Genomic DNA, 576,716 nt, shown 5'->3' on the forward strand with positions numbered 1-576,716 from the left:
ATCTTGGAAAGTGTAAAATAGGTATTTTCAACATTGCTCGTTGCCCCATAAGCTACCTGATATAGACAATAGTAGAATAACGCTCTGGTGTATGGTTGTTAGTATAAACCACCAGGAGCCGATCATGGGGACAAAAAGATACTTATCAATTTTGGAAGGGATTATTTAAATGTATGGTCTCCATGTATCTACTTTTTAGGTCTTGCGCCTAGCGTTGCAGTGTGCAGCACTGCTCGCGCAGCGCGAGATGTCTTGAAAGGTGTTTTGAAAGCTGACCACACGCACGTGCGTGTGATCAGGCTTTCGCTTGCATGCATTGACTTTCGTTTGTCTTTTTTAACAAAAAAAGGCACGCGATTGGGCAAAGGCGGGCGCATGTCCCGCCTTTGCAACACCCATTCCCACCGGTGGCCACCACGTGCAGCAGCACGCGCTTGCCTCGCTGCCGCGCTCTCTCCCCCCGTTTCTCTGTGGTGCGCGCACACCACTAGTTAGTTCTTGCTTCTAGTCTGCCTTAGATTTTATCCAGTCTCGTTAAATGATAATGCTCTGTCTTTTAAGACAAACACCTCAAAGTGTCTCGTCTCTGCCACGCCTTTCTGTGCAGTTCTGGCTACTGTTAACGGTTCATGTGGATTTATCATTCCTCCTGCTGTGAGTACCTTTCTAAAGCGCCAAGAAACATGTTGTGTATGGTGCTTCATTCGCCAGGGACGACATAGGCTTGCTAGTGGTGGGACTGAGTTCATCCACAAACGGCCACACTAGCCCATAAATCGCTAATACCCAATTTCGCTAATCCACCGTGCAAACGCGATTCGGGAATGGTGACAGTTACTTTGCTGCATCTTGGCGACAAATCCCCACAGCACGATTAGTGCGGCCTGAAAAGACACTTAATCTTGATACAGCGGTAACTAATGTGTTTATCAGAGGAAGGCGTCAGCGCCTGGGTGTGATTGAAAGTTTCCTAAACCTCTCTGTTTTGTTTGAAGGTGTGGGAGAAGGAATTTCTACATTCCTAAATGTTTTCCCTTGTGGATGTTCACTAGGATATATTACAAAATGTGCCGATTTCCTTGGAGTACCCCTGGGGCTTTAATGATCACAAAAAAGGATGCTAAGATACGCAGATAGGGGTGGGCGCAATTTGCTGCAGCGTAATCACAGCAAAATTACGCACGGTTAGGATGAGTTATCTGGGGAGCATAACCCAGCATTTAGCACTATTTATTTTGCACAAAATGCACCTCACGTTCAAAATGGACCGAAGGATGCATTTTATGCCAAGAAAATAGCGCTAAAATCAAGAGCCGCTCACACTAGCTTAGTTCGGTATTCTTGCACTCTGTGGTAGGCTTTTTGTGGCAAATTACTCCAAAATATGTGACTCGGTATTTCGTGTCGTAAGAGGAACACGACATTACCAAAATGACTCCAATTACTCCGGCGTTCTTAGTAGATAGTAGACCCGTGCAGACTTCCTTCTGCGAGGTGCATTACTGTTACTGCCTTAGCTTGTGCATGGCACAATGCAGGGCTGCCCCGGGCCCATGTAGGGGGCACGCCTAAGAGGGCGGCCCCCCTTAGTGCCACAGGATGGCACACAACGGGTCAGCCTCCCAGCGTTTGGGACTCTCGAGGGTCCCCTGTGCCCACGTCCCTTCCGGGCAGGAGGGGGTTGGGGGGAGAGGTACTTATACCTCTCCCGCCCACTGTTCGCCCTCTTTCTTCTTCTGCCTGGACGCCTTTGCGGTTTCTTTTCCTTTCCCCACCCCCCCTTTTTGTTTTCTTTTATTTTCAGGGCAATGTGCATTGGGACGCTGGGCGCACCGTCGCGAAAATGCGTTCGGACCAGAAGATGTACGGACCGGAGTTCTACACACCCAGCTTGAGTGTGGTGCTCGGAGGAGGCTTCATGCGGGGCAGGTTGGCTCCTGTTGTCGTCCATATCAGTCAATATGTATAAATATATTCTCCCGGTTCACTATTCCAGTGTAAGGAGCGCGCGGCCGCTCTCCGCCCGCCACCCGCTCATGGCGCTTTTGCACGCGCCCGAGGCTCCCTTTGAACTCTCTCCCCGCACTCTGACCCCTTGAACACTTTTCCTGCCCACTTTCATACCTGCTGGCGTCCATGCAGTCATTGGGTAAAATCATCCTCCCTTTCACATTTCCTGTGTTACGAGCGCGCGGCCGATCTCCGCCCGACACCCACTCTTGGCGCTTTTTATGCTCCCGGGGCTCGTTTTGAAGACTCTCCCCGCCCTCGGACCCCTTCTACCCTTTTCCTGTCCGCTTTCTTACCTGTTGGCGTCCATAGCAGTCTTTGGGTAAAATCTTTCCACCTTTCACATTTCCTGTGTTACGAGCGCGCGGCCGCTCTCCGCACCTCACCCGCTCTTGGCGCTTTTATGTCATGGTGGGTTAATTTACGGGCGATCCCAGGGCAGGCAGCCCCTCGCCGCCTGCCCACCTGATGAGCCATAAAACCCGGTGGCTGCGACCAACCGGTGTTTGTCCTTTTGGGGGAGGGGATAGCCCCTCCCTCCGGCAGACCGCCAGTCCACCCTTTACTCACGCCCCTCCCAGCTAAGGGGGGCGGAGCGTTGCAGGCAATTCCTGGTTGCTCAGGTGCACAACTGCCCGTAGGACTAACGGGGCACCGTCGCTCCTCTAGGATGCCACGCGAGGACCTCCCTGGGGACTATTGGCTTTAGCACCCTTACTGTGCTCCTGTAGAGAGTACCCATCTGTACCTTACAGCCTTTGGATCGCCCTGTAACTCCGCCACACCCCTGGTGTGGCCCCCGTCACCCCAGGGTCCTCCACCATATAACGCTACCTACTTACACCCTGCTGTTTTCAAGGCCTCCCCCCACATCCAACAAGAATAAGTCCATGCCCACTCTGGACAGGTGAATCCCATCTGGCTCGAAGCACCCTGTGCATTTAGCTACTTCCTTCTGCGAGGTGCATTACTGTTACTGCCTTAGCTTGTGCATGGCACAAAGACAAGTTCACAGTTAACATGGTTGAAAGCACGAATCCCCACATCCATAGGCCTGGGAAAGGCATAGGGCAGACCGCGCTGCTTCCCAGCTCACCGTCTTACTGTCTGCTCATGGGTGGAAGGGGACCTCCGTGATCCGCATTCTGTAACACGATTCAAGTGTGACTTTCGCGCACAGACTCCTGACTGTGGCAGGCTAGTGCGAGAGCTTTGTAACCTCCCTAATTCTACAGGATGAGGTCACCACCACACACTTTTAGACTGTCCGCCCGCATTCCTATATTACACACAGTACTCATCTCGCTTCTCCCCTCTGCCAGTAAAACGTGCAGGCTTTGTATAAATAGTGTCGCCACCATACTGCGGTGCTGTAACCTTGAGATGAAAACGTCATCTTGCAGCCAGTCGTTGTCGTTATGTGAGCTGGAACTGTGTTGTGAGTATCGACGTTCAGCCGAGAGCCCTTTTAATTAAAGCGGGCCATAACTTGCGTTTGTCTTGGAACAGTACAAGTGTGAATTCGGCACTTTTCGTCATTGCACTTTTTTTTCCGCAGTGACTTCTTGCTCCGCTCGTGTCTGCATACCCGAAGGTATTGGAGTGCTTTACATAGCACCGTATTTACATTACATATTCAGGCGCGGGGAGATTAAGTGATCTGCTCAGAATCGCAGGATGTGAACGCGACCACGAGGCTCGAACCCTGGTTTCTAGCACCAAAGTCGGCGGTCTAGCCGGCGGACCACATCCTCTCCCCAATGCATTGTGTACTGCCGTGTCTTTTATTTCCACTGGTGCTTCTACATTCCAACAATGGGGTGAATAATTCAGGCCAGGGGGCCCCTGCAATTTGCAACACTCCTTGTTCTTACTATCGCTGCCAGTGGCAGTACTGTCACTACTAGCCATCACACTCATACAAGTGTGACAATTAAGATGCACATTAAAATGAATACATGCCGCCCGCGCTATTCTTACAGCTTTGGATGGCTTGGATGGCAGGTATTAGTAATTTTAATGTATGTTTATTTTTTATTAAACAACAGCTGTTGTGTTCCTGAACAAACATCACAACCATGTGGCAGGCTTTTATAAGAAGAGCCAGTGTTGACAATAAAGTGCCGGTGCCGAGCACTGGTAACCACCGGCTCAAATTAAGCACCGGCCGTCATGTGGTTTCAATTATCGTGCCTAGACACGGGCGCGATAATTAAAACCACATGTCCCGCTGTGGCGCGCGCGCACCACTCACGGCTTATGTTTTTTAGGTCTCGGCTGCGAAAGGCTGCGCTTGCGCAGTCTCGCTCCGAGATTTAATGAGTTGGAGTGACTTTGAGAAGAGGGGCTTGCACCCGCCCCTCTTCTCTCCTGTTCTCCATTGGCTGGCCTCTTAAATGCTGGCCAGCCACTGGAGAAGAGGTCCAGTCACTCCGTTGAAGCCCCGTCCTTTTCGGATCGGGGGGCGTGTTTTTTGCGAGAAGTCTCAGGGAGGAGACAACAGCAAAACACGCCCCCAAATCCGAAAATGAGGCTCCCTTTCTCCGAGGCCTTTTTGCTGTGCCTCGGAGAAAGGCGGTGGTGCCCCGGCGTTGCTCCCGCGCACACACGCTATCGCTTTTACTAATTGCACTTCATCGCGTGAGATGTCTGCTGTTAATTTAAAGCGTTCTTTTCAAGAGTCACCGTAACAGCGACAGAAATAGACATTATCACGGGTAGGCAGCAGAATATTTCTATTTCCAACACAGAAAAAAAGCGTCCCCAAATTGTGCTGATTCTGTTGCCGGCGGCCCCGCACGCTGCTGTGAATAACCTCAGAAGCAGCAGCGAGAAATAGCGAAGGCGAACTGACGAATCAGCTGACGGTGACCCTGTGTCTTGAAACACGAGCCGCGAGCGTCCACGCATCACGAGTTGCGCGCGGGAATCAAAGGAGCTGGTGTCATGTTAGTTACACAGATGATTGCCCAGACATGTGAGGTTTTTAAAACGAGGCTCCTCGCATATGCGGCAGCTGTATTGTCTCTGAAAGTGTGGGATACTGTGAGACTCCGCACGAGTTGCAGGCCTCACAATTGCCGCTGCCGCACGCTGGCTGGTGTTAAAGGCGGTTTATTGTCTTGTAAGGAAGGGGCGAGGGGAGGGTTTGGTGGTTGGGCGGTGCTAATAATTCAGTCGTGATTTTTGCAAGGAGGGAAAGGCCGTCATGTTTTAACAAGCAGTACGAAAGGCGTCGCGAGTGCCGCCTTCCGTGATATTGAAAGTAGTAATTTACCATATTTTGAGTTGTGGTCCACGACAAATATGAGGCAAACAACATTAACAAAATAATGCCTCCGAATCCGAAAATGCCGCTGCGTCATTTTTCTTTTTTTTTCTCGTCGTCGCGTCTAGAGTCCCGAGAGTCGGTCTTCTCCCGTAGCCATGTCGGTGTGCTCTGTGCCGCCCCCTAGCAGTCCGTGCCTCCATGGCCGGTGCTCATCTCTCGCCCTCTGATCCCCCAGAGTGTCCCCCCATGCTCCATCCCACCCCCTGGACCCTGCCCTGCCCCTACACTCTTTTGGCCTGGCCACCGCCGGCTTTCGCACTGCTAAGTAACTTCCGAGCGAGTGGGCGGTGCGGTGCCAAGCCGGCTTTGCCCAGGCCCTCTCTGACCGGCAAGTATACAGTTGACTACTTCAACAGCTTGGCAGCAGCACAGCGAGTGAAGACAGGGGGACTCGCGAGCACGGGGGGTTGCGGATATTATGACAGGGCACTGGGGGCGCGGGTATAGTTTTCATAGAGGCAAGAGATCGCAGCGCCTGTCAAGCAAATCGTTTGATTTCCTTGTGTCTTGGGCAAAAAACATGTGACTAGGCTTGGTCCATTGTAACCCCCTAAGGCAAGGTTTGTGTAATTAAAAATACTTTTACCAACAGTTCATTCCGGGTGACGTAGCATTTTTCGCCAGTGAACTCTTACAAAGAGGTTACGGTGGAACAAAATCCAGTCCGTTACCTCATCCCCAAGTCACAACCGGCACAGAATCCAGTCCAGGTTTTCCTTCGCCCACGGTTGCTTTTAGAGAGTTTTCTAGGAAGTACCCACCTCCCTGCTTGTAGGCAGAGGCAGCAGTCAGGGGCCTCTGCTTCTCTGACAGATGGCTTATTTCCTCAGCTCAGTCCGAGAGGGCAGATACCAGATTGCCCCCCCCCAAGAGCCCACTGGGAGTCCCTTGCATCAGCACCCGCCCCTTCCACAACCAATACAACACCTGAAGGCGATCAAGCAAGACTGGCAGCTTGAGTGGCAGCCGCAGGGAGGGGATGGTGGCCACCGCCTCACTAGTTAACGACTGGAGGCAGAAGAGAGAAGGGCGTCCAGAGAGAAGGGACAGAAAAAAGCAGTAGGGAGAGAGATGGGACGGAAGACAGAAGGAGAGAGAGCTGGAAAGGGAAGAAGCAAGGATGGAGGCAACTGAAGAAGGGCAAAAAAAAGAGAGAAACAATGCAGTAAAGGAGTAAGGAAGTTGATTGAATATGCCCATTGCTGTCAAGTGTCCCTTGTAACATGCGATGCTGTTCGATAGCAGTTAGAAGTAGGCAGCATTGTATATTTTTTTTCCTCGTGAAATAAATGTCATTTTCTTAGTTGAATTATGCTGGCCGGACTTCTATGTGAAAATTGTATGTGGGCTATGTACTTACACACAAAAGTAAAGTGAGACACCTGTTCAGTCTATTTTCCTGAGGATATCCAGTGTCACCAGTTGCTACTACAAACAAGCATTTACACAAGTTTAAGCTATTGGCATTGTAAATGACAAAGCCTTTTATTTATGTTTTAAAAACAAAAACAAAAATTAAAAAGGCATTGTCATTTGCAATGTCAATAGCTCAAACTCGCGTAAATGCAAGACCTATTGCATTGCAAATGCTTGTGTATAATTCTCTCTCTCTTCTTTGGATAAAGGTATGCTGAGGAAAAATAAGGTTTTCTCCTAAAAAATGAGTGCCGGTGAGTGCCACCTGCAACCACCGGTTCACATTTACCGGTGTGTGTGTGGTGTCAGTGTTATGCCGTTATGTGTGCTGCGAAATGCACGCATGCGTTGTGGTTGTGTTAACTATTGTGTTAGGATCATTTTGGATATAGAAATGCGTTTAAGCGTTGAGCACGGTTCCTTATGCCAACTAAGGTGCACTCATATGCAGAAATGTGTGTTTGTTGAAGTTTGTGTTTGTTTCTTGTGCGTGCTTGTGAGGCTGTAAGAAAATAAAACTTTATTAAAGATAATAAAAAGCCTAATGTGTATCCGTGCTTTGCGGCGAATGGCTATACCGGTTGTGTTTGTGTATTTAGAGCAGACGATTGTCACGCCATCATAAACACCTTTTAATAATTGTGTGTGTGTGTGTGTAGGTGGCTCTGTGGGTGGCTCTATTTGTCTGTGGGTTGCTCTATGTGAGTGGCTCTGTGTGGGTGGCTCTGTGTGTGTGGGTGGCTTTGTGTGTGTGGCTGTGTGTGTGGGTGCAAATGCAATAGGTCTCGCATTTGAGAGTGATTAAGCTATTGACATTGTAAATAACAATGCTGTTTCTTTATATGTTTTAAAAACAAAAACATAAACAAAAATAATGTCATGAGCAATGCCAATAGCTCTAACTTTAACAATGCCGAGACCATTGCATTGTAAATGCTTGTTTAATCCATTTCACCGGGAAGCAAGTAAATGAACAAACCGCTGACGTCTTGTGAGCTTCTTGTCCATCACATGCACATTGTGTCCGATCCGCCTGTCTTGTTTTGCAAGGGCTTTGAAATTCGGCTACAAGGGAGCACGGGTTTAATTGCAAATGCAATTACTGGAACTCTTGTAATCCGTCGTAAGAGGTGACCGCCATTCAAGCTGTGTTTTTGGGAAAATACAACGCAACACCCTGAGCTCACGTTCTTAAGCCCAATAAAGACGTCTTTCAACGCTCGCTGAATTACCAGGCTGCTCATGGCTTTAAACCTTGGCCGACTTCAGACTTTTCGGATCTCCGGCGTCCTCTGCAGAGAATGCCTGCATTTTATGCTCAGTGGGGTTTTACTTCGCACTTAATATAAGCGTGTCTTTCAGGTATTTTATCTTTAAACGGCACAACTCATTAGGCGGCAACTCCAGCACTGGGAAACTTTTAAACATCGATATGTCGTGCACAGAGGCAGTAAATTAGTGTTCAGAAATCTATAAGTGGCCCGGAGCCTCATTTTATCACGTTACCTCAGGTGGGGTGTAGTTGTGCGATCGTAACACGCATTGGATGGAGAGAACCCCCATCTGTCGGCACGGGTCAACCTGACATACTTGCCACACATCTCTCTGAAGAGGCTTTAACGTGATTTGCGGCGGTCCTGGCATTTTAATATTGGGATGAGCCTGTGTTGAGGTAACATCTTTAGAATTCTGAAGAGGACCTTGGCTCAAAAGTGAATAACTGACGGATTATAGGGGCATATCATCAAGGGCTTTATCTCCGCTTTTCTGGCTTTAAAAGCGGAGATAAAACCAACGCCCTATCAGCAAGAGGGTGATGTTAGATCTGGGGGTCTCTAGTTGGCAGAGGTAAGCACCTTAGACCAAATAGGGACCCTTGCTTCTAGTCAGGGTACAGGGATACACACGGTAGATAACCCCTGCTCACCCTCTAGGTAGCTTGGCTCGAGCAGACAGGCTTATCCCCAAGGCAATGTGTAAAGTATTCGCACTTAACATCTACAATGACCCCCCTAGTAAACCACAAACGTAGACCACACAGGTGAGTATATCAAAAATATATCTTTAACTAGTTTCAGAAGTGTAAATCCAGTATCAACGGGTTGCACATTACTCACTTTCTTGGGTTGTCAGGATCGTAAGAAGATAGTCTCTAGTCTCTTGCGTGATTCAGTATTCAACAAAACAGAATCAGTTCATAGGCTCTCGGTGTTTAGTTAGCCTCGCTCCTCTGGCGGTGCCTCTACGCTTATTATTAAAGCGCTCCTCTCCGGCTGCTCGGTGCAGGGCTTCCAACGCTCCCGAGCGGTGGACCAATCCGGTCGTGGCTCCCTCGACGAGCCCCCAGTGACGATGTCGACGTCACCGGAGTCAGTCACTCGCAGCGCGGCTCCTCCGGCCAAGCCTCCTACCAGCAGCCAATCGGGTCGTGGCCTCCCCGTTCTCTTCTCCGCGGCTTCGCAGAGCGGGGAAGTGCAGCTTTCGATCAGTTTCAGGCCCCCGGGCCGCGCCGGTGTATCGCGGGCAGGGTATTCCACGGCGCCCCGTGTCAGCGGGTCGATCGTGACGCCGCCAAGCCTCGCAGCGGCTTAGTTAGCACGGGGGTCGCCCTCAATCCTGCAGCCACAGCAATACACGTGCCGATGAGCACGTCGGTCTTCTCAGGGCGGCAGCCGGTGTTAGGGCAGAATCAGCGCGGCACTCTCCAGCAAAACAGAGAGCAGCCAGCGCACTTCCCGGGGCAGATGTTTAGACGCTTGATAGAACAGTCCACGGTCCTTGCAGCACACAGCAGCACAGAGGGGACACAGCAGAGTCTTAAAGTCTTGGCAACCTTTCTATCCCTGGGTTGCAAAACAGGAGGCCAGCTCTTCTCAGGCCCTTGGAGATTCAGTTTTGAAGACACAGCACACAGCAAAGTCTTGTTAGGTCAAGTAGGCAGGGACACAGCAAGGCCCCTTCTCCTCCTCCGCTTCAGTTGCACAGCAGACCAGGTCAGCCCTTAGAGCACACAGCAAGGCAATCTTCCTTCAGTCCTTCAGCAGTCCGTCTTTCAGCAGAGGTTCCTCTTGATTGTAGAATCTAAAAATCTGTTGTCAGGGGTCCTGTACTTATACCCCTAAAAGTCTTTGAAGTCTTTGTGCAAGTGGGTCCTGAGCCCGGTCTGATCCAGTTCTGGGTGTTGCTGGAGCACTTTGTTTTCCTGGCTTCTTCTTTCCTTTCAGAGTGAGGGGCAGAGTCGTCAGCCGCCCAGCAGGAGGTGGAGCCAGCAGTGTGGCAGGCAGGCACAGCCCTATTCACTCCCAGGTGCTATCTCCTCCCTCCACTCTACTTGCAAATGCAGTCATTCAGCAAAGGGCTGACTCATCCAACCTCCTGGGGGCTCCCCAGCCCCTGTCACTCTCAAACCAGACAGTCAATCCACAAGCATGCCCAGGCACACAGAAGGGTCAGACAAGAGAACAGCTACTCTCTAAAAAGTACTGTTCTCCAACTCAGGATTTAAAAACAACGTCTCCTAAAAGATGTGTTATTAAATGCTGAGCTCAGGGATATCAAACACTCATGTCTTATCTTGTTCCTATGAGAAGATAGGCTGATGGCCATTGGCACCAGCCTCCCCCATGTTAGCCTATGGAGCAAGATAACCTTGCAGCAGTGAACACACAAAATGGCCGCTGTTCACTACCAGAGCATGATACCTGCACTAGTACATGCTCTACCTTTTACATACACTGCACCCTGCCCAGGGGGGTACCTTGGGCCTTCCATAGGGATGACTGATGTGCACAAAAAGGGAAGGGTTAAGCCTGGCCAGTGTGGACACTGGCCAGGAGGACATGGCAGTCCGGGGACTGCAGGCAGGCCTGCGGCGGCAGGCCTGAGACACCATTTTAGGGCTACACAGGTGGGTGGCGCAATCAGCGCTGCAGACCCACTAGTAGCATCTGTCATCACCAGCCCTGGCACACACAGTGCACTTTACTAGGGACTTCATGGTGATACAGATATGCCAATCAGGTATATCCAATCAATATGATATTTTACACAGGGAGCACTTACACTCTGGCACTGATTAGCAGTGGCAGAGTGTCCAAAGCATCTAAACCAGCAAAAACGAAATCCAGCACAGCATCAAAAATCCAGGTAGTAGAGGCAAAAGATAGGGGAAAAACCCACGCCAAGGATGTCAGGTCTAACAGGTGCTAACATGCGTATTCGCATGTTAGCACCCTGTTACACTACGCCTACCTTTGTATCTCTAATGAGATGCAGAGTGGGCGTTCCTGACATACACTACATGTCAGGAGAGCAATAACGCGTCTTTGCGCTATCAGCAAGGTTGCCCTTGCATTTTAGCAGACGTTAGTTTTTGGAGAAAACTGCTGTTTTCTCCAAAAACGAACGTCTGCTAAAATCCTGACTAAGCCACCCCTAACATTGGGAGTGGATTATGCTGATACGACCACAGGGTCGTATCAGCAAGGTTATCGCCCTTTTGCAGGGAACATCGCTGGAAAACCAGCGCTGTTCCCTGCAAAACGACGATAACATCGCTATCTCTGGAATTTTTATCGCCCTGGAGCAGCGCGTTGATGATAACGCGCTACCAGGGCGATAAAAAGCAGAGATAGCCAGCGATAAGAAAATTATCGCTAGACACGGCCAGCGATAATTATCGCTGGCCGTTGCTGATATGGCCCTTAGTCCCATCCAAGCTATTCTTGCATTGTTACTGTGCAGAGTAAATTGTATTAACATCGCCTATCTAAGTCTTCGCTAAGTCAAAAGCTCTTAAAGAATCCTGCGCCATGAACCGCCAGTCGGCTTCATGCTACACGTGCCGCACGAGCATGGCCGCATTAGCAGCTTCTTGAACAGATCATCTTTCACTGTTACCGAAAATACATAAAGCTCCCAAATTTAGAAGAAGGCTGGCTGTCCACTCATTATTTTTGCTTTGACCATAAGTAGTACTCATGGCTTTCCCGTTCTTCCTGGGTTTGCGGACCGGTATACATGTCTGTGGTTACATGTGCTAAAGGGAGAATGTGGGATGGTAAGCTCCTTTAGGATCACTTTACTTTCTGAGGACCCATCTCTTCTCAGTAATATTGTCATGTTATCAGTAAATATGTACTTCCAGTGCAGAGGGGTTATGTTGGTCGTATACGTCACACTTTTGGAAAGTTTGTTTACCAAACGTGGTCCCTGCACTCTTCCACTGGGTCTCTGCCGTTCGCCGAACTTTACACCTTTTAATACCAGCACGCTTCTTTTCTATTAAATATACATTAGGTGAGTGAGTTGCGACTTCAGCGCTTGTTTCTAGACCTTGTGCCTTAAATACAGAGCCACCTTTTTAGGTCTCGCCTGACCCAGCGCATCCGCTGATCTGGCGAGACTTTTTGTGAGGGCTCAAAAAAGTGCTACAACTGTAGCCTAGAGCTACAGTGCATGTGCGCGGGCGCCTCACTTTCGCGGTTGCACGGCCGCTTTGATGTTCTCCGTGAGCAAGTTTTTTTTTCTTCTGTTTATTACTTCTATGTAGTAATGGTGGCACCCGTGCGCCACCATTACTACAGAGCAGTAATAAACAGAAACAAGCATTGGCATAGCCAATAGGTCTCACTTTTGGGACCTTATAAGTATTTAGTTATGCAACTGTTGCATGGCTAAACACTTATAAGGTCCCAAAAGTGAGACCTATTGGCTATGCCAATGCTTGTTTCTTTGGCTAAAGAAGACATGAGAGTAATTTCAAGTTACAGGACTGATGGTTGGTTCTTCAGTTCAAGCTGTCAGTGCAGCCAGACAATCTTAGCTATTTGTCCTAGATGGAGCTCATTCTTATGGGTAGGCCTATCCATAGTCCTCACGTTTCAAGCGGGTCTGACCCCCAGACAAGCTTATGAACATTCTCCATCCATGAGATACACGCCTTCTAATCACCGAGGGCTTGACTAACAGCTAGGGACAGATTTACATTTGCTGAATGCAGGCCTTGTTTGTGGTCTGGGAGTCAGTATCCCTAGAAGGTACAAATCCAAGCAGCGCTTCATTCTTGATGCTCCACCCTTGAAATGACATTCTGCTTTTCAGGCTTCCATTTACCAAGGGCTGATGTTTAAATGCAATAAACAAAACAACCAATCTGGAAGCCCCTGCAATGTTTGTTTGTATGTCCTAATTCATGAGAAGGGGCCTCCTACATAGTATGGAAGCTATTTATTGTATAGTTAGGTTACAGCTATAGATTAATTTTTCAGCAGTAGTAAATTTGCTGCAGGGCTGCTGCAACAGGAAGGGGTTGAACTGCCAGAAAAAAGCCCAGTGTCCATGGTCCCAATCCAACATGTTTTTCCCAATCCAAAGTCTTGACCCAATCCAAGATGGAAGCTTCTGTTCAGCGTTAAAGAAAGCTGCTCAGCTAAAGTGAATATAACATTGTACTTCCCATAAAATGAAGTTCTCGGAAGTAGAATGTTTTCGAGCAATCTTAGATGCTGCTCTCTATTATGCTTTGGACCTCAGGATAAACACTTTATTCTCTCCATGGATAGGAACTTTTTTGCTGTTGCAGGGTATCACGAGCCCTATTCTCTAGGTAAAAGGCATTACTTTGAAAGCATTACTTTCAACCTACTTGAACCATCCTGTGCAAATAGGTGTTGTGCTTTCAGGTATGAATGAAGGTTGGTTCTAAAGTTCTCCCTCTCATGACCTCTAATACTTGCACCTTCCTTCTGTGTCAATTTTAGTTCCTGTGTCCTCTGTTGTTGCGTCTAGCCAAGTCTTGTTTCAACAGGTGGTCGGTCCTTAATTAGCCTTGTTCCTTCATTAGCCCCAGTCCTTCCTTTTGGTGACAATGGTAGAAGCAGACACTATTTTAGAGCATTGGTTTCCTGTCATAAGGTATTCGTTTAGACAACCAAAAGAGCTGTGGTGAAGGGATACATCATGCAAGGGAAGGAACTCCTTTTATTTTCTTACTTACGATTAGCAACTTCATCCTTTTTTTTTACTTTGAGCTTTGTTTGCTTATATTCAGTAGTGTTTTCCCTTTTGTAGACAGTTGGTCACACCATAAATCTCTTTGAGGTTTACTAAGAAATAAAGACCTATTTGTGTGCCCTCAAAGCAATGCCAATAGCTCAAAGTTTATCAATGCGAGACCTATTGCATTGCAAATGCTTGTTATATATAACTTTCACGCATATTATAAACCTGGGAAAATAATATGTAGCGACTTGCGATCTCGCCTCATTATCTACTGTGCATAGCATAGGGTTCACACCCACTAGTCCACCCGTAATAATTAAACCTCATAGTATCTCCGGTTAAAAATACCAAATTACCAAGACGCTGGTAATATTATGTATAGTATCTATAAGAAAAAAACACTAGCTAGATCTAAAGTATCAACCACCAAGCATCTTAGATGATGGTACTTATATACTCTTACCACAAGCGCATTTCTTCATAAGCACAGACCATAAGCACAAAGCAACGCCTCAACTTTCACCTCCACACTGAGCCCTTCTGGATTAAAAATGGACACCACACCGCACAACACACTCACTTGACAAAATCCACAAACACTGCGATGCTCAACAACTCACCACCAAACACATAACCCCATTATACTCACATTCCTAGGATGCCACAACTGCACATATTTTTGGCCAAATTATAACTATCTACACATGTGTGAGAACCCTTCTCTGCTACCATCTTGATAGTAGGATGATAAAGATGGTGCTTGCACCAAGCAAAATTGGTGAAAACTTGAAACTCCTCAATACTTGGATGGGTCTTGAAATGAGGATTCTGGTTATCAATTCAGTATCATATTAATGACTGTGAAGCAGATTTTCCCCACAGTACAGACCAAGCAGGGCAAATTTGTAAACCATGAAGGTTTATTAACAAATTAGAAAAGTTACAAACTCAAATCGGTGGTTTAATCATAAATCGATAGTCACATGGTTACAGCATAGATGATTATATAGTACAGGCAAGTCAAATGGCAAATGAAAAGTGAATTTATTAAATACAGAACCTGCAGATTTTAGTGAATTCTGTTCCGCTAAAGGAAACGTCCTATTACTAAGCTAAGGTTGTGGGCAAATCGGGATTTCATAATCCGAAGGTGTCGGCGAATAAAGTAGAACCAAATGAAGGTTCTGATCAAAAAAAGGAGAAATGTGCTTTCTCTAGAAAGTAACTATATGAGCAGAAATATAAGGACCATTGGGTCTCGAGAGAGTGAAAGAGACGTCTGCCTGTGAAGGTGGACAGCGCCAAGTCTAACTAACTAAGGTCTGAGTCGCAGTTAAAAACATGAATTCTATGTCAGGACCGGAGGCTCCGATTATGCTTCTCATTTCTTTACTAGAAATCTCAGCAGCCAATCAGATAACAGTAAAAAATAATAATACTACAATACCCATGAGCATACTGGGTATCACCTGACAACCATAGAGTAACCACTATAAAAGGTCCACAAGAGAATATCATATCCTTTTTCTTTGCTGCTCTGCAGCCAGTTAAGTGCTTTACCTTTCGCTTTCCATATTACATTGTCGTTTGCTCTGCAGCGCGTTTAATATCGCTTTATTGCGGTGTTATGCTCTGTGTCTCAATCATACTGTTTGCTGTACCTGTATCGGCGCTTCGTAGGCTCTCTGCGCGTTGCTGTGGTGATTGCTCACAACTTCGGCTTTGTTAGCCGTGCGGCGCTCAACGCGCTTTGTGATTTCTTTTTGCCAACTTTGTTGCCGGTTGGTGCTCGTTGCAAGGAGCGTGTGTTTCGCCTCCCTGGTTCGGGCGCTTTGCGCCTGCGCTCATTTTTGGTGGAGCGGGAGTGTGGTGCTAAAGGACTACGCATGTCTATATCGCGTAGTCCTTTTTCCATTGTGGTCAGACGGCCGTTACCACGCATGCGCGGCGGCCATTTTCTTTGTTTATTTTGAGTGCGAACATCGCAAACTTCAGCGCGGGAGCAGCGTTTCACATGCTCATTGCCCACAAGCCTGTCCAAGCCCCAAATTACGCCCGGCTGACAATTCTACCAGTTTGGGCTGCATAATAGAGCATATGCTTTGCCTAGAGTGGTGTCTTTTCTGGCAAGCCCTCCCTCCACATTTAGTTGGTTATAATCAGGTTACTTTGTAACTGTTTTGTTGGCTTGCCTTGGGGATTTTCACCACTCCCCCCCCCCCCCCCCCTTTCATATGCCTTTGGCATTATATTGGATTGCAGTATTTTGCTACTTCCTCTTGTGGACATTATTGGCACTTTAGTGTGTTGCTATGGCTGAATACTATGATGAGGAAGGATATTATTACTATGTTGAAGGGGCCTCTGGCTCCATGGAGCAAGAGTTGGTTGAAACTCTTGACGTGGGTGTTCAACACTCAGTAAATAAGGCGCTGGTCCGCGCTATTTAGCCCTTAAAATGTCACCTGTCTAATTATGCTGTGCAACAGGGCTGGCTACCTACGTTTTCTGGGCGTTCTTCCTCAAATGCTACCAAAGTTGCGAATCCTCACAAGTCAGACTTTACTAAGTTAGCTAAGGCTCTCTCTAATGACCATTCCTATGGTCAGTCTTCGAAGGAGGCGCTGTCTTCTCAGTCTCGCCAGACGGATGATGGTGACACTTCTTCTACCACGTCTTCAGACCATGACGTCTCTCCTCCTCCTACTAAGAAGGCTCGTAAAGAGCATTTTGTGGACGCACCTACATATCCCCAACTCCTTACTTTTGACCCTTCAGAAATTGTGCACCCTAACTCTTCTTGGCTTCTGTCTGCGGAAGTAGCGGAGTATGTCCAGTCCCATTATTCGCCAACCATTTGACAAAGAGGTGAGGACCCGTCTGCGGTCTGTATGTCCTCGGCCAGATTTGGCTGATAAACTAGCTGAGACACCAGAAGTTGATCCAACCATGGTTACTTACCTTAGGAAGTACGCTAAAGATCCCAAAAAAGGTATTGATAGAGCATGGCGCTCTTGTCAGGACAAGGTATTAGACTTACTGGTTCCCCTCACAAAAATTTTGGAACTGTGTTTTCGGGCTAAGGAGTCTTCCACCGCCATTGACCCTGGTGAGTTAATTGGGTGGGCTCAGAGAGCCATTTGTCAATTGGGAAACGCCAATTGTGCCATGTCATTTGAGCGTAGATGCTCTATTCTTTTGAAGTTGGACCCAAAATTAGCAGACTTTTCCACTGTATTGTTCGGTCAACCTTTTCTTAAGGAATTGACCAAATTTGTTGCCACGTTTAGTGGGCTCGATAAAGCTCAGTCCTCCCTTAGGCGAGCTTTTTGCCTGGTTTTTAGACGGGCCGGACGATATAGGGGACTATTGTTCGGCCGTGGTATTAACCAAAACGCCCAGCGTGGCTATCAGTTCCATCGTGGAGGTAATCAGGACTCAGGCTACAACAACAAATCCTCCTCCTATCCCACTCGCAAGGGACGAAACCAATTCAGGAAAGGACGCTATGGTGGAAATCAAGGAAGACATCACGATTCCTCAGCTTCAGGTGAGCTTGATCTCAGCTTCAGAAGTTTTGTTGGGGGGCAGAATTCAATTTTTTCGTCCCAGTTGGCAATTGATCTCAAGCGATGCATGGGTGTCAGAGACTGTCAAGGGTTACAAAATGGAGTTCTTCAGTCTTCCCATTCAACCTCATCCTCCTTCGCCCCTAGTTTTTTCCCTTCAAGATCAAGCTGTCATTTCCACGGAAATAGACTCTCTTCTAAGAAAAGGGGCCATAGTTCGGACCACCCGTCATCCTCAGGGTTTCTCCAGCAACGTCTTTCTGGTTCAGAAAAAAGGAGGTGGTTCCAGACTAGTTCTTAACCTCAAGTACTTCAACGGCTGGGTTGTTTTGTTTACCGCCACTTCAAGATGGAGGGAATCCATCTTCTGCGGGACCTTCTTCAGGAAGGGGACTGGATGGTCCGTCTAGATCTGAAGGATGCATATTTGTCGATTCCCATTTACGGTCCTCATCGTCGGTTTCTGCAGTTCCAATGGCAGGGAGTCTGGTTCGAGTACAAAGTTCTCCCCTTCGGCCTCTCGTCAGCACCTTGATGCTTCACGAAACTCCTGAGGCCTGTCGTGGAATCTCTGCGAGCCCGGGTTGTTCGTCTGATAATCTATCTGGGCGAAATTCTCATCATGGCTTGTTGCCCTCGTCTGTTAATGACTCATTTGGAGTGGTCAATAGATCTTTTACAGTCACTCGGATTTCTGGTGAATCCTCAGAAGTCAGTTTTCATTCTGTCTCAATCGATGGAATTCCTGGGTTTTCTCGTCAATTCCCTCACTTGCCAACTCCTCTTGCCCAATCGGAAGATCAGATCTATCAAGAGGGAGTTGAGATTGATTTTACACAAACAGATTGTATCATTGAGGTCTGTAGCTCAGATAGTCGGCCTGCTAGCTTCCTCGATCCAAGCCATATTTCCGGGTCCTCTCCATTACCGAGCACTTCAGCGACTCAAAATCCGCCATCTCCAGAAAGGCCTCAAGTATTCCGATCAGATTCCTCTTTCAGAGTAGGCGAGGTGGGAGATGTTGTGGTGGTTAGAACACATAGAGTCTTGGAATGGTCGTGCCCTGTTCGGAGTGTCTCCAGAAGTGGTGATAGAGTCCGACGCCAGTCGGTGGGGATGGGGAGCTCGTTGCGGTCAGGTAACCACGGGGGGGCGGTGGTCTCAGGACGAATTGTCTCTCCATATCAATTGTCTGGAGCTTCTGGCAGGGTATTTTGCGATTCGTTGTCTGTCTCCACGCATGACGAACTGTTGCATACTTCTCCACATGGACAATGTGTCAGTGGTTCGGTATGTCAACAAATTAGGGGGGACGAGGTCCAAGATTCTGGCAGAAATCTCCAAGGATTTCTGGCACTTTTGTCTTCAGAGAAACATCACAGTGATTGCGGAATATCTTCCGGGTTCAACAATCTGATTGCAGACTGGAATTCTCATCACCTCTGAGATTTCAGTGATTGGAGGCTTCATCCTCGTGTATTCAGGTCCCTAACTCGCTTATGGGGTCAGTGCCAGATCGATCTGTTTGCCTCTCGACTCAACAGGTAACTTCCAATGTTTTTCAGTTGGCGCCCGGATCCTGAAGCTCTGGCCACGGATGCATTTCTGCAGGACTGGCCGTCTCATTTGTGTTATGCCTTTCCCCCGTTTGTAATGATCCCCAGGGTCTTAGCACGCACAAAGCATTATCAGTCGCAATTGATTCTGATCACTCCTCTGTGGAGGGCTCAGGCTTGGTTCCCGGTTCTTCTGGAGATGATTTGTGCAATGCCGCTTCTTCTTCCCCAGAGTTGGATTCTGTTGCTGGACCCTCTCAACAACCCGCATCCACTGATAGAGTCAGGTCAACTCCTTCTAGTTGCATGGCGGGTTTCGGGGATCAATGGAAAATCCCAGGCCTTTCGCGAGACACTACCAGATTTATTAGCGAGGCTTGGTCTCCCAACACATACAAACGTTATTCCACAGCCTGGAAGCGATGGTGTAGTTGGTGCGATCAACGCGAGGTGGATCCCGCTTCAGCAGATATCTCTTTGATTGTGAATTTTCTTGCATCGATGGCTTCTTCCGGACTTTCTTATAGAACGGTTAATAATTTTCGATCTGCCATTTCTTCAGGCCATATAACGATCAATGACAAATCTGCTGGTGAGCACCCCTTGGTGTGCAAGTTACTCAGGGGTATCAGGTTGGTAAAATCGCCTCGCCCTAAATATGTTGATTTATGGGATGTTTCTACAGTTTTGCGATTCTTGGAGGCTTGGCCCTCCAATACTAATCTATCCCGCAAACAGCTTTCGGCAAAACTAACTATGTTATTATGTTTGGTTTCTTTTAAGCGTGTTTCTGATATCCTTGCTCTGGATCTTGCAGGTCGCAGATTTTCACCAGAAGGTGTCACTTTTACTATCTCCAGACGCACTAAATGTAATACTGCCTCTGTTACTTATCTGAGTTTTCCTACTAATCCAAACCTTTGTGTAGTACAATGTATCGAGGATTATGCGGTAAGTACTGCTCAGTTTCGATAGGATATGCATGGTCAATTGTTAATTGCTCTGCAAAAACCTTTTCGCCCGGTCTCCCCGGCTACATTGGCAAGATGGGTGAGATGGCTCATGAGTGAAGTATGTATTGATGTTGCAAAATTTGGTACACATTCAGCTCGTGGTTTTCTATGGGAGTGAGTTTAATGGACATTATGAATGCAGCTGATTGGTCAACTGATTCTATGTTTAAGACTTTTTATTATAAACCGATTGTGGATATTGCATCTGTAGTGGTGGCGCAGCTTTGAACAAGCATAATCGGAGCCTCCGGTCCTGACATAGATTTCAAAATTTGCGAACATTCGTGACAAGAATTTTCAATTCTATTAAGGACACGGGGGCGAGGATTATCCCACCCAACTTTTCTGTATTCCATATGATGGTTTGCATTATCTGCCTTTATTACATATGAATGTTATATAATATGGATATATTCCTTATTTTTTCCCTCCCCTTTTACTGTATTGTCTCTGCCATGAGGGAATGGTGTATTACGACTCTATATTTCCTTGCAGGTTCAGATCCTAATTGAGGTGCGTTGCTCTGTCTCTATGGACTGTCTTATGGATATCTGCAGGTTCCGGTTTTTCTGATGATGCAAACATCAAGTCTTCTGTTCCAGCCCGTTGGTCTGCTGTTTTCAGTGCTCGAGCTGCTTTGTTTTTTCCCAAGTTCTTCACAAATGTTGGACTGTGTTTTCTTCCCTTTAACTGTTCTACTTACCAAAGAAAGAGGATATGATATTCTCTTGTGGACCTTTTATAGTGGTTACTCTATGGTTGTCAGGTGATACCCAGTATGCTCATGGTTATTGTAGTATTATTATTTTATACTGTTATCTGATTGGCTGTTGAGATTTCTAGTAAAGAAATGAGAAGCATAATCATCGCCTCCGTGTCCTTAATAGAATTGAAAATTCTTGTCACGAATGTTCGCAAATTTTGAATTCCCATCTAAAAGATACATTACACAGGTTTCCTCAGAGTAAGAACCAATCAAATCTAAACATTCATGGTGAGCTCGGTGTCTGCCTCTTTCACATGATTAAGGCAACACGTGGCTCCAGTCCTACGGCTTTAGAGATATCAAACAAAGGGAGGACTTCTCCCCTGACTCCCTTCTTTCATGAGTGGAGAAAGCTAACATCCAAATCATTAAATCACAAGAAATGGCCTTCACTCAAAATGTTAGCAATAGTATTAAGACTAATAAGATCACGGTAACTTGGTGCCTAACAAAAGAACAAGATTATGCAGAGCAAGCAAATATTTAACATTTCATTGAAATGGAGTCGGTTTTCTGCAACTTATGGTAAATTAATATGAATATACGTTAACATTATTTAATTGTTAATATAAAAATCACTTGTTAAAGGTAATCTATATGTAAAATATCATGTGCATATATGTAAGCTGTAATGATCTACCTCTTTTTGCATGTTCACCCCCACATTTGTTTGGACTGATGATGCTGGGTTTCAACTCTTGAGAGTGCACCGAGGTCTGCTGAGCAGAGTTCAGTGCCAGTGTTCTCACCCCTTACAAGGTGTGTGTAGAGTTTGCTGCCCCCAATTGACATAAACTGACTTTCTTGCGGGTCCCTGGTATGTGGTACCAGGGCATGTGAGGCAGAGTGCCCATCCTGGCTGCAGCACCAATGGTGCCACCCTGTGTGTGACAAAGTAAAAAATGGCTCCCAGCCTGCCATTGCAAACTGAAAGGGCAGTGGTAACATTGCTAGTTTGACTTTGCTATTCAAACCCATGGCAAAGCCCCCACATCCCTTAACAATATATGTAAGTCTCCCCTAAGGAAGGCCTATTGAGTCCTAAGGCTGGGAGCTGTATATTATTAAGCAGACTATGTATTTTTACATGTATGTCGTAGCAGCAACACTTGCATATTATTTTGCTGTGGAATAGTTAGTAGCCCTATTGGCTAACACAGGGTTACCAGCTGACCTCACAGCCCAGCTAACTTTTGAATGGACTACTGAGATGGGTATTGCAAGGTATCAAACTAATTGTGGCTTTAAAACAGACTTAATGCGCAAATCAAATTTAATGCCATTATTAAAGAAATGCAACTTTTAGAAAGTTTCCACTTCTGGTTTGTCCAGTGGCCTCAAAGGGTCACTGGCTACCAGACAGCTTTCTGCCCATCTGGGGACTGGTGTGAACGACTCCCAGACTTAGGAACAATAGCGGCCTGCTGCAAGGTGAGGTGTCACCTCCCTTTCACATGAGGCCACTCAGTGTTAGCCCAAAAGGTGAGCTTCTAAGGCGAAACCGCCTTTGGTAGGCAAAGGACAATCACACTCCTGAGGGATGACCTTTGTTCAGGTAGACAGAGAGGGGTGACCAGTGCCCAAACCGGTTCTCCTGTGGGCAAGTAGCCCCCAGTTAGCCATACCAGGCTACCAAGCTCCTAACATCAGAGGAAATGTTCATACAACTTGAGAGTGGACAGAATAGTGCACGCTGGGATTGCTAGATGCCACACAGTCATCACCAAGCGGAATGGGACCTGGTAGCCCATTGGTTAGTGACCACATTATTCCCCCAGGGCACTTTCTGGGTATAAATAAGCACCCCTGGCACTCTGAACCTTAGATCAAGAAGGAACTGGGGAAAGGACCGAAGAAGGACTGCCCTGCTGATCCTGGACTTGTCAAAGAGAGGCTGCAGCATCTGCTGGACTGCAGCTGCCGCACCATGGGCTGGTGAAGAGAGGACTTTGCCTGTGAGAGCTGGCTCAGAGAAAAGTTGCTCCCCAGCCCAAAGAAGTGACTCCAAGAGTCAGTCAGCTGACCTCCTGGAACCAGTGCCAGGGACATAAAGAGCTGAAGTAGCTCAACTCAGCAAGTCAGTAGCAACTCCAGGATTCACTACTGACTGCTGGTGGGCGTCACAATAACTGATCCTCAATGACCAAAATATGCACCTGAACCAGCCGCACCCAGGAGTGTCGTCTCAGTTCAGATTAGTCGCCCAAGTGGGACGCCATCCTCCACTAGAGGATACCACTGGTACTGCTGTGGACGACGAATGGTAGCCCAGCTGCAGCTGGCCTTCTGATGTTGCAAAGAGGATTTCGAGAGACCCTTACCCCTGTGGTCAAAGTCACCCCACCGACCGAGGAGTAACTGCAAGCACCAAGAGCATCCTTGAGCATCTCCCATCTCCTGTATCCACAGTATCAGGACCAATCCATTAAAGTCTATGGCGGTCGTGCTGTAAAGTTTGGGACTGGACTGGGAAACGCTTTGGTGGTCAGGTAACTGTCCAAATAATCCTTACTGGCCCCCTAGACCTTCTTCCTGTGGGATTTGGTCACCAATGCCTGTGTATGGTTAAAATAGGATTTATGTTTTCTTCAAAAATGTGTATCTCCGGAACCCTATAGTGGATTTTGCTCATCTTGGTCTCCAAAAATTCCTAAAAATATAATCTTTTTATAAATTGGTGTTAAGATTTTTTACGCATTGTATGGCTTTCTTGTTTCGTTGTTCGGTACTGTTAAATGCTTTACCCTAGATCCTTTGATTAAGCCTTGCTGCTCGAAGCCATATCTATCCAGGGTTGAGCTTAAGGCTTTACAAACGAGCCTGGAACCAAAACTGTTTTGCGAGTGCATTACATGGTGAGGCTGCACAACCCATACCATATACTACACCCAAACGCTCACATAAGTAGGTTATATAGTAGCATGCCATTAACTCGTTAACCGCGGCGTGAAATCAGCCGTGGTGCGGACGTTTCCGTGCACGGGCGGGGCCGCGTCGGCCAACGGACGTGCGCTGCACTACGGAGGTAGTGCTCGCGATGGCCGTTGGCCGACGCACGTAGCGAACGGGTTAAGTGCAAATGAAAAATAGTGACATTGCGTCACCACTGGCAGTTTCATTATTTTTCTTTAAGCCAGTCTTGCAGTTCCTACTAGGACAGAGTGTGTATGCCTGCACTTAGGCTGCAGCAGAGGGGGGATGTGAGTGGTCTCACTGAGGAGCTGAGAGGTCTCTTGTTGGTGGAGCATAGACATGTGACTGTCACAACCTTCTCTGCTCAGTTTTGCTCTGGTCCTTACAGGCCCAATGTTCTTGGAAGACTACAGATGCGCACTGCTGCCTATGGACTATGATCCATGGCCTGATGTTGAGGGGCTAATGGGCACACAAGTTCTTAGATGGCAAATTAAAGGTGACAAATGAATTGGGTAATATGTTCCAGTACTGCGTGATTACAGTCATGTTGCGGGGTCAGGTCCTGAAGCCTGGTTAGGATGGTCAATGTTTTCCTTTGCCACAGACTGTAGGGGGGGGGCGAAGGGGGACTCCTCAAAGTGGGTCTTGATGAGAACACAACTCTGCACCCATTGATCACATTTTAGAAGTAGGTCACCAGGAGTTAAAGCATAGGCTGTGATGGCAACCCCTCTTACTCTTCAAGCCATTGAGCTGGGCCAGGCTTGAATCAAAGCGCAAAGTGGGTGTAACAAGAGGGGAGCACGCGTGTGCACACTTTCAGTTCATCACAAATCGTCACAGCACTGCTTCTCCCCCAAAGTTTACAGTATGGATGTTGCAGTCTTCCTCACGTCCTTCTGCTCAGGTTTCTGCAAACTACAGGTCACTGGGCCCTTAGCCTTCCTGTGCTGGACAGTTTGTCTTCTTGCCTTCTTGCACCTTCTCTTTACAGCAGTGTGGAAATGGTAGACGGAAATGAGAATTCCAGACCCTCGCTCTGTTCTGGGTGAGGTCTGGATTCACTGGGCTATGTTATGCTCACAAAGGCTATCCAGTCATATTTCTTTGATCTGCAGATTTGGCAGGAAGGGAGGTTGAGCTGGGTGTGTTTTGTCCCACAAGGAGATAGGCCTTCCCTACCTGGCTACTACACGCAAATGTCTAAAGTACACCTCTGATGAAGAATGAAGGAGGTAAGTGGTGTTGCTGCACTTGAAATGAGCATCTGCCTCCCGACTTCTATTCACAGGATCCTGGTACATCTCGAAGAACCTCAAGTGTTTTCTTTAGCCTTCTTTGAAAAAGCATCCTCGTTTGTTAGGCTCTCTCCAACCTCCATGTATTAACCATTCACACGAGAGTCCCACAATAGACTCATGTCTTCATGCAGCCAAGTAGACCTCACGCACTTCATGTTTTACCTCATTATTATACAGCATAGATACGTGTGCCACGTATGTGCCACATGGCTAAAGCGAAGGACCTGGATGACAGGAAGTGCAGACCTTTTAACCACGAGAGACCAGGAGGCAACTCTCTACAGAAGGTAACCGGTAAAAAGGCCCATTCCTTTATTTTAATGTTATGCCGCCAACACTGCCGTTCTTCTCAGCTCGATGACTTGGTACACTAGCCTTGCTCAAGGACAGGGGAGTGCGCTTTGTATCCCAGTCCAGACCATGGAGGCCTCTTCTAGGTTTCATTCCATTTCACAAGAGGACCTAAAAACATTAGTATGTAGAAACTATGTAGTAAATAAATAGGACCATTCCACGTAATTCCTTTATGAAGATTTATTCCAAGTAAGATGTTATACAGTTGAGCCCACCCAGGAGCAGCCTCCCTGCTGCTCAGCCCTTACTCCGACTGACACTCTCACTCATCCAACATTCCATAACCAGCTCTCACACCAGCCTTCCACTCCACAGACACACCAGCTGAGCAGCAGGTATAACAGACTCGCTGTCAAACGACCTCCCTGCAGGTGTGCCCACTTCACCGAGCCATTTAAGGGCCATTCCCCTCCCAACACCTAGGTATTGCATTATGCTTATAGCGGGGTTTAAGTTCTACATGAAATATCAAATGCAACTGATGAGGTTGAAAGTGTTTGCTTCATCCCCTGAACAGGTACAGTTCTAAATTCTCTGGGCCCACATTATCAACTTTATAAGTTAAAATCTATCCGACACCATTCATGGATCTCTCTTTTGCTCACAACATATGGGATGCAGATGTTCACCTCAATACTCTGGTGCTGTGGAGCAGGAAGCTTTTTACAGCTCCAGCAACTGTGCAGGTTCCATCTTATCACTCCAATTGAAATCCAACAAGTGGCAGAAGAGTTGTTGCTCAGTTCTGAGTTGAAGTATGATAATATGTGGTGTTTGAGCCTTCCAAAATATCTACTACTGGTAGTATGCAAGGCTACTCTTGTCTGCTTTTTCCCCATTTCAAAAAGCCACTATGTTTCTCTGTTTAAATGTTCCCTGCATTGACTCCCTGTGTGGGGAGAAGGGGATGTTCTTCAATGTCAAGATTGTTATTGCTTGACCTTCAAGCGACTAAAAGGACCAGTACCAGACTTTACAGTTTTGAGGATCCAACCCTAACCTCGTGTTGTATTGTGCAGTGACCATACACACTGGTTGTACTTGATTTTGATGTATGAGAGGCATTCTTGGGCAAGGCTACCTAACATTGTTAGCATAGAAGAAGGTCCTAAGTGACATTCAAAGCAGCATTTATTTAATATGTATGGTGGGATGGGCTACGGGAACATATAATGATTATTTACCAGTGATGCAAGTCTGGTTGCTGTAACATTGGCACCAATAGACAGTAAAACTCCGCATTCCGAAAGGAGGTGGTAGCAGCCATTTTGTGACTCAATCTGTTTCAAACAAGGGCATTTAATGAGCTGTAATGCAACAGAAGCATTGAGAGGTTTCTAAGAAGGAAAGGACACAGATTAGCAAAGCTATGACATTGATCCCTGTAACGCAGACCTAGGGGCTCGATTTGGAATGTGGCATTTAACATATAGATACTGGTCTGTCATGAAGGGACTACCCATCAGTTTAGAGAAGGCCCATAGGGGAGGGATTCTGCTGGCCTTATCAGGAACATACCATGATCGATTGCAGTTAGTCACTTAACATCATGTGACCTGCTGATTGATTAGAGCACCAGTCTGCATCCTTTCTGTCACTTTAGAAACGCAGGGCTGCACTGTATTTACAACAATACGGTGCAGCCCTGCATTTCTCCCTGCGCTGGTGCTAAATTTAGCAGCTTAGCCCAGACCCAAGCATAGTGCAAGGGTGCCTGCGTTGTGGGAATGTTTGTTTATGTGCAGGAAAGTGTCCCTTCCTGCACATAAACAATCATAAATGGCGATTTGTAACTTCTATGTGTGCTGCGTTGTGCAGCACACATAGAAGTTGCAAATCGTCATTTTTGTAATGATTGTTTATGTGCCGGAAGGGACAACTTCCTGCACATAAACAATCATTCATTGCGTTTTGCTGTTTCTATGCGTGCTGCACAATGCAACAACGAGAAGAAATAAGGCATTTCTCCTTGTTTTGCCATGTTATGACCAGGATTTCCCTGGTCTTAATTTTAGCGCTGCTGCATATTTACGCCACCCTAGTAAATATGGGGCAGTGTCAAAATCAATGGGTGTTGCAGCGGAGGGCCCACCGCAACACCCATTGCCCACCTCTTTCACACTAAGTATAGCATGAAAGGGTGCCTAATCTACAAGGCGGTGTTAAGCCACGTTAAGTGGCTTAACTCCACCTTGTAAATAAGGCAAGGCCCTTTTCATAGGAACGTTTAAAAAAGTGACATTCCTGTGGAGTTAGAGGCTTGTAAATGTGGCCTTTAGACTTCCCAGTCAGAGCAGAATTGGACATTTTGTGTCAATTACAACATAATCCTAATTTTTCCCGAAAGTACATTTCTTTACTCACTTTATTTGGTATGAAAAAATGGATTTCTGCATGCCATGCTCCACTTTCAGTGAGGAAACTCCGAATTAGAGGCAAGTATAGCACCTGGGGACATGTTATGGATAGGGCACACTTTCCCTGTTTGTGCAAGGCGCACCTTAAAACAGATGCGCTGGGCGCACCTTAAAACAGATGCGCTGGGCGCAACCAGGGAGATTGCACCATATTGCATTGAATGTGCTGGCCCAGGGCAGCCGCAAACTCGTGCTGCACTGGGGGCAGCGCATTCAAGTAAAAAAACGGAGCGGGTTTGAAGCAGCTGATCTGTGTTTCATTCAGATGCCAACCCACCTGCACTTTTAAAGGGGATTAGAGATCTCCTTGCAGGTGGGTGCAGTGAGTGACTGCACCAGCCTGCAAGGGAATGTATGGGGAGGGTCCATAGGACCCCTTTTCCCCCCACCAGAGGGCTTCCATCAAGCGGCGCACACTGTCAGTGTGCTGCCTGACAACTTTGCCTCTGCGCATGCCTCTATAATGCGGCACAGAGTCAACGGGATTCCCTCATTTGCTTGCGGTCACACCTCCCATGCAAATGAGGGAATGCCCTCTGCTGATAGCGCTGGTGCTATATGTGTGCCAGCGCTACCTGTATTACAGAAGGAACTGCACAACCATCTGCGGCCCCTTCTGTAATGCCAAAGAGCCCTGGGGAACACAAAGCGGGCGCTAACCCCCATTGTGCCCCCCCATGGCACTTCTGTAATGTGGCCCAAGGTAAATTCCAAACTTGGATGCATCGGATTTCACCTAGTGCAAAATTACCTAAACACTGTCTATGCCTCGCTTAATGACGACCTTAGACTATTTCATATATTATGATTAAGGCTCCCAATTTTCAACTTTTTGCTGATTTTTGCGCATCAATACAGATGAAAAACAATGTGCTTCTTGGTCCTGTTTTTATTTTTCGAACAAGAGTTTCCTTATGCTTTCAAGATTAATATCATGAGGTGTTTAAAACGGGGATTGTGACCTTGTTTGCGTTAAAAGGTTAGGGGCAAATTTATGACTTTTGTGACACAAGGCAGCGCATCAAATCATCTTGCTGCGCTGCCCTGCGTCGCAGGGAGAGGGCAGGAATGCTCTATATTTATCCAATACTGCGCATACCTGTCCTTTTCCTTTGTGCTGGCACCCTTTTGCCCGCCTAGCAGCAATGCAGTGACCCTTGCACCATTGTGCAAAGGGGCGTGTTATTGTTATTGTGGACGAAGGGGAACCTTCCTGCTCAAAAACTATCCTGAGAGGCTTTTTCATCTTTCTATTGGTGCTGCAGAATGCAGCACCTGTAGAAAGAAGAAGTAAGAAGGAGAAATACGTTCCTCCTCATTACGCCTCACCTGGGCAGGCATATCTTTTTAGATTTAAATCAATTTTTATTAGCAGAACCAATGGTAGGACATTACATTGCATCGCTGCCTACAACCCAACGGGAGAGCTACATAGAGGTCAGTACGGAGAAAGAAAACCAGAGAAGTACAGCAAATCAAAAGATGTTAAGTACAACACAAGCCGCCTACAAGCCATCCTGGGACGGCCGCGTCAATAAGGAGAGAGAAAACAAAGGACAGCCAAAGTCTTACTTAAATTAACAATGAAGGAGACCTGCTGAGCGTAAGCCATATTTGTGCCTGTGAAAAATGACTTAATGACTTTACAGCAGGACCGGGGCTGCCAAGTCTGCCTTTTCTTGAACAAACAACTAGGACACAACAGAAAGTTAACATTTAAGGGTCCAATCTAGAAGGACTAACAATCCCTTCCCCCACCCCACCCTCCCAAGCCCTCTCCGGAGGGATCGCATGATACAAGCATGGGCTGGGTGTGGCCCGACCTAGGGGCCGTTTTAGTAAAGGAAGCCCATTAGGGGCCCCAGACCCTACCCACCTCCTATTAATACGGTATCCGTTTCAAAATATGTAAGTAAGCGGGACATGTCACCTCCAGGAACTCCATTGAAAGGATGGAGATAAAGGGGGCCCATATCTTTGCATAGTCAGATTTATCCCCAAGGGTGACCTTGGATAACCTTTCCATCCCTAGGTTAGACCACAGCTGGTGAAGCCATTGTGTATGGTCCGGTACTTGATCTGTTTTTCAACTCCTCAGGATCACTCGATGAGCAGCATTTAATGCCAAGGTGATTTGCCTACCCTTCAGAGAACGCAAAGGAGAGGTCAAGGCATTGTGCACTCCAATTATGGTGTATGCAAGGAGCCTGGGGATAGTGGTGTCAAAGGCCCTGTCTATCTCGTCGAGGATTTTTCCCCAATATCTAGTGAGTTTCGGACAGTTCCACAGCAAGTGAAGGAGGGTACCAGGGCTCCCACACCCCCACCAGCAGAGACCATCGCACTAAGAGTTCCATTTGGCCATGCGGGCCGGTGTGCAATACCAATACAATATAATTTTGTATGATGTTTCTGTGTGGCCCATGGAGTGTGTGTGGTATGATGAGTCCTATAAAAAACATCCTCCCACTCCTTGTCCGATAGTGTGCGTCCGATTTCCGCCTCCCATCGTTTATCCCCAGCAGTCCGATCCCTACGAGTACCCTAAGAGAGAAACGCATATATTTCCGAGATTAGTTTGTGGTCGTCCTTTTTCAGTAGAAACCATTTTTCAAATGGAAGCATGGGCCTACTCGCCAATGGGCGTATATGAGAGCCCGACACCCAGTGTAGTATTTGTACATGGAGGAATGATTGATTGATTGATTGATTGATTGATTGATTGATTGAATGATTGGAAAGCCTACCCTAGGCAGAGTAATGCAACACAACTATTTACTCCAGATATTTTGAGCCACTCAAAGTCATGCAAAGCAAATTTTGTGTGGCTTCAAAAATCTGACCAATTGTTATCAAAAGAAGTTCCTCCTGAGCTAAGTGAGAACACAAAGTTGTACCAGATGGCTCTGTTGTGTGTCGGTGAAAGATCTGAAAATCAGATCTAAGTGCCCTCACACACCTGTTAGGGTGTCATGCTTCATCATTGGGCGCTCCTTGTCAGGCCGGCGCTGCAATGCCTGACGGGCCTGGGGTATTCTTTATCGGAGATCTTTTGATCTGAGGGTGCCATATAGATAAATGCAAGTGAGGGAGTGAAAGGGTTGAGTGGGTGCGTGTTGGCTAAAATAGGTACTGGTAGCCTAGGACAAAAACACTTTTAATGAGGAAGGGTACCAGGGCTAAGTAAAAACAGTGGTGCTATAGTGTGGTCTTGAGGTACCAGGATAGCTACTAGTCTCTGGTGTTGACTAGTTAGATGTGGTCGGTCAACATGTTTCGTGCCATGAAAGCCCCATGGTCAGGCCGCACTTCATCAGGACCTAAAAAAAAGTATTGTACCAGCCCCTGTCTGAGGCTGGGGGTCTCCTCGCTATAGGAGGATGGCCTATTAGTGCAGACCAGATACCCCGGAGTGGGAGACGGTCAGTGATTCCACGTACAAGAGGGAGACACAAGGTGGAAAAGAAAACAATGCATCATACATGTACAGTGAATTATGCATGACCAGTGGTGCACATACTAGTGTAAATGTAACGTGAGTCTGCTAGCTTATTCAGTGGGATATCATCTCCTCACCGTACCAAGATCTGCAGACATTCGATTAAAAAAACTAGGTAGCAACACATAGGAAGAGGACATTTGAAAAATGTTGTGCTAACCAATACTGGACTTGCCATGTTGACGGAGACTAGTTAACACATAGTCATGACTTACCTCGATAGAGGCAAAGTTGGGCTCCTTAGGCGAAATGGAGGGTCCCGACCAATATAAGGGACACTATGAGGAATTAAAAAGCAGTAGTGGTCTTATGTATTGAGTTTCAACGTTTGATCATAATATGTTACATAATTAATGCTAGAGCTCAGGTGCATGGCAGTCTGCCTAGTGAGAGCGGACATGCAGGGAGTGAGGTACCTCTGCTGTGAATATGAGGGTGTAGTAAATGTGCTAAACCAGCATGATCTGTCCGAACTGCTGATTCTACTCATGCTACAATACCCATATTGTTAGATCCTGGTGAGAGGAGTTTAAATAGTAGGGCTCACACTTATCTAAATCATCTGGGTGCTCTAGAAGTATAAACTCAGACACTAGACAGTTGGAGCATGCACGAGGTAAACTTCCTCATGTTATCAAATCAAATCAGGACTATTTATTTAGCGCAAACATATCACCCAAAGGTCTCATGGCGCTAGCGGATACTCAGATGTTAGTTTAAACAGAGCCATTTAGGAGCCGAACAGCCAAGCTTTTAACTCCCTACGGAAGTGATTGTGACTTGAGATAGTGCGCAGGTACAAAGGCAATTTATTCCAGAAAGTAGGTGCAAGGAAAGAGAAAGATCTCCCTCCCATTCTGGTTGCACGGATTTTAATGGGAGTTAGGAGAAATTTGTTGCTGGATCTTAAAGCCCTGCATGGGCAATACCAGCTGAGTTTCTTCTTCCAGTAACCTGGACCATTGCCATAAATATTTTTATGAGTTAAGCAGAGAATCTTGAAACGGGTTCGTTTTCTAACAGGGAGCCAGTGGAGGAGTCTTAGATTAGGGGCCGAAGAGGATCCCGGTGGAAGATTCAGAACCAGTCTAGCAGCCGTGTTCTGCAGGAATTGAAGCCTGGTTAGAAGGTCTTCATTTATAGAAGACAGCAAAGCATTGCCATAATCCATGCGGTTAATGATCAGGCCTTGAACTAATGGTTTTCTAGATTCGATCGGGAGCCATTCAAAAACTTTACATAGATTCCGCATGATGCCGAAACAGGAACCCACTAAGTGATTGACCTGATCTTTCATAGATAGTTTATTGTCTATTTGAATGCCTAAATTCCGGACAGATTTTTTGGGCTCTGGGCAGGGTCCCATAGTTTGGGGCCACCAGTCACTGGACCAGTATTCGTGTGCTTTGCCAAAAAGGACTATTTCGGTTTTTCATCCATTTAGTTGGAGATGGTTCGAGTTCATCCATCTATTGATGTGGGTCATACAGTTTTTAAAGCGTATTCTCGTGTCAGTAGGGTCCGGGCCGAGATTGATCAGAACCTGAGTATCTTCTACATATGACATGACATCAAAGCCGTAGGATCTGATCACCTCGGCCAACGGAGTTACATAAAGATTAAAGAGCGTCGGGTTCAAAATAGAGCCTTGAGGTACTTCCGTCCTTACGGGTCTGTTTCTGGAAACGATGTTGTCAATCTGAACAGCAGTGACTTGGTCAGTTAGATAGCTTCTCAGCCATTTGAGGGCTTTCCCTCTGACACCAATCTCCCAGAGTCCCAGTTATCCATCTTGTTGTAAGAACAATGGAGGTAGATTAATGGTAATGCTGCAAACATCTTTCCTATACTTTGAGGATCTGCGAACTCTAGCAGTTTCTTGCAACTTTATGGATTTACCCAATCGCGTTGAAAGCAGTCATCGTAATGTCGTGAGAGTATTGCATAAGTTGATTATGCCCTGTTAATCGTGGCCCAGAATACATGCCAATAAGCGCGGTGGTAGCTCCAAAACCAGTACACTTACTTTGTGGATGATTCGAACACTGCCGTGACACCTACCCACCTCCATTCAGCAAGGAAAGCGTTGTGGTGCCTGTATCTAAGTGACAGCGGTCAAGTGGGTTGCGTCCCAGGCAGAGGGTTTCTGCATTGGTAAACATGGTGGCCATCTTGGAGAAGGGTAACCAGGCAAGTCTCTTGGTACTAATTGGTAAAAATTGGGTATGGACTCAGGTTCCCGGATAAGGAACGGGGACACTAATGGGGGTTTTCGATGCAGCACATAGGTCTACTGATATCCTTATACCCTGGATGTGTAGTGAGGGGTCTTACGTATGGGACCATTACATATGCAGCTGTTGATCTGCGGCAAGTGTGGCAGCCGTTTTAAGAATGTTAAGATGTATGAGAAGACTAGGGTGGGCAGCCAAAGGATGATGCCATAACCATACCCGCGGGTGATGAATTGTGGGTAGGTTGATGATATATATCATGGTGATGCATCAGTAGGAACCAAAAGGCGTTCTCTTGAGAAGTCTGTAAGCGAACCAGAAAGAGCTGGTCCTGCAGAAGAGGTAGAAGGACTGGTAGGGACATGGTTGGGTGTGGGTACCTTAGTATGCAGACGTTGTATGCAACCAAGTGGCAGCAAGCTAAATATTGAGTTCATGCCAGGGAATCTCATCGTTAAGACCTGTGATCTGGGCTGAAAGACGGAAAATCCAACGTTGCTCCATATCAAAAAGTTTATGCTATTCCAGGATGTCCTTGTTTCAAGCAAAAACCTGACTTCAGGTTTGCGTCGCTCTTGCACCACGTTGCATAGTGGAAGAGGGGCACAAACGGGGTCATAAATATGGGCCCTAATGTTTTCAGAAGAGTGTCTTCTTGTTTGCGTGAAATTGCACACTGAACACAGTTTACCCTGCGGTTTTTATTCTCAGCTTGACGTTGCAGCTATCTGCAAGATCTATTGTTATCAATTCTTTGAAATATCCATACAGTGGGCTTTGGCTCCACCCACACAAGTATTTCTCTCTCACTGTTAGCTATTTGATGCATCATTCTGCCTCCTATGGCGTGTTTGCATTGTCATGCACGAGGGACTATTTAAGATCTCGAAAGAGCACTGAATCATCGCACAAAATTCTCTATGAAAAAGTGATTTTATTTTGTGTTTTCACAAAAGCAAGCTTTTTGTAAACTTGTAGTCAAGAATCATTTGTGTCACACTTACATGTATATGAATACAGAAAGACATACATAAATGTTCACAATGCAGCTGCTTAACATAAAACAAGCATTGATAGGCCCAATAGGTCTGGCTTCAAGGTGGTAAAGCATGAAGACAAAATCATGCACAAATGCAGTGTGTAACCATTACCACATTTCAGCTTGACCTAATGAATTTGCCAATGCATGTTAAATTAGGTGCTCCACTACTTTTTCTATGTCAAATCTGTTTATTAAAGATTTAGAAAGGGAGACAGTCATCACCATGCAGAGCATAAGACATAAGAGCAGTATAGCAAGGCTGTGGGGCCTCGCACAGTAGCTGTGACATGTTCAAACATGTATACACTTTTCCACAAAATGCAGCATACTCTCACAAAAGGAGCAACTCCCTTGATATATTCAGACCACACACCACAATCCATTGTGGTCTTTGGCGGTTCTCTGTTTTGTTCCATTTTCAGCAGTATCCTCCAAAGTTTAAAGAGATGTTAGTCAGAGAAACATGTGGCATCGCCATCAGTGTCTTCCGGTTCATCCAACGTCAGTGCTGGGGGGAAGGTTTTGGAGGAAAAACCACAAATGCAGTGAGTGGGCCCCAAGGATGGCTTTTGATTCGACAAAGTTAATCAGCTTGGGAAAAGGTAGTTCCTCTTCAACCAAGACTGCAACACGTACAGGTCATTTCATCAAATAGCCACAGAGACCCCCTTCAATTTCAGTGGTGTTTTCTGACCCAGTACCAAAAGCTAATTGGACATTATATACCTGTAGATGGACACTTGGTTAATGGTAAAAAAAAAATCTATGACTAGGGATTTTGTAAAACCTTTAGGAGCCGTGTATTTTAGCGCTCTATGCATCAAATATACTCAACGTGTGTTAAAACGTATTAACTAGTGTAAACTTTATTAATTGAAAAACTGGAAGTTGCTGTATTTACTCAGTGAGATAACAGAAACATAGTCAATGTATTTACTCATGTTAACTGCAGTTGTTTGGAAGCCATGTTGTTTTAAAGTTGGCCTAACTTGTAACCAGGTTAGCCACAATAAGGAGCTACAGAGGGTAGTTCGTCAGGTCGCCCTCCACTCATTAAGTCACAAAAAACAGCAAAGAACTGACAAACCAAGGGGATTACAATATCCATTTTCATTTCATGATACTAAAAGGGAGAAGTACATTCACTATATGTCCTTCATTCCTCTGTTAAACATACAGAACGGCTTCATCCAGTATCAACCCCCCAACAATTTAATAACGTAATTTATCAGTCAACACCCCAAAGACATACCCATACATAGAGAAGTGTAAGTAAAGACAAAAGATTGTGTAAGGAGGAGAGAGTCCCTCACGTGCGCTACACCAGAGGGGCTACTGGTTGGTTCTCACCGGCTTGCCCACGTATTTCATCATCGGGATCTCTCTCCCCTAAGAAAGGAAATAAAGTAGAGTGTCCAGTGTAAAGGAAGAAAGTGCAAACAAAGATGTGTGTGTCTTACACAATTTTTTGTCTTTACATACAGTTCTCCATGTATGGGTATGTCTTTCGGTTGTTGACTGATAAATTACGTTATTAAATGAAGGACATATAGTGAATGTACTTCTCCCTTCCAGGATCATGAAATGAAAATGGATATTGTAAGCCCCTTGATTTGTCAGGTCTTTGCTGTTTTTTGTGGTTTTCTAACTTGTAACCAGGCCAGAGTCACACAAATTGCTCATTTATAAAATGCTCTATAAGTTTCGTGTTTTTTCTCTCTCTGCAGGTGTCTTATCAAGTTGCTTGTTAGTTAGAACAGTATCCTTGTAATTGAACAGCTAGGGATAATTAGGGCTTGGCCTTACACATGCAGAGCGTAGGGATGAGAGAAATCCTCCTGTACCTGTCTGTTGCTAACTTCAATGGTGTGCAGATGTGTGTTTCTTTGTACAGTGCTGGGAAGCTAGGGCGTGTACCTGCTCCCAGAAAACTACAGCTCCTGATTGGACTATTTGGTGGGAACAGATGTGAAGAGGCTTCCAAAACTTTCTTTCATGTATTAATTGTGGGTTCAAAACAATAGTTTAGCAGATCCTGTTGTGACTTTTCAGAGAGAAGACCTTTTCTCGACTCTGTTGATTTGCCCTGCCCAGGGTGTTTGAGCTTTATGCTATTTCCCATAAGCCTTAAATGTGGTTCATGTGATGCTAACACCTTCCTCTTAGAAATCCCCTTAACTCTATTGATGCTTTACTTAGAATAGGGAAGCTCTTTTATGGAACCAATTTATCTTATATTTTGTCTTCTCTAGTCTGTTAAATGTTTGCATTTTTTCTTGATAATATAGAAATTCAGATTGCATGAACAGTTGATTATACATGCTTTTACACTAAAGTTGACTATTATACTGCTAATTGATTGAATTGTAACTATGACTAAATTGCTAATAGAAACCTTATGATTTGGACCCCCTCCTCTATGTCGTTTTTGTGGATCCACATTGCTTTCACTGTTATTGAACGGTACTGCTGATGCCAGCTCCTTTCTTACGCTTTCGATCGACAATCAAAGGTCCATATGACAAGTGGAGAAACTTGTTTAGAAATTACACTAAGCTGCTGAGATACAAATCACTCAGCTCCATCAATTTTATAGATGAACTTATTTCAGTGTGCTAACTACATAAAACAGTGGGCCTTATTTACAAAAAAGTAAAGCAGCGAGGTACCAGAAACCATTTGTCTGCGCTGTGCTGCGTCACTTTCAAAGCACAGGGATGCGTCATATTAACACCAATATAGCGTATTCCTGAGCTCTCCCCGGTGCTGGAGCACAATTGGCTACCATGCGATGATGCAGGCACCCTTGCACTATGGTACAAAGGTGCCTGCATTGCGGGGATGATTGTTTTTGTGCTGGAAGGGACACCTTCCTGCACAAAAACAATCACGAGAGGTGTTTTCCTCTTTCTATGTGTACTACAGAATGCAGCATTCATAGAAAGAGGAAAAAACGAGGAGAAATAAAAGTATTTCTCCTCGCTGTGCTACCTTACACCTCCCCTGGGGAGGTGTAGGATTCTGACGCATTCCCAGGTTTACGAGACATTGTAAATCTGGGAATGCGGCAGAATCCATGGGTGTTGCATGGGAAAACCCACAGCAACACCCATGGCAGGCCTCTTTCCCAGAAAGTTCTGCATGCAAAGGTGCCGTGTTTACAAAGCCACGAAAAGCCACGCAGGGTGGCTTTACGTGGCCTTCTAAATATTGGGCACCACACTGCACCGCCGATAGGTCAAAAAAAGTGATGCACCGGCGTGGCAAGGGGCTTGTAAATATGCCGCAGTATTCCTGTACAGCAGTTGTTTTAGTCCCATCATACTTGATTTTGACTTGTATATACCAGGGAGATGTCATAAATCACCACTTTAACAGCCACTGTTAGGAAGGAGAATTTCCAAAACTCTTGTAGGTATCTGTGGTTATTCATTCCTCATTTGTTTTCCTCCTTTTTACCCCGCATTACACCTTCTAAAAGAGATACCCTATTTGTTTCCATTTTAGTCAGATGAGAGAGGCTGAAATGTTACATTCTGCCAAAAATAACTCCAAAGTCGCAGAATAATTATTTTAATAGACAGCCGGAAGTATGAGCATATGACGTAACACCTGGACGCTTTTAAAAATCAAGGGGCATATTTACAAGCTCCTTGCGTCACTTTTTTTGATGCTCCGGTGGCACATTGTGCTGGCCAATATTTTCAAGGCCAAACAAAGCTACTGTGGATGGCTTTTCATGGCCTTGTAAACATGGCCCTCTTCCACGCATTACTCTGCATGAAAGGGGCATTCCATGGGTGTTGCTGTGGGTGTTCCGACGCAACACCCATGGATTCTGACGCATTTACAGATTTACAAGATTTCGTAAACCTAGGAAGGCGTCTGATTCTAACGCCTTGCAAGGGGAGGCGTAAAAGTGCCACAACAAGGAGACATACCTTTTTTTCTCCTCGTTTTTTCCTCCTCAGTTTTTCCTCTTTCTAAGTGTGCTGCATTCTGCAGCACATATAGAAGGAGGAAAACACCATCAGGGATTGTTTTTGTGCAGGAAGGTGTCCCTTCCTGCACAAAAACAAGCATCCCTGCAGCGCAGGCACCCTTGCACCCTAGTGCCAGGGTGCCTGCATTGGTGCTTGGCAGCCTATTGTGCGCCAGCACAGAAAACAGCAGGGATATGTCGTATTGTGGTAAATACAATGCATTCCTGCACTTTCCTAATGATGCCACACAGCGCAACAAGATGGCTTGCCGCATTGCAGAATTATCTTGTAAATATGCCCCCAAATCTGTGCTAAGGCCGAAATGTAGTAAAACAAAATATTCAGAGAACGCCATATTAATGCAACAATGAAAACCCAACATTTTAGCCATTATACCTCTTTGGCATTTTGCCAGCGGGCTGCAAGCTTGGAGGCTGCTTTCAGAGCTAGATGGGCTGCCATGACCCTATACTAGCTGTGTCCGCCTGAAGTGTGGGTCTCGCTGAACTTCTTTGACAGAAATAATTTTGGTTTCCAGTCCTACCAAAAAATGTGCGACATCCAATGCATATCTGGTATCTTCACTCATGGAGCACTCTTCCAAATAGAATGAGGGGTTCAGTTTACAGTCCTACTCATCCTTGTGTACACAAAAGAATGGAAATGGCACACTTAAAAAAAAAGTGATGCAAACCTTTTGGAAACGTTGCAATCTTGTAACAATTTGCACCATCATGGATATCTTCATGGAGTTAACAGTGAATATCTGTGCCTCTGAGCCGAAGCCTGGGACAACTATAAAGGGAAAACATTCTCTTGTCACCAACCACCCCGCCACCGCCACAACCGACCTCCACGAAGGAATAAAGGCCGCCGACGAATGGATGAAGAACAGTCTCCTGAAACTGAACTCCTCTGCTTCACCCCCTCTGCCTGGGATGACTCCTGGTGGCCGACTGCACTGGGATCCTCACTGACACCAACCGACCACGCACGCAACATGGGGTTCATCCTGGACTCATCGCTCTCAATGACCCAGCAAGTCAACGCCGTCTCCTCCTCCTGCTTCAACACCCTCCACATGCTACACAAGATCTATAGATGGATCCCCACTGAAACCAGGACAGTCACTCAGGCCCTTGTCAGCAGCAGACTGGACTATGGCAACGACCTCTATGCAGGAACCACGGCCAAACTCCAGAAAAGACTACAACGCATACAGAACGTCTCTGCATGCCTCATCCTCGACATCCCCCGCCGCACCCACATCACAACTCACCTGAGAGATCTGCACTGGCTCCCAGTCAACAAGAGAATTGCCTTCAAGCTTCTCACCCACGCTCATAAGGCACTCCACAACACCGGACCAGTATAACACAACACGTTTTTTCCTCTTTCTATGTTTGCTGCATTTTGCAGGAAACACAGGACACACAGAAAGAGGAAAATGCCTCAGGGGATTGCTTTTGTGCAGGAAGGTGCCCCTTCCTTCACAAAAACGATGCTTCTTACAATGCAGGCTCCCTTGCATCTTGCACGCCAGTGCTGGGAAAAGACAGGAAAGTGCATTCCCTGCCCTTTCTCTGTCACACAGCGTAGCACAGCAAGGAAAGATTTTTTTTTAATCAAGACTATACACATAATGGAGATGTAGGTTTAAAAAGTAAGTACATTTTCTTTCTCAAGGGTGGGGGCGGTGGTGGCTCCTCCGTAATGGTGGAGGAGCAGCGCCCTCAGCCCACGCCAGCAGATAATAAATAAAATGATAACACAATATTATTATCATTTTATTTATGCTGTCTGAGCCCCGCAATAAGTATAGGGCGGGCGGGGCCTGGCATGTCAGGGAGGAGGAGTAGTGTGCACTTAAAAGTGCGCATGTGTGTTTGGCCGGCCAAACGCACATGCGCACTTATGTTTCTCCAACCCAGCTGTGTTACACAGCCAGGTTCGAGAAAAGCCACAGGCTCCAATTCATTGTCTGAGCGGCAAACGAGGCCACTCAGACCAATCCAGGTGCTGCTCTCATGCTATGAGAGCAGCGTCTGGATTGGGTGTGGAGCCTGTGCCTTGGGGGCCGATCCCCTTCTGGCCCGACGAGAGGAGCTGCGATGGCCGTCAGCAGGTGCGGAGCGGCAGATAAATCTTTTTTATTTTTTTACTCCTATATTATTTCTGCCTCCACCGCCCACCACCCTCCCCCGTGGCTGCCGTACCACTTTAGATAGGCGGCGGCCACCACTGGGTGGGGTATTCATTGGTAACAAACACTGGACAGAACAGCAAGCCAGGAAAATGGAAAGATGGAGGGAGGGAAAATTAAACTGACAAATAACCAAAAAAAAGCTTCTGAAGAGAAACTTGGCCCATCTGACCATCTGTTCTGAAATCATAGACCAGGCACCAGTGGCTGGCAAGAGTAGCTCACTCTGGAAATCTTGCCAATGGGACATTGCCAAGGAGGACTGTCCTACCATGTTTTCTCGGACACAATGAACCTTGGGTTTCTTGGAAGGTGTTTATTAGCTTTTTCATAACCAGTTACAAAAAAACAGTCGAAGAGACGGGATGTTGGCAAGCCTGAGTGGAGAGCTCCACAGTTCTCACTTTATTGTTTCTACTTTAAATGTCTTTAGTTTAGTCCAGGCAGTTACAGAACCGCCTCGCCACCCCGTGACGTGGCACAGAGTGGCCCTCAAACCTGAAACGCTGAGGTGACTGCAAATAAAATGTAACCTTCAAAGAGAGGGGCCGAAGGTGTGACTGGATGCACTGCACAGAGGAGCCTATCATTTTGAAAGAGCATAATTCAACTCCCAAGGGGACGACACATTTCTGATACATGGGTACCTTGTCCTTAGGTCTTAAGTATAGGCAGTGCTTTAAATGGGAAAAAAATAAGTGCAGGTACTCATTAAAATAAGCTAGAGGTGTGGCAAGTGGGCAGAGCTAGGGGCGGGGCTAAGGGCAAGATATGATGCTACATATTGGCTTCTGTACCAGTTGCAGCACATATCAAAAACATGAAATGTGTTTATGTACCTGTGAGTACTGGTCCATTTAAAGCACTGCCACTGCCCTTTTACCAACGACCAGGCTCATCATGTCTCTTGCTAGTTCCCTGCCTTTACATCCAAATGTTCTCTCCACTTGCCTCTCATCTTTACCCAGCCTCTATCCTTCTCTCGCTGGTTCTGCCTCTCTTACTCCCACCTCTCGCTTACTATCTCCACAAGTCTCTTACATTTTGTCACTGGTCCCTACATACAGATATATATATGATCCAAATACACATGTGTTAAGAAGAAATGCACCAGATTTGTGAAAGTACACAAAGTTGTGTTAAAATGCCATTTGTAAGTCCATTTGTAACGCCCTGAACGTCTCAGGATCGTTTAACAGACACGACAATGAGGACGCAACCACTTGTGAAGGGTTAGTTCTTTTAATGAAGGCAAATAAAATACAAAGAACAAACAAAAGTTATAGTCACTGGAATCCTCCAGGCTAAGTACGTTACCAGCCCACAGCACGGATGGTCCAAACCGTCCTCTGCATATACGCCGATCCCGGCGTATGCCAACAGAGGGCAGAAATGAAATGGCCGACAATGCCAATCGGTAGGCTGTGAGGGGCACGAAGAGTGTTGGGGAGAATCGAGGAGTCAGGGAAACACCCAGCCGGGGTCTCTACCTGAAGGGAGCAGCCGCTCAACCTCTTCCTCAGACTGCACCGGGACGCGGAGTCACCTCCTGGTGATGCGTCACCGATACCCCAATCACAAGCAAGAAGACTGAACCGAGAGCAGCCGCTCGATCGATCCTGTGGACTTCCGAGTCTGTAACGCGGCAAACACCTCCTGGTGTGCGTTACAGCTGGCAGTCCCTGTGTCTCTGGTCGGGCTGGGAGTTACGACTCCAACCAGCAAAAGCGCCACTGCGCTTGGACTCAGCCGAGTCAAAAAGCGAAGCTCAATGGTTGACCGGTAGAGCTTCCGGGTCCTTCACCGGTGACGATGGGGCAAGACACGGCCCAGGGAGTAACGACTCGACCTACCTCCGTTCTTGCCTTACTGGAGCACCACTCCGGAACACTGCTCTTCACGAAGCAGGTACGTCGGTGTAAACACAATATCCGACAGCCTTGTACCTCCCGGTTCCTCCCTTTATAGGGCGTGTTTTCCTTGAGTTATGTAACAGCTCTCCTGTTTACATAAGGGCGTGTTTCCCTTGAGTTATGAAACAGCTCTCCTGTTTACATAAGGGCGTGTTTCCCTTGAGTTATGTAACAGCTCTCCTGTTTACATAAGGGCGTGTTTCCCTTGAGTTATGTAACAGCTCTCCTGTTTACATAAGGGCGTGTTTCCCTTGAGTTATGTAACAGCTCTCCTGTTTACATAACCTCTCAACCGCTAAGCATCCTGGGAGATGTAGTCCGTTTTTGCTGGTTACCGTTTTCCTCCCCTCGTATGACAGGAATTCTTGACAGTACATCCTCCCTCTCAGCGGCTCCCCACGGGTCCAGCGCTGGCAGGAAAACGCCGATGGAACAAGGAGACCAAGCGCGGAGCATGAACCCCTTCAGCCGGTTCCCATGAATGCTCCTCCGGGCCATAGCCTTTCCACGCAACCAGGTACCACAGCTTCCCCCTGCGCCATTTGGACGCCCGTATGCCCGACACTTCATACTCCACCTCCGACTCCACGCATACCGGCCTAGGTGTCCCAGACGGCTTGGAGGGTGCTGGTTTGAGCAATGATACATGAAAGACAGGGTGTATCCGCAATGACTGGGGCAAGCACACCTTCACGTTCACGGGACCCATACACTTGGTAATTCGATAGGGGCCCATGTACTTGGGATGGAACACACTGTTCTTTCGAAACCTCATGTTTCTTGTGGATATCCAGACGTAGTCTCCAGTGCGGTACAGTGGCCCGGGCCTTCTCTTCCTATCTGCCACAGCCTTGTATCTTCTCTTGGCCTCTATTAGGACAGCCCTTGAGCGCATCAACGTGTCTTTTATGTGTGCCACCCTGTCCGCTGTGGCGGGAATCCTGTCCTCTCTGAACGGATGTAGAAATGGCAAGAACCTGGGATGTTGGCCATAGTTGCTATAGAACGGAGATGACTGTGTGGAGCTGTGAGTGGCGTTGTTATAGGCTATCTCTGCAACCCATAGCAAGTCGACCCATTCTTCCCTGCCCTGGTCCACAAAACATCGCAGATACTGTTTGAGCGTTTGGTTCAGGCGCTCGGTTTGGCCGTCCGTTTGAGGGTGGTAGCTGGTGGACAGGGCGGTCTTAACATGCAGCGCAGTGCACCAAGTCTTCCAGAATTGCGCAGTAAACTGCGACCCCCGGTCCGACACGATCACCCCAGGTAATCCATGCAGTCGTACCACATTCTTTAGGAGTAGTGACGCCAATTCCCCGGCCGTAGGGACTCTCTTGCAGGGGATGAAGTGCCCCATTTTCGTCAAGTAATCCACCACCACCAGTATTGCCGTCATCCCCTGGTCTACCGGTAGGCCCACCACGAAGTCCAGTGATATGCTATCCCATGGTCTATCCGGGGTCGGAAGTGGATGTAAGAGCCCTTGGGTTCGGCCATGGTCGGCCTTCATGGTAGCACACGTAGGACACTCCTGTCCCCACCTCCTGACATCCACTCTCATGGTTGGCCACCAGAAATGCCGTCCCATGCTAGCCACCGTTTTTTCAAAGCCCAAATGACCTGCGCATGGAGAGTCATGGCACCAGATGAATGCTTGTTTCCTTAGCCTAGGCGTGGGTATCAATAGGCACCTGCCCTTCAGGGGTATCCCGTCCTTCAGCTGCCATTCTCTGTGACTGAGGAGCCACCTCCGCCATGCGAATGACCTGATCCCTCTCTTTATTCCCCTCAGGAAAGTATCCGGTTGGATAACCCCCAATACCATCCTCGGGGAAATGATGGAACGCTCGGTTGCAGGCAATGGTTCCTTAACTGCAGATTGACGGGACAGGGCGTCCGCCTTCCGGTTTTCCGTCCCCGGCCGATATGTGATGCGGAAGTTGAACCCCGCAAAGAAGATCATCCACCGCAGCTGCCTGGGAGAAAGGTGTCTAGTGGCCGTCATGAACTGTAGGTTCCGATGGTCCGTGTACACCGATACCACATGTCTTGCCCCCATCAACCAATGCCTCCATTCGGTGAAGGCGTCCTTGATTGCGAGAAGCTCCTTCTCCGCAATATGGTAGTTGCGTTCGGCGTCGTTGAGTTTGCGGGACATGTACGCAACGGGATGAAGCACCCCTGTGTCGTGGTTGCGTTGGGACAAGATAGCCCCCAGCGCCACATCCGACGCGTCCGCTTCCACCACGTAGGGGAGATCCGGATCGGGGTGAGCCAACACCGGCGCCTTACCAAAGGCGCTTTTCAGGGCCTCAAAGGCTTTGTTCGCTTCAGGGGACCAGACAAACTCCTTGGACTTCCTCAGTAGCTGTGTGATTGGGGCCACCACTCCTGAAAATCCATCTATAAACCGCCTGTAAAAGTTGGCGAAGCCAATGAAACTTTGGACGTCCTTCACGCTTTGGGGCACCGGCCATTCTTTCACCGCCTTGATCTTTCGTTCTGCCATCTCCTGTCCCTCTGGACTCAGCATCACTCCGAGGAATTCCACGGATGTGACGTGGAAGTCACACTTGCTGAGTTTACAAAACAGCATGTTTTCCCTCAGCTTTTGGAGCACAGCTTTGACGTGGTGTACGTGCTCCTCCACACTGGACGAATAGATGAGGATGTCGTCGATATATACGACCACGTAGATATCCAACTCCTCTCTGAATACCTCATTCAAAAAGTACTGAAAGGCTGCCGGGGCGTTGCACAGACCGAACGGCATGAAGAGGTACTCAAAAAGGCCGAACCTGGTCTTAAAGGCGGTCTTCCACTCGTCTCCGTCCCTCATGCGCACCAGATGGTATGCCCCTTTCAAATCCAACTTGGTGTAGATACGAGCTTTCTTGACCTGTTCCAGAAGTACACTGATGAGAGGCAAGGGGTACCGATTTTTTATGGTTATCGCATTCAATGCCCTAAAGTCCACACAGGCTCTCAGCTCCCCATTAGCCTTCGGGATGAAGAAGAGTGGCGAGGCGGCCGGAGACTTGGACGGGCGGATGAATCCTAGCTTGAGGAGTTTATCCAGGTACCCCCGGAGATGCACGTTTTCAGGCTCCGTCAGGGCATACAGCCTGCCGCTGGGAACGCTGGCCCCTGGCACCAGGTCGATCTGGCAGTCAAACTGTCTATGTGGTGGTAGCACTTCCGCCTTCACCTCATCAAATACATCCTCAAAACTGTGATAAGCCTGGGGGAGAGCCACATCTTTTTCTGCCGCTGTAGCCACCGTCTGACTCCCGCTCTCATCTGCGTCAAGGGATTCCGTTCTTATTCCACAATGCAGGATGCAATACGGTGACGTCATTTCGATGCGATGTGTTGGCCAATCCACAAAGGGGTTGTGTTTCTGTAGCCACGGCAATCCCAATATGACGCCATATTGGGGCGCTCGGATGATGTTAAAATCGATTTGTTCCAAATGGTTCCTCCCATATCTCATCGGAAGGACCCCCGTGTGCTGTCCGATGGGCCCCGTCACCAATCGCCTTCCGTCTACCGCATAGACGTCTTCGGGTACTGCTTTGGGAAGAAGCACTAGCCCTAGCCTGCATGCCTCGTTGTGGTCCATAAACATGCCAGTGGCCCCTGAATCCACCATGGCCACAACGGGTATCCACTGGTCATGCACTCCCACGTGCACCGTGATAAACAGGTGTCGTTGTCCCTTAGTGACCGAGTTGGAAAGTGAAGGGATGGATGAGTGACTCCGAGATGCCCCTTCTCTGGTCTTGGAGTCCTCTAGTTTTCCGCCGGTATGTCCACCACGGCTGTTACCGACCGGTTGGCCCAATAACGTGACGTCTTCGGTTTGGCAGGGCATTCACGTACGTAGTGGCCTTTTTTGCCACAATATAGGCACAATCCTTGTTTACGGCGTGACTCTTTCTCCGTGGCTGTGAGGCTCGCTCGTATTGCGCTGATGTCCATGGGTTCTCCCTTGGATGCGGTGGAAGTTTCAGGACTTCCCACCGTCACATAGGATGGAAGGGATTTTCCTTTTCTCCCATGATCCCCCTTTCTTTCACTTAGCCTATGTTCCAGCCGTAATACCAGGTTGATAAGGCCCTCACATGTCTTGGGTTGAGGGTCAATATGAGCCACGGCGTCCTTGAGCTCATCGCACAGCCCTTGATGGAAGAGCGCCGTCTGTTTAGCAACAGGCCACTTGGTTTCCGCAACCAGCCTTCGGAACGCGTTGAGATACTGCACCAGGTCGTTGGATCCCTGTCTCAACTCAAGCATTTCACGGTCCGCCGTGTACGAGTCAGCCCTTCTGTCGAATACCTTCAGGAATTCCTCGCGAAAAGCACCCCAATCACATAAGAGGGGGTCGTCCCTGCTCACCAGAGGTACGGCCCATTGTGCCGCGTTTCCAGCCAAATAGGATATAAGGAAAGCCACACGAGCCTGACTCGTGGGGAACGCCTTTGGTTTGCACGATAAATGTAGCGCCACTTGTGTGAGGAATACCTGCACTGTGTTAGGATCCCCACTGTACCTCTCTGGTGTTGCCAAGGGGATGGCTACCGGCATTTCCACTACTACCGCAGGGGTCTGGTTCGTGAGGGAGGTGCTGGGCGTGAGCGGGTCCAATTGGATAGCATCCAGTCTGGCTTTTACATCGGCTGTTTCTTGCCTAGAGGCAGCCACTTCAACTTGCATGGCCGCTAAAGCAGCCAGCACATCATCAAGTGTTGCCATGTCTGTTATCGACCGGGAGACAGTTAGTGTTATTAAGGTCGGATATTTTGTAACGCCCTGAACGTCTCAGGATCGTTTAACAGACACGACAATGAGGACGCAACCACTTGAGAAGGGTTAGTTCTTTTAATGAAGGCAAATAAAATACAAAGAACAAACAAAAGTTATAGTCACTGGAATCCTCCAGGCTAAGTACGTTACCAGCCCACAGCACGGATGGTCCTAACCGTCCTCTGCATATACGCCGATCCCGGCGTATGCCAACAGAGGGCAGAAATGAAATGGCCGACAATGCCAATCGGTAGGCTGTGAGGGGCACGAAGAGTGTTGGGGAGAATCGAGGAGTCAGGGAAACACCCAGCCGGGGTCTCTACCTGAAGGGAGCAGCCGCTCAACCTCTTCCTCAGACTGCACCGGGACGCGGAGTCACCTCCTGGTGATGCGTCACCGATACCCCAATCACAAGCAAGAAGACTGAACCGAGAGCAGCCGCTCGATCGATCCTGTGGACTTCCGAGTCTGTAACGCGGCAAACACCTCCTGGTGTGCGTTACAGCTGGCAGTCCCTGTGTCTCTGGTCGGGCTGGGAGTTACGACTCCAACCAGCAAAAGCGCCACTGCGCTTGGACTCAGCCGAGTCAAAAAGCGAAGCTCAATGGTTGACCGGTAGAGCTTCCGGGTCCTTCACCGGTGACGATGGGGCAAGACACGGCCCAGGGAGTAACGACTCGACCTACCTCCGTTCTTGCCTTACTGGAGCACCACTCCGGAACACTGCTCTTCACGAAGCAGGTACGTCGGTGTAAACACAATATCCGACAGCCTTGTACCTCCCGGTTCCTCCCTTTATAGGGCGTGTTTTCCTTGAGTTATGTAACAGCTCTCCTGTTTACATAAGGGCGTGTTTCCCTTGAGTTATGTAACAGCTCTCCTGTTTACATAAGGGCGTGTTTCCCTTGAGTTATGTAACAGCTCTCCTGTTTACATAAGGGCGTGTTTCCCTTGAGTTATGTAACAGCTCTCCTGTTTACATAAGGGCGTGTTTCCCTTGAGTTATGTAACAGCTCTCCTGTTTACATAACCTCTCAACCGCTAAGCATCCTGGGAGATGTAGTCCGTTTTTGCTGGTTACCGTTTTCCTCCCCTCGTATGACAGGAATTCTTGACACCATTAATGATTTCAGAACTCAGCAAATATCTTGCATTTGTATCTGAAAAAGCCGCAATCCTAACTTCACCTGTCACCTCACTTTACATTCCTCCCTCCATTGTCCTTCTATGTTTGCCTCATCTTTCTCACAACCAAATGCATGACCAGTTGTCATGGGAGCCAATTCCTGGAGTTTTCCAATGTTCCCTGCTGTGCTTTGCCCTATGGGCAGGGCTAAATTCACACCCATTGTCCCAGTACCCTAGTCATTCCCTTTTTTCTTGTAAATGCAGCAATTAGTGTTTGCAGGGCACACAAAGGGAAGCAGCTCCTGTGCTAAACATAAAGCGTCTTTGATGAAGGCCGAGTATTGTATTGCGCTGCCACACGCTTTAGTAGGGCCAGTGCCATACACTAAATGGGACTGGATGACTGTCTGGCAGCCCCATCCCATTTCTCTCACCTAATGGAGAGTGGGGTTTGGGGGGGCATTGGTGCAAACTTAAAGATACGTGCGCTGCCTCTATCTAAATGGCGAGTGATGTTTATGGTGTCCAAGCCCATGAGTTTGATTGTCTATTGACTAATGTGGCTTGTACGGGTGGGGAAAGTAAAAGTGAGGAATTAAACAAATGACATAAAGCCACATCAAATGTCATAACAAAATTATGTGTATCGCTTGTAGAACCTATGGCTATTAAGCCGTTGGGATATTAGCCTGAAAATCTTTCTTTTTTTCCCACTATTTTTACCAGGTTTCGTAGTGATGTTTGGGGGTGCAACCCTCCCCGATTCTCCCCGATGCAATATCTATAGGTAGGATCACACTTGCCTGGCATGTCTGGAAGTAAATGGAATATTTCATGAGAGCCTCTTCAAAAGTATCTTTCAAACCTACGGCTTTTATTATATGTTTTTAGAAATTGAGGGACTTATTTATAGGCCCTTCCGTCACATTTGTGCCGCCTGCGTCACTTTTTGTGACGCACCAGTGGTGTAAAAAATGCACCTTTTTGCGCCACATCTAGGTAGATGCGTCACTTTGTAAACCCTCGTACCACATAATACCTGCGCCAGGTGTAATGTATGCAGGGGGGGGGTGTTCTGACGCAAGTAAGGGTCGTAGAAGTGACGCAGTGAAATCTATAAGATTTCACTGCACCACTTCTAGGACGTAAATGAGTCAATATCTTATGCCTGCCTCAGGGCAGGCATAAGACTGACGCAAGCACATTTTACAAGGGACTTGCCCATGTGTAATGACCCATTGCTGGAGTTGCGTCACTTTTGTGACACACTTCAGCAATGCGTAATTTTTACCCCTACAGACATATCAGAAATACTGACGTATCTATAACTCTTTGCGATATGATGCGTCATACAGTAAATATGACGCATCATTTGTGTCGCAAGGAGGGTGCAATGAAAATTGACCCATCACTGTTTTCATGCAGCGATGCGTCACTTTTCATAAATGAGGCCCTGATCTGGGCCATGAGCAATTTGGTTAAATTTGGTTCCATTGTGTTAACATGATCTTGGTGGGGAGGAGGCGGAGCTCATTGAATTTCCTGTGAAGGGTCGGCCTCAGCAGGAAGTACTTTAATATTTTGGTTTATTTCATAAGAACCATTAAGAACTGTCTGTAGAACTTTCAGTTTGGTGGGTAAATTCTATAAAAACTTGAACTGTGAAATGCACCGTTTGGCCCCATCTTCTGAAAACTGTTCCTGGGAGAGAATGTCCCACCCTAACCTCAAGCCTTTCTGGTAATGTTCCAGGTCCAGTCATTCAGTGCCGTTAGAGTTATGATTCAGAGGGAGGGGGGTGAAACTTTCTGTTACTTCCTTGGTCTTTAGAAGCTTCTTAGGGGTTTTGAGGACATGTCAAAGTTCCCTGAGCTTTGACGGGTGTGCTGTAGGACCATGTGGCAATGTCTGCAAGCTCTGTCATGGTTCTGAACAGGCTATTTCTGAATGTCTGGGTAACTAGTGCCCAGCTATCCATCTTTGAACCTCTTTGGAAGAGCAGGAAAGTGTGTTCAAGAACCATCTTGAGTGGTTTTTTGAAAGCCATTTGTGAGACTATCAACACCGGAAGGTTTTGCCCTCCACGTTTGTAAATTTGTCACATTTGCCTCCAATTCCTGCACATTATTCCATTCAATCATTTATTGATTGGCACCCCCTCGTCATATTATCTCTCTCTCTGTCACACACTCACACGCTCTCACACACACACACATTCTCTCTGTCACACACATGCGCCCACATACACTCTTTCTCTCTCTGTGTCACACACACACACATTCTTCTCTCTGTAACACACACACGCGCAGTCTTGCTGTTTCTTTCTCTCCCTGTCTGTCTCACACACACACACACATACAATCTCTCTCACACACACTCTCTCTCTGTCTCACACACTCACTCTCTCTCTGTCACACACACTCTCTCTCTGTCTCTCTCACACATACACACACACTCTCTCTCTGTCATACACACTCTCTCTGTCTCACACACACTCACTCTCTCTCTGTCACACACACTCTCTCGCTCTGTCTCACATACACACTCTCTCTCTCAGACACACACACAGACACACACACTCTCTCTCTCTGTCACACACACCCTCTGTCTCATACACACTCTCTCTTTCTCACACACACTCTCTCTCTGTCACACACTCACACACATACTCTCTGTCACACACTCTCTCTCACACACACACAAACCCTCTCTATCGCACACTCTCGTGCTCTCTCTTACATCAGCAATGGTGGCTACAGAACAGCTGAAAGAATTCCTTTTTGGGCCTCGCCTAGCGCTGCAGCGCATGCGCTGCTCGCTCTGTGAGGCATATTGTAGTAGGGACAGATGTGGAAGTGCTGTGGAAGCTCTGCCCATATTTTTCATTGACTGGCGTCATCGTCCATTGTAAATGCTGGCTTCCCATTGATAATGATGCTTCTTTGTCCCACCTTGTTACTGCCCTGTCTCCTTTTGGGACGGCCCATCAGAACTGGATCTTTTACTTGCGGCGTCATACTGTCTCCTTCAAATAGTCAGTAAGCACTTTTTTTTCTTCATTCTGCTTTGGCAAAGGCATGGCTTGATGCAGCGCAATTGTCAATAGGTTTCTTAGATGCTCGAATGAAACATTTGCATGCAGTGGTAATACGCTCTTTGTGACCTCCCTTGCATCTGGAATATGAAAAGGATTTCATTGGCATTGGCCGCTTCTACCCGAGTCACTGGTAGCTTATTAATCGAAATAATAATAGAGAGCGAAGTTCAGCATCTTGTTATGACTCCGGGGAGGATGGGGACGGGTTCAATCAGCTCCTGTCTCATGTTTCAGGTGTGACTCTGTCTGCAGATTGCACTTCTGGCATTTGTCAGTCCTCCCGCTCAGTGAGGGAGCGGAGTCTCATTGCTCCACAGCCCCGTGCTCACTGAGGGAGCGGCATCTCACTGTTCCACAGCCCCCAAGCTCACTGAGGGAGCAGAGTCTCACTGTTCCACAGCCCCCACACAGCTCTCACTGCTCCACAGCCCCTGCGCTCACTGAGAGAACAGAGTTTCACAGCTCTACGGCCCCGTGCTCACTGAGGGAGCAGAGTCTCACTGCTCCACAGCCCCCGTGCTCACTGAGGTAGCAGCGTCTCACTGCTCCACAGCCCCCGCGCTCACTGAGGGTGCAGCGTCTCACTGCTCCATAGCCCCCTTGCTCACTGAGGGAGTAGCATCTCACTGCTCCACAGCCCCCGCACTCACTGAGGGAGCAGCATCTCACTGTTCCACAGCCCCCGTGCTCACTGAAGGAGCAGTATCTCACTGTTCCAAAGCCCCCGAGCAGCATCTCACTGCTCCACAGCACCTGCGCTCACTGAGGGTGCAGCATCACACTGCTCCATAGTCCCCACGCACACTGAGGGAGCAGTCTCACTGCTCCACAGCCCCCACATCACTGAGGGAGCAGCATCTCACTGCTCCATAGCCTCCGCACTCACTGAGGGAGTGAAGTTTTACTGCTCCACAACCCCCACGCTCACTGAGGGAGCAGCGTCTCACTGCTCCACAGCCCCCACACTCACTGAGGGAGCAGTGTCTCACTGCTCTACAGCCCCCATGCTCACTGAGGGAGCAGCGTCCCACTGCTCCACAACACCCGTGCTCGCTGAGAGAGCGGTGTCTTACTGCTCCACATCACCCACGCAGCTCTCACTTCTCCACAGCACCCGCGCTCACTGAGGGAGCAGAGTCTCACTACTCCACAGCCCCCGTGCTCACTGAGGGAGCAGCGTCTCACTGCTCCACAGCACCCACGCTCAGTGAGGGAGCAGATTCTCCCTACTCTGTGCTGCCCGCGGCTCACACAGGGTGCCACTGTCAGGTTTCACCGGCCCCTTTACCTTCTGTTTTTCCTGCGTGTCTGATAAGTCCGTATTCATGCTGAGCGAAATCCTCACTTCCGGTTTGGCCAGTTGCGGTCTAGTCGTTCCCCGGAGACGCCAGGGCGTCACCAGCGCTTCCGGGGGAATCCGCTTATCAGCGACTGCGATTCCCCCGGTCGGCGCTTCGGATTATCGTATCTCAGTGGCGGATGGTGACATTTGAAAGTGGTGAGGCATAAACTTTCTGTCGGAGTGCACCGTGGCGAGCGAGCGCAGCGAGCGAGCTCGACCACCTTAGAGGGGGTTCGGGGGTTTTTTTCCCCCCGAGAAAACTTTGAAAAAAAAGTGGGTAAAGGGTGCATTTTCAAGCAAATTTGAGAACCACAGAGACTAGAGCTGCAAACACACATAGAGCCCACTGCAGAGGGTATGTTCTTAGGTGAAGTCCTGCTGAAACTAAAATGCATTAACATTATAATCTCAGTTTCCTTACTTAACAAAGAGAGTCATCCCCAGAAAATGAGTTCCCCATCCTGTTTCTTCATTACATTTTCAGACAAAATTAGGAACATTCATAGACCATCCACACATGCATTAAGCACATTGTAAAAACAAAAAAAAGAATCACGTACAATAAAGCACAAATACACACACACAGTCGCACATACATACAGACATACATACCATAACACACACATACAGACATACACAGGCACATCTTGAGACTCAACATAATGAAGAACATGACAAAGAGACAGAGGGAGCAAAATGTTTTGTGCTGATGGAGAGTTAAAGTACTCACATCATGCCAGGAAATGGGAAGGCAAGAAACCAGAACACCAGCCAAATGCTTCGACAAGAACGTTGGCCACAGCAATAACACTAATCGACCTATCAATGATTAAAAGACAACTGCAAACAACAGCAGAACCACCAGACACCGGTGATATGACAGCTCTTAGGAAGGAAACTCCATGACTGTGCAGTCCTGTCTCCAGTTGTTCAGCATCTATTTAAATTCTGCTTCAGTTCTAAAGATAGTAAGTGACAACAAAGGAACCTGGCATATACTAGTATCCAAGCGAAAGAAGCATTGTCCAAGTCATAGTCAGTATACCAGAAGCTCATAAAATATTAAAATATTGTTTACCCTCGACTTCTAGTGCTAAGACCATAGCAGTAGGAACAAAATATCAGCAAGTGAAACATGATGCTTCTACTGGCCACTTCACTTAGTGCTTTATCCATAAAACAAAGTGTTTGACTAATGACACCAGATGTTTTAATAAAGCACACATTTGCCTCAACTCACACATTTTGCTATCACCCCACTTGGTGGTGCTCATTTTATCTGTAAGCATCAACGAATAGGTGAAAAGCACCAAACATTAAAACAGATAGTACGTTAACCCAAAACCTGTTACAGAAGCCTTTTCTGCGTAAACTAATGATTAACTCGAATGGGAAATATGTAAAAATAAAAATGACTAATGTTGCTTGTCGTGGTTCTGTTTACATTTTTCAAACATCTGCTTACATGTTCAGCACTCTCGCCATAAAAATAGTCTGTGCCCTGGCCTTCCTGGTCAGCAATGTGTGCTGCTTAAGTTCCCATGAAATGAGGTAAGGCTGGTACTCTTGCTTACAGACCAAAAAGAGTATTTATGCTTAAGTTGTGCACAATCAAGAAATCCTTTATCAACTAAAATGATACATTAGTGAAGGGTCTATATACAATCTACTGAATCTAGGGTACCTAGAATGGGAAGAAATATATAGTGATAAACACAGAAATCTACACATATAGAAGTGCACATAGGTAGTTAACAACAAGGCTGTGTTGTGTTATGCACTGTAGGGCTGTGAGTGTCACCATAGACAAGGAGACCAAAACAAGTAGATGCAACATCGTGGACTGATCATGGAAATTGCCACCACGGTGGACAATCTACTTAAATTATTGAAAATAGAAAGCTGGAATTGTCTCAAAGTGTAAACTACAATAACTATAGCATGGGCTCTTTACAGAGTGACACATTGGGAGCTCGACTATCAAAAGTAATGACCTATCACTGAGCCAGTACGTAGCTGATTCATTGTTATGCTTTACCACCTTCTTGCCATTCAATGCTGGAAAATTATTATGGAGAAAATGAGCTTCTATATTTTAGCCACGATGTTTAAAAAAATTGGTCTAGTGTAAACAGAAAAGGCAAAATTTGCAGGCATTTCTGTTGTTCAGTTGAAGGGTCTTGCCATGGCCTACAATGATTTGCTTATTCTGCAAAGATCAGCATAAGTGACATTTATATTTCGTATAATGGAGGATGGTATCGGTAAGAAAGCTGCATTTTTTGTCAACCGTCAAACCAAGCTCAACCAACAGTGTATTAAGTGACCTCTCCGCCTGATACTTAGGTGAAACAATGCAAAAAAACGAATTGCTTGTCTATATGTCTTACATTTGTCTTTTCAATTCCAGGCATTTCCATAACGTAGCCCTAAACTGGTTCTCGTCATTTCTGCCACATTGGTAACAAATAGTGAAAGCTGCCATCCTTTCCACGGACCAGATGAGAGTAACTCGTGCAGTCCCTCCAAGCGTCTTTGAACATATACCTAGAACCGCTGAGCACATATGTAGCAAACACAGGAATCAGAACCCACCAATATGCACACAATACACAAACAATATTGCTTCATGGCATCCCCGCGCTAGAAATGAGGGTCAAAAACTACAAAAGCGGTGGTGAGATCATTTCCTAAAGCTAAACCAGGAAACTGCTGAACACAATCTTCCCTCCACCTAATCCATAGGCAAATTCACTCAAAGGACTCAAGGTAGATGGTTCCAATCCCTGGTCACCTGTAGTAACACCACCGGGATGCATGCTGGACAGCTCCCGACCACTAGTACCTAGTACCACATATAAACAAGCTGGCTCCATCAATGTATTTCTACTTATATTTACCAAATAAAATAAAATATCTATTATCATTTGAAAAGTGCAGATCACACCTCAGTCCTATTTCTGACGGTTATTACCAAATGCTTTTTTTTTTTTTTTTTTAGATGACTGCACTTTGTTGTAACGATGCAAAGTGCGCAAGTACTACTTAGTACAGCAGCGCTATAATAACCTTTTAAAGAAAATAAGTACATTTACAAATGTCATATTCGATTGATTCTTTTGCCGCTCTGGTGAGGATGAAGCAATTGGAAATCCTCTCTGGGAACATTTTCTTCGGCTTTTTAAGCTTACACGACTTTCTGCATCATATGTGCCGCTTCATACATAAATCCACAACTATGTCACTTGTGAGAGGTAGACCCACCCTGACGGAAGTTACGGCTGACTCAATGGGCAGGCATGTATGTAACGAATTTCAACCATGTGTACATCAGTTCTGTCCATCCCACCCCCTCGTTCTGTTAAATAAACGTGAATTCCAGAGGCGGTCACAGGGTTAAAGGACTCTTAAAATAATAATAAAAGAGTGTCAGTCCCCTTGTAAATTTTATTCACCCCCCTCCCCACACACACACACACACAGTCGCGGCTCGTGGGGGGGGGGTCGCGCACGGGGGAAATGAAGTATTAAACAAAAAACTAAACTTACCTTACAGCCGGTCCACGCCACCTCTCAGACCTCTGCTCCCCTTGGCGCCTTCACGAACGGCACTGGAGGGGCCTGCCAACCCCTCTCAGCCAATCCTGGCGCTGCCAGCAGCGCCAGGATTGGCTGACGGCACAGCTTACGCTACGCCCGCCGCCTGCCCATTAGGAGACCGAGGGGCTCCTAATGGGCATGCGCAAGCCAGTGCAAATACAAGTGCGCATGACTGGGCATGGGTGAAAATTCGCTCACCTTCCCCACTCATGCGCACATGTGCTGCTGCCTGTTGTCCCTGGTCTGACAATCATGTCAGTCAACATGACGCCGGACGCCCACCCCCTTCAGACTCTGAAGGGGGTGGGCGGTTCGACGTCATGCTGACTGACATGATTGTCAGTTGGTTCTCCCTCGGCGTCTTTGAACTTAAGTGTTTACTTAAGACAAGTTTAGAAATGCCGAGGGAGCTACGGGCGGGAGCTACGGGCGGGGGGGCTACGCCCCAACGCCCCCAATGGACGCACCGCCACTGTCGTATCTGCCTCCAACGCATTGGAGATTCCTGAGACCACGGAGTTCCGAGTGGGAAGGTAGCCTTGCCTCTTTCCTCTCCACTCGGCGATTGCCAAGCCTTGCCGTCGCGCTGAAGCGCGTTTGAACCTTGTTGCCGCGCTGAAGCGCATTTGAACCTTGTTGCCGCGCTGAAGCGCATTTGAACTCGCTAACCGCTCTCAAGCGCGCCAAAACCTTGCCACCGCGCCTGAAGCGCCATTGAACTTGCGAACGCGCTGAAGCGCGTTGGAATCTGTTACCGCGTCTGAAGCGCGTTGGAATCTGTTACCGCGCCTGAAGCGCGTTGGAACCTTGCCACCGCGCCTGAAGCGCAATTGACCTTGTTATCGCGCTGCAGCGCGTTGGAACCTGCTATCGCGCCTGAAGCGCGTTGGAATCTGTTACCGCGCCTGAAGCGCGTTGGAACCTGCTATCGCGCCTGAAGCGCGTTGGAACCTGCTCCCACGCCTGGAGCACGTTGGAACTTGCTACTGCGCCCAGAGCGCCTTTGTACTTGCTATCACGCTGAAGCGCGTTGGAACTTGCTGATCGCACTAAGCGCGTATTACCTGGTTACCCCACTAACACACATTCGGACCTGCTGGATAGGTCAAGGGACGTGAGTGTCGTTCCGCATGAGTGCATGGTTTGAATGAACCCGGTTTGCTATGCCGTGGTAACCCTTTGCTTTGTCTTCCTGTGCAGTTGGGGTTCCCGGTCCGCCCCCACAGTGGGAAGTTCACCAATCCTCGCAACACCACCCAGACCTTCTTGGCTACCATCCCTGCTTCCATCCTTGTCCTAGTTTGTAACACATCCAGAGTGGGATAGGGTGGGAGTGGGGGCGTTAGCTCCTGCCGTCTCCGCGAGATTTCTCCACTCGTACCAGGTAACTAGTGGGGAACCGGACAGCCACCCTAAGTGGGCGGCCCCTTTAGTGCCATTTGGGCATCAACCCACCCCCTCTGAGGATGGAACTCAGGGAGGAGTCCCCCTTTTGCCTGTGGCACACTAGGCATGTCACTTCCTGTGCGACAAGGATCTGGGGGAGGGTATATATGCCTCCCCCGGCCATCCTGGCATCCTCTGTTGCACCAGGCACGGGATTTGGCAATGTGGCATGAGTTCCTCGTGCTATTTAATGGCACTGTCATCTGGGGGGCACCTTGGGCAGACTGTGCGGAGCTCTGCCTCTTTACAGACGCATCGGGCAAAGAGGGCTTCGGCGCAATAATGGGTACCAAATGGTTTGCACAAAAGTGGCCTGGCGCAAGCGTAACATCACTGCAAACATCACTATCCTAGACCTTTTCCCCATTGTAATTGCCTTGCATTTATGGCCCGAAGTGCTATCAGCTAGAAAGGTCCTATTCTGGTTCGATAACATGGCGGTAGTGCACGCAATTAATGGACAGACAGCGAAGTGCCCATTGGTGCTGTACTTGCTAAGGGAGTTAGTCAGGGCCTGCTTGTGCTGCTATATCGAGTTAGGGCAAGGCATATTGAGGGGGTCATCAATGTGGCGGCTGACGCTCTCTCTCGTTTTCAGTGGCTCCAATTCCGGGAGGCCTGGTGGCGAGCAAGAGCGGAGATGACCCCCTTCCCGGCACACCTGTGTCGCATTCTGCAGTGGAGCAGCGATTGAGAGCATTGGGAGAATGCTCTCTGGCACCAGGAACCATGAAGAAATACTTTTTTGAAAGTATCAGGACCATGGCGAACTTCCCTTGGAACACAGTGTGGGCAAAGGAACAGGGGAGGAGCCATTCCTGGGTATGCAGTCATTTGGCAGCAATAAGCCTGGATGCCGAACTAAAGGGAGGTCAGGACCCTACCAAGTCCTTTCTCATCAGGGCGGCCCTCAAAGGTTGGGCCAGGGAGGAGGTCAGGGTTCCAGACAGCAGGGCGCCCACTGACTTCCCCACACTTCAGGGCATGCTGGATGTAATGGAGCAGGTTACCTACTCACAGTGTGAGGCCAGATTCTTCTCGACAGCATTCTGTCTGACGTTCCGAATCAGTGAGCTGGTGGCCAGGTCCAAGACAGATAGGTCCGGCGACACATTAAGCAGACAGGATGTCATCTTCGATGGTACTTTGTCTATTCATGTCATGTCAGAAAGTCCAAAACGGATCAGACAGTCACCCAAGTAAAGGAGTATATGGCGCTGCGTCCCAACGTTCCTGGCTACTTCTTGATTCACGCTGGTCAGGGGGCTCTGACCAAATTTCAGATAGAACGCATAATGAAGGATTTTCTGGCGCGGGTGGGTCTCGCTTATCCTGACAAAAAACTACTCCATTCACTCCTTTAGGATCGGGGCGGCCATGGCTGCGTTTAAGTCAGGCATGAAACCAGAGGGTATAAAAAAGGTGGGACGTTGGAAGTTTGCTGCTACACCCGCCCTTGAAGGCAATTTTGTATACAGCAAATATGGTGTGCAGTGACTTGAGTGTGTTAATGACAAATCATGCGTGAATACAATGAACATTAAAAAGCAGAGTGTAAGAATGGTGTCCTTTATTTTACCAGTATTCCAGGTATGGGTGATCGGGCACTCATTCGTCGCCAGGGTGGCACAGTGGGCTGCGCACCGGAATTGGATACGGGGATTTTCACAAACGCAGATTTTTTGGATGGGTTTACCCGGAATGAGATGGAGCAGCCTCATGAACAATTTGGAACAGAGATTGTCCCAAGGGGGAGTTCCCTCCAATTTCTTAGTGATACACCTAGGGGGCAACAACCTCATTGCATTGGGGAGGAGGTCTCTTTTACAAGCATGAAAGCTGACTTAGGGAAGATCAGTAAATACATGGGTTAATGTGAGCTCTGGTGGTCTGAGATTATTCCACGCAGAGGAGGCCGTTGAACATTCCCGGAAAAGAGTTAATAGTTCAATGCGTAAGTTCACAGATCAGAGGGGTCTTGGTTTCATCAGACATGAGATGATTCAAGCTAATGCAGAAGGGTACGTTGATAAGGATGGGGTTCATTTGTCACCAGTGCTGTTGTGGAGTTACAGGGTGATCTGGAAGCAGGTCGGTACAGAAGGATACCTCTGCGCGGCACAATAGGGGTGCCAGAGCCAAATACCAGGAGGCAGGTTCCTGGAAAACCACGTCGGCGCCCCTTTAGTTCTTTGGGCCGTTGTGGGCCTGAACAACCGGGGGCTTGCCTTGGTATGCTCCACCCTGAAAGGGGCGTGAGTAATAAGGGACTAATGTGTCACGTGATCCGGAAAGAGGATCACCCCATAAGGTGTAGCACTGATTGGGTCCTCCACAGTGCTTGGCTCATCAGGCGGGCATGGCAGCATAGGTTGGTTACAGCTGCCTGCCCTTGGATCACCAGTAAGATAACCCACCATATTGCATACTTTTGTATGGAATAAACCTTCAGCAATATTTTTCCAAACAAAAGTTGTGTTGTGTTTTTATTTATTCAGCATGCATTCTCTGTTGTTGTGTGGGTGGGGTGTGTTGCCAATATTGGCACTAAGTGCAAGCAAACCAAGAAAAGGGAGAGTTAAACTCTGCCAGCTGAGAGGTGGGGGTCAGAGCCCTCTGAACTCCTATGAGATCATGTAATTGCCTTAAATGGGTTATTTTCAATGGTTTCCATGGTAACTAAAACAGCACAAGGATCTCTTTCCTTTCTCACTGCCAAAGTAGGTGGATGAGGCGAGCTTGCTCAAAATCCTACCCTCCCCCTTCAGGCTACAGATCCCTCGACTCCCCACTCCCCCTTCCACTGAGAGACAAAAAAGACACAATCATTTGCAATGCAATAGGTCTCACATTTATGCAAACTTGAGCTATTGACATTGCAAATATCAATGCCTTTTATTTTTGTTTTCGTTTTTGAAACATAAATAAAATGCATTGCCATTTGCAATGCCGATAGCTTACACCAGCGTAAGTGTGAGACCTATTGTCCTTGTATGCACCTTAGAAAGGCCCATGAAGGTAGGCATGCAAAAGTGCCGTGTTAATCTGTGCTCGGTGGGCTTGTCAATAACAGGCATTTATTTACAGAGCAAGTTTTTTAGGTCTCGCCTGACCCAGCGCTTGCGCTGGCCTGGCGAGACTTAAAGTAAGGGCTTCAAAAAATGCTACAGCCGGCTACAGCTTGCAGTGCATGTGCGCGGGCGCGCGCTTGAGCAGAGGCGCCATATGGCATTCCTCATGCTCATTAAGCGCATCGCTCGCCGTGCGCTTGATCGCAATCGCGATCACTTTCGCGTCGCGCGACGGCCACGCACGCACCACTCCCTTTATACTCTCTCTTGTTTTCCAAACACGGTTTCTGCTTTTGTTTCTTGTTAGGTCGAGCCTAGAACAGCGCATGCGCTGTTGCTCGACTTTTTTTTTTTTTTTTTTTTTTGGTTCCTCATCTCACCACTGACGAATGCAACTTTTCTCCTGTGGCACAATCTTATCCTGGGTGGCCCGGGCCGGAGTTCTTGCTATCGCCTGGGGCCAACCTGGCCTGCCTTTTTATACCAAGGCATGGTGTTAATCATTAGACCATGTATTATTACAACCTCATTGCAGTTCGCCATTCAAAAAAAGGTTCCCAAATAGTGCTATTCCTTCTGTGGATTAAAAGTGTTTCTAAGCGTGCAATTCTCAGTGTGGCTCTCAACCAGTTGTCATATGACGGGGGGTTAGGATCCTTCCACATCTTACAAACTTCTCTACGAGCGATCAAAATGAAACAAAAAAATAATGCAACGTGTGATTCTCCAAATTCAGTAATAAGTTCTACTTCCAGCCCAAACATGACTCTAGCTATGTTCAAACAGAGTTTTGATTTGAAAATACTCTCTATAGCCCGTTCCACTCTACTCCAAAAGGGGCCTATTATCAAGCATTCATAAAATATATGGATATCATCCGCTTCTATCAGCCCACATCTTGGACAGGAAGGGGGTGGATTTATAAACCTCGCAAGTTTTTTTGGTGTGTAATATAATCTATTTAGAGTGAAAAAATTATTCTTTTTTAGAGATACAGTTCTCACATGTTTATATAGTATTTTTAAAGAATAATCATATAGAATAGCTGAGTCTACCTCAAGTTTCGTTGAGTTCCATACCCTATTTGGTGCAGGAGAGTGCATTTCCTCTACTTCCAGCATCTTCCTATACCAGAACCCAACTTCTCTCTTCCTGGGCCCTGGAAATAAAAGAGTACTCTCAATTTCCCAGTTTCCTCCGATGTTCTCTTCTTCGGCCTTAAACCAAGAGCAAAGTTGGATGTATTTAAACTTAGAGAGGGAGTCCCCAATCCTGGACTTCAGTACCTCCCACGGGAGAACTCCATCCGAAGTTATCAGATCTGACCAAACATTTATTCCTGCTCTCCTAATAGGGAGGGACAAACTGTCCCTTAAACATAGAGGTTGGCCTGGGGATTCCCAAATTGGGGGGAACTCAGAGTAATACTTAATCCCCCATCTCTCTTTAGCTTTGATCCAGACTCTAAGGGCCGATTTTAATACCTTTAAACGTACTTTTTTGTAAAATTTGACCGCTCCAAATTTGTACAAGAACCCAAACTCTCCGCCCTCTAGATCTACCATTAAGTTCAAGATTCTCCCCCAATTAGAATCATCAGGGCATGACAGTAAGCACCTGAATTTTTTTAGCTGGAAGGATAGAGCGTACCAATTTATGTCTGGGAGTGCTAGCCCGCCTTTTAATAATCTTCTTTTTAACTTTTTCCATGATAACCTGGATTTTTTTCTCGCCCATATAAAGCTACCAATCTTCCCCTGAATGTTTGCTAGAGTTTTATCAGAAAATGAAAGGGGGATTGAATTAAACAAATAGGTCAACTTAGGCAAAATAACCATTTTGACCAAATTAACTCCATAAATTGTGAGGGGAAGGTTCTGCCATCTAGAGAAAAGCTGATCAATATCCTTACTTACTTTCTTAATATTGACTTGAACTAAATAGTTGATATCTGGAGTAATGATAATTCCTAGATATCTAAACTGACTACTGCAAGGACCTACCCAATTATCAATGCCCCAACACGTGATTTCTGTTTTTGAATTATTTATTTGATAGCCCGAGTAGTGGCCAAAATCCACCATTATCGCCTCTACCCTAGGGAGTACTTCAGCCGGATTTCTTGTATAGATCAATAGATCGTCGGCATATAAGGCGAGCTTACAGCTGTAGTCCTTATAATTGAAGGGTGTAATTGTCTCATCGATCCTGAGTGCTTGTGCCAACGGCTCAATATAAATATCAAAAAGGAGAGGGGAAATAGGGCACCCCTGCCTAGTGCCCCTCCCTATCTTGAAGCTAGATGTTAATCGGCCGTTCAGAAGGATTTCCGCCGAGGCTCCTTCATAGCACCCTCTCATAGTTTGAACAAAAGTCTCACCAAAACCCATTACCCCAAGTGTATTCCACAGAAATCCCCAGTTGACACGATCGAAGGCCTTTGCCGCATCATATGCAGCCACTGCCAGGGGCTCCGACCGTGTCACTGCTAAATCTATACTACCAATCAACTGTAGGTTCAGCTCATGGATATATCTACCAGGCACAAAACCTTTCCGATCAACATTGATTAGTTGTGGGACTAACTTAGCCAATCTCCCTGCCAAAACACTAGTAAAGATTTTATAGTCAGCATTTAGCAGGGAGATTGGTCTGTATGAATCTGCACTAAGGGGGTCTTTTCCTGGCTTTAAAATGAGCACAATAATAGACCTCCTCCATGATTCTGGTATCCTACCCTTTCTGCAATATATAAAGTTAAATAATTCACACAGTCTGGGGGCCAGATTCTCCTCAAAAATGTTATATACTTCGCCCAGGAGGGCATCAGGCCCCGCTGCTTTATTATTTTTCAATTTTTTAATATGCTCCCTAACCTCTTCCTCAGTGAAAGGACTATTAAGAATGGTTCTACCATCATCAGTCAAGGTAGGGAGGGCCTTACTCGTCAACCATCCCATGGAGTTCTCCCGTGTTGTTTCTTCCTCATACAGTTTAGAAAGCAAATGATCTTCCATATCCTTCTGTTTACAGGATATGTTCCCCTGGTCGTCGAGCCTTAACCTATCTATATTATTCCGGACCCTATCCATTCTGATCTTCCTTGCCAAAACTGCACCAGCTCTCTCACCATATTCATAGTTATCCATAGCATGAGCATCCCATTGTGCCTTAATTTTTTGATCTAGTAGACCTCTATAATCTAATCTAAGGAGTTCCAGCTCTTCAGATACATGAGTTAAATTTGATTGTTGCTTTCCCAATAGAACATTCTCTAGCGAGATTATTTTATTCTCTAAAGTTTTAAACTTCCTAGCCTCCTCCTTATTTTCAGAGCATATTAGGCTATGGAGATAACCCCTAATATTTGCTTTCCAACCGTCCCATACGTAATCAGGAAAAGTTGAACCGTCATTGTCAGTGAAGTAATTGTCTATAGATGATCTAATAGAGGTGACTATATTTTGATTGGATAATGCAGACCTTTTTAACGTCCATCTAGGACCTGCCATTTTTGAATTCCCATTTACGGCTATCGAAAACATAATAGGAGCATGATCTGATATAATAATAGGTAAAACTCTCACATCTTCCAGAATCTCAAGACACTGCCTGTCTACTAAGATATAGTCCAGTCTCGATGCATGGCCATGTTTTTTACTAAAATAAGTGTATCCAGGAGCTGCCCCCCCTTTAGCCTTCCACACATCGATAAGCCCAATCTCATTCATCATATTGACCATGACACGCCTGGACCGAATTGCAGTGGCATGCTGAGAGTGATTAGAGCGATCCTGTCTTGGATCCAGAAGGATATTAAAATCCCCCCCATGATAATAGGTGAACTGACCTCAACCAAATTAAGTTGCACTTTGAGTAGGTGGGTAGGATCATCTGTGTTTGGCCCATAATATGAGACAATAATATGCTTTTCCCCATTAAGATCTACCTCAGCCATAATCCATCTTCCCGTATGATCTGTTGTTGTCGATCTAATAATACCACCTACATCGAACTTTATCAAAATTGCTACCCCCTTACTTGCAACTGACTGCCCAGAGCAACAAAACGCCTCAACCCATCCAAGTTTGCGAAATAACTCATTGCCCTCACTGAAACTTAGATGGGTTTCTTGAAGAAGAAATATTTTAGCTTGAGACTGCTCTATATACTTCAACACTAGCCTTCTTCTTCGCGGGCAGCGTAACCCGTTGACGTTCCAGGAGATAAATAGAACCTTACAACTAGTCATAAACTAGGCCCCTTACCCAGTATCCATACCCCCCTATAACTGTTAAATAATTCCGCCATAGGAGAACATGGTAAATATGATGAGGATTCAAACTTTTATTTTTTACCCCTCCCAACCCTCCCCCACCCCACCCCACCCCCCCCCATCAACCTACACCCCCCCAAACCCCACATGCTCCACTTTCTTCCCTGGAGGACCCTCTCAATCTTCCTGGGCATAAGCCCTTAGACGGGCCCCCCCCACTCGTGCATGGTGATGAAAAAATACCAAAAAAGAAAGAAACTGAGTTAAATCCTCACTAGTGAATGTGCTCTAAACTAAATACTATTAATTATGTAGTAAGATATGCTAATATATATTTTCCAACCATATGTTGATAACAGCCTTAGCATACGTTATGTTATGTTATGTTAGGGGCATTTGTATTGCGCACAGCTGCCCCAGCTAAGGGGCGTCCTGGCGCCTGACAAGATAAACATAGCCGCACCTAACAGAACAGAAGGAGTGACATACAGACAACGCACAAGTGGAGTAGTTAAAATAACACAGTCTTTACAGCTTTACGGAATAAAAAGAGATCGTCCAAAAGGCTAATCTCCAACGGGAGGGAATTCCACAAGATAGCTGCTGTCACCCGAAAAGACCGACCTCCCATACGACACAGATTAAATCTCGGGACCACCGCAAACGCTTGGCCCAACGATCTCAGAGAGCGAGAAGGTACATAAAAAGACAGGAGATTCAAGAGGATCCGAGGAGCTAGACCCTTCAGGATCTTGAAGGCCAGACATAGAACTTTAAAGTCAATTCTAGTTTTCACCGGCAGCCAGTGTAGAGATCGGAGAGTGCTGGAAACAGAGCAGGACCTAGGCAGGCCCACTATGGCTCTGGCTGCTGCGTTTTGGACCCGTTGAAGGTGGTTAATTTCCGCCAAGTTTGCCCCTACCAGGAGGGAGCTGGTGTAGTCTAATCGAGAAATTACAGTTGCCTTAACCACCAGCTGCCTCGTGGAGGGGTCAAAAAACTTCAGAATGGATCTTAGGCCTCGAAGAACTCCAAAACAGCAGGCCGCAGTTTTCTTGGAGTGCCCCACAAAACTGAGAGCGGGCTCCAGCCACACTCCCAGGTTTCTCAGCTCCGTAACCGGAGTTGGAACCGGCCCAAGCTCCGGTGGCCACCATCTGTCTCCCCACAGGTCACGCCCCTTCCCGACAACCATAACCTCAGTCTTCTTCGCGTTGAGCTGGAGGCAATTGACATTCATCCAGCTCGCCACCGCTGTCAGTCCACTCTGGAACCTGGGGGCATCACACTCAGCATCCCCGCTGATAGTGACCGCTAGCTGAGTGTCGTCAGCATAAGAGACCATCGTCATGCCCCACTGCTTGACGACATCAGCCAGCGGCCTCACATAAAGATTAAAAAGCGTAGGACTCAGCGAGGATCCCTGAGGCACCCCCAGGCCCAGGGGATGGAATTTGGACTGATAAGGAGGTATGGCAACGCAGAAGGAACGGTCGTCAAGGAAGGAGCGGAACCACTGTAAGGCGGCACCACCAATGCCCATCTCCTCTAGGCGACGCAAAAGGATGGGATGTGAGACAGTATCAAAGGCGGCGCTTAGATCTAATAATATTAGCGCCGCCGTCTGTCCCAAATCCAGCAGCCCATGTAGATGTTCAACCATAGCGAGAAGAGCTGTCTCCGTACTATGCCCAGCACGGAATCCATGCTGGGTGTCATCCAAGATATTAGCTCGGGTGAGATGGTCAGAGAGAGCCTGGTTAACATGGGCCTCCATAACTTTTGCCGGCCAAGGAAGTAGGGAAATAGGCCGGTAATTCTCCGGTTTCGAAGGATCCAATGAAGGCTTCTTCAAAATAGGAGAAACCACTGCCTGCTTCCATTTAGCTGGGACCATGCCCGTCACCAGTGAAGTGTTAATGAAAGATCGCAATATAGGGCGTCCTACGAAGGACTGATCTCTAAAGAAGACAGGCTTCAATGGATCCAAAGGTGAACCAGACTTAATTTTTAGGGTCACCCTATCAAATTCCTCAGAAGAAAGCAGAGGAAGGGACTCCATAATAGGGCGGCACGGAATCGTCACCAGAGGTCCCAAAGGTGGACTCATAGCAAAAAACGTCCGGTAAATGGCTTGCACCTTCTCCAAAAAGAAGGATGCCAAAGCCTCACAATGAGTAGTAGAGGCCAATACCGGAGAAGAAGTTCTTTTGGCCAAAAGATCTTTCAGGGCCTTAAATATTGATTTAGATGGGTTAGAGCTGTTGCGGAATTCTTCCGAGTAGAACGCCGCGCGAGTTCTACAAATGGCTCGATGGTACGCCTTGACGGAGATCAGATACAGCGTTTTCTTAGCCGCATCATAGTGTCTCCGCCACTCTCTCTCAGCCCACCTACAAGTGCCCTTTAACGCCCGAAGGGTGCTGTCATACCAAGGGCTCGATTCTCTAGAACGAGACCTACTTGCCATAATAGGGATCAAAAGATCAAGCGCCCTAGTAATCCACTTACAGAACAGGTCATAACCCAGTTCCACACTATCCAAGTGTCCCAGCGGATCTGCAGCCAAAACCTCACGGAGGTCCTCTAATCTAAGTTTATTCCAGTGCCTTTTGAGAATAGGTCTCGGAGGAGGAATAAAGGGAGCGTCAGGCAACGGAGCTCGAATAGCCACTAAGAAATGATCCGACCACCCCACAGGTGTTATAGAAGAGATGGTAGCTTCCGGGAGATTAGTAAAAAAAGGGTCAAGCGTATGCCCTCCCACATGAGTGGGTTGAGCTACCTTTTGAACCAATTGGAGGGCCTCAAGGTCAGCTAAGATATTATTAACAGCCGGCAAACTCCTGTTCTCAAAATGGAGATTGAGGTCTCCCAAGATGGAAAAATTAGCACAGCCCATAGACAAGGAACTGACAGCATCAGGGAAAGCTTCTCTAAATGCCTCGTCACTGCCTGGGGGCCGGTAGACCACCATCCCCGAGATAGAAAACTGGGGGCTGATCGAGATATTAAAAGAGGCACTTTCACATCCAGCAATGTTTAAGACCTTCCAACTGCAGGGTAGACTTGATTTGACAGCGAGGGCGATACCCCCTCCTCTAGATAACCGATTAAGAGTGAAAACTGAATATTCGGGGTGGAAAGCCAAATTGATAATGGCTGTATCCTGTTCCTGCAGCCACGTTTCCGTGATCACGAATATATCAGGAGACTCCTCCTGTATTAGATCGAAAAAGGCTAAATGATGTTGGACCAAAGACCTAACATTTAGGTTCAGTAAACGGAGAATCGACGTCGAACCCTTGCCTTGAGAAGTTGAAGGGGGGGTCCCCTTGCAGCTGCGAACAGGAGAGCCAAGTGCCCATCTCTTGCAGGCACACCGATATGGGCCGCTTAGCAGATGTATCTGTGCCTGATCGCACTTCGGAAGGGAATGTCCAATAGACCGTAGAAAGATGCTAGAAAGATGCTAGTATAGGTAATCATTCCGACACTAACAACCCGGGTGCCCGAGACAGACCCCTAGCGTCATCAGCGCGGATGGGCGCAGACGGGCAGGACTCAGGCACGACTCCGGCTAAGTGACGGCGCCCCACTGCGCGATCCCGCTGCGCGGGAGGAGCGACTTTATGTAGGTGTCCCGCGAGGTTGTCCAGACGCGTGACCGCTCGCAATGGCGCCCGCCGGGATAAAGCAACACCAACCCAACCAAAGATGGCGCCCAAAAGACAACTATGGACCCACCCGTGACCCAGACCCACCAAACGGCGGTGCTTGGAATATTTTAAATGCGGTAAGAGGGAGGGGAGACCACTACCTAATTCCAGACTAAAATCAGGGGTAATGAAATTAAAATAAAAACAGATACAAAAACGGGGAAGTTAAGAATCACAGCAGCGCAAGCGCGACTGGAGTAATACCTTGTCTGGTAGCCAAAAGGAGAAGGACCGCCTTAAGTAGGTGTCCCGCGAGGTTGTCCAGACGCGTGACCGCTCGCAATGGCGCCCGCCGGGATAAAGCAACACCAACCCAACCAAAGATGGCGCCCAAAAGACAACTATGGACCCACCCGTGACCCGGACCCACCAAACGGCGGTGCTTGGAATATTTTAAATGCGGTAAGAGGGAGGGGAGACCACTACCTAATCCCGACTAAAATCAGGGGTAATGAAATTAAAATAAAAACAGATACAAAAACGGGGAAGTTAAGAATCACAGCAGCGCAAGCGCGACTGAAGTAATACTTCCCGACTACTTCCGATACTTCCGATACTCTAAATTTCCTCTACTTTCTTCCCTCGCTGCCAGCCCTTATGCTATCAATCAGGATATCTGCATCCTCCACCTGGCGTATAATATGCATGTGGTTACTCCACATCACACGGAGTGAAGCAGGAAACTTCAGCTGAGCACGGGCCCCCAATGAGTTGAATATTGCCACTCGCTTGCCCAATTCCCATTGTCTAACAGCTGTTCTAGATGATACATCTGAACGTATCGTAAATGAGAATGGACTAGCGAAAGAAGATGATTTTAAGTGGCCTGCTTTAAGAGCCAGTGTTAGAATCTTTTCTTTGACGGCATATGTTAAAAAGTTAACCAATATCTTTCTTGGATGATCTTTGCCCGGTCTCCTCCTATAAGGATCACGATGGACCCGCTGAATGTCTGCTGATAGATCCAAATCTGCTTCCGAAGGTTCATTTAGCACCGTTGTTTTGAGAAGGGTTATTATAAATGTCTTGATATCGCTACCTTCAATATCCTCAGGTACATTCATAATTTTTAAGTTATTCCTTCTCGTGTAATTTTCTAATCTCTTAATATCATCTCGCATCTCCCGATTCTGCTGAGAGAGTTTATCATAGGCCGCTGTTGTGGTTCCTAATGCCTCCCTGATTCTTGACAACTCAAATTCTAATGCATCCGTCCTTGATGCAACCTCCTCCACCTTCCGGGTGAGCGTCTCACATGTAGCCTGAATCGCATTTTGATTTGCCTCCGAAATAGAGAATCGCTTAGCAATATCCTCTTTTAACCCTAAGAGTAAATCCGCCAATGTACCAGCGGCGTGCATCACATCTGAGGTTATAAAGGTATTGTCTATATGAGACGGTACAGACGCGCCCTCTTTAGACATTACAATAGCCGTGCTTAACTCCCCTTTACCTACAATATCCTCCCCACTTACTCGACAGTCCTGCTCAGCCTCATCATTCTGATCCTCATCTTGAATGGCCAATGCTGAAAAGCTGTTAGACAGCACTATTGTTGGATGGACTATATCCTGTATAGGGGAGGATGTAGGATGGGGTAGCGGATTTATAAGGTCTGTTGAATCAGAAATACCTTGAACAAGAGGCAAAGAGGGTGAACATGCAGTAATTGGATTCTCCTTAATCGCACCGCTGATCGTTGTTGTAGCGCTTGTAGTATTTTTTGCACTGATGACAATATTATTTCTACCAGATTCGCTAACAGTGCCCACCGCGCCTATGGAGGTTACAGCGCTGATATTATTTGCAGTACCAGCAGTCGCCATCTCTTTCCCTCGATCTACACCGCTAATAGATAGCACTTTGTAATATGATTTCAGTGATGGTGTGACCTTAGGGAGGCCAGATATCCTTCCAGCCACACCGGCTCTCACCTTCTTGATCTTCCCCTTTCCTGGAGGAGTGGTCTCTTCACCAAGATTAATCTTGCCTTTCCTAGCTCTCACCTTCGGCAATATCACTGGCGGAGAGATTGTCGTTGCTGTCGCCGTGGCAGTGGCGGTGCTCGCACCCCGATTTCGCAATGTATATCGAGTTGGTCCAGCCTGAAAGGGAAGGGTGCCGAAATTGCAACTGCGATTGACCCAGCAGCTCCTTGATCGTAAACCGATAGAAGCAGTAGCTGTATCTTGTTTGCCGTGTTCCCCCTCCTCCATACAGAGAGCCTGATCCAAATAGCTATGATATATATATGTTGCCAGCTCGCCCTGGATGAAGTTGATTGTTGAGCACGTACAATTACTGTTGCTTAAAGTATTATTCAAATCGGTAGCCTTACCAGGAGCTTTGAACACCTGATATCCTTCGCGTCCTTCACATCCGGTGCATGTCCCTCCAGACCTTAAAGATAATCTCCCAAAAGTTTGCTGCCAGAATCTAGCAGCGCCTAATTCCTTGCACCATATCGGTGGAACTGTCCTGGCAAAGTCCATCCGTTCCACTAATTACGCCTCTCTAGGCTAATGCTGATATAAAAAAAAAAAAAAAAAAAAAAATAGAAAAAAAGAGGGGGCACTGACACAGTCCCGAGCTCCAGTTTATAAGAAACCACACATCACTCAGAGTCACTCAATTACTCAGAAACCGCCGCTGGGTTGACCCCTCTTATCGGGTCTAGCAGATTGTCTGATATCTGTAACCTTACCGGGGAGAGATGCAGCGTTCAACAACGAACATTCGGCATTCGTATTAATACGCCGAATAAACCATCCTCTCACCAGTTACTCTTCTCCATAGCGATTTCTGGTCCGCAGTCAAATTATTCACGACACCTCACCAGAAAGAGAATACGAAGAGGGAACAGGCAGCGTGTCGTCTCGGCGTTCTGCATTCAGCGTTGAGCCATACATGGGGGGAGGAGCTCCGTCACGGCCGTTAGCTTCCGGCCGTCATGTCCTCCCGCTGTTGCTCGACTTTTAGTAAGGGGGATTTTCAAAGGGCTGCCAGCCGCTGGCCTCAAGCCTGCGTGCATGTGCGCGTGAACGCGCGCAGCCGCCATCTGTCTTTTCAAGAGAAGTTTCGTATCCACTGGTATCATTACAGCGTCGAGAGACTACCACTGCCACCCCGTGGCCTTAAATAGCAACGGCATCTCCAGTATTTAAAGGCTTGCAGGTACCGGTTGTGTAATTCAGTGATATCATGCAATAATAAACATTGATATTATGCAATAATAAACATTTTACAATAACTATGTGCAGATCGGATTCTTCTTGGAAACCAATCCCTTTGTCAAGCCATGACAACCCCCAATGTGCTAAACACTTTAATATTACTAAAGTTAAGATTGTAATTAACTAGTGTGCATATTTACATCTCGTAATTAAATCATGCGTAACAAGAAAGCTTCATAAAAGTTCAATACATCAAGCCAGTACAGGAATCCAAGTCTAATAACCTATGATACAGAGCCACCCGATTCATCTAATCAAAACCAACGTAGACCTTCATCCGATTCGAAACCTCTGTGCTTCAATGTGTGCATTATATTAATTGTGTTTGTAATTAGTTGGAGTCATATTCATGTTTTCCATGAAACACATGCCTACAGGGGTTCGAGGGTTGCTGCGGGATCCCCAACATGCTCTGCCATGCAGCATCAACTCTCTCTCTCTTTCACGCACACAAGCTCTCTCTCTCTCACACGCGCATGCACGCACACATGCACGCTCTCTGTCTCTCTCTCCCTCTCCCCCTCTCTCTCACACACACACACAGGCACGCACACATGCATGCTCTCTCTCTCTTTCTCACACACACAGGCACACATGCATGCTCTCGCACTCACACACACATGCATACTCACACATGCAGGCTCTCTGCTCTCTTTCTCTCCCTCTCTCACACACATGCACGCACACATGCATGCTCGCTCTCTCTCACACACACACACACAGGCATGTACACATGCACATTCTCTCTCTCACTCACACACACGCACAAACACATGCACTCTCTCTCTCTCTTTCTCTCACACACACACCCACGCACGGACACATGCACGCACACTCTTTCTCTCTCTCCCTCGCTCTCGCGCACACACACAGGCACTCATGCACACATGCATTCTCTCTCTTTCTTTGGTCTGTAGTGCCGAAGCACCATTGATTCCTGCTACGCACGGTAAGTCATTTATTGGTGCTTTTATTATGATACAAGGACCCCTTGCTCCCTGCCAGGCCTCCAGCACTGGTTGCGTGGTGGGGGTAGTTACAGTAAGACATTTACTGGTGTTTTTAGCTTGACTGTGGTATGATACAAGGACCCCTTTGCTCCCTTTCAGGCCTCTAACACTGGTGGCGTGGTGGTGGCAGTGCACAGTGCCGAAGCACTTTTGACTTCTGCTATGCACGGTAAGGCATTCATTGGTGCTCACTGCTTTCAATAGGGCCATGGCTTGACAGCAGGCAGGCCTCTGCTCCCTGTCAAGTCTCCAGCAGTGGTGGTGCATCATTCATTTCAGCTGCTCAGGGCTGGGGGTAGTGCGTGGTGTGCAGTGCCGAAGCACCATTGACTCCTGCTGTTTACAGTAAGACCTTCACTGGTGCTTTTAGCTTGACTGTGGTATGATACCAGGACCCCTTTGCTCCCTTTCAGGCCACCAGCACCGGTGGCGTGGTGGTGGCAGTGTGCAGTGCCGAAGCACTTTTGACTGCTGCTATGCACGGTAAGGCATTTGCGAGCGTGGAAGTGCCTAATCTGAACACCTTCACTGCTGTTTCTTGGAGTACCGAAACACTGCAGTGAATAGTCACAATATGTTCGTGAGTAAGTCCTGCCTGTTCGCTCTGCTTGGCATGCCAGGTTAGGGCCTAGCACTACTGTAGTAGTACTGTACTGTACTTTTTTCCTGTGTGCTTCTACCTGTTCCACGTTGCTCTCTTTATCCCGTGTGCTTCAGATCTCACGTGCTCCACGTTGCTCTCTCTCGCCCTGCTTGTCCAGCCGCCATCCGTGTTGCTTCTGACCCCATCCTCTGTAATCTTTCCCGCACCAGTACTCTCCGTGTTGCTTCTGCGCCCTGCTTTCGTTATTTCCCTCCACCCACCTTAAAAAAAAAACTTTGGCACTGCTATATTTTTCTTTATTTACCAGTACAACTTGGATCAGTACATAAAAAAAAAAGAAAATTCACACGCACGCTGTAGGTGCGTTCATGTGCTTTAACCTACAAAATGACACAGCTGCTGTGACTGCATAATAGCATCTTCAAATTTTTTAATGGGGGGTTCCTCTTTATCCATGCTGCACAACATCGCTAAACAAGCATTGGCATAGCCAATAGGTCTCACCTTTGGGACATTAAATGTTTATTTATCCAACACAATATCCTTGGTGCAACAACATCAACTGTTGCATGGCTAGACATTTATAAGGTACAAAGTTTAGCCATGCAACAGCTGATGTTGTTGCACCAAGGATATTGTGCTGCAAAACTAAATACTTATAAGGTCCCAAAAGCGAGACATATTGGCTATGCCAATGCTTGTTTAGGATTGTGAACTTTGAACATGAGCGTGTCATTTGCCAGTATTTACAGCAGAGGTCGACCCTGAACCATGCAGCTGGCATCAGGGTAATGACGTCCCCGTATTTCAAGTCCAAACAGACGTCATCAGAGGGGCACGCTGATTGCCCATTGTCGATGCTTGTTAGCCATGCAGACCTGAGTAAAGAGACGCTTCTCTGTTCCACGGACTGCCCCCTGAGTGGAAGGGTTAATCAGCCAGGGCATTTCCCAGAGCAAGGGGTGTTACCCAGTGAAAGGTGCATTGTCTCGGAAGTCAGGAAAGAAGCTTTTCCCATAGAGGTGACGCGCCTCTGTGGGGGTCATGACGGCGCGCGGGGATTTCCCCGTGAAGGGTAAATTCCCGAAAGAAAGGGGCTTTGTGCAGAGGATCACAGATTAGCTAAGGCATGCCGAGACTCCTGAGGTCTCCTGACGCCAGAGGTTTTCCAGTGAGTTTATTCACGTTGATTGCTCGACGTGAACCAGGACGACTCCTCCCAGAGTTGATTAGGTTAAAATCCAAGACAGGTGAACAGCGTCCTTGGTGCAATGAATAATAATAATTGATGTTTGTAAAGCGCTAACATCTCACCCCTCAAAGGTTTCAAGGCGCTGGGAGCCGTGGGGGAGATTAAGTGAGCTTGGCAACAGAAAATCGGTTCAAAGAAGGTATGAGCTGTGCCGTCATTAAGAATGGTATTAATAAACAAATCTACCAGTTATCACGGGAAGCAGATATGTCCTATTATCTGTCCAATAGAGAGAGGGCAGCCAGGCTTAATCTTATTTTATGAGGCAAATAGAATACAGCCATACGTGAACCAAGCACTAGGAAGAAAGGTCTTAAAAGACATCCAGGGCAGACATCCAGGGCAGTATTACGCATTGTCATTGTTTCTACCCCAGGCACCTTTTAAAAGCTAGAACAATCAGGAGGGGGTAGACCATCAATAAGTGCAAACTCTTTCCTCTTGATTTTCCGCAAAAAAGAGAATAAGGAACAGAGCTTTCCCAGGCTCGGCCCCAAAGATCTGGAACCCTCTCCCACCGGAAGTCCGCAGAATCTCATCAACAGCTGCTTTCAAAAAGGAAATGAAACTAATCCTTATGAACAAGTTCTTGCCTTAAATAACCATGGCTCGTCTACCTCACTCAAAAACTACTATATTAGACCATCACTTTGTGAAGCCCAGAGTTGATCAGTTATACTCTTATAAATTATGTTTGTTCTTCTCCCAGCACGCTTTTGTATTACTTAAATGCGATGTTCTTTCATCCCCCTCTGTCACTGCTCCTGCATGCATTCTCAAATGACGTTTTTTTTCCCCTTTTTTATTTCCATCACTCCAAATTGTGATGCGCTCTGATACCCATCTGGGTCTATACAAAACTTTATAAATAAAATGTGCCCTATTATGATGTATGCGCTGCCCCCAGGGCAGCCGTGAACTCGGCAGCGCATTCATGTGAAAACATAGAGCAGCTGCTCCGTGTTTTCACAGTGCAGGCAGCAACCGCCTGCACTTTTACAGGGGAATAGAGATCCCCTTGCAGGCGGGTGCAGTCACTGGATGTCATGGGGATGTCTAGAGGGTCCATGGGACCCCCTTTACTCTCTGCAGCGCCACCTTTTAAATGCCGCACTGACAGTTCGTCTCCTGAGGTCTTCTTTGCCTCTGTGCTCGCGTCAGTAATATGGCGCGGGCTTAGAGTCAAATGAATTCCCTCATTTGCATTGGGCACACCCCTATGCAAATGAGGGAACACCCTCTAAAGGTAGCGCTGGCGCTTTAAGTGCGTTACTGCTATCGGTATTAGTGAAGGTGATGCACAGGGGTCTGCACCTGTTCTATAATTCCAAAGTGCCCCGGGGCGTGCAAAGTGGGCGTTAATGCCGGTTGCGCCTCTGGGGCACTTATTGTAATATGGCCCCCAATGGGCGGGGCTGGTGCCCCTACCAACAAAAGGGCACAATCCTGGCTGGAAATCTTTAGCACAAATAGTCAAGTGAAGACTTTGCAAGCATGGAGAGGGGTCCCTGCTCCATCTGGTTTGCTGCTGCCCGCACTGCTACAACCAGGTCGCAAGTTGCTAAAGCCTATTCTTTTCTTAAAAGGGGTATGGACATGTGCAGAAGGAGTATCAGCACTGTTTTCCAGCACTTAACCATCTGAGGTGGCCACATTTAGGAAATACATGGCAGATACGCACGCCCGGCTGACAGAACAACCACTGGCGGAATGAAATTTGAGGAGGTCCCTCTGCAAGGTTCGTGGAGGGGCCACCTCCGGGCTCAATCAGGAGCTCTCCGGCCAGAGTGCTGGGCTTCCAAATAAAATGGAAGTGAAATAATTTCATTGTCATTTTATTTTTCACGTTTAGCGCACAGCAGCCTCCAGCCGTGATAAATGGGGGTGTGTCTTCCTCTGCTACCACTTGGCAGCATAGGGGACTGGCCCCTCCAAAGTACACATGCCAGTTAGCCAGCCAAAGTAACATGCGCACTTTGCAGCTCTCGGCTCAACTGCCTTGGATAGCTGGGTGGAGACCAAGCACAGAACTGAAGGGCCAGAAGGAGCGTCCATCCAATCCTGGTGTTGCTCTCATGCTGGTGAGAGTAGAGCCAGGATTAATTTGTGGAATTTCCTAGAGGCTAGAACCCGCAGAGCCGACAGGGGAGGGACCGAGGAGGACATCGGACATGCAGCAGGCAAGGCAAGTGACTTTATTTTTTAGGTCTCGCCTACGAAGCGCGCATGCGCTGCATAGGCAAAAAGACCTTTTGTAATCGCTTTGGCTTTTCAGCCAAAAACGTGCACGTGTTCCATTGCCCTCAATGGCAACGCGTGCACATGTGGAGATTCACTTGCGGGAGCGCGCGGCGCCATATGGTAGCAATTATCGCTCCTGGCGCTGCTTGCTCTCACAAGTGAAACGCTTTCACTTGCCCCCTCCTCTCGCCCCTCCCCCTGCTGCCTCCTTTTAGCGCGAGGAACGCGCTTGTTATTATTGAAACTCTGCATACGCAAACTCCACATTTGTTCCACATCTGACTCTGCTAGGCTGCGACAATGTAATTACCGTACAAAATTTTGTTATAGTTGTAATTGTAATGTACAGTCTTCTGTAAACCAAATCAGACCCACAGAATGAGTACCTCGTACTTCCTGAAAAAGGTTAAAAGGATTGAGTTTTGCTGTTAGTACCAGAGACTATATTATGTAATTCTTTAAAATGTTATATTTCTGCTAGAACAAGAATGCCACATTGTTAAGTGTTCTATGGATGCTAATAACTGTCCTTAGCCTCGGATCTGCGTTCAGTGCGTATTAATGTTCACTTGGCAATATTTTTTTAGCGACGCTCTCTGTACAGCAAAGAGCGTTACCTGATCGTTCCGTAAGGATGAATGAACCGACAGAAAACAACATCGATTTGTTCAGTTCAGTTAAAGAAACAATACATCAGGAACAATAACATGTGCCCAAATGGAATCAAAGTAATGTATTAAGCACCGAAGAGAAAAGAAAACTTGTCATTTCCACAGTGCACAGCTGCACGTTTATTTATAAATAAAGGGACTTTAATACTTCTATTAAACAAATAAATGAGAGGACAATTGCAATTTCATATTCTCCTCTTTAAAAGCGGTTTGAAATTTCATCAAAAAAAATATTCAATATTTTTAACGGAAATCATTCTTAACTGCAAATGAATCACAAGTATGGGTAAACCCAATAAGTCTGACTTTGCTAAGGCTGCACCATTTTGTAATGTTTTGCAATAGACACAAAGTAACTATGAAACATATACAAAATGTTTAAAAAAGATGTGGCCCAACAGCCCCACGCACCCCAGAGCTCACCCTGAAGTGCACCTCTGTTTCAGACTGCTCTGCACATGCGAAAGGGGCAATGTCATCACTCACAGTGCATGAAAGCCAATGTCTGACATGGACTGCCCCACACAACCTGATGTGCCGGGCAGAAGCAAAATGTGAATGACAACTGAGTAGACCAATGAACGAGGACTAACCCAATGCCCACGTATGTATATTTGTATATATTTCTACTCTTATTATTAAAAAAAAAAACACAGAAGGCTAGTGAGACAAACACACTGGACTATAGACCTGACCGTAAAAACATACAACTTGAAATACAAAAACACAACATGCCATACAAGTTCCCGCTACAGTCCACAGAAATGGCTGGTCCTTTTTAGGTCGAGCCTGGGCAGTGCATGCACTGCTCTGCGGCATGCTGTATTGGAGTATGGAATAGAAGCCCAGCCTACTCTACGCCCATATTTGTCACTGGCTTGTGTCTTTGTCCTTCGTAAATGCTGTCTTCTGATTTGTTAATAGGCTTGTTAGTCACTCCTTAGTACCGCCTTGTCTTCATTTGTAACCTCCCATGAGGACTGGTCCTTCTACTGCGGTTGTTACACAGTACCTCTTTTTTAGTTTGTAACCACTATATTCTTTAATGAGTTTCTCCTACTGCAGGCATGACATGCTTTCCTGCAACATTCAGCGTGCCATGCACGCTTTCACTTTCCGAGCAGCCGGGACAATAGCGCCCGCTTCTTTGAATAGGTCTTGTATTTACAAGAGTTTGAGCTATTGGCATTGTATTGTGTTAATTAGCAAAACGGATAAATAAAAGGCATTATCATTTACAATGCCAATAACTTAAACGCTCGCGAATGCGAGACCTATTGCATTGCAAATGCTTGTTATTATTTGCCACTCGCCTTGCCTGCATGCACGTACGCACGCACCTACCACTGAGTTGTCCACCCCACCGGTGCATATGGATACCAGCCGCCCCTGACCGGAAGTCCATAGACAATGAGCTTCTGTGCTGGGCCTGTAGGGGCAGGGACGGGAAGTCAATAGAAAGGCTGCTTCTGTGCATGGCCTGAAGGGGGCAGGGACAGGAAGTTCATAGGAAGCTTCATTCTGAGCAGGGCCTGTAGGGGCAGGAGGCCAGTGCAATTTCCATTTTATGCTCGGGAAGATGTGCTACAGTTTCCAAGTACAAATCAAGTCTGGCCAGCGCTAAACTTCAGGTGTTTTTTTTACATATTTGCTCCAAGCGCTTACCAGCTCCCAACTCTCTATCTAAATCTTTCCCTCCAGAGAGAAATGCTATTGATGTAGAAATAACTAAACACTCAGCCCTAAAAATACTTAGAGAGGCCAGGAATTGAATGGGAATGAAGGCTGAAGATTCCTTATCTCACATACTCCAGCATTGAGGCCAAGGATTTAGTGAGTACACCAGAGGTCAGATTTAAACACAGCAGCGTAGCCAAGGCTGCTGGAATAAAAGCGATTCGGAGTCTTTTCCATAGAAATATGATTTCGTCTCAGTGCTGCATACTTTGAAGATTTCAAACAGATTCTCTTCCACCAATATCCCTTCACATGAGGTGCAAAACTGCTCCTGACACTGCAAAAAGGTTGACTCATCACCTTCCTGCTCTGGTTCCTGCTCTGGTATGTATAAATGAAGGTTACCTGTCATTATAATGAATGCAGGGGCGTGGCCTCCATTGGTGTAGCAGGCACAGTGGCACCGGGGCCCACTGATCATTGCCTTTCTTATACTGTAATCAGCAACGGGGGTGTATTTCCTTCCTTGCACTAGGGCCCATGACACACTGCTATGCCACTGTGTGTACACATAGGGCAACGTGAATATGTTGTATTGTCTATTCTTTATTAGGAAGCAGAAGGGACAGTATCAATAAAATGGAATTGCTTTGCTTCCAATCCCGGCAGAATTATTTATTGTTGAAGATTAACATTTTAAATAGGAGCTGATGAGATCAATGTGTATAGTTTTCTTTCATAACAACACTACCTCTTGTGTAATACTGGAATTACTATTGTATTAGCAGGGGCAGCTCCTCCATTGGAGCAGAGGAAGGTCTCCACATTTACATGGCCCCCAAAACCCCAGAGATAAAAAATAAAATGGTAAGTGATGACCATTTTATTTTTTATCATCCCGTCCTGAACCGAGCGTCAGAACGAGGCGGAGCCTGCTGAGGGAGCAGGGAGGAGTGGTGGGCAGAGGGCTGCCGTTGCACTTGTTTAAAGTGCGCATGTGTCTTTGGCTGGCTGTCTTGAGACGGCCAGCCACACATGCGTACTTTAAACCTCTTAACGCAGCTGTCTTAAGACAGCTGGGTTGAGAGCAAGTGCCGGCATCCAGTGCCCTCGGGAGCGCAGATAGAGGCCGCTTCCACCAATCAGGGCGCTGCTCACATACAGGCTAACAGCACATGAGCAGCCTGGATTGGTCGAGGGAGTTTGCTGGGGCCTGCAGTGCAGTCCCAGCAGACGAAATCAGAGTGAGGAGGACGTCGTCAGAATCCGGTATGTCTTTTTTTTTGTCTTGTTTAAAATTGTTGTGCACCCTTAGTAGATGCCAGCCGCCACTGTGTATTAGTGTGTTAAAATCTCTGAATCCCTAGACAATTATGTCCCAGAATTTGGTATATATTCTCTCTGTGGTTATGTAAACTGCCATATAATTTGTTCTTCCTTGCCACATGATTCCAGTCAATTCTGCCACACCGTTTGTTGCATTTTACTGCAGTTCTGTCCTAAGGTTCGGCAGGAGCTCCAGTGGGTGATGCAACCAGAAGAACCCGGCTAGCAGCAAAGAGGCCTTTTGCAGTGAACGGTGCTAGTGTCACGAAAGGTTCCGCAGCTTGAAGCTGAATCCGGGACATGGGCTCCTTGTGTCGTCTGGCACTTTTATTGGGACCCTCACGGGTGAGTAGCGCGCTTTAAAAACCCCTGATTGAATGAATGCTCCCAGACAGCTTCACCCACCTTCCCCCAAGTTGTACATATTCTAGAGCCCTCCAAGGTCACCCGAGTTGCAACATCTAGATACACAGGCATTCTTGTTGCCAAGAGGAATCTGAGGGCGGTTTCAACAGTCCACTCAGTGTATCTCTGCCTCGCAGCTTTAATTGGTGCATAGCACCTTCTCACGCCATGGCATCTGCTCAGCAGACATGTAGTTGTCTCCTGTATGTCAGCTGGGGACTGTCAGAGGGCAAACAACAAGAACAAAGTGATGGATGTGAGAGAGCTCGGGCCCTCTTAAACATCCCTATTCAACCAGATGGTCTTTTCAGCTACTTGAGAGGTAAGAGGGAGGAAACAATCACAATTTAAATCTCAATACAGTGTAACCAATTTAGTTACACAGTAACTACTCAACAACCAAAATCAGGATTAGGATGGTTTAGTTATAAATTGAGAAACAGATTGATGTAAATCGGTCTCAGCATCACGGTATAGCAATACAGAACAACCAGAATCAGTCCAAATCTCCTTTTTTATATACATTTTTATAATTCTTTCAGATTTAGCTCATACAAAACAAAATAAATGCATTTTTTTAAACCCCCAACCCTCCCCCTTCCTACCCTACAACTTTAGTACATTCCAAAACCATCAATAATTCAAAAGGAGAAGTCCCTCTAACGTCATCCCCACTGTAATCTCTACCCAACAGAATTGTATATTGCAACATAGAAGCCACGCACCAATATAATTTTAAGTTAGGTAGTGCAAGCCCACCGTGTTCTCGGGGTAAAGTCAAAAACTTAAAAGCTCTCCTCGGTCTTGCATGTGCCCAGATAAATTGTGAGAAGATCCTTTCAAACTTCTTCAACCAATAATTCGAGAATATCAGGGGGATTGCTTTTAAGAAATAAAGTGCTTTGGGGAAATATACCATTTTAATCAGGTTGAACCTCCCCATCATGTTAAGTGAAGATTATCCACCCTTTTGAGGACTTTTTGGATCCCACTGACACAAGGGTCCAAATTTTCTTTTACCACCATGTCCAGATCAGAATACCCTGATAGATCTCCATATCTCTGCGCTGCTTCTTCAATTGCCTTGATCGCCTTGTCCGGGTGAGAAGTAACCAAAGCTACATCGTCGGCATAGGCCAACACCTTGTTTTCCTGCCCAAACATAACTAAGGTGGGAATGTCCACAGTCCTTCCCAAATACTTCAAGAATGGGTAGATGTTGAATGCAAAAAGGAGTGGTGAACAGGGACAACCTTGTTGCGTTCCACTTGACATTTTCAGAGCTTTTGTCTCTTCCCCATTTATATAGACTTTAGCCACAGGCTCCCTATATAGTGCTTTAATCGCTCCGATAAACTTCAACCCTATCCCTTTATTAAGCATTGAAATCCACAGAAATTTACAGGAGACCCTATCAAATGCTTTTTCAGCATTTAAAAAAATTGCAGCCATAGGGTCTGCTGACACTTGTCTGGCGTCAAATAGGGTGATAATCTTTCTTATATGCTCTATGGTACCCCTATTGGGGATGAAGCAATGCTGCTCCATGGATACAATCCGGTGGATAACCTGTGACAGACGGGAGACCAAGACTTTTGAATATATTTTAACATCCTTCATTAATAAGTGTTATTGGGTGGTAAGACCCCAGCTCGTTTAAAGATTTATTTTTCTTTCGGAATATTATGATTTTGGCTGAGGCCCAGGAGGTTGGTGGAGCTACTCCTTGTGAGACCTGAAAAAAATATAGTTGACAGAGTCTCTTTCAACTGCTCGTGAAATATATTGTAAGGTTCTGTTGGTATCAGATCGGGCCCGCAGGTTTCCCGCTGGGTAATTTTGACTTTGCCAACCGGATTTCATCCCACTTTAATGGGAGATCTAATTGCTCCCTCTCCTCCTGGTATAAAGACTCCCCATCTACATCTTCCAGATATCTGCATATTAGATCTTCAGATCTACTTCCTGTCTCTTCCATATATAAGGACTGAGAAAAGTTATAAAAAGCATTTCTAATCTCCCCATCTTCCAACACCAGACCCATCACCAGATCCCTCACAGAACTAATTCCTTTATATATGTGTTCCTGTCTGGTTTTTACTGCAAGCAAATGACCCACACTTTCACTGCACTCATACATTTCCACTCGCCTTGCCGTTGTCTTATCTATTAGCTTTTTCATCAATTTCTCACCGATTGTAGCTTTAGCAAGAGCTGATTCTTTTTGGGCTTCTCTTGCCCCTTTATTCAATTGTAGCACAGTAACCAATTTGCATTCTGCCTGGGCATAGTTTGTTGAGCCAACCGCATATCATCCCTATCCTTGTTTATCTTCCTGCACGCAAACTGAAGTGTCTTTCCCCGGATCCCAGCCTTTAGGGCATCCCAGACTGCATCCAGTGAGGCTGATCCCAGATTTCTTTCAAAAAATTCTGGTATCCACACTTTCATATGTCTTATAAATTTTTCATCCAGCAATAGTGCCCTCTCAAAGGTCCAGGAGCTAGGTCTTTCCCTAGAAGCGTTGCCCTTTATCTCTAGTACTAGAGAGTTGTGGTTGGATAAAAATCTGGGAAAAGATTTGATTGTACTCTTCTGTCAAACTAAAGATGACACCAGGAAATAGTCCAATCTAACATGTTTTTGGTGAGGGGCGGAGAAGTATGTAAACCCATACTCCAAAGGTCTCTTTTCTGCCCATGCATCACACAAACCATGGGTTTGACAAAGTTTACAAAGAGCTTGGTGAACTTTTGGTTTCCTCCCCATATATTTTTGACCGTGTCCCCACTCACCTGTCATGTTAATATTAAGGTCACTACATAATACAATGGGAAGTTGCCAATGTGATAATTCGTTAGTTATTCAATCTAACAGGGAAGGGTCATCAATATTGCTACCATATAGAGAACATAATGTGAAGCAAGAAAACCCTGGGGCTCTACATTCTGCCATGACCCACTGCCCCATTGCATCCACCCGAACTCGGGGAAACTGTAACTTTTGCACCCATTGCACCCCCCCCAGGTGTGGGTTCCTTGTGTAGTGGCCCCCAATATGCTATAGCCCAGATTTTTTAACAGGGCCTTCTGCTTGTCCTCCAGACTATGTCTTCCTGTAGTAATTGTAGCCCTTGTGCTACTATCTGCCTCTTTCAAAAATTGTTAATTCCACAGATATTTAACATTGCTATCCGTAATTTTCTTGTCATTGAATTCTATTAAACCTTCTTGTGCCCTTAGCCTTTGACAACCCACGAGATAATCCAGATCGCATTCCAATACTCCCCTCCCAACTAAGATAGTTTCCTGTTTTGCTCCCTCCACATCCCCCCTTGTGTAAACCAACCTGCCCCCCACACCACCCACCCTCCACCCCCACAAAAACAGGCAATCAGGCATAGCCTGAGCGATGCACGTCTGTCATGAAGCCCCGCCGTTTCTCTCAAGAGCATTATTAGTACATTCCATAGAGCCAGCTGCTTCATCCCTCAGTAAGACTGGCCCCAGAAGAACGCAACCTGGTGGTCTTTCTGCTATATAGAAGGGTCGCCCCTTTATTCTTTCTTTTTAATTCTTCCAGGTATTACTGGGCTTGAATCTCTGAGGTAAAGCTGCATAAAGATCCCTTATATTTAATTTTAAGTCTCGCTGGGTTTTGGAGGAACACCTCACCCCCATTTTTTGGAAGGGAGAGAACATCTGTTGTAATCGCCAGCGCCGCTCTACTGTAGCGTGGGCGAAATCAGGTTTGACAAATAATGTGACACCGCTACAGGATTTAGGAACATTCGTTCGAGCAAATTCCCAAAAAATACCAGCATTGCTTGGGGTCTCTCTTGCTGTTGTTTTTTCAACATTAGTGGGAACTGATGAGCTTGCGGAATTTCAGATTCCCAGTCCCAATTCAGTTGCTCGGGGGAGACATTTTTCAAAAGATTTACCATTTAGCTTCTAGGATTTGAGCCTTCCACACCCTCGGCAATCCCCAAAAAGTGCACATTGTTTCTGTGCTGACTATTTTCTTGCTCCTCCAATTTAAGCATTACATCTGAGATGGTCGCTCCTTGTCCAGTACTTTGCTGTTTCAAAGAGTTAACCTCTACCTCAAGATGTTCTGTCCATGTTTCCACAGATGTCAAGCAATCCGCGATTTCACCACATGTCTTATTAAGGTTGCGAAACCCAGCTTGGACCTTTTTTGCGGCAACTCTTGCTCTTCGCCTGTCGTTCCTGGTAGCTTCTTGTACTTGTTTTATAGACCTAAAGCTATCCGTCACTGAGGGTTCTTGAGACTGTGTATCTTTTTTTGAGCCTTCCTTTTGGAGTTCTTCCATCCCCCCTTCAAAAGATCTCAGTCGAGTATCAGAGTAGTCCCATTTAAGTTGTTTACCAGTGCTCTTTATTTGGTTATCGCTCTCCCTTTTCTTCTTTTTTCCCTCAGATTTCTTCCTCTGTGTTGCTAGAACCTTGTCATTTGATGAATTATTGCCGGAGTCCAAGAGGGAGTCGGTACTTGTGAGTATATTTCCATGATCCGTAGAGTCTGAATCTTCTGTTAGCGAGGAAATCTTTTCTCCTGGCATTTCGGGCAGCAACTCCCCCCAGGCACACCGTGAGACTTTAGAGGTTCCTACATTCGACAGTGTGTTCCAATTTATAGCACCAGCGCCTCCTTTTACAGTACCAGGTATCTCAGCATCTATTGTTTGTACCAAGGGCACCAGCGTGGCTGCCTGATTTGCTCCATTACTCTCTCCTGGCCTCTGTTCTACAGCCATATCATATCAGGCAGAGGCAGCTTCTGAAGTTTTTGCCATGTCTGCCCCATGCTCATCAGGCCTCCGGGTACCACTTCTCCTTTGCCCTTCTCGTCCCTACCGCTTTTCTCCTCCTCTAACTTTCCAGCTCACCCCACATCTGATGAGACAATGTCTTTCTGTATTTTCACAGTCAACTGAGAAAACATAGAGGAAACAGTGGGTTGTGTTAGTTCATCCTCTCTACCTGTTTAGTTGTTTTGGCTGCCGCTTTCTTTGCAACAATGTCTTGCTTCATCTTTCCTGCACCGCTGCGCTGACGGACATCGGCCTTTCTCCAATGGACTCCGCTGGCTGAGCACCCATCGCTGCACCAGGAATCCCTGCGGTATGCATTCTTCCCGGCTTTCCACCTCTGGCTGCCATAGCTCCAGTCCTCAGGCTCCCCTAATAGCTCCGTGGCTGCCAGCCGAATCCGAGCGAAAGAAGACGGCAGTGGGGAGAACCAGAGAAAATCCTCCGTAAAACAGCCAGCAGCAACGAGCATAGAGAACAGCTCGCAGGGGTCAGTCTCAGGTCAAGCAGCTGTTCATCGATCCGAGGATCCATCAGTAGAGAGACAGCGCGAGTTGTGGCAGCTAGTCATACACAATCTTTGCCTCATGGGTCCAAATCTCCTAAAGAGATTTACCCTATATATCAAAAATCATACAATGAATTATGTTATAGCGATACAAGTAATAAGGAAACATAATTGAAGGTTAAATTGCATCAGATGATTTTCATAGGCAAGCATGAACACTCTATCTCTCCCTACACTACATTAAAGGGACAACCCTTAACTAAGAAGCATTGAATAAGTATGGAAAATATAAAGGTGTCAGCTGTCAGAGCCTTCAGTAGAAGAACTCCAACCAAGAATCTCAAAGCAGAAGAAGAACCTCATGAAATCCTAAGACGTCTCTCTGTCCCTGTCTAGGTTACAACATAGGATATTAGTTGCATTCAAGGTAACTCATGTGATCAGTTCCAGTAACTTTCCATGATTCCAGCACAAATTGGCGACTGGCACCACCTTCCCCACATCAATAAGTTCCTACTGCATTCATCCTTGGCAATTTTTCTCCTCCTCCATGGGAACTTGCCTCCTTGCTCATTACCACAGTTCTCCTTGCAAAAGTCTGTCTTCACATACCTCACTATCTCACTAAAGCACAAAACACTCTTTTACTAAATAATGAAGCTTTTTCCGCATCTGCAGCAGAAACAAAATAAGGCAAGCAAACACATTCTACATTGAAGCTTAAATACAAATCAAGTGTTAGAGTTAAACCCGAGATTGTGCTGAAACTATACCCGAGGCAGCAAAATCATGTCAACCTAATGGTGCACCGAGTTACAAATATGTGCACATTACTAAAAATAACAAATGCAATTTATTAACAAATTAATAAAAACAAAAGGGTCACGAAAAATGTAACTTGCAAATGCTCCAATATGAATATAATTTCTTGCTACATAGATCTATCTAAACATTAGTCTGAAAATACATATCATTTCAATGGCTACACAATGAGACATGTTATAAGCTTGATGTTCTCTTATTATAATAATATACAAATATTGCATAGGAAACTTTAGTAATCACATTTCTAAGCACTCATTAGGTTTCACATGGAGTACTTTAAATATACAATACCCCATCTTCTTTTGGTAAGGTTAGTCACACAGAATATATTTGAGTGCTGACTACACATGATTATAATGCACTCCTACAGTATCTTAGGGTGGGATAAAAATTAAGCTGCTCCAGATGGAATGCTTGAATTAATCTCATCCACTAGAATAAACAACCCCAGAACCGTTTCAAACTGCTTAATGTCTCGTCAGGGAGGTATAGTTTGAATGCTGTGGCACAGTAAGCTCAAGACTCACTTCAGGACATACCTGTCACAATAAAGATGTCTATTGCATCAAGAACAAAGCAATGCTGGGAATCCTTAAATTAGTCTCTTCGCTAGCATTCACCTGGGGCTGCATCACAGTCCATTGTTTCTTATCCACTGTGCCACTCTAGGCAGAGACTGATCATATACAATCAGTCTTGATCCTGCTCCAATAGCAACACTCCAGCCCAAACCACCAAACCAGGTCCCTTCCAGATAGGTACACAAGCAACCTCAGAAGGACTTCAACCTACTTAGGTCTTGTCAAGGAGGTAGACAAGTTTAAATTGAGCCCTGTGGCCCATTGAGTGTGGGACCCACGTCTGGGCATTCACGTCACACTTGAGGCATCTAAGGCAAGAAGAACTAAGTGATGGATGGAATATTTCAATTAATCTTATACACTGGCAATTTCTCTGGCTACATCCCAGCCCATTGTTTTTCACCCACAGTGCCACCCTAGATCGAGATCGGTTCATGCAAATCTTTCTTAGTTCTGCTCCACTAGGAAGAGTCCAGCCCGTACTTCCAGACTAGGTCCCATCGGGATGGGAACAAAGACACCCCAGACTGGTTTCGGCCTACTTAGGTCTCACCTGTGGCTCACTGAGCACAGGGCCCATGTCTGGGCACACCTGCCACAAATAAGGTGTCTGTTGAAACAAGAAAAAAGTGATGGATGAATTAGCCTTGAATTGATCTCAGCCACTGACATTCTCGCGAGCCGCATTGCAGTCCATTGTTTTTCACCTTGTACACCACTCCAGGCAGAGAATGGTCATATGCAAATCAGCCTAGTCCTGCTTCAATAGGAACAGTCCACCCGAACTGCCAGACCAGACCCATTCCAGAAGGGTGCACAAGCAACCCGAGACCAGTTTCAAACTACTTTGGTCTCATTGGTGAAGTATAGCTTGAGTTTTGTGGCTCAGTGAGCATCCGACACACATCTGGGCGTACTTGTTACACTTAGGATGTGTAATTCAAAAAGAACAAAGTGATGACAGAATGCTGTAATTGATCTCAGCCAATGGAAATCACTCTGAGCCACATCCCAGTCAATTCTGGTTGATTATATCCCTACAATATTGTTCTCCATGTACATTCCCTCAATATTCATACACACAATGAGATGAGAATGATCATACTTGCTGGAGTATACTTCCATGTCGTATTCCTGCAGACTAAAGGTCAGGCATGTGCATGTACTACCTCTTAATACATGGATGTTGCTTCATAACATGTTTGTACACCCCACAATCTCAGGTGAACAAGACCTGTTCCATTCCCCCTTGCTTGTGCAGGAGCACACATTCACACCCGGTGTGCGCCATACACACGTTAATGCCTGAATCCTTCTTCAACGTGCTCACCATGTTGCATTACAAACAGAACTGCAGCAGTTCTGAACTCTTCTACATTTAGTAGTTGGCCATTACTGTTGGCACCTGAAAATATTGCAAGTAGCTGAAGTGGCTGTGGTCTAGTTGGTGTATGAGGCTATGGTAATGTCAAATATGATGGATGCATTCTTGCTCCCCATGAACACTTCAGAGAATGAGACTAAAACGTCTTACTTCAAGAGTAGTTTATACTGAGAAGCCACACCAAGAACAGCAGCTTGGCAGTTTGCCCAACAGCAGTGCTTGTTTATTGAGCATCACACCTCAACATTCCAGATGACACCCTACCATCCAGTCATGCCTCTTGCACTCCTACTCTCACCCTACCTATTCTACCAACGAAACATGAAAACTGAACTCTGACATGTCCCTAGTCCCTGCTCGGTGTGCTTTGCTTCTGATTTTCCTGTCATTTTCTCATACATAGGATCCCCAGATGTGCCTGAGTCTGGCTTGATTCCATGTCCAGGTCATTGTTTGGATACCCCTGGCTGCCTTTGCCTGCCTGCATTTGTTTTTGCTCTCACATCACTCATAATATATTTAGTTAATTGTTCACTTATCTGTCTGTTTCTTTTCCCTGTTCCTAGTTGGTGAACCTGTGTCATATTGTGATATGCCTGCATCCAGAGCTTTTAGTCACAGTGTCGAATCAGGGCAATGGGGCAAAATAAGTATCTGAATGAGAGCAAGAGAGACCAGTGGCTGAGCAAAGTCTGGAGTGGGAGACCAAATAAAGTTCACAGCGGTGTAGCAGAAATGGAAAATACAGTCTGGACCAGATGATGGAACCCCTCCAAGAGTACCATCTCCCTTCACTTCCAGCTTGACTTTTATTCCAAGCAGCAGCTCTTTCACTCCCCTTGCTCTCCTTGCCAGCTTTGGAAGCCTTGCCCTAGCACCCACATCCTCTCCAACCCCATCCTTGAGTCTATACCCCTGCCCCAGCAACCTGCCCCCAGTCACTATCTGTTCATCTGCACCACCAGCTGGAAAAGCCCAGTCCTGCACAACATTCTGGTGTATTATGGGTAGGTTTGCACTAAATATATCACACATGTTGGTTCTTTTCTGACCTTCCTGGTGTTATATAGAATGTGTGAGCAACTTCCAATTGTTTTACCATTTAAACAAGTACATGCTACAACACCTAGTGCAATCAGACACAGACATGAAAGGGTAATGTAGTGGTAATTCAGGGCTGGTCAGGAGGTATAAAAGAGGGGAGGGGGTTATGGCAGTAACTATGGAAAGGTTATGGTGGCAAGAGGTTAACATTAGCATGAGATTGTGGGCACTCCACTGAGGTCCCAGTCTAACTTTATATGCAATCACATCCCTCTCTCTTGAGGGTTGAGTGATAGGTTGAATGTTTGAACTGGTATCACTGTTGATTACATCCAGCTGCGATACAGTCTAGTGATTTGTGTCCATCAAGCCATCTCAGACAGGAACCAACCACATGCAAATCAACCTTTGTCCTGTTTCAATAGAAACAGCCTATCCTGAACCACCAGGCCAGGTAAACTCTGAACGAGAGCAGAAGCTACCCCTGCCCAGGTTCACTTTATCTTGGCTTCATAAATGATGGGACTCCTAAAGACCTTATAGCTGCAATACTACTTTGAGCTTTGTCTTCTTAATTTTTTTCCTATATTCTTTAGTACTATCCATTCTCAAATGGTTCCTTCTTAATGCTGCTGCATCACAGGTCTGGTTGCATCATCTCTAAAGCATTGAGACTCTCACTTCCCACTGCTCCAGAAACAAACTCAAGATCTCTGGTGAGTGCAGAAAACTCCATTCCACTGACGACCTTACCTTGAAGCATTAGTGCTGCAAAGGGTGTCTGCGTTATACGAATTCTCTGGATCAGTTTCAAAGATCTGGAATAGCGTATCTATTACCTGACACTAGGAAAGATGCTTGCTTACACTGCTTTGAAAACCATCCAACAGAACACCTACTGCTAAAACTATTTAGAATCTCCTGAAGGTTTGCTCTGAATAATACAAGTTCTAGATGTTTAGGCATCATTGTCATGCAAACTTGCTTTGGGACTTTCGGCTGTCTTCAACTCTTCAGCTAATATGTAGTGTCTCTCAAAGGACTGGCCAAGATTAGATTCTTCCCTTTTCTACAATCCAGAACAACATTGGCCTTCCAGACTCAGAGTAGAGACATTATTTTTCTATAATAACTAAGGAAACACATTTAACAAATGTGTTTAACGATTTAATAAAGATACTTCAAAACTATCACATGATTCAGAATTTCTATACAAAATTTAGGGGTCTATCAGAAATGAAATAAATATGTAACAATTTAAAAGCTTTGTGCAAAGGAAATATTGACACAACCATGGCTATGATAGCATTGAGGATGTCCAGGCCAGTCCCTCCACCACCCCCTACCGGCAGGTCCGATACTTTGTGTTTCATAAAGTTTGGGAAGAACACATGTGAGAAAGAGGAAAAGCGGGTAGGGAGAAATAGACACTCTCCTGCAGATTTGTTGTTGAGAAACCCAGATTGGATGGTCCTAGATACAGTGTCTTTCATCAAAGCCCTAGGGTTGGTAATTCTCCGCCTAATGGTGAGCGAACACAAGTCAGAGCATGGACAATATATGAGTGGTATGCAAAGATGATGAGCACAAGAATAGAATCTGGACTTACCAGGTATAGTGGGTGGGCAGGCCATGTATTAGAGTCACTCAACCAGATACTTTCTCATTTTTTCCTCACTTTTTCTTTATATTAATTTGTTGCACTATAGTTATTTATTGGTGCTGGTTGAGTGACTCTAATACATGGCTGGTTTTCTCACTTTTTGGGAACTATTAAGTAATAAGTTGTATGGCACTGGGGATTTAATGATAGTTCATGATAAGAACTACTAATGTAGGAGTAATAGATTTATACATTACCCTACTAGGAATCCCATGTAATTATATTGTTCAAAGAAGTGCCTTTTTTGTTGCCAGGTCTTTGTTGTTGTATTACAGATTGAGTGGAGGGACGCCTGGCATACATTTTCCCTCTTTAACTCCTTGTTGAATAATAGTGGGTGGGCAGGCCATAACTGCTCTCCAAAAGTGTAACTGGAGTCCTGCTCAAGAACCAAAGTTGAATCTCACTCCCCATGAATTCGGGAGGTCACCGCAATCGTATGGCTGTGGAACCAAGCTAACCGATTATAGAGGAACTAACAAAGAAGAGGCGATGAAGAAGCCAGTGTGCAAAATACAGCGAAAGCAAAGTACTCATAACAACTGATGTTGCCAGACAAGAGGAAAAGAGTGTAAGTGAGCGGTAAGCAGAGGAGAGAATGAAGAGAATCACCAAGCCATCAGAAAAGAAAAGAAAAGAGAGAGAGGGAAAAAGTCAGAGGAGGAAAGAGAGAGGCAGACAGAGAGAGAAAGAAAGACTAAACACAGAGAAAAGGCACAATGCAGAACCCTAAGGAGAGAGAAAGGGTGAGAAGAAAAGGGGACAAGCAGTAGCGACCCTGTGAAAATGAAGAGAAAAATAGGGTTGATCAAAGACATAAACTGAAACAGAAGGGGGGAGAAAACAAAGAGGAATAAAAGGACAAGGAGAAAAAAAGAACAAAGTAAAAAGGATTGATACTGTAAGGAAAGAAAAAAACTTGAATGGTAAAAGCAAGTAAAAGACAATACTAAGAAAGAGAAAAAACAATGATTAATAACATATTTCCCCTTGATATGCCTCTCTATAGTAGGCGCAAGATTTTGATGCAATTCCAGGTTTACTGCCTTTAGCAAACCTGAGATTGCATCAAATTCCATGGGTCGATGCACGAAAACACCCATGCTCCACCCATGTAACACCTACTACAAGGAAATGTAACACAATGCAGTGTAAGCCACAGTGTTAAACTACATTTCTTTAGAAAGTCTGCAAGGCCACACACATTGTCCCTTCCGTAGCTTTTTAAACCTGGGCTAGCATCTTGCACTGTGGCTGCACAAAAAAGTTGGGCAACCTCAGTGCAAAATCTTATTACATCTGGGCCCTGATGTTCATTTGAAGATTCTAGGTGAAAGAGTGATTTAAAAAAAACTGAATTTCGTGAAGTCCTATAATATAATATCTGATCAATGACATAAAAAAAGCTTCTCCAACCACTTTCTCGAACCAAAAACACTCTTGTCTCATATTGTGGACAGGTGACTCCGTGAAACATAAGAACTTTAACTAAGAGAGGCGGTCTCACAAACTAATTGAATTCAATTCTCAGGCATTACCCGTTGGCACTCAAATGAGGAGGACTAGAAGTTAATGAATTCCATTGACAAGATTAAATCATACTTCCACTACACAAGACCATGACTAGGTTGGCCATGTGTATCAAGGAGATCCCCCATTCAATTGGCTGCGCCCGGGTTGTCTGCTTTTAGATCTAAGGAAGCCATTAAGCAGCAAGGAAATGCTCACTTCTAGTACTGTTTGTCGTAGAAGCAGCTGGCTGCTGCTGGGGATAGGAAGGGCCAGCCATACAGCCCAGGAACAGCCTGTGCAATACCATATCACGCGGGTCCTTCCTCCGAGGCCTGCGTCCACTAAGAAAGGCTATGCCACAGGTGAGTAGGGATGGTAAGTGGGGATTATGCGATATGTGTGATCTGATAAGGCAACAATGATCTATATATAAAGTGTCTTTCTGGAAACTGGAATCGAAATAGTATTTTGTACAAAGGAAGACCCGATGGATAATGGAATGGCGATGATGCTTTTTAAATCTGGCTAAACAATCGCACCAGTCACCCGACCTTATGTAACCAGCAATTTAGGATCCGCTCACTTCTTGGTTTTCTTGAGTACAGCTTTTGATTGGGCAGATGTTGTGTGATTCCAATGAAAAAGAGAGCTTGCATTCTATGTTTTGCCGTGTTGGGAAGCTTAAGCATAATACAGAAGGACTTAGTTGGCTATAGGCTGGATCTGTTTACTTTGAAAAGTAGCAATAAAATAAATAAGCCTGATATGTTTATTGTGATAAGCAGGTGTAAACCACTTATCTCTACTCTATCCCCATTTACTTATTAAACTATTTTGCATTAGTGTTTAATAGGACTTACGAGGTTAAGTTCAGGCAGCAGCATGTACGTTAACATGTGAGTTTCAAGCGGCCATATTTAGTGCCATTGTGCAGCCGCAAAGTTTCCCACAAAAGCAATAGAGTGTCATACTACGTAGATGTAGTAGACGTATGCGCAATAGAAATCCCACGTTTTGGCGGCCATTTTAGGACACTCGGGTTACTTGTTAGTAATGCACATAGAAAAGCTTCCCCTAGATACAATATTTGTATGTAATGCAATATTAGTATTTACAAACTTGTTGGTTACGTAGTTACATGTTATTTGAGAGGAATGCATCCAAGCACGTTTTTTTCACGAATCCTTGCTCCATCACTAGCGTTGCAGCGCATGCGCTGCTGGCTTTGCGAGGCATGCAGTATACACTATAGTGGGGAAGCTTCGTGGAAGCTCCGCCCACTCTCCGCCCATATTTCTTATTGGCTTATTTCCTCAATGCAGCCTTCGGATAGGTTTTATGTTGGTTAGTCCCGCCTCATGACGACCATGTCATCATTTGTATCCTGCCACGGCTACTGGCCCCTTTACTTCAGGCACTATTTTGTTCCCCTACCTCCCCATCCCCTCCCGCAGTCCGTCCCTCTCGACCCCTCCCACCCGCACTCCAGTTTGTGCACTTTCTTCGTGTGTGCATAGCCCCCCCACCCGCCAAGCGCTGTCTGTTTATCCGGGGCTGAGCGCTGGAGTCAATATCTCTGGGGAGGCAGAATTATTTTGTTCCCCTACCGCCCCACCGCAGTCCGTCCTTCTCTGCCCCTCCCACCCGCACTCCAGTTCGTGCACTTTCTTCGCGTGACACGCTTGATGAGCTCCAGCAGACCCCTCTTCTTGTCCTGGAGCTCGTCTTCTCTGCTCAGGATGCCCTGCGCCGGGGTAAGCAGCAGGAGCAGGAGGATGGCCAGCAGAGAGGGCCATTTAATTTCCTTGCCCCTAGCATTCCTCTGCCTTTTTTTCTGGGAAAGAGGAGAGAGAGCGGCAGTTATTGGCAAGCTAGCTGATGGCCATGCCAGCCCCCAGCCCTCTCCTCATTCTTGGGGGATGCCGACCCCTGTCCTAAAAGAGAACTGGATCTGAGAGTAAACAGTGAGTCAGGCGTGCTGCCAGGAGCACAGTGTCAGCGCTTTTGCTGATGTACGCTGAAATGAGTTTTCATTCTCATAGTCAGTCTCCTAAATCAAAACTCCCTCTCGCCTCTCCTCTGAGTCCATGAAATGGGAGCCTCTATTTTTTTAAAGGCTGCAGTGGTCTGCCAGGGACTGGCCACACCTGATTGACTGGGCGCACTCTCCACCCACAGGACTGCCACAGCCTCCCATCCCAGCGAAACCAGAGCCCTTGGGGCAGAGAGGCTTGGATTAGAAGAGTTATTACGGGCAGCAGAGATAACAAGCAGCGCTTTGTCTGGGGTGTGTTCACAGCATCCCTCCTTTCTGTTCGCCAAGAAGCTAAGTTGACGGCTGCTCCTTGAGCACACCCAGAAAGAGACAATTCAAAGCAGCTCATCCCGGATGTAGTGAGCCACCCGGCCACTGCAATACATAGTAGCGCAGTCAACTCCCTGGGCCGGGTGCGGACCAGGGAGTATATAATAAAAGGTGACATCAGCGCACGTGGCTGATGGCACGAACTGAGTAGACGTCCTTTATTGGGCTCCGCCGTCAGGAGTTAGGCCTCCCCCTACCCCCATCACTAGTAGTCGGCTGAAGCCCCGACCACATGCCCCAGGGATTATCCCCTGGTTCCCCTTAGGCTACCCGATTACCTTGGAGGTATTACATTGGTGACAAAGGGAGAGCGGACCCCACGGGCTGCCGCGTGGTGTGCGCGGGGGCAGGATTCTTGCCTGTTGCCGGGCGGAAACTTCCTGGGCCTTCGTGGGAGGAGGCATGGCGTGGCCTAGCGCAGCCAAAGTGGCGCAGTTATCTTATCATGCGGCCTGGTGATCAGCGACTACTCTGGTGAGGTAGGGTGATTTGGCTGGAGGAGAAGTATTCTCAGCAGTGATGCCGGATTCTCCGGACAGAGGTGTCGCCTCAGGAGCAGGGGCGGCGGGAGCTAGGCCTGGTCGCATGCCATCGAAGGCTCTCCCAGAATTCAGCCAATTGGCAGACCCGGCGAAGGCAGCTCCGCGCTGGCGGAAGTGGTTGGGGCAGCTCAAAAACGACTTTGTTGCTACACGGGAGACGGATAATTCAGTTAAGCGGTCACTGCTGCTGCTGATGGGTGGCGATTAATTGTATGACCTGTTCCAGGATTTGCCTGACACTGGTGACCGAGATGACTATGAGAAGGCAGTCAGGACCCTAAACCGCCATTTTGATCCGCAGGTCAACCCGGATTTCGAACATTTCAAGCTGCGGCAGGCGAAGCAAAGTGATGATGGGTCCATAGACATGTTCTTTGCTCGGCTGAGGAAGTTGGCCAGCACCTGTGTGGGGATTGACCGGCAGTTAGAGACAAGAGCCCAACTGATAGTGGGGTGCAAGTCCGTGGAGCTCTGCAAGTTGATCCTGCGGCAGCCGGGGATCACGTTGGATGACATCTTGGTGTTGGGGCGGTCACATGAGCTGGCTGACAGGAGGGCCAGTGAGATGGAAGTCGCTCTGGCGCAGAGATCTGGAGGGACCCAGCGGCTGTTCCCGACGCCTGTCAAAGAAAAGAGGGTTGAAGCGCTGAAGAAGGGGTATGGCCGGGAGAGTGGAGTTGGCGCCAAACGGGAGGAGAGGCGCCAGAAGCGTGAATGCCGAAACTGTGGCATAGGAGCGCATGCCCCGAGAGTGTGTCCTGCACAAGGGAGACAGTGTCTTAAATGTAACAAGTATGGACGTTTCACCAAGGTGTGTCAGAGTGGAGCGCCGCTGGGTGGTGGTAGGCTGCAGGGACGGGGACTCCGGAAGAGTGCAAAAGCGGTGACAGAGGAGGAGAATCTGAGTGACCGGTGTCAGCAGCTGGCGGTCAATGAGGAAGATGAGGACAATGTATTTGTCATTTCCCACATCCGGGGGGTTAACACTGCCAAGAGATCGCCCCCCACGTGCCAGGTGTGGATTGGGGAGTCGTGTGTGCGGGCCATCATTGACACAGGAGCATCAGTAAACATCCTGGACGCCGACCAATACAAGCGGCTCAACCCGAGGCCTCGGCTAATTCCGACAGCAGTCAGGATCCTCACATATGGAGGGCACACTCCGATTCTGTTGCAGGGAGTCATTGATGCGGAGGTCAAGTACAAGGATAGGATCACCCACACTCGATTCTGTGTCACGTGTGATCAAGCTGGCTCGCTGATAAGTTGCCACACAGCTGAGGATTTGGGATTGGTGATGTTCGCAAGACACATCCACCAGTCGCAGGCAGACCGGATTCTGGCTGAGTTCCCCGAGCTCTTACGGGGATTAGGTTGCCTGAAGGGAGTGGAAGTTCGGCTGCATGTGGATGAGACTGTTCAACCCATGGCGCTTTGCCATCGAAGGGTGCCGTTCCATCTCCGACCGCTGGTGGAAGCCGAGTTGAACCGCCTGGAGCGGGACGGGGTGATCGAAAGAGTGTCAGGTCCAACACCGTGGGTGTCGCCACTGGTGATAGCACCCAAGCCCAAGCAGCCGGGGGTCATCAGGCTGTGCGTAGATATGAGACTGCCCAACAAGGTCAACCACAGGGAAAGGCACATCACCCCGACCATTGATGACTTTGTCACGGACCTCAATGGAGCACAGTGGTTTTCAAAAGTGGACTTGAATTCTGGGTACCATCAACTAATGCTAGCAGAAGAGAGCCAATACATTACCACGTTCTCTACACACGTGGGGTTGCAATGGTTCTAGAGACTGAGCTTTGGTGTATCGTCGGCGGCGGAGGTGTTTCAAGAAGTCGCACAACAGCCGCTATCGGGCCTTGTGGGTGTTCTCAACGTCAGCGATGACATCCTGATCTACTCGAAGTCGCTGGAGGAACACCATGTGAGATTGCGTCCAGCTCTGCGGAGACTGGGGGAACAAGGTTTGACCTTGCATCGCAACAAGTGTGATTTGTACACTACGGAGGTCGAGTTTTTTGGCTATTGGTTGTCAGCCCGAGGGTTGCAGGTGGACCCAGCGAAAGTGGAAGCCATCAGGACAGCTGCTATTCCCCAAACGGCTTCCGAAGTGCAGAGTTTCTTGGGTATGGCCAACTACTGTGGCCGATTTATTCCTCGTCTTGCCACCATCTCGGAACCTTTATGGAGGTTCACCAAGAAGGATGTACTGTGGCAGTGGTCCAATAAGGAAGCACAAGCGTTTGCGGACATCAAGAGGGCTCTACTAAAACGTGCAACAGTGGCGTATTTTCAGCCGGAAGCGGCCACCGAACTTATAGTAGATGCGAGCCCAGTAGGATTGGGGGCCGTACTGCTGCAGAGCACGGAGCACGATGAGCGGGCCCTCACGGCGGCGGAGACCCATTATGCTCAGGACGAGAGAGAAGCTTTGGCCATAAGATGGGCATGTCAACACTTCCAATTATACCGGTGTGGGCATGAATTCACAGTGGTGACTGATCACAAACCGCTGGTGCCTCTCTTCACGGGCACAGCCAAGAATGGGCCTCCACGGATTGAGAGGTGGGCTGTCCAGTGCTAACAATACTGTTTTGAAGTGGTTAACTGCCCGGGGGCAAATAACCCAGCTGATTACTTGTTACGGCACCCTCTAGTGCCGAGTTGTGTCCAGGGGCAGGAAGTGGATGATGGAGCTGAGGTGTTCGTAAACCAATTGGTGGAAGAGGCACTCCCTCATGCCATGCTCCTAGAGGAGATCAGGGAAGCATCGCTACAGGATGAGTGTCTGCAGGGGGTCACCCGCACCTTACGTGACCATCAGTGGAAGTGGTTCCTAAGGGGAAATAACAGCAGAATGGCCGAAGACAAGGAGTATTGGGAAGGCCTCTGGAGGTGCCGAGGGGAGGTGAGTGCGTCAGGGGACGGTATCATCCTACGGGGCTCAAGGCTAGTAATCTCGGCAGCGCTGCGGAGCCCGACCATTGATCTGGCGCATCAGGGACACCAAGGGACAGAGAAGACCAAGGCCAGCCTGAGAGCGAAGGTATGGTTCCCGGGCATGGATCGGCTCGTGGAGGAGAAGGTACGGAAGTGCCATGCCTGCCTGGTGACGGAAGCTGACCCTCCGGAAGCGCCGATTATGACAGAAGGGCCGAGCCATCGCCATGGGCAAAAGTCGGTTTGGATTTTGGAAGTTTTCCAGATGGGCGGCAAATGGGCGTGTTTGTTGACAGTCATTCGAAGTTTCCGGTGGTGGAAGTAGTCCCGTCGATGGCTTTTGAATACATACAGCCGGCACTGGAGAAAACGTTTACGTTGCTGGGGATGCCGGAGGAACTCCGAACAGACAATGGGCCACCATTCCAGGGACAGGAGTTCCGTGATTTCCTCGAAAGGCATGGCATCCGACATAGGAAGATAACCCCCAATGGCCCCAGGTGAATGGAGATGTGGAGTGGTTTATGAGGACATTAAATAAACATTGAGGATTGGGGTGGCTCAGGGCACCAACCTGGAGTCCTGTTTGCACCAATTTCTAAGTGCCTATCGTCAGACGCTTCACTTCACAACTAAATGCGCGCCCAATGACCTCCTGATGAAAAGAGCAGTGAGAGATGGTATACCGTGCAGTGAAGCGTGGGTGCCGGCGGTTCTGGATGTGGAGCGGTCCCAGGCTCGCCAACGAGGTAACAACGAGCGAGCCAGCAGGAAGAGAGGGGCTCGATGGGCCGACATCCAAGTAGGTGACTATGTGGTGGGAAAAGACCTACACCCCGGATCCAATTTCCGCACGCCGTTTGAGCATGAGCTCTGGAAGGTGGTGAAGGTACAAGGAACTCTCATTGTGGCCGAGAAAGGAGATCAGCGGATTACCTAGAACACAAATGGGTAGGTATTCCTTATTACTGAATCGGTATTACCGATTCGGTAATAAGGAATATTAAGGAATCTGTATTTTTTACCGATTCATTAGCTACATAAGAAACACCGATTTCTTAATACCGAATCGGTAAAATTCGGTATTAAGAATTCGGTATTTATGGATTATCTACATCTGGCCCTTTGTATGCCAAGGGCGGCTGGATGAAACAGTGGACATTCGGACTGCCGCTCAGCGGTCTTGGGAGGCTGCTTATGTAAGTGACTTTAAGGACATTCCATGTTGTTGTTTAACTGACAGTTATAGGTTGGATGGGATGTAGTGAGCCACCCGGCCACTGCAATACATAGTAGCTCAGTCAACTCCCTGGGCCGGGCGCGGAACATGGAGTATATAATAAAAGGTGACATCAGCGCACGTGGCTGACGGCACGAACTGAGCAACTGAGTAGACGTCCTTTATTGGGCTCCACCGTCAGGAGTTAGGCCTTCCCCTACCCCCATCACTAGTAGTCGGCTGAAGCCCCGGCTGCATGCCCCAGGGATAATCCCCCGGTTCCCCTTAGGCTACCCGAGTACCTTGGAGGTATTACACAGCCCTGACACGCTAAACTCAGCTGCAAGTTAACACCTCGAGCTTCCTGAGCCACAAATCATGGGCTCTCTCGTCTCAGGTAGATGCTGATACACTATCTACAGTAATGGGGCTTGATTTCACAATAACAAACAGAAACAGAACGCAGATTTTTCACTTACAATACTGTGAATACATGTAAACTCAACAGCTTGTACGGTTACCTTTCTGTTAGCTATTGTAAGTACCTCTGAGTCAGGTTTCACGATGTAAATATTCGAACAGATTTTTCAGAGTATTGGTGCAGAGCCCAAACTTTCATTTCTTCTTTCGTTCTTTCTTCGTTCCATTATTGTTATCTTCCTTCCCTTCCGTTCTCCTCTTCTCCCTTTCCCGCATTCTTTCTTTCTTCTCTCCTTTGTCTTTTCTTTCGTTCTTTCACCCCTCAGTTTTTTAACTCCCCAGAACTTCCTCCCTTGACTTTCCCCTCCCAGCCCCCAAAGCTTGCATTTCCTTCCTTCCTTCCTTCCTTCCTTCCTTCCTTCCTTCCTTCCTTCCTTCCTTCCTTCCTTCCTTCCTTCCTTCCTTCCTTCCTTCCTTCCTTCCTTCCTTCCTTCCTTCCTTTCTTTCTTCCTTCCTTCCTTCCCTTCCTTCCGTCCTTCATTCCTTCCCATAACACACTTCTGTCCTTTTTCCCTCCATTATTTTTTCATTTCTTCCCTTTTTCTCCGGCTCTTCATCCCATCGTCTCCCGTTCCTTAGAAGGCGCCTCCATCCACCTTCTCAGCCTCTCCCATCCACCCATACTCCTCACGATCCGCTCTATTTGCTTTCTTTCTACCTTAACCAGACAATCCGCCTCCAGATTGCAGGCACGCTGCACAATCAACATATTCATAGGAGTAAGTACTTTGATACAGTCATCTAAAAGGAGCATATTCTAGGCTGAGAATATGTAGAATAAAGAGGCATGGATAACGCAGCACCGAGCTATTAAGCTGGTGATCCGGACGTGTGTCCAGGCCGTAAAAAAGCAACAGTGCTCCTCGGCTGCAAGCGGAGCATGAATTGGGAACAGTAGCGGCATGGGCATGGCGCGGGGCCGGGCGAGTGCGAGGGGCTGCCGAGGAAGAAGGGTACCCCAGACCTCCGCTATAGCGAGAGAGGTGTGCTGCGCTGGGATCAGAGGGTGTGTGCGCGCTATGTGTATGCCTCTCAGTCAGTGTGTTTGTTTTTGCATGTGTGTATGCCTCTGAGTCGGTGTGTGTGCGGGTGTGTTTGTGTGTCTGAGTCAGTATATTTGTGTGTGTGTGTTTTTGTATGTGTGCCTCTGTGTATGCCTCTGAGTCAGTGTGTCTGTGTGTCTGTGTTTGTACCAATGTGCGCGTGTGTGTCCATATATGCGTGTGGCTGGGTATGTGTGTGTGCCTGTTTGTGTCTCTGTGTCAGTATGTTAGTGTGTGTGCTTATAGGACTGCATACCTGCATATTCTAACTGCATACGTACCACAGGCCTCCATGTTAAACAAAAGTAGATGTTTCAGCACCCAAGCTAATGAAGAGGCCGATTGCATTGCGAATGCTTGTTAAAGTTTCCGCTGCTGTGTGCTAAACCCAACCCTTGGCCTACAACAGGTAGATGTGGAGTGCTGCACAGCATGGGAGTAGTGTCTCTGCGCTGGTTGTATGTGTGTCTGGGAGGGGTACAGTGCATGGATAGAGCAGTACTGTGCAGTATGTTTATGGTTAGTGCATTTACTGGCTCTTTTTATGCCTCTAAGGCATACATGACACAAGAGATGTAGTGTGTGAGCAATGAGAGCATGTTCTGGGTGTATGTGTGCTTGCGTTAACTACAGAACATAAAGGGTGAAGTGTTGTGCAGCGCACACATAGTAAGTGTGTATGCTTGCAGTGTGTGTTTGTAAATAGCTCACCCTGGTTAAATATAGAAAAGCTTGCGTGCTGAACTGTCTGTACAGACTGAGTGTGTGTGTTGAATGCATGTGTATGTGTAAAGGTACACTGCATGGAGGTACTAGTGCTGGACAGTAAGTGTGCTGTGAACGTACACTTACTAAGTTTGTCTGCAATGGTACATTATATGGAGGACTCTGGGTTCCATTTTGGGAAGTTCAGGCCTGCCTGGTGAAGACATGCGGAGAGGAATCCCCTAGACAGGTTTATGTGTAGCTGTCTTCCTGTGAACTGGGTGGAACGCACACTGAAGGGAAAAAGGAAGAGACAAATCTCATGAAGGGAGATGAGGCTGATAAGGGAATCATAACAAGTAGGGCAGGGGTCTAGGATTAACTGTTTGATGCACATATCACTGTGGCTGACATCCAGGTGTCACTCCCGAAAAATTGTGTTGTGGGACAATCAGCTTTGGAGTCTTGCCTGCTGTGACAGCCTTTCATGAGGAAAGAAGAAAAGGAGAAGAATCCAATTCAAAAGAAGCAGCGCCCCAACATAAAACATCAAAGAACCAGACCCTAAATTACGTGTTGATGTCTGGAAATGGACGGTAAGAATGAGAGGTTGAGATCACAAAATGTGCCGTCTGCAAAGCAGCCACACTGGCTGTGTGAGAAGTGGAATCTGTGTCAGACTTCTGCCTGTGATCCAGACTCGGGGACAAAGCCTGCTTGTCTCCCTTCTGGATTAGGGGATATTACCTAGGACACCAAGACCACCTGCCCTGGAGCCTGAAGCACAAATGCCTGCCTGCTTGCCAAGACCCGTGTGGAAGAGGAGAGCACTGGAGAGAGCGAGGTCCAGTGGGGAGCCCTGTGAGAGGATTCCCTGAGCGAGGTGTGTGCACTGATCGGTTCATTGCCCGTGCACCATGTCAACTCTAAGACCCTCATATTCCAGGAGAGGGCTGTGGGAGACCAAGCTTAGAGTGAAGAGCCATGCAGCCATGGGCGAGCCCATATCGCTGGTGCTGTAGTGTCTCCATATGCCAGAGAGGGCCACCGGTAAAGTTACCACTGTTGAATCTCTGGAACCTGTGACTGTCTCGTCCTGGGTGTATGCACCTGGAAAGTTGGCACCTGTGTTGTCCAAGTACTGCGGCAACCCCATATGACAGGTGAGGCTGCCGGTATCAACATGCCAAAGGATGTGGGCGGTTACCCAAAGGAGAGACTGAGGCTATGCTCCCCGGGTTGGACCCGCACTGCGAGGAAAATGCACCTGACTGACTCGAGGGCTGCCAAAGATGCCGTGGACGATATCGAAACCTCCCAAGGCTCCAGTTGGGAGCGAAGAAAAGATTCACTCCATCCCTTGTTGGGCAAAGCTTCGCGAGCTGGGAACTCCTCTGACAACTGTAAAGAACTCCAGCAGTCCCACTCAGGAGAGGGAGCCTACACCACTGGAAGGTGCCACGTGGGTTGCAAGCAGCTGATTTCTCACAACTGAGTAGAACTCATGGGTGCTCGCTTCGGGGGCACCCGCTGCTCAGCCGAAGCCCTCCATGGTGCAAGAGCGGTTTAGACGTAAACTGGGCCAGTTGGGATCTGGGGGACTAGTTGCTGACGGTGCTGTGGCACCATAAATACTTTTGACTAAAATCCTGAAGAGTAAAAAGGGAGCTCTTGAGTCCAACCTCACCAGTGAATGGGCAATAACCCCAAACAAGTTACATTAAGGAGGGTGCCACAGGTATTTGCCAGACAACTACTAGAGCCCCGACCTCACGGGAATTGTGTTGTTGCTCCTAAATGTTGTATACCTCTGCACGTGTAGTGTTAGAAATAAAATACTACTTCTGTTTGTATAGAAGCAAGTATTTGACTGGGCATTGATTTATAGTTTGTACTGCGTGACGTTTGATTTATAAGCTATATTCACTGACCTGTATCTCACTCCCCCGAGGGAGTTTTGACTGCTCATCCACAGCTAACACTGAGAGTTAAGTGCGGAAGGGGTACTTGGCCCAGTTGCTCGGGATCCATAGTAGGTCAGGCCCAGAACATCTGGAAAAGGTTTTGGATGATGATCTTTTTCCTTGGTCTTTGTTGTGCTTTTGTTTGTGTCCTTTACTGGTGTATTCTTTGAAAATGTATTGTTCTCTTACTTGAAACTTCTCCCATTTTATCTTTTTGCATTTTTCCACAACCTTTATTAGAGGTTTCTCTCTTACTTCCGTTTAATTTTCTCCAGTGTCTTCTTTGAGTTGCTGCAGTTTCTTCTTTGAGCTCCCATATACGCCTCCATTGAAGATTCCTCCTGTGCCTTCTTGTTGCAGTTTCTTGTATCTTCTTTAACGTTGTCCTATTTATCCTCTTAGATACATAGCGGTATATTAGAATGTCGTGCGGATCGCCACCGCCCGCATGGCGGTGGCGATACGCCCGGCATTCTCTTCCGCCCACATGCCATACTAATATGGTGGGGGGACCCCGGAGGATGGAAAGACTGTCTGCCGGTTTCCGCTGGTCACACAGGTGACCGGGCGAAAAAGGGGCCTGATATGATGGCAGTGTCTGCTAGACACCGCCATCCATATTATGATGGCAGCTGGAAGCAGCCTTTCCGTGGTGGCAAAGGCATGAGGTTTTCTCAGTTGGGGGCCCGTTGCGGTGGGCACATGGGGGTACCTATGGTACTCCCCTGCATTTGCATGGACGACGTGGCAGGCATCGCGCGGTGCATGCAAATGCGCACATGCATTTCCAGCATTGTGGCGGGCGGTGCTGTGAGCACCGCCCGCCACAATGCTGGGAATAGAGGATGCCACCGCCACGGTGGCAGTGGCATTCTAATTGCCGGTGCAGGACCGCCGCACCACTAGTGGCCAGTCCCAGCACCGCTAGGGTGGCGGGCGGACGAAAGTCCGCCTGCCATCCTAATAGGCCCCCAAGTCTCTTTTTGAACTTTATCCATCTCATTTACTTTTTGTAATGTAATTTCTTTGCTCATTTTCTTACTCCTTTTTTGACTTCGCTGAGCTATTCCATGTGTCTTATTTCAGCTTTCTCCTGTCTCATTTTCTTTTGCCTTGAATTTTCTTTGAACTTCTCTGCCGTGGGATTTCTTTGTTGGGAGAAAGCATTGAGAGACTCAAAGTCAGTGGAAAAGGAGTGTTTTAATGTGTTTATGTGCATCAGTGTCATTTGTCGGATTTTATGTATTGTATATGTTTTGATTGAGTTGCCTTTATGTTTGTGGGCTGTAGTTAGACAAATCATCACTTGCCTCATATTTAAAGGTATAGCCATTTCTGAATGTCAATTTTTATTTGGCACCAAGGGTCATATTCAGAAAGGTAATTTACAAATGTGTATTTACTCACATGTAAAATTACTCTCACCCCTAGGTATATGTCTGCACTTTTTTGCTATTCCCCAAGTGTATACTTATATTTCTCCACCCTTTGAAACTAGGGTCTGGTTAGATTTAAGAGTAAATGTACAAGTGTAAAGTTACCACTAGGAACTTTTAACACTTACAGGGAGATCTCCGCCACCAAGGTAGAGATATACCTATGGGAAAATATAGGGAAAATCAATAACATTTAGTAATAATATTTTTAAAAAAATATAACAAATATTTTAATGTAAAACAAAATTGAAAAATAATTTTATTTCAATATTAATAACCTAGAACTAATAAAACTAAATATTATAGCACATTAACTCATCAAATTAAATCTCTAAATACCTAATTAGCCAAAATATCATAATTTATTATAAAGATAATAAAAATGCAAAATTACAGATGATGTATTTCATTCAACATTATAAAGATGTCTTATTTAAATCCCTACCTCCATTATTTAAGTGAGGGTGTTGCAGTACCTGTGAGTGGCCATATGTGGTACTTGACTTACTCCAAGGCAAGGCTGGAGTACATTTATGACTGTGTTGTGGTCTTGTGGAATGTAGTAACTTTAGAAATGTAGTTTGTTGAATAGCAATGGTCTTACTCTTTAGATCCATGTCCCTCTTTAAACGCCTCTTTACCCTCCCTGAAACCTTCCCCTAAACCACTCCTTTCTCCCGCTAAAACCGTACTTTGTTGTAGTACGTACTCCCCATTTTCCAGCCACTCCCCCTGGCCACTGCCACATTTACTACAAAAACACATACTTATGTGTGGGGAGATCTCCACTTGAGCACACAGGCCCCAATTACGAGTTAGGCAGACTTAGATGTGAAGATGCTGAGTGGCTAAAACTAAGGATTGCAGCCAATCACGCTGCACCTGAATCAGCCTGTTATGAGTTAATCTCATGGAAGGAAAACAAGCATGCAGACATGTTTTTCAGGCTGAAATAGTGCATGGTATTGCCTCTTCCATGTGGATTAATGCTCACATTTACCACCTGCTTTGATGAGAGGGAAAGTGTGAGCTGGGGCCACTGTGGAGGAGAGGGTGGAGTTGGGGAGTGGGAAGAATGGCACTGGAGGATGTGGCCTGGTAGAGGGGGACATTGTATGATTGGTCATTGCATAAGAGGGGCTCAGGCAGGGGCTGCTCTGCTCTAAAGCTCTAAAGTGATTTTACCGGCTTCATAGTCTGACAGGTAAAATTGAGTCTTATACTAGCACACACAGTGTGGAAAATTAGAAATGAATTGTTTATAAAGCAGAGACAAATAGAAAGGGCCATGATATTTGTGAACTGTGCTCTGGAGAATTGTGAGGATCCTCAGAGCTCTCTGTGGTCGGCAATGGGAGTGCCCTTCATTGATTTTCTGAAATGGGATCATTTTTTATTCTTGTACATATTAGGTACTTTTTATATCCTTTCGAGGTCTTTTCTGAAATGGAAACATTGCTTGCTTCAGGGAGTGAGTTGAGGGACTGAGTTATTCACAGCGTCTGATTAGGATGAAGACATGAAATATTGAATCGCTTAGTGGTAAGCATTCGACTATCTGCTGAAGCAGGAGCATTTTTATTGCTTTAAAGCACAGGGATCCTTTCCAGTCTTTTAGGTTGCACTGATGGACTTTCTAGACGATTGGATCCAGTTAGACGGTTTGACCGCCCACTTCCATCTTGATCTTGGGACTTTTGTCAACTTTTGGTTGTCTGAGTAAACATTAGATAAATGATGACTGGTGTTTGCAGAGGATATGTGTTAGATAACATGGTCACTGCCCAATGAGATTTTGCCCTGCGATGAGGCCATCTTGACCTTGGATTCTGACTTACAGCAGTGGGGCCGCTTATTCACAACTTGGTTCAGGAAGGTCAGTTTTAGAGTATGTTTGGTTGCGTATGTTCATGGTATGGCCTTGGCACAATCTATGCCCAATACTGAGTCCAATGGCACTAGACCAATGTGTTTCTGCAAGCAGAAGGGGGCTTGCAACATGGTGTAAAGAGGTGGAGCACTGATGGAGCTCAATGGAGATACGTCTAATAGCAGAGTGGTGTGGGTGTAAACTCCACACACAGCGCAACTGGGAGTTCACAGGAACAATAGCCTTGTTGCTTTCTTAGGACACTTAGGATCTTCTTCAGTTGTGCGACCAGCACGAGCCATCTGCTGATAGTTACCTGTGACTATTCTGGCAGCCCCCTTGAACCAAGTCACACAAGTTCTGCACCTGCATGCATTAACCAACATAGGCATCTTGACACCTAGGAGCAAGTATTAAACTTGTGAGGTTGTAATTCCAAGGGATAGGAAGAGATCAGCAGAAAAGGTGAGTTTTTAAGGAATTTCTGAAGGAAAGGTTTGAGTGTTCTTAATTTGTAAAGGGGGGTTACTCCAGAGTTGAGGACCACACAAATGCTGCCCTCACAAGAATTTTTGAAGTGTGCAACCAAGAGTACGATCTGCTGGTTGGAGGGCATGGTTTTTGGAAGGGTGCAGTGGATGAATCATGCAAGATGTGCTTTCTCAGCTTCACAGAAAATCATGTCCTTTATGGTAATCCTTGGCTTAATCAGTAGTCATTGGAGTTTAGCTCTTCAATGCCATAGTCGAATTTAAGCAACTTCTTACATTCCATACTGTGAGGTTCAGTATCCTCTGAAGCTTAACTAAGGAGGCCTCGAAGATGCCCAGTTTGAGTGAGATATTAAAGAGTGACAGCTGAAGCCCTGATTGGCTCTATAGAAAAGGGTATTTCTGATGCCATAGGTTTAATCAATCAATCAAACATCTTTATTCGATTCATGGAATCATCAAAGTGTTACAAAACAAATCTTTGTAGGTTTAATCTGTTTATTATGAAAAGTTGCTACAAAGGTAGGTGGCCTAATTTATTTACCATTTAAAACTTATGTTAAAGCTAATAGGCATTTATGGCTGGATTTGTTTGTGCACTGTGATAAAGCCTGCAATCAGGTACTTTGCTACATGAAAACTCACAGATTACCATTGTTGTAAGGATTTTGGTGTTGGTCACCCCCTTTGACACGTCCGTGGTACAGAAGATTTGAACTGTAACTATTCTTGCTGGAATTGCTTTGAAGGCCTGATGGGCTTAGCTGTCAGGCTTAGTTGACAGCCAGGATCTTGTATTAAAAAAATCATTAGCTAATACATACTTTCATACATATGACTATATATCCATACAGATATGTAGAGGGCCTTTAAGTCAGCCGCCTTTGGCCACTTGTTTTTCAAAGTACCATTTACACTCTGCTTCCATCTGTGACAGTGAACTGCAAGGGGTAATGTTCAGTACACATCAATCATTGGCTCTTTTGCCCTGTGAATCATGGAATTTTCTGAGCACATGTTCAAATGGGAAACAGCGTTTACAACGCTGCTATTACCACACAGGTAGGTAACAATGTGGTTGTTACAACTGCGTTGTTACCACACGTGGCTTTACATCATAAGTCATTCCTACGACTTGCACTACGTGGCATGCAACACCAGGGAATATGTTGGATTTTAAATCCAACACATTCCCTGCTGTTGCGCTAACTGGAGTAGGAATAGTAATTTATACTATTCCTAAATCCAGCGCGCCACCTAGCGCAAGTCATTGTAACAACGCGGTCGTTGCAATGACCGCGTTGCAACCTACTGCGTGGTAATAGAACGCGTAGTAACGTGCTATATTCTTAATAATTCCCCTTACTTCTCTTTCCGTTTCCTCTATTCATTTAATTTTTCTTAAGGTAATACCACAGCTTCCCAGGCAGAGCTAATGGACCGCTTGATTGCTGCTCATTTGATCTGAAGTGCACCGCATCCCACGTGGCCTCCATGGCCACTTCCTCTATACCAGGCGAACATTATGGAATGCTGTTGCCCATAGTGTATCATTGTTTTACCATTCGAAAATTGCCAACACGTTGAGTATAAATATGACGGCCATGCTGGAACTGTAAAACAATGATATACTGTAGGGAACTGGGTTTTGTTGCAGTTATCCCCCACTTTTTGCCCTATTTTTGGCTACATGATGCTGATTTTCAACTCTTACAGTGTACTGAGGGCTGTTACCCAGACCTCAGTGCCGGTGTTCCTTCCCGAAAACAAGGTATTGCCTAATTGTGCTACAATTGGCTAAGGGCTTTAGCACCCCTGTAATGCCCTAGTAAATGATACCCGGGTAACTAGGACAGGAGTACTAAAGAGGGTCCCTAAGGGCTGCAGCATATCTTATACCACCCCAAGGGACCCCCATACAAATTCCACACAGACTGCCATTGCAAGCTGCGTGACATGGTGCAGACCATGAGTAAAAACATGACATGACATACTCATGTGTGCCATGCCAAAGTCACTGTCTCTAATATATGTAAGTTACCTCTACAGAAGGCGTTTGAGCCCTAAGGCAGGGTGCATTATATTTTATGTGAGGACATATCTGCTTGGGCAGATATGCCCCTGTGATGTCTAGTTCTATTACTAGATATTACAAGTGAGCAGGAAAGCCATCTTACGGTATGTACTGGGCACTGGTCAAAACAAGTTCCCCAACTATATCATGGCTTCACTGAAACAGATAGTGTTTGGTATCAAACACCTTGCAAATAATAAACCCACACTGATTCCAGTGATGGATTTATTAATACATGCACCCAGAGGACAACTTAGAGGTGCCCCTGAAAACCTACCAACTACGAGTATGCTGACGGACAGGTCTTAGCCAGCATGCCACCACAGATGAGTGTCTGACCCCCAGGGGTGAGGGCCTCTGCTCTCAGGAGGTCAGAAACAAAGACAGCTCAAGCAGAGGGTGTTTACATCCCCTCTTACAGGATGACATGCAAATTAGCATTCAAAGGCAGGGAGCTTCAAAGAGCCCACGATTTTGGTATGCAAATCTGGCTTCCATACCCAGGAGAAGATGCAGACCCTCCTGTCCTGAGCCATCTGGCCCCAGGGCAGGCAGGAAAATTAGCTATGCATGAGGCATGTTACACTACCTGGCCGGGCACACCTCTTGGCCTGAAGTGGACACCACATTTTGGACTCCACCATTTTGTGTATGGTGCAATTAGGAATTCTGGTACAGGGGGATGCCCACTCCCCAAAAGAAGTGGCCATTAGCGGGTGTAGTGACCCCAGGGGTACATAGCCCTTCGGCTACTACCGCTCACTCCCCTTAAAGCCCCTACATTGACTATTTCAGGGACTCCAAGATACCAGGACTTCCGATTTTTGATAAACACAAAAGAAGTGGACTGAGAAAATTGCTGACCCGAGAACCGAGTAGCTTGACTTACTTGGCGCCAACCCTGCCAGCCTGCCTGCTGCTCCCGACCCGTTGTAGAGCAACTTACTCAACCTGATGCTGTGCACACCTCAAGAAACCCAAAGGGCTTCCAGTGCTTTGCAAATTGCCAAAGAAACTCCCTTGGACATGGTACCCCGACGGGAGACAGCGTTTACAACGCTGTGAGTACCACGCACGTTGATAACAACGCGGACATTACATCGTCTACGTTGTTACCACGCATGGCATTACATCGCAAGTCATTTCAACGACTTGCGCTAGATGGTGTGCAACACCAGGGAATGTGTTGGATTTTAAGTCCAACACATTCCCTGCTGTTGCGCTAACTGGAGTAGGAATAGTAATTTATACTATTCCTAAGTTCAGCACGACATCTAGTGCAAGTCGTAGAAACGACTTGCGATGTAATGCCATGCATGGTAACAACGCAAACGATGTAATGTCCGCGTTGTAACCTACCACGTGGTATTTGCTCGTGGTGTACCGTCATTTATTCTGCACCGACCTGCCGCCTATGGGGACTTCTGACACAGCGGCCACCCAGGAGGAGGTAGTTATGCTCCAACAGGTCAGATCCAACCTCCCTCAAAGTGTGGGGTATGCTGGGACCGACCGGAGCTGCCCAGTACCACTCCCTGGGGTACTGGCCCCCTTGCAGCATCCAAGGCTTGTTGTTCCCAGACCGGACACCAGAACCAAGGAAAACTGACCTGCACTTTGAGGGACTTCAGGGACAGTGAGAGCCACATCAAGTGTGGCCCAGCTGTCCTATTTGCCCCTCTGCAGCAGAAAGAAAGACAAAGAGTAAGTCTATGACTGTTGCCACCCGATGCCTCAAAGCACCTATGCACCCATGCTCCAGAGTCCGAGTGCAAAGGAGGTGACAGTGCCAATGGGGTCCCCAGATCCACAAGAGCTAAGCCCATCCTTGGGTTTGCCCAGACTGGACTTCCAGTTGCCGCCTGCAGCCTCTTTCTGCTGCCCGATGTAGAGATGAGGTGGTCTAGTGGATGTGAGGGTGGAGTGTAGTGGGTGGAGTAGGAGGAGGACTGCCCCGACAGGAAGGGGCGGAGCGGGGCGTAGGAAGGGCAGTAAGAGTAGGGCCACGCTGGTGTAAGGACAGAGAAATAAAGAGTCCTGAACAAACCTATCGTGTCTGTCATCACTGGTGCTGCGAAGACACGACAGCTGGCGACGAGGGTGGGATCGAGCTAAACGCTCTCCCAGAACACCGGCACGCTGACGAGGAAACCAGCCGAAGCGCCGTCACCCGCGGGACACGCCCGGAGCGTGTGAGAGCCCAGCAGCGGGAAGAGCGAGATCGCGGACCGCGCCCTGCATTGAAAGAGGGTCGGCGCTCGAAGGGCAGGAAGAAAACGACGACGCTGACACGCGCGCCCCCAGGTCAGAGCAGTGTGCAGACTCTCTCACCCACCTGCCTGTTATGAAGCCCTGAGTGAAGCGAATGATGAGAGGAGGCCGCCTGAGCAGTGCGCAGTCTAGAAATGAATGAGCTGAAAGCCCGGCAGCACGTGTGATGTCCATGCACGTTATCCAGCCGGCGGCCATCTTGAAGTCAGGCGGGTCTCCAGACGTCCCATGCAAACAGACCCGAGCGGCCATTTTGAAGTCAGGCATCACTAAAACTTAAACAAGCACGAGCAAACGGAAAAAAAAAAAAAAAAAAACCTGAACAAGGCGCACAAACATATAGACAATCAATCAAGACCCCTAAAGTATTACCAGTGCCCATACTGTGCTGAAGCGGTATCCATTTCACGTACCACACGATGTCGAACCATGGATCCCCAGCCCGATCTCCGGCCCGCCAAGAAGCGAAGCCGATCATCATGGGACTGTCGCACCTGCGCCCTCCGGAGCCCCTAGCGCTCGTGGTCGGGAGCAGCATGGGCCCTCGCTGGGAAGAATGGGTGGAGGACTTTGAGGACTATATCAAAGGCTCAAAGGTGATAGGGGACGAAGATCAACTAATCGCACTTCGCAACCTCGTGGGAAAGGACATCAGCAAGATGATAAAGGAACTCCCCGCCGCAGACGCGGGTACGTATGCCAGTGTGCGGGCAGCCCTGGATAGGAAGTTTGTGCATAAGAAGAATGTGGACTACGAACGGTACGTGTTCCAGAGAGCGCGACAGGAGAAAGATGAGGTCATGGGCTCATACATAACACGGTTGCGGCGATTGGCGCGCCACTGCGAGTTCGACGCTTTCTCGACGGATGACGCCATACGGCTGCGTGTGATTGACGGCTGTCAGTCAGAGACACTACGCAGGAAATTACTGAAGAAGACCCACACCTTAGATGAAATTGAAGAGATCACGAGACTCCACGATCAGACGGAGGAGCAGGCCAAGACAATGGAGGCGGGACGCGTGGAACGCAAAGAGCTAGCCTGTCAGGTACGCACCGAACGCCCCCGCCGGGGATCAAGAGAGCGGGAGCGGCACGCCCGGCCGCCGTCGAGACACCGCCGCCCCGGCCATCGACGACCAGAATCGGGGAGGAGGAGCAGGCGTCAGGATCATGGGAAAAAGGCGCCACTGCGACGGTGCTACCGATGCGGGTACGACTTCCCACACATCGGAGCATGCCCGGCCCTGGGGCAGCAGTGCCACAAGTGTGGCCGAAACAATCACTTCGAGACCATGTGCGGAGAATACCGCCGGGAGAAAGACAAAGACTCAACGAGGTTGCCAAGAGGCGAGACGCGCCGCCATCACGCACGAGCGGTACGTGACCGCCGGAAGTCTTCCTCCAAATCCTCCCAGTCCAGCAGGGAGTCACGGTCTTCAAGGTGGTCCAGAAGATCACCGTCTAGAGACTCTGAATCACCATCAAGTGAACAAGAATATTCCGTGGAATATGCTAACATGATTGCTGATCCAGACCAGCTCAAAAAATACCCTCGACTGGACATCAGCGTAGGCACGCATCCCACGAAGTTTGTAATGGACAGTGGGGCATCCCTTAACTACATCCCAGTGACGGAGTATAAGAAGATGAACCCTCGGCCTCGGCTCAATCCAGCACATGTCCGTGTCTACACCTGGATGTCCAGGAAGCCACTCCCATGTCTTGGGAAGTTCTCAACGACACTGAGGCATCAAACAACATCTATTCCAGCCGTGATTCACGTCATCGAGGGGCCGGAAGCAGACTGTCTCCTCAGCTTACCAACAGCTGAACGGTTGAAACTGGTAGAGATTCTGTACCGCGTCAACAGTGACAACGACACCATACACAAGTTCCCGAAGCTGTTTTCCGGACTCGGCAAAATGAACAGAGGCCAGATTCGCCTCCATATAAATGACCAAGTCCGCCCAGTTGCCCAACACCCGCGGAAAGTACCGTTCCACCTCCAGCAAGCGGTGGAGGATGAGCTACAAGACCTGCTGGATGCCGACATCATCGAACGGACAGAGGGCGCCACGCCGTGGGTATCTCCGGTAGTGATCGTACCGAAGAAAGGAACACCAGGGAAGGTCCGACTCTGTGTGGACATGAGGATGCCCAACACCGCCATTGAGAGAGAGCGTCATCCAGGACCCCATCTAAGCGACATGATAGCCGCCCTCAATGGGGCGAGGGTGTTTTCTAAACTGGACCTCAACAAAGGCTACCACCAGTTGGAACTCCACGAAAGCTCCCGATACATCACGACGTTTGCAACGCACCTGGGGTTGTTCAGATATAAGAGGCTAAACTTTGGCATCTCATCAGCCGCTGAGATATTTCAAGAAGCTATCAGACAAACAATCCATCACATCCCGAACACGCTGAACTACAGCGATGACATTCTAGTCTACGGGGCGAACATCCAAGTCCACGACACGGCCCTGGACAGGGTTTGCCATGCCCTCCTAGAAGCAAACCTCACGCTCAACAGAGAGAAGTGCGAGTTTCACCAGTCGCAACTGAAATTCTTTGGCCACATCTTTTCTGGAGCCGGAATGAAGCCAGACCCTGACAAAGTGAGCACTCTGAACAGCACCAGGAGTCCACTTGACGTCAGTGATGTGCGGTCCTTCCTAGGCATGGCGAGCTACTGTTCAAGATACATTAAGGACTACGCCACACTCAGCCACCCCCTTCGCACACTGACCAAACAGGGACAAGTGTTTGAGTGGACGTCCGAATGCGAGCGAGCATTTCAAGACATAAAGAGGGCCGTGGGCACGGTGGAGAGCCTGGCGTACTTCAGCCCAGATCGTAAAACCGAAATAACCGTGGACGCAAGCCCCGTCGGGCTGGGTGCCATCCTGGCCCAATACGACAAAGACACGGACCAACGACACATAGTGGCCCATGCCAGCCGGAGCCTTTCCGACACAGAGAAGGCCTACTCCCAACCGGAAAAGGAAAGCCTTGCGGTGGTGTGGGCGTGCGAACACTTCCACGTGTTTATCTACGGGAAACATTTCACCATGGTGACGGACCACCAAGCGCTCGTCACCATCTATGGCAATCCACGGTCCAAGATGCCGCCCCGCATTGAACGGTGGGGACTCCGTCTGCAAGAATACACGTTCACCATTGTGCACAAACCAGGGAAGGCGGCCAACCCGGCCGACTATATGTCGCGTCACCCGGAAGACTCACAGTGTCACACACCGTCCATGGCAGATGAATACATCCACTTTGTAGTGGATCAGGCGCGGCCACCAGCGGTCCCCCTAGAGGCCATCCTGGACGCCACCCAGCAAGATACAATGTTGCAACAGGTGATTCGAAGAGTTCGAACAAACCGGTGGCGGCACGAAGACTCGGAGGACGAGAGCGGTGACACAACAAAACGCCAGGAGTGGCAAGCATTCCGAAATGTGTGTGAGGAACTATCAGTTACAACGGACGGCCTATTGTTACGGGATCACCGAATTGTCATTCCTCAGCAGCTGAGGCAAGGAGTCGTCAACCTGGCACACGAAAGTCATCGAGGAGTGGTCACGACGAAAAGGGCCCTTCGTGAACGCGTCTGGTTCCCTTTCCTAGACAAGATGGTAGAGCACACTCTGAAAGACTGTCTGCAATGCCAAGTGGTAAGGCAAGGAGACCCGCCAGCCCCACTCCAGATGACGCCCCTACCGCCAGGAGTATGGCAAGAACTAGCAATGGATTTCTATGGCCCCATGCCGTCGGGCAAGTATGTGTTAGTCATAATAGATGAATACTCGCGATTCCCCATCGCCTGGTTTGTGGCATCCACCAATGCGGCCGCCACGCTCACCATCCTGGACGAAGTTTTTGCAGCCTGGGGAATACCCACAGAGGTGAAAACGGACAATGGTCCCCCTTTCAACGGCCGTGAATTCAGTGACTTCATGACACTTATGAATGTGCGACACCGACGGGTAACACCACTATGGCCGCAGGCCAACGGCACGGCTGAAAGATTCATGGCCACCCTCAAAAAGACATTCCAGCAGGCTGCTTTGGACAAGAAAGACCCGCAAGTGGCACTCAACGATGTACTCCGAGCATACCGGACGACACCGCATGCCACCACAGGCAAATGCCCAGCCACACTCATGCTGGGACGCCCAGTCAGGTCACGGATACCGACCTGGGAGGGAGCACTACGACCCAATTCCCCCAGCCGCGTCCATCGGGAAGTGGAAGCCACTGACAAAGCTCGCAAAGAAAGCATGAAGACGTATGCGGATGGCAGAAGACGAGCTCGTTCCCTCTCGTTCCACGAAGGAGATTGCGTGGTCGTCAAGCAGGAGCAATGCAAGAAGACGGATAGCAAATTCAGAGCGGAACCTCTAACAGTCATTCGACAGAAAGGCACCATGCTGACAGCGGAGTCGGACAACAGGCGCGTAACCCGAAACGTGTCCCACTTTCAGAAGTGCAGTCCAGCTCTGCAAGAGACGCTTGAGTCGCGAATGACACCACCAAGAGCTCGACAGTCAGAAGCACAGAGCGAAGGCGACAGTCACCCGGGACAGGAACCCGGCGCCGGCGCTACTGCAGCGCTTGAAGGACGTACACTTAGACCACGACAAACAATCCGCCAGAGCCACCCGAGGGTACCTGTTAGTGTGATCTTGGACCTTGCCCCATAGTCACCTTAAGTCCAGAAGAACAAGTTTCTGCTAAGTGCCCGAATGCAATACATGTTTTTCCTCCACAGGATAACATTACCAATCCAGAAATTGCACTGTGTCCATTTTTGAAAACTGTAAAAATTACCTGATTCCAATGATCTTGGTATCTAAAGTCATATAAAAGTATGTGTTATTTTTATAAACTGGTCTTGGATTTCTTTATTGAGTGTGTGTCTCATTTGCTGTCTTGTGTGGGTAATAAATGCTTAGCACTACCCTTTGATATGCCTAATTACTCGCCCACACTACCACAACAGAGAGCATTTGGGGGGTAAACAGCCTTTAGTCGCAGCTGCTACTGCGCATACCATTACTTCGCAAGCGTTACTACGCTTGCGATGTTACAACGCGTACCATTAGTATGCAAGTTGTAACATCGCAAGCGTTGTTACTACGTATGCGTTGTAATGGTTTGCTTGAAAAGAAATCGATCCATGTCGTTGTAAGGAAACTGAGGCTGTTTCCTCACAACGACGTGCACCGCCCCTCGGAGACGACGTGAGGAAGGTCCCAGGAGGAGAGAGGAACCACGAGGAGAGTGAGGTAAGGGGGTTGTAGTGTGTTTTTGTAGAGTAGGGGGTCGTGCTGGGGGTACAGTTTAAGGGTTGAGGGTAGTGTTAAGGGGTATGTGTAGTGTTTAAGGTTTGAGTGTAGGGTTTAGGATAGTGTTGTGGTGTATGTGTAGAGTAGGGGGTCGTGCTGAGGTAGTGTTTTAGGGTTTAGGGTAGTGTTGTGGTGTATGTTTAGTTTAGGTTAGTGTTTTAGGGTTAAGGGTATTGTAGGTGGTTCGTATGGCATGGTTTAGGGTAGTGTTTTGGTGTATATGTAGTGTAGGGGGTCGTGCTGGGAGTGGCGTATTAGGGTTCAGGGTAGTGTTGTGTTTTTGTAGTGTAGGAAGTTGTGCTGGGGGTAGTGATTTAGGGTTTAGGGAAGAGTAGTGGTGTGTAGTGTTAAAGGTTTCTGTGTAGTGTCGTCATGTGTGTGTAGTGTAGGGGCATTTACACATAGTAGTGGAATGCGAAGTATTATTCATGCTTTTACGAAGTTAAGGTAAGCGTAGTAATATAATGCGTACTAATGCCGTTTGTGATGTAAAAAAATCGCACTAAATGCATGCATAGTAATGGCATGCTAAGTATCGTCATACATTCCATTTGGGGTGTTAGTTGTGCCTCTCTTAATTCCCTAGGGATTTGCCTGGACTCTTTACACAGTGCACCTCTTTTTGTTCCACTATATAAAGAGCCAGCTTTCTATATATACTATGTAGAATATCACTGCAAGTTGAACACCAGCTGCTGTGTTTCGTTTAATTAGTTTTAGGGTATGCCTGTCGTGTTTAGATGGCAGCATTGTGTCTGCTCTCTACTTGTATTGTTTTCATTTTTCTTGCATATGTTGTTATTTATTTATTTATTTATTGGGATTTTTATTTTTCTGGTTACATGTTAACATATTATATCATTGTAGTACATTGACTTGTGGCTGCAGTTAGGAGGAAAATGACTGTGGAGAATAGCATGTACATCATTACTGCATAACATACGTTATAAACTAGACAATGTAAACAATTTCTGGGATGGACCCCCCTTGCCGGGTTGTGTTTCTAGGTGGCATTCTTTCTAGAACCTGGCTGGGTTAGCTTCTCATGAGCGTGTACTGATGTTTGAATCCCACATTTATTTTTATGTGCCATCACAGTTAATTTTACATAAATGCGTTCCCGTTCGAAAGTCATCGGATTAGAAAAAAACGATGGAGTAAAAACTGCGAACTGGGGGGGGGTACACTGGGGAAGATGTTGGGGTCTGTCGGAATGTATATCTGGGAGATCGGTTGTGTGGACGGTTGTGTTACCAATGCGCGGTGTGGTGTCATGTATGTGGGGGGGCCATGGTGGGTCACCCTAGTGTACTTGTTGAGATCACTTGACAGGGCCTTGGTATAGCACCGGCTTTAGGTGACTGGGCTCTGCCTTGGGTCGTCTGCCATTGGCCCTATGGGGGATAGGGGTGATGCTTGGGATTGGGAGTCTGCTGGTACTTCCGCCGGGGCAGTTTCGTGTGTGAATTGATATAATAATTGTGCCATTCTAGAGATATTGGATGTTTACGTATTCCCTTCACTTCCTCTTCTCTCAACACCTCTTCTTCTGCCTCACCCCATTTTTTCATGGCGCCTACCCAGGCTACTTCTGGGGGCCCGACGGGGCCCGCCAGTGCATGGCTATGCCTCTTTTTGCTCAGAGAATGGCTAGGGATGCAAAGCGGTTCTGCACTTTTTCAGTCTTCCGCCTGCAGAAGATCCCATGGGCACATGCTTCCCACGTAGACATGGTCGTGATGGTGGTCGTCGCTCAGAGTGTCCGGTGTATGTGATCCCAATATATTTGAATAGTGGGTCAGTCCCACAACATGTGCTTTAAGTCCGCCTGGGGGGTTTGAGAACGGGGGCATGCAAAGTGCGTGTGGGGATACAAACGGTGGAGGTGGTGTGGTGTAAGGTATGCTCTGGGGAGGATATTGAATTGAATGTTCTTGAATCGCTCATTCCTGGAGACCTTTTTGGTATATTCTAATGCAGTCTCCCATTCTTTGTCATTAAACACCGACCCCACTTCATTTTCCCATGTCTGTCGTAATGAGGGTTGGGGTTTGAGGATCAATTTTGGTATGGCTTTGTAGAGCCATGTGACCAAGTGTCTACCCGCTCCCATATGCAAAATGGGGTGTATCACCGGGTGTGTCGGAGGCTCCCCCTCATTTGGATCCCAGTAGCGGCGGCTGCTGTCTAAGAGTTGCCTATGTAGTAGGAACTGGCCTGGCGGGAGGTCATAGTGGTCAGTCATCTGGGCGTAAGTCTTGAGCTGTCTGTCTTCGAACAGGGATTCTACCTCCGTGACTGTATGTTCGGTCCATATCTGGAGAGCACCGGCAGTATAGTATTTCTCCTTTCGGGGGAATCCTACCAACGGGAGCAGGGGTGATTACGGGGGTCGACCGCTGGACATGCAATCGATTTTCATCATGCATGTGTGGGCTATGGACACCTGCAGAGGGTGGGTGCGCTGGAGCTTGGTGCCCGGGAGGAGCATTCTGCGGATTAACGGGAGGGGTATACGACTTTCCTCAGTGACTGTTTCTCCGATATAGCGTTCTGCCGTCCAGTGTGATAACCATTGAAACTGAGCTGCCAGGAAGTATGCTTCAAAAGATAGCACCCCCAACCCTCCATGATTCGTAGGTAAATACAAGGTGGTTAATGCTACCATGTGTCGACCCCCACCCCAGATCAGCTCGGTGAGCAGGAAATCTAGCTCCCTAAAGAAAGGGCGGGTGGTAGTACTGGGAGATTGGTGAAGTGGTATAGCAGCCTGGGAACCATGATCATTTGGCGAGGGCTACTCGTCCGATGGGGGCTAGGGGCAGTGTTTTCCAGAAGTCCACTGCTGATCGTATTCCCGCCAGCGTTTTGTGGTGGTTCCCTTCGTACAGGTCTACGGGAGAATGGTACAGCCTCACTCCTAGATACCTGGGCGCCTAAACGTTCAAGGCAAGTTTCTGAGCTCCAATATGGATGTCAAATAGGGCCAAATGAGGGCTCAGTGGATACAGAGTGGATTTTTCCCAGTTAACTTTAAGGCCAGAGGCCTCCGCAAAATCCTGTAATGTCGACCAGATAGGTGTGAGGTCACTTGTAGCGTCGCGGATATATATTAGGAGGTCATCTGCATATAGTGATACACAATGCACCGTGTCTGCTAGCGGAATTCCCCATGTCTCGCCCCCTTGAGGCAGACGTATCGCCGCGGGTTCCACCGTCAGTGCGAACAGGAGGGGGACAATGGGCATCCCTGTCTAGTTCCTTGTTCTTTCACGAATGGAGAAGAGATTTATTTACCTATTCTAACTCGTGAGGTAAGGCCTGTATAGAGGAGTTTTGTATATGCCATCAGGGTAAGTCCTATGTTTATTTTACAGAGAACAGCAAATAAATATGGCCATAGCAGAGTATTAAAGGCCTTTGTGAGGTCCAGAATCAGACATGCTGCGTTGGGGAACTGTGCTCTCGCCCTGTCTTGGATATGGAATAACCTACGTAGGTTCTGTGAGGTGTTACGCAGCGGGACAAATCCACACTGGTCTTGGTGGATCAGTGGCGCAAGAATTTGGGTAAACCGGCCCGCTAGTATTTTGCTCAATATTTTACAGTCTGCGTTTAGTAGGGTTATTGGTCTGTATGAGGTAGGGAGCATTGGGTCTCTGTGTGGTTTTGGGAATGTAACTAGGATCGATTCCCTGAGTGAACCTGGGAGTTCGCCTTTTTCTAGCGTGTCATCATACATGGTCACCACCTGGGGGATCAATCGGACTGAGAAGGTGCTATAATATTCGAGTGGGAAGCTGTCCATTCTTGGCGCCTTATTGCGCGCCAATGCTCTGATTGCCTGGGTGACATCTGTGGACTTGATCTTCGCCTCCAATGCTTTTTTGTCTGTGGGTGGGACGCGGGGCAGGCGCAATGGGTGACGGACCCGGGTAATCGCATGGTGGTCTCTATGCTCTGGGGCCTGATAGACGCCAGAGTAATACTCGTGAAAAACGTGCAAGATATCTATCTGTGAATGTCAGAGGGTGCCGGTTTTGTCTATTATATTTGTGATTGGTTTCACATCTGTGCCTTGCTTGGCTAGCCAAGCTAGGAGTGTCCCTACCCTATTGCCTTCTTGGTGGACCTTGGGGGCATAGACCCTAAAATTATATTTGCAGAGGTCTCTCATCGCCTCTGTGTGGGATGTCTTGGCGATTGCCACTTGATCTGGGGTGGCCTCCCCTGTATCGTTTTTTTTCGTGAAAGCCGCTAGTGCCAGTTCCACATTGTGCAGTGATCTTTCGAGTGTTCTACGCACCCCTACGATTTGTTGTATGCAATGCCCTCTCGCTACGACTTTGAACGTATCCCATTCTATCAGTCTTGATGTCGCTGTACCGGCATTTCGTGTGAAATGCTCTTGGATGTGTTCCCCGTGTTCGTGACAGAACACCTGGTCTGTAAGGCAGTCCCGTGGTCATTTCCAAGGGGGTATGGGGGGTGGGGCGGTTTTCATCTGAGGGTCAATATGTGTGCATCGTGATCTGATAAAACTCTACCCAAACAATCCATGTGCTGTACCTTTGGGAGTATTGTTGTGGAGCAGAGAAACCTATCTAGGCTTACTCGTAAGTCATGTGGAATGGAATGGAAGGAATATAGCTTGGTATTTGGATTCCACTCTCGCCATGCATCCATTAATGCCCAGTGTTTCACCCAAATGTTAAATAGTTCCGTCTGTTTGTATGCAGATGACTGCATCGCAGGGGGTGGGATCTGTCGAGACCTATGTCTAAGGCACAGTTGTAATCTCCCCCTAAGAGCCACGAGACCAGTGAGCGGTGGGTTAGCACTCCTGTAAGGCGGCACCAGAAATGGTCTTGTTCTACATTAGGAGCGTATATGCTCCCTACTAGTATGGACTGACCCTCTAATAATCCCTTTAGTATGGCCTATCGACCTTCTTTATCCACGATTCGCATCTGCTCCCTGAAGGGAATCCCAGGTTGGATCCAGATTCGGGCCTCCCTAGCGAATGCGGAGTATGTTGTGGCACAGATAATACCCTGCCATTTCCTGCGCAGGCGATCCACCTCGGCCACGGTCAAGTGTGTCTTCTGTAGGAGAGCTTTTTGTGCTTGCTGTCGCTTTATATAAGCGTAGACGGCGTGGCGTTTGCTCGCGGTGTGCATGCCCCTGACATTTAATGTGATGATTTTTACATCTGTGTTAAGGGTATTAGTGGCCCTGTCTTTTGTCGCCTATAATAAGGCCGTATATGTGTGATGCTCTGTTGGGTTCTGGGGACCTCCCCCACTGGAGTGGCAACCATCCCTATACATTTTACCGTTCCGCTAGTTTGCTCCTTTAGGGGTAATTGGGGGACTTGAGAAAGGGGAAAATTAGAACTGTATACCGGGAAACATTCCCAACTTGAGGGACCTGTCGCTCGAAGCAACACGTTCAAACTGTACGTCATGTACTGTCTTTAGTTCATTGCTTGAGGGGACTGGCTGTACGTTTTCACTGACTGCCATCGTCTTGACTGCCCGCTATGAGACGTTGAATTTAAGATGCCTGAGGATTTCCTTTCACCCCCTTCTACTTGCAGCGTTCCAGTTCAGAATGTAGTCTTCTAGTGTTTGGAATATCGTTCCACTGAATCCCGCTTAGCCATGGCGGCGTCCTTTTTTCAGATACTGTGGTCTCAGGGGACACCACACTCTATGTACATCTCTTAACGAAGCAGTCGTCATATCAACGTGTAAGCTGTTTGAGGGGTCACTATTGGAGGTGTGACCAAGCTGTCACGGGAGGTGTTCGCGTCACTGGCTTCCTCTTCTGAGGTGAATATGTGTGGGCCCCTCTCTCCATCTGAGCTTTCCCCTGTCAAACGCGCCCCTGCGGCCGCTTGTAGTGCCGGTCACCCCTCCCACGTGTTGGTAAATGCTCTTGGCTGCACGGAGGTTGGCTGGACTCAAGTTTCTGGATACACGGCCCCGAATGCCACCCTAACACGTGCCAACTTCTTGGCAGCGCTGCTTTTAGCAGACTCACTCTGAGGGTCAACAAGGAGCAGTCAGAACAATTATGCATCACTGCCGCCAAGCGGTTATTTAGAGTATTGCAGATATAATCAAAGTTTCCACCTGAATAGGTTTTTAGGTCTCGGCTATGCAGCGCATGCGCTGTCTCGTCGAGAGATGCTGTACACACTATAGTGGGGGAAGCTTCACCCACATTCCGCCCATCTTTTTGGTTGGCTTTATTCATAAATTCTGCATTGTGATTGGTGTTTGACTTGTTAGTCCTGCCTCCTGACGCCTATGTCGTCATTTTGCTCCTTCCGAGGCTATCAGCCCTTTTACTCAAACACTATTTGCTGCTCTGTGTCCCCCCCCTCCCCCTCCCGCAGTTCGCAGTTTTTTTGCCCCCATCCAAACCCCCCACTCCTGTTCGTGCTTTTTTAAATGTGGAAGCTGCCATTTGTAATGCAATACGTCTTGCGTAAATGCGAGTTGTATTGCATTGCAAATGCTTGTATAAAAATAGTGCGCAGTCACAAGTACGCCCATCTCAAGAAAAGGAAGCGCAAACACCGGAAGTGAGGCGCTTACGCCTGAGTGTGTACGGGGCTCCCGTGCACCAAGGAGAGCCCCGCACACCGGGCAGAGGAAGGCGGAGCTTCCCCAATCCCCACAGTATGTATAAAAACCACAACAATCATATTCTCTTCTATCCAAATCATTCCAATGCAGCAGTGTGCTAGTTATACATAAATGTGAGTCAGTAGCATGAAGCACTACCTCGATGTAACTACAATATATTACAATGCCATGTTCATAAATTGCAATAGATTGTTCAGGCACCGCCACTTTGGTCCCAACATGGCAATTGTGCTGTTCCAACACGTAACTATGCTTTTGGGCCCGATACCGAATGTCTAAATTATCTGCAGAGGTTCTTTCTGTCTTTGTGCGGAGTGAAAGCGGTCATTTACTTCAGTACGCACTTCCAGCCCAATCCAAAGTGAGTTATGAAGGAATAAAAAACCCAGAGGAATCCAAGCGCCACACCAATACTACCACATGCACGTGGGCAGCCCTCGATGAGACGCGCCGGAAGCCGCCTACGGAAGCTCAAATAGTACTTTTCTATAGCATAGTTATTGCTCAGTAAGGGAGTATAAATGATAGTGTTTGTGTTTCTAAATGACGAGCGTGACAAACAAAATTTACACCTAGATCCACGTCTGCTGAAATGTTGTTTTTCGGTGTGCTTCAGGTTCTCACGGACTAAAAATGGAATGAGGCGTAGGTTGTTTAGGCAGGATTCTTTCTTCTCTGCCTCGACTCTCTTCCCACTTCCTTACTTACACAAACTCGCCTCATGTCTCCCGCATTGATGTGGAATGTGCTGATACCAGCCCCTCTGACCATCTGGCCCAGGATGGACATTGAATAAATGTTTTCTTTACTAACAGGAATATTCGACCCTGGGAACACAGCATCCGAGCTACATTCTCTGCCAGCTGCCCAGGGTCCACGCAGAAGACCCGCTAAGAGGGCGGCCACCTTAGTGCCACAAGAAGGCACAGGAGGCAGCCGCCCAGTCTTCGGGACCCTCAAGGGTCTGGTAGGTCACGTCACTTCCGGGGAGAGGGGGCGGGGGGATGTATTTATACCTTCCCCTGCCCACTGAGCGCCCTCTTTGCCACTACCCTGACGCCGTTTCCCACCCTACCTCATACCCGGTGTATAAGCAGGGTGTGGGTGGGGGTTTTTATCTAATGTATTCTTTTGTGTTGCAGGCAGAGTTACAGGGCGATCCAGAGGCTGTAAGGTACATATGGGTACCCTATGCAGGAGCGCAACAAGGGTGCAAAGGCCAAATATCCACAGGGAGGTCCCCCTGTTGGACCCTGGAGGAGCGACGGCAACCCGTTAGTCCTACGGGCGGTTGTGGACCTGAGCAACCGGGGGTTGCCTGGCAGGCTCCGCCCCCCTATAGGAAAGGGGGGGGGGCTGTTGGCCCACTGGTGGGAGGTGTCTTCCCTCCCCCAAAATATGGCAAACACCGTTAGGCAAGGCCCGGTGTAATTTAGCTCATCAGGTGGCAGGCGGCGAGGCGCTGCCTGCCTTGGGATCGCCCGTAAGCTAACCCACCAATCTTGGCATCGTTGTAATGCTAATAAACCTGCAGCAATATTTCTTTTCACAAAGAAGGTGTCTTGTCTGGTTATTTCTATGAGATTGCTGTTGGGGGAGGATGGTGAGTGTTGCCGATATTGGCACTAAACCCCGGAACTGCCATTGCAGGTCACTGTAACTTCAATGTCAAAACTCACACGATGACACTAATCCACTCGACCAAACACAACGTAATACCATGATCTGTGTGGAACAGCCTAAGATTTAACTGATTGGAAAGTGAAATTACATCAGCTTTGTGTGTTCATGTCATTTTTTCACGTCCTCGCTTTCCTATGCGACCTGGGTTCTCATTACAAGTGCCTGGGTTCTCATTACATGTGCATCACAACTCTTGCCGTACATGTCAGTACAACAAACACTGCTAGACTGCAGCGCGCTCTCCAACGTTGCAAGATCTGCACTAGCTGTCAAGTTTCGGATTGCCCAGCTCTCCCATGTTGCTGCATTTCTCTCCTGCTTTTGCCTCATTTTTCGCTGCAGTACTATCAATTTCACCTCTCTCGCGCCCTCTCTCTCTCTCTCTCACTCTCACACAGTCTTTCTCTTTCTCAAACACCACACTTTCCCAAACAGACCTTTATAAGAAATGCTTCTTGAGTTGTTTATCAAACACATTCTCATGCACACATTTTCTCTCAAATGCACACACCCAATTTGTACTCAAACACACATTTCTCTTGCACATGCTTTCAGACACCTCTCCCTTCTCTCACACACTGTTTCACCCTCACAGACACACTCTCTCACTAAAGGTCTTTCACACTCACTCTCAGCTTGCCCTATCTGATACATTCCATCAACGGTGACCCTCCATATTTTGAACAGGTTAAAGAAAATAATACCTTTTTCATTGTTCAGTCTCCCGTTAAATATGTTGCTTTAAACAACACCTAACTTTCAGAAGAATTCCATCTTAACGAACAGTAGATGTTGCAGTGCCCAGTATAATGTGCTGCAAGGCTAAATACTTACAAGGTCCCAAGCCGAGACCTATTGGCTATGCCAATGCTTGTTTTTTATTGTCCTGGCCTGTTATTGTAAAGTCCAGGCTGATTAAAATGCTTGGAAAAGCAGTGAACTCTGATAAGTCTTCTCTTTTGAAACATAAACCTAAAACAGCAATGATATAAAACATTTACAAATATTTCGCTGCTCTCTAAATCGTTTCAGCATGACTCAGAGGAAACAGATGGCGAATTATCTTGCGCCAAAAGCATTCTGAAAATTAATTTGACTTGATTTTTTCCCACCTGGCAGCTCTTGGATGTTCCAGGAAAGCAAAACATAAACAAATGGCCGGTATTTATTTTTACCAAGAAAGGTGGCCACCCTAATCAGAGCTTCCCTGTCTTGTATCCCAAACACAACGCCCTGTAAATATTGCGCAAATCTTTTTGGGTGGGACAGCGTCTCGTCTTCTAGTCAGCGATTGTTGGATTAGGGAAATTGTAGATTGACCCCGTCTTCTCTCCCTAGCCTCTTTGCCCCACCCCCACCCCCAGTTGTAGACCTATAAAACGCTGGGGGCCGCGCCATCCCTGAGTTCATCCTCTCTTTGGAAGTGACGAGTTCGGCTGGTGGAGCTCGCCGTCAAGCCAGTTCCTCTGGGGGCTTCAGTGGTCCGCCAGCTCCCCCTCTGCAGACTCCTGACCCCTCGAGTCTCCCTGTCACCCCCTCTGCGCCACGGCTTCACCAGAATGTGGGGCCTGGGTCTCCTCACCTGCGCCCTGCTCCAAGCAGCTTCGGCAGGACCACCCGAACCGTAAGTGAACCGGCCCGTAAGGCACTGGGAGGGAGGCTAAGATGGGGGAGACCTCTCCTCTGACGTCAGGGGCTCGAGCCTGCGGGAGAGCCCGGATTCTGAGTGATTCGTATAACCCGGGCTTAGAGCCAGGCTTGAGAAGCGCATGCGATGTGACGGAGAGCTGCTGAGCCCGAGCCTGTAAGGTTGAAAGCAAGAGACAGATATGGTGTTTGAACTTTGATCAGACTGTATGACCTGTGTGACCTATGGGAGTCCTCCTCTTTCCAAAGCCCGAGCCTGTAGACCTGTGTAACCCCACAGATTACTCTCCTTTCTAAAGCCAGAGCCCCGAAGATCTGTGTACACTAAGGGGTAGCCCCGCTTTCTAAAGCCCAGGCGTGTATGTTCTGTGTGGCCTAAGGGATTGTTTAAAGCCTGCAAGGCCCATGTAATCTAAGGAGTAGCCACACTTTCTAAAGCCTGTGTTAACCCAGGAATAGATATACTTTCTAAAGCCACAACGTGTAAGTGAAGTTGACCTAAGCAATAGATTTTCTTTCTAAAGCCAGTGCCTGTATGTGCTGTTAACCTAAGGGATAAACCTGTTTCCAAAGCCAGTGCCTGTATGTGCTGTTGACTTAAGGGGTAGAACTACTTTGTAACCCCGGAACCTGTAGGAGATGTTAACCTAAGGGGCGGATCTTCTTTCTAAAGCCAGAGTCTGTACATGCTTTTAACCTAAGAAATAGATCTCTCTAACCCCATAACCCGTTCGATCTGTTATCCTAAGGGACTGACTGACCTGTTTCTAAAGCCAGAGCCTGTGCATGTGTTAACATAGGGGATAAACCTGTTTCTAAAGCCAGAGCCTGTGCATGTGTTAACCTAGGGGATAAACCTGTTTCTAAAGCCAAAGCCTGTACATGTGTAACCCCTTCGCTGTCAGGCCTTTTCCCCCTCCTGTGCCACGCCCTTTTTTGGCTATTTGGGGTAGTGCGCACTGAGGCCCCTGTAACTTTTTGACCACATAAGGTATCCACGACAAATTTGCGTCCTTTTCTTCCAACATCATGGGGATTCTGAGGGTACTCAGGGTTTGTGGATTCCCCTGGAGGGGTCACAGAAATAAGCCAAAATACAGCAAAATGTTGGGTTTTTTTGTGGAAAAATTGGAAAAACGGGCTGCAAATGAAAGCATCTGGGTTTTGCCCTGCAAACGTTATCAAAAAAGGGTTTGTGGGGTTGAAATCACCATTTTCCCAGCTTTTCGGGGATACCAGACTTTTGTCAGAAACCCAACATTTTTTACACAGTTTTGGCATTTTTCTGGGACATAGCCTAATTTTGCTATTTTTTGTGCTTTTGACCTCCTTCCAGTTAATGGCAGAAATGGGTACAAAAGCAATAATGGATCCTGGAAAGCTATACATTTTCGAGAAGAAGACAAAATTCTGAATTCAGCAAGGGGTCATTTGTGTAGATACAAAACTAACTGTGAGTCTATAGGGCTAGGTGAACTTCATACAACAGCACTATCAAAATACGTTCCTACCAAGATATCACTATAGATATGTGCATGCATTATGAGATCGTATGAATGCATCAAAGGTTCCCATCACCCACATAGAGTGGCTTGCCTCATCATTTGGGAAACCAGGGACTTTGATCTAAGAACCGGATGCCACCAGGTTGTCATGAGGCAAGGTTCAGGATACGTCCCGGATGCTCGTATGGCAATGTTGTAAAAAATGGGAGGATCACTCTAGGACATTGTGTGGGGTGATGTGTGCAGTGCAATAAAGTGAATGTGTATAATAAAATTGGGAGCAAGGCACAAAGATAAGTTTAATAAAGTGCTGCCTTGATACCAAATTAAAACAGTGCTAATGACAGTTTTAACAAATAACTGTGATGGAAGTGGTCGACATGTTTCAGCCTTGGGTAAATATGCCCTGGCTTTCGTCAGGACCAAGTAAGCTACTGCAACTATAATTGTGAAAAAGAGGTAAAACATACAACCTGCACCTGAAATAGGTGTGGAAGAAATTACCTGTGAAATGAAGACAAACATAATGAATAATGCTGTTTAAAAGTGAACCCTTATGGATGATAGGTCACACAATGCATCAAATTAATGCTCAATTATGCCCAATACATATTAGTAGAGACACCTTTTCAGCAGGATAAAGGTACAAAAAGTTTTATTCACTTACCCGAATAAGTCTGGGTATTAGCCTCACCTCACCTGGCAACTGCTCAGGAAATAGGAGGCCCCGCTCTGAAATAATAAATGAGAGGCATGGTCCATCATATAATGTGGCACACTACCTTCAAAAAGTGGGAGACGCTTATCCTTAAAAACCCAGGGCAGAAACAAATAGGCGTAGTCCTGTGGCCGAGGTAGAGCCCTACCTGGGACAAATGTTACTAACGGTTATCTTGAAGTAAGTACAGAAAAATCGTGGCGTTGTTGCCTAGTGTACTTGCATTCAGCAATGATGTTCAACTGCGCTCATCTCTACTGATATATACAGTTTTATCTTTCGAGAAAAATGTATGTACACAAAATGCCAAAGGAAACAAAATAAGGATCGAAATCTCGTTTGAGAAGGAGCTAGCTGAAAGCCCTTCTCATGTGGCCGCAGCGGCATGACCAAATAGAAAAAGTACCATATGCATGACATCGCTAGCGTGCAACTCAATTTAAGCAGGCAGCCCCTCTCGTTATATTTCGACAGTATTGCAAAATAGTGCACCGATCTTACCTCTCCGTCGGTACCTCGGGCAACTGCTGAGCCGGAGGGGAGGTAAGCGGTCTTCATGCCTTCAGTCATTTAAACTCTCCGGATGCCAAAAATGCCGGAACAGCGTCCACAGTGGGCACCTACCGATGACGCGATAGCACGTGATCCAGGCATCATGGGGGTTGTAGTTCAAATATAGAACTGTGCAATAACCTGATCAGTAATAGTCTGTCTCTAGAACTAAAATTAGTATTACGGAATACTAACATGTCTTGTTCGAACACCAGATCCCTAATTATAATTGTACAAGACATTAAAACTGATCAAAGTGTGCTCAGTAAAACGCGCGTATAGTGTTTTAAATACGCGTGTAAATGTACCGGAGAGGTAACATGGTCTGCTTAAAAAATCACCCGACTGTAATGACCCGGTGACCAAAAGCAGGAGGTATACACGTAATTTTCTAGAACTGAGGGAAATCGCCCAAGGTCAGAATTACACAAGGGCACACGTGATCTTGGCATCCTGGGAAATGTAGTTAGAGTGCCAAGCGATCCAGTAACCTAGTCAGTGAAGGTTCGACCCCAGAGTGTAATAACGTGTAGGGACGCTTACAGCTTGATTGTGGGAGTGTACCAAATGGTGCGCGCTTATACTGTTGTGACACATGAGTGCATAAAGAAAACTAGTACTTTCTGCCAGCAGTTCTGAGGCTGTTGTATAAACAAATAATGTAACAGTGTTGGTATAAGTCTCACAGGGAATCGCGCTGACACTCCAGACTGCTGAATAGTAGCAAGAATATCTACACATGTTATATGGGGAAACTCCCGACCAACCACACTGGTACTTAGATTACTGGTCATCACAAAGATGTCCAAGGTATCTGGTCATTCAAACCTTGGACATCGCTCTTCAATTTAAACACCCATTTCTGCTCTTTGAGGAAAAGAAATTGCGTAATGTCACTAATATGCGATGGAATAAAAGGTTGTTCCAAAATGGTCCATCTCAAGTCCTCGGGTTTGTGATTAAGAGCAAGGAAGTGACTAGTCAATCTGGTGGCTTGTTTGTTGCGCCTTATAGTGCTCTTATGCTCACTGATACGAGTCTTGATCTTACGTGTGGTCATACCAATGTATCGAAGTGAGCAAGGGCATGTTATCTGATAAATCACCCTGTCAGAATTGCAGTTTGTATGTTTTCGTAAGATCCAAGGTTTTGCCAACCCTAAATCAATTGATTTCGCTTGTTGTGTCTGGGGACATACAGAACAGGAACCACAAGGATAGTGGCCCTGTACTGGTGGAAGGTCCCACAGTGTTGACACTACTGAGGGTGGCTTACTTTTGGGTCTTGTGTGCACGAGGTTATCGCGCAAACTCATCCCTCGCTTAAAAGAGAACAAAGGAGGTGGAATCTTCTCGTTTGCAACATTCAAAATATGCCAGTGTCTACGTACCGACTTTTGGACACTGTTGGAAAATGTGCTAAAAGTGGTAACTATTGTCATTCTAGACAATGGTTCCTTAGGAACTGGAGGTTCAAGTAAGGCGTCTCTGTTATTGTTGGACGCTCGTTTATAAGCTTTTCTCACCAGATGGGATGGATAATGTCTGGCTTTCAATTGTTTTGAGAGTTGGTCAGCATGGGACAAGAAACTGTCTTTCGTAGAACAATTCCTGCGAATTCTAAGGAACTGTCCTACTGGTAAATTCTGTCGGAGTGATTTAGGATGGTAGCTTTGAAAACTCAGAAGGGAATTTTTTGTCTGAGGTTTCTTATACAATTCGCTGCCTAGAGTGCCTAGTACAGGGTAAATCGTGATGTCCAGAAAAGGAAGTTTGTTCTTGTCATAAGTAACAGTGAAATTCAAGAATTCATTCTGGGAGTTCAGCCATGAGTGGAAATCCAAGAGGGTGGCCACAGTTCCGTGCCAAACTACCAAAATATCATCTATGTACCTTTTCCAACAGGCAATTTGCCCGCGGAAAGGGTTTAGATCAGTGAGCACCGTTTCCTGTTCGAAACAATGGACGTAGAGATTGGCCAGACTGGGAGCAAAAATGCTCCCCATTGATGTACCAGAGACTTGGAGAAAGATGGTTTCTTCAAACTTGAAGAAATTCTCCATCATCGCCAGTCTGGCACATTCCATGATGAAGTGTGTTGGTGTTATGGTATCACAATCTCTATCGTCCAGGAGGCCCCTGATGACTTCAAGGGTCTTCTCTTGAGGAATACAAGTGTAAAGAGATTCAACGTCGAAACTGACCAGTAGGTCAGTCTCTAAGTTGAAAGAAATTTGTGGCAGAAGTCTTAAGACATCCTTAGTGTCTTGTAAGAAAGTCGGCATTTCCCTGACAATAGGTCTGAGAAAAAAGTCGACGAAAGTGGATAGTGGTTCCAAAAGTGATCCTATCCCGGAAATGATGGGACGTCCCGGTGGTGGTCTAGTAGTTTTATGTATTTTCGGCAATACATAGAAATAGGGCATGACTGGAAATTTTGTAATGAGGAATTCGGATTCTTGTGCAGTAATCCAGCCTGATTCCCTTGCTTCACTCACCAAATCGTGGATCTCAATAGAAAGTCTAGTAGTAGGATCCTCTGTGAGAACCCGATATGATTTATTGTCATTGAGTTGTCTGAGACACTCATTGCGGTAAATATCAGTATCAAGAATGACTATAGCCCCACCTTTATCGGCGGGCTTGATGGTGATACTCTCGTCATTCTGGAGTGTCATTAAAGCCTGTCTCTCAGTATAGGATAAGTTTTGGTAAACACGGTCCTTCCTAGAATCAAGTGCAGTGATATCATGTATCACTGCTTGTTCAAACACTTTCACCTGGTCCGGTGTAAGGTGGGCAGGGGGGTTAAAATTGGATGGAGATTTTAACCCAGTGTTTGGATGATCCTCAAGTGCCGGTGTGTTTCCATTCGATGTATCTTTGTTCTTAAAGAAAAAGTGTAAACGTATTTTCCTAAAGAACTTCTCAATCTCTTGTCTTAGTTGGAAAGGGTCACCCACGTTGGTAGGTACAAAACCCAGGCCCCTATTGAGGACCTGGAGTTCGGTTGTAGTGAGTGTCCTTTGACTGAGGTTAACCACTAGATCGTCGTGTCCGAGCTCTGTCCTGCTTGTGGTGTATTCCTCCTGTTGCGGACATTCTGTTGGGGCTGGTCTTGTTGCCAGTGTACATGTTGTTGTATCTCGCCTCTCCTTCTGCCTCTGTTTCGTCCTCGGCCCTGTCCTAAAAAAGGCTGACCGAAGAATGGTGGTTGACATTGGAAGGGAGGCATTGGATGGGCAAAGGGCATTGGCTGATAACCCCAAGGAGAAGGCGGCCACCATGGATTTGGCTGCTCATATTGGTTTTGTGTACCTCGCCTACGATTCGGGCGAGACCGTGGAAAGGGCGTCACATTGGGTGGTATTGATGTATTAGACCCATCAGAATCTGTTGAGTAAGTGTCTGACCCTGATGAGGAATAGTTCGACCCGTACTTTCTCCCCTTCTTATTAAATTCTGGAGGAACATAATTATCATTGGTGTACGGATAGACTTTTTCAAAAGAAAAGCGGGCTAAATCTTTTTTGAATTTATCAATTTTGTTTAACAAAATTGTATCTTTGTGATCTTTATTCGATTTATTTGTTTCCTCTAGATTTCTTTTATATAAGGCACTCGTGATAGATGCCTTAATTTGACCTTCTAGTGTCTGTATTTCGATCAATATAGTGTCGGCTGCTTTCTTAGCGGTGCTAATAATTAGGATTAGCCAATCGCGGGTGCATCGCCACGCGATAAGTGACCAATCCTTTAAAAAAGTCTTATCAGTGAGGAACAACCGGGGGGCATTCGTTACTATTAAGCCCATTGGTGCACAGTTGTTCCTCAAATACTCGGTCATTATAGCACCGTGTATGAAAGTGCGAGAGTGTACTTTTTTCAAATTCAATAAGGACTGCCAGTCGTCTTGTGTATTGTTGGTAACTGTCGGTAAACTCTCCAAAATGCTTGGAGTGGTACTCAAGATGGACTGCAGTAGCTCCTCATCGAAGGACAAGCCCGTGAGTTCTGCCATGATTCAAGGGTAAAGCGTGTCTCTAAAGAGCGGCGTGGAGAGTCTGAAGACAAGTGAAATTCAAACCCTAAAAGAAAAAGACCCGCAGCCAGACGACTGCTCAAGCAACAATAAAAAGAATCTCAAAAAGAGTAGGGGGTCTACGGGATATAAGTTTAAAGACTCAAACAGAAAAGATCCCAATCCACAATATAAGTACAAAACTAACTGTGAGTCTATAGGGCTAGGTGAACTTCATACAACAGCACTATCAAAATACGTTCCTACCAAGATATCACTATAGATATGTGCATGCATTATGAGATCGTATGAATGCATCAAAGGTTCCCATCACCCACATAGAGTGGCTTGCCTCATCATTTGGGAAACCAGGGACTTTGATCTAAGAACCGGATGCCACCAGGTTGTCATGAGGCAAGGTTCAGGATACGTCCCGGATGCTCGTATGGCAATGTTGTAAAAAATGGGAGGATCACTCTAGGACATTGTGTGGGGTGATGTGTGCAGTGCAATAAAGTGAATGTGTATAATAAAATTGGGAGCAAGGCACAAAGATAAGTTTAATAAAGTGCTGCCTTGATACCAAATTAAAACAGTGCTAATGACAGTTTTAACAAATAACTGTGATGGAAGTGGTCGACATGTTTCAGCCTTGGGTAAATATGCCCTGGCTTTCGTCAGGACCAAGTAAGCTACTGCAACTATAATTGTGAAAAAGAGGTAAAACATACAACCTGCACCTGAAATAGGTGTGGAAGAAATTACCTGTGAAATGAAGACAAACATAATGAATAATGCTGTTTAAAAGTGAACCCTTATGGATGATAGGTCACACAATGCATCAAATTAATGCTCAATTATGCCCAATACATATTAGTAGAGACACCTTTTCAGCAGGATAAAGGTACAAAAAGTTTTATTCACTTACCCGAATAAGTCTGGGTATTAGCCTCACCTCACCTGGCAACTGCTCAGGAAATAGGAGGCCCCGCTCTGAAATAATAAATGAGAGGCATGGTCCATCATATAATGTGGCACACTACCTTCAAAAAGTGGGAGACGCTTATCCTTAAAAACCCAGGGCAGAAACAAATAGGCGTAGTCCTGTGGCCGAGGTAGAGCCCTACCTGGGACAAATGTTACTAACGGTTATCTTGAAGTAAGTACAGAAAAATCGTGGCGTTGTTGCCTAGTGTACTTGCATTCAGCAATGATGTTCAACTGCGCTCATCTCTACTGATATATACAGTTTTATCTTTCGAGAAAAATGTATGTACACAAAATGCCAAAGGAAACAAAATAAGGATCGAAATCTCGTTTGAGAAGGAGCTAGCTGAAAGCCCTTCTCATGTGGCCGCAGCGGCATGACCAAATAGAAAAAGTACCATATGCATGACATCGCTAGCGTGCAACTCAATTTAAGCAGGCAGCCCCTCTCGTTATATTTCGACAGTATTGCAAAATAGTGCACCGATCTTACCTCTCCGTCGGTACCTCGGGCAACTGCTGAGCCGGAGGGGAGGTAAGCGGTCTTCATGCCTTCAGTCATTTAAACTCTCCGGATGCCAAAAATGCCGGAACAGCGTCCACAGTGGGCACCTACCGATGACGCGATAGCACGTGATCCAGGCATCATGGGGGTTGTAGTTCAAATATAGAACTGTGCAATAACCTGATCAGTAATAGTCTGTCTCTAGAACTAAAATTAGTATTACGGAATACTAACATGTCTTGTTCGAACACCAGATCCCTAATTATAATTGTACAAGACATTAAAACTGATCAAAGTGTGCTCAGTAAAACGCGCGTATAGTGTTTTAAATACGCGTGTAAATGTACCGGAGAGGTAACATGGTCTGCTTAAAAAATCACCCGACTGTAATGACCCGGTGACCAAAAGCAGGAGGTATACACGTAATTTTCTAGAACTGAGGGAAATCGCCCAAGGTCAGAATTACACAAGGGCACACGTGATCTTGGCATCCTGGGAAATGTAGTTAGAGTGCCAAGCGATCCAGTAACCTAGTCAGTGAAGGTTCGACCCCAGAGTGTAATAACGTGTAGGGACGCTTACAGCTTGATTGTGGGAGTGTACCAAATGGTGCGCGCTTATACTGTTGTGACACATGAGTGCATAAAGAAAACTAGTACTTTCTGCCAGCAGTTCTGAGGCTGTTGTATAAACAAATAATGTAACAGTGTTGGTATAAGTCTCACAGGGAATCGCGCTGACACTCCAGACTGCTGAATAGTAGCAAGAATATCTACACATGTTATATGGGGAAACTCCCGACCAACCACACTGGTACTTAGATTACTGGTCATCAGTCGTCTGGCTGCGGGTCTTTTTCTTTTAGGGTTTGAATTTCACTTGTCTTCAGACTCTCCACACCGCTCTTTAGAGACACGCTTTACCCTTGAATCATGGCAGAACTCACGGGCTTGTCCTTCGATGAGGAGCTACTGCAGTCCATCTTGAGTACCACTCCAAGCATTTTGGAGAGTTTACCGACAGTTACCAACAATACACAAGACGACTGGCAGTCCTTATTGAATTTGAAAAAAGTACACTCTCGCACTTTCATACACGGTGCTATAATGACCGAGTATTTGAGGAACAACTGTGCACCAATGGGCTTAATAGTAACGAATGCCCCCCGGTTGTTCCTCACTGATAAGACTTTTTTAAAGGATTGGTCACTTATCGCGTGGCGATGCACCCGCGATTGGCTAATCCTAATTATTAGCACCGCTAAGAAAGCAGCCGACACTATATTGATCGAAATACAGACACTAGAAGGTCAAATTAAGGCATCTATCACGAGTGCCTTATATAAAAGAAATCTAGAGGAAACAAATAAATCGAATAAAGATCACAAAGATACAATTTTGTTAAACAAAATTGATAAATTCAAAAAAGATTTAGCCCGCTTTTCTTTTGAAAAAGTCTATCCGTACACCAATGATAATTATGTTCCTCCAGAATTTAATAAGAAGGGGAGAAAGTACGGGTCGAACTATTCCTCATCAGGGTCAGACACTTACTCAACAGATTCTGATGGGTCTAATACATCAATACCACCCAATGTGACGCCCTTTCCATGGTCTCGCCCGAATCGTAGGCGAGGTACACAAAACCAATATGAGCAGCCAAATCCATGGTGGCCGCCTTCTCCTTGGGGTTATCAGCCAATGCCCTTTGCCCATCCAATGCCTCCCTTCCAATGTCAACCACCATTCTTCGGTCAGCCTTTTTTAGGACAGGGCCGAGGACGAAACAGAGGCAGAAGGAGAGGCGAGATACAACAACATGTACACTGGCAACAAGACCAGCCCCAACAGAATGTCCGCAACAGGAGGAATACACCACAAGCAGGACAGAGCTCGGACACGACGATCTAGTGGTTAACCTCAGTCAAAGGACACTCACTACAACCGAACTCCAGGTCCTCAATAGGGGCCTGGGTTTTGTACCTACCAACGTGGGTGAACCTTTCCAACTAAGACAAGAGATTGAGAAGTTCTTTAGGAAAATACGTTTACACTTTTTCTTTAAGAACAAAGATACATCGAATGGAAACACACCGGCACTTGAGGATCATCCAAACACTGGGTTAAAATCTCCATCCAATTTTAACCCCCCTGCCCACCTTACACCGGACCAGGTGAAAGTGTTTGAACAAGCAGTGATACATGATATCACTGCACTTGATTCTAGGAAGGACCGTGTTTACCAAAACTTATCCTATACTGAGAGACAGGCTTTAATGACACTCCAGAATGACGAGAGTATCACCATCAAGCCCGCCGATAAAGGTGGGGCTATAGTCATTCTTGATACTGATATTTACCGCAATGAGTGTCTCAGACAACTCAATGACAATAAATCATATCGGGTTCTCACAGAGGATCCTACTACTAGACTTTCTATTGAGATCCACGATTTGGTGAGTGAAGCAAGGGAATCAGGCTGGATTACTGCACAAGAATCCGAATTCCTCATTACAAAATTTCCAGTCATGCCCTATTTCTATGTATTGCCGAAAATACATAAAACTACTAGACCACCACCGGGACGTCCCATCATTTCCGGGATAGGATCACTTTTGGAACCACTATCCACTTTCGTCGACTTTTTTCTCAGACCTATTGTCAGGGAAATGCCGACTTTCTTACAAGACACTAAGGATGTCTTAAGACTTCTGCCACAAATTTCTTTCAACTTAGAGACTGACCTACTGGTCAGTTTCGACGTTGAATCTCTTTACACTTGTATTCCTCAAGAGAAGACCCTTGAAGTCATCAGGGGCCTCCTGGACGATAGAGATTGTGATACCATAACACCAACACACTTCATCATGGAATGTGCCAGACTGGCGATGATGGAGAATTTCTTCAAGTTTGAAGAAACCATCTTTCTCCAAGTCTCTGGTACATCAATGGGGAGCATTTTTGCTCCCAGTCTGGCCAATCTCTACGTCCATTGTTTCGAACAGGAAACGGTGCTCACTGATCTAAACCCTTTCCGCGGGCAAATTGCCTGTTGGAAAAGGTACATAGATGATATTTTGGTAGTTTGGCACGGAACTGTGGCCACCCTCTTGGATTTCCACTCATGGCTGAACTCCCAGAATGAATTCTTGAATTTCACTGTTACTTATGACAAGAACAAACTTCCTTTTCTGGACATCACGATTTACCCTGTACTAGGCACTCTAGGCAGCGAATTGTATAAGAAACCTCAGACAAAAAATTCCCTTCTGAGTTTTCAAAGCTACCATCCTAAATCACTCCGACAGAATTTACCAGTAGGACAGTTCCTTAGAATTCGCAGGAATTGTTCTACGAAAGACAGTTTCTTGTCCCATGCTGACCAACTCTCAAAACAATTGAAAGCCAGACATTATCCATCCCATCTGGTGAGAAAAGCTTATAAACGAGCGTCCAACAATAACAGAGACGCCTTACTTGAACCTCCAGTTCCTAAGGAACCATTGTCTAGAATGACAATAGTTACCACTTTTAGCACATTTTCCAACAGTGTCCAAAAGTCGGTACGTAGACACTGGCATATTTTGAATGTTGCAAACGAGAAGATTCCACCTCCTTTGTTCTCTTTTAAGCGAGGGATGAGTTTGCGCGATAACCTCGTGCACACAAGACCCAAAAGTAAGCCACCCTCAGTAGTGTCAACACTGTGGGACCTTCCACCAGTACAGGGCCACTATCCTTGTGGTTCCTGTTCTGTATGTCCCCAGACACAACAAGCGAAATCAATTGATTTAGGGTTGGCAAAACCTTGGATCTTACGAAAACATACAAACTGCAATTCTGACAGGGTGATTTATCAGATAACATGCCCTTGCTCACTTCGATACATTGGTATGACCACACGTAAGATCAAGACTCGTATCAGTGAGCATAAGAGCACTATAAGGCGCAACAAACAAGCCACCAGATTGACTAGTCACTTCCTTGCTCTTAATCACAAACCCGAGGACTTGAGATGGACCATTTTGGAACAACCTTTTATTCCATCGCATATTAGTGACATTACGCAATTTCTTTTCCTCAAAGAGCAGAAATGGGTGTTTAAATTGAAGAGCGATGTCCAAGGTTTGAATGACCAGATACCTTGGACATCTTTGTGATGACCAGTAATCTAAGTACCAGTGTGGTTGGTCGGGAGTTTCCCCATATAACATGTGTAGATATTCTTGCTACTATTCAGCAGTCTGGAGTGTCAGCGCGATTCCCTGTGAGACTTATACCAACACTGTTACATTATTTGTTTATACAACAGCCTCAGAACTGCTGGCAGAAAGTACTAGTTTTCTTTATGCACTCATGTGTCACAACAGTATAAGCGCGCACCATTTGGTACACTCCCACAATCAAGCTGTAAGCGTCCCTACACGTTATTACACTCTGGGGTCGAACCTTCACTGACTAGGTTACTGGATCGCTTGGCACTCTAACTACATTTCCCAGGATGCCAAGATCACGTGTGCCCTTGTGTAATTCTGACCTTGGGCGATTTCCCTCAGTTCTAGAAAATTACGTGTATACCTCCTGCTTTTGGTCACCGGGTCATTACAGTCGGGTGATTTTTTAAGCAGACCATGTTACCTCTCCGGTACATTTACACGCGTATTTAAAACACTATACGCGCGTTTTACTGAGCACACTTTGATCAGTTTTAATGTCTTGTACAATTATAATTAGGGATCTGGTGTTCGAACAAGACATGTTAGTATTCCGTAATACTAATTTTAGTTCTAGAGACAGACTATTACTGATCAGGTTATTGCACAGTTCTATATTTGAACTACAACCCCCATGATGCCTGGATCACGTGCTATCGCGTCATCGGTAGGTGCCCACTGTGGACGCTGTTCCGGCATTTTTGGCATCCGGAGAGTTTAAATGACTGAAGGCATGAAGACCGCTTACCTCCCCTCCGGCTCAGCAGTTGCCATAGGTACCGACGGAGAGGTAAGATCGGTGCACTATTTTGCAATACTGTCGAAATATAACGAGAGGGGCTGCCTGCTTAAATTGAGTTGCACGCTAGCGATGTCATGCATATGGTACTTTTTCTATTTGGTCATGCCGCTGCGGCCACATGAGAAGGGCTTTCAGCTAGCTCCTTCTCAAACGAGATTTCGATCCTTATTTTGTTTCCTTTGGCATTTTGTGTACATACATTTTTCTCGAAAGATAAAACTGTATATATCAGTAGAGATGAGCGCAGTTGAACATCATTGCTGAATGCAAGTACACTAGGCAACAACGCCACGATTTTTCTGTACTTACTTCAAGATAACCGTTAGTAACATTTGTCCCAGGTAGGGCTCTACCTCGGCCACAGGACTACGCCTATTTGTTTCTGCCCTGGGTTTTTAAGGATAAGCGTCTCCCACTTTTTGAAGGTAGTGTGCCACATTATATGATGGACCATGCCTCTCATTTATTATTTCAGAGCGGGGCCTCCTATTTCCTGAGCAGTTGCCAGGTGAGGTGAGGCTAATACCCAGACTTATTCGGGTAAGTGAATAAAACTTTTTGTACCTTTATCCTGCTGAAAAGGTGTCTCTACTAATATGTATTGGGCATAATTGAGCATTAATTTGATGCATTGTGTGACCTATCATCCATAAGGGTTCACTTTTAAACAGCATTATTCATTATGTTTGTCTTCATTTCACAGGTAATTTCTTCCACACCTATTTCAGGTGCAGGTTGTATGTTTTACCTCTTTTTCACAATTATAGTTGCAGTAGCTTACTTGGTCCTGACGAAAGCCAGGGCATATTTACCCAAGGCTGAAACATGTCGACCACTTCCATCACAGTTATTTGTTAAAACTGTCATTAGCACTGTTTTAATTTGGTATCAAGGCAGCACTTTATTAAACTTATCTTTGTGCCTTGCTCCCAATTTTATTATACACATTCACTTTATTGCACTGCACACATCACCCCACACAATGTCCTAGAGTGATCCTCCCATTTTTTACAACATTGCCATACGAGCATCCGGGACGTATCCTGAACCTTGCCTCATGACAACCTGGTGGCATCCGGTTCTTAGATCAAAGTCCCTGGTTTCCCAAATGATGAGGCAAGCCACTCTATGTGGGTGATGGGAACCTTTGATGCATTCATACGATCTCATAATGCATGCACATATCTATAGTGATATCTTGGTAGGAACGTATTTTGATAGTGCTGTTGTATGAAGTTCACCTAGCCCTATAGACTCACAGTTAGTTTTGTACTTATATTGTGGATTGGGATCTTTTCTGTTTGAGTCTTTAAACTTATATCCCGTAGACCCCCTACTCTTTTTGAGATTCTTTTTATTGTCATTTGTGTAGATCCATCAAGGTTTTTTTTATAGAAACTAACAGTTGAATATAGGATAAATTGAAAATTAGTTGAAAAAAAAAAGCCTTTCGTGTCAACGTTTTCACCTGTAACTTCTAATTATGACAGCTCTTTGAAAGCAATATACCATTACATCCGCTGGACATTACTGGTTGTGGGGATATATAGGACTTGTAGGTTCACCAAGAACCCGACGAACCCAGAGCCAAAAACTGAGCAGCAACTTGCAATGGTTTTTTATTATGTACCGGGTATATAGTAATTATTCTGTAAAAATGTGTCCATGGAAAAATCGGTATGAAAGACACCTATGTATTTCTGAAATGGGAACAAAATATAGAGTTTAGAAACAGTAGATATTTGCACATTTCTGAAATTGGGAATACTCATACTAGCATGAGAATTATCAGTCATTTTTTAGAAGGACTTCCTTTTTACACAATATCTTTCATTTGGAAGGCAGAAATGCATCGAAAGTCAATAGATAATAACAGTTTCTTTACAAAACTGAATTACCCTAAGTCTCACGATAAAAATGGTACCTCACTTGTGTGGGTCGGCCTAGTGCCCGCAACAGGAAACGGCGCAAAACGCAACATGGTCACAACTCAATATCGCAGTGAAAATTTACCCTTTTTTGTCAAAGTGCCTAGCTCTAGTTTTTTAACCCTAGCTCTACGGGCACCTTGGGAAACCTAGCAAACCTATACATTTTTTAAAGCTAGACACCCTGGGGAATCCAGGATGGGATGACTTGACTGCCTCCCACCAGGGTCTGTTACCCAGAATCCCTTGCAAACCTAAAAAATTGACAAAACAAACACATTTTCCCCACATTTCTGTGGTGGAAAGTTCCGGAATCTGCGTGGATCCACAAATTTCCACCCACCCCGCGTTCCCCAAAGTCTTACGAGAAAAACGGTACCTCACTTGTGTGGGTCGGCCTAGTGCCTGCGTCAGGAAACGGCGCAAAACGCAACATGGTCACACCTCCATTTCGCAGTGAAAAATGACCCTTTTTTGGCAAAATGTCTAGCTGTAGTTTTTGAACCCTAGCTCTGCGGGCACCTTAGGAAACCTAGCAAACCTATACATTTTTGAAAACTAGACACCCGTGTGCTTCCAGGGAGGCATGGCTTGCGTGGATCCCCCAACGTTTCCTTACCCAGAATCCCCTGCAAACCTCAATTTTAGCTGAAAAAATCTAATTTTTTCACACATTTTTGTGTGGGAAAGTTGAGGCATCACCGGGCTGACACAAATTTCCTACCACCCAGCGTTCCCCCAGGTCTCCCGATAAAAACGGTGCCTCACTCGTGTGGGAGGCCCAAGTACCCGCGACTGGCAAGGCCCCAAAACGTATTGAGGCGACATGAAAATTGCCTACCTCAAAAAGACCTGGTTTCGCAAGGGCGGTCACCTGGGTTTTTGGCCCGGTGCTCGGCGGCCACCTAGGGGAACGTACCAAACCCACACATTTCTGAAAACTAGACACCCGGGGGATTCCAGGGAGGTATGGCTTGCGTGGATCCCCAACGTTTCCTTACCCAGAATGCCCTGCAAACCTCAAATTTAGCTGAAAAAAATCACCTTTTTCACACATTTGTGTGGGAAAGTTGAGGCATCACCGGGCTGACACAAATTTCCTACCACCCAGCGTTCCCCCGGGTCTCCCAATAAAAACGGTGCCTCACTCATGTGGGAGGCCCAAGTACACGCGACAGGGGTTTCATCCTGATATGCCCCTAAAGGGACAGAAAGACTGTGGCTATTTTTTGTGGGGGTGGGGGCATTGGTATGACCATTTTGGGCAGCCCCCATGCATAAAAAAAGCCTGCATACTCGCTGGCACCTACTGGGCTTTCTGCCCCCCCCAGGGGGCAGATCAGGGGCCACTGCCACCATCTGCCCTCCCGGGGGGGGCAGAAAGACTGGAATTTCTCTGGGGATGGGGTGGGGTATTGTCATGCCCACTTTGGGGAGCCCCTACCCCTACACTAATAAAACAAAAAAATCCATGGTTTCTAGTGGGCATTCTGCGCCCCAGGGAGGGCGAGATTGGGGGCTACAGCTCCCATCTGCCTCCTGGGGGGCAGAAAGACTGACATTTTTGTGGGGGGGAGAGTGGGGGCATTGGCGTGCCCATTTCGGGCAGCCCAGACCCTAAAAACAACTGCGCAAAAAAAATCCCTGGTGTTTAGTGGGCTTTCTGCCCCCCCTGAAGGGGCAGATTAGGGGCCAATGCCCCATCTGCCCCCCGGGGAGGGGGGCAGAAAGACTGTAATAATAGGGGTGGGGGCTGCCCAAAACGGGCAGGCCCATACCCCCATCCCACCCCTATTTTTTTTTTTTTAACAATTCCCTGGTGTCTAGTGGGCTTTTTGCCCCCCGGGGGGGCAGATTGGGGGCCGATGCCCCATCTGCCCCCCAGGGGGGGCAGAAAGGCTGTAATGGTGGCGGGTGGGTGGGGGCATTGGCGTGCCCGTTGTGGGCAGCCCCCACCCTAAAAATAAAACTAAACTAATCCCTGATGTTTAGTGGGCTTTCTGCCCCCCGAAGGGGCAGATTAGGGGCCAATGCCCCATCTGCCCCCCGGGGGCGGGCAGAAAGACTGTAGTAAGCGGGGGGGCATGGGCCTGCCCGTTTTGGGCAGCCCCCACCCCTATTTTTTTTTTTTTTTTACAATTCCCTGGTGTCAAGTGGGCTTTTTGCCTCCCTGGGGGGGCAGATTGGGGGCCGATGCCCGGGGGGCAGAAAGGCTGTAATGGTGGCGGGTGGGTGGGGGCATTGGCATGCCCGTTGCGGGCAGCCCCCACCCTAAAAATAAAACTAAAAACTAATCCCTGGTGTTTAGTGGGCTTTCTGCCCCCCCGGAGGGGCAGATTAGGGGCCAATGCCCCATCTGCCCCCGGGGGGGGGAGAAAGACTGTAGTAATTTGGGGGGGGGCATGGGCCTGCCCGTTTTCGGCAGCCCCCACCCCTATTTTTTTTTTTTTTACAAAACGTCCCTGGTGTCTAGTGGGCTTTTTACCCCCCCCCCCCCCCCGGGGGGGGGGCAGATTGAGGGCTAATGCCCCCATACGCCCCCCGGGGGGGGCAAAAAGACTAAAATTCCCCAAAATATACGGGGGAGCAAAGGCCCTTGCCCAAGGGGCCGCTCCCCCCTCCCTGGTGTCTAGTGGGTGGATCCCTGCTTGGGGATCGCCCTCCTGTGGCGATCCCCAAGCAGGGATCCACTGGGGAGATTCTCCCCTTTCCAACGATACCTCTCCCGTCTTTCTACGTACTCAGGGGGCTGAGATAGCCCCCTGAGCACGTACAAAGTGAAACCTGAAATGAGCCTCTTGGCTCATTTCAGTTTCACTTTCACTGTAATGACGTCGGAGCTGGGGAAGCTCTTCCCCAGCTCCCGAGGCTATTTTTGCAGACAGGGAATCCCTAGGGTATGCCTCATGACGAGCTGGACTCGTCATGGGCATAGCGCGACTGTGCTCCATGACGAGTCCAGCTCGTCTTGGGCATACAAGGGGTTAACCTAGGGGATCAACCTGTTTCTAAAGCCAGAGCCTGTACATGTGTTAACCTAGGGGACAAACCTGTTTCTAAAGCCAGAGTCTGTACATGTGTTAACCTAGGGGATAAACATGTTTCCAAAGCCTGTACATGGCCTAACGGTTAGGGCGCTCGACCTCGGACCTGGGGGAACTGGGTTCGAGTCTCGGTAACGACGCTAAACCTCCTGTGATTCTGGGCAAGTCACTTAATCTCCCCATGCCTAACAAAAACAAGCATTTGCAATGCATCGGTCTCGCCTTTGGTACCTTATATGTATTTAGCTATGCAGCACATTAGCCTGGGTGCTGAAACATCTACTGTTCTTTAACATGGAGGCAAAGTAAGCACCAAACTGCGTGACGCACCAGGTATGGGAACATGGAGAGAAATATTGCCTTTCAGCAGGAGATGGTATAGTCCAAAGCTCTGTTTTTAATAGAAAATCAGGGCCTTCGGTGGTCATATCACAGAAAATACAAGACTTGGAAAAAAGAGATGGCAGCAGTGGGAAGCAGGGGTCTTATGACACAGACTAAAAGAGGGCTCTTGGAGGGGAATCTTGGCAGAAAACGCAGCAAATCAGGGCAGAGACAAATGTAGGCAGCTCGGTGGAAAGCGTTGATGGTGAGGCCCGGCAGAACGGATGCATTGAACAGGACAAAAACTGCAGTAGAGGAGGGTGTACAGTGTTGATTCAGTAGTGGACAGAGACCGGAGTAAACTAGAGTGGCGAACGGAAGGAGGGCGTTGAAATACAGCAAATCGCATTGTTGTGTTTGGCAAAAAAAAAAATTGCTGTGTTTCATGAAAGTCTTTTACTTACGTAGCCTTTATGAGTGCAGTCTTTATAATACCTTCATGTCAGAATCGTTAAGTGCACAGTCACTGCAGCCGCTTTTACCAGCAGTCAGCTTGAGCGTTCAGTCAGTGAGTCAAGGATGCGTCATCAGTTGCGTAGACCTGCTGATAGCGTCTTACGGGACTTGAGCAGGACATATGCATACCCACAATCCTTTGCACTCTGACAGTTATTTATCTTCCATTCACAAACGACTTAACAATATTTCTCACTATTTTAGGTGTAAGGCAGCAAAATACTTGAACTGGGCTGTCACACTTTGCCTGTTAACAATTGTATCAATGTTGCTCTAACAGTTTTAGGTAACGTATACCATGAGCTGGTTCCTTTAACCCATTATCTATGTGCTTAATGTTTTAGTCTCTGGTCTTGTCAGTGAAATGATACTGGCTTCACTAGTACTTAGTGTGAGTGAATATGCTGGCCTTTCCTGACTCAAAGAAGCGTAAGAACGCGCGGAGCCCTGGAAGTCTCCTGCGGCATTCTTCAGGCCAGGCACTGGCTGTTACGTTTCTGTGCTACGGGAATTGCTCAGAAGCCTGTGTGCTGTCTGCCACCCTGCGCACCGCCTGAAAGGTGTCCAGGGGCGCTCTCCCAGCTGCTTGCATGCTAGATACGAAAGCATTGCAGGAATTCTGAATGGTCTGTGCTGTCTCTCGTCTTTCCTCCTCCTGGAGACCTCAAGGGACTGGGCATGCACACACATGGGGAGGGGAGCGCGGCTGCACGGCCATGCCCCTCTCTCTTCACTAATGCTGGAGCTGTCAGTGCGAGCGCAGTGACGTTGCGAGACTTTGCCCTAATGTGCGCGTAGACCTGCTGATAGCGTCTTGCGGGACTTGAGCAGGGCATACGCATACCCACAATCCTTTGCACTCTGACAGTTATTTATCTTCCATTCACAAATGACTTAACGATATTTATCACTATTTTAGGTGTAAGGCAGCAAAATACTTGAACTGGGCTGTCAGACTTTGCCTGTTAACAATTTTATCAATGTCGCTCTAACAGTTTTAGGTAACGTATACTATGAGCTGGTTCGTTAACCCGTTATAGATGTACATATTTCTTTTGCCTTCGGTCTTGTCAGTGAAATGACACTGGCTTCACTAGCACTTAGTGTGAGTGAATACGCTGGGCTTTCTTGACTCAAACAACAAAGCGCAACAACGTGCCTTTATCTCTAAGGACTGGGCATGAACACACAAGCGCTTACGCTTAATCTCTGTGCGGAGTGCTGGAAGTCTCGTGCAGCATTTTGCTGGCCAGGCACTGGCAGTTACATTTCTGTGCTACGTGCTCTGAGCCTAGGAACTGCTCAGAAGCCTGTGTGCTGTCTGCCACCCTGCGCACTGCCTGAAAGGTGTCCGGGGGCGCTCTCCAAGCTGCTTGCATGCTAGATACAAAGCATTGCAGGAATTCTGAACGGTCTGTGCTGTCTCTCGTCTTTCCTCCTCCTGAAGGCCTCAAGGGACTGGGCATGCGCACACATTGGGGGGGGGGGGGAAGCGCGGCTGCACGGCCACGCCCCTCTCTCTTCACTGAATGCTGGAGCTGTCAGTGCGAACGCAGTGACGTTGCGCGACTTTGCCCTAATGGGCGCGTAGACCTGCTGATAGCGTCTAGCGGGACTTGAGCACGGAATATGCATACCCACAATCCTCTGCACTGTGACAGGTATATATCTTCCATTCACAAACAACTTAACGATATTTCGCACTATTTTAGGTGTAAGGCAGCAAAGTACTTGAACTGGCCTGTCACACTTTGCCTGTTAACAATTTTATCATTTTTGCTCTAACAGTCTTGGGTAATGTATACCGTAAGATGGTTCCATTAATCAATTATAGATAAGCATCATTTGTTAGTCTTTGATCTTGTCATTGAATTGACACTTAGTGTGGCAGTGACAATGCATCAACGCGCCTCTCCTTCCAAGGACTGGGCATGCGCTCACACACTCTTTCAGATTGATTAGGCCGCGTGTCAGAAAAAAATGCACCGTGAAAGGGGCCAGTAGCCTTGGAAGGATACAAATGACGACATAATCGTCATGAGGAGGGATTAACATGCCTTAAACCAATAGGAATACTGTAGTTACTGACCTAAGCCAATACAAAAGATGGGCGGAGCTTCCACAGAAACTTCCTCACTAAAGTGTATACTGCATGTCTCGGAGAGACAGCGCAAGCGCTGTCTAGGCGAGACCTAAAAAGAAAAAGTGAATGTGTCCTCACGTAACTTAACTGGTGCTATGTAAAGCGCTCTGATACCTGATTGGATTCGGGTCAAGTTCGCTATATAGAACTCTGCTAAAAAAAAAAAATGTGTGAACCCAGGGGATAAACCTGTGTCTAAAGCCAGAGCCTGTATATGTATTAACCTGAAGGATACATGATATATATCTAACCCCAGAGCTTGTACGTGTGTTAACCTAAGGGATAAGCCTGTTCTTAAAGCCAGAGCCCACACATGTGTTAACCTAGGGGATAAACCTGTTCCTAAAGGTTGAACCTGTGCATTTGCGAACCTAAGGGGATAAACCTGTTTTTAATGCAAAGTTCGGAGATGTGGTAACCTAGCGGATAAACCTGTTTCTAAAGCAGAGCCTGTATTTGTGTTAACCTAAGGGATATAACTTATTTCTAATCCCAGAGCTTGTACATGCTGTTAACCTCAGGGATAGAACTGTCCTTAAAGCCAGAGCCCAGACGTGTTAACTCAAGGGATATACGTGTTCTAAAGGCAGAGCCTGTGCATGTGTTAACCTAGAGGATAAGTCTATTTCTAAAGCCAAAGTCCGGGCATGTGTTAACCTAGGGGATACGTCTGTTTCTAAAGCAGAGCAGGGACATGTGTTAACCTAGGGGATAAACCTGTTTCCAAAGCCAGAGCTTGTAAGTGTTTCAGCCTAAGGGACTGATCTTCCTTCTAAAGCCAGTGCCTCTACATGCTGATAATCTAAGGGATGAATCTGTTTCAAGAGCCTGTGCATGTGTTAACCTAAGGGATATAACTACTTTTCAAAGCCAGAGCTTGTAAGTGTTTCAGCCTAAGGGACTGATCTTCCTTCTAAAGCCAGTGCCTCTACGTGCTGATAATCTAAGGGATGAATCTGTTTCAAGAGCCTGTGCATGTGTTAACCTAAGGGATATAACTACTTTTCAAAGCCAGAGCTTGTAAGTGTTTCAGCCTAAGGGACTGATCTTCTTTCTAAAGCCAGTGCCTGTATGTGTGTTAAACACTAGGGACAGATCTTTCCAGAGCCTGTAGGTGCTCTCAACCTAAGGGCTAGCTCTGGTTTCTGAAGCCTGCTAGGTCTGTGTACCCTAAAGGAGAGTTCCAAGTCTCCAAACTTGCTCCAGCCTATTTAGCGTCTCGTGCTTCTACAATATATTTGATAGAAGGGGAGCATGATGGGTTGTTAGAAAAAATAGAATCCATAATAAAACAGGGAAACGTTCGTTGAATGATGAGTGACTATGAATGGTGAAATGTGCAGTCCCCGGAGGTGGGGTGAGAAGCCAGCAACAGAGCAAAGAGGGAGAAGAGGGAAGGAAAAGTGCCAAGGTAGAAAGCCATACATTATAGTAAAACATGTAGGGCTTGGGGAAACAGTCCTTTTAAGTATTTGGAAAGCATGCTACTGCTGACGTCAGAACAAACACAGGTGACTTTGCATCAAGGAAGAAGGAAGCCAGAATTCTCCTTCTCCAGGCGACGGGGGAGTGGAACTTCAGTCTTTTGACGCTTGAAGTTGGCATGGCTGGCTCATGGCTTCCCCTTAGCATCCCTGGGAGGTCCCCTTCACAACCACTGATGATGCAATCACTCATGCTACTGCCAACCTGGAGTCACAGACTCAAACCAGGTCTTGACTGATTTCACTCCTTAGACAGCCCAATCTATTCTTGTTTAATGTCTCCTTGCTTTTGGGGTGACTTTATTGGTCTTGCTAATGCCCCTGTACTGAGTACATTTGCCCTAAATGCATTTCTGGATACCCTATTGGGTGATTAGCCTCTCTTTTTATGTATCCTAATTGATTGAGTGATTGATACAGGAACCACGTTTCCCTTTTTGAGCAGACTATGTTGTTTTCCATCCTTCTTAGTTAGGAGGTATACATCTGTCGTTTGGGAGGAAGAACTCACCCTTGTAAAAAGCCTCATAATAAGAAGCTAAACACATTTATCTGTTCAGAGTACGAGATCAGGCTAACAAGAAGACTAAATAACCAAAATAAGACAGAAGAAGGCTCACTGCAATATTGTTGAATCCTATTCGTGGCACAGTTTTTTTTTGGTTTTGTTGCTGATGTGGTGTCCCCGTCATAGAACAATTGGCCTGCATGTACTGGTGGCACACCTTCCTACATGTGCTGGTGGCACACCTTCCTATACGCACTGGTGGAACCCTTTCCTACGTTCGCTGGCGGAGCACCTTCCTACACGTACTGGTGGAACCCCTTCCTACATGGGCTGGTGGCACACCTTCCTATACGCACTGGTGCTGATGGCACACCTTCCTGCATGCGCTGGTGGCACACCTTCCTACAGGCGCTGGTGGCACACCTTCCTACAGGCGCTGGTGGCACACCTTCCTACAGGCGCTGGTGGCACTCCTTCCTACAGGCGCTGGTGGCACACTTTACTTAATATTGCTTATGATATCTGTGTGATGCAAAGAAGACGCAGAGGCAGGCGAAAGAGAGTCAATATTTGATTATGAGTAATAAAGTATGACTGTGAGGAAGACTTTGACCCACTCAATGTCCAATACTGTAATGAACATTGTCCTACAATCAGAATACCGCAATCACAGAATTGCCAGAATATGTGGACTTAGGGTGGTTGCTTCCAGCACCCACTATTAAGGTTACCTCTGGTTGTTTTGTCTGGGCATCTCAGATGAAACCTTTGAAGAACTAAATCAATACCATGTTTATGAGTGAGTGGGTAATGATGGACTGAGGAAGGTAGAGGGAGGAACGGCCCTAAAAGAGAAAATGTGAGTGTGATGGTACTAGTGAGAACAGAGCCTGACGCGACCCTTGACCGCTGAATTCTTCCCTTCCAGACACTATGCAGTCCTGATCCCGGCAGAGATCAACTTTCCGCACACAGAACGGGCCTGCATACATCTCTCTGGCCTCCATGAAACTGCACATGTGACAGTCAAACTTCACCTGCAGGAGGCCAAGCTAACCCTGCTGAAAGAAAACGTTGAACCCTCCTCATACTTCAAATGCGTCTCTTTCCAGGTAAAGTATCCAGTCTTTGGGTGGGAGGGGGCTGGAGGAACCGTCAGTTGATGGTTGGCAGTGCCCAGGTCCTAGAGGTTAAAAGCCGACACAGCTATAGTACTGAATACCCCACTAGCTGTCTAGAATTGCAAGGTCCAAGGTAAAGGTTAACGACTGAACGTAAATGAAGAAGAACCACCACCTCACCCACAAGTGGTAGATACTTCATAGTAAATACCTAAATGCAGTACTTAATTTGATCCGGTGGTTTCTGGTGGTCAGCACCGGCACTTATTTGTCAAGACTGGCACTTATGAGAGTCTGCCACAGGGTGGAGCTCTTTGTCTAATTTAGATATGAGCACAGCAACAGTTGTTCATTATTTCAACATGCATTAAAAAGACTAATTCCTGCACCCAAGCCATTCTTATAGCTTTTGAGGCTAGGAAAATCCCAAATTGTCACACTTACAGGAGTGTGATGGTTTGTAGCTGTGTTGGTACTGGCATTGACTGCACTAGCAGGAGCAATGTGTAGAGCATGCCGCAGTAGCCTCCTGACAAGGACCCTAGCACTTACATTTTTACAAATTAAGCACTGCCTGAAGGCATCCTCATAGAATGTTCTGGTAAAGTATCTAGGTACCTTTCGGTCTTTATGTCCATATTAAACCTCTTACACCTCTTTTTAGTCTTCAAACTACTTTTTAATGGTGCTAATTTTCTTTTGTTACTTCAGCTCTGGATGAGTTTAAGCATTAACTTCCCTGATTTAAGTCTATACTTATCTCCAGAATGATGCTGGTCTGCATGGACCTGGGTGTGTGCTGTTTAGGGTCATTTACATCTGTATGTAGTCACAGAATTCACAGAAGGCGCAGAGGCACTAGGCTGATCCAACTGGATCCAAGAGGCACTCACACTATGCCACAGGTTCAAAATTTCTTAGAAGCTTGCGTATTCGGGCAATAATATGTTAAAGTAAATATGTACTAACTTGTCTCACAACAGTACATATGCAATGACAACGAACCGCTGTATCACTGGTAGACATTAGTTACTTATACCCCTGAGCTGAGTTTATATAAATAAAGGTGCTTTTATACTTAAGCACGAGTCCTTTAGTCTTCAAAAATGCTCACCATTGGCAAATTGCAGAATATTATCCAAGACATTCTCAGCAGAATGTTTTCCATGTTTCAAGGCATATGCCCTTGTCAGCCTTTCCTATTTTTAGTCCCTACGGAGGGAGGAGTTCCTCAGAATGCATGCCTTCAGTTTACCCATACTGGTACGTTCTCCAAGGTTCTTAAAGTACGCACTGAGCAGTATATACTCCTTTACTCACACTCACTCATTCCAGAAAGATAAGTAGCATCTTCTCTCTCTGAATCTGCATGTGGGCCTAACCCACAAGGGCTTCACAGTTCATGAGCAGCATCAAACGTCTTGGGCTCGATTCACAAAGTGACTTACAAGTAGTAAAGCTATGAGTATGGGGTCCCCACACTCATGGCTGAACCTCTGCGCTTGTGGTGGAATCTCATTAACTCAAGCGGAATCTTCTCACGGCGCACTCTATGCAGTGTCATGCGGAGATTCCACCCCCAGTGCTCATTTTGGACATTCCACACAATGCCCACATTTCACTGCACCTCAACGCACTCCACTGGCTCCCAGTCCAGCAAAGATGCCAATTCAAGCTGCTCATGTACTCCTACAAAGCCCTCAACAAAATCAGACCAGCATACCTCAACCACCGCCTCAACTTCTACCAACCCACCAGACACATCTGATCGGCCTACATGGTACTGTATGTACCCCTGCGGGGGACATTCCTTCTCACACATCGCAGCAAAAGCCTGGAACAACCTCCCGCTACACCTCAGAACTGCCCCCTCCCTCATGGACTTCCAAAAGACGCTCAAGACCTGGCTCTTTCAGGAAAAAACAAACATAATTCTATCCATCCACCTTTCTCGGGTCCTCGCCCTACTCAGCACCTGGATACCCTCACTGGTCATTAGCCGTGCATTAGAAATCCACACAACATAACATAACAGTGCAGAGATTCCAGCACTAGTGCGGAGACTTCGCACTAGTAACTTTACTACACCTAAGTCCCTTTGTGAATCGGGCCCCTTGTGTGGATCATGTCTTGAGTTGGTACAGCTGCCCAGATTCACTCTGTGGATGCATCCATCATGAGCCAGCTTCATTCCTCATTAGTTGCCGGGCCTTGTCCTCCTGTCTCAATTAAAGCTCAGAACCCTGGTTGTATGACAGCATATCAGATACCACAGTATTATTTAGCATTTACCTTTCATCTAATACATCAACACATAATTAAATAATTTTTAGTTTGAGCTACTCATTTTACCACTCTATTGTCTACATTTAAATCATCTTACATTGTACTATACCATATGATTTTGTTTGTATATACATTCAATATAAGTGCACACCTAACCCTGACCCTTGCTCTAATAGTTACATCACAACTTACCTAACTATATGGGGTACAGATAATTTAAAGGCAGGAGATAATATGATTCCCCATGCCATTGTGATGCAATTACAGTGATATTAATGTAGCACAATATTTTGTTTGCAATATTGTGATTATGCACTGGGCGCATGAGGAACAGACTCAGTGCTTAATTTGAGCCGGTGGTTTCTGATGCTCGGCACCTGCACTTAATTGCTAACAATGGCACTTATGACAGTCTGCCACATGGTGGCGCTGTTTGTTTATTTAGAGTTGAGCATAACAGTTGTATACTAATTCAATATATACGTTAAAAATAACATCCCGGCAACCCAATCCATTCGTATGGCTTTGGGGGCCAGGAATAGCCTGAAGTGTACTACTTGTATGATTGTGAGGGTTAGTAGGTGTCTTTGTACTGACGTTGGCAGCACTGTCAGGGGCAACAGATGGTGCAAGCTGCAGTGGCCATTGATTAGGGCCCCGGCACTTATTCTTTTACAAATTAAGTACTGAATTGACCATCTTCTTAGCTCATTAACTGGTGCCACTCCCACACTGTCTGCAGAGGTGTTAATCTCCACTGCCTCTTCTCTCTAAATTTCTAGGTAAAGGGGTCTCTCTAACCTTCTTCATGTTCTGTCTCATCAGCTCCCGACAACAACTGGTCAAAATTATGAAAAGAAACCCTCAGGCATTTTTGTGGCAAAATAGTGTGTAACTATGCCATGTCAGTTCACAGGCTCACAACTCACTGATTTAAAAACTCCAGTCGACTCATAGACTGGAACTTTTCAACACATAAATCAATTATCGGAGCAAAAAAAGAGAAAAACATAGTGAAATTAAAACAATGTTTAATGTCAGTAAAATATGACAATTAGATAGTTGTAATGAAAAAACTAGAACGCAATGGAAACATCTTTACTTAAGTTGAGGGAGGGGTGCGGCGTAGTGAGTAGTGCTGCCGGCTTTGGAACTGGGCACCTAAATCCGAATATCACCTTCAGCTCAACATCCAGTGCTTTGGGGAAAATCACCTAATCTAACTGCCTCAACCAACAAAAAAAGCGTGACATTTTCTAGTCCTGTTGTATAATGTTCTAATGCCCTCGGGCAAAAATAGCTCTTAATAAAACTGCAAAAAAAAGTGTTTCAATCTGTAAGGAATAAGTTTTGATTCACGGTGAGAATGAATATCTTTTATAGTTTGCAAAATGGCCAACATGTCAATGGGCTTGCCATAGACATCTAGCCTGATTTTTTTTTTTTTTTTTTTTTTTTTATCTTCATAGGGCTAGTTCAGCATTTCAACCTTCAGAAGTTTGTAAATTGGGAAAAAATAACATTGTGGCAACTATTATTCAAAGCGCTTCAAAGGGTAAAAAGTGCAGTCTGAAGCATTACATAAAAACAAATCGGAATTTATCAAAAATATTTTTATTATATTAATGCAACTTTTAAGGGTACACATTTCGCCTCATGCGGTAAACTGTTTCTGTAATACCACAACCAGATTTTCTGAAAAAGCAAGATTGGGTATTTACAGACTGCGGCATTATTGACTTCTGCGCAAATCCTTATTCTGCTGATGGTAAACACAGCTCCCAATAAAAACTGCACTCAGTGGTATCAGTTTGTACCTGATGTGGTATTGTCTCTCCGAATACCATGTGGCATTGGTTTGTTTCCAAATCAGGATTCTGGACTTTGCTGCAATTACCACAACTTCAGGTTTTTCCGCAAATAATTTTCTGCCAGTAGAATTCATACAGAAGAAAACACATAGGGTCTGATTCACCAACTGCACTTTTGAGTAAGTTTACACTTTTGAATAAGTTTAGTACTTTTCCAAGCATAAGATTTAACATGTATGCAGAACATTTTAAAAAGGATACAGCTACTACTGGGATGAAATGAATTTGATTGTTTTTTATTACATTCATAATACATTTGTCAAAATACAGATTTTCAGACTTCTTTAGAACTTGCAATTGAGAATGTTTTTTTTAATAAAAAAGAGATAGTATGGATAATTCTAGAAACGTCTCCAGTAATATTTTGGTTTAGCTGCAATATTCTGCTGGACTCAAAGAAATAGACTAATTAACAAAGCTGTTAATGATGCTGCCTTGCTTGCATTTGATGAGGGGTAGCCCCTGTCAATGGTACCCTGAGAGGATGTGCAGTGACATCTTTCATGTGTGATATGGTTTTGTTCCCTTACAGGTGCCGCTCCCCGCTGGTGGCTCCGAAGAGGTTGGGCAAGTGGGCATTTCTGTTCAGTCTGAGGGCCACACACTGAAAAACAAGAAGAAGGTGCTTTTGAGGACCGTCAAAAGTGGGACATTTGTGCAGACCGACAAGGCCGTGTACAAGCCGGGACAGACAGGTACCCCCAGGATATATCCTCCCTTCTGTGTTCAAGACAGAGCTTGGTTAGGAGTTTTGAGGAGTTCAAGCTCTCGACCCATTCGAACCTCACACAGTGTAGCGATATAAGCGAAGGAAAGAGTGAATGGAGTGAAAGTGAGGAAAGTTGCAAACTCAAAACTTTTGAAAGATGAAAAGGGCAAAAGGAAGGATGACTAAAAATTTAAAGCAGTACTGAAACATGAGTAAAAAAAAGTGATAGCAAGAGTGAAGGAAAAAACAATTAGAAGAAATAGACATTGAAGGGATCAAAAAGGAAATAAAGGGCCAGTCAGTGATTGAAGGAAACATTGGAGGGGGAAATGAGAGAAAAGATAGGAAGTAACTTGTGAAGAAGAACTTATTTGAAACCATGATGAAAGAAGTGGAAAGTTGAGGTTAATACACCTGTAAGAATAAGGACAATCAATGAAACGTAACATGATGCGGCAGTGAAAAAGAGAAAGTGGATGCGTTACTTGGGGTCCAATTCACAATATTGTTTTCAGCGATTAAGACAAATTCACTAATGACCAAAAGCTCAGTGACTTGGGCCTTAAGTACAGTACTGTGTGGCTGCTCCAACCTCCAGCTAAACTAGCTCCTGTCCCTCAACCATTTGAGAGCTGTGAGGTGAGACACACTCCTAGGCTCTGGAGGAAGGTGCACTTGAACTGATCTCAAGGTGTGGGGATTCTCATACCCAAAAGCCACCCACTAACGCTCACTTCTTGTCCTTGCAGTGAAGTTTCGCATTGTGACTCTGAATGAGGACTTTATTGCGGAGAACAAGCCGGTAAGTAAATCTGAGCTGAGCAATGCGATGCTCTTCGTGGGCAAAGGAGAGCATTTAATGTGTCAGATGGGTGTTTGCCTAGAATCACCTTTCCAATAGCCAGTGAGAACTTCTGAATTAGAAGAAAACTCAAGAGATCAGTGCAACTTATCTTATTACCTTGGTTCATACTTCTATGGAGTGTGCACAAACTGAAACAACTGGTAATGTCTAGTTGCATACTTAGAGCCTACGACACTCTGATCCTCAAAGGACGGTCCATTTCTCTATTCTTTTTGCACAATCTCTCTCGAACTAGCTCTAAAACATAACAAATACAGAAAATGATTGTGTCTTTAAATAGCATTTTCCACATGGCTACATTTCAGTTTTCTTAGATATGAATTGCTTACTGGCATTTGTTGTTAATATTTGCTGTTAAGTTTCTTACAGACAAAAAAGAATGCCTTAACTTTGAGCTATCCTGTAGAACCGGTCTATACCCGTTCTATTATAAAAACTTGTATTCACGTTAATGTAGCACATACATTGGAAACATTTGGTATCTGCTATTTCCCTTACTTTTTTGTCTCAATCCAAATTTCTCACTCATTTTTTTCTGTACAGAAGAGCAGCTAACATGTATGCAATACTTACCAAGCAATTAGCACTTTCACACCCAGAAACTGCCTACAACTCACTTCTATGGTTAGCAAATTTCCTTAGTATGCTGGCCTGGGAAGGATATAGTTAGCTCTCACAATTTTACAGGCTTCAAATCTATCATAGCTTATGGTTGAGATAAGTCCCCTGTTGAGTGCCTAGTAGTTTGTGCACCAATTAACTTAATACTAGGACACCTTTTGAATTAGGAAAGTAACATGGATATTTAACTGACTTCTTTCTAACAATCTCCTCTGTTCTCTTTCAGTACCCACTCGTGCAAATCCAGGTAAGCACTTTTAAGATGTCTGCTTTGTCCATCGTGCCTGTTAAATTTATTATGTTTGGTATGTCTTGTTTGCTTTCCACAGCATTTGTATTTTTTTTGTTATGCCGCACTTGTAAACATTTTCTCCAATTATCAAGCCTCACGTTAAACTGCAGAGCGATGAGAAAAGTAGCGCTAACCTCGGTTATCGCTACTTTTCTTACACCTCCTTTTCATCTGATTTAGCCACGATATCCTATGGAAGGTGGATATCATGGCTAAGTCTGTCCCTGCCCTATCAGCAAGCATTCGCCATACGTTGTGCGATTATCGCTGGATTTCCAGCGATAACCACACATTTGGCAGTTTGCGCCTTGATTTTTATCGCTGTTGAGATGAGCGTTGCTGATAGCACGCTATCTCAGTGATAAAAATCAGCGTTAGCCGGCGATAATTATCCTCGCGCTAAGCGCGCCGAGAGATAATTATCTCCGGTTCTTGCTGATAAGCCCCTTAATCTCCCCGTGCCTGAATGTGTCCTTGTGTAACGTAACTGGTGCTCATGTAAAGCGCTCCAATACCTTCGGGTTGAGTTTGTGCTATATAAATCTGCATTAAAAAAATCCAGCTATGGAGAAGTGTCCTTTAGTCATAACTAATGTTTTTTTTTCAAAGTAGCAGGCCCCTTTGTGGACTCACTTTATCAACAACGTGTTTTAAACCAGCATTGGCATAGCCAATAGGTCTGGCCTTTGGGACCTTATAAGTGTTTAGCCATGCAACAGTTGCATAACTAAATACTTATAAGGTCCCAAAAGCGATACCTATTGGTTATGCCAAGCGGCCCTGCGGCCGCGAAAGTGATCGCGATCAAACATCAAAGCGGCCGCGAAAGTGAAAGTAATCTCGGTAAAAGCGGCGCGCGCGCCCGCGCACATGCACTGTAGCTCTAGGCTGGCCTGGTAGCACTTTTTGGAGCCCTCTCAATAAATCTCGCCAGACCAGCGCATGCGCTGGGTCAGGCGAGACCTAAAAAGCATCAATGCCTGAGCAATTAAATCAAGGACCGGTGTCTCCAACCAGTGGACCGTGAGCTATCAGTAGCTGCCAGTCACCTTCAGAGTAGCTCACAGCCTGGAGTTCATTTTTAAATAAGCACAAGGTCACATTTTCCTTTTAATGTTAAGGGAAGGCTGTGTTTATATTACATTTACTATCATCAGGCTGCAGATAGTGGGTCTGATAGTGAGCAGTGCTCAGTCAGATTTATGACCCAGGCTGGGGCACAGGTGAACAACTCGAGCACTGAGGTATGTAACTTTTTTTATTTTTTAAACTTTATTTACCATTTTTAAATGAATACAATACATATGAATTATTGCCACACACCATGACAAGGTAGGAACGGTATGCATTTTCTTTGAGAGGATCTGCACTTAGACTTCACACACAAGTACATTAGGACACCTTATAAGTTTGCATATATCTCCCTCTCCCGAGGCATTCAAAATAATCTGATAACAGTCTCTTTCCTGTGAGTAGAACCCTACACATCTCCAGCGTGGTAATTACAATAAAAGGATAAATAAAACTATAACAATTCAAGCTTATCCCACCCCAGTGGGGACCATACCCACTGGCTACAGTGATGAAGGGGTAGAGCTAATCTCAAGAAGACAGATCTTTAGGGGATTCCAAATATCCTTGGGTCATGATGCGGGGGCTTGCATCATCGCATACAACTCAGTTTTAATTACAATACGTGAGGCTAGCTAGCCAGGCGTACGTTGTGGGGATAACCTTACTGCCCCATCAATATGCTATTTTTCTCTTTGCAAGGAACAGAGCAATGGCTATGAATTTTCGCAGCTTCTTGGGGAACCCGTGTACATAACCCAATAAAGCTACCTCTGGCGAAGGGGCAATGTCCTAGCCTGTCATGCGCGATAATATCTCATGAATGGATTTCCAATAATCCCCATATTTCATGTCATATGTGCGAAATAAGCATGTGGTCCTCCACACTTAGGGCAGTTGTGTGGCCTAGCGGGGCCAATAGAGTTGATTTTCGCAGGGGACATATATGCCCTCCACAGATACTTAAAGTGAATCAATTTGTGTCTGCTGTTGAGTGAAACCTCCTTGGTCTGGGAACAACAATATGACCAATGTGACTCCTGTATCATGTGTTCCAAATCCCGCTCCCAAGCCTCTCTGATCTTGGCGTCCCTGCAAGGGACCAGAGCCATGGATGCTCTGTAGAGTTTAGAGATCAGATGATCCCCCCCTCCTTTGCTGGTAATCATTAGCTTTAATGGGGGGAAGGACTCAGGTTCCAGTGGGAATTCAGCCAGCTGCTCTCTAAGCGCCCTCCGAATTCTACGTAAAAAGAATTGGTCCATAAAATTGGCTTCACTGAACCTCACGTCCACTGTGCTGTTGAACACATGCCCCTCCGGAAACAAATTCCCAATCTTGTCTAATGAATAGGAAGTAAGAGTGCATTGTACCAACTTCTCCTCTGTAATGGGAAGCCGTGGGTTGTTGCCAAGTGGAATCTCAGACGAGTATAATACGCGCCCACCCATCACACGCATCAGCTTCTGCCAGGCCCAAACATTTGTTGATACTGTTTCTATGTCTTGGGGGTCTTCGGGGAATCCTTGCAGCAACACTGTTCTCAACGGTGGAGGTAGCACTAGGTCATCCTCATGCCTGACATAAGGGATCCGGGCATCCGGGTGATAGCAGGAGTGAGCAAAGCTGCACTGTGCAACTAGATAATATATCTGCAAGTTAGTACCCCAAACCCTCCCCTTTCATATGGCAAGGTCAATGTGTCCCAGCCAACTCTGCCTCTACCTCCTCCCCAAACAAGCCTGTTGAGACGGGACAGGATCGTTCTGCAAAAACTATTGGGGAGCGGGATGGGGATGTTATAAAACAGGTTTAAGAATTTGGAAAGCACCACCATCTTGATAATTGCGAATCAACCAGCTAACGAGAGAGGGAGTTTCAGCCAGCACTCCACCTGCTGCTCTAACTTGTAGCTGGGCCGCAATTGAGAAAAATGATCTGTTAATCCCTGTGTATCTGAATTCCTAAATATCTAGCCGACTCATCACACCACTTCAGGGGAAACCCACAATCCCATTTGACACTACCGGATGTTACTGGAAAAATTACTGATTTATCCCAATTTATGCCCAACCAGAGAATCCACCTTATCGGATGATCTCCCTAATTAGTGGTTCCAAAGTCTCCTCAGGGTGGCGAACAAAGAGAATGATATAGTCGGCGTAAAGTGAGATTAGAAGAGGGCCCTACTTGAACTGGAGGCTTCTGTGCAGATGCCACTCCTGAAAATGTCGGTCCAACAGGTCTAGCGCGATAATGAAAAGCAACGGAGAAAGCGGACATCCCTGCCTGGTGCCACGGGTAAGTGCGAACTGTGAGGACAGGGTGCCTTTTAATCAAATTCTGGCTGTGGCTGAGGTGTAAAGGAGTTCAGTAAGCTCGACAAACCCTCTAGGCATCCTCTTCATGACTGTCAGGAAGAAAGGCCACTCCAAGGAGTCCAAGGCCTTTTCAGTATCTAATAAAACGGCAGCCGCAGGGACCTCCAGCGGTATCCTGCGTAAGACCGCGAACAGCGTACGAAGGTTTAATGCTGTCGATCTATGTGGGACGAATCTTGACTGGGTCGGAAAGATGATACGGTCTAATAATCTTAACGCAATCATTTTAGCGAGGATTTTGTAATCAAGGTTTAAAAGCGATAACGGTCTGTATTAACCACACATGATTATTACTGTCTCACACAACATGGAGGGAAGCTCTTTGTGCTCTAGCGCTTCATTGTAGACCTCGAGAAGGTAAGGTGCTAAAAGGTTCTTGTAGGCTTTATAAAATTTGACAGTAAACCCTTCTAATCCTGGGGCAGTCGAACCATTCATTGCATCTATAGCGCTTACGATTTTCTTAGCAGAAAATGGTTCAGCCAAGAATTCCTGCATCGCTTTATCAAGTTTGACAAGCGCCATTTCCGCTGAGTATTAATTTCGAACATCGTCAATGTGAGTTACACGCGTTGAATACAGACCAGTGTAGTAATCCAAGAAATCACCTCATATCTCCCGGGTATATGTCAGCGTCCGGCCACTGGAGGAACAGATGCAGGGAATATAAGACCGTCCCGTCGAAAGCCTCAGGAGGTGTGCCAAAGTGCGGCCGGGCCTATCTCCCTCGCCATAGCATCGTACAGTGGCATATTTGCTTAAAGCATTTCCCGTTCAGCTGCTTCCCTGAATTCTAACAAGAGCGACAATCGGCGGCTCCGTCCAGTCGGGTTAGGCTGCGACACCTGCTCCTTGCCGAGCGTTTCAAGCTGCTGCTCGATGTGAGATAATGTACCCCTCTAATCCCTCAAAACTCCAGAATGTTTAGAAATACAACCCCCCGCATATAAGCTTTAAGGGTTTCCCCAAAGAATCGCCCATGACTGCACTGAACCCCTTTTTAAAGCAAAATATTCTACAATAGTGGTATGAAACGCTGCTTTGAACACCTCATCCATAAACGCCTGACCAGGGAACCTCCACTGTCTCTCACATCCCTCTGGTCTTGGAGCTCTGACCATGAGTACTACAGGGAAGTGATCTGGGAGCGTGCTAGGAAGATGTTTTGATGCGCTGTACCAAGCTGCTAAATTGGGGGATACTAACCAAAAGTCAAGTCTAGTCCAGGTGTCATATTGCCCGGTGTAGTGAGTATAGGCAGTTTCCCCAGGGCCGCAGAGTCGCCACACATCTACCAGTCCCAGTGAGTCACACAGCTCCAACAAAGCTCGTTGCGATTACGCCTTGGGGTCAGAGGACCCTGACGTGCTGTCTAGTGCTGGGTCCAATAGTAAGTTAAAATCCCCACCTATGCAAATGTAGTCTGCATCGAGATGCGTACGGAGTTCATGGAAGAAGTCTGGGTTGTCAATTTTAGGTGCATAAACGCAAACAAACGCCATTTAATATCTCATTAAAAGCCCCGTTACCATCGTATAACGACCCTCCCTATTGTTTGATGTCCCTGTAGATAGTTTAACTCCTGTTTCCCTTTCCTGATGTTGTTAAGGCCCCGAACATTCCATGTGATCAATGTAAGGTCCGAGAAAGTGGACAGTTTAACCCCAAAGACATAAAGGAAGTTCAAGTGTGACTGTGTGTGTGAATGGCAGGAAGTACCTAACCCGTCATGGTGTGCATGTGGAAATAAAAGCAATGGGACCCCAAACAAACAACCCCACCCATTCCTGCACATCCCAATAACAAACCTATAGAATGCATCATGGGAACACAACGTATGGTAAGAAAAAAACAAATTTACATACATTCCAGCCGGGATAGTAGATTAAAGGTGATAAAACACTTGGGGCGAGGCAACGCCACGCCGCTTACCCAACTTTGCGTGAGTATAAGCATTGACAGTATAGACCTTGCCCTATAAGCAATAAGGAATAGAGAAATTTGCCTTAGCATGCAAGTTACAGTAGCTTAGGTCATTCAGATGAAAAGAGTTCCCCGCTACCCACCGAACCGCTATGCGATGGGGAGCCCCTGGAGGGGTCTTTGTTTTTGCCGCCGGAGCTCATTTTGTATTCTTGGCTAAACTGCAGAGGGGGTTTCAAACTCTGGACCTGCTGTCCACGTCTCCCCGAAGGCCCACCGGGTAAATCATATCATAGCAAAGTCCCAAGGTGCTTAGCGTGGCCTTCACTCCTGTGTACTTTCTTCGCGCCTCTTGGACCATAGCTGTTAAGTCAGGAAACAGAGCTATAGTTGGTCCTTGCCAGGATGTGGTGCCATTTTCTCTTGCAAGCCCGAGTACTGTATCCCTGTCCTGGAAATTCAGGAGACAAGCAATTATGTGCCTGAGAGGACATCCTAGGTTGGGGCAAGGACCAAGGGAGCAGTATGCCCGCTCCACTAGGAAGGTGGCTGTGAAAACATCTTTGCCGAAGAGGTCAGTGACACAGTGCCATAAGTATTAAATGACAGAAATTTAAAGTGCAGAAAAATGTTCCATAGTATAAACATTTTTGCAGTACATTTTTCTGCACTTTAAATTTCTCCCATTAAAAAAAATATGATTGTATGTTTGTGTTACATATGTAACGGTTCCACATACAGTGAACGGTATGTACTGTGCCACAAGTACATATGACACAGGCTCTCGGTCACCCCTACAAATATATCCCATTCATAAGCACACATGTTCATACATCCCCAAAGGCCACACTCTCACTGACACACATGGCAGCCCTGTCATAGTGCCCCAATCAAAGTATTTTGCTCAAACCATTGTTTCTGGCTCTATGGACATAAGGCTTAAGACAATGAAGCTGGGTATGGGGCTGCCTGTGAACACTGCACGAGCTGTTTACTATTCAGTAGCTCACAATGATTTTCCCTGATCAGAAGTAGCTCTCTCTGCAGAAAAGGTTAGAGACTCTAAACCCACTTTTTACTTTTATTGCATGAATTAATAACAAAAGGCTTTTCCACAGAAGCCCTGTATTAATAGATTTTTATGTAGTAATAGGATAGTGTGGGCCTCACCGCATTGGTAGAGGAGTGAGTCACATCAGAGTGGTGGTGGGGTGGTACAAGAGGGAAACCTCAAAGACAGCAAAAAGGAGAATCTACAAGTCCTGAATTCCAGAAGGATAGTTTGTTCAAAATGTAGGATTTGAACATTGCTTTAATAGCGATCAGTCTGTGGTAAATACAGATTATTTTCTTTTCCGGAAAACGGTTCCAAGATATGAGTGCATATCATAGAATTGGTGTAGAAAAGTTTAGTTTATGAATTGTGAGAATGGGTTGTAGTTTACATCTTGTGAGAGGTGAGCCTCCAGACAGTAACACTTTCTCTTAGAGGTATGTAGGCTTTAAATACTCAAGACTTTATTACAGTGGTCTGTTCATGAGGTGGGAGACAATTATGTTTTGTAAAAGGGGTTATATCATCAGACTTTGTTCATCTTGATGTGATAATCTGCTGAGGGTAGAAGGACATTGAAAGGGAAAAATAATGGTTGGTAGACCACTATTATGTCTCCGTACACGCACACACACACCCACACCCAATGTATAGAAGTTGAGTTATTGAATATCAGAAGAATGAAAGCAGTGTAGTGCTTAGAAACAAAGCACACAAAAATGGGTTCTCTGGTCGCACTGGACCTGGGCAAAGTCAAAGTTCGGGCTGACTCCGAGGAAGCGCAGGCCAGCTACAATACTCACGCAGGCCCCGGTGCACAGACTACCTTTCCTGATTGCAACAGCGAGATGCGTTGTGATATGCGTAGATGCTGATCCCGCTAGTCAAGGGATGCAGCTATCTTTTCCAGGCGGTGGCGGCGATGCGCCGGTTCCATAGACGAGGTGCTGGGCTGCGATGCGTTGGTTCCGTAGAGTGATGCAAGTGATGCGCTGGGTTTCTCCACGTAGTCGAGTGATGCATTGATCTCTCCAAGCTGCTGCGCCAGCATTGCAAATTTCCAATGCGTTGGTTCCGAGAGCGATGTGCCATTCTACAGGTCTATACGCCCATTCTGCTACACGCAGACACATTTATGTCTTTGTTACATGTATCTGAATCCACTTCCAGTGAACCAGGCTTGGGAGCAGGGGTAGAGACTTTGATATTCCTGTGTCCCAAGCAACAGGAAGCAATCCAACAAGCCCTTGAAGCAAACTTGGAGAAAAAGCAGAGTCCAGCTGTACTTCAGCAAAGTCAGAGAGCAGCAGGGCAACGCAATGGAAAAGCAGTCCTTCCAGGTCAGCAGTCCAAAGATGAGTCCTTTAAGCAGCACAGCAGTCTTTCTGACAAAGTGCAGTTGTAGTTCTAGAAGTGTCTGATTTCAGGGGGTCAGAGACCCAGTACTTGTATCCAGTTGTGCCTTTGAAGTGAGGGTGACTTCATAGCAGGCCCTTGAAGTGCACAAATAGATTCATACTTGGATATGTGTTTCATGTCTTTAGAAGGACAGTCCAGAGAGTATCGCTCCCCTAAGGAAGAGAAAGATGTTCCACGCATTCTTGAAAAGGTATTACTGAAACATTAAGTTGAGCAGATGAGATGATTTCAGAATGCAAGGCAGAACATAGGCTTGGATCCACGACCTGAGCAAAAAAGGTCCCATTTGTGCACCCACTCTGGGGGACTGTGTGGAAGACTTAAAAATAATGCTCTTGTTGAAAAGCAACTAATGTAGTGCTTGAATATGAAATTCTAAAAAAGTTTGAGATGGCAAGATTTGGAGCAAGCAGGCTGCCATATTTTGACTAAACTGTAGTCTAGTGATCAGATAGTTTGGCATGCACAAAAAGGTAACCTTACCATATTCAAGGCAAGAGGTAATCACATCTGAGAATTATCCTTGTTCCATCAGTGGGATGACAGAAGAGCATTTTCTTGAAAATCCTAAGAGCAAATTGGATGTTTGCAGGCACACATTTTATGGTGGAAAGGCCAGTGGACAAAATGGGGCCAAGAATAGACAGCCCCATTTACAGGATCAGAATTAGTGATTATTACTCAGGGCTAGAATCTTAGTTTTTTCTAAGAGCCTTAAGAGCCTTATTTACAGTGTGAAAGACAGGATTCTCTATCAAAACATGGAGGATATCCCATCTGCGGTATTACCAGTATGATAGGCTATAATGCACTTCTGATATAGTGGCCGGGACAAATTGCCACATTTGTGTCAGCATATCATGTCAGCCAAACTATAAATAAGTCCTAAGTTCAATTTTAGCTTGTCCATACGTTCAGTGAGGCGAGGCAGTTGCACAAGGCAGGAGATGCAGGGTTAGGTCCTGTCAGCTAGATAAGCAGCTGTGTGTTATAAACAAATCAAGAATAAGCCATAGGATCTTATCAAGATGAAATCGTGGGTGGGAGTATAAACGCTGGACAGCATGGGACATTGACTGGCGCTCGAGGGAGACATCTTGAAGTAATCCATATAAAAAGAAGCTAGTGTCAGGCATGGAACCTGATGCCCACATCTTAACATCTCTCTTTTTCTTAAGGGAAACAAAATAGAGTTGTTGTTTTTAGTCTGTGGAATACAGCTTACTCTATCCAAGGGCAAAATCTGCTGCCACCTCTCGAAGTAAAAAATCTAGGCTAAATCTTAAATTCCACCATGACCACTGAAGTCCAAATCAGCATATTTGATAATTGAAAGTTCAGTAGCCGACACCTTGTGCCCTGAGTTTTAAAATCCTCTGTTGCCTTACTTGCACTGTTTACGAGCACTGTGCTATCACTTTCATATGTTACCCAAAGCATAATTTTTGGGTGCAATTGACATTGTATCAGCATTCAAAATATCATTATTTTACTTACCTAAAATTAATTACACTCATTTGTTATTGTCTTTTTAAAAAAAAAAAAGTATTTTCTTGTGGCACTAGACACCTATTGCGTGTGAATGCATGTCTTGAAACATAACAGTATTTGAAGTATTACTTAGTTAATTCTGAAGGAACTGCTATTACTTATGCTATAGAAATGGAAATAGAAAAAGGGCTTTATTTTTGCCAGGCGTATCTTTAAGACTAACTTTGGAATGTCAGCTCTTTAGAAGATATCCATTTATTATACTTATTTTAAAAACATGTATATGTCAATTAAGGTGCCTTCTTCAAGTAGCAAACATTTTATACTGTTCTTTAATTGGGAGGCAATGAAATGCTTGGGCGACAGAAGTGTTTTTTTTCTTGTTTCCTGGTTTTATTTTGGGGTTTTCTTTTTTTTATTGTTTGGGTCCCTACTACTCATGGCATTGCCGTCTTAATAATCTGTGTTTCTTGCAATCTTCTATATTTCTGTACATCCCCAGCATTGTTATATTCGGTTGACTCAAGGTCTTCTTTTCTCCTTGCTATATTGTTCCTCGCTGGTGGCTTTCTCTTCTTTACACTCTATTGCATTCATAACATCTTCTTCTTTTTGGTCTGATCTATATTGTTCTTGAAATTCTATTATAATATTTATCTCCTATGAATGTTTGTAATCAGCTTTTGTACTATACTTTGGCAGCCATGTATTTTTATTTTTAATGTGTGTACTATCCACATTGTTTTCAGTTTTTATCTATTAACTATCATGTTCTAATCACTTTGTTCCGGCACCTGTTTTTTGTTCAATATTGTCTTTCCTAATCTTTGATTTTGCTCCTCTTCTTTTTTTTGGGTGTCTGCTATTCTTTTTACAAAGGTTCCTACCTATCCTGCTATCTCCTTTGCTGTTTCCTTCTTACAATATTACATTAACAAATTTCGTTTTTTTGTCAGTGTTCTTTGTGTGTTTCCTCTTATCCCCATTGCATACCTCCTTGCTGTTATCTTTCCTTCAATTCTCATTTTTAATGTTGATGAACTTTTCTTCCATTCTGCATGCTCAATAACAATATTTCTTTTTTCAGCTGTCATTTTCCTGACCTCCTGGCATTCTTCAAATAGACAACTGTTTTCTTCTTGGTTATTCTTGAGTTCCTTCTTTATTGTTTGAACAGTTCATTACATACTTACATATGCATTTCATCTTTTGTTTATACATGTGTGTGCAGTTTTTGGATTAGAAATGGTTTGCATGTTAAATACCTTTTCCTGGGGACAAGTCTGTGAGCATCATATGTTACATGGGATTTCTCCCATCCTAAACTCATCATGTGTATGTTTGTTCAGGACCCGAACAGTAACCGCATTAGTCAGTGGCTGGAAGTGGTTCCGAAGCATGGCATCGTTGATCTGTCCTTCCCGCTGTCAAGCGAGCCTCCTCAGGGGACCTACGTTATTAGCATGGGAGATGCTGCTTCGCATCTTTTCCAAGTGGAGGAATATGGTAACGTATCATGGGGCATCCAGGCAGAAAGCATTGGTTTGGAAATGTTGGCAGTAAAATGTGATCAATAGAAGGTCCTACACCTAAAGTGAGTTTCTTGGTAAAGTTACATTAAAGTACTCTTAGACCACATCATAGGCCAGGCAGGGTCGGTCTGGGATAGAAAATAGACCCGGGCTCCAAAATAAAAGTGGCCCTATTAGTGAATTAGAATGCTAAAAAAAAGTGGCTCATGTTTACAAATTGGGGCAGTTTTGAACCTGTAGGCACACACCCTTATAATAAGTATTTAGCAAGAGATGAAACACTACATGGATATGAGCTATCTGTAGGCAATGTTTGTTTCAGTATCAGGTAAATCAAAAGTAAATACTGGCCCAGCAGACCATAAAACAGGCACACAAATAGCCAAAAAAAAGTCCCACACACTGACCTGTCAGACCAGCCCATCAGACACTGCCTGATTGCCCTATGGGCCAATCAAACCCAAACACCGTGAGGTTGCTTCTTGAGTGTCTGTGGGCTTGCAACAGCTGATGCTGTATTACACCAACGCAAGATGAGATTTCAAAGCATTCCCAGAAGCAAAATGATTGTAATTTTTGTCAGGTAGCAACAGCAAACTCTGCTGTTTGGCAAATGGTCCATAGTTTGCTTAAGCACGTCTATGGTTTATTTTGGATTTGGAGTAACAAACAAGTTGATCAACGGGAAAGTCTTCTTTGAAACTATTAGCGCGCAGCAGACGGCTGGTAGATCACCTGGTGGACTTTGCCGAAAATGTGAAAGATCACCAATTTCTAAATAGCAAATGATCCTGTCACCAGTGGTTCATCAAGCCATTATGAGATTAGAGTTCATTAGAGATTCTTCACTTACATATCTTATACTGGGCAGGTTCCGAGAGCAGAAGGCTACATGCCCCCCAACATGATCGCCCTATCTGTAACTATCTAACCATTGTTCACCTATAGCTGGTTGACCACTCACAATGCTCCTCTGCCAAAAATTTAGTCTTAGCCATACATAAGCATTAATTGCATAGATAAATCAAATAATACTTAAAGAATGAATTGATTGAATTGAGGGGAGTCACACACCCATTGCAAGAGCTGTGGTGGGAAGGTTAAGATTAGGGTCCATCGCAAGAGGTCAGCTGATGTGGAGACTAAATTAGAACCATTACAATTACCTGGGATCTTTTGGGAAAAGGTCACCTAGACTAGTCTAGCAACTGGATTTTTGCAATCTGACAATAAGGGCTGTGTGGTCAAGCATATTCATTCATTACTTATATGCTGTCCAGTGTGATTGTTGTGCCTGGGGACTCACCTTCCTGATGAAGCTCAACAAGACTGAAACGTGTCTGCAGTCGTTTGTGTTCCTCTTCAGAGCAGAGGCGGCCTAAACGGTCATGCCGAACTGCCACTTTGGGGTGGGGCCAACACTGCTTAGCATGTGGTTAGTCCTTTTCTGTAATAATATAGGCAAACACAAAACAAGAGAATAGAATGCTGCCTAGAGGAATGATTAGTGAATGAGACTATGTCGCAGTCCATCACTGTTTTCCATTCAAAGTGTAATTCATTCATCACTGCTGCTGCCAGGAGTGTGCCTGCATACGCCATCTTGAATATTGGCCAATAATTTAAGATCCACTGGATTCACCTGGGGTTTCTTCAGAATTTAAAAAATGAATTCAGTGAAACATGAATTATACTCGGCTTGATGTGGGGGCCCCAGATAACATGTGTAAAATATGCACCTAATTGGCCCTTCTGATTTTGCCTCCAACCCTGATAATAACTTAGACCAACTCTTCAAAAATGCCAAGTTTGTTCTCCTTACCTCCATCCTTATGCATGCCATAGAATCTTGTTCTTCTTGTGTTTGGTTTGTGAAGTTGCCTTTTAGTCAGAAAGAGAAGGTGTGATTTGTCCTCATTTTTTTTCTCTGTTTGTTAAATGTTTAAAGCCTGTTTGCCTGTAGACATGGACAACCCAAGTTTGGTGGAAAGGGAAAATGTTCCTGTTTGTGAACCAAGTTCCTAATTCAGAGGACAATGCATTAACAGAATTTTCTCCTCTATAGGAAGGTTATGGTGGAGGAAATTCAAGAGAGGAATTCTGCTCCAGATATATAATTTCGTACAAAATTTTAAGGAATTTTTTGTTACTGCCCTACTCTAGATTAATCACTAAGTTAGTTTGGTGCTTGTCTTCATTGCACATTGGCAGGTGAGGGACATGCAAAGGGATGCATAGTGCCTCACCAGTGTGCATGTTGCTGCATGAGAATGAGATGTTTCTGTCTATGCAGGGTTTAGAAAGAGCCAGCATCAGGCAGATATGTCGAGGAGTTGGGAAGGGTCCCGCACAAGTACATATGTTTAAAAATATCATGACTCTGGAAATCCACCAAATGTTTCACGACATTTAAGAGATGTTCTGGAATTTACATCATGCAAAGTGAAAATAAATTTAAATCTTATGACGTTTTTGTCAGAATGAAAGGTACTATTTATTTATGTTTTAATGCAGTTACACGATGTCACAATTTAGAGAAAGCTGACGAGCATTATGTTTTGTGTGCCATGATATTTATGTACACACACTCACTCTGAATGATCAAACTCCTCTTTCTCACCCCCCCCAGTCTTGCCCAGGTTTGAGGTCCAAATAGAGCTTCCCAAAGTCGTCAGCATTTTAGATGAATATTTGAAGATGCAGTTGTGTGCCAGGTGAGGTGAAGTAAGGTTTTTTGGTTTCATTCCAGCTGTCACTGTGTATGATCCTTGGTGCAAGGGAAACATGTTTCTCTGTGTAAATGTGTGTATAAACCCGTGTGTTGAACTTCTTTGCCCCATGCATTTGGAAGGTACCAAATTTCAGCTTTCGACTTTAGAAAATGTTTCACTGAATATTTTTTGTGAGTGTACTCCTAAGCCAAAAAGTTGCTAACCTGGCTGCTCATACATAGCATGCGTCTTTGCATTACAGAAACAGAGCACCAGCACCAGGGTAAGAAAACATTGGCTAGCACTGATTTTGGCATGTTGAAATGCATCACTAGAGGTGTGCATAGGTTTTTACTATGCAAGCTTAGTGTGTTGTGACGTTACTGATTATCGGCCTTCACACAATTCCTGGAATGTACTGTTTTCCTCTCTTCTCATCAGTGCCCCAGTGTGGATTTTCTATTAACTCTTGCCTTTGCTCAGCATACATTTTCACAATGTTTCTAATATTTTTGCGCTAGTGTTAACTGGTTGTTGTCACACCCAGTTTGTGATCCCTAGGATACGCAAGAGTTTCTAGACCAAATTGAGGTTACTGAGTTTGATTGCCTCTAGCGTGTTCAGAGGACTTACTAGGGCCTGAAATCTGGGTGCCAAGTGCTCCACTTTAGCTCTTAACTCTCAGGGTAGCAGTTTGAGCACTCCCAGGCTTATACTGGGAGGTGGTGTGAGGTTAGAGACTCAGAACTCAGCATCTCACAAAGTAACTCCTAAAAATATGATGGTCCAGCCATTACTTTAACTTGGTAAGAAAAAGCAAGTTACTCTACACATCATGGGCAATATATATATTTGGCTCGACATCACCTCCCAGAAGGAAAATTAAAGGGACAGCACTTGATCGAAGGTGAAACTCGGTTATTTTATTTCACCGAGATGAAGCACAGGACGCGTTTCGGCTTCGCGCCGTAAGTTCATCAGTATTATATCCTGGTTACGTATATCACTTTGGGTGCATATTATATCGACATAGAAAACAGACTCAAAGAAATATGCTTCGGAGAGGCGCCATCTTAACACATGTTAACAAACAAGGAAAACGAAAGAAAGTATATACAATCCACTCGTAATTAAATTTCGTTCCTGGTTTGTGAGAATTCATAATTCATTCTTGAACTAAATTTGGAAACACGGCATGATTTGTGTTTCTGTAGTGATAATAATTGTTAACGACTGTTATAGGCAAGTTTCTATTATCATATGCAATCAGTCAATTACTGACAATTCAGCCATATAAGATAATAATTAAATCAAAAGTTATGCTATTCTTTAAGTACGCAATGACAGTTGTTACCTCAATAAATGGTGCCTCAAAATGTACATCAATAATTACTGCACTTGCGGAAAAGTTATTAAGCCCTGAATGGGAAAATCTGAGAGCGTGTTGCTCATGCAAAATACAATTCATTTCTACAATACGACTCTCACTAGCTTTCAACAATTGATCATACATGCAGCTCTCAGAACATGGCATGAACTCATCCTAGACGAATCACAAGTTCTTCTTCTGTATTTAAACCATTAGGCATGGTAGTTTGCAGATCAATTATAAACCTAGATTCTAACCTACGTAGCTTAAGCTCATGATTACCACCCCATTCGCTTGCAGGAATGTGATCTAAGCAGTAAAATTTCAATAAACTCCTGTCGCTGTTATGAAATTTAGAAAAATGCCTTGCCACAGGATAGGTAAAATCTTTTTTCTCTATTGCTCTGGCATGCTCTAAAATACTGCGTTTTGTTGGGTGTATGGTGCTCCCAATATACTGCATATTGCAGGGACATACCAGACAATACACACTAAACGGTGTGTTGCAGGTCATGAATTTATTGATGACTCTAGGTTGTGCTCTACCGGGAATCTTGTATGTCAAGGTCTTTGAACTATGTCTGCAGGCCTTAAATATAGAGCAAGGAAAAAGTCAGTCAATGTACGTAGTCTAGGATTGTATGGGATTGGTTCATAATGACTATGTACAAGTGTATCTTTTAAAGATCTTCTTCATCTAAATATCACTTTAGGATAATCCGGTAAAGTCTTTCCTATTACCGTGTCTGTTTGTAAGATGTGCCAGTTACCACACAGTATTTTCCTTAGTGTACCTGCATTGTTAGAGAAGGTAGTGATGAATCTAAAGGTTTCACTTACTTGAGTATTAGGTCTCTCTTTATCCGGTAACAGACAGTGTCTGGGAATTCTTTCCACTCTAGAGTCTTTGTAAGCAGGTCTGGACAGTAACCTCGTACCTTGAATATCTCTATCGCTGCTGATGCTTCAATGTGAAAATCTTTATCTAAGGTGCAGTTTCTTTTGAGACAAAGTGATTCTCCGTAAGGTATGCTATTTTTCAAAGATTTTTGATGACTACTGTGTGCCTCTAATATAGAGTTGCCTGCAGTCTTTTTCCTAAATTGGGAAGTGCATATTTTTCCGTCCCTAATAAAGACCTTTAGATCTCAAAAAAGCCACCTCTGTGGTACTGAAATGCCAACTGAAATGTAGATTCAATGAACTGTTGAGTTCTACTACATATCTCTCTGCATCAGTTTGGGAGCCCTTCCATAGTATGAATAGATCATCTGTGTATCTATACCATCCTATTATACACATGACCCAATGATTTTATTTTTCAGCCCAGGCCACCTGCTTCTCCCACCAGCCCACGAAGAAGTTTGCGTAGCTGGGGGCAAAGCAGGTGCCCATGGCTGTGCCCTGTATTTGACGGTAATATTGCTTATTAACCAAGAACATATTATTGGTTAATCAGAACCATAAAAATTCAGTCAACATTTCATTATGTTCTGCAAATTTTAAGGATCTTCCTTTTAAGAAATACCGTATTGCCCGTAGGCCATTCTCATGTTCAATACAGGTATATAAACTGGTGACATCAAGGACAATCATCAGCATGTCAGGTTCCCAAGAGATATCCGCAATGTTCCTAATAAAATCAGCAGTATCCGGGATGTATGATGGTAACATCCTTACAAACTCTGCAAGAAAGATATATATATTCTTGCATACATACACACAAACACACATATATATATATATATATATATATATATATATATATATATATATATATATATATATATTCAAACCACCTCCAATTTCACCGCAGAAATCAGACTCCGACACTCGGGTGAGCTTCACCATTCAGCTTGAGTTTATTTTATCAGCTTGACGCGTTTCGGCACACCTGCCTTTCTCACACTGGGAAGTCAATGAAAAACACCAGTTTTAAACACGCCAGGAAGGTCACATGATTTGTTTGATACAATGGATATAGTGAACAGACTGCACAAATAAATATCATCATTAGCATTGCTCAGACCAACTTACAATTCATTAGTTAAAATCACTAATAAATCCACATATATAGTATTTAGAATTCCATATTACATATGTTAAAATACTCTATAAAATTGTAAGACTTAATTCATTTGAAAAAAATTATTATTTTTGTTTTGACATGAATAAAATCGTACAATGTCCACAAAATATAAGATTTAAAATTCACACAATTAATCGCTATTTCCTAATAGGCTCTTAGGATAACACGTAGTTTCAAATATCAATCATGATATACTATGAATTGCCTTAATTTTTCTTTTATAGAGTCAGTCATAATATCCATTTGCAAAGGAATATCGGGCAAGTGCCCAAAGATTCAGTCATATCCAATCCATGATTCTGTTAATGAATAAAAAACAGATTGTAATTTAGTAAGAGTCATTATTAATAAAGTGCAAGTGCATTACAGTACATCTGATTTATAGTACAACATTCTTAATTTCTGTGCAAAATAGCATTTACAGTAAAAAAAAAAATTTTGGGTACAAGAAAAAAAAAAAAAAAATGTTACAAGTTAAAATATTTGTATAATTTTCCTAAATGAGTTATATAAAAATGCTTCAGTGCCTATAATAATAAGTATAATATAATTATTATCACAGTATAACTCCACGGAGTTGTATGGGACATAAATGAATACATCATACTGCTTGTGCAAATATTTATATGCTCCACTTCCGTTTTGTTATAGGCACATAGTATTAACATTTTGAAAAAAGATTTTTATTATTTATTTTCATCAAATGACTCAATATACCACTTTAGTTTATCATGATGGTACAGACTTATTATTCAATAAAATACAACTGTTATGTGACCTATATGTTGTTTCTAGGTGTTTACTATTTGGTGTTAAAAATTAAAAAATTATAAAATTCAAGTAAAGAAATGGATTATTGAAAAAATTCTTCATATCAAATGTACATGTAAATCCTCCTCAATATTTAAACCATTCGGAATTTTGGTATATATATATTGCATGATAAAGAATGTTATACTCGTATTAGCACCACAGGTATAATCAGTGTAAAACAGAAATACCACAAGTGTTTATATGATTGGAGATGTGGCGGTCTCATTTCGAAAGTGGAATTTGATTTCTTGAAAAATGATTATCCCGTCACGCCCCAACTGTACCTCCTTCTCAAGATCCATAAGAATGCTCAGACCCCCCCAGGCAGGCCGATTATATCTGCAATTGGCAGCCTATTTGAAAATACCAGCAGATTTATAGACCATTTTTTGCAACCTTTTGTTAGAGAACTCCCAGCCTATATCCAAGATACGGGCGATTTCCTAGCAAAAATTTATGACCTAGCCTGGCATGACGACTATATACTTATGACTCTCGATGTACAAACTTTGTACACGAGTATCAGACACAAAGACGGCCTGAATGCACTCAATCATTATTTAGGCACCAGACCCATAGGGTTACACCACCATACACTCATGCTTCTACATATGGCTGAGTGGTGTCTGGAGAACAATATATTCATTTTTGACAGGCTATTGTATAAACAAGTACAGGGAACTGCCATGGGTACCTGCTTCGCCCCCAGCTATGCTAATTTGCATATGGGCTGGTGGGAGGAGCAGGTACTCAGGAAAAGGCACGAAAGTATTTTCATGAATAATGTCATTCTATACAAAAGATATATAGATGACATTTTTATTTTATGGAAAGGCACTGAACAGAGCGCTATTGACTTTGTGTCTGCTATTAATGAGAACTCGCTAAACCTGAAGTTTACAAGTGCCACCAGTAATGAGTCCATTTGTTTTTTAGACTTGGAATTGTATATAGATAATCAACATATACAATCAAGAACATTTAGGAAACCCACTTCTGGCAATGCCATCCTTCATGCCAGCAGTTTCCACCCACGCAATCTTATCAATAGCATCCCTTATGCTGAATGCCTAAGGATGAAACGTAACTGCAGCACCCAAGACAGCCTTAAGAGATCCACAGACAGTCTGTTTCAACGCCTAAAAAACAGGGGTTATAATACCACAACATTAAGTTCAGCCAAACACAAGTGTGACAAATTTAAAAGGGAAGATCTGATCTTCAAGGACAGCCAAAAACCCACACACAAGACAGCTGACAACACTCCCCGACTCATTGCTGGTTACAACACTTACCACATGAATCTGAGAGATTCTATACAGACACTGGCCTCTAGTGCGTGATGACCCTATAATAGGTCCTATGTGCCAAACATTTCCCCAATTGACTTTCAGAAGAGCAAAAAGTATGCAACAGGAACTGGTCACCAATGCACCCACACTCACCAAGGGAGGTACTTGGCTTAAACCACAGAGAGGCTTTCAGAAATGTTCTAAATGCAAAGCCTGTAAATACGGGGTGAACACTAGATCTATCTCTCTTCCTTTCAGAAAAACCCCTTTTGAAATCCGGGGCAGTTTTTCTTGCAAAACAGATTTTGCAGTATATGTCCTTCGCTGTACCTGCAACAAAACATATGTAGGGAGTACGATACATCCTGTACATGTCCGGATACTGCAACATCTAAGGGCCATCACTAATGATGACCAGACATATCCGATAGCGAGACATATTAACTCACAGCACGATGGCAAAATAGATGACCTATCCTATTTTGTCATTGACAGCATTCCTAAAAACATAAGGGGAGGGAACAGACAATTACGTCTGAGACGATTAGAATCCAGATATATCATACTGCTGGACAGCAAGATCCCCAATGGGATGAACACTGACGAAGCGTTAAATGTACATCTTTAGAAAATCACTACAAATGTCTACCAGCTGTGTATGCATCTCGCTCCTGTATTCTGATCCGAAACATTGGTTCTTTCCTTTTTTGTATAACCTTTTTCGTATCTTTAAGGCACCCACACCTGTTAATTTCTCTTTTTATCTTTTTGGAACACTCTGTATGTCGGCCCACTTGGGCTCAAATAACGAACATTTTACAAATATGGCATATTGTATTTTTTGACGAACTGTTTAATTGTTAACCTTCAGTGATGCAATTATTTTCATATGAAAGCCACAACATTAACTGTATAACGTCTACACACTAGTGTACTATTTCAGTCTCTATAGCAGGTCTTGGTTTGATTATGCCACAATGTATTAATTGTTTCTTATTTGGTTGAAACTACAGTGTTCTTTTAGTATAATTCTTAATCACTGTTTCGTAATTGTCGCTATTCAACACAGACACAACCGAAATTTCTTTTATGTCTATGACTAGTGTTGCTGTGACAACCATGGTGGATTGTGCCTTGTCTTTCGTATATAAGCAGACACTATAGAGGGACCTGATGTAGTGAAGAAGACGGTTGTATCCGTCGAAACGCGTCAGGGCATCCTTTGGAAATAAATATTTCTTTGATATATCGTCCCACGGTGTCAGCGCCTGTCTTCGTATGCCTGCAGTTCAGGACTGGTTCAAATATATATATATATATATATATATATATATATATATATATATTCTCAAGAAACAGCTGCTCAGTTGCAGGGGCGCACTCGGGAGGCAGAAATCATGCGCAGGCATCAGCAGAAACTCCCATCATTGGAGCTCGTCTGACGCGTTTCGGAAAAAGTTCCTTAATCATAGGCTGACTCGAAATTTTGCTGTGCTAATGGTATCTTTATTTGAATATCTTCCCTCCAATGGGATGCTTTGAATAAGCTATCTTCCCTCCAATAGAATGCTTGAATAAGCCCCAGCTTATTCAAGCATTCAAGCAAGAGGAGAGGGAGGATTAGCTAGCTAGTCCTTATCCCCACATTATATATGTATCATCAAGAAGAACTAGTTTCAGTGTACGTGATAAAGAGGGGCTGTATGTTTAAGGTAAAAAGAGTTTTTTTTCTTTTTTATGAAGCCCTCACCCACCAACCTAGTTGGTGGCATGCTTCATCATCGGGCCCACCTGGTGACACCGAGTGTGTCCCTGATGTGCTACAACGCCTGTTTACAGCGGAGCGGGTATTTTACTGAGTGTGCAGTGATGTGGTGTGAAAGTGACATTTAAAACTGTACAGTGGTCCCATTACCCACAGGGGTTTATTTGAATGTTTGGGCCACTGGCAGTAGTAAGAGCAAAGTGGTGGATGCGGGTGGAGTAAAGATTACGAACTCCTACATCCAACAGACAGTCTACATGTTTCAGCCGGGCCTTGTGTATGTACTGGCTTTCCTCAGGACCTTAAAGTGAAAGTGTGGGATCTAAACTTAAGTGTAGTATTAGACCAAGAGGTGTGATGCATGCTCTAAGGTGCACTAAGTGTAAGAGGGGGATTCCCTCTCAGAGCATTCCTGTAAGGCAAAGACATGGAGGCAAGAACAAACAAACATACAGACTAACATACAAATATTTGTGAAATTTAGCATTGTGCTAGAAATCACGTACATAGTGATACTGCTGCGGTGACCTGCAAAGATGCGGAAAAACCGGCGGTGTAATGCCAAGGTGAAGGCAATATGTGGAATTTGCCGAGTTATGCGCTACTGTGTTAATGGTTGTGCATCTCAGCGGGTAACTGTGCTATAATTCTTACATTTGCGATTAGCAAGGAACGCCTCATGTGCCTACTTTGCCCAATTCAAGAAATACCTATTTGAATGTTATTGAGACACTGTACTTTCTCTTGTTGATAAGGATGCAGGGTTTGAATGCCATCAGAGGAGCGTTTTGTTTTATTGAGGCGGATCAGTTGAGTACCAATTAGTTAGATAATACATATTTACCATGCTAGTCTGCTCTCTCAAATGCTACATGAAAATATAACGTATTTCATATGTGCCCAATTCACCTTAGATTATATATGCACAACCATTAAAATCACTACCATATAACTATGTCCAGCTATGTATATTTTTCGGACATTGTGGACAGTTCAATAACTCTTTATGCGGCCAGTTGTTACAACTAATTAGAGTTCATATTGTTAAGCTCTGAAACCTGCACCAGATATTTCAGGTTCCACTCTTTATAACAACTTTAAAATAAAATACGTTTTTTTCTCAGAGGTTATGTTAAAATGCCTCCCATTCTGACAGCTCTCATAGAAACAGCCTCTTTTTTTTTTTTTTTTTTTTTTTAAATAACATTTTGTGTAGAACTACTGCTAGTTTGTGTGAAGATTGGTAGAGTGAGGAGTTGAGTGCAGGGGCTGAGTAAGCCAGCTCTAGGCCTATATACGTGTTTATTACATTTTCTGAAAAAAATATTATCTAATTCTTTTGTGCTGAGACAATACACCATGATTTGAGTTAATGAGACACTCATTTCTGAAATGTTAATTTATGGAGATGTTAATCAATCTGCTTTTTCTGGAAATTTTTACTGCTTTCCATCTGTATGGCAATAACTAGACTTTCTATTTACTTTGTTTAAAACAAGTACTAGTCATTTCTGAATTTGACCTAAAATGTCATAAAGTTTCGGTGCTTGGCAGATTACTAAAGCCACCTAGGCCTTATAATGCTTGAAGCTGTCCCAGTGGTTGGTGTACCGTAGCTTATAGAGCCTGATGTCCCACAGCTGTTGCATACTCACTGATAATATCAGGGGCCCTTCTCCTTTCGAGCTCGTCTCCAAAGGTGACACAGCACCCTGTTTTATACCTTCTGATCTCGCTTGGCTGACACATACTAGTCAAAGACCGCATAGCCTCCGCCACCACCGATAAGGGACATTGTTCAAGGGGTGCACTACAGGGTCAAAGGGAGATGCACTTCTCTAGATAATATTGCCTCAATTTCCCTCCTCAAGTTATGCTCTGTGTAGGAAGTTAGCTCTTAATGTAGTATACCAAAAAGTGGTATATTGTGCAAAGAGTCCTGGTATTCCCTTATGAGTGGACAGGGGCTTGCTCTGGCAATCCTAGGTGGTCCTCAAGGGGGAAGTGTGGGCAAGCAGCGTTAGGATTATCAGAGAGGAGTGTTAGACATCTGCAAATACATGGGTGTGAATCTGCAAATACATACACAGTCAATAAATGATGCACACGACTCAATAAGGTGATTCACACCCATTTATAGAAATAACACATACTTTTTATATATATTTAGGCATCAGAATAAATGCATATATATTTAGGCACCAGAATAAATGCAATCAGGTAAGTAAGTTTTGCAAGAGAAATACTTTTAGGTATTAAAAGTCAACACCGTGGGGTGGCATGAGGTTCAATACAGCATCTGGTGCCCAATGTTAGTCTGTGGGGGTCGGTCTTTGTGAAAAGAGGCTGCAAGTTTGGCTAGGAGGGCCATTCGAGCTGAACCAACCATCTTAGGGGACGTGGGGACACCTTTGGTCATCTGCTCCAAAGGCCAGAGGTGACGGGTGCAGAAATGTCCTTAGGTCCGGGAGCAGTCGCTGTAGAGTGGGCCTGCAGACAGAGGCTGCAGCTGACGTTGGTGAGTCCACAGTGGGCAAGTCGAAGGGTTACTAGACCAAGTTGAGGGTACTGAGTCCGGTTGCCTCTGCCTCAGGTGGTCTTTGTCTCTGGAGGGCTGGGGGACCACGTTGCCACCATTGCCCAACTTCAACTCTGGCTTGGAGCGACGGGGGCAGTTGTGCTTGCCGGTGTTGGGTTTTTACGGTCTTTAAGTCCTCTAAGGTTTCTCCGCTGCTCCACTGGAGTTCCTGAGTCTTTAGAGAAGTGCTTGCAGTCCTCTCAGGCTTTGGAAGATCAGCAGCTTCCAGAATGAGACGACTTTGGCACAATTGTCGAATAGGTGGACAGGCCCGCAGGGTTGGCACAAAGTCACTTGGTTTGTCTTCAGTTCTTGCTTTCATGGTTCTTCGGTCCTTCTTCTTCTTTTGGTTGGCAGGATCTGATTACCTTGTGCCAGGAGCTCCCCTGAATACTAGCTTGAGGGGCTTTAGAGAGTATAGGGTAGTAGCCAATGGGCTACTGATCCATGTGGTCACTATGCACCCTGTATGACCACTTACTGTGGGAAGTGGGTATAACCTTGTCCCAGAGTCCCTAAGTTTGCCATCACCAAGATGACAGACTCTGAAAAGTCGTATCCACTTCAGGTAGCCCACCTTAAGGGTGGTACTGGCCTGGGGGTGGGCTTGCCTATCTGACTACTAATTTTCCCGCCTCTTCCGGTGCCAAAGGGGCTCTGGACACAGGGGTACTTACTGTGCATCAGGTGTTTCCCCAGGAGACTGGAAGGGTGGGTGCCGGTTTTGCAGCGGTGAGGGTGGATGTTCTTACTGGGGTTCAGTTTTGCAGTGGTGCTGCAATATCGGGCCCCAGTAACAAAAGCAGCAAGTGTTTCCAGCCTCCCGCAGCAGGGCAATGCTTCCCTAGGGGCTGGCCAAGAAAATTGCCAGGGCTGCTTTGAGTTCCCAGTCCAGCCCTGCCTATGAGGGAAGCCAGATGCGCATACCAAAGGTGGCGGGCTCTTTGCCTTGGAATGCTAATTCACAGGTGTAGGAGAGTAGGGTCTGCTATCCTATCGTCACCCCAAATTTTTGCTTTTTGCTTCACTGGTTTTTGACATATTGAGGCTGTGGGCCTGCCAATCAGACCCCCAGCCTGCTGTTCTCTCTAACTAAATTGACACTATGCACCCTAGGTGCATAACCAATTGGAATTGGATCACCCTGTGAGCCCCTGTACCAGTGTACACTAGGTACCCAGGGCATTGGTGTATCTAAGGCCTACCAGGGGCTGAAGCATGTATTATGCCACCCCTGGCCTGGCCTAACAAATTTGACACAACTGGCTGATCACTCAGCTGGGGTAAGTTGGTGTAACCACCTCTTACTTAGGTGTAGTATACCTATACCTAACCTTAAATGGGACACATGTTAACCTATAAGTCACTCCTATGGCAGGCCTTGACAATCCTGAAGGCAGAGTGCTTGGTTCCATGTGAGATGGTGCTCTGGCATGAGCTGAGCCTGTCTGCAGTGGTCGGAACAACTTCCTTCTACCGTTTCCAGATATCGTCATACCATATACTCTTAAGTGCATTATGAACCTCGCGGTTAAATGCTATCTTTGGTTTGGCTTTATCAAAACATGTCGAGTAAGGTGTCATATGAATTGGAATACTAACCCCTCGCCAATTCTTGCGACGGGGTTAGCATTCCACCCTTCTAGAGGGACACGACATGTACAGTACCTGAAACCCAGGTAAAATCAGACATCCTGGAATCAACTTAACACTAAGAAGAAGACGGGTACTTCGACGCTCTGCTGCACAGAGGACAGAAGGAAATCTCCCCTATGGTCAGGGAGTGACCATCTTGCTAACGCAAGCACCAACCAGCTATTCGACGTCTGCTTTGCCGCCGCCTCCTGCCGGAGCCCGAGCCCAGAGCCCGACAAGACCTGGACCTCCAGACCTCTCACAGCCCGATCCACAGTCCCTGCAAAGATGGAACCCGTGGAGGCACCGAGACACGTGGAGCCAGCCATCTTGGAAGACCGACGACAAGCTGCAAGCGCAACGACAGAGGCTCCCTCCAAGTTGTGCTTTGGGTCCTGAGAAGCCCAACTACCGAGCAGCATCTGCGCCAAAGGTGAGCCCTCCAGCATCTCCATGATCTGCGTGGGGCCCTTTGCATCTCGACGCGCCTGCCCGGTCCCTGACCCGTTGGCTAGTGGCCATTTTGGCGACCTATTTTGAAATCAACGCCACTGGTCTGGTTGCTCCAGACTGGCCCCAGCTGCTCTCCAAAAGAGCAGCCCCTCTGACCTTGCTGGTCAGAACAATCAGCTTTCTTGAATTTCCACGACTCCTGCCTTTGCCAAGGCTTGTTGCTTCTTTCGAGTCGCCGACACCGCTGACAGCGAGAGCCTGCGTGGGACAGCTCGTGACTCGACTCCTGGACGTCGTCGACCTTCAGGGACCACGTGGCTGCGGAGACAAGCTACACCTAACCACCTGTTTGCACCCGACATCGCCTGGTACCTACCTGGTGCCACGCCGGTCACTGGCTAGTGACTGTGAACACTGTCCCCTCTGCTTTCAGAATCCATGCAAGGTTTGAATCTACCCCAAAAGGTTATAGGCCCCACTCATTCGGCAGGACATACCCTTGATTTAATCTTCTCCAGTTGGCTTGATCTTAACGTTTTTACACCTTTGCCCCTCACTTGGTCTGACCATTACCTGAAATCCCTAGTCCTAAACCACCTAAGTTGCATCCTACCATTAGAGATCAGGGGAGAAAGTGGCATAAAGTCACCAGTTTGACCCTGGAACATCTGTTTAGGAGCAGCTCTGATCCCTTCGATGATCTTAATGTAATGGCATCTACGTTTAATAAAGATCTCATGGCCGCCATTGAACAAATTGCCCCTATACAGAATCTTTCTTCCTCACGATCTAAACCCTCAGCCCCCTGGTTCTCAACGCTACTACGTGATAGCAGAAGCAAATGTAAAAAATTGGAACGTATCTGGTGTTGATCCTACGACCCAGGTTCCAAACACCTCTACAGATCCGCTCTCAAAGAGTTTCACAAACTTAAACGCACGGTTATGAAACAGTACTATGCGGATAAAATCAAAAGTGCTGAAAATTCCACCAAGGCCCTCTTTAACATTGTTAAGGAGTTCGCAAATCCCTCTGTTTTAGCAGCTCCTGTCATCCCCAGCCAAATACTTAGCGATGGCCTGTCAGATTTCTTTCATGAGAAAATCGTGAACATTACAGCAACTATTCAACAGATCCCCATAGTAGTTACTTCAGCCAATGACACCTCGTGCGAGGTAGCATTCACTTCCTTCAAACCGTTGTCTGAAGATCAGGCTCTGTCCCTGTTTCTAAAATGCAAGTCAGGATCCCCGCTCGATCCAGCCCCGGCTCGGATTCTGAATGAAATTGCCCCGCTAATAATTAAACCTCTGCTAGTCATCTGGAATTCTTCCCTGCAATCGGGCCTTTTTCCCTCTTCGTGGAAACATGCGCTGTTGCTACCAATCCTTAAAAAAACGGGTGCTGACCCATTATGCTTTGGTAATTACCGACCCATCTCACTTCTCCCTAAACCAGCTAAAGTGTTAGAGAAGGCGGTACAAGAGCAACTGTCCGAATACCCAGAAACAAACCATCTGCTCCATGACACCCAGTCAGGATTCAGGCCAAACTTCAGCACTGAGTCAGCCCTGCTGGAAGCGACGGAATCAATTCGCGAATGTGTGGATAGGGGAGAGGAGGCCATGCTGGTCCTCCTCGACCTATCCGCAGCATTCGATACCATCTCTCATAGCATTTTGCTAAATCGTCTTCTGGAAGTGGGCATTGGAGGGACCCCTTTGGCTTGGGTGAAATCATTTCTGTCGGGCAGATCCCAACAGGTTGCCCTAGGATCCTTTGTTTCCACGCAGAAACCACTGTTATGGGGGGTGCCGCAGGGATCTGCCCTGAGCCCCCTCCTATTTAATGTGTATCTCAGGCCACTGGCGAAGGTGGTCGAATCCTGGGGCGTCAGAGTGATCTTCTATGCTGATGATACGCAGCTTGTGTTCTCATTTAAGGACCACTCTGATAGCTCTTTAGCTAATTTTCGCCAGTGCCTGGTTAACATCGCTTCCTGGATGTCTACTAACAACTTAAAGTTAAATGCAGATAAAACGGAGGTTCTTTTTTTCAATCAAAGTTGCCATCCCTCCCAACATCTGGTGGCCTTCTGAACTAAATCCCCCTCCGGCGCCAGTTCAAGCTGCCCGTAACTTGGGTTTTCAATTTGATACAGCACTTTCTTGTAAAACCCAAATTAATAAGGTATCTTCCTCCTGCTTTGGAAAACTCAGAATGATTAAAAAAATTATCCCTTTTTTGCCTCTTGAGTCCCGTAAAACAGTAGTCCATGCTTTAATAACATCTCACGTGGACTACGCAAATAGTCTGTACATGGGGGCTCCAGCATATCTCATCAATCGTTTGCAGTTAGTACAGAATTCGGCGGCTAGGCTGATCTGCAACACTGCCTACCGCCATTCCATTTCACCTTATCTGACTAAGCTGCACTGGTTACCAGTGAGATACCGCATCCAATTCAAAGCTCTAGTTCTTGCCTTTAGAGCTCTCAATGGTCGAGGCCCTGCATATTTAATGCACAGACTTAGGCTTACTCAGGCGTCTCGGGATCTAAGATCTAACCATCTTCGCCTCATGTTTTGCCCTCGCTTTCGCCTGGCACGTATTGGTGGCAGGGCTTTTGCCATGGCCACCTCCAAGCTGTGGAATCTATTACCGATGGAACTCAGATTCTTGTCTTCTGAGCTTATATTTCGTAGGAAACTGAAGACCTGGTTTTTCTCTCGCCTCTAATCTTATCTTTTTCCCAGTTTTTCCCCTCCCTGACCTTCTTATTTTTCCTGTTGTCAGCGCCGGGACACCTCCGTCGGGGGTAGCTGCGTGCTTTATAAACTTCTAAATAAATAAATAAATAAACTCCGATCCACCCTTGGATCCAACGCATCTCTTCTGGACTGACCGCCTGCAGCATCTTTGTCATCAGGCTCCATTGAATCGATAGAAGAAACCCGACGCACTTCGAGACCTATGCACCCGCTTCCTGTGGGTGAGATAAAGCTGGCACTCCGGTGCCCAAGTGTAGAGAAACATCTCTAGTGTCTGTGTTTTGAATCTTAAGTTCGTAGTCCATCCAGAAGACCCTTTCTGCAGTAACTTTTAAACTTTTACGCACCCATTGAAAACCTATGGGAGCCCGCGTGTAACTTTCCTCACTGCACACGCGACCCGTGGACCTCCTGGTCACTAACTGAAGTTAGCTCCTTGTAGGCCCAGCGATTCTAGAGGCCCTAGGCCTTTTCCCTTTCCTGTTCGTGGTACTTATACCACTATTTTAGTATATGGTTTGAGTGGCCACCAGGGTCCATCCATATAAAGTGCAACTTCTGTATATTATAACGTTGTCTTGTTTAACGATTTGTGCTCCTGTGCTCATAAAGAGTCTAGGGGATACTTTGAGTAATAAATACATATATATTTTGAATATATATCTGTGTGGTGTCCTTTCATTGGTATAAAGGGGGGTTACATTTGGTAAAACAGCCTGCTTAACACGCTTTAACGAGTTTAGCCTCAAAGACTGCTTAGCCTACGCTACCACTAGGGCAGCTAGCCCGAAAAGGTTGACTTACAACCACACCATAAGGGTTGCTTGGCATGGTAAAAGGTGGTCACTTTAACTAGTGAACATCATATACCAGGCCAACTTCTCACATTGGTGAGCAGCGGTTGGATTTGAGCTTGCTGTGTTTTACCATTGTAATCTCTTAGTTACCAATTGAAAGATCACATAGGTACCTATAGGTACATATAAAACAAGATAGATATACTTAAGTTCTACTGAACTTAGTTGTTGTAGAGCAAAGGGAGTAGCACACCCTGACTACAACTACTAGATGGGTTTAGTAGGAAAACCCAAGTGTAGGTAGATTGCAACACATCCACCTACACTTAAGAGCAATGGCTGGGGCAGAGGGGTCCAATGTACCCATCTCTGTTGAGAGTGACCCCCAGAGGGCACCATCCATCTTTGCTACCCTAAACCAAAATGAGCTCAGGCAGTTGGCAAATATCAGGGGCCTTAAACAGCCCAAGAACCCTACCTCTGCTGAACTCCAAGAGCTTTTACAAGCTGATGAAGATCAGAAAGCTCTCAAAGCCTCCCAGTTAGGCCCCTTAGGGACTGGAACAGGAGCCCCCCCTTCTGAAGATGCTACTGAGGTACCCCTTTCCAATAATCACCCCTTAGATGAGATTCATACTACAGAGGATGAAAGTGATAGGGATACAGATGTTGGTGGGGATAAAGGGAGAACTAGCCCAGTGCCAAGTGTTATACGTGGCCCAGCTAACCTAAGGCTACATTGGATCTCCCTAGTGGACTTAACCAGGGGCTTGGGAGGCAGAGGAGTCACTCAGGTGAGTCTAATGCTTCTCATGCCTCTAGAGGCTCTCAAGGTCACTCCAGAAGAAGGATGACCACCCCTCAGAGGAGGGAACATGAGGCCAGAATGCAGGAAGCTCAGCTGAGAATCAGGAGACAGGAGCTAGAAGTAGCTCTGATGGAAGAGAAACTGAGTAAGGCTAGGCAACCTAGAGAGAGTGGGTCTATACCTGGTGGGTCTATCACTGGTGGCAGCATTGTCCCTAAGGACAAAGATAGGGTCTTTGACAATAGGAACCTGTCCAAGGTTGTGCCCCCCTACAAAAGTGGGGATGACATCCACAAATGGATGACTGCTCTTGAGAGAGCCTGCAAAGTGCAGCAGGTTCCTGAAGACCAGTGGGCAGCAATCTTATGGCTCTCCTTTGATGGAAGAGGCAGAGAGACTCCTCACTGTTAGGGAGGAGGATGTCAGAAACTACAGAGCCCTGAAGAGTGTCCTAGTTGATGGGTTAGGCTTAACCACTGAACAGTACAGGTTAATGTTCAGAGACACCCAGAAGACACAGACTTAGGACTGGTCTGAATACATTGAATGTGCCACTAAGGCTTTGGGGGGTTGGTTGCTGGGAAGTAAGGTATCTGATTATACAGGATTGTACAATTTGATGATGAGAGAACAGATTTTAAATAACTGTCAGAACCAGCAACTGCATCAACACTTGGTTGACTCAGATCTGACCTCTCCCCAAAAATTGGGAAAGAAGGCAGACAAATGGGTCAGAACCAGGGTTAAGCAAAAGAACCATAACCAGGGCTAAGGGGGTGATCAGAAGAAAACAGACCAAAAGGGTGGAGATCAGAAATCTAAAGACCAGAAGTCTTCAACAGGGCCCCAAACTAGTACTAACGAGGGTGGGTCCCAGCCTAAAGGGAAGAAGAAAGAAGGTCCAAAGAAACCCTGGTGCCAATCTTGCAAGAATACAACTCACTGGACTAGTGATTGTAAGAAGGGTGGAGCCCCCAACACTGTTGCCCCTAAGGCAACTGCTCCCAGTACTACTGTTAGAAGTGTTGGTCCCCAAACAAAGGGTGTAGTGGGAATCACTATGGGAACTGAAGGAGATTCTGACTTTGACAGAACCCTGACACAGGCAGTCTTGATCTGTGATGGGGACATGGATTTGTCCCTGACTGTGAGCCCCAGTAACCTGGGCAAGTACAGACAGACTCCTTTAATAAATGAAAAAGTGGCTCAAGCCTACAGGGACACATGTGCCAGTGTCACTATGGTGACACCAGGCTTTGTGGACCCTGGACAGTACATACCAGGTGAGAATTACCTGGTGACCAATGCCAGCAATGCCACTACTTCACATAGTGTGGCAGTTGTTAACTTCTCATGGGGAGGGGTAACTGGCCTCAAAAGGGTTGTGGTTAGTGCAGACCTCCCAGTAGAATGTTTGTTGGGCAATTACCTAGAGAGTTCTCTATGGTCAGAAGTGGAGTACAGGACACATGCAGAGATGTTAGGTATATCACCTCATGTCCTTGCTGTGACCAGGTCACAGGCCAAAAAGTGCCTTACTGAACCACAGGTCTTGGATCCTGGAACAATGGACCAAGCACCTACCAAGAAGAGGAACAGGAGAGTTAAGGCGGTGCCTTCCCCCCTGCCTCCAAGTGATGATCAGCCTTCCCAGGAAGATGATCTAGAGAACCCTGAAGGAACTGTCCCTGAAGAGCTTGAACCTGATCAGGTTGAGTTTTTGGGGACAGGGGGACCTTCCAGGGCTGACTTGGGGCAGGCTCAGTTAACCTGTCCATCTCTTGAACCCCTCAGACAGCTGGCTGCTGCTGAGGCTGCTGGGAATGCTCAAGGTACCCATAAAGTGTATTGGGGTGATGGGCTCCTTATTCAGAGGCTAGAGACCCAAAACCTGGTGCAACCAGGAGGTTGGTTATACCTCTGCAATTTAGGGGCTTCCTTCTTACCTTGGCCCATGACATTCCTCTAGCAGGACACTTAGGCCAGAACAAGACCTGGGACAGGCTTGTCCCTCACTTTCACTGGCCTCACAAGAATGAAGATACCAAGGAGCTTTGTCGCTCCTGTGTGACCTGCCAAGCCAGTGGCAAATCAGGTGGCACAACAAAGGCCCCCCTAATACCACTACCTGTGGTGGGGGTCCCCTTTGAAAGAGTGGGAATAGATATAGTGGGTCCCATGGATCCTCCCACTGCATCTGGGCACAGATTTATACTGGTGGTAGTGGATCATGCCACCAGGTATCCAGAGGCAATTCCCCTTAGGACCACTACAGCTCCTGTTGTGGCCAGGGCCCTGCTGGGAGTATTCTCCAGAGTGGGGTTTCCTAAGGAGGTGGTTTCTGACAGAGGTACCAACTTCATGTCAGGATACTTGACAGCTATGTGGAAGGAATGTGGTGTCAACTACAAGTTCACCACTCCTTATCACCCACAATGCAATGGGCTTGTTGAGAGATTCAACAAGACCCTAAAGGGTATGATCAAAGGATTACCTGAAAAGCTCAGGCGAAGATGGGACATCCTTCTACCCTGCCTTCTGTTTGCTTACAGAGAGGTCCCACAAAAAGGAGTTGGCTACAGCCCCTTTGAATTGTTGTTTGGGCACCCTGTAAGAGGCCCAATGTGTTTAGTGAAGGAAGGATGGGAGTTACCTCTCAAAAAGCCTAAACAAGACATAGTGGACTATGTACTTGGTCTCCGCTCCAGGATGGCTGAGTATATGGAGAAGGCATCCAAAAACCTTGAGGCAAGCCAGGCCTTACAGAAAGCTTGGCATGACCAAAAGGCTGTCTTGGTTGAGTTTCAGCCAGGACAGAAGGTATGGGTGTTGGAGCCAGTGGCCCCAGCAGCACTCCAAGACAAATGGTCTGGACCCCATACAATCCTGGAAAAGAAGGGAGAGGTTACCTACTTGGTGGACCTAGGAACTCCCAGGAGTCCCCACAGGGTACTCCATGTTAACAGGTTAAAAGCATATGTTGACAGGGCAGACATGGGCTTGCTCATGGCTACAGATGAGGGACAGGAGGAAGAGAGTGACCCTCTCCCAGACCTGTTGTCTCTGAACCCTGAAGATGGCTCAGTTGAAGGAGTGACCCTTGGAGGCAACCTCACTGATCATCAGCAGATTGAATGTAGACAGGTTCTACAATCATTTCAACATATGTTCTCACTGATACCTAGTCAAACTGACTGGTGTACCCATGTGGTGGACACTGGTGACAGTCTGCCTGTGAAGAACAAACTTTACAGACAACCTGACCACGTCAGGGACTGTATAAAGGCTGAGGTACACAAAATGCTGGAACTGGGTGTCATTGAACCCTCGGAGAGCCCCTGGGCTAGCCCAGTGGTTCTGGTCCCCAAACCTCACACCAAAGATGGCAAGAAAGAGATGCGGTTCTGTGTGCATTACAGAGGACTCAATGCTGTCACTAGGACAGATGCACATCCTATTCCAAGGGCAGATGAGCTCATAGATAAACTGGCTTCTGCTAAGTTTTTGAGCACATTTGATTTGACAGCTGGGTATTGGCAAATCAGGTTAGCTGAGGAGTCAAAGGCCAAAACAGCATTCTCAACACCAGGAGGACATTATCAATTTTTGGTGATGCCCTTTGGTCTGAAGAATGCACCTGCCACCTTCCAAAGGTTGGTGAATCAAGTCCTTACTGGGTTGGATGACTTTTGTGCAGCATATCTTGATGACATTGTTGTCTTTAGCTTCACCTGGGAGGATCACCTGATCCACCTGAAGAAGGTACTTGAGGCTCTGCAAAAGGCAGGCCTCACTATCAAGGCTACTAAGTGCCAGATAGGGCAGAGTAAGGTTGTGTATTTGGGCCACCTTGTAGGTGGAGGCCAAGTTCAACCACTGGAGAGTAAGATACAATCCATCAAGGACTGGTCTCCTCCAACCACCCAGACTCAAGTTCGAGCTTTCTTGGGCTTGACTGGGTACTACAGGAAGTTTGTTAAGAACTATGGGTCCATTGTGACTCCTCTTAATGATCTGACATCCAAGAAGATGCCCAAAAAGGTTCAGTGGACAGTAAGCTGTCAAAAGGCATTTGATGACCTGAAGAAGGCCATGTGCTCTGCACCTATCCTGAAAAGTCCTAACTACTCCAAAGAGTTTATTGTCCAAACAGATGCTTCTGAATTGGGTGTGGGAGCTGTGCTGTCACAACTTAATGTAGATGGTCAAGACCAACCCATTGCTTTTATTAGCAGAAGGTTGACCCCCAGAGAGAAGAATTGGTTAGCTATTGAGAGGGAGGCCTTTGCGGTGGTGTGGGCCCTGAAGAAGCTGAGGCCATACTTGTTTGGCACTCACTTCAAGATTCAGACCGACCATAAGCCCCTCTTGTGGCTAAATCAGATGAAGGGTGAAAACCCCAAACTGCTTAGGTGGTCCATTTCCCTACAGGGGATGGACTTTACAGTGGAGCACCGGCCAGGTACAGACCATGGGAATGCAGATGGTCTCTCCAGGTACTTCCACTTAGGACATGAAGACGAGACTGGTCAAGGCTAGTTTAATGTCCCTGCGTTTGGGGGGGGGGGGGTTGTGTAGGAGAGTAGGGTCTGCTATCCTATGGTCACCCCAAATTTTTGCTTTTTGCTTCACTGGTTTTTGACATATTGAGGCTGTGGGCCTGCCAATCAGACCCCCAGCCTGCTGTTCTCTCTAACTAAATTGACACTATGCACCCTAGGTGCATAACCAATTGGAATTGGATCACCCTGTGAGCCCCTGTACCAGTGTACACTAGGTACCCAGGGCATTGGTGTATCTAAGGCCTACCAGGGGCTGAGGCATGTATTATGCCACCCCTGGCCTGGCCTAACAAATTTGACACAACTGGCTGATCACTCAGCTGGGGTAAGTTGGTGTAACCACCTCTTACTTAGGTGTAGTATACCTATACCTAACCTTAAATGGGAAACATGTTAACCTATAAGTCACTCCTATGGCAGGCCTTGACAATCCTGAAGGCAGAGTGCTTGGTTCCATGTGAGATGGTGCTCTGGCATGAGCTGAGCCTGTCTGCAGTGGTCGGAACAACTTCCTTCTACCGTTTCCAGATATCGTCATACCATATACTCTAAAGTGCATTATGAACCTCGCGGTTAAATGCTATCTTTGGTTTGGCTTTATCAAAACATGTCGAGTAAGGTGTCATACGAATTGGAATACTAACCCCTCGCCAATTCTGGCGACGGGGTTAGCATTCCACCCTTCTAGAGGGACACGACATGTACAGTACCTGAAACCCGGGTAAAATCAGACATCCTGGAATCAACTTAACACTAAGAAGAAGACGGGAACTTCGATGCTCTGCTGCACAGAGGACAGAAGGAAATCTCCCCTATGGTCAGGGAGTGACCATCTTGCTAACGCAAGCACCAACCAGCTATTCGACGTCTGCTTTGCCGTCGCCTCCTGCCGGAGCCCGAGCCCAGAGCCCGACAAGACCTGGACCTCCAGACCTCTCACAGCCCGATCCACAGTCCCTGCAAAGAAGGAACCCGTGGAGGCACCGAGACACGTGGAGCCAGCCATCTTGGAAGACCGACGACAAGCTGCAAGCGCAACGACAGAGGCTCCCTCCAAGTTGTGCTTTGGGTCCTGAGAAGCCCAACTACCGAGCAGCATCTGCACCAAAGGTGAGCCCTCCAGCATCTCCACGATCTGCGTGGGGCCCCTCTGCACTTTGCATCTCGACGCGCCTGCCCGGTCCCTGGCCCGTTGGCTAGTGGCCATTTTGGCGACCTATTTTGAAATCAACGCCACTGATCTGGTTGCTCCAGACTGGCCCCAGCTGCTCTCCAAAAGAGCAGCCCCTCTGACCTTGCTGGTCAGAACAATCAGCTTTCTTGAATTTCCACGACTCCTGCCTTTGCCAAGGCTTGTTTGCTTCTTTCGAGTCGCCGACACCGCCGACAGTGAGAGACTGCGTGGGACAGCTCGTGACTCGACTCCTGGACGTCGTCGACCTTCAGGGACCACGTGGCTGCGGAGACAAGCTACACCTAACCACCTGTTTGCACCCGACATCGCCTGGTACCTACCTGGTGCCACGCCGGTCACTGGCTAGTGACTGTGAACACTGTCCCCTCTGCTTTCAGGTCTTCTACAACTCCGATCCACCCTTGGATCCAACGCATCTCTTCTGGACCGACCGCCTGCAGCATCTTTGTCATCAGGCTCCATTGAATCGATAGAAGAAACCCGACGCACTTCGAGACCTATGCACCCGCTTCCTGTGGGTGAGGTAAAGCTGGCACTCCGGTGCCCAAGTGTAGAGAAACATCTCTAGTGTCTGTGTTTTGAATCTTAAGTTCGTAGTCCATCCAGAAGACCCTTTCTGCAGTAACTTTTAAACTTTTACCCACCCATTGAAAACCTATGGGAGCCCGCGTGTAACTTTCCTCACTGCACACGCGACCCGTGGACCTCCTGGTCACTAACTGAAGTTAGCTCCTTGTAGGCTCAGCGATTCTAGAGGCCCTAGGCCTTTTCCCTTTCCTGTTCGTGATACTTATACCACTATTTTAGTATATGGTTTGAGTGGCCACCCGGGCCCATCCCTATAAAGTGCAACTTCTGTATATTATAACATTGTCTTGTTTAACGATTTGTGCTCCTGTGCTCATAAAGAGTCTAGGGGATACTTTGAGTAATAAATACATATATATATCTGTGTGGTGTCCTTTCATTGGTATAAAGGGGGGTTACATTTGGTAAAACAGCCTGCTTAACACGCTTTAACGAGTTTAGCCTCAAAGACTGCTCAGCCTACGCTACCACTAGGGCAGCTAGTCCGAAAAGGTTGACTTACAACCACACCATAAGGGTTGCTTGGCATGGTACAAGGTGGTCACTTTAACTAGTGAACATCATATACCAGGCCAACTTCTCACAACAGGTCATCCTGTGGGAGGGGGGTGTAAACACCCTCTGCCCAAGCAGGCTTTATTCATTACCTCCCGAAAGCAAAGGCACTCATTCCTTGCGGTCAAACTCATCTGTGGTGGCAGGCTGACTAAGACAAGTCAGTCAGCACACTAGTAGTAAGTAGGTTTTCAGGGGGTACCTCTAGTGAAGATGGTGATCCTTCCCAAGCTGAACTATTTGTTTGATAACATCCCTTTAATCTTTTCCTAGGGACAGCTTAGATAAGATACAAGGGAGGATAGAGAGCGTTATTTGGACCTCTAAATGTCCTAGACTTAGTTGGAAGAAACATAGAAGGTAGTTGGTTAAGGGCGGGGTAGCATTGCCAGGCGTTTTTATTTACTACCTCTCCTTCCAATTCAGGAACTGCAGAATGGTCTTGGTGAACCCAGATAATTCTAGTAGGGGTAAAATCTATGCAGGGCTGTTGGGCAGGATGATATCCTGTACAAGTTCGGGGACTAGAAGTACTTCAAGAAGGTCTGGCTTAAAGTACTGCAGGCCTTCTTGGAAGTTGGTTATTGTATGAGGAAAATCCTTGGAACTGATTACTGCTCAGAGTTTGCCCCAGTTTGGAACTCCCCAGGTACTCCTCCTTTCTAGTTGGACAAACTGACCATCCCTCTGAATAAAGTGGGCATTAATTGCTGGGGGCAGCTGCAGGAAGGTACTGGGCTAATTTTGTGGGTGGTGTTAAGTGCAGAAACCAACTATTTCTATTGGGTGCGTGTTGCATGTAACGTCGGAGCTCCATTTCCCTTCATCACTTGGACTATTGGCTGAGGAGACTAATGCATCGCCTTGAGGAATCTGTGTATGAACCCATAGCAAAGGCTAAAATTCTGGTGGATCTACCCAGCCTTTTATCCTTCTAAGGTTAATAAAATGAGTACTGTTGAGTTGCTAATAAATAACATTAAAGCCAAGATGACCCAAAAGGGTGAGCATATACTTAACCTCTACATATCTAATGTAATGTGAGGCTATGTCATCCTTACCCTCACTTCCCATAACCCCTTAGAATATGAATACTATGTTGTAGATACAGTTAGCAGTGATGAGATTACTATTAGGCTATAGAAAAGGCAATGCCAGTGACTATCACTGGACCCATATCAGGTGTTTTGGCATCACTGCCATCTGGTCATGCTGTTGCTTTTCCCAGACTCCTTTGACTGATACTCCCACTTCATTTTCTCTCTGTTGCTGACAGGTACACCTACGGAAAGCCGGTCCAAGGACGGTACAGTGCTACTGTATGCCGCAAGCCAGTTTATTACCGCTGGAGCTCCTCCCAGCGCCCCCCTGATCTGTGCATGACAATGACAGGCAAGGTAAGGGGGCAAGGGTGAGGGTCAGTTCTTTGAGAAGGAAGAGGAGAGTAGATTATAAATCGATGGCATTTGCGTGCAGTAGTGTCTTCAGAGCTGATAGCCACTATTACAATGTTACAGAAGACACAACTAACTCTTCTTTGGCTATTTTAAGAGTTTTGTCATTCTTTGTCCCTATTCCTTGCTTTCTTCCATTTGACCTGACTATCATCTGTATGAACTGTATTTCAGCTACGTCCAGAGAGGTCCTCAGAATTGTCTAATAATGCTGATCTTACTGTAGAGTTTCCACCTCAAATGACGCCGCTATATGCACATAGTGGATTCTATTTTTTTTTTTTTTTTTTTAAAAGCTTTATTTAAAAATTTAGAACAATTGCAAAAAAAATATAAAAAGGAACAGAACGAGATATAATCATGAAATAGACCCAAAAGATATAATAAATAAATACATGCGAAATACAATACATTAAATTCAGCTCAATAAAGTAAAACATATCTCAAAGTGGACTAGATTTGAATGTATCTCATTATTATTTTTAAATCTAAATTTTCTTCACCGCACACTACTTAATCCCTTTGGTACAGCAGTATGCCAATAGTTTAGTTAAAAAGCAGTTTGCTTAATTAAAGAGTTTCCTTGATTTCCCAGACTCCTAAGACATGATCCTGTTTTTTAAAGTTCCTTATTTTTAAAGCTGTGTTTCACTTTACACCCCTTTCCCACCTCATGATGGCACCCCACTCTTGGAACGGGGAGAGGTAGCACCTCACTTGTCCGGTTTATGCTTGGGTGCTGTCGGAAATCTCTTAAACTTTTTATGAAAATTGCTAAATTCTGAGGAGATTGCACTGTCTGGGCTTACTCCACCATACTATGAAAATTGTGCAGATATTCAGTTGATGGCTTGCTCTCCATACTAAAGATTTTCACCAGAAATTAACTGGTCCATCAACACCCTAAAGCCAGGGGCCACGGTCACACTCAATGGAAAGTGTTGTTTCACTTGCTGCTGGTGTGTTGTGATTCTCATACTTTTAGAGATGCATTTACAGGCCAGCCTCAAATGATAATTAAACACAAAAACAGTTTTGTTGCCCTACAGTGGAGCTGAAAACCTGTAGAAAGTAGCCAGTAAACAGCACTGTTGAGCTTCATCTAAGTTGGTGTGTGAAACACACCTGAAAATACCCTGGTAAACACCTGAAAATACCCTGATAAACACCTGAAAATACCCAATCATTTCCTGTCTTTTCAATCCTGCCTCTGTGACCTAAGCAGCAGTGAAGTGAAAATCTGTCTAAGAACTGAAGGCTTCTAGAACTGATAAAAGAGATGTTTTTATGTCATCGAATCAGTTGTTGCACCCATACATTATTTGTGTATTATTCCTCCAGGTTATGTAATTTGACACTCTGCACCCGAATGTTAAATCAATTTGAGCATGCAAGTTTGACTTACACGTACAAGTAGTAGTTTTTTTTTTTTACCAGAGTATAGCGACTTAAAAGATAGTTTTGTGTTTGTGAGGGTTTGCACAGTAATGGATGTTAACCTGTGGATTTATGAACAAACACAAGCTTACACATTTGTGAGTACTCACAAAACTGTCTTCAACCTGTTCCATCTCCACAATAGGTCAGGCATTTACTCCAGTCAAGGATAGGAGTAAATCCATGTGCAGATTTGCTGAAAGCTGGGAAGGGCATTTTTTCATGAGGGAAATTTTTTTCCCTGTGGGGAAAAAAAGCTAAATAGTGCATTTTCACTGGTGCTGCTGATTTTCTTGTAGGAAAAGGCATATATATGTTCAATGGAATGTGTGGCTGTAGATACACATGCTCTGCATACTCCTGCCATCTAGTGTTAGGTCCGGATGTGTGCAAGTTGCTCTTCTTCGAAGAAGTCTATCGAGTCACAAGGCAAAGTGACTCTCTGATATTGCGCATCGACTCCATTGTTTGTTTTCTTTCCGCCATCGGGTTCAGACGTGTTTCTAGGTGCTCCAGTCGAGACTGTTCTTGTGCTCCCTTCAGTTTGTTGTTTACCTCCATACCCATCGGTACTGTCTTTTTTCAAAATTCTCCGCCATCTTTCGAAAACAGAAGCAATCATTCAGTCGTGAATTCGAAGTTCTCCAGTCGTGGCCTTTGGAGTACGCCCAGTCAGACCTTGTTTTGTCATTTCATTGGCTTCAACCAACGATGCAGTGTTAATGGACCGAAATCCATTTTGATTCTGTACCAACTGGTACATAAAATACCAGCTTACAGACCTCTATCAGGTTTGCAACCTGTGTTTATCTCCCGACCAGAACGAGGATTACTGTGTGGCCTGTCAATCTTTTCGATCTTTGCAGAACTGTCGCGCGCTTCAGAAAGAGATGCAGCACAAAGATCTGGAAGTGACACCCAACATCTAGGACCAACACGATGTCAAACAGGCAGAAGAAGAACTGTGTGACGCCTCAGCAGCAGAGGATGAGGCCCTTTCCATACCGGACTCCGAATCGGACCCTGGAATAGAGTTCAGCCTATAGTTGCCGGACCTTCCTTCAGGACGGCTCGCAGCCACCACTTCCAACAGGCCATGGTAGGCACTGAATATCTGCTAAGGATGCCCCTCCCTCGGACCGGCAACAAAAGCCAGGCCGAAACCTCCCGCTTCCGCATCAAGCCGACCAATCTAAGTGCTGAGCTGACCATCAGCTCCGAGCACCCATTCTTCTGCCGTTTCAGCTCCGACCACCTCGGCACTGAAACAAAGATCAAGTTCGGCAACAAAACTATTCATTTTTGCACCAGAACTGATCCTCGAGACTATGAAAGAGACTCAATCTGAAGCAGAAGAAGATACACATTCAGCCTTCTGCTCGTCGGATTTTGGCAAAGGCAGTGCAGTCAGCGCCAACTCAATCAAAGTGCCAGCTTTCTTTTGAGGTGGCCATTGATCTATCCGTGCCTCCTGAGAAAAAGAAAAAGGACATTGCAGTCAGTCGTCTACTGTCACCTCTGTCTGCTTCTCCTCCACCCCTTCTCCGCCTTCACTGCCTCCTTCATCACATCACTTCTTTAGTGATATAGGAGACATTACTCAACAGGGCTTCCCATAGTCTTACAATAGGGATTAAAGGGAAGGGATATCAAAACACAGCCCATAGATCCGTGGGTCAGCTACGAAATGGACCCCCCTGGGGGATAATGATTCAGACCGTTACCCAGCTAAGACACCACCTCCGAATGATGTAACATCCATCCTGGAGCTTATAGCTAGGGCAGCTGCATATCACCAGGCCCCTTTGCACAAAGACCCCATCGAGGATGACTTTCTCTTTTAGACACTCTCTTCTACTACTGGGGCATGTCTATAGCTGCCCATCCTAAAGGGGTTTGCTCCGTCACTCAGATGACATCTTTAAAGATCGGGTGCAGGCACATACTATTACACAAAGAGTAGACAAGAAATACAAAGCTGCACCCTCAGATCCACCTAACATCAAGTTTCAACTTCCCCCTGACTCGCTCATGGTATCTAATGCCCGCAAAAGGGCCATCTCCCAGACATCAGACGATGCCCCTCCATCCGACAGAGTATAGACTCATCTATGCTTTGGGGGGAAAAGGGTGGCAGCCAACTATTGGTGAATTGTCAACACTCAGTGGTTGTTGGCGAGGTATGGCAGGTCCTATTGGGACAAAATGTGGTAACTCCTCCAACATCTCCCTGAGGAGCTCAAGAAAAGAGGCCACCAAATTGTCCAGGAAGGTAAATTAATTTCAAATAGTTCAATCCGATGCGCCCTCCACTCAGTGGACACAGCTGCCAGGGGGATAAATACAAGCATACTGCTGCATAGATATGCTTGGTCATGGATATCTGGCTTTAAGCCAGAAGTACAGCATACACTTCTGAATGTCGCTCTTGACCAACAACATCTTTTTGGTCCCCAAGTGGATCAAACATTAGGAAGAAGGAAACAGAGGTTGCCAAGTCAATGGGGGCGCTTCAAATCCCCACTCACCAAGACAATAACATCAGATGCCTCTACCTATGGACAAGAGCATCAGACCTCCCCTTCAAGGGGATATTATAGAGGCACATATCAAGGAAATAATTATAAAGGGCGTGGACAGGTTGCCTCTCCTCGCACTACACCCTCCACTTCCAAACAGTGACTCATTTCTCATTCCCCCAGCCATTTAACACCTGTCAGGGGATGACTACAACTTTTCTTCCCGGTCTGGAAAACCAGGACAACAGACCAGTGGGTGTTGGATATTATCCAACATGGTTATTGTGTGGAGCGCATCAAAACACCTCCAAACATCCCACCTCACAGGCACATACTTTCCTTAGAACATCAAACGTTGCTCAAACAAGAAGCAGAGGCTCTATTGCAAAAAAAGAGCCTTAGAGCCTGTTCTTCCAGAACAACAAGGTTCAGGCGTATACTTTCTCATTTCCAAAACCGGCGGTTCACTCCGGCCATTATTAGACCTCAGGCCGTTAAATTATTACATCCACTCAGAACACTTCCACATGGTAATTCTTCAGGATGCAATTCCTCTATCACCACAGGGAAACTTTATGTTTGCACTGGACTAAAAGGACGCTAACTTTTCGCATCCCTATAGATCTAGCTCACTGCAAATACCTCAGGTTTGTTATAGCAGGAACACATTATCAGTTCAAGGTGCTCCCATTCAGAGTCACTACCACACCTCGGTTGTTCACCAAATGCCTAGCGGTAGTTGCAACACATCTACGCAGACAGAGTATTCATGTCTTCCCATATCTGGACGAATGGCTCATCAAAGCCAGTAATCTTCAGTTGTGTCTGCAACACACTTAGACCACTCTGCAACTTTGTCATCAATTAGGGTTTACAATCAACATACAAAAGTCACACCTTGAGCCTTCATAGATGCAGCCTTATCTAGGGGATATTCTCAACACACAGCTGGGATTAGCCTACCCAAATATAGTCAGGATTCACAACATCACAGCACTGATACATCAGTTTCACCCCAATCAACACATGACAGTCAGAACAGTTCATCAACTGCGAGGTAAATATAGCATCTTGGATTGCAATAGTGCCACGTGCGAGACTTCGTATGTGTCCACTGCAAGAATGTCTGTTGAGTCAATGGTCTCGGTCACAGGGTCAGTTACAAGATCTAATGTTGGTAGACAGCCACACACAACCCTCTCTGCAGTGGTGGAATATACAAAACCTATAAAAGAGGCGGCCATTCATCGACACTGTTCCACAGATCATTCTCATGGCAGATGCATCCCTCACAGGAGTGGTGCTCACAGTGCTGGGTGTCTGGGACACCAAACACCAGAGTCTCCATATCGACTACCTAGAGGTTCAAGCATTTCACCTAGCATTGAAAGCATTTCTAATCCACCTGAAAAGCAAAGTTGCCTTGGTCTGAAGGGACAATACAACAGCCTTGTTCTATGTACAAAAACAAGGGGGACACACTCCTTACAGTTATCACGCCTATCTCAGACAATTTGGCAATGGACAATACATCACAACTTTCACCTGTTTGCAGAACACCTCCCAGTGATGGACAACAACTTTGGCGACCTCCTCAGCATGATGCAGCAACCGTTCACGAGTGGGAACCCCACCCCGTGTCCCCCTTCCAAACTTCCACAGATGGGAGTTTACACAGATAGACCTGTTCACAACCTCAGACAATGCAAAATGCTCAAACTTAGCCTCTATGCTCCCACACCCGCTATCCAAGGGCAATGCTCTATGGATGAACTGGTCAGGGATATTTGTCTACATTTTTCCACCTCTCCCTCTTCTTCCATTTGTGATTTGTAAGCTCAGGCAAATGTCTCTCACCCTCATTCTGTTAACTCCCACATGGGCTTTACAACCACGGTTAACCACATAACTTGAGCTTTAAGTAGTGCCGTATGAGAAGCTTCCCCTCAAGCCGGATCTTCTCACTCAAGATCATGGAGAAGTCATGTACCCAAATCCAAAGGAACTCAACCTTGCGTTTATAATTCAGTTACCCTAATCTCCCACCCACCAGAATGTAAGACCATTCTCCGAGAAGCCCATAAACCCACAACCAGGCATGTTACGTTGCAAAGTAAAAAAGATTTGTTTTCTACTGCTGTGGGAAACACATTGACCTATTTGGTGCAACTGTCCAAGACAATGTCTGCAAGCTACTGCATTTTCAGACTTCTGGACTAGCACACCCTTCAAAATGCCTGCATATAGCTGCAGTAGCTGCCTACCTGCAAAACAGACAACAGTTAACATTGTTCAAGTTACCAATTATTAAGGCATTCATGGAAGGGCTTTAGAAATTCCCCTGCACTTATCGGTCCACCATCCAACCTTTGCATAATTGCCCTCTCCAATTCCCATCTTGTAAGGTAGCCTTTTTAGTAGCCATCACTTCTCTTAGCTGTATCAGTGAGCTCCAGTCACTAACCTTGGAAGAACCTTTCTTCCAGCTACATAGAGTTAGGGTAGTCCTTCGAACTAACCCAAAATTCCTTCCAAAGGTAGTATTTGCTTTTCACCTAAATCAATCAGTTGAATTACCTGTCTTTTTTCTGCAATCTGATTCAGTTGCAGCAATGGCCCTTCATACACTAGATGTTAAAAGACCTTTATTGTACTATATTGAGAGAAATAGAGAGTTTCGTAAAACCAAGCGTCTGTGTGGCTTTTTGGCCCCCTCACATAGGAAAGCCCATATCAAAATCAGGCATTTCTGGATGGATAATTAAATGCATTCAGACATGTTATGGCAAGCTAAAATAACTTTGCTCACACCTCCTAGAGCACACTCTACCCACAGGATAGGAGCATCTATGGCTTTCCTGGGCAATATACCAATATCTGAGATTTGTAAAGCAGCAACATGGTCAACCCCACATACTTTCACTAAACAGTAGTGTGTAGATGTATTAGCACGCCAACAGGCAAATGTAGAACATGCTGTCCTATGTACCCTTTTCCAAACACCCACAGGTTAGCCACCACTTTCTGAAGGGCACTGCTTTATAGCCTATGCATAACATGTCTATCCACATCCACACATGGCATTGAATGGATCATAATACTTACCCTGTAAGCATCTGTTCATGGCATGTTGTGCTGTAGATTCACCTGCGGCCACCCTCCTCCCCGACACCTGTGGCCAATGCAGTACCTACTTACACTATCATATGCATGGTCATACCTTTACTAACTCTTACTCACACTCAGCTCTCACCCGACTGCGGGAAAACAATCTAACCATGGAGTCGATGCCCATGCACAATATCACCGAGAGGGGCAGTAGATTTGCTTCATGACTCAAGAGACTTCTTTGAAGAGAAACAACTTGTACGCATCCAGCCCCAACACTATATGGCAGGAGTATGCAGGGCATGTAAATCTACAGCACTACATGCCATGAACAGATGCTTACAGGCTAAGTACCATAGTCATCAATATAACTTTATTCGGTCATTACAACCATTAAAGTGCGAGTGCTTGCAATACATTGGTCCGAGATTATACAGAAGTAGAGCATCATTAAACAGTACACATATGTTAAAAGAAAAATAAACCTCGCTAGTATAATATATATATATTTTTTTTAAGAGTAAAATCTGGTAATATTTTTAAAACATATGCCCCATTTAAAAAAGAAATCCACAGATATCATAATTTGATCGGTTTACAGATTATAACAATACATGACTGTTACAAAACATAAAACAACTCTTTTATGGTAGTTACAGAAGGCAGACTAACACGACTTACATGCAAACCTTCAAATAATCCACATTTTAGCAAGGAACTTTGCAATGCCACATGCTACAGAAGGCCTACAATCTGATTTTAGGATGCAAAACGCTTCCTGGTGGCAGCAAGTTCCTAGTATCCTACAAACGGGGGATAACCACTGGTGTCTTGGGAGATTATAGAGAGGACAAGCAAAGAAGATGAAGCCGATTGTTTCAATCGATGAGGCACAATCCGGACAATGCTGTGTAGTGGTCAAGGGCTGACGCCAAGCAGCTGTAAAGGAATTCACAGGTAGGCAACCTAGTCTGAACTGGATGTAAAGTTTTCTATCCTGCGGGAAGGTGATAAAATCCAAATAGGATTCAAAAGTGCTTTGCATTTTGAATTCCATTAATTCTATCGTAAGGCGACCCACTGATGATTGTGTAGAAAAAGATTGTGCTACCAAACTCCAGTATTGAGTTTTAACCATTTCTTTGCTAGGCAATTGGCCTATGTCTCTAGTTTCCAAGGAACTTCCCAGGCCTGTTGCTGTTAATAATGATCTAACTTCACTTCAAAAAGATTAGGTGGTTTAATGATCAAGTTTGGAAAACTCGTCAAGCGCTGCCATGTAGTGGGAAAGCTCGGGGGTTAGCCTAAGACGCAACCAAAATAGTAAGGGATGCAGCCTAGCTTTGTCCATGATCGTGCGTCTACCCATATCTAATCGCAAGGGATGGAGTGGTGTACTCTGGGGGAGTGAACGTAAAGATCTTAAATATTTGTTTTCTGTAGAAAGCAATCTTTTGGTGTTTTCGAATCCCCAGAGTTCGGCCCCATAGAGGGCAGAGCTCTCTACCTTCTGCTCATAGATCTGCAAGGGGGCAGCTATTGCCCTGGTTTAGGAAGTTCTATGTTCCAGAATCAGCGCTCCAATGATCTGTCTCTGCTGGAGATTCCGCCTTGAGATGTGATTCTTCCATACCATTTTCTCAGATAAGGTAATAACCAGATATTCAAAGGAAGCCACTCTCTCTAGCGGTATCCCCCTCCCAGTAGTATATTGCCCTTGAATGTTCTGTGTGAATTCATTAACAAAAGTTTAGTTTTTGAGGTATTAACCTTGAGACCTCTTTGATCACAAAAGGCCTTAAAGCGGCTCAAGGGCAATTGCAGACCACTGGGCATTTTGGACACTATCAATGTGTCCTCTGCAAACAGGAGAGTAGTTACCTTTACTCCCCCAGCACCGGGGCATTCGCTGGCACATCTGCTAAGTATCGGACAACTCCATTAATAAATAGTGCGAATAGAGTGGGGGCCAGCACACACCCCTTTATGACCCTCCTTTCCACACTAATTGGGTCTGACAACTGTCCCTGATCTCCCCAGCTGACCCTGGCGTAGATGCCCGCATGTAGTCGGACAACCAGCGCCAGGAGATCTGGGGGAAGGCCCAGCTTCTGTAAAACGCACCACAGCTTACACCTGGGGATTAGATCGAAAGCAGACTTCAGATCGATAAAAGTAATATAAGCCCACCTTTTCGATCCACACGGTTTTCCAGGCCAGTAGTACTAATACTCCTTCTAAACCCTGCCTGGAAAGGGGACAAAATATCTTCCTCCTCCATCCATGCAGTGATTTTTACCAAACGTGCCCGAGAAACTTTCTGCGCACCATCAATCAGACTGATGAGCCTGTAATTGGTTGCTAGTGAACGATCACCTTTCTTAAAAACTGGAATCACCTCGGCTCCCTTCCACAGAGGTGGAATGGGAGCCCTTGCAGCAATTCCATTTGCCAGGGCCCAGATATCTTTGGACCAATTAAGAATATCACTAAAGATGTCTCCAGGGAGATTATCAGGCCCCAGAGCCTTAGCATAGGATTTTATGCTAAGTGTAATTTCAGCTAAGAAGAATAGTCTTGACGTCCGATGGCTGCTATGGTCAATGAAAAAAGCTTCATCAGCCATATCCCCTTATCCAGTATATACCACAGAAAAGTGGTTGTACTAGGTGAATATAGAGATATTGTTAGAGGGTGGATTTGGTTTTTCTGCCCCCGTCACTAAGAGCCAAAACTGCAGAATCTTTACTCATACATGCAGTACTGATCTGCAGCCCTCTGTCTTCCTCCTGGTCCTTTTTCGCCCAGATTATTGCTTCCTTATAATTTCTCCTCAAGTCTCTTATTTCTGGCAGAATATTTGCTCTAATGGCGCCAGCTAATTTAGATCTTAAGGCCCTACACTCTTCATTAAACCAACTGAAGCCAGCTCCAGTAGTTTTGGACTTACCCATGGGCCGATGGGGCATGGTAAAATAGGTCATCGGTTGTTTAAAAAAGGTTGAGTGACACTCCGTGAACTTGGGAAGCCCATCCTGCTGCTCAAGTAAACTTCCCCATTCGCTCTTAACTATCTAATAGATCAATCTTTATATTTTCGATTTTCAATGAGTCAGTAGCGACACACTCCCATTTTATTCGCCTGTTATTTCACAGGTAGAGCTCCCTAGTAGTGAGTCGTATACTTGGGCTAGTATGGGCCAATGCCCACAGTGAAGACATTGTGAGCTCAAGAGGGTTATGGTCACTATCAGTGGTCGCTCCAACACCATATCCAGCACCCGAGGCCACAACTTAACATCTAATAAGAAATAGTCAATGCGACTCATACTAGCTGTCCTATTTAAAGTATTTGAACCCTTCTTATCTGAACTTGTCCTCCCATTTGCTGCCCTAAGCCCATTTTCAAGCGTTGGTGCATGAAGCTGCAACGCTGTGCATGTCCATTTTTTTAATAGGTGGTTGATCACGCCCCGGTACACACCATAACTCATCAACCTTGCCACAGTCCGTTATATCCTCTACATCTAGCGGTTTTGGAGCCTCGGGCATAAACATTAAAGAGATCTAGTCCAACACCATTCCGGCCCCTAATGTGGCTGGCTAGACTATCCAGGCAATTAATATTGATTTTGACCCAGATCACTAGCCCCCCCCCCCAACAGACCGACCATGCTTTTTGTTAAGTGCTGGGCAACAGAAGGTTACACACCCAGGTATAAAAACTGGAGTGGTCGACCACGTTTCCTGTAGAATACATATGTCGTATTGTTCTATGTATTGTACCCAGTGCGCAAGTGTCATTTTGGACCTCACACCAGCTATATTCCAGGATACCGTCCTAAGCTCTGTTGTGGAACCTCCTATTGGCAAGCACAAGGGGTAGTTCACCTCCGAGTCACATCTTGAGTATGAGTCTGAGGCTAACTCCTGTGGAAGACAAGGGCCTTCTTTGAGGACACCAGTATCTGTCTGTGAATGATCATGATAACCTAACAAGGCCTTTCTCAGAAGTTAATATATGATTAATTGTAGACCTGGCTTTTTCATGAGTCAATCAACATTAGTAAGTGGAGAGTCAGACCCCATTAAAATGTCAATACCACTGTTAATTTGTATCTGAGATAAAGTTCGAGGGCTATATTTTATTTGGATACCGGTTGGCGAAGCGGAACAGCATCAAGCCTCTAGGGCTACAAGATTGTGGGCGATATTCTCATCTTTAAAAAGTAACTCAATACAATCCTTCTTGGAGTTGGGATCAGCTAGTCTTTTTGCCCATAGAATATCCTCTCTAATACCTGATCTGCACCCCCTCACTTTACGGATTCAATGTATAGCTTTATTTGTTAAGGAGTCTTTATCCTCAAATCCTATGTGTGAGATAATTTTAGGCACATTGTTCATATATATGCTCCTGCCCTGGTTTTTAGCCTGGTGTTGACTATAGTTCACTTTTTGGCCATTGGTGTTTTGTATTCTGCCTACGTTTTGCAGACTGTTCTTTTTAAGGGTAGAGACAAGAGGGGGTGTGGAAATAAACATTAAGGGGACTATGGGTTTTAACTTTGTAACAGGTCCTAGGGCACAGCCTATTTCTGGTTTGGAATGGGATGCTAGAGGAAAACTTCTCTCTTGGACGAGCTTGACTTGGTCGATAAGTGCTGCTATTACTATCTTAAGAGAAGTATCTTCAGCCCTCAGACCTAACACAGTTGAAACCAAATCCTGTCCACCTTCAACAATACATCTGAAGTGCCCTTAGCCCTTGGATCACTTATTCTCGCATTAAAAATACTCCCTGCAGAAGGGATACTTCCTGATTCAATTGGTCCATCTTGTTTATCATGGGCCGTATTTTGTAGAGGAGAAACCTATTTGTCAGAACGATATTAGTTGCGATTATTGAATCAGTTTTGTTGGTAGTATCAGTGATACCTATAGACTTAGCTATTGCATTGGCAACATTAGTGTCAATGGGTGGTACCCTTTTCTCTAATGGTTTAGATACAACTGTGATGGCACTGTCATTAAGATTAACTTGGGTGCCCAGCGGAGGGTTTCTATTGCTGCGTGTATTCCGCTTTGTGAATATAGCCGGTACACGTCTCGCAGGAATAGAAGAAGGAATAGGATCCAGAAAGGAATTAACAGTGGAGGATGCGTTGTTAAAATTCAATACCTCCACACAAGGGTAAAAAGTGCATACTGTATCGGGGGGAGTGACAGGGGTCAAAATGTCCTCACATTCCACTAATAGATGATCAATATGATCTAAAACACCATTCGTTGCTACTGATTTGTGGGCCAATTTACATCTAGTGGCCTTCGGGCAATGACCTCCGGTCCCTCCTCCCCCCTCGTTCATAGCTTATTTCTTTTGCCCATTAGCTTTTGGATATTTTTATTAAAAAAGTAAGAAATGATGGAATATAATACAGATAAAGTATAAAAAGGTACTCCACAATTCTAAAAATACTAAGATTAATTCAACCCTTTGGATCAATTTACACAACCAGCAAGCATTTGCAGAAAAATCAAAAAAGTCTAGAGATTAAAACGAGGAGTGAGCGATAACAATGTCACAATATGAGTCCAGTAAGCAAGGATCCACAACACACAAAATGGAGAGCAAAGAGAACTGCCAGGAAAATTTGTAACAAGACTCACGGTAATGCTGTCCTCGGGGTTCAGAGACAAGAGAGGTGGCCCTGCCCTGCCTCTTCCTGGCAATGACGTGCCCGGGAGCGGCCTGCGGGCGCCCTACACTGTGTGGGGTGAGGCTGTGCTTTATGCGTGAAGTTGAGTTTGGCGCCTCCCCCTCAGTAGCGGCACTGGGTTAGATGAGCGTTGCACCCTGGGACTAGTAGTCCCCCATCAGGGTGAAATGTGATGGGGCTAGTGTGGACAGCGGCTGGCGATGGAGAACCCTGGGACTACGGTCCCACCAGGGTTTGCAGAGTCCTGGCAATGCCTCCAAACTGCAGAAAAGTGGAAGGAAAGACAACTGGAGCCTCCCACGCTGCGTGGGGTGAGGCTGCGCTTTATGCGTGAAGTTGAGTTTGGTGCCTCCCCCTCAGTAGCGGCTGGCGATGGAGAACCCTGGGACTATGGTCCCACCAGGGTTTGCAGAGTCCTGGCAATGCCCCCAAACTTCTGCAAGATGGAAGGAAAAACAGCAGAAGCCTCCTCCAGTCAAACCAGAAAATGGAATTTAAAAAGTCTGAAATCTGCATCCCCCTGAGATAGGTAACCAGCAGTGCAGAATCCGCCTTTTTTTTAAATCGGGTTCAGTCTCCTTTTTTTTAACAAATATTTAGCAGTCAGTTACATTTGCCACAAGCCATTCAATGCTTATGAATTCCCTACTTGAGTTTGATGCATGCCTTCTCTCTCTCTCGAAGTCATTTTTCAGACACTTTAGGGATTGTTCCACAACCTCCTTGATCAATGGTTGGTATGAAATCAACACATGTTTGTCTCTCCTATCTTGAAGCTGAATAGTTTCTCATATGTTTACTTTTGTTCAGCTGGAAAGGTCTGGATGCTTTTCTAAGAAAGTGGAGCTGGACTTCTTCGACATGACAGGAAACTCCTATACGATGACATTCGATGTAGAGGGCTCCGTGACTGAAGACGACACTGGTAAGTTGCAGACCAGCAAAGGAACCTGCTCCTGAAGCTCAGGTGAAGAATGCCTCATCTGTAGACCAAGGTTGTGAGACAGGTTTCATAGCAAGTAGCTAGGCAGCTTCAGTTTGATGGGAGATATGGTTAGGGGATTTAGGCAGAAAGTTATTACTTTGGCGGCGATAAAAGCATCTTCTGCTGCTCATGGACACATTCATTGGCCACAACTTTGGGATTAATGTCATGTTAGATTGAATAAACACACCTGGGATATATAATTCATCTGAGTGTCTTCTTGAGGGATTTTCCGGGTGATTCCTCATGACTGACTTCTTGCCCTCTACAGATGTGACTCTCTCTGGATCCAGGTCATGCACGATATCTTCTGATATTGCAACTGTGACGTTTGAAGGGACAGATGATTACTACAAGAAAGGCATACCCTACACTGGCTGGGTATGTAGGACAACAACTGCGGGAATGGGCCGAAGCAGTCTTTGCGACACAGCTGTCCAACTTGTTTCATTCTTTCCTGCGTTGTCTTTCTTCCTCCTCAGACACCTGTCTTTCTTCTATCTTATTTCAGATCTGTGTCTTCTTCCACTCACACTTCTTTTCCTCTTTCTACTTTAAAGATATTTTCCGCCCCTTTTACCTTATCTCTTGACCTACTGTCATATCACTTTTTACTGATCTCTCTATATCTTCTATCTTTCTTTACCCACCTTTCTCTCATCATCCACTTTACTCACAGCGCTTCTCTCATTTTCCTCCTCCACATTTATAGCTCCATATACCTCCTCATCCAAATCTGTCACCCGCTGTCTTCCCTCATGTGTCTGTAGTCTCTGCCTCTCACATATCTTTCACCTCTTTTTTTTCACATCTGTGACTTCTTTCACCTCTTTCCACATATTCTCACCGGTCCTTCTCAATAGTCTCATCCCATTTGTCTCTTAACCCATCTCACCTTTCTTCATGCACACTCTAGCCACCAATCTCCCATCCTTATCTTCTCTCATCTATCCATCTTCATCCTAATGTCAAATATGCCTTCATCTTTATCTTATATCTGCATCCCACCTTTTAAGGAATACATTTTGCTTGCAAAAAAGTTTATAAAAATGTATAAAGTATAAAAAGCCAATTTGTATGCAAATAATATTTTGCTCTGTATGCTTTAAAAGACTTGGTGCCTTTTCAATCTCAGTAATGGAAATATGAATAACTAAAGGTCTCGGAACATAATATGTTGAGTAATTTGTGGTTTGAGGCATGCAACTCCCTAATTCTACTGTTAGTGGTAGGATGGAGTGATTAACTTTCCTGGCGAATTTTAAATACATTTTAATAAGTTGTTTTATTGTATGCTTCTATTGACCTGTGTCACAGGCTCTTAAAATGTGCTAGTTGCGTCCATCTGATGCCGTACCTGCATTTGCACGTTATTTTTCTCTGGATCTCTGCCTCTCTACCTTTCTGTAATCTCCTCACCGGCCCGGTCTGCCGCTGTGGATTGCCGATTGTGCAGAGGGCTGACCTTGTTGTATTAGGCATCGTCTTTCCGCCCTCTGCTTCCTCCTCTGCGCACGCACCCTATTCCGCCCGGACTATTTAAACAGATGATAACTGAAGTGCGCAGCGGGCGCGCCGCCAGCGCGCCAAGGGCAAGCCCGTCCGGCGCTGGCCATGCCGCCCTTGGTGCAGACGATGAGCCTCTTCCAATATGTTTTAGCAAAGAGGACCTGCTGCTCCTTAGGGTCCCTCGCTGACATTCATGTAGTATAGCTGACCTAAGCGCTGAGACTTAAGTCCAATGCAATAACTGCGACATGCAGGGCCCGCCAGCAGAGTAAGTAAGTTTATTTTATGCATAAGATTAATTAAAATCATTGCACATGTTGATCGTACAAAGAAAGAATAATTACATGATGATTTGGATTATATACAATGTAAAAGGCAATGTTCTAAAATTAACCAATACAAAAAGAAAAAGTTTAAAAGTCTTAAAATATTCAAGCGAGAGAAGATTGTCCGTCGACAAAGGGCAAAACTCTACTTTCCTTGATCATTAGGGAATCTAATCCAAATGATCATTTCTTGGACCATGTATTATTTTCGATGTCTGAAATCTTCTACTGGTTGCCAATAACTTAATCTAAGATATTTAATCTTTTCTCTGCAATGTCCAAGAATTTTATAAGGCGGCAATTTAATTGAGAGACGGTCGGATTGAAACATAGAAGTACTGCTTGTCTGCAGGTCCTCACGCCGCTCTGATTAAATAAAAGCTTTAGTAGTGATTTCCTTATATCTTTCAGTTTGTCGCATATACAGATGATGTGGGTAATGTTCTCATCGTCCTGACCACATAATCTACACTTGTAGTCTAGTTCACTTCTTTTCCATGGCGGTAATAAAGTTTTAATAGGTCCGACCCCCAATCTTAACTTCAGGAATTTTTGTTTTGTATGGATCTTTATTCCTTGATTTAGGTAGGATTGGGGTTTGTCGTTCTTGTAATTGTTAAGAACTGTCCATCCATGTGATCGTTTTGATAGTGCTTCCTTGTCTACTGTGAGGGAGATACTTCTTGTCACTTTTGTTGTTAGCTTTTTAAAAGCTACGTGTGTTGCTGAGGTGTTCCATAAATTCTCTAGACCTAATTTCGCAATTGAGTCTTTGAGGTATTTATTAGTTGGAGATTTACTCGTTCGTGTTATCTCTATCCATAGAAGATTATTTAAAGTGCCTTTTTCCGCTAATCTGATTTTATGCCAGGTTTTTACAAAGGCTCCCATTCTCTCCACTATTTGATTTTGTACTCCAAATTCTAATCGAAGTTGGGCGGGGAGACATATCGAGGGAGTTGGAATATTGAGCGACATGAGGTTGTTATTATATTGTTTAATGTTATGGCGTCCCTTCCTCTCATTTGTTCGCTCCCATATGTGATTGTGGGTTGAAGTTTAGCTCTCAATACTTTTAGGAAGGGCTCCAGAGAGAGGTCTGGTAACAGATTCTTTAGAGGTTTGAGAGCCAGATAAGTCGTCATCCCTTTCCTTCTTAAGGACTCCAACTGTGGTTTGCCTGAGGCATTGTGGTCCAGGAGAATCCCCAGATACTTATAGGAAGTTACTTGCTGTAGTCTTTGCCCATCAAGGTACCACCTTGGCACTGACTTTTTATGATAGTTAACTGCCATGGTCTTTGATTTTGTATAATTTATTTTTAAAAGGTTCTTTTCTGAGAAATCGTTAGTTGTATCCAAAAGGCATTGTAGCCCAATAGGGGTGCGACTGAGTAGGACTAAATCGTCGGCATAGAGCAGGTTTGTCAAGATTTTCCCTCCTAACGATGGCCCGTGAGATGAACATTTGTTCAATTCTTCAGGCAAGTCACCCATAAACAGATTGAACAACACTGGAGAAAGGACACAACCTTGTTTGAGGCCTTTATTTGTTGGGATTCTTCTGGATAATCGAGAGCCTTCTCCCAGTTTTATCCTGATCCACGTATCTGTATACAGGTACCTGATTTGATTTAGGAGTATGGGAGGGATTCCCCACCTTGCCAGTTTTTTCCAGAGTATATTACGGTCCACATGATCGAATGCTGCTGCATAGTCTATGAAACAAAGGTACAATGGACATTTCTTCTCTCTTGCAGCATCCATAATTATGGACAGGGCCATGGTATTCGTTGTCGTTCCTTGGCCTTTTTGAAATCCAGTCTGTGTTATGGGGATGATGTTGTTTTCTGCTGCCCAGTTTGTTAATTCTTCCAAAAGGATTCCTGCATAGTATTTAGCCTCCATGTCTATCAGGGCAATCAGCCGATAGTTGTTTGGTTTATCGCGCCCTCCTTGTTTGTATATCGGGCTTACAATTGCTCCCCTCCAAGAGTCTGGTAGTTTTGTAGCTGTTGGGGCAAACGTATACACTGGTTCCAGAACTTTGCTCCAGAAATCGGGGTCTTGTTTAAATAGCATTGGTGGTATTCCGTTAGGACCGGGTGCTCCTGTTCACCTGCCTTTAGCTATTAGTTTTTTGATTAGTTGTAGTTTTTTATCAGTGTTCCCCATCGTTGATATCAATGTGTTTGTTTTAGTCAACTAGTCTTTATTTTGTTCTAAAGGATAGTAGTTTCCAAACTTTACCTCACTTTTCTTATTTTGAATATTAGCTGCTGCTGTTATAAACGATGGATTGCTACTTGATGTGCTTGTTATCTGAGCTCCCACGTCAAGTTCTAGATCATTAAAGTGCTTAAATAAAAAATTATTCCATACTGCTTCCGTGACATTGGAGCTAATTCCATGGTGTCCTGGTCTCTGCAACTTTCTGACTTTCTGCCAGAAATTGGCGCTGTTTTTTTGCTTTGCATCATAAAAAAGTGATGCCCAGGCTTTGTGATCTTTCTCTCGCTTTAGGGCCCATCTTTTGTTTTAATGTTTTCCTTGTTTGGCGCAAGGTGTTTTGCAACTGGCAGTTATTTGGTTGTTTACGTAGTTTTTTCAATGTTTGGTTTATAAGTCGTTTCGTTCTCTTGATCTCCGGGCAGCATGCTGTTTTATTGTTTGTGTGTGTAGCGGGTTTTTCCTTTTTGTTTGAGTTATTTGTCATTGTTTCGCCAAGAGTTTTAGTGAAGTTGGACCAGCGTTCTAAAGGATTCCCAGGTTCCTCTTGGAATTGTTCATAAAGTTGTTTCGCAGTAACCGCAATTACGTCTATATTTTCCGAATTGCACCTTATTCGCTTCCAGTTAATGGTGGTAATTTGAGTAATTGCTGTTGTTACTGAAAATTTCTCGGCTGGTTTTACTCCCAGGGATAATTCCTGGGGAAAGTGATTGCTTAGATCGTTACTTCCGATCTCAAATGCAGTTATATTTTTGAAGAGACCTAGGCTCACGAAGGTGTAGTCCAGATATGTTGACGTTTTGGATGTGTGAAAAGTTGCCGCCGGAGGTTGGTCCTCACTAAAGCGACCATTGGCGGCCCTCGTATTACGTTGTTCCAATTCTTGTAATAGGTATTTTGCCCCATTAGTAGGTTTGTTGTTAGGACCGGTAGCTTGCCTTGGTATATCCCAAGCATCTGATATCTCTTGTATAAAATCGGGAGTTTGGGTCGTTTCTAAGAGGTGCAAATTGAAATCTCCAGCAAGAATTATATGATCCATGATTTCCTCTTCCATGATTTCCTCTTCCATCACCCTATCTAATTCCGAGGGAAGTTCAGAGCATGCTTTTTGCTTCCCTTTTGGGTGCAGATATATATTAATTATTATCACTGTCTGCATTTGGTTATCTATTTTCAGCGCTATTTTTAAGGCCTGCACACCATTTGGTGGTGATATTTTAATTGTTATTGGTGTTGTATCTCCAATTGTTGTTACGGAGGTCAGTATCGATAATCCTCCTGCGCTATGACCTAGATTTGAGGTCTTGGTTGCTGGAACGCAGTGGGATGCAAATCCCTTCAAACTAAATTGTTTCTCTTTCCAAGTCTCTTCCAAAAGTATTATATCAAATTTTTCTATGTAGCTCAAAAAATCCTGTTCTGAGATTTTAGCCTCTAAACCATTGATGTTCCAGGTGCATATTATTATTCCATTTTGTTCAGTTTGTAATTGGTGGGTCGTTGTCCAATCGGGTCATCTATTAGACTCAGTTGAGAATGCATGATGTATTCCTAGCAAGTTTTTGTTTATTGAGGAATGTGGTTGAATATGTTCAGGCCCTGTAGTAGATAATATAATTGAAATATTCTCCGGTCTTGTGTCTCCCTGACTTCTACTTCTTGCACCTCTCAGTACCGAGTTTGTCTGGTTACTTTTTCTATTTGTTAGGAAGGGAGTTGGATATGGTGGGTTAATGACCAATTCTATGTCAATTCCCCAGTTTTTGAAACATTCCCTTTCCTGATAGATTTTGCTTGTGGTCTCAGAGTTTTGCCATTTTGTTCTAGTTGATTCTGGGGTATTGCTATTGTTTGCTAAAAATTCAATTGACAATAAATCAGAAGATATGATGTTTTCTAATTTTGTATTGGAGTGTAGAAGCTGTAAGATGTTCTGCCTGTTTAATATATCCATTGGACCTCTGGATTTATATTGCGGATGAAATATAATAGTGGTTGATTCTTTTTTGTTTTCGTGCTGACGGTTATCGTGATGTGAACTTTCGATCTTATCTCTAATTCTTGTCCGGGATGTCTGTATCGGTGCTGTATCTTCTATTTCATTAAGCCGTATTTGTTGGACACTTGCCCGAGGATTCGCTTCAGTAATATTTCTTTGCACCACAATTTTATAGTTTTGGGGGTTAATTTGAGTGTTTGAGTTCAGATTTATTTCCCCCTTTTGTGTGTCTTTTCTTACTTGCAGATTTGATTCGTGATTATGACTACTTTCTTCTGTCCTTTCCGTTTGTATTCGGGTAATTGGTAAAGATTTTTGGCTTTCTATAGTCTCTGACAGTTCTTCCATGCCGCTAACTTCCTGAGAAACCATTTGTTGTTTTTTATCCCAGGCTGACTTCGCAATTAATGCAGGTGAATTTTGAGGTGTTGGTAATTGTTCTCTTGTGGGATCTAATAATAGTTGGGGGGAAACTGCTTAACTGTTTGTTTTTTCTTCCTTTTCTTTTCTTCCTTTTCTTCTGCATTTACGAGCATTTTTTCCTCCAAGCTCTGTTTTTCCTAGGGACTCTATTCGCCCACTCAGCTCTTGAGATTCTTTTTGTTTTTGGGGGGGGGGGGTTTTATCTACCGAGATTTCCGATTTTTGAAATGCTGAGGATATATCTTTTCCCAATAGTTTTATGGTTTCATTTAGTGTTTGATCGAGTATTACTTTTTTAAAATCCAAAAATAGATCTCCTAATATAGTTGGCAGTGTTGAAAACTTTTCTATTATTGGGGCACATTGGCATTCTTGTTTGATTTGTTGTATGGCATAGCTTCCTTCCTGGCCCCTCTTTATTAGGTCGTTCAGACTGGCTAATTTCCTGTCTATCCCTGCTGTGAAATCAGCTAAGGTCTGTAAAATTGACAATTGTAAATCCATTTTGTGAGATTGATATTGAAGAGCCGCTGTTGAATATTGCATTGTACTCTACATGGCCTCCCAGATTATTTTATTTGTTAAATGAGTTTCTTCCTCCGGGGAATGTTTATCTGGAAGTGTTTCTTGATTATACGAAGCGACCATTTCTTCCCATTCTTGTGTAGCTAGGAAGGACATATCACTTTTATATGATTTATCCCCAAGTGTGATCTGGTGGGAGCTGTCTGAGTGGATATTTTTACTTGACAACCTTCCTCCCTGATTTGTTGTTGGTTGTTCTTGATCTATACTTGCTTCCCTGCTCGCTATTAACAAGTGTGGCGATTCCTGTTTTACTATGGTGTCTTTTCTTTCTTCCTCTTCAAAGATTGTATCTTTAGCTATTTCCTCATATAGCTGTTTTACCTCGGGCTCCCCCATGAGATTATCTTTTTGTGGCTTCATGTTAACTGGTGCTTTTACGCTTTTTATAGATGGATTGTCATTCTCCTGTCGCTGATTACATTGAGGGCTCAGTGTTTTTATACCGAGGTTGACATCTTTGTCGTATTGCGACTGGGGTGCTGATTTGCTTAGATCAACAAAAATCACCGACTTGTCTTGTGTAATATGTGGGGGCCTTTGATTTTTATTTTCCATACTATTTAATACGGTATTTATTAAATTACTTGCTGTTTCGTGACAATAGTCTCCACACTTGCCAATATTATTTGTTTGGGTGTCTTTCACGTCAAGGGTCTCAATAGATGGTTCCTTGTATGGTTGCAATCCCAATCTAGGAGGATCTAAGGTCCTGTTTGGAATCTTAGAGACATTTCCTTGTTGAACTAATTTGGTTTGTTGCGTGTCAGATTCTACTTGTGATGCCAAATTAGATCTACTTGTGACTAGGGGCAAAAGAGGTGTTTGTAGCCCCTCTATTACACTTGTTTTAGAAAAAATTGCCGTAGTTGGGTCTTTCAAAAAGGAGAATTTCGTATAAATTTTGGGTTGATAGATGCAGGGATTTGTTTCCGTAATTCCATTACTTGCATTTTTCAGTGTACAGATGGTGATAATTGGACTGATTGGATGAGGATTCTTCACATCATTTTGATTCCATATGTTGTCTTTTAGGTTATTAGGTTGTGGTATGTTTATTTCTGAACCTGTGTTTATTAACATTGTGTCTTTATCTATATTTTGATCATTGTTTTTGTTCCTAGTCTCCTTTATGTCCAATTTTTCCCTCTTTATCTTAAAGTCAGCATTGGGGTCTTTCAGGTTCATCTCTCGTAAAGGACTATTATTCACACATTCTGCTTTCCTTTTTTCTGCTTTCGGTTGAGCCTTTAATTTTGATTTTGCTGTCTTTTTCCGTACCCTCCCTGATCGCATTGTTGTGGATTGATCTTTGGCCGTATCTGTGGTCTCTTTTGGGGGCCTTGTTGTTCCTTATATCTACTCCCCTGTGGCCTATATTCCTGTCACTCCAGGTGAAGTTGATTTAATTGAGGATTTCTGCGCCCTTTATCCTTATCCTTATCTGTTCGTGCTCTCAGTCTTGCTATTATCTTTAATTTAGTCGCAATTGGTGACCCGCAAACCCCTTGCAACCCCTCTCCACCTATCTATAAATTTCAGCACGCACCCTTACCTGGCGGGCCTTATGGAAACGAAGGCGTCCTGGGACCAGGCTCAGGGTCTCAAGGTCAATCTCCAGCTGCTCGGTTTAGACTTTGTCTCTCTAGCAAAAAACGGGTCTGGTTTTCTTAAAAGGAGTCTCGCATGGAGCTGACCGTAAGGGCAAACCAGTTGTTGTCCTGGTATCCTGTTTCTTATCCTGTTAATCAATATCACGGTAATCCACTAATCCGTTAGAAGGGGACTGATCCGTTAGAAGGGGGCGTTTCACTCCTTCCCCTGCTCTAATTCCATCTCATGGTCTCCTCCTCAGATACACTCCTCTGCTGCAATCTGTGACAGACCATAACAGTCCGGACCGGCGAGGGTGAAGGCGAAGAGGGAGAGAGAGGGCGGAAGCCTCCCCCTTACGTTATGTCACGTTATGTCACCCTCAAACCTCTAACCTCGAGCCTCTAGCCTCTAGCCACAAACCTCGAGCGAGTTACCGGTTAGAACCCGGAAGGAAAATCACTCTGCTCGGGGCGAGGCGAGGCGAGGCGGTGAAGTGAAGCGAGGCGGCTCCGCTACTCTCTTCGCTCACGCTCTGTTCTCCGTCTGCACCAACGGCTTCTTTCGCCGACACGAAAACCTGGACTGGAGTCAGAGTACAGCCAGTAGATCGGGATACACTGATCACCTGAGATTCGGTCGCCGGCAAAGGGCCCAACCCCCAGGTCCCCCGATGATGATAATCAGGGTCATGCTAGGACAAAGATTCAAGACATTAAAGTCATTCTTATCAATTGCCGTTCTATGCAGAAGCATGCGCCTTTCATCCAGTTATCTACTATTGGATGAACAGCCCGATCTTCTATTTCTTACCAAAACATGGCTATTGGATGCCTCAAACCCCATAATTGCCGAGGCCATTCTCACGGGCTACCATATCCTTGAAAAGGATCGTGTCAGTGGAAGGGGAGGGGGGGGTTGCCATAATCTATAAGTATACCCTAGTCTGCTCCCTCATCCTGACTGAAATCATTGAGAACACAGAACACCTGGCCTTCCGTTGTCTTATAACGCCTCAACAAAGCATTGCAGGTGTTGTAATTCACAGGCCTCCGGGTCCTATTAAAAATGTTATATCACTAACCTCGGCTATGTCCTCTCTCACCCAAAAATATAACAATTGTCTTATTCTGGGAGATTTCAACTTACACATGGAAAATAGGAATGATCCCCAGACCACCTCTTTGCTGGATTCAATGTCGACCTTCAAGATGTTCACATCTATCGTTTCATCCACCCATAAGAAAGGTCACACCCTAGAGCAAATCTTTCATAACTTTGCTTTATCAGTCAGCCCTCCTCTGCCTATCATCTGGTCTGACCACTTTCTTCTCTAGTTTAATATCCCTCACTCAGTCTCGACTTCGCGGAGGTGTAAAGCCTCCTGCTATAAAGCCTTTCACAAAATTCCTATCCCTAAGCTGGTTGGTGCCCTTGACCAATCCCTACCTGAGTTGTCTAACATCCTGGATGCAGATGTCTCCTTAATTGACTCTTGGCTTCTGTCCAACATTGAGGCTTTTGTTCCGACTGTCTCCCGTTCCTCAAAGAGGACAACCGCTCCGACCCCCTGGTTCAACGATCTTCTTAGAACCAGTAAAAAACTGTGGAAAAAAGGAAAGGAAATGGCGCAACTTTTACCTGCCTGAAGACAGGAAAGTGTATAAAGATATGCTAAAATCTCACAACGCCATAGTGAAAACAGCCAAATCCAATTTCTTTCAATCGAAGATTGACACAGCCAAAAACAAAAGTAAAGAAATCGTTGGTATAGTTAAATCCTTTACTTCACCGAAGGCAGGCTCAAATGAAGACCGTGCACAGAAGTTTGGGCCAAGCAGGTAGGTGAATTTTTCCACAATAAAATCTGATTCAACAAGCCTTTGGCAACACCTCGGAAGAGGAATTATCTTTCTATCACAATGCCAATAGCAAATTTCATAATTTGGATGCCCATCCCTATATGTCTTCCCGGAGCTCAAGCCGGACAAGTCTATGGCCTTGCTTCTTAGCATTAAGTCAGGCTCTCCACCTGACATCTGACCCTTGCCCAGCCAACATCCTGACGTCACTGGCTCCCATCATTCACTCTCCAGTTCATCAGCTCTTTAATACCTCCCACTCTACTGGCATCCTGCCTAAATTATGAAGCATGCAAAGATACTCCCTTTGTTAAAAAAGGCCAACGCCAACGTAACCGATTCAGCGAATTATTGCCCAATCTCTCTGCTTCCGGCTCTCTCAAAGGCATTGGAAAAGCATGTAAACAAAGCCTTGCATAGCCATATCGAAGAGGGGGGGGCTTCTCCATGAATCCCAACCTGGATTCAGGGCTAACCTCAACACGGAATCCGCCCTGTTGGAGCTGACAGACTTCATCAGGGACACACTTGACCAGGGAGGAAAGGCTGTTCTGATATTGCTCGATCTGTCAGCGGCCTTTGACACGGTCCCACATGAGAGACTCTTAACTAGGCTCAAAGACATCAGCCTACATGGGACCGCCCTTTTAAATATTTATTTATTCCCTCTTGCATTCATGGTAGAGGCTGAAGGGGCAAAAATTCTCTTACGCTGATGACACCCAGCTGATCTTTTCCTGTGATAAGGGCTCCGACCTTGATTGGGTCAAAATCGGGGCCTGTCTCACAAAGGTGTTCAACTGGTTCAAGATCAACCAGTTAAAATGCAACCCAGATAAAACGGAAGTGATTTTCTTTGGAAACTCGGTAACGTCTGACTGGCACTCGTGGTGGCTTGTGGCCCTGCCACCGCCACCCGCAGAAAAGGAGAAGGCCAAAAACCTAGGAATAATAGATAAAACTCTTTCTATGCGTCCCCAGATTCAAACCCTCACAGGCATATGTTTTGGCACCTTAGGTATGCTTAAAAAATTCCTGTCATTGCTCCCGCACGAAAGTAGGAAGATCATAGTGCAGGCTATGGTAACTTCCAAACTGGACTACGTCGATAGCCTGTACCTAGGTCTTCCTAAATCCTTGATACAGCGCCTACAGGTGGTCCAAAATGCGGCGCCAAAGCCATTTGCAAACTGAAACTTAGATCGAACATAACTCCGATTCTGAAATAGTTACAATGGCTCCGCATTAAGGTCCAGATAGATTTTAAGGTCCTTACCGTCTTTTTTTTTTTTTTTTAAAGCGTTCCACAATGTTGGAGCTGGCTATTTAAAGAAGCGGGTCAATAAATACACAACTCTGCGGCCTCTTCGTTCATCCAAGACCAATCCGGCCAGCATGCCCAGGATACGTCTGACCCGCATTGGGGGAAGATCCTTCAGCTTCTTGGGCGCAAAGCTGTAGAACAGCCTTCCGGCGCCGCTGAGGCTTAACCCCGATCTACTTTCCTTCAGAAAAAAATCTCAAAACTTGGTTGTTTAATCTCTAGACTGGGGCCTATTTTCACTTCATCCTCCTGCTGATTACGGCGCCAGGACACTCTAGCCTGAGTAGCTGTGCGCCCAATGCAAATACCTTATTTCATTTATTTTAATTTCCTGTCATGAGATGAGGCCTATTTTCTGTGAGCCCTGAATTTGTGTTGCTATCTTGAATTCTAAAACTGACATAGAGAAAGCACCCTTCACATCAATGACTGAACACACAAGTTGGTTGTACAGAACAGTCATGTGCAGCAATGCCATGTTATTGGAGCACACTTCATACAGTCAGCATTGGCACTGTGCATACTACAACCTTTACGGTTGAAGTGCCTTTGCAGGAGTGGAAGTTAGATGGATAGAAATGGGATTTCGCAGACCGTGGTTATCAAATATTAGTGCAAAGTTCAGATAGTCAGTGACACCTTTTAATAGAAAAAAATGTTTTCTCTTGCTCACTTCTGTTAACATCTTTACTTCTCTATCACCTGACATATTTCTCTCTTTCTCACACATCTAATGTCCTCTCTGTCACATCTAATGTCTTCACTCCTCATCTCCCCCTTTCCATGCTTCCTTCATCAATGCCTCTCTTCTCCTCTCCAATACCTTTTTCTTTATTTCCCACGTCTTATGTCTCATTTCTCGCTCTCCTGTTCTCTCCATCTGTGCTGTCCTATTTTTTTTAATCTCCTTCCTTTCTTTATCCTCTCAAACGTGGTACCATCCCTTTGCCCTCACATATCTCCCACACCTTCTCACGTTCTTCACCTCCCTACCTACATCGCCTTTCCTTGTCTGACAGTCTCTCCTCATCTCCTGGACCTGAATTATTTCCCCCTTTCTTGCCTGACAGTTCTACCCTCTAACAATTCTCTATTTCTCCGTCTCACCTTTCTCCCTTCGACCCTTCTCTTAAAGCCACTTTCCATTGTCTCATCTACTTCTCTTGTTGTAGATGAAGCTTGCCAGTGCTGATGGCACCCAAATGAAAGGTCAGACCGTCTACCTCTTTAGTGAGTGGGGTACACAGCGACTGAACCAATCATATGAGACCGATGATTCCGGAAGGGTGTTCTTTTCCCTGAATACCTCCGATTTGACCTCATCAGTCAACCTGAGGGTAAGTACTTCTTACTGAATACCTCCGATTGGTCCGTCTTAGTCAATCAGAGGGTGCATTCCTTTCCCTGAATACCTCCAGTTAGTCCTTCTCAGTCAACTCTTGGGTAAGTTGTTCTCCATGAATACCTCCAATTGGTTTTTCTCATTCAACCTTTGGGTGAGTTATTTTTTTCCTGAATTCCTCCGATTGGTCCTTCTCAGTCAACCCGAGGGTAAGTTCTTCTCCCAGAATATCTACAATTGGTACTTCTCAGTCAACTTGAGTGTGAGTTAGCTTCTCTGAATACCTCTGATTGGTCCCTCTGATTCACCCTTAGAATGAGTTCCCACACATTGAGGTAGTCAGTCCCCAACAAACTTGTGCCTTAGTGATAAAGGGAAGAGAACCCAGATGTTAGGAGGTCATGAACTGCAGCCTGTGGCAAGTTTCACTCCCCCTAAAAGTCGAATAAAGAACTTCACAATGTTAGGAAAATCAATTCCCTTGTATTTTGTTGGCAAATATTTAGGCAATCAAGATTCTTTGGTATTTCTCTCAAGAATGTATATTTGTTTAATAACCACCCCAATGTTTTAAATTGTTTTGCAAATTTCCGACAATATGTTTAGAATTTTAAAAGTATGGAAATGTTTAATAACAGTTACTTGGGAGTTAGAAAAAGCAGCATTATGTCTAAAACATTTAGTTGCCTCTAACCCGTTTTTTTCCCCACTGTAACAGAGGGGTGCACATTTTGAAAGCCCCACAAATTAAGAAAATCAAAGACTTTTCATTTTTGCTTGCAAGAAGCGCCTATACACACCATTACTTAAAATGTGGCACCACTTCAAAGCAGGGTCCAGGGACAGCCCCTTCTGATTCTTGTATTTTTGTCTCCAAAAACATGCTACTTAGTTCTGGGAGCAAACTTGCCACACCGTCACTTCTTTTCCTTTCAACATTAGAGGTCACTGTTAATTTTCTCTGCATAATATCAAGTTGAAGTGCTATAAAAGTGACTATATGTGGGGAAGACATCCTGATCGTGTGTTTGCATCCCCTATGCAAATGAAAGTAAGCTATATCTATAACTTTGACACCTTTGCAGAAATGTCCTCGCAATTTAACACAAAATATAATTTTGTCAAATATAATTTTAAATCTCATTTAATGCACGCAAGAGACTCGGATACATTCATAATTTTGAAAAGTGAAGAACCGTGCTCTAAATATCACTGCACACAGTTTTAGTAATATTCACCTAAAGAGCAAACAAAAAGTTGCAGAAATGTAGGGCTGCTTTCTGTCATTGTCAGGTACACAACTTTTATTGGTATTTGATTTAAACTTTCTAAGATATACATTGCCTTCCAAAATTGTAGATTTGGCAGAGTTCCCCTGTTGGCCATAATTATAAACCAAAACATCTACAAAAAATAGGTGTGTCACTAACATTGTCTTACTTAGTGGTGTGTAAATAAATTGACACAAGCAAAATGTTGTGAAGGTAATAAACTTTCCAACTTCATTGAGTTAAAAGTTCATCATCTTCGCAAAACTTATTTCTAGGAAAGGCGTTTAATTTTCCAATAAAAGCGTGATTTTTCAAAACTCTGCACCAGCACCCATTGCCATGGTTGCAAAGTTAAAAAAAAACAAAACTTACTGACAGAAGTCTTTTCTACTCTCTAAATTGAAATTACATAATTTATCTGTAAGCACATTGTATCATCTTTACCAATGAGGTTTACCAACATAATGAAATGTTGTACATTGCTGTAGCTGTGTTATAGTCATCCACATTTTCCTTGAATGCATTTTGCAAGCCTTAGTTGCAATAAACTATTTAAAATGCCTCTAATGCACAGTTTCTTCCCTCTTATAACACTGTAATTGATGATGGAGTATTTTCAACATTCTGAGACTCCCACACGTGAGTCCCCAATATCAAATGAATTCCCCCTTTTCAATTAAAGTTGCAGGTACAGCACAAGGGGTATCAAAGGTAATTTGGATCAATGGAGAGCAATATAAGGCTAATTTGATTAGCCGTTTTCTACTAATGTTCTGTAATGCAATGCTATTTAGCATTTGTATGGCACACAACATGGGCATGGCATCATAGTGCTCAAATTGTGTGACGTGATTGCACCTGGACCTGTATTATCTGAAGCATTAAGAGTTGAATGTGATGCCTATGTTCCTAACACCTGGTCTGCTTGTGTCACGCATAAACACCACAGCTGTTATGAGAATACTTTTTATTTTTTACAATTTGTAGTAATGTATTTCAACAATAACATGCATCTGCAGTCTGAGTTTAGTCTTTAGTTGTCTCTGACATCTTATGATTAAGTTATTGTGCCACGATATGGTGATCACTTTTTCTTTCTCAATTAAAGATTACAGAATCGAAAAAATCTCAATGGTCGAAGTGAAGAGTAGTAATGAACTATGAGTATCTGAATGATATCGCACAAATACCAGTTCTATCCTCACTGCTGATCACCAATGTTAGAAATGTGGTTTCTGGTTTGGCTTGGGTATACACCAACGCCAAGCAGTACCCACCACTCTAGTCAGGGGAAGCTAAATACAACACTGAGACAACCTGTGCTCACCTTCTGGTAGCGTGGCGCTGAGCAGGCAGGCTTATCAAGAGAAGCAATGTGAAAAATATTTGTGCAACACACACGCACAGTGACAAAATGAATACACCATAAAAAGCCAGTATATTCTGAACCAATTAAGACCAAAACAACAAAAATCACATGTATACTTTTGAAGATATGCACATTTAAAAACTAGCAGATAATCACAGTGTTAGAAGAGCCATTGCACTCCTTTTCTGATAGTTAGTCCTGATAGGGACAAAGTAATGATCCAAGCAGTGGATCAATAGTCAAGTAGTGCCTTAACACTTAGTGACAGACAAGCTTGTGGCCAGCCACTTGAGACTGGGATTCCCTAGTAAGCCCAGCAGTCCATAATTCAAGGTACCTGTTGAGCAACCAAGGGGCACTGTCGTCAGGCCCTACTTTTGGAATTGTAAGGGAGGGGGGATGAGCTGCATTTGGCTGCCTGTGAACGGCGCATCTGTGGAGAAGTCAGTGGCCATGGTGATCACCTTCAGACAGGACAGACTTGGTGGGCTCAGTCGGCACATAGTGCAGACATGTGCGGATGTAGAATACAGCAGCAACCACAGTAATCCTCGTTGAGAGTTGGCAATCTCTGTCGGCACACAGTACAGATGTGTGTAGTTGTAAAATACAGCTACAAACATGGCAATCCTCGTTGAGATACAGCGATCTCAGTCTGCATACAGCACAGGCATGTGCAGATGTAAAATACAGCAGCATACATGTCAGTCTTCTTTGGAAGTGCTGACACAGCAGCCCAGCCCGTGCAATGGAAATCTTTTATGACCCTGAGACTTCTAGGAACAGTGGGCAAGACAACAATCCAATGGAGAACACTCTTAGTTCACGCAGTGCAAACGTAGGAGGCAGCAGGCCAGCACAGCAAGGCAGGTTACAAAGTGGCAGTTCCTTCTGCTGCTCAACAAGCAATAGGCCAACACACAGAGTAGTTAGCAGAGTGGGAGTCCCTCCTGGCAGCACTATTCCTTCTGATAATGTGCAGATGTAGAGCCAGCGATATCTGGTTAAATGTCCAAAAAGTGTCTGATTAGATGGGGTCAGAGACCCAGTACTTATACCCTAATCTGACTTTGATGTTGGAGTGACTTCAAAAGAACTCTCTGAAGTGCACATGTCCCCTTTCAGCCCAGTCCTGTCTGCCAGCCTAGCTGCGGGGGTAAATCAGTCCTTTGTAAAGGGACAGGACATTACCTATTCAAGTGAAGTATTACATCCTCTCCTCCCTCCTGCCCAGGATGACCCATCAGTATGCAGATGAATGCAGATGCAGTTGAGTGTCCTGTGTTGTGGCTGTCTAGAGGGAATTCACACATGTACCTGTCACCCTACCCACCTCAGATGTGCTTTGAAAACAGGCTGTCGGGCACCTAGAGTAGTAAGTGCAGAGAAATGTCCTCTTTCTAAAAGTGGCATTTCTAAAATAGTAAAGTTAAATACAACCTCACCAGTAAGTAGGAAGTATCAGTACCATTCCAAACATATGAAGCATCAAAAATCTACTGTTCTCTGATCAGAATTACAGCTTAAATGATTAGTTCGAGGCATATGAGCTGCAGATCACACACTTAGGATAAGATCGCCATCTGGTGTTGGGCTCGGATGATTGCAGGTTGTTGTTGTCTTCGGAAGAAGCCTTTTGGTCACGAGATAGGTGACTCCTCCTCTGGACAACAGTGCGCATGGGCATCCACTCCATCCTCAGATTGGTTTTTTCCGCCATTGGGTTCGGATGAACTTTTCCACTCCGGCTGAAAACTTCTGAAAATCCAGCTTTCGAAACCAACAACCTTTTCAACTCGACGTCGAAATCCAATCGGACCGGTTCCGGATACAGCTCATGCAAAGGACACCTTTTAAAAAATGCCCCCAATGTGGAGCAAAGTTCCCCCACAGTGACCACCACGAGGTCTGCAACCTGTGCCTCTCGCCGGAACATAACGAATCCAACTGTCCAGCCTGCGCCGCATTCCGTTCCAAGAAAACCATCCGGGACCGAAGAGCTCGACGCCATATCATGGCCAGACCAGCTCCAGAACCAGAGGACATCTTTGCCCAGGATGTCCTGGAAGACTATTCCGAAGACCTCCAAATCGTATCCCATGCGGACGATTCTGATGACCTCATCACTCCGGGGCAACGAGTGAGTACCACTGCCCCTACCCCAACCCCCCCAAAAAAGACATTGGTCAAGACTCCGCCAGCTGGCCCCAGTCGCGACCGAAAATCGTCTTCAGAAGCCCCGCCCTCGGGCCTGGCTCCAAAGAAATATAAGCCTGCAGGTGGCTCGGGCTCGAGCAAACCACATGTTGTTGTGCCCACAATACCTTCGGCACCGAAGCAGGCTCCGAAACCATCGAGGCCGAAGTCTCCACCGGCACCGAAAAGTTCTTCGGCACCGAAACCATCGTCTGTACCGAAAAAAGTCCACAAAGACTCTACCGATCACCCAAAACATAGATCGGAACCGAAAAAGTCGGCACCAAAGCCACTTTCGGACAATGAAGAACTTTTTCGCCCGGATCCCACGCAAAAAAGGATTTATATCAATCCAAAAACCGGACATGTCACCGCTGTGCCATACAAGAAAAGGAGGCTGGACACAACACCTCCTCCAGCTCCCATAAAGAAGGACTTTCCCACCTCACCCATTCGTCCTTCCTCTCCTATATCACCTCTCATCCCACCCCCTCTGCCCCCACCTCTTTCTCCCCTACCATCTCCTTCACATACACCACCTCCACAGGATGATGATGATGACGACTTAGGGGGAGGGGGGGATCCGGATAACCTTAATGATCCTAATGATCCTTTCACACTCCCGGATACGGCACCCTTAGATGACTGGGCTTACCCTTTACCTGATATTCCTGATCCTACTACATACCCCTCCAAACCCTCCCCTCCTGGTGACCACCTAGTGTTTGGACAGCTGATAAACAGGGCGGCGCTTTTCCATGGCGTCACCATGCACTCAGATACACCTGAAGAGGACTTTCTTCTAGACACATTTGAGCAGTTTAAAAAATCAGTTCAGATCTTGCCCATGATTAAGGGAGTCATAAAACACGCCACAGAGGTTTTTAAAGACCCTGTTAGAACTAGGGTTCTTAACCCCCGAATTGAAAAAATATATAGACCGGCTCCCCAGGATCCCGCGTACATTCAGGCACAGCTCTCTCTAGACTCTTTAGTCGTTTCAAACGCAAGAAAGCGGGCTAACTCCCAAACAACAGGAGACACACCGCCCCCAGACAAAGAGTCCAAGCTATTGGAGGCCTCGGGCAAAAGAGTTGCAGCACAAGCTGCTAACCATTGGCGTATTGCCAACACACAAGCCCTATTAGCCCGATATGATAGGGCCCATTATGACCAGTTAGAAGATCTTTTACAACACCTGCCAGATCAGTACAAATCCCAGGCCAATGACCTCATCCAAGAGGGAAAACTCATATCTAATGCATCAATCAAATGTGCACTAGACGCAGCGGACACTGCCTCTAGGGCAGTCAACACAAGCATACTACTTAGACGCCACGCATGGCTACGTATTTCAGGCTTTAAGCCGGAAGTACAAACAACGATTCTTGCTCAACCATTCAACCAAGAGCAACTATTTGGACCCGCAGTAGATACTGCACTAGAGAAGATGAAGAAAGATAACGAGACTGCTAAATCAATGGGAGCATTACAGTCTCCACAACCGCGAGGCTCCTTTCGACGCTCCTTTTTTAGGGGAGCCTCGAAAAATGTGGGAACAGACACCTCTTCCACTTTCAAAACCTCCGCACAAACATCCCCTAACAGAGGATATTTTAGAGGAGGATATAGGGGAAACAATACCAAGGGCCGAGGTCGGGGCAATACCAACACCCGCACCTCTCCAGCCACTAAACAGTGACTTGCCCCCACTCCCCCCATACCATTCCACTCCAGTCGGGGGACGACTCCAACAGTTCCTACCTGTCTGGAATTCCATCACAACAGACAAGTGGGTAAGACAAATTATCCAGTTTGGTTACTGCCTCGAACTCACAAACACCCCCCCACACATACCACCCAAACACCGTCCAATGTCACCACTCCATCTTACACTCCTCAAACAGGAAATTCAGTCCTTGCTTCAAAAACACGCAATAGAACCAGTTCCACTCCAGCATCAGGGTACAAGAGTATATTCTCTATACTTCCTAATTCCCAATAAGGACGAGACTTTAAGACCCATACTCGACCTCGGACTACTAAACCAGTACATACACTCAGATCACTTCCATATGATCACTCTCCAACAAGTCCTCCCACTACTTCAACAAGGCGACTTCCTTGCCACATGGGACCTCAAGGACGCATAATTTCACATCCCCATGCATCCTGCTCACAGGAAGTATCTAAGATTTGTGGTAGACTGACAGCACTATCAGTTTACAGTCCTCCCATTCGGAGTAACAACTGCACCCAGGGTATTCACCAAATGCTTAGCAGTAGTGGCAGCGCACCTCAGGAGACAACAAATCCATGTCTTCCCGTATCTCGACGATTGGCTCATGAAAGCCAATACTCTCGACAAATGCGTTCTCCACACTCACCGCACTATTCATACCCTACACGACTTGGGATTTACCATCAACTATCCCAAATCTCAACTGCAACCCTCCCACATACATCAATATCTGGGAGCCACCATAGATACGTCCAAGGCCATAGCTTATCCCAGCACAGCCAGGATAGCCAACATACAAAACCTCATCTTAAAATTTCAAACTCAACACTCTCTTCCAGCAAGAGTGTTTATGCAACTGTTAGGCATGATGGCGTCCTGCATCTCCATCGTGCCCCACGCACGACTTCAAATGCGTCCCTTGCAAGAATGTCTAGCACAACAGTGGAACCAGGCTCACGGACAACTTACCGATCTGGTGTTGGTGGACAGTCGCTCACTTCGTTCACTGAAATGGTGGAACACCATCAACCTGTCCAAAGGGCGACCATTCTTAGAGCCTCTTCCACAAGTAGTGCTGAGGACCGACGCATCTCTCACAGGATAGGGAGCCCACCTCCTTCAACACACCACTCAGGGCAGATGGACCACTCAACAAAAACTGCTCCATATCAATCACCTAGAACTTCTAGCGGTGTTTCTAGCACTGAAATCCTTTCAAGTACATCTAAAGAACAAAACTGTCCTCATCCGCACAGACAACATGACGACAATGTATTACATACAAAAACAGGGGGGGACACATTCTCTCCAACTGTCCCAACTCGCACAGAACATCTGGAGATGGGCAATTCCCCAAAACATCTACCTGCTAGCGGAACACCTTCCAGGGGTTCACAACCAGGTTGCCGATCTCCTAAGTCGTCAGACACAGCAAATCCATGAATGGGAATTACACCCCAAAGTCCTATTCCCATTCTTCCAAAAATGGGGCCAACCAGACATAGACCTGTTCGCCACACACAAACGCAAAATGCCCAACCTTCGCCGCCAGGTTTCCACACCCACAGTCGAAGGGCAATGCAATATGGATGAACTGGTCAGGCAGATTTGCGTACGCTTTTCTGCCTCTCCCACTCATTCCATTTGTGGTACGCAAGCTCAAACAACAGTCTCTAAAACTGATGCTAGTAGCTCCCACTTGGGCACGTCAACCCTGGTTCACCACACTTCTGGAACTATCGCTAGTTCCACATCAAAAATTGCGTCTTTCCCCGGACCTCTTAACCCAGAACCATGGAGAAATCAGACACCCAGATCCACAGCAACTGAACTTGGCAATCTGGCTCCTGAAGTCTTAGAGTTCGGTTACCTCAACCTCCCACCAGACTGTATGAATATCATAAAAGAAGCTAGAAGACCTACTACTAGGGCATGTTATGCTGCAAAATGGAAAAGATTTGCCATTTACTGCACTAACAACGATATACGTCCACTGGATGCTTTCATCCAAAACATTATTTGCTATTTACTACACTTGCAAAGATGCAATTTAGCGTATTCCTCCATACGTCTACACCTAGCAGCCTTAGCAGCCTACTTACAAAATAGACAACACCTGTCACTATTTAAGGTACCAGCCATCAAAGCCTTTATGGAAGGTCTCAAAAGAATTATTCCTCCAAGATTACCACCTTCCCCAGTGTGGAATCTAAATATTGTTCTAACAAGGCTCATGGGCCCTCCATTTGAACCTATGCATAAATGCGAACTGCAGTTCCTAACATGGAAAGTGGCTTTCCTTATCGCAATCACATCCCTGCGAAGGGTAAGTGAGATACAAGCCTTAACTCTTGAAGAACCATTCCTACAACTACATCGTAACAAAGTAGTTCTTAGGACAAACCCAAAATTCCTACCTAAAGTCATTTCCCCTTTCCATCTTAACCAATCAGTCGAGCTACCAGTCTTCTTCCCTAATCCAGACTCAGTAGCTGAGAGAGCCCTTCATACCTTAGATGTTAAAAGAGCCTTGCTTTATTACATCGACAGAACCAAACCTTTTCGCAAAACCAAACAACTGTTTGTTGCTTTCTCTCCACCACATAAAGGCAACCCCATTTCAAAATCCGGTATAGCCAGGTGGATAGTTAAATGTATCCACATTTTTTACCAAAAAGCTAAACGCACTCTTACAGTTCCCCCTAGGGCGCACTCCATGCGTAAAATAGGGGCTTCCATGGCATTCTTAGGGAACATTCCCTTAGAAGATATTTGCAAAGCAGCCACATGGTCTACCACACACACCTTCACTAAACATTACTGTGTTGATGTGCAATCCAAACAGCAAGCTTCCGTAGGCCAAGCTGTCCTAAAAGCTCTATTCCAAACTGCTACAACAGATACAGGTGACCACCGCTAGGGGAGACACTGCTATATAGTCTATCCTAAGTGTGTGAACTGCAGCTCATATGCCTCGAACGGAATATGCTACTTACCAGTGTGCATCTGTTCTTGGCATGTAGAGCTGCAGAGCCACACACGCCCACCCACCTCCCCGGGACCTGTATCTGTTCCAGCATTGTCTTAATTAGACACTACACATGGACATCCTTTCTCTTTTTTCTTATACACTCCATCATTTCCCATCATGGCGAAAAACAATCTGAGGATGGAGTGGATGCCCTTGCGCACTGTTGTCCAGGGGAGGAGTCACCTATCTCGTGACCAAAAGGCTTCTTCCGAAGACAACCACAACCTGCAATCATCCGAGCCCAACACCAGATGGCGATCTTATCCTAAGTGTGTGGCTCTGCAGCTCTACATGCCAAGAACAGATGCACACTGGTAAGTAGCATATTCCTTAAGGCATTTCCATGCTACCCTATGAGAGGGTAGGCTTCAAAGTAGTGAAAACGAAATAGGCAGTTTGTAGCTGCCAGGACATGCAAAACATAAAGGTGTATGTCCTACCTTTTACTTACATAGCACCCTACCCTTAGGGCTACCTAGGGCCTACTTTAGATTTGACATATGTAATAAAAGGGGCGCTTAAGGCTTGGCAAGTAGTTTTTAAGTGCCAAGTCGAAGTGGCAGTAAACTGCGCACACAAGTCCTGCAATGGCAAGCCTGAAACAGGTTTGAAAGGCTACTTCTGTGGGTGGCATAATCAGTGCTGCAAGCTCACTAGTATCATTTAACCTACATGCCCTGGGTACATGGGATACTACTTTACAAGGGACTTACAAGTAAGTTATATATACCAGTCAGGTATACATCAATCACAAACATGTTTAGGGAAGAAGCACATGCACTGATCAGCAGTGGTAAAGTGCTCAGAGTCCTAAGGGCAACAAAACAAGGTCATAAAAGGAAGAGGAGGAGGAAGGCAAAAAGTTTGGAGTGACCCTGCAGGAAGGAACATTTCCAACAAGAACTCCGTCTTTTTATCTCTCACCTCTTTCTTCTGTTGTGAACCCTGACCATCCTTTGGGAGTCCCCCCCAGATACCTTCTTGAACACTCTGGTGCTGACCCAGATGGCCACCTCCTCAGAAAGCTTCCCAGGATCAGTAAGCTTGCTATCAACCAGATGTTGGCACAGCTGTGGAAATCAAATATCAAGCATGTGCTCCTTCTAAACTAAGTTGAACAGCCCTGAATAATCATCAACCTTCCTGATCATCACCCAGCTCTTCAGTGCATTGCTAGCATAGTCTAAGCAGCCCACCCAGCCCTGTGATGCAATCTTGTGACTGGCCTTGAACCTCTGTCTGTATTTGGCAGGTTTCGGCCCAATCTTGTTGACTAATCTGGTCTTACTTGCAGTGTAGCTTGTCTGGTCCTCAACCTCTAGTGTGAGAAATGTATCCCCCTCCACTGTGGGCATGTACCATCACAAACTACCCCCCGGACTCCTCTGGGACCTTCTGCACTCTTAAAGCCACTTCATAGGCTGCAAACCATTTGTCTATGTTATCCTTGACCACATCTTCCCCAAACAAAGAGAGGAGGAGGTGACCCCTCAAGTATATTCCCCTATCAATAAATGCACAAACCTAAACTGAAGTCACTGCTGGATCTCGCAGTTCAGACTTTCTTAAGAAGAGGATCATCATGTGAGAGGTCATCAAATGATGAAGCATGCATTGGTAAGTTAAGGGTGAGATGGCCTAAAAAAATCTTTCGATGATCCTCTTCTAAAGAAAGTCTGAACTGCGAGAGTCCAGCAGTGACTTTGTTACCCTCAAGTAGTTTAGTGTTGTGCATCCCTCACCACATAACTTGGCACTACATCCTTGGGTATCCAGACTCTGACGTCAGTAGTAGTCACTGCAGGTATGCTGCCACCATTACTGTTGGGCTCCACTTTCCAGCTCTCTAAGGTTTACTGGAAGGGTTAGTTTCCTCTCCTCCAGATCCAACCTCTTTTCTAGAGCGTGTGCCTTCTCAAATTTCATTTTGGCAAGCTTTTCTTCCTGATCTAACTTCAATTTGGTAAGCACCAGCTTGAGTTACATTTCCTCCCTCCTGTCTGCCAGCTCCTCTGGCGACAGATTCTTTGAGGAGATGCTGCTTCCTGCTCTGGGAATCACCACTGCTTACAGCACATTGTTGGCCCACCACAGGCAGTTCCAGAGCTGCACCAGACTCCGGAATCCGGTCATCCTTCTCCTCAGGAATTTCCTATTTCTCCTCTAGATTGTCCTCCCCTGCAACCTAGGTCTGTACCCAGGCCTTCAATGCTTTCGGCAGCTCTACCTTCCGGGTGAAGCCTCTTGTAGAAACTTGAAAATCCTTGCAGAAATCTCTTAACTGAGTCACGGTGTAGACCTCTAACGTGGCCAGTTCCAAATAAACTTTTGTTTGACTGACTGACTACATGAATTCATTTGGACATTCAAAATCTCCATATATACAGACTCGTATAATCTCAGATCTCAAATAAAATCTATCATAAATTCATACATTTAAAATTTATTAAACTTTTCGTTGATCCATATAAAATACTGTATATCTGGTAATATTTAAAAATAAGTATTTCAGTACTATTCACATTTAAGGATTTTTTTAAACTTTTTGAATGAACTTCCACATAACGCAGGCTATCTCTAAGTTACTCATTTCAGTTAAAAGATGTACTGCTTGTACCTTATTTTTAATACCATACTTTTGAAAAATTGGACATAAAACACTTTTTGTATATCCAAAATTTTCTGACAGTCCAATAAAATATGTAACATATCACAAGTGGTACCCAGCATACAAACACATTTCCCTTTACTTTGAATCATATCTTTCATTACCCCGTTGTTTGCATAGCAAGGGTTAACACCGATTCTTAGTCTTAGCAATTCGCTTATCTGCTGACACGGTAGTCTATCAATATATGGGAAATATTGCACATTTTGCCACGAGTTGGCCATAAAGCGTACTGATTTTTTCCCCTTAAGATAATTTTGATCATGAGCTCGAGATTTCTTTCCCCTGGGCCTTGAGTTCCCTCTTATCAGCCTTGATTTGTAAGGTCTGAGGGCACCGCTTAATCCTCATATATCTACAAGCTTTAGTTAAAGTTTCTCTTATCACTTTTGCCCATCTTAACTCGCTATTCAATATCTCCTTTCTACACCACTGCGAGATTTTGAGTTCTTCTCCTTCGCCCAGGCGCTGCCAAAACCTTAATAGCGCTGTACATGCCAAGGTATCCCAAGACGTCATTCCTGTTTCTGATCTGATTTCTTGGACCATTAAGGACATGGGCAGCGATATGTTTTTCAAACATTTCCCATCGTCGACATCCCAACTGTTTTTGCTACTCAAATATAACAATTCTACTCCATATAGGAATTGTGGTAGTACCATGGCTGCATAAGCTTTTAAAACCCGTCTGTCAGACTTTTCACCGTATACTCTGTTAAATGTTTTTAGACCACTGACTGAGGCTGATGCCCTCAGTTTTAATGCTTCCAAATGCGTACGCCAATTCAAATTCTTCTCAAACCACATCCCTAGGTACCTATGTTTATTTCCATTTTCCAGCTTTGTGGAGCCCAAATACCAGTTAAATTTTATTTTCCTTCTTCCAAAGCTTAATACCTTTGTCTTGTTCATATTTACTACTAGTTTTTTACGATTGCAATATTCATTGAACATATTCATCTTTCTTTGCAGAATGATCTCTGTGATCTATTATTACGAGATCGTCTGCATATAACAGACAAGCAATGTGTTTTCCATTTAGCTTTGGGCTAGCCCCTCTTGCAGTGCCTAAGACTGAAGGTAAGTCTGCTATGAATAGGGAAAAAAGTAGGGAGGCCAATACACACCCCTGTCTTAACCCTTTTCCAATTGAGATTTTTGCAATAGACTCCCCTCTATATCCAAAATGATCTGCGCCCAATTATTAGTATATAGTTTGGATTAACCTTAGCAGATCCATTGGGATGTTATAACCAAGCAACGTCTCCCACAGTGTTTCACGGTGTACCAGGTCAAACGCTGTGTGGAAGTCTACGAAGCAGCAGAACAAACTGTCCGCTGCTCAATATCCTTCTCCCCGCAATAGACCATAACGCAAAACAGTGGTCGACTGTAGAGTGCCCCTCCTAAAACCCCTCCTGCTCCAGGGGCACCACTTGGTTTACTTCAGCCCAGTCCTTGAGTCTTTCCAGAATTATTTTTGCAAATACTTTTTCTCCTACAACTAGTAAGTTGCTTAATCTATAGTTCTTTGGGCCTTTGATATCACCTCGTTTATGGATGGCCCTTATAATTGCTCCCTTCCAATTTTCTGGTATAAGACCAGTATTCAGGATCTCAAGGAACTTTTTCGAAAACAATTCACCACTCTGGCCTATTTTTTATAATCACTGCAGAGAGGTTGTCTGGTCCTGCAGCTCTAGACACAGTAAGGTTAGATATGATTTTTTAAAATCTTTCTGTGTGAAGTATTCCTTGATCTCCTTCACGCCTGACCACAATATAGTTCTCAATCTCTCTTTTGCTTGCCATTTCCGATAAATTTTCCCTCAAATACCTTACCCAATCATCTTCTGGCACTACACAGTTCAAGGACCCTAATGTTTTGCCTGAACTCTCTTGGGCCAGCTACCAAAATCCTTTTATGTCTTTGGATTTTATTGCAGAAAGTAGTTTTACGCAGCAGCTCTCTTTATATATTCTTTTTTTATTTCTGATCATCATTTTATATTTTATCCTTAATTTCTGGAGGTTGTGGAGTGATTCTACATTATACTTTACCCCGAGTCTTCTTTCTCTTTGTTTGATGTTTGCTTTTAATTTACAACATTCTTTTTCGAACCAGGTCTTTTCTTTGCAGATATGCCCCTATAATATTGGGATCCATTTTCCTAATATTGTAAGTGCCAGGTAAGCCATAAAGAGTACATTGGCTGGGAACTCACCAACTTGAGTTCCACAGCACCATGATGGCTTCACTGAACCCGGGGGTATTTGGTACCAAACTGCTCCGTACAATAAATCCCCGTTGATGCGAGTGTTTATTTACTGTACCATGTACTCAGAGGGAGCCTCAGAGGTGACCCCTTAACCCCTACCAACCCTGGTGTGGTCTCTGACCGGCTGTAGGCAGCCAGCCACCACCAGATATATTTCTGGACCCCCTGGGTAGAAAGCACCTGCTGTCTGGGACCAAAAACAATGCACATCCTGTGCAGAGGTGTCATACCTCCTCCCCCCATGATGGGCCAGTGCTCAAAGACGGAAGCTTGAAAGGCCTGCCCCCTTTGTAATGTGACCCGCAGGCTCTGCTTCTAGCAGCAGGTGGCTGCCCCTGGGTTACTTCCCCACTTTGGGTGGGAAAATTGGCAGGAAAGATTAAAAAGAATAGGTGTGCCCAACTTTGCCAATTCCACTCCTCAGGTGGGGAAGGCGAGGTGAAGCATAACTTTCAAACCCTGCCATTTTTAAGATGGGGAGAGCCCTCCAATCAGGACTAGGGCTATGTCTCCCTCCCACAGGAGGGTGGCATATTAGAGGGTGTAGTCACCCCAAATAAGGTACCCATTGGCCCTACCTGCAACTGCTCTAAATCGCCTCCTAAATTTAGTATTGAGGTGACTCCTCCAAACCTAGAAACTAGGTCTGTGATGACCTGAGTAGAAAGATGATGACCCTGCAGAGAAGACTGAAGCTTATGATTGCCTTGGCCCCAGCCCTACCGGCCTGTCTCTAGCTTCTGCAAACCTGCAAGCTGTCTTGCAGCCAGCAACATCTGAAACCGCTGGGAGGACTGCTGCCTTCGAATAAGACTCCAATCTCCTGTGGACTGCAACAGCAGACCTGTCCTGAAGAAACCTACTCCAAGAACTCCGGATCCAGGCGGATCCGTGTCTCCCACTCACTCTGCATCCGACGCCCACGGCCCATGTCTGAGTGGTTCACCTGTGCAGTGAAGTCTTCTGGTGATCCTGACCTCGTCTCTAGTGTTGTCTGACCTCTCCTGCCCTCCATGACGGCGCCTGCAATGGGAATTCAGAGGCTCTCCCCGCATGCGACCGGCTCTGGAAAGAAGACTCCGACGTCGAAAGGCACCCCTGCACCTGAAGCCCCTGGGCCTTGGTGAGCTGAACCAAAAGTGCCCCTATGACCTCCCTCCATCCCAACTTACCTCTGCTCTCATTGGTCTTCCTCCTGCAACCTACGGCACCACGCCTGCAGCCTCCTTGCAGAAAGAAGAATCCCTATTGAAAAGCATTGGGCCCCTGACGTCGAATTGGCACCCTGCACCCGGCTGCCCCTGTGCCGCTGGTGGTACATGTTTGATGCTGCTTTGTGGCCTCCCCATGCTTAACCTAACCCCCAAAGCTTGGCTCCTGCAACCGATCTACTTACCTGCAAGCACTGTGGCTCTAAGCACCCCCTGTTTTCATTGAAAAGCATTGAGTCGAACTCTGATTTTGACCTCTGAAACCTGGGACTGTAAGTTTGATATTTACCTGTTTAACCGCAATATATTGTTTTCTCCGTAGGATAACATTGGACTGTATTGAAGTTTCTAAGGCTCGATTTTTGGAAGTGAAAAGCATTTTTAATTAGAAACATACTTGCCTTATCACGAAGATCTTGGTCTTAAAATAAAATACAAAGTATATTTTTCTAAAATTGATCTGGATCTCCTTCTTGAACCGTGTGTCCATTATTGATCACTGTTGTGCGAGAAATGTCTTACTCCTCTGTGTTAGGCCTCAGGCTGCTCACCCACACTTCCACTAATAAAGCACTTTGGGTTTCATATTGAGCTCTGTACAGTTTTGAAGAACCCCTGGACTCTGTGCACGGTATTACCACCTTGTGGACATTGAGTAGCTTTGTGCACTTATAGCAGGTATCTATAGGTTTGGCAGAGGACTAAAATGTATGTCAATGCTTTCACTGGTTTAAACTGGAGATGTTGCACATCTGACCAGGCAGGAGAGCCTGTCCCTGCTTTGCAGATGTAGGAAACTGCATCTTCCATTGCATCTGTTGCAAGGCATTGGAAGTCCCAGCAGTGTAGTACATAGTGCCGTCCACTGAAGTGCATCACTGGTAGTTCCTACATATTCGCAAAGTGCAGAGATGTTAAGTATCTAAATATTTGTATACTTCTGTTCTATGTAGGGGAGCTTCAAGCTGGAGCAGCAACCTTGGGAGTATGGGAAAGTCGTGCCCCGCTATCAGGATGCCTTCATATGGCTGAAACCCTTCTACTCTAAGAGTAAGAGCTTCCTGAAGATTCACTCTGCACAGGAAGAGCTGCCCTGCGGTCACACGCAGGACTTGCAAGTGGACTACATCATCCAGCGAAACGAGCTGCATGAGCACGCAGAACATATGGAGCTGTTCTACCTGGTAATGTCCTGGGAAATAGATTTGAGGAAATGGGGTTGAATTAAGGGATGAGGCTGACTTGGGGAGATTGTGGTTTTATAAAGAAATAGGGTCCACAAAGCTGAAGATATACGCTGTAGCGCTGGTAACCCACATAATTTCTGGTCTTTCTGTGAGGTGTGGGAGCTAAAGTCCGATTCCACATCTAGTAACACATCCAGTGACACACAGATTTGTAGGCTTTACTGTTGCTTCACTGCTTGTCTTCTCCCAAAGGTCCTGAACCAATGTCATACCCTGACTAGCCACTAAGCAACGCTGCTGTCCTAATTGCTGTGTGGTTCATTCAAGATCTCAGCTAACAGCGCTCTGTAGGCATCATTGCTGCTTCATTGTCTCCTCCCTCCATCCAATTCAACACTCCTAATATCCCCTAGATGTAAAAGGGCCCCATAATGCAAGGCGCACTGTAGGGCTTGTAGAGTATGAGTGTCTGAGAAGGCTGCAGGTCTGGTAAGGACCACCTGTTTATCCTTTAAACCTCACAAATGGCAGCTTGAATTGTCAGTCATGAGACCTTGTGAGAGTTAGTTAATGGAAATACGTGTATGTGTCTGATCATCGGGTGATCCTAGGCCACCTCAGTCAAGTGTCCTCATGGTTCATCTGGGCTTAGAGGCATATTCCTGGTCTCATCAGTGACCTGCATCATGGCTCTTGCTACCAGGGCACCAACGCTGACTGGTTCAATCCCTCCCCCAGGTTTCATCCAAAGGAGGAATCATTCACGAAGGAACTAAGAAGATAGCAGTTGACAAAGAGCATGGTAGGTATTGTGGCCTTTTATTCTGTTTGTTCACTGTTCTGTGCTCTACACAGCTTCCTTCCTGCTCTGACCCCACTGCTTCCTGACTCGACAGGGATAGAAAGCTCCCTTCTGAACAGATCTATCCGCTTCTCATCTCTACTGTGTGGATAGCCCATTGTCTCTCATTATTATCTCTTGACTGAAGATGTACCATCTAACCACCACCTTCTCTTTTTCTGATCTCGCCCCTCATCGCAGTTCTTAAGGGCACCTTTTCCCTTGAACTTCCTATAAGCACAGAGTTCGCGCCATTGGCCAAGGTGTTGATGTTCACCATCTTCAAGGATGGCGAGGTCGCTGCTGCCACAACTAATCTCAACGTAGTGAAGTGCTTCAAGAATGAGGTGAGCACTCAGTGCCTTTCCTACACAACACAATAAATGTTACACAACTTTAAAATGTGACTAAACTTAGTAGATATGTTAACCACACCTTACAAAACCTGGCAAAAAATCGTCTTATCGAAACAGTAACTTTTTTTTTTATAATGGAGTTGACGGGTGATGAGAAGAGGTGACCGGCACAGTCTACCTTCTTTGTGGTGTTACTTGTAGACTTCCCTAAAGGGTGGTGGGGAGAGAGGGGGAAGGGGGTGTTTGTGTGGTCAAAGCACTTGAAGATGCAGTCTTACCCGAGGTCTGTTAATCTTAACTCTATCCTTACTTACATCAGTGTCTGGGACATGTTAGGTCTGTCTTTTACAGCACAACTCTCAAAGGGAATTATTGTATTTTAGTATGCCTACCATGGGTTTTGGGTACCTCCCTTCCAATCAATCGTTTCTTGGACCAGCCTCTATCAGCATGTCTCTGCCCAGCCAGTTGTAGTATGTCTCGCTCACATGATGCTTTGGCTACTTAAATGAATCCTTTCGCTTCCAATAGAATGCTTTCATTGCAAAGCATTAGGGACTCCTTTAACACAGGTGATGTTAAAAGTAGTAATTCCAATATGATGCGCCTGACATAACAGGTTTAATTATTTCCCTATTCATGGATACTCGATTAATCGTCATGGACAAGTATGAAGCTGAGTCAGTCCTTCCATTAATTAAAAATGTGACCTTCTGATAATTAACAAATGTCGTCAGCAGCAAGCAATTGATTCAAGGGGTCACTCTGCCCTCAACAGGGCAAACCTCCACCCACAACACAAATAAAACCAGCACCACAACAGGGCAAACCTCCACCCACAACACAAGTGAAACCAGCACCACAACAGGGCAAACATCCAACCACAACACAAGTAAAACCAGCACCACAACAGCCTGAATCAGCTGGCTGGCAGCACAGTCATCCCCTCTTTTCTTTTCCACATAAAGATCGCACTAAACAGAAGTCTTTGAAGATGCCTCACCAGGCTGTACCCCTCTCAAATAGCAAGCCCTTCCAGTGTATCCCTTCCTGTGCTTGGCAGTTCATGCAGTAGAACTCCTTTAACACAGGCCATGTGTAGTTTGGGTATTGTTGGGGAATTTGTTGCTGTGTGAGCTCAGAACACCCCATGCCCCCAATGTGGGGGGGCCCTGCTCATGGCTATGGCAGAGCATACATATTTGCATCTTCTCTTGCAGTGTGCTATGAAAGTAATCTCCATTTTACATGCAAACCAGATACAAGTTAGAATAATGCAAGGCAAACCTTTGCAAACTCCCTTGAAATGGATGAAATGGCCCCACCCGCAAGAGAGATATTCTGATTAACTAACACATACCTAGGCCCACTGGGGGTGGGGGGGATCAACTATCAATGGTGCATAAGGTGCAGTGGCTGAAAGACCCAGAGGCCCAAATGGCCCACTTTACAATAATTGTTATATTTTACTACCCAAACAACAGTGATCGGATGCATTTCTTTGCTGTCAAGAGGACTCGTGCTGCCCCACTGAAGGGCAAGCAACATTAGTCGAATCATAAAAGGGTTTAAAGAAGGGGGTCTACATAATTCAAGTGAAATTTATTTTTTCAAACAACATTCCCAGTCAAGCAAATCTCAAGCAACAATTTCCACAAGCCCAGCTTCAGTGTGCCCAGAATTGCAATATTGCTCTTACCACATGCCTAGTATTTTGGAAGATCAGATTTTAAGAGCCTAGCGATAGTTACTTAACATTTCACCAATAACAGCTATGGTCAATACAAGACTCCCATTAACAAGAATGCCCATTTTCATGTGCCTGCTAACACATATTACCAGTATCTGCATGCGCTAAAAAAAAGAGGTTGCCAGTTTCACATGATCTGGAAGAGATATTGCCAGTTTCCACAGTACCAGGTATCCAGGCATGCCTATTTGGGCATCTCAGTGCAAGACACTGGCAGCTTCCAAAGGTATCACAAGCTTCCATGTCCATGAATGCACTCTAGCCCCATCACCATCACTTCTTTCCTGACACTTCCAGTGAGGCAGTGAAGACTCATACCATCCCTCATTTGGAGAAGACCTTAGTGCAGCAGCGGTGATCCCTGCTCCATGTTTCGGTACAGCAGCTCAGACAGATGCAAGCAAACAGAAGGCAGTTCCTAGCCACCAGAGTTTGCAACTGACCACTCACTAACTCAGGCAGTGTTCATGACAATAAGGGGGTAGAGGACCCTGCCAATAAAGGCTCAGCATCCAGACCCTCCAGACAGCTTTCCAAATCCTTGCAAGCACTCTCGTTTAAAAGGTTGGCTAGGATCAGACACCTGCATAGGTATGGGAAGGGTTCTTTAAGGGAGGTGTTTCCAAACCCATTCCTTTTTGTGGTTTTGACGAATTGCACATGGAGAAAAGTCATTTGACACTTAAAGGACGCTTCTCTTACAGATGCCTAAGATACTGAAGATCGATCTGCTGCCTGTCTGGCAAGGCTAGTGACCATCTGCCTTTTCATGAGACCTGGCGAACATACCTCCACTGTTGACCACATCCTACAGAGCTTGCTTTCTCAGTGAACTGTACTTCGTCAGCGCGTCACATTGAGAATCGGTCAATCTTAAAAGAGTTTTCAGGGTAGCTTGGTAACTTGGCTTCAGACCGCATTAAACAATGAGGACAGCCAATGTTGGCATATCGATGCTGAAGGTTCACCCGCCGTTAAGCAGCCTTTGCTCGACTGTGCAACTGATGCTCTTGTCCTTAGTTGTTAAAGCAGTAGTTGAGTGGCCAAGTCTGTGTACATCTTCTTTGGAGTTTTTGGCTGGGAGATGCACAACAGAGTCTTGGGTTAGTGTCTGGTGCAGGAGAGGCCCAAAGGCTTTCCCTGTCCGAGAAGACCTTATAATGGTCAACCAGGCAGTCAAGCTTAGTTTTGTTTTGCCTTTGTTTAGGCACTTGCCTTAAGACATCCTTGGAGGTACCAGGAAAAATGTCTTGCTGGGAGGACAAGGCTATTTTCAGCCCAATCATTGGCATGCGACAGCCCCAAAGGACTGCTGAGAACTGCTGAGAACTGCTTAGAAATGGTGGAAGGGAGAGATAAGGGAAATGGGTTCTAAGGTTTGTGGTCAAGGAAGAAACAGTAGGTTTGAAGTGGGCCCAGATGGTCAATGGAAAGAATGCCCTTTTGATGATGCTCCACCCGTCAACTCCAGCGAAAGATCAAGGTATCTCAACTGTAGTAATGAACTTGGTTGATAGTACTACCTTTTTAATTATTTTTGGAAGCTCTAAACAGCGGCATTGGGGCATACATATTGAAATAGTTGTTTTTATAATTATTATGCTTAAATAACAGTTTGAAAATACACAGGTTGATCGACCACACATGGGTATTTGGAAATTTAATTTGTCGTGTTTCTATTTTGTGTAGAGGCAAAGAGACGCCTCTTAACTTCTGTGTTGGGTTTTTGTAGGTGACCTTGGGATTCTCTCAAGAAGAGGCATTACCTGGGGCTGATCTCTCCCTTCACCTGCACTCGGCTGCCGGCTCTCTATGCGCTGTCCGTGTTGTGGATAAGAGCACGGTACTGATGAAACCCGAGGAGGAGCTCTCAAGTGAAAAGGTGAGTAATGCTGCTGCTCCAGCCCAACCTGTTGGCACTGTCAACAGAAGATACTGAAGACAGAAAAGAGGCCATGTGCAGATTATAGGCATAGGGTTGAGGTCACCATGGAATTCCATTCTTCTCCGCCCTCCATCCCTCTGAAGGTGTTGAGAAACTTGCATTTAGAATGGCTCATGATTCCTCTACTCAAGAAAGCTATTGAGAAGGGTCCCACATCTCAGAGGAACAAAAGGATGCATTCTCACTAGTTTTCAGGGTAGAAGAAACGTCCCGGTCTCTATTTTATATTGTAATATATTAGGAAATGGTCTAAGAGAGAAAGTCTGCCAAATTAACCATCATATATTCCCCAATTTCCTCTAGGAGAGATGGATAGCACCAGGATGCTCACTTCCATATCTCCACCTGCACATTACAGCAGAACCTTCTCTGTTGTCAAGTAAGAGTCACTCATTTGGTCTGCGGTCAGTACCTAGAGGGCTTTCCAAGCGCTCGACAGTAGTATGTTCTAAGTGATATCACAGACAATAAAAGCCTCACTTTTGTTGTCTATTTGATGTCACTCAAAATCCTTCAGGTAAAAGCATTGCTGTAATTCAGTTACCCATCTATACTTGTATATGTTCCCTTAATCTGACATCCTTTTCATCTGACTCCCATCCCTTCTCCTCCCTTAGCACAGCAGTCTATTGGATAAAAAAGTCACCATTCAGTTTAGTCAGTTCCATGAGTTCCTTCAGCACTCCGTGCATAGTGTATATAAAACACACAAAACTTGGTTAGGCAATAATATGTATTTATATAGATTTTTTTTTTTTATTATGCACAGACCGTGACCCAGAGATGTATGGCGGAGCTAGCGAGTCACAGATATGCCAAACTAACTCTACAGACTGCAGGTCTAGATGAAATGTATGGCCCAAATATAAAACCGTCTCCTAAATTTTGCATGACTGTATTGAAACCTTATCAGACAAGCAAGTTGCAAACACAAATCTATCCACGCTGAAGGTCTAACATTAATCCTGATCAGCAGGGGGCTGATAGAAGGAACTGGCGCTTGTTTTTGTATCCTTGGAGGGGGATCTGTGCTTCTCCAAGGTGACAGCTTGGGTCCTATTTTTCATAAGCCAGTTTGGAACAATTCCTCCCAGTTCCCTGAATCGATGAAAGTGAATGGTTGGAAGAGGGCATAAAAATCCAGAAAGATAACAGCATTATCAGCAAAGCTGGCCTACTGCTGTTTAAGGCTAAATTAAGATAATCAAAGCTGAAAATGTGTGGTTTAGTCTGAATCCGGCCTGCATCTGGTCAAGAATATTATTGTTTTCCAAACAGCCTGGCAACGGACAACATTGCTCTTTGCAACTTGATGATTACAAAGAAGAACTTCCACAAAATACATGGTTCAGACAATATGTACTTTTAAAATAGAAGCATAAAATGGAAAACACTATCTTTAAATGGAGAAACAAATTGACAAAGGTTTGTAGTGATTGACTTCAATATATAACAGCAATATTTTTTCTGTTCTTTATACTAGACCCTAAAGTTAACCGGACAATGCATATTGCAGTATTCCAGGCTTTTAACAATAATTTGGCAGCCTGTAAATTAAAATTATCTTTTAAAGACATGTGTTGCTGGGGTCTTGTGAATTACCAGCCTGTAATCAAATCTCCCTGTACTAGGGACCTCAATAAATCATTAATTTTTTAGGTCTCGCCTGACCCAGCGCATGCGCTGGTCTGGCGAGACTTATTGAGGGGGCTCCAAAAAGTGCTACCAGGCCAGCCTAGAGCCACAGTGCATGTGCGCTTGCGCTTTACCGCGATTACTTTCGGTTACGCGGCCGCTTTGATGTTTGATCGTGATCACTTTCACTTTGCATAGCCAATAGGTCTCGCTTTTGGGACCTTATAAGTATTTAGTTATGCAACTGTTGCATGGCTAAACACTTATAAGGTCCCAAAGGCGAGACCTATTGGCTATGCCAATGCTTGTCTATCTTGCTGTTTATAATGTCACTATAAGCCCTATACTGAGTCTTGGACTTGTAATTCACTGCCACTCACCTTTTACTGTACAAAGTTTTGTCCCAGAAACACACCTGGTCTATTTTTGTCTTAGTGAGTTCCATTGGTTGTATGACGTTACAACGCATGCCATTACCCTGCATGCCGTTACAACGCATTCCTTTACCCCGACTTGCTGTCGGGGGTGCGCTGGAAGTTGGGATAGTATAATTTACTATTCAAACTCCAGTGTGTGCAACAGTAGGGAAGGTGTTGGAGTTAAATCCAACATATTGTACCCCATGCAACAAGCCTTTTGCGTTGCAACGACTTGCGGGGTAATGGCATGCATTGTAATGGTTGTTTACCGTTCCATTGTCTTCTCTTCTTTAGGTGTTCAACAAGATCCGTCCGGGTTATTTTGGGAGCTACCCTTACCAAACAGAGGACCAGGTGGAATCGACCTGCCCAGACTACCCTTTCTTCCGTGGAATAAAGCCCCTTCCTGCTGATTTGGGTCGGTCATCGTCATCCCGGAGAAGGCACTCCATTATGCCACGGTGGCCTCAGAGGAACCCTGACGTCTACAGCTTGGTGCAGGTAAGCTGAGTATGCACTGTATAACACCTTCACACTTTCACTCATATCAGAGCCCTCACTGGGTGCAAGGAGCAGCTTGTACACTAACAAACACTGCCACCCACAAATGGAGTCTACAAACACTGCCACCCACAAAGGGCGTCTTAGGGCCCTCACTGGGCCCTGGGAGCAGCTTGTATACTAACAAACACTGCCACCCACAAATGGAGTCTACAAACACTGCCACCCACAAATTGAGTCTTAGAACCCTCACTGTGCCCTAGGAGCAGTCTATGCATAATATTATCGTCCAGGGGGAGCCTTAGAGCCTCCGCCGGGTGCATAGAGCAGCCTGTACATCATATCACAATCTTATCTAAAAAGAGTGTTAGAGCCCGCAGTGAGTGTTGGGGATAGTGAGTGCGTCACCTCACATTCTCATCCACAGAAAGAGTGTTAATGTCCTCACTGAATGCAGAGGGCAGACCAGTGCTTAATTTGTAAATAAATAAGTGCCAGGACCCTAGGCATTGCCCAGGAGGCCATGAAGCTTACACTACCAACTTTAACAAAGGTCCCTGCTAAACATCACACTTCTATTAATGTGACAGTTTGGACAATTCCAGGCCAACCAAAGCAGTACGAGTGGCCTGGATGCTCTAGAATTGTTTTTTCAAATATGTATTTATTTGTTAAACTGCTGTACTCCGTACAAAAATAGATACACAGCACCACCACTGTGGTGGGCTATCATAAGTAAGTGCCAGCACCGCGCACCTGCAAACACCGGCACAAATTAAGCATTGGAGCAGGCTGTACACTTCCTCCAACTGCTACCACCAGACGGAGTGTTAAAGCCCACAATCGGTGCAGGAAGCAGTCTGTACATCACATCTCATTTTCAACTTTCGAGGGCCCTCACAGACAACAGCCTCAGTAAGTTGAGGTAGTAACTTGTGCTTCATCTCACATTCTCATCCTCAGAGGAAGAATAAAAGTCCTCATTGGATGCAGGGGGCAGTCTGTACATTTCCTCACTGTTACCTTCTGACAGAGTGTTAGAACCCTCACTGAGATCAGGGGGCTGTCTGTACATCTCATGGCACTGTCACCTCAGAGCGAATTAAAGAGCCCCCGTTGTGTGCTGGGATCAGTCTGTACATACACTCCGACACTGATCTCCTAAAAGAGATCTACTGGGCTCTCTCAATTCAGTGTGCAGTCTGCACGTTACGAAGCACTGCCACCTACAGGAGTCTTAGAGCCCTCACTGAATTCAGGAATAGGTGGATAAGTCCCTCACAGTGTCACCGCCAATTGGTGCCGGAGCTCTCAGTGAGTATGGGGAGCAATCTATACATCACCTCACATCCGGTAACGAGTGTAAGTCACCTCACACTTTCACCCCCTCACCTAGTGAAAGGGGTGTTCTCAGCATCACGTTACACTCATTACCAGAGTATGGGGCAGATATATCATTGTAGCAGTTTGCAAGTCCTTAATAGCGATTTTTAGAGATTCGCTATTAGGGACTCGCAAAATGCTATGTAGATAGTAATCACAATAATATTTGCGATTCCTATATATTCCTTAATTGCGCATCGCAAATTGCGATACGCAATTAAGGAATCCCTTCCCATTCATTCCTATGGGCCAAGAGGCCCATAGGAATGAAAAGGAATTTCATGCGCAATTTGCGAGTACCCAATAGGTGCTCGCAAATTGCGCCTGCAACTTCAAGGGTGCAAGGGTTCCAAAGGGACACCCTGTTTCACCCCTGAAATGTGCATCTGTGCACATGTGGCGTACATACATGCCCTAAGGGCATGTATGTGTGCCAGATGGCACTTTGAAAAAAGCAATAAAGTGCGGAAATCGCAAATAACCACCAACTTGAAGTTGGTAGTAATTTGCGATTCCTTACAGCAAGATCACAATTTGGAATGGCTATTAGAATAGCATTTAGGAAATCGCAAATTGCAATTCTCTAAATGCATGCACGAAATAAGGAATCACAAATTTTGCGATTCCTTATTTTGCAAGTATGTTTTTCTTTCCTACATTGCACACAGCTAAATTGCAATCGCAAACGCTGAAATTCTGCGAATTTCAGCGTTTGCGATCTCAATTTAGCTTGATACATCTGACCCTAAGTGTTTGAGCGTCAAATGAGTCAACGAGGTAGTGAGTAAATCTTATCACACTGTCACTCAGGAGTAAGTGCTAAAACCGTCAATGAGTTCAAGGGGCAGTCTGTACAAATCCTCACACTGTCACATCTAGCTGGAGAGTTTAAAGCTTTTAGTGAGTGTACGGAGAGAGATGCACATTCCCTGACACTTCCACTTCCAGAGGGTGTTTTAGACCACTCACTGGGTTTATGAAGCAGCCTGCACATCTCCTCATATAGTCAACTCTCACTGAATGCAGGGAGCAATGTATGTATCTCCTCTCTTAGTCAACTCTCCTTACATGCAGGGAACATTCTGCATCTCACATAGCCAACTCTCACTGAATGTAGGGAGGAATCTCTGTATCTCCTCAGACAGTCAACTCTCATTAAATGCAGGGAGCAGTCTGCATCTCATTTAGTCAACTCTCACTGAAAGCAGGGAGCAGTATGTGCATCTTACACATTCATCTCTCACTTAATCAAGGGATCAAGCTGTACATCTCCTCACACAGTCAACTCTCACGGAATGCAGGGAGCAATCTGTTCATCTTCTCACTTATTCAATTCTCACTGAATAAAGGGAGCAGGCTGTTCATCTTCTCACACAGTCAACTTTCATTGCATGCAGAGATCAATCTATTTTTCTCCTCGCTTTGTCAACTCTCATGATATGCAAGGAACAGTCTGTGCATCTAACACAGTCAGCACTCACTGAATGCAGGGAGTAGGCTGTACATTTCCTCAGACATTCAACTCTCACTGAATGCAGGGAGCAGTCTGTGCATCCCGCACAGTCAACTCTCACTGAATGCAGGGACCAAGCTGTACATCTCCTCACACAGTCAACTCTCATTGAATGCTTTGATCAATCTCTGCATGTCCTCGCTTAGTCAACTCTCACTAAATGCAGGGAGCAATCTGTGCATTTCACGCAATCAACTCTCACTGAATGCAGGGAGCAAATTGTGCATCTCCTTAGACACTCATCTCTCAGTGAATTCAGGGAGATGTATGTGCATCTCACACAGTCAAGTCTCACTGAATGCAGGGTCTGTAATTTCCTCACACAGTGAACTTTCATTGAATGCAGGGAGCCGTCTAATCTCCTTCCAAAGTCAACTCATATTGAATGCAGGGAGCAGTCTCTGCATCTCCTCGCATATTCACTCCTAATTTAGTGCATTGGACAGCCTGTAAGGTTGTGGAAGAGGTGTGGCGAAGCAGCGAGGGTGCCTGACTCTGGACTACGGGGTTCACGGTTCGATTGCCGGTGACAGGTTAGCCCAGCACCATGTGACTCTGGGCAATAGCTCGCTTAATCTTCCCGACAGCCCTCAGCCCCGGGACACCTCTCCTGAGGTAGCTGTGCGCATTACAAATGCTGAATTTTATTTATTTACATCTCTTCATTCACTCAGAGTAAATGTTAGTACTCTTGCTGAGTGCAGGGATCCGTCTGTACATCACCTCACACTCACTAACAGAGATAGAGCTGTCACTAAGTTTTGGAACACCCTGTGTGGCACCTCGCACTGTCACCCCTCAATGAGTGCAGGGTGTAGTGTGCATCACTTCAGAGGCACAAATCGTGCTACAGCCCTCTCTAAGTGCAAAACTCCATCTTTACATCACCTCACACTCACTAGCGGTGTTAGAGCCTTCATAAAATGCAAGAGGTCCTTTGTATATCACTTCACACATTTACTAAAAGTCTGTCAGAATCCTCATCGGTCGCAGGGAGCCATCTCTACATCACTTCACACTCACTAACTCTGTTCTCACTCTGAGTGTCAGAACCATCATTTAGTGTGGGGGCCGTGTGTAGGTCGCTTTACACTGTCACTGACAGAGTTACGTGCAAGGAGTCAGTCATTGCATTCAGTGCTAACCCATGCCAAATTAATTTGACTATACCTCTGCCAGATTGAGAAGAAAGGGATGATCCAGTCCCAGAAACATGTTTGTAGCATGTGTCGCTGCAAGTACATGTGCTCTGTATACTCCTGCCACCTAGTGTTGGGCTCAGACATTTGCAAGTTGTTTTTCTTTGAATAAATCTTTCTAGTAACGAGGTACAGCAGCTCCTCCCTTTGTTGGCAATGAACATGGGCATCGACTTCCTGTTGCGTTTTTTTTCCCACCATCGGGTTCGGATGTGTACTGACAGATCTCACTGCTTGGCAACTTGCAGCTCCTTCTTTTGGCCAAAACAGTTGTTCTATGTCCCAGTCTTAAAGAAACTTGTCTCAGCAGCAGGTCTTTGGCTCCACTTAGCTTTCAATATGTTGTTCCACAACCACCGGCCTCCCAAGGACGCCACACCGCCAAGGCCTTTTGGCCCCTTCCCAAGAAACCACTCCTCTCGTCTGGACGACTTTGTCTTCATGAATACATGTACAGTAATGGAAAGGACCCCCTTCCAGTCCTGCCCCCAGTGCCACTTGAAATTCCTTGGTCAGACCAGGAACTGTGTAATCTCTGCCACTCCCTTGACCACGACCACACCATGTGTAATGCCTGCCTCACCTTCCAGTAAAATAAGACTCTAAGGTATTGACTCAAGCGGAGGTGGGCACATCAAAGGATGCAGAGTCAGGCATCCAATGACATGCTCCACAGCTCGGGGGAAGGCAGTGTTGAAGCAGAGGAACCTGGTCCTTCGGGGGCACAGCCCCTCTAGTCATCACCCAGTGAGGAGGCAATCTTTTCCTCTGACTCCGGTGCCTCACAGCCACAGACGAAAACTTTAAAACTTGTCCCGTGAGTATGGTTGGCAGCCACATACATATCAGTCCAGCTTAGTGACCCCTGAGTTGAGGCAATGCACTGCTCCCAAGGGGGTCAGGTGTCAAGGCTGCTGCCTACAAAAATTCAGAGGGACACCACCGCCTTCAGTCCATGGTTGTCACTGACCGAAGTCTCCGAGCCGACAATGCCTCCTCCTCTAGGGGCCAAGCCAGCTTCTTGTCAAGCCTAAAGATACTCCACAAGCCTAGGGAACTTTTGATCGGAAAGACCTCTCTGCCCACATTGGCATTGAGACTCACGGCAGTGCCAAAACCAGTCTCAAACTCCTTTGGCTCCAAAGGCACACGCAGTGCTGAAAAGACCTTCGGTGACTGGTTCTTTAGAGTCGAAGAGCCAGCAGCTGCAGGAGGAGTTGGATACATGCCACAAGTGTATGCTGATTCATTTGCATACTGGCAAAATCTACACTAAGCTGCCTCTAAAGCCAATGGAGACTTTGCCATGGAATAGTAGGCTAATCGTTGAGGGGAAGTTGCTACTGAGCCTCCTCCATCTCCCAAGCGCAAACTATGTAGAGATAGGGGCTCTATCCCTGTCCATATTACACCTCATCTTCCACCTCCTCCTTTTCTGCCATCTATTCCTCCACCACAACCGCCACCACCATCACCTCCACATACATCACTTCTACGATACTCACTAGAGGAATAAGCCCACTCCTCTCACGTGGAGGGAAGTTGACAACTACAATGTACCTTTTGCCCTGATGCCTACTGACGACACGTCGCTTTGACGACTATTTTCGATACTCCAGGGTGATACAGACCCAGACCTTAACCAAGCCAGTCATCCCTCCCTCCCCCAGATGATACCACAGTGTATCATAAAATGATACAAAGGGCATCCAACTACAATAAGATGGACATGCAGTCCTCCAGGAGAAAGATGACTTGCTACGGGAGAGTCTCACTAAGACCTTGTGCACATTACAGTTCCCCCCCTATGCTCAATGCCACCACAGACATCTTCAAAGAGCTGTCAAAGCAAGTAGAGTAACACCCGGGGTGGACAAAATATAAGCCCTCTCCGAACGACCCACCTTATATAAATGGTCATGTACCCCCTGACTCCCTCGTCGTCCATACCGTATGCAAGCGCACAAACACCCAGGCCATAGGAGATGCTCCTCCTCCGACTCATCCTCCTCACTCCAGACAAGTAGAGCAAAAAAATAGATGCAGCGGGTAAGAGGGTAGCATTGGCCTGCTCTCCCGATACGGCAGAGCACATTAGGATGACATGCAGGATCTCCTTAACAATCTCTCCGGGGAGTCTAGGCAAAAAGAAGAGGAATTTGTGTTGGAAGGGAAGACCATCTCTAACGCCAACATCTGCAGTGCCCTAGAAACAACTTACACTGAAGCATTGGGGAAGAGAAGTAGGTGGAGGAGGAGGTACGATTTCATGTCTCCATTTTTAAACCTGAAGTGCCACAGCATCTTCTCAACCTATCTTTAGATGTCGATTATCTCTTTACCCAGCAGGTTTACCAAATGCTGGAATTTTTTTTAAAGGACACAGACACTGCCAAGGCCATGGGTACCTTCCAAACATTTCCTCCTAAGGCACCCTCCCATGATAAAGATGCGGAAAACATCACAGACCCTTATCGTAGCTTCCACCTGGGCTAGACAGACCTGGTACTTAGCCCTACTTGAAATGTTGGTCAGCCCATACAAGAAGCACCCCAACAGGCCGAACCTTCTCATCAGAAACAATGGCTATATCAGGTACCTAGATCTCATGCAACTCAATCTAGGGATCTGGCACCTGAGGTCTTAGATTCGGCAATCTGTGTCACCCTCAGGAATGCATGGACATCCTTAAGGAAGCTTGCAGGTCTACTGTGCAGCAAAGTGGAAAAAATTGTCCACTATTGGATTGACAATAAGCTAGACCCCTAAAGCCTGCTATCTAAGATATTATTAGCCATGTGCCCCACCTTCAAAAGTCAGTGCTAGCCTACATCTCAATGCAACTCAATCTAGACACTATAGCTGTATACATGCAAAATATGGAACACTCCTCCCTCTTCCACATACCTGTAATCGAGGCATTCATGGAAGGCCTCAAAGTCATCCTTCAATAGGTCCCCCAACACAACTTTGGAACATTACTGTTCTTACCATACTCACGGGTCCATCGTTTGAGCCCTTACATTATTGCCCATGCCAGTATTTTTCCTGGAAGGTAGCCTTCCTAGGTGTGACAACTTATTTGTAATGCATTAGTGAGCTGCAAGTCCTTACACTGCAAGACCCCTTCATCCAAGTCCACAAGGAGAGAGTAGTGCTCCAGTCAAACCCTCACTTCCTTCCTAGGGTGGTGTTACCTTTCCACCTTAACCAGACCATAGAGCTACCAGTGTCATGTGTTTGTATGACCAATTGTCGTTTTCCCTATGTCAGCCTTATTGTGCACATTGTAGGTCGCTGTTGTTTCACACATGTTATTAAATAACACGCTTGCTTTTGTGTCAAATTGTATTTTCAGACAGAACCAGCATATGCCTTTGCATTTTATTCTTTTACTGAGATTTAGTCTGACTAGCCTTGGCAAGGTCAAACATCATTGCTCCTTGTTGTTCTCTCTGGTCAGACACTTGCACCTAGACTTAATAAAAGAATGCAGCTGCAATTTTGAATACACACATCGTGTCATATAACTAGGGACAGGGTTCTGCGAAGCAACAGACACACATTGCAAAGGTCCTGAGACAAGAGTGCTGCATCAGCTGAGGTGTAGAACATCCACCAATGTATGCTAAGGTATGGAGTTTGCCACTAAACCCAGAGATCTATCATTTATAACTACTTAGCTTTAGTAGTACGGGAGAGTTTAGGCAGATCTGTCAGAAAACATGACAGTTTTTTATTGTATGCAGTTTATTAAACATGCTGATTACATTATTGGCATGTGTTTGTTTTCTAATTATGGCACATTTATTTATCTTAGAGCACAATACTTTAAATAAACATTGTAAGGATAATGTTACTTACCCAGTAAGCATCTGTTTTTGGCATGTAGAGCTGTAGATTCACATTCTTTGCATACTCCTGCCATCTAGTGTTGGGTCTGGATGTTTGCAAGTTGTTTTTCTTCAAATAATTTTTTTCCTAGTTACAAGGTAAGGTGACTGCTCCTTTCGGTGATAGTTGTCATGGGCGTCGACTCCATTGTTAGATTGTTTTCCCGCAAGAGGGTGAGAATGGAGTAAGTGAGCATAGTATAGAGATGTCTATGCATATAAGTGTATAACAGAGAACTGCAACAACTATAGGTACCCAGAGAGGCAGGTGGGCTCATGTGAATCTACAGCTCTACATGCCGAGAACAGATGCTTACTGGGTAAGTAACATTGTCCGTTCAAGGCATGTGATTTGTAGATCACATGCTTTGCATAGACTATAAAGCAGTATACTCCCAAAGCGGTGGCTAACCTGTAGATGTTGCAGTTGTCTGAAAAAGTATCCTAAGCACTGCTTGGCCTACATTAGCTTGTTGTCTGGTTAACACATCTACACAATAGTGTTTGGTAAATGTGTGTGGTGCAGACCATGTAGCTGCCTTACATATGTTAGTTAGGGGAATGCTACCTAAAAAGGCCACAAAAGCCCCTATTTTGCGAGTGGAATGCATTCTAGGGGGTATGGTTAAAGTCCTTTTGGCTTTAGCATAACATGTTTGAATGCATTTAACAATCCATCTCGCAGTTCTAGATTTTGAGATTGGATTGCCTTTGTAAGGTGGAGAAAATGCTACAAACAGTTGTTCTGTTTTGCGGACGTCTTTCGTCTGATCTTTGTAGTACATTAAAGCTCTTTTAAAGTCAAGCGTGTGAAGAGCACGTTCCGCAACCGAATCAGGTTGAGGAAAGAAAACTGGTAATTCAACTGATTGGTTTAAATGAAAAGCAGAAACTACTTTGGGAAGGAATTTAGGGTAGAACTACCCTATCTTTGTGTAACTGAAAGAAAGGGTTCTTCTGAAGTTATCGCCTGTAGCTCACTAACTCTCCTCAATGATGTGATAGCAATGAGGAAAGCAACAATCCATGAAAGGAATTGTAAAGGGTACTTGTGCAATGGCTCAAAGGGTGGACCCATGAGCTTTGTGAAACAATGTTGAGATTCCACACTGGAGCAGGAGGAATCCTTGGTGGAATTACCCTTTTTAAGCCTTCCATGAATGCGTTAATTACTGGAACTCTGAATTGTGACAGATGTTGCCTACTTTGTAAGTACGCAGCTATTGCTGCAAGGTGTAAACAAATAGACGTGTAAGCCAGTCCTGTTTGTTGTAAATGTAACAAATAACAGATAATGTTTTCTATAGAAGCATCTAAAGGGTTGATTTTGTTGTTATTGCAATATACAACAAATCTTTTCCATTTTGCTGCATAGCAAGCTCTGGTGGTAGGCCTTCTTGTGTCTTTAAGAATATTCATACAGTCTGGTGGTAGGTTTAAATAACCAAACTCTGATTTCAGGAGCCAAATCACTAAATTCAGTTGTTTGGGATTTGGATGTCTGATCTCTCCAAGGTTCTGTGTGAGGAGACTGGAGGTAAGGTGCAGCTTTTGGTGTGGAACCAGTACCAGCTCCAACAGGGTGGAGTACCATGGTTGACGGGACCATGTGAGAGCTACTAGAATTAGTGCGAGGGATGTTTGCCCGGGAGAGGCAGAAAAGCGTAGGCAAATATCTCTGACCAGTTCATCCATAGGGCGCTGACCTTTAAGAGCGGGTGTGGGAACCTGGAGCCGAAGGTTGGGCACTTTGCGTTTTCGTCTGTGGTGAATAAGTCTATTTGCAGAAATCCCCATTCTTTTTTTTTTTTTTTTTTTTTTAAACCGTTTATTACAAAATTCAAAAAATATACAAAGATGGGCCTACAACCTTCAGGCCGGCCGCTAGCAAACAAAAGGAGCATATGATACAAACAATAGCGCGCATGCTGCGGCAAAGGGAAATGCACAGGAGTTAGCAGCGTTGATAGCCACACCATCCGCACCCCACATAACGGTTTCTTTTTAATATAAATAACAACAGAAAACAAATCCACAAGGCAACCCACAATCGGAAACGGCAGCATGTGCTCCCCTAGAAGGGGGACCCTACCAATCCATAGGAGTATCAAGGGGGGGAAAAGGTCAGGACAGGGACTAGGTGGACTCAGTGCCCGGTACCGGGGAGATAAACCGGCTAAGGGGACGAGGCCGGAGACGGATCGGGCAATAACGGCGGGGTACAGATTCCCCCGCGGTAGGCGTTCCAGGGGCCCCATACTTTCACCCATGTCCCAGGCTTACCTCTCGCAACATACACCACCTTTTCCCAAAACATGCACCAGTCCATGTTATCCTTCCAGGCCGAGACAGTCGGCGACCTCTGGGAACCCCACAGTTGGGCAATGTCGCGTTTGGCCACCATATATCCCAGAGTCACCCACCACGTCTGCGGCGCCGAGTAGTCGGTTGGTTCCCACACATTCAAAAGGCATCTCCTCGCTTCGGGCAGCAGCGACACACGCGTAACCACCCGCAGGACCTCATGCACACCACGCCAGAATCGCTCCACCTCCGGACATTCCCACAAAATATGAAGAAAGGTCCCCAAAGAACCACACCCACGCTTACACAACCCGTCCACAGCATAGCCCATACGCAATAGCCTTGGCCCCGTGACGTAGACCCTATGGAGTATCTTGAGCTGGACGAAGCGAAGGCGGGCCGGTATGGCCACCTCTTTCGGGGAGGCCACCGCAGAGACCCAGTCCTCGTCGTCCAGCTCCAATCCATGGGCAACCCATGCCTCACGAAGGTTAGTCAGCAATCCCGAGCGGTCATTGATAAGCTTTTTATAGATTAATGAAATCGTGCTTTCCGGTACATGTCCATCTAGCACTCTATCCTCCAGAGGGGAATACTCCGGGATGGAGGCAACGTCCGGGAAGACGGAGCATAGCGCATGACGGATCTGCATATACCTAAAGTATTCCCTGTCCTGCAACTGGAATTCCGTCTGCAGCATCCCGAACGTTTTGAATCCCCCCCTCGTCCAGAGATCACCCACCCTGCTGATGCCTATCATGTCCCACTTCTCGAAGCCCTTCGAGGTCCACAGGGAGCCCAGCTGCGTATAGTGGCGACGCCCGGGTCAAACGATCTTTCCACCCCATCGCTACATTAGCCGCGTGCCACACTCGTACCATGACACGCGTGGGGCCCGTCAGACGTGCGTCGAGCGAGCTGGAGTAAAGCGCTCGGTTATAATCACCACCCGGCAGTAACATCTTATCCATTTCAAAGGCCGGGTTTAGAGCGGGCCCGTATAGGCCGTGATTAATCGCAGCCAGCTGGGAGGCCCAATAATACCATTTGATATCCGGGAGGGCAATCCCCCCGTCATACCACGGGAGCGTCAGCTTCGCCAGGGCGATACGCGGTCTCCCTTCCCAGAACATGCGGCGTTGCAAACTCTCCACCTCGCGGAAGTAGCGCGCCGGGACAACGTCCATTGTGTTCTGCAGAGCGTACAGGAAACGCGGCAGCGACATCATCTTAAACAATGCCGCCCGGCCGAACGGCGAGAGCGGCAAGCGCCTCCAACGCGCAACATCCTCCTTCAGGCGCTGGAGGGGGGGAAGCAAGTTCTGACTATATCGGGCCTCCGCGTCCAGGGTAATGAAGACACCCAGGTACCTAAATCCCTGCGGGGCGATCTGGATAGGACAGCCCCGCGGAAGGATAGGAGCCTCCCCAGAGAGGACATACACGCACGATTTAGCCCAGTTGATGACAAGGCCGGAGTTATGGCCAAATGAATGCAATACGTCAACCAGTACTATCAGTGATTTACGTGGGGAAGCCAGGTACAGGAGAATGTCATCAGCGTATAGAGATACGCGGTCCTCATACTCGGGGGTCCAGCGGAGACCACGGATGGAAGGATGCCACCGCAGCCACTCCGCCAGGGGCTCCAAGGCGAACGCGAAAAGGAGCGGCGATAACGGGCAGCCCTGCCGCGTGCCTCTGCCCAGCTCGAACGGAGCCGACACTCTACCGTTCACAACCACCTGCGCCAGTGGGCCAGAGTACAACAATTTAACCCAACTGATAAACCCTGGGCCAAACCCAAATTTCGCAAGCGTCGCCCAAATATATGGCCATTCAAGTGTGTCAAACGCCATAGTGGCGTCCAAGGACGCCAAGATGGCCGGCTCCCGTATGAACGGGACACGTGCGAGCACCCCATGCAAACGCCGCAGGTTAAGCGCTGTGTAGCGATGGGGGATAAAGCCGGACTGATCCTGGTGAATCAAGTCACACACTACGCTGACCAGCCGATTGGCCAACACCTTGGCAAGAATTTTGGGCTCCGCATTCAATAGCGAAATGGGCCGATAGGATGTGACCCGGTCCCGCGGCCTCCCCTCCTTGTGGATAACCACGATTGTAGCCAGACGCTGGTCTAGTGGGAGGGAACCCGCCGAGTGGGCCGCAAGGAACATAGCACGGAGATGTGGCGCCAGCGTATCCGGTCGCAGTTTATACAACTCGATGGGAAGACCATTAGGACCCATGGCCTTGCCGGAAGCGACCGAACGTATGGCGAGGGCAATTTCTTCAGAAGTTGGAGCGGCGTCCAACGACACTCTGTCCTCCTCCGAAAGGGAAGGCAGCGCGATATCTCTGAGCAGGGCATGGGAATCCTCTTCAGAGCGGGAGGACACCGGGGAATACACCCCACGGAAATAGTCTGCAAAGCAGGAAACAATTTCTTCCGGTTCAGTGACACACACACCATTCTGTTTCTCAATCAAAGGGACAACTCGACTCGCTCTCTCCTTTTTGTCCAGCCACGCAATCAATTTACCAGCCTTATCACCCACATCATACAGTCTCCCCTGTTGCTCTCTACTGAGGCCCCTGGCCGCCTCCGTGACGAGGGCCTTATAGGCCGCTTGCTTGAGTCGGAGAACATGTAATTTTTCATCCGTCACCCCACATTCTAGATCACCCTCCAACTCGGTTATCTCAGCTTCAACACGGGTCACCTCCTCCTGCTCGCGCCTCCGGGAGTGGGAAATAAGGGACAGGGCCTCTCCCCGGAGTACCGTCTTGAACGCCTCCCACAGTGAGACCGCTGATGACACAGACCCCACATTCTCGTCAAAGTAGCGCTTAAGGGATTTAACCAGCTCCGCGCGAATGGTGGGGGTCACGCAGGTACCAGGGGTTAATCGGGACCACCCTACCCTCTCCCCTCGGAAGAATATCAAAGTGCAACAATAGCGGGGAGTGGTCCGAGATACCCCGTGCCAAATGGCACACCTCCCCCACCCTCCCCATGTGAGCCGCCGGAACCAGGACATAATCTAGCCGTGAGAGACTACCATGAGCCCCGGAATGGAAGGTGTACTGTAGCTGCGTGGGATGTTTCAAACGCCAACAATCCACCAGCCCCAAGGTATCCAAGAGGCCAGACAACCACGCCTGGGCCCGGGGGAGATCCCTAGGGGGGTGACGATCCACAGTTCCGGAAACCACAGCATTAAAATCCCCCCCCCCACCACTAGAATACCTTCCGGAAGGCCAAGGAGGAGGCGCCCCAGGTCCGCAAAGGTGGTCGTCTGCAGCCCCGGCGGGACATATGCCGACACAAAAACGACCACTCTGCCCTCCATTCTGCCCACCAAAACCGTGTAACGTCCCCTGTCGTCATGGAGCACCTCATCAATCTCCAACGGGAGCGAGTTCTTAACCATAATGCCCACACCCCTTGAACCAGACGTGAAGCCCGAATGGGCCACAAGGCGGTAGCCCCGTCGATTCATAGCACAAAAGGAGTTGCCAATGAGGTGTGTCTCCTGCAGAAAAACTATATCGGGCGAAATTCGCTTCAAGAACTGCAGGACCACACCTCGTTTTATCCTGTCCCCCAGTCCATTAACATTCCAGGACAACAAACTCAGTCCCCTACCCCCCATCATAAACAGAAACCATCACTCGTCCCCCAGAGAGCACTTTAGAGATAACACAATGATACGTTTGCCTTGTGGTGTAAACGAACAACACCCCACCCCAACCCACCCGCCCCAACAAAACTCCCCCCTCCCTGCACCCCTGCATGAGCCCGGACAGCCCCCCCAACTTGCAGTGTGCCTGTCGCCCCTATATAATGAAACTAGCTAGACCCCTAGAGGAGGAAAGAGTACCCCTTCTAGACCCCACACAACCTCCATGGGAGGGGAAAGAACAAAGACAGAAGCTTGGTCGAAAGTGGCATCATAGTCGTCCAGAGTGAGGCCCAATATCAACCCCTCAGTCCCGATCCAGTGGGCCGTCTCCTCCCGCCGGCCCCCCCCCCGCCATCGCGATCACGATCCCCAGACAGAGTGTCCAGCCAGTCCCCGGCCGCTTCGGGACAATCAAAATAGTGCGTGCGACCATCCACCTCCACTCGCAGCTTGGCCGGGAAGAGCATGGCGTATTTTAAGTTCATGTCCCGAAGTCGTCGCTTGACGCCCAGGAAGCTCAGTCTCTGCTTCTGGACCGCTTGGGTAAAATCAGGGTAAAAGTTCACCTCCATATTTTCCAGCTTAATCGGCCCTTGCAGTCTGGAGGCTTGCAAGATCGCGTCCCTGTCCCGAAAGTTAAAAATCCGGGCAATGAGAGGTCGCGGAGGGGCTCCGACCCTAGGCCTTCCCCCGGGAACTCTGTGGGCCCTCTCCACGGCAAAAAATTTACTCAGTCCCCGAGGCTGGAGATGGGTAGCGATCAGGTCCTCTACAAATAGATCCGCCGCCGCTTCCTCCCGTCCCTCGGGTACTCCGATGATGCGGATGTTATTCCTCCGGGCCCGACTCTCGGAATCCTCAAGGCACCGATCCATAAGTGCACTCGCCTGACGAAGTCGGCGCACCTCCGTTTGTAGGGCCGCCACCTCAGTCGTGAGGCCCGATGCGGTTTGGGCCAAAGAATCAACCCGGTCGTTGGTCTTGGAGAGATCAGCCCTCACCAGGCCAACATCCACGAGGACCGCGTCGATCTTATGTGCCAGGGTGTCGAACCGCTGGCCCACCGAGGCCTTCATCTCGGCAATGGCGCCCATGACGTCTTGCAGAGTCAGATCCGTGGGCAAGTCCGGGGCATCAGAAGGGCCCTCAGAGGACTTGTGCGGTCCGCCGGGAGATCCCTTCTGGAGGGTATAGCGGTCCATGATGTTGGCCTGATGTACGGCGCCGCGCCGGGTCGACTTGGTCTTTGACCGATCTCCATCTTGTTTCGTGGCCATCGCCACAGGTCTCACACTCGCACCAGCGATGCCGTAGAGGGCAGGCAATCAGGGCCACGAGCTCCGGGGGGGGTCACCCCAGATCGGCGGGGTGGGTCACAGCCGGCAGGCAGGCAGGGTCTCCCAGCGAGGCCACACCAACACAAAGAGCTCCGCGATCTCACCTGCAGAGACGGCAAGGGGGTGCGAAAGCGAAAGTGCGGGGTACGTGACTCGCCAGGCCCAGCCCGCCGTTGTTGTTCACTTTGCCACTGGGTCACCCCCCAGCGCAAATCCGGGGTCCGGCGAGAAGAAGGCCGCAAACTTCAATCGGTGCTCACTCCGGCACCCGAGGTCCGATTTGCGAACGGGAAACGGGTACCACCTCGGCTCAGGCTCACCAACACAGTCCCCTCAACCGAGGCAGGATGAATACAGGATAAACGTAGGAGGTTGCAGAGGTCCTCGGGAGCCTCGCACCTACGCGGCCATCTTGGTTGCGCGCTAGGCTCCTCTGAGAAATCCCCATTCTTGAAAGTAGGGAAGGAGAATTTGGGGGTGAAGTCCCCACTCGTGAATTTGCTGCATTCTTCTGCTGAGGAGGTCGGCAATTTGATTGTTTACTCCTGGGAGATGTTCTGCCAAAAGTTAAATCTTGTGATGGATCGACTATTTCCAAATGGCTTAAGCGAGTGTTGACAGTTGGAGTGTGTCCCCCCTCCCCCCTTGATTTTGCACATAATACATTGCTGTCATGTTGTCCGTTCGGACTAGGACAGTTTTGTGTATGATGTGATTTTGAAAAGCTTTGAGTGCTAGAAAAACAGCTAAAAGCTCTAGATAGTTGATGTGGGGAGTCTTGTGTTTGTTGCTCCACATGTGTTGTATTGTGAAATCTTTCAGATGAGTTACCGAACCTGTTAAGAGATATGTCTGCTGTGAGCATGATCTGTGGAACAGGGCTGATGAAAGGCCGGCCTACTGATAAGTTTTGTGGGTTCTACCACTGCAGAGAGTGATGGGTACAGCCGTCTACCAACACTAGGTTGGTTAATTGACCCTGTGACTGATGCCACTGATTTGCTAAGCGTTTTTGTAGGGGATGCATGTGAAGTCTTGCATGGGGTACAATTGCGATGCAAGAGGCATCATTCCCAGCAGTTACATGAAGACCCTGGCTGGCAATGCTTGGTTGGGTGGAAACTATAGAATTGTAGCCTGAATATTGAGTTTTCTGGCTACATTGGGAGAGGCTAGAGCTTTGACTGTGTCTAGAGTAGCTCCTAGATAAGACTGCATCTGGGACGGATGTAGGTGCGATTTTTGGGCATTGATGGTGAAGGCCAGTTTATGAAGTAGATCTATTGTGACCTGTGTTTGCTGGAGACAGTGCTGGCTTTGATAAGCCAGTCGTCTAGATGGGGGAAGACGTGAAATTGTTGTCTTCTGAGGTGGGCAGCGACTACTGCCAGGCATTTGGTAAAAACTCTGGGCGCTGTGGTCACTCCAAAAGGAAGCACTTTGAACTGGTAATGCTTGCCTGCTATCACAAACCTGAGATATTTGCAATGAGCTGGATGAATTGGAACATGGAAATATGTCTTTCAATTCTAGAGTAGACAGAAAGTCCGCTCTTTGTAAAAGCGGGAGTACCTGTATAAGGGTCACCATGTGAAAGTGCTCTGACCGTATGTAACGGTTTAGCTCTCTGAGATCCAGAATGGGGCTTGTAGGACCATAGTTTTTGGGGATGAGGAAGTACAGAGTAAACACCTGAGCCCTGGTATTGTATTGCAACAGTCTTTTTGCCCCTTTTATTAAGAGGGACCGGACTTCTTGTTTCTACAAGTGTATGTGTTCTGGAGACAGCTTGTGAGATCGAGGTGGAATGTTTGGGGGATTATTTGTAAGCTCCAGGCAATAACCATGTTGGATAATTCCAAGTACCCATTTGTCTAATGTTATAGACTTCCAAGTGGGGAGAAATTGTTGAAGTCTTCCTCCGACAGGTGTGGTGTAATCGGGGGAAGCATGGGTAAGCCACTGTTTGTTAGGGGAAGGGGAATTATGAGAGGTGTTGCCCTTACCTCTATCCTTGAAGTTGTTGCTCTAAAACCTCTGCGAAAAAATCCTCTGGAAGGGTAAGACTGGGTATTTTGATCTGGGGATGGGGTTTTTGAACCTCCTCTGTAGATGGAGCGATGAAAGGAGCCTCTGCCAGATGTAGTCTGGAATGCTCCCATAAACTTGGCTGCTTCAGTGTCCTTCATGTTTTCTAACGCTTGGTGTACTTTAGGACCAAATAGGCGTTCCTTATCAAAGGTTGTGTTAAGGATTGATTGTTGGACCTCAGGTTTAAACCCTGAAATCCTTAACCAAGAATGTCGCCTGAGGAGGATGTTGGTGTTAACCTCCCTAGCTGCTGTGTGTGCAGCATCTAGAGCACATCGTATAGAAGAATAAGAAATTAGTTTACCCTCATTCACTAAGTCCTGTGCCTTAGCCTTATGTTCATCTAGGAGGTATTGAAGCAATTGCTCCATTGCGTCCCAGTGTGCCCTATCATGCCTAGCTGAAAGGCCCTGTGTGTGTGCAATTCGCCATTGATTTGCTGCTATGCGTTATCCAGAAGCGTCAATTCATTTAGACTCTTTATCAGGTGGAAGAGCATCTCCTGATGTTTGTGAATTCACCCTCTGACGAGCGTTAAACACTACAAGAGAATCTAATGGTAATTGTCCCTTTATAAATATAGGGTCTGTAGGCGCGGCCTTACTTTTCGTCCACACAAGGAGTCAAGATGCGTGCTCTGACTGGATCTTTAAAAATCTCGTCAGCATGACGCATCATGCCTTTAAGCATGGGAAGTGTGTGTAATGACCTATGTGTAGATGTTGAAGTCTCAAAGAAAAAATCTTCTTCTAGAAATTCTTTGTACAGTTCTACCCCATGGTAATGTGCAGCCCTGGCAATGAGTTATTGGTGTGATGCATAGTCATCTGGAGGAGATGGTTTGGGTGGGTAAGGTCTTGATCCTTATCACCTGGTGGATCAATTGTGTAATCCATCCATGGATCTATTGGAAGATGTATCCCTCCATCACATGCACCATCATCGTCATGGTGAGATTGTGGAGAATCTTAAAGTGTAATCTGCAAAGGATTTTCAGGTGGGGATGGAGGTGGAAGTGATGGTAGCTGTAAAGGACTTGTAGCTACAGATTTTTTCTTCAAGGGGATCTTGTAAGAAGTGCCGTCTTCTTGAAGTTTAGGTTTTTGAAGTGGTTCTGCTTGAATATGGCCGGAGTCCGGGTCGATACGTAGTTTCTTTTGTTTCAGATCTGGTGTTTGTGGAATAGTGTCTAATTTCGGATCCATAGGGGTCTCTTTGTGTTTCGGTGCCGAAGTTTTCGGTGCCAGTCTTTTCAGTGCCGAAGGAGGTTGCCCTTTCGGCGCTGAATGTTTCGAGTCTGAAGCATGTTTGGTTTTCGGCACTGAGGATTTCGGCTCCGAGCCGGACTTCTGTTTGGATCTGGAGAATTTTGGCTCCCAGGAGAACTTTGGCAACTCTGTACCGAGATGGGAGGCTTGACTGGCTGTTTCGGAGCCGGGCCTGAAGACCAGGCATTGGAAACATCGTCTCGGCGCCGACCTTGGCCAGGAGGCAGAGGTGGTGCCGAAGCCTTGTGTTTTTTCAGAGTTTGTGGGGGCAAGGGGTCTTCGGTACTCACGTCACCTTGTCCCCTCTGCAGTTTTTCGGCGTCAGGGTCTATCTCGAGCTCTGAATCAGTCCGTAGGAAAGTGGGTTTCTGTTGCAGTAACCCCACCCCACACACTTTTTGCCGGACTACTGATGCACTTTGACTTGATGTGCCCTGGGTCCTTGCCAATCGGGTTCCCAGGGCCTTTGTGCTTTCCCCACACCTAACCCAATTGGCATCTCTTGCCACAGGTCAGCCCCTGGTAAATGGTACCACAGGTACCCAGGGCACTGTGACCAGAGAAAACCTCTAAGGGCTGCAGCACCCTTAGTAGTGCATATGCTGGGTTTTATGACTTCAATAGGAGAACTCTGAAGGATTTGGGCTCACAATTGAGGAGTATAGAATTAGATTCAGGGAGTCTCAGAAAACCCAGAGTCAGCCCTGGGTGGAATTTGTAGACTACTCAGTTAAGGCACTAGACGGCTGGTTGACTGGAAGCAAAGTGCAAACTTATGATGGTCTTTATAATTTGTTTATGAAGGAACACATACTAAGTAATTGCATTGATGAAAAGTTGCATCAGTATCTGGTAGGCCTAGGTCCAATTTCTCCCCAAGAATTGGGAAAGAAGGCTGACCATTGGGTCAAGACAAGGGTTAGTAAGACATCCACTGGGGGTGACCAAATGAGAGGGGTTACAAAACCTCCCCGGAGGAAAGATAGTGAGCCTCTAAAAGATAAAAGTAGGGGGTCCCAGGTAGCCCCCCAAAAACCTGACCAGGAGGGAGAGCCCAAAGACACCTCTCAAACTAAAACTGGGTACCAAGATAAAAATTGGGATCCCAACAGGGTATGGTGTCACAACTGTCAAAAGGCAGGGAACCACACCAAGGACCCTAGCTGTCCTAAAACTATTACAGCCCCTAGTTTAGCTCCAGGGGTTGAAGTGTTACTTTAGAGGGTGATTCCTCAGATGAGGAAGCCCTCAAGGCATTCAACTGGAAAATGGGCCCAAAAGGTGAGTTGGAGATTCCAGAGGGGAGTAGACACTTCCACCACCTACTGGTGAATGGAATGCCAGCCCTTGCCCTGAGAGATACCTGTGCCAGTCACACTGTGGTGCATGACAGGTTGGTTCTCTCAAACCAGTATGTCTCAGGGGAAATTAAAAAAATAAGGACTGTCCCAGGGGGTGTCACTGTAAGACCTGTGGCTGTAGTGCTCCTAGAAATAGCTGGGTCCCTTAGATGGAGAAAGGTGGTAGTCTGTAAAGTCCTCCCTCTTGATTGTCTCCTTGGAAATGACCACCCAGAGGTTGGTCTGAGCCGAAGAGAGGTACTGGTCCAATGCCAGACCTCACCCAAGAAACCTGGGGGGGCTCAACCTGCAGTTAGTGCAGCTAAGCCCCAAAGAAAAAGAAGAAACAGTGTAGGAAAGGTGGGCAACTGTTAGCCATAGTTCCAGTGGGCCGGGTAGATTCTATCTCAGTAAGAGAGAGCTCCAAAATTGGCGCTGGTGAAGTCCCCCCTAGCCAGCAAAAAGCCCTGACTAGTCAGGCAACTGTCCAGCCTGGGTTGGTGGCTCCTCAGCTGGAAGAACAGAGGGTGGAAGAAGGGTGTTCACTACCAAGTGTAGTGACCCCCACCCTAAAACAGCAGACAGGCAACCAGAACCCGAAGAAGCCTGTAAGGTTGCCCCTTCACTTACCAGTGAGGAGCTAAAGGTGTGGTTCTGGGCACTGACAGCTGTCAGTGGTCTCTGCTGGGTGTTAGCCTTCATGGTAGCACTGTCCTTGGCATGGTGGCCAGGCCCCCTGACCTTATTGGCCATGGTGGGGTTGCTCAAGCTGTGGGTAACCTCTGTGGGTAAGCTGGGCTTTGCCCTAGTTAAGTTAGAATTTGCAGAGGTAGGCACCTCTGAACCCAAACTAAAAAGATGTTGTGAAAACACTAAAGAGCTAGGAAAGGAGCATTGGGAATTAGGTCCTGAAACTGTTGAGGTAGGCCAACTCACCAAAGGGACTGACCTGGACAGAAGGATGTAAGGCAGAGTAGGACCTGCAACTTTCAAACCACTTCCTCTACTCTTCCTTGCCTGAAATGGGTTCTGCCCATTGGCTACTGACGTTAAGACCCCTAAAACGCCACCTAAATACAGTATTTAGGGGGCAGCCATGAACCAAGAAAGCAGATTCCCCCAACCTAAGAAGAAAAAGGACGAAAGAAGACGCCCAGCAGATGAGACTGCAGATAACAACTGACTTGGTCCCAGCCCTACCGGCCCGTCTGCAGTTTCCGGAGATCCTGTGCCAAAAATCGTCTTGTCCTGCAGCCAGTGACCTCCAGAACCCCGGGGAGGACTGACTGCCTTCAACAAAGACCGGATCTCCTGTGAACAGCAGCTCTGTTCAAAAGAAACACCAAACAAAGACTCCGAGCCTGCTGAGGAAAAAGAAACCGGACGCCTGGAACCACCACTGCACCCGTCGCCTACAGCCCGAGTTCAAGTGGCCCACCAATCCCAGCAGGGTCCCCCAGCATTCCAGAGTCCAAGTCCACCGTGAGTTGATCCCTCCAGGACTCCCCAACGTCGCCTGCAGCCTCTGCACGGAGACCCTCCCCAACCGCGAGTGGCCCAGTAAGGTGAAATCCGACCTCAAAAGACACCCCTGCATCCAGCCATCCTGCACCCTGGAGAAAGGAACCCAAGGTGCATCTACGTCCCGAGCCCTCCAACTTACCTACCCAGCTGTTGGTTCCTCTTGGAAGTCTTCCTGGACCGATCCTGCAGCTAAAAACCAAAAACGAAAATCCCCATTGAAAACAACCCGGCACCCGATGCGATAACAGCACCCTGCACCCAGCTGTCCCTGCGCTGCTATGGATGCACTTTGTGTGCTAAACAGGATCCCCCTTTGCCCTGAGCCTAACACCAGGAGCTTGGCTCCCACAACCTTGTGGCCTGCTCGCCAGCAGCCACCAACCGGAGGCCCCCTATTGGATAACATCGGGCCTCAGCACTCTGCACCCGGCCGCCCTAGTGCCGCTGAGGGTGTAGCGAGAGTGCATCCTTGACCCTGGGGGAACCGTTGTTCTAACCCCAGCAGCTCAACTTCAAAGATCCATTACTTACCTGGTAACCGTTAACTTCATTTCTCTCCATAGGAATCCATTGACTGTTTTTCTCTGAAAAATGTTCTAAGTGTGGATTTGATTTGTATGGAAACCAGAAAAATAACAATTGTGCAAAACTGATCTTACTTGCATTTTCTCTAGAAAATGTCCCAGTGTGATATCTAGGCATATCACACTGAGTAGTGTAATCTAAAAAGTAATCTCAAAAGTAACGTAAGAGTAATTTACCTGTAATTTTCATTGCAAAGTCGATACAAAGTAGATATACAGCATTTCACAGTATTGCATTACCAGTAATTCAAACTGTAACCATTTCAAAGTACATTCACAATTGCATTTCAAACTGTATATTTACTGCTAAGTATTTATCAACTTACCTGTGCCAGGCTTGCTTGGTTCTAGAAAATAAAATAACTAAAAGAATATTTATATACAAAACCAATTGGTCTGAAGTTCAGTCTTTGAGTGTGTGAATTCATTTGCTGATTGAGTGGGTACAACAAATGCTTAACACTGTCCTCTGATACTGCCTTACTGCCCACACTACCACAAATAGAGAGTGAGGTGCTATCTAACATTACCTCTGCCTACCTTTGGGGATCCACTGGACTCTGTGCACACTATACCTCACTTTGGTATAGTATATACAGAGCTAGCTTCCTACAGAGTCCTGTTCTGAGAAGGCTTCTTCTCCCTCTGCTGCCAACTCCTGTCTTCTTGGCCAGAGTCTTCTGTGAAGATGTCCAGCATGGACTCAATGCTTTGACGCTGCATTTCGCTACGCCGAGCCCGATGATCGCGAAAAGTCTTCTTTGATTGGAACGACCTGCAAGCATCACAGTCTTCTTTGTGCTCGGGAGACGAGCACAGGTTGAACACTTCGTGTGAGGGTACTTAGCATGGCACTCTGGGCAGAATTTAAGCGGAGTCCGATCCATCGACGGAGAGCTAACCTGCCGCGGTTAGGCCTCGAAGGCCACCCACAAAGCTTTCTGATGGAAGGTTGAATCCAATGTCGAAATAATATGCGGAGAAGTGAGAACGCATACGGAAACAATGTTGTCGAGGGTAGATTGGATTGTGCGTCGAGGGGAGCCCGAAGAACGGTTTTGAACCAGAGCGCAGCAATATACGTCCGAACCCGATGGGGAAAAAAACAGTCTTAACAGTGGAGTCGAGGCCCATGCGCACTGTCACCGAAAGAAGGAGTCACCTTACCTTGTGACTAGGAAAAGACTTCTTCGAAGAAAAACAACTTGCAAACATCTGACCCAATACTACATGGTAGGAGTATGCAAAGCATGTGATCTGCAGCTCACATGCCTCAAACACTTCCTTCATGTTTGTTTGCTATCTTATTGTGGACAAGTACGAGTGGGAGAATGAAAGGGTGTGTCCTGTTACTGCGATCCATAGGAGTGCTGACAGTGTTATGTTCTGGGGTGCCCGATCACTTATCTCTCTGGAAAGGTTAGGTGGGCAATAGAGGCACTATAGCTAGTTGGACTTGGGCTCATAGCTACTAATGTGGTGTGGTGACTCAGTCCCCTACATACTGATGTTGTATGGTTCCAAGCATAGGTCTGTTCCTGAGCAGAAACCTTGCGACACCAGTCTTCTTTCCCCAACCAAATTGGATAGCGAAAGAATGCTTCATACTCTAGATATCAAGTGTGCCTTACTTTAGAAAGAACAAAACCTTTCGCAAAGCAGAAAAACCCTACAAGGGCCAACCAACATCTAAGGCAGGAATTGCTAGATGAATAGTCGAGTGTATCCAAACTTCCTATCAAATAGCTGAGAGAACACTCTTTACCACTCCCGGGGCACATTCTATTCAGGAGGTGGCTGCAAACATGGCCTTCTTAAGGAAACATTCCACTAGATGACATACCTAAGGCACTGCTCAGTCACTCCGCACACATTTATTAAACACTAGTATGTGGATGTTCTAGCCAGGCAACAGGTTATGATCAGCCACACTGTCTCAAGAACCTTTTTTCGGACACCTGCATCCACATGCTAGCCATTGCTTATGGAAGAGTACTGCTTTACAGTCTATGTAGACCATGTGTATCTACAGAAATGCATGCTTTGAATAAAAAATGTTGTTCTGTAAGCATCTATTCATAGCATGCAGTGCTGTTCACGTGGGTCCACCCTCCTCCCCGCATATGTGTGACTCTGATCACAGATCTCTTCTCTCATTCAGTTGCTATCCTTTACATGCAATACACATGTGCATAATATTATGCTCCCTCACCACTCCCTACTACTTTCGCCTGTTGTGCAGAAAGCAATCTAACATGGAGTCGATACCCATGCATATTTCTAACTAACGGAGGAGTTAATATACCACATGAGTCGAAAGTCTTCTTCGAAGAAAAACAACATACAAAAGTCTGAGCCCAAGAATAGATTGCATGAGTATGCAAAGCATGTGAATCCCCACCACTACACGCTACTAACAGATGCTTATGGATTAAGTAACATTTTCCTTCAACCTCTGAAGCCACTCATCCTTCCTTACAGGCCATGGGCATAAAGATGATAACCAACGCTAACATACGACAGCCGGTGAAATGTACTGAACGCCCTAGGTCACCGCATCGACCCGTCAGACTTCCGGGACTTCTGGGAGGGGCTGGTGTAGGAGGAGTTGGTCTGGCTGACCGTGGTCCTATGGTATTCGGTAAGTATCCCCTATCTCCTCTCTCCTTCCATTACTGTATTCACTGCTCGCCGCTCCATCACGTTCTGCTTCCTACGATAAAGATCTTTTTTAGGTTACACCTACAGACAGCTTTACTTGTCTAACAGGAGGTATTGTCACCACACGAGACATAACACACACATACACATTACAAACATACATGTACAATAAAATAGACTATACAGAGAAGGTATATTTGAACATCTGCTTGTACCCAGTGGCTACTGTGATTTAGCTGGCTTTTCCAAACAGATCAGAACGTGGTCCATTCGCACTGGTATCATACCAGGACATTTTGTGAATGTTAACATCTGAAAAGCACTTTCTTATTTCATTTTTACACAGATACACCCAAAAAAATCAAACAGCCCTGCCACCACCCCAAAACACACACACATTCATGAACCTCCTCAAACTGAGCCTAAGCCTCACCCCACTGCTGTGGTCTTGTGCTCCCTTCCTTGTTCCAGTCCTGCTTTGGTGTTCCCCTGCCTGTTTCATCTCTTCCTGTTTCTCAATCCAGAGGTGGCCTTCTTGAGGTAGCTCCTGCGTTCATGTTTAAGATCCATGGCAAGCAAACCTGTCTTTTCTGTATCTTGCAACCTGTGCAAGCCAGGGTCTGTGTGAGCAGATTCCCTGCTCTATAGTCAGCGGCGACAATGCCACCTAAAATAGGCATGTGGTGACCAGGAGGGCAAGGTGCCTGCAGTCCATCTGAAGATAGAATAGAAGGGGTGACCAGATGTCCTGCATCTTCCTGGATGGGCCCTGGTTTTTCAGGATCTGTCCTGGCAGCCCACCAGTTTTCATTCAGATAAATTAATGCCTTTATTATGAAGAGAGGTTCAGGTGTATGTAAATGTCACGGCGGTGCTCCACACCTGTCTTTCCTGTTCCTCACACCTTGCACAGAGTAATTGCTTCACAGTCTCCTTTGACGTGCTGCTTCAGCTCATTCCTTAAGCACAGCAGGATTTAAATAAACATCTAACTTACTACAAAGGTGCCTTGAGCAAAGTCCAGGTTTACAAACCTTCCTCTGAGCGGCTTATTTAATAATAGTATTATTTGGAAGTGTTGTGACATAAACTTGCACATTATTGATACTATGTGAACTTTTAAATACGTGCCTATAATGTTGTCTATGTTCTATGTTTTTTCATTACGTCTGTGTTAGACCTGTCGGCCCTTTGGGTGGTCCCTCCTCATCATTATTTATTTTGTCCCACTTGTGCCTCAAACCCTGTTTGAATTTTTCCTTTTTGGGAACCACCAGACTTTTTAGTGTTGCTACAGATTCAGGGAGCCATTTTAGCTACCCCTGAAACTTCTGTCTGAGGGCCTGAAGCATAAAATGGTGGCCTCCCATGACATCACCAGCATCCACTGGAACCTACCAGCACCTTCCAGAACATTCCAGGAGCTTCCAGAACCCTGTGACCGTTGGAGGCGGTTTAGAATGTTGGGAGGACAAGAGAGGCAGTTGGCAGTTGGAGCTGGCAGTTGGCACCTGACTGGTGAAGAGAGAGGAGCACAACAGTGAAGGAGGAAGGAGTGAAGCAGCAGGGGTGGAAACTTGTGCCTGGAGTGGGGTCCATAAACCCACCCTTGATACTTGTCCCTACTGATGGATCCCAGCCTATAGCCCTGTGTGGGAAGAAGACAGAAGAAAACCATCCTAAGGACCTGGACAGCAGGAACAGGCCTTAGAACCAAGAAAACAGCAAGATACTGACCTGAGAACTGGTTTCCCTGGAGTCCGGCGTCGAGTAGCCTGAAGACCTGGAGCCCGAGGTGGAGAAGCGGCGCTGACTGAAGTAGCAGACGTCGTACCCAGAGCCGCCTGAGGTCGTGAGAGGGCGCCGACGGGGGTCGAGAGGAATACCAGAGGTCGAGGAGGAAGTGAACCGAGGTCGAGCGAGCGGCGTCATCGGAGGAGTGAAGTCCGCCCTCCGGAGTCGTCGGAGACTGAGGTAGAGGTGAACCGGAGGTCGGGAGTGAGGATCGCACTCCGGAGTCGCCCGGAACCTGAGAGGAGGAGCACCGGAGGTCGGGGGTGAGGATCGCACCCCGGAGTCGCCGGAAGTCGACATCGAGGCCAGGCCGGCCGACGTCATCGGAGTCGAGAGCGCCATCGGACCGGAGCCGCCCGAAGTCGACATCGTGAAGAGACTGCCCGACGTCGTCGAATCGGAGGTAGAGATCGAACCGAGGCCGCCGACATCGGACCGGAACCGCCTACCGGCGTCGTCAAAGAACTGACACTGTGCCGAGGCCGCCGCGACCGAACCGGAACCGCCTCACGGCGTCGACCCGACTCCAGCGGCGTCGGAACATCAGAAAAGGGCAGTAAGTGGAGTAGAGGGCGCCTAAGGCCCTGTGGAGACCTGAGAGACTGCTCTAAGGGGCTAGGGAGGTGCTGAAACCCACCTGACTGTGCCTGGGGTGAACTGGGACTGACCTAGAGAGGTTGTGTGGAGAAGGGAAGCCAGGGCATTGGTATTCCCCCCTTTGATCTACCTCAGTTTAGGCCTCAGCCTTGTCCCAGCCAGGGAGTAGCCTCCCCCCTCAAGCCTTCCACAACCCTACAAGCTGTGCCTGGGCCAAATCAGCCCGTAAGAAGTGAAGTGTCATCTGATTATATGAGGGTTGCTGTATACTTGTAATTATTTATTGGGGATACTGTATTTATTGAGTTTTTACCTATTTATTGCTGCACTATATTTATAGGTCCACAGGACTTGTTGGTGTACAATATTTATTGGTACAGTATTTATTGCCTCAAAGTATTTAATTGTCTGTATATATTGCACTTGTATTTATGCCCTGTTATTTATGATCACCCCTATTTATTTCATCAAACAGCCAATATTTATTTGACCTGCGCTAATTGAAACTTGTATATTGTGATTGACCTATTTATTTTTCCAATCAGCAACTAAGAGAAAAAGATAAAGAAAGAATATTTTCATAATTTTTACGGTGTAGAGTCGTTTTTGGAACGGATGCACGCATGGTTATTGTATGGGTATATTGTATGCTTAGCACTGCGCCTGTTTCCTGACCACTCGAGCCAAGCTACCACAGTGTGTTCGGGGAGTCCACCACCACCCTTCGGAGTGGGAGTGGGCTGTTTCCAACATAAATTGGTGTTCAGTGGTGGGATAGAGCTGTGCCTACATATACTCAACAATAACTGTGGGTAGTCCATAGGCCTACACCGGGAGTTTTCTCACAGCGGCCTTCCAAATTGTGGGTTTTTGTTTTTTCCAAATTTACTCTGGTGGTGGGAGGAGGTATTACTAAAGGTACCCCCCTGCATTGTTACTGCACAAAACCTGTCCTCTAACCTGGGTGGGCAAGATGGAGTTTGTTCTTGAAGATTTAGAAACATACACTGTGGCCCAACTCAGGGAGTTTTGCCAGCGAGAGGGGGTGTACTGTCCCCCAGGAGCAAAGAAGGGTGCACTTCAAACCAGCTTAAGGGCTTGGGGGGAGGCACGCAGGGAAGGCAAGGCTGAGGAGGAAGACAGGGATGGAGAGCCTGACCCCGAGGGGGCTGAGATGTACCAACCTGAGGTGGGGAACCTGTCAGCAGGGCCCAGGACACTTTCTAGGGGGGGCAGCCGTGCCTCTAGTGGGGGCTTATCCAGCGTGGAGTTAGCAGATCGGAGAGAGAAAAGACAGCTCACATTGGATTTAGCAAAGCTGGAGAAGGAGAAGGAGGAACAGAGGTTGGCTCATGAGACGGAGAAAGAGAGGATGGCTCATGAGATAAGACTGAAGGAGATAGAGCTTCAGATCCTCAGAATTGGGGCACCAACTGTTCCTAATGGTGGCAGCCAAATCCAAGAGTCCACCAGGGAATCCAAACCTTACCTGCCAAAGGACATTGTAGCAAGCTATGGGGCAGGTGATGACATCGCCAAATGGCTCGCAGCCTATGAGGTCTCATTGAGGGCCCATGGGGTTCCAGTGAAGTATTGGGGAGGGGGATTGTACAAATACATGCCTCCAGCTGGTAGGGATGCTTTATTGGCCCTCGAAGAGGAGGAGCAAACCCACTACCCCACCATGAAACTGGCGCTCATCAGGAAGTTTGGACTAACTCCGGAAAAGTACAGGCAGAAGTTCAGGGGTAGTCACAAACTGGGCACACAGAATTGGGTGGACTTCCTGGACTATGCAAAGAAGGCACTGGAAGGTTGGATTCAGGGCAGTGAAGTCAGGAACTACGAGGAGCTGTTTGACCTGGTATTGAAGGAACACCTACTCGAGAAATGTTTCCCTGAACTGCGGCAACACCTGGTGGATAGCAAGCTGACCAGCCCCCGGAAGCTTGCTGAGGAGGCGGACATTTGGGCTAGTACCCGGGTGTCCACAAGGGGGACTGGAGGGGATACTCAAAAGGCCGGACAGGGCGCCCCCCAGAAGAAAGAAGGAGGGGAAAAGAAAAAGGAGTTCTCCAAAGGCCCCCAAAATAACTTCCAAGGGAAGGGAACAGGATTCACCTCTAAGGCTAACCCACCCAGAAACCCTAATCCTGGCCAGAGTCAGCAGCCAAGGGTTGTCCATTGCTACGAGTGCGGTGGCGTTGGACACTATAAAGGAGATCCGAAGTGTCAGAAACGATCACCCCCTCCCACTGGAGGAAAGACCCCCGGAGTAGCTAGTGCAGTGCTCGGGGAGGAGATGCCCTTAACTAAGGGAAGGGAGTGGGCGGGTGTCACTTTAGTGTCCCTGGGAGAACGGGAGATGGTTCCTAAGATCCAGGTGCCCGCAAATACCGCGAAGTATGGGCAGTGGATCACCATCAACGGCCAAAGAGGGGAGGCTCTGAGAGACACAGGAGCCAGTATGACTATGGTGCGTAGCCAGCTGGTGTCTCCAGAACAGGTAATTCCCGATGTACTCCACCCAGCCGCGATGGCTGACGGCAGAACAGGTCACTATCCAGTGGCCGAGGTTCCCTTTGAATGGGGGGGGGTTGCAGGTTCACTTCGAGTTGCCGTAAGCCCTGCCGTGCCAGTCGATTGTCTGCTGGGCAATGACATGGAGCACAACGCTTGGAAGGAGGTGGAATACCGGACTCACACCGAGATGCTGGGTACACCTGACTGGGCCTGTGTTAGCACAAGGTCCGTGACTACCCGAAGAGGGAGTTCATTCCGGCTGGAGCCTGGAACAAAGGCCCAGCCAGCTGCCAGTCAAGGGAAGAACCGAGGACAGGAGGAGCCTGCCTCGGCGTCTCCACCCCGTAGGACGGATAGGCCACCGGAGGTGGTGGACCAGGAGTCTGCGGAGGGGGACGTTACCAACCTGGAGGACCTACCCATCCCGGCCGAGTGGCACGTGGAGGGAGGCCCGTCCAGGGAGGAATTCTGCCAGGGCCAGAGGGAGTGCCCTACCCTTGAGGGGCTGAGGCGACAGGCCGAAGCCCAGGCAGCAGGGAACGTTGAAGGGAACTACAGTGTTTACTGGGAGGATGGCCTCCTCTACAGTGAACCCAAGGCACCCCTACATGGATCGTCACGAGCCTTGGTAGTTCCTCAACGTTATCGAGCCTTCCTTTTAGAGTTGGCTCACGAGATACCATTGGCAGGACACCTGGGGCAAGACAAGACCTTCGCCCGTCTTGTCCCACACTTTTATTGGCCTCAGATGAAAGTGTCGTCCGATACCTACTGCCGGACATGTGTGTCTTGCCAAGCCAGTGGGAAAACAGGGGTGAAGCTGAAAGCTCCCCTGGAACCACTCCCTGTCGTTAGCACCCCCTTTGAAAGGGTGGGCATCGACATTGTGGGTCCGTTAGATCCACCAACATCAGCTGGTCACAGGTTTATCCTAGTCCTGGTGGATCATGCCACACGGTACCCAGAGGCAATACCTCTGAGGACCATAACAGCACCTGTTGTGGCTAGGGCCCTGATGGGAATCTTTACCCGAGTGGGTTTTCCCAAGGAAGTTGTGTCCGACAGGGGGACCAACTTCATGTCAGCATATATGCGGGCAATGTGGAAGGAGTGTGGAGTGACCTACCGGTTCACAACTCCTTACCACCCCCAGACCAATGGTCTGGTGGAGAGGTTTAACAAAACCTTAAAAGGCATGATCAGAAGTCTGCCTGAAAGCCTGCGGAGGAAATGGGACGTCCTCCTACCCTGTTTACTTTTTTCCTACAGGGAAGTGCCACAGAAGGGAGTGGGCTTCAGCCCCTTCGAGCTTCTGTATGGGCACCCTGTACGTGGACCTCTTAACCTGGTGAGAGACGGATGGGAAAGAACTCCCAGAAAGCTCCCCCAGGATGTGGTGAGCTACATGCTGGCCTTCCGGAGCCAAATGGCTAAGTTGTGGAAGCAAGCTTCTGACAACTTGGAAGCCAGCCAAGCAGTAATGAAGGCGTGGTATGACCACAATGCTCACCCGGTGGAGTTGGAGCCTGGCCAGAAGGTGTGGGTGATCGAACCAGGAGAGCTTAGTGCCCTCCAGGATCGCTGGTCAGGACCCTTTGAGGTGTTGGAGAAGAAGGGTAAGGCTACCTACTTGGTGGACCTGAAGACCCCTCGTCAGCCCCTGCGGGTGCTGCATGCCAACCGCCTCAAACCCCACCACGAGAGGCCCGAAGTCATCTTGATGATGGTGACTGACGGAGGAGAGGACGTGGAAAGCGAGCCTCTCCCTGATCTGTTTGCGTCTCAAGAGAAGGATGGGTCGGTGGAGGGAGTGATTCTCTCCCCATCTCTAACTCCTGAACAGCAGGAGGACTGTCGCCAGGTCCTGGGGCAGTACTCTTCGTTGTTCTCCCTTGTCCCGGGTAGGACTCACCTGTGCGTCCATGACGTGGACACAGGAGACAGCCCACCTGTGAAGTCCAAGATCTACCGGATGTCAGACAAGGTGAAGGCCAGCATTCATAGTGAAGTCACTAAGATGCTGGAGCTAGGAGTGATTGAACCTTCTAGCAGCCCCTGGTCTAGTCCGGTGGTGTTAGTACCGAAAGCTGCACCACCGGGTGCCCAACCAGAACTGAGGTTCTGTGTGGACTACCGGGGACTGAATTCAGTGACAAAGACTGATGCACATCCTATCCCTAGGGCGGATGAATTAATTGACCGGCTGGGAGCTGCCCAATATCTAAGTACCTTTGACCTTACTTCAGGGTACTGGCAGATCTCTTTGACTGATGGAGCAAGGGAAAGGTCAGCCTTCTCCACGCCCAATGGCCACTACCAGTTCTGTGTGATGCCCTTTGGGCTCAAGAACGCACCTGCCACGTTTCAGCGCCTGGTAAACCAGATCCTCACCGGAATGGAGAGTTTCTCTGCTGCTTATCTGGATGACATAGCCGTCTTCAGTAACAGCTGGGAGGATCACTTGCGTCACCTGCAAGCTGTTCTCCAGGCCCTGAGACAAGCTGGATTGACGATCAAGGCCAGCAAGTGCCAGATCGGGCAGGGGTCGGTAGTGTACCTTGGACACTTGGTGGGTAGGGGAACGGTGCAACCCCTCCAGGCGAAGATCGAGGCCATCATGGCCTGGGAACCCCCCAAGACACAGACTGAGGTCCGAGCATTTTTGGGCCTCACGGGATACTATCGCCGCTTCGTGAAGGGGTACGGTACCATCGTCGCCCCTCTCACGGAGCTCACGTCCAAGAAACAACCTCGACGGGTAGTCTGGACGGAGGCTTGTCAGCAAGCCTTTGAGAAATTGAAGAAAGCCATGTGCGAGGCCCCGGTCTTACGGGCCCCAGACTTTTCCAAGGAGTTCATTGTCCAGACAGATGCATCAGAACATGGCATTGGGGCAGTGTTATCGCAGCTCAACGAAGAGGGTCTGGATCAACCCGTGGTCTTCCTATCCAGGAGACTACTTCCCAGGGAACAGAAGTGGAGTGCAATAGAGCGTGAAGCCTTTGCAGTGGTATGGGCTCTGAAGAAGTTGCGGCCATACCTGTTTGGCTCGCACTTCCTGGTTCAGACCGACCACCGACCCCTTCGTTGGCTGATGCAAATGAAGGGGGAGAATCCCAAGTTGTTGAGGTGGTCTATTTCCCTACAGGGGATGGACTTTCAGGTGGAACATCGGCCTGGAGTGGACCACGCCAATGCAGACGGTCTCTCAAGGTATTTCCGCCTTAGTGATGAGAACTCCCAAGGGGTTGGGTAGCTCTCCCCACTTTCAGCTGGGGGGGACGCGTGTTAGACCTGTCGGCCCTTTGGGTGGTCCCTCCTCATCATTATTTATTTTGTCCCACTTGTGCCTCAAACCCTGTTTGAATTTTTCCTTTTTGGGAACCACCAGACTTTTTAGTGTTGCTACAGATTCAGGGAGCCATTTTAGCTACCCCTGAAACTTCTGTCTGAGGGCCTGAAGCATAAAATGGTGGCCTCCCATGACATCACCAGCATCCACTGGAACCTACCAGCACCTTCCAGAACATTCCAGGAGCTTCCAGAACCCTGTGACCGTTGGAGGCGGTTTAGAATGTTGGGAGGACAAGAGAGGCAGTTGGCAGTTGGAGCTGGCAGTTGGCACCTGACTGGTGAAGAGAGAGGAGCACAACAGTGAAGGAGGAAGGAGTGAAGCAGCAGGGGTGGAAACTTGTGCCTGGAGTGGGGTCCATAAACCCACCCTTGATACTTGTCCCTACTGATGGATCCCAGCCTATAGCCCTGTGTGGGAAGAAGACAGAAGAAAACCATCCTAAGGACCTGGACAGCAGGAACAGGCCTTAGAACCAAGAAAACAGCAAGATACTGACCTGAGAACTGGTTTCCCTGGAGTCCGGCGTCGAGTAGCCTGAAGACCTGGAGCCCGAGGTGGAGAAGCGGCGCTGACTGAAGTAGCAGACGTCGTACCCGGAGCCGCCTGAGGTCGTGAGAGGGCGCCGACGGGGGTCGAGAGGAATACCAGAGGTCGAGGAGGAAGTGAACCGAGGTCGAGCGAGCGGCGTCATCGGAGGAGTGAAGTCCGCCCTCCGGAGTCGTCGGAGACTGAGGTAGAGGTGAACCGGAGGTCGGGAGTGAGGATCGCACTCCGGAGTCGCCCGGAACCTGAGAGGAGGAGCACCGGAGGTCGGGGGTGAGGATCGCACCCCGGAGTCGCCGGAAGTCGACATCGAGGCCAGGCCGGCCGACGTCATCGGAGTCGAGAGCGCCATCGGACCGGAGCCGCCCGAAGTCGACATCGTGAAGAGACTGCCCGACGTCGTCGAATCGGAGGTAGAGATCGAACCGAGGCCGCCGACATCGGACCGGAACCGCCTACCGGCGTCGTCAAAGAACTGACACTGTGCCGAGGCCGCCGCGACCGAACCGGAACCGCCTCACGGCGTCGACCCGACTCCAGCGGCGTCGGAACATCAGAAAAGGGCAGTAAGTGGAGTAGAGGGCGCCTAAGGCCCTGTGGAGACCTGAGAGACTGCTCTAAGGGGCTAGGGAGGTGCTGAAACCCACCTGACTGTGCCTGGGGTGAACTGGGACTGACCTAGAGAGGTTGTGTGGAGAAGGGAAGCCAGGGCATTGGTATTCCCCCCTTTGATCTACCTCAGTTTAGGCCTCAGCCTTGTCCCAGCCAGGGAGTAGCCTCCCCCCTCAAGCCTTCCACAACCCTACAAGCTGTGCCTGGGCCAAATCAGCCCGTAAGAAGTGAAGTGTCATCTGATTATATGAGGGTTGCTGTATACTTGTAATTATTTATTGGGGATACTGTATTTATTGAGTTTTTACCTATTTATTGCTGCACTATATTTATAGGTCCACAGGACTTGTTGGTGTACAATATTTATTGGTACAGTATTTATTGCCTCAAAGTATTTAATTGTCTGTATATATTGCACTTGTATTTATGCCCTGTTATTTATGATCACCCCTATTTATTTCATCAAACAGCCAATATTTATTTGACCTGCGCTAATTGAAACTTGTATATTGTGATTGACCTATTTATTTTTCCAATCAGCAACTAAGAGAAAAAGATAAAGAAAGAATATTTTCATAATTTTTACGGTGTAGAGTCGTTTTTGGAACGGATGCACGCATGGTTATTGTATGGGTATATTGTATGCTTAGCACTGCGCCTGTTTCCTGACCACTCGAGCCAAGCTACCACAGTGTGTTCGGGGAGTCCACCACCACCCTTCGGAGTGGGAGTGGGCTGTTTCCAACAGTCTGGCATTAGGTAGGCCATTTTGATTCTTGTAAAATTATATGTATAAAATACTTATCGGGGCTTTTCTGTCAGTCCTCTTTATCTTTTAGTCTATTATTGTCATACACAATTCTCTTCCACCCACTACAGCATACAGCATGGGGCAGACCACTTCAGCCATTGTCTGCCTTCCCAGTGAGTGATGGCATTCTGTCCTTTGACAAGGAACACATCCACACACAAAGGACCCGATTAGGATGTCGGGCGGAGAGCCTCCCAGTCGGAGGCTCTCCGCCAGACATCCTGGGAATCCCTCCATCCTGGGTTTCACTCCGAACACTGTATTTTGCTGAACCCGTCAGGACAGGAGCAGAATAGTAATCCCAATAATGACAGTGGTGCCAGGCTCAGCTCGGCCATCAGGATTATGATGTCAGTTTTCGACAGCCAATCAATGTCGACCTTTCCAACATGGTTTGGCAGTCAGAAACCTACTTTGGGGACCTCTAGCAGGGCCCCTTCCCCCCCACTGGCCCTCTGCAATAGGTCCTGAGGGGCACCTATGCACTGTGTGGCAGGCACCGCATAGTGCCTGCCACACGGTGCAGGAATGTTTCAAAACCTCCATTTCTCAATGCAAGCTTGTGCTGCGGGGCTTTTCAGCCCACCGCACAAGCTTTCATTGAGAAATGGAGGTTTGCGACCCCCCCCTATGGGCAGTCGCATCAAAACACTACGGTTGGTTTCTTTCTGCAACGGTGTTTCGTCTGCCCGACATCGTACTAAGGCCAAAAGTAGTTCGCCTTCAGTTGCAGAGACAATACTGGCAATGTGTTCTTTTTGAAACCAATATATAGTTTTGATTTTGGCAGATGTTGTTTATATCTGCCTTGAGCAGGGCCTAGAAACTTCCTAGCAAAGCCAAAAATCTGGCATCCAACCCCAGACCTATTGGCTTGTTTGTATACCTGGGCACCCTCAGAATAAAGCTCCACAGAACATTTTTAATACCTTCTGTGCTAGTGTGAGGAAACATGAACTACTAATTGGAGATCCCTTGCAGCATCACATTTTGTTCCACCCACTCTTCTTTATGTGGTCCTCTTGTTTCAAGCTTCTTTCAGTAGATGACTGAGAGGAGAGGATGTGGCCTCAAGACTAGAGCGATCGACCTCGTAGCTGGGGAATAGGATTCGAGTCTCGGCAGGGACGTTCAACATACTGTGGTTCTGGGAAAATCGCGAATTCTCTCCATGTCTAACAAAATGAATATGTCCATCTGTAACGCAACTCGTGCTCATGTAAAGCGCTCTGATACCTTTTGGGCCGAGTTCGCAATATATAAAACTCGCAAAAATAGAGAACCATCACAGTGACACCTGCAAAGGCTGGCATGTTCAAATAGAAACTATTCAAAAAACAAGACTTCCTACACTATACTCTTTAAATTGAGGGCAGTATGTCCATATAGTAAAGTAATACCCACAGTCAACGGTGTATAAAACTATATTATTTCATTTATTAATTCATTTTTTCATTTTTTATCATTTTTTTCAACTACCTCAGAAAACATATACATAAACATTTTTCATACTGTGTTCTAATACATATAATACACTTCACATCAAACTATTGTAGCACAAATTATGATTAATTGTACAACCATGACATAAATTAGAAAACATATATACCACATATATAACATACAGTTAAAGACAATAAACCTGAAACTCAAGAAAACAACAATATATTGACAATTAAAATCATAGGTTGTAGAGTTTGAACATGGGACCAGCGCCAACGCGCGTTTCGGAGCTCAAGAATGATTTTTACAGGCTCCTTCTTCAGTATCAGTCATATTGAATTAACTCTGACGACGTAATATTGGCTCCCATATTATTTATCATATCTAGTGACATCGTAGCAAGTTACCTATTATTCTTAAGTTCCTCTAAAAATCCCACCTATAATTTGTCATCTGGTTCATTGAACAAACCACTGTGTCCTATCGTGAGATCTGAACATTGTATTATTTTGACTTATAACCTGGCCATTTATGTTAAATGCTCATTGTATATATATCCTTCTATAATCCATGGACAGATACAATTGAAACTTCCTTTTGTATATCAGAAATATTTCTACCCCAACTTCACGGCTATTCATGCTAGCCTCGTGAGTCCTACCCAGCTTCTCTTGGTATTCCAATTATGTTCTCAGATCTAATTATGGTTATTTTTTTCTTTTCATTGTAGCCTCCTAAACACTAAAAATTAAAGATTTAGGAAGCTTCATTACTGGTATCCCCTTATATAAGAGTTTCTTGTTGGCAAGTATGTTACCAAACATATTACTCTCTCTAATTCCTCCTTTTCTTTAATGTTGTACCTTCTATACTTAGGCTGTTGGAACTATAATGGTATTTACTCACAAAATATTCTGTTCTTGGGTGTTCGTTTCACCACGGGTGTATATACAGGTTCTTCTTTCTTCATCCTTTCTATAGCTCCTGCTCCTCTTTTTTCTAATAATTTAAAAAAAGCTCAATAACGTTCACAATCACTTATTGTGATTTTTTATACCCACAGACCAACGGCTGTCAAAATCTAATGTTTAAACCCCAATGTATGAATGTTGGACATCAAACTAGGCCTTGAAGCCTCTTTCTCTGAAAGACCACTGTAATACGCCCTGAAGAAGGAGCCTGTAAAAATCATTCTTGAGCTCCGAAACGCGCGTTGGCGCTGGTCCCATGTTCAAACTCTACAACCTATGATTTTAATTGTCAATATATTGTTGTTTTCTTGAGTTTCAGGTTTATTGTCTTTAACTGTATGTTATATATGTGGTATATATGTTTTCTAATTTATGTCATGGTTGTACAATTAATCATAATTTGTGCTACAATAGTTTGATGTGAAGTGTATTATATGTATTAGAACACAGTATGAAAAATGTTTATGTATATGTTTTCTGAGGTAGTTGAAAAAAATGATAAATGAAAAAATGAATTCATAAATGAAATAATATAGTTTTATACACAGCTGACTGTGGGTATTACTTTACTATATGGACATACTGCCCTCAATTTAAAGAGTATAGTGTAGGAAGTCTTGTTTTTTGAATAGTTTCTTTCCCTGATCCCTTCCTCACTTATCTATATATTCAGGGTCCCTCTGCTGTAATCTATTGATTTATGTTCAAATAGAATGCATGCTCAGAAAGTGATGTGTAGAAAATATACGAGGCACCCATCTACCGTGACCAGATGTTTCCAAGTCCCTGGGGTGCCACATTTCCATTCCTGGACTTTGCTTTTACATATCATAATCCGTTTTGGTGGGGTGATTGAAATGAATCAAGACTACAACTCCCAGAATGCACTGATATGTAAAAGCAAAGTCCAAAAATAGAAAAGCGGTGTCCCGATAAAATGTCAGCCTGCACGTATGCAGCATGCTCGGAGAAATTTCTTGCGAAAACCATTCCTAGGTTCTCAGGGTTGTTATGAGGCTTTCCAAAGCTATTTTGCCTCTAAACATTTCTACAGGAAACAAGACTCACAGTAGAGTTATTGGGTTATTGTCGGAGGACTTTCTCAACTAAAAGCCACCGAACTGTCGGCCCCAGGGAATGCGCTCTAAATTACTTTGCACGCGTCTGTAATAAACCAGTTTTTGCGTGCTAATTTCATCAGTAATTGGTTTCTGTCGATGCTGCATGACCTATTGCTTTACATGGGCTGTTCTAATGTCACTATCTATGTGAATAAAATAAGGGTGCAACAGGTACTGGTATGAACAAGCCGCCCTCTGGGTTTGTAACGTCCATTTGCCCATCATCAGTTGGAGGCACATTTTGTTGCCTCAAACAGGACATACCTATACCACACCCTCAGCTTCTCCACTAACAGTTGACAGTTACCCCCACCCAACAGTACCATGATGAATGCATCAGTGTTGTTCTTTCAATATCCTGCATTTTAGGTCTAGGGTTAGTAAAACCTTCTGATTTTATTACAATTATAAACACAATATGCTGCGGTGTATATCTGTCAGCCTGCCCTCTTCACCTATTGGTCTGTTGTTTTATTTTGCTCAGTACAGCTTACAGCATGGGGAAGTGAGTCAGTCCACTTCAGCCAATGGCTAACCTCACTCTGAATGACGGCATTCAGTCATTTCACAAGGAATTCATTCACACACCGTTTTTTTTAAGTTCTATAGACTGTTCTGGCAATGTTTGCTTTTTGAGAACAGAAAGATATATTCGTAGCATGTGCTGGCTGCAGATAACCATGCCATTCACACTACTGGCATCTAGTGTGGGGCCCGGACTTTACAACTTGTTTTTTTAAAGAATTTTTTGTTGCCGACATGGCGTTGAGACTCCCCCTCTTCGAGTAAATGCGCATGCTCAACAGCTCCAATGTTAGATTGATTTTTTTTGGTGCTGTCAGGCTAGGACATATAGCGCTGGAGCTCTGTGCAACTTTGGCATCCTCAAAATGGAATGGAATCGAACGACAACACCGTTGGTGATCGTTGACGTTGTATCTGGCGTCTTTGACAATACCTCTTCCTCCATGCCGCGAGAATGCTCTACTTCAGGTAATGGATGGTAAAAAAGACCGGCTCTTTCAAAAGTGCCAACAGTATGGGACGAAGTACTCGTTCTCGAATCAGCGTGACGTTTGCAACCTTTGTCTGTCGCCAGATCATAACGAACAGGATGGTAGAGCCTGAAATCTGTTCAAGAACAAGAAAATGCTTTGTTCTCGTTGCGATCAAAGCTTAGGTCACAACAGCGAGGCTGAATTCTCCACGGAAGAATAACTCCTAGACACAGGTGGCGAAGAAAGGTTGAACCCTTATCACCACTTTTAGAGCTCCATAAACATCCCGCAACTACAAGATCTGGTCCACCCACACATCTCACAGTTACCTTGAATGTCCTTTCATCACCACCTTGGTGCGCCGTAGCCTTCGGGCTATGATCGACACCAATAGCCCAATGGAGCTGAGACTGGATGATGGCTTCGATCTCAATTGGGCTCAGAGCATACAGGGCATAACTGAACGGGACTTTCAGCCCTCAAAGCAAAAGCAAAATTCTGTGCTGACAAAGCCATTGATGCCTTCATAGCTTTTGATGCTGAGCATACTATTGGCGCCACTTACCTCATCAGTGCCAGCAAATTCGTCAGTCAACTAGACCTATGACGTTGAGTATGCAAGCATCATCGACACATCAAAAGACATTGGAATTAAAGTACTCAATGACAATGGTTTCCGTGCCACAGGAGCACACAAAAAAAGGATTTGCCACATAAGAAGGTTCAAGTCACATTCAACGTTGAGGATGAGGCAATGTCTTTGAAAATCTCCAAGGACTTAAGAACATGAAAAGCCTTTTGGAGGCTGAAAATTACCAAAATAAATCCAGCCATAAAAGGACTCTGCAGGATATTGCTCAAACCCAGCCTCCTTGGCAGAAAGACTATGGAACACAAAGCAACTAGCCGTATTCCACTTGACACTTCAGGTGACATTGATACAGGCAGCCCTGCACAGTACACTCAGGACGATGACTAATAGGAGTGCCCCAGATAGTCCAGATCCATGGGGAGCCTATGACGTTGTTCTACCAGACCCAGACATAGATGTACAGACAACAGCCAAGGCATCACTACTAGGTGACACTACATCATTTCATAGTGCTCTACAGCACACAGCTATCACAAAGTTCATATACACACCACGGAGGAGGAAGGAGAATTTTTAGTTGAAACACTCCAAGACTGAGCGCTCAGTGCATTATTTGCTTATGATAGGGTCAATGCTTAAAGTCTCCACAGAAATATTTAAAGACCCAGTTAACTGAAGGGTATTAAAACTTCGTAATAAGCAAAAACACAAACCTTCACCCAATGATCCGCTCTTCATTTAGGGACATCCTACAGCAGATTCCCTAGTCACAACAGTTAAGAAAAGGGAAGCTTCCCAGAGTACGGATGGCACACATCCTCCAGATAAGGACAATAAGTGAATAGATGCAGCAGGAGTGGCGGTAGTACTTGCCAATTGTTGGTGCATAACCAATTCAGTCGGCCTACTCTCACATTACAACTGAGCAACATGGGATGACATCGAGGAACTGTTACAATATCTACTGGATCAGTACAAACAAAGAGATGAGGAATTAGTGTTGGAGGGCAAACTAATCTCCAGCGCAACTATTCGCGGCACCTTGGCCTGCACGAGGAATTAACTCCTCAAACATTCTACACAGGAATGCTTGGCTATGCATATCAGGCTTTAAATAATAATACAAGATTTTATAGAGCGCGACGGCTACCCCAAGTAGGGGTGTCCTGGCGCTAAAAACCATCTGGTGAATTACGGCCAGCGAAAAATGCAACAGTAGGTCAAGTTGGGGTGTCCTAAAAGAGCCACGTTTTTAAGGCTTTCCTGAAACCGGCTTCAGTGTTTGCCTGCCGCAGGGCAGCTGGTAGGGCATTCCACAGTGAGGCTGCACCAACTGTGAAGGTTCTCCCACCTAGACGTGCCTTCTCGAAGCGGGGGGTCTGCAGCAAGATCTGAGAATTTGATCGCAACACTTGATTTTGCTTCTATAAACTCAGTCTTTTCTTCAGGTAGCCCGGACATTTTCCCTTAAGGGCCCGGTATACCAAGATCAGGGCCTTAAATGTAATTCTTTTCTCCACTTTCAGCCAATGGAGCTGCTGAAGATGCGGAGAGACATGGTGTTTGAAGGGGATGCGTAGAACCAGTCTTGCAGCTGCATTCTGAATCATTTGAAGACGTCAATGGCATATTTGGGGAGACCAAGGTATAGGCTGTTGGCGTAATCAAGCCTGGACGTGACTGTAGCATGTACTATTGATTTGCGGCAATCCTCTGGTAAAAAATTAAGGACTTTCCGCAGATTTTTCAATATACTGAAACAGCATGACTAGACCTGCTGTATTTGAGGGGAAAAAGAAAGATCCGCCTCCCATTTCACCCCTAAATTCCGGATCTGCAATGCAGGCGTCGGAGGTGAACCCATTTCTGGCGGCCACCACATCTCTGGATCTGGTGCTGAGCCCTTGCCAAAAAACAAAACTTCTGTTTTTCCGGCATTGAGCTTTAATTTGTGGACATTCATCCATAGCGCTATATCCCGCAAGCAGCCCTTAAAGTTCTTAAAAGCATCTGCCGTCCGCTCCTTAAATGAGAGAACCAACTGGGTGTCATCTGCGTAAGAAATCGCTTTCACACCCCAGTTGGCAATAAGGGAAAATAATGGAGCTAAGTAGAGATTAAACAATAGTGGGCTTAAGGCTGAGCCCTGGGGGACGCCACAATTAAGCTCCTTGGGTTTAGATACAAAAGATTGTAGAGCAACTCTCTGTGTGCGTCCACTCAAATAGGATTGCAACCATGTTAGCACTGTCCCACCGAGCCCCACATCTTGTAATCTCTGGACCAGGATGGAAGGGTCGACAGTATCAAAAGCAGCGGACAAATCCAGGAGCACCAGCAATGCCGATACCCCTGGGTCCAATGTCCATCTTACAGACTCTGCCACCTCGAGCAGAGCGGTTTCAGTACTAAACCCGCTCGAAAGCCAGATTGGGTAGCGTGAAGGGCGCAGTTCTGCTCCAAAAAAATGGTCAGTTGGCGCTGAACCATTTTCTCTAGCATTTTTCCTGGAGCAGGGAGATGGGTCTCAAAGTGCTAAGATCACCTGGATCGCCATTTTGTTTCTTCCTCAGAGGGAGAAGAGTCGCATGTTTCCATTTGCCTGGAAAGATGCCCGTGTCTTAAGAAGTGTTCCAAACATGGCGAAAGCCGTCCGTCAAGGACGAAGCCAGCAATTTCGATAATTTGGGAGGACAAGGATCATCTGGAGCACCTGACCGACATTTTTGTAATTCCACTAATGCCTCCTGGTGAGAAATCTGAGTAAAATTAGTGAAAGTTGCGCCCTCTACTCCAACTAGTGATGTGTCCACTTTCTCAGTAGCCTCCATCGGAATAAATGAATCATAAACTTTTAAAATGTTATCTTCAAAATATCTAGCAATTTTTTCACATAGTGCTACAGACGCTATTACTTCCGTCTCAATTGCCTTAGGTTTAAAAAATGTTTGAACTACTTAAAAAACTTCTGTGCACGAGTGATCTGCATTCTGGATGTGTGCTACAAAATAGTCCCATCTGGCTGCTTAGTTAAGACAGTCGGCCAGTCTCCACTGCCGTTCCAGTTTTTTGCATCTGCTTTTTTGATCTTTCAAAGTGGTGGAGAACCACGGGGCAGAGGGGGAACATCTTGAGGGTTTCCCTATTCTGCTCGGTGCAACACGTTCCACCGCGTCCGCAATCCATTGATGCATCGCGGCTGCGTCTGAATTAGGGTGTGATCAGACCAGGTTAATGGAATCTGAGATTAAAAGTCCCTTTTAATGGAGAACACCTTTTTGTCCCAGAGGTTGATACCCAATTGGAAAAAATAAAAAAATACACAAACTGTGAAATTCATGGGGGGCTCACAGTCCACAACACCTAGACAGCAGCCCTTTCACAGGTTTCAGGGCGGGGTGGAGCCAAAACCCCCTCCACTGACGCACAGTCCTGTCAGAAACAACAGAAGGCATATCACCAGCAAACCACTAGGGGATACTATAGAGGTAGATTTAAATGGGGTAGTCAAAGAGAGAAAGGCTAAGGTACCACCGGAAAAGGATCCTCCACTTCGAAACAATGACTCACCACAACTTTCCCCGATCATACAAAACCTTTTGGGGGTAAGCATACAGCAGTACCATCAACTCTGGCCTGAAATAACAACCAACCAGTGGGTGCTGTCCATTGTTCGGCATGGATACTACCTAGAACTTACTTCACAACCTCCAAGCACACCACCACACAGACACTCAACCCTCAGCACCTCCACCTTTTTAAAGAGGAGGTAAGATCGCTGCTATTGAAAGGCTACATAGAGCTTGTTCCAAAAGAACACCTCGGAAGAGGCGTGTATTCCATATACTTTTTGATACTCAAGATGGACGGCATGTTGAGACCAATATTGGATCTCCCCCCTCGTAATCAATACATATTATTGGAACACTTCCATTTGGTAAGGGCACTTACTTTCACATCCCCATTCATCCAGCACATCGTCCATACATCAGATGTTTGGTGAGTGGACATCATTACCAGTTCAAGGTGCTGCCCTTCGGGTGATGACAGCACTAAGAGTCTTTACCAAATGCCTGGCATTGTAGCAGCACATTTGAGAAGACACAACATTCATGTCTTCCCATAACTGGATGATTGGCTCATAAAGAGTACAAATGCCTGCAAGATATACAGACTACCATGAGCTTGTTACACAAATTGGGTTTCACAATCAATACAACAAAATTCCACTTGCAGCCTTTCCTGATACAAATATATCTGGGAGTGACTCCAAACTCTCTTACAGCCAAAGCTGCTCTCCAGAACCAACAAGCTCTTTTTCAGCCACATCTGCCAGGCAGAGTAATGATGCACCTCTTGGATATGATGCAATCCTCTATAGCGATTGTCATTCACGCCAGGCTTCACATGCATCCCCTACAGGAGTGTCTAGTATCTGAATGGTCCCAGACGAAGGGCAGTTTAGAGGATCTAGTGTTGATTCCACCCATGGTCCATCGGTCACTGCAAAGGTGGAGAACAGCCTATCTACTTAAGGGCATACCTTTTTGTACCCAATACCACAAATAACAATTACCACAGATGCATCACTTTTAGGATGGGGGCGTATATGGAGGATATCACAGTCCATGGTACATGGACCGATCAGCAACAAACTCTACACATTTGCGTACTAGAACTTGTAGCCATCCAGTTAGCATCAAAAAGCCTTTGTCACCACTGTCACTCAGAAAACTGTTCGCCGATCAGACATGACGGCAATGTATTACATAAAAAAGCTGGGGGGCACCCATTCAATACAGTTGTCTCGCTTGGTGCAGGAGACTTGTCTCTTTGCCCTCACATCTAACTCCCTGCAGAATATCTTCCGTAAGTGGACAATTGGTAGGCAGACCTGCTCAGCAGAATGTAGCAACAAGTCCACAAGTGGGAACTCCACCCCCAAGTCCTCCAATGCTTCCTCCACTATTGGGAAACACCAGACGTGTAGCTATATGCCTCACAGCGGACCAGAGCCAGTCCTTTCAACCCGTAACAACTGAACTTCGCAATTTGGCTCCTGAAGTCATATAATTTGAATACTTGCATTTGCTTCCAGAGTGTATGGACATTCCTAAAGAGGCACAGCATCCAACAACTAGAGCCTGTTATGCTGCTAAATGGAAAAGATTTGTCCATTACTGTATGGCTCAACACATAGACCCCTGTGCACCCATGTTACAAGAAATAGTATGTTATCTGCTACACCTACAAATATCAATGCTCGCATACACTTCCATACAACTGCACCTTGCAGCATACCTGGAAAGTAAAAAACACAGGTCTCTTTTTCGCGTATCGGTCATTAAAGCTTTCATGGAAGGCCTTAAAAGAATTATCCCTCCCTGAGCACTCCCAGCATGGAACATTAATGTGGCACTTACAAGACTTATGCCCACAACTTTTGAATCTTTGTATTCCTGCCCCCTACAGTTCCTGTCATGGAAGGTTCCTTTCTTGGTAGTTATCACATCATTGACAAGGGTTAGCAAATTACATGCATTCACAATAGAAAGACCGTACTTTCAGGTTTTCCAAGACAAGATGCGACTACGGATGAATCCAAAGCTTTTTCCAAAAGTCGTACCTCCTTTTCACTTAAATAAGACACTAGACCTCCCTGTGTTTTATTTCTAAACTGGAGACAGTTGCAGAAAGAGGCCAAACACTTGATGTTAAAAGAGCATTGCTGTATTATATTGATAGGACTAAAACCTTTCGGGAAACACAGCAGTTATTTGTTGCTTTCTCAAACCCTAGAAAATTAAAACACAATTTCAAAAGCAGAAATTGCACGTTGGATAGTACAATGCATCCAGATATGTTGCATTAAACTCAAATGTACATTACCGTCGATCCACAAGCACCTTCTACTAGAAAGAAAGGTGATTCTTTATCGTTTCTAGGTAACATTCCTTTAGCTGGCATTTGTAAGACAGCTACTTGGACTAATCCACATACATTTAAAAAACACTAGTGTTTGGATGTCCAAGCAAGAAAACAAGCTCTGGTTTTCAACCAGTGTTAAAAACTTTGGGGTCAATTATGATGTCGGTGGGATTGACACCAGGGCCGGACTGGCCATAGCGGGCACTGGGCATTTCCCCAGTGGGCCGCTAGGGTTGGGGGGCCGGTTTTGATTGTTACAGGGCCGGTTTTGCAGCATAGCTGCAATATCGGCCGCTGTAACGAAATCGGCAGAAACAGGCCCTGGTAAACAGCTCGGCCACGCTCCCAAACCCCTGGTGGGCTGGCCAAGCACTTTGCCAGGGCTGGTTTTGGGTCCCAGTCCGGCCCTGATTGACACTGACTTACCGTCGGTCCCACTGACATCTCTAACCTCGGTCAGTCCACCGCATTAGGATGCGGTCAGTCCGACCGCATTGACCCAGAGAATGACCGATAGCTTCTGATCGCGTCAAAGAGCCTGTCGGGCGGTCGGTCGAATCGCATTCCCCACAATAGAGGCGGTGCCTTCTCAGGTACTGCCGTGGGGATTACAATCCACCTTTCTGCCAGCCATTTCACGTTGGTTCTTCAGATGTGAAAAAGCTGGTGGAAAGGCGTTTTTGGGGCCCCCAGCAGGGCCCCTGTCTCCTGAGGTCCTCCTCTATGGGTCCTGGGGGGCATTTTTGGTGCCCCCCTATACATCCCTGCACCGTGCAGTGCCTTCCACAGGGTGCAGGAATGTTTGAAAACATCCTCCTTTGCATTGGGACTTGTGCTGCGGCCCTTTTACGGGCCGCAGCACAAGCCTCAATACACATAGGCATGTTTCCGACCACCTCCAAGGCAGTCAGATCCTAATTTGGCGGGTGGGACCACCGACTACCTGTCGGTCTGTCCCATTCTGCAACGATGGCAGTCGGATGCTCGTCTGACCGCTATCTTAATCGGCCCCTTTATTCCAGACATCTGCACCAACTGATACGTGAGAGGCACAGACGGATGTATGATGATACAACGCAAACATTTACAACGAATGCCTTTACAACACAGTTTTTACATCGCAACATACATTACAACGCATGTTTTTACATCGCATGCCATCACAACGCATTTTTAGAAACTACATTTACAACGCATTCCATTACCAATCAATCAATAAAGCTTTATTCGGCATTTAAGTCATAAAAGCACATTTACAATTGTTACATAAGATGAAAAGATTTATAAATTACCTAAAAAGTTAAAATACAATTAAATTGAATAACCATAAAGCTAACAATTTAAAACATGAAGTTAAAACATTCTGTATGAAGCCGGTCCATGGAGACTTATATTACATGAAAATTAACATGGTTAGACTTTAATATCACGTGGCTTTTCTACCCATAAATAATAGTAATTACATCAAATAGAGTTTGGGTAATACCATATGGGTTTAAGAAGGGAGAGTTTCAGCATTCCTCATGGTTTTTAACCTTATGCCCCAGGCCCATCCTAAAAATTTGGCCACAGCTATACAGATCGGAGGTGCAGGGTTTGTGCTCAGAATGCGGAGAGCTGATGCATAACTTCTAATACCCAGGTATTTACAGATTGGTTTTATCCATACTTCCCTGGGTACTGCATACATTGGACAGAAGAATAATACATGTCCTGTGGTCTCACGTTCTTCCAAACATCTATAACACTTGTCATTCTTAGTGCCTTGTCCCCCCCATCTGGAGGTGAATTCTGCGACAGGTAAGGTGCCCACCCTTAACTGGAAATATAATTTACGATCTATAGTTTTTTCAATGATATCCCAGTACTCCTCTAGCAGAGGGTAGGTTTTTAGATCGAAAACACGGCATGATAAATGAGTGGAAAGCCCTTGGGAAATTTCCAACTTATAGACCCATTCCCAGTATATTGTTTTCAGATTTTCCTTGGGTGGGAAGACAGCATTAACAGGATCATTCCAAAGTCCGATCAGGCCTATACTGCCCAGGAGAAGTTTGATCCCGTATAACCACTTTATTTTTTGGGACCTATCAGATTCTATTATGTCCACAAAACCGCTCCTATAATGGGCAAGTTCATCTGTGCACCAAAGCCGCCGCTAGTATAATATTGGACGGAGCTTCGCCAGATGTTCAACTGGTTTTTTGCCAAGATCCAATAAAAGGGGACGCATTGGTGTGCTTGAAGGGAGGTTTGTAACCTTACGTAGAAACGCATTTTCTGATACCTTCAGGCTGTTCAAATTATCAAATCCCCAAAGTTCAGCTCCATATAGGCATGAACTCAGAATCTTCGTCCCATAGATTTCCAAAACTGGTGAGATTGGTTTGGTAATCGAGGTTTTAAACCTAGACAAAAGCGCACCTGATTTTTGCTTATGTTGTAATAAAACCCGATCCAACTGGCATCCCCAGCGCATATCCTTCTGCAATGTTATGCCTAAATATGTAAATGATGTAACCTCCTCCAAAGGTAGCTTGTTCATAAAAATCTTTCCCTTGAAGGATTTATGGGCATTAAAGGAGATGAACTTCGTTTTCCCCGTGTTAATTTCCAAACCCCTTTCTGAGCAGAATTCTTCAAAGCACACCAGAGCCTTTTGCAAGCCACTCGGTGTCTTTGAGATAATTAGCGTGTCATCCGCAAACAAGAGGATAGGAATACGCACTCCTGCCAAAACCGGTGCGTCGGTGGGGGTCAGTGAGAGGCGACCGGCCACCCCGTTGACAAAAAGTGACAACAGGGTAGGCGCCAAAACGCACCCCTGCCGCACACCCCTGCCAACCGGGAAGTCCTCAGTCACCTCCCCCACGCCCCCCCATCGCACCCGTGCAACATTTCCCTCATGTAAGCGGATTATCACGGTAAGGAGATCGGGTGCAATGCCCATTTCCCTCAATACCTGCCAAAGCCTTCTACGAGGTACCAAATCAAAAGCAGCTTTTAAGTCCACAAACACCGCATATAGGGCGCCGTTTCCCAAGACCACTGTCTTCCAATATAGGTTAACAAAACGGAAAACTTGGTCAATTGTGCTTGTTCGGGAACGGAACCCTGCCTGCATTGGACTTAAAATATCCTGATCATCCATCCATGTTTGGATTTCATTAAGAAACATACGACCTATAATTTTTTGGATCGAGTCTATTAGACTAGTTGGTCTGTAGTTGCTTGCAATTGCTTTATCCCTTTTTTTAAAAACTGGTACAATTTCTGCTCCCCTCCACGAGGGGGGGATATCTGCATTCCATTACAACGCATACCATTACAACACATTACTTTTAGGGCAACAGTAGGGTAAGTGTTGGATAGTGTAGGGGTAAAAATGACTATTCCCCATTTCTTACCTTATATTGCGTTGTAATGACTTGCGTTGTAGTGACATGCGATGTAATGGCTGCGTTGTAATGGCATCCGATGTAAAGGATGCTGCGCTGTAATGACTGCGTTGTAAAGGTAGTGCGATATAATGACTGTGTTGTAGTGACATGCGTTGTAATGACATGTGTTATAGTGACATGCGATGTAATAGCTGCGTTGTAATAGCATGCAATGTAAAGGATGCTGCGTTGTGAAGGTAGTGCGATGTAATGACTGCATTGTAAAGGTTGTTTCCCGCAGAGACAGGCAGTGATAGTGAAAAAGAATGAGTGGCTGAGAAGCATTTTCTACACTCAATAATAATTTTTTCACCAAATTTCACACCAAACATTTTGTCAAATCCTCACTCTTTGACTGATAAATCATGCCGAAGAGACTGTATCAGGCATGTGCAGTGACAGAGATTTATTGCACGCGCTAGACCTCTTACCTGCATTTCACCCAGCAGGTCTATCCGGTGGTTCATTGAGGCACAATATCACGGTCTTCTGCTCAATTACAATAGTTGTGTTTATTTTCTCTTTGCATCCATGCCAGAAAGCTCAGCTCTGGATGCCAAGGTCCTACCAGAATCTCAACCGAAGGTGGAAGAGCAGGTCCGGAAGCATTTCCCGGAGACCTGGATCTGGGACCTGACAGCAGTTGGGTATGTTATCTTTACTTTAGTAGAATCTCTTGATGATATTTTATGTTCTTGATTCACAGTGGATGGCCTGTTGCTTAAGTTGGAATCAACTATTGCTTCATTGTCCACTGTCCAGTCTTTGTGTTACGTTGAGTTTAAAATATTGTGGCACATAAACATCAGAAAACATATTGAGATGCAAAAATATCTCGGTTATAGAATATTGTTATCAAGAACATTTTTGTATTTGGTAGATAATATCGTTTTTAAGAATATTGTTGTTTGAAATATCGTTTTCAGCAACATTGTTGTAAAAATATGTTTATTAAAATTATTTTAATGTGTTTGTTGCTATAATTATTTTAGATGCAAGTATTTTTGGCATAATTGTTATTAAATGTATAAAATGTACAACTGAGGGCTAACGTTAAAGTCTTTCACTGTGACACACCTCGTTCGAGGTCTCACGGTTCCTTCTCAACCAGATCCTTGCCGGCAAACTCACCAGGCACCATATGTGTATAATCCACCATCTGTTGTTCACTGTAGTAGTGCCGTGTTATTTACCACCTGGCACACATAGTTCACAGAGCGCTTCGCGTTTACCTAGCATCTCTAATTGTCTTGCCTCCGTTTTTTATACGCCTAGCAGCATGATACACCTCCATAGTGCGTGTGTCACCAATGGTACGATCCTTGAAGACAGGTTTGCTTTATCACAGCACTTAAGATTGCATTTTATAGTTGCTATAAATCCACGGCACCAAAGTGGCAGTCTCATATGTGTTCTTGTGCTGTCTTGTTTCCTTCCACAGGTTTTGCGCTGCAGTGTCCGCAATTGTGCCGACACTGGGTCCACACACCTTAGCGAGTGTGTAGGTAAACAACCTTTTTATCTTTTTCACTTACCACGTGGCACTTCGCACTTTGCCACTCACTTACTGCACTGGTCCTGACGAAAGCTCCACATTTTTACACGAGAGCTGAAACATGTAGACCTACAACACCGACAACTAGTAGATAATTATTTCTTTCGTAGTTGCATCACATACCCTGCTTTTTAATCTATATCCTGAGCCGCCAGTAATAAATTTCCTAAAGGCAAGGATTCTCAGATATTTTTAACTATCACTACATCACACTCTTGCACCACACCAGCTCCGCTGTAGCCAGGCGTCGCAGCACAACCGGGGGGCATTCGGCCACCCGGTTGGGACCCCGATGATGAAGCATGACACCAACCAGGTTGGTGTGTGAGGGGTCTTTTAACCTACCTAGTGGGTTCCCAAACACTGTCTCACAGTGATCGTACCACACTACATTGGGTCCGTCCACCACTGATAAAACTCATTTACATTCAGGGGATACGGATGTACCTCTCCTTTTCCCTAGCTCTCTCATTGTTCTCTACATTCATTCACAGCGCACAGCTGTGAGATATTTTTCTATATATTGCGCACTCCCCCCCCCCCCCCCCCCCTTTTTTCACTATGGCTGAGAACCCAGGTTTAGGGTTCACATTGGATGATGTCAATAGTGTACTTGACAACCCTCCATTACTGGCAGATTTCAACTTGGCAACCTCCATTGCTCAAACAGCTGATTGTGATAACCTTAATGAAAAGAAACGCAACCGGATCAGAACTATACTCCACGGAGTAATTCTAACCGAGTACTTACGGAACAACACTGCACCAAGAGGCCTGATAGTCACTAATGCCCCACGCATCTTTCTAGAAGGCCCCACCTTCCGAAAAGATTGGGCACAAATAGCATGGAGATGCACGCGTGACTGGATGATCCTCATCATCCAAACATCTAAACGCCTCTCTGACGCATTCCTCATTGAAATACAAGCCACGGAAACTCACTTCAAAGCTACTCTTTCCTCATTCAAGAAGAAACTAGAGAAAACTAATAAAGAAATAAACGAATACAAAGAAGGCCTCACCCAAAGCAAAATTACCAAATTCCAGTAGGACCTCAAAAGATTCTCTTATGCGAAGACCTACCCTTACGCCGAAGCTGACTACCAACCACCTCATCGGACTGACATGTCAGGCACATCATCAGATGAAGACTCATCAGGGAGCAGCGGCTCCAGTAACAGCAGCTACCGCAGACGTCAGCAAGGTAGAGGGGACCCAACAGGGTGGCAACAACCATGGACCCCGGGGACCCAACGTACTATACCCATCCATGTATCCCCCTATACACCCACAGTTCGGGTACGGTTGGAATCCACCATTTGGTCCACCACCACCATACATGAACCAGAACCAACCGCAGCCTTTTTTAGGAAGAGGCCGAAGAGGTCGCGGAAAGAGACGCAGAGGGAACACAGTACACTGGCAAGACAACCCTCCACAGGGAGCACAGACAAGGAGCCAAACCAGAGACCAACAACCAGGCCCGAGCACACGCTAAGTCTCATCACCAACCTCTCCAAACACATCCTAACACCTACAGAGGAAGCCATCCTAGAGAAAGGCCTTGGCTATGCCCCCATGACCAAACTTGACAAATTCAAACTGCATTGCGAATTAGCTGAATTTTTCCGCAAACTCAAACTTAAGGCCTTCTTTGAGAACACCCCCACTCTCACTGACCCTAGAGACCAGGGGGACACCACCTTACGGGTGAAATCCACCTTCATGCCACCTCCTAGCTCTACTCCACCAGAAATCTTGGTCTATGAGCAAGCGGTGTTTAAGGAAATCGAAGCTCTCAAGGAACCCCACACGTTCCAAAACACTAGCAGATCAGAACGCATGGCCTTACAATCACTGAAGAACAACCCTGAGATAATAATCAAACCAGCCGATAAAGGGGGAGGTACGGTAATCCTCAACAAAGAGGATTATCACCAAGAATGTCAGCGTTTACTCAATGATACAAAGAACTATGAACGGCTCACACATGACCCCAGCACTTCCCTGAAAACATGCATCCAAACCCTGGTGGAAGAAGCGGAACAGACTGGCCAGATCTCCAAAAGCGAGGCCAAATTCCTTACCACCACACAAGGGAAAATACCATATTTCTACACTGTTCCTAAAATCCACAAGAACAAAACCCCTCCCCCTGGTCGCCCTATCGTCTCAGGCATCGGGTCCCTGCTGGAACCCCTATCACGCTTCTGCGACCATTTTTTTTACAACCTCTGGTCCAGTCAACCAGCACGTACCTCAAAGACACCAAAGACCTCTTAGGACTCCTAGCGAACATACACTATGACCCGAACACATCTTTTTTGGTATCACTAGATGTAGAAAGCCTGTACACCAGCCTCCCCCAAGATGACACTCTACGAGTACTAGAAGAAGCCCTCAACGAGGTCGATTGGCAATACCACACGCCTCCCTCGTTCGTACTGAAGTGCGCTACCCTGGCGCTCAAAGAAAACTACTTTGAATATGAGGGCAAACTCTATCTCCAGAAGTATGGTACATCGATGGGGAGCGTTTTCGCTCCCAGTATAGCGGGTCTGTATGTATTTAACTTTGAGACCAAACATCTGCTCATTAACAACCAACCACGAATCCCACAAATCAAATTCTACAAACGCTATATTGATGACATCCTCCTTATCTGGGAAGGCTCGAGCGAATCACTTACCATCTTCTGTGACTGGCTAAACACGTGTGACCCTAACCTGCGTTTCACACACAGCTTTGACAGGCACCAGACCACTTTCCTAGATCTGGACATAAAAGCAGCTTCAGGAGGACTCATGAGTAAGACACACTTCAAACCCACTGCCCGCAACTCCCTCCTTCATTTTTCCAGTTTTCACCTCAGAGCCCTCCGTGAAAACCTCCCGTATGGCCAATTTCTGCGACTTCGCAGAAACTGCAGTGACCCTAAAGATTACATAGTGCAAGCCAAAGATCTTTGCCACAAGCTGCACCAACGCGGCTATCCAACTCACATAACCAAGACCGCTAATAAGAGGGCCAGAAACCAAATCCGCAAAGGCTTACTGGAAACCTACCCTAGAGAACCCACCCCTCCTCCACTGACGTGCGTAACCACTTACAATACGGTGACCAATAAAGTTTCCCAAATCATCAAAAAGAATTGGAAGATCCTGAACACAGGCAACCTGAAATGGGAACCTCCCCTTCTCTCAACAAAAAGAGCGAAATCCATCAAGGACACTATTGTATCTACCAGACCGGCTCTCCCCGTCAGACCATTGAACACGGTGCTCAACTCCTGGGGTCTCCCAAACATCAAAGGGCATTTCCCCTGCGGTAACTGTAGCGTCTGTCACATCACAGAGACAACCAAAAACCTCAACCTTGAACCTGGAAAAACATGGGAATTACGCAAACATACCAACTGTAATACAGAGAATGTTGTGTACCGGATCGTATGCCCTTGTAACCTCATTTACATTGGTATGACTACTCGGAAAATCAAAACCCGCATTTGCGAACACCGCAGCACGATACGCTGTAAGAAAAATACCACTAAAATGACCAATCATTTTTGGGAAAAAGGCCACACGACCAATGATGAGATGGGTCGTACTGGAAGCCTTAGATCATAACCTTCCCAACATCCAGACCCGCCTCCTGGAACAGGAACAGAGATGGATATATCGACTGTCCAGCCACATCACCGGCCTGAACGATAATATCCCCTGGAACTGTCTGAGAAAATCCTGATTTTTCCCTGGAATAGGCTCAGACAACCTTGATTCTCCCTGGTGTTTCTGTCTAATACATGTCTCTGCTTTATTCAGCATCCCAACCTCCCTCGAGTTCTTAATTCTCTTAGCCCTAACTAACATCAGTACCGGCTTTTTCCTGTCTCCCCCACAGGCCCTTTCTTGCTATTCAGCATCTCTGGCCTTATCCTTACTGCGCACGCGCAGGTTTAGTGACATCTCTATGCCAGTCCCTTTCCTCTCCGCGCCCCCGGAGCACCTACGCATGCGCGCCGTGCACACTTCTCTCTTTGGAGCGGGCGCTTTTCTCCTAGGCACCCCCGCAGCATTCACGCATGCGCGCCAGGCCCACGCTGCTCCTTCACGCATGCGCAGTCCTCGCGGCCCCGCCCATGTTCACCAGCAAGCCCGCGGGTACGCAATGGAGCACTTCACCATTTAACCTCTCCCTTCCGGGGGTACCACAGCATCCGGGACTTCGGGAGACCACAGTAGGTGCCAGGCGATGGTAGCTCCTCAACCAAGTAAGGTGGCGTTTGCATTTTTCCCTGGGGATTACTATATCCTACCCTACCTCACCCCTGAGACGTGTAACTTCTTTCTTCTACAGAATTGACGTGAGGAGCGCCCCCCCTCCCGTTTCCTGAACAGCGCACTCACTCAGCCATAGTGTAATTATTTTAATGTCTTAACGTTTCCTTCCCTGCATTGCGCATCCTGTTTAGTAAACAGCGCCCACTACGAACTATTAAAGCGCTTTCCTCATGGCTCCATTCAGCCTCGACTTACCAGCGCTCACTGGGTCTTTCACTGTGACACACCTCGTTCGAGGTCTCACGGTTCCTTCTCAACCAGATCATTGCCGGCAAACTCACCAGGCACCATATGTGTATAATCCACCATCTGTTGTTTACTGTAGTAGTGCCGTGTTATTTACCACCTGGCACACATAGTTCACAGAGCACTTCGCGTTTACCTAGCATCTCTAATTGTCTTGCCTCCGTTTTTTATACGCCTAGCAGCATGATACACCTCCATAGTGCGTGTGTCACCAATGGTACGATCCTTGAAGACAGGTTTGCTTTATCACAGCACTTAAGATTGCATTTTATAGTTGCTATAAATCCACGGCACCAAAGTGGCAGTCTCATATGTGTTCTTGTGCTGTCTTGTTTCCTTCCACAGGTTTTGCGCTGCAGTGTCCGCAATTGTGCCGACACTGGGTCCACACACCTTAGCGAGTGTGTAGGTAAACCACCTTTTTATCTTTTTCACTTACCACGTGGCACTTCGCACTTTGCCACTCACTTACTGCACTGGTCCTGACGAAAGCTCCACATTTTTACACGAGAGCTGAAACATGTAGACCTACAACACCGACAACTAGTAGATAATTATTTCTTTCGTAGTTGCATCACATACCCTGCTTTTTAATCTATATCCTGAGCCGCCAGTAATAAATTTCCTAAAGGCAAGGATTCTCAGAGATATTTTTAACTATCACTACATCACACTCTTGCACCACACCAGCTCCGCTGTAGCCAGGTGTCGCAGCACAACCGGGGGGCATTCGGCCACCCGGTTGGGACCCCGATGATGAAGCATGACACCAACCAGGTTGGTGTGTGAGGGGTCTTTTAACCTACCTAGTGGGTTCCCAAACACTGTCTCACAGTGATCGTACCACACTACATTGGGTCCGTCCACCATTGATAAAACTTATTTACATTCAGGGGATACGGACGTACCTCTCCTTTTCCCTAGCTCTCTCATTGTTCTCTACATAACGTTATAGCTCACCATGTTTTTTCTTTCCTGGTTTGTATTGATATAATAGACGTCAACAGCTTAGATGTAATACTGACTCATATTGACTCTACTGAGAATCCCGGTTGTACCGGACTCTGTAATGGTTGTTGACACAATAAAAAAAAATTAAATTTTTTTTTAATAAAATGTAGTTTGTAATTTTAAGTGATGTCGTTTTTTTTAATGTTGTTAGTTATTTATAATATTGCAGTGGGTTGCTGGTTTTGTAGGGGACTAGGTTTGGGAATAATTTTAATCAGAAATATTTTAATGAATTGTAATTCATTTTTTATTGAGTAATTTTTATATTAAATAATTGTGTACATTGTTTAATTGTTGTATTGTATTTTGAATTTGAAATTGTAATTTAAAATTTTGTTTGAGATTTATTATTAGCAATAGTAACTTATGCTTTAGTATGTCATACTATATATAAATGTGTGTGTATGTTTATATAAATATATATTAATATATAGTATTAAATGGTGGAATGTATTTACTTTACATTATATTAATTTTTATATTTTATAATATTTTACATTTACTACTATCAACTTTGTAAATAGAATTTAAACCATTTTTTGCCTGTTTGTGGATCATATTACTGTCAGCTATGTATTTTTTGAATATTTTTGGTATTTCCGTTATAAGTTATGGAACATAATATTGTCGTAGTCAATTAAGAACTCTTTATAAATCAAGCAGGAAGAGGTTTGGAAGCGGGAAAGTGAGAGCATAAGGCCAGCTCAGCAGAGTCAGCACAGTAGATAGCAGTTCCAGCACAAGTGGGGTAGGGCTGGGCAATTATTTTTCCAGTTCCAGGGCATACCCGCCTTTTCCAGCACCTGCTTCAGTTTAGCGTACAGTGGACAAAAAGCATGAGTAGCCTGGTGGTACCTGTATCGATCCACACACTGATGCAAGATGACTTGCCTGCTCATCCCATCATGGACAGAACATGATGGTATGAGCGTGCAGACACATGAGGATCCTGATGCCACGGTTTTCACCTCAGTGACCTGTTTTGTTTTGGGGGCAGTGGGCTTAGTATACAAAATTCAGTAGATCGGATGACAAGAAAGTTGCATCCACTACATCGACCTTCCACTGCTTTGTTGGGTAAGTATATGATTTCTGTTTCCAAGTCTACTTCTACACTTCTCCCAAGATAAGTTTGAGTAGGGTTAAGAATAGTTATTATATACTTACCCTAGGATGTTGTGATAGGAGATAGCCTGGAAGTGATGTTAGTGTAGGTCAATACTGTTAATATCTAAAGAACAACATACAACTGTTTTGCCTGAACCTGAGTGGTTTTTCTGTGTTACTGAGCAAAGAATCTGCCCTTTTTTCTAGTTCTTCTGAGAAGTGCATGTTGGCATATTTAGTCACAGCCACTGTGTTGGCATAATGAAAAACATTGGAAAATCACATGGATCTAGCAGACCATTTCACTGCACCAATGCTGTATGCTGATGCTGTGCAGCCTCGGCGAAATTTAAAAAAGAGACGCAAATGTGCCACTGCTGTTGCTGGTTGCATCACCCTGTAGGCGTGTCCATGCATTAAAACATAGGATTGTGCATGCATTACAAAGTATGTACACAAATGAATGCATCCTCCTACAGAATGACACAGGCACCATATTCTTCATTTTTGGTGACCAATGTTAGATTGCGGACACCGTTTAAGTCAGTAAAGTAAAAAAACGTAAGTGTGTAAAAGTGCTTTTCTTGTAGCAGAGTTCACAACAGCAAATGGCAGCTGCCAGACGCTTTAATAGCATGCTAGTTGGAGGAGGAGAAGTAAAGTAACAAGAAGTGGTGGTGTGACAGTAAAAATATAGCCTGTTGGGTAACTGAAGGGAAAAGCAGCACACAAGAGGGACAGCAACAAGGATAGTGGGTGACGGGGATTGATAAAAGAGAAGCACATGAACAAGAAAGCAGCACAGGAGGGAGAGAGCAGCACAGCGCATGATCCTTTTGGCACAGAGAGAAGCACACAAAGGAAAGCACTAGAAAACATATCACACTCATGGATTGATTTAATAAAAAATAAAAAAGAAGTTCCCTGTAAGTGAGCAGTGATGAGATACAAGACAGCCAGTCAATAGGATGGCGAAGAGGCTGTCCTCCGGGAAGAGGGAGAAAAAAGAGAAGAGGAAGGAAAGCCATCGAATAAGTAGCAAGCAAACCAGAGCAACAAAGCCACCAATGAAAATAGTGAGCAGGCTGTAAGCCAATTTTAAATTCTTGTTATATCCCACAGAAAGTCATTCATAACTAGACAGCTAACAGCTACACCTGAAAAGGAGGATTAGGGCATTTTCAATGTTTGACAAAAACGTTGGCCCATACTAGAGCTTCAGTTCTGCTGCAGCCTGTGGACTTTCCTGAACAGTGTGGTTACAGGACTTTGCAGAATCTTCAGATATCAGCTTCCAGCTCCATAGTTAGAGAGCAAGAGTTCCCTCTGCCCCTCCCACACACCAGCACCTTGAGACCCTGACGAGTGAGTAGCGTGCTTCAAAACCACTGATTGATTGAAGAGTTTCAGAGAAAGGTTCAAGAGGAATGGGACAGAGAAAAATGCCTAAAGTATAAATGGCACTCAATATATAATTATTATTTAAACCCATTCGATAGACGACTCTTAGTGGTTCCTGAAGCCGTAAAAGGAAGTAGAGTAATGTCGTCATCTACTGATAATGATGTGTCCAAAATCTAGGCTGTAAACCCCCTCACTGTGATCGCTGGCCAAACCTTTGCTGAAATACTTTCCATTTCAAATCTGGCTGTGCCTGAGACGTGGTGCCCAAACTGGATAAAAATGCATGAAGGATATTCTAACATTGTGCCACATCCATCAAGCCATTAACAGAATGCTGTGTCCAGGCCTGTTAGTTTTGAGTACCAGCAGTGTTGCTAACAACAACATAGCACCCACCTTCAATGGTACTCAGTGATGCCAAGGGGTTGTCCATTGATGCTCATCCTTCTCTAATACGCAAATCCCGCTTATCGCGCCTCTTGAATTAGTAAAAAGAAATACAAAGATATTAGCTTGTGGTATCTGCTTTGGCAAGAGTGGAGTGAAGAATGTGGAGCTTGCCATAGGAGAAGGTCCTTTTTTGCCAAGTGGTACCCTTTGACTGTTGACACCATGGTCAGGCAGCTTGGGCAAAGCTGACAATGCACCAATTTAGGAGATAAATGGACATGCTGAGTGAGCCTAGTATTGTGTTTGTCACCCAAGGCCCCATTTGCCCTAAAATAAATTCCAGTAGAATAATTTGCAAGTGAAAATATGTCCATAAGAGGGACTTCTGGGGGGGTGTGGCCAACCACCGAAGCTGGTGAATGCACATCTCTAGTGCTCCCACTGGGTGCCTGAAAAACCATGCACATCTCACATAATCCATGTCGCAAGGGGGGCTGTATCACAATCCCTGTGCGGGGACTCCCTGCTTACGCCCTCAGAGGCACTTGGGACCAAAATGTTTACAGCACAAGCCGGCGCATGAATGCAGACGGACCAACTGCATGGAAGACCGCCCAGCGGCTGCACATCATGGCCCTGACAATTTCTGCCCTTTTTTTGACACACCCTAGCCAGCGCTAGTGGTACACTGAGATTGCCACCACTCATAAACCCTCTTTGGTTTTCTTCCCCGTGCTGCCCAAGATATTCAAGCAGCTGGGCAAACTCTCTGGGGCCCAGGCACAGCAACCAGTATAAGAGGCCGGCAGTGTGGGATGCCACAGACGCCGATCGCAGGACCTACCCAGGAGATTCACCTTATTCGGAGACGGGCTCACTGGGGGTCCTCTCTGATTTTCCCATTCTGCTGCCCTGGGCTGTTGAGCAGCTCAGTGGACGTTCGGGGGCCCACGTGCTGCATGAGGAGCCGGCCCGGGGGATTCGCTTTATTCTGCAACAGACTCGTGAACCATACTGGCGCTGGGAGTGGTAGATCACACATGCTGACCGCCTTCCGCCCCTGCCTGAGCGGCAGTGCTGCTTGGGCACGCTCCTGCCGATAACAGCACTGACAATACAGGTGAGCTTGGCCAGGCGAGCTGCAGGGATAGGATCAACGGTGTTGTGTGGCCCTCCCAGGCCTTCAACCTCTCCGGCACCTTTGTGCTCCTTACTAAACATGTCCCCACTGAGGAGCTTCCTCCTATTCTCATGGGATCGGGTTACTGCAGCACTCAGGATCTCTCATGACCTGAAGCGTACAGCTGCTGTAATTTTGAGCCTACTTTTATCCCCCTGGATGAACCATTGATTACATGGGGATCTTCTCCAATAGCTCAGGAGTGCCCTTCTGCAATGGTTGAAGACGGAGGTTGCCCCGCTGGATTCAGTGGAAAGAGCAAATAGGGTGCCAGTACATCACCCTCCCCTGGGGGCACCACCGAGACTTATAGTTGCTCACATTCTCAATTTCAGAGACTGAGATGTGGTTCTGCAGAAGGCCAGAAACAATGCCCCAAAATGTATGAACAATATCAACATATCTCTCTCTGGATTAAACCTTGACAGTCCAGCGCCAACGGGCATCCTTCCTGCCTGCCAAAAAACAACTCAAGATGGAGGGACTCACCTATGCACTGATATTCCCAGCCCGTTCAGGGTCGTCCATGAGCAACGCACTCTGTTTTTTGTCACCCTAGAGGCTGTATGTAACTGGTTGGACCAGCATTACCCTAATGCATGCCATCATTCTCCAGTGGTTACAACAAACAAATGATGGACGGCATGCTGACAATGCAGACATTCTCCCCCAGTCAAGAGATCTGGGTTAAATCCATCGTTCTTTTGCCCACTACGCCACCCCAGTTCAGACATGGCCATATGCAAATCAGTCTTGAACCTGTGCCTCATGGGAACAGTCCAGCCCGAACTGCCAAGCCATGTCTTCCCTGGACCGGAATCAAGCATCCTAGGACCGGTTTCTGGGTATCAGCCGTCATCAGCCAGGATAGCTTGACTCCAGTGGCGTAGTGAGCACGGGACCCACGTCTGGGCATACCCATCCCACTTAGGGCGAAAAGCGTTACAACAAACAAATGATGGACGGAATGCTGACAATGCAGACATTCTCCCCCAGTCAAGAGATCTGGGTTAAATCCATCGTTCTTTTGCCCACTACGCCACCCCAGTTCAGACATGGCCATATGCAAATCAGTCTTGAACCTGTGCCTCATGGGAACAGTCCAGCCCGAACTGCCAAGCCATGTCTTCCCTGGACTGGAATCAAGCATCCTAGGACCGGTTTCTGGCTATCAGCCGTCATCAGCCAGGATAGCTTGACTCCAGTGGCGTAGTGAGCACGGGACCCACGTCTGGGCATACCCATCCCACTTAGGGCGAAAAGCGTTACAACAAACAAATGATGGCCGGAATGCTGACAATGCAGACATTCTCCCCCAGTCAAGAGATCTGGGTTAAATCCATCGTTCTTTTGCCCACTACGTCACCCCAGTTCAGACATGGCCATATGCAAATCAGTCTTGAACCTGTGCCTCATGGGAACAGTCCAGCCCGAACTGCCAAGCCATGTCTTCCCTGGACCGGAATCAAGCATCCTAGGACCGGTTTCTGGCTATCAGCCGTCATCAGCCAGGATAGCTTGACTCCAGTGGCGTAGTGAGCACGGGACCCACGTCTGGGCATACCCATCCCACTTAGGGCGAAAAGCGTTACAACAAACAAATGATGGACGGAATGCTGACAATGCAGACATTCTCCCCCAGTCAAGAGATCTGGGTTAAATCCATCGTTCTTTTGCCCACTACGCCACCCCAGTTCAGACATGGCCATATGCAAATCAGTCTTGAACCTGTGCCTCATGGGAACAGTCCAGCCCGAACTGCCAAGCCATGTCTTCCCTGGACCGGAATCAAGCATCCTAGGACCGGTTTCTGGCTATCAGCCGTCATCAGCCAGGATAGCTTGACTCCAGTGGCGTAGTGAGCACGGGACCCACGTCTGGGCATACCCATCCCACTTAGGGCGAAAAGCGTTACAACAAACAAATGATGGACGGAATGCTGACAATGCAGACATTCTCCCCCAGTCAAGAGATCTGGGTTAAATCCATCGTTCTTTTGCCCACTACGCCACCCCAGTTCAGACATAGCCATATGCAAATCAGTCTTGAACCTGTGCCTCATGGGAACAGTCCAGCCCGAACTGCCAAGCCATGTCTTCCCTGGACCGGAATCAAGCATCCTAGGACCAGTTTCTGGCTATCAGCCGTCATCAGCCAGGATAGCTTGACTCCAGTGGCGTAGTGAGCACGGGACCCACGTCTGGGCATACCCATCCCACTTAGGGCGAAAAGCGTTACAACAAACAAATGATGGACGGAATGCTGACAATGCAGACATTCTCCCCCAGTCAAGAGATCTGGGTTAAATGCATCGTTCTTTTGCCCACTACGCCACCCCAGTTCAGACATGGCCATATGCAAATCAGTCTTGAACCTGTGCCTCATGGGAACAGTCCAGCCCGAACTGCCAAGCCATGTCTTCCCTGGACCGGAATCAAGCATCCTAGGACCGGTTTCTGGCTATCAGCCGTCATCAGCCAGGATAGCTTGACTCCAGTGGCGTAGTGAGCACGGGACCCACGTCTGGGCATACCCATCCCACTTAGGGCGAAAAGCGTTACAACAAACAAATGATGGACGGAATGCTGACAATGCAGGCATTCTCCCCCAGTCAAGAGATCTGGGTTAAATCCATCGTTCTTTTGCCCACTACGCCACCCCAGTTCAGACATGGCCATATGCAAATCAGTCTTGAACCTGTGCCTCATGGGAACAGTCCAGCCCGAACTGCCAAGCCATGTCTTCCCTAGACCGGAATCAAGCATCCTAGGACCGGTTTCTGGCTATCAGCCGTCATCAGCCAGGATAGCTTGACTCCAGTGGCGTAGTGAGCACGGGACCCACGTCTGGGCATACCCATCCCACTTAGGGCGAAAAGCGTTACAACAAACAAATGATGGACGGAATGCTGACAATGCAGACATTCTCCCCCAGTCAAGAGATCTGGGTTAAATCCATCGTTCTTTTGCCCACTACGCCACCCCAGTTCAGACATGGCCATATGCAAATCAGTCTTGAACCTGTGCCTCATGGGAACAGTCCAGCCCGAACTGCCAAGCCATGTCTTCCCTGGACCGGAATCAAGCATCCTAGGACCGGTTTCTGGCTATCAGCCGTCATCAGCCAGGATAGCTTGACTCCAGTGGCGTAGTGAGCACGGGACCCACGTCTGGGCATACCCATCCCACTTAGGGCGAAAAGCGTTACAACAAACAAATGATGGACGGAATGCTGACAATGCAGACATTCTCCCCCAGTCAAGAGATCTGGGTTAAATCCATCGTTCTTTTGCCCACTACGCCACCCCAGTTCAGACATGGCCATATGCAAATCAGACTTGAACCTGTGCCTCATGGGAACAGTCCAGCCCGAACTGCCAAGCCATGTCTTCCCTGGACCGGAATCAAGCATCCTAGGACCGGTTTCTGGCTACCAGCCGTCATCAGCCGTGGGACCCGTGCTCACTACGCCACTGGAGTCAAGCTATCCTGGCTGATGACGGCTGATAGCCAGAAACCGGTCCTAGGATGCTTGATTCCGGTCCAGGGAAGACATGGCTTGGCAGTTCGGGCTGGACTGTTCCCATGAGGCACAGGGTCAAGACTGATTTGCATATGGCCATGTCTAAACTGGGGTGGTGTAGTGGGCAAAAGAACGATGGATTTAACCCAGATCTCTTGACTGGGGGAGAATGTATGCATTGTCAGCATTCCGTCCATCATTTGTTTGTTGTAACGCTTTTCACCCTAAGTGGGATGGGTATTCCCAGACGTGGGACCCGTGCTCACTACGCCACTGGAGTCAAGCTATCCTGGCTGATGACGGCTGATAGCCAGAAACTGGTCCTAGGATGCTTGATTCCGGTCCAGGGAAGACATGGCTTGGCAGTTCGGGCTGGACTGTTCCCATGAGGCACAGGGTCAAGACTGATTTGCATATGGCCATGTCTAAACTGGGGTGGTGTAGTGGGCAAAAGAACGATGGATTTAACCCAGATCTCTTGACTGGGGGAGAATGTATGCATTGTCAGCATTCCGTCCATCATTTGTTTGTTGTAACGCTTTTCGCCCTAAGTGGGATGGGTATTCCCAGACGTGGGACCCGTGCTCAATACGCTACTGGAGTCAAGCTATCCTGGCTGATGACGGCTGATAGCCAGAAACCGGTCCTAGGATGCTTGATTTCGGTCCAGGGAAGACATGGCTTGGCAGTTCGGGCTGGACTGTTCCCATGAGACACAGGGTCAAGACTGATTTGCATATGGCCATGTCTAAACTGGGGTGGTGTAGTGGGCAAAAGAACGATGGATTTAACCCAGATCTCTTGACTGGGGGAGAATGTATGCATTGTCAGCATTCCGTCCATCATTTGTTTGTTGTAACGCTTTTCGCCCTAAGTGGGATGGGTATTCCCAGACGTGGGACCCGTGCTCACTACGCCACTGGAGTCAAGCTATCCTGGCTGATGACGGCTGATAGCCAGAAACCGGTCCTAGGATGCTTGATTCCGGTCCAGGGAAGACATGGCTTGGCAGTTCGGGCTGGACTGTTCCCATGAGGCACAGGGTCAAGACTGATTTGCATATGGCCATGTCTAAACTGGGGTGGTGTAGTGGGCAAAAGAACGATGGATTTAACCCAGGTCTCTTGACTGGGGGAGAATGTATGCATTGTCAGCATTCCGTCCATCATTTGTTTGTTGTAACATCATTCTCCAGTGGAGCAATCATCTCAGGGGGCGCAGAGGCCTCCCAAGTTGTGCTGACCTGGCGTCACCTGCACAATGACATTTAAAGCGGTTCCCTTCTCACAACAATCCCCGTAGAGCAGATGGGCCGTGATTGCAACAATGTCTTCCATACAAACACAACAGCTGCTGCTCCCATTGAGTTCTTCATTAAGATCAGATTTACACTCCAGTTAGTTTCAAAAGAAGACAAAAGACAGAAGAGAGTATTTTACTCTTCATGGAGAAAACCCTGAATTGGGTAAAGTAAAGGCAGTTCAAGTATACACAACGCACCAGGTAATGTATATAGAGGACAATATGTTAGTAGTATTCCATGCATTTTTGTACCTTTGGATTGTAGAGTTTACTCCAGGTTTCTAGGCTGGAGGACCATTTGTGCAGAACATGAGTGGTACATTTCTCAGAAGACAGCTGGAGTGGTATTTTGTGCAGTGAAACCTCTTATGGTGGTACCACTCATAGCTGTTGCTTGGATGAAGGAAGCTGAGAGTGGTATCCATAGTCCTGTGGACCATGGAACTTTGTGGCCTGAAATGATGTGGTGTTCTGGCTCTTGTCACTATGGGCTATGGAGTTCCTTCTGTGATTGATGTCGCATTACTGAATGTTGCACCACTGGAAAGAGTGATTGATACTAATCTCCCTCTCTTGACCTCAAGGCTTGAATATCCCTCTGATTGCACCTTTCCCCTTTCTCCTTCTAGAGAGTCTGGGACAGCTACAATCCCCGTCACCGTCCCCGACACCATCACAGATTGGGTTGCCGGTACCTTCTGCCTGGCGGATATCGGTTTTGGAATGTCTTCTCCAGTGACACTGAGGGCTTTCAAGCCTTTCTTCGCAGAGCTCTCACTGCCATACTCAGTGGTGCGGGACGAGACCTTCACCCTCAAGGCCAGCGTCTTCAACTATATGAAGGAGTCCATAAAGGCGAGTACCTAGAGAGCAGGTCAGAGCGATGAGGCCAAGTCCTGAGACCTCGATGGGAATTTCACAGAGATACATCTTGTGCAAACAATATTTTATCATGGATGGGGCAGGCTGATGGGCATGCTCCAGTAAAGACGACTGTCAGTAGCAGCAAGGATTACCGACAGAGCTATTCACCAACATCTGTTGGTTGGTGTTAATGTTGACTATGTATAATATTTCAGGGTCATCTTTGTCAAATCCCCCTTTTTTAGTTCCTTTCTTCCCAATGATTAATGAATAGGTCTCAATGTTATTTTGGGAAGGACAGTTTAGTTTTTTCAATGTTTTGAAGAGCAGTAGATATATCTTTGGTAATGTTGTCCAATATCCCTAAGAGATGTCTAGGGCCCCTTTCTGCACATTCAAGGGGAATTAATCAACTATTGGAATTAAAAGCAAAGTTAGTTGCTAGTTTCCAGAAAGTGAAAAAATATTAAAGGTCAACTAAAAATCATTGTGGCAGAAAGATGACAAAATTAGGACTGCAGCTGTTGTTTAGTAAAAGATGCAGCAGTTAGGGACAACTAGAGAATGTGAAGTCTTATGCGATGTGTTGGTCCCGTGCAGATCCAAATACATCTTTTGAAATCAGAGGAGTTCAAGGTGGAAGCCCATCCTAAAAGAGAGTACACCTCCTGCCTCGGTCCCAGCGAAGGGAAGACATTCTCTTGGTCGGTCACAGCGTTGAAACTGGGTAATGCTACTTCTTGCTTCAGTGTTCGTTCTTTTCTTCTGCTGTTAATTCCTTTTCTCCATTCTTACACCTTTTAATTTCCTCCTTTTCCCTTCTCGTTTCCTTCATTTTCTTCCTTCCTTCATTCCTTACTGCTTCCTTCTTTATCATTGTTCTTTTTCAGCTCTAGTCTTCATCTCTTCGTTAAATCGTTTAATTCCTCAGACCTTCCGTGCAAGCAGTTGCTTCTTATCTCTTCATTCCTTCTCTCATTCGTACCCTCCCAATCTTATTTCCCTAAATCATCCTTCTCACCTTCCATTTCTTCCATCCTTATCCCGTTCATCCTCTATAGTCATTCTATTGCCTCTCCTCTTCTCAGTCCATGCCCAATTCATGAACACTTTCTTTCATTCTCCTACTTTATCATTACCATTTTCCCCATCAAATTAATTAATCTCTTTAATCTCCTCTCTTAGTCCCTTGATGCTTTTTCCCTCCATGCATCATTCTGAGGGTTATCAGGCAGCATTAATGCCCCCACAGAATGGTGGCTGGAGAGCCCACTGATTTATATTAGCCAGACTGCCACCATTTACAGCCGCATCAACAAGGAGACACAGGGCCATGCTAAGCACGGTGGTGCTTGTCGGAACTGGCTGCGGGTGTCCCTGCTGCACACTGTCATGGGCACCTGGAATGAGGGTACTGCTAATCTATGTCCAATAGGAACATATAGGTGATTGTCTATTCTTTATCAAATGTCATTTAATTCAATTCAAAATGTAGCACATGCTGAAGTCAGTCCTCACTTGCAGGATATCATTTCTAAAACTCTATCCATGGTCCCCCATGGAGTGACTACAAACATCAAAGATCCTCCCCCAAAGGCTCCAGATATAAATATCATGCCAGTGATGGGTCTAATCCATCTTCATATTTCGCTCATCGACACAGCCCGTTCAAAAAACTTATTTTGACCATAAAGGACTAACCAGGAGATGTATTGTGAGTCAGTTTTGACAAGACTAAGCATTCTTTTTTCAAAACTATAATTGCAAATTTTTTATAACGTCATTTTCTCACAAGATTAAAATTGATGGTCAAAAAGTGTCTGTATCACCTCCCGCTCCTGCCATCTCCTTTGTAGAACAAACTTAAACATTTATCCAGATCAACAGAAAAATTGACAGAAAAAGCTAAAACAAGAAGTGGCTACTAAATGGCCAGCTCGAGAAATATTTGTTCACTCTGTTACCATCAGAATGGCACCTAACCTAGTGCGTCGAATTTCTAAGTTGTTGATTGGTCGGCACAGCCCTCGGTTTCTTTGTCATGCAACACACTTTGTAGGTACTCTAAGGGACACAGGACATCAGGATTATAGGTTTCTGTGCCAGGAAATAATGAAGTTGTGTAGTTGCCTCAAGGGGAACTTCACATGCCAGTGAGCGGCTGACTGTCAATGATTAGGAACTATCACTATGCAAGTAGAGTTTAAAGTTTAAAAACTGTAAAAAAAAACTTGCTCCTCAAGAAAAACTTTGCTAGCAATATTTTTAGTGCAGGAGTTGTTTAGTATAGTGAAGGTGAGTGAAGTTGGGGAACCTTCCTGGATTAGCAACTTCAAAAAGTGAAGTTTCCCAACTTCACTGGACAACTAACACCATTCACTCACTGCTGCCCTTTAGTTGTTGGTATGGTATGTGTGGAAAGAAGTCAACTGATGCACTCATTCTTTTGAGTGGATTGCAGAAATCTCTTACAGAACTCTTTCTGGGGTCTTGTGAGGCACCTCTGTGACCAGCATGGAAGGTGCTCCACGGCAATATCTTGGCTAAGAAGCTGCCATTTGCTCTAACTTGTAGGCTCACTTGAAATCTGGGGTTGATGCACCACTGTGCTCCTCCTGGCTGAGCAGTGGTGGTGCTTGATGAAAGATTTTTCATTGTTTCCTATCGCATTGAAGGTGGGGACGTGGGTTTCTGCTTTGTATGTGTCACCCTTGTTAGTGCATTTGCTCCTGTGCTGTGTGAGCTACAGGCAGTAAATTACAGGTGGCTCTCTGGAGCTACAGATGAAAGGAGTCACAGGTGATCATGCCAGAAATCTTAACATTTTCCAGTGGTTTTGGACAATCTTCCAATGGGGTTTTTACTCTATTTCAAGATGGAGGAGACACAAACACTCCACATGAAAATCTGCCAAGGCAAGAGGACAGCAACGTCCTCTTCCCCACTTACTTTTCCTGTAAGCCACACTTACTAAGGGGACCTTATCTGAGGAAGAAGCCACAGTGTCACAATTCAGTCAAAGTGCCATTTTCATGGGGTTCATTGCCCTCTTGCTATATATTTCTGTCCTAAGGTTTTCGCTGGAATTGTCTTTATCTCTGCAGATTTTAGTTCCTCTGGTTTGTTCTGTTATTTTTCAATTGGCTATTCTTACTTTCAAATACAACTTTAAAAGTGTGGTCTGCAGTCAAACCTTGCTTGGGGTATTTTTGCCTTCTGTGTTTTTCCCCCCAGAAAGTGACCCTGTCAAGGAAGTATCTCTCTTTACCAAGAACATTTGGAATCTGGTAAGACAAAGAGGCTTCAGAGGGAGTCTTTCCTACATCAGGCAAACTAAGCAATGAAGAAAGAAGTATCATTACAGCCTGTCTTTGATAGGCCTCTTCTCTACACTCCTGTTCATATTCAACACAGGAAATTCAACCCACAAACTGAATCTAAATACAATTATTTGTAAATGATACAAGTTGATAAGTCAAGTTAGCTGAGCTGAATGCAGAGTTAAAACACCATGAAGTCAGTTGGGCATTTTGGGCAATGAGATGATATTGTTAAAAGCACATTTTTAATAAGGGGCCAGGCAACTATAACACACTGCTTTGCAAAATAAATTGTGTGACATCAGCAGTGACACCATATTTTCTGGCCTACAGTCCATTATACTCTCCTCTTTGCTCCATTCTTCTTTCGTGCTTGACTTCAACCCTCTTTTGCCTACTTTACTCCTGCTGTTATCCCTCCTCCTCTTTCATTGACCACTTAATTTATTTTTCTCTCTATTGACTGCTCAGTGGACCCCGCCACTCCCCCTTACCCCTTCAGCCTATCTCACCCAGTGTCCTCTCCCACTTTTCAGGTGAAGTGAACCTGACGGTCACCACGGAAGCTCTGGACTCCAAAGACACATGCAGCAATGGGATCACTGTGACACCCACTGAAGGGCGCATTGACACAATCATCAAACCCATTCTTGTCAAGGTAAGTGTTCTAATGAGAAATGACTCCCAACTGTTTCCTTGCCATATAGGACTCGATTTCATTTCTTCATTGTTTTCAGTTTTGCGGTCTTGCTACTGACAACTTTAGCTGTCTGTTGCAGGTGGTGTTGTGACCAACACATTATTGTATACTTAGGAGTGTGAATTGGGTTAGCCCTTTGGTTATGATTTGATGGATTTCTTGTCTATTTCAATTCCCTCCTCCTGATATGATGGCCTTCCTCCCTGTTCTTGCATTTTTCTTGCCCCCAGAGTAGGTTCACCCTGCTTTTTGATTGGTTCAGTGTATCCTCCCTCCACAGACATCAGGGAACTGATTTTCTTTAATTATTTTCTGTTCCATTTGAGCTTTAGCACTCAATGGGAGCTCATGACCTGCTCCTTAGTCTCGTTTCTATTTTTCTGACACATGCTTTCTCTTTCCATATCTTAGTCTACTGTAAGATGGTAGACACCATCTTGAAAGTATAGAAAATAATGTTCCAAGCATTTAGTATTACAAATACCCACAGTGACATTTTACAAGTAATCACAAGGATTGACAAATCCAAAAGCAACAGTGTTGGCCATCTTTGAACATTGATTTTGTTACGTCGAACAACAGCCATCATCTAGATGCAGTATGGAATGCAATTAGAAGTAAAGGAAATGATGTTGGTGATCTTGTAAAGCAATCTGCTATGCGTCTAAGTTGGAATCACTTGGCATTTATAAGGTTCCTGCAAATAGCCCAGTCTCTTCCAACAAGCGAAATGGTGCAGAAAAACAGATATAAATCCTGTTATGCATTTTCAAAGGCAAAGTGTACGAGTCAGGACACAACGTATTCTGCATCCACAGTCGTAAAGTTTCCAAAGATGTAATAGGCAACGCGTTTCAACCAACCAGTATTCTTCCCAGCCTTAAACATTTACAGGCACATGCATCAACCACAAAACCGGTCGCAAACGGGCAGATTCTCAGAATCTGCCCCTTTGCGACCGGTATTTTTGCATTTGGGATGCATCATCCCAAATGCAAAAATCGCAATTTAAGGAATCTCAAAATAGCGATTCCTTAAATAGCGATTGCATTTAAGGAATCCCTAATTGAGATTCCTTAAATGCAATGCATTAAAGTTAAAAAAATAGCGATTTCGCTATTAGCGGGAGCAAATTACCATGAAGCTGGACTTCATGGTAATTTGCTAAAACTTAGAAAAATGCACTTATTTGCATTTTTCTAAGTTTCATGTTGCGCACACACATGCCCTTAGAGCATGTGTGTATGCAACATGTGTGCAGTGTTCAAATACATGGGTGCAATAGGGTGTCATTTTGACACCCTTGCACCCTAGAAATTGCGGGAGCAATTTGCGAGTACCTACTGGTACTTGCAAATTGCTCCCGCAATCTCCAATGCATTCCTATGGGCCTGGAGGCCCATAGGAATGATTGGGAAGCCATTCATTAATTGCGACTCGCAATTTGTGAGTCGCAATTAATGAATGTTAAGAAATCGCTATTTTAATAGCGATTCCTACATGCATAGGGTTTTGCGAGTCCTTAATTGCGATTCCTTAATATTCGCAATTAAGGACTCGCAAAAGCTTTTCTTGATGCAATAGTGCACAATTTCCTTCTAAAACATACCATAAACAATAGACATAGAAAAAATCTATGTGCATTTTTGTGCTGTGGGGTATCTCTCTCATACTGAGAGTATGTTTGGGGAAGAGCAGGAGGTTCCCGGTTGGTAACGAAGCTGTGGGTGTTGGTAGCCGTTTCGAGGCGGATGTGTATTGCATAAATTGTGCATATTACTGTCATTATTTTACCTTTGTTATGCAGAATGAACCAGGCTTGCATTTCCATTGAAAGGGACACTTAAGCCACTTGGCTGTCAAACCTGCACTCTGACCTTTTCTGTGCTGCTAAAAGTTGTTTGTGCTTTGTGTGCACGTGGCCTGCCATGGTGGCAGTAAGCGTGCGAACAAAGAAACAAATTCTCCCATCCATTAGGGCTTCACATGTAAATGATTCCCCCTTCATTTTCCATGTGTTTTATGTTACAGTGAAACAGGAATAACTAGACTATGCGCTGTAAATAGAACTCAAATAGTGCATTTATGAGTTTTTGAAGCATACAGAAATAGTAACGCAAGGCAACATATATATATATTTTTTCTTTATATGTTGGTGTTATTTGTTTATGGGTCTGGTAATATTATAAGAACGATTCTGTTTTCTTTTTTGTGACCATAAACGTGACCTGCATATATTCAGAAACAACAGGCAATGAATCAAATGTACAAATGTTTTTCTATGTCTGTTATAACCAAACTCACATAGTCGTTTTCCATGTCTATTGTTTATTGTATGTTTTATAAGGAAATTGTGCATTATAAGTATTCACGGCCGTGAGGAAGGCCGGTTGGCTGAAACGCGTTGCCTTATAAATCTTTGGAAACTTTAGACTGTGGAGGGCAGAAAACGTTGTGTCCTGCCGCCGACTCTTTTCCTTCTAAAAACACTCTGCATCTATATGCAATCTGACAGCTGTCCTGGAAAAATGCACAATAACAATCAAAGAATGGTTTATTATTATACCAATTTATTTATTTTTCTTCACTTCATTACAACAACAATAAAGATAGTGTGTTCTATTTCTTTTATTTATTACTCCAGTAAAGTAGTTAGTTTTTCAAATGAGTATGTCACCTAACTCTTTACCTCATTTATGCAATAGTGCATTTGAGATATTCTAGCCTTGGAAATCAAGAAGAGATGAAGTAGTGTGAGAGACGGAAGGAAAGAGAGAGAATACAGGAGAGAGAGAGAAAGCAAGGGAAAGAGAAACAATGAGAGAAAAAAACTAGTGCTATGTGTCATGTTAATCAATATGTCATTATTATTTGGTTGGTCTGTCAACATGTGGGATTTAGAATTGTTACCACTCACTCACGCACTCAGTTTGACATCACTTAAGGAGCATGGCAGGAGATTGAAATGTTATTTCAAGAACATAATATCAGAATTTGGCATTACTCTAGGAATATGATGCTAGCCTCTGAGCAAGTTTCAGGAGACTTAAGTCTGACTGTAATATCACAAATATAAAACTGATTTCAAACTAGAATCCTTCTGAAAAACCTGACATCACGCTGCTGCAGAATGTGAGAACTCTGACTCCAGACAGACTCCAGTAACTGTCCATCTGACTGTAACAACACTCCAGTAGCCTGCCTTCTAGGTGTAACTATACTCCAGGAATCTGATGTCGTACTAGCACTTTTAATGGAGGCCTTACGTCTGTCTGGGCCATCACATCCCTATTGGGGTTCGGCTAGTCAGTGGGACCTCACTTGATCCAACAACTGTGTATGTCTCAAGTGCATGCTGAGTGCTGACTTACTTGGAGGTTCTCTGATTGTTTCCTTTTCTGTCTTTTCAGCCCGGTGGCGTCCTGGAGGAGAAGGCTCACAGCTCTCTCCTCTGTGCACAAGGTAAAGCTCTGACTGCCATTTTGTGGGAGGGAAGTGTGGAAATTTCACCACTAGAACCAACTAAGATATAAAATTGCATGCTTGCTTCAGATGCAGCAGAGGGTCAGTCTCCTCCCTGGGAGAGACTAACGGATTGTCTCATTGAGAAGGAATGTAAAACCCCCTAAAGATGATAAGAGGAATGCTTGCAAATAGTCTAACCACTAGGAGATGCTTGGGGCAGCACTCCAACCAATCGTTTTCTGCCCACTATGCTGCCTTAGGTTAGACCCAGCCATATGCAAATCCGCCTTGGTCGTGCTCGAATACGAACAGTCCCACTCGAACTGCCAAACCAGGTTCTCTCTGAATCGGAACACAGGCAATCAAAGCCCTTTTCAACGTAGGTGTGCCTCTTCAGTCAGAGGCAACTTGGAGACTCACACCTGAGCATCTACTTGGCCACTTAGGGCATGACATTAAAAATACAAAGATGTTGGGACGAATAGCCTAATTACTGACAATCATTTTTTCCTTTTTTAATCCACTATGCCACCTCAGATTAGACCAAGTCATACACAAATCAGCCTTTGTCCTGCTCCAATAGGAACAGTGCAACCCAGACTGCCTAGCCAGGTCCTCTCTGAGCTGTAACTCACAAAATCCAAGACTGGTTATGGCCTGGTTGGGCCTCTTCAGTCAGATGCATCTCGGTTCCAGTGGCACAGTGAGCACAGAACTCATGTCTAGGCATAACCTTGGCCACGAAGGTATTACATCATAGCAGATAAAAGGTGATGGGAGGAATGCTTGCAAATAGTCTTACCACTGGCAATCGCTCAGGGAATCATTCCAACCTGTTATTTTTAAACCCGCTACGCTTGTTCATAGTTTGTGCGTTTAATGAGAGGGAATTATCAAAGAGATTGGGGTGAGAAGGTTAGAGGGTGAGCGAGTAAGTGGGGGCAATGGAAGAGCAAATTCACAGATTCATGGATGAGTAAGTGTTTTAATAGTGTGAACTGAATGAAATCTGACAAGTGGAAATTCCTGCCCAAGATGGGCAGATCAATAATCCATATTGTGAAGGATCTGGACTGTAAAAACAGATATGACCAGCAGCAGCTGCATACTATATGTATCATACTAACAAGAAGACTGGATCTTTGAGGGGCAGTAAAAAGAAAGAGTGTGGGGAACAAAGTGTGGAGCTTTCCTGGCAAGATACTGCTAGCAATGAATATGCCCAATACAATTTATGGTGTTTACAGACAACCCAAAATTGGATCCATATTCCACTGATGAGACCCATTTCAGTCTTTGTGGCCCTTGAGACTTCTTTCCCACCAATAAAACTCCACTTTTGTTTCTTTTTTTTAAATGTATTTCAAAGTATTTTATTGAGTTATGCAGGCAGAGTTAGACAGTGGTAAACAGAATAAATACACAGTGGGAAAGGTCGGATACCCGAGGGGGAGGGGGTGTAAGCTGTGCATAAAATGAAGCAGTTGACATTCTGCAATATTGATTGAACAGTGAAATGCATAGAGAATATAGCATAAGCACGTGGGTGACATGAATGGCATATTAGCATAACATTATAATACATACAGTACGGGCTGTAACACTATGCATACACAATTTGTGTCAACATTAAATAGCAGTAATTAATTTTATAAGCATGCTGAATAGGAAGGATTATATTAGAGGTAAGCAGAATTATATACCATGACATCTATGATCTTGTGGGATGCACAGAGGTGAATATAAAGGTTGTGTCACACAAGCATGCGGTAGGATGTTGGTAATAGAGGTTGTATGGCTTAATGTAGAGGATCACCTTGGTGTAATGGATAAATGTATACATCTTGAGGAGGCAGTGGGAAGGAGCAGTAGCTATTCAGTGGTTCATGGAGGTTTGTATGCAAAGTCCCTTGCATCCGGTGCATTCCAGATTGGGTGTCGTGAAGCTCTCCATGGGGATATTTGGAGAGCAATGTTATCAGCACCCCTAAGGAAAGAGCCACTCCTGCCATTTAAAGAAGGGGACCGCATTGAAGTTGACTTTTGTTGATCTTTGAGTGCACAATTAAGAATGAGACTTTATGGTATAAGAAGTGCTTTTTATGAATGAACAGTTGTTTGTTAAATTGAAACCGAATCTGAAGAAGAGACATGGGGTTAGGTTTCTACATTCAAAGCGTTCTAGCCACTACCGGTGATATGATATTGCTGTTTCTTGATGTTTTTCCCCTAGGAGACAGTGAGGCATCAGAGGTGGTCTCTCTGAAGCTCCCGGAGAACATTCTGAAGGATTCAGAGCGAGCGCATGTATCGGCCCTGGGTAGGAAAGACTTTCCTTGTTTAGACTTGCTTTTTTGCAGAGCTTTATGTTTATTGAATCACTTCCTGTCTCCTTGTATCATATCCTATTTCCTTGTATTTTACCATTGTAAAAAGGCATGATTCAATATATTCTTCCATGGTTCATTGCAGGAAGTATTAGTTTGTTGAAACACTTCCAACTTCAGAAATTCTCTTGGTGTTTCACTACATCCACATTGATGTGCTGCACCACTACCTGCTTCATTGCATCCCTTTGTGTCTCAATAGAGAATTTCCTGATACGCTGATTTGGTGCATCATTTCTTACCCCATCCCCTTGTTTCATGTCTCACTGCAGCTCTTCATGGCTCATTGCATTGGATAATAGTTCAGTGCCAACTTCCTTTCTTTCCTTTATGCCACTCTTCCCTTTTTCTACCTCACTCCCTCCTCCCCTTTTGCCAGCCGTTCCACTTTTGCTTCCTCCTTTTCCCTTCCTTACTCCCTTCTATTTGCCTTTTTTAATCCTACTCTTGTTTCCTATAACCACACATACACACTTCACTCTTCTCTTCACTGCCACATTTTTTCTCTTTCACACCCTTCTTTCCTCTTTATTCTTTTTTTTTTTACTCCTCTTCACTCTTTTCCACTCTTTAGTTTTTTGTCCCCTTCTTCTTTACTTCTTTCCCCATTTCCTCTCTCCTCTCTTCTGTTCATTTCTCTCAGTCCCTTTCTTTATGATGCATGTGTTCCCTCCTTTTATCAATACCCCTCATAGTACCACCCATGGTTTCCATTCCACATCCCCAATCTCATAAACATTGAAGTAAATTACATCATTACCGCCTTAGGTTTGTCCACTAAACCTTTACATTGATGTTAATAACTGTGAGCTTGTGTTCAGTGCTGTTGTTTGTGTGTGTCCATTCTCATCACTGCACTGCCCTTATTCTGTATAGGTGACATCATGGGCACTGCCCTGCAGAACATCGACAAACTCCTGACCATGCCCTATGGCTGTGGCGAGCAGAACATGGTCAAGTTTGCCCCAAATATCTACATCATGCAGTACCTAACACGGACCAATCAAATGACACCAGAGATTAAACAAAAGGCAGAGGAGTACCTGAAGAGTGGTGAGTGCAGAATGGCTGAGATAAATGTGTCATTGTTTCCTGTAAAGGGCATCTCCTAGGGCTTGGGCATTATTTTGCTTCAGGTGGGCATCCTCGGTGAAGGTGACCATTCCTGACCTTAGGTGTTTGACTGTGATACAGCGGCATGTGCGGCACATTCTGAGCAGTAGTGGCAATGTTAGTCCTTAAAGAAAGGGACAGGCTGTTATTTAGGGAACCAATCCATGCAATCAATAAATGCAGTTGGTATTGGGTGTACACGCTTTGTTGTGGGGACTACAGTTTGCCCAAAATGAAAAGGTGTTTTTTGGCTAAGCAGATTGTGTTTTGGCTGGAAATTTGAAGCTGATTTTGGGAATAAAATGTTTGCTTAGCAAGGGGTCTACAATACACTTATTTGTGTTGGAATTCCTGCTAACTTTGGGGTACTTTTTGCTGATACTTTTCCCTTGGTGCCAGAGGGCAATGAATGCTTCCGAGAGGCATTTCTTCATCTATATTGATAAATATCAGTGCTGCTGACTGAAGCAACAGTCTGTAAGACTGGTGTGGTCTTATGTCCAGGCCTGCTGGCTGCCTGTAGTGTCACAGTAACCCCAGCTGAGCTTCAAGTGTCTGAGCTTGTGGGATCTGTCGAACATGAGGGAGAGCTCTGCAGTCTACGGGGTGAATGAGATTTTGTAATTTGTCATTCCCTGTTCTGCCTCTTTCCAGTAGATTCTGTCTTACTATATGCCTTCTTTCATAAAGAGTTTGAAGGTAGATTTGAATAAAAATGCTATACAGATATTTCATGATTAAAGGCTATGTAGGATTGCATAGCAAAATTTCACAAACTGCTTTTAAAACGTTTGACTTTATAGACAATTTCTAGGAAACCTACATTGAGAAATACTCCATTGTGCAAACATTTAGCCAAGGTTTATTGGAAAGGTGAGCCTTTCAATGCTTTCTGGGTGGATCTGATGTTTCTGGCATTGCATACCAGCATGTCAAATATTTCATGAGTTTATTTTCAGAATTGCCTACAAAAACGTATGATTTAAGCCAAATTAATTAATAATTGTGATGCAGAATGGACAATTTGGCCTAATTATTTTCAACAATATCTCGGGTGCCGGATCCCGCATAGAGACACTTTACTTTTTATACAGCATGCACCCCCTACTCATCACTTCCTTGTCATAGTCCATGTGTAAGTTCTATGCCAGCTCCACATTGTAACACCTATTGTGAAACATAAATGTCCTGATATCACCTGGTTGTTGCATTCCAGGTGTCTGTCCTTTGTGGTGACAGTTTTGCAGGTTGTCCATTTGTGCTCTACAAAGACTTTAGCAATTTCTCATTTTCAAAATATTTACCTAAGTTCACCTGATCTTCACCTTTTTTTCTGCGAAGAAGACCTTTCCCTTAAATCCTTATACATTTTGTGTTTGTTATTTTCCCACAGTGGGATTAATTTATTCTTGCCCTAGATAGGAGTAAATCCCTGGCTGTCTCCAGGGCAGGGATGGGTTACAGAGGAGTAATTTTGTGACTACCCAAAAACTCTTAGGCTTGTTGGTTCTCCCAGGCTTTTCCAGGCACTCCCTCCTTGCTGAATTATCCAATCATCGCCCATGGGAGATGAGTTACCCATACATAATAATTTGCATCACTCATTACATGTTAAATGACAACATTGATGACAGCACTCATTAAACTTAAAGAACAGTATTGTTCAAATTAATAATGAGTGCCACTGTCCCCAGGTAATGTGTGAGGTAATAATCAGTACTTGATGGGGCACAATGTAAGTAAAGTAAATTAACTAAACTCTAACTGGCATACTTCAGTGTTTTACCATATTTTTGAATGTTAATTCTTTTCTCATTTCAACATCTAACTATAACATCACAGGGAAGGGAGCATGAAGGTGGTGGTGGGAGGGAAGCAACAAACAGCAGATGATGGAAGCAACAGATTGGGCAGATAATTAAAAAAAAAAACTATATTAAAAAGTCAGAGGAGGCAGCACTGGGCAGGGTTGGGAAGGAGGGAGTAAGACGAAGGGATTCAGAGGGCAGGTCAAAGAAAAAACATCACCTAAAGGAGAGAGCATAAGAGGAGAGTGAGCAACATGCAGCCTTCTGGGACAGGGGTTGTGGGATTTGGCATTGAGGAAGCAGCACATGAATGAGATCCCAGAAAAACATGCACTCTCATGGAGCGCTCAAAGAAAAAACAGTTCCTTAAATGTGAGCAGTGAAAGGATGCAAGTCAGAGAGTCAGAAAGTTTGTTAAGAGGCTATGATTGGGGCAAATTACATTACTCTGGTAAGTCAAGAAAATAAACCCATAGATGCAAACAGTTAAGTTAATTGGGCCCACAAAATAGTATGGGGCATCATTTACACATGGGCCATCTTGAAAATTCGCTTGAAGTCCTCTGTTTTGACAAATAATGCATACCTCTATGTTGTCGGTTACTTGAGTTCTATTTGCAATGGAACCTCATTTTGGTGGAAAGTCTCCGCGATGATGCTGGTGGAGCTGCCGGGATGGTTGTGTGATGTCTTTGGTAAATAAACCTACAGAATTACTTCACCTGACACCCGTTGCATGTTTATTCAAAGGATGCCTCACAGCATCTTGCCTTTATTCTTTCCTTGCATATTGCCTCAAATAGCTTTGAGGCCCTTCCCCTCCAATGACTAGGGATGTGATGTCACTTGCAGGCAGCAGAATAAATGTCCTTTCAAAAAATTTAAATGAGAAAAATGGCCTCTCACTTCATTTCTCTTTCTGCAGGGTACCAGAGGCAGCTCAACTACAGGCATGATGATGGGTCCTACAGCGCCTTCGGCAAAAGCGATCAGGAGGGAAACACCTGGTACGTGTGTCTTTGCACCTGTATTGCTACCTACATGTAATAGTGAGCCAGGAATGTGTATGGAGGGGGCTCTTTTCAGAGCTGTGTGCAGTTTTGTTCACAAATGGTCAGTATTTGTTGTATCAAGAGTGGCTCCTGTTTTAATCACAACTTGGGAGGGGTGGATGGATGGATGGATGGATAGGTTGATGGGTGGATGGGTGGGTGATGAATAAATCAATAGAACTGCACATGAATCCAGTGATAAAACAATGAGATGAATGAAGATATGAATATGGATAGATGGGAGAATGAATCCAAGTGGGAAATTGATGACTGAATCGGTGAGTGCTTTTTTTAGGGTGGATGAATGCATGTATGGTTGAATACGTACAGGCGCAAGGGGAGAAGATGATGAATCTGTGTGTAAAGAGACCTAAATGAAAGAAAATAATGAATGGGTGGGTGGATAGGAGTGTTAGCATGTAATAGATGGTAGGATGATGAAACATCCGCGTGTGGGAAAATGAATGCATGAAAGTTTGAGAATGAATGTATAAATAACGTGGATGCATGAAAGAATAAGGGCGCATCGAATCACACAGTAAAGGATGGGAGAATGAACATAGACTTGAAATATCCCTGTTAAGAGAACCTAGGGGCATATTATCAAGACAGGTGATAAAATTATCTTTAGCTAAAACGGTGATAATGGGCTTGATAATATGCTCTATGGAATTACAATTGAAGCCCATGTTAGATGTGAAGGACATCTAACCTGAGCTTCAGCTGGAATTCCATAGAGCATATTATCAAGTCCATTATCGCCATTTTAGCTGCAGTCTTGATAAGATGGCGACCTTCCTACACTAAGTGCACAAGGAAAGGCACAAACTTCTGAAACAGCCTCTAGCAAGGAGAGGGGGACAGGGGAAGAAGGGAGGCTAGAGGAGTGATCCCAAATGTGAGCTATACATACGCTGAATCTCCCCTGGAAAGATATAAGCAACACCTTCCTGTTTACACTCGCACACCCAGAAAGAGAGCCACATGGACAGGGTGGAGGCAGCCCTGCTCCAGACCTAGTACCATATCCAAGGCCCCTGGCAAACAGCTTCAAGGCCACCCACACATTAGACGTTTGAAGGAAATGACTTGGGACACTTGCACACACACCCATCTGTTCCTTGATCTTCGGTGGAAGTCCTTCCTCCATTTACTTGGCAGCTGATTTTACCAGTAGTGACTTAAGGAAGGATGATGGCGCCCAGAGTTCAGTATTTTATATGTTCCTTGTCTTATCGTACATAAAAAAACAGTCATTGGTTAAATTTGGTAAAAAAGTGAATTTGATATAGAATAGAAAAAAATGGACCTGGCCTGACAACGGGACTTTGGGCCTGATTCTCAAAGGGCCTCCCCACTTGTGGCAGAGTCCCCACAGTCGTGGCGGAGGGGCTTGCAGTCGGGGTGGGAGGGCCTGCAATCTGGGTGGGACCTCTTCAATGAGAAACTGCACTGCGGAAGTCCCACGACAAGTGCTGGGCCCCTGATACGAGTTTGGGGCCTCTGCAAGAGTGCGGAGCCCCTTTTTGAATACGGCCCTGTATTTGTTCTTGGGGGGGTAAAGAGTACGTAATTTCATTTCTGTTATGCCTGGAATTTTGCTAAATTTACACCCATAACTGTACCTGTTGAGTAGGTTTGTCTAGTCTGTGTTTGCCCCTCGGAAGTGCTAGGAATCCTGGACCCTGCATCCTTTATCATGACAGGAACCAGTTCTTGAATGAGATTACGGCTTGTGGGATGTGGCACCGACTAGGAATAACTGTCCTTCTTCCTTCTATATGTGAATCAACAACAATGAGCTGTTTCTCAGTACAGTGCACCTGTGATCTGATGGTCATCTCAACACACTCTTGTCCTACTCCCTAAAGCCTTGGGTGTGATTATTGCTTGTTAAAGGTGGTAATTTGACAAACTATGTTCCCTAGTACCCCGCAAGCTTCTCAAGACAGCTGGTTTGTGTACACCAATCCTCCTGAACATGGGAACAGGGTACCTTAGACACTAGACTCGTCATGTCATGATAGCTCTGCTTAAATCCATATTAAGTAACCACTGTGGTATAACACGCCATTTTATTACAAGTCTTTGCCTCCTTCCCTTTTCTCAGATCGTCACCTAGAATAAAATTTCCTGTATTCTACCTTCCCTTGCCTCCACTTCCCCTTCCAGCTCATCGCTGTCGCGTCATTCTTTTCTCCTAACCTCCTTTTCTCCCCTCTTGCCTGTCCTTTTGCAATCCTGTCCCAACATCTACAGGCCGCCCTTTCCCACCTGGCCTCGTCATTTGCTTCATTTTTCTCCAATCTCCAGGATCATCACTCTTGTTTGTTCCTGTTCCTTTTCATCTCTAAGACTTTTCCTTTCCTTCATCCCAATCCTTCCCCTGTCTTTCCGTCCAACTCTCTACAGCTACAACTGTTCCATCCTTCTCACCCTCTCATTCTCTGTCTCATCAGGCTCACTGCTTTCGTCATGAAGTCCTTTGGTCAGGCCCAGGACTACATATACATTGACAAGGTGTACATCCAGCAAGCCCTCCGCCATCTGAAGGAGCATCAAGTGGAGAGCGGCGGCTTCAACAGTTCTGGCAAACTCCTAAACAACGCTCTAAAGGTATGGAGGCTCCACAAAATGGTGCCTTACCCCTTCCAGGAACGTTGCCTTTCCTTGGGCTTTAATGTATAGCATGCCAAGTGGAAGTGAATAGCTCTAAGTTTGCTTGCGAGTACAAGATAAGACATTTCCTCATGTGCATTTTGAGGGTCTTGCAAGTCATTGAAGAGTTGTAGAGGAATGTGGATGAAGTCCCAACTCCTTTACAAAGTCTAGGAGCTCTGAGGTGATTTGCATTATTTTTATTGATAGATGTTTATAAAGCACAACTGTCACCCAGCATGGTGTGCTGGCACTGAAGGAAAGGGGCTGTAGAATCACAATGTAGGTCAATTAAAGAGAGGAGCAGGAAAGTAGAGCTGTCAGAGATTTGAGGCAAGATCGACCAATCAGATGAATAGTGAGGGATAGAAAAAGGAAGAGTGTGCCAGTGTTTGACCTTTAGAAACATGAACGATGACCCCTCAATTTCAGAATAACTATTCTAGGTGAGATAAAAAGAAAGAAGAGGCAGAAATGAAAGAACAAGGAGAATCATGAAGAAATTTGAACTGATGAGACCTGGGTCCTTGTTCGTGAAAGGCATGATGGCAAAACAAAGAGAATTGAGTTTATGTATGTGCATTTTTGAATTTCTAAAGCATGAGCCTAGCTGGCTAGTGATGATGCCCTGTACAGGGGACAAGGCCCAGGGAGGAAAGGTTGAAGGGCTGAGAATTGAACCTATCTCTGGTAGTTTTCTTTAATAGGTGAGTTTCTAGTTTCTTCTTGAATTGTAGTAGGGTTGGTACTGTTTTAATTTAGTAGGGGATGTGTCTCTGGGGCATAGACTAGGAAATCTCATTTTCTTTTCAATATACTGCAGGGTTTCTGGTGATGTTGAAACTCCTTATTTGGTGTTAACCTACCAATTTTATTAGTTTGTCAGCTAGGTAAACAAGGGTCTTGGTGTAGAATGACTTGTAGTGATGCCAGGCTTGCACTGTCAATACTTTAGAATCAGTGGCGGGGGTTTGAATAAAAATTTGAAAAAATCACTTACCTGATCTTGCCGCCGTCTTTCAATCGCCGCATCTCTGCCACGTTGAGTGAGTCTCGTTCGGGGACCAGGAAGCACCCAGGCTCCCCACAGTCATCACAATGCAGCCATGCAGCTCTGTGATTGGTAAGCACCCAGGCTTCCCTGAGCCAATCATAATACTGCAATGCATGTGATTTTCTGAGTGCTGTGCTTCGGCCCTCAGCCAGGGAATGGGGCCTGGGCATGTTCTCCATGCAGGCTGTAATGCAGAGGTGCGGTCAAACATTCATGTGCTCTTTTTACAGAGTGCACAACCACTCCTCCTCCTCCTCGACGTCAGGGGAGTCAAACCCCACCCTGCCCTGACCAAATAAAATGATAATAATTCCAGGTATTATCATTGTACTTTTTAGTTTACACCCCTCATTGAGCAGTGGGGCTACGCTCCTTGGCCTTAGCAGAGGAGCCAGCACTGTTAATGATGAGGGTGAGGTCATCAGTCTGCTCCAGCCCCTTGATGAGCCATCCTACTGATTGAAGGATGTCCACCAGAGGAGCAATGATGGTCCCTGGGATGCTGTTCAGCTGGGTGTTGCCTTCATCAACATGGGAGAGGCCTAGGGTTTGAACTGTTGTTCTGAAGTCTTCACCTGGTGGAAACAATTACACTTTTTTTAAGGAGAGAGAGTTTGAACTAGACTGTTTTGGTCTTCTTGCCAATGTGTTCTTTGAGCGACAAGTTCGAATCATGGGTGTATCAGAGAGATTTGAAAATAATGTGCCTAGGATTAGGAAGCCAGATAACAGAAGACATTGTTGAGGAGATGTGCCAATGCCTAGGAAGACAACGTCATTTCAGTATACAAGTAGAGTGTAATAAGAATGCACTGTGATGTATATCAACGCACCGTTATTTGAGGCTTCCAGTAATTATACCATTTGTCTAAGGTTCAGCCACAAATCACACATTTAAAGACGCTCTTCAGGGCAGCGTTTTGATAACCTTTTTACTTCTATATACCCCCATGGAATTTGTTCAGGAGCAAGGAATGCCTGCCTAAGCAAAGTTCAACCTCAAAACAATACAGCAAAATACAGAAACAAGTCAAGGTCCAACAAATACACAACCTACGAATAATGTATTTATTGAAATTTTAATTTAAATGGAAAGGTTGGAGCTTTTCAATATTTCCATCTCTTTTCTAAACAATAAAGTGATGTTAGACTATAGCATGTCACTTTGTTTTATAGCTCCTAATGGATACTTTCTTATTGTCAGGAATATTAGTGCTCCAGTTGAGGCCACCAATCGTCCATGCTAGATTCTGTTTGCTGTACTTGCTTCACACTGCATACACAAATGAAGCTAAGGAAACCAACTTAATGTTTATATTTCAATTTTATGGAGTGTTTTAAAATTTTCAATTTTTGCTTTTGCATTCATGATTATAATATTAAACAATTAGTTAATAAAGCAAACAGTCGTGGCCTCCTGAGTAGCCGTTGTAACTCCCCACGGGGTCCTTGGTCTTCAGGTTAAGAACCACGGTTTTAGAGTGTGTTAAGGTGTATTGAGACAGTGTACTATGAATGTTCCCCCACTAATTCATGAAGAGTCCAGATATCCTTTCTTTGCTTTAAATGTTATTATAGTGTCAACACATATTCACGCACAATCTTCAAGGATGACCCCTGCCGTTGTCATATTGCAGTCCCAATTACTGCTGGTGCATGCTTTTGCAATGTTGACAAACAGCAGTGCATGTATCGCATTACATTGTACTACATAATTTAGAATTTATTGATTTGTTTCACACCCCTGATGGGGCCACCAAGAGTTCATTATGTTCCTTGGAGGCTGTTACTGATTGTTTGGGTTTGTAGCAGTGCTTAATTTGAGCCGGTGGTTTCCGGTGCTCAGCAACGGCACTTTATCATCAACACCAGCGCTTTTCATAAGCCCCAGTTAAGGACACATTAATTTATGGGGAGATTAATTGATTTGCCAAGAATCACAGGATGTTCAGCCGAGACTCGAACCTGGTTCTCTGGAATCAGCAGCTCTGGCTATTGTGCCACACCCTCTCCCCACTTTCATGGTTTGTAGTTGGTTCTGTTTTAGGTGACGCTAACAGGAGAAATGGGCTGGGGCAAGCTGCCTCCTGATGAATGCTCCAGCACTTATTTTTTACAGATTAACCTCTGGGTGGAGGGAATATTAGACATTGACCTATAATGAAGTGTGGGGGGAGGTGCATGAGGACCAAAGAGATGCTCCAATCCTGGTGTGGTAGCTCCCCCTTGTAAGCATGAAGTGTTGTAGAAAAATATAAACACAAATGCAGGCCGCACACGCAAGAATGCCTTATCTTCTTTAGGAAGGGTATGTATCGTACAATTATTTCAATGGAAAAAACAGTTTTTAAGTAGGGGTAGGCAAAATTGTGAATTATTTTTCACATGTATTGCGGGCAATTTGAAAATTGTAGGAAAATACACCTTTTACATGGAATGAAATTGGCCCATATTGCATGGTAAAATTGTACATGAGAACATACCTTGTGTGAAAAACACAACCACAAAACGAGCATAACTGCGGGAAGCATACCTGGTGAAAAAGCATAGCTGTAGGAAAGTGAAAGCCAGCAATCAACAATTATGTGATTACCTGTTAAAAAAATGTAATATATATATATATATATATATATATATATATATATATTTTTTTTTTTTTAAATAACAAACGGAAATAGCTCTTTGCCAGCAATGGAGTTCCAGATTGAACAGTTTACTGGACAACAGAAGGATAAAGTTATTTTTCAGGAGGGAGGAAGGAACTGAGGGCAGAGGTCAGTGTAGTCCTACCGAGCCTGCTTGCATCAGTAGTAAGAGTCAATAAAGAATCTGGAAACTTGTCCTTCACCCATATAACCCCAAGACTATGGACCAAAAATGCCTCCTGCGCTCCATGTTTCAAACTCAACATAAGACCTGGCTTATCGCTCTTCTGAGAGTTACCTATGGTTCTTCTTTGTTACGTACCATTAAGACAAGTAACTAGAACTCATTAAGACAATATAACGCATAGTTGCCTTGTTCCTCTTCTTTCTTCCTCCAATGCGTGATGCGTAGGATTTTCCTTTTTTTTTTTTTATCCGCATCACTGGGGTCACTATGTCGCCAAATTCTAGTATTTGAGATAGTGAATGCAAGTGGAAGAGTGGTCTTTATGTAGTCTGGAGGGTTTCTTGGTAGTTCAGTTTCCTCCTGCATCTGCAGCATTCAAAGGTAATGGAAAGGTGGCATGCAGTGCTACAGAAAATCTCTTCATATAAAATATCCTGCAATTGGTTAGATATGGGGCAGGGGGGCTCTTCCAATACAACTAACTCAATGCCTTACAAAAGAGGGCAGGTAAAGACCTTGCATGCTCGATGGCTGCGTGGCTTGGTTGGAAAGCCTGCCATGGAGTGTCAACCAGCACAAGGTGAGACAGATCTATAAGAGCCAGAGTGACTTCACCAGCTTTGACACAGTGTGTGGCATGCACACTCGGTGAATGTTGCTGGGAACATGCCACGGTACACTGGACAGCGTTACAACAAACAAATGATGGACGGAATGCTGACAATGCAGACATTCTCCCCCAGTCAAGAGATCTGGGTTAAATCCATCGTTCTTTTGCCCACTACGCCACCCCAGTTCAGACATGGCCATATGCAAATCAGTCTTGACCCTGTGCCTCATGGGAACAGTCCAGCCCGAACTGCCAAGCCATGTCTTCCCTGGACCGAAATCAAGCATCCTAGGACCGGTTTCTGGCTATCAGCCGTCATCAGCCAGGATAGCTTGACTCCAGTGGCGTAGTGAGCCCGGGTCCCACGTCTGGGAATACCCATCCCACTTAGGGCGAAAAGCATTACAACAAATGATGGACGGAATGCTGACAATGCAGACATTCTCCCCCAGTCAAGAGATCTGGGTTCAATCCATCGATTTAACCCAGATCTCTTGACTGGGGGAGAATGTCTGCATTGTCAGCATTCCGTCCATCATTTGTTTGTTGTAACGGTACACTGGACGTCAGCCCTTCCGTGCCACAGAAGGTTCTAAACGTCATGGCCTGCACCCCGCAGAGAGGCCCGTCGTCCCCCATTCGCTAGTCCATGTTGATTCACAGCTCAGGGTAAGTCCTTCCAAGGACAAACGGAAGGAACGGAAGTGGAAGTGACGTCCGAGTTTAAAAAAACTTCCACCCGTCCTCCAATAATAAACAGGCGCCGCTGTAACACTGACATGCCTCTTGCATGCCGTTGTAATGCTTACCTATGCTGATACACAGCAACCTGATGCTAACAGCTATAATACAAGTAATTGCAATATTTACATGTGTTGATATATGTCATTGCAATGCTTGCATGAAACTGTTGGTACATGTCTTTGGCATGCCTACATGCTTTTCATTAGTATGCTGAAGCACATACATGCACATCCACCTACTGGCGAGTTAATTGTCTTTCTACAAACTTCCAGCACAACTCACCACACAACATATGTTTTCATTTTCTTAACAGCATACACTAAAGACATCCCATCGCACAGGCATGTCCATGACACAGATCATTACACCCTTTCACCATTGTATTTGTCCAAACCATTCAGAACATGTTAAATATACCACACTCATGTGTACAACATTGCCTTAAAGGCATTTAATCTACTAATCATACCTCCAGACTGAAGAGCCACCCTAGCCCGGTCAATGAACCACTGTGCACCACAGCTGAGCAAAACAAATGGCAAAGGCCATCCGCAACATATCCATCAACATACTACATGGATCTATAACCGGATCTCGTCATCAACCACCTAATGTAAACATTACATAATAAAACAGTTCTACCGTAGACAGTCCTGTTCCTTTGTGAACCATTGCTAAACAGTACATTAGCTGATTCTTCCTCAACTGTCCCGTGTGAGCCATCACAGAACCGGTCCTTACACATGGCCATACTTACTTTTCATTTAAATGTCCCTTGTTGGCCTGTGCCACCAGAGCAGACGAAAAAGGTGGGCAAGAGTGTCGCATAGGACAACATGCCGCAGGCCTGTGATCTCCACGTCCAGGTGAAAATCAGTAAAATGTATTTACAGATTAGTTTACATACCTTACGTAAGATGCCAAGTTTTCTCTTTATTAATACTTAGAAACAGGTTCTTATGTCTCTTTCCAATAACCGCTGACAATTACATGCCTGTGTCGAAGCCATGTAATGCAAGTCAGGGTAAAACATTGTAACCTGGCTGTAGGAGAGTGCCCCTTTTTGACATGGCCCCCCGACACTTTTTGGCTGGTATTTAATGGGATTTCGACTGAAAGTGCACATAGGGCCCGATTCACAAAAGTAATCTGAGACAAAATCCTAACTTTACGACTTTCGGTATTCACAAAGGGCATTTAGGAGTAGTGAAGTTAGGACTCGTAACTTTACTACTCCTAAATGCCATTTGTGAATACCGAAAGTCGTAAAGTTAGGAGTTTGTCTCAGTTAAACGTAAGTTTTGGTTTTAAAATCCTAACTTTATGACTTTTGGTATTCACAAAGGGTATTTAGGAGTAGTAAAGTTAGGAATCGTAACTTTACTACTCCTAAATGCCATTTGTGAATACCGAAAGTCGTAAAGTTAGGATTTTTGTCCCAGATTACTTTTGTGAATCGGGCCCTGAGTTCCTGCTAACCAGGTCCCCAGTGCCAGATCTCTTTCCCAAACTTTACACTTGTTTCCCCCAACTTGCAAAACCTTTAGCACTTTCTGCAAGTCCTTAGTAACTGGTACTAAAAGGGGCCTGAGGTACTAAAGAGGGTCCCTAAGGGCTGCACCACAAATCGTGCCACCTTAAGGGACTCCTCATCAAACCCATGCAAGGCTGCCATTGCAGGCTGTTTCTTGGTGCAGACAAAAACGAAAACATCCCTGTGTGCATGTTCCCTAACACTGCATGGATTATTTGTAAGTCACCCCTACAACAGACTTGACAGCCGTAAGGTAGCATGCTTAATGTTACATGTGAGGGCATATCTGCATGAGCAGATATGCCCCTGTGCTGGTCAGCTCTATTCCTGCGAGTGACCAGGGGAGCCATTCTTAAACCATGTACTGGACACTGGTGAAAATGAGTCCCCCAGCTACATGATGGCTAGGATGTTTGATATCAAACATCTCATATTGATGAACCCACACTGTTTACAGTGTTGGATTTATCAATACATGCACCCAGAGGGCACCTTAGAGGTGCACCCTGAGAACCTACCGACCTCTGGTAAGTTGACTGACTGGTTTGTGTCAGCCTGTAATCCAAGACAAGTGTCTGACCTCCTAGGAGGAGAGCCTTTTGCTCTCAGGAGGTCAGGAACAAAGCTCGCCCGGGAAGAGCGTGTCACATCCCGTCCCACAGGATGACCTGCTGATTAGACTTCCTAGGCCAGCAAGCTTCAGAGAGCTGTTGCCTGCGAAATATGAATCTGGCTCCCCTCACAGGGGAGGAAACCAACCGCCTTTGTCCAGAGCCCCTTTGGCACCTAAACAGATGGGAAAGTTAGTTAGTCAGATAGGCATGCCACCCCCTGGCTAGTACTACCTCTAAGGTGTCTAATCCGAGGTGGACTTGACTTTTCAGAAGTAGCCATCTTTGTGATGGCAAACTTAGGAACTATAGAACAGAGTTGTGCCCACTTCCCACATGAAGTGGTCATATCGTGGGCATAGTGACCCCAAGGGTCAGTAGTCAATTGGCTACGACCCTACACTCCCCTAATGCCCCTAAATTCAGTATTTAGGGCAGCACCTGGCACCAGAAAATCAGATTCTGATGGCAAAAAGAAAAGCGGACCAAAAAGTAGTGAAAAGCAAGAACTGTGGAAGAAGAAACTGACTTGGCGCCAACCCTGCCTGCTTGTCTTCTGTTCCCGACGATTGCACCAAAGTTGACTCACCCTGCAAGCTGCTGTGCCTCCAAGAGCCTGGGAGGACTGCCAGCACTTCTGCCGCCAAGACTCAGGAACTCCTGTGGAGCATCGGATCTGCTTCCCCATCACCCCAAGAGAACTGTGAGGAGTCCGAACTGCTGATGGATGCAGTAACCAGATTCCTCAAAGGGCCACTGCACCCCTGCTCCAGAGACTGAGCTAAAGTGGGCCAACAGTGTCAGCATGGTCCCCTGACCATCCAGAGAGAAAGCCCACTTTAGATTTGACCACTGTGGGCCGTCTGACGTCACCTACTGAAACCGCTGCCGGTGATGAAAATCCGACACCGCCAAACACCTCTACACCCAGCCGCTCTGGCCTGAGGAGAAAATTACCAAAGGTGTTCCTACGTCCCCCAGCGTCATGTGACCTAAGTCCCTTTGTTGGTTCAGCCAGACTGGTCCCCCAGTCAAGTCCTGCGGCCTCTGTGTGCTGGCTCACCTCTACCACGGCAGCTGACGGTGATGAAAATCCAACGCCGCCAAACACCTCTGCCCCCGGCCGCCCTGACCCATGGAAAAGAGTACCGAAGGTATTCCCATATCCCTGAGCATCACGAGGCCTGAGCCCGTCTGTTGGTTCAGCCCGACTGGCCTCCCAGTTCAAACCCTCAGCCACAAAGACTGCTCCCCATAGACTAACATTGGACACCCAACGCTGTATTGCACTTCTGCACCTGGCCGCCCCAATGCCGCCCGGTCTAACCGCTTTGTGCTACCTTGGACCTTGCCCCATACTCACCTTAACTCCTGGAGATTGGTCCCGGAAGTCGCTGTACTGAGCCTGAATGCCGCACTTGCTTTTCCTCCCATAGGATAACATTGCAGCTTCTAAAAATTGCACTGTGTCGACTTTTTAAACTCAAAAGTATTTCTCGTTAAAAACGTACTTACCTAAACAAATTGATTCTGGTGCCTAAGCATATATAAAGATACCCGTTATTTTGATAAATTAGTGTGGATCTCCCTATTGAGTCATGCATATCACTTGTTGATTATTTTGTGTATTTGCAGATGTCTTGCACTCATCTTTGATAAGTCTAAGGCTGCTCAACTACACTACCCCCTATAACAGTACCTTAGGATTTCTAGACCAAGCCCTTAACCACTCTTAGGGAACCCCTGGACTCTTTAATCGATATATCTCATTTTGATATAACAGATCACTTTGGTCCTGAAGTAGGCCCACAGACCTGTTAGGGCAACCTAGGGCTGAAAGATGTCGACCTACCACAACCTAACACCAAGTGCGGTGGAACATGAACTCTTCCACCACAGCACCCCCCCCCCCCCCCCCCCTTTTAATCTTGCTCCTTCCTTGGAAAATAAAAGACCAAAATAAGGAATGGAGGTAATTTTAATCTTCACTCTCTAACCACACTGTCTAAAAACCAAAGTGTCTCCCTCCAGGTAGAGGAACGTAGATCACTTGGAGAACTGACCCTCAAGTGACCCAATGATGGTGCTATTCACCTAACCAACAGAGCGGAGAATCAACATATACCACACCCTGAGTTTAATGTGAATGAGGGTCTCCAAAACATGAGTTTGCAAGACCCCGGCAAAAACAGGATATTCTCCTCTGATTCTGATAATATCATCTAAAGAGACAGTTTATTATACTGACTCTCAATAATACATGCATTTTTTTAAGATGTCAGATAGAAATAGTGTGATTTCAGTACAGCCACGTCACTGTAAATCCTTGGATGTCAGTATGAGCCACTCTACTTAGCAAGCTATTACATGAAATAAATTACAACAAAAAGTGGATACTTTGACTCACATTTTCAACAGATTGGTGAGATTACATTTGTTGCACCAAGCAGTTTTGAAGTGAAGCCTTTTGCAACAGTAATTGAATTAGAGATATTTAACATGCAAGCAAGAGCAGCACAGTATGTTGATTGTTACTGCTGAGAGAAGGGAGGGGTGGGAGAGAACTCTGAAAAGGTGTGTTTATATGTGACAACTGTGCTCTGTCTCTCACAGGGGGGCGTGGAAGATAACCTCTCGCTTTCGGCCTACATCACAGCAGCCATGCTCGAACTGGGAATGAATGATACGGTGAGTCCTGTTCAAGTCTTTACCATGGCTTAAGACACACCTGGGTTTGGGGAGGAGGAGGATGGAAGAGAGCTTTTGAAACATTGAGCAGGGGATTGGAAACCGTGGGTTCATGCTAAGTTTGATAGGCTTTTAGTAATGTTATGGCCAATCTTAAACTTTCCATCTTGATGAGCTGGGTTTGAGTGTCGAAAAGGAGAGTCCAATGGATAGTTCAGGAGATACTTGTAGATGGCCAGTACCCTGGAAATAATTCCCTGAAGTGCAGTTCAGCACACTGCTCAATTCAGATGGTCTGCTACTGCCATACTGAAGAAGGTCGCTTTGCAAGTAATGGACAGGATTTTCTTAAACATTGTGCCACAAAACAAAGTATACTGAGAAAAAAAACATGCTAATGTTTGAAAATCAATATGGTTCAAAATCCATATTATTGTTAAGCTGCTTTTTGAATTATAGGTCATATTTAGATGTGTAGATTTTATTATTTCCTTTGTGCCAATAGCCACATGCTGTTATTGTATTAATCTCGTGGAGGCATTTTATTATGCTGAAGGTTTTCCTGACATAGTTATTAACTGCATCTTATGCATTGGCATGGTTCTACCACAATACCGCATTTTAAATGTCGACAGCCAATATATTGTATCCAGAATATAGACTACCACAATATCATGAAGGTAAATATATAAAAGTAAGTATAGTTTTATTTACATTCTTAACTCCACACCTATTTATGTTGAAGGTATACAGATCTTGATGTTTACATAATGTAGAGTTTGGAATAGTAAATATATATTTAACTGTATTTGTACCTTCATAATATTGTATTAGTCAATCAGGATATAATATTTTGCTCTTAACCAATCCACACTTATTGAAAGAGAGATAAAGGGGGTTTGCTCAGTAATTGAGCTTCAATCTAACTCTAGAGGTGGTCATGGTGAATAGCAGCCAAGAATGGTAGGGAGATGGAGAGGGAACTCCCACCTTTTTTGTAATCATTTTGAATACATCAAGAGGTCACAATTTGAGTGTAACTGGAAACATAACACCCCCTCCAGCCCCTCAAAGATAATCTCCATATAGTGTGACCCTAGACTGAGTGGGTAAGGAGACTAGACACTCATATGAAATCTCCTGTTCATAATCTGGCTGGCGATATGTGTTTTGGGGTGAAATATTTGGGAGCATATGATGGCATCACTAGGTCTAAGAGACCAATCTCCACTTCAATTACTTCCCTTCAGGATAGCACAGTGAAGCGTGCTCTGGCCTACCTGAAAGAGTCTTTGCCCACTGTTACCAACACCTACACACTAGCTCTGATGGCCTACACCTTCACCCTCGCTGACTACGAGGAGACGCGTGATAAAGTGATAGCAGAGCTGAATGAGCAAGCCGTCAAATCAGGTAAGGAGGAGAGGCATATTCCCACAAAAGGTATTGAGACCCCAACCATTTTAAGGTAGCAGAACAGCAGGTTTTATGAGTGATGCATCCTAAATATATATTTAACTTGTGCAATTAATTCTTATTATTTGACTTTTTATTTTGCTTGACATGATGTATTAAAAATTGGACACTCAATTCTGAAAACAGAAATAAACACCTCCCTGTCCTAGAGATGTATAACATATAGCAGATAGATATCTAATTAAAACAAATGTTCACCAAGTTATTCTGTTCTTCAATTAACACTTTCAATAAGGTTCCCCAAAAATACATGCTTGATTCATCTGTTTTACATTTGCCTTTGTAGCATATTTTTAAAATAAAAAACAGATTGCTTATTATAATTTAAATTAAAATGAACACTTCTGTCTTTCCATTGCTGATATTGGATCTAGCCAGACAGTTGAAAGGGCTAGCCATGTCAAACATGGTCTCATTCAGGGACTCATTTCAAGTGGCTCGGTCATGGTATTTATTGCGCACACGAAATACCGAGCCATTAGAGGGCAGCGGTTGCTGGGTGTGGTATTACCTCTCCAATCTGAGCTGCGTACGTCAGAATGGGGAATGAACCAGGAAAACCGCACGTTCTCCTCTGCCCAAGCCCTTTCTGTGCTTCAAAACTCTCCAGTACTGCAGTAAATACCATTTTACTCCATGCCGTCCAGCTTGGTATTTTTTACAATCACTACCTAATGAGCTAGTATGTTATACCGTGGCCTCATATCTACTTCTCATGGAAGACTAGGTGGCGGGACCACTCTGTTTCATGAATTAGGAGATATATATATAGATATATATAATAGTCCTGTTTGTAAATCTAATGTCTGTCATCAAATTACTTTTACAATTTCTTATTATTTAAGCTGTATCCTCTCTTAACTTCATACTGTGCATCTTTATACTTTTATGATCTTAAAAATGTCTTAAGTATCGAATAAAGTGATTTGACTGACTGTACTGCAGTATTTCCTGCACAAATTCCAGGCGGTTGTTGCTAGCAAAATGTGTACTGGGAATTACTATGCTATGTATGCACTCATTATAATGCGGATTATAGAGGAAACCTCTATTGGAACTGCTGTGTTCAATGGAGTGCTGACCCTAATGGGGACTGGTAATGATCAAGAGATTTCAGACCTTATTGAATAATAACTCTACTTTCAAACAGCTGCGTAAAGCAACAGGGGTTTTTATATACCATGAGAAATTTGCCTCATTGTTATTTTGTGACAAATATTTATTAAGTAATTTATAACAATAGCCGAAAAATAAATAAGGACCTTGCAATCTACTTAATAAGCAGAGGAACACAGCAGGCTACAAATAACACTAAATGTACTAAGACATAAAAGAAAAGATAAGATTTAGAAAGAAGGGTGTTGGAATGACATCAAAGAATGTAAAAGGTAGATTAAAGAACTAGATTAAAATAATGATATAATGGAATCTAGCATATCAGAAAAGGAACATAAATGAAACACTGCAATTGCACAAGATGTTCTTGAATATAACAGAAGCAATATGTGTTTTGTGAAGTGAGTTGGTTGTGGCTGGTTTTATGCAGTCAAGGCTTGTGAATCCATATACCATGACTCTACACCATGATTAAACATGGCTAGCATGACCACATCCTTCTAGACCTAACCAGGGATCAATCTATTGTATCCCATGTAATGCTGTTTCAGCATCAGATGTAAAAGTTAAAAGCTCTTCCTATGAGCTATGATAGATACGTCTACCTGCAGGTCCCTCATCTCCTAAACCTCCCCCAGGAATCAGACTGTATCTGGAAGCATTGAAGTAGCTCCCCCATGGAGGACGGTAGCAGCACCGCTCCAACTTTACTGTGAGATCCTCTCAAGACACGATGTCACAGAGCTGTATATATTGCACCAGTCCAGCATGTGTATATATTGCACCAGTCCAGCATGCTGATATCATTTACTTTTTTTCCACCTCCTTCGATGTGGATCCGGAGTTGCACTCCTCAAATGTTTTCATGGAAAAGATTTCAGGGTTTATATGGTACAACTCCTTCTTTCCACAAGCAGATGTTGATGTCTGACCCTCATGACTTCTTTCTCTGGTGCTTGCATCCAAAACTCATTGCTGGTTCATGTGAAAAGTAGGCCGCATGACCGACAATGTCGTCAAGTTGTACTGGGTTAAACTATTCACGGTGCGGGCCTATAAAAAACACCCAACCCGACCTTACTACGGGTTTCACTCAAAATCTCTCTCTAGCTTGCTTATGACAGCTAAGTTTTCAAAGTGACCTGCTTCCAAGAACAAAGACAAGTCATCTCGCAAAAAGCACCTCAACAGGGATTTTTCCACTTTTTTTTTTATTTTTTTATAAATTCTTTTTATTAACAAAAATGGAACAAAGCGGTCACTTTCACATTTTTAGGTCAGTAGGGTTAGTGGTACAGCCATTGATCACTTGAGAATTCTGTAATGCAATATGTTACAAAAGAGTTAAAGAAAACAGATACATGTTCATAATTTCATTGGGACAACAGTTCTTCAAGGGGCGAGGAGATTGGGGGCTCACAGACATTACCTCGGTAAGCATTCCAGGGAGACCATATCGTCACCCAGCTCTTGGGGCAACCTCTCGAGACATAGACTGTCTTTTCCTGCAGCATGCACCAGTCCATGTCCTTTTTCGACGCTCCAAGCCGTGGTGGTGCCTCCGCCCCCCACAGGCGGGCAATGTTACGTTTTGCCACTGCAAGCCCCAGTGTTGCCCACTTTTTGCCCCTTGCTGGCAGGTCCGTGGGCTCCCAGATATTTAAGAGGCATCGTTCAGCTTCGGGCCGCAACCGTATGCCCCACACCTCACTTATACAGTCATGTAGCTTTGCCCAGTATGTTTGAACCCGTGGGCATTCCCATAATACATGAAGAAATGTCCCCCTATCCCCACACCGCCTCCGACAGAGCCCATCCACGTTCCTCCCCATCAATTCCAGTCTGGTGACTGAGACATACACCCGGTGTAGTACTTTAAGTTGGATCAGGCGCAGTTTTGCCGAAATCGCCACTTCCTTAGGGGAGGAGAATGCTTCTCTCCACTCCTCCTCGTCAATTCCCAGGCCATCTGCCTCCCACCTCCCCCTGAGGGGCCCCATTGGATCCGGGGAGTGGTGTACAAGCTTTTTGTAGGTGAGGGATATCGCCCTTTCCGGCAAATGGCCGTCTAGTAATCTGTCCTCTAGAGGGGAGGATTCCGGGAGTGGTGTCCCCAGTGGGATGTTGGATTTGAGAGAGTGTCGGACCTGCAGATAGCGGAAGTATTCCTTGTGTGCCAATTCGTGTGACTGTTGTAGGGAGGCGAAGGACACCATACCTCCAGCCCCCCAAAGGTCTCCTATACGAGAGATACCGATTAGATCCCAACTGCGGAATCCCTTGGTGCGTCCCAGTAACCCGAGCTTCTCCGACACCCAGAGCGGGGTTGCCTTCGTCAGTTTGTCAGTCCAGCCCAGTTTTCGGTTTACAATATGCCACAGTTTGACCGAGTGTTGCGTAGGTCCCGTTAGAGGAAACGTTCCGGGACGCAAATAGAGTGCTGCCTCAAAGTTTCCTCCGGGGAGGAGCCACCTGTCCATCCCATACCCTGGGTCGTCCCCACTACTGTACGTGCCCTGGTTGATGGCCGAGAGATGCGCTGCCCAGTAATATTTGTGGATGTCCGGCAGGGCTATGCCCCCGTCGTACCACCCCAAGGTAAGCTTCTGGAGAGACATACGTGGCACGCCACTCCAGAGCAAGTCCCGCTGTGCGGCTTCGATGTTCGCAAAGTATCTGTGTGGCACCAAATCTGGGTAGTTTTGGAGCGCATACAAAAACTGCGGCAAGGCCATCATTGTGAATAGGGCCGCTCGCCCAAGCAACGTCAACGGGAGCTTTTTCCATGCCGCCACATCCCTTTGGAACCTCTGCAGAGGCGGCCTGAGATTTGTCTCAAAGCGTTTTTGTGCATCCCCGGAGATTCCTAGGTATCTGAATCCCTCCGTGTCTATCTGAATCGGGCACCCACGAGGGAGAGGAGGGGGGGCTCCGTGCAGCACATAAAGCAGTGATTTTCCCCAGTTGATACTGTAGCCGGAGTTTTTCCCAAAGCTGGTAAGGATATCTAATGCAACCCGGAGCGATTTTGCTGGTGAGGCCAGGTAGAGCAGGACGTCGTCCGCGTACACTGAGATTCTGTCCTCCCATCCCTCCGCCCAGCGCAGCCCTCGTATCAAGGGATCCTGTCTTATCCAGGCCGCCAGAGGCTCGAGGCAGAGCGCAAACAGCAAGGGCGAGAGGGGACAGCCCTGTCTCGTCCCTCTCGCGAGCGTGAAAACCTCGGAGCCCCTGTTGACTACCACCTGTGCCAGTGGTTCGGTATAGAGGAGGCGCACCCTTCCAACAAAGTTGGGTCCAAATCCCAGCCGCTTGAGAACCGCCATCATATAGGGCCATTCCAGAGTATCAAATGCCATAGTGGCATCCAATGACACCACCACCGCATCTTCTTGGATCGTCTGGCGGCGCCCCATAACACCATGGAGCCGCCGTAGATTGAGAGCCGTGTTCCGGTGTGGCATGAAGCCCGATTGGTCTGGATGGACCAGCTTAGTGAGTAGGGGTTTGAGCCGGTTCGCCAGTTGCTTGGCCAGTATCTTAGATTCAGCGTTTAGCAACGATATTGGCCTGTATGAGGAACAGCGGTCTCTGGGTTTCCCCTCCTTGGGGATAGCCACCAGGGTGGCAATGCGTTGGTCTCTCGGCAATATACCCTGCACCTTACTGTCCTCGAACATATTTTTGAGATGCACACCTAGACTGTCGGGCCTAAGCTTATACAACTCCATGGATATGCCATTCGGGCCCAAGGCCTTCCCCGTCTGCAGGTCTCCAATAGCTTTGGCCAGTTCAGCGACGGTAAGGTCACCGTCTAGCCCTTCGCGGTCCTCCTCCGAGAGTACCGGCAGCCTAATGTCCTTCAGGAGCTCAGCTGAGTCCTCCTCCGATCGGTCCGTTCCACTGCTGTACACTCCTTTGAAATGTGCGGCAAATTCACAGATTATCTGCTGCAGCTCGGTAAGGGGAGAATCCGCCGCTGAGCGGATTTCGGCCACCACTCTCTGCCATTTGTTTTTTATCCAGCCAAGCGATGAGCTTACTCGCCTTGTCCCCTTGGTCGTACAACTGCCCACCTTTGTGTCTAGCGTCTTTGCCGCCTCCATGGCTAGGGCCTTGTATTCAGCTGCATTTGATGCTGGGTCTGTAGGGTCCCGCGCACCTGCGCCTCGCTTTCTAGTGCGAGGAGATCCTGCTCCATCTCGAGCATCTGCTTCTCCCTCTCTTTCCGTCGTCCGGCAATTTGTGATAGGGCCTCCCCCCTCACCACAGTTTTAAAGGCCTCCCAGAGGGTGGACGGATTCTCAACCGTACCGACATTTTCGGTGAAGTAGTGATCTATGGACTGCGTGAGCGCCTTCTTAATCTCGGGATTGCGCAGCCACCAGGGATTTATGGGCGCAACACATCCCACCCTTTTCTCTCCAAATGTAAGGTGCGCCCAGAGCGGGGAATGGTTCGATATGCCCCTGGCTAAGTGTTTACCTTCTTACCCTCCTACAGCATGACACCGTGATTCAAGAAGTCAGTCTATCCTGGAGAACGTGTGATGCGGTCCTGAAAAGAAAGTGTATTGTAGCTGAGTGGGGTGGCGCAGGCGCCATATGTCAGTCAGCCCATATGTTTCCAGGAAGTCAGCTAGCCACCTCTGCCCCGATGCAATGTTTCGTGGCGGCTGTCTATCCAAGTGTCCGGACACTACTGCGTTAAATTTCCCCCCCCCCAACCAGGAGCTGCCCCTCTGGAAGGGAGAGGAGAAGTGCCCCCAACTCCTGATAGGATTGATTCTGGAGACCAGGCGGAATATACACCGTCACCAGATTGAGTGTGCGGACCTCCCACCTACCCGTGAGTACTGCGTAGCGGCCCAACGGGTCAGTGTGTGTATGTTGGATTACTATTGGGAAGTTACGGCGTAGAAGAATGCCCACCCCTCGGGATCCCGATGTGAAGCCGGCGTGTGCGGCCAAAGTGTACCCCCACCTGTTAAGTGCCGGACATGTATTTCCGATGATGTGCGTCTCCTGCAAGAGGACAACATCCGGGAGGTGCCTTTTGAGGAATTGGACTACTATACTCCTCTTGAGCTTGTCCCCCAACCCATTCACATTCCAGCTAAGCACTTTGATACTCTTATCCCACCTCATAGCCGTTTCCAAAGATGATGCAGTACAGTCGTCTTAACGCTGTGGCCCACTGCTCACTGGTCCCACTCATAAGGAGTGCTTTCTCGTGACCGATAAAAACTCCCACCCCCCGCTAACATTGCTAACTTCCCCCCCAGAACTGCCCCCCCCCTTCGCCGCCCGCCCCTCCCTTCGCCGCCCGCCCCTCCCTGCTACCATGCTGTGTAGGTTTACAACGACACACATCCCCCAACTAGCAGAGCGCCTTTCGCCCTAAACAAGAAGGAGAGAGAGACCCTCCCTCTTACAAACCTAACTGCAAGGCGTGCGCTAGCACCAACTCCAGCCGGTGGGCGTCCCCCCCTTTATTAGCATGTCAAGTGTTCTCCAGTTCATGCGAGCCTATCACCACGACAGTTACAGCTTCCCCCGCCCCTCCCTCGAATGAAGCTGTCAAGGCCATCTGTAAGTGGGGCACCACACCCCTGCCGAGCCCGCCAAGAGGTTCACAGCCCCCCTCAGCCCGAGGCACCCCCCCACACACCCCAAGAGGGATGCCCCTACCCCCGAAGGGACACCCCGGGCACGTCTCCCCCAACCAAGTCTTGGAATGAAAGTATACATTACAGTTCAGCAGATCTTCCGGGGAGGGGGTGGGGGGGGACTTTTATTCTACAACCCCTACGTCCCTGCGGTCCTCATATGCCACCCAGATCTGGACTGCGGGATCGTGAACGCCAGGAACTTTGACTTGATTTCTCCATCTCCGCCCCATCTGCTCGGGGGGCCAGCGGGCCAGTCCGCGCGGTGCTTCCATCCTCCCTCGCCGTGTCGGCCTTCTGTCGCGAAGCCCCCCTATCCAGCCAATCCTGCACCTCCAAAGGCGAAGTGAAGAAGAGGGATCTACTGCTGTCGATAACTTTGAGCTTCGCTGGGAAAAACATCATGTATTTGATGCCCCTTTCCCGTAATGTTGCCTTTACCCCCTCATACGAACGTCGCTCCAGTTGTACCTTGAGCGTGAAGTCAGGGAAAAATCTGACCGTTGCGTTTTCGTACTGTATGTCCCCTTTTTGCCTTGCAGCTTGTAGAATGGCGTCCCGATCTCTAAAGTTGAGGATCCGGGCTATGATGGTTCGCGGCGGGGCCCCTGGTTTAGGCCTGGGGACCGGCGCGCGGTGAGCTCTTTCAACAGAGAACATAGCGGAGAGCCGCCTTGGCTTCAGGTTGTTGAGGATGAGGTCCTCGAGGAACAAGTCCATGCTAGGCCCTTCCGAACCCTCCGGGACACCCACCACCCGGACGTTGTTTCTTCGGGCCCTCCCTTCCTGATCCTCCAGCTTCAGGGCCACCTGGCGGTGCTGGTGGACTAGCTCATTAACCCTTTGCTCAAGCTTTCTGGAGGAGGCTTGGAGTTCCGCGATGTCCGTCTCGTTGGCTCTGGCCTTGTCCGACGTTTTATTGAGGTCTGTGCGTAAAAGGTTCATTTCAATGGACATTTTGTCAATTTTAGTCTCAAGGGTAGTCCCCAGGGCCTGAATGGCGGACATGATGGCCGCCAGGGAGGGCTCCGCCGGCGACTCCCGCTGCCCCCTCGGACTGGGGGGGGGCTGCCTCGGGACCGTATACTTGTCCAATTTGTTAGCTTGGGCCGCCGCCGCTCCCTTGGGCCTCATGATGGGATCCCTCGCGAAGCCCCCGTTCACGAGAGCAATTCGCGACGGAGATCACTCCTGCCGGGACGCCCCACAGGACGGCCGTCTCACGAACCTTCGGGCTGGGCCTACGGTACCTCCCAGCCCCGCCGCTCCGGCTGCCACGTGGCCACCAGTGAAGCCCTGCCGACAAGGCAGCGAGTCACTGTGTAGGTGAATGGCCTCCCTCGCCGCCAAGCCGCCCCCGGGACGCCTCCAGACTGGTCCAAGGACTGGGCGTGTGCTGTCGGCCGGTGTCGTCCCGGTGTCCCGAGGGAGAACCAAGAGGGGGCGCCAGGCACGCTCCGCCTCACTCCCCTCCCCTCCGGGGGTTATCGTATGTGCTTCCTGCCCATTCCCCCGGGCCTTGCAGGACTAGGGTTCCCCCTCCGGGCACCGTCTCATGGGGACCCCCCGGGGGGTCATCCGGATATAGGGGTGCACAGAAGCGGGGCTCCAGGGAAGAGCGGGGCACCTCAGCGCTATACCTCTCACTGGGTGCTGCTCACCGGCCGTCAATCTCGCCGCCTCACCTCCACCTCCGTTGTAGTGGTGCGCCCGCCTGGCTGCCCTCTGCCACCACAGGGAAGGCGGTGCTCTGCCACGCAGGCCCCGTCTCAGCCGCTGCTGACCTCAGGGCACTGCCCCCACCGCCGATATCCAGCCCAGTGATTTCGCGCAGACCACAGGTTCCAGGGCAGGCCGCGAGTCCGGGACGTCGCGTGTCCCTCTCCTCCCGTCTCCGCTGTCCTACCGATGTAGCGGTGCGCCCGCCCGGCCGCCCTCGGCCACCTCAGGGTTGCTGGGTATGGTATTACCTCTCCAATCTGAGCTGTGTACGTCAGAATGGGGACTAAACAAGGAAAACTGCACGTTCTCCTCTCCCCAAGCCCTTTCTGTGCTTCAATACTCTCCAGTACTGCTGTAAATACCATTTTACTCAATGCCATCTGTTAGAACTGGGGGTCTCTAGTTGGCAGAGGTAGGTACCTTTGTCCAAATAGGGATCCTTGCTTCTAGTCAGGGTAAGGGGGTACACTTCTAAAATGACGCCTGCTTACCCCCTTGGTAACTTGGCACGAGCAGACAGGCTTATGTCAGAGGCAGTGTGTAAAGCATTTGTGAACACATACAGTAATACAGTGAAAACACTACAAATGGACACAGCACAGCACAGGGGCAGTCTCCTCCTTCAGCTTCCTTGGTTCTTCTCCTTGTCAAAGGGTCGTCTTGATTCTCAGAAGTGATCTAAAGTTCTGGGGTCTGGGTCCCCCCTTTTATACACCAAACTCCTTTGTCTCTGAAGGCAGAGAGTGTCTGTATCTAGTTCAAACCAGTTCTGTGTAGTCCTGGAGCACCTTTTTACAGGACTCCTTCTTTCCTTTGACAGTGTGGGCCAGGGTCATCCGCCGCACCACAGGAGGTGGAGCCAGCATTGTGGAAGGCAGGCACAGCCCTATTCAGGCACCAGTGCAAATCCTCCCACCACTCTACATGCAGATAGGTCTATTCAACCCTGTGCTGACTCACCCTGTCTCCTGGAGCCCCCTGACCACTGTCGCTCACAAACTAGACAAGGAATACACAACATAGCAGAGGCAAGCTTGGATAATTAGGCAAAAAAATACCTACTTTCTAAAAGTGGTATTTTCAAACACAGAATTCTAAAACCAACTTCACTAAAAGATGTATTTTATCATTCTGAGTTCAGGCATACTAAAGTCGAATTTCTACATAGTTTCCTGAGTCAGGGTTATAAGATGTTATAATCAAACTGCCCATTCGGGCCTATGGGGAACAGGTAGCTTTGCAATAGTGAAACTAAATTGGCTGTAATTCACTATTAGGACATGCTACACACATCAGGGCATGTCCTACCTTTTACCTACAATGCACCCTGCCCTTGGGCCTACTTTAGGGGTGACTAATATGTAGAAAAGGGACGATTTAGGGACTGGCAAGTGGGTGCACTTGCCAAGTCGACATGGCAGTCCCTGGCTGCACACAGGCTCTGCAATGGCAAGTCTGAGTCACATTTTACAAGCTGTTTCTGTGGGTGGCACAACCAGTGCTGCAAGGCCCCAGCAGCATTTGATTTACAGGCCCTGGGCACACATGGTGCACTGCACTAGGGTCTGACAAGTAAATCAAATGAACCAATCATGGAGTCACTAATCCAATACAATACTTTACAATAGGGAGCACTTGCACTGTGGCACTGAATAGCAGTGGCACAGTGCCCAAAGCATCTAGACCAGCAAAACACATAGCAAAAACACAGGAGGCAACAGCAAGAAATGGAAGGGAGACCCACGCCACTGGTGCCAGGTCTAACACGGTCTAGCTATGTATTTTTTTACAATTACTACCTAATGAACTAGTATGTTATACTGTGGCCTCCTATCTACTTCTCTCATGGAAGACTAGGCGGCGGGACCACGCTGTTTCATGAATTAGGAAATATATATTTTAGTCCTGTTTTTAAATCTAATGTCTGCCATCAAATTACTGTGACTATTTCTTATTGTGAAAACTGTATCCTCTCTTAACTTCATACTGTGCGTCTTTGTACTTTTATTATCTTAAAAATGTTTTAAGTATCGAATAAAGTGATTTGACTGACTGACAGTACTGCAGTATTTCCTGCACAAATTCTAGGCGGTTGTTGTTAGCAAAATGTGTACTGGGAATTACTATGAAATGTATGCACTCGTTATAATGCTGATTATAGAGGAAATTCCTATTGGAACTACTGTGTTCAATGGAGTGCTGACCCTAATGGGGACTAGTAATGATCAAGAGATTTCAGTCCTTATCGAATAATAACTCTACTTTCAAACAGCTGCGTAAAGCAACAGGGGTTTTTATATACCATGAGAAATTTGCCTTATTCTTATTTTGTGACAAATATTTATTAAGTAACTTATAACCGTAGCAGAAAAATAAATAAGGACCTTCCAATCTACTTCATAAGCAGAGGAACCAAACAGGCTACGAATAACACTAAGAGCCCCATTAGGATGGCGGGCGGACTCCAGCATCTTGATGTCATTTACTTTTTTTCCACCAACTTTGATGTGGATCCGGAGTTGCACTCCTCAAATGTTTTCATGCAAAACGATTTCAGGGTTTATATGGTACAACTCCTTCTTTCCACAAGCAGATGTTGATGTCTGACCCTCATGACATTTTTCTCTGGTGCTTGCATCCAAAAACACATAGCTGGTTCATGTGAAAAGTAGGCCGCATGACCAGCAACGTCATCAAGTAGTACTGGGTGAAACTCTTCATGGTGCGGGTCTTCCAAAAACACTCAACCTGACTCTACTACAGGTTTCACTCAATCTCTCTCTAGCTTGCTTATGACAGCTAAGTTTTCAAAGTGGCGGGCTTCCAAGAACAAAGACAAGTCATCTCGCAAAAAGCCCCACAACAGGGATTGTTCTACTTTTAAACATTGTTCCAGTTCGAAGGGGAGGTTTTCCGTTAAGCTGCAGGGTTCCCCGACCCAAGCCTTAACATTGTCCTCAAAGCCTATATTGGTTGTGTTGTAGTTGGTGCCAGACTTCACTCCAGTATTGTGGCCCCTTTTCTGAAGTTTCAGTGCTGATCAGCTTGGGTCACATCTGTCGCACATGCTACGGTGACGATATTCTGCCTTGTTCTGACTCTCTATGATGTGCCTTCCAGCCCTATGGAGACTTCAGGAAGTCCAACCAAGATTCTGCTGGTAACTCCATCCCCGGCCGCTGTCAACCCCTCTCTGCCCCCTTTTCATGAGGCTCCGGTGCTGGCCGTGGTTCTTCAGTTGCCAAAAGTTTTGTTGATTGCTCTTACAGCATAATTTCTAGGCCTATCCTTGGTGCATCCTGCACTGGGAATGGATTCTTTACTGAAATTGAACAAGTTTCCCAAGACTAATGCCTTTTGATCAGATTTAGACACAAAGGGCATCAACTGCTTGAGGAGGAAAATCCTTGCATGCCCTTGCCCCATGATAAGTACTTTGAGCATCTTGAGGAACTCTCTGGCTCTGATTCTCATCTTGTCTTTCGTAATGTATGGATACAGGTGATTATTTAACTCTGAGTGCCAGAGGATTAGAAACGTACCAAAATGTCACTCTGAAGTGCCTCTCAGGGCCTCTCACTGAGTAGGTGGCCCCATTAATGGCCATTTTGCACAAAACTGTGGAAGTTCTACAATTGCCTGTATCCGAATAGGAGAACAAAGATAGCCTTCTCATGGGAATCCTGTGACACACTTGCTTCCCTTGAACAAAGCTTCGATGGACCACATGTTGGTCGCAAGGAGGAAACTTGCTTACCCTCCAGCACTGAATCGACAAACTGCCCTCAGCCACTGTCTGTAATGCTTGGAGACTTAAGGTTCTTGATGGATGAAAAATAGAATGCAGGAACAGGCAGAGATGAAGCAAAAAAAGAAGCCAAAAATGAGCAGAAGCAAGGCAGAAAAATTAGTAGGAAAAAGCAAGCAGAGGAGCACAACCCGAAGGTAGCAGAGGGTAGCGGACTGCGGGCATGCTGTACAGGAGAATTGTCGCAGAAGGAGATTGCACGGGGACCTGCTCAATGGGTTAATGCTACGGCCTCCAGTAAGTAGGTCCTAGGAGGAGAGCAGGGCCATGGGTGGGAAGAGGAGGGAAATGGCAGGAAGAGGTAGGAAATGTGCAAAAAGAGGCAAAATAAAAGTCAGAAACGAGCAGAAAGGCAAAATAAAGGTCAGAAACAAGCATAAAGTGGCAGAATAATGGGCAGTTCGAGCACAAAGAGGCAAAATATAGGGCAGGAGCGAGCAGTGAAGAGGCATAAAAATGAGCAGAAAATGAGCAGATGAGGCACAAACAAAAGGCAGCAGAGGTCGGTGGACTGCGGGCAAGCTTGACAGGTGAACTAACGCAGGGGTAGATGGCACAATACCTTTAAACGTGACTCATGCCTGCCATTGCACCCTGTGTGTGCTGTTTAAAGTTGAATTTTGACATGGTAAGATAAACATCTTGCCAGACCCAAACCTTCCTTTTTAATACATATGTCACCCATAAGGTATACCCAACACAGTTCAGAGAGCAGGGGGAAGTGTATTAAAAAACTTGCACATGTACCTTTGACTTTTCATGTGTCCTGGTAGAGAGAAACTCCTAAATTTGCTTTTCACTACTATGAAGCCTACCCCTCCGATAGGATATCATTTGGTTACCTTATTACATTTAGTAAGCGCTAACTTTTCATTGGGAACAGGTAGAAATATCATAGTTGGGCTCAAAAGAAGTATAATTAAAATTCTCTTTAACAGTAAAGATGGAATTTAAGTCACAATTCTGAAAACACCACTTTTAGAAAGTTGTCACTTTTCTGTCCTAACAATTTGGTGCCTGCAGCCTTTGCCCCATTACTGTGAATAGGCAGTTGGCCTTTGTGTATTCCTCCCAAACACTGAGACAAAGTGGGACTAGGTGTTGTCAGAATGGGACATCCTACAGGATGGGAGGAGTGGAGCTGTTCTCTGCCCTAATTACCTTTTAAAGGGGACACCAGCCTTTTGCCACACTGACCTCTTGGAGCCTGGTCAGAAGAAAGGGGGGGGGGGTGGAGTTTCCTGAATCAGATGTAGAAAGGCCTAGAGGTTTCTCCCACTTCAAAGGCTGGCAACACATATAAATATCAGATGCACAGTTCACTCCCGGACCTGTGGAGAATGCCCTCCCCCCCCGAAGGATTGCCTTGTACTTCAGAGGACTGCCCTGCTGCTTGAGGCCTGCTTTGTAGTTCAGAGGACAGCCCTGCTTCTAGCTGAGGACTGCATGGCTGCTTGAAACCTGCCTTCTACCCTCAGATGACTGCCCTGTTGCTTGTAACCTACTTTGCTGCTTGATCACAGGACTACCAGAGTGATTCCAAGGGATAGTTGGCTGGCTTCCTGTTCGGAGCTACAGTGACTCAAAGCTCCAAAAATCTTGAACTTACACCTGGAATTTGCCTGAAATTAGTCCTGCCCTCCAAGTGGTACCCATAGACCCCTGGACTTGGTGGGAAGGATGCCCAATCAGCCAAAAAACGAAACTTATGACATGGAAACTTTTCCACCAAAAAGTGGCCTGAGAACCGACAGGAGACCTGGACCTACCTGCTTGCTGATCCACCCGAGCGGCATCGGTCCACACAACTTCACAGTAGTTCAGTAACAAATTCTGTTCAGCTGCTACTCTCAGGAAGGGTATCTTGCCTCATGGAACTCTCATCGGCTACAGCATACGGCTTCGTCCCACTGGAGATATTCAGCATACAAAAAAGTGACATGGGCTGAATGTAGGTATCTTCACCGTGGCTTTTTCCAGTGGCTCCCCAAAAATTACTCTTCTACAGACACTGGCAGCTACCTTTCCTTGCTGAATTGTACCTTAGAAGAACATTTGAATGAAAATTTTCTTCTAAGTCTAAAGGTAAGCCAAGATCAGACCCAATCTACCTTGTTTAACCAAATCCACGTTCCACCGCGGTCGGTCATACCTTTTGACTTTCTCCTAGTTCCTGTGTGACTGTTGGCGCTTTCATCTTTTGGGTGCTATTTTTCCTTGAGGTTTACAAATTTGTAATTCCGATGCTAATTTTGGAGCTGAAGTTATTTATTTCATTTTATTATGTTCTTCTAAATTGATGTGGGCAAAACATTGAGACCAAGGGCCTAATGTAGATCTTGGCCGACGTTACTCTGTCACAACAGTGATGGATATGCTGTCCGTCGAAATATAAATCCCATTATATGCTATGGGATTTATATTTCAGTGGGCAGGATATCCGTCACTGTCACCCTAAGAGCCTGATTTAGAGTTTGGTGATTGGATTACTCTATCACAGACATGACGGATAGCCCATCCCCCGTATTGCAAGTGTAATTGGATATACTGCACTTATAATACAGCATGTGTGGCAGAGTAACTCATCTGCTGCATTGTAAATACGGCCATGTGTCACAACTGCTGGGATAAACAAATACTGGTGATGCCTGATGACCAATCACTTTATATTGGAAAGTATTATTCAAGTTTATTATTTATGCCCAAGTATATTTTTTCATCTGTCTGGGGGTATTGTTGTACATGTAACCCTAATGTCCAAAGGATGAAAGGCTGGACCATTTGAAGAAGGGTGCCATTGAGGAAGAGCCCTCACTCTTACCCTCAGCCTCTCAAGCTGATTGTGACCAATGCCAGTTCAGTGTTCAATATAAGCAGGCACAGAAGTGCCTAAGAAGTGCCTAAGAAGTTCTAGCTTGGAACACTCGGGCATCACATCTTCCCCAACAGATGTCCTGGGAATCACCGCATCCAATCAAAAGGCACTTCTTCCGTTCATTAAAAATGCAAGCTAGTAAAACCTACATATTTGGTGACAGGTTTGATAATTAATTAAACTTCATCTTCTCTCTTTGATGGTCATCTTCCTCAATGATGTGCCGTACTGTTCACTGTTAGGGTTTCCTAAACCCCCGGATTCTAATTTGTATTTTTACAGAGGGACAGATCCACTGGGAGCGCAAAGACAAACCCAAGCAAGAAGATGTGCCCTATTGGTATCAAGCACCCTCTGCGGAGGTGGAGATGACATCCTACGTGCTGCTGGCGTACATGTCTCAATCCCATGTGTCCAAAGAAGACCTCGGCACAGCATCACAGATCGTGAGCTGGCTCTCCAAGCAGCAGAACCCATACGGGGGCTTCTCTTCAACCCAGGTAAAAGGCGCAAAGAGTAAAAATGGAAGTGCCCCATTAAATAACACTGTCCAGATATCACATCCATAAGATGTCTATTGTTTGTTATTAAACCTTATTTCATAGAGGCCAGGTCTGGTAATGGAACAGATGCATCTTCCTCTAAATATCATGCTTTGCTTTCACGTTGCCCATTTAGTTCCATGGTTCTTCAAAAGATCTCGCAATCACAGAGGTGAAGGTTTAATTTCCCTTCCATTGAAACATGAATGTCCAGACTAATGCAGAACATTATCTTTGAACAATTTCAGGCCATTAAACCCTGACAGAGAGTGGTCTCACAGGATTATTTGAACACTTCTTATCATTCCCGGGCAAAGAGTGGTTTGTCCTGGCCATGTGACACTTGAAGGCATTGAAGGATGGAACGGCAATGGTTTTCCATGCTCAGGTTAATAGGTAGGCCATTTTGTCTGCTAGAGGAGAGATCTACCTGATTCATGCACTGCTTAAGAGATATTCTGAGCTGGCAGTGAATGGTGGCTCTAGCTCATAGACTACATCTAGTTCTTTTGAGAGTAGTTTTCTGAGATATGGGTGGCTGATGCAGAGGCCGGCATCTTAATGGATGGTTTCACGGAATAAACAGAAGCTGCCCCAAAAAGATATGTGATGTCACTTGTAGCAGCATATTGCATGTACTAGTCAGTTCCCACCATTCTGACAATCTAGTCTCTTTCATTTTCCTGCCAGTGAGTAGGTGCTGGTGCGTTGCCACTTTCAGGTTCTTAAAGATGTGTGGATGGTGATGTAGGAGAATTGTGAACTACCACTCGGTCATTGTGTGGGCAGAGGCATGTAGCAATGAATGGCTTCTGTTAGTGTTTGTAGAGGTGAATAGACCTGATCTGTGTGAGTGCTTCCAATGATCTGCTATTCTGTAGGTGCAAGTGTGGTAGTGCTGTGGCACTCCAGCCAGTAAGGGGGTGGTGGTGCGTGGTCACTGTTACAACAATTCTGCTTGTGTATGGGCACTTTACAGTAATCATGTTGCCTCCATGTTCCTAGGACACAGTGGTAGCTCTCATGGCTCTGGCCAGATATGCCGGGGCCACCTTCAGCGAAAAGGGAGAAGTCACTGTGACTGTCAAAAGTGGGGGCGAGATCCAACAACAGTTCCATGTGGACAACAAAAATCGGCTTCTGATGCAGCAAGCACCGCTCGTGAAGGTTCTAGGAGAATACACAATATCGGCAGCAGGGAAGGGCTGTGTGTATGTGCAGGTAAGGGAGGACTCACATTTTGGGCTCTTTTTGTTCTAAACCGTATTCTGCCAGAGAACTTAGGAATTCCCCACACAGGAGCTCTGTATGAGGAATAGTTTGGGATCACTGGAATGTTGCTAAAGAACTGCTGTTTCACCCAGGCTTATTCGGGGAGAAGAAAGAAGTCCTCGACATGTCAGGCATTTGTAGAATGGAAAGCCTCAGATTTTTGTAGACACTTGATAGAAGGTTCAAGTATAGGTTTATTTTATCAGTGTGAGGTGCATGAATTCCTAGGAAAGAAGGCCTAATATGTCTTAGTGGTTAGACTGGAATTCTCCTTCTCACTGTAGGAGAGCCCAGCAGATGAGCATCAGTTGGCATGAGACATGCTAAGGTATGTAGACAGGCCACACTCCCAAATATTGCATTTTGTTTACTGAATGAGGCTTCGGGCATTTCCTGAATAAAAGCCCTTCTTGTAGATGATTGTTCTGGTTACAAATTCTTAACATATCATGTTGGATCCATTATGGTTGATGCAGTAATTAATTTCAGCCGGTGGTTGCAGGTGGGGCCCACCGACATTCAGTTTTGGGGTCCGGCTCATTTTTCCTCATCACACCTTTACCCAGTGCAAGAGAGATAAAATACAAAAGGAGGAAAGGAAGAAGAGAGACAGTGACAAATAAAGAAAGCAGGAATGACAAAGAACCTGAAATAGTGAGATAAAGGAGCAGTAAATCTCTGATGGAGGATGGAAAAAACATGGGGTGGAATGAGGACTAACATGTCTCGGGAATCTGAACCCCCACTTTTTGTAGCATTAGCCATGGGCTTCTGAGCTGAATGTTTAGTCCCCAGCACTTATTCTGTTACAAATTAAGCACTGGGGGCCCGATTCACAGAACTAACTTAAGACAAAATCCTAAACTTACTACCATTTTGGTATTCACAGAAGGCGCTTACTCATTTTGGTATTCACAGAAGGCACTTACTCATTTCGGTATTCACAGAAGTTAGGAGTCCTAACTTTAGGACTCCTAAATGCCTTCTGTGAATACCGAAAGTCTTAAAATTAGGATTTTTCTCAGTTTAGGAGTCCTAAAGTTAGGACTCCTAACTTTACTACTACTAAACTGAGAAAAATCCTAATTTTAAGGCTTTCGGTTTTCACAGAAGGCGTTTAGGAGTTCTAAAGTTAGGACTCGTAACTTCTGTGAATACCGAAATGAGTAAGTGCCTTCTGTGAATACCAAAATGAGTAAGCGCCTTCTGTGAATACCAAAATGGTAGTAAGTTTAGGGTTTTCTCTTAAGTTAGTTCTGTGACTCGGGCCCTAGGTTTCGGTAAATATATGGCACTGAAGTCTGGAGCTTACTGTGATTGGAGCCCCCATCACTCTAGGCCATTTTTTGTGGAAAGTTATTAAATCCCTTTTATCAAAAATGCAGTAGATGCATCCTTAACAAATTACTTCTCTGCAATTCATTGGCATTAATATTCTTGAGGATTTCTTTGAGATCCATCAGATTTCCTACAATGGATTGCAACACCTTCAGCCTGAAACCAACAGTTAATTTCCATGAACGTTATTCATCTACATATCTAGGCTTTCCCTCTGGTGCTCTGTATTTTCAAGTATAAGAGACGACAATGTACAAAACATTCCTTTTGTGAGATTCTAGAGTATAAAAGCGCAGACGCACACAATCCTCAAGGCTTTTCGTGGGTTAAATCTATTGATTTAGCAGAATCTGCTTCTTGGTGTTTCCATTCTTTTTATGGGTCAGATTCTTAGACTGCACCAGGCATTTTCTAAGTGAGATCTTTCAAATAATAAAGTCCATGAGCAGAAAAACTCTTAACCTGAATGGTTATCCTGGGTGGGCCGGCTGGTGTTCCGTGGACAGTGGACCTTGATTTTTCAAGTTTTTCCGGATCCGTTTCCTCTAAGACGAAGGAGATGAGACCACAGTACTCAACGATTCGTTTAAGTTACATTAATGAAATATTTTAAAAAGGCTTCTCAATAGCAGCAAATATACCTTCTGAAAACTACCTCCATTTTTTATTTGGACCCCTGGGCTGTGGGCCATCACACTTTGCGGCTCTCTCAGATTTACTCAACTAGCTTATTAAATTTTTTCCCTGGCAGACAACTTTGAGGTACAACATTCCGCCTCCGCAGAGCGATGCCACTTTCAAGCTGGCTGTAACTACCGATCCGGAGAGTTGCACAGAAGCAGCAAAATCAAAGTTCGGGGTCACAGTCACTGCCAGGTGAGAATCTCTTACATCATGATTATACCACATACTTAACAGGATTCTAGCCACCATGGAAATGTGCTGCAGTAGAGGAAGCCCATCAATGGGGACTTAAGTAAAGCTTCAAATTGAAATGTACTTGTACAATTGTGTAAAATGTGAATTTTTCATGTTTTTTGTGTGGGTGCAGCCACCCTAGCAGGCCTTTTTTTCTAATAGTTTAAAAAACGTAAGCAAAATATCTCAAATAGTTATATTTGTCTTTATTCTTAGTTCTTAATAAATTAAATAGATATGCATTTTGACTTGGGGAAAAAAACTTTTTAATATATATAATTTTTATGTCTAATATCTAAACAATGGTAAATTTAGAAAGCAGTACAATGTCAAAAACCCACCCACAGGTAATGCTGCACCTGGTTACCACTACAGGTTCATTGAGATGGGTGCCAATTTGAGTCACTTAGCAACATTAGTAACCACCACTGACTCTCAGGAGGAATTAGGAAGCTACCTTAATAGAGATAATGGAGAGGACAGGCCTGGTGGCTCTGCAATTCTTCATGTGGAACCTACCTGTGGAATGTTCATCTCCCACTCTTCCTGCCCCACTTGGGGCTTGTTCCATGTAAGGAAAAGATGGAAGGTTGCTCCAAGGTTACCTTCTGTTTTCTATCCTAAAATCTCAGAGTAAGATTTTTAGAGAGAGGATTTTACTACTGAAAGAAGTACTCCTACTTCCTCAGATGTTTTGCTTTGGTTAGTAACATTGAGTTTTCTTTTAGTAGACGCCCTTAAAGGTAGTCTCCAGTAAGGTGATATGTCTGTGCTTGATGACCCTTGCATATCCATTTGACAATAGCACCACTATTCGGTCAGAAACACTTTACAATAGCAACTCTGACACGTAGATTGAAAAAATTGGAAGGTTATAATAATTTGGATGAAATGAGTCATTACTCAACAGTAACACAGTAACCAAACACTTTTGTATTACAAAAAGACATTTCTTTGCCACAAAGTAAACTTCTTTTCAGTGTAGTAGGAGTTTCCACCATACTTGTGGCTGTTGTAGTGTTTGGGTGCCTGCTCATTGTTGCCACCAAGAGATACACTTAGATCCACTCCTCCAGGAGTCCACAGCACAATGATTCTTTGATGGTTAGGAAATGTTACAATCATAAATGTGGATTAAATAAGCGACAGAGAAGATGACTCTGATGGATTCTAATGTGAAAATGGGCTTACTTCTATATATTTGGAAAGTTTTAAAAAACAGAGTAGAAAACTGAGCACAGCCATGATTTTGTCGATAAACAACCCAGCAAAACATACTTTTAACAAATAAATTTTACTGCATAAAGCGTTTTAGTGGAAAACTATTGAACAAAAGCATTTCTGTTGGAAAATTACCCAACACAAACTTTTTTAACTGGAAACCTGATGTCACAGCTGCAGTACACCTTCCCTGCAACCTCATGTGGAGAGAGACTGAAGTTCTCTGATGGAAAGATAGGGGCTAAGTTATCGGGACGGGTGGGTCTCAGTGCAAGATGTGATTCACCTCCAAAGACCCTAAGTTGCCCATTTTGCCTCAGAGCCAAAGTCACTCGTCCGTGAGCAGGCGCAGTACAGTTGCTCCCTCCACCATATCCATAAGCCTCAACCAGAACGCTTGTGAAAGTTGAATGGTCTCGCCAAAACTATAGGGGCTTGGTTTCTACAGACTTAGGGCAGGAGAAATGTGCCTACGTTTAGAGGATTTGAATATCCTTATGACAGCTATGGTTTGATGTGTTAATTTCAAAGAGCTGTCGTCCAAATGGTAAGACCAAGACATATCTTTGGACAATGTTTAACACAAGTAATTGAACTCATTTACCCTATCCAAAGGTTTTCTCTCTACCATGATGGAACCTCTATAAGACCTATATGTGCTGATGGCCATGAATTTAGTTTTTTGGTGATTGATCGCCAACCCACGGTCATTGCAGAAAGACAGGAATCTATCTTCCAGAATTTGTAGGCCTGGCGGCTTAGATATAAGTAAAGGATCATCTATAAACAAAGAAAACCATGTGGGCACAAGAATGCATCCCTTGCAGACACATTTATGGACATCAACCTTCTCACTCAGTTCACCCCCAGCAGACTTGACGCGCCGGGACGCCCCTTCGTCGGGGCAGCTGTGCGCTTTATAAAAATGCGTAACATAACATAACATGTATCCTGATGAAGTAGAATAAATATATCCAACAAGTCGAACAGGATCTTATTGTTCTTCAGTGTATCTCATAGTTTAGAATGGGGGACTAGGTCGAACGCGGATTTGAGGTCCACAAACACCAAGTATAACTGGGACTTTTCAAGTAAAACACATTTCCAGTAGATGGTAATACATCTGGTCCACTTTGCTAACCTGGCTTATGAAGCCCGCTTGGAGATGCGACAAAGCACTGTGTTCCTCTATCCAATGGAGAGATGATACAATATCTGTCTGCAAAAGATCTTTTGGGTCTCACCAATTAGACTAGTGGGTCTAAAATTAAGGGGGGAATCCCTTGAGCCCTTTTTGTGCTCAGGAACAATCTTAGCTGCTTTCCAACTAGGGGGAATGGCCATACCTTTTACAATTAAGTTGCTTCGCGTGTTCATATAGGCAGCCCAGTTGTATGGATCAGAAAGATAAAGATCACCAGCAACTTCATCGGTCCCAGCAGCTTTACCTGCAGCCACAGGCGGCCCTAAAGGTATCTTTATAAACAATAATTGGATCACGTTGGCGTGTCTGGTCTATGGTTTTAGATATATTTGTTACAAGACGAATCCTATCATCCGGGGTATCTAGCTGGTTAGTTGTGTAAAGGTCTGAGAAATGCTTGTGCCACACATCAGGATGTATAGTATTAGCAAGGGGTTCAGTGGCCCCTCATTGGCGACAAGCTGCCAACTTTCGAATATCTTTTTGGGTTACAGCCTCATATGTCATCCCTATCATTAATACCCCAGTCTTATTGTGCCTTCAATTGCGCCACTCTATAAAATTACCTACAAGCTCTAATGTTGTCCACCTTGCCACCCAATGGGGCTTGCCTCAGATTGGATTTTGCTGTACTACTGTCCTTATTAAACCATGTTTGATCATGTTTGATTTTCCTGTGTCTATTAGTGGTCTGCCGAGTAAAGCATGCTCTCAAGGTATCATACAAATTTTCATGGGCCACAGTAAGGGCATCATAGGTAGCCTGTTGTGGGCAAATGGAGCTGACAAGATGCGTAGGACTGCTATCCAAAGCCCTATTTGTTTTAGCTATTAAAACAGGTATATATATATATATATATATATATATATATATATATATATATATATATATATATATATATATATATATATATATATATATATATATATATATATATATATATATATATATATATATATATATATATATATATATATATATCTATATATATATATATATATATATATATATCTCCAACCAAACCTCTGCTCCACATGGAAAAGAACGGGTACACGAGGCTAACAAGGTTTACGGCTTCTTCATTGTGGGGCCTCCTCTGACCCGGCAGACAAGAGAGAAATACAATACATAATATAATAAGATATATATATAATAGTGAAAGGGTGGGGGAGATTTTATTTTTGAGGACAATTTTAATCTTGTCTGCTTTTGATGCAGTCCAAACAGGGTGGCAGATACTGCTTTACCAATGTTTTCCTCCTGTCTGCTTCCACAGCTACATCGGTAACCGGGAGACTTCGAACATGGCCCTCATTGTGGTGGACATGGTGTCTGGGTTTATTCCTGTGAAGAGCTCTGTGCGAGAGGTGAGATGGGGCAAATACGGCCCATAGTGAACGGTGGTGGTGGGATATTGTTCCAGTCTGGCTTGTAAATTTGCTATTTCCTCTTGATTTCCTTCCATGGTTGGAGCAAATCTCCGACTGTCACAGCATTCACAAAAATACCTAGGAGTAATCCTGAAAATATGACAGTGGTAGATTTCCTGGAGTTCTCCAAGGAGCAGAAAGTAATCATGCAGGCTTTTCACCTAGTGGAAAATTATGATACCGGAATGTGCATGGTGCCTTTGTAGTTTTTATCATGTGGACACATCTTTTACTCTACACACCATGAAATATGAGAGATTTCTGTTCCTTTCCAACCTCTTCCTTGCAAGGCCACCCCACTTATAATGCACACTTTCATGTCACTGACCTTAACACATGAATGCAACATGTTTTGCCAGAATGGTGGATTTTTCAGAAAGACCAACTTGACTTGGCCAACCATTACAAAACATCCCAAATATAACGGTTTCCATTAAGATTCCTAATTATTTTTTTCTCAACTCTGTTGCGAAAAACACTGGATATTTGCACCAAATGGGCACTACAATTTGATGCTCGGTCCATCCTGATTCTGAATTTCTTTTAAAATATTCGGCATTAAAAAAATGCAATCTTAGGCTGGAATCAGATTGACGTTTAAGTGCCTTCCTTTGGTCAGCGCCGGTTTGATTATGTATTCTTCAAAAATATGTCCCCTGGATATCTGTGCTCTTGGGTGGTAATATCTGTAAATGATCCCTCTTCTCTACCTATTTCCATCACAAGTGGAATTAGAAATGGCTGCCCCTCTTCCACATGCTTTCTATATGGAACCTTTCATCATTTCACTTTTTCAAGTACCAGCAGTGGTATCTCCGAAGGGTAGAAGCCAAAGGGCTGACATTTGTTAATGATACTTAATCTCGATCCAACTGCACCCTTACTGTTCACTGAGACTCATACCTACCAATGTAAAATTCGATCCAGCTACAAGGAAAAAGGGGGCTTATTTACAAGCCACTTGCGCCGCCAGTGCGTCACTTTTTGTGACGGACCGGCGGCTCATTTTACTGCCCCATATTTACAAGGACAGGAAAAACCCCCCTACTTGACTTTTCCTGTCCTTCTAAATACGGCACCTTTACACGCAGCACTTTGCGTGAAAGGGGCATTCCATGGGTGTTGCTGTGGGCGTTCCCACACAACACCCTTGGAACCTGAAATGTTTCCAGATTTACAAAATCGTAAATCTGGAAATGTATGTGAATGCTACGCCTTCCCAGGGGAGGCGTAGGGAGGCGCAACGAGGAGAAATGTATTAATTTCTCTTAGTTATTCTTTCCTCCTTTCCAACAAAATCACCTCTTACGATTATTTATGTGCAGGTAGGTGTTCTTCCTCCACATAAGCAATCATTTAAAAAAAATTATGTTTTACAAGTTCTATGTGTGCGAATGCAGCACACATAGATGTTGAAAAATGCCATTTCAGATTGTTTATTTGCAGTCGGCGCATGGCACTTAATTGTGTGCCAGCGCAGGGGAGAGCAGAGGGATCCTTCATATCCCTGTGCTTTCAAAGTGCCACAGTGTGGTGCAGCCAAAGGGCTTGCGGTGGCACGCTGCAGCACTTTATTGTAAATGAGGCCCAAAGTGAGAACTCAAGCTATAATTGCTGAATGTAAATTCCCAGATCTGATGATCATGAGTATCTTGGATATCGTGAGTCCCTCTCATCAATGATTTTCCTAGAATATTTCCCAAAAATTCTAATAACTATAGTCATATTTTGAAGTTATTGTAGAATTTATCTCTGTATCACGATTATTCATATTTGTCCGCTGTACGTGGCTTGAGCCAAAACAATATTTAATGCATGATGTCACATCTCAGACTGATATAAGATGCATCTAGTCAGTGACAGAAGATGGTGTATTAAGTGAGTTGTGGGGACTGGCTGGTCAGATATACAAACTAAGACAGGATGGGACAGAGATAGATGATAGCAAGACACTTAGAGAACAAGTAACAGGGGTGAGAGGGAGACAAAAAGCATAACCACAAAACGAGACGGATGCATGGAAGCATTGAGTGTGACAGAGTGGCAGCGCCCCGGAGTAGTGACGTGCACATAAACAGGTGGTCAGGTGGGTGAAAAAGCTGCATAGTATAGGAGGGGCTCAAGGACCCAGGGATGCACACACTCAACTGAGATTTTTTGTTCACAGCTTAAGGGCAAGAAGGATGTTAAGAGGGTGGAAATCACACCAGATCAAGTCACCATCTACCTGGATCAGGTGAGAGCTGCTCTTTTCTTCAGTTTATTATATTCAGTTGGACATTGAGGGCCTGATTCACAAAGAAAGTTTGACTTCTGGTCGGAGTTTAGACTAAAAGTCTACCTTCACTACTTTTCAGTATTCACAAAGGTAAGTTATTAGAAGGAGTAGTAATTTATTCGATCATATTATGATCATTCACATAAAAAGCAAAACAGCTTAGATTAGTATCTTGACGTCCGCACTCGGGATGGAATCTCTGCACCCGGGGTGGAGATCTGCTCGAGGGATGAGATGTCCCCCGAGTGCAGAGATTCCACTCTTGGTGCGGAGTGGAATTTCCGCACTCGGGTGGCAATTCTGCCTCCAGTGTGGAAAATGTGCCCAGAGTGTGGACTCCTTACTTACCTTAAGATTTAAACTTAGACATTTGTCTAAGGTTCCCTTTGTTCATCGGGCCCTAAATCTAAAAGGCCTGGAAATTATCGAAACACTGAACAGGAGGGTTTACATGAGAATACCATTGTATCAACATACTTTACTTCTCCCAGAATCAATTTCCCATTCTCGTTATCTATTTCATTGACATATGGATTGACTGGCGGCCTGATTTAGGGTTGGAAGGCAATGGGAAATGATCTGATTTCTGGAGGCAATGCTAAGTGCTGCAGAGACTCTACTAATGGACTTATATCCACCAGGAAGATGGGAGTAAACACCACCAGTGGCTGCTCCTCCAGATTTTGCACTTACACTTATCAAACAAACTCTAAGTCAGGCCACAAGTCTAGTGTGTACAGATTTAGGATGGTGTCATGAGGGTGTGCCTTAATACTAGAATTCAGGAGGCCATGAAGTTCTGGGAGACTCAGTCACCTCACAATTTAGCACAATCAAGGTCGGACTGGCCATAGCGGGCACCGGGCAATCCCCCGGTGGGCAGCACAGGTGTGGGCCGGTTTTGGGCCCCTTAGGGCAGTTTTTGTTACAGGGCCATTTTAGCTGCAAAATCGGCCCTGTAACAAAATCGGCCGAAAACCGGCCCTGGCAAAGAGCTCGGCCGCACCCCGAACTACGGGGGGGCTGGCAGAGCACTTTGCCAGCGCCGGTTTTGGTTCCCAGTCCGGCCCTGAGCACAGTAGTCCATAATTTAATTTTACTTCAACATGGGAGACTTGTCGTCAAGGGAAACATTGTGAGGTGCATCCTGTGGTTAATACTGTGAGAGAAGTAGCCCTTGCTTATAAAGACGAGTCCGTAGTGTAGCCTGTGACTCTTGGTTACAGGCAGAAAGCGATAAAAGTAGCTTTAATCCACAGGTCCATTAAGTGGCTTTTTCCACCTCATATAATTTGAATCTCCTAAGGTAAAGCTCAAATGCCTACAACTTATGTGCCTAATAAATACCCTTCCCTTGTTGAAACAACCAGCGGAGTCTGAATACTTTTATTTGCCCCATTGTTGGTGCGGATTTATCTCTGAAGCCATTAAATATCTTGCAGGTTTTCTGTGGCAAACATGTTCCTCACATTTCTTTGGTTGTGTTTTCTCTGTTAGCTTGACAAGACCCCACATCAGTTCAGCTTCTCTCTGGAGCAGGACAATGAGGTGAAGGACATGAAGCCAGCCACGGTGATGGTCTACGACTACTACGAGAAAGGTGAGACCTCATGGTAAAAGAGCGGCAGCCAATGGTAGGAGCTGCTGTCCTGGTCACAGCCCCTGCTACCTTGGTCTCAGTGTTCATGATTGCAGAAGTAAGATCAGAAAGTAAATGATGTGTAGACCAATGGTTGTTCTTTGTTCTTTCAAATCTTGTCACGTCTCATATCCCATCAGCAGCAAACAGGAGGCAGCTGCATGACTGAGGGTGGGACAAAGGGTCAAGCGTGAGTCAAAGAGTGGGTGAAGCCACTTCCGCTAACCCTGAATCAACATTTTTATGAATAGCAACAGATCATGTGAGCTTCACTCCTTTCTGAGAAGATGCTGTATCAGGTCCAAGCCTGCCAGCAACATTTCTTCTTTTTTAAGATTAAACTCCAAAAGGGAACTGATTCTTAAACCAAAATCAATTATTCTGAGGGCCAAAGATTTTCTCCCTTCATGCAAGACCTTTGAAGACATTCTCTTCCTGGGAAGGCCATGTTTTAGATGCCAAACCTGCCCTCTATGGCTGACCCAAGCAGGTAGATCTAGTGGTCCTTAACCCGCCCGGGTTAAGGCGTGGCAGCATGTTAGCATGACATGAGGGCCCTGTGGGAGAAGGCTGTTTCCAATGGTGGAGACAGCTCAGGGTCCGCTGCCGAAACCTAGCACTTTCCCTGGCACTATACAGTGGGGGAACCATGGGTTAGTCCTGGAAGGAGCCCCCTGATTTACGTCAGTGCTTGTGCTTTACCAACTTGTAACTGGCTCCCTATGTCTTTATAAATCATCATTGCGGAATTGTGCACTGCATTAGACAATAGATATCTCCTCAAGCATGCTGTGAAATGATCCCTTCTAGCAGACAGTGAGCCCTTCAAGCAAATAGTGCCTCCCATATGGCAGTCGTTCCCGCTTACCATGGAACAGCTGCTCCCCGCAAGCTAGCCCTACTTACTAGGCGCTAGCCTCTCTTAGGCAGTTTGTGTATTCAGGGAAGCAGGACCATTTTGCCTTGTAATCCCTGCTTTGTGTTATCCCCCTAGTTTGTAATGGGAGTAAATTAATGTTGTTTTGTTTGCAGGACAGTGTTGACAAATGTATCTCTCCAGGAGAAATGAGACCATTCATCAATTGAGCCTGTTCTGACCCTTGTTTCTCCTTCCCTTGCAGATGACAATGCAGTAACAGAGTACAACGCCCCCTGCAGTGCAGGTAGGTGTACTGGTGAAGGGCAGGCTCCTCCCTGCAGAAGCTTGGCTAACACCCCCTCCTCTGCCCCCCGTGTTCCTGCTCATGACGTCTCTGTTTTACCCACTCCCTCTCTTGGATCTTCTTTCCCTTTCCTGTCCACATCTTCTTAGCAGCTAGACTGTCTCTGTTCCTATCAGTAGTTCCCTGTGCACACTGCATGTGTACATAAGCCCCCAGCAGTGTGTATTTACATCGCTAGTCTTTCAGCTCTGCACAGCTACACCAGGTTTCTTGGCAATGAACATTTACATGAGGTCTTTGGAATTGCAGCTTTACAGCAGCTCTAATGGCAGTGTTTGTTCCAAGCCGGTTTCCTATCTCTACACTTGATCTCTTGACACTGTCACTTACACCATCTCTCTTGGTAAAGAACCTTTATAACAGGTCTCTGGCAGTGTAACTGTGCATCAGATGTCCTGCCAGTCTAACTGTATGGTCAGCCGCCTGCCACTGTACGTTTACAGCAGGTTTCGCACCAGAGATCACAGTAGCGTACACTTCCATCACACCTTCTGGCAAGGTGACTTTACTACAGGTCTTTGGCCAGTGTAATTCAACATCAGGTCTCCTGTCAGTGATGATGTAGAGCAGGTCTCCTTGAAGTTTAAAGTTACACCAGTCCTCCCTAGTTCTCCTTGCAGTGTAACGTTCCACCACTTCTACTGACAGTGTAAAGTTACATCGGTTTCCTGACAGTGTAAAGCTACATCTGGTGTCCAGCAGAGTTCAGTTACACCAGTTCTCTTGACAGTGTAAAGTTACAACCGGTGTCCTGGCAATGTAAAGTTACACCAGTTCTACTGACAGTGTAAAATTGCACCTGTTGTCCTGTCAGTGTGAAGTTACATGCGGTGTCCTGGCAATGTAAAGTTACACCAGTTCTTTTGACAGTGTTAAGTTGCATCTGGTGTCCTGGCAGTGTAAAGTTATATGCGGTGTCAAGTTACACCAGTTCTCTTTCTCTTGACAGTGTAAAGTTGCACCAGTTCTACTGAAAGTGTAAAGTTGCATCCGGTGTCCTGACAGTGTAAAGTTACATCCAGTGTCCAGCAGTGTAAAGTTGCAACAGTTGTCCAGCAGTGTAAAGTTACACCAGTTCTCCTGACACTGTAAAGTTGCATTTGGTGCCCTTTTAGTGTATTACATCCAGTCTGCTGCCAGTGCAACCTTACATCCGGTGTCCTGGCAGCATGAAGTTTTGCAGCGTGAATCTTTCTGGATTCACTATGCTGTGCATTATTCCGCGATCTTGTGGTTGGGTCCGGATTCGTAGTCTTTTCTTTGTTTTTTTTGTTTTTTTTTGTAGCCCAGGTGGGCGGCGACGACCACCATTTGGTGCACTTTCCGTGACGTCGTCGTGCTTCCTGCGGAAGTCCCACCTTTGGGGCGCCATCTTCAGATTCTTTTTTCCGCCGTTGGGTCTGGATCGTCATCGAAGCTCCAGAGTTACAACCGAAGAAAGAAGAAAGAAAAGCGAGTTTCGTCGACAAATACATCGGAGTTTTCACAGGAAAGGAGGTTATTTCATCAGGAGCGCGAAGAAAGGAGGTTCAGCGCCCTTTTTTCTTCGACGACCTTGGAGAATGCGCACTCAGAGGCCCTGAGCGCAATGGACAAGACGCCATTCAAGTTCTGCCCAAACTGCCACCACAAATTCGCGCAGAAGGACCAGCATCCGGTCTGCAACCTCTGCCTACCGGTCGAACACCAGAGTAAGGACCAACGCCTGCTCAGCCTTCGCGCCGAAGACGCTCAGGGTGAGTGATCGGCAGAGAAGAGCCAACGCCAGCATGGATGGCAAGGGTAAGGCCCCGTCGCTCTACGATCTGGGCCTCTCCTTGGACGACTAGGACAACGTCGCCGGGACAGCCGAAAACTTCACGGTCGTAGAGACCGACAAGAAAAAAGAAGACTAGGTAAGAGAATCGTCGAGCGAAAAACAGAAAGTACCTCGAACACGAGGGTGACTCGAGAAAATCTGAGTCTAAGTCCACGAAGGGAGCCCCGGCGCCGAAAATTTCGACGACCAAAGGGGGAACCATGGACAAGAGGCCGAGCGGATCCTTAGAGAAGGACTCCCTGGTGCCGAAAGACGCCGAAAGGCAAGGGTCGTCGAAGACAACCCAGGGAACGGCCCGATCGACACTGAAAGAACGGTCGACGTCGACGCAAGTTTCGACGAAAAGATCCGCTGTCGACGCCGAAAGCATCTCCGAGATGGAGAAAAAGAAGAGGCGGCTCGAGGCCGAGATGGAGAACATCCTTCAAAGGAAGAAGGAGTTCGACGCCAAGATGTTGGAATTCAAGATTCCAACGGTTTCATCGGCGGACGTCGTCGAGGTCGAGGAAGAATTCGACACCGAGGGACTGATGAGGGATCTCGAAGAGGAAGACGAGACCTATTATGAAGAGGAAGCCGAGGAAGAAGACCAACAGTCGGTCTACGGCTCGGCACCATCGACCAGCCACGAGATTGAATGGCAGGATCTCGACACCGAGAACCCGGAGGAGTCCGTGGACACGTACCCTTCGAGGCCTTCACCACCCGACGACATCGGGGTGTACAATATGGTGGTCAGGAGCGCAGTGACAGCCTTCGGCGTCAAACTCGACGAAGAGAAGCCGAAAGCCGATTTTCTCGTCGAGACCCTGCTCCCCATCCAGACGAGGAGCCAGTTCCTCCCCATGCTTCAAAGCGTGATGAATCAGGGGAGAGAAGCCTTCAAGGAACCAGCGACCTGCCGGTCGATCACACCCAGGACTGAGAAGAAGTATAAGCACTCTTCCCTGGACCCCCCTTACATCAGAGGTAGCGTGACCGCAGACTCAATCATAGCGTCCACGGCCAGGAGAAGGGCCAACGTACCTGCAACCTCGGGGCCACCACCTGATAAAGAGAGCAGGAGGATAGACCTCACAGGCAGAAAGGTCGAGAGGAACGCCGCTATGCACTGGCGCATGGCGAATTCCAATGCTCTCCTCAATAGACACCAGTACCAGCACTGGGACGAGATGGGAGAGCTAGTAAAGCATCTCCCCGAAGAATACCGCCAGAGAGCCTCACACCTAGTAGATGAAGGCAAAAACATCGCTAACTCCTGCATAAAGACGGCGTTGGACGGGGCAGAGACTTCAGCAAGACTCATGGCCATAGGGGTCACCGAGAGAAGGCATGCATGGTTAAGAATCTCGGGATTCAAACCGGAGGTGCAGAACATCCTTAGCACCCCCTTCAACGGAGAGACACTGTTCGGAGCAACAGTTGACGAGAAGCTCACCCAGCTAAAAAGAGATAACGAAACGGCGAGGTCCATGGGGGCCCTACAGCAGAGGGGAATGAGGCGAGGCAACCCCTCAAGGAGACCCTACGGTAGGGGAGGAAACCAGCAGGGCCCGTCGCACCAGACGTTCCAGCAGGGTCAGCAGGGTGAAGGTCACGGACAGGGTCAACAGAAGCAAAACTGGCAGTACCAGCCCCGGGGCCAGTCCTTTCGCGGGAGAGGGAACGGACGTGGCCAGAGAAGGAGAGGGGGGGAGCAGCCCTCATCAAAGTGACTCTGCACGCAGGAGGACGCCTACCCTCGACATGCCCCCAAGGGTGAGGCGCGAAACCGTAACATCGAGGGGGAGAGAAGGATCAGAAGCCTACGAGCATACAACACCAGTAGGCGGAAGGCTGAGGCTCTACCTTCACGAGTGGCAGCGTATAACCACAGACAAGTGGATACTGAACATCATGCAGTACGGGTACTGCGTAGATTTGGAAAGGAAACCGCCAAACAGGAAGCCAAGGGGAAGGCAAAGATCGGGTCAAGAACTGACCCTACTCAGAGAAGAAACACGGAAGCTTCTACAAAAGGGAGCCATAGAGCCAGTGCCGTTCAGAGAACGCAACAAGGGGGTCTACACAAACTACTTCGTGGTCCCGAAGGTAGACGGGAGCCTCAGACCCATCCTAGACCTGCGATACCTAAACAAGTTCGTCAGAACGCAAAGGTTCAAGATGACTTCGCTGCAGGAGGTGCTGCCCCAAATAAGACACGGAGACTTCATGGTCACCGTGGACCTCAAAGATGCCTACCTGCACATCCCAGTAAACAGAAGACACAAGGGACTTCTAAGGTTCAACATCGACCAGGAACACTACCAGTTCACAACCCTGGCATTCGGATTAAAATCAGCACCAAGGGTTTTTACAAAATGCCTGTCGGCGGTCGCGGCCCACCTACGAAAGCAGGGGATACACGTCTACCCCTACTTAGACGACTGGCTGGTCAAGGCAAACTCGCGCGAAAAGTGCGCGAGGCACGCAAAACGCGTAACAGACACTCTCACGAACCTGGGGTTCTCGATTCACTGGGGGAAGTCGTCGATGGAACCAGAGCAGGTGAAGATTTTCCTGGGGGCAAAAATCAACTCCCTGAGCGGCACAGTGGTGCCCAGCGACAGGAGGACAGGTGCCCTACTGAAGGAGACGCGGCTCTACCAGAAGGGGCGAGCTCTGACAGTGAGGGCGGTGAGCAAATTGATGGGGATGATGGCGTCGTGTATCCAGCTAGTGCCGAATGTACGCTTGCACATGAGACCATTCCAGGAATGGCTACAACAGCAATGGTCACAAGCAAACGGAAGTTGGGAGGATCTAGTGGTTGTTACGCACGCAGTGCAGGAGATAACTTGGTGGAACAGAGACAACATGACAGCAGGGAGAAGCCTGACACCACCAAACCCAACAATGACCATTACCACGGACGCATCGCAAAAGGGATGGGGAGCACACATGGACAACCTCAGAGTGAGGGGTTTGTGGGCTCCAGCAGATGCGGTTCGCCATATCAATTACCTCGAGTTGAAGACAATCCTACTAGCCCTGAAGGCATTCCAGAGGCACCTGTACAACCAGAGGGTGTTGGTTCAAACAAACAACACCACGGCAATGTTCTACATCAACAAACAGGGGGGGACACAGTCGTTCCCTCTCTCCTCTCTGGCTCAGGAGATTTGGAGATGGGCCATACCTCTCAGGATAGATCTACTGGCAATTCACCTACCGGGGAAGGACAATGTGGAGGCAGACTGGCTAAGCAAGCAGACCTCGGCATCTCACGAGTGGGAGCTCAATGGCCAGGAAACGGAGAAGCTTTTCCGGAGATGGGGAACTCCCACAATAGACCTATTTGCAACACGCCAAAATGCAAAATGCCAAAGCTTCGCGTCCAGGGAACCAGATCAGCAATCCCAGGGGAATGCCCTATGGATAAGCTGGTCGAGGACATTTGCCTACGCCTTTCCACCGATACCCCTGTTGCACACAGTGCTCAACAAGTGCAGGACCAGCAACATGACTCTAATCCTAGTGGCCCCGCAGTGGGCGAGGCAGACATGGTTCTCACAAATTCAAGAAATGGCGCAAGGCAATCCGTACAGGTTCGAGAGGAGAAAAGACCTGCTCTCAATGCAAAACGGGGAGGTCCTGCACCCAGAGCCAGAGACCCTCAACCTGGCAGCATGGCTCCTGAAGACCTAGAGTTCGCACACCTAAGGTTGCCTCAGAGCACTATGCGAGTGCTACGGGAGGCAAGGAAACCAACTACAAGAAAATGCTACAGCGCAAAATGGAAGAGATTCACGGTGTGGTGCAGGAAAAAAGGCCTGCAAAACAGAATGACAAGAGACTCAACTGTGCTGAGGTACCTCACACACCTTCTAAAGAGTAACCTCTGCTCGAGCTCCCTAAGGGTACACCTAGCAGCGATCGTTGCCGACACCAGAGGTGAGAAGGGTGGAAGTTTCTTCACCTCGCAGGTGGTGAAGAGATTCATGGAGGGAGCCAAAAGAATGGCCCCCCCGAAAAGGTTGCCGCCGCCGGCATGGAATTTAAACGTGGTTCTGACGGAGCTCATGAAGGCGCCGTTTGAACCCATTCACAAGGCCACTCTGCAAATGTTGACGATGAAAACTGCCTTTCTAGTGGCCATAACCTCACTACGCAGGGTGAGCGAGCTTCAAGCACTAACGCTACAGGAACCCTACATTCAAATTCACAAAGACAGGGTAGTCCTGAGGACGGACCCACACTTCATGCCCAAGGTAGTGTCGGCGTTCCACATGAATCAGAGTATCCAGATACCAAGTTTCTTCCAAAACCCGACTACAAACGCAGAAAAGGCCCTGCACACCCTCGATGCCAGAAGAGCGGTGATGCACTACATTGAGAGAACCAAGGAACTCAGGAAGTCGAAGCAGCGGTTTGTGTCCTTTGCTACTAGCTTCATGGGTAGGCCAGTGACCAAGGGCACCATCGCTAGGTGGATTGCCCTCACTATTCAATTCTGTCACAAACAGGCTGGACAGGAGCTAGCGGAGGGGCCCCAGGCTCACTCCACAAGGAAGAAGGGGGCCACCGTTGCCTTCCTGGCAAACACGCCCATCCAAGACATTTGTCTCGCTGCAACCTGGGCATCTGTGCACACGTTCACAAAACACTACTGCGTGGACATTCAGATGAATAAGGAAGCACAGGTCGGACAGAAGGTGCTACAACACATTTTCAACGACCAACGCTCATCTTCCACCCAGCCACCACAAAATTAGGAAAACCGCTACAAAGTCTATGCACAGCATAGTGAATCCAGAAAGATTCACGCTGCAAAACGAAAAGTTTCTTACCTGTCGGTGTAGTTTTGCAGCTTGAAGATCTTTCTGGATTCACTAGCGAACCCACCCACCTCCGCCAGGAAGATGAGGCTGGAGGAAGAGGGGGTGAAATGGAAAAGATCAAAGAAATGGAAACGTTCAGAAAAATGGACAAAAAGGATTAAGTAATCGCCTAGGGTAAAAAAAAAAAAAAAAAAAAGAGAGAAAAAAGAACCCGAAGATGGCGCCCCAAAGGTGGGACTTCCGCAGGAAGCACGACGACGTCACGGAAGGTGCACCAAATGGTGGTCGTCGCCGCCCACCTGGGCTACAAAAAAAAACAAAAAAACAAAGAAAACACTACGAATCCGGACCCAACCACAAGATCGCGGAATAATGCACAGCATAGTGAATCCAGAAAGATCTTCAAGCTGCAAAACTACACCGACAGGTAAGAAACTTTTCGTTACACCAGTTCTCCTGACAGTGTAAAGTTACATCCAGTTCTCCTGACAGTGTAAAGTTATAACCGGTGTCCTGGCAGTGTCAGACCAGTTCGCCTGACAGTTTAAAGTTACACAACCGATGTCCTGGCAATGTAAAGTTACACCAGTACTCCGGAAAGTGTAAAGTTGCATCTGGTGTCCTGTAAAATTACATGTGGTGTCCAGCAGTGTAAAGCTACACCAGTTATTGACAGTGTAAAGCTACACCAGTTCTCCTGACAGTGTAAAGCTACACCAGTTCTCCTGACAGTGTAAAGCTACACCAGTTCTGCTGGCAGTGTAAAGCTACACCAGTTCTGCTGGCAGTGTAAAGCTACACCAGTTCTGCTGACAGTGTAAAGTTACATCCGGTGTCCTGGCAGCGTACAGTTAAGTGCTTTGTCAAGTTACACCAGTTCTCTTTCTCTTGACAGTGTAAAGCTACACCAGTTCTCCTGACAGTGTAAAGATACACCAGTTCTGCTGGCAGTGTAAAGATACACCAGTTCTGCTGGCAGTGTAAAGATACACCAGTTCTGCTGGCAGTGTAAAGATACACCAGTTCTGCTGACAGTGTAAAGATACACCAGTTCTGCTGACAGTGTAAAGTTACATCCGGTGTCCTGGCAGCGTACAGTTAAGTGCTGTGTCAAGTTACACCATTTCTCTTTCTCTTGACAGTGTAAAGTTACACTTGATGCATCGGTCGCGTAACAATCACTGCAGGTCTCATGTTTGGCCTCTGTGGGGCGCTGTAGGTTTGAAACACAGGTTGCTTCTTGTACATTTTAATGATGGATCTTTGGCAGTAATATTTACATCATGTCATTTAGCACTATAAGGTCACAGAAGTTTTTATGACCATTCTCGCTTATACTTGGTTTCCTGCGACTGTACCTTTACACCAACTCTCCATCAGTGCCTAGTAGCCACGTCTCCAAGTCTGGGAGCTAAGTTTCTGATCTGTATTTTTTCTCTCCCTTACAGGTGACTCCACGAGCAAAACCACCGAATAGTGAACGTGGGCCGCTTCTCCTCTGGCCGCACCTGAAGCCCCAGCCTTCCTGTTGCTTCGCCTCACCCCCCTCACCCTCTCTGTACAGTTCCCTCCCTTTCCCTCGTCTACTCTACACATCACTCTTCCTCTCCAGCAGGAGATTCTTTTGTGAAACTGGAGACGGATGTGTGGTGCCTTATGACTCTATTCGGAGCACTTTGTGTGTGTGTGGGGGGGGGGAGGGGAGGGGCCCTTGACTGTGGTTAGGTCTGATGCAGTGTATGCACTTTAGTGAAAACACCGTGTGGTTCTTCATGGAATAGAGCAGCGGCTCTCAGTGGATCTACCAAGGAGGTGCTGGTCTCCAAGCAGCACCACAGATGTTACAGAAACCAAATAACGGCTGTCAATGTACACCCTGTCCCCTTCTAGGTGTCGATTTTCTGAACTTACTGCTGCTTCAAGGTCCGGCCCGCCGATTGACGCGCGGAAGCACACCGGTGTTTTGTTCACCGATTTGTGACACCATCTCCCTAATTACAAGGAGTGATGCCATTAACTTAAACAAATTTGGACTCTTTGAGACGGGCTGAAGTTATACCCGCCCATTTTATTGATATTGTGACATTTTTCTTGGATCAACTGAAGTAATTAAGGTTGAAGTCCTCTTTTAATAGACACTGAGTTGTTTGTGACGCTCAATGGAAGTTTTAGTCCTGAGGATGACCGTGTAATTCTACAGTTGGTCGAAACGCCGTCGACGCCTATGTTGCCACAATTTATGAAGGACACATTCATTTTGTATACGTTGTACCCTCATTGTAACGTGTATTTTTTCGTTTGCCACCGGTCTGCTCTGTGGTTTGTATTGTTTGTATACCAGCATATTATTTTGAGCGTTATTGTCTTAACTGTTTTAGATTTTGTAATAAATTTACAGTGATTGTTCTTTTGCATATGGGCACTCTTATTTCTTTCTCTTCCTTTCACTAATATGTTAATTATTTGTTTAGTGTATGATTTGTATATTTGTGTGCTATTTTTGTATCTTTAAGCAAATTGTTTCTTGAACCTTTGTTAGGAATATACATAGGATGTATTTACATCAGACCTAGAAGTGTACCTTTACACCAGGGCTCCTGGCATCACATTTTCTGGCACTTTAACTAAACCCTTTCCAGCTCCTCTATAAAGCAAATTAAATTCTGGGGTCCTTTCAAGGTTGAGCCAGGGGGTCAGTAGTTCGAGGCGGGGCAGATACACACAATGGGGGAGGGTAGAGAGCAATTAAAAAGAAGCTTTGTCAATGTCAGTAGTTCTAACCCGTAGCATTGTCAAGGCCAACATAGCAAGTCCATGACATTGGGGTGCAGACTTAGACTTTAGCAGTGCTTGTTTTTTTTTTTAGAGATGGCTGTTGTGCATGCCCAGAAATGTTTTTCTTTTCCTCTAAGGGCATCCAGCCCAGATGTCATTTGACAAGTGGAGAGGTTTGTGGCATCAGTTACATGTCAGAATATTGATAACAAAAATACTGTCTGACATGAATAGTTTGGCAAAAATATCCATTACAGAAAGCGTTGGCAAAGCCAATAGGTCTGGCCCTGACATCTTGGTGCACTGGTAAATCTGTTTTAAATGTTTATTTCATGCATTTGCCATAAAGGAAAAGAAAACAGACAGTCCCCTAAATTCTCCCCAGGCTTGGAAAACAGTATGAAAAACATTACTGATGTAGCTGTTTTACTAGTGATGTTTCTTTTTAAAAACAAATAAGTCTTTTAGTTTTGCCATGCATTTCACAGTTTGTGGTTTTTTTTTTTTTTTTTTTTTTAAACCTTTATTTCTTCAAGAATCTGGACACAGCTATTCAGCCGACAACCCGGAGGTTTGGCAGCTTCGGTAGTAGAATACAAAGAATCGTCCACAGTGCATTGAAGGAGCAAAGAGAAGGTTCCATTTTTAATACTTACAAACACACAACAAACCCCAGCAAGGCAATAAGACTGAATGCCCACGGTGTTAGCCCCTCAGGGGGCGCCAGACCCCAATCGTCTAACAGTCACAGTACTATGATAAGAGGAAAAAGGCGGAAAAGCAGAGGCCCAAGAAGTCGATCAACCATCACATCTGCATACTGAGCTGGAAGAAAGTCAAGAAGAAAGCTGTTCCTCGGGGGGATCCAGATCAGGGGGAAGACATAGTCCCCCCCCTGTATTGATTCCACCGCCCCCAGATGGCATGCCACTTCCGAGGGCGGCCTCTGGCGCAATATACTGTCTTCTCCCTGAGCATACTCCAGTCCATATTTTCTTTCCAAGCAGTTAACGTGGGGGGCCCCTCGGAGCCCCACAAGCGCGCGATGTCCCTCTTAGCAACCATGTTACCCAGGGTCACCCACTGGGTCTGTGCCTCATCATGATCAGTGGGCCCCCAGACATTCAGGAGACAACACCGCGCTTCCGGCTGCATAGCAACACCCGTCACCTCCCCCATCACCGCATGAACTCGCCTCCAAAATTCCGTGATGACACCACATTCCCAGATGATATGTAGGAAAGTACCCACCATACCGCATCCCCTCCTACATAGGCCTTCCTCAGAGAATCCCATATGAACCAGTCGCGGCCCCGTCACATACACTCGATGCAGGATTTTGAGCTGCACCAGCCTCAGACGCGACGGGATCGCAACCTCCTTAGGAGAGGAAACAGCAGACTGCCAGTCCTCATCATCCAACTCGAGTCCGTCCCTAGTCCACTGCTCCCGCAGCCCCAGTAGCATATCAGCCCGAACATTTATCAGTTTCTTATAGATGAGCGAGATCGTGCTCTCCGGCATATGGCCATCAAGGATCCGGTCCTCCAAAGGAGAGGACTCGGGCACCTTCTCACCCTCCACGAGGACTGACCGCAGGGCATGACGCACCTGAGCATATCGGAAGAACTCAGACGCCCCCAACTCGTACTCCTTCTGCAACTCTTCAAAGGACTTCACCCTACCCTTAATCAGCATATCTCCAACCCTGGAGATGCCGATCAAGTCCCATTTATAAAACCCTTTCGTATGCCAAAGCCTACCCAACCTTTCAGATTTAAACAACGGGGCAGCTAGGGTGAGCCTATCCTTCCAGCCCAGAGAGTCAGTCGCCATCTTTCATACACGCACCGCCACCCCAGTGGGCCCCGTGAGGGATGAGTCGAGGGACCGCGAGTACAACGCCCTAAGATAGTTTCCACCGCGCAACAACCATCTGTCCATGGCATAACCAGGGCTGAGAGCCGGGCCATAGAAACCATGGTTAATCGCGGACAACTGGGTGGCCCAATAATAGCGTCGGATGTCTGGAAGCGCGATACCCCCATCATACCATGGAAGCGTCAATTTAGCAATCGCTATCCGCGGCCGCCCATCCCACAACAACGTCCGTTGGAGGCTTTCGACCTCCCGAAAGTACTTGGCCGGCACCCAATCTAGAGTATTTTGCAATGCGTAGAGGAACCGAGGAAGGGACATCATTTTGAACAAGGCAGCTCGCCCGACGAGGGAGAGCGGCAGCCTCCGCCAGCCCTCAACATCCCGCCGCAGGCGCGCCAGGGGGGGAAGCAGGTTTCTCTCATACCGCAAAGCGGGGTCCATGGAGATAAAGATCCCTAGATACACGAAGCCCTGCTGAGCAATTTGGATCGAACAAGTTCGCGGGACCGGCGGAACCTCACCACTCAGGACGTATAAATACGATTTACTCCAGTTAATGACGAGACCCGAATTCCTACCGAAGGATGTAAGAACGTCACAGACCACTATGAGTGAGTTCTTGGGCGAGGCAAGATACAGCAAGATGTTGTCAGCATATAGCGAGATGCGGTCCTCGTGCTCGGGCGACCACCGAAGGCCACGCATATCCGGGTGCCAGCGTATCCACGCCGCCAGCGGTTCAAGAGCAAGGGCGAACAACAGAGGCGACAGGGGGCAGCCCTGCCGGGTCCCCCTCCCAAGCCGGAACGGAGTCGATGCCCGGCCATTTACCACCACACTCGCAAGGGGTCCCTCATACAGCAACCTCACCCAGCTCACAAAACCAGGGCCAAAGCCGAACTTGGCTAGCACAGCCCACAAATACTCCCATTCCACCGTATCGAAGGCCATCGTGGCATCAAGAGACGCCACAATAGCCGGTTCTCGCAGCGTGCCAGCCCTGGCGATCACGCCATGAAGGCGCCGAAGATTCAACGCGGTGTTGCGATGCGGAATAAAACCGGATTGATCAGGGTGGATCAAGTCTCCAAGTACCCTGACCAATCGGCCCGCCAGGATTTTAGCTAGGATCTTCGGCTCGGCGTTGAGGAGTGATATAGGCCTATATGAGGCACACTTATCTCGGGGTTTACCATCTTTATGTATCACAACAATTGTCGCCAGCCTCTGGTCCAACGGGAGGGTCCCACTCCCCCGCGCCTCCACGAACATGGCGCGCAGGTGAGGGGCTACCCTATCCGGGAACAGTTTATACAGGTCGATCGGCAAGCCATTTGGGCCCGAGGCCTTGCCCGAGTTCAGCGCGCGAATAGCTCCTGCCACCTCATCGACCGTTAAGTCTCCATCAAGATCATCTCTATCTACATCGGAAAGACAGGGCAGAGCGATATCCCGCAAGAGGTCACGCGAGTCCTCGGGCGGCCTATCCGACACTGAGGCATAAACCTTACGGAAATAGTCCGAGAAACTCTGGACAATCCCCTCAGGTTCCACAATCACCTCTCCCCCCTCTCCCGTCAGCTCCGGCACTACTCTATTAACCCGTTCTTTTTTTATCCAGCCAAGCTAGGAGCTTCCCGGCCTTGTCGCCAACATCATACAGGCGGCCCTGCTGTTCCCTACTGAGGGTCTTAGCGGCATTTGTCACAAGGTCCTTATACTCAGCTTGCTTCAAGCTCAGCTCATGCAGTGAGGCCGCTGTTACCTCCTCCTCTAGCGCTCCCTCCAAAGCCACGATCTCCTCCTCCACCTGCATAACCTCGCCATCTCTCCGCCGCTTGGCAGCCACTACAAGTGAGAGAGCCTCCCCTCGCAGCACGGTCTTAAATGCTTCCCAGAGCGACACTGCCGAGTCCACGGACCCCTGATTATCCTTGAAAAAATTATCAACTGTCTTCACCAGTGCGCTGCGCATCTTGGAATCTCGAAAGTACCAGGGGTTAATAGGAGCCACCCTTCCCCCTCCCTCTCGGCCAACATCCAGCCTGACCCACACTGGCGAATGGTCCGATATGCCACGCGCCATGTGCCTGGCCTCAGACACCAAAGGGGCGTGCACAGCCAAAGTGAGCAGGTAGTCAATCCTAGAAAGGCTACCATGCGCCCCGGAGTGGAAGGTGTATTGACGCTGTGTGGGGTGCCGGAGCCTCCAGCAGTCTTTCAGGCCAAGTGTGTCGAGGAAGTCTGGAAGCCACTTCTGAGCCCCCCCTGTGTCTCTGGGCGGGTACCTATCCAGCAGTCCAGAGCCGACAGCATTGAAATCCCCCCCCACCACTAGCATACCCCCCGGGAGATCCAGCAAAGCCCTACCCAGATCTACAAACGTGGAGGCCTGCAGGGCTGGAGGGACATAAACCGAAACTAAAACCAAAGTTCTACCTTCCCACCTCCCCCCCACCGCCACAAACCTCCCCCTATCGTCAACAACTGTGGAGTCCACCTCAAATGGTAGCGAGGCCCTGACTAGGATGCCCACACCCCTGGACCCGGAGGAAAATCCCGAATGAGCTATGAATTTATAACCCTTCCTATTAAGAGCGTAGCACGTGTTACCTATAAGGTGTGTCTCCTGCAATAGGGCAACATCTGGCATTGACCGTTTCAAGTGTTGCAAAACTATCCCGCGCTTAATGCGATCCCCCAAACCATTGACATTCCAGCTAATAACACTTAAACCACTACCCCCCATCCCTAAACACAAAGAGGCCCGCCCCCCCCCCCCCCCGAAGAGCCACCATGGGACAATACCGAAGATGATCACTACGCCTTGCAGAAACAAACCCCCCAACAACAACCCCAAAATCCCAACCATCCCCCCCACCCTGCACCCCTGCTGCAGCTTACAAAGCCCCCCCAACTTGCAGTGTGCCTGTCGCCCTACCAAACCCAAAATCTACAAAAAGCACCCTAAGGGAGGAAAGAGCACCCCTCGTCCTCCCGCAACCCTCCGCATTTACTGCACTCTATTCAAGTCATCAAATAAAGTCAAATCGAGTCAGACCGGCTCCGAAAAATCAGCCCTGCCCATCCCGGCCACTGTCCCCATCCTCGGCAATGTCCTCTCCCGTCCGTCGCCGGGGCAAAGCGTCCAGCCATTCATCGGCCATAACAGGAGACTCAAAAAAGAATGTCCGATCTTCGTGCACCACACGTAGTCTGGCAGGGAAGAGCATGGCATACTTCAGATCCCTCTCCCGAAGTCGCCTCTTCACCCCCAGAAAGCCCTGTCTCTGCCTCTGCACCTGCTGGGTGAAGTCCGGATAGAAATTCACCGACGCGTTCTTGAAGGGGACCGGGCCCGTCACCCTCGATGCTTGCAGGATAGCGTCCCGATCTCGAAAATGAAAGAGCCGGGCGACAATCGGCCTCGGTGGGGCACCCACCTTGGGCCTCCCACCCGGCACTCTATGGGCCCTTTCAACCGCAAAGAACTTTCCAAGACCCTTAGGCTGCAGATGGTTAAGCACCAAGTCCTCGACAAGCAGGTCAACCGAAGCCTCATCCGAGGACTCCGGGACCCCGATGACGCGCACGTTGTTGCGCCTGGCCCGGCTCTCAAAGTCCTCCAGCCGGCGGGCGGCGAGATCACTCTCGGTCCTCAGCTTACGAACCTCGGTCTGCAGTTCCGTGACATCATCGGCGAGGCCCGTGGTCTTGAGGTCCAGGGTTTTAACCCGTTCATTCGTTTTGCCCAAGTCCGCATGGATCAGGTTAACATCCACCAAGATGGCATCCACCTTATGCGCCAGGGCATCAAACTGTCTCCCAATCGAAGTCTGCATCCCTTCGAGCGCGCCCATGACATCCTGCAGTGAGAGCTCCGGGGCCAAGGGCGAGGCCGCCTTCTGGGTATCCGGCGACTGGCTCGACCCACTCGGTGATCCCTTCTGCAGAGCGTAGCGGTCCATACTATTGACTTGGGTATAGGCTCCCCGCCTGGTAGACTTAGTCTTCAGCCGATCCACCTCTGCTTTGCCCGACATGGTTGGTACCAAGCAGGTCGGTTCAGATAAGACGGCCCTCTCTCAACGAGAGGAATCAGGAGTGATCAGTTCTGCAGCGGGCCGCCAGAGTAGCCTGTAGAGCGTCCAAAGGATAATAGCCACCAAGAGCTCTCCAGGGGCAGGGCAGACAAAGGGAGAGAAAGCGAAAGTGAAAGGACGGGGACCTCCGTCCGACAGTTCACACCTCGCCTGGCCGTTGTTGTTCAACTAGAAGTCGGGCATCCTGCCAACTCTAGCCCCTGGCATCCCTCGGAGATAGGCCGCAATCTTCCGCCAGGCATAAGTCCAGTTCCCAGTGGGCGATCCGACCGCGGGTAGCATCAATCGCCTCCCTGACAGGTCATCCACACGATGCCATGCATACAGACAGGATTAGAGACAGGATAGTCGACGGAGGGCGCGAGGGTCTCGGGAGCTCAGAGCTCACGCGGCCATCTTGGTCAAGCGCTAGGCTCCTCCCCACAGTTTGTGTTTTTTAATAAGACAATAAGAAAGTATCACCCAACAAATTACCATCTAACTGAACACCTGAAGTGCTAGAATTAGCCACCAAGGCGATCAATATCCCATCCCAACCAGTGGTTGAATCGAGCACTAGTCCACCATATGACTACATCAAAGGTGGAATAACAGCAATGAAGAAGGTATCACGCAGCCTTGGACGTGGACTCACTCAATGGAACATCCTGAAGGGTCTCATGAGAGGGGTCAGCTGATGATGCATGAGGTATTCTACTGACTTAGAAATGTGTCTTTGTTACGCAACTTTATTTGTCTGCTAAATTACTTCTAATAAAGCATAGCGCAACTGACCAGGGAGGAATTGACCGGTATTAACGTGCGTGTTTTTGGTTATAATACCTTCGACCAGGGTGCTATACTGAGGGCAAAAGTTAAACCAGATTGGTCGCACACTGCTACACCTACCAGGCGTGTTCCCCCAATGAAAATGGTCCCTGAAGGTCAGCGTCGGCGGATACACCTATGCTCGAGTGTGAATGCAAGTATGCGTGGCGTGTGCCATCCCTGGACACATGTTTATATTCAGGCTCCCTTGAGCCGGTGGGGCTGACGAGCCCATGGCTACGCACCTGCGCGCCTTGAGTGGTACTATACCTGTGAATATTTTTGGCAGCCTACGCAGCAACCCTACACTCACACCTACTCCCTGCTGACGAGAGGCAACTACCTCGAAACACGTGTCCAGGGATGGCTAACGCGACACTCATTTTCATTTTAAACTTTTGGCATAGGCGTACCCGCCGACGCTACTTCATGGACCACAATTCTTTGGGGTAACACGCTGGTAGGACTAGCAGAGTGCGGCCAATCGGATTTTTGTTTATATTCAGGCTCCCTTGAGCCGGTGGGGCTGACGAGCCCATGGCTACGCACCTGCGCGCCTTGAGTGGTACTATACCTGTGAATATTTTTGGCAGCCTACGCAGCAACCCTACACTCACACCTACTCCCTGCTGACGAGAGGCAACTACCTCGAAACACGTGTCCAGGGATGGCTAACGCGACACTCATTTTCATTTTAAACTTTTGGCATAGGCGTACCCGCCGACGCTACTTCATGGACCACAATTCTTTGGGGTAACACGCTGGTAGGACTAGCAGAGTGCGGCCAATCGGATTTTTGTTTATATTCAGGCTCCCTTGAGCCGGTGGGGCTGACGAGCCCATGGCTACGCACCTGCGCGCCTTGAGTGGTACTATACCTGTGAATATTTTTGGCAGCCTACGCAGCAACCCTACACTCACACCTACTCCCTGCTGACGAGAGGCAACTACCTCGAAACACGTGTCCAGGGATGGCTAACGCGACACTCATTTTCATTTTAAACTTTTGGCATAGGCGTACCCGCCGACGCTACTTCATGGACCACAATTCTTTGGGGTAACACGCTGGTAGGACTAGCAGAGTGCGGCCAATCGGATTTTTGTTTATATTCAGGCTCCCTTGAGCCGGTGGGGCTGACGAGCCCATGGCTACGCACCTGCGCGCCTTGAGTGGTACTATATCTGTGAATATTTTTGGCAGCCTACGCAGCAACCCTACACTCACACCTACTCCCTGCTGACGAGAGGCAACTACCTCGAAACACGTGTCCAGGGATCGCTAACGCGACACTCATTTTCATTTTAAACTTTTGGCATAGGCGTACCCGCTGACGCTACTTCATGGACCACAATTCTTTGGGGTAACACGCTGGTAGGACTAGCAGAGTGCGGCCAATCGGATTTTTGCTATACTGAGGGCCCCTTCCCTTTCCAACACTTAGCTATGCCATGAAAATGAAGTCCTGTGCACACGTAAGAATGATTAATAGGTTCTGGGTGTGTCCATCTCACTCAAGAGAGTGTCTGATGTTTCTTGTTATGAAAACACATAGGTCGACATCAGGCGTATTGTGAGCAAAATTTCTTTATAATAGTGAGTTCAGACCAATACAACAAGAAAATAATCGGCCGACACGTGTTTCGTCACAACGTGTAGCTATTGTGACTCATCAGGGCTAAGAAGGACAAAGGAACAAAAGAAGAAATATAAGAAAATGCAAAATAAAAAATATAAAAAATAATATAAACTGGAACACATTTGGCCACTGTCTTAACGTTGTGAGAGACATGATAAGCTGTGGAGAACTAAGCGACCTGGAAAGATTGAACATGAACTGACAGACTATAAAGACAGTGCTTAAAGAGGGTGTCTAAGCGATATTGTCGGGAAAACTATTCCTCGTGAAGAGAGCAGAAAAGACACCACAAGGGAGACTTGTGGGTGTGAAAGGACAGAGGAGTGACACGGTTCTACAATAATAAGTGATGATCGTAGATGGCGTACAGTGAAGTGTACGGCATGTGAAGCAAGGAGTCCTATGTATTGATAATAACAGAAAAATAGACATAAATCCGGCAGAAAGAAAGCACCTGTGGCTACTCATGGGAAGAAAGGTGAAGGGTAAAATTGTATATCCTGACATGGGAATGAGAGTGAAGTACCACGTGCCGTGCAAAAGAATGCTGGGTAATTAGAAGTGAACATGGAACACATACACGAACGAGAAATAAACAATCTAAGAAACATTTCTATGTGCCAAAATAGTGAAGGAAAAGTTGTTTCCGCATCAAATCGTCGTGCACGTAGCATTGCAGAAGCTATAGCAGAGTGACTGTAGTAACAAGACCGTTGTAAATCAGTACGGATTACGGAAACAATTCTAGCAGAATATTTTAAAAGGCATAAGATGTGATTGAAAGGGCAGAATAAGTCTCTATATGCCCCCAACGTGACATCAACAGTATTCGATCAGATGAAATGTTGAGCTAAGTCAAAGTGTGTGACAACACAAAATATGGTCCAAAAGTGGAATAACTTGAATCCTGGCATAACACGTACACAGGCACACCTGAATTAGGGGTGCTATAAAGTCACTTTAAAACCACAACGTCGATGTTGGTTGAATGAGGAGCATCAACGCTAAACATTATCAAAGGTGAGAACACAGTAAGAATCAAAAGTAAAAAAGAGAGAAAGGTAGAAGAAATGCGGGCTACCTGTTATGGAGACGTGAATATGTCAAAAGGCAAAACGTGGCTGGAACCCCAGCGTGAGGAGTAAAGTATCTCCCCTCGGGAGAGTAAACGGCGGTGAGCTCAAACCGGACGGGTACGTACGGTGAGTAACTGAGTCTGTAACACAAATGGGGAAAGCGGTGTGTGAGTGAATTTAAACAAAAGGGGGCGCAATAACGAAGAAAGCCACAGGGCGGGAAGCGCGGAACCTTACCAGTGCTGGAGCGATCTCTGATACGGAATCTGCATCTATTCCGAGGTGCGGAATACTGTGTCTAGGAAAGACCGGAAGTTAAGTAAACTTCCCAGGCCGAGTACAGACTAGAGGGAGTAACGGTGGTTCCGGTATATAAACCAGAAGTGAGGATACCTAAGAGTTGGTTCATGCGAGGCTGTGCGTGCACTGAAATAAGGCAATAAGCCAGCGTGAGGAACGCTAGAATGAGTTGAAATCACGGAATAGGCTGGTGAACTGTAGTGGAAGATCGGGTGTGGTGATATTCGGTATTGCGAATGGGAACTGTGAAAAGGTAGCCCAGTGGAAATGAAGGTTGACGATAGTTAAAATTGTAACAGGGGTGTTACAATGGAAACGGGAGAGACATAATATCACTAACAATTATAGAGGTTAATGGAAAAATCATTCAGAAAATGACATTAAGAAAGGGATCCTTAAGAAGAGCATATCTAGGAGGTACAGGTGTAAATTCTCAACATTGATAATACACAAAAGTACAGGAACAAGCCAGATGCAGTGACGGTGAGACTATAAGTAGGTACTGTATGATGCCAGGTGAATCATAACAATGCGTGGACAACCATATTCAACATAATTTGACGATAGAGAGCTGGCAAACCTGGAAGGGCAACAAGAGAATAAAACATTGATAATAAACATAAGTACAAGATCAAGCCATATGCAGTATCGGTGGGACTAGGAGTAGGTACTGTATGATGCCAGGTGAATTACAACATTGCGTGGGCAACCATATTCAACATAATTGGACGATAGAGAGCTTGCAAACCTGGAAGGGCAAAAAGAGAATAAAACATATGTATGTTCAAGGAATACATCTAGGTGGAGGAATCATGACCCCAAAAAGTACTGTAGTTCCTGGTCAATGTTGAGACCATGTTTGACCGATTGTAGACGCATGATCCAAGACGCTTCTTGTCTTCTCAGTCTTAATTCACGATTGCCGCCTCTTACACTGTTCTTGGCGATGTCTATTCCAAAGAAGGATAAGCTCTTGCGTAGTCCTTGTGTTTTGCATGTGGCTATGTGCGAAGCCATAGGGTACTTGGCATCCTCATTGTGCATAGCCCTGACATGTTCACTGATGCGTTCCTTCAAAGATCTGATCGTGCTTCCCACATATTGCATTTTGCAAGTGCACTGTAGGATGTAGATGACCAAATTGGAGTTACAGTTGATGTTACAGGTGATGATGTATTTTTTGCCATTCCAACCACTGAATTCTTTGGTGCCATTCATGGCCCATTTGCAGACTCCACAGCTTCCACATTTGAAAAAAAACAACCGTGTGGTTAGTTAGCCAAGACGAAGTTGTTGCAGAGCGTAGTGTAGTAGGGCATAGTCTATTCCCAAGAGTTCTTCCTCTGCTGAAGGTGATTTGTGGTCGAGCTGTTATGTTATCTTTTAGTGATTTATCGGTCAGTAGAGTACTCCAGTGTTTATTGAAACTTTTACGCATTGTGGTGCTGATGGCATTGTACTCCGTGATTAGTCTCACAGTTTGTCTGTCCGTTTCTTTAGGGGTTTTCGGTTGCAGAGTCGTTGCTCTTCGGATGTTGTTGACTCTGTTGGTTGCTTTCTTGATGATCATGGGTTTATAGCCACGCTGAGAGAGTCTGTGTTGCATATCGTTTATGCAATCTTTGAATTCAGTATCCTCACTGCAGTTTCTCCTTGCCCTTGAGAATTCTCCGTGGGGAATTGTTTGTATTTGGTGTAGAGGATGTGCGCTGCTCGCGTGTAGGATCGCATTACAAGAGGTTTCTTTGCGATAGAGCTTGCTGTGTAAGATGTCATTTTTGACGTACAGTTCGATGTCAAGGAAAGAAACACAATTGGTACTGGCTTGGCATGTGAATTTCATATTCATATTGTTGGAATTGAGATAAGTGCAGAAGGAGTCAAGTTCATCTTGTGAGCCTGACCAAAGTAGCAAGCAGTCATCAATATACCGTCCCCAATAAACGATATAATCTGTCCATAGGGCTGCTTTTTTGCCCCATAACCATTCTGTTTCAAGGGCACCCATATACAGATTGGCAAAGGATGGGGAGAATCTCGAACCCATAGCTACTCCCTTTGTCTGTTTGTACCATTGGTTGTCGTACAGAAAATAGTTATTAAGTATGATCTCCATCATACTCAATCATATTCGTGTGTTCCCATAATGATGCTGATCGGTGCTGAAGAGATTTGGTCACTACCTCTAATCCTAGGTCCGGTTTGATGGATGTGTAGAGAGAAACTACATCCAGAGTAGCCATGATCATATTAGGTTGCCATTGTATGTCTGTAAGGATGCTAAGTATGTGTTTCGTATCCTGTATGTAGGATGGCAAATTCTTGACAATGGGGTTGAGAAAGAGGTCAACATACTGTGAAAGCCTTTCTGTGGGACCACCTATACCTGAGATTATTGGTCGTCCTGGGGGAAAAGGTGCTTGTTTATGGATCTTGGGTAGATTGTATAGTACAGGAAAGGTGGGCTTGGCTACTTTCAGGTATCGGGCCTCATCTTCATCAATGATACCAAGGGTTTGCCAGGTTTGTATTCTTTTGTTGATGAGATTACTCAAGGAGCCAATGGGATTACGGTTGAGATGTTCATAGCAGGTCTTATCTTGCAGTTGACTCATTATCTCATTGTGGTAGTCCACACGGTTCATAATGATCACATTACCGCCTTTGTCTGCTTCTCTTATGATGATATTAGGGTCAGCACTGAGCATTTTGAGAGCCGATCTCTCTCCTCTGGTCAGGTTGTCTTTAGTTCTATGTGTTTTACTCATGAATCTCTTTTCATATTTGTCAAGATCCTCCAGTACAAGGTTGTGAAAAACATCAATGGCATTACCACCAGGGAGGGTGGGTGTCCATTTGGACTTGGTTTTCAAACCACTGGGTATAGTGCCATATGGATCGATGTCTAGGTCTTGTAGAAGTGATTCTAAACTGCGTGGTGGGTCGTCAGTTTCAGTGATGGATAGAAGTAGATGTGTGTCATTGACATCTTTGATGGTCTGAGAATCCATGTGACAGATGTTAAGAATCCTCCCTGTTCTGTTGGTAGGCGGGGGCATGAGTTCAAAATGTTTTTTGAGTTTCAGATTCCTGATGAATTTGAAAAGATCTATCCTGGATCTACACAGATCACCTGTTTCATATGGATTGCAATTTAGGCCTTTGTTCAGAAGAGAGATCATGTTGGTGTTGAGTGGTGTGGAGGAGAGATTGACTACTTGAATATTGGTATTGTCTATTGCTGTTTCTTTCCGTCTCCAGATCTCAGTTTCCTTTTGTACTGTTCGTTCTCCAGATCTTTTCTCTCTACGTGTTTTTTGTCTCCTGTACCTAGTCTCTGTTGCGTCCTGGTCTCTCGTCTGATGGCTTGTACCTCGCGTAAAAAACTTGAAGTTGTTGGCGTAGGGTTGGATTGTCCTGTACTTTCTGATTCGCTATCACTTGTGAGTATCGTATTAAGAGATGATGTACTTGAGGAGACAGAGGATCTGGAAATGTTATCAGCTTTGGTGGGATTGTGAACCAGTTGGTCGTATTTGCGAGCAAAGGTGAAGACTCGGCCCTCCTTGTAATCCGCTTCGTCTCTTTTCAGTTGTCTGGTTTTTTAGGTCTCGGCTCGAAGGCTGCGCTTGCGCAGTCTCGATCCGAGATTTAATGACTTGGAGAAGAGGGGCTTGAACCCGCCCCTCTTCTCCCCTGTTCTCCATTGGCTGGCCTCTTGAATGCTGGCCAGCCATTGGAGAAGAGGTCCGTCATTCCGATTAGGCCCCGTCCTTTTCGGATCGGGGGGTGTGTTTTTTTCAACAAATCTAATTATCTCCTCCAGCCAATGGCAAGAGGAGATAAAAGCAAAACACGCCCCCGAATCGGAAAACGCCACTGCGTTTCTCCGAGGCATTTCTGCTCTGCCTCGGAGAAAGGCAGTGGTGTGCTTGCCTTTTGCTCTGCCTTGTTTGGGTTGTCGGGGGTAAACAGGTGTAGTTTTGCTATTCTATTGCAACCACGTGGATTAAGTTATCCTCCGTACCTTTTACCACTTGCTCGAAAAACTGACAATATCTATATGCCGAGAGGCTTAATAGAAAACCAACACTTAAACGCCGCGGACTTGTGTTAGTTCGCTGCGTGTGAAAACCCGACGAAAGTCGCCGATTAACTGTACAGCTCAACACGTAAATCCATATAATTGTGTAGCCAGTAAACAAAACTCCAGGATGGTTACAACACTGCGAAGAGGGTAATCCAGCTGCAGATCGTGGTGCAAACAGATACTTCATGAGCTTACGACCCACTACTTTCCATATTGGGCGAGGCGATATTGGGCGGCGGCACACTAGCCCTTGCAGGCAGACAGACCCCTTTGGTCTCGTTTCCATAAAAAGAAGGCATGTCACTTCACGCCGCACGGTTTCCCCGACTCCGTAATTATGCTAGCATCTTTCCTGCTTTGGGGCTAGGAAGACGGGACAGTAAGAACACTTAACCACCATCGGCTGTTGCAAAAATAAGAATGCAAGGCCAAGCGTTGCATATCCGCAGCACGGAAATTCCGAGGGGGGCATTCGAGGTCACAGTATATCAAGGCAGCAGCCACATGTTAGCCCATCCCCAAGTGCAGAAGCTGCAAAACATCCACTGTCGCTAGAGGGCGAGCCAGACCCCACACAATTATCATGGGAATCGGGTCCAGTGATTTGAATGCCGTTCTCTCATTACAAAACTGGGTGACTCGCCAAAGATCACACACGCCCTGCGCCACTGTTTCCTTGGGAACGCTTATAAATGGACTAGGCCATACATCAAACACTACTGGTTAACGGGTCGCACCACGGTGGCGTCTGAATGCACGACTCCAACTTAATACAGGAAGCTTTAAATTATATGTTTCGTCGTACAGAGCATAGGAAAATGGACAAGAGACTGGGTGGTGCTTTCATGAAAAGATGGTCTCGGGTCTATCCTGAAATCGCCGAGAAAACACGCAGTTTTCAAGCAGAAAGACGACGTACTGATGCGCAAAAGTAACGTGCCACCATATTACATCACGATTGAGACCTCTAGCATGTCATGTCTCTTCTACACCAAACAATGCTTTTAATTAGGAAAATTATTTGGAAAACGACCACAAAATAACCTACGGCCACACAAAATAAGCGATTCGAAGGAAGAGTATGTACAAAACCAACCGGATGGGATCGGGTCGCCTGATGCAACGAACCAGTGATTTATACGAGCCCACCCTTTTCAACCGCACACATGCGAATTATCTATGCCCCGTTACTTCAAAAGACGCCTAAATTACTACATTAAACAAGGGGGAAAGGCGTGTGTGTGTTTATTTCTATTCATAGTACGTTTCCACTAATTAAATTACCGTGCGGGTACATACACCCTAATAATACGTGTGGCCGCAGTTTACAGAGTATGAGGCTAAATCAGAGCAGAGGGAAGAGTTAAGAAGACCGCAAGAGGGTACAAAAACTATTAAGTTCTGGAAGTCTATTATATTTAAACACTATGGCATTTCAGAGGACAGTAGTAATTTTTACATATGATACGTATTGAATAATTATCGCCTTCCTCATGTTTGGAAAGTTGCTGAAATTGATAATTTTTTCCAAAGTGAATGTAGAAAAAGAGAGGGGCTCGCTTTAACAGTGCAAATCCTCCCTCTCTCACATACGGTTAGACAGGGTCTAAACCTCTGCAGATTTCAAACATGGCCACTATATTTATAACACCTTCTTCTGTTTCTATTTAGCTCAGTACGTTTCGGAATCGTTACTTAGTCCTCTTTTTATTTCCATTGTCGTGTTACTTTTCTATGCTCCTCCTACTTCCTATCATCTTCCAAAGCGTGCTGCTGCCTAGTGCTTGTTTCAACAGCTTTAGGAGCTACTTACAGCAACGCCTGTGTAGCCGCCAGCATGGTGAGTCCGCTTGGGAGGGGGAACCCTTTCAATGCCCCACCACAACTCTGTGGGATTGTTATCGGCCTCCGAGAGATACTGTTGAGTGTCGATCCTGGGCTGTCACCTATCACTGACTACCACCCCAAAGAGCAGTAATCTTTGAGTTATTTGTGTTCCACCTTACCCATCACCACCTACAGCTGACGCATGCCTCAGCTTTTAGCTGTTTTGTGTGCATTGACACGGTGCTGTCACCTGTGTCTTCTCCTTGCCACCTGATTAGAAATGACTCCGAGATAGATGAGGTATTTTAATGTCATTGGCATGTATCAGTGAATCTGAGGTTTCCCCTCCAGGTCTGGGAGCCATCGAGCAGTGATCATAAAACCTATTTTGTCAGACACGCAGATAGTGACACTCGAATAAACGTCTACATCTGCTTCTGCATACAGAGAGAACAATAACGCTAAGACTGTCAACTTCCTTTTCTTACCAAGCAACAACGATAGGAGGGGCTGTCAACAGTGTTTAATTTGTTAAAAATGAATAGGTGTAAGTGCAGGCGCCCAATTTTTCCCACTAGGAGCTTGCAAGTTGCAGCCGATTGACTGTTGGTGTTGCCATTGAGCAAGATTGTTTATTTGTGATTCCACATCATGCTCCTTTTTTCCACCATCCTACATTTTCTCTTTGTTGCTTGAAAAGATGGAATCTAGCTGGATAGTGTATCTGGTTGCTTTCAGTGCGCTGGTTTTGTGCCTGCCATAGTGTAACGTGCTGACTTTGTTCCTGTGCAATTTGTTGACTCCTAGACGTCTGGCTATGCCTGCACTTTGCTTGCTTTGTGTTCAGAGCAGCAAGCTGCAAGAAGTGGGGGAAGTCTCATTTTCAGTTCTAGGCGTGCCCAACTCAAATGCCACATTTAAAGGGCAATGCCGTTTCTTTAAATGTTTTAAAAACAAAAACAAGAATAATGTAATGAGCAATGCCAACAGCTCTAACTTTAACAATGCCGAGACCATTGCATTGTAAATGCTTGTCTTTCTTTTATGTCGTTCTGGTGTTTGGCTAGGATCTCGTTGAGGATGACGTAGTTTTTCTCAGTTGCGTCTTTCAGGTTGAGCTCTTCTATCTCTTTTCCAGATTAGTGATTTCAAGTTGAAGTTTGGTTACTTTTCGTCCTGCATTTTCTATCAGGATGTGAATTAATGTTTTTGAGTTATTGGTTAGGGTTTCTTCCCATTTTCCCAACAGATTGTCATCAAGATCGTCAAATGTTGGAAAACTTAGCTATGCCATGATTGGCCAGTACTAGGGAGAAATCTATAGATCTGCCTGTTTCGTTCGATCCTTTGGATCTGTATTGGTGACCCAGCAAACAGAACGCCGGACTGAGCCCCACCATCCTGCCATTAACCTCATCAATCTATTTTACTGTAATTTCCCAGTGATTCCGTATCACGCCACAATCCCAGGCCATATGATAAAAATCCGTCCCAGTAGACCACACTTTTGGCAGAGGTCAGTGGCCCCAGGATGCATGCATCCTAATTTCGGTGATACCCCTTAGTGTAGGAGAGTAGCATTGAGTGGTACAGAGTAGAGTGCAGTGGCATAGAGTAAAGTGGTGCAGAGTAGAGTGGCATAGAGTAGAGTGGCAGAGAGTTCAGTGGCAGAGAGTGCAGTGCTGCAGTGCAGAGTAGAGTGTCATAGAGTGCAGAGGTGAAGAGTACAGTGGTGAAGTGTACAGTGGTGTAGAGTACATTGTGTAGAGTGCAGTGGCATAGAGTGGTGCTGAGTAAAGTGACAGAGTGCAATGGTGTAGAGGATATTGTTTTGAGTCAAGTGGTGTAGAGAGCATTGATGTAGAGTGCAGTGGCATAGAGTGCAGTGGTATAAAATAGAGTTGCCCAGTGTGGAGTGGCATAGAGCGGATTGCTGCAGAGTGGAATAGAGTGGTGTAGACTGCAGTGACATAGAGTAGATTGTTTCAGAGTAGAATTAAGTGACCTAGTGTGCAGTGGTGTAGAGTGGAGCAAAGCAGAGTAGAGTGGCATAGAGTTCAGTGACAGAGAGAGCAGTGTTGCCGAGTAGAATGACGAAGAGTGAAGTGGCATACAGTGGAGTGGTCCAAAGTAGAGTGGTGCAAGGTAGAGTGCAGTTGCATAAGAGCGGACTGATGCAGAGTGTGAGACTTGGACAATAGCTAGCATAGTGTCCCAAAGTATAAATTGCAACATCATTGGCATAGGCACTTATTTTTATCTCAGCCCCATTGAATATCAGCTGGTTAATGAAATGGAGCCTTAAGTATGGTTTGATGTAAAGGGCAAATAGCAGGGGAGATAGTGGACAACCCTGTTGTGTACCCCGTAGATGTTAACTATAGGAGACCTGTGCCCATGCGGGACCAGCCTGGCCTCAGGGGTTCTATAATGGGACTGAACTCAAGATATAAATCCACAACCTGCAACAAAGGCACCCATAGTTGCTCATTGAAAACCCGGTCAAAAGCCTTCTCTGTGTCTAATAGTATCATACCGACCCCTATTACCCATTACATTTGCAAGATCAAAAACAGCAACTGCTACATTTGTGTGGCTAGTGCAATCTCTACCAGGTACAATGCCATATTGTTGTGTCAAAACCAAATACTGGACCAGGGAGGCCAGCTGTGAGGCTAAACCTTTGTCAAAACATTTTGCATCGAAGTTGATCAAAGACATAGGTCAATCTGACCTTTTCTCTCGCCGGAGGTTTCTCTTTATTTAAGAATAACACTATATTAATACACCTCCAAGAAGTGGGGCTCTCTCCACTATCATCAATATTCATTACCAGTTTAATCAATTCTGGGAGGAGTATCTCACTGACTGTCTTATAAAATTCCAACTGGATAGTGTCTTGGCCCGCTGCCTTCCCCATTGGCAAAGATCTATTTGCCACCTCAACTTCCAGGATAGTAATATCAACCTCTAATGCTGGAACCTGAAGATGATCAAGATGGGGTAAGCTTGCCCCTGTAAGTATTCTTCAATTTTAGGTCTGCTTGGCTGTACTGGCCATAGGGGTCCCTATAACAGTCATTAAACTGCTTAGCTATACCTTGAGTGCCATAGTGAAGAGTACCACTTTTGCCTAAAAACATTATATTAAATTTCTGTATTTTCTTTCTGTGATTTGATGAGCTAATACCCTGACTATGTCATCCCCGTATTCATATTCAAGCAGCTTATTTCTATGATATTTAACTTCCATCGTTTCTCATTCTTTTACGCTCACTCTTACTCACATTTACTCTTCCTCACTCATATTTTCTCACTCACTCACACTCACTTGCACTTAGTCTTACTCTCATCCATTCATTCTCGCTTGACTCTCACTCTGATATTTTACAGCTGCTTAGAACTCTAAATATTAGTCAATGTAGACCAGCTTTAATATTTATACAGCAAAGCCTTACTTATGGAACTTGGCTAGCTAGCCATAGTGACCTATATATGTCAGACTAGGAAACTCAGAAAGTTGATAATTGAGCAATAACATGGCTATGTCAAATGACATAGTTAAATTGGGTCTTTTTTCCTTCAGATGGAATGTTTTTAGTGTATTTGTTGTTTTTATGCATTTTATGATGTGTATAAAATATATGAGTTTGCCTTTTATGGCTGTAATTTAAATAAAATAAAGTTAGATGAAATGACTGACTTTCTCTCTATTATGTAATAAACATTCACACAAGCATTACAAAAAAGCATTAGCAAAGGCAAGAGGCTTACAGCCAAAGCAAGACCAATTGGCTTTTTAAAAGTCTAGTGCTAGTTACTTATAGAGTTTTCCAGCCAGACTTCCTCCATTAGCTGCTTGTTGTGTCATTCACACGTTTCTTCCACCCACTCTTCATGCTTCATGGGGCAATGGGTTAGCTCACTGAGTCATTGGATCACTTCACTGCAGTAGCGTAACACGGGGGGGGGCCAAGCTCCATGGGGCCCCCTCTGCACATTACTTTGGCAGGCGAGCTCCCAATTAAGTCCGGAGAGGGCCCCTCCAAGTACCTTGCAGGGGGTCTCCCTCAAGTTTCGTTACGCCAGTGCTTCACTGTGGGTGATGGCAGGCTGCCCTTTCACAAGGAGCACATCCACACACAAAGTAGTTGCACCAGCGCCAGTGAGGTCTATAGTAAGGTGCACTTTTTTAACCCAAAATTTTTTGCTTATAGACAATGTTTTATAATTTAGATTGATGAGGGCCCAACAGCTTTCCTAACAATAACATTTTGCAAAACCCACCCCTGACCAAAACAGAAGTTGCCAAAAAGCTGTCTTCCAGTGGGAGACATGTTGGTTTTGCCAAGGCTTGTTATTACTATAAATTGAAAACCAGCAGTGTTCACACATCCTCTCCTTTAATGCTGTTGACGCAGCGTGTTCCTGTGGTGTTGCCACACTTACGCTCCAGATGCCCCCTGAGACTGGGCTCAGGGGCAGCTGCCTCCACTCTTTGTTAGACAGATGTGTTAATGTATGCAGATACCACTCTATGAAGAATTGGAAAGAGATGAAAAGCATGTTTCAATGTTGATTTCTTTTTATGTATTCCAGGGGACAATTGCCTGTCACCATTATCAATTTCGACGTGTCAGAATGAACAGTGCTGGTGTCTTTTCAAAAAGAGATTTAAAAAAAAATATGTGCTTCTTACTGGTGAGGCGAGAATTACAATCTCGAAGTAAAAGGAAGAACGCTCAGGTCATGTTTTTTGGCGATTGATTTAAATATTTGTGTTTGAAAAAAAATCAAAGCTTGTGTGCTACATGTCTTGCTGCCGTTACCATATTATTGCTCTTGACAGAGTCGCAGCTTTTCTGATGAATCTTTGCTGCGGCTACTGTAACGCTTATGTGTGTACAAAGTAACATAGAAATATAGAAAACCATGACAGGGTCATCACGGATACTGACAGGGCGGCCCTTGCTGCAACATTGTAGCTCATTTACACACAGGGAAGGAGGTAAACACACAGGAAGCAGAACTTCCATACACAAGTCTTATCTTGACCCCTAGCTTCTGCTCTGTCCCCTGCAAGACGTATCCTTTGATGTGTGTCTCTTCTGTGAGGGATAACACACCAGGCCTCTCAGCCTCTGCCATCCTTCATTGTTGGATGACTTCCACTCAGGGCAACATTGCCTGGTGATTGTGTGCTTGTGGCGTACAGCAACACCCACCACAGCAGTAGCACAACCATTACCACTATTACCATTGCACTATCACAAACTTTACCACAACTGTTACAACCCCAATTACCTTCATCATAAAAAACACCACCAGTTCCAATACCCCAACAACGACCTCCATTATCAATACCACCATTACTACCAGCACAACCATAGTCGCAGCCAGTACTACCACCTGTAACCAACACCACAACCTTTACCACCACCATTCCACCTCCACTGTTAACACCGCTACAGCTACTGCAAAGATTAGCACCATCACACCAACATCTCCACCATTATTACCATCATTAACACTAATACGATCGCCTTTATCGCCACCTTTTTTACCACGAACACTATTACACCATTACCTTAATTACCACCATTGCCATTATTGGTATATGCACATTGCTTTTAGTGCAGCATATCTAGATGATATTGCTGCCTATAGCTCCACCTGGAAGGATCACCCGACCCACCTTGGCAAGGTTGTACAGGCCCTGCAGACTGCAGGCATCACTATCCAGGCATCCAAATGCCAGATAGGTCAGGGCAAAGTTGTATACATGGGCGGCCTTGTGGGTGGAAGCCATGTCCAATCTTTGCAGCCCAAGGGCCAGGAAATTCTGGACTGGGAAGGTCCAACCACTCAGACTCGAATATGTGTTGTTACTTCACATACCATCAGTGCGCATGTTTTTAGTGCGCTGCTTTTACTTCGCCTTTGGCATTTCTACGCATGATTTTACTTCAAATGGTTTTAGTTTGCAACTGCATTTAAATTGATTGAAAATGCTTATGCTTCGCCGGAAATTACTGCGCATACCACTACTTCACGATTTTAGTTAGTTTAATATAAATTCTTTCCAAATAGTAACCTATCCCGTGGAGCGGGATGCCAGGAAAACAGGGGTTTTGGGTGGGGAAGTATTTTGATAAATAGGGTAATAAATTAATACTCTGTTATTAAATGTAATAACTGAGTAATACTCGTTTGATTTTATTTTTAATTACAATGAATATGTCCAACATCCTTTAAAAATAATTTATGTCAATTATAATTTAAAAAAAAATAATTCAGAGTTCCAAAAACATACATAATACGAATATAACAGTGTTAAAACAAGTACAACACACTTAATGATATTAATACATTTTCATTGCAAAGGTTTTCAATGATCAAGCATTTTGACATACTATTTATAAAAGTCCTTCCACTCTTTCTACACAATCACATTACCCAATCAGATCTCAAAATGGCTGATATGCCACACGCCAACAGACCGAAATATGTGTTTAAACACACACTTTATTTTTTTTTTATTTAACAAAATTACTCAAGTATTATTTTTAATGCTGAGTATTTTTTTACAGCCTCTATTTTAAAAAAACTCGCCCACAAAAAAAACTATTATCAAAAATATTATTTAAATTTTCATAATATATTTTATTTCCATTTCAACATGCTCCAAACTCTCTTCTCTTTAATTCATAAAACGAAATATACTCAAATAATGTATTATTTTAATACTGTTACTTACCTTTCTTACGTGCCGCCATTTTAAAGTCCTTTTAAATATCCTGTGTTTATTTTGCCAACCACGTTCTACGCGTGAACATGTTGTCTGACGGCGGACTCTTGACACTACTTGGTGATATTTTCTTAATATATTTTGTTCCCATTTCAACATGCGCCAAACTCTCTGCACTTTAATTCATAAAACAATATATTCTAGAATAATGTATTAATTTAATATTGTTAATTACCTGTTTTACGTGCCGCAATTTTAAAGTCCTTTTAAATTTCCTGCCAACCACGTTACTTTTCCAACCACTTTCTACGCGTGAACATGGTGTCTGTCGTGGGGCTCTTGACACTACTTGGTGAGTTGCAGTTGTTTTTTGCGAAGTACAAACATGCGAACTAAACGTATTTGCGTACTACTAACATGCGTAGTAAAAGCATGCTAAGTAATAGTGCCTACGAAGTAAAAAATGCATAGTAACGGTAGTTCGAAGAAGTGCCCGCGCAGTAATGGTAGATTGCCCTTCAGACTCAAGTCAAGGCAATTCTTGGCTTGACTGAGTATTACAAGAGGTATTTGAAGGGGTATGGTACCATTGTGGCACCCCTCGCGTAACTTAACCCCAAGAAGATGCCCAAGAAAGTTGTCAAAAGGGTTTTGACACCCGGAAGGAGGCAATGTGCTCAGCACCCATTCTCAAAGCTCCAGATTACTCTAGACATTTTAGTGTGCAGACTGCTAATGTGTTGACTGACTGGTCTCGACCAGCAAGCCACCAGAAACAAGTGTTTGACCTCCGGAGGTGAGAGGCATCAGTCTTGATTGCCAGAAACAAAATCTGCTCTGGGCGGAGACATTCACACCTCCTCGAAGTGGATGCGCCTTCCAGGGCGGGAAGCTTCAAAGGCCTTGCCACCTTTGTTATGCAACCAAGGCCTCTCTAGATAGTGGAGATGCCCACCCCCTTTCCTCATCCCACGTTTTGGTGGCAAGACAGGTGGGAAAATTAATAAAAGTAGCAGGCAGGCCAACATCAAGCCAGGACAACCTCTCAGGAGGAGTAGCGGATGTGGACACCACTTTTCAGATTCTTCTATGTTGTTTTGGATGGAATTAGTATTCTATGGTCAGGGTTATGGCCACTTCCCACAGGAGGTGGTTATATAGAGGGCGTAGACACCTTAAAGGTAGGTAGCCCCATGGCTCCTACCTGTCACTTCCCTTAACGTCACTAAATTGAGTATTTAGGTGGTACCCTTGACCCCAAGAACTCAGATTAGACGGATCAAGAGAAGAAGGATGCAGCATAGTCACTGCCTGGCGAGAACATCAGAAGAGCTGTCAGCTGTTTGGTGTGAAACCCTGCCTGCTAGCAACTCTCTCGACAATCGCAACAGAGTGACTCGTTCTGAAAGCTAAAGAGCTACAAAAGCTTTGGGTCGCCTGCCAGCACTTCGCATATCCTCTCTAGTTTCCCATTGGGTAGAGGAACTACTCCCCTGCAGTCCGTAGGCACTGACAAACAGAGTCCGGCCCACCGCATTGCAGCTCCCCAGCCTGACCGATGCCGCAGATGACCAGGAAGAGGTACTAATGCTTTGGAAGGTCGGGTCTGTTTCCCCCACCGAGTGCGAAGACACCGGGACCAACAGGAGCTGTGCAGCACCAATACACGGGGTACCAGATGCCCTATAAACAACACCAATAGTGAGAGTCCAGTCCAGATTCTCACTGCACCACAACCAAGCAACATCGAGGAACAGCAGCATCCATGCGACCCACTTAGTGAGTGGACCAGCTGTCCTGATTTTGCCCCGTCAGCTGTTAGTCCCTAACCATGAGGCGCACCTTTGTGCACCCAGCCCAGCTGACCTAACCACTCTGCCACTCTTGCTGCCTGGCCTGGGTACAGACGAACCGGCTGTATTTCCTTGCTCCAAAGGCCCTTGCAACCTAAGCACCCGATTGGGAACAATCAGACTTGTCCACAAGTCTCTCTCTGTGCAGCCTGTTTTTAGGTGCCCCCTTCTTCGTAGGATGACAGCGACCAACCACACTAGCACACTGCTCCCAGCAGAACCCAGGCACTTTCCAAAGAACTGCTGGTAGTACTTTGGACCTTGGCCCACTCTTGACCGAAACTCTGAAGGTGAAGCCCTAAATCCAATTGTACCCACCATCTATGCATGTATGGCTTTTCCTTCCATAGGATTGCATTGTGCGTAAAGGCACGCAAATTTGAACTGTTTCTCTCTTGTGAAATATTCCTTAAAAACAGTACTTATTGTGAATGACATTCTTAGTTTTAACCCCTTCCCCGCTCATGACGGAACCGCTCCGTCATGAGCCACGGTTGCCGTGTGCTCATGACGGAACGGTTCCGTCATGCCACGACCGTTGGCGGCCGCGCCGCCCACGCGGCGCTGTTTCCCCGCCTGTGCTGGGGGACAACGCAACTGGGCGGAGTCATGACGGAACCGTTCCGTCATGAGCACAGCTCAACCGTGGCTCATGACGGAGCGGCTCCGTCATGAGCACAGCGCCACCGCGCTGACCCCCGCACCCCCCAGCGCTGCGGCGGAATTCCCGCCGCAGCGAAGGGGTTAAAATCATATATAAAATGAAGTATTGTTTTTCTAATTTGGTCTTGTATTTAAACTTTGATAGTTTGTCTCATTTATTGCCTCTGTATGTACAACAAATGCTTTGCATTACCTTCCGATAAACCAGCTGCTCACCCACACTACCACAAAAGAGAGCATTAGTATTATTTACTTTAACCTCTGTAAGCCAATTGAGGACTCACTGAACTCTCTGCACAGTGTTCTTCTTTTTAGTACACTATATAGCAAGCCAGCTTCCTCCACTGATGAAGTGATAATGTGTAGACACGACTATAAGACAATTCTTCAGGTGAGAAAAAATGCTATGAAAGAAGCATGTTTATTGCTTATGATAGCTGTGAGAAGAAAGATAATAAAGCCATCAGTGTAAGTCATTAATTTGCCTTATTTTAGGGAATCCACTACTCCTGTCATTGAAGCCTTGCCACCCCCCACCCCCGAATTGGTTGGTCCATTTTTCTAATATTTCCACACACGTTTCTCTAGTGACCACATTACTATCAGATGGGGTAACACATCTCGATCCGGTGTAGTGCCTGCTGCCTTCTGATTTTGAGCTTAAGGACATTAATTTGGCTATCACTATCATCCAGAGTGGGAAAGCCTCTATGGTGTCCTCACTGACATTTTTAAGAAGAACTTAGATTCCTGAGGACCCTTAATAACAAATATTCTAAGGGCAATAGCTATGCGTAGTAATCTACCAATGTGGGTTCACTCACTAGTTACGCCCCTCTTTAAAAAAGGAGATAAAGCAGATCTAAGGTTGTATAAATCGATCTCCTTATTAGATTTATTGGTTAAGGTAGCGGGGATGATCTTATTTCCAATGCTGAAAAGATGGACAGAGGAGCATGAGATTTTATTGGACATGCAATACAGCTTTTGTAGAGAGCTTGGTACAGGTAATTAGTAAATACAAAGTCACTAAAAATGGTACCATCCATTTGTTCTTCATGTATCTCTCCTGTGCCTTTGACTGTGTGAATCAGACGATTAAGGTTGAGATGGGGGTGGACGAATGAAAAGTACAATTGATGAGGTGGCTAGAAACAGGTTCAACCACCAGTATGAGATCTGGAGTAAATGGCGAATGCTCAAGTCCTTTTGGGACACATAGAGGAGTTAGGTAGGGTTGTGTCCTAGCCCCTCTTTTTTCACATTGTACATAAATAACTTTGATCAGTTCCTAGAGGGCAAGGTCAAAGATATGCCTCATATTGGCACCTGTCTCATCCTGCACTATTGTATGTGGATGGTTCCCTTTTAATATGCACATAAGAAATGGTTTGCAGAAATTATTGGATAATATCATACTTTTCATGGAAGAATTAGATCTTAAAATCAATTTTGATACGTTTTTTTATATGACGTAGTCCAGAAGTAGTTAGATCGTGTGTATACACTGCAAATGATCTTAAATTGAGTAAAGTGGATACGTTTACCTACCTAAGGATGCAATGTGGCTTGATGGGGAACTGGACATATCTGAGGAAAATTAGGAAGAAACAGTTTGATATATCTGTTGTAGTGGGTTTTAAATTTGCTACCAAGCTGGGACATTTAAGTGAGATGGGCTGGCAACTGTTTGTAGGAGTAAAAGAGTTTAGAATTAGGCATGCCATACATGGAAATCCTTGTTAGGCTTCACCCACTTTTATTACAGCACTAAATTTAGTTTAAACCAGAGGCTTCTTTTAGGAGAATGGTGTTGTGTGATTGTTTATCTTTATACGTCGCTCATCAGATCCCAAGCAGTTGTGTGATAATATTGACATACCAGATTGTTTAGAGGATCCAGAGTCAAAGAAGGGCATGAGTAGAGGGAAGTTTAAGCTATTGTTTGCTAGGTTGTGTGAAGAAGGAGAATTGTGAAGGAGGGACACACAACTGTTATGTCTCATTCTCTTGTATTAATTAAGAAAGCTATTCAACCATCCCTAGTAATGGTGATGAATCCACAAAATAGGTTTGTGTTGACTAGATTCTGTCTGAATATGGTTCACTTATTAGTTAAGTTCCATAGCAGTATGATAGGTTTGTGAATCTCCTTAGGTGTGTATGTGAAGGGTCTTTGACATAATGCACTTTACATTTGATGCTCTTTTACAGATTTTATACTTCCTGAGAGCTTGCTATATTTTACTGTTGCTTAGAACTCCACGTTTTACTCAATGCAGACTGACTTTATTATTTATACAGCAATTACATACTCCTGGAACTTGGCTAGCTAGTCAGAGTGACTTATATATGGCAGGCTAGGAAACTCAGAATGATGATAGTAGAACAATTTTATGTCTATGTCGAATGACATAGTTAAATTGGTTCTTTTTTCTTTAAAATGTAATGTTTTTAGTGTATTTGTTGTTTTTATTCATTTTATGATCTGTATCAAATATATGAATTTGCCTTTTATGGTTGTAATTTAAATCAAATGAAGTTAGATGAAATGACTGACTTTCTATTTTGTAATAATCGTTTACACAAGCATTACAAAAAAGCATTAGCTAAGGCAAGAGGTTGACAACCAAAGCCAGACAAATTGGCTTTTTAAAGTCTGGTGTTAGTTAATTATAGAGGTTTCCAGCCAGACTTCATACATTAGTTAGTTGTTACCGGAGGAGGGAGCCCCGGACGCCTGGGAGGTGTTGCCCGGGCATAGCCCATCTGGTCCCCGGCAAAGAAACGCCAGCCCCAGGAGGGATGTTCTGGTTTACCCTGCCCCTACTAATCCAGAGGAAGGCTACCCCCTTTCTGGTAACCCTTGCATTCTGAGTGAGAGAGGGGACCCTATGGGCGAACGTGCCTGACCTCCTGGAGCCCAGGCTGGGATCTGGGAGGCAAATGAGCCCTCATCGGGACTTCCAGGCCCGCCCGGCCATCTGGTCGCCCCATTGGAAAGCATTGCGCGCGACCAGATGGCCGAGGGGAGAGGTGCGACCAGATGGCCGGGACCGAAAGGACTCCCATCTGCCCACCCCTAGCCTTCGCGCTAGGGTTCCCGCCTGCCCACGCAGGGCTCAGAGGCTCCGCTTTCCGGTGGCTCGGGGACCGCGGCTGGGACTCAAGCCCGGGGAAGGACCACCGGAGCTCTCGGGCCCGGACGCCCGGGGGATGACTGCCAGGGAACCATGGAGCCCGTCCCGGGCACTTTGCCACACCGCGGGCCGGAGGAGGGAGCCCCGGATGCCTAGGGAGGTGTTGCCCGGCATAGCCCATCTGGTCCCCGCCTGAGAACGCCCATCCCCGGGAGGGGCGTCCGGGCATACCCTGCCCCTAGTAATCCGGAGGAAGGCTACCCCTCTTTCTTGTAACCCGCATGCACCGTGAGGCTCAGGGGACCCTAGGCGTGAACGTGCCTGACCTCCTGGAGCCCTGGCTGGGATCCAGGAGGCAAATGAGCCCTCATCGGGACTTCCAGGCCGGCCCGGCCATCTGGTCGCCTCATTGGAAAAATTCCCAAAGAAGCGCAGGTTCACACCAGAACCTGGGCTTCTATGGGTATTCACAAAGGCATATTATCAAGCCCATTATCGCCACTTTAGCGGCAGTTTTCTGCCGCTAAAGCGGCAATAATGTTATCGCCGATCCTTGATAATATGGCCCCATAATGTGCCATTAGGGTGTAAGCTTATTTTACTGTGTTTAGAGGAGAGAGCACTAGCACTGATTACCCAGTGGTAAAGTGTGCAGAGTCCTTCAAAAAAGGGGCCAGCTATCAAGAACAAGGCAATGGAAAAGGAACTTACAAAATAGCAACCCTATCACCTTGTTAAACTGTTGTAACTCTGCTCTGACCCCCAGAATGGACATTACTGATGTACATGACCTCACAATCTTCTACAATGACTCGTTGTTTGAAATACTGGACTCCACAGCGCTCCTCCAAGAAAAAAACGTATCCACTAAGATCTCCAAACCATGGTTCAACGAGGGTTTGAACGCGGAGCGTAGACACCTAAGAGTTGCAGAGCGTCTATGGAAATCAGCTCCTACCACTGATAATCCTGAGCACCTGAGAAGATTAAGGAACTCTTACAATAGGAAGATTCTTAAGGCAAAGGCAGACTTTTTCAGAACTCAGCTGAACTAAGCTAACAAACGCCCAAAAAAGCTCTTTGAAATCGTCAAGCAACAATCATGCAATACAACTAACTCTATGGAATCAAACGACCTGGCCAAACCTACCTGTGATGTGCTTGCCAATTTCTTCCACGAAAAGACTAAGACCATCGAGCTTGATATACAATCCAAGTTGGCGCTACTGCAAACTATGGGCCAAGATTCCAACTGCAGTGATTTACTCAAAGTACATTTTGATAATCCAGGGGAAGTCACAATAAAACAATGCCTCTTGGCACACCTTCTCACCAATCTTTCAACAAATTATAGACAACACTCTTCAAGCAATCAACCCCTCCAATCATTTTTCTGCCCCCCCTGCCCCCCCCATCTTGTTCAAAACTTTAAATCCATCTATCCTACCATTATGGGCTAAAATTGTAAATGCCTCCCTAAGTCAAGGTGTCATTCCGGACTGCCTTAAAATAGGGCAGGTCACACCTGTACTTAAGAAAGCTGACGCCACTCCATCTGATCTAAACAACTACCGGCTCATAACCAACATCCCTACTTTGGCGAAACTATTGGAGAAATGTGTACAAATTCAATTATGCAATCCCATTGAGCACTATAACCTCCTAGATATTCACCAATCGGGCTTCGCCAAGGGCATAGCACAGATTCTGCACTCACCCATATTATGGATGACATCCTTAAAGTACTTGACTGCAATGAATCATGCCTACTGATTCTTCTTGATCTGTCCTCCGCCTTCGATACGGTCAAGCATGACAAACATCTGTCCCTACTGGAACGAAGGATGGGCCTTTCGGGCACAGTGCTGCAATGGTTCTCCTCCTTCTTGAATAACAGAACTCAAAGATTAAAGATGAGGGATTCACTCTCGCAATTCTCTTTTGTCACCCTTGGTGTTCCTCAGGGAATCTGCCCTATCACCCATTCTTTTCAATCTCCTAATGGAGCCTTTGGTGAACGCATTGAGATCTGCGAACATCCTGTATCATTTATACGCTGATGACACCCAACTGTATCTGAAAATCACCTCGCCAGAAGATTTCATTGCCCTAAACACTATTCTACTGAACACGCAAAGTTGGCTCACTAACAACCACCTCATGCTGAATACCAAAAAAACTGAATTCATCCTCATCTCGCCACTGAGCCACACACCAAAGCTAGACTTATGGTTAAAACACCTAACCTCCTTTGACTGCGTTCCCCTCATCATTGACTCAGCAAAATCACTAGGAATCACCATAGACAAACATCTGAATATGCAGTCGCACATCTCTAGTGCCTCCAAGGGAGCTAATTACAAGCTGAGCATATTAAGGAAACTCAAACCCTTCCTCCCTCAGGCTGATCTAAAAATGGCAGTACAAGCCCTAGTGCTACCCAGTTTAGACTACGGGAGCACCACCCTCTGTGGTCTTCCTAAATACAAGCTGGCTCCACTGAGATCAGCATTGAATCCTGCTGCTAGACTGGTATCTGGAACAGAGAAAACGTCATCTCTCCAACCGTGAAAGCCTTGAATTGGCTGCCCTACAATGCAAGAATACACCTTAAAGTGGCCTGCATGACACACAAAGCAATTCACAACAATACACCTCGTTATCTGGCTCTAAAGTTGGAAAGGTCTGGAGGCTGCAGACGACTTCGAAGTGCGAGCACTTTCCTTCTGAATCCCCAATCCTTCCATAAGAAGAGAACTGGCTTTAGAGCTTTCTCAGGGATTGCACCAAGGATCTGGAACTCCCTACCTCCAGCAGTTCGTGGAATCACTTCCCTTACCGCCTTCAAAAAAGAAGTAAAAATTCTACTAATAAACAAATTCATACCATAAGTCTGATTTCTATGATATCACCAAGTCATCTTTATGGTCGGAATACTGTTGCCGACCTCAAGTAGAATGGTTGAGTGCTCATTATGTATGACGAATATCACTACCCTTACTGTTCAATTACCGTATGTAGTGTAAAGCTTAGCTTGTGGTGGGGCTCTCTTGGTTTTATCTATACACTTCTTATCCATTGGGATCCGAAATGTTATGTTTGCTAGCACACTCATCTAATGTTCTTTAATTGTATATTGTACTACGTCCTACAGTATCATGGTCCTCTATTTTTGTTAATCATATATCTTCTATTCCTTTTATACGAATTGACACTATTGAATGTATGTATACTACCTCAACCATTTTTGTTCTTATACTGTAAAGCGTTCTGATACTCTCGTGGGTCACGTTCGCGCTATATAAAACTTTATAAATAAATAAAATAAAGGAGGGTGAAGGCAGAATGTTTGGCGGTGAACCTGCAGAAAGCACCAGGCCCAACACTATGTGCATGGGATAGTGGTGACACAAGACTTTCCACATACCAACAAAATTCATAGCAGCAAGCATCTCATTGTTATGGGTAATGAATTCAGCTAATACTGGCTTTTTACCCAACTGTACTATACAATGTGATGTACCTTAAAATGTCAAGGCAGACTTAAAGTGAGACATTTGTCAGTGGGACACTTGACAGCTATGAATGTCTACACAACAGCAGCACCACCTTAATTTAGTAGGGCAAAGAGTGCAGAAAAGCAGTGGCGAGCATGCTTAAAGCACCACATTTCAGGTGCCTTAGAATGAAGGGCTACAAATTAACCTGATACAATTCAAATATTTAAAGGTTTTACACGTTACTATGCAGTTGACAGGGTCACCCACCCCTACAAAGTCATAATATTAAGTAAGGAGTAGGTGAATGACCCCCAACTGTACCCAGAAACGTGCTCATTAAAACATTTGAATATAGTACTCTTATTTTGTTAATCTATTAAAAGTCCTATAAACCAGAGTCCTGACCGACTGAATGTGAGCGGTGAGATGTGTGAAAGGGTAATGAGATATAAGTGTAAGTGACAGTGCAATACAGAGGCTTTCTATGCTCAAAACAGTCTAACCAAATTCCATTGGACACACTACCAAAGGGAAGATACTACATAACCTACACTTCCTCTCCTTTAAATTAGTTATGAGCTTTATAACAAACACTGCAAGAATAGCATGATTTGTAAACACTGGAAAAGACAGATGCTGTCAATTTTAGGGATTGGGCAGCTGAATAAACAAGGAAAAGCACTCAAAACATTCGGAAAACACTGACATCCACATAAAATTAACACAGGATAACCTATATATAACCTATGAGGCTGTAAACCACAATACCCTAAGTTATTCACTTAAAAAATTGCATACCCTAAGAGAAAACCGAAATTCCAAAAACAGAGAAGGACGGGTGTGTGAAATCCCAAAATTCAGAAAACAAAAAACTCTGCAAGAGTTATTCTCCTGGGCAGCAATCAAAATCTAGAATATTATCCCTCTAAAGGTGGGGAAGGGCACTTTGAACAGTGGTTTCAAGAGAAGAATGAAAGAAATCTTATCACAACACTAAATTTACCACTTAACTCCATTCGACTCCTTAACATGCCTAGTCTTGACTGCAGTCGTATACCCTCCTAAATTTCTATATCCTTACCAACGTTCCAGTTCTGTATAAGACGTTATTATGCACTGTGAACAAGGCAGATCAGTATACAGAATGTTTAGAATCTTTGCTACTCTACAGTTTCATCCCATTCTCTATGACAGATAGTATCTTATTTTTAAAATGACAGTTGACAATAACTCTACAAGCGCCATATTTTTACTTGATCTCTTGGTGGCCTTTAACACACATGATCATATCAGCTTGCTCGATAGACTGTCAAAATGCAGTATTGCTAGACCTGTCAGCCTAAGGATGGTGTTCCCCCAAACCTTTTACCTCTCTTCTTCCGCTTCCTACATTGCACCCAAGACACGGAACAACCTCCCTCAACACATCAGAGCCTCCCCCACACTTTTTGAGTTCCTCAGGAAGCTGAAGACCTGGCTCTTCATATAAACACCTTGGGGCCCACAAACCTACACACCTGCCCAAGCACCTAGATACCCTCTCCGGTGATTAGTGCACTATACAAATCAATATAACATGACATTTTGCTGGACTTATTTTTGTTGGCCTTAGGACTCTGTGCATTTTACCACTGTGAACCAGCGGTAAAGTACTTCTGCTCACTCCCCTAAACATGGTTAAATTGGCTTATACTCAATTGGCATATTTCATTTACTTATAAGTCCCTCGTAGAGTAGTGCAGCATATACCTTGTCATATGTTCAACGCAACAGTACTACATACTACAACGTGATGAATTATTTTTTTATGTATACAAATGTCCAACATATATATTCACATGTGGTAGTTTCTAACAATAACCACTGAATGACAACAGGTTCAAAGTGTTAGGGATCTCTCATTTCCCTCAGTGTTCTGGACTTTGTTTACCACATGGTGGTTGGAGTTTAAAACATTTGGTTGTTAGAAGAGTTAATACTCCCCAGGACCTTCCTGTGTCTCTACTTGTCTTTGGGAATAGATTGATCGTGGCCACACATTTCAACCTTCTCAGTTGGGCTAAAGAAATGTAAAGGAAGGTCTTCCTCAGGGCAGGACTTATGCATTTCTGGGACACATGCATGAACCTCATGGGATCCACACCACAGGAGTTGGTGGGCGTGGCAGGGAATCCTTTCATTAACAATGTTATTATTGTGGAGCTATGAGATGAACTTTACCAGGCTCTTATACTTGTCTTGCTACATTGCTGTCAGTGTGGGACCTAGTATTTCTGCAATGGAGTCCTATTGTACAGTGTGTCCCATATTGCGAGAATTGAAAATAGATGGAAGACCTCAGGGGTTCCCCTTCGGGTTTAAGGTTAGGAGACAAGAGCCAAGAAGTGCTCCACCCAGCATGGGAGTAGGGAGAGCTCTGCCTTCACACAAAGGACCTATCACCTCCACATTGTCATTCAGCCACATTAGAGCCAGGGCATAAGAGTCAATAAATTTCATTCACTTCAAAGCCACTATCTAGATGCTTCTCCCATCTTCCAGAAGGAAGGCACCAGGGTATAAAAATAGGGCCTAAGACACCAACTCTTCTGTACACTCCTGGGCCTGTGAATACTCTGCCAGGAAGAAGGACGGATGTGCTGCTGAAAGGACTGCCACTCTGCTCGACTGCTGACATGCTGCTGCCCTGCTGAATTGCTGTCTTTCTGCCCTGCTGTCCTCATGACTGTTGAAAAAGGACTAGACTTGCAACTTGAACCCAGGGCCACCAGAGTGACTCAAAAGGGCTAGTTTGCTGGCCACCTGATCTGAGCCTCAGGGACACAAAAGGCGCTCTTCCCCTTGGATCAACACAATGACTGTGGTGCATGTTCACAGGAATTTCTCTGAGTAATGATCTGGTTCCATGTTATTACTTCAGATCCATGAAGTACACAGTAAATAATCTTGCTGGAGTCATACATTTTTGGATGCCAGGTTGTTCCTTTATTTTGGAAACATATTTCATCAATAATTTAATTTTAATACAATATTATTTACTTTGTTTTTAACAGCTATCGCCTTCAGCCCAAACCGCTGAATGGATTCATGCTAAACTTGGCAAGAAACTAGAACTTTACTCTGAGTTCTTGAGTGCACTATAAGGCTAGAACGTAAGGCAGTGGAGATGAGGTTTAGAAACTTCCTGCGGTAACAAAAGAAGGAACATATAGAATTATAGATTGGTAGCAGTGAATAATGGGGGTGTTTATCTCTGAGGGATTTTGAGTGACGTCAAATAGACAAGAGTGAAGCTCAAGTTGTGTATGATGACACTCAGGAGAGAGTTGGCAGTCAAAGATTACTGGTATTCTTCTTGACCATCCAGACCTTGATGGGAAGTCGAAAGAGGCTGCAGCTTTCAGATGACAGTACATTAGGTGTACAGGGGCGTAACAAAGGCCCCCGCAGCCCCCGCATTGCGGGGGGGCCCCCACGCTCCAGGGGCCCCCTCAGCGGAGCCAGCAAGCACTACACATCCGTCGGGTAAATTTGGTAATTAAATGGTTACAGCATCGCCTTCGTTCGTTGCACCTGCACCTCGCCGTGGCCTCTTCAAATTGGTGCACGGTGCGCAGATGTCTCCGCGGCTGCGCGTTCTTCACTCTCAGGGTGGGGCTGGTCTGGGGACCATTGTCATGCGCAATTAAAAGTGCGCGAGTGAGGCGAGGCCTCACAGAGGCCAGAGATGACCGAGAGGGACCATGCGGCCGCAGCCAATCATTTAATTATTTCTAGCTCCTGACCAGCTTTGCAGTCTTGCCTGTCTTCTGCCGCCCGCAGGTGAGTCTGTCTGTCCACGTCAGTCCGTGTCAGAGGGTGACCCGGGGTGGAATGAGATGCATCCTGGGGCGGGCGGCTGGGAATAAAAGTAAAAGGTCATATAGGCCCCAAACGTTTGTCTTCCACCATGAAAATTCTATTACCACTACGTGTCTCTAGACGTCCTCGTGACGTCAAGCAACCCATCATTCGTCATTCCATCCCGCTTTTCCCAAGTAACCGTCACATCAGTTCACCAGACTCGGTAACTGCCACCATGCCGAGGTCTTTCTGGAAGGAGCCCCAAGAAAAGCATATGGGCGGCGCTGAATGAATATTTATTGAGCGTTGTAATGAGGCCGACAATACTTTACACTACTTGCATTTCTTTTGAGCGTTGCACTTTCCATCATGGCCGCAGATCTGAAATTAGCAGCCCTCCTAATCGAATCCTGACGTTAAACAGATGTGAAATATTTACCAATTTTTTAAAACACTGCTGTCTTGCAATATATTACAGCTATGCAAGGTAAGCAGTCGGTAGTTCATTGCCTTCCCTTCTTAAATTCTTTTTTCCCCCCTTGTTTCTTCCTGTTTTAATCCATTCCATGAGGCTTTGGTATTTGTTGAGTCGCGTCCTGGTGCACGAGAGCTCGCCAGGGAGAGACACGTGGTTGTCTGTGGACGTGTAAATGTGTAACTTGTACTTTGTAAAACTTGTTAGTCACTAATGTTGTGGTTGCTCAGGTTCTGCAGGAATAAGCATAGCAGGTCACTCCTTACGACTGTCATATTTGTGGAGAACACTCCGAAGTGACTCTTGGCGCTATTGACAGTTAACAGATGTTTATTGTTACCCAGCCCAATGATACTCAGTTTATCATCCTCGAAAAGATGAAAGCCTGTGTGGACCCACAAGGAATTGAACCTATAAACATGGGCTGAACCGTAGTTCACTTTAGCGGATACAATTATCCACTGAACAACCAGACCCATAGTCTTGAAGCACAAATTATTAAATAATTAAATATTTTAAGCAACACATTGAGCGCTGGTATTTAGGCCCTATGATGCAGTGGAAAGAGGTGAGTTGCGAAAATATTTAGGGCAATCTAACAGCGTAGTTAGGCACAGCACTAGCCACAGGCCCGCAAATTGAATGTCGGGTGAAATTTCTAGAAAATGATTAATTGACTTAATGTGAAAGTTAATTGAACCTGTCCAAATACAAAATCAGTATTGAAAGCACCGCGTTCGGAGTTAATACTTTTGACAGTGTAATATCTCTTCATGGGTATATTTTCCTAACCAGATAAGCCGGCATGGGCCTCGATGAACAGGAAGGTTCACTGCTTAGTGACCTGAATGTCTGGAGTTCAGATTCTGGTAAGGGAGGCTCAGACTTCCATGCCCCCGAGGTTGGTAAAATGAGAGCCATAAACTGGGTAAAAATAATATGTTAGTTACAGCATGCAGAAATGGCAGTAGTACACTATGACTATGTACATGCAACCTATTATTATTGTATTTCATTGTAGTAAATATACATCTCTTTATACTTCTTAAGGAGCCCTGGACTCTCTTTTTATGTTGATTTTAGTTTGTATAAACTGGGCTGTTTTCCACTTATTTGCTTTTTCTTTTTTTGACACTGGTGTTTTGCCAGACCTAGGACCGATACTTTGGTTATTTTTTGGTGATGCTGGTGTTTGTCCAGACCTAGGACCGACACTTTGGGTATTTTGTGTTGACGCTGGTGTTTGGCCAGACATAGGACTGACACTTTGTTTTGGTAATAGTGCTCTTTATGAAACCTATATTCAGGTTATTATTATAAATGTATAAGAGCCTTCAAGGACGTTAAAAATACATTAGTAACATGAGAAATAAAGATTGTTATACGATACATTAATATATATTTAAGAAGCTTTATAAAAATGTAAATATACAGTAACAGATATGTTGATTGAGAAGAGACAATATTTCTGTGTAGACATCACTTGATGATTTTACCGTACATTTCATAAACTGTGGATATAAAAACCTACATGGCTGTGTTTTTAATCTCAGGTAAATAATACACAATGAAGGTTATACACACCTGCCTTGCAGTGGTGAGAAATCAGCCAGCCTTGAGTTTGGGCCACCAGTCCCCTATTGAAGCTTGTAATGATAATCTATCTGTTCTCAACAAAATGTCATTCTGCCCTTGTGTTCAAGAGAAATTGGCATAGGATTGCATCATATTGACCTAGGCTGAGTAAGCTAAGATCTTTTTTCACTTACATTTCATGCAGTGTTCACTATCTAATATGTAAATAGCCAGTGGGATGGCCCTTTTCAAGGACAATTTTAATTGGATGGTTAACTATCTGTTAGATTCTTCTAAGTCAAATAAAAACTCAGTAGTGCTTCATTGAAATGCCTAGAAAAAGCACAATGTTACAAATGATTTTAAGTTAAGTCTTGTTTTAAAACCAACTTCAGCGAGCCCTCCTTTGAGTGTGTCTGTAGGTGTCTGCAGTGGATAACCGAAGCCAGGGCTAGGTGTAGATGCCTGATTAACCAAAATCAAGCTGCAGAGATTGCACTGGGACAGAGATCCCCACCGAGCAAAGTTAGTACAGGATTGTTGGACCTAGCCCTTTGTGTAGAGTCACCCCCAATATTTTTGCCTTCACCCCATCTGTTATCTGAACCAGTTTTTGTTGGCTTTTAGAACTCTGCACCGTTTACCACTGCTATACTGTGATAAAGTATTTGTGCTCTCTCCTTTAAGCATGGTAAAATTGGCTTACACCCAATTGCAACATTTAATTTACTTGTAAGTCCTAGTAAATTGGTACTACATGTAGCCAGGGCCTGTATATTGAATGTTACTAGTGGGCCTGCAGCACTTATTGTGCCACCCAGTCAAGTAGACTTTTTAAACCCCATCTCAGGTCTGCCATTGCAGCCAGTGTGTGCAGTTTTAAACTGCCATTTCAGCCTGACAAAATAAACCTTTTGCCAGGCCAAAACCTCCCTTTTTATTACATACAAGTCACCCATAGGGTAAGCCCTAAAAACCCATAGGGCTGGGTGCGTTGTATGTAAAAAGTTGGATATGCACTTTGAACTTTTACATGTCTCTCAAGTTTGTCTTTTTCTATTGCAAGGCCTACCCTTCCCATAGGATTACATTGGGATACCTTATTACATTTAATAAGTGATAACGTTTGTTTGAGGGCAGGTAGGAATGTCCTGTTTGGAGACTGAGGAATTGTAATTTAAAACCCTCTTTAATGGTAAAGTCAGATTTCAGTCACAATTCTGAAAATGTCACTTTTAGAATGTTAATATAAGCTTAAATAAAGTTGGAAGGTGAAAGGATGCCATCTCAGCAGTGTTTCATGAAATTCGAAAAGTGATTAAAAATATTGACTACTATGGGTATCTCAAGATTGCTATGGATAATGCTGGAAGAAATGGACATAAGGAGGGAAGTTTTCCCACATTCGCATTGCGGCAGGTGGGGTGCACACAAGCGCCCCATGATATATTGATTATATAGGCTGTGCCTTGGGACGGTACACAGCACCTGTCACGCATGCATTAATGGATAAAAAAAATTTTGGGGGGAAGAATGAGTATACATAAGGGAAGGACTGCATTCTCTAGTCATAATTTTCTCACTTTTAGAAAGTTGGCATTTTCTAGTCCTAACCATTTGGTGCCTGCAGACTGTTTCCTCGGTCTCATGACTAGTGTAGTTGGCTTTTGTGTATTCCTCCCAGACAGCCACAGAATAGAGGGTCTGGGTAGGATGGGCCATCCTGACTTGATGAGAGGTGCAGAGCAGTCACCTGTCACACTTGCATTTCACAGACTGCCTTAGTTCACACACAAAGGAATCTTCACTAGGCAATTGTGCCTGCAGACAGCCTGGAACCAAGGCAGGGAGGCAAGAAATTCCAGACATTTCTGTGGGGGGAAGACTCTAGAAGTTTTTTTTCACTTCAAAGTGGGCACAGGTATAAAAAGGGACCATCAGGCTCACTCTTCCGTACACTCCTGGGCCTGTGGATACTACAGAAGAAGGACTGCCCTGCTGCTATGGGACTGCCTTGATGCTTGAGGGCTGCCCTGCTGTCTGAGCAAGAAGACTTGGGCCTGTACCCTTCATCCCAGGCTGAAGTGACTCCAAGGGTCAGCTGACTGCCCTCCTGTTCTGAGCTACCAGGATATAACAAGCTCCAAAGGCTTCACTGCAACAGACCAGCTGACCTGCTACACTGGACCTGCAAGTGGACCTGCCTGGTCTCTGCTGGAGTGAGGTCCTGCCTCCTAGTTCCTGGACCCTTGGTGTGGCATCAGATGAGTTATTCCTAGAAGAAAAGGAGAAATCTTGAAGTTTTGGGCTCTTCATGACCGTTAATGGGTCAGTTTGTGCCAAGACCTTGACGCCCTTGCCAACCGCAAAAGTGAAGATCTGGTGAACCAGACTCTTCGCTCTACAGCGACCGCTGCCTACGCGCGATCTGCACTTATCACTACAGCATCGTCAGCCCGCAGTGACTGCCAAAACAAAGCGCGAGTGACGACCGTCCATGACGCCCGACAGGACCTTCGTGCCACAGTGATGACTGACTACGACGCCTGACCTGCTCTTCGCACTCCAGCGACGACCATCCCCAACACTGTCCTTACTCCTCACGGCCTCTTCCACCGCAAACTGGACTCTTCATGCTAGACTTTAGAAGGTAACTTTTTCAGCGGGGCCAACGTGGTCCCTGTATCCGGCCTGCGCTCCACCAGGGTCTGCCTGAACTTGTGACTTTCACCCGGTCGTGCATGACCAGATAACCGCAAGAGGCGCTTTTTGCTTTCAAGCTCAATGCTTACTCTTAAATATATAAAATTGCATGTCAGTTCTACTGATCGAATTTTAGTCATTTTGGTGTCAAATAATATTACATTTTACTCAATTATTCTTAAATCCGTGTGGTATTTTTCTTGTGTTCTGTCTACACTTTACTGTTTAAGCGCTACATAAATACTTTACACATTGCCTCTACGTTAAGTTTGACAGCTTTTGTGCCAAGCTACCTGAGGGTTAAGCACAGGTTAATTGATTGACTTTTGTGGATTGAGGCTGTTGCTTTTGTCCTCATCTAACACCGAATTATGAGAGCTATTTTACTTTCTGCCATTAACTGTCACAACCTTACTTTTTTGCTCGTTTATCTTAAGGAAATGTTTAGTTGCAATGTGTGCATTTTAGCAAATGGTGTCTCAGACCAAGAGGAATAAGGTCTAACAAAATCAACTCGTAAGCATGCATCAAGATGAATGGAATGAGATCCCATTAGATTAGTAAATATTCAAGGTAAATCATGTAGGTATAGTAAAAATAGAAGGGGAGCTAATAGATATCTCTATCTTAGACAATTCAGAGTTTCTATGTATACAGAGATTCCACTATCTCCGCAAACTACTACTGTACACCACATGGAAGAGCCTACAGCAGTTATTAATTTCAGAAGGGTATCTCGAGGATAGATCATTTTTCCCAAAGAGTTGGTTTGTCGACACGACCACAAGCTGTTGAGAAGTTGATAAAAGCAGTAAAAACATGCTTACCCTAGTGGCGTAACACAGGCCCCCTGCAGCCCCCTCGGTTCGGGGCCCCTGAGCTGCAGGAGGCCCCAGAGCTGCAGGGGGCCCCCTCAGCACAGTACTCAGGCCTGATGAGCTCCGGATTAAAGATGAAGTGGGGGCCCCTCCATTGTACCTTGCAGGGGGGCCCCCTCATCTTTCGTTACGCCACTGGTGTGGTGCAAAAATTCGCTGTGCAAAGTTTGCTGTGCAAATGGTCCTTTCGGTGGATATTTATAGGACTATATAGTTGATGGACACGTGTTTAGCTTGACAATTTTGACAGCATTTTATAGTTTGCTGATTGAAAGAGCGATGTGCGTATTGCATAAAATGAATGCGTTCTCGAGGGTTTTAAAGTAGCTGTTCTGAGTTAGTAGGAGAATATGCCATTGGTGGTAAGTTGTGCTTGCTACAGTAGATTCAACCTGCACCCCCAGCTTATCTAAAATATCAAATGATACCTCCTATTCTTTTAAATGTAATCAGTGTGTGCTGCTTTGTGTAAGGAGCTGCCCATGTCCCTCAAATAGAATCGATAAGCCTAGTGTGCAGAAATCTTTTCACAAAGCGCACTACATGAAGACCCAGAAGGGTTCTAACAATTTACTATGCTTTATCGAGAATTTCAAAATAATTCATAACATTCATCAAAGAAATATATTCAATAATTTTTCAGTGTCATCAATATTAACAATTAAATATCTTTGAATGAATCAATATTACTTCACATGCTTCATGCATGTATGTATACAAGATTCAATGTGCATAAACAGCCTAATTCATGTGCTTCTTTTGTTGCCCAATGCATTTCTGGTATAAAAAGACCCTTCGTCAGGGGTACAGTTTGTAGAAAATGTAAGCTTTTTATCTGTAACCTCGGCTGCCACTTTTAATGCTTCAAACCAATATTTCTTTGATGAATGTTATGAATTATCTAGAAAGTCTTGATAAAGCATAGTAAATGGTTAAAGCCCCTCTGGGTCTTCACGTAGTGCGCTTTGTGAAAAGCGTGCAGGTTTCTGCACACAAGGCTTAGCCAATGTTTAGTTTTTCCAATTTGTTGTTTTACTCACCTGTTGTTTCATTTCAAGGTGGCAATTGGGCCAGCCTCCTTTCTACTAAATTAAGAAATTGTGTGAAGCGGCAGTTTAATTGCGTGGCGGTTGGATCAAAGGAGGACATCACTGCCTGCCTACAAGTCCAAATACCTTTTTGATTGATGATGGGGCAGAGCATTGAATGTCAAACATTCAGTAGGCTTGTGTACATTCAGGTTATGTGCAGAAGATCTTCTACTCCATTGCCACATAGGCGAAAAAGGTAGGTGAGTGAGAATCGGAAGCAGGATCAGGCGGTCTCCTAAGAATTTCTCATTCATTGTTCTGTTGAATCCTGCACTCAGGTATGGTTGTGGTTTGGCGGCAGTGTAATCATTGAGAACAAACCAGCCGTGTGCTGATTTATCTTCGATTAAAGAGCTCGTTTTTTTGACTTTCAATACTACTTTTTGGAAGCTTTGCTCGGTTGCAGGGGTCTCCCATAGGTTAGTCAGGCCTAGCTTCAATAAGGAGTCTTGGAGGTACGGTTTGGCTGGTGTGTTTTCCCAGAGTGACAGTTCAGCCCAGAGGTTTGAATTTAGTGTGCCCTGCTCGGCTCTCTTGACCTTGTGACAGCTTTTTCTGTACTCCCCCATTTCTGACCAGGGTCTGTTTCTGTAGGCCAAATTCTAACCGTATTTGTGCAAGGGAAGTGTAGTTTGGGAGGTGAAGGATCGTTCTGTAGGCACTGGCGATGATTTTGTCCAGAACGACTGCATCCCTCCCTTGCATTGGCTTGCTTCCATAAGTTAACATTGAAAGGAGTTTTGTCTGGAGGACCAGGAGTAGAGGATCTAAAGTAGGACCTGATAGCAACTCTTTTAGGGGCGTCATGGCTAATGTTGTTGTAATACCTTTCCGTCGCAGGGTTTCCAACTGTAGTTTGTAGAAGCCTTTACTGTCTAGTAAGACTCTGAGGTATTTGTATTCAGTTACTGGTTCTAGGCAATGTGTATCCAGATGCCAGTGCAGTTTTTTCTTTTTGGTATAATTTATTGCCATTGTTTTTGTTTTGATTAAGTTGATTTGTAGAGCATTCTCATGCGAGAACTCTTGAGTGATGTCCAATAAGTGCTGTAGTCCGATTGGAGTTCGGCTTATTAAGATCAAGTCGTCCGCATAGAGGAGGTTGGAAAGAGTCATGTTTCCTGACATGTGATATGCTTTTGTTCACTATCATGGATAAGTCCGCCATAAAGAGATTAAACAGTGTAGGCGCAAGGACACACCCTTGCTTTAGCCCCTTAGTGGTGTTAATATGCCTGGAGAGATACGTCCCGCCTCTCAGCTTGATTTTGACCCAAGTATCCGTGTATACTAAGATTAACTGATTAAAGAGGTCCGGAGGAATGTCCCATCTTTTCAGCTTCTGCCATAGTCTTGCTCGGTCGACATGGTTGAATGCTGAGCTATAGTCGATGAAGCATAAAAATAATGATTACTTAGCTTCCTTTACAGCATGAATCAGTAATGATATGGCCATGATATTGCTGGTTGTTTCCATTTGTCTGCAGAAGTGGGTCTGGTTTCTTGGTATAATGGATTTAGTTGAAGCCCAGATACTGAGTTCTTCCAAGATTACTCCTGCGTAGTATTTGGCCTTGTTGTCGATCAGGGCGACAAGACAGTAGTTTTTTACATTGCCCTTGTTGCACTGTTTGTAGATGACGGAGATTGTAGATGCCTTCCAGGATTCCAAGGATAGTTTCTTTCTTGAGTATCTATTTGTAGACCGGAGCAGGGATTTTGCTCTAATACAGGGGGTCTTGCTTGTACAGAATGGGTGGAATCCCATTGGGGCCTTGGGCCTCTTTCTAGCCTCCCTTTGGCTATGTGCCTCCTGATTTGCTGTGGTGTGATGCTGAGTGGTTCCTCCCCACTGGTTTGAGCTGCTCCTGTACCCACTATTTCTTTTCCTACATTAGTTCTAGTATTGCTGTTTGTAGTACCATGAAGTGCACCGTCCCCTGATGTGGTTTGATTTAAGGAGCGTTTGATTCTTTCGACTTGAGGAGTGTTAGTGTTTGCTAAAGAACTCCTTTCTAGTGTCCCCTTTTTGGTTCCTGCCTCATGGCAAATGTATCTCTGAAGGTCTTAGTGAAATTCTCCAATACAATTAAGTGGTTTGTCGTCAAATTTTGATCTTGGAGAAGGAGGTTTTTAGTGGATTCTTGAAGCTTTTCTGCTGAAGCAGAGATGTACTTAATCCGTTTGTAGTTGGTGGTGTATTCTGTACCAATTGTTTATATAGCTGGGTTTAATGATATAGCTGTGGCTTTAAATGTGACTTCTTGTGGTAGGTTATTGAGCAGTTCAATTTCTCCCAGGCTGTAGGAAGAAATTTTGTGGAACAAGGGGAGTGTGACAAATGTATAGCCAAGGTGTGAGGTAGTTGGTGATGAGTAAAATGTAGGTGCTGGGGAGTTATCCTCTTGGAAGCGTCCATTCGGGGCCCACAAGTTGAGATGTTTGAGTTCCCATAGAAGGTGTGTGGATAGCCTGGTTTGTTTGTTTAGGTGGCTTGGGCTCTGGTTTGGAACATTCCATTCCTCAGTTAGGTCGCATAGCAGGTCGTCATTGCTTGTGGGCCCAGGAGGTGAAGATTAAAATACTTTGTTTCCTATGGGTTTTTTTTTTAAGTCCCTTATTTTCTATGCGTGGGTGTTGCAGTATGTGAGTGCCCATGGGTGGTGCTAGACTTGAAGGACTGGGCAATTCTAAGGCCCAGCGGTGTCAGGGGACAACACCTGAAACCTTCGTGGGTTACCTGTTCCGGCGTACAAAACACAGAGACATGGGACACCTCCTGCGACGTCAAAGATCAGCGTTTATTTACTGCAGGGATACAGAAATCGCAAGAAGTACACAACGTGTAGGTTCTGAGAGACTGCTTCAAATTGCACAAGTGGATCGCTCCTTTTATACACATTTTCGTCATTGCACAACATGACGAACAAAAGGTTACAACTCAGTTCCCACAGTAAACTTCAAAAGGGTCGCATTCATGTTTCAGAAGCCCGGAACATAATTACAGCAACATTGCCGGTTCCCAACTGTAAAAGCACATTATCCCCACATTAAGCACATTCCATTCTGATTGTAAACGAATTAGGAGAAGGGACAGAAACAGATGCAAAGGAAAAACAAGGATGCACAACAGATTAGAGAAAGAGTGTAAAGAGCAATATCGGAAACTCGATTGCAGGATCAAAGGACTCGTGCCTAATGCATGCATGACTGAAACAATAGACTGGCACGGCAAGATGAGCCTCGAGCGGAGCCATCTGCCTTTGCCGTGTCATCCCCCTCATCATAAAGACACCTTCAAAAGAACACGTGTCCTCCGCAAAAGCTTGGGAATCCCAGGGTCACGAAGCGGACAGTGTCCGTTCGCTGGCTACTTGAGGGCAAGAAACAAAATGGACGCCGTATCTAAGATGGAACCCGAGGGTTCAGATGGACATACCCAGGGATGAGACGAACCGTACATAGTAGCGTAGCGAAAACGCATACACCCACTAAACTTGTCATTTGCGGTTCGTAAATACCAAACTCGTCCATATTCGAACACACCCAAAAAGTGCCATTACGAGTCTCACAGAACCTCAGACGCTCCTTTTGCCCTCATGTAGGCAAGCACTAATCGAGATCAGAATCGATTTCGATATTCATCAAATCGTTCAGTTGTTGCTGGAACATCATTCTATCCATCAATGTCTCCTTGGTAACAGATGGCCGTCTTATACACGTTGTGGCACAAAGACCACATAAGGCAGGACCACACTGCACACAAAGACAACACGTGAACAAGAACGTTACAACAACCCCTACGATCATCAGAATCTTCCAACCCCAAGTTGATATCAGGCCCCAAAACCATCCTAGAAGTGTCAAACCACCTTCGTCCACGTGTATGGACTCGGAGATCTTATGTAACTTCGAGATGGCTTGGTAAACAGTTGGAGCGTTGTCAGGGATGAAAATGCAACAGCTCGAATGGATCACTTTGCACACACCACCTCTATCTGCAAGAACAACGTCTAGAACCATACGGTTCTGCAACGTCATAAGTCTATCCGCCTGCAGTTCTGCTGTTAAATTACCAAGAGCACTCGCAGTTATGTTAGCAGTCGACTCTACCACACGGGTCAACTGTCTCAGGTTCCTACTATTAACCATAGGTCCCCAAAACGGCAAGAAACCCTTAAAGAAGTCTCCTGCTTCTTGACCGGCAGTGTCCTCTTCACTAATAACGCCTCTCACAACTCTAGTCTTGTGATAGTCTGAAGCAACTGTAAAAGTTGGTGGCAAAAGATTCGCAATGTAACAGGTACCCGAGAAGTCACGGGGCAACCATGTATATGCACGTTCATAACATATGAAATAGGTACCCTTGGCAGTCAAGAAAACAGGGGAAGAGAGCATCGGTAGAACATACGTATCAGTACAAGCACTCTTCCCAAGTTGTGCTCTCGGATTTCGACCAAGACCTTTCAAGCAGAAGTTACCGAGGTGGGGTACGATTCATATTGGAGACGAGCTCTTAAGCTGTCTATCACCCACTGACATACTATACTCATCCTCACTCAGATCTTTATAGGCTTGCACCTCTTCCTCTGGAATAAGCGATGCATCAAAAATATCTCTATCTAAATCAGCAATCGCTATCGCCAAAGGCTTGTGGTACGGACCAGGACCGAAGTTTGCAGAGCGTGGCTCTCGACTGGGGTAGGAATCTAGTGCACTACGGAACATAGTTTGGAATGCTCGAGCTGACCCTTGGGAGCTATAAGGAAGAACCAAATACGGAATACCCCTATCCATGGTATGTGGCATTAACCCGCACACCCAACAATTAGTAGTATTCATCACCAACTGATGCTGATGTAGGAGTTGAACAAAGGAATTATTCATGAATTCCGCACGTCTAACTTGTTCATGTTGGGGCAGGGGGTGAAAAGAATGTGGAGAAACAGTGGTAATAGAACTTAGTTTAGGAGAAAAGGTAGGTGAAATGGAAGGCAATAACGACTGTATTCCAAAATACACTCCACCCACCAATAGCATAGATACAATCAGAAACAGCAGGAATACCTGAAACAAAAAACATTTCGTTCGTATAATCTTATGGAATTTTGATCTTTGCGCCGACATCCTTTCTACTTCCAACAGCTTAGAGAATGCCATCCTCTAAAACCCGTCCGTGACGTCCTTGACGCACCTCGTTCTGAGTAGCGATTATCAATTCCCAGGAGTTCCCAGGAATCGACAAAAAGTAACCGACCTAGTGTCAGGAACCTGCTAAACAGAAAGGAGTACCCGCACGGCCCTACGGTTAACCCGGATGATAGGTTTTCTTAAACAAACACTCAACTTAATAAAAATCTCTTAGCTGTAAAGAGCACACATAAAAAGGAACTCAAAAATCAGAAAAGGATGTAATTGTTCTTAATGCTCGTGGCAACAGTAAAGGAAAATATAAGAAACATTTTATTAGTCTTTGTCACGTGGGCGAAGACAATATCGATTTCTTCCAGGTCGAGTCTGCTCTTCAAATAATTGTTCAACTGGTGAAACAGTGTTCAGTCGATCAGATGACAATGCAGACCTTGAGTTCTCCAAAACTGACGGCTCAACAGATGTGTCTGACTGCAATGAATTGTCTCTTACAGGTTGAGCATCACTAAACGGCACAAAGCATAGAGGGGTCTCGGTTTCCGTTGCCGCAATACCAGTTCTCACCCAACTGTCTGCTGGTAAAGGGATCGGAACCTTCTTGGTATGGGTGGCGTGCACCCAGTTCTTCCTGCCTTCCAACCGAACTGCAGTCCTTGTAGCCAGCAGCACTTGGAAGGGACCCACAAATCTCGGCTCCAAGTTACGTTTTCTGCCAAAATTGCGGGTAACAACCCAGTCACCCGGTTGAAGCCGATGTCCAGGACCCTCTGTCTGTGCCGGTAAAGCTTCAAAGACCTGTTGATGAATTAACCTCAGTTTAGCAGTCAGATCATGAAGATAATCAATTAGCATTGGATACTCAAGACTGTCAAAGGCCTTAGGCCTCGGGACTCCCCAAATGTTCGCAGGGCGGCCGAACACAATCTCATATGGGCTGAGCCCTACTCGAGAGTGCACAGTCGCTCTGGTTGATAAGAGAGCCAGAGGCAAGGCATCAGGCCATGACAAACCAGTCGTAGCTTGTATCTTCGCAAGTTTCAGCTTCAGAGTACCATTGTACCCTTCAACCAAACCCGCTGCCTGGGGATGATTGGCGCTATGGAATTTCTGTCGAATTCCAAGGCCCTTACACACACTCTGCATCACATTTCCCACAAACTCACTTCCGTTATCTGACCACACAATCCGTGGCATTCCATACCGAGGAAAGTATTCCTTCAGTAGGACTTTCGCTGTGGACAGGGCAGTATTATCCTTAAGAGGATAGGCCTCGATCCATCTGGAGAACGCACAAACCACAACCAAAACGTACTTCAGATTATTGCATCTCTCCATATGGATGAAGTCCAGTTGGATAACCTCAAAGGGACAGGCAGGAGGAGCAAAATGACCGGGTGGAGTGGGGGTGCCCTTGCCATGATTATGCATCAAACACACCATACAACTCTTAACCACCCTCTCAGCACATTTAGCAATACCATCGTTCTTCCATACAGGGGACAATAACTTACATATACCTTTCGCACTAATGTGTGACAAGCCGTGAGCCATAGTCACAACAGCTAGCACATATGCATCCGGTAACATCCACCTCTGACATTCTGACAAGTCAACCCAACATCCATGCGTGTCTAACTTCCCCGTGCTTTCTTTCCACTTGATCTTTTCAGTTTCAGTGGCCTCATTCTGAATTGCTTTCACGATCTCAACAGTGTCTTCACACATACCAGTCTCCGTCGGCCACCTCACTGAACTCGTAACATACATTCGGGTTACAAGATTCTTAGCCGTTTCTTTAGCAATCTCATCCGCAAATGCATTACCACGACCAACGTCATCCGTAACCTTTCGATGCGCACTACATTTAATGATCGCCACCTGTTTAGGCAATGTAAGTGCATCCAAAAGATCGTTCACGAGCTGTCCGTGTTGGATCTTCGTACCATGCGATGTCATAAATCCTCTTTCTCTCCACAATCGACCAAAACTATGTGCAACACCAAACGCATACTGACTGTCGGTAAACACATTCACTCGCTTTCCCTTAGATAAAACACACGCTCTTGTCAACGCAATCAATTCTGCCGCTTGCGCTGAATTCTGACTCAATCTCGCAGTTTCCACAACCGTACTCAATGTCACTACAGCATACGCAGTCGTCACATCATCATTCGGCAACTTAAAACATGAACCATCAACATACAAAGTGCCATCAGGGTCTGTCAATGGAGTGTTTTTCAGGTCCACCCGACCCTTCGTTTCTTCCTCAGTTCGTAAATAACAATCATGTGGTGGTACATCATCTGATTCCATATTAGTCGGCAACAATGTCGCCGGATTCAGCACATTACAACGCTTGATCTGTATATGACTTGCCAAAAGTGTCAACTCATACCCGGACAACCTTGCACTCGTCAGATGTTGAGTTTTTGTCCGATTCAGGAGAGTGTCAACTGCATGCGGAACCATCACTATGAGCATATTATCCATGACCAGACCTGCGGATTGTCGAATAGACACCGCAGCTGCCGCTGTCGCTCTCAAGCAACTTGGCAACGCTCTAGCTACCGGGTCTAAGGTCGCGGAAAAATACGCACACGGACGCTGCTTACCACCAAATTGTTGCGTCAAAACACTCAACGCACAACCTTCTCTCTTGTGAACGTATAGTGTAAATTGTTTACTGTAATCAGGAGTACCTAACACAGGAGCCGAACACAGCGCATCACGTAGTTCAGAAAAACTTTTCTGACATTCTTCCGTCCATGGCAAAGGAGTCGAAACATCCTTGCACGTGAGAGCTATCAATGGCTTCGCTAACAGTGAAAAGTTCGGAATCCACTGCCTGCAGTATGACGTCATACCGAGAAAGGCACGCACATCTCTCTGAGTTATTGGCACAGTCATTCGAGCAATTGCTGCGATTCTTTCAGGGGTCAACCTTCTTCCCCCCTTTGACAATAAGTGACCTAGATAGGTTACTTCTTGACAACAATATTGTAGTTTAGAAGGTGACACTTTGTGATGTAGGTCACATAGATGCTGTAACAGTGATACTGTAGCAGTTCTACAAATCTGTTCAGTGTCAGCAGCTACCAACAGATCATCAACGTACTGAATCAAGGCCGCACCAGCCGGTAACACAAACGCATCAAGTTGACTCTTAAGAGCTTGGCTGTAGATCGATGGACTCTCACAGTAGCCCTGAGGTGCGCGTTTAAACCTGAAGCTGCGACCACCTAATGAGAAACCGAAGAGATCTCTGCTTTCCTCAGCAATTGGAATGCTAAAGAAAGCATTCTTCAGATCAATTACCGAGAACCATGATGCAGAAGCTGGAATCAGAGTCAGCAAAGCCGTAATGTCAGGCACCACGGGAAACTGTGGAATAACAATTTTATTCACCTCCCTTAAATCAATAACAAAACGATACTCAGTTCGTTTCAAAATAGGTAACACAGGACTATTACACACGTTACCCCGAGTTTCTTCAATAACATCTTTATCGATCAAATCGTAAATGATCGCTAATAGTGCTCGTTCTCCATCAAGAGAGATACGATACTGGGGAATGCGCGGCAATCGCACATTTGATTTCAATTGAACAACATAAGGTGGTATATCCAACAGGCCCACATCATTGGGACCTGTTGCCCACAAAGACTCAGGAAGAGAACTCAATTCCGGTGGGAGCTTATCAGTCGACAAATACATAGGAGAGATCACTCTCTGACCCAACGTAAGCTCCACTCCCCCGGGAGAACAGTACAAAGTCGCATATAACCGTTTCAACAAATCCAGGCCCAAAAGATTCTCACCACAACCAGTAGTCAAAATCAAAGGAGCTTCCAACTCACGAGACCCAATTGTAAGGGGCAAAGGGCTAGAAACTGGATTGCTAACGGGGGCGCCAGAGAATCCAACGGAAACATTCGTTAAGCCAGACAAAGGCGCGCCAGGGAGTTTCGAATGCATGATGGAACTTTTCGCTGCACCAGTGTCCAACAGAAAAGGCTCAACTACGCCCGATGTGGCAACTGCGACATAAGGCCCTCTCTGATCAACCGGAACTGATACTACTCCCTTTCTTTGTCTATGGCTGTCCTAGTAATTACCGTCAGCATCAACATCATGCTCGACATAATAGTCGTCCACATGATACTGCGCAGATCTACCAGAAGAGGGATCGCGCCGATCAAAGCAATTTTGCGAGTCTGATGAAGTAGCAAAACGCTCAGTCTGATTCTGAGTAACACCGCGACCTCTACCACGTGACGCTTGTTGAGGACCACTACGACCTCCTCGAGCCGAAACACCATTGTTTCGGTCACGCAAAACTGGACAATTAAACTTCAAATGGCCCTCACCCCTACAATATGCGCATTGATTATACCCCAACATAGAGCGAGGTGTAGAGGAGTCAGTACGTGACTGCGATCTAGAAAACTGCGATTGTAATCGATTTGGCTGTTGCGAGTCAGTTTGATTCGAGCGCGGAGGATACGCTTGCTGCAACAAGACCTTAGTTTTAAGATCCTTCGTTTTCTTATCTGCGCGTTCGCTTTCTTCTTTCTCTCTATTTTCATAGTACTGGGCCGTGGCTAATATCTGAGCAGTAGTAGAAACGGCCCACGAACTTTCAGAATTCTTCAACTTGTTGCTTAGTTCAGGCAACAAATTCGATACAAATTTATCAACAATCAATCGCTGACCTCCCTCAGAGCTCATATCCTGACCACTATGATCGATAAATGCCTCCTCAAATCTCGTAAAGAAATCGGAGACACTCTCGCCCTTCTTTTGTTTGCACGCAGACAATTTGTCCCAATTAACGCGTATTGCTGGCATAAGTGTCTTCATAAGTGTAATTATCCTCTGGGGCAGATTCTCAATGACCTGTTCAGGTTTAGCCCCACCAACTTGCCGTCCGTCAGCCGCCGCAAGAGCAGCCCAATCACCGCCTAACTCAACTGCGTGATTCTCTTGACGGATTTTCGCCCAAATTGGTTGAGGCACTACATTACCAAACAACATGTCGATATCGGCAAGGTTCATGACAGTAGCATCCACTAATTGGGACAACTCCTTATAATAACCTGCGGGATTTTTGCGGGAGTCAGGCAAAGTTTGCTTTACCTGCAAAACTTCCGATCGCTTCCATGGGAGGTGTATCCAAACTCTCTGAAAGTGTGGTAGAACAACAGGATTAGCAGCAGGATCACCTGGCATCCATACTGGGGGGACTACCCGCATAGGATACTGACCAGGTTGAGCCGTCCGCTCCTCAGATTCGTCCTTAAACAATGCTCGAGGTTGTACTGTAGATCGAAAAGATAACAGACGCTCTAAAGCACGTTGGACATTACCACCCACAATCATACCAGTCGAAAACTGATTCTGAAGTTCAGTGATCTCGGGCGGTACATTGTCTACCTCCTCATTATCCCACTCTTCTCTCAAGGATTTACACATTTCCTCGAACACGAATCTTTGTGTGGGCTCATTGAACTGGGAAAATGTCTCAAAAACTATAAGTGTACTTCGCAGGACGCCATTTTCACTAACGACTCACGTTCCCTACCATCAGGAATTTGACTGCACCTCTGAGCGACATCAGAAAGATCAGACCCGAGTATTGGTCCGAAAAGTGGAGAATAGAGATTAGCGACAGCATTAAATATACGACTACGAACGGAAGGAGAAGAAGAAGGAAGCACAGGAACAACGACATTAGGAGTAAATGTAGAAGCAGTAGCGGTCGTCGGGATAACTGGAGTAGTAGCAAGATTGGGCTGATGAGATACTGGCAAAGGAGCAGTAGGAAAAAGAGCGGGTAAAGGAGGATGAACAATTTGTGGCACAAGGGGATTCAGAAGAACAGGAGGAACGACAGGCTGACCAGCAGCCGCCAGAACAACAGGTTGAGGAACAGGAGGAATCACAGGACCCACAGTATCTGGTGCATAGGGAGGTGGTGATTTCAATAGATAAGACTATATGGGATCTTCTACCGCTTCTTCTCCCGTCTTATCAGGACTAGACGGTAAAACCGGATAACATTTATCCACCGCCATATGATGAAGTCTAGCACAAACTTCCTGCTCCTTCTCGTCTTTGTCTCGCTGATACTGTTCTGCATTTCGCATCACCGTAATAACACCTTCTCTCTTATTTTTCTTAATCTGTTTGATTTCTTTCTGCTTGGCCTCTTTACGCCACAACCGAAAGGAATCAAACATGGCCGGCCTAACCTTCTTTTTAAACAATTTAGCTTCAAGATTATCTAATATTGCAGTTTCGAAACTACCATGTGATGGCCAACTAAGAACACCATCATTTTTAGTGTAACAAATCCAATATTCATTGTATACAATAGGACCTACTCCGTGGCGACTATAGAGCTCATAAATTGGAGTTCCAACTGGAGGTATCGGACATGAATCCTCCAGTCGGGAATCCGTGCTACAACATTTAAGGAAACCAAACAAAGTACTACGGCCAGGCATCGTGCACACTAACCGAGTTTACAAACTTCAAGGGCTATCGAATTACGATGTCCTCGCAAAAAAAATGCAAGACCCTCGGTTTTTGGCAATTGCAATCGTCAAATAAAACCCAACAACTAAGAACCAACAACTAAGAACCACAAATGCAATGGAACCATGCAAACAACCAGGTTTAACCAAGAACTCTGGGAGCGACCCACAAATACTTAACTGAAAGAGCAATGGCGTCACCAGGAAGGCCCGTCTATCGTCTCGCCGTACAAAGGACTACGCCAGGCGCCAAAACAGGTCGACAGTCAGGGCATCAGTCCGTCGCAGCCGTCAGGAGGCGGGAATCTTCGCGGGAAAAGTCTTCGGGCCACTTATTTCGACAACTGGATCGATGAAGCGGGGTGCACCTTCCCTCGGAGATTTCACACGAAGTTCCTCACGATCGTCGGGCTTTGGACCGGTACCGCTGATGTCGCCCCACGTTCAACAAAATTGTGCTTTGGACCATTTGTGGCCCAAGCCTCCAGCAAGTTTTGCAGTGAAAATCAGAGCCTACCCCGTCCCGAGTGACCGTGGGCTCCTGTGAAGCATTTCCTGAAGAGGTGTCTTCGCGATCACTTGCCCGTTGGCTAGTGGGTCCCCCGAAGACTTTCTTATCAACTAAAAGGGCTCCCATGGTTGCTCCAGGCCTGCCCTCACTCACCCTTGCTGGGTGAGTCCCTCAGACCTTGCTGGTCTGCACCATCAACTTTCTTCAGTCTACACGAGACTTGCAGTTGCCAAGTCTTGTTGGCTCCAATCCGGTTGCCAACACCGCAGTCAGCTGCAGACTTCATGGAACACTCCAAATCCAGCTGCTGGTTATCGTCGATCCCTCCTGGACCTTGTGAGCGAAGAGTCAAAACACCATCAACGACCTGAAATCACCCGACATCTGTGGTCATCCATCTTCCTGGCCATCGGTCACTGGCAAGTGACTTTGAACACTGTCCTTTAAATTTTCAGGTCTTCTGCATCGTGAATCCACCCTTGGACTCCACCGGACACATCTTCAGTCGACGCAAGCAGCAAGTCTTCTTTGGTCTCCATAGAAAACAGTGACGCGACCCGACACCAAAAGACACCTATGCACCCGGCTTCCCTGGGTAAGGTAACTCGTGCACTCCGGTGCCCTAGTGTGTGTTGGCCCTCGAAATACTTACCTTGTAAGTGGCTTGCTTGTAGATTTCCTCGAAGTACCCTAAAACTTTAAAAATCAAACCGCGACTTGCTCCATTGTAAACAATAGGGAACCCGCGGCTGAGTTCACACACTGCACGCGTCTCCCATGGGCCTGTTACTTACCTGCTAACACTGCAGTAGTGAAGCCCCAGCGATTCCCCAGGCCCTAGGCCTTGTCATTTTGCAGGTCGACATTCTTATACCATTTTTTTAGTATATGGTCTGGTACGCCCCTGGGGCTCCAGCCATATTTGTGCTAAATTTATTGTGAAACTTTGACATTTGAATGTGTATCTGGCTTCTAATCTCAAAAGAGGTTAGCAGAGTGTGTCTAGTAATAAATACATATATATTCATTTGGTAATTCAAGAGATTATAAGGTAAAACAAGCTGCTTTACATTCCTCTGAGACTTAGCCTGAAGGCTGCTCTCCACAGCTACCACTAGGATAGCTTTCTTTAAAAGGTTGTCTTAAACCTACCTACCATAAGAGTCGAATTGGACTGGTGCAAGGTGGCCACTATAACTAGTGACTAGCATATGCCAGGCCAACTTCTCACATTGGTGGGCAGCGTGTGGGATTCCAGCTTGCCATTGTTTTACCAGAAAATCTCTATTTGAATTACTAACTGAAAACCACTAAAGGTACTGTTGCAGGGATTCTGCTTTTGCACAGAACTATGCGCAGGAGACCAGGACCTCAGAGAATTGTGGTGTACCAGAAAACTCCCCTCAGAACCCAGAACCCCTTATCCGACTAGCTTAGTATCCCATTCGTTAACCTAGATCTAGCTAGGTGGTCCCAATGTATAGACAAACCAGAACAAGCGACTTAGATATTTCTCAGGAGTGGTGGGAATCCAAAATACCTGTTCGTATCTATTTGTTAGTCCACAACATAATAATACAGACACGGTAAAGTTTAAAGAGTTTATTTTATAAACCTCGTGTCCTAAGATGCAGTACTTTGGCTAACACTAGAAGACTAACAGTACAGATCAGAACCTTAAGCATTATTACAATACCATACAAAATGAAAGGAGCAATCATACTAATAATGACAGTGGTACACAGCCACACTCCTTTCACTAGAATCTAATACATAATTATTATTAGACTATTAGAAGGTCTCTTAGGCTAACAGGGGGGACCCCATACCGTATAGATCAGCTTAGTAGAATCACATCAAAGGATCAGCTCTCGCATGCATCAGCTCTTCTGTTCGAATGAATCTAAAACCAAACTGTTCTGCAATATTAAAGACGCTTGTCCTTCAGATATTGGCAGCTGTATGCATGATATGTCTAACAAGTGGTACGATCAATCTAAACACAACACTCTGTACCTTCTAGTGACCCAGACGCGTTCTTTGCATGATGTACAGACCAAGGGCACATTTCACGGTTAAGAATGTGAAACGATAGTTTGTTATCCTGTAAGGCAAAGTCGAGTCAGCATTTCTAAAATGAATAACACATAACAACAGAGTCGTGTGCAGCGCAGCAGAAACGACAAGCTTGCTTGTTAACAATGATCTCGTTTATGCTAACTTAGTGTTGTAAATAGGGCGTGGCTTAATCCATCTCACACGCCCCCATGATCGGAGCACGAACCAATAGGGATACACTTATCAAGAACGCAGAGTTCAAGTGATTCAGAACGGAACCAAGGGCATGAACTATAAGTCCATATAAGGTAAGTGTAAAGTCCGAGAATAAAAAAAAATTTCGTTTAAAAAATGAAAAATGATAAGATAAAAAATAAGCAAAACGTTCGTAGAAAATTAACAATCCTGGATGCACCCTGGATGCACCCTGGATGCACCCTGGAGTGACAATGTCAATCAGTCAATCCATGAAGGTATATGCACCGTAAGTTGCAACTGCTTCCAAGAGGAAATCATTGGAGCGTTCCGCAAAAGGATCTGCCATCCAATTTAGCAAGGGAAAGGAACATACATGTTCATCAAGTATCGGAGCATCCAGCACCATGATAGGACAACTGTCAGTCTCCTCAATATAACTCCTTTCAAGGAATTCAGTAGCTGCCTCTCCGATATCCTAGTTTCCAAGGACTCCGTGTGCAGCACCCAAAGCCATAAACCCGACACCAGAACAATCAAATTCATCAGCCACTAAGGGACACATTAGTTCATCAAAATCCGGGTCAGGTGACGCCAAGTTTGACAGGCACAAGTCCAGAGCCCATTGGAAGGGACAATCTAGGCAATGAAAAAACAGGTTGCACACATGTAAAAAAGGGAAACCGGAAAGACAATCCATACTTGACGCTTAATACCGCCAGAGGTAAGGTGCCGTAGAAATCAAGCATCCGGCTACGAAGATGGATCAAGCGCAGCATTCTGACTTGCAACTCCCGGTGTGCAGCCATATCGAAGTGCGCAAATCAACAAGAGGATCCCAGCCACCAAAGCGAGGAGCAAGGGGAACCCTCCGTAGACACTTGAAAAAATAGAATGTAAAAATGCGGGGATCACACCAAAAACAGTCTCGAAAGATGTCACGAGGCCCGAGCCCACAATTTTAAAAAAATGAACAAGGCCAGTCGTAGACGAAGCATTAAAGATAGTTTGAATCAAGGTTCCAAAATGGAGGGGGAGGTCGGTATTTAAAAGAGCTTGTACCTCAGTGCGTGTGTTCGCCACATTAAGAAGAAATGTTTCACGGGACGAAGTCAACGCAACCTCTTTTTTAGACAAAAGAGCCCTTATTCTGCTCATCTTATTGAACTCTGCGTTCAAGGTTGGAATCGCTGGCCAGATGGGTATATCGAGTCGGCCTTGCGGGGGTGGGAAAAGGACGTTATTACAGCAAACTACTTTTTGCGAAACAGTGACTATGTAAGGAATACCCACTAGCATCCCACAGCAAGCTTCACTATTTAAAAGCAAATAACTACCGTTGGCAAGCAGCTTAAAAGAAGACGTTATAACTGGCATTGGAATCCCCTTTAGGACACAAGCTAAATTAGGAGCGTGTATATTGCAAGCGCCATGTAATTGTATATGTCTACAAACCACAGAGTGATCAGGAGCGGAAGTGCATTCTTCACCTTTTAAGTAAACTTCCTTGCCATCCCTCACGCATCTGTAAGTGAACGGAAGTGACCAAACTTCATGCAGGAACGCATCACCAAGTTGTTCATATCTGCCAATGGCATAATGCTTCATGCACGAACTAAATTTGAACAAACTAAAAGGTAAAGTGACCAATCCGTGGATAAGCCACACGACAGAAAAAGGTAAAGGCTCTAATTTTTCAATGTGCAGCAATGCGTAAGTTGCGTCTTTCATGGACATGAACTGCTGTTTTGCTGTTAAATTAAAAGGAAGGAACAACGACGAAATATTCATGTAATCCCAGGGACTTTCCCTGCCTTTAATGTTTGTAATGTCCATGAAAACTGCATAATTGAACGCAACTGATTTTGGCCATGATACAACACAGACACATCATCTTGTACAATGTCTACGACAGAAGAAACAATATTATCTAATGTATAAATTCTAGAAGACAAAGTATTAATACTATTATCTATCACAGCCAATACCTTTTCCATATTGGCCTGGTCAATAGCACGTAATCTAGAAGCTGCTTCAATTTGCGACAATTTCCAAATTTCATTGTAAATAGCATAAGCCCATCGTTTAGACCTGCCATTTGCAGGACCCTTAATAAAATCATTCAAATCTATTTTGTCATTTAATCGTGATAAATGAAGCTTAACTGAAGTCAACGTGGAATGTTGCAGCCATGACTGACATAACTTACCTACAGAGTAGGTAGTCACCGTGTGTGAAGATGTGAACCGAGGGTCAACCCTAAGTTGTGTATACCCTGGAGCGAAATCCAGAAACCGACGTTGACAGGAATCTGAGCTTGTTTGCCATACCAACCAACCCTCAGGATTCAATGTTGAAATATTGAAGGTGCCATTGGAAACAAGGGACTGCAACATAGTATGGGACAGATCTGAGTGATTTTCCCAACCAGGATAAGCACCCAGATCAGGGATCGAGGGGGAAATTAATTTTTTAGATATAGCCAATCCAAAACAGGTGGTCTGAAAAATAGACGAATTTAAAAATAAGATATGGTTAGGGATAAGACAGGCTCGATGCAAAGCTTCTGTTCCTTGTACCTGCCACGGTTTAGTTCCCCAAACCGATTTAAGATCGATAGTAGCTTTCCATACGTCATAACCTCCAATAGCCAATTCATCCATAAAGGATTTGGAATATAATAATTTTGTGTGTGTCAGTCTGACCTTAGAAGTGGGTTCTACCGCCACCTTAAAATAAAAAGAATCAGGGTTAGACACACTAAAATCTGAAAAGTATGTGAATTTTTTCAATAAAGTGTCAGAGCTGCCAGGCATAGGGACAGGACAATGTTCCCATTGAGTGAAATTAACAAAATTTCGAAAAGTATTTGCTCTGTGTAGGAAATGTGTGCCATAATGTTGAAAACAAAATTGCTCATCGTAGTTTGCAGTATTTAAATACAAATCTTCAGCATCAAATGCAGCATAATATTTTAAATCAGAAAACAGTGCTTCTATTGCTTGTACATCCCAATCATCTGAGCGGATGTTTTGTTTAACTACATCACCCATAGAAACACGAAAAACAGTTGGCACATTAATAACTTCGGTGGGACCATGAATTTGAAAGTTCACTGCATCCCAAGCAATCCCATCACGTACAGGCCAAGCGGTGATGTTCACAAACGTCTGGTCTCTTTTCATAATGTGTGATGAGGAATGGGGGGCCAAAGTTCCATCAATTAATTGAATTGTAGAACGCTCATTCAGGTAGTGTCCATTGATAAGTCTAAAAAACACTACCACAAAGCCAATTGTCATGAATAAAAAAATACAAATCAGCACCAGCCAGATGTAAGTCCAAGGTGCAACCAAAAAATGTCTCTTGAACCAGGCAAAAAATATAGAAATTTTGGAAGGGGCAGTGGAAGTCAATGATTCAGTTTCAAAGGAAGACTGGGACTGGGTAAGTGTTGTTGTATGTAATAGGGGCAAAGCGACTTCTGCAGGATAAGCATACTCAGGATCAGTAGGCAAACCACCAGCAGTAGGTGGCGGATCAGTAACTGTGATCATCTCAACGGAAACCTCAGGCGCGATGATAGAGGGTGGCACCACAACAGAGTTTCTCAGCATCGAAGGGCAGGAAACCGAAGGTGTCATACTATGGAGAATCGGCCACTCTGTGTAGCTTGACATTTTCAATTGAAATGTACCCGTTTTCCTTGCGACCAGGAAGTGGGGGTAAAACAACTGTACGTGTACCCAATACTCCAAGCACCGGGACTGGTGCACGATTAGAGGGGCCAAACTCCTTCTTGTTCTCCGCCTTCTCACGGACCAGGTCACCAACTCGAGGCAGCCAGCCGACTACCGGAATCAGGAGCGCTTCTTCAGATGTAGAGGGCACGTGTTCCTTTGCCAGAGTGTCTCTTGCTTCTTGTAGATTCTGCAATACAGCACAGTGGTCATCTAGGTCAAAAGGCGCGGCAGCCGCCGCCATGTCTAGACCATCAAGGTCCGGAACAAACATTCTCACTCCAAAGAGCATCATGTACGGGGTCCGCCCACCCAGAGATCTTCTAGGGAGGTTATTAAGTGCCCATTGGACGTCATACAAGTGGGCAAGCCAGTTCCGGCCTGTACCTAACACCTTGGCTGTCAACGATTGCTTTAGGTCACGGTTCATCCGTTCCACAACACTATTGCCCTCAGGCCTGTATGGAGACGAAAATTTGACTTGGACCCCCAAACTTCTCATTGCCTCTTTGTATGCCTTAGAGGCGAACGCCGGGCCCTGATCAGAATGAAGGGTACCACACGCAAAACTCCCTATAAAGACACGCAATGCTTTGATGACAGTCCTGGCATCAGCACTCCTTTGTGGCCACACCCACAGAAAACGTGTGCACGAATCCACTGCAACCAAGATGTACTTGTACGCAGTATCAGAGGTAAAAGGACCGCAGTGACCTAATAAACACACGCAAGTGGTTGATTAGATATATGCAGCTGCTTTGGAGGTGGACGCGCAACAGAAGAAGGTTTAATCTGCTGGCAAATGTCACAACCAAGTACATAAGCCCGCGTTTGTTTATACAAACCGTACCACCAGTAACGTTGCTGTAAAAGAGACACAGTTGCTGACACTCCAGCATGCGCAGACGCAACACCTTCGTGGGCAGCTGTTATCAAATTTGGTCTGCAGTCCGCGTTGGGAATCAATCTATCACCAACGTCGTTAATCCTCACTAACGGGACGTTATCAGGACTTAAGTGATAATGGTATCGAGAAGGGAAACCTCTAGGGAAGTTTGTCCCTGTCTCAGAAGCAGCAATAGCTGCCAAGATGTCAGCATCAATCTTAGATTTTGATCTTGTAACTGCTGCTACTAAGTATGTTGCCACTGCTGTTTTAGCTGCCTCGTTAGCCAGACTGTTACTGACAGCATGGACCCCAACTCGTTGGTGACCAAGAGTGTGAATTACATTCACAAGTGGCAGACTCCCTTTAAGTTCTGCCACTCGAGCCCAAAGCGTTTTATGCTTCACAGTGCCACCTTTGGAGTCACGAAAACCATTCATAATCCAAAAAAGCAAATTGTCGTTGTAAGATTGAACACAATAGTAAGAATCACTCACTATAAGAGTAGTGACCCTGTGATCAGCAAACTCAAGTGCAAGCACTAGAGCACGAAGCTCCGCCAACTGCGCGGTACAATCACCCAATGACTGCGTATGCACTGCATCAGATTGGAACTCTCCATTTACGAAAGTACCGACTACAATTGCGCAAGCCGCTGAATAAGCGTGCCTTGATCCAGTTGCGGGTTGCGCCGACCCGTCAGTGTATATGACACAATGGTATTCCTCGATGGGGCGCTATGACAGAGGAGCCGGATGAACGAATTCATACTCCAAACTCTCTTGAGTCTGCAACGCCGCGTCAAAGATGTATTCGACGTCAGGCGAGGCTAAGGAGGTCGCCCATTGTATCCACCTTGGATGCAAAGCCTTAGAATTTGGTACACTAGCTTTAGTGACTGCTTCGAGAGCAGGAAATGGTGTTACCACCAGCATGCGCTTTACCTGTGATAGCGCTCGTTCTTTCAGGATCGCCATCTGAACTGCTGTTAAGACTTTTTCAACAGTGGAAAATCGCAGCTCAGCCGAAGTGTACAGATGAGATTTGTAAGCAATGGGGACTGTGTCGCCCTCATGGAACAATTCTAATGACCAGGTTGGTGTGGTTGTCACGAGTCTTTAGATATTTAGCCGTAAGAAGATCAGTTTGCAAAGTATACAATGCCAACGAGTGCTCTGGCAGCCAGCAAGATCTGGTAAAAGTTGGTTGTATCAAGGCATAAAGCGTCTTGATACGCTGGGCATAATCAGGAATGTAGGATCGACCGAAATTCAGAAAACCCAGCAGGGATTGAAGTTTTTTCAGTGTCGTAGGGATACGAAGGCGTGCGCATTTCTCAAGGAATTGCGGTGCCAAGCCTCGACCCTCATTATTGAGTTCGTACCCCAAGAACAACACTGTAAATTCAGCAATGTGGGACTTCTTAAAGTTAAACTTGTAACCGAAGTCCGCAAACATAGTTACTATGTTATCCACACGAGCAAGGTGTGGAAGCAACTCGTCGTCAGTCAGATATATGTCATCAACATACGAGTATGCTTCCGGGTCTACCATCTCCAAGAGAGAGACCACGCGAGCGGCAAAAACTCCAGGGCTGTTTTTATAGCCCATCGGGAGTCGTTTGAACAATTTTTGTTTGCCACCCGAGGTGAATGCTGTCCACTCATAACTAAGAGGGGCCAGGTTATGGCAATAAAAGCCATTTGATAAGTCGAGCGTAGTTTTGAAACGTTTTCTCACAAGACAATCTACGGGTGCCGAACTATGAGTATTTTGTACCGCACACGTCCGGCAATGCGAGTTTAAATGCCGGTAATCCAAAACTAGGCAGTACGACCCGTCAGGCTTCGTTATAGTGAATAAAGGATTATTCATGGGTGACACACATGTCTCAATCACTCCTTGATATTCCAATTGTTCAAGGATGGACGCGACGTGAGGTCTTGCCTCGCGACGCATGGGATATTGGGGTTGAGGCTGGGGATCGGATCGCAATGGAATCTCGTGATTGGGAGAACATTTATCCCAGCCAACCTGATTACGATATAACGCAGGTGCAAGCACCTGTGCCCACTCCCCGGCTAACCTAGTAGACTCCTCCGTGGGCACTGCGTGCCCAAAGGAAGGAAGTATAACTTCCTCTCCCCTTGGGGCGTCCAAAATGAAAGCCGGAGGCCAATCTTTCTCCGCCAAAAGAACATCATAGGTGGTAGTAAGATTATCCCAAAAAACCACTTTAATTTTGCGTTGTATGTCACCCTCAATATTAAGGACTATTTCAAATAATCTTTCCGGGGGGGCTACGCGAGTATCAGCAGTTTCAACTGTCACATAAATGTCAGTTGCTGTCGCCTCCAGAAATGGACGCAATGCTTCCCGCAATACTGTAACCTCCGCCGCGCTGTCTAGCAGCGTTAGTGCCCATGTCAGGTTCCGAAGCTGTGTCCTGACCATCTGAGGCATATCTCGCTGAGATAGCAGCAACTTTCTTTTTCTGAAACGGCGGACGTGGTCTGGCAGCGTCTTCCTGCTTGCCTTTACCGTCAGTCTGGCGGGGCTGGTCTCGACCTTGAGCACCCCGTCCTCTCCCACGGTCTCCACCACCAGTGTGCGAAGTCGATGTTTACGGTGAAGAACGAGGAGAGCGTTGTTCAGAAACCTGAAATCTATCAGGTGACTTAATACGAGTACGATCGCGCAAATCATAAGTGCGCTCACTATACAACTGAACGGGTGAGGCAGGACGAGAAACCTGTTTCTGTTGCTGCTTCTCTTGTTTTTTGGCTCGCCAACTTTGTTTAGGAAAGTTGGGCTTTTCGTCTTTTGTAGACAAACTCACCTTAGTTTGCTGCACTACATCAGGAATTTTGATGGTGGGTTTCACGCCTAAGGCACTACGTCCAACCATCCTATAGGCTTTCGCAATAATTTTTGCGAACTCCCTTGGCTTATCGGCATCATCCACAAGCTCCAGCATATTACCAACTTGGAACTGCATGGCATCTCCTTTGAGGTTGCCCATTACCATGGAACAAACCACATCGAAACTGTCGACAAGCCGTAATCCCAACTCAATAGCTGCCTCCGCACCACGACTCTCTTGTACTTTCTTGATGACGGAGGGTAGTACAGCCATAGACGGAGTGCCGTAGCACTTTGAATATGTCGCAGCAAAGACCTTGCCCCAATTGTCACAATCAACAAGTTCAGGGACCAGGTCCTTCGGCAAAGTAATGGTGAGTATCCTGTGTTTATCCACAGGTGTAGTGTTTGGAAACACGGCCTCTAATTGATCAAATTTTTCCGCAAGCCAGAAAGGAAATTCATCCTTACTGAGGGGGCGCTTGCCGACAACCGCATTAACCATAACAGGGCTAATCACCACCGCGTGATGGTGATCCGACCCGTGCCCAGCAACCGCAGGTGCTCCCACCTGAACTGTGCGTGACACATACTGCACTAAAGCCCTATGGACCGTAATCAGGGCTGTGTGTAGTGTTCGTAAATCACCCACTCCCACCGTCATGTAGCGTGGGTGTGGAGTATATCCGGCCAGTACCGGCCATGTGGCCCCTGCAATTGACAACGGGCCCATTCTCGCCGATACGACCTCATGGGGGAGGGCGCCATTAAACCAAATTGTATGCTGCCAGGCAGAAATAGGAATTTCTAGAGTCCGATATGGGGCATAAGCCGCAGGTACAGCCGAGGCTGTATAGTTGTGGAACAAATTATCGTCCGTATCCACCTCCTCAAAGGTCACCCATGAGTAAAACAACTCACACGGGTAGGTGGTATCAGCACTGACCACAAAGACCACAGCCATCCCGTCATCAGGTACCCCATACGCCCTCAAATGAGCGCGCAGAGGAACCCTACTATGAGCGGGAATATTAACCGCCATAAGGACACCTTAAAGAGTAACAACGATATTTACAGTAGCACTTGGGCTCAAAATTATAACCTTTTTAATTTTCAAGCTTGATAGAACCTTTAGTCTAAACCTAGGTAGGTTATACTGTCACTCTCGTTTTCTGGAAACGAGAGCGAGGGTAGTTGTGGACTAAACTCAAGTACTACTAAAGCGTCTCAGATCATAAGACCAAACGTTAGGTGCGCCATGTTGCAGGGATTCTGCTTTTGCACAGAACTATGCGCAGGAGACCAGGACCTCAGAGAATTGTGGTGTACCAGAAAACTCCCCTCAGAACCCAGAACCCCTTATCCGACTAGCTTAGTATCCCATTCGTTAACCTAGATCTAGCTAGGTGGTCCCAATGTATAGACAAACCAGAACAAGCGACTTAGATATTTCTCAGGAGTGGTGGGAATCCAAAATACCTGTTCGTATCTATTTGTTAGTCCACAACATAATAATACAGACACGGTAAAGTTTAAAGAGTTTATTTTATAAACCTCGTGTCCTAAGATGCAGTACTTTGGCTAACACTAGAAGACTAACAGTACAGATCAGAACCATAAGCATTATTACAATACCATACAAAATGAAAGGAGCAATCATACTAATAATGACAGTGGTACACAGCCACACTCCTTTCACTAGAATCTAATACATAATTATTATTAGACTATTAGAAGGTCTCTTAGGCTAACAGGGGGGACCCCATACCGTATAGATCAGCTTAGTAGAATCACATCAAAGGATCAGCTCTCGCATGCATCAGCTCTTCTGTTCGAATGAATCTAAAACCAAACTGTTCTGCAATATTAAAGACGCTTGTCCTTCAGATATTGGCAGCTGTATGCATGATATGTCTAACAAGTGGTACAATCAATCTAAACACAACACTCTGTACCTTCTAGTGACCCAGACGCGTTCTTTGCATGATGTACAGACCAAGGGCACATTTCACGGTTAAGAATGTGAAACAATAGTTTGTTATCCTGTAAGGCAAAGTCGAGTCAGCATTTCTAAAATGAATAACACATAACAACAGTGTCGTGTGCAGTGCAGCAGAAACGACAAGCTTGCGTGTTAACAATGATCTTGTTTATGCTAACTTAGTGTTGTAAATAGGGCGTGGCTTAATCCATCTCACAGTACTCAAGGTACCTATAAAGTCAAGCTTAGTATCAATAAGTTCTACTGAACTTAGAGCTGTTTGTGAAGGGATAGCACACCCTTGCTACAGCTCTAGCTAGGTTCAATAGGCCACAAACTAGTGTAGGTAGTACAACACTGCACAACACTAGAATGTCCTTAAAAGGTGGAGCCAATGGGTCCACCCAGCCTCAGTACAAGGACATGGCCTACACTGACGTGAAGCCCATGTGTGTTGAAAGACACCTGAAGCTAGGACGGAGTCAATCAGCCCTACACCTGATAGATCTGTTAATAGCAGATGACCTTAGGTCAGCTCTAGGAGCTGACAGGTCTGAACCAGGGGATGGGTCAGGGGATGGGTCAATTACAGTGTCTGGGTCTGATGATGAAAATCAGGATGACCAGGACTCTGTGGTTGAAGGGCCAGATCCACAAGGATCTGAACAGGACAGAGGAATTCTCCCTAAGAGAGCTGACAGAGTGGAAGAAAGGCCTAGGTCCCCTTCAAGGGACTCTGACCATTCATATCACTCTGGAAGAGAATCTGTCCATCAGAGGAACTCATACTTTCCCAGAGAGACCTCCTCTGACAGAAGGTACAAGATGCTCCAGTATGAGGAAGCTAGGCTTGCCCTCAGAACCAGGCAATTGGCCTTAGATAGAGAAGCCTTTGAGCTCCAGAGAGCTTCTAAGAAAGAGGGGTTAGATACCCCTGGTGGCAGCAACAGTGTCCCTAGAGGCAGAGATTACATTCCAGACCATAGGAACCTGTCCAAGGTTGTTCCTCCCTACCAGAGTGGGGATGATATCCACAAGTGGATAACTGCTATGGAGAGGGCCTGTAAAGTTCAACAGGTCCCCCAGAAACAGTGGGCAGCAATCTTGTGGCTCTCCTTTTCTGATAAAGGTAGAGACAAGCCCCTCACTGTTAGAGAAGAGGACGCTAATTACTATGAAGCCCTGAAGAGTGTATTAATAGATGGGTTTGGCTTAACCACTGAACAGTACAGGTTGAAGTTCAGAGATACCCAGAAAGCACAGACTCAGGATTGGACTTGACTTTGTTGATTGTGCAACCAAGGCTCTAGAAGGTTGGCTGGTTGATAGTAGAGTAACTGATTTTACGGGATTGTATAATCTTATAATGAGAGAACAGATCCTAAATAATTGCCAAAAACAGTTGTTGCATCAGAACCTGGTGGACTCTGATCTGACCTCTCCCCAAGAATTGGGAAAGAAGGCAGACAAATGGGTCAGAACCAGGGTGAGGCAGAAAACCCAGAACCAAGGGGGTGACACTAAGAAGCAAGATCCTAAAGGCTCAGATAAAGGTGGGGATAAGTCAAAAGGCCAGAAGTCTTCACAAGGGCCCCAGAAATCTGCATCTGGTGGGGATTCACAGTCTACAAAGGGAAAAGGCCAAAAGAAGCCCTGGTGCAAATTCTGTAAACAGAAAGGGCACTGGACTTCTGATTAAAGACCAAACCACCACCACTCCAGCCCCTAAGGCAACTGTTCCCCCTAGTGCAGTCATTGGTGGAGGTAGTAACCAAAATAAGGGTGTAGTGGGGTTGACCCTGGGTTCTGATGTGGACTCTGGCCTAGTCAGAGTACCAACACAGGCATTGCTAGTTTGTGAAGGAGACCTTGATATGTCCTTCCTAGTGAGCCCCAGTAATCTGGGCAAGTACAAACAGCAGCCTATCATAAATGGCAAACAGGCTTTGGCATTCAGGGACACAGGTGCTAGTGTCACCATGGTGGCAGAGGATCTAGTGGACCCTGCACAGATCATCCTGGGTGAAATGTACCAGGTGACCAATGCAAGCAATGTCAGGACCAACCATAGCCTGGCAGTTGTGAACTTCTCCTGGGGAGGGGTAACTGGCCTCAAAAAGGTAGTAGTCAGTGCAGACCTCCCTGTCGAATGTTTGTTGGGCAATGATCTGGAGTCTTCAGCCTGGTCTGAAGTAGAATTATGGACTCATGCTGAGATGTTGGGTATACCTGCCGAGGTATTTGCTGTGACCAGGTCACAAGCCAAAATGCATAAAGCTGAACCAGCTCTGGATCCTGAAACTATGGACCAGATGCTACCCAAGAGGAGGAGCAGTAGGGTTAAGGCTGTGCCTTCCCCTCTGTCTCAGATCTCAGATTCCCCTCCTGAGGGAGGAGAAGCAGATCCCGAAGAAGGAACTGCCCCAGAGGGACTTGAGCCTGATCAGGTTGAGTTCTTGGGGGCAGGGGGACCTTCCAGGGAAGATCTGAGTAAGGAGCAACAGTGCTGCCCCTCTCTTGAACCCCTCATACAGCATGCTGCTGCTGAGGCTGCTTGGGGTGCTAGTGGGACCCATAAAGTTTATTGGGATGAGGGGCTCCTATATTCTGAGGCTAGAGATCCTACCCCTGGAGCCACCAGTAGGTTGGTAATACCTCAGAAGTTTAGGGGTTCCTCTTGACCCTACCACATGACTTCCCATTGGCAGGACACTTGGGCCAAAACAAGACCTGGGACAGGCTTGATCCACATTTTCATTGGCCACACATGTCTGAGGACACCAAGGAGTTTTGTCGCTCCTGTGTCACTTGCCAAGCCAGTGGCAAGTCAGGTGGCACAACAAAGGCCCCCTGATACCACTACCTGTGGTGGGGGTTCCCTTTGAAAGGGTAGGGATTGACATTGTTGGTCCCCTTGACCCTCCAACTGCATCTGGGCACAGATTTATACTGGTGGTAGTGGATCATGCCACCAGGTATCCAGAAGCTATACCCCTAAGGACTACCACAGCCCCTGTGGTAGCAAGAGCCCTCATTGGAGTTTTCTCCAGAGTCGGTTTCCCCAAGGATGTCATATCTGACAGAGGTTCTAACTTTATGTCAGGATATCTAACTGCAATGTGGAAGGAGTGTGGTGTAAACTACAAATTCACTACTCCCTATAACCCACAATGCAATGGGTTAGTTGAGAGATACAACAAAACCCTAAAGGGAATGATTAAAGGTCTCCCAGAAAAGCTTAGGCGAAAATGGGACCATTTACTTCCCTGCCTTCTGTTTGCATACAGGGAGGTTCCACAGAAGGGGGTTGGCTACAGCCCTTTTGAACTTCTGTTGGGGCACCCTGTTAGAGGACCATTATGTTTGGTGAAGGAGGGATGGGAGTTACCTCTCAAACCTCCCAAACAGGATGTTATGGACTATGTACTTGGTCTCCGCTCCCGGATGGCAGAGTACATGAAGAAGGCAACTAAAAACCTTGAGGCTAGCCAAGAATTACAAAAAGCTTGGCATGACCAAAAGGCTGTCCTGACTGTTTATCAGCCAGGCCAGAAAGTGTGGGTGTTGGAGCCTGTGGCCCCAGCAGCTCTCCAGGACAAATGGAGTGGCCCCCTTACAGTTGTTGAGAAAAAGGGAGAAGTCACCTACTTGGTGGATCTTGGAACTCCCAGGAGCCCCCTTAGGGTGCTCCATGTCAACAGACTTAAGCCATATGTGGACAGGGCTGACAAGGGTTTGCTCATGGCAACTGATGAGGACCAGGAGGAGGAGAGTGACCCTCTCCCTGACCTGCTCTCTCAGAACCCTGATGATGGGTCAGTTGATGGTGTTGCTTTGGCAAGCAGCCTCACTGATCATCAGCAAACTGAATGCAGACAAGTTCTGCAACAGTTTAGACATATGTTTAGCCTGACCCCAAGTCAGACTTCCTGGTGCACCCATGAGGTGGACACTGGAGACAGTCTGCCTGTAAAGAGTAAAATCTACAGGCAACCTGACCATGTCAGGGATTGTATCAGGACTGAAGTCCAGAAAATGTTGGAACTAGGTGTTATTGAGCCTTCAGATAGCCCTTGGGCTAGCCCAGTAGTCCTTGAACCCAAACCTCATACCCAGGGTGGTAAGACAGAAATGAGGTTTTGTGTTGACTACAGAGGCCTCAATGCAGTCACCAGGACTGATGCCTATCCAATTCCCAGGGCAGATGAACTAATAGACACTTTGGGCTCAGCCAAGTATCTCAGTACATTTGACCTTACAGATGGCTATTGGCAAATCAAGTTAGCTGATGATGCCAAGGCCAAAACAGCATTTTCAACCCCTGGTGGGCACTATCACTTTGTGGTAATGCCCTTTGGTTTGAAAAATGCACCTGCCTCTTTTCAGAGGTTGGTGAATAAAGTTCTGACTGGTATGGAAACTTATTGCTCAGCTTATCTTGATGATATTGCTGTCTTTAGTTCCACCTGGCAGGATCACCTGGTTCACCTCAGAAATGTTTTGGAGGCCCTGCAAAAAACAGGCCTCAGTATCAAGGCCACTAAGTGCCAGATAGGGCAGATTCAGGCGAGTACATGGGCCACCTTGTAGGTGGAGGCCAGGTTCAAACATTGCATAGCAAAATCCAAACCATCGGTAGCTCCAACAACCCAGACACAGGTTAGAGCCTTTTTAGGCCTGACTGGGTACTATAGGAGGTTTGTTAAGGGATATGGATCTATAGTGACCCCCTTAAATGATCTGACCTCTAAGAAAATGCCAAAAAAGTTTCAGTGGACAGCTAGCTGTCAAAAGGCATTTGATGACCTCAAGCAGGCAATGTGCACTGCCCCCATCTTGCAGAGTCCAGATTACAAAAATAAGTTCATTGTTCAAACAGATGCTTCAGAGCTGGGTGTGGGAGCTGTACTGTCTCAACTTAATGATGAAGGTCAAGACCAGCCAGTAGCTTTCATAAGCAGAAGGCTGACCCCTAGAGAGAAACGCTGGTCAGCTATAGAGAGGGAGGCCTTTGCTGTGGTGTGGGCCCTGAAGAAGTTGAGGCCATACTTGTTTGGCACGCACTTCATAGTTCAGACTGACCAAAAGCCCCTCCTATGGCTCAAACATATGAAAGGTGAAAATCCTAAATTGCTCAGGTGGTCAATTTCCCTACAGGGGATGGACTATACAGTGGAACATAGACCTGGGACCAAACATGCCAATGCAGATGGACGCTCAAGGTATTTCCACTTAGAACATGAAGACTCAACTGGTCAAGGTTAGTTTAATGTCCCTGCGTTGGGGGGGGAAGGGGTTGTATAGGAGAGTAGGATCTGCACTTATGTTGTCCCCACTTTTTTTCTGATGTATACACTGGTTTCTGGCTATAGTCTGGCTGGGTCCCTGCTAATCAGGGCCCCAGTCTCTCTGTTGTCTCTAAACGACTTGATGTGCATATTAGATGCACTAGTGATTAGATACTGTGGTACCGTATGAGCCCCTAGTATATGGTACCTTAGGTACCTAGGGCATAGGCACTTCACAGGCCTACCAGGGGCTGAAGCATGTATTATGCTACCCCTGGGAAGCAGACTCAATCTGACACCACAGACCTGCTACTGCAGTCTGTGTGAGGTAGTGTTAGCACTCCTCACTGAGGTATAGGTTCCTATATCTCACCATACACACACATATAAACCTATCAGCCACCCCTATGGCAGGCCCTATCAATCCTGAGGGCAGGGTGCTTGGTTTACTATGTGAGGGGGTGCCTCTGCATAAGCAGGACCCCTCTGCAGCTGGCAGAGTTTATTCTCTGTAGCTGTTTGTGGATGCGGTTAAACCATATACTCTTATGTGCATTATAACCCAACCGTAAATGCTAACTTTGGAATGACTGCATCAAAACATGTCGTGTTTGGTGTCAAACAACTTGGAATCATACCCCCACACCAGTAACTGGTGTGGGAGTATGATCCCACCCTTCTAGAGGGGACGACATGTACCCACTGTACTAAAACGACAGAAATCTGAAAGAGCCCTGGCATCACAAAATGGATGCCACCAGCACAGACACTGGGCTGCCCTCCTGCTGCTGACTGAAACTCGCAGAGAAGGAGGCCCAACAAAAGGCATCCTGTCACAGGGAGGTGTCACCACCTTCCAGAGACAGTATTTAGTGTATTGGAGCTGGGTGGGTGCACTCCTAGAGTGCTTTGAAGTTCTGCACTGGGGGAGCATAAGGCTCCTCTATGCATATGCCAGCTCAAACCGGTTCAGGGGCTACCTGTCCCTGCTCTGGCGCGAAACTGGACAAAGGGAAGTGGGTGTAACCATCCCCTACCCTGACCCTCCTAGAGGAGTGGTCATAGAGCTAGTCCCTCCCCTATCTTCAGTATAAGATAGCAAACTTTGCCATTGCAAATCAGATAACCCTGGACGACGCTCTACAAAGAAGAATCCTGGCCCTTCGACGTTCCACTACCTTTGGAAGACAGTAGAATCTCCCTTGGAGTCAAGGAGTGACTCCCCTGCTTGGCAGGCACCACAAACCTTAATCAACAGTTGCAAACGTTCCCACTCCTGGCGGAGTTCAAAGTCCCTGCTGCCCCATAAGTGGATTTCCTGACTTTTCGATGGCCATTGTGAGTCCCCAGCAAAGCTGTGGTGAGTGGACCCCACGAGTGATGAGGAACAGCAATACCCAGGGACCGTGCACTATTATCGAGTGCAATCCCTTCACGATGCTCAATGAACTTGTGCTTTGGGCAATTCCTGGCCCAAGCCTCCAGCAGCTTTTGCAGCGAAAATCAGAAGCCCACCCCATCCCTAGTGACCGTGGGCTCCTGTGAAGCATTTCCTGAAGAGGCGTCTTTGCGATCACTTGCCCGTTGGCTAGTGGGTCCCCTGAAGACTTTCTTATCAACTAAATGAGCTCCCCTGGTTGCTCCAGGCCTGCCGTCACTCACCCTTGCTGGTCTGCACCATCGACTTTCTTCAGTCTACACGAGACTTGCAGTTGCCAAGGCCTGTTGGCTCCAATCCAGTTGCCGACACTGCAGTCAGCTGCAGACTTCATGGGACACTCAGAATCCAGCTGCTGGTCATTATCGATTCTTCCTGGACCTCGTGAGAGAAGAGTCAATACACCATCGATGAACTGAAATCACCCAACATCTGTGGTCATCCATCTTCCTGGCCACCGGTCACTGGCAAGTGACTTTGAACACTGTCCATTACATTTTCAGGTCTTCTGCATCGTGAATCCACCCTTGGATTCCATCGGACACTTCTTCAGTCGACGCAAGCAGCAAGTCTTCTTTGGCTCCATAGAAAACAGCGACGCGACCCGACACCAAAAGACACCTATGCACCCGGCTTCCCTGGGTGAGGTAACTCGTGCACTCCGGTGCCCTAGTGTGTGTTGGCCCTCGAAATACTTACCTTGTAAGTGGCTTGCTTGTAGACTTCCTCGAAGTACCCTAAAACTTTAAAAATCAAACCGCGACTTGCTCCATTGTAATCAATAGGGAACCCGCGGCTGTGTTCACACACTGCATGCGTCTCCCGTGGGCCTGTTACTTACCTGCTAACACTGCAGTAGTGAATCCCCAGCGATTCCCCAGGCCCTAGGCCTTGTCATTTTGCAAATCGACATTCTTATACCATTTTTTAGTATATGGTCTGGTACGCCCCGAGGGCTCCAGCCGTATTTGTGCTTAATTTATTGTGAAACTTTGACATTTGAATGTGTATCTGGCTTCAAAGCTCAAAAGAGATTAGTAGAGTGTGTCTAGTAATAAATACATATATATTTGATATATATACCTGTGTGGTGTCCTTTCATTTGGTAATTCAAGAGATTATAAGGTAAAACAAGCTGCTTTACATTCCTCAGAGACTTAGCCTGAAGGCTGCTCTCCACAGCTACCACTAGGATAGCTTTCTTTAAAAGGTTGTCTTAAACCTATCTACCATAAGAGTCGAATTGGACTGCTGCAAGGTGGCCACTATGATTAGTGACCAGCATATGCCAGGCCAATTTCTCACACCATCCCATTTATTAATAAATTGACCCCATTTTCCAGCCACTACTTCAGTTCTTCCCACCCCCCACTTACTACTAAAACATAGATCTACTTGTGTGGAGATCCTCACAGGGCAACAATCTCTTTCCAGAAAAGACAGGAGAGGCAGAGGCATAGAACTCCTCACTTCGGTGTCTGAATAGCATTTTATAGTACGTGAGTGGCACTATTTACTACTACTAAACCTACTAAAAAATGCCATTTGTGAATAGGTCAAATTCTGATTCAGTCCAAAATATTACATTGGTTTAGTTGGTTAGAGACATAAATTAAAGTTACTTTATGGCACTTGATATTAGTATTCATTCTTAAAACGTTCCCTTCCTGTCCATTCTGAACTCAAAACTATGCGGTGTGATAGGGCCCTACACTCACCTCTTCTTTTCCTACTCCCACTGCCAGTAGACTACTCCATGTCTTGATGCTTACACAGCGTCCTATGCAGGACACACATGCCACAACAGCGTTGGTGCACTTTTCGAGGCTGAACTGCCCTATTGAGAGTTGTTGCACAGGGTTGGCAAATGTTATTGCCGCTAGCACCCTGCTGGACACAACTCTTAGAGAAAAAGTGTGTACAAGTTTGGATTATAGACTTTACCACACATATATTATATGTCCACATTTACCTCTAAATCTGGAGGTAAAGTTGCCCATCAGTGCCATGCGGAGAAGACCATCAGTGCCATGCTGAGAAGATCATCAGTGTCAATGCTGAGGAGACCATCAGTGTCAATGCTGAGGAGACCATCAGTGCAAGTTCTGAGGAGACCATCAGTGTCAATCCTGAGGAGCCCATCAGTGCCAGTTCTGAGGAAAACATCAGTGTCAATGCTGAGGAGACCAACAGTGTCAATGCTGAGGAGCCCATCAGTGTCAATGCTGAGGAGACCATCAGTGCCATTTCGGAGGACGCCATCAGTGTCAATGCTGAGGAGATCATCAGTGTCAATGCTGAAAAGATCATCAGTGTCAATGCTGAGGAGACCATCAGTGGCAGTTCTGAGGAGACCATCAATGTCGATGTTGAGGAGACTTTCAGTGCCATGCTCTAAGCACACCATCAGTGCCAATGCTGAAGAGATCACAAGAGTCAATGCTGAGGAGACCATCAGTGTCAATGCTGAGGAGATCATCGGTGTCAATGCTGAGGAGACCATCAGTGCCGTGCTCTGAGGACGCCATCAGTGTCAATGCTGAGGAGACCATCAGTGCCATGCTCTAAGGACGCCATCAGTGTCAATGCTGAGGAGATCATCAGTGTCAATGCTGAGGAGACCATCAGTGCCGTGCTCTGAGGATGCCATCAGTGTCAATGCTGAGGAGGTCATCAGTGTCAATGCTGAGGAGACCATCAGTGCTACTGTTGAGGAGATCATCAGTGCCAGTACTGAAGGTGCCATCATCAGTGCTACTGTTGAGGGAGCCAGAAGTGTAATCCAGGAATATTCAGTAATACCGGACCCTGGCTTACTTGACTCTTCATAAAGGAATAGTTGTGGATTCATGGATACCTGTAGATGTGAATGATTTCTGTGCAAACCCCTTCAAACCCCCCCAGGCGAACTTTGATAAGAGCACCCTGCGACTTTTCATTAACTGACAAGGGGTGTTTCCTTTGGTCCGCTTGAATTTAAAATCCCTCGTTTGTGGTATCACAGACTTAGTGGCAGTGCCATAAGCATATAGAACTGCTGCTAGTAGAAGGGGGCGGGGGTTGCATCATCCCCAGCACTCACAGAGGACCAGGACATTGTGAATACCTCCCATCACCCACTTCAAGAGCTGTAGTAGGTGAGGCCACTTGCTCAATAAAAATCTTCACTCTAAAATTCTGATTTGTTCTTCAAGGACCCCCATCTGTCCGAATGTCTGCAGACAGTGGCATATAGATAACGTTAAGGAAATAACATGACAGCACTGATGGGTTGGCGCTGAGGGCTGTCAATGGAGGACAGCAAGGGAGACAGAGAAAAGTAACTTAGAAAAATGGGAAAAATAGGGAAAGAGGCAAATAGAGAGATCAAGAAAAGGGGGTGAGAAAAAGAGAAAAGAGGAAGGAAGGAAGGTACAGATGGATAAAGAATACAAATGTAAGAAAAAAGAACAAAGGATTAGGAGGTAAAAAAGAAAAATAATGGGAGAAAGAAGGAAGGAAAAAAGGATGAAAAGTACTCAAAATAAGTAGGACAAACAGACAAAGGAAAGAAACAAATGTAAGAATGAAGTTGGAGAAATGGGAAAAAATTGAGAAGATGGAATGTGGATAAGAAAGGGGACACAAGTGAGAATAAATAAAGGAGAGAAGAAAGAAGGATAAAAGATAAAAGTTAAAATGAAAGATGACTGAACAATAGAAATGGAGATGAAAGAAGATTAGCGGAAAAAGAGGGGAAAAATCAAAAGATGAAGGCAAAGAAGAAAACGAGAAAAATAAATGAAGAAAGGATGAAAGAGAACAGAAATAGGTGAACATAGGGAGGTAAAAAAATGGAGGAGACAGTAGGATCAATGAAAGAGAAAAGATAGGAAATTTAAAAGAATGAAAGAGGAATATTAGAAAAATGAAGAAAATAAGCGAAATTACGAACATTGAAAAAACAGCATTGACAGAAAAAACACAAGGAATAGGAAAGAAAAAGAGGTTTGATGCAAATGGAGAAGCAAAGGAAAAATAAACAGAAACATTTTGACAGAAAGAACAAGCATATGAGAAGGAGAAAGGGAAGGATAAAAAGAAGGGAAGAGAACAGGAGAGTAATAAGAAACATAAAAATATGATTGAAGGAAAGTGTGGCAGAAACAGTATTTTATGATCATAAGTGCAAATTGAAAAAGTAGAATTAAGAGACAGAGGGGCATATTCTCAACAACCTATTGCCGATTTATCGGCACTTTAGCGCTGCAAAAGTGGCGATAGATTTATCGTCCTATTCTCAAGCTGGTGCAAACTGCCTATATCGCCAGTTTTCCTGCGATAGCAGCTACAAAAAACATCACCATGGATGAGAGCGCCAACTAACGCTAATGATATGCAGAGCAGGCGTTCCCGTGCAAAAACACACGAAAACACCACTTCGCGATATTCTCAACCTCCAGCCAGATCGGCGATGCGAACCAAAAACAGGCGATAAGGCGCATTAGCAGCAGGTATTTAACACCTGCCTTTTACTGGTGTTGAGCAGGACGACAACATGCAATATGAAAGGGAGCCCAGCCCAGAGCCACATTTGAAGACCAGCACATGTCATGGAGCTACTGATCATGCAGCTCGGAGACCCAAGAGTGCCACAACACCCACCGCCACCACCCCCAGGACCACCTCTCCCGGACTACCACCTAGGCAGCGCAGAACAAGACAGCGGACGTTCCTAAAACACACCAGGCTCAGAGACTCAATGCCAGAGGATGCCATTGCCCACTACAGGCTCAAAAGTACAAACATCCTCCGCATCCTGACCCACATTGCCCACAGGCTGACAGTACCAACACAGCGGACAACCAACATCCCTCCGCAGACAAAGCTGCTGGCTGTGCTGCACCTGTTGGCCTCTGGCACATTCCAAACAACTGCCAGAGTAGGAGGAGTCTCACAGCCAGCCTTATCAAACTTCCTCAAACATGTCTTGGATGCATGTCCACAACAGCAACATCAGGCCCCTGTATCCGCAACACATGCTAGTCCCAATTCGTAGTGTTCCTGCACAACCAACACCAACGACAGCCGTTGCTTGACTCCTCTGTGCTCCAGATCCAAGATTGTACTTTCTGAAATGGGGGTGCGCCAGGTCATGAAGTCCAGTAGACAACAGTAGTGTAAAAACAGTACTTTATTAGAAAAACAAATATCAACAATAGGAAAAACTGAGCCAACGCGTTCCTTTCCCAACGGGGAACTTCATCAGGGCAACGTGTGGATCCAATTAACCGGATAAGCCTCGGGAACTCCCCAATACAATTTCATATCCGAAAGTCAGTATCCAGAAACCTGTTGGATAAATGGTGACAATGGTCAAGCGTCCGTATAGTCACAAACGTTATCTGGTACAGTGTATTGCACTTGGGCAAACCGGAATGCTTACAGGTATGATAAATCCTGCATAAAAAGACCGTAACAGAGGTTTGTGTGGTCGTAACCTTCGTAGGAAAGAAAAGGAAGGTTACGACCACGCGAACTTCTGTTAAGGTCTTATAATGCAGGATTTATCAAACCTGTAAGCATCAAGGTTTGTATCAGCTTGATACCCCTGCACCTTAACTTTCCCCACACTGCGCAGGAACAGCTGGAGACTAAGCAAGGGAACCACACCATAGCTGGCTTCCCGCACGTGTTGGGGGCAATTGTCTGCATACATGTACTACTTGTGCCCCCTGCCGACACTGCACACAATCACCGCAACAGAAACCACACGCATTCCATCAATGTGCAGGCAAAAGTGGACCACCGGGGCATGTTCACCAATGTCGTCTCACACTTCCCAGGCAGTGTGCATGATTCCTATATCTTCAGCAATCACCCCAGCCATGGTCCCCAGACCCGTCCGCCGCCCTGCGATGACTGGCCGCCCCTGCGCACCCAGGCCTCAATGCTCACCTGCCGCCACCGGCGTGTCTCCAAGATGGCCCACCACGTGCCGGTGCAACCTCCTCAGCCGATCGATGGATTCTGCTCCACAGGCCCACAGCGCACCCTGCGGCACCGCACCCTAGATTCATGTGTGTGTTGACTTTCGCCTTCGTTGTACACTGCGGTCCAGTAGGGCTCTCAATTCAAATTGAATCTTGATTGTCAGGATGGCGTATCAAGGCCTACGCATCATCGCAGGATGCACACCCGCTCAGCTCTTCAGGTGGGCCTACCTCAGTTCAACGCAAGTCATCGTGACGGTAGGCCCGTGCCGGCCACAGTGCATGGGGTGCCACCCACTCTGTGCAACGCAAGTCATGGACCCTTTATGATTGAGCCTCGTGGTGCAGATGCCATCATGTCACCTCCGGCAGTCTGGAATGTGTGTGCTAGGCCCCTTTTATTGGCAGGGTCACATGTTCTGTGACACCTGTGCTGGATGGGTGTGGTGTGTGTGTAAACCAGCCCTCAGGGAGTGGCTGTGGCATGCTGACAACTAGACCAGTGATCAGCAGATCACTACAGGGAAGACCTGGGAGATGTAGCTTTGTCGTTCCCCCCCTGTAAGCGTAAGCGGAGTGGGCTGGGCTGGCATATGCCAGTCCAGCGTAGGGGTGTGTACAATGAGCCCCGGGCTCTGGGCGTGGTTCAGTTCTGGGCTGGACACGGAAGTGACTAATTGCAATCGGCAATGTTGCACCCTTTGACTCAAGTCACACAACAAGAGCAACATGGATGTAAGGGGGAATCACTGACCCTATATTCATCCAAACTTTCACACTTGATTGATCATAGACATGACATATCTGTGTGAATTAGAATGTTTTATTCACATTCGGTGGGGTGTTAAATCTGGAGCAGTACAGGGCCATGCAAACCCCACTTTACACTGTTGCCCCGTGGAGGGCCATCCAGAGTCCTTTAGGGATTGACAAGTTCATCAGAAAAGGAAGACTTCAGTCCGCAGTCTGATTGCTGTGTCCATGTCCATGTTGAGGTCCAAGGTGAGTGTCGCAGAGTGTATCGGGGGACAGTGGAAGGTGATGATGCAGAGGGCAGAACGAAGCAGAAATGGCCATATGGCGGAGATTAATGCTACCACCTCCTTTTTAACACTAAGTCAGAACCCTCCGCATCTTCGTCTTCGTCCTCCGATGTGTCATGTGCCTCACATGTGGGTGTTGTTGTTTTGTCTGCAACACTGTGTGGCAGTGACACATCAGTGGCGGGAGCTGGATTGTATGCCGCACTGTGAGGCACTGGCACTGGCACATCAGGGGGCGGAGATGTGGATGGAGAAGTAGCAGCAGCAGAATTCATCTGCGCCATGCCTTGTGGCAGCAATGCCATGATGAGGGTCTGCAGGGAATTGAAGATCCCTGCTACATGTCGCTGGTGTGCAGCCTTGGCAGCCATTCTTTCTGCCGCATCCGCTCCATGTTCCCTATGTACTTCTGCATGTGTCCCAACTCTCGGTTGACATTGCTGGATCTTTGGAGAGCATGGAGCAGACTGTGGGTGTCCGTTAGGGACTGTAAGTGGTCCCTGATGGGACTTAGTCACCCACGTATGGCATATAGTTTGGCTGCCATGAGGTTGAACCCCACCTGCACCTGTTCTGCCATCTCCTTCTGGACCTCTAACACACGGTGCTGGAATACCGTTGGTTGTTCATGGGGGTCCTGGGAGACAGGCGTGGTGGTGGGTGCTTCCTGCTGTGTGTTCTGTGCAGGGGTTGGGGTCGCCTCGATGCAGCTGGGCTGCCCTGCTCCAGGAGGTCCGGGCCGTAGCTGGCCAAGAACTCCTGGAGGGCATCGGTGTCGAAGGTCTGGTGGTCCTCTTCATCATCAGTAAAGTATGCTCTGCAGGAGGTGTTGATTTTCCCTCTGCAATGTGAAGGGGAGATGCAGTTCAACATTGTGTTCAAATGTATGTTGACGCATTGTACAAGTTTACATACAGAATGCATGGCAATGTAATGTGCCTGTTTGGGAGGAGCTGCCTATTTGATGCGGGACAGTGGACATTTCGACAACATCACGGATAAGTGTTTGTACTTGTACATTTACATCCAAATGTGATTGGCCAGTTTCTACACACAAGCGGCACCAGTTGTGTCCTCTGTTCTATTGTGAACCTGTTGCAGTTTGTACCACATTGTTGTCAAAGTTGATATGCTCTGAATGTTATGTGTGTGCTGCATTTTGGGAGAGTCGCCCCTGCAGCTCTGATTTCGCTGCCCCTTATCCCTTTCAGGCAGTGTGCCTTTGACTTCTGTGAGTCTACAGTGCTGAGATGTTGCATACTTAGGTACATTTGGCTCCTGGTGGGAGTTGGGACTCTGGGGCATGGTTTGTCTGCAGATGTGTTGTTGACGTCAGGGGCTGTTTGTGCACGTGGATGTGACAGAGTGTGACCTGCTCCTTTACGGATGTGGTCCACACTCAGCCACCTCAGTGTCGTGGCGTACAACATGTCATGATATATTGACTGCAGCCATGCTATTCGTCATGCAGTGTCACTTGCATTGTCAGTGTGAGTCACAGACACGCCGCTTTGCTGGGTTTGGCACATGTGCATGGGTTGGTTGTGAGATTGGTGACGGACCCCCTCTGGTCACATAATCGACGGGGGCATACTTGCTGTTTCTGTGTGTGCTTCAGTGTGCCAAGGGGATCAGGGACATGATCCAGAGTCATTGTGGGTATGCACTGTGCTATACTTAATTGTGCATGTGTGCCCCTCTCCCCCCGTCCCCCCAATCCCTGGTCTTTGCTCACCCTGTTGCTGTTGTGTCAGGTCACGTTAAGCAGTGTCCGGTCCCCCAACACTTGCCACCGTCTCCAAACTGATGACTATGGACACCATTTCCTCTATCTCATCCAGCTCCTCCTGTGGTGTTGGACTACCACCTCCAGTCTGTATTGCTGCCTGCTGGTTGTTGCCGAGTTTCGCCTTGGTTTTGTGTTTCAAATCATTCCAGCACCTCTTGACCTGGTCCATTGTCCTCCTCAGCACTCCGACTGCATTCACCTTGTCCACGATTGACTGCCATATTCCATTTTTTGTTGCCAATGACACAGTGGAGGTGATGAACAGTTGTTGATGGTGTTCTATTACCTCCGTTATAAGGATGCTGTTTTCCTGCGGACTGAACCGCGTCTTCCTCTTCTTCTTCTCCTTGCCCTTCCCTGACCCCGGGGTCTCAGGCTGGTCCTCCGTGGGGCTTGAGGGGTTCTGGTTGTCATCTGTACTTGCTCCGGCTCTCTCCATTGCAATTCTCAGTTGTTTAGGTTTTGTTTGTGTTTTTTTTCTCTGCTTTTATAGTGATTTTTCCCGCCTGACGTGGGTGAATTGCAGGCCTGGGGCAGCTTGTCGCTGATTTTTTTATAGCAGTTGGGCCCATCACCACTTTTTTCCCGTTCGGCTTTAGATTTTTATCACCGTCCCGGTAATTTTATCGCGTACATTTGACGCGTTATCAGGAAACTATTGCATGTCACCGCCGTGTTGTGAATACTACGTTAACACGGAGTTATTTTCCTGCGAAGGACGGCGATATGCAAAATTGCGTTAACCTATTTTGGCAATGATTATCGCACGTTCTTGAGAATATACCCCTGAGATTCAAGCAAGAGAACCTTCGAAATGCAGTGAATCGGATGGTGGAAAAGTTGAGACGAGAGGGAAAATGGAGATTGGGGTAACAGTGACACTGATAAAAATTGCGTCAGGCATTTTATTTTATGGCGGCCTTGGTGCAGGGAGGACCGACAAGAGAGTGCCTGTGGCACAAGGCTACCATCTCTGATATCACATGGGCCCTATAGGGACTTCGGATGCCTTTATGTGAGGCAGCCCAACTTGGAATCTTGTGGGAATTAAAAGCATTATGGTGGCCCTGGAGTAATGTGGCCTGGTTGAAAATTCTAAACATCCTATGTACATTCTGGGCTTTGATGTCATGATGGCAATGGCATGGGGTTCTTTCTTTCATAGGGGATATCTGGGACACAGTGGTGGCTAATACTCATATACAGGCCAACCCTGGGATGGCTCTGATGAGTCTCCTGATCTAATATGATCAGCCTTGAAACTGGTGGCCACCTGTCGGCTCGCTGCCTCCTGCGGGAGGCGGCATTGCTTCTACTCATAGGGATCTGCTAACATGCACCTTCCTGTGTGTAAAAGCAACTGTGCTCCAATTTGAGCAAGCGAGAGCAAAATGCTCTGGCTTGTTCAAAGTGGAGCACAGTTTGATGAGGCTTGGCAGGAGCGGTTATGCTCCTGCCAAGCCATAGCAAACAGCTGTGACCTGGGGGGTGGGCACCCCGGGACATAGAAGGAGCTGACCCTGGGGGGTGGTGGTCCCCAGGGCCATGTATGGCTCCAGGAGGGGGACCTTCCTTGGTTAAGGGCTTGCCCCGGGGAGGTGGAGGTCCCTGGGGCCGAGAACTGCCCAGGAGATGGGCCATACAGCCACCTTCTCATTTCTTTAAAAACACTTTGGCCCCCAGGAGGTGGTGATGCCTGGGGCCCGGGAAGTCCATGAGGCCCCCCCATATCAAAAAGTAAAAGCCCCTGGGAGCTGGTGGTCCCCGGTGCAGGGTGGTCTGCAAGACCCCCATTACATTAGCCCCGGGGAGGAGGCTGTCCCTGGGGCTGCGGGGTAGGCCATACGGGCCTTCCCCGCACAAATTTAGTAAATAACCCCAGGGAGGTGGTAGTCCCCAGGGCTGAGGGGTGGCCGTATAGACCCGTATAGACCCCCGCATGTTTATTAATGTTTACCCCATCGAGGTGGAGATCCCACCAGGGGGCTCCTTATAAAAGAGGCAGGGGAGCTCACTCTTCTTTTTTATTTCTTTTATTTTGCCACGGATCCACCCACGAATTTGCAGCAATATTTACATCAAATCACAAAGAGCACACTTTCTAGACCAACATCTAGCTTTCTGCCAATTGAGGTGTCATTCCGTTCAATGGTTCGGGCTGTAGTTGCGTTAAAAAAATGAAATATTCTATTGGACATAAAAAAAATGCATTTTGGGACCCCCTTTTTTGTCGGCCTGTGCTTGACAGATCATCCCGAAACTTTCCACACAGTAGCTGAACCAAAACAAGCATTGGCATAGCCAATAGGTCTCGCCTTTGGGACCTTATAAGTGTTTAACCATGCAACAGTTAATGTTGGTGCACCAAGGATATTGTGCTGCATAACTAAATACTTATAAGGTCCCAAAAGCGAGACCTATTGGCTATGCCATTGCTTGTTTTTCTTGTATTTGGCCCGGGAAGGGTGGGTGTAAGTTATAGTTAGCTCTGCTAAATATATCTCATGAATTTCTATGTTTTTTTAGTTCAAAATGTTAAGGTTGCCACTGACATATAACTATAGCATTAGTTTAACTTTTGTTTTTTTCAGTGAATATATACATATATATATATATATATACATACATTATCTACTGGCGGTCGCCAGTAGATAGTTATAGTTAGGACCGTGTTTCCATAGGAAATCCGCAACATTCTATTTGGAATAACTTTGGCGCCGATTGACGAATCCTCGCGAAATTCTCAAAATAGGTGGGGCGCTCCGCTCCGCTCCTACCCTGAAAGTCTCGGGGGAATTCGTCAAGCGGGGGCTGAGAAAAGGGGGGGTCCCAAAACGCGTTTTCCCCATGCATTTTTCCATAGGACCTTTAGTCCGCGCTACAGCCCGAACGGCTGAACAGAATTACTTGAAATTTGGCAGAGAGGTAGCCCTCAGGTCAGGGATTTGCCTTTTGAAGGTCTCGTGTAAATCTGTTCAGTATTTCCTGAGAAAATACCATTTAAATCAATATATATATCTATGGGCGCGCTCCGAGCGCGTACCGTAAGCTTACCGTACGCGCACGCTGCCGTGCGCGAGCGCGATTCTGATTGGTTGTTAGATCTCAGTAAACATTCGAATCGGTCGAAACCAGGAAGTGTCGGCCGCCATTTTGTCTCTCGCAGTCTGAGGGGGTGAAAAACAAAGGTGGAGAACGTGAAAAGGGGGCAGAGTGGACAGTTCCTGACCCCCTAGCCTTTGTCAGGGGGTCCCAGAAGGACCCCCAAGGGCAAAAATTAATTTTAATTTTTTTTCGAAAAATCGCCGAATGCGCGTAGCGTGTGCGTACGGCGTAAACGGAAAAATTCCACGAGGAAAAATTCCGCGAACTTCGCGGAACTATTACGCGTACCGTGCGCGCACGGCAAAACATTTTTTTCAAAAAGGAAAGCTTAAAAAAAAAATAATAAATTGTGAGGTAAGGTTGGCTCTTAAAAGAGCCGTTGGGTTAATACAGGGATGGAGGAAAGAAAGAATGGGAATATTATGAGCGTCTACAAACGTGCTGGTCTATCTTATTGTTAATAAGGGAAACACTGGTCTCCCCAAAAACAATAAGACCACAACACGTTGTACACCTCATTGCAACCCTCCGAAATCGAGGGTTAATGTCCAGAGGAGCAGAAGAAGGTGATGCTCCCACCTCAGAGGAAGGGCTCAGCTGAGCTGCCGATGATGTACTCGGCTGAGCTTCTGAGGTTGGGCTCAGGTGACTTACTGAAGAGTTTTCTCCAGTATGTCGAGCAAAGGTCCTGGGATGTCTATCCCTAAGGTGTCTCTTCATAGAGTGATTTCCAAAGGAATACTTCTTCCTTGGATCTCCTCTAGATAAAACACGGTCACAAAGTGTGCAAGTGACCAATGGAGCATTGACCTTTTTCTGCCCCTCTGGAAAAGTAAAATACTCCCACACAAAAGAATCCTTTTGTTTCCTCCTTCTCTGTCTGATGATGGTGCTGCTAGGCTCACTCTCAGAAGAGGTCTGCTGCTTTGCCATTGTATCTCAATGTCAATTCAGCTCCTTCTCCTAGGGGATCTCAAGCAGTAATGAGGGGAATGGGTGTGGTGTGGGAAGTTTCTGGAACTGAAAGTAGTTTCAACCGATGAAAAGTGTTCTTTGTGGATTACATGACCTACCGTGCGCGCTCCGTAAGCTTACGGTACGCGCTCGTAAACAAGTACGCATGCGCAAACGTGACGCTTACGGAGCGCTTACGGAGCGCGTACGTAAGACGCACTCGCGCATGCGCATTACACGCCCCTGCGTAACCGCGACGTTGCTTCCGCGCAACGCGCATGCGTGTACGCGTACGTCACGTACGTATCACGTAAGCGCACTGTACTTATGACGTACGGAGCGCGTAGCGTCAGCTTACGGTACGCGCATCGTATCACGTAAGCGCACCGTACTTATGACGTACGGAGCGCGTAGCGTCAGCTTACCGTACGCGCACGGAAAAAAATGCATAAAAAAAAAATTAACCATTCCATAATGCAGGATATAGTACATATATTATTTTATACATAGGTTTACCAAAAATCTCAAAAAAAAAATTCATTTAAAAAACCGTACAAATTCACTGAAAAAACCATAGGTTTCACACACGTTATAGTTAGGAATTAGCATTTAAAAAACCTTGCAAATTCACTGAAAAAACCATAGGTTTCACACATGTTATAGTTAGCTGGACATTTCACTCGTAAAAAACCAATGAAATTCCCCCGTTATAGTTAGTGCAGGCAACTTTAACTCACGCGACCGCAATCCTCTGTTGATGCTAATACTGTATCTTTAGCTATACATATATTACAAATATTTATTTTTCATAAAGACACATATGTCATCAGTGATGTAATATCTGACGTCATCAGCAGAGGATTGCGGTCGCGTGAGATATAGTTGCCTGCACTAACTATAACGGGGGAATTTCATTGGTTTTTTACGAGTGAAATGTCCAGCTAACTATAACATGTGTGAAACCTATGGTTTTTTCAGTGAATTTGCAAGGTTTTTTAAATGCTAATTCCTAACTATAACGTGTGTGAAACCTATGGTTTTTTCAGTGAATATGTATATATATATATATATATATATATATATAGATAGATATATATTACAGAGTGGTGGTAGCCATTCTGTAGTTATATTTACGATTCTCAGAGATAGAAATTGCTCTAATTTTTGCTCACTAATAACTTTACGTCAGTTTGATGAATCGCCACAAAATGTTCTAGATCTATAGCTTCTTCTATATTTGTAAATGATGCAAAGTTTCGCAGAGATGTGTCAAGGAGGTGCATAATAAAAGGGGCATGCCAAAATGCGTTTTGGCACCAATGCATTTCTCAGACGTAGCATAGAAATTGCTGAATGGATTTAAATAACATTTGGCAGGAATATAGATTATGATGTGTAGATGATGCATTTGGGTTTTATAAGTGAGTAGGGAAGGTGTATTTTAATTTAGTGATTTCTGTTGCTGTAATTTTGTAAAATGTGGCGATGACAAGGCATTAAGTGATTGGGTAATGACTGCCTTTACAAAAGTTAAAGACAGCTATGCTGTTTATTACACTTTGGCTGTATTCTGGGTTATGGCCTTACATGTAGGTATTAGGGTTGAACATTTTCCCTACCTGCACTGTGTTCTCACAAATTATGTAATTTGTGATGTCATAAGTGTTACTGTAAATAGGGGAGTACCCAGAAAATTAAAGTACCATCCACTTAGAACTAAAGCTCTCATGGCACCTAGCAAGCAAAGCACATGAGCCCAACCTTTTCTAGAAGAGCTCCCATGTCTCTTCCATCTAAGCATATTTTTACCCTTCCATCCACCCACTGATAACCACTGTTTCACCTTTCCACTCTGCAATCCATCCATCCACTCTGCCATCCATCCTTCCATCTATACACTCTGCCATCCATCCATCCTTCCATGCTGCCATCCAGACACTCTTCCATACATCAACTTTACCATGCATCCATCCATCTACCTACTCTACATCCATCCATCACACATCCATCCATCCATCCACCCTGCCATCCATTCACTCATTCATCTGCTTTGCCATCCTTTTACTCATGCTTTCACCCACTCATCCATCCATTCTTTTTCTTTGCCATCCTTTCACCTGTCCAGCCACCTAGCCAGGTCTGGTGGCTCAGTGCACTAATGTGTCTACTGCACCCTGTGTTTGACCTCATGGTCACAGGTTCAAATCCTGGCGGGTCCACTTAGCCTTTCATCCATCTGAGAATGATAAAATGAGTACCATTGAGTTGGGTAACAATAAACATCTGTTATTCAGCGCCAAGTTGCCTCTGGGTAAACGTGCACTTTACAAATACATATGTTATGTTATCGATCCCTTTACTTTGCCATCCTTTCATGTGTCCATGAGGCTATCCACTGACTCACTCACTCACGTATCCATCCCTTCACTCTGCCATACATTCACGTGATCATCCACCCAAACATTCACTCATCCATCTATCAACCCACTCATACATCCTTTCATTCACCTTTGTTTCTATTGAATATCCATTTTATCTTTCCCTTTTCTATCATGCCGTCTTTCGTTCGTCCATGCTACATGTGTTGGCGCTGTATTCCTATTATGAGCTTTATCTGCCGAGTTGCCAACAGAAGAGGCCCATAAAGAACTCCACCCTTGCTGTAGCTGCTAAAGCAGGGGTTCGCAGTGTCCCTGATTGTAAATACTATTATTTTAGACGGTGTAAGTGATACAAGAGGGTATAACAGGTACATGGAGCGATTGCGAGTTATATTTGACGCATTGTGGGTACTGAGTTGAACACACTGTGTATAGAGGGGTGCTTGTTATAATAATTTAAAGATGTTGCATACATTATAAATTTAAGCTATATTTATAACTTTAGAATTTGTAATGTTTGTGTAGTTTAAGCAAAGCCCAGTGGTGGGAAGTCTGATATTCTTGCAAAGGCTCTGTAAATGGGCAAAACAGGACAAACAACAACAGTTTTTCTAGCAAGGCCAGAGCTACTAAATTAGCATGACCTGGGTTGATATGAAATCCCAAAGCCAAATGAAAGCAGACGCAAATAGGTGACAAACAGAATATAATGTGATATTTTAATGCATAACGTGTAACTACAGCAATTTGTCAGGTTTTATTCAGTTTTCACTGGGGCAGTTGTCCTTGCATTGAAGTGTGTGCTGGAAAGTTCACCTCCAGAATGAATCTCACACTAGACGACCTTTAGTGTCGTGCTTAGTGGCACAAGAAAGGGACATTTTGTGGCACCAGTGCAGCTAATGACATAATCAGCACACCCCTGTATACATTTGGTGCTGAACAGTTAATCCAGGCTATAATAGTAAATGTGTACTAATCTTCGCAACTGGCGCATTAACCTCCTAAACTTCCTACATGGTGTACGGTCTCACTCCAGAGTGCAGCACGTGATGTGCACATCTGACGTGCTGAGCGTCGGATGCTCACGGTGGGGCTGAATCGCCGCCATCTTTCGACGCCCCCAGGCGCGTGAGTCTGTGCACCGTATTTGCTTTGACACTGTGGTGTGGGCGAAGGTGCGTCGCTTCGTTCCCGGATTTCTTACCACAGGCGCTGCCCAAACATTGCCCAGGCGATGACGTGACTCAGCGTTGGGGCAAAGAAGAGTCAGGATGTTGCAAGAGGTCACATAGTAGGTCATCTTGGTTGATATCGTTATTTTGCTGCATCGTGTTTTTGGGGTACATGTCCGAAAGAGCAGCAGGTGTTGAATTTACCAATCCTCACAGTTTTGTGGATGTTTTATATGTGGACTTTTTATGATCAACATTATTCTGTTGGGGCGAAGGTGTTTCGTCTGCTTGCTCATTCATCACTGCAAATTAGACAAGGCGTGGCCCATCATTTTCCCCTTTCTGTCTGTCCGTTGAAGTAACAACCTATTAGGTAGGGCACAGACGTCCTAAAAAAACACACAATGGCGGCTCCAATTTGCTTAGCCAATGCACAATAATAAAGACCTGCACCTAAAACAAAAAATTTCACCTGGGGTGAGGCCTTGGAGGAGACGGGGCCTCGTGCTGAAAAGTACCTAAGAAGCACCTTTGTCCTGTCCACCCCACCACCACTGCCCCATCCACTAAATCCTCTTCTCCAGAAAAAGAAAAAAAGATTTTTGGGCTGGTGCCGATGTCCCGGGTTGTCTTCACACCCCTTAATGGAAGTCCACAGTTCAAGGCCTCCAAAAGCAGTGCTTTAAATGGGCCGGTACTCACCACCCGCACTGTTAAATTTTCTAGCCCTCAGTGCCTGCACTTTTCTTTAGTCAGGGAGAGTACCGGTACCCTGATTGATGTCACATCAGGCTCAGGGTCCGTATCTCCTCCAATGCAGGACAGATGCCGCTCTGACTCCGGATCTTGCAATAACACTGAGCCATGAAGTTGACTTTTGCAGAGACGCTGGTAAAGTCCAGAGGCGCCCCTTTGTATTTCCTCACACTGCAGGGGTTTGAGAGGGCTTGCGTCACGCTGTGATTAACAGAGTAGGGTCTAGCCAGACCTTGCACTGTTGATTAGGCATGCAACAATCATTCCGCTGGAAATGCTCTATTTTTAGGTCGAGCCCAGCGTAAGACAGCGCACATGGGCAGTCTCGCTGGCGAGATTGAATGATTTAGGGTTAGTGTGTAGTGTATGTTCATCTCACTTTAAATGATGTCCCTTGTTTATGTTATGTATATGATGGCGATTCTTGTATTCTATAGCGTGCGCTCTTTGAAGGTATGTTTACCTACAAAGAGGGCCCGCGTGTGATGTCTGTTGCAGTTAGAAGTCCTAACTACTGAATCTGGCATTCAGCGGTTGGAGTTCTTCCTGTACATACATGTTCCTGTGTTGTCCTCACTGTATTTGAAGACTAAATCTTCTTGGATCACCAACTGTTCAACTCGTCTTCTTCATTACCTATTTCCTTGTATGCTTGGAAGCATACTTCACATTTTGACGACGATTCATAAAAAAGAGGACTTCACCATATTTGCACCGTCAACCTACGTTTTCCAGCGCTCCTGTGATCGGCGTAGCTTCCTGCTCCCTTCTAGTGTTCTCCGCTTCGCTGTGCCACCTTCAGGGACCCGATGACGAAATTTTGAGTGTTTTGCTGCCTTCTCGTCTTACACTCATCTGACATCTCGCGCCCAGCTCATGTGGTATCGGAGCAACAGCAGCAACGTTCCAATAACAACAAAAGGCATCATCACGCTCACATAGCAACGTCACCGGCGGCCAGCTTGTTTTCATCAGCAAGTGTGTTTCCATGACAACGGCTTCACCGATGATCCCGCTTACGATCAGAGCTGCATTTTGAACATGGCCTCACACAGAGTGTGTATCATTCGGCGATATACACGCCCATTATTCAAATTTGAGGATTAAAACTCAAGTATTAAATATTTAAAGGAGAACAACACTCTGAACAAAAAAAAGGGAAAGAGAAAATTACACAAAATTGAAGGTACTTTTCAAATTATAAAAAAAAAAATACAAAATATATATATAATACTATTATATATAGTTAAAATTACTTTTCTTCGTTTTACAGTAAAATTAATAAGATCATTTTTATTGATTATTTTATTTTTACTACACTCATTCTCTTGAATGGCAACTAATCAACAAATAGTGTTCCTTGAACAATTTCTTCCTGCTCCTGGTAAACCTAAGAGATTTGGAAAAATTGGTTCAGTAGCTTTGAAAGTTGCTTGGTTGCCATTGATGCTGATGAATATTCTGCAAAAAGAAAGTTGGCAATTTTATAAAGTCACTTGGGCAAGGCAGGCTGTGAAATATTTGATAATCTTCCGGCTAGCATTCCTCCTCCTGGGAATGGAGATGGCTAGAATGTTTTCACTGACGCAGTACAAAGACTCAATAAAAAATTTCTAGAGCAGCCAAATGTAATTCTGGAACGATATAACGTCATGAAAAGGAAACAAGAGCCAAATGAAACAGTAGAAGAGTTCATTTCTGCTCTCAGAAATTTAGCCGCAGAATGCAACTTTGGAGCTTATCTTGACACAGTCATCAGAGATCAATTTGTGTGCAAATGTTTTCATGAAAAGATACAAGAGAGGATTTTAAGTTGCTGTGATCCCTCTCTATCAGAAGTCATAGATATGGCTAAAAGCATTGAGAGATCAATTATTTCATGACAATGCATTTCAGAGGAAACCTTTCCTTCAGTCAAATTGCAGAATGACACCCAGGTTAATGCCATTACTGCAAAAAACAAAATTGTGAAACCTTTTGTAAAACCTTTTAAAAAAAGAATGACTTCTTCGTGCTATAGATGTGGTTCAAGAACACATCTTGGGAACAGTCCTATTTGCCTCGCTCTTGGAAAGAGATGTTCAAACTGTCAAAAAATAGGACCTTTTGGAGTAAGCGATTTGTTCAAGTTAGTGCTGTTTCGTCAACAGAAAATCCCGACATTAACATTTCTTCTGTTGAATCTTCCCTGCAAAACTTGGACATTAATACTGTTGATGTGTCTTTACACACCTTACCAAAAAAGATCATACTTTCAATTGACACTGATGGAGATTCATCTACACTTAATCGTGCAAAAGATCCCACATGTGAAGTTACAATTAATAACATTTCCTTCAACATGATGACAGACTCTGGTGCTCCTGTAACCATCATTTCTGATGTTTTATTTAAATTTCATTGGCCTTCTTCTTGTCTGCAGTTACATCCTCTAGACATTGTTCCAAAAGCTTATGGTGGCAAGGACATAGATATGTTGGGTTACTTTATAGGTGATGTGTCATGTTTGGGTAAATGTATTTGTACCAAAATTTATGTGGCAATCAAAGGGAAGAGTATTATTGGTTGGCAAGGCCTTGCAAAAATGGGCCTCAAGCTAGTTCTAGGTTCAGATTGTCCGGTACAAGTTAATGACGTCTCCATTTCATTAATTTCTGAAAACTTACATGATTTGATTAGTAGCATCACTTCAGAATTTCCAGAGGTCTTCAAGGAATCAGTTGGCAAAATTAAGAATTACGAGCATTTAATTAAGCTCAAACCAGGTGCCATTCCAGTCATGCACAAATTAAGAACCATTCCGTTAAATGTTAAAGATGATCTGAAGAAATTATTAGATAAAATGGTGTCTGAAGGCATAATTGAAACAACAAATTCTTCACAATGAGTCAGTCCAATAGTTATTGTTAAGAAAGAAGGATTCAAGTATTCGTTTATGTGCTGACCTTCGCTCACTAAATCAAAACATAATCATTGATTGTCACCCCCTTCCCAAGATTCAAGTTTTACCTACTGGCATTTTCTGGATCAAATCTTTTCTCCTTACTTGATCTCCGTAGTGCATACCATCAAATTCCTTTGTCCCCCTCTTCTTCTGACCTTACTACATTTATCACTCCGTTTGGAGCTTTTAAATACTTAAGGCTTCCGTTTGGCCTGGCTTCTGCAGCCAGTGTCTTTCAGAAATGTATGGATGACTTACTCAGAGATATATCATCTGTACAAGCGCATCAAGATGATGTTCTTATTTTTTCCAAAAATAAGGATGAGCATATTCACACTTTGAAAGCAGTTTTATCCCGATTCAGAGATGTTGGTGTAACTTTAGGAAAAGACAAATGTACATTTTTTGCAACGCATGTAGATTATCTAGGGCACTCAATTTCTGGGAATGGTATCAAACCAAAATTTTCCCTTACTCGGACCATATCGAATGTCCCCATTCCCTCTGATAAAGACTCTTTAAAATCTTTTTTGGGTTTGACTGAATATTACTCAAGATTTATCCAGAGTTACTCTCAGATTGTTCAACCTTTACTTGCACTTCTTTAAAAAAATTTAAAGTTTTTGTGGTCCAGTGAAGTTGAATATGCATTTAATTTAGTTTAAAAAGTAATAGTTGAAGCACCTGAATTATCAACTTTCACCTAGGGGTGGGCGGAATTTGCGGAATTAACCTTCGCAAATTATCGCGAGAATGTTTAAAATTATCGCAAACAAGCAGAAATATCGCGAAGATGCGGAAGTTTTTTTCCGGCATGTTCGCGAGATTTTCTGCATGGTTGCGGGTCGCCAACTTACCCATGTGGTTGCTTGCGGGCGCGGCCATCTTGTTTTGAGTTGTTCTCGCGGTGCATGATCGCGAGAAGAAAGACGTGATCGCGCGACGCATGACGTCACTGCGGGCGCGAACTGTCGCGAGACAGCGCAAATGGCTAAAAACAATACAACATCTCATGGAGAACGCGACCGGATCAAGAAAACTTGTCGGCGAACGCAGGGATTCAGGTAAGGCGATCGCGCGCGCGCGAGAATGTATCATTTTACAGCGCGAGCAAGAAACAAATTATCGCCAAGCTGCGGAAACCGGAATTTTTGACATTTTCGCGCTCTCCGCGGAACGCAAAAATGTCAAATTATCGCAATTTCCGCGAACGGAACGAAATTTTTGCCCAGGCCTACTTTCACCCCTGGGTTAAAGTGTACAATTTCGGTTGATGCAAGTCAACATGGCCTTGGTGCAGTCCTCTTCAATGGATAGGTTCAAAAGAGCATACCATCGGCTTCGCTTCCAGATCCCTAAATAGTGCTGAAAAACATTATAGTAGTATTGAAAGAGAAGCTTTAGCCTGCTCGTGGGCAGTTGAAAAATTTAAAACTTTTATTTGGGGTTCTCACTTCATTCTGCTTAGTGATCACAAACCACTGTTACATCTACTCAATGGCAACGGCACTGGCAAAGCTTCAGCTAGGCTTGTCAGAATTCTTTCTAGATTACATGAATACAATCTCACTATACAACACATTTCTGGAGGACATAATCTTAGAGCAGATTGTCTTTCTAGACTACCTTTAAAGGAAAATTTGTTAGATTCAAAATTTGACGACATAGAATGTGTTGTTGCCTCAATTGAGGATCTAGTTCTTTCTCCTTTTAATATTTCGCAATCAGAATGGGTCAAAGCTTACTGTGATGATTCCACGCTCTCTGCCGTTAAGAACATGATTATCTCAGGTTGGCCAAAAGAGCGTTCCCTTCCTGTCCCTTTAAAATCATTTGCTCAAGTGTCAAATGATTTATCTATTGATAATGATGTTATTTTTCGTGGAGATCAATGTGTTCCTACAACTATTTTTAGAAACAAACTTTTTTATGCAGCTATTGAGGGTCATTTAGGGATTGGTGCCACTTCAAGGAAACTCAAAGAGCACTTTTGGTGGCCAGGTCTAGACAAGGATATAACTAATTGGATTGACAATTGTGACACATTAAACATGTCTGATAAACATTGGAAGACATCTCAACTTCCTTTACATTGTGTTCCTTTACCCGAGGAGCCCTGGTCGAAAATCGCTATTGACTTTGCTGGTCCTTTTCTTGTTTTACCACAGCAGAAACACTATATCATTGCACTCATTGATTATCACTCAAAATGGGTTGACTTTGATTTTTGTGAAACTCCCAATTCAAATTCTGTCATCAAATTTCTTACCAGAGTTTTTCTAGCCGAAGGTTCACCAAAAGAAACCGTTACTGATAATGGATCACATTTCTGTTCTTCTTTAATGCAGGATTTTCTTAAAATGCATGACATTAAACATCTTAGAGTTGCATTGTACTAACCATCCTCGAATGGTTTCATTGGGGAATGAATAGATTCATCAAAGAAGGCATTCAGTCTGCAATTTCCAGCAATGTTGATGATGTTGAAGCTTTCCTTAGGAAGAAGATCTGGTCATACATTGTCACTCCTCATTCCACTACTGGCAGATCTCCCTTTAGGTTGCTTAAGAAAAGGAATCCTAATGGGAACATCTGCCCCTCATGGATAAAAGGTCTTTCGAGAAATGATAATTCTTGTTTAGCTTGTCATGATAAACAAATTATTAAGACAAATATTCTTGTGCAACAGGAAATTCAAAAGAAAGGTTTTGATTCTGTAGTTAATCCTGTTGTGCAAACATTTCAGATTGGTGATTGGGTCATGATCAAAAATCCTAATAGAGTTATTAAAGGTGTTTCCAAATTTTCCCTCCCAACACAAATTATTAAAGTTGCAAAAGGTTCCGATTTTTTGGATAGAAAAGGATGGTGGAATAAAAGAGCTATAGTCAAACTTTCTCCTGAGCAAGCTAACAAAATTCGGTTGTCAAAGCACTCTTTTGACAACTCTTCATGTTCTCATTTCCCTATTGACTCACCTTCTGATAATTCAAACAATTGCACACAACCTTCTCAAACTTCATTTGACAGCTCTGCTCAACGCTCATCTTCTGCTTCCAGCATTCAATTCAATTCCTACACCCACAACGTCAGTATCAAGCAGACCTTTGTAGTAACCAAGTCCACATCAGGAATGTAGTTTAAAGTAGATTTATTCAAGTTGGTTACAAGATGTAGGTTCAGTAGTATTCAGCAGTAGATTAATTGTAAATCAGATGTAATCCAGCCCCACCAGGAGCAGCCAGCAAGGCGCTCAGCCCAACTCCAACTGTGTGTTTCACAGATCAACATTCCACATTACATCATCTCCCAGTGTTCCACTGATGGAGAAGTAAATGGCAAGAACCACACTATACCAAGATACTACAACCTTCTAGGAATTGCTCCTCCCCTGCGAAATTTAAGGACTTTTATTTGTCTTAATCTTTCTTTCTTTTCACAGCTTGTTCTTTTTTTATAAAACAAAAAGGGAGATGATGTAGTGTATGTTCATATCACTTTAAATGATGTCCTGTTTATGTTATGTATTTGATGGTGATTCTTGTATTCTATAGAGTGCGCTCTTTGAAGGTATGTTTACCTTCAAAGAGGGCCCGCGTGTTATGTCTGTTGCAGTTAGAAGTTCTAACTACTGAATCTGGCATTCAGCGGTTGGAGTCCTTCCTGTACAGACGTGCTCCTTTGTTGTCCTCACTGTATTTGAAGAATACATTCTTGGATCACCAACTGTTCAACTCGTCTTCTTCATTACCTATTTCCTTGTAGGCTTGGAAGCATACTTCACACAGTGTCAGTATCAGGCTTTAAGCCCCGCCCCTCTTTCCTATTGGCTCACCGTTTATGCTAAATGGCGGCCAGCCATTGGGAAAGAGCAGTTGCTGACGTACAGTTTTCTCTATTTGAGCCGTCCCACTTGGACTGGCTCACTTGACTTATTGTCGTCGCAAAAGCTGTGTTATCTTTATGGGGCCATGTGTTTCAAACACATGGCCCCGTAAAGACAAGAAAGCTTTCACTACGGATGAAAATGAAATCCGACCGTGCTTGTTTACTTTTAGCGCGAGGCGATGTCATTACTCCTGTGCAACTATTCATCGCTTTCATCATCATTTCATGTGAAGGACATTTTGTTAATATTCTCCATCCGCGCCCCACAGTGCGTATCTTACGGCCCTCTCTGTTCTGGATTAAACACAAAGCTGACGTATGCTTACTCTTGGTTCCCCCGGCTCGTTTACACATCTCCGTTAAACCGCGCCTCCCCTTTCACCCCTCACCCAGACTGCGCACGTTTTAAATCATTGCAATAATCAACATAATATTCTTTAGGCCACCAATTAAATGGGAAAGAACGGCATAGAAGCCAAAGTGGGCGTCGCTGGGATGGCTAATACAATGCGGTGCGATTCTAGGCACTTTCACATCAAAATTATACGTTCGTAGCTGTGGCGTACAGGCTGATGGAAACAGTGACACTTGGGAGCCAATGATGAAACAAATGCAGATACGACTAATATTATTTGCCAAAGATCACAAGTGCGCGTCAAATGGGAAGTAGGAATTTGAGCGAACTATCCTAGTTCCATAGAGGGTAACGTGTCCACTAGAGGCCAGGATTGCAGGCGATGTAATTACCAGTAACAATTATTGTTTTTTTGTACATATACCACAATGTGCAGAGCGGCATATGGGCCTCTTCACATTATGCATCGGTGTGATAAATTATTCAACACATTGTCATTTCGGGTCTATGAGAGTGATTCAGACAGCGAATACACCATCTACAAAAACAATGGCACCACAAATGTATTTATTATATTGTTTACAGGTGTTTCATGAAGTGCAGACTGAATCTAAGAAGGGCTCGGGGCTTAGCTGAACCCTGGCACACATTCCCAGACAAGGCCAAAAGCTGTTATTATTCTCCTAAATATATGACAAAAGGGTTTTGTTTATTTTTAAACGGCATATTCTTATTTAACCAATATTTGATTCTAGCGTTTCGTAGGCCACTGTAGGCATCTGCGCGCTGTGCGGTAACAAGTGTTTCACACATTCTGCAATGACACTCTCCCGCGGTGCGCCAGACCCATAGAGTGCCCTCACAGCTAGTAACAGGAAGTTGCGTTTAGAGAGCGAAAGGGACTGAGCGCACCTATTCACTCGGCCGATACTAGAGAACTCGGGCGGCAAAGCAATGCGGTCAGTACCAATCTACACGTCTCTGGTAAATATCTTCTCTGAATAAGAATAGGTCCCAGAGCTCAGATACAGGTGTCCTAGAATTGTAATGACAAAACGCTGGATGGGTGGGCAGTGTGGGTGGATAAATGGCTGGCTGGATCATGGATAAAACGCTGGTTAGGTGAGGCAGTGTAGGTGGGATGGATGGCTGGCTGGATCATGGATAAAAGGATGGATGGGTGGGTGGTGGGATGCTATGCAGGCAAATGCTATGATTACTTACCGGTAATCCCCATTACTCTTAGTCCTACTCATCCTCGACCCAGTCATCAATAATGAGGTATTCCACATGACAGGAAACAAAACAGGAAACGCTTTTAGGCTCCACCCACCCTCCGGTCAGGGGCTATAAGAACCTAGCCAACCAAAAGCACATCCTGACATACCAAGCAACAAAGGCCTGAACAGGGAGGGCGGGCGGGAAGTATGACTGGGTCGAGGACGAGTAGGACTAAGAGTAATGGGGATTACCGGTAAGTAATCATAGCATTACCTCTACGTCCCTCATCCTTGACCCAGTCATCACTAATGAGGCATACCAAAGCAGCCCCACAAGCAGGCCTTTGGCAAACCACACAGAGAACAGAGACCGAACACAAAGGTGGAGTGCAGCAAGTAAAAAACTTTATTAAACACACAGAATATGGGGGGCAACCCCCACAGCACACAACACACCACAACCAAAATTGGACCGGTCAGACAGAGCACAATTCAGACGATAGTGCTGCACAAAAGTAGAATCAGATGCCCATGTCCCAGCCCGACAGATCTCATCAAGGGAAACCCCATGAAAAGCAGCCCAGGAAGCAGAAACACCCCTAGTGGAACGGGCCTGAACCCCAGAAGGACAAGGCAAACCAGAGCCCTGATAACCCGGAGAAATGACAGCTTTGATCCAGCGACCCAGAGTAAGACGAGAGGCACCCTTACCCCGACCAGCCAAACCAAAGGTCACAAAGAGGGAGTCCGAAGAGCGAAACCCCGCAGAGCGGGCAACATAAACAGACAAAGCATGCCTCACATCCAGGGAGTGAAGCAACAGCTCAGCAGGCGAGGAAGGAGAAGGACAGAAAGAAGGAAGAATTAACTCCTGAGAGCAATGAAAACGAGAAAGAATCTTCGGATAAAACCCAGGATCCAAAGAGAGGACCACCGCGTCATCCAAGAAACGCAAAAAGGGAGGAGAACAACGCAAGGCAGTGAGCTCACCCAACCGCCGAGCAGAAGTCACAGCAACCAAAAATGCCACCTTAAAAGAGAGGAAATTAAGGTCCACAGACTCCAAGGGCTCAAAAGGAGCAGACAGCAGAGCACCCAGGACCAAAGAAAGATCCCAAGGAGGAACCGGAGAACGCGAAGAAGGAGAGGACAGAGAGAAACTCCGGAACAACCGGGAAACCAACAAACCATCCAAAGAAGGAAGAGAAGCCGGATCCCGGAAAGCCCGAAGAGCAGCCCACTGTCCCCTCAGAGTAGACAAGGCATACTTCCTCTGAAACCCACCCAAGAAAAACTGCAGGATAGAAGGGATAGGACAAGAGACAGGAGACAGGAGAGAGACCAAGCCCTGAACACCAGGAGGAGAAAGAAGTCCAATGCTTAGAGTAGGAGGACAAAGTGGAACCTCTACGGGACCCCTGCATCACAGTGATGAGGTGATCAGGCAAACCCCGGACTCCAAGAGACAACCGTTCAACCTCCAGACCGCCAGGGTGAGAGGGACCAGGAGGGAGGGAGAGGGGGACCTCAGGGGAGATGGATAGTGGGGAAGAATCCAAGGAGGGCCCACCGCCAGGCTCAATAATAACGGGAACCAGGACCTCCGTGGCCAGTGAGGCAAGACTGCCACCACCCGGGCACCCACCCGCTGGACCTTCAGCAAGAAGGCAGGAATCAGGGGGAAGGGGGGGAAGGCGTACAGCAACCAAGGGGGCCACTGAAGAGACAACGCCTCCACCCCCCCAAGCACCCAACTCCGGGGTCCGAGAACAAAACAGGGGGAGTTGGGCATCGGCCCGGGAGGCAAACAAGTCCAGCAGGAGAGTCCCGAACCTCCGACAGATCAACCAGAATATCCTGGGGAAGAGACACAGGGAGAGAGAAGATGGAAATCTGCAACTCAAGGCGTCCGCCACCACATTGTCCACACCCCGGATATGCTGAGCAGAGAGGGCCAGAAGATGACACTCCGCCCAACCCGTAATTGCACAGGCCACCAAATTCAATGAAGGACTGTGAGTACTGCCCTGGTGGTTGATGTAAGACACAGTCACAGAGTTGTCCGACCTCACCAGGACATTGCACCCCAGCAGACGGGCCTGGAAGAAACGAAGAGCCCGGGCTACAGCAGACAGTTCCCTCCAATTGGACGAGCGGCGGAACTCCACCCGGAGCCAACGAGCCTGAACAGACCACTGACCCAGCGTAGCCCCCCAACCGGACGCACTGGCATTCGTCGTCAACTCCAAAGGAGGCGGCAGGTGAATTCACATCCCCCTGGAGAGGTTCGAGGAATCCAGCTGCCACTGGAGATCGGACACCGGCACAGAGAGAGCATAATCCAGAACTGGAAACGGAACTCAACGCTGAAGATGCCACAGCAGAGCCCGAAGATGAACCCTGGCCCAGGGCACCGTGAAGAAAGTAGCAGCCATATGACCCTGTACCTCGAGCCACTGAAGGAGGGGAGCCACAGCCTGGGACAACAACCTCCGCAACAGGCACTGAAGGCGCTGAATTCGCGAATCCGGCAGGAACACCTTGCCCAGGACTGAATCAAAAACGGCCCCTATGAAAATCTGCTGAGTAGCAGGAAGGAGCTGGCATTTCGGAAATTCACCAGAAACCCATGCTGTTCGAGGTGAAGAAGGGCCACCAAGGGAGCAACCACCTTGGTGAACACACCGGGAGCGGACCGGAGACCAAGCGGAAGGACACAGAACTGCCAATGATGACCCTCCAGGCAGAAGCGCAGGAACATCTGATCCTCCCGAGCCACAGGCACATGAAGATAGGCGTCTTGGAGATCCAGAGTAGCAAACACCCAGCCGGCCTGAATCAGAGGAATCACTCGCTGCAAGGTCTCCATCTTGAAAGGGACCTTCCACACAAACAAGTTCAGATTCCGGAGATTGATGACAATCCGAAACCCTTGTGTGACCTTCGGAACTAGGAAAACAATCGATTAGGTCCCCAGACCCCACTCCAACCGGGGAACGGTGACAATCGCCCTCTTCAAAAACAGAGCCTGAACACCGTCCACCAAGGACCGACGACGGGACCGGCACAAGGGAGTCGGAGTCCGCACCACGCCCGAGGGAGGAGGACGGGACTGAAACTCGATCCGATACCCCCGTTCCAGAACATCCAGCACCCACTGATCGGAGGTCGAAAGACGCCAAGCGGGAAGGAACAACCTCAACCTCCCACCAACCTCGGGCGCCACTCCAGCGGGACTCACGACCGGAGAGGCATAGTCAGGAACGCTGCGGCCCCGGTCCAGCATCACGGGGAGGCTTCTTCTGGAACTTCCGAGGGAAACCGCGACCAGCACCCCTAGAGCCTTTAAAGGAGGACTGTGGAAACCGGGAAGGCTGGCGAAAAGTCTTGGCCTGAGAAAAGGAAAAATCTTTACGAGAAGACTGCCTACGGAAGGAAAAAGAATGTTTGCGCTCCTTGAACACCTTATGCAGCCTATCTTCAAGTGCGTCCCCAAAGAGACGAGGGCCAGTAAAGGGCAAACGCAAAGCCATGGACCTCTGGGCGGCATCAGTATTCCAACCCTTCAACAACAGATTCCTACGAGCAGCGATAGAGGAACCACAGGACAAGGCGGAAGCACGCACAGAATCGAAGGCAATATCCAAAAGGAATTCAGCCTGACGCCAGCAAATCCGGGCAACAGCCACCCTCCTGCATCGTTGAGAACAAAGTCTTAAAGTCAGTCAAGAGAGATTGAGCGACATAAGCACCATAGATACCAGAACGGATGGCAAGGTGAGAACCAGCATAAGATTTGCGCAAAGCAGAGTCAATCTTCTTATCCACCCCATCACGAAGAATGTTATCATCAGCCATGGAAGGACGACCAACCAAACTTGCGACAATGGAGTCCACATGCACAGACTCAGGAAAGGACTCCTCCATGTCCTGTAAGGGATAAAGTATCGACATGAAGCGTGGCAACATAATATGATCCGGGTCCTTCCACTCATTCAAGAGGACATCCATCACAAAGGGATGAATAGGAAGCGAAGTAGCAACAGGCTTCCTAAATTGCGGCAGAACAGCATCCGAGGAAGTACTGGCCACAGCATCATCCGGAAACCCAATGTTCTCACCTACATGAGAAAGTAAGTCCGGTAACAATTCTCTGGATATATATTTGCCCTTCAGATCCACCGCACCCAAGGAAGCATCACCAGAAGAATCAGAAGAAGAAATGTCAGAATAGAGGGCAACACCCCCACCAGAACGACTCCCAGTAGATTTTTTGGAGGACTTCAGGTCAGACAAAGTCTCCAAAATCAGACGCTTCAACCTGTCCTCATCCAACTTTGGGCGCTTCCATGCAGGGGCAGGCTCCACACTGTCCGCAAGGGAAGATGAAGAGGACACAGGAGACACATGTCTCAGCTTTCTGTGATGCTTCCCCATCAAGAATTCCAGCAGTGAACAAAGGAACGCCAAAGAAACCAGCAAGTCCAAACACAGTGCAGAACAGCAGAGAAATGACATCCTCCCTCCTTTTTAAAACAAAAAAGAACCGGGAAAAATCCCGCCCCCAATCACCCAGCAGACACGAAAGCGAGGCGTGGTCAGAGCAGCAAACAGAAAACAATGCAGTGCACGGCCACCGAAGGCGGCGCACAGGAAGGTAAAGCACAACCGGAGCCCACCCGGGCGCAGCGGCGACTGTCAGAAGGAAAACGGAGCATTCGGCACCCAACCCAAGTGCTCCAAGGCAGAGCAGGAACTGAGCGCCCGGACCCCACCCCGGGCGCTCCAGAACCTGGAAGGCGGGGGCACCAAACCACGGAGCACCCGGACCGCAAGCCGGGCGCTCAATCAGGAAGACCCCGCCCTTCCGGAAGCCGATCGCTCCAACGAGCGTGGGAACGCCCGGACCCCAAACCGGGTGCTCCTCAACGAGAAACGCCGCCATAGAACAAGCAGAGCACTCGGTGCAACCCAAGTGCTCCCAAGAAACTGCAGGGAGCGCCCGGACCCCAACCCGGGCGCTCCAACCACCCTGGCAGCTCCTCAAAAGAAGCGCCCGGAACATCCAAACAGCGAGTGCAGACATAGATACAAAAACAGGGTCGAACACTCAAACGGCAGAGCAAGAGGCAAAGACCATAATCAACAGGTCCGAGTGATTCCTATCGCTCCCCCCCAAAGCTAGAGCCCAAAACTAGAACCGGAGGCAAAGACAAACACCAGGAGGACTCACGCACAACGACAGGAGCATCAGGAACCCAAGAAACCAGCGCAGCCCAGCAGGACCAGCAACCAGGAGCCCGAAGAGTCCAGGAAGCCCAGCAGCCCAACTCAAGGAAGTCCCACGAAGGTCCAGCAGCGCCCCCAAAGCCCAGCAGAGGAGGACACCACAGGACAACATCTTCTTGAAGCTGGTAAGTGCCCAGTACCTACCCCAGCGTCCCCGTCAGGTCCACTGACAGGAAACAAAACAGGATGTGCTTTTGGTTGGCTAGGTTCTTATAGCCCCTGACAGGAGGGTTGGTGGAGCCTAAAAGCATTTCCTGTTTTGTTTCCTGTCATGTGGAATACCTCATTAGTGATGACTGGGTCGAGGTTGAGGGACGTAGAGGTAATGAATGACTTGCACAGCGCATCTCTGTTCCAGGGTTTTCTAGCTTGGAGGTGGGGGGCTCGAAACGTTATGTCCTGGCTCAGTCCAAGACCCATGGTATCTTCACACCTTTTTCGGTGGGCTCCAATTTAACAAATCTGCATAAAATGGCAAACATATGTACATACCCACTTCGAATATTTCAGGAAAATACGAAACAGTAAAGGGGCAAGTGGCGTTGTCTGCAAATAGTGCATTGTTTGCAGTGCTATACACGCCGTGCCTCTGCAGTACACGCCCAGGCGCACACAAACATATTTTCCATTTAGGGACACAGGAGGCCCCTCCTCCGACCTGCCAGCTGAGGGAAACTGCGTGTACAGACCACAGTGGGACCTAAACACTCATTTTACACCCAGGGTACAGGAGGCTCGTCCTCTGACCTGCCCCTCAGGTAAGGTGTACGTGTACAGAGTTCAACGGACCCTGCACTGTATGTACAGATTAGTACATAAACACCAAATTTACGCCCAGTGATGCAGGAGGCCCGTCCTCTGACCTTACAGATGAGGGAAACTGCTGTACAGACCCCCGTGGCACCCCTACGCTGCACGCCCAATGCACACATAAACACACATTTCACACTCAGGGCACAGGAGGCCCGTCCTTCGACCTGCCAGTTGAGGGAAACTGCTGTATAGAGCTCCACGAGACACTACACACCTGCCCAGTGTGTGACGCCCAGCCACCTCGCGCTCACAGGTACAGGAGGCCAGTGCTTAATTTGTAAACTAAAACGTACCAGGGCCCTTGTTAGGAGGCCACTGCAAATTCCTTCACCGATTGCCCCTGCTGGCAATGACAGTACAAACACAACAACTAACCATCACACTCCTACAAGTGGGACAATCGGGCTTATTCCGTGCCCCTAAAGCTATAAGAATGGAGAGTGGCGCGCGCACAGACGTCCACAGTACCGACACCGCCGCACGCACAGTGCGTACAACGTAAACACACGGTTCACACTCAAGTGTTCAAGAGACGGACCCAACGTCCGGCTGAAGGATGCCATGAGAGCACAAAGAGACAGAATGGGGGTCTCACCCAATCCCTGGGGGCGCGAGGGGCGTTGGTGACTCTGCTAATCTTCAAGGATCTGGAGACAGAGAGTCATTTGGGGGGAAGCCGAGCAGACTGAGAGGAATGCCGCTGCCCACGTCCCACGCAGAGGGACATCAGCAGGGCAGCTCTCTAGTGGCCACCTGTCGGAGCCACCCCCCCCTGTTCCACCTCTCCCGAGGGGAGGGGAGGCCTCAAGAGGCATTTGCTGGGGGAGGCAGGCCACTGGTGCTGGGCGGGGCGGGGCTAGGCCCTACTTAAGCCCGCCGCCCCCGCAGATCGCCCTCTGCTTCCTGGGGTACACCCCTGTGCCGCGTGAGTTTGCCCACCTCGCCTTGTTATCGGTCGCAGTCTCCGGTCGCCGTCCTCGCTTCGTTGCTGTGGTCCCGGCCCTTCCACCATCTTGAACAACGGTGAGTCTTGCTCTACCCTTCCCGCCCCGTCCCTGGGCAGTACCAGGTCGACGGGGCCCTGTGGCTCGGATGGCCACGGGCGGGGGGGCGCAAGTTGGGCCATCGTGGCACGGTAGGACGCTTCGTCAGCGTCAAAGCCACGGTTTCAAAGCTCGTTTTCGGTAGGCGCCGTGATTTGTATCACTACCGGGCCTCCGCTGACACTGACTAATGTGTTCACCCGGGGAGCATAGCACCCCCCCAGGCCCTAGAAAGCCTTAAAGCCCGCGCCCCGCTGAGACTGCGAGGGGCGCGAAAACTCAGAAGCATGTGAGTCAAAGGCTCTCACAGTGGCTTTGCTGTGCCCCATTCGTAGCGGCCGACTCCCGAGCGCGGGGATCGGGGTTCGATCTCCAGCACAGGCGGGCTGCACAGCCCAGCACCGTGCGAATTTGGGCAATTGCTCGCTTGATGTCCCCGACGGCCCCCACCCCGACGCCAACTCGGTCGTGTCATGTCCTGTCCTCGGAGCTGCTCGCTTAGGCGGTGAGTGATCTGGAGGGCCTGGCAGTGGCCCCCTCCTTTCTGTGTCCGCACAATACGTGCGGGGTCAAGGGGCGCTGAAGCGTGTTCGGTGTGTCCCGCAGCTTCGGGGGTGAGGGGGGCATTTTCACATTTCCCACTTGTCCGGGAGTTGCTCTTTCGACCCTGTGTGGGGGGAGTCCCGCGGTTCGGGTTGAGCGCCTAGGCAGTGTAAGGGGATGTCACTATTGACTGTACATATTTACTTGTTTTATCGATGTGATAAAATGTTTATCCCAGGCCGTTTATGCCCGTAGCTTGGCTCCCGAGTCACGGCCGGTGCCCTTTTAGTCGTGTCCCTTATGGCCTCCAGGCATGAGTTTCTCATGTGCACGTGACCTTCGGGGCGGGGGGCTCTCCAGCTCTGCAGGTTTGGTTTGTACGGCCTCGGGGCCGCGCCCGGTGGCTGTGGTGCTTTACCCCGGGGCCGAGTATGCTGGGTATCGCGGCTATGCGGTCGAAGGCGCGGGTTTGCCGTAGGTACGCATCCCTCCGCTGCCTTTTGCTAATTTTACTCCTTCTGCACTGTACTTTCTGGCGGGCCCATATATTCTTTGTTTATGTTGTTTTGACCATAAGGCCAAGTTTCAGGGTATCCCATCCATGCTGCCTAGGGCGCCGGTTTAGTTCTTTCTTTAAGTGTTTACCCGGAGGCGGGCCTAGCGGGTGGGGGGCTACTCCGGCATGGTATGCTCCCCCACGTGCCACGCCTTTGTCTCTTTGCCCCGGGAGTCCCCGGGGCGCACTTTTATCTCCCATAGATGTAGGTATTCTAGGGGCTCATGCTCTGCGCTCCGATTTCTTTGGGTTGGGCTAGTGCAGTGTATCACTTTCTTCCCGTGACCGATTCATAACTACGGTGCCCACTCACTGCGATCCAGTATCTTCGGGATCGGGTTCGCACTGTGTCTCTAGGGCAAACCACTTCACCTCTCCGCGGCAGATATTTATGCGAAAGTCGGTGCTTATGTACAGCGCTCCTTTACCTTCGGGTCGCGTCGTGCAGTGTCCCCGGGCTAATCTCTTTATCTCCCCGTGCCCGAGCTTGCACGAAAGTAAGGTGCTCATGTACAGCTCCGGCAAATCACTCGATCTCCCATGGCCCGCTCTTGTTTTATACGGTGCCCATGTACAGCGTTCAAGCTCCTCCTGGCCTAGCTGCGCTGTGACCCTGGGCATTTCAATTTTCTCCCCGTGCGCAAGTTTTGTTGTAATTACGGGGTCTTGTAGTACAGTGCGGCGTTACCTTCGGGTCGCGTTGCGCCGTGACTGGCCAATTCACTCTATCTCCCGCGTGCCCGAATATGTAGGTATCATAGGTGCTCAAGCAATCCGCTCCATTACCTTCCGGTCTTGTCGCGCTGTGTCTCCGTTTCAATCACTGATTTCCCAGGGCTCGTATTTTTATTTGTACTGTGCTCATGGACAGCGCTCCATTTCCCTCGGGTCGAGTTCGCGCTGTGACTCTGGGCGAATCACGGAATCCTGCCGTGCCAGATTTTGTGTCAGTCCGGTGCATGCACAGCGCTCAAAGACCTTCGAGTCAAGTATGGGGGTCGCAAGAGCATTTGGTGCACTGTTTGGATGGTTTTAATGTGTCTCTTTTGCAGGAACTGACAGGCGTTGGGGGACTGCTGCTCGGTGGTTCAACGGGTCCACGTCCGCAGCAGGATTCTGGGACACAGGGGTCTGCAATGTAGATGCGACAGGGCTATGGGGATCACGGACGCTGGCATCGTCCGGGCGCTATAATGATTCATTTCTTTATCGCAGGCCAGACAGTGTTCAGGACGCAAACGCGCTCGGATTGCGACGCAGGAGGTCGGACAGCTTGAGTCTCAGGTTTTGGTCAGGGATCTCACCTGCGGGTGTAAGTGGGAGAGAGGGGTTCGGGTCCCACAGACCACCTGGATTTGGTGGGACGGGCGTTTGGGGTATCGTCCGTGCTTCGGGGAAGCCCCACTGACGTTTCCTTTTCTCCCCTCCAGCACTCCCACTTCATCTACACATGCAGGGCATCCGTTGAGGAGCCTTCGGGCGCGTCACGCCTCAGAGTCTCGCCCTCGTACACAATAAGTAAGTACGGGGGACTGGGGGGGCAAGGAGCGTCAGGGGAAGCAACGGGATCTGTGGTGGGCCGGTGCACAGTGCAGGTGCACGCCCCACTAGTCGATATTAGTGAACTGTGAGCAGCTGAGGACAAGTAGTTTTGCCCACCAATTTCCCTCTGCACTGTGTCAGCGCCTTTAGACCCTCATGGGTCAATCCTGACTGCAGGTTGTGTAGTGCGAGGATGGGGCGTAGGGCGCGTATCCTATCAGAGATCACAGTGGAATTCGGCAGTGGCCGTCCTTGTTGCTGACTCAGTCAATTGACCTTCCCTATTAAACTTTTGGGTGGCATGGGCCTAGCTGGCAACGGGCACCTGCGCCGGTGTCTGTTGCCGCAGTGTGGCACTGTTTGTGTTGGTTGTTTGTGTACTTGAAGACACTCTGACTTTTCTGCCACCAAAGAGTGTAACCAAGTACTTGGGCCTAAGCTTGTAGCCTGTGTCCGACGCTCGCATTTCTTCTATTTCCCACAGTCCCACCCGATATTGGTGGGCTTAGGGGATCGGCCCCTCAGATCCTGTGAGCAGCGTGCATAGGGATCCGATCACTGAAAGCAGACCGCAACAAATAAGCTAATCTAAGCCGACACGCTGTACACAATTTTGCAACAGGCAGTGGCCAGGGGCCTTGCACCGGGGTTACGTCCATGGGGTTGCTTATCGGCAATGTTATAAAGCGCAGATTTGACCCTAAGGCATCAGTGTTGCAGTATTTTATCATAGCTGCGTGCGTGTTTGGTGAGTAAGTTTGAGGTTATGTTATCCGAACTTATGCTGAAGGTCGGTTGGCGATGCAGAGGTTACTTCCTCTCTGTTGGCTATGCACAGCCATCTTCAGGATGCTCGGGGGGGCTTTGGCGCATTTTAACACTGAATTTTGAAGTGCAGTAGTATCTTCAGTTCCTGCTCGGGAAGCTCGCTCGCTTGCTCGATGGGGTGGGCCAGTGTCTTTCCACCTTCACATGAGCAGTTTGTATGAGATAGAGGTGGAAGTGAAGTGGTGCTGTACTGTTTTCGAAAACATGCCACGATTGTCTGATGCATCCCTTCGATGAAACTTTAGTTGATTGTGTCGTCCACCAGGAGTGAGTTGCTTTCCGTAAACAAATGTAACCTTTCGATTTGGTGGGGTCTATAGGAGCCTCTGCTCAGGTCTTGCTATGGTAGTTCAGTTTGTTGTGAAGGGGCTATAGATGTTACGATGTCCTCAGGTTCCGTGCCACACTCTGGAGTTTCACTCTCGCTTCATCACAGGCCGTTACATGTTAGTGGATGTTACTCGCGTAGGCTCATTTATTTACTCAGAATACTTCTCGACCCCAGTGTGTCACCCTGGGCAGGCTCGCATCCTGAGCCACGAGGCTTAAATTCATTGACTGCCAGCCCCCTCCTGTGGGTACCACGAGAATTGAATTTCTGTTTTACATTTTCGGGTATAGCTCCTGGAATTCAGGGTTTGTGGCATTCGGTTTTCCTTTTGTTCCCTCGGGGCAGGCGGTGGGCGCCTGAGCTGGCACCGGCTCAGCTGCACTGTTGCCCGTACATGTCTTTGCGTTGGTTTGGGTGTGTGGCGATCGAGTGGCCTTTGAGCGTTGTGGGAGTTGGGTCATTCCCCCTTGCGGGGTGGATGCTCTGGGTGGCGGCGCCGTGCGGGGGCGGCATGCGGACCAGCTGCTGCGGGTTACCTCTCCGATTGTTGTCCAAACACCATGCTCATATTGGCCCCCATACTGTAATTCGTATTGCAGCCCACCTACTGGTGGAACTACAATCCATGCAAGCAACCTATGGGTCAGTTCCAAAGCTCGTTTTGAGTTAGTGGTCTCTCTTAACTTGAAGGATGTTTCATTCCTGGAAGCCCTGAACCAGATGCCACCATCGCTATTCACACTATCGTCCCCAAGCTTTCCTTCGAATCCTGGCTTCATGTTGAATATGCATGGCTTTGATATTTCAAACATACTCTTTGCCAGCCACTCGCGATTTTTGGATTCATCGGGCGCGCGAGTTATAGTTATCTGAACTAACTATAACGGGGGAATTTCATTGGTTTTTTACGAGTGAAATATCCACCTAACTATAACATGTGTGAAACCTATTGTTTTTTAAGTGAATTTGCAAGGTTTTTTAAATGCTAATTCCTAACTATAACTTGTGTGAAACCTATGGTTTTTTCAGTGAATATATATATATATATATATATATATATATATATATTTTTTTTTTTCGGGTGCGCGCAGAGTGCGCGCACCTAGCGATGTTTTTTAAAAAATTTTAAATCTTTTTTTTGGCCCTTCGTAGTCCTACTGTGACCCCCTGACAATGGCTAGGGGGTCAAGAACTCCCTACTCTGCCCCCTAATCACGTTCTCCACCTTTCCTTTTCAGTGCGACAGACAAAATGGCGGCCGACACTTCCTGATTTTGACCGATTCGAATGTTTACTGACATCTAACAACCAATCAGAATTACGCTCGCGCACGGCAGGGTGCGCGCACAGGGCTTGCACAGTGCGCGCACGCTGCGCGCGTATAGATATTGATATGCTTTTAAATGCTATTTTCTCAGGAAATACTGAACAGATTTACACCGGACCTTATGGCTACCTCTCTGCCAAATTTCAAGTAATTCTGTTCAGCCGTTCGGGCTGTAGCTGCGACTAAAGGTCCTATGGAAAAATGCATGGGGAAAACGCGTTTTGGGACCCCCCCTTTTTCTCGGCCCCCGCTTGACAAATCACCCCGAGACTTTCAGGGTAGGAGCTGAGCGGAGCGCCCCATTAGTTTTGAAAATTTCGCGAGGATTCGTCAACCGGCGCCAAAGTTATTCAAAATAGAATTTTGAGATTTCCTATGGAAACACGGTCCTAACTATAACTATCTACTGGCAACCGCCAGTAGATAATATATATACATATATATATATATATATATATCTTGCTCCAAAGGTTGCCCTCGTATTGGGAGTCACTCTGACACTGTTCAAGGTACAAGCCCTTTAATGGTACGAGAACCGCAGAGACATTGATTGCTTTAGCAGTTCAACAGCATACTCAAGCCTGACGCGTTTCGAAGCGTAGAGAGCTTCTTCCTCAGAGGCAAAGACGTGTTGAAAGGTGCGCTCCGTGGGTCTACCTTTAACTGACTGGTCCGCCCTGGATGGGCCACTCCCCCCACATGGAGCAAGGGTGATGGGTCATGAATACGCCCAAAGTCCCGGCCTAAATAGACCGCTCCCCGTGAAGGAGTGAGGAATGCTGGGCCATGTAGTCCCCGTTGATGTAGATCAGTTCCCGCATAATTAACTGCCGCCAATTTACAGCCCCCAGATGGGCCTCGATGTCCGTGCAGTGCTCTCAATCCGCCACAGTGTCCCCCAGTAAAGATCCGATTTTCAGCAGATCTTCTGGCCCCCAGCTCAGGGGTGGTGCTCTCCGGACGGCTAGGCTCGCCGCCAATATATCTTGCTCCAAAGGTTGCCCTCGTATTGGGAGTCACTCTGACACTGTTCAAGGTACAAGCCCTTTAATGGTACGAGAACCGCAGAGACATTGATTGCTTTAGCAGTTCAACAGCATACTCAAGCCTGACGCGTTTCGAAGCGTAGAGAGCTTCTTCCTCAGAGGCAAAGACGTGTTGAAAGGTGCGCTCCGTGGGTCTACCTTTAACTGACTGGTCCGCCCTGGATGGGCCACTCCCCCCACATGGAGCAAGGGTGATGGGTCATGAATACGCCCAAAGTCCCGGCCTAAATAGACCGCTCCCCGTGAAGGAGTGAGGAATGCTGGGCCATGTAGTCCCCGTTGATGTAGATCAGTTCCCTGATCTACATCAACGGGGACTACATGGCCCAGCATTCCTCACTCCTTCACGGGGAGTGGTCTATTTAGGCCGGGACTTTGGGCGTATTCATGACCCATCACCCTTGCTCCATGTGGGGGAGTGGCCCATCCAGGGCGGACCAGTCAGTTAAAGGTAGACCCACGGAGCGCACCTTTCAACACGTCTTTGCCTCTGAGGAAGAAGCTCTCTACGCTTCGAAACGCGTCAGGCTTGAGTATGCTGTTGAACTGCTAAAGCAATCAATGTCTCTGCGGTTCTCGTACCATTAAAGGGCTTGTACCTTGAACAGTGTCAGAGTGACTCCCAATACGAGGGCAACCTTTGGAGCAAGATATATTGGCGGCGAGCCTAGCCGTCGGGAGAGCACCACCCCTGAGCTGGGGGCCAGAAGATCTGCTGTAAATCGGATCGTTACTGGGGGACACTGTGGCGGATTGAGAGCACTGCACGGACATCGAGGCCTATCTGGGGGCTGTAAATTGGCGGCAGTTAATTATGCGGGAACTGATCTACATCAACGGGGACTACATGGCCCAGCATTCCTCACTCCTTCACGGGGAGCGGTCTATTTAGGCCGGGACTTTGGGCGTATTCATGACCCATCACCCTTGCTCCATGTGGGGGGAGTGGCCCATCCAGGGCGGACCAGTCAGTTAAAGGTAGACCCACGGAGCGCACCTTTCAACACGTCTTTGCCTCTGAGGAAGAAGCTCTCTACGCTTCGAAACGCGTCAGGCTTGAGTATGCTGTTGAACTGCTAAAGCAATCAATGTCTCTGCGGTTCTCGTACCATTAAAGGGCTTGTACCTTGAACAGTGTCAGAGTGACTCCCAATACGAGGGCAACCTTTGGAGCAAGATATATATATATATATATATACACGGAAATACTTTTGCATTTATGAAGTGAATGAATGATTTATGCTTTTATTTACTGTTATATATCATATGTATCATCATGTCTTGCTCTTAGCCCCGCCCCTAGCCCCGCCCACTCGACACAGCTCTAGCTCATTTTAATGAGTCCCTGCACTTATTTTTTCCCATTTAAAGCACTGTCCAAAAGCAAGATAGAAATACCCTGTCTACAGTGGGTTTCAGTTTGGTTCCCTGCCACCAGAGTGGAACAACCAGTGCTGTAACTCTGGGCGAACACTGTCTAAAATGCCCTGGTCATCCTTGGTACCATATACTAGGGACGTATAAGTAAGTCATTTTATGCCAATTGGGGATAGCCAATTCAACATACATTGTGTAATGTGTTAGAAATTAGAACACTAGCACTGAGGTCGGGTTAGAATGCCTCAGTTCACTCTTAGTTTAAACACTGGCAGAATCACTCCAAAATTTTGTGGGGTGATCACGTAAAAAGAAGCCTTTCCTAACAATCACATATATGCATTCTAAACAAAAATCAATCCCTTTTTTGCAATGTTTTTCTTAGTATTGGCAATGCTAATATGGCAGGCTTTAATGTGATAAACAATATTTTTGGGTGCAATACACGTGAACAGCATTTATGAATGCCTGGATTTACATATGTGGGCACATGAAAGCAATAACTGTTGGCTTTTCCAATGCTTGTTAACTGAGTTGCAGATGCCTCGGATTTCCCTGTCAAAACCGGCACATGTATTTCATTTATGGAAATTTGTTGGGACACTGGAACAGGCGTTTGGAAGCCAAGACTGTCCTGGTATTTTCGGGACATCTGTCTCCCGTCCTTTCATTCAAAAGTGCTCGAGTGAACAAGGCTGCTGATTTCCCCCACATTGTGAGCCTAGTATGTGTACAGCATGGCGCCCCTCCTGCCAACAGGAATGAAGTGCAGGACACACATTCTGGGGCATGTGCTTGGCGACAGGTCTTCTCTGTCTGAACCCCACGGTGCCAGGACGCTGTGTTTCCAGTGCTGAGCCTATGTGTTACAAATCACTCTTATCAGATGCATACTTCCTGTTCAATGCATAGTAGTGAAGTGAAACTACAAATCCCAGAAGGCTTTGTGTTATTTCGTTTTACCAGTAGTTCAGTAGCGCAGTTGCTGCGTTGTGTGAATGGTTCTAAAGCCCTTTCAGAGCGCTGGCTCCCTTTTTACAGTTTCAGAATTCTCATTGAGGGGGTTCATGGTGGTCTGTTGTTAGTGTGTTTGGCTAGTGCAAGAAATGTATGCCCAATGGACTTGTTTAACAATCGTTAGAGTTTGCTGTTCAATCATGACACTGAATATATTTAGAACAATTTTGCCAAATATGCATGTGCAGATAAACTTAAGTTGTCCGGTCACGTGTTCCAGCTCCATGAGCACTGTTCTTTGGCAGTCTATGTCTTTTCTTTGAATTATGGGATTTGTAGGTTTGTTTATTCCATTATAAAACACGACGACAGGTCCCAGAATGCAAAGGAAAACCTGGACTGGAGCAGCACATCACACACGGAGCTGGGAAACTTGGCAGCAATGGCACAGGGAGTGAGGCGGCGACCCTGCACTCCAGGGTGAGGGAACCCTCAGGCTGGACATTTCACACCTAGCAAGTGGTAACCTGAGGCCTCAGCCAGGAGGAGGACTGGCTCCCATGAGGCAGTGCGTTCCGTGGAGCCTCAGGCATGCCATAGATTGAAGTCCCATCGCCGCAGATACTACAGACAGCCCGTCATTTGATGTCTAAAAAGTGACAGCTGCTTCCATAGACAGGCAAGAAGCGAGAAATTGGTCGTAAAAATGCCTTTAGGTGTTTATTGCTGCACCGGCTTCATTTCTGCACATTAAAACACAATCACAGCCGAACCTGGGGGGCTGGAATGGCTTCCCCGCCGCTGCTTCGATCCATCTTACGCAGGCTTCCATCATCCATAACCTGGTTTCCATTTCTGCTTCGAAAACATTAGCCGCAGTCATGCAAATGGACAAAATTTAACATTTTAGTGGAAACGAGTTTTGTGATAATATTAAGCGATTCATCTTATTGTAGCTGAAGGCAAGACAACGGGAATAGAAGCATTTTCATGCTACGGTGTCAACTTCTTCCCAAATGTGTGGGAAGATCTCAGGAGGACCCTATCAGAGGAATGTCACCTATGTTGCTTTTTTTCTGAGCCTGCAGGCATCTTTTGTTCAAGATTTTACCTATTAAGTAGGGCTTGGAGCACGGAGTAACTTCATGGCGCCGTGACCCCACTTTTCCAGTTCTGGGCATTTGTTATGCAAATCATCAGGTGTACAAATCAATTGACTCAAGTGAAAGGAACTATTGACTACGAATCCCAGAATGCACTGATTTTACAAACCATAGAATTGCACTAATACAGTTTGCCCTGGTACCGCTTTATTAGATTCTCTGATACTGGGTAATCATGTCAGCTTCTAAATGACTGTATGAGGTTTACTTTGAGACAGTTATGTTATTTTCAGGGGAGTAGCTCGGTCAGTAACATTGGGGGTGAGGGGGCGGGTGTAAGCTTCAGATTTGGTGCATAATATCCACGGCAAGATAATTTAGGGTCACTATCAGAATAAGCGAACTTGGGAGCCAAGAAAGGAGCGCTCAGAAACGCCTGTAGTTCAACTACCTTCATCTTTGAAACTTTCCACACTTACTCGTACCGGGGGGAGGATGAATGTCTAACCCTCAAACAGAAACCCCTTGTCTGGTAAACCACGACCACAGACGTCCCATGAGTATATTGTATTTAATAATAGCGCTTACTACCACTGATGAGGCGTCAAAAGCGTTTACCTAAAGCGCCACGAAGCTTAGAATTGGCAATCGCTGTGTTATACAAAACCGTTGCAGTTTTACGTGACGTAGCGTGACTTAACACAGCCCTGGTGCACGATGCATCTCGGCACGTGCTCCTGCACCTGTGGGCTCCCACTCAGCGCGTGAAATGAATTGTGTGAAACCAGCTGCATGTGCTGTAGGCTGGGGTTGATGGATGATGTGTGCAAGGAAGAATGTTAAGTTACCCATCTTTCCTAGTAAGACTTGCCGCAGAAGCTGGCACGGTACCATCAAGGAGATTTGAAGGGCATCGCAAGGAATGTTTCACCCCGCCCTTCCAGTTTTCTTATGTAGCACTTAATACCAAGGCCTGTTTCAAAGCACATTCATTCTTGGCCAATATGAGAAATAACACATGGCAGGTGAAGGATGTGCACAAGATCACACTTACTGGCATTTTGAGCAACTCTTTGCTGAAGCTCCAGCCTCAGTAACGTACCACGCCATCACAGCATCTCCAGTGGGTGAAGTAGAGCTTCTGTTTGGGGGGTGGGAGGAGGGGGTGCAGGTGTCAGTCATAGATACCAAGTGGCACCATGTTCCTGTGTTACACGTTTAGCCAGTTTTAGCTTTCTGCTAACCGAGTTAAAAGTGAAACTACAAGTGCTCCATTATGGCTTTATATCATGGAACATGCAAGCATCACACAGCTTCTGAAACAAGCGCGTTCCTCACGCTAAAAGGAGGCAGCAGGGGAGGGGCGAGAGGAGGGGGCGAGTGAAAGCATTTCTCTTGTGAGAGCGAGCAGCGCCAGGAGCGATAATTGCTACCATATGGCGCTGCGCGCTCCCGCAAGTGAATCTCCAGACGTACACGCGTTGCCATTGAAGGCAATGGAACGCGTGCACATTTTTGGCTGAAAAGCCAAAGCGATCGGAAAAGGTCTTTTTGCCTACGCAGCGCATGCGCGCTGCGTAGGCGAGACCTAAAAAGGGACGTTTCTTGAACATTTTGTGAAGATTTGTCTAGCAGCGCCAAAGTTATTAACATAACAGTAAACACTTTTCCTACGGAAACTTTGGTCCTGACTATAACTACCTATTGGCTATCACTAGTAGGTAATTATATATACATGTATGTATAAATGTATAGCTATAATATATATATATATATATATATATCAACAACGCCAGTCCCGATAATGATGAAGGCTGTCTGTAGGGCGGTCCGTGTCGGGGTAATCGGAAACCCCAATTATGCAACTCGATACACTTCTTCTCCAGAAAGTATACACGGACACCAGGGAGATTTGCAGTTTCAAATCGGTTTTAATGAACTGCACTCGCTACGCGTTTCAGCTTTCGCCTTGTTCACGCTGAAGCAGCATTTTTTTGAATAAAGTTATATAAAGTTCATAAACGCAAAAATAGACAACAGACTCTTCACATCAACAGAATGTAATGCAGAGACTTGGTAATTTAGGCGGCCATCTTAGCCTAGTACAAAATTCATTATACAGGTATATATCCTTCTATATATCTCGTAGCATATACATAAAATAACTGTACGTTCAAATAATTATTGGAAATAAGTGCATATTATATCACATTATCGTGTTTCCAAATAATATAAACACAATACCACACCCTGTACAGTATGCATAAATTATATACAATATGTACAATATATACACACATGTTATGCCCCAGTGGGCAGATTTACAGAGTTATTCCAACAACTATTGGCAATAAGCATCTCAACCAGATGGTAATCTTATTCATGTACATGCGCAATCTTATCGCCCCAGTGGGCATACAGCAAGAATACATAATACTGCAAGTGCAACTTGAAGTTCCTGAAGGGCCACAGCATGATTCAGTACCAATCTCTAAAAAACGGAAATAAGATAAGTTTTAGTATATCATAGACCAAGCCCTAATATGATGACAAATCTTACTTATGCAAATGTACAGATAGCTCTTCGCTAGAATTCAACCCTTTCGGGACCATAGTGTCAAAATCTACGATATATCTAGATTCTAATTGTCTCAGGAGAAGTAGTTTATTCCCTCCACGTGCAGTATCCATGACAGCATCAATCACCACCATTTTCAACTATTTTTCATTTTGAGCATGTTCTTCAAAGAAATGTCGTGCAACAGGATATTGTTTGTTGTTATGGCGTAATGCCCTGACATGTTCTAATACTCTCTTTTTTGCACGGTGGATAGTGCTGCCAATGTATGCCTTGTTGCATGGACAGGTTAACGCATAGACACAGTACATAGTATTGCAAGTTAAGGATTTCTTGATGGTAAACTTGCCATTCATACTAGAGAATTGTACCTCCATGCAGTCACTGCTGTTTCTGCAGGCCTTACAGTTTCTGCAGCAGCGGAATCCTGGCCTACCAACACTTTTAGGAGGTGTAATGCTAGTTATTACACTGGGGCTAAGTTCATCCCTCAAAGAGTTACTTCTCTGGAATGTGACTTGCGGATGACTGGTCAAATGTTCTTTGAGATGGCTATCAGTTAACAAGACATGCCAGTGTTTATCTAGAATACGACGCAAGTCATGCGCTTGTCCAGAGTATGTGGTGATGAAACGTAAACTTTCAATTTCTGGTACTCGTGGCACAGGGTGTAATAACCCATTACGGGTAACATTATCCACTTTATTACAGGCTTCTTTAATCGTACGTGGATGGTAGCCTCTCTCTCTAAAACGTTGTATCATCTTGTTCTTTTCAATTGCATAGCTACTCTCCGTACTACAATTGCGTTTGGCACGCAATAGTTCCCCATATGGGATGCTGTACACTAGCTTTCGGGGATGCGAGCTAGAGGCACTCAAAATGCTGTTACCGGCTGTCAATTTTCGGTAAAGATGTGTGTGCATAACTTGTTCTATGATCTCCACAGTGACATCGAGGAACTCCACCGAGGTCCTGCTGACGTGTTCTGTGAAGACCAAATTGTAAGAATTGTCATTCAGTAGTTTGACAAATGCAGTAGCAGAATTCAGATCACCCTTCCAAATTAAAAAGATGTCGTCAATATATCGGAGCCACAGGACACAGTTAGAAAATTGTTCCAGCTGTGAGGCCACCTGCTCCTCCCACCAGCCCATGACAAGATTGGCATAGCTGGGGGCGAAGCAAGTCCCCATCGCTGTGCCCTGTGACTGCCGATAGACGACATCATCAAATAGAAAAAAGTTATTTGTTAAGCAGTATTCGATCATAACCATGATCATCTCTGAATGATGGAATAAAGAAATGGAACGACTTTTGAGGAAATGTTGCACAGCCTTTAAACCTAGCTGATGTTGAATGCTAGTATAAAGGCTGCCAACATCCAGGGTAACCAAGGTAAAATCAGGTTCCCAATGGATTCCATCGATGATGGTCAGAAAATGGGTAGTGTCGCGTAAGTAAGCTGGTAAGGCAACAACATAAGGTCGTAAGTAGTGATCGATGTACCGAGAGGTGTTCTCTAATAGAGACCCAATGGATGACACTATGGGTCTACCAGGGGGATTAGCCGGATTCTTGTGCAACTTAGGAAGTAAATATAGCACAGGTATCCGAGGGTGAGGACATCTCAGATAGTTATACTCATCCCTCTCTAATAGCCCCTTCTCTCTCCATTCTACTAGAAGTTCCCAATATTTCTTGTTAGAAGCAACAATAGTCTTCCTATCCGATACTGCATAACATGTCTGATCACTCAATTGTCTGACACCCTCACGCAAATAGTCTGATTTGTCCAATACCACAACATTACCACCTTTATCCGACTGACGGATAACAATGGTATCATCGGCCTTTAAGTTTGACAAAGCTTGAATTTGATGCCAGTTCAAATTCTTGTCACACACCGGAATCTTAACCTGTCTCATTTTCTTAAGGTCATTTAAAACAGACAGGTTAAGATTCCGGTGTTGTGGTATTGGACAAATCAGACTATTTGCGTGAGGGTGTCAGACAATTGAGTGATCAGACATGTTATGCAGTATCGGATAGGAAGACTATTGTTGCTTCTAACAAGAAATATTGGGAACTTCTAGTAGAATGGAGAGAGAAGGGGCTATTAGAGTGGGATGAGTATAACTATCTGAGATGTCCTCACCCTCGGATACCTGTGCTATATTTACTTCCTAAGTTGCACAAGAATCCGGCTAATCCCCCTGGTAGACCCATAGTGTCATCCATTGGGTCTCTATTAGAGAACACCTCTCGGTACATCGATCACTACTTACGACCTTATGTTGTTGCCTTACCAGCTTACTTACGCGACACTACCCATTTTCTGACCATCATCGATGGAATCCATTGGGAACCTGATTTTACCTTGGTTACCCTGGATGTTGGCAGCCTTTATACTAGCATTCAACATCAGCTAGGTTTAAAGGCTGTGCAACATTTCCTCAAAAGTCGTTCCATTTCTTTATTCCATCATTCAGAGATGATCATGGTTATGATCGAATACTGCTTAACAAATAACTTTTTTCTATTTGATGATGTCGTCTATCGGCAGTCACAGGGCACAGCGATGGGGACTTGCTTCGCCCCCAGCTATGCCAATCTTGTCATGGGCTGGTGGGAGGAGCAGGTGGCCTCACAGCTGGAACAATTTTCTAACTGTGTCCTGTGGCTCCGATATATTGACGACATCTTTTTAATTTGGAAGGGTGATCTGAATTCTGCTACTGCATTTGTCAAACTACTGAATGACAATTCTTACAATTTGGTCTTCACAGAACACGTCAGCAGGACCTCGGTGGAGTTCCTCGATGTCACTGTGGAGATCATAGAACAAGTTATGCACACACATCTTTACCGAAAATTGACAGCCGGTAACAGCATTTTGAGTGCCTCTAGCTCGCATCCCTGAAAGCTAGTGTACAGCATCCCATATGGGGAACTATTGCGTGCCAAACGCAATTGTAGTACGGAGAGTAGCTATGCAATTGAAAAGAACAAGATGATACAACGTTTTAGAGAGAGAGGCTACCATCCACGTACGATTAAAGAAGCCTGTAATAAAGTGGATAATGTTACCCGTAATGGGTTATTACACCCTGTGCCACGAGTACCAGAAATTGAAAGTTTACGTTTCATCACCACATACTCTGGACAAGCGCATGACTTGTGTCGTATTCTAGATAAACACTGGCATGTCTTGTTAACTGATAGCCATCTCAAAGAACATTTGACCAGTCATCCGCAAGTCACATTCCAGAGAAGTAACTCTTTGAGGGATGAACTTAGCCCCAGTGTAATAACTAGCATTACACCTCCTAAAAGTGTTGGTAGGCCAGGATTCCGCTGCTGCAGAAACTGTAAGGCCTGCAGAAACAGCAGTGACTGCATGGAGGTACAATTCTCTAGTATGAATGGCAAGTTTACCATCAAGAAATCCTTAACTTGCAATACTATGTACTGTGTCTATGCGTTAACCTGTCCATGCAACAAGGCATACATTGGCAGCACTATCCACCGTGCAAAAAAGAGAGTATTAGAACATGTCAGGGCATTACGCCATAACAACAAACAACATCCTGTTGCACGACATTTCTTTGAAGAACATGCTCAAAATGAAAAATAGTTGAAAATGGTGGTGATTGATGCTGTCATGGATACTGCACGTGGAGGGAATAAACTACTTCTCCTGAGACAATTAGAATCTAGATATATCGTAGATTTTGACACTATGGTCCCGAAAGGGTTGAATTCTAGCGAAGAGCTATCTGTACATTTGCATAAGTAAGATTTGTCATCATATTAGGGCTTGGTCTATGATATACTAAAACTTATCTTATTTCCGTTTTTTAGAGATTGGTACTGAATCATGCTGTGGCCCTTCAGGAACTTCAAGTTGCACTTGCAGTATTATGTATTCTTGCTGTATGCCCACTGGGGCGATAAGATTGCGCATGTACATGAATAAGATTACCATCTGGTTGAGATGCTTATTGCCAATAGTTGTTGGAATAACTCTGTAAATCTGCCCACTGGGGCATAACATGTGTGTATATATTGTACATATTGTATATAATTTATGCATACTGTACAGGGTGTGGTATTGTGTTTATATTATTTGGAAACACGATAATGTGATATAATATGCACTTATTTCCAATAATTATTTGAACGTACAGTTATTTTATGTATATGCTACGAGATATATAGAAGGATATATACCTGTATAATGAATTTTGTACTAGGCTAAGATGGCCGCCTAAATTACCAAGTCTCTGCATTACATTCTGTTGATGTGAAGAGTCTGTTGTCTATTTTTGCGTTTATGAACTTTATATAACTTTATTCAAAAAAATGCTGCTTCAGCGTGAACAAGGCGAAAGCTGAAACGCGTAGCGAGTGCAGTTCATTAAAACCGATTTGAAACTGCAAATCTCCCTGGTGTCCGTGTATACTTTCTGGAGAAGAAGTGTATCGAGTTGCATATATATATATATATATATATATAGCAAAAACAAGGAGTTCATGGTACTCCCAAGGTCCGGTGCACTCACGGGGTATTTGTCAGCTATAAAACATTATTGACTGCTTTTCCGCACTGATGACGGCAAGAGCCAGAAACGCGTCTGCGGATGTTTTATAGCCGACAAATACCCCGTGAGTGCACCGGACCTTGGGAGTACAATGAACTCCTTGTTTTTGCTGTGTAATAAGTGGTTTCCACCACCACTTCCCGGTTGCACCCGCCGCGAGTTCGGCTGGCCCTAGGTGGAATACTGTGTTTTGGATTCAATTTGGGCTGCTGAACCGCCGCTTACGGACTCTGTTGACCTATTCAGGTTGTGGCTTATACAAAGCTAGAGTGCTTCACCATATGTGGGACACTCACAGAGTTTTCGTTCTAACAGCGGCAGGCGAGGGGATGTTTTTATTGACGGCTTTTCCGCACTGATGACGGCAAGAGCCAGAAACGCATCTGCGGATGTTTTATAGCCGACAAATACCCCGTGAGTGCACCGGACCTTGGGAGTACCATGAACTCCTTGTTTTTGCTGTGTAATAAGTGGTTTCCACCACCACTTCCCGGTTGCACCCGCCGCGAGTTCGGCTGGCCCTAGGTGGAATACTGTGTTTTGGATATATATATATATATATATATATATATATATATATATATATATATATATATATATAATCTACTGGCGGTCGCCAGTAGATAGTTATAGTTAGGATCGTGTTTCCATAGGAAATCCGCAACATTCTATTTGGAATAACTTTGGCGCCGATTGACGAATCCTCGCGAAATTTTCAAAATAGGTGGGGCGCTCCGCTCCGCTCCTTCCCTGAAAGTCTCGGGGGGATTCGTCAAGCGGGGGCTGAGAAAAAGGGGGGGTCCCAAAATGCGTTTTCCCCATGCATTTTTCCATAGGACCTTTAGTCCAAGCTACAGCCCGAACGGCTGAACAGAATTACTTGAAATTTGGCAGAGAGGTAGTCCTCAGGTCAGGGATGTGCCTTTTGCAGGTCTGGTGTAAATCTGTTCAGTATTTCCTGAGAAAATAGCATTTAAAAGTATATATATATCTATAAGCGCCCACCGTGGGCGTACGGTAAAACTTACCGTACGCGCACGCTGCCGTGCGCGAGCGCGATTCTGATTGGTTGTTAGATCTTAGTAAACATTCGAATCGGTCGAAACCAGGAAGTGTCGGCCGCCATTTTGTCTCTCGCAGTCTGAGGGGGTGAAAAACAAAGGTGGAGAACGTGAAAAGGGGGCAGGGTGGACAGTTCTTGACCCCCTAGCCTTTGTCAGGGGGTCCCTGAAGGACCCCCAAGGGCCAAAATTTCCTTACTTTTTTTGCGAAAAATCGCAGAGTACGCGTAGCGTGCGCGTACGGTAGAAACGGAAAAATTCCGCGAACTGCGTAATGTGGGCGCGTGGTGCACGTAGCGCACCGCGTGCCCACAGCCCGCGCACGGTGCGCGAAGCGCACTGTGCGCGTACGGTACGCGCACGGTGAAAAACCTTAAAATAATAAAAATAAAATACAGAACTTAGCATTTAAAAAACCGTACAAATTCACTGAAAAAACCATAGGTTTCACACACATTATAGTTAGGAATTAGCATTTAAAAAACCTTGCAAATTTACTTAAAAAACCATAGGTTTCACACATGTTATAGTTAGCTGGACATTTCACTCGTGAAAAACCATTGAAATTCCCCCGTTATAGTTAGTGCAGGCAACTATAACTCACGCGACCGCAATCCTCTGCGGATGACGTCAGATATTACATCACTGATGACATATGTGTCTTTCTGAAAAAAAAATATTTGTAATATATGTATAGCTAAAAATTAATGGAAGAAGACATGGGTAAATAAGTGTCTAAATACAGGGATGTAATATCTGACGTCATCAGCAGAGGATTGCGGTCGCGTGAGTTATAGTTGCCTGCACTAACTATAACGGGGGAATTTCAATGGTTTTTCACGAGTGAAATGTCCAGCTAACTATAACATGTGTGAAACCTATGGTTTTTTAAGTGAATATATATATATGTATATACATAGATATGTATGTATGTATGTATATATATATATATATATATATATATATATATATCTATATATATCTATATATATATATATGTATAAACATATATACATATATATAAACATATGCCTGCGTTTGAAGAAATCTCATCATGTTTTTCAGTTCCCCATGCTATCTATCTGCTTAGCTATTGGCTTGTAATTCACTAAAGACAGCATGGAGAGTAACTCACAAGAAGCACAGTTTTCAGAATTTTTCCACTTTTAAAAATAAGTACAAAGAGGAAACACATTGTTTTCTGCCTGCATTTATCTGTAGAAATCAGTAAAAATGGAAAACTGGCAGCCTTAATTAAGACCTTATAATACTAAGCCTGGGACAAATTCATGCAATTTCCCTTGAGCAAATTATGCAAAAATGCACAACAATTTATGGGTTATTATGTGAAAGTCTGACCTGGGCTGAGCGTAGTTTTTAGTATGAAATGTTTCCTGGCGTCCATTTTGCGTGCAAGGGTGCATTTCAGTTTTAGAAATAGCACAAAATGAGGTGTGACGCAAACAACCATTGCTTGCGTTCGGTTCGATTGGTTTATTCCATTGCTCCTAACATAGGATTTTCACTCGAACAAAATCTAAATTAAGCGATTTGGCATCACAACATAATCTGAGCCATTTTGTGTAACATTTGCAAAGCCAAATGCCAGAAATTACACAAAAATACGTCGGCACAAGAATTTTTTGAGCTCTAGATTAATAAATACTATACTCTCTGAAACTAGAGTCTGCAAAATTGGTGTAGTGGCATAACATCTGGTGCATTGGTGCAAACTTACAGACATGTGCTCTGCCTGTATCTGTACGGCGAGTGATGTTTTTAGTGTCCAAGCCCATGAGTTTGATTGACTATTGACTATTCTGACTTGTGCGGGTGGGGAAAATAAAAGTGAGAAATTTCAAAAATTACATAAAGCCACATCAAATTTCATGAGAAGATTATTTGCATCGCTTTTAGAACCTATGGATATTAAGCCGCTATTTGGGAGATTAGCCTGAATTTTTTTCTTTTTTTCCAACCATTTTTACCAGGTTTCTTAGTGAAGTTTGGGGGTGCAACCCTCCCCACTTCTCCCTGATGCAATATCTAGAGATAGGATCACATTTGCCTGGCATGTCTGGAAGTAAATGGAATATTTCATGAGAGCCTCTTCAAAAGTATCTTTCAAACCTACGACTTTTATTATATGTTTTTAGAAATTGATCAGGGCCATGAGCAATTTGGTTCCATTGTGTTAACATGATCTTGGTGGGGAGGAGGCGGAGCTCATTGAACTTCCTGCGAAGGGTCGGCCTCAGCAGGAAGTACTTTAAAATTTTGGTTTATTTCATAAGAACCCTTAAGAACTGTCTGCAGAACTTTCAGTTTGGTGGGTAAATTCTATAAAAACTTGAACTGTGAAATGCACCGTTTGGCCCTATCTTCTGAAAACTGTTCCTGGGAGAGAATGTCGCACCCTACCCTCGAGCCTTTCTGGTAATGTTCCGGTCCAGTCACTCAGTGCCGTTAGAGTTATGATTCAGGGGGAGTTGGGTGAAACTTTCTGTTACTTCCTTGGTCTTTAGAAGCTTCTTGGGGGGGGTTGAGGACATGTCAAAGTTCCATGAGCTTTGACGGGAGTGCTGTAGGACCATGTGGCAATGTCTGCAGGCTCTGTCATGGTTCTGAACAGGATATTTCTGAATGTCTGGGTGACTAGTGCCCAGTTCCCCATCTCTGAACCTCTTTGGAAGAGCAGGAAAGTGCGTTTAAGAACCATCTTGGGTGGGGGTTTGAAAGCCACTTGGAAGACTATCACCACCAGAAGGTTTTGCCCTCCATGTTTGTAATTTTGTCACATTTGTCTCCAATTCCTGCTCATCATTCCATTCAATCATTGTATCATCTGCACCCCCTCGTCATTTTCCCTCTCTTTCTGTCGCACACGCTCACACACACACACACACATTCTCTCTGTCACACACACATGCACCCACATAAACTCTTTCTCTCTCTCTGTCACACACACGCATTCTCTCTCTGTAACACACATGCACGCACACAGTCTCACTCTTTCTTTCTCTCTCTCTGTCTCACACACGCTCTCTCTGTCACACACACCCTCTCTCTCATACACAGACACACACTCGCTCTCTCTCTGTCACACTCTCTCTCTCTCTCTCTCTCTGTCACACACTCTCTCTCTCTCTTTCTCTCTGGCTTTACCTCAGTCGGTGGAGAAGGCAAGAAACTTAGGAGTCATCTTTGACACCTAACTATGTTTCTCTGCTCAAATTATTGTGGTGACCTCTGCTGGTTAGGTCTCGCCTGAGCCAGCGCATGCGCTGCAAGACATTTAGAAGTGAGGTTTTTAAAGTGCTACCACACGCTTTTGCTGGCATAGCGCTTGCGGTTACGCGCGCATGCACATGCGCAGCCGCCAGCTTTCAGCGCCCGAGGCACCATCTGGAGCGCGATCACTTTCACTTCTGCTTCGGATCACTTTCACGTGCGTGTGCGCGCACACAACTCCTGGTTGCGGCCGCACGTCTTGCTTGTTCCATATGTTTTGCCTCCAAGTAATGTATTACCTTCTGCGCTGTTTTCGCATACATTCTGCCTCCTCTTCCCCCTCCACCCAGGGCACAGTCTGCCATCCTTATCGGGTGCCCCCCCTCCCACAGCCAGCCCCTCCTGTTAGTCTGCCCCCTCCATACATAGCGCCTCATACAGCCTGCTACCCTTCTCTCCCACCACACTCTGTCGCCTGCCTCCTCCACCTCTTTCATAGTCTACCTCCCCCCTACTCTCTGCTGCACTTCCCTTGCATTCCTCCCTTACATTCCTCCTATCCGTTTTACGCTCATCCTTCTCTCCTCGCGCACTCTGCCCGCTAGAACCTTCCACGGTGCCCGGCGAATTCGGCGAAAATGAGCTGGGACGGGCCCGGTGGCACTTCACTTGCGTGCGTTATAATAATATGGCCTCATTAGGAGCCCTCCCCGCACCCTCTTCCCTGGTGCCTGGGCGAGGAGATTGGATTTCAGCTCCCGAGGGGCCTGGAGTGATATGTGAAGGAATACAGCCCTGTGAGTGAATGCTTCCGCGCTGAGCCCGGCAGTCTGCCAAGGCGATTACCTTCCGCTGTCCCCTTGTGCTGGGAGAGTGCGCGTGGGGTTCCTTCCACCTCTGCGCATGGAAGAGCGCGCGGGCAGAAGGGGGCTAGGTGCTTTCCATTTCTGTGCATGCAGAATTACACTTGCGGAACCCTGACAATTCTGTGCATGCAGAAGTGCTCTCGGAGAGCCCTACCCAACTCTGTGCATGCTAGAGTGCACGTGGGAGCCCTACGAACATTGCAGCAAAAGTACACCTGCCCCACCCCCATTTCTGGGAGCAGTGCGACCTGCATCTGAGTTGCCTTATTTCACGTGGTATACCCTTCCATCTCAGTGCATGTAAGAGTGCACGCAGGGAGCCGTACCACCTTTGTGCATGCAACATCTCCGTGCATGCAAGAGTGCAGGAAATCCTACCACCTCTGTGCATGCAACAGTGCACATGAGGAGCCCTTCTATCTGTGCATGCTAGGGTGCACGCGGGGAGGCCTACCATCTTTGTTTCAAATTGTAACTGCATTACTTACCTCCATCTTTGGGGGTAGCGAGACCTACATCTGTGATGCCTTCGTGCACGTGGCTAACCATACTTCTCAGTGCACGTGGGGATCTTTACTGTCTGTGCTTAAGGGGAGCCCTACCATCTCTGCTGCAAAATTGTACCTGAGGAACCTCCCACTCCAGTCTCTGGGGTAAGTGAGACCTGCATTTCTGTGTTGCTTTTGTGCTCGCGGTGAACTCTACCATCTCTTTGCATTTAAGAGTGCACACGAGTGAGTCCTCCCATCTCAGTATATGCAAGCATGTATGTACACAGGAGGTTCTTCCATTCAGTTGCATGCGAAAGTGCACATGAGGGACCCTACCATCTCTGTGCATGCAAGAGTGCCCTACCATCCATACACATGATAGAGTGCTAGAATAGTGCAAGTTGTACATACGTAAGTGAGCACTCGCATCTTTGTGCTAAAAATTGCCCTCTAGACAGCTCTCCTTTCTCTGGGTAGAGCGCTCTCTTCTCTGTGGCACCATGCTGCAAGAGAACATTGGTGTGCTTTCTCATTCCTGCAGGCAAAGTGCACTGAAACAAGCGCACCCTTCTTTGGGCAAGTAAATCGCATGGGGTGAGCTTTCTGCTCTCATCTTGGTGATTTTTCTTAAACAAGTTCCCTTCTGAAACTCCATGCTCTGATCTCCCCGATCTGAAGTAGGGGGAATGCACTCGGGCAAGCTATTACCCTGTGCTGAAAGAGAGCAAGCTACTACCCCTCCGCCCCCAGCGCCTTGATAACCCTCGCGGGTATGTAGTGCGCTTTACAAATACCATGATTGATTGATTGATTACTGTACCAGTGCACTTGAGAAAACTCTTCCTTCTGTGCTGCTATAAAATGCCTACTGCTGAAGTCGAATAACAGACTTTACAGCGCATTGACCTTTTCTTACTACGTGTTGGTTTACATCGTTGTACCTTTACTACGCATTTGTTGTTGTAAAGACTGAGATTTCTGGTTCGGCTCAAATCCCTATTTTACTTACACACATGCTCACACTCTTTCTACTCTGCTATTTACCCCGACCTGATCCATAAAACCCCTACTTCCCTGTATCCTTGCCCATTACTAAACCCTAAAGTCCTGTCCTACTCTATATCCTTACCGATCCCTGAAACCCTAAATATGCCTTACAACCCTGTGCCAGTACCTATTCCAAAACCTCATACTACTCCGTACCCTTACCTTTCCGTGAACCTTAAACCGCACCTTACTTGCCCCTTCTCTATCCCTGAACCGTAAAACACTCTTGAAAACTGTACTGCCCTGTACCTTTACCCATCCCCGAACCCTTAAAATTACTCACACCTCTTATTTTTCTTAATAAATAATATCTTAAAATGCTTCAATCAATCAATAAACTTTATTTTGGTTCTTTTACAAACCATAAAAGTACAAATACATTATAAAGTACATGTCACACATATAATAAACGCATAACAAGTAAAGTGCCAGAATAAATATACTTTGTTCCACAAAATAGAATCATTACTAAAATTGAGGACAAAAATAGTGCAGAATACACAGTGAATTATTACTGGTCCAGACAATTTCTCAATTTAACAGTTAATTTGAAAAATTCCTTCATTTGGAGGATACTGTCACTGTGCAGCAGTTGTAAGTACATAAGTGCCGGTCTGATTTGTGTAAAATCAAGTTTTTTTAAAAGAGTTACCAGATAGCGCTTGCGTGGGAATTCATAAAACTTACATAAAAATATAAAATGCAGCATATCCTGAGGAGACTTTCCGTCACAGCCGCAGGGTGCTGCCAGTTTATTAAAAATATCCGTTTTTGGTCTAATCAACAGATGATGAAAAAGATTTAACCTAAACCTCGTTAGCAAAAATTTTCATGTGAGGTCAGTGAGCCAGTCAGGTATGGTTCTATAGTTTCACAAGTTTTCAGCATGGCAAGTTTCCTAACGCTTTGTTTCTGGAGCTCCACATCTTCCCTCCGGATCCTCCTATCCATAAGGAAGGCCCGTTTAATGAACTCCAGGTCCCCTTTTACAATTTTACTCGGATGTTCAAACAATTCTAGACGACCAAGCCTAGCAAAGTTGGATTTCAGATATTTTATCCAAGGGGTGCACATTACCTTATCCTGACCTCACAATCAAATGCGTTAATGGAATATCCTGATTCAACCATAATTTAAGCCAGCAGGTCAAGGGACGTAAAGAGAACATATCACTTAAGTATTGCAACCCTAGCTCTTCATGTACGACAAAATTAGACGTACCTGCAGGCGCACATAAAAGACGCTTCAAAAAAGAGTTATCAGCAATCTGCAGTTGCTCACCGCCAACATACCCCCAAATTTCACTGCCATAAATTGCAGTTGCCACTGACTTTGCATTATACAATTTTAACATGGCACAAATGGGTTTTTTCCCTAATTTGGCAGCAAAATTAAAGATAGAAGCATTAACTCTCACTAATTCACCTTTCTTTTTTACAAGGTGGGGGACCCAGTTAAGTTTTGTATCAAAGAGGACCCCAAAGTGAGAGAACGTTTTTGTTAAGGGGATTATAGCTTCATCGATTTTAAATATAAAAGTCCTCCTTGGTTGCTGACCTAATAAATAATATCTTACAATGCTTACCTTTGTGATTAATTCGTAAAACAATAGATAAATAAATGCCAGGGTCTCCAACAGAGGCCACTTCCCCTTGCACAGCTTATTGCCATGGTCAGCACTGCCAATTACAACTGCAAACCATCCCACACCTACAAGACTATTCCAGGAATCGAAAGTCCTAAGAATGGCTTTGGCAGCAGGTATTAGTCATTTTTAATGTATATAGACTCAATAAACAACTGTTGTTGTTCTTGTCTCCAAATTAGGCAAACCGCTCCACCATGTGGCAGACTGCCATAAATGTAGGTGTTGCCATCGTGTGTATCCAACCCATTTGGGACATTTTTCAAATGTTCACGGCTCACGAATCTTTCAGAAACTGCAGGAAGGGAATCCAAATTATTAACCGACAGATCTTTCATCTAGGATTGTCCGTACTCTCAATGAAAACGAATCAAACTACCTCACAGAGGATTTAATAGGCCAATACAAAATAACACAATGCCATTTTCAAAGTGAAAAGTATTTTTTTCAACAGAACAAATAGACAAAGAAATAAATCAATCAAAGATGGCTCCATGCTCTGAAAGTCTTGATATTACCTTTTGCTGCCATTGTATCCCTGTCGCCCTCCCCGGTCCACCACAGGTGATGTCCCGATTGTGTGGAGGGAGACCCAGGCAACTTTTGGTGTAGTGAGGTTAGCGGTCTAGTGGACGCTTCCCTCCAGGATAAAAAACCGGATGCTCAGTTCGACGCTCTGCGGACACGCGCTTGGAGGGCAGAAAGCTTTGCTTGTGGAAACTATATTTTTGCCTGTTTTAAAACTAAAACGCTAGATTCGAATTTGACCAATTTTTAACCTTTTGAGGTATCGCTCTTTTAACCTCACCATTTATCCTTGTTGCAATGTGGTCACACTGTGTTACATGATTTTCTTCCCTCTAGGATACAAAACCGGATGCTCAGTCCGACGCACAGCGGATGCGCACCAAAGGCACGCAGCAGGCGCACCAAAGGCAAGCCCGTCTGCGCCCGTCCGCGCACGGTAGGGACCAGGGGCCACCCCCCCGGTAGTTTCCCTGGAAATACATTCAGTTACAGCTCACAAACTCTGCATGGGATGCGAGGATGTTTTAATGTAAACTGTTTACACGCAATGAATATTGCTAATGGTCTCTCCCACTGTACTCATTGTGATTTTGCTTTCCGGACACATAACAACACGGGTGTTCTGTTATTCCCCCTTCCTCCATAAGATTGTTTCTCTTGAATTGCAGATCACTACCTAGACATTCAATTGAGCTTACATTATTATTGGACGAGTTAAAACCGGACGTTCTTTTTTTAACTGAGACCTGGCTTCACAGCGAAGCTGACCCTGTTCTCATCCAAACTCTCCCCCCGGGTTATCTAATTCTTTGGGCTGATCGTAAAATCGGCAGAGGAAGGGGTCTAGCTATTATTTTTAAAGAGATCTTTAGTTGTTGTACCACTACAACAACTCTCTCGGACTGTGAGAGCTTGGCCTTCGCCATAGATTTCTCCCCGACAAACACCTTCTCTGGCCTTTTAATCTATCGTCCCCCCCGGGGTCGTAGGACAGTTTCTCACTAGTCTTTCCACTTCCATTTTTAACTTGGCCCTAGCCCCATCTAATTGAACTGTACTTGGAGATCTCAATATTCACTTAGACAATCTTTCTGATCACTCGGCCAAAGAGTTATCAATGAACCTCTTAGCGTTTCAGCTAATCCAAAAAGGATTTACACCCACCCACATTAAAGGTCATCTTCTTGACCCTGTCTTCAGTAATTTACAACAGCTGGTGGTTGGCACTCGTAACCCACTTCCGTGGACAGATCATTTTCTAATCCCTCTAATTTGGCAGGTATGTGAACCTACCTTTCCCTCTAACAATGTACCAGTGCTGGCACGAAATTGGTCGAGGCTTTCACCTTGCCTCTGGACCTCTGCTCTCGAGGCTACCAGACCATCCAGACCAGCCAATGATGCTGGCCTAGATCTGGCCATCGACAATTTTAATCATTGGATCACAAGTTCTCTTGATTTAGTCCTCCCCAAGAGATACACTCACAAGAAATGTAAACCAAAGGTGGGACCCTGGTTCTCCTCTAAACTAAGAGAGCTAAAACAAACATGTAGAAGGTTAGAGAGAAGTTGGAGGCAGAATTACTCTGAATCTAAGAAATCAGATTATAGAGAATCAATCAGAATGTACAAAACCGAAATCAAAACTGCCCAAGCTATTTTCTATGAGGGGAAAATCATTTTAGCTTGAAATTCTCCTAAAGAGATCTTCTGAATTGCTAATACTTAAGTAACCCAATCCCAGAGGGGGCCCAAACCCGTTGTAACAATCTAGCGGAGTTTTTCCATCAAAAAATCCAAAATATTTACTTATCTTTCCCAGCCTCTCGGAATGATCCAAGTGTCTGTCGAACTGCAGAATTGGTCTCGGAACCTCAGTTCTCGTTAGAGCAATTCCCTCTCCTAGACTCTACTTCACTTGATCTGATTATGTCTAAGGTAACCTCAGGCTTTCCCATTGATCCTGCTCCCCCTCAGCCATTTACCCTGGCTACCAACATCTTTTGTTCCGTTATTTTGGACATATTAAACTTATCCATCTCTTCCGGTGCGGTCCCCCCTGCATGGAAATGTGCCCGGGTGAAGGCTCTCTTAAAGAAACCTATCCTTGACCAGTCCAATCTCACCAATTACCGTCCCAACTCTCTCCTTCCCTGGATGAGCAAGCTGCTTGAGAAACATGTGAATACTATGTTAGTAGAGTATTTGGAGTCTAATCATCTTCTCCATTGTTCCCAAACTGGCTTTCGTCCTCAGTTAGGGACAGAGACTGCCCTCTTGGCAGTAACTGAGGAGGCGAGGAAGATTGTAGATCGGGGCGGCACGGCGGCAATCATCCTTCTCGACCTTAGTGCCGCATTCAACACTGTCAATCATAATATCTTGATGTGCCGCCTCAAAAGCCTTGGAGTGACCGGCACGGCCTTAGCCTGGTTCCGGTCCTTTCTCACTGACTGTTTTTGTTCAGGTGTTTGAAGGAGATGTGGTGTCCAACCAGTTGCCGCTCAGCTGTGGGGTGCCTCAGGGCTCATCCCTGAGCCCCACGTTATTTAACATCTATATGAGCCCCTTGGCTGAGATTGTCCATCCTTTCGACATAAAGATTATCACCTATGCAGATGACACTCAGCTCGTGGTGGCATTAAACCACCCCGAGAGGTCATCTTGCTCCCTGGGTCCTTGCCTAGATGCAGTTGCCGAATGGATGGAACTCTCATACCTCAAGCTCAACGGGGATAAGACCAAGCTAATGTTCCTCGGCAACTCCCCCTCCATCAACCCTGTTTCCCTTAGACCGGACTGCCTTGGCCCTGCCCCAGACCCAAAACCCCTGATCAAGAGCCTGGGGATGTGGCTTGATAGTGCTCTTAGTTTTGATTTCCAGGCTACTAAGCTCTCAGCTACCTCTTACGGCTTAATGAGGTTACTGCATAAGATCCTCCCCCCTTCTCCCCTTCCACGCAAGAAGGATTATGGTTCAAGCTCTTATTCTCTCTCGCCTGGACTATGGTAATGCCCTATACCTGGGATCTTCTCATTTCACCTTACATAAGCTCCAGGTGATCCAGAACTGTGCGGCCCGCTTGCTCCTCCAGATCCCTTGCAGGCAATCGGCTAAACCTGCCTTGAGGAGCCTGCATTGGCTCCCCGTTAGGGCAAGAATACAATTCAAGGCCATGTGCCTGGCCCACAAAGCCTTTTGGTGGTAGGGCCCGGTCATTACCCATTCCCTCATCACTCCTTACCACCCCTTGCAGAATCTTCATTCTAGTTCCTCCTTACTTGCTGTCGCTGTCAAAATACGAAGATCAAGATGGGGCGGACGCTCTTTCTCTTTTAATGCTTCTAATCTTTGGAACGTCCTTCCTCTAAATCTCCGGAAGGAGCCAAACTTATTGACGTTCCGGAAACTTCTGAAAACTTGCCTCTTTAAGGACTGTTTCTAGGTTCTCTGTTCAATACCCATATGCGCCAGTCCGCAGCGCTGGGAGGCCTCAGGGTAGCCATGCGCTATATAAATGTAAATTCAATTCAATTCAGTTATATTTCCCTACAATCAAGGTCCGGTATACACGTAGTTACACAACTGAACTGCACCCTTTTCTATATGCAAAGTACACACTGTAACTCCTTTTTCACTTTCGAATCCAACATCAAACATAATACTAAAATGAAAAAATAATACCAAATACCATTTTCAGACCCAGTTTTCAACACCATTTTCGAAAAACCCTTCAATTGCTGATAATCTCACCACTTTCATCGTATAAAATGGCAGCGGTCTGATAAAGGGTACTTTTCCCCTCCTGTTTGACTCCTGCTTGACCTCCTTCACCTGAGACTTAAAAACCTGGTAAGCAGGGTGCAGATCAGCAACTGCGTTTTACTTGTTCTCTGGACCAACTCTCTGGTACCAGACCTGCCAACTTGAACAAGCATTGGCATAGCCAATAGATCTCGCCTTTGGGACCTTATAAGTGTTTAGCTATGCAACAGTTGATGTTGTTGCACCAAGGATATTGTGCTGCATAACTAAATACTTATAAGGTCCCAAAAGCGAGACCTATTGGCTATGCCAATGCTTGTTTTTCTATACTGAGAGTTCTAAAAAGAATTCTCCTGTTCATTCCATTTGAACTACAACAAACAGTGATGATGGCTCTCATTGATTCGAAAATGGAATATTGTAATGCCCTCTACTTAGGTACCTCCAAATACTTGACTAAAAAACTGCAGTCCTTACAGAATGCTGTAGCAAGAACGCTACTGAAGGTCCCCAAGTTGAAATCAATTTCTCACCAACTGTATGGCCTTCACTGGTCGCCGGTGGAGTAGAGGATCTCCTTCAAGGCTCTGTGTCTAATTCAAAAGGCAAAGGGCCTTCCGTCCTTTTTTCAAGATCGGTTTTCCTGGTACTCGCCCAGCAGGAACTTTAGATCATGCTCTGCGCACATGGTCATGGTCCCAAGAATTAACAAAGCAAAATGGGGTGGTAGAACGCTCGCATACTGTGGTGGGAAGCTGTGGATTTCCCTGCCTCTTTTTCTTTGCTCACAACCCATCCTGCAGCAATTAAGGAAGGAGACGAAGACTTGGCTATTCCCACTCCACTGTGCAACACCTTAGATCCCCCCTGGCTGATGGCCCCCCTGGGACTTGATTAGCTTAGCGCTAAGATGCCCTCGAGTATTGCGCACTTTATAAAATAATTTAATTAATTCATTCTCTCTCTCACACACACACAAGCACACACACTAGCTCTCTATGTCAAACACACTCTCTCTGTCTCACACACTCTCCCTCTGTCTCACACACACTCTGTCCCACACTCTGACTCTCACACACACACACACTTTGTCTCTCTCACACACACACACACTCTCTCTCTGTCACACACACTCTTTCTCTCTCTCTCACACAGACACCCACAAACACTCTCTATCTCACAATCTTGTGCTCTCTCTCTTACTTCAGCAATGGTGGCTGGCTACCGAACAGTTTAAAGAATTCCTTTAGTGACATTATGGGCAACATCCCCACCCACAGTCTGAGCATGCATGAATAAATAAATACACAAGACAACTTTTGTTATGGGGAAATATTGCTGCAGGTTTATTCCACACAAAAGTATGCAATATGGTGGGTTATCTTACGGGTGATCCAAGGGCAGGCAGCTGTGATGAACCAGCACTGTGGGAAACCCAATCAGTGGTACACCTTTTGGGTGATCCTCCTCGGGATCACGTGACACATTAGTCCCTTATTACTCGCGCCCCTTTCAGGGTGGAGCGTAGCAGGGCAAACCCCTGGTTGGTCAGGCCCCCAACCACTCGAAGGACTAATGGGGCGCTGTGGCGGTTTTCCAGGAACCTGCCCTGAGGCTCCTGGTCTTTGGCTCTGGCACCCCTATTGTGCTCCGAAGAGGTACCCTTACTGTACCCGTCTGCTTCCAGATCGCCCTGTAACTCGGTCTGCAACAAAAAAAGAAAACATTACAACGTTCTACGTACTTTGCCTGCCAACTCCATGCCGCGTAAGCGGTAGGGTGGGAGACGGCATGTCTGGCGCAAAGAGGACGCCAGAGAGGCGGAGGGAGGTATAAGTACTCTCCCCGACCTCTGTGCGCCGATAGTGACATGCCTAGCGCGCCAAGACGAAGGACTCCTTCCCCAACCACTAGACCAGGAGGGGAGGCGTTTGTGCCCAAATGGCACTTAAGGGCCGCCCTTTTAGGTGGCCCCCTGTGGGGGCCGCGGGCAGCCGCATTTCCCTTGGGTAGTCTGTTTCAGGGTCCTTGTATGCACCTTAAAAAGTTCCATCAAGGTAGGCGTGCAAAAGTGCCCTTTTAATCTGTGCTCGGTGGGCGTGTCAATAAAAGGCATTTCTTTACAGAGCAAGTTTTTTTAAGGAGTGTGAACTTTGAACAAGAGCGTGTCATTTGCCAGTATTTACAGCAGAGGTCGACCCTGAACCATGCAGGTGGCATCAGGGTAATGGCGTCCCCGTATTTCAAGTCCAAACAGACGTCATCAGAGGGGCACGCTGATTGCCCATTGTCGATGTTTGTTAGCCATGCAGACCTGAGCAAAGAAACTGTTCTCTGTTCCTCAGACGGCCCCCTGAGTGGAAGGGTTAATCAGCCAGGGCATTTCCTAGAGCAAGGGGTGTTACCCAGTGAAAGATGCATTGTCTCAGAAGTCATGAAAGAAGCTTTTCCCATAGAGGTGGCGCACCTCTGTGGGGGTGATGACGAAGGGGATTTCCCCATGAAGGGTACATTCGCGAAAGAAAGGGGCTTTGTGCAGAGGATCACAGATTAGCTAAGGCATGCCGAGACTCTGTTTTCACAACAGCAACCTCCGTGCCAGTCCTGAGTGAGTTTGTTCACTTTGATTGCTCGACGTGAACCAGGATGACTCCTCCCAGAGTTGATTGGGTTGTTAAAAATCCAGGACAGGAGAACAGCGTCCTTGGTGCAATGAATAATAATTTTTAAAAAAGGGTATTTGTAAAGTGCTTACATCTCACCCTTCAAATGTTTCAAGGCGCTGGGAGCCGTGGGGGAGATTAAGTGAGCTTGGCAACAGAAAATCGGTTCAAAGAAGGTATGAGCTGAGCCTCCATAAAGAATGGTATTAATAAACAAATCTACCAGTTATCAAGGGAAGCAGATATGTCCTATTATCTGTCCAATAGAGAGAGGGCAGCCAGGCTTAATCTTATCTATGAGGCAAATGGAATACAGCCATACCTGAACCAAGCACTGGGAAGGAAGTGCCTAAAAGACATCCAATGGGCGTGGCTGGTGCCGCTGCCAACATCAGGTCCCAATCCTGGCTGGAAATCTTTAGCACAAACAGTCAAGTGTAGACTTTGCAAGCATGGAGAGGGGTCCCTGCTCCATCTGGTTTGCTGCTGCCCGCACCGCTACAACCAGGTCGCAAGTTGCGAAAGCCTATGCTTTGTTTAAAAGGTACACAGACATGAGCACAAGCAGTATCAGGTCTGTTTTCCAGCACTTCACCCTCTGAGCTGGCCAAATTTAGGAAATACATGGCAGAGACGCACGCCCGGCTGGCAGAACAAGGGCTGTGACCTGCGAGACGAAACGTCAAGTAACTAACCATGAGGCTTGGGTGGCTTGGGTGGCGAGAATGTCTTTAGGTGGCTGTTATATGCACCTTAACACGCTGAAGTACAACAAGCACATTAGCACTTTAGTGGCCAGGTCTTTTAGCCAGGACGCAATTTATAGATTGAACAACTGAGGACTTCCGTTCTGGCTGTGGCCTGTGAGTCCAAATGACAAGTAACCACACATGAGGCTGGACTGGCCCTGGAGGCGCAGAAGTCCTTAGGCGGCAGATACACGCACTTTAACGGCTCGAAGCACACTAAGCACATTAGCACTTTAGTGGCCAGGTCTTTTAGCCAGGGGACAACTTACAGATTGAACAACTGAGGACTTCCGTTCTGACTGTGGCCTGTGAGTCCAAATGACAAGTAACCACACATGAGGCTGGACTGGCCCTGGAGGCGCAGAAGTCCTTAGGTGGCAGATAAACGCACTTTAACGGCTCGAAGCACACTAAGCACATTAGCACTTTAGTGGCCAGGTCTTTTAGCCAGGGGACAACTTACAGATTGAACAACTGAGGACTTCCGTTCTGACTGTGGCCTGTGAGTCCAAATGACAAGTGACCACACATGAGGCTGGACTGGCCCTGGAGGCGCAGAAGTCCTTAGGCGGCAGATACACGCACTTTAACGGCTCGAAGCACACTAAGCACATTAGCACTTTTGAGGCCAGGTGTTTTTTAGTTAGGAATTATCACCTTTTTCATTATTTTTATATCTGACGTACTAGAATATGTAAAAAGAGTTTGCATTCGTGTTTTTAACTGTTTGTCGTAATACTATGAATTGTGTATAATTGTAACTGCCTGTTTGAAAATTAGTGTTTTTTTTTAATGGGAATACATATGATCGCATTATTTTGGAATATTGCAAGGATTTTAAGTAATTGCGCAAAAAAAACTTTTCATTCATTCATGTTTTTAAGCACTCAAGAAACATTTCGACAAAAGACAAACAGTTCTGACATTATGCAGTTATGTACAATGGTGCACAAAAACCACAATCTTTAAAAATGATGAAGCATTTGAATCTGACAAGCAAGGACAAACAGTTTCATTTCACAATGTGTCCAGAAGTACAGGAACGAAAATAAAGAATGTATATGTTTTCCTCTCCTTGACGTTTAGCAGTCAATGGTACCCCTTATGTGTGTGTGGGTTGCTTAAGGTTCTGTTCCCACCTTGGAAAATGGAGAAGTTAATCTAATCTCAGTTTCTCTCCCAATATCTGTAATTGTGGAATGCAGCCACTGAAAGAAGGGGATTGGTAGGAGGAGAGGGTGGGTAGTTGCAGTAGCGTTTACTGGGCCCAAATCGTTCTCACAATTATGGTTTTCCTTTCATTTTCCTGTTGTCAATAATTTATACCACTCTCTCGGTCCTCCGATGGACCTTGTTTTGTGCCGAAAGGGGTGAATATAAGGGTCCCAGCAGTCATCCAATGAGGACCAGGAATTGGATGACTGAACTACAAACTAGAAATTAAGCTCATGTAAATTACTCACAACACAATGCTATACAGGGAAAGGATTACCACAGCAAGCCCACATCTCCTTAAAAATGTGAGCGAGCCAAAATCATACACACTAAAAGCTCAGTTAAAGCAATACAAAATAATAACATTAGTATCTGATGCTCTGAGATCTCCCTGATATGATCCCTCCTGATCATTATCAAACACAAATTAGGAATGCACATTCAATTTAAAAGGAATAAATCATGATAGCGGAGTCGATATGGAAATTGTAGTATAGTTTATCAAAGATTAAGAAATAAATGCATCATCCAATTACATCAAATCGTAAGCAATTCGGGAAATTCTAAATAGATATACCAAGATCAAGAGCTCAGGAAGGGACATGGAATATGCCAGTTCGATAAGTCTCCCAGGAAAGGAAGAAGCCGCTAAGACACATAAGACACATGCGTCCGTTCAGAAAGGAAGCCAGGAGTGTTCCCATCAGCCCAGTCAAGATTGCCAGGGAAAGTTCCGCAAACTCTCCTTTAGGGGATATACAGCAGCCCATCCATCAGCATCAGCCAGTAAACTAGCAAAAAGCGCAAGCCCAAAAGTTTGTTAAATTGGGTGATATTATATTCTTAGAGTTCCAGGGGCGACACCTCCTGGAGTCAACTCATGTGGTCAGACTACTTAGTTCATTGGTCAGTTCGTATTGGATGAGTGTCAGCCAACATAAAGAAGACACAAAATGTAGAGAAATAGGTGATACACTTACGCAGACCTTTAGCAATCCAGTAGGTGAAGCGTCAAAACAAAACTCCTTTATCAAGAGCACATGAGCAAGTTCAAGAGGATGATTACCCAGGAAGATGGTCCTCACTGGAACTAAAATGTAACAATTGGTCTGGTACAGTACATGAGAACTCAAGAAAGAAAACACTGTTTCACTTTATTTGTAATAACGAGGAATTCTCTCATGAGCAATGGATTTAGCAAGTCAAGAGACTTCACATTTTCAGTCAGGCCCACATAAATAAACTAATTTAAGGTAAAATATATATGATCATTTGACTTATGTTCAGAGAATACAAACATTTCATGATTCTAAAAACATTCTGATGCATTTGAAATCATTTAGTGTCATTATAATTAATACGTGTCAGTATTACTACATTGAAGTACTAACATAAAAATATTTTAAATCAAAGTATCAAACTCTGGTTATAGCCACATACCGTTAGTAGATGTGTGAAATACATTCCTTGAAAGTTTTATGAATACATCATTAATTAGGGATGTGTAGCACCTATTTTCTTTTGTCATTTCGGTGCACACGGTTACTCAGAAAGTATAGGTTCTAATTGAATATGTAATTATTCAGGTTAAATCTTGATAATTATCTAGTTTCCATTAGTTATACACACATATAAATGAAACTAAAGAACGATTAGAAGTAAACACCTTTAAAGTGAGCGTTCACCATTTACACATTTCTAGCACACGTTATTAAAAACCTTTATAGGTGTCCCTTCCTGCAAAAAAACAATCAGACACCCTTGCACCATGGCATAAGGGTGTCTGTGTTGGCCTAGGCAGCTCTTTTGAGCTCCGGCGCAAGGGGAAACACAGGGGTGCGCTGTATTCTTGTAAATACGGTGCATGCCTGTGTTTAGGTCTCGCCTAACCCAGCGCATGCGCTGCTTTGGCAAGACTTTTTGTGAGGGCTCGAAAAAGTGCTACCACTGTAGCCTAGAGCTACAGTGCATGTACGCGGGCGCGCGGGCCTCACTTTCGCGGCCGAACGTCAGCTTTGATGTTTGATCGCGATCACTTTCGTGGCCACACAGCCGCTTTGATGTGCTCCGTGAGCCAGGTTTTTTTTTTCCTGTTTATTACTTCTATGTAGTAATGGTGGCACCGGTGCTTTAGCTTAAACATCTTAGGCTAAAGTCCGGTGCTGAGATTGCTTCAAAAGTAAAGAAATAGACAATTCTTTACTTTTGAAGCAATCTCGGCACCCGACTTTAGCTTAAGATGTTTAAGCTAAAGCACGGGTGTGACCATTACTACAGAGCAGTAATAAACATAAATAAGCATTGGCATAGCCAATAGGTCTTGCTTTTGGGACCTTATAAGTATTTAGTTATGCAACTGTTGCATGGCTAAACACTTATAAGGTCCCAAAAGCGAGACCTATTGGCTATGCCAATGCTTGTTTTGAAATGGCGCAGTGCTGCAAAATTGCTCACAGCGCTTTGCCATTTCCATTTACCGCTCGGTATCCTTCAGCATTGAGGCCAGGGATTTCATGAGTATATCAGAGGCAAGAATAGAACACAACGGCATAGCCAAGGCCGCTGGAATAAATGCGATTTGGAGTGCTGCATAAATATCGCTTTATATTGCAATACTGCTTCTGACACTGCAGAAAAGTTACCTCGCCAACATTCTGCTATAGAATGCGGTATTTAGCTTTCTAAATAGGCAAAAAATGCTTCCGAAATAATGTGTAACTATTCTCTAGTGATGGACTGAAGCAAAGACATTTGTATCCTGTAGGAGATTTAAAAAAACTGAAATAGTTTCTTCTTATCAAACAGGTTGCTCAGAGTGATTGTTTCTTGACAATGGTTTGACTTTTCTTACAAATGCCTGCTTCGATTATAGTCACTGTTCGCAAAGCATTTATTTCAGTGGGACACTCTTGGAACATGTTGCCTCTCCTTCTAAAGTCCAGTGTCCTCCTAGTGCAACTTAAACATAGCAAAAAAGCATAATGAATGCAAATGCAGAACACTGTTCAGCTCAGCTGTTTCATAATGGAAAGAGGCGGTTCTGGACGCCATCTTCGGCAAACAAGGAATAACCCTGAAAGTGCAGACCCATTGTAGAAAATATCCCGGAGTCACCGAATACATGAAGTTTACCTGTCATTATAATGAATGCAGGGGTGTGGCCTCCATTGGTGTAGCAGGTACAGTGGCACCGGGGCTCACTGAACCCTGATCATTGCCTTTCTTATACTGTAAACAGCAACGGGGTGTATTTCCTTCCTTGCACTAGGGCCCATGACACACTGCTATGCCACTGTGTGTACACATAGGGCAACGTGAATATGTTGTATTGTCTATTCTTTATTAGGAAGCAGAAGGAACAGTATCAATAAAATGGAATTGCTTTGCTTCCAATCCCGGCAGAATTATTTATTGTTGAAGATTAACATTTTAAATAGGAGCCGATGAGATCAATGTGTATAGTTTTCTTTCATAAAAACACTACCTCTTGTGTAATACTGGAATTACTATTGTATTAGCAGGGTCGGCTCCTCCATTGGAGCGGAGGAACGTGTCCCCATTTACATGGCCCCCAAAACCCCAGAGATAAAAAATAAAATGGTAAGTGATGACCATTTTATTTTTAGGTCTCGCCTGGCGTAGCCTGCGCGCATGCGCAGTCTCGCCCGCGAGATTTAATGTTTTGAGAGATTTTCTGTAAGGGGCATTAAGCCCGCCCCTCTTTTCCATTGGCGAATGTCACCGTTTATGCTAAACGGTGGCCAGCCATTGGAAAAGAGGTGTCGGTGACGTATTTGCTCGGCTTTCTGAGCCGTCCCATTTGGACGGCCTCGCCTGCCTTGCGTTCGTCGCAAAGGTTTCTTATCTTTATGGGGCCAAACACATGGCCCCATAAAGATAAGAAACCTTTTAGCAGGCGAGGCCGTCCAAGTGGGAGGGCAGAGAAAGCCGAACAAACATCATGGCGAGCGCTTGTTATGACAGTATTCTAGTTCTTTGTTGGAACTTTAACCCTGAAGACATGCGTCACGTCGCAGAAGAGACGCGACTGTCACTGTGCACATTGATGTTTTAAAGCTTTCCCTAATGAAGGAAACCTAAAACTTGTAGATACTGTAAAGAGTTTGATCAGTTTGCTATCGAACTATGACTGGTTAAACTTATCAGTTTTCTGTCTTAATACTGCTGGTTGAAAAAAGCAGTACGGGTGGAAAATCACCTTTACACAATGGACCAGTTGCCAGTTATTGGATGTACGCAGATATCCCATGATGTAGCGCCGTGCTATTAAGAGGCCACGTAAGGTATGGGTAACACATGCATTCATAATTTTAACTGTGCCTTGTGGTTCTCGAGGTATGTATTCCATGTATTTTAAAATTGTACCTGCTCTGACATTCTGACGCAAGGAGTCTAGCCAACTGTATTTCAGATCACAATACTATACGCATATATTGTTTTTCTAGGTCTTTAATAAGGACGTTGGATCGCTGTGAGGAATTTAAAATGCACATTTATCAAAAGGTGCATAAACCAACTACGGCAGAAATGGTAATGGTTTGGGCAGTATGCGCCACCGCTGCGGTGTTTAACAACGCACGCCTGTTTTGGATTGTCTTGGCGCTTTACGCACGGTAGCGCGCGAGGCCATTGCAGGCGCTGGCGATAATCTCGTTTGAATGTGCCACCTGTTCTCTCAGTCTGCCTGATTTGATGTCATTAGGAAGCCGCTCTTTCCATCATCGCGAGGCTGACTCGCCTGGCGAGGTGTGCTTTGCATGCCGTCGGTAGGCCGTAACTCCTTTATTACGGTAATTGCTCATCGCACAGGTGCTGTAAACAGTCTTCACCTGTCTCAGAGCCCGGCTTTATTTTAGCAGCAATTGTGCTGCCATCTGGGTCTTTCTGTGGCGCGATGTTTGTGTGGCAGGCTGAGTGATGGCACGACAGGGCACGATTAGACTGATGTGGTGCAGTGTGTGAAAAAGCTCCGGTGCCCGAGTGGCATGCCAGCGGTCGCATGTGCCGCTCTCATGTCAGACCTGAGCCCTTCACCCAGTCCTGTTTATGTTCTTTACGTTCTGTTACTCTTTTCATAGCTGTCAACTGGGCCGACGTCAGGGGTGACGTTCACACATTCCTGACTTTCCAGCCAATAACGCTAAGAATGCTGGTATTTGTAGGCACATGCTTACGTGAAAAGTGAATGACCGTTTCTAGCAGTCCTATTTCTTGTGGATGGAAAATTAAGACTGACTTAAATTCACCATCATGACACGGCCCTCTTGCCAGGAAACATACCTAACTACATTTATGACAGAAAAAGTAAAACTGCTCCCGTGAAGCGCGCTGCTCTTTGCCCCCCATCTGCTGGTGCTTGTCGCATCCCTGGGCTCATGTACAGGTATGGTCTACACTCATCATATGTGTGCTTTGTACATATTAATGTATATACTCGTGGGCTGTGCGTGCATGTGCTGTGTACACAGATGCATATCTTATACCAATATATTCTGTAGCTCCCTAGTTCCTGAGGCTATTCATTTCTTTTAGCTATCCCTGCCTCAAATATTCAACATAAGATTGTGCAGGAGGTGATGTCCCTCATGTAGAGGACTGTCACACTCCCCAAATTCAACAGAAATGGAATCAGCCTGAGAAATGCCTCCTTCTGCATTGGCGGTATAACTCGATACATGGTATGACACTTGCGTGCATTAAATCAGCCAGAGACTAGAGTTAAGGTTGACCAGCATCATAGAAAGCTGGTGCACACCCAAAAAAAGGAAAATGAAGCTGTACATTTTTCCTGGTCAGATAGTGACATGTTCTTTATATGCAAAGAATTGAGGACTAATGTGTCTTTGACCGGCGTCCGCAAAAGATGCCCATCTCTCTGTCATGGTGTCTGCCCAACTATTTGAGACTGCAGCAGTTTGTCACTGCGTTTATCAATGTGTGCCAAGAAAGTCACGCAACATTATTGTTAAAGTTCTAATGCATGTTTAACCGCTGCTCTTCTGATAAGGTTTTAATGCAGGTTTTAGTACCCTCCGAAAGCAGTAATACTACCCCGATGAGGTATTCTTACCTAAGTAGCACCAGAATTGAGTCCGATTCAGAACTTTGTGCATTGGTAATTGGATATGGGTGCCTGAAAAAGGAACCTTACATACATAGATTCCCAATTCCAGTAGCATTTTTTTTTTTTTTTTTTTAAAGGATTTATGAATGTAGTCATTCCACATGTAGGGCAGGTTAAGATTAGAGACAAGACATGGTGACCACCCAGAAGCTCTTCCATTTCTGGGTTGACATATCAGTGAAGGTTTCCCTCCCTGGAAATGCATTAATAATTCCTATCGAAGTCAGGTGTAAATGTCTATAAAGCGGCATTGCGAAGTGGGAAACAAACTCAGATAATGTTTAATGAGGGTAAAAGCGGAGTTTCATAGAAAACAAGCATTGAAAATGCAATAGGTCTCACCTTTTATTAAGTTAAAGCCATTTGCTTTGCTAATGGTATTGTATAGCAAAGCAAATGGCTTTAACGTAATTAAAGGCGAGACCTATTGCATTTTTAATGCTTGTTTATCATCCCATCCTGAACCAAGCGTCAGAACGAGCCGGTGCCTGCTGAGGGAGCAGGGAGGAGTGGTGGGCAGAGGGCTGCCGTTGCACTTGTTTAAAGTACGCATGTTTCTTTGGCCGGCCATCTTGAGACGGCCAGCCACACATGCGTACTTTAAACCTCTTAACGCAGCTGTCTTAAGACAGCTCGGTTGAAAGCAAGTGCAGGCATCCAGTGCCCTCGGGAGCGCAGAGAGAGGCTGCTTCCACCAATCAGGGTGCTGCTCACATACTGGCTAACAGCACATGAGCATGCCTGGATTGGTCAAGGGAGTTTGCTGGGGCCTGCAGTGCAGTCCCAGTAGACGAAGTCGGAGTGAGGAGGACGTCATCAGAATCCGATGTCTTTTTTAAACATTTTGTGCACCCTTAGTAGATGCAAGTCGCCACTGTGTATTAGTGTGTTAAAATCTCAAAATCCCTAGACAATTATGTCCCAGAATTTGGTGCATAATCTCTCTGTGGTTATGTAAACTGCCATATAATTTGTTTTTCCTTGCCACATGATTCCAGTCAATTCTGCCACACCGTTTGTTGCATTTTACTGCATTTCTGTCTTAAGGTTCGGCAGGAGCTCCTGTGGGTAATGCAACCAGAAGAACCCGGCTAGCAGCAAAGAGGCCTTTTGCAGTGAACGGTGCTAGTGACAAGAAAGGTTCCGCAGCTTGAAGCTGAATCCGGGACATGGGCTCCTTGGGTCCTCTGGCACTCTTATTGGGACCCTCACGGGTGAGTAGCGCGCTTTAAAAAACCCTGATTGAATGAATGTTCCCAGACAGCTGCACCCGCCTTCCCCCAAGTTGTACATGTTCTAGAGGCCTCCAAGGTCACTCGAGTTGCAACATCTAGATACACAGGCATTCTTGTTGCCAAGAGGAATCTGAGGGCGGTTTCAACAGTCCACTGGAAGGCCTGCCAGTGTATCTCTGCCTCGCAGCTTTAATTGGCGCATAGCGCCTTCTCACGCCATGGCATCTGCCCAGCGACATGTAGTTGTCTCCTGTATGTCAGCTGGGGACTGTCAGAGGGCAAACAACAAGAACAAAGTGATGGATGTGAGAGAGCTCGGGCCCTCTTAAACATCCCTATTCAACCAGATGGTCTTTTCAGCTACTTGAGAGGTAAAAGGGAGAAAGCAATCACAATTTAAATCTCAATACAGTGTAACCAATTTAGTTACACAGTAACTACTCAACAACCAAAATCAAGATTAGGATGGTTTAGTTATAAATTCAGAAACAGATTGATGGGAAGAGGAGTTGGCCAAACGGCTAGGGCGGTCGACCTCGAATCTGGGGAACTGGGTTTGAGTCTCGGCAATGACGCTGAACATCCTGTGATTCTGGGCAAATCACTTAATCTCCCTGTGCCTAACAAAAATGAATGTGTCCTCATGTAATGCAACTGGTGCTATGTAAAGCGCTCTGATACTCGATTTGGGTCAAGATCGCGCTATATAAAACTCTGTAAAAAAAAAAAAAGATGTTAATTGGTCTCAGCATCACGGTATAGAAATACAGAACAAACAGAATGAGTTCAAATCTCCTAAAGAGATTTCCCCTATATAACAAAAATCATACAATGAATTCTGTTATAGTGATGCAAGAAAAAAGAAAAAATAATTGAAGGTTAAATTGCATCAGCTGATTTTCATAGACAAGCATGAGCATTCTATCTCTCCCTACACTACATTTCAGGGACAACCCTAAACTAAGAAGCATTGAATAAGTATGGAAAATATAAAGGTGTCAGCTGTCAGAGCCTTCAGTGGAAGAACTCCAACCAAGAAACTCGAAGCAGGAGAAGAACCTCATAAAGTCCTAAGATGTCTCTCTGTCCCTGTCTACGTTACATCATAAAATATTTGTTGCATTCAAGGTAAATCACTTGATCGGCTCCAGTAACTTTCCACGATTCCAGCACAATTTGGCTACTGGCACCACCTTCCCCACATCAATATGTTCCTACTGCATTCGTCCTTGGCAATTCTTTTTCTCCTCCTTGGTAACTTGCCTCCTTGCTCGTTACCGCGTTTCTCCTTGCAAAAACCCATCTTCGCAAACCTCACTAAAGTACAAAACACTCTTTTACTAAATAAAGAAGCTTTGTCCGCACCTGCAGCAGAAACAAAATAATGCATGCAAACACATTTTACATTGAAGCTTAAATACAAATCAAGTCAGGAAGGGCGTAGGAAGGGGGTGCGGTGGGTGTTGGCAGCCCCGGGTGTCATCACTGAGGGGGGTGACAAAATGGCAAAAATATATGTTTTAAACACATATTTTTGCCATTTTGTCAAGCCGGGGGTGACAAGAAAGTTTCCACACCGGGTACCACCTGACCTTGCTACGCCACTGAATCAAGTGTTAGACTTAAATGTGAGATTGTGCTGAAAGTATACTCAAGGCCGCAAAATCAAGTCAACTTAATGGTGCACATTACTAAACACATAACAAATGCAATTTATTAACAAATGAATATATGCAAAGGATCACGAAAAATATCATTTCAAAGACTCAAATATGAATAAAATTTCTTGTTACATACATAAGTGTCTAAACATTAGTCTGGAAATACATATCATATCATTAGCTTCACAAAGAGACACATTATAAGCTTGATGATCTCTTAGAATATTAATTTATAAGTATTACATAGAAAACTTTAGTAATCACATTTCTAAGCACTCAATTTGTAATTCTCATTAGATTTCAAGTGGAGTACTTTAAATATATAATACCTCATCTTCTTTTGGTAACGTTGATCACACAGAATATATTTGAGTGCGGACTACGCATGATTATAATGCACTCCTACAGTTTCTTAGGGTGGGATCAAAATTACGCTGCTCCAGATGGAATGCTTGAATCAATCTAATTTGCTAGAATAAGCAACCCCAGTCTCAAACTACTTAATGTCTCCTCAGTGAGGTATAGTTTGAATGCTGCGCCACAGTAAGCTCACGACTCACTTCAGGGTATACTCGTTACACTTAGGATGTCTATTGCATCAAGAACAAAGCAATAAGGGGAATGCTTAAATTAATCTCTTTGCTAGCATTCACTTGAGGCTGCATCACAGTCCATTGTTTCTTACCCATTGTGCCACTCTGGGCAGACACTGATCATATACAATCAATCTTGGTTCTGGTCCAATACGAACATTCCAGCCAAAACCACCAAACCAGGTCCCTTCCATATGGGAACACAAGCAACCTCAGATTGACTTAAACCTACTTAGGTCTTGTCAATGAGGTAGACAAGTTTAATTTGAGCCCTGTGACCCAGTGAGTGTGGGACCCACGTCTGGGCATACATGTGACACTTGGGGCATCTAGGGTAATAAGAACTAAGTGATGGATGGAATATTTCAAATAATCTATGCAATGGGGCGTCATGCGCCCCAACCAAACGCACTGCGAAATGTGCCACATTGGCAATTATCAATTCCTCATAAATCACTCTTCTCTTGTTCCATTCATCCTGTTAATCCTCTTCTTTGTTTTCCAATCTTAACTTTCAGTCCCCACACAATGACCAGCGCCATTTTCCAGATTTCTTAATGTTCAGACTGTGCCCCTCCGGACCTCTTGTAAGAACATGACAAAAGCGAAGTTCATCACAGGCAGTGTTTATTGAAAAAACCCAATGCATTTCGGGCACTGAAGTGCCCTTCGTCAGGGGTCACTGTAAATAACAATAAAACAATCACTAATTAATATTAATCATACTTTAGAACTCATTGGCATTAATCATACTTTCACATCATGTTCGATTTAGTATTTTCCCTGTTGAGTGCTCGATACATCAAAGTGCATTTTACATTTCAGCGCGGTCATATTTACCAGCATTTGGCACCCCTATAATTATACAATCAACCTCCCATCTTTTAAGTAAAGTGATGTCCCAAGTGTTCTCTCCCTCCCTCTTCTCATGAATCACTCGTTTGTCTCTCCCTGTGGTCAGGCTGCGTGTTCCACATTGTTTCGATGAAGTGTTTTCCCGAATATCATCTCTCCCTCCCGCTCTTCGTAAACAGCTTGTTTGCTTCTCCCCACAGATAGGCTGCTTCCTCCACACTACCACCGCCTACAATCCCGCTCTTTCCCTTCACTAATCACTTCGACGATGACCTTCCGAATATATAACGGTTTAAACTAACGTCCAACATTCACTTTCATTAGTTCATCTGGTTAACATTGACCCTTTGCACTTATTAACAAGTTCATTGCATGCACGTACCTGCCACCAAGCTTTAAAACCACTCGACATCGTCTCCATTGCAAAAAATCATTAATTCTCCCACAATCCTATTCGGTTTTAAATCTCTCACAATTGGTCAGCTGATTATCTTAACCCGTGATCAAGATGCTTACTTTTATGTGGTGAACACTACATGACCCATAATGCAGTTAAATTAACAGAGCTAAACAGTATAATCACGATCTCATGATGCGTCGCCAAAAGAACAAATATTGCACAGACAGTGACATTTCTCCAAAGTTCCTTGCCTAAACAAATTAACACTGACTCTAAAAACGAACCTAGATGTTCCGTCGACAGTGTGGGCTGATTCTTTGTCATCTGTATTAAACCATTTTAACCAGGCGGGTGCAAACCCAGGGCTGGGCAATCATGATTACAATAACAGTTCTGGGAATGGGATGCACACCTTTTTATCCATTATTTCTTCGTTCTCTGATTTGTCCAAAATTAATCCTTTGTGCGTGCAGCTTGGTAAAGGTGTCTTGCCCAATTGACACCATGAGTAACAAATCTATGCAATGGGGCGTCATGCGCCCCAACCAAACGCACTGCGAAATGTGCCACATTGGCAATTATCAATTCCTCATAAATCACTCTTCTCTTGTTCCATTCATCCTGTTAATCCTCTTCTTTGTTTTCCAATCTTAACTTTCAGTCCCCACACAATGACCAGCGCCATTTTCCAGATTTCTTAATGTTCAGACTGTGCCCCTCCGGACCTCTTGTAAGAACATGACAAAAGCGAAGTTCATCACAGGCAGTGTTTATTGAAAAAACCCAATGCATTTCGGGCACTGAAGTGCCCTTCGTCAGGGGTCACTGTAAATAACAATAAAACAATCACTAATTAATATTAATCATACTTTAGAACTCATTGGCATTAATCATACTTTCACATCATGTTCGATTTAGTATTTTCCCTGTTGAGTGCTCGATACATCAAAGTGCATTTTACATTTCAGCGCGGTCATATTTACCAGCATTTGGCACCCCTATAATTATACAATCAACCTCCCATCTTTTAAGTAAAGTGATGTCCCAAGTGTTCTCTCCCTCCCTCTTCTCATGAACCACTCGTTTGTCTCTCCCTGTGGTCAGGCTGCGTGTTCCACATTGTTTCGATGAAGTGTTTTCCCGAATATCATCTCTCCCTCCCGCTCCTCGTAAACAGCTTGTTTGCTTCTCCCCACAGATAGGCTGCTTCCTCCACACTACCACCGCCTACAATCCCGCTCTTTCCCTTCACTAATCACTTCGACGATGACCTTCCGAATATATAACGGTTTAAACTAACGTCCAACATTCACTTTCATTAGTTCATCTGGTTAACATTGACCCTTTGCACTTATTAACAAGTTCATTGCATGCACGTACCTGCCACCAAGCTTTAAAACCACTCGACATCGTCTCCATTGCAAAAAATCATTAATTCTCTTGATTAGTGAAGGGAAAGAGCGGGATTGTAGGCGGTGGTAGTGTGGAGGAAGCAGCCTATCTGTGGGGAGAAGCAAACAAGCTGTTTACGAGGAGCGGGAGGGAGAGATGATATTCGGGAAAACACTTCATCGAAACAATGTGGAACACGCAGCCTGACCACAGGGAGAGACAAACGAGTGGTTCATGAGAAGAGGGAGGGAGAGAACACTTGGGACATCACTTTACTTAAAAGATGGGAGGTTGATTGTATAATTATAGGGGTGCCAAATGCTGGTAAATATGACCGCGCTGAAATGTAAAATGCACTTTGATGTATCGAGCACTCAACAGGGAAAATACTAAATCGAACATGATGTGAAAGTATGATTAATGCCAATGAGTTCTAAAGTATGATTAATATTAATTAGTGATTGTTTTATTGTTATTTACAGTGACCCCTGACGAAGGGCACTTCAGTGCCCGAAATGCATTGGGTTTTTTCAATAAACACTGCCTGTGATGAACTTCGCTTTTGTCATGTTCTTACAAGAGGTCCGGAGGGGCACAGTCTGAACATTAAGAAATCTGGAAAATGGCGCTGGTCATTGTGTGGGGACTGAAAGTTAAGATTGGAAAACAAAGAAGAGGATTAACAGGATGAATGGAACAAGAGAAGAGTGATTTATGAGGAATTGATAATTGCCAATGTGGCACATTTCGCAGTGCGTTTGGTTGGGGCGCATGACGCCCCATTGCATAGATTTGTTACTCATGGTGTCAATTGGGCAAGACACCTTTACCAAGCTGCACGCACAAAGGATTAATTTTGGACAAATCAGAGAACGAAGAAATAATGGATAAAAAGGTGTGCATCCCATTCCCAGAACTATATTTCAAATAATCTCATCCACTGGCAATTTCTCTGGCTACATCCCAGAATGGTCATATGAAAATCATACCTGGTCCTGCTTCAATAGGAACAGTACAACCGAATTGCCAGACCAGACCAATTCCAGAAGGATGCACAAGCAACCCCAGACCAGTTTCAAACTACTTTGGTCTCATTGGTGAAGTATAGCTTGAGTTTTGTGGCTCAGGGAGCATCCGACACTCATCTGGGCGTACTTGCTACACTTAGGATGTGTAATGCAACAAGAAAAAAGTGATGACAGAATGCTGTAATTGATCTCAGCCAATGAAATTCACTCTTGGCCACCAGTCAATTCTGGTTGATTATATCCCTACAATATTGTTCTCCGTGTACATTCCCTCAATATTCATGCACAAAATGAGATGAGAATGATCATACTTGCTGGAGTATACTTCCATGTTGTATTCTTGCAGACTAAAGGCTCAGGCATGTGCATTTACCACCTCTTAATACATGGATGTTGCTTCATAACACGTGTGCCCACCCCACAGTCTCAGGTGCACAAGACCTGTTTCATTCCCCCATGCTTGTGAAGGAGCACACATTCACACCCGGTGTGCACCATACACACATGTTCATGCATGAATCCTTCTTCAATGTGCTCACTAAGTGGTATTGCAAACAGAACAGCAGCAGTTCTGAACTCTTCTACATTTAGCAGTTTACAATTACTGCTGGTGCCTAGAAAGCATTGCAAATTGTTGTTTGGCTGGAGTGGCCCTGGTCAAGTTGGTGATGAGGCTATAGCAATGTAAAATATCATGGGTGAATTCTTGCTCCCCATGAACACTTCAAAGAATGAGACCGTAAAACATCTTACTTCAAGAGTAGTTTATACTAAGAAGCCACACCAAGAATAACAGCTTTGCAGTCTGCCCAACAGCAGTGCTTGTTTGTGGAGAATCACACCTCAACATTCCAGACAACACCCTACCATCCAGTCATGCCTCTTGCTCTCCTACCCTCACCCTACCTATTATACCAACAAAACTGCACTCTGCCATGTCCCTAGTTCCTGCTCATTGTGTTTTGCTTCTGATTTTCCTGTCATTTGCTCAGATACAGTATCCCTAGGTGTGTCTGGGTCTGGCTTGATTCCATGTCCAGGTCATTTTTAGGTCGAGCATTCGAGACCTCTTGTATATACTTTAGTATATACTTATTATATACTTAGAGGTGTATGTACTTTGTGGGCTCTGGAGATCAACCCTATGACTTGTCTGCTTCCGCTTAGGGACTTTTTTTTCTGTTCAACTGCCTCTATTTAACTTTCTTGATAGAAAACGACCAGCAGAGGTCAGTAAAATACCAGAATCACTTTAGCATTCTCTAGATTACAGTCCATAAAAATTGTCTTCCACGAAGCACCCTTAGACAATATATTTTTCAAATCTTTTATTTTCAGTGATATGACAACCGAAAGCCCTGATTTTTATATTAAAAACAGAGCTTTGGACTACACCATTTCCCACTGAAAAGCAATATTTCTCTCCATGTGTTTCCATACTGGGTGTGTCATGCAGTTTGGTGCTTATTTTCCCTCCATGTTAAAGAACAGTAGATTTTTCAGAACCCGGGCTAATGTGCTGCATAGCTAAATACATATAAGGTCCCAAAGGCGAGACCGATTGCATTGCAAATGCTTGTTTGGCCACCCATGGCTACCTTTGCCTGCCTGCATTTGTTTTTGCTCTCACATCACTCATAATATATTTACGTAATTTTTCATTTATCTGTCTGTTTCTTTCCCCTGTTCCTAGTTGGTGAACCTGTGTCTGGTGTGAGATGCCTGCATCCAGAGGTTTTAGTCACAGTATCCATTCATGTCAATGGGCCAAAATAAGTATCCAAATGATGAAGAGGCCTGGAAGAGAGACAAGTGGCTGAGCAAATTCATGAGGGGAAGACCAAATGGAGTTGACAGCGTTGTCGCAGAAACGGAAATATAAAGTCTGGCCCAGATGATAGAGCACCTCCAAAAGTACCAAATCCCATCACTTCCCGCTTAACTTCCATTCCCAGGCGCAGCTCATCCACTCCCCTTGCTCTCCTTGCTACCCCTGTAAGCCTTGCCCCAGCACCCACATCCTCTCCGACCCCATACTTGAATCTATACCCCTTGAACGAAGCTTGCTCTGTATATGCTATACCAAAAAGAGGTACAGTGTGCACAGAGTCTAGGGAGTCCCCAAAGGTATGGCAGAGGTTAACGTAAATAATACCTTACTCTCAATTTAGTGGTAGCTGGGCTAAGCAGTTAGGCTTATCAGAGGGTGGTGTGAATGCATTTGGTGTACATACTCGTACAAAGCAGGGACACACGCTCAATGACTGACTCCAGCCCAATGGTTGTAGAAAAATATTGCTTTAGTGACTTTTATTTCTAGGAACCAAGTTGAACTCCGTTACAGGTAAGTAGCCTTTTGTGCAATACTTTCAAAATACTGCCAATAGGTTTGTATGGCATTAAACAATACTTTACAGGTGCATGAAACGTTTTTCAGTTGAGATAGAGATACTTTGCATGCTGGATCACACTTAGTACAATACAGGGAGAGACCAATGCAAAACTATGGGAAAATGATAGGTCAGTAAGTTACAGGTACGTAAGCGGTTTTTGAGCTTCAGTTTCCAGGGGTTTTGGTCAACATTGGTCAAGGGTTGGGCCAAGGTAGGTACTGCACCACCAGCAGCACTGGGGCGGCTGGGTGCAGACGTCACTAGGCCCAATGTTATCCTATGGAGGCTGGGGGCACCTCGAAGAGGCACTAGTTACAGGTAAGTACCTGCGGGTCAGGGACACAGGCCCTGGGGCTTAAGATAAGCACTGGAGGGGCCACCAAGGAGCACTGAGACTGCACCACCAGCAGCATAGGGGCAGCCGGGTGCAGAGTGCAAAGGAGGTGTTGGGGGCCCATTGAAACCAATGGAGATTCTCGGTAGGAGAAAACAGCTGCAGGTCCCGTTCCAAAGGTTAGCGGAAGGAACCCTTTGACTGGAGGGATAAGTTGTACAGAGGGGGGATACTGGGACACAGTTGATTGGGCACACCAAGGCCTGGGGGTTGCGGGTGCAAGGGTGTCTTTAGGCATCGTGTTTTCTCACCAGCTCCGGTCGGGGGTACCATTCAGGTTGAGACTGCAGGCATTGAGGGGGAGGTCAGGAGAAGTCTTCCAACACTTGATCCCAGGTTAGGATCGCTGGGGAGACCTCACTGGGTCGGTGAGCCACCTGGACTTGGGCCGTGGGTGTCGGGTGCAGAGTGGTGTAAGTTTTGCAGATCTGCCTGGACCCGGAGTCCTTCTGTTGGTTTCTCTGCTGGGCAGAACCGGGGTCCACAGGAAACATTATTTATAATGGTGCTCCCGCCTATGCACTTCAACGCCTTCAACTGGTGCAGAACCAGGCAGCCCGCCTGGTATATGACCTATCCAAATTTCACCACTCCTCTCCCCTCCTCACTGCCCTCCATTGGCTTCCCATCAAACAACGGGCCCTTTTCAAACTTGGTTGCCTTACTTTTCAAGCACGGGCGGGCACAGCTCCTGCTTTTATCAACTCTGCTATCACCAATTACTGCCCTTCTAGAGACCTACGCTCATCCACTAAATCCCTACTTGTCATTCCCCGTTTCAAGAAACAAAGATCGGGAGGCCAGAAATTCTCGGTCCTCGCGCCCACTTTCTGGAACACCCTCCCGCTCACTATCCGACTCTCCCCCTCCTACATGGAGTTCCGCAAGGCCCTTAAGACCCTATTGTTCCAGCAAGCTTTTAGTCCCTAGCCCCCTAGCCTCCCGGGCCCTTCCCCGCCCAGGGATCCCTCCAGCGCCAAGAAACTGCATAGTGAACGTGCACTCTATAAATTTTTAAAAATTCAAATACAAGAGTCGTTGTTGATGGTAGCACAGGTCCGCAGGGTTCTTGGAGGCAACTGGCTGTTGGCCACACCGGTTTTTTGGAGCTGGGTTGCTGGAGAAGGAGACAGGTCGGTAGAGCTGGGGCCAAGTCAGTAATCATCTTCTCCATTGCTGCACAGTTCTTTGATCCTTCTTCTTCGTAGATCATCAAATCTGAGGAACAAGGTTCATGGGAGCCCTAAAATACTGCATTTAAGTGCATTACTAAGGTTGGGGGCAATAACCAATGGCTACTGTCCCTTAGGGTGACTAGACCCTTTGGGTGCCCCATCCCTTTGGGGAGAGGGACACATCCCTGTCCCTTTTGGCCTAAATCTCCAAAGCAAGATAGAGAATTTTCAGGAGAGGGGTTCACCTCAGCTCCCGGCAACGCTAGGGGTGGGCCAGGGTGAGGTGGACACTCCTACTCTACTTACTAACTTTCCTGCCTGTCCTGCCACCAAAAGTGGGGTTAGGACAGGGGGGTGCGGGCATCTCCACTAGTTGGAGTTGCCCAAATCAGCATAAAACAAGGTGAGAGCATTTAAGGCTCACCACCAAGTGTTGCTGTTCCTGCTAGGGGGAAGTGAGAAGCACCCCCACCCAGAGCAGGCTTTGTTTCTGACCTCTGAGACTACAAAGGCTCTCACTCCCTGTGGTCATAAACCTGTCTGGTGGTGGCTGGCTGGCAGGGACCCGTGAGTGCATTTCATAAGAAATCCATCACTGGCATCAGGGTGGATTTATTATGCTGAGAAGTTTGATACCAAACTTCCCAGTCTTCAGTAAAGCCAACAGGGAGCTGTGAAGTTTGTGATGACAAGCTCCCATCTCATGTACTCAAAATGGCTTCACTGCACTTACAGTGTCCAAGAATGGACTCAGGCACTGTAGGGGCATACTGCTCAGGCAGCTATGCTCTCACCTGTGGTATAGTGCACCCTGCCTTAGGACTGTAAGGCCTGCCATAGGTGTCACTTACCTATGCCACTGGCAGTGGTCTGTAGGCATGGGACCCAGGAGTGTGCGTCATGTTGACTCTTTTAGTTAAGCTACACCACAGCACATAGCCTGCAATAGTAGTGTGTATGTGTTTGGTGTGGGGTCCTTTAGGGTGGCACAATCCGTGCTGCAGCCGTGAGGCACTCTCTCTGGTCACAAGGTCCTTGATACCACTAGTACCTTTTACAAGAGACTTATATGTGGGCCAGAGGTGTGCAAATTGTGGAAACAATGGTACAGTTTAGGGAAAGAACATAGGCGCTGGGAACCTGATTGGCAAAAAGTGTGGTTGGGGTTACTGCAACCGAACCCCACTTTCCTACACCCCTGCCCCCAGTCCCGATCTGTTCGTCTGCACTATCAGCTGGGAAATCCCCATCCTGCAAAACATTCTGTTAGATCGTGGGTAGGTTTGAACTAAATATATACATGGAGAGGCACTAGGCATGTTGGTTATTTTCTGACCTGTTGCTGGTGCTATAAAGAAAGAGTTAGCAAGTTCCAAATGTTTTACCATTGAAATAGGTGCATGCTACAACCTCCAATGTAATCAGACACAGACGTGAGTGGGTAATATAGTGGTAATACGTGGCTGGTCAGGAGGTATAAAAGAGGGGAAGGGGTTATGCCAGTAACTATGGAAGGGTTAGGGTAGTGAGAGTGTAACATGAGCATGGGATTGTGGGATCACTGGGCACTGCACTGGTGCCCCAGTCAAATTTCATATGTCACCACATCACTCTCTGTTGAATATTGATGATAGGTTGATTGTTTGAAATATATTCAGCCAGTGTTAATTACATTCCGCCGCAATACAGTCTAGTGTCTTTTGTCTATCATGCGATCTCAGACAGGAAACAACCACATGCAAATCAACCTTGATCCTGTTCCAATTGAAACAGTCTATCCTGAACTGCCAGGCCAGGTAACCTCTCAACGATAAGAGAAGCTACCCCAGCCCAGTTTCAGTTTATCTTGACTTTGTCACTGATGAGGTCTCCTAAAGACCTTATAGCTCAAATACTACTTTGAGGTTTGTCTTTTATATTTTTCTTCTATATTATTTAGTACTACCCATTCTTAAATAGCTCTCTCTTAATGCTGTTGCATCACAGGCCTGGTTGCATCATCTCCAAAGCATTGAAACTCCCCACTGCTCCAAGAACAAACTAAAAATCTCTGGTGGATGCAGAAAACTCCATTCCACTGACAACCTTACCCTGAAGCATTAGGCTGCAAAGGGCGTTATACCAATTCTCTGGATCAGTTCCAAAGATCTGAAATAGTGTATCTATTGACTGCTCTCTTCAACACCTAGGCTATTAAATACTTTCCCTAAAGGTCTGCCCAAGACTAGATTTTTCCTTTCTCTACAATTCAGTACAATGTTGGCCTTCCAGACTCAGAGGGGCCGATTCCGATCTGGGTCGGACGGGGCACCGAACGCGATCCGGATGGAAAAACTACGAGGCGTACGCGTGTTTTCCGGCCGACTCGTACAGCTGTACGAGCGAGCCAGTACGATGCGAGCTACATGAAATTCACCGACCGAGTCGTTTCCGGGTCCGAACCGCACCGTACGTCTCGGTCGTAAGCTAACCGTGGCGTGCAATGGATGCGATTCACGACTGAGTCAGTACGATGCACGCGTCGGACCGCCTGTGCGAGCCGGAGTGTCCGGCTCGCAAAAACTCCCGGAGTCGGACTTCGGGGGTCCGCGTCGGACCCCCCGACACCCGCAGCCGTATGACTCGCACACAGGGGGAGACCTATGGGTCTCCCCAACACAGGCATGTATGGTGCGGATGGCACCGACACGTACCCACTGTAGGGGGCGCACTTGTTCAAGACGTACCCATTCAGTCAATGGGAGCGCATGTACGCGTCGTACAACTGACTCCCTTTGACTTCTATGGGAGTCTGACCGAACCGAGTCCGACAGCATACGTGTGCATCGTACTACATTCCGGATCCGACTTGGTCGGAGTGCTTTCCGACCGGGATCGGAATCGGCCCCATAGTAGAGCAACTATTCTTCTACAATAACTAAGGTTACACATGTAACAAATGTGTTGAACGATTAAATAAATATACTTAACTATCTCGTGGTTTAGAATTTCTATACAAAATTTAGGGGTCTACCAGAAATAAAAAAATTAAGTAAATATTGAAAAGCTTTGTGCAAAGGAAATATTGACACAACCACGTCTATGATAGCATTGAGAATGTCGTGGCCAGTCCTTACATCTCCCCCTACAGGCGGGTCTGGCACTTTGTATATTACAACTTTTGTGAAGAGCACATGTGCAAAAGAGGAAAAGGGGGGTACGGAGAAAGAGACACTCTCCTGCAGATTTGTTGTTGGGAAAGCCAGATTGAATTGTGCTAGATACAGTGACTTGGATCAAAGCCCTATTCTCCAACTAATGGTGAGTGAACACAAGTCAGGGCATGGACAATACATGAGTGGGATGCAAAGGTGATACGTACAAGCATGGAATCTGGACTTTCCGGGTATAGTGGGTGGGCAGGCCATAACTGCTCTTCCCAAGTGCACCTGGAGTCCCGCTCAAGAACCAAAGCATCCACATGAATTTGGAAAGTCACCTGAATCATATATGGCTGTGGAACCAAGGTAACTGATTATAGAGGAACTAACAAAGATGCAGCGATGGAAAAGCCGGTGTGCAAACTATAGCGAATGCAAAGTACAGTTGTTGAGACAGAATATCGAGTTGGAAATATTGTGATTCAGAAATATTGACAGCAAGAATATCATGGTCAGGAATATTTGAATTTAAGGTAAGAAATATTGTTTTTAAAAATATTGAAGTCATTAATATTGTTTGCAAAAATATAGCTGCTTAAAATATCGATTTTTTGATTAGTGTTATGTATTTTAGTTTAAATTTTAAATGTATGTGATGTATTTTTTTGTATAAGTAATGTTTATGTTTTTTAATATATGTGTTACATTTTGAGTAGATATGGATTTTATTTTAATTACATTTTGTGTTTTTTAGTTCTGTAGTGGGTTGTGGGTTTATAGGGGAATAGGGTGGGAAGTAATTTAATTATAGTAAATTAATGATTTTTTTAATTTAGTGTTTATAGTGTTAATTGCGGGAAGTAATTTATTTGTAATTATTTATTAATTTGTTGTTAATTAATATTAATTGATAATTAATTATGGAAATTTTGTAATTAATTTTAGGTGCGGGTTGTAGGGTTTATAGGGGTAAAGGTTGGGAAGTAATTTATGTTTAATTAATTAATAATTAGATGTTAATTTATATTAACTAATTAATTATGGTAATTGTATGATTTGTTTTAGGTGTGGGTTGTGGAGTTTATGGGGTAATGGGTGGTAAGTAATTTATTTTTAATTAATTAATAATTAGTTCCTAATTAATATTCATTAATTGATTGAACATTAATAATGGAATCGTGTAATTAATTTCAGGTGCGGTTGTGGGATTTTTTAGGGGTAAAGGGTGGGAAGTAATTTTTTTTTTTGTCAAACCATTTTTATTGCAGGTTCCAATATACTGTATAACACTCAGGATAAATGCCATTAACGCAGATTTCTCGCCCCCCTTAGTCATACATCCGTGCGGTACACACAGCCGTACTGCCCACATCCCGGAGGCCAGGCGGCGCCACTTAGCCATATGTTACATCTTTACATTTCTTACAAGTACGGTCGTCTAGTGGGGAAATCCGCTGCCTGCTTTTAAAGTTAACCCCCCTCACCCCCAAGATTCTCATGGATCTCGCATTCTTCTTCCATTAAGTTTGGACTTGCAATCCCTCCCTCGGTCCTCCCCCCCCCCCAGTGTACCCCCCATAGCGCCTAGCCAGGAAGAGTCGGTATGTGTGGTGGTTAGCAGGAGAGTTCCATTAATTACTAAGCGTGTGTGACTGGCAGGGGAGCCGGTACCACGACTGCATCGACTGCATCATCAGATTCCTCGTCTTCCTCCCCCATAGTTAGGCTGTCACGCAAGGCCTGCACTAAAATTTCCCATTCCATCGCCACTTCCTGAGCTTGCTCATCTGGTTTGCGGCGAGCTAGTTGATATCTGAGTGTGCTCTCACTAGCCGCCCATTTTAGGAATTCGTTCAGCCATCTCCGGTGTGTTGGACCTACCTTCGACTTCCACCCCTTAGTCACCTCCCTCTTTGCCAAGATTAGGCCCATGTCTATAAACTTGCTGGATATTTTATTCTTGGGCGTGTGCGGGAACCAGTGGAGTACACTAACGGCCTCGTCGTACTGTAAGTCTCTGTCTGCTACTTCGTTCAATGTGTTGCCTATCTCCCTCCAGTACTCCTGCAGGTGTGGGCAAGCCCTCAACATGTGGATCAAATCTGCTCCTATCTTGTTACATCTAGGGCAAGCAGCCTCCTCAGCCCCAAAGTATTTCCTTATTTTTCCTGGGGTAAGGTATGCTCTATGGAGCACATAGAAATGAATCAGTTGAAATCGAGCATTTCTCGTGCTTTTTCTGGCTCTTCGCACTAGCTGCGTCCACGTGGTGTCCGGGATTTCCACCTGCAGGTCCAGCTCCCACTTGTTTTTTAACGCAGCCAAGGGCTGAAGGGTTTCATTCAGCGTCCGTGAGTATAGACACGTCACTGCTTTGAAGGTGCCAGCCGACATCATTGCGTATTGGCACGCCAGCGTCGTCGCGGGCTCGACTAATCCCTCCCCCCAATGTGGGGTGGGAAGTAATTTATGTTTAAATAATTAATAAATAGTTGTTAATTTATATTAACTAATTAATAGAAAACTAATTATGGTAATTGTGTCATTATTTTTAGGTGTGGGTTGTGGGGCTTATGGGGTAAAAGGTGGGAAGTAATTTATTTTTAATTAATTAATAATTAGTTTTTAATTAATATTTATTAATTATTTGAAAATTAAATATGGAATTATTTTAATTAATTTTAGGTGTGGGTTGTGGCCTTTGTAGGGGTAAAGGGTGGGATGTAATTTATGTTTAATTAATTAATATTTGGTTGATCATTAATAGTAATTAATGAATTGATATTTAATTAGGGTAGTTGATTATCTTTTTTGTGTGCAGGTTTTACTTTTTTTAGGGGTAAAGGGTGGGAGTGCATTCATTTTACTTACTTTATAATAAGTTTCTATATACTATTAGTTTTTTAATTGAAAAAAGTTTCAATTGAGTAATACATCATTTTACAGTTTAACTTTAGCTGTGGGTTGTGGGGATTATAGGAGTAAAGTGTGGGAAGTTTATTAAGTTTTATGAGTTTTAATTTGTTTTTTTAATTAAAAATATTTCTTTAATTGGTAATTATGTTAATTATGTAAGTACATTGTTTTAATAAAATGTAGATGTGGGTTGAGAATTGTGTGGTGTTATAGGGTAGGAAATATAAAAAGTAACTTTATGTAATAATTAATGTTTTGATTCTAAATAATTTGCAATTAAAAATATTTATTTGTTTGAATTTTTTTATTTATTTTATTGAATATAATATTTGGAGGTATTTGTGATATGCATTTAACATTATAATATGTTATTACATTTGTAATATTAAATATATTTGTATTTACATTTTTAATATATTTATATATTCTTTCTTTATTTTGCTTTTTATAAATTTTTGTTGGTAATATTTGGTTTGTTTTTACTTTTGAACTGACTGGAGTGAGAATATTATTTGTTACCCCTTTGCAATCCAACACTTTCCCTACTGTTGCACTCATTGGAGTGGGAATAGTAATTTTTACCCCTCCGCTATCCAATACTTTCCCTACAGTTCCACTCACTGGAGTCGGAATAGTAAATTTTACCTGTCCGCTCTCCAACACTTTCGCTACTGTTGCGCTCACTGGAGTGGGAATAGTAATATTTACCCCTCCGCTATCTAGCACTTTCCCAGCAAAAAAAGAAAGACCATGTCCATGTTTCCATGTCACATATTTTTCTTTGGAAATTAATCCCGTTGAAATGAGAGGTTCAGGTGTATATTAGTCTACATCAGTGGTTCCCAAATGTTTTCAACCCGTGGCTCCCCTGACCCATTGGCCATTGCCCGTGGCTCCCCACTGTTACTTTTTTTGGAGGGTAGGGTAGATGTAAGCCCGGCCTCTAGAGTACTTGCCTTTTTCTCCCTGAAAATATTTGGGATGAAGCTGATGAAGGTATTATAATCATATACGCAGGGTGTTTCATATTACTAAGGTGGAGCATTTAAAAAAAAATATTAATAATCCTATTTACACTTCTTTGCCCATGCCTTTTTTAGAGTAACATCTCAAACTTTTTTATCACACTTACTATGCTAGATAAGACCCTATGCATGTAGGCCCTATTGGCAGTAGTTCTACGCTTGAAGAATATTTGCATGCACTTCCATTTCTACCCATGTCATATGTCCCAACACACCTGTCTCAGCAGGGTGACTCACCATTTTTTATGTTTAAAACGTTTTTATTGAAACAAAACAAACCATGGGGGAGGGGGATAGGAGGTTAGGGTACATATAATACAATCAAAGAAAAAAGGTGCAACTCAAGAGGGTTGGCGATGGATAGCTCGATGGGCCAGGGGAAAAGCACAGTAAATGAAAGGCTAGAAATACAATCTGTGGAATCCCTGCGTGCATATCCAACACCCCAAATCTGAGCAATGAAAGCCAGCAGCAACTCGACAAAGCACAATCCACCCCCCCATCCCCCAACCCCCCAGTAAAGAAAGGAAGGAAGAAAAAACAATACCCCACCCCCCCGTCCTATGGTCCCGCGCCAGATTAATCCTCACCAAGAAGCCCCGCACCCCCCCCCCCCGAGGCCCCCGTCACACATGTGATCTAGTCCGCCGGAATCACCGGCGGCGTCAACCTGAGAAGCCTAAGATACCTCGGACAGGTGAGCTCCCGGAATTCGGTGGACAGCAGCGCTAGAAAGGGTTGCCACAGCTCTTCAAATTGGTCTATCTCCCCCGCCACCGTGAGCGACAGCTTCTCCATTCCCAGCACATGCCAAAGCCTATGCAACCAACCCGTGATGGAGGGGACAGTGGTGGTGCGCCAGTGGATAAGGATGTTCTGGACCGCAGACCCCAGCGCAATCGCGATCTGCCTACCCCTGCGGGACTTCAGTGGGTACATTAGGTCATTGGGGAGGCCCAGCAGGACATACGCCGGGAAGCGTGGCAGCTCTATCCCAAAGTGCTTATCCACCTCGTCCAAAACTTCCTTCCAGTAAGCGGTCAGCACGGGGCAATCCCAAAGAATGTGTGAGAGGGTACCCTCCTGCCCGCAGCCCCGCCAGCACCCCTTGTCAGTGTGTTTATGCATTTCATACAGTCTCTCCGGGGTGTAGTACCAATAAGTGGACACCTTAGTAAAGGTCTCTGTAAGGCCCGTGTGATATGCAGAGTGCCGCGCCCGATACGCAATTTTGTCCCATTCCTTGTGGCTGAGTGTCCTACCCAATTCCCTGTGCCAGCGCTCCCTCCCCGGGTTGTAATAGTGAAACGGCGGGGGTTGTAGGTACTTGTACAGATCGGTAATTAGCTTAGCGTCGGAGGTCCGGGTAGCCAGCCACCTCTCATACGGTGTAATTTGACGAGCAGCGGTGTCACGCACCTGGGGCTGGAGGGCCCAATGCCGAACCTGCATGTAGCGCAATCTGTCCAGCTCCGTCAGGCCGAACTCCTGGCGGAGTTGCTGAAACGGAATCACTCCCTCCGGGCCATAGATCTGGAAGAGCGCCCTGCAGCCCGCCTGCACCCAATGGGAGAAAACTCCCGGCTCCATCCCTGGGGAGAAGTCCGGGTTGCCCACTATGGGTGTGAACGGCGAAGGGAAGGTGGTGTGGCCCCGAGCCTCACAGACTGCGTCCCACACCCGCAGGGGGACCCGCGTAACAAAAGAAGCGTAAAGGTTAGGGGGGCGGTGCGCGCGGCGCAAAAATGGAACCTCTTGTAAAGTGCGGCCCGCCACTGCCTGGTCTTGAAAGAGCCAGTGTTTGTCGGACTCCCACCTGCACCACTCCACCAGATATCGCAGCTGTGCCGCCTGAAAGTACTTACGGAGGTCCGGAATACCGAGACCCCCCGCCTCCGGAGCAAGCGTGGAGAGGACCCTCTTCATTCGTGGCTTGCGGCCCTGCCAGACAAAGCGGGAGATGTCAGCCTGCATTTGTCGTATCCAGCCCACCGGGGGCTGGAGAGGGAGGGCCCGGAAAAGATACAGTATCTGGGGCAACACCGTCATCTTAACCGCCGCGATTCGCCCCAGCCAGGACAGTAGGCCCTTGCTCCAGCGACCAAGCTCCTCCTTGATCTTCCTGCTGAGGGAGGCATAATTGGCCGTAACCATCTCCGGTAATGTGGGCGCCAGCAGAATCCCCAGGTATGGCACCGTGGACGAGGACCACTGCATGGGGAAGAGTCGCTGAAGGTCCCTCCTGGTGTCCGCAGGCAGGGACACGTCTAACGCCACCGACTTGCTCATATTCATTTTGAAGCCGGCCACACAGGCAAAGGCGTCCAGTTCCTGGAGGCAAGCAGGCAGCGACCTCCTAGGGTCGTCCAAGGTCAACAGGACATCGTCCGCGTAGAGACTGACAGTGTGGACATACTGGCCCATCCGGACCCCAACAGCATCCGGGTTATCGCGAATCCTCTGAGCAAACGGCTCCATGTAGAGGGCAAACAAGAGCGGCGAGAGGGGGCAGCCCTGCCTCGTGCCGCGTTCGATGGCAAATCCACCGGAGCTACACCCGTTGACCCGCACCGACGCTGAAGGATGCTTATAACAGTTGAATACCATGGTGCGGAACTTATCCCCGATTCCCAATTTCTTGAGAACCAGCTCGAGATACGGCCAGTGAACTCTGTCGAAGGCCTTCTCCGCATCAACGGACAGCAACATCCGCTCCCCCGGGATCCGCGAGGCCTTCTCCAGAACATGCGCCACCCGCTTGGTATTGTCAACCGTCTGTCTGCCGGGTACAAAGCCAGCCTGGTCCGCCTCCACCAATCCGGGGAGGTGTGGACCCAGCCTGGACGCTAGAATCCCTGTATACAACTTGAGGTCGACATTTAAGAGCGAGATGGGTCGATACGAACCGCAGAGGGCCCGGTCCTTCCCAGGTTTCGGAATTACCGCGACCGTCGCCCTCAGGAGATCCGGTGGGATGGCTCCCGGTGCAGAAAAGGAATTAAATAGCCGAGTAAGGACAGGGGCCACAGCCGTGCAAAAAGTCTTGTAAAACAAAGACGTGTACCCGTCCGGGCCCGGGGCCTTACCATGCTTCAGCCGCGCGATAGCGGAAATCACTTCCTCAACATGGATATCCCGCTCCAGGTGGTCCGTCTGAGCCGGATCCAGCACCGGAAGGGTCACCGACTCCAAATAGCCTTCGGCGTCCCGTGGCGAGGAGGGCTCCTCAGCATACAGCGCCTCGTAGAAGCCGCGGAAAGATTCCGCTACCTCTGCGTCCCCGGAGACGACCACCCCGTCCGTGCCCACCAGTTCCCTCACGACGCCACGCTGCTGCGTGACCCGGAGCCGGTGTGCTAGGAGCTTGCCACATTTGTCCCCCCCAGTGGAGAAGGCATGTTTCAAGCGCAAGGCGGCATACTCCGCCCTATCAAGATCCAATGCCGACAGGAGCTTTCTCGCAGCCTTCAACTGCCTCCACACCCTTGGCGCCCCCGTGCGGCGGTGGACCTGCTCAAGCTCCCGGACCTGAACGGTCAGCTCGTCCCTCTTCCGTTGCCGCTCCCTATTTTCGGCTGCGGAGATAGAGATAAATTCCCCCCGGAGGACTGCCTTCAATGCCGCCCACTGTGTCGCCTGCGAAGTGTCGGTGTTGCTATTGTGAGTTAGGTAGTCCTGTATGACCTCCCCAATGCGCTGCACTACAGACTTTTTGTGTAAAAGGGTATCCCGGAGGCGCCACACCCCCCGAGAGGGGGAGGCCGCCGGCCACTGGAAAACGCCGGTGACTGGTGAATGGTCAGACAGGGTCAGGACCCCGATGTCCGCCGCCGTGGCAGCGGCACGCATCGGTCCACTCACCAGAAGGTAGTCCAGCCGTGAGTAGGTTCGGTGTGCGTGTGAAAAGTAAGAGTAGTCCCTATCCGTGGGGTGCATGGAGCGCCAAAGGTCGTGTAAGTCCATTTCCGCAATCCGGGCCTTCACAGCCTGGGACAGTTCCCCCGTCTGCGGGAAGCGCTGCGCCGATCTGTCCATCACAGAATCGAAGACAATATTAAGGTCTCCCCCCAAAATGACGTGGCGGTCGGGAGAAGCAGTGACATCCACCAACACGGAGTCTAGGAAACGCTCTTGGTGGTCGTTTGGGCTATAAACGGAGCCGACCGTAAACGCTATGCCTCCTAAGCGCATGCGATACGCAAGAAGCCTCCCCTTCTGTTCAGCACACTTATACAAAACCTCCCCCCTAAAGGAGCTCGCTAGAAGAATGGCTATCCCCGCCGTCTTGTTCGCTGCCGAGGAGAAGAACTGGGTAGGGAACTTAGCAGAGCGCAGCCTATGGCAATCCCGGGACAATAAGTGGGTCTCCTGCAAAAGGCAAATGTCCGCCTGCGTCCCCTCCAGCAAAGATAAGATCGCTCTGCGCTTCACGGGGTTATTCAGACCCTGAACATTAAGGGTCACTACCTTTAGGGCCGACATTCCTCTCGGGGATCGGGAGCGCCGTGCAATGGGCAGGGGATCAGCGGGTGGGGCGCGCGGGGCAGCCGCGCAGGACAAGCCAAAACAGACCAAGCGTGGGCATGGACAACATCGGACGGGACCTCCCCAACCCCAGAACAACCCCTACACCCACCCAAAACACAACCCTGGCAACTAGCCAAACGCAAACTCAAACACCCCATTGTCCCAGTCAAGCCCCAAAACGGGCAAGTCCGTAGAAAAGAACGAAGCGGACGTCCAGCCACTCACCTCCAGCCGCTCCCCCCCGACCCCCCCGCCCCGTACCCAGCATTTAAAGAAGCTAAAGGCATCTCCCCCCGGAGTGAGTGTTAGGCCGTCAAGGCCACGCCGGTGGAGCCGGCCGAGTCCCTGGCCGCCGCCCTCAAAGCGTCGGCCATGTCCGCCCTGATGGTAGGGGAATCAGGACGCCCTGCGCTGGCCGCTGATCGTCGCCTCGTCGACCTCCGCCGGCTCCGTCTCTCCGAGGGCCTCCACGACGGTGTAGCTCCTTCCTCCTCCGCCGCCGTAAGCCCCAGGACTCCACAAATGTCCTGCAAGGAGCGTAGCTGGTGTAGCACCCCGTTCCACCGGAAGATCAGGCGGAAGGGATGACCCCAAGAGTACGGCGTCTCGTGTTCGCGCAAAAAGTCAGTGGCAATCCTGAAGGACCTGCGTTTCTGCAGCGTGATGGCGGAGAGGTCCTGGTAAAGCGCCACCGGCCGCTCCCGGAAAGTCAGGGGCTGTTTCCTGCGGGCCTCAGTCATGATGCGTTCCTTCAGCGGGAAGTCGGGCAGGAAGGCCAAAATGTCCGGTGGAGGTGCCGATGACTGGCGCTGCCGGCCAACCCTATGTGCCCTATCAATGCTAATGGGGAAGTCCGCAGCTTCCCCCAGGATCTCTCGGAACAGGTCCCGCAGGTAGCTCCCCAGATCGGACCCCTCGTCTGCAGTCGGCACACCACGCACTCGAATGTTGTTCCTCCGTGATCTGTTCTCAAGGTCCTCAGAGTGGGCCTGGAGCTCAACACATTGCTCCCGGAGGCGGAGAACGTCCTGTTGAAGATGGACCATCTCCTCCTCCCGGTGTTGGGCCTCCGTCTCCACCGTTTCAACGCGCTCCTCCATAAAGGTCCTCGTGACGGGTGGCTCCCCCCCAGTCACATCCGCCGAGGCCCGGGAGGACCCCGGCGAAGGCTGTGTTCTGTCCCGTAGTTGCTGGGCCCTGCCAAGCATGTCCGGCAGGGTGCGGTCCCCCTTCTTCGAGCCTCCTCTTCCAGACATCGCAAGCACTGCGGTCGGGCACAGGTCCAGCCGCCCCAGGGATGCCCAGCTGCTGGCAAGCGCTCGACGTGGGTGTCCCCCCACAAGCAGAGTCGCTGCGTCACAGGTGACAAAATGGCGGTCCAGTCCGGAAACCGCCAGCCGCGGCTGCCCATCCGAGACAGCAATGGAAGCTACAGTGGGGGGCTCCTCATCAGCACATCCCCCAAAAAGTCAGCCCGGCAGCAGCGGCGGTCACATACATCCACCAGCAAGGGCTCCGGTGAAGGCCAACACCACTGATCCCTCGGGGACAAGATGGCGGCAGGGCGGGGCAGGGCAGAACGACCAGGCCCGGCGACACCACCGGGGCCCCCAAAACGCACAGCAATCAAATAGGTTCCACCGCCGGTTTCAGTCTGTCACACGCAGGGGCCCAGATGGTCCGACCCCAACAGAGAGTCCGCCGTACTTCGGCCAAGGGACAGGGGCCCACACAGTGCGAAGTGTCGCCGACACAAGTCTGAGTGCCAAAGCACCCGTCCTAAGTCTTCCGCACCGTCGGGTCCCCTCCCGCAGGGCTCCTTCACCCTCCGTCGAGCGACGGGCCAGATTCCCTCCAGATCGCAACTTTCAGCACCAGGCCCAGCCGAGGCGCCCGGACAGCACTCCGATGCGCTCCGCCTCTCAGGCCCTCCGTCGCTCCTCGAGCTCGATCGGACTTTTTGGGGACTTCCCCCGAGGCGATCCGAACCAAAACGGCAACAACGTGCGCACCAGGTGCTCCGCCACGCTCCTCTTCCACGCTGAGCCTCAGCGGGGGGAGAAAAGCATAAGAAAAGGGCTCAAGCTTGGCCGGGCCGGAGGAGCTACTGGAGGAAGCGTCCGCTCACCCCGCCATCTTGGCCACGCCCCCCGACTCACCATTTTTTAAACCACATATAGCTTCATTTTTGCTGTCTCCTCCCTAAAATTGCCTCCAAATCAATGCAAGTAAAATAAATTCCTCAGAATATTTTTTTTAAACATACCTCTTGCTTGCTTCCAAATGTTGGCATATGGTGTTTTACTTCCTTGTGCTCAAGGAGAGAGCAGGCCTGTATGGAAATGTGTGTGTACTGAAAGAAATGAATACTGGAAGTACCTATGATTCAAGTACAAATGTCATTACTTAATAATACTTAGGGGGTCATTAGTATATCGGGCGGATCGCCGCCGCCAGGGTCGGCGGTGGCCACTGCCTACCCGGCGGTGGCAATCTGCCCGCCAAATGTCCCTAGTTCACCCCCCCGCCAAATTAGTATGGCGGGAGGCACCGCGGCGGACGGAAAGACAGTCTGCTGCTTTTCCGCTGGTCGGATTGCTGACCTGACAGAAAAGGGACACAATATGGTGGCGGTGCCTTGCATGCACCGCCATCCATATTACTATTGCTGCGGATGGATGCCTTTCCATGACGGAGACTCCACCATGGAGAGGTATGCGGGAATTCACTGTTGGGGCCCGTTACGGGCCCCCGAGGGCGGGGGCTGCACGTGGGGGGTACCTATGGTACCCCCCCTACATTGGTATGCACAAGATGGCAGGCCAATGCACAACATGCATATTTGACATTGTGGCGGGTGCTGCACAAAGCACCGCCCGCCACAATGTTAAATGTGCAGGATGCGACCGCCAGGGTGGCGGTCGCATCCTAATGGGCACAGCGGGACCGCCGCACCTCTGGCGGGCGGTCCCGTTTACTGTTACGTTGGCGGGCATCGTAATGGACCCCTTAGTGTGTTTAATAGACAGGGCAACTGTACTTTCCTGATAACTTACATTGGTGTAAAATGCATTTGGAAAAAAAACGAAACTATTAACGAGTCTAACAAAATAATTCAGGCATCTGTCGCTTAATTTGGGAGTGTTGGAAAGTGGGGATCCAGTGAAATATGGAGGTCATCTCCTTCGACATTCAATCAATAAAGCACTACATTTATAGCTTTAGGCATGTCACTTACAAATCATCAACATCATGCGTTTAAGTCTAATTAGTTTAACTGAAACCAACAGACCCTTCAACATTAAATTCATTAAAGTGCTTGGTGCGCGGCTCCCCTGGCTAGGTTTGACGGCTCCCCAGGCAGCCATGGTGCTCAGTTTGGGAACCACAGGTCTACATCATACTAGTCATTGTATATTATCAATATTGTTCTACACCATGGTAATCGTTGTATAATATATGTATTGTTATACATCATTCAAGTCATTGTATACTATCTATACCCATGCCCAGCCTAAAACACCTCTGTTAAAGAGAGGACTCCCTGTCTGTGGTTTCCAAAAGCAGTTAAGCGCTGCTATTACAAATAAACAAACAGCTTTATCTGTGTATTTTTATAGTAGTAGAAAGTAGAAGGGCACAACATAGTTGTGGACGAAAACCCTCACTCACCCGAGGGTGACATGCTTCATCATTGGGTTCCTCCAAAACACAGGGACCGCAAGGTACCCTGTGTGGGCTACAATTTAACCCAAGGGGGAAGGAGCAGGAGTTCTACCAACTCTAATAGGTGAGGAGGGGCAGAGTGCAAAAAGAAAAAAGTGAAACTAGTGTGTTAAAAACTATCTACTTAGAATAACTTTATTCCTCCTTCCGAAGTGGTAGTGATTAAAATGCTAGTGAATGAAGGGTTAAATGTATATACCCTATAGTATGATCAACATGTTTCTGCCAAGATGACTTAAGTGTTCGTGGCATTCGTCAGGATCAAAAACACAGTCACTATGCAATGTCAAGTGAACAAATAATAATAATGAAAGTGGTACTCAGGCCTCTATTCCTTGACCATCATGCCGTTGCGTAGATCAATATGATCGGTCAGAGGGCTCTGTAAAATAATAAAATAAATCTCAACTTAAAAACATACCTAAATTTTACTATAAGTGTACCACTTGTCCGGTATATATCGTGCCATCAAAAGCATGCTTACCTAAATGTAGTTTTATATATGCCAGCTCAACCTTCTAGCGGGTATCTGACCATGTCTGTATCTCTAGCAGAAGGTTAAGAAAACCAGTATAAGCATATAATAGTTGGCCTAGTGCAGACACCACCACATCATGATAACTAGATAACAGAGTAGTATCGTTATATTGGACCCCAGTATGTACTACAACTAATGAGAAGTATAAACGATAGTCTCATAGTCTAAAAGGTGAATTACAACAGGGGATGTAAAATCTCACCTAACTGTTACCACCTACAGTTACTAACCAACCTAAAATGGTAATCAGGCTGCCCCGACTAATGACTGGAGGTAGTGAGTTACGGTGAAACTCAGAGTGAACGTAAATCTCAAAAGAGTTCGTAAGTGGTTGTTAGTGGTTATTGCCCCCATCATAGTAACAATTCAAGCTAAATGTAAACTAGAATACGTCACGAAGAGTAGTAATCAGCAGGCTATTTTCAGCTCACCTTAACTTAACGCACGGTCTCATACAGATTCCTCGGGCGGGAGCACGCCAGTGTCCTCTGTAAACAAATAAATACCCGGAAGGGAAGACATGCGTATGTTACGTACCGCGATAAAGTCACGTGTACGCTCGTCGCGCAACCAGGGCAGCCACGTAACCTCGCTCCATAAACAACTAGTCGACTTAGCCGTCCACTACGTGAAACCATAGAATCAGATGGTTACACCAGAGACAGCACCCATTATGTATTTCTAAATCTGGAGTGCGAGGCGAAATCCCAAATATTAGTCATCTACACATCCGTGTGCGCATTGAATAAAAAACATGTAAAGCGCATTAACGGATCACTTGCCACACCAATTAAGTGCAAACCTATTCAGCCGTATTTCTAGAATAATAAACAAACCAATAGTCAGTCAGGGGTTCTATTCTTAAATTGTTCATGTGAACAAGGCTGCGTGTTATAATACCACTGGTAATGGCAGATGTATTTTCAAGTATCAAAATAATAAGGATACTACTGTAATACAATAGGCCCATTATCTCTCGTAACTATTAGGGGTACTGGGTGTTACTCTGCATTGAAATGCAAAAGCGAAAAATCTATATGAAATCGCCATGCAGCCGCAAGGTGCCCACAGCACACCAGGGTATATCGTCATTCAGGCCATGTAAATGACTCCCCAGTCTAAAGACCCATCTTTGTTCTCTGCGAAACAACACAGTTTCTATAGGTCCCATATCTCTATGGTAATGGGGTTTATCCAGTACTATCCAACTAAGATCTCCCTCCATGTGGCCCTCATCGAGAAAATGTCTCGTGAGTTTCGTGTTGGATTTTTTTTACGTTTGATGGAGCTCTTTTGTTCAATCATCCTAGTTTTCACTTTCCGGGTTGTCATGCCTACGTAATATAACTTGCAGGGGCATTGTATAAGATAAATCACTGCTTCAGAGATACAATTGGTATGACTAGTTAATATGCAGGGAGTTTTTAAACCCAGGTCGAGCTGTAAAGTGCGTGTAGTCAAAGGGCAGACCACACCCTGGCCACAAGGGTAATGACCCTGTACTGGTGAATTAGTGGTGATGGTCCGTATTGGATTAATAGTTTGTGCCACTCTCGGCCGAGAGTGGACCAGTATGTTCCCAAGATTCCTACTGCGTTTAAAGGCAAATAGGGGCCTTTCATTAATTTTGTTGCCTTTATTCAAGATATGCCAATTAGAATTAATGGCTTTCTTAGATGGCTGAAAGTGCTAACACACACCAACCGATTAGTAGATGGTTTCACATATGTCTCCAGCAATGACTCACGATTATTGTTCTTGGCTCTCTTCTTCGCATTAGCAATGAGACGTTACCCTTTTTGAATTTAAGATTATATCCGAAGGATGGGATGATATTTACAGTACTATATCAGAAACCCATGGCATTCAATGCACTACTTAACTATACCAGTTTCCACCCTCGAGCCCTTTGGGACAATCTCCCCGTAGGACAATTTCTACGGCTGAGGAGAAACTGTACGGAACTTAGCATGTATCACAAACATGCAAAGACATTGAGTACTCATCTCCATGCCCGTCAATATCCAACACGATTAATACATAATGCGAAGAAGAGAGCCAAGAACAATAATTGTGAGTCATTGCTGGAGACATATGTGAAACCATCTATTAATCAGTTGGTGTGTGTTAGCACTTTCAGCCATCTCAGCACCACAGTTAAGAAAGCCATTAATTCTAATTGGCATATCTTGAATAAAGGCAACAAAATGAATGAAAGGCCCCTATTTGCCTTTAAACGCAGTAGGAATCTTGGGAACATACTGGTCCACTCTCGGCCGAGAGTGGCACAAACTATTAATCCAATACGGACCATCACCATTATTTCACCAGTACAGGGTCATTACCCTTGTGGCCAGTGTGTGGTCTGCCCCTTGACTACACGCACTTTACAGCTCGACTTGGGTTTAAAAACTCCCTGGGTATTAACTAGTCATACCAATTGTAACTCTGAAGCAGTGATTTATCGTATCCAATGCCCCTGCAAGTTATATTACGTAGGCATGACCACCCGGAACGTGAAAACCAGGATGATTGAACACAAGAGCTCCTTCAAAAGTAAAAAATCCAACACGAAACTCACGAGACATTTTCTCGATGAGGGCCACACGGAGGGAGATCTTAGTTGGATAGTACTGGATAAACCCCATTACCATAGAGATATGGGACCTATAGAAACTGTGTTGTTTCGCAGAGAACAAAGATGGGTCTTTAGACTGGGGAGTCATTTACATGGCCTGAATGACGATATACCCTGGTGTGCTGTGGGCTCTCAGTAAGACACATGATGATTGATTCACCTTGCGGCAGCATGGCGATTTCATATAGATTTTTCGCTTTTGCATTTCAATGCAGAGTAACACCCAGTACCCCTAATAGTTACGAGAGATAATGGGCCTATTGTATTACAGTAGTATCCTTATTATTTTGATACTTGAAAATACATCTGCCATTACCAGTGGTATTATAACACGCAGCCTTGTTCACATGAACAATTTAAGAATAGAACCCCTGACTGACTATTGGTTTGTTTATTATTCTAGAAATACGGCTGAATAGGTTTGCACTTAATTGGTGTGGTTGTCCCGTTAGGCAAGTGATCCGTTAATGCGCTTTACATGTTTTTTATTCAATGCGCACACGGATGTGTAGATGACTAATATTTGGGATTTCGCCTCGCACTCCAGATTTAGAAATACATAATGGGTGCCGTCTCTGGTGTAACCATCTGATTCTATGGTTTCATGTAGTGGATGGCTAAGCCGACTAGTTGTTTATGGAGCGAGGTTACGTGGTTGCCCTGGGTACGCGACGAGCGTACACGTGACTTTATCGCGGTACGTCCCATACGCATGTCTTCCCTTCCGTGTATTTATTTGTTTACAGAGGACGTCGGCGTGCTCCCGCCCGAGGAATCTGTATGAGACCGTGCGTTAAGTTAAGGTGAGCTGAAAATAGCCTGCTGATTTCTACTCTTCATGACGTATTCTAGTTTACATTTAGCTCGAATTGTTACTATGATGGGGGCAATAACCACTAACAACCACTTACGAACTCTTTTGAGATTTACGTTCACTCTGAGTTTCACCGTAACTCACTACCTCCAGTCATTAGTCGGGGCAGCCTGATTACCATTTTAGGTAGGTTAGTAACTGTAGGTGGTAACAGTTAGGTGAGATTTTACATCCCCTGTTGTAATTCACCTTTTAGACTATGAGACTATCGTTTATACTTCTCATTAGTTGTAGTACATACTGGGGTCCAATATAACGATACTACTCTGTTATCTAGTTATCATGATGTGGTGGTGTCTGCACTAGGCCAACTATTATATGCTTATACTGTTTTTCTTAACCTTCTACTAGAGATACAGACATGGTCAGATACCCGCTAGAAGGTTGAGCTGGCATATATAAAACTACATTTAGGTAAGCATGCTTTTGATGGCACAATATATACCAGACAAGTGGTACACTTATAGTAAAATTTAGGTATGTTTTTAAGTTGAGATTAATTTTATTATTTTACAGAGCCCTCTGACCGATCATATTGATCTACGCAACGGCATGATGGTCAAGGAATAGAGGCCTGAGTACCACTTTCATTATTATTATTTTTTCACTTGACATTGCAGAGTGACTGTGTGTTTGATCCTGACGAATGCCACGAACACTTAAGTCATCTTGGCAGAAACATGTTGATCATTCTATAGGGTATATACATTTAAACCTTCATTCACTAACATTTTAATCACTACCACTTAGGAAGGAGGAATAAAGTTATTACCCCAAAGTAGATAGTTTTTAACACACTAGTTTCACTGTTTTCTTATGCACTCTGCCCCTCCTCACCTATTAGAGTTGGTAGAACAACTACGTGCTCTGCACTCCTGCTCCTGCCCCCTTGGGTTAAGTTGTAGCCCACACAGGGTACCTTGCGGTCCCTGTGTGTTGGAGGAACCCAATGATGAAGCATGTCACCCTCGGTGAGTGAGGGTTTTCGTCCACAACTATGTTGTGCCCTTCTACTTTCTACCTCTCTTTTCTTCTGTTAAAAAATAGGTTTTAATAGGCTACCCTATATACAGTGTGTGAGATTGATATTAAGAAGCTATATAGGATAGAATTGTTCTACATGTAGAACATTCCTACTGTGTAGCATTGTTCTTCTTGAAGACCCTCTGGTGTGAGATACATATTTTTAGAGTAGGTCATATGTTTACAAAATGCATGGTCAACGCAAAATGCACAAGAAAGAGCTGACTTACACCACATTTTACTACCAGTCGAGAATCAGTGCCATTCCTGTTGCTCGTCCGGACACGTGGACTTACTGCCACTTAGTGTGCTGTGTTTCTTGTATTTCAAGTACTGTTAAGTGTGCATGTTCCTTTTGGGAGGATCATTAATGTATGCGGGCCAAGGGCCCCTAGATTCTTGAAGTGCCTCTGTATGCAATCTAGAAAGAAGCAAAGAGTGTAAGTGAGCGGTAAGCAGAGAAGCTAATGAAGAGAATCACCAAGCCATCAGATCATAAAAAAGAGAGAGAGAGAGAGAAGAAAAAAGACAGAGAAGGAAAGAGAGAGGCAGAGAGAGAGAAAGAAAGACTGAACACAGAGAAATGGCAAGAGAGAGCGAAAGGGCAAGAAAAAAAGGGAACAAGACGGAAAGAATGTGTGAAAATGAAGAGAAAAATAGGGTGCAGTTGATCAAATACATAAACTGACACAGAAGGGGAGAGAAAACAAAGAGAAATAGAAGGACAAGGAGAAAAGAAGAACAAAGTAAGAAGGATTGAAACTGCAAGGAAAGAGAAAAAAACTTAAATGGTACAAGCAAGTAAAAGGCAATAGTAACAAAGAGGAAAAAACGAAGACAAATAACATATTTCTCCATGATATGCCTCTCTATGGTAGGCGTAGGATTTTGATGCAATTCCCGGTTTACTGCCCTTAGCAAATCTGAGATTGCCTCAAATTCCATGGGTTGATGCATGAAAACGCCCATGCTCCACCCATGTAACACCTACTACAAGGGAATGTAACACAACGCAGTGCAAGCCACAGGGTTGCACTACATTTCTTTACAAAGTCCGAAAGGCCACACACATTGGCTCTTCCATGGCTTTGTAAACCTGAGCTAGCATTTTGTATTGTGGCTTTCAAACTGAATTTCGTGAAATCCTGTAATATTTGGTCCGATGACATAAAAATAGTTTTTCCAACCACTTTCTGAAACCAAAAGCATTCTAGCCTCATATTGTGGACATGTGACTCCATGAAACATACGTTTCTGCTGGGGATAGGAAGGTCCAGCCATACAGCCCAGGAGCAGCCTGTGCAATACCATATCACGCGGGTCCTTCCTCCATTGTCCTACGTCCAATGAGAAAGGCTATGCCACAGGTGAGTAGGGATGGTAAGTGGGGATTAGGCGATATGTGTGATCTGATACGGCAGCAATGATCTATATGTGGTGTTTTTCTGTAAACTGGAATCTAAACAGTATTTTGTACAAAGGAAAGACCCGTGGATAATGGAATGGCGATGATGCTTCTTAGATCTAGCTAAACAAGCGCATCTGTCGCCTGACCTTACGTGATCAACAGAAAAAGACCATTCATAAGTATTACTGAGAGCAGCTTAGGATCCGCTCATTTGTTGGTTTCTTTGAGTACAGCATTTGATTGGGCAGACGTTGTGTGATTCCACAAAAAAGAGAGCTTGTATTCCATGTTTTGCCTTGTGGGGAGGCTTAAGCTCAATACAGGACTGAGTTGGCCATAGGCTGGATCTGTTTACTATGAAAAGTAGCAATAAACGAAATAAGCCTGATATGTTTATTGTGAAATGCAAGTGTTTACCGAGCCCGACAGGATTATAAGTATTGTGGGAAGACCACAAGCCATTCAGTATCCCCCGGGCTATCCGCTTCATTAAAGAAAGCTTAATCCCTTGACAAAAATGCAGACAAGAATTGGAATAACTGGTGGATTGAGATGCCTCAAACCTAATTCTCCCCCTTTTTTTCCATTCCTAAGTGGATCCCTAGGGTCCACCTCAGAATTGTACATTTTTCCAGCCCGCTTCAATACCCTTCCTACTCGTAGAGCCATCTTCAGTGGCTGGAATTACCAGAGCCATTATTGGTTGACTCATTGAAAATCTCCTTCCTGCTCCATTCATATGTCCAACGCTTCAGATTCAGTGGCGTGATTACAGTAAAGCACAACGGTAGACTGACACTGATGTTAATGTAAATGTATTTATACAAAATAGATGGTTTTTCACTTTCCTACAAGTGAGGTTTCCCTCTGCTCATGGGTTTAGTAATGTTCTTATATCTATGCAGTTTATCTTTTTGCCTGTCTTCTTTTAATTTCAAAGTATTTTATTACGTTTTGAGAGAACAAATAATACAATAATAATACATACATCATATACTAAGTATTAATACAAAGTAATAGTCCAAAACTATACTAAACAAGATATAAAACATACTATAAAACAATACAAAGCAATAATAATAGTACAAAGCAATAATTGGCCTGAGATCATGTGTAGTGAGCTAGTCTGCAAAGATAGGTAAGAGGAAAGAGGGAGAGAGGCGAGGGAAAAAGGAACCATTACTTTCCATGTGTATAGAGATATGCTCATCAACCTTTAGTATACAGGACTGCAAAGTGTGGTTGTGAGTGGTTGTTAGAGGAAGAGCCACTGGCGGCTACTAATATATCTATGAGGTTAATTGCGTTGGAACCTAAGCGAGATAGTGTATACCCGTAAACCTGCCTAAGGTGGTTTGTTTGAGGCGAAATAGTTGTCTAATCTGTCCCAGATGTGTCTAGCTGGAGAGTTCCATGGTGATTGTTGGAGGGAGATATTGGCTGTGCCTCTAATATGCGTGATCCAGTTAATCCAACATTTGAATTAGGCTTTGCGTGTGCCCTTCCAATTGTTTAGGACTATTGTTATTGCTGATGTGAGTAAACGGTCTATAAGTGCCTTGTCTGCTTGGTTTCCTAGGTCTGCCTTAAGAAAGCCAGCAATTAGTGAGGCAAATTCTTGTTTTAGATGGCAGACAACAAACTCCATACAAGACTGTCTTCTTTTAAAAATAACTTTATGTGTGCATTTGCCAAATGCATGTTCAGCCCATGGGACTTATGGCCCTAGTTAACAGATGTTTGTTGTTATCCAGTTGAATTGTTCTTTTATGGAAGCTGATTTTCACTTTTATGGGCATCAGAAGGAGAAAGGCCTTGGCAAGATTCGAGCCTGTGGATATGGGGTCAAGCTCATTCGTTCAATGATCCATAAGACCAGCTGTTAACCAGGTCCTTAACGTCCCAATGCTCCAGCGCAGGCAGGCTTTACTACAAGCCCCCAATCCCTTTCTCTTCTCTCATCTCAGTTTATCTGCTGCTTACCACTGACACATGCAACTCGTCTCCCCTGATGTTTGCACACTGGACACAGCGGTGCAAATCCACATGGACCTGGCAGACCAGCGAGCTCTCAAGGTAAATGTAGGTTGTGCAAAGGCTGCTGGCCTCACCAGGTTTAATGATTGACTGATGGTGGGCGAAAGGTGGCCTCTTGAGCGGGTACACAGCCAGAGTTTGAATGGTGTACCGGAGATCAGACAAATACATCCAAAAAGATCCACTCAGTGAAACTGACTCACACCTGCGTGGGCCGGTGTGTCCTGATTGTGTTGAATGTTGACTTCTCCTCACTACTTGGTGATTTGCCAATACGTTGGCTAACAGGACCATAGAAGGTTATTCCTTTTTTCATCAATGGTTTGAGGATTTCATTCGGGTTGGTATATGTATGGATGATGGATGGATGGATAAACGGTTTGAGTGTTTTACTGGGATGGGTGGATGGGTGGGTAGATGGATGGATGGATGAATGGATAGACAATTAAACGGATGGATAGGAAAATTCCAAACTCCATTCCCACACCTCACTGACAACAGGATGCTCTAGCCCCCCTCACTCCCACCTCAGCCACACTCACCTACTCTCCCTTTAGGTTGGGCTTTCGGGGAGCACTCACATGAGCGTTGTCTAAGTTTCAAACTTTATGCCAGCATCCCCCCCTTTGCCAGATTTGTAGGAGTAGATGGCCAGTGATTTCCAGCCTCGGTCTGCCTTACCCAGTTGCCTAGCCCAGTTAAGTTTCCTAGGTGCTTGTTACAGAAGGGTGTTTGGATGTGATTCGTGCCCACAATGGGGCAATATAGTCGTAAAGTGTTTTTAAGCAACCTTTGGGAAACTCTAGGGAAAACTTTACAACTTCCCTAAGACTGCAAATGTTTTCACTTAACCCCATTTGTGTCACAATCAAAGATCCTTTTCTAAAACAAAATGGTTATGAATAAAACATCATGTCCAGAAAACAATGGGCCCTCCTCACAAAGCTAATTGCAGCCATTCATGTAATTTTATGGCCCAAAATGCTTCATTCACGCCTTACAAGAACTTACAACAGGATTACTGGTAGTCACAAATTGCACTTCCTGCTGCAGATTTGTTTGCCATGAGTGTGGAGAAATACGGAGTAGTAAATCCCACGCAATTACCAGGAAGTAAACAGAACAAGGCAGGGTTTGCCTGGTAAGTTTGGGATCGCACACAAACATGTAATTAGTAGTCACTAACGAAATCTGGGACATATTTATAACACATTCACGATCGAAGCAAGTCACCTTGCGGCATTTTGTGATAGGGAAAAGGCATGTGCCATATTTAAAAGAATTCGGCACATTTCTGCTTTTGTCCCTGCGCTGGCCCGTTATCGCTGCCTAGCGCCTAATGAAGGTACCCTCCTGGTGCAAGGTTACCTCTGTTGCTGCAGGATTGTTTTTGTATATTCCTCTTTCTATGTGTGCTGCAGAATGACATTGCCAAAAGAATGCCCGAAATCCTACTCCTGGCCCAGGCATACTTCTGGGAATGTTTATAAGATGTAAAACTCCATGCATCCTTTTATGTTGTTTTATGAATCTGACACAGAATATTCTTCTGAACAAATTGTGAATTGACCTATGTATGAATAGGTCGGTTCTTGATTTGTGGTGGGTCGTATTCGACCTACCTCATGAATTTTAATGAGGTAGGTCACAAATTGCCACCTATTATGAATCGCAGCCATCACAGGGTTGGTAGCCTGCTGCGGCCAGCAGACCACCATGTCTGTGATTGCCTTTAAGTAAAGCAAACTTTTTTGGAATGCAACCCGTATTCCCTAAAGGAAAACAAGATGCATTTAAAAAAAAACAAAAAAACTTTTTTTTAAAGTATAGGTGGTCCATTGGATTATTACCTACTCTTCTAAAATATTTTTTTCAACATTCACAAGGGGGAATGGGTCTCTTGCGGACCACTTCCTGTTTTGCGAATGCCTTGCCACCTCCTTTGAGAAGGCGGTAAAATATTACTGTTTTGTAACCGAAACTCAGTCGCAAAACATTAATATATACCCCTGTGATTCAGTATTTAGAAGGGATAACCTAAAGACACCCCTTCCAAATACTGAATCAATATTGGCACACAACTAGTTATCGAATCACAATTTATGGTTTGTACATAGCAAAAGGTATTTTTGCGATCTGTGAATTGGGCCAGTTGCGACCGCAAAAATGCTTTGTACATCTGGGCCTTAGTGTTTTAACTTTTCTACTATTTGCCTTGAGCTGAAGGTTGACCCCTGTACAGATGGTGCTGCTGCAGTCCAGAGTGGAGAGGTCCCAGGATTGCTTGGTGGTTCTGTTGTCTGCTTTCAGGATCTAGATTATGACTCAGGCAGGGGAGACATTTGGGACTTGTGCGCCTGTACCTGGTTTGTGATGTGAACTTGGCACAAAGTCCACCATGAAGCAAAGGCAGCTTTGCGTTTGGTCTGAGTGGAGAGGGGAATCAGCCTGGGTATCAAGACCGTTTTGGATTTAGGCTTCTTTGCAGGCTTTGAAGATTAGGATGAATTCTGTCTGCTGTAGCTTCAGTGCTTGACAATCTCGCTTGAATGATGCGAAGTCAGATTCTTGGACTTTCTGGTGACGTTGACAAATGTTTTATGGTAGGTAAAGAGGGATCCGAGTGACCCTATTTGCAGATTGACGAACACTGGTGTGAGTGTCTATGACACGCGTGATCTTCTGCTGTGTTTTTAGGTAAGATGCATCTTTTTGTTCAAAATGGATGTAGGGATGTATTTCATGCTACAAGAAATGGCACAAAATGCCAGCATTTCGTGTAATAATGTATATTAATTCACATTTTGGGGCATTTTGTTTGATTTCCTCAAATAGAATTACATTAATTTCGCCAAGGCCTGGTTTTCACTAAGCCTCCAATTTAAATGAATTTTAGAATAAATGCGTTTTTTGCCACAAAGCATGAGTGAGCAAGCATAAAGCATGTAGGAAAAAGTGTCTCTCAAAGCAAGAGACTCTGGGGTATATTTACAAGGGGATAGCACCACCAGAACGTCATTTTTAGCGATGTTCTGGTGGCGCTATGCCCTCCTCCATTTTTACAAAGCATTGTTAAGCCACATTTTGTGGCTTAATGCCACCTTGTAAATAAGACCCCTTGAAGCACATCACTTATAATGAAAGGGGCGTGCAATGGGTGTTGCTGTGGGCATTCCATCAGAAAACCCATTTATTTTCGACACTGCCCCAGATTTACAGAGATGTGCAAATCTGAGGCAGAGCCAAGAACTAATGCCATGCAAGAGCAGGCGTTAGAATGACAAAATTAGGAGAAATACTTTTATTTCTCCTCGCTTTTTCTTTTTCTATGTGTGTTGCTTTCTGCAGCACACATAGAAGTAACAAATCACCAATCGGGATTGTTTATGTGCAGGAAGGGACTCCTTCCTGAACATAAATAATCATTCCCTGCAATGCAGGCACCCTTGCCTGCATTGCAAGAGTGCCTGCATTGGAACTAAGCAGCTAATTTTTAGCGCCAACATTAGGGAAAACACAGGCTGCGCCATATTGTTGTAAATTGGCGCATCTCTGCATTTTTGAAATGTTGGAGCACATTGTAATCATTGTAAATATGCCCTTCAGAGAGAGAGAATAATTGAACAGCTATCTGGCAGGTTTGGTGCCTAACAGATTAGCAGTCTGCCCTCTTTCCTAAGTTCCATGAGTGAGCTGCATCCAGGTACCCTACTCGGCAGATTTCAGTGCTACTGTTACCAAAGTACAAACCGCTGAACAACTTTTTCATTTCTCAGCCCAAGTCTCAAGTCCTGAGGGATCACCACTGGTCACTGATGGAACATGGATGCAGTGCCCTCCATCCACAGACCATGGAAGATGCCATTGGCTCTTTGTAATTGTAATTGCATTTGTGTTCATACAGCGCTTACTATCACTGACGAGCCGATGAAGCGCTTTACAGTGAGTAGCACGCTGCTTCACCACAGGAGGAGGGTGAAAGGCTTCAAGCCTCCAGAAAAAAACTTAGAGGCAGGACTTCCTCCATCCATGGAACAGAAGTTAAAATCCTGGCAACTCCATGTTTGATCCACAACTGCGCCCTGAGCGCGGTGAAGAGGCAAATGGAAGCAATTTACAAAGCTTTCCTGAGCATTATAGAAACTTGCAAATACAAAACCTCTGAGGGGCATATGTACAACGAAGTGACGGAGTGCGGCGTTCGCCTTCCTGGCTTACCGCTGCACTCCGCCACTTCAGAAACGCAGGACTGCACCATATTTACAACAATATGGTGTAGCCCTGCGTTTGCCCCTGTGATGGCGCTAAACTTGGCAGCCTAGCACAAACGCAGGCACCCTTGTACCATAGTGCAAGGGTGTCTGCGTTGAGGGGAATATTGTTTATGTACAGCAAGTTCTCCCTTCCTGCACATACAGCACAGCGCAGCGTGAAAGGGTGCCTTATTTACGTTAAGTGGCTTAACGCTGCCTTGTAAACAAGGCAAAGCCTCTCTCACCACCACAACATCCGTAAAAGTAAAGTTGATGTGGCGATAGGGACTTGTAAATATGCCCCTGTAACTCTACAAGCAAACAGGCAGGTGGTCACAAGTCTATCTATATTCATTTGAACATATAGATCAACTTTCAAGAATTTTCCACAAAGGTGAGACTGTAGGAAGCCTGTTCTAGACATTCCAGTGGAAGTTTCAGGTGGATGGTCAGGACAATGCAGTGCAGGGGAGGTGATCTCCCACTCAGAGAAAGATAAGTGGCTATGCTGCTAGGGGCAGGTATCAACAGTGCAGCAGGTGCAGTGGCACCAGTCACCAATAGTCTGCTGGGTCCACTGCACACGAATGATAGCTTGTTTTTACTACAAGAGGACAATTTTCCTTGCTTGAACTGGGGCACATGGCAGCCTGGCTACTGCTGCTTTACAAACACACTTATCAGCATATCCAGACTTTCGCTGAGTGGGCTGGTGTGAGTGATGCTGTAAGAGTGGAAAAGAGCTGACAGTGTGAATATTCTCAGATAATCTCTGGGGATAGGTAGGCCTGCTCTTCACATAGCTTTCCTGTCCAACTTGTATTTTGCAGGAAAGTCCAAAACTACAGAAACAGAATTTAGAGTGCCTGCACCAACCATAGTTATCACACGTGTGTGCTCAAATAACACACCTCAGATTTTTTAGGCCTCGGACTAGGCAACGCATGCGCTGTCTCGTCAGAGAGATGCTGTATACAATATTGTAGGGGAAGCCCCGCCCACTTTCCAGCCTTATTTTTTATTGGCTTGAATCATAATTCCTGCATTCTCATTGATGCTTGGCTTCTTAATACCGCCTCCTTGCGGCCATTTCGTCATTTTTATCCTTACGAGGCTATCAGTCCCTTTACTAGAAAAACTGTTTTGTTCCTGTGGCTCTTCTCGTTCCCTCCTGTAGTCTGTAACCTCTTACACTACAACTACTCCCCCACCTCCTCCCGTTAGTGCCTTCTTTTACCCCCGCACTTCTGTGTAAAATGCAATAGGGCTCGTGTAAATACGAGCCCTTTTGCATTTTCAGTGCTTGTTTGCCATCTCATTGGTGGGCGAATTCGCACTCTTTGTGTCGCATGCGCGCGATGCCTTACATCGTGCGCATGCGAGGCAAAGGGAGGCAGAGACAGCACAAGCAGTGAAGCAGGACGAGGTGAAGCGCAGCTTTGGTTTCGGTTGCCTCTCCTGCTTCGGTAGGTGGAGACAGAAGCAGCGCCCCAACAAGAAGATGCCCCAACAAGGACCACTGAACGGATTCCATTTGCAAACCGTTCCCGCAGCGCCGACTACAAGCAGCCTGTCGCATGAGCCATCGGAGGTGTGCAATGGGGCAAGAGCTCCGAAGAGACAGAGACGTTTTAATGCATGGGCAAAGTGGGCTCTGGCCCAGGGCCCCAGCCTTTCAGGGGGCCCCCTGACAGAGTCAGCTCCATTCTCCAGAGTTTTGCCCTAATGACCTTGAATATTTCTTAAACAGATTTATTTAAATACTGTTTTCCTTTAATTAATTTTTTTATGTACCTTATTTGTGAGTCTAGTATAGCCATTTTGCAGAGAAATGTTGTGTTTATGTTTCATGCAATATACATAAAAAAGTTTCTTTTAGATCAAAACAAGGCCTTACATATAAGAAATGGGAGGGCGTTACAAAGATTATTTGCAGTAATATTGCTGAGCTGCTGCTGTGTTACAATATTGAAAACACACATAACTATCCCTGAATATTGGATGTAAACACATTTAGGGCCTTATTTATGAGAAGTGATGCATGGCTGTGTGAAAACAGGGATGCGTCACTTCTTAGTGCACCCTCCTTGCTACATGATGGATGTGTCATATTTACTGTATGACGCATCATGTTGCATCATGTTACAGATATGTCAGTATTTCTGACGTATCTGTAGGCGCAAAAGTGATGCATTGCTGGGGTGTGTCTGAAAATAGACGCAACTCCAGCAATGTGTCCTTTCACATGGGGCTTGCCTGCGTCAGTCTTATGCCTGCTGTGAGGCAGGTGTAAGATATTGAGGCAATGGCGTCCTAGAAGTGGCGCACTGAGTTCTCATAGATTTCAATGCGCCACTTCTACGAGGCTTTTTGCGGGGCAACACCCACCCTGCATACATTATACCTGGTGCAGGTATAATGTGGTGCAGGAGTTTCAAAGTGATGCATCAGCCTAGATGCGTCACTTTGCAAATATAGAGCAACATGGCACATTTTTTACGCTGCTGGTGCGTCACAAAAAGTGACGCACTTGCGGCATAAAAGTGAAGCAAGGCCTCATAAATAAGGCCCTTAGAATTTGAACGAGTGTTCCTTTGCACTGTCAGGGAACTAATTAAATGAAATAGTGTATTTAACCCCTTCTGTGCCTATGACGAGCTGGACTCGTCATGGAGCACAGTCGCGCTGTGCCCATGACGAGTCCAGCTCGTCACGCCAATGCCCCCACCCACCCACCACCATTACAGCCTTTATGCCCCCCCCTGGGGGGGAGATGGGGCATTGGCCCTCAATCTGCCCCCCCCCCCCGCGGGGAGAAAAAGACCACTAGACACCAGGGAATTGTAAAAAACTAAAAAAATAGGGGTGAGGGCTGCCCAAAACGGGCTGGCCCATGCCGCCACCCCACCCCCCAATTATTACAGTCTTTCTTTTTTTTGGGCAATTGTTTTTAGGGTGTGGGCTGCCCGAAACGGGCACGCCAATGCCCCCACCCTCCCCCCCACAAACATGACAGTCTTTCTGCCCCTCAGGAGGCAGATGGGAGCTGTAGCCCCCAATCTGGCCCCCCCCTGGGGGCGCAGAATGCCCTCTAGAAACCATGGATTTTTTTGTTTTATTAGTGATGGGGCAGGGGCTCCCCAAAATGGGCATGACAATACCCCACCCCACCCCCAGAGAAATTCCAGTCTTTCTGCCCCCCCCCCCCGGGAGGGCAGATGGTGGCAGTGGCCCCTGATCTGCCCCCTGGGGGGGCAGAAAGCCCACTAGGCGCCAGCGAGTACGCAGGCTTTTTTTATGCGTGGGGGTGGGGGCTGCCCAAAATGGTCATACCAGTGCCCCCACCCCCACAAAAAATAGCCTCAGTCTTTCTGCCCCTTGAGGGGCATATCAGGATGAAACCCCCTTCCCCGATTCCCCCCCAGGGCGGCAGAAAGGCCACTGCGCTCCGGATTTTTTTTAGCAACGTGCATACCTGTGGATTTTGGGCCCTAGCGCAGTTGGCACGTAGGCAAACCTAGCAAATCTGTACATTCTTTAAAACTAGACACCGAGGGGAATCCTGGAGGGGTGACTTCACTGGCTCTCACCAGGTTCTGTTACCCAGAATCCATTGCAAACCTAAAAAGGTGTCCAAAATAACACATTTTCCTCACATTTCTGTGGTGGAAAGTTCTGGAATCTGCGTGGGTTCACAAAATTCCACCCACCCTGCGTTCCCCAAAGTCTTCAGAGAAAAATGGTACCTCACTTGCGTGGGTAGGCCTAGTGCCCGCGTCAGGCAAGGGCCCAAAACCTATTGAGGAGACATCAAAATTACCTATCACAAAACAACCTGGTTTTGCAAAGGGGGTCCTATGAGTTTTTGGCCCCGGGTTTGGCGGCCACCTAGGGAAACCTACCAAACCCACACATTTCTGAAAACTAGACACCCGGGGGATTCCAGGGAGGTATGGCTTGCGTGGATCCCCCAACGTTTCCTTACCCAGAATGCCCTGCAAACCACAAATTTAGCTGAAAAAATCACCTTTTTCACATATTTGTGTGTGGGAAAGTTGTGGCATCACCGGGCTGACACAAATTTCCTACCACCCAGCGTCTTCCCGGGTCTCCCGATAAAAACGGTGCCTCACTCGTGTGGGAGGCCCAATTACCCACGACAGGCAAGGGCCCAAAACGTATTGAGGCAACATGAAAATTGCCTACCTCAAAACGACCTGGTTTTGCAAGGGGGGTCACCTGGGTTTTTGGCCCGGTGCTCGGCGGCCACCTAGGGGAACCTACCAAACCCATACATTTCTGAAAACTAGACACCCGGGGGATTCCAGGGAGGTATGGCTTGCGTGGATCCCCCAATGTTTCCTTACCCAGAATGCCCTGCAAACCTCAAATTTAGCTGTAAAAATCACCTTTTTCACACATTTTTGTGTGGGAAAGTTGTGGCATCACCGGGCTGACACAAATTTCCTACCACCCAGCATTCCCCCGGGTCTCCCGATAAAAGCGGTGCCTCACTCGTGTGGGAGGCCCAAGTACCCGCGACAGGCAAGGGCCCAAAACGTATTGAGGCGACATGAAAATTGCCTACCTCAAAACGACCTGGTTTTGCAAGGGGGGTCACCTGGGTTTTTGGCCCGGTGCTCGGCGGCCACCTAGGGGAATCTACCAAACCCACACATTTCTGAAAACTAGACACCCGGGGGATTCCAGGGAGATATGGCTTGCGTGGATCCCCCAACGTTTCCTTAGCCAGAATGCCCTGCAAACCTCAAATTTAGCTGAAAAAATCACCTTTTTCACACATTTTTGAGTGGGAAAGTTGTGGCATCACCGGGCTGACACAAATTTCCTACCACCCAGCGTTCCCCCGGGTCTCCCGATAAAAACGGTGCTTAACTCGTGTGGGAGGCCCAAGTACCCGCGACAGGCAAGGGCCCAAAACGTATTGAGGCGACATGAAAATTGCCTACCTCAAAACGACCTGGTTTTGCACGGGGGTCACCTGGGTTTTTGGCCCGGTGCTCGGCGGCCACCTAGGGGAACCTACCAAACCCACACATTTCTGAAAACTAGACACCCGGGGGATTCCAGGGAGGTATGGCTTGCGTGGATCCCCCAACGTTTCCTTACCCAGAATGCCCTGCAAACCTCAAATTTAGCTGTAATAATCACCTTTTTCAGACATTTTTGTGTGGGAAAGTTGTGGCATCACCGGGCTGACACAAATTTCCTATCACCCAGCGTTCCCCCGGGTCTCCCGATAAAAACGGTGCCTCACTCGTGTGGGAGGCCCAAGTACCCGCGACAGGCAAGGGCCCAAAACGTATTGAGGGGACATGAAAATTGCCTACCTCAAAACGACCTGGTTTTGCAAGGGGGGTCACCTGGGTTTTTGGCCCGGTGCTCGGCGGCCACCTAGGGTAACCTACCAAACCCACACATTTCTGAAAACTAGACACCCGGGGGATTCCAGGGAGGTATGGCTTGCGTGGATCCCCTAACGTTTCCCTACCCAGAATGCCCTGCAAACCTCAAAGTTAGGCAAAAAATTCACCTTTTTCACACATTTTTGTGTGGGAAAGTTGTGGCATCAGCGGGCTAACACAAATTTCCTACCACCCAGCGTTCCCCCGGGTCTCCCGATAAAAACGGTGCCTCACTCGTGTGGGAGGCCCAAGTACCCGCGACAGGCAAGGGCCCACAACGTAGTGAGGCGACATAAAAATTGCCTACCTCAAAACGACCTGGTTTTGCACGGGGGTCACCTGGGTTTTTGGCCCGGTGCTCGGCGGCCACCCTGGGGAATCTACCAAACCCACACATTTCTGAAAACTAGACACCCGGGGGATTCCAGGGAGGTATGGCTTGCGTGGATCCCCCAACGTTTCCTTACCCAGAATGCCCTGCAAACCTCAAATTTAGCTGAAGAAATCACCTTTTTCACACATTTTTGTGTGGGAAAGTTGTGGCATCACCTGGCTGACACAAATTTCCTACCACCCAGCGTTCCCCCGGGTCTCCCGATATAAACGGTGCTTAACTCGTGTGGGAGACCCAAGTACCCGCGACAGGCAAGGGCCCAAAACGTATTGAGGCGACATGAAAATTGCCTACCTCAAAACGACCTGGTTTTGCACGGGGGTCACCTGGGTTTTTGGCCCGTTGCTCGGCAGCCACCTAGGGGAACCTACCAAACCCACACATTTCTGAAAACTAGACACCCGGGGGATTCCAGGGAGGTATGGCTTGCGTGGATCCCCCAACGTTTCCGTACCCAGAATGCCCTGCAAACCTCAAATTTATCTGTAAAAATCACCTTTTTCACACATTTTTGTGTGGGAAAGTTGTGGCATCACCGGGCTGACACAAATTTCCTACCACCCAGCGTTCCCCCGGGTCTCCCGATAAAAACGGGGCCTCACTCGTGTGGGAGGCCCAAGTACCCGCGACAGGCAAGGGCCCAAAACGTATTGAGGGGACATGAAAATTGCCTACCTCAAAACGACCTGGTTTTGCAAGGGGGGTCACCTGGGTTTTTGGCCCGGTGCTCGGCGGCCACCTAGGGTAACCTACCAAACCCACACATTTCTGAAAACTAGACACCCGGGGGATTCCAAGGAGGTATGGCTTGCGTGGATCCCCCAACGTTTCCCTACCCAGAATGCCCTGCAAACCTCAAATTTAGCTGAAAAAATCACGTTTTTCACACATTTTTGTGTGGGAAAGTTGTGGCATCACCGGGCTGACACAAAATTCCTACCACCCAGCGTTCCCCCGGGTCTCAGTGCCTCACTCGTGTGGGAGGCCCAAGTACCCGCCAGATGGTCCTCGCTTTGAAGTCGATACGTTCTTTTATGTGGAGCCAGTGTAGAGACTTGAGAATAGGGGTCATACTAGGTTTAGGTCTCAGGATGGCCCTGGCCGCCGTGTTTTGTACCACTTGTAGGTGCTGAATAAGGGATTTGGGAAGACCAAGGTACAAGCTGTTGACATAGTCAAGCTTTGATGTCACCAGAGCCTGCACCACAATCTTTCTGCTCTCAAGCAGCAACAGTGGCAGGAATATTTTTAGCATCCGGAGTATGCCAAAGCAAGCGCCAGTTAGATTTTGGATTTGAAAGCGCATGGAGATTGTCTTTTCTATGACAATTGCTAAGTTTTTGACTTTCTCCGTTTCTGCGGGTGGGGATGGCAGATCTTTTGGCCACCAAGAGATTCAGTCAGAAGTTTCTGGATTACCAAAGAAAACAACTTCACTTTTGTCAGGATTGCTCTTCAGCTGATTGATCTTAAGCCAGTTAAAAACCTTTGTGAGGCAAGACCTAATCATTGTCCCGTCAAAGTTGGTTCCTTTTTCACACATAAAAATCAGCTGAGTGTCATCAGCATAGGAAACAGTTTTGGCGCCCTCTTCCTCTACTAGAAATGCAAGGGGGGATAGATATAGATTAAAAAGGATAGGACTAAGAATGGAGCCCTGAGGGACACCTACATTCATGGCTGGAACCGGGGATGAGAAAGGGGGAGCCAGATGTCCTGAGATCCATTTGCCAAGAAGGATGACATCCATGTTATGGCTCCTGGATGTTAGCAAGTCTCTCCAGGAGCCTCTTAATTGGGACCGTATTGAAGGCCGCCGACAGATCGAACAGTATCTGAACAGCCTTGCCTCCCTGGTCCAGCTTACCCTTGAGATATTGAGTCAATTCCAGCAGAGCGGACTCCGTACTGTAGTTAGCCCTAAAACCGGAATGGGACACATGAAGGAGCTTCCCATCTTCAATGTGTTTTTGGAGGGCCTTGTTTACATGCTTCTCTAATATTTTGGAGAGGGCCAAAAGAAGGGAGATTGGCCTGCAGTTGGCAGGGTCCGTCGGTTTGGCGTTAGCCTTTTTTATCAGTGGAAGAATCTTAGCATTCTTCCATAATTTCGGCGTGTTGCCTGAGGAGTGGGAAGCATTAAAGAGCTGGTTTACAGTGGGGTTTATGGTGGAAGCTAATAGGTTCAGGATATTCGCTGGACATGGGTCGGTAGGAGAGCCAGACTTAATGCTTTGGAGAAGGGTCAGTGACTCTTCAAGCTGAAACTCAGGGAAAGCTAGTAAAGATGGAGGATCCAAAAGGTGAAATTTGCTATTAGAACTAAGGTAGAAGGTCAGTTCTTCCTCTGAGATGTTAGTGAAGGCTTGTTCGATCACGGGGATCTTTTTGTGGAAGAATTGAGCTATTTGCTTAGACCATTCTTGCATGCATGGCCCTTCCTTTGTGCCAGCTTTCGTGGCGTTAAAGGATTTAACTATGCTAAAGATTACCTTACTCTTATTTTGGGCATTTTCTATCTTGGTTTGAAAGAAGTTTTTCTTGGCTGCCTTCACGAGACTCTAATGAGCTTTTAAGTTGTCTTTATACACCTTCCTGTCCACAGGTAGATATTTTTAACGCCATTTACGTTCCATTTTTCTACAATTTCTTTTGCTAGATCTGAGGGAATCGTTAAACCATGGAGCTGGTGGGGGCGAACTCCTTAAGGAGCTGGAAAAAACCGGTACAGGTGCATCAATGTTAGTTCGGAGCCGTGAATCTATAGAGAGGGCATCCGAGTCGGGGCAGCCAGACAGCTCCAGTGAGGAACGACCGAGGGCGTCTGCTAACATCGGGATGGATATTTTATGGAACGTCCTGTAATTAGGGACCCTCTTCCCTGCGTTAGCCCGAGGGGCTGTGGCAGGGTTGGGAATGACAAATTTTAATAGGAGGTGGTGAGACCAGATAATGGGAAGAGGTAGGTTTACTGATATGTCAAAGTTGTGAAAGATTTGGCTAGGGTATGGCCCTTCTCATGGGTGGCCGAAGAAATAGATGGAAACGTGTTGCAGGCCTGCAGCGTCTCCAACAAGGAAATTGGTTGAGGGTCTTTTCCATTGTCCATATGTATATTGAAATCTCCCAGAATAAGGCAGTTGTTGTATTTTAAGGCCAGGGAGGTGGTGGCTGTATTAAGCATAGTAATAACATTTCCAATTGCACTGGGTGGTCTGTAAATTAGAAAATCAGCTATGCTATGATGGGGGAAGAAGGTACAGTCGAAGTCTAAGGACTCTGCGCCCTCAATGTTTTCCATTGGGATGGGAGAGCAGTCTAGTAATTATTTGTAAATTATGGCGACACCGCCCTCTTCCCACTCGGTCGGTCCCTCCTAAGGATTTTATAACCCGTAGGGATGGCCGAGGTGATAGTAGGGTTGGAGGCTTCAGACAGCCAGGTCTCAGTGAGAAAGAAAAGATCAGGCTGTTCGTCTAAAAGTAGACCATAAATGTGTGGTTCATGCTTTTGCATAGAGCGATAATTTAAAAGGGTGGCCTTTAAGTCCTTTGTTTTCTTATTGTTTTTACACTTATTGTTGCATGGGAGGATCTTGGGTGTGGGTTTCCTGGGATGGAGGAGAGACCAGTTGCACTTATTGCATCGAAAGTCTACCTCCAAGCTCGGATCAGCCGCTGTACACTGACATAATGGTAGCCGCCTAAGGAAGTGTTTCCCTATTGTAATATAGTGGAAGAAAATCACCGGAGTGGAACTGGGCAGCATGGCCGGCGCCAGAAGCCTCCGGGCGCAGACGGGCTTGCCTTTGGTGCGCCTTCGACGCGCCGGTGGCGCGCGCCCACTGCGCGCATCCTTTTGCATCAGGAATATATAGACTAATGCCTATGATGCAAACTAGATCGCTAACGCAGCTGAGGAAGTGGAAACTACGTGGGTGGAAGTGAGGAGCCTTATAGTAGCCACAGCCCTCCGCACAATCGGCGTATCAGCCGTGGCGGACCAGGACTGGAGGAAAAGCGAGATGTGAATCGAAGCAGCTTAGGAGGTGTAGGCAAGCAGAATCAAGTAAAGTGCAAGTGCGCGTAGGTAGGAGAAATTGTTAAAAAGCACTTCAGCCACACATATACATTTTAAAAAGTATTAAAAAAACTACGAGCAGGGTAGGAAACACGAATTCCTACCGCTGTCAGCTGCACGCGTCCATTTAGATCCGGATTATATAGGCTAGTGCCTATGATGCAAACAGGATCGCTAACGCCGCTGAGGAAGCGGAAACTGTGTGGTTAAACAGGGGCTCAAATTGGATCATAAATTCAAAGCTGTTCTGAACAGGGGCCCCCCAAATATGTTTGGCCCAGGGCCCCCAAAATCCTTAAGATGTCCCTGCGAAGAGATAACTAAACACGTTCTGTTAAGTGGATGCTGTGTTTCTCACGAAGGGCGCACGTGGAACAGGGACCGGAGTCCGCGAAACCCAACTCCGTTCATGCTGTTTCTGTCTGCTAGAAACAGCAGTGTCTCAC

At 46.0% G+C, this 576,716-nt stretch overlaps 1 protein-coding gene and 1 long non-coding RNA gene across 2 annotated transcripts; one reads left to right on the forward strand and one right to left on the reverse strand.

Annotated features, from left to right (window-relative positions):
- The first annotated feature begins 128,086 nt into the window (after positions 1-128,086).
- On the forward strand, positions 128,087-381,016 carry LOC146812866 (alpha-2-macroglobulin-like protein 1). The gene is made up of 36 exons (XM_085619942.1): positions 128,087-128,512; positions 152,713-152,896; positions 157,595-157,757; positions 158,521-158,573; positions 159,484-159,504; positions 170,238-170,394; positions 173,050-173,134; positions 197,678-197,798; positions 211,450-211,564; positions 211,896-212,005; positions 224,652-224,816; positions 241,541-241,771; positions 242,513-242,576; positions 242,817-242,962; positions 246,454-246,603; positions 249,015-249,221; positions 273,828-273,987; positions 299,274-299,382; positions 315,422-315,647; positions 316,257-316,383; positions 319,513-319,634; positions 323,087-323,138; positions 325,375-325,461; positions 326,405-326,581; positions 329,375-329,456; positions 331,961-332,117; positions 342,158-342,232; positions 343,483-343,645; positions 359,180-359,397; positions 360,445-360,660; positions 362,801-362,925; positions 366,670-366,760; positions 368,991-369,059; positions 370,599-370,701; positions 371,862-371,903; positions 380,051-381,016. Exons 1-36 carry the CDS (start codon positions 128,448-128,450, stop codon positions 380,077-380,079), a joined length of 4,467 nt encoding a protein of 1,488 aa, XP_085476068.1. The 5' UTR covers positions 128,087-128,447; the 3' UTR covers positions 380,080-381,016.
- Positions 381,017-530,068: 149,052 nt separating this feature from the next.
- LOC146812867 (uncharacterized) lies at positions 530,069-533,348 on the reverse strand. Its single transcript, XR_014966929.1, has 3 exons — positions 533,264-533,348; positions 531,866-532,708; positions 530,069-531,310 (listed from the first exon to the last, which is right to left on the reverse strand). It is a non-coding gene; the product is annotated as an uncharacterized LOC146812867 (long non-coding RNA).
- Between the last annotated feature and the right edge of the window lie 43,368 nt (positions 533,349-576,716).

This window comes from Triturus cristatus, chromosome 7 (genome assembly GCF_964204655.1).
Source record: "Triturus cristatus chromosome 7, aTriCri1.1, whole genome shotgun sequence".
In the NCBI taxonomy this organism is placed as follows: Eukaryota; Metazoa; Chordata; class Amphibia; order Caudata; family Salamandridae; genus Triturus; species Triturus cristatus.

Coding starts and splice junctions, on each gene's coding strand:
- LOC146812866 (XM_085619942.1), top strand. CDS start 128,448: ATGTGGGGCCTGGGTCTCCTCACCTGCGCCCTGCTCCAAGCAGCTTCG. Junction 315,648..316,256: donor ATATGAAGGAGTCCATAAAG/GCGAGTACCTAG, acceptor GGTCCCGTGCAG/ATCCAAATACATCTTTTGAA. Junction 329,457..331,960: donor GATCAGGAGGGAAACACCTG/GTACGTGTGTCT, acceptor CTGTCTCATCAG/GCTCACTGCTTTCGTCATGA.